This window comes from Panthera tigris, chromosome A2 (assembly GCF_018350195.1).
Source record: "Panthera tigris isolate Pti1 chromosome A2, P.tigris_Pti1_mat1.1, whole genome shotgun sequence".
Taxonomy (NCBI): domain Eukaryota; kingdom Metazoa; phylum Chordata; class Mammalia; order Carnivora; family Felidae; genus Panthera; species Panthera tigris.
The window spans coordinates 133845070-134420615 of record NC_056661.1 but is presented as its reverse complement, the minus strand read 5'-3'; the positions used below and the strand labels follow the sequence as shown (position 1 = coordinate 134420615).

Sequence of the window (575546 nt, the reverse complement as noted above, 5' to 3'; positions counted from 1 at the left end):
TTCTTCCGAGAGCCTAGCCGGGCTCGGGTTGCGCTGGCGAGGTGCATTCTGAAGGGGGAACGGAATGTGTCTCTCCTGTATCGAAACGCAGCCTCAGAGACCCGGGAAGTTCGGCGGCGGCGGCGTCTGCTGTGTTCACCTCAGCGCTTCCTTTGAGTGCCTGAGGCAAACCACGCTGTTAGTTTCAGGCTTAGGCGAGCTGTGAGTGCGGCTCAGACCCCTGGGAGACGCGCTCCCGGGGGGAGGGGGGGGTGGAAATCCCGCGGGGAGGTGAGCGCTTTGTCATTTACGCTCACGATTTGTTCATTGTCCCGAGTGCTGAGTCGGACTTGCGTTCTGAAGGAAGGCTTTGCTGAGGGCTAGCGACTACGATGACAAATCGACAGTGTGTAAACTAACCCGCCCTCCTATAGATTTCCGAGTCTCGGTCGGCAAGAACATCTTGACTAATACACCGAAAGGAATCCGGCCTTTGAAGGGAAAGGAGCGCGTTAACCTCGAGCTGACTCACAGAAGCGCCATCTTCGGCTCTCTGAGGGCATCGAAGCTTTCCCAGGTGTGGGCGCCTTAGCTTCCCCGACGTTTTGTTGTGTGGACGGCGCGCCTGCCTGATGGGTTTTAAAGAGCCAAGACTTTTTAGGTCCTGAATCCTATGGTGGAAGAGCAAGGGCACTTTGAATTTAAAGTGAAAAATGCAAATGAAAGTAAACATTTTGACCTGATTACTGCCTCTACAACTAAGGAAAGGGTGTTTACTTGTAGAGTACCTCATGGTTGATTTGTGGTCACCCAAATAGAATACAAATAAAACGTGCATTTCACAGTAACAGAAAGGAACAGGCATTTAAAGTAATGAATGCATTCAGGTTTTTATAGCTCCAACTTTGCATTTATCTCATTGTCACCTTTCTATCTTAAAGTTTTGAGTTGGACAAACATTTAAATTTTATTATTCTATACTTTACTAGTAAATAGGAGTAAAGAGATAAACAAAAATGCATGAAGTTAGATACCAAGAAAGAACTTCAGCATTTCTAACTCGTGATCCTTGGCTTCAAATCTCTCCACTGTGACATACAAGTTGAGGCTCTGTCCTCATTATTGACTTTTCCCAGGTATGTGATTGAACTCACAGGATCCACTTCCCTACCCCCACTCTATTGTTTGCTTTATAACAGATTTTGAAATGCATTAGTAATCCATTCGTCTTTGTCACCAAAGAGCAAGTGATAATAAAGGGATTAACAAGTTCCAAAGATCACAAAAGCTGACCAAGTGATATGGTTTGAAAAGACCCCAAATATTTGTCAATCTCCTTCCTCTAGAAAGAATAAATGAAATAATGATTGTTTCTTGAATTCTTACTGTTTGCCAGGCATCATCTCATGAAAACTTTGTTACAACCATGTAAATGGGTGTTATTTTTCACAATTTTCGGTTAAGGAAACAGGGAAGAGAAGTAAATGCCTGTAATGGTAGGGCTGAGATTCAAACTCAGGTCTAATTCCAAACCACAACTCCCACCAGTGTGTAACACTGCTTCTAATCACATCATCCATCCTATATTGATATACCATCACTTACCAACCCACTTTTTCTCCTCATATTCGTTTCATGAAACCTGCCAGAACCTGCTCAGGACTGAGACAAGAAGTCAAAAACCTAGGTGCGCCTGGGTGGCTTGGTCAGCTAAGCATCCCACTTTGGCTCAGGTCATGCATGATCTCACGTTCCATGAGTTCAAGCCCCATGTCGGCTCTGTGCTGACAGCTCAGAGCTGGACCCTGCTTCGGATTCTTGTCTCCCTCTCTCTGCCCCTCCCCTGCTCACTCGGTCTCTCTTACTCTTAAAAATAAACATAAAAAAAAAATTTTTTTTAAAAAGCAAAAATCTACAAATAGTTACTGGTTTTATATTTTTAACAAATGACATTTAATTATAATATTCCATTTAAAGCGTGTATACACACACACATACATGTATAGGTTTTTACTATAAGATTGTATCCCAAATTTGTTCTTGGCATAAGTAAGATTTCACTATTTTTCCGAACAATAATACTGCTAGCAGATAGGAACAAATGAACTGAGCCATGATATTCAAGATTTGCATCTAGGTACCTATCTAATGAGAGAATGTAGATTTATGCACCAGGAAAGTGTTCAAATGTGGCTGAAGGTCAAGACTGAAATCCTAAATGTGGCTTTGAGATATCAGAAAGAGGAAAGAGATCAGTGGCCAAGATGAAAGTATAGAGTGGTAATAAGAAACTGTGAAGCTCTTCTCTCCAAGCTGCTTAAGTATCAACTCATAAAATTTTATTATAATATTTTAATAGCTTATGTTTGTTGAGCACTTCTATATATGCCAAGCACCATGCCAAATACATGGCATGTTTTGCCTTTTTTAATCTTTGTAACACTTTCATTGGACAGGTTTCTTCATTATCCATATATCCAAGACCCATGGTGGGTGTAGAGTTTACTTAAAAATAAAGAAATCTTAAAAAAAAAAAAAAAAGATCAGGTAGCCATTTGTATGGCATTTTTTATTGCTGTTAAAATGCATATAACATCATATTTACCATCTTAAACAATTTTTTAAATGTACAGTTCAGGGATAATACATTCACACTGTTGTGCAACCTATCACTACCATCCATCCCCACAACTCTTTTTTATCTTGTAAAATTGAAACACTATACCCGTTACACAATACCACTCCATTATTCCCTTCCCCCATGCCCCTGGCAACCACATTATACTTTCTTGTCTTCATGACTTTGGCTACTCTACCCCCATAGAGGTAGAATCATACAGTATTAGTCTTTTTGTGACAGGCTTATTTTACTTAGCATAATGTCCTCAAGGTTTATCCATGATGTAGCATATTATGGAATTTCTTTCCTTTTTAAGGCTGAGCAATATTCCATTGTATGTATATATCACATTTTACTTATCAATTCATCCAGTGATGGACATTTGGGTTTTAGTTACTGTGACCAATACTGCTATGAACATTAGTGTACAAATTGTGTAGCATCATTTTAAGGATATGTTAAAAAGAAACAAGAAGAGGAGTGCCTGGCTGGCTCAGTCAGAAGAGCATGCAACTCTTGATGTCAGAGTAGTGAGTTCAAGCCCCATACTGGGTGTGGCAGTTACTTTAAAATAAATAAACTTAAAATTAAAAAAAAAAGATGAAGAGAAGAAAAGGAAGCCAACATTTATTTAGTACCTACTATGTGTTCAGCAATGTCTTATGCTTCCTACCAATGATCTCAATATATGAAAGCTTATGAGATAAGCTTCTGGTCATGTTCCTTACTCTGCCAGATGATGGCTGAAGTCCCGCCATTAGATATCACCAGAGTGAAATTTTTCTATACTTTACTTATCCATTATTTTCTATTTCATTTGAGTGTGTTCCTCAGATTCTGTCCTGAGAATGGGTTTAAATACTGGTAAGTAGGTAGTGACCATGGGTGCACCAAAAACTGGAAAAGTAAAAGGAGAAAGGAAAAAGTCACCTCCATCAGGAAGGAAAGCTCATCAAAAAAAAGACAGGCAAGGCCTTGTTAGCTTCATGTGCTCAGGCTGGTTCTGCTTATAAACCTCCCTAAGCTGGAAGGGTAAGAGCAGCCAGGCTTCTTCCACAGTGTGCTGCAGTGATGACCAACCACATATATACACATGATAGTCTTACAAAGACATCTCAGACCCAGAGAGACGTGTTCTGGTACGTGTGTAGGCCAGCATATCATTTACTTGTACTGCTTTCAACCCTATGTGATCTGACAATTCTGTTTATAAACACACATGACACATACTTTTATTTATATACATATATAATGCTTTTTCCCCACAAGCTCCTTGGAGACAGGAATTATGTCTTATTTTCCTTTAACTCACCTTTTATTTAGTAATACAGTATATGAAATCCAACAACAGTTTTCTCTTGGGGCTACTAACCTAATAGCTAAAATATCATCCTCAAGGGGAAATCTGAACATTCTCAAGAGATGAATGATTATCATTAATCTTTCATCAAGCAAGAGCTCATTGCTAAGGCAGGTGTACAGAATGAGGCAGGACCTCCACTCTTCAAAACTCAGAATCTACCTGTGGTCATCAAAATTCTCTGAAGATGGTAGCACAGTGAAATAGAAAGAGGTTTCTTGGGCTCTGAGAATGAAGAGCTAAATTTTCAATCCTGGTACCGCTACTTACTTAGCTGTGTGGTCACCTTTCTGTGTCTCAGTTCCCTTTTCTGAAGCACAGCACAGGTAAATACAGACAACAATATTGTACTACAATCATCACACTTACTAAAAGATTAGAATTGAATTATTCCAACTATTAGAAAGAATAATTGGGTAAAATGATAGAGGTGCTAATTATTGCTACAGTGACAATCATATTACAATATATGTGTGTCAAATTAATGTTTTGTACACCTTAAGTTTATACAATGTCACATGTCATATACATTTTAATGACAAAAAATATTAAAAATATCCATTTCACAGGGTTGTTGAATGGATTAAGTCAGGTTCTTTCTACCTCAGCACTACTGACATTTGGGACTAGGTAATTCTTTGATGTGGAGGACTGTCCTGTGCATTATAGAATGTTTAGCAGCATCTCTAGCTGCTACACACCGAATGCCGGTAGAACTACACCCCCCCCACCCTCCCAACACCCAGGATGACAACCAAAACTGTCCACAGAGATTGCCAAAAATCCTGGAGGGCAAAACTGCCCCTAGCTGAGAATCAATGGATGAAATAAATTACATATGATGCATATAACAGACATAAAGGATTCATAACTCAATAAGCACTCAATAAATCTTAGACACTATTGTTACATACTACTGGTGATAAATCAGAAATCAGTGTAGCATTGCAAAAAACCTCACAAAATGCTACAGAAAACTGAATTCCCTAAGGCTATAAGAATTCTCAGGAACATTGGATTCTCTCACTCCCTCTGAAGTTATTTGCTTGTATTTAGACTAGATGAAAAGGGGGAAATTCAGGTAGCTTTCCAACTGTAAGATAATTTTAATTTAGAGGCAGAACTAGATTTTTATACAGTGGAAGTCCTCACTCCTTTTCCACTGAAATGACATTTGAAAGCTCTTTTAATTACTCAAATTTTCAGCTCATCACCAGTGTTATATTACCAACTACTGTGTCCAGATGGAATTTGGCACCCTGATGGGTCTTCTGTAAATTAAAGGTACTTCCTCATAAAGGAAATCTTAAAGATCCCCGATCTGTATAAAATAAGAACTTATTAATGCTGTTAATAAACTGGAACAATTATGAACAATATTTTGAACACTACAATTTTGTCATGAATATAAAAGCTGATAATTCTAGGATTTTCTAAAATTGCTATTTATGAAATGTTTCATTATTTATATTAGTTTCTCTTTTCATTTTCCTACTGAAGCTTTTTTAGAAACAAGGGAATTCATAATACCAGACTAAATTTTCACTAGTGATATCATATCTGCTGAAAGCCAGATACAATCTATAGAGTTCAAAGTGTGGTCTTATATATTTGGACTCTAGCAAGAAAAGTGGTGATTTTTTTCCTTCAGATGAATTCTATACTATTTTTTTAAAGTTTTTTAAGTGTACGTATTTACTTTTTTTCTTTTAATTTTTTTTTGACATTTATTTATTTTTGAGACAGAGAGAGACAGAGCATGAACGGGGGAGGGTCAGAGAGAGGGAGACACAGAATCCGAAACGGGCTCCAGGCTCTGAGCTTTCAGCACAGAGCCTGACGCGGGGCTCGAACTCACGGACCGCGAGATCATGACCTGAGCCGAAGTCGGTGCTTAACCGACCGAGCCACCCAGGCGCCCCCGTATTTACTTTTTAGAGCAAGGGAGCGAGAGCAGGGGAAGGGCTCTGTCAGTGCAGAGCCCGACCTGGGGCTCGAATTCACCAACTGTGAGATTGTGACCTGAGCCGAAATGATAATTGGGCACTTAACCAACTCAGCCACCTTTGTGCCCCATACTAATTTATATGTTACACAGAAGAGTTACATTTAGAAAGGCAGTGGAGTACACTAAACAGAACAGCAGGTTACTTATTTATAACTATTTTCCCCCCAAATAGATAATTATAATAAAAACATGTAAATAAAGAAGGTAAGATAAAGAATAAGAGAGACTCGATGGGAGATTGTTAACGCACCTAGAAACTAAAAGTGACTGTGAATGTCTAGGCCCTCAACGTCCACTAGGCTTCTGTCCAAACCTTCTGTCAATAAGCAAAATATTCTGTCAATAACAGAATAAACCTTCTCTCTTTCCAATATTCTGGAAATAAAAATCATCCTCCCTGCACACCAGCAGTGGGAGAGTTTGCCATTGAAAGGCTTATAGAATTGTCACTGACTGACATCGTGGACAGCATTTTTAGCTATAAATTTTTTCAGAAATATTTATGTTATGGTCATTTTTTATGACCATTTTATGACCATTTTAAGGACACAACATGAAGTCAGTTACACAAGCGAGTCTGTTCGGTCTGGGAAAGTGAAACTTGAAAATTACCAGGTTCTGATTTGCTTTAACTTACCCTGCATAGATAAGAGTTTCTGAGAGCTTGTTCTTTTAGGACACTATGTTGGCCATTTATTGATCTCCAAGTTCAGTGTGATTGGTGAAACTATGGTGATTAATCCATATGGTCAAAAGGACAAGCAATTCCTGTATCAGTGGCTATGGCTCATTGGCCTCCACAGCCTACATCTCCGTGTCTCCCAGAAAGACTGGAACCTCTTCATTTCAAAGGCTGTTGAGAGGTAGCACTGATGAAATGATGGCAAAAGACTTTGGAACTCCCTTTTTTTTTTTTTTTTTTTTACATTTATTATTTATTTTGAGAGAGAGAGAGAGCAGGGGAGGGGCAAAGAGAGGAGAGAGAGAATCCCAAGCAGGCTCTGCACTGTCAGCACAGAGTCCAATGCAGGGCTCAAACTCACAACCTATGAGATCATGACAGGAGCCAAAACCAAGAATCAGATATTTAACCAACTGAACCACCCAGGTGCCTCAAGACTCTGGAACTCTTCTTTACATATGCAAAAATTATGTTTAAAGATATGTATGAAAATTGTCAAAATCATTTTTGGAACAAAGCATATCATGCTATTAAAGAAAATCAAATTGACAAATATGTATCATGGTTTTCCCCTAAACAAATTTGACTGTCACAAAGCTTTACCTAAGAATATAAAATTTGCATTTTTTATAATAGCAAATTAAGCTGGGCATGATCCTGTTTTTACAAGAAAAAAATTATGTCTTTTTTTTTTAAATATTTTAATGTTTATTGATTTTTTGAGAGAGAGAGAGAGAGAGAGCAAGCCGGGGAGGGGCAGAGAGAGAGAGGGAGAGAGAAATCCCAAGCAGGATCTGCACTGAAAGTGCAGAGCCAATGTGGGGCTCAATCTCATGAACTGTGAAATCATGACCTGACCGAAACCAGGAGTCAGATACTTAGCCAACTGAGACACCCAGAAACCCCAAAATTATATGTTTTCTATAGAAGTAACCTTCTATACTTCAGTTTCATTTGTAAACTAGAATGACGATAAAATACACCAACTTTTTCTGAAGTATATAGTATAATTTATGCAACATTTATATATAAATGCTATATAAAACATATATAAAAACATGGGCTCAATCCCTTGAACTGTGAGAGCATGACCTGAGCCAATATTGAGTCAGATGCTCAACCGACTAAGCCACCCAGATGCCCCAAGAAATAGATGCCCCAAGAAATGAACCTCAGGGGCTGAGCACTTAATCACTGGGCTGGGTGTGTAACTGTATGGTTTTATAATTGTTTTAAGAGGAGTTGCCTTTTACAGTGCGTCCATTTGCTTCTCTGGTTAAGGTGAAAATTGGTATTTATCACAAAGGAGGTGTTATTTTCCTTCTGTTTCTTCATTTTTTCAGAATCCATTGAGAGGACTATTCATTATAGGAATGTAACATAAGTAGGTATCAATGGGGATGGAAGGACAGAAGGAAATCTTTTCTTCTCTTTTTCTTTTGAGAGTCAACAAAGTCAGAATCTATTTCATGAATTGCGATGACCTCTATTGAAATGCTTAAATATGGCCACCAAGGGTCCCCCAGGAGAATGTGACACATCGTGCATGAGAGAAAAAGTTTAATGCCAACGCCTACTGCTTGGTGGGAAATGGGTCACTGTGCAGATGAAACTGGAAGGTTGCCTTTACCTACCCATCATAGGATTTCTGGACTTCTTGCTAACTTCAACACTTAAAAGTTAAAAAGACGTGTGAGCTTATTTGTATCCCAAGAAGTAGGTGAAAAGAGACATAAAAGTTGTATATGTATGTTTACATGAACACTGAATAAAAGCTTAGGTGATATATGTCATAATCATTTTATGCCATAAATGTCTAAACTTTTAAAATATTTTTTTTCAAAACAAACAAACAAAAGGAATGCATCCTGTGAAGTAAAGTGCCTTTCTGACTCCATTCCACAAATGTTTTTGGAAAGCCTATAGTGTTCCAGCTCTTTGCCAGGAAAGGGGAAAAGTGAACAGGACAGAATTCTGCTACAACTTTTAAAGAAAGGGCTTCTTGGATCTAAATTGCTACTTAAATGGACAAAGCAAAGTATTAGTTGCCTGAGCCCAGAGGAAATTACCAGCATCAGTGTTTCTTTCATTTATTCTGGATTCCCGTTAACCCTGCAAAATCTGCAGTAACTCCCTAAATCTCTTTCACCTCCCCTTCTTTTGCCCCCGCTGCAGGCCTGCATTCTTTTCCCATCCCTGGTTTTGGGACTGAAAACAAAATCTTCTCAGAGATCATTACATATAGTCATAAAGATACCCTGTTAGGAACAGAAAAATACTCCCATCAGGTAACTTTAAACATTTGACCCATAACCAGCTCCCTCCACCAGTACTTCATCAGAAGATAATATTCTTATAAATCCTATGAGTTTTACGTATCTTATTAAGTGCCACAGCACACTGCATTTCATTTTTTGTGTTAGGAGCATTAATATTTAAGATGTGAATATATAAAACAATTTTTAAAACTCTATCTTGGCAATTTTTTCTTAAAAAAAAAAAAACAAACAAACAAGGGCATCTGAGTGGCTCAGCCAGGTAACTGTCCAGCTCTTGATTTCAGCTCATGTCATGATCTCACAGGTTCGTGAATTCAAGCCCAGTGTCGGGCTCTATGCTGACAGCATGAAGGCTGCTTGGGATTCTCCTTCTCCCTCTCTCTCTCTCTGCCCCTCCCCCTGCTTGTGTGTGCCTTCCGGCTCTCTCTCTCTCTCTCTCTCTCTCTCTCGCTCTCTCAAAAGTAAATAAATATTAACAAACAAACAAACAAATGAACACTAGAAGCCTCCAAAATGGGAGTGTCTCAGTCCTCTGTTTCTCCAGAAGACTCTGCAAACTCCTCACTCCTCTCAGAGGCCAGGCAGAGGCATATGAAGAGCCCAGCAGGTTCTCGCACAATTTGACAAATGTCAAATCCCCAAGGCTGAGCAGGAGCTCCGCTCCTCATGCCCCTCAGGGCCCACAGGGGTGCTTCATCTTGTTTACTGTCAGATGACCTGCATGCCCTCAACACTATGGGGGAATAGAAACCTTGAACCTTTCTGCACCTGCTAGTGCTTGGCACTGTGGGAACCCGGCAACTGACAGCTCCCTGGAGCACAGCCAGGCAGTGGAACACCCAGTCCCACGCTGCAGGCTCATGGCCAGGCTCAGAGCCAGCCACCAGCTGCAACTACACTGCTATATTTTTCAAGACCCACTTTGCTCATGATTCTACTTGTTCTTAGGAATTCTTTTTGTTAACACTTATTAAATAATAAGGCAAATGACTCTTGAAAATTATTTTTCTGGTCCAAAACAGAGTAGGGAAAAAGAGCCCATCGGATTTTCATGTCGTATCTTCCTTGCTTTTGAGAAAGTGAAGATTAAAAAAAATTATGCAAAATAAACTTAGATTTAAGGATCGGAGAAAAAGCGTAGACCTCTATTCAATCGTCTGAATGTATTCACACACAAACCCAAACAAATTTGAGGCTTGTAACAATCTGAATAATTCAAGAAAAATGGACTATTTCTGCAATCTGTTTCTATGTTCATGCATACTTAATTTATTTTTTCTTTTTTTCACTCATACTTAATTTTAAAATATACTTTCGCTTGGCTATGTAAGAAAACAAACCTTAGACTGTCTCATTTTAAAATTTATTGTCTATCAGACAGCATGGCACAGGGTTAGAGCTCCTCTGCTGGGAGCGGAGCTCATCTGTAAAATGTGGGAAACAAGAGTTTCCATTACATAGGATTGTTGTGAGAATTAAATGAGTTCATGTAAGGAAAAAATTTAATGCATGCCTGACATAGAATAAGAGCTCAATAAATGATGGTGTGTGTGTTTGTGTGTGTGTGTGTGTGCATGCGCGCACACACATTTCAAATTTCACATCCTCACATTAGTGATTTACTGAAGGCTGAATTGGTCCTTCCATGATTTTTTTTTTTTTACAAGAAAACATGAAGTGTGTATGGGATAATTCTTTATGACTTTTTAAATGCACATCTCCTCAACCATATTTAGTTTTTATTTATTTACTTCCTACAAAAGAAAGAGAAAATAAAGCTCAACAATAAGAAAACAACAACCCTTTTAAAAACTAAGCCAAACATCTGAGCAATACTACACTAAAGAAGATATACAGATGGCCAATAAGCATATGAAAAGATGCTCATCATCATTTGTCATTAGGGAATTGCAAATGAAAACAACCATGATATACCACTTCTCACCCTTTAGAATGGCTAAAATCCAAAAAAACTGACAACACCAATCACTGGTGACGATTGCTGGTGGGAATGCAAAGTGGTATGGCCACACTGAAATACAGTTTGGCAGCGTCTTACAAAGCTAAATATAGTCTTACTATATAATCTAGCAATCACACTTCAAGGTATTTACCCACTGACTGGAAAACTTCAGTCCACACAAAAATCTCCATGCAAATGTTTATAGTAGTTTTATTCACAATTGCCAAAACCTGGAAGTAAACAAGGTATACTTAAATCAGTGAATGGATAAACAAACTGCGGGACATCTACAAAATACAAGACATGAATGGACTGTAAATGCATATTGTTATTGAAAGAAGCCAATGTGAAAGCCTATGTACTACATGATTTCAATTACGCATATTTTGGAAAAACGTAACTATATACAGATGGTAATCGATCAGTGGTTGCCAGAAATTTGGGATGAGGAGGGGAAGGCTTAAATAGTATGAAAATTAATAAAACTCACTTAAAATGGAGTGGGGAGGCCAAAAGGGAGAGCTCTCATGCCCCACCACTACTCATCAAATGCAGTCCCAAACAAGAAGAGACCTACCTAACACTCCTCACAGGAAGAAGCCTATACCCTACTACCCCAGCAGGGGAAGAAAGATGTTCTCCTTGTCCAGCAATAGCCCAGCCAATGTAGGACTGTCAAAACACAGTCAATGAAAAGTCACTAAACTTGGAACTCCCAGTTTACTCCAATGGACTTTTTGTTTATAACAGCCCCTCCCAACTCCCCCATCCCTTTCCTCTATAAATGAGGACTCCAGATTTGCCTGTGGTTTTGCCATAGCATGCATGTCCTGAATTGCAATTCTCTTATTCCTGAGTAAATCCATTTTACTGGTAAAATAACTCACAGTTTTATTTTTAAGGTTAACAATAGGTAAAACAAGGAATATTTTTAGGGTGGTGAAGCTGTTAAGTATATAAACTTTTTTTTAATTTTTATTTATTTATTTTGAGAGAGAGAGCATAGCAGGGGATGGGCAGAGAAAGAGGGAGAGAAAGAATCCCAAGCAGGCTCCATGCTGTCAGCACACAGCCCCACACAGGGTTAAATTCCAGACTGTGAGATCATGATCCGAGCCCAAATCAAGAATCAACACTCAACCATCTGAGCTAACCAGGTGTCCCCAGTATGTGAACTTTTAAAAAATCATTTAGGAGATGGGGGATGGGGAGGAACTCCAGAATGGAATGCAGCATGTGACAAGAGATTCTAAATGTATTACAAATGTATGAAACCATCTCACTGGAAGTAGTGGGAAGAAAAGGTTCTGGACTAAGTAACTCTGGAAATGAGTGGAGTCCAAAAAACTAATAGTAGAAGAGCCAACATGAAGTACACCTCTGGCTGATAAATTGTATCCCATGGGATACAGATGAACAATTCTGAAATCACTATACATCTACAATGGAGATGAAAAATTAAGTAAACAGATGGTAGAAGTCAGCTTTCTCACTGTTGATGTGGAAAGTTACAGATAAGCAAGGGAAGAGGTTAGAATGATCCATGTGACAATGAATCAGAATTAGAGACACCAGTTCAAACTCATGTTTAGCTTAATAAAGATACAGATGCTTGCATACAGAAACATTTATGTAAAGTTAGTATACACGCATATATTTTCTTGCTCCGTCAGCTGAGACAGTCTAGAAGCCAGGACATCTCAGTAGCAACCAACACACCCTAGCACCTAGATCTTGGTTTGTAATACTATTCCTTAATAAAAGAAACCAGGAGGGGCGCCTGGGTGGCTTAGTCGGTTAAGCGTCCGACTTCGGCTCAGGTCACGATCTCACTGTCCGTGAGTTCGAGCCCCGCGTCGGGCTCTGGGCTGACGGCCCGGAGCCTGGGGCCTGCTTCCGGTTCTGTGTCTCCCTCTCTCTCTGCCCCTCTCCCATTCATGCTGTGTCTCTCTCTGTCTCAAAAATAATAAATAAATGTTAAAAAATAAATAAATAAATAAATAAATAAATAAATAAATAAATAAAAGAAACCAGGATTCCTTTTAGGACTGAGGCAGGAAATGTATAAGATGAGTGTGGAGCATCCTGTAGTACCAGAAAGGAAGTGCTTAAAAAAACAAACAACAACCAAAACCCACAGTGAATGGCGTATTTCAAAGGGACACAATAATCAGGTATAAGAGCCCCTCCAGTGGCTAAAGCTGGAACAGTCTGTCAATAAAATAACTAAAAACCAACTGAATTGTAACCCAAGTATAAAATAAATATGCAAGAGTCCATACTGACATAAAGAAATAATTGGATAAATTAACAGGGGAGAATAGACAAATTTCCTATACAGAAGAATTCCAAATAATTTATGAAAATACTTTACTTTTAAGGAAGTAGAGTTCAACTCTTAACTCCTTTTAGTGTAGGTTGTACATGATGGCTTCCTTCCAAAGAGCACAGTATTGAAGGGAAAAAAGAGTAACATTACAAAGAAGGAACCTGACAAACACTATCTCACCCAGGCGATCAAGGTCAACACCAACAGTGATAGATCATGTTGATAGTAGATACCCTTGATATTATGGATGAAAATGGTACTTTACCTCTGGGTCCTGTTCCAAAAATCCATAACCCTGGTTTAATTAGGAAAACAAACCCCAAACTCTCAAAGTCATCAAAAATAAGGAAAATCTGAGAAGCTATCACAGCCAAGAGGAGCCTAAGGAGACACAAGAACTAAATAAAATGTGTTATACTGGATGACAACTTGGAGCAGAAAAAGATCATTAGGTAAAAACTGGGGAAATCTGAATGAAGTATGGATTTTAGTTAATAATTATGTATTGATATTTGTTCATTAGTTGTGGCAAATGTACCATACTAATGTAGGATGTTAATAATAGTGGAAACTGAGTATGGGCTATACAGGACCTCTCTGTAGTATCTTCACAATTTTTCTGTAAATCTAAAATTGCTTTAATATAAAAATTCAAATTTTTATTTAAAAACTAAGGAAAATTTTTTTATTGATCTGTGGCACATTTTCCATGTAACAACAAATTATTAACAACTTGAACATTTAGTAATATTTAATAACAATATCTCAAGCCCAGTCAGGTTCTTTTATCTCACGTTTAGTATTTTCAACATTAATACTCTTTAGGGGTGCCTAGGTGGCTTAGTCGGCTAAGCATCCAACTTTGGATTTTGGCTCAGATCATGATCTCATGGTTCATGAATTCAAGTCCCACATGAGGCTCTACCCTGACAGTGTGGAGCCTGGTTGGGATTCTCTCTCCCTCTCTCTCTGCCACTCCCCCGTTTGCATACTCCCTCTCTCTCAAAATGAATAAACTTTAAAAAAGTTAATATTCTTCAGATTTATTATTCTCAATTACTTCTTTTGCAAAGGTGACCATAGGATCTAGGTCTTAGAACATAAAACTTCAAAAGTCTGAAAAATGGCCTCAAAATGGGTTATTCTATGACCTTAGAAAAACTTCCTACCCGCAATGGGAAATAAATCATATAAAAAGCAATAGTCAATGGATATTTCTTTAAAATAAATCAAAACAAAATCTAACCCTACTATATTTCTTTTTTTTTAAATTTTTTTAAAGTTTATTTATTTCTGAGAGAGAGAGAGACAGCGTGTGAGTGAAAGAAGGGCAGAGACAGAGGGAGACACAGAATCTGAAGCTGTACTGACAGCCCAGAGCCTGATGCAGGGCTTGAACTCACGAACTGCGAGATCATGACCTGATCTGAAGTTGGACACTTAACCGACTGAGCCACGCAGGTGCTCCAGAATTAATTTTTCTTCCTTTCTTTCTTTTCTTTCTTTCTTTCTTTCTTTCTTTCTTTTTTCTTTCTTTCTTTCTTTCTTTCTTTCTTTTGAGAGAGAGAGAGAGAGAGAGAGAGCAAGCGTGAGCACAAGTGGGAGTGGGGGGTGGGCAGAGAGAGGCAGAGAGAGAATCCCAAGTAGGCTCTGCACCATCGGCACAGAACCCAATGTAGGGCTTGAACTCACAACCGTTAGATCGTGACCTGAGCCAAAACCAAGAGTCGGATGCTTAACCGACTGAGCCACCCAGGCAGCCCCCTACTAAATTTCTTGATCCCATGAAAGATGGCAAGGAAAATAAAATCTGCATGTTCCCTTGTCAACTCAGGACCATCAAATTGGGCTGCAGTTATTCAATAACCTGTAGCTATTATTAGGAAAATGGAGTGAGTTCAAGCCCCATGTTGGGCTCTGTGCTGACAGCTCAGAGCCTGGACCCTGCTTCAGATTCTGTGTCTCCTTCTCTCTCTGCCCCTCCTCCACTCTGGCTCTGTCTCTCTCTCTATGTCTCTCTCTCTCTCTCTCTCTCAAAAATAAACATTAAAAAAAATTGTTTTAATAAAAAAAAACTTTTGGCATCAATCATGCCGAAGTTTACAAGTAATATTAGCTTCTCATTATAAAAGTTGTATGGCTTAAAAATAAAAGTGAATTTGGCCACAGAGTGGTGACAAAGTTTTACTCCTGTTGTATTATGTAAAAAAACATTTAGATTCTAAAAAAATATTGGATTAAAACATGCAACTTTAGGGTCTATTCTCTATGGCCTCTAGGAAAATATTTTACTTAAATAATTATATTCTATCGGTATAATTCCCTTTCCATCTCTCCATTCACTCTGTTCTCTCATTCTTATACTATAGTTACCATTACTGATTTTTCAGCTTTAAATATTTACACGGATTGCTATGAACTCACAAAAAGCTGTCACATTTCACTCACAGAAAAGTATTCTGGAAGTAGTTGAAGTTGCTCAGCCATGGCTTTTACATCTCTGTTAGAAAATGTGTAGTAAAACATGTTTTAAAAACATAGTATTTTCTTTGTGGAACAATTTATATTAGAAGACATTGAGGCATAAAACATGCATCTCTGTTGCTCACTTGGTTGTACCTGTCTTGTTTTCCAATATGAATCAAACTCACTTGTGTATCCAGGATAAACTAAATGCAGGAAATTAGTTAGTATTGAGTCCTTAATGTGCTAAGCTTTGTGTTCTTTTTCTCATTTAACTCTCTCATTATCCTTATAAGGTAATTATTATTAAACCATTTTATTCTTGAGGAAAATAGGTTTCAAAAGAATCTTTAAGAGACCTATCTATAGCTTTACATCTAACACGGGTAGACCTGGGTTAGATCTAACTGATCCCAAGACCATTCTCTTTCACTACATTGGTGTGGGGCAAAATGTCAGTCAGTGAGCTAAAATCATTGAGAATAGGAAATTGTAGTATTAATTTCCTTCATATTCTTTAACAAGAGATCTTAACTGAGAAAAAAAAAATTTAAGTTTTTACTGCGTATTACCAGTGAAATAATTTAAACTGGAAAAGTCAACTGGCCTCTTAACATCACACAGGTTTTTTGGCATTTAGCAAAAAAGATTCTGTATGGTTATTCGCTTGAGTCCCAAGAGGTCTGTGCTATAGGACCAAAAGTAAGTAAAGAGAGAATTAAGGAGAAATACCTTCTTACCCTTCCCAGTTGATGGGGGCAACTCTCATCCAAAAATTGAGGCCAGTGCTCAAACCAATGTTCCAAGGCCTATGAATGGCAGAGAGGGTAAAGGTTAAATTATGGGTATAGAGAGTAATGAAAGTGTTTTGCTCTTGAGCTTGGACGTCCACATTATCTGTATCTAAGGACACATACAGGGTTTTGTTTTATAACACTGCACAGAAATATTTAAGCTTATAGCTTCTAAAAATAAGACAAACTTTAAATTCTTTTATTTTTTATTTTTTTGAGAGAGCATGAGCAGGGAAGAGGAGCAGAGGGAGAGAATCCCAAGCAGGCTCCATGCACAACACCAAGCCTGATGTATAGCTCGATCCCATGACCCTGGGATTGTGACCAGAGCTGAAATCAAGAGTTGGATGCTCAACTGACTGAGCCACCCAAGTGTCCCTAAGTTCCTTTTGTAATCTTTGGAATGGTTGGGACTGCACTGCATGTTTCCAGGCTATCTAATTAACAGTTTTGCACACAAATAGACTTGTATTTTCAAATGCTATTGGCCATATATTTGTATTTTCTATTCAACTAGAAAGTGCTAGTCATTAAATCATTATGAGAACTACCCTTCAGGCATATTTCTGCATATGAAAACTGCTCTCTTAGCATTGGTCCTTGGGTTTTATCAAACTATCTTCATTTTTTTTTCTGTAAAATTCTACATTGATAGCATTTGCTTATTAACACTTAGTTTTAAGTTATGTTGGGATTTATTTTAAACATTTTTATGTGCTACACTTAAAAACAAATGGTAGGTTCACAAAATGCTTTTAACTCTTGATAAATTTAAAAATTTATAGGTAAAAAAAGAGAATATGAAAGACATTTGGGTATAGGTTATTCATATGGCAATTTACTTCCAGTCACTGAAAAACCTTCAGTGCTATAATAGATTTTTTAATGTTAATGTATAATAAAGTTTAAATAAGTGTAAATAAATTAACATATTTCAGATAAGTGCTAAACTTGACAAATAATTTTACCTTTCTACTTTTCATGCATTTAATTACCCATCTCTTAGGAAGGATTCTTATGGAGGACATTTCAGAATCACCTATATTTTGTATAAATTAATTCTAACTTCACCACTTCTTGGTTCCTGATCCATTTCTATTCCTGCTTCCTGAACCACTGATATTTGTCGGCATTTGTCAAATTCCTCAGATGCAGGGGAATAGGAGAGAAGTTTCATATCTTATGTTTAAATAACCACATTTCTTTCTTACTACTGAATTATCACCAGTAACTGGGTGCTCTTTATTTCTTCTTCTTCTTTTCATTATAAAATAATTTTATAGAAAAGATTGGGTTTATAGTAATAGAGCAGAAAGGGCCTGAAACACATCATTCTACAAACTAGTCTAAGAAAATGACATTAAATCAGAAATGAATACCTAAATAAATACATTTCCAAAAATAAACAAAGGTAATTTTAACGATGAGTTCATGCTTTTAGGTATGCCTGATTTCTATGCACTATTTTAGGAGGATCACAGGGGGACCAATTCGTGTATTTATGTACCTCATTGGGAATACCTCTAAACCAGGCAAATTTAAGCTCTACCGTCTAAGAGCAAAGAATTATTTAGAGTGATATCAACTTTAACCCCTGCAGCAGTGAATTCCAAGTATTCTTGGAATCTTCACTATTTTTCATCTCTAGCCTAATTTTAAGAAATAAATTATGCTGATTTTCATCAAGTGTTCATCCTTGTTACTCCATCAGAAGAGTCACAGAGAACACAATTCTCCTCATTATGTGTCTCATAGGTGGTACAGGGAAATATGCAGTCAGTCAGTAAGAATGAGTACTTTTTATCCTCCCCAGTGTCTAGTTCTTTGATCTGACAAGTGTAAAACAAGCAAAAGTTAAATTATAGACATTAAATTAGAAGTTAATATTAACTTTCAGTCTTTTTTCTGAATAATATTCTGACCAAATTAAAAAAAATAGGAATCAATCAAACAAGCAAAAGTTAAATTATAGACATTAAATTAGAAGTTAATATTAACTTTCAGTCTTTTTTCTGAATAATATTCTGACCAAATTAAAAAAATAGGAATCAAATCAAAATCAATAGGAATCAATCAATCAATCAATCAATATACAGCACCTTTGGGGCATATAATCAAATTTAACTCACTTCAGTGAATATTTATCAGGTGTCCACCATGTGTAAGGGGCCTCTTACACAGAAAGTCAGAGGGTCCTTTGGCCCAGGCCTCACATGACACACACTGATAAGACAGAAAGAAGACAGTCACTGATCAATGTTAAACTTATGTCCAGTTACCAGACCACATCAACTGAAGTACACTATGAGTTCAGCTTTTTAGAAATCCTATGATCATCTTACTAACAACACAGTTCCTTTGGGAACTGTTGTGGGAATGTATGTGTTTTATTTGCATCCACCTGTCTAATGCAACACTAAAATATGCCACAATTTTGTGACCCTGCCATTTCTTCAGTTTTTAATATATTGAGGGCCTCAAAAAAATGCAAATGGCCCTGGCCTTTCTGAAGATCTGAAAGGTTCTACAGAACATCATGCTAACCTCTGAGGACAAAACACAGTCTCTTTTCTCAAAGAGCTTACTGTTAGCAGAAAAAAAAGAAACAAAAACAAAAATACCTAGTATAGATGATAGTTTAAGAGCCCTTTAGAGATACACATAGCCATGAGACTCAATGGCACCAAAGATCATTTTCAGGTAAGATTTAGAATGGTTTCAAGAGGACATGTCTTGAAGATGGATCTTGAAAGACAAGGAGCCACTGACAATATGAAATGAGTGAGAAAGACATGATGAGAGAAGCATTTTTAGGAACAGCATTGTTGGGTCAGTGTGTGAAAAGTAGAGAAGGAAGTAAACGTGGAAAATCAGATTGGGACCATGTAGTTCAGAGTCTACTACTATCATTGGTAAAAATAAGTCATGATGGGGCTTTGAGCAAGAAAGTAACATCACTGCATTGCATTTTAGGAAAATAAAACTGAAATAAATATACACAGTGGCTCAATAGAACAGGAAGAGATGATATGGGAAACCTGTGAGGAGGTGGCCACAGCAACCCTAAGCCTGAGGGTTCATCACTCTGCCAACCAAAAGAATTTCCTTTTTCTTCAGTCCTGAAGACCCTTCCTTGTAATACTCTCTCCACCTGCTTCCCAAGCTCTAAGCTTACCTTCAGGGGATAATCAAAAGCAACGCTTTTTGTTCATTGTTTTGAAATATTCCTCATTCAGACCAGGGGGGTTCCTCATCAAAGGTAAAACTTTTCTTCCTCATCCAGCTTAGTCCTTTTAAAATAACCAGATCTTATCCCATGACATATTCATTACACATAGTCAGGAAATTCAACACCAATTCACAAACCAGGAAGCATTTAGTCTAAGACAACTAAGTGACAAACATTATTGCTTCCACTGGCTCAAAGGAGTTAAGTGTTTAGAGTCACTCAAGTCAAGGTTTTTTCCCACTGAATAAATGAGGAATAGAATTAGGACTTCCGAGAATGAGATTATTTTTCTAGCTTTTCCTTTTGTTGAAGAATCAATTTTTTTCAACTGTACATGATCCCCCTGGCTAATTTAATAAACAGATTAAATTTAAGATAAGCAGATACCTATGTAATAACAGCTAATACTTATAAAGCACTCACTGTGTGCCAGCAGCATTCTAAGCACTATGTATAATTTTGTTTGACAGTTTAAAAATAAAAAATATTTTTATACATGAGGTCCACTATAAGAAGGAATTCTCACTATTTGGAATAAGCAGTATGGAGATCTATCCTCCCAATGAGAGAAACTATTCAGTTTCTCCTTGCTCCTATACTTTCAGAACAAAGGCATTATTCAAGTAGAGAAGGCAAAAATCCAAGCTGCCACTTGAGTTTTGATTTAACAAAGGTTACACACAAGCTATCTTGAGCTATTGAAATACATAGTTTATCACACCATCTAATGTTTTGAAAAGGATGTTTTATTATTGATTAAACATATTTAAAGTTGCAAGAGAAAACATCTTAATATACCTGCTAAAATTGTATTTAAACATTCCCGTGGGGGACAGTACTGCAAGAAATGGAAAAAAATCTGTATTGTATTGCACTTGGGTTTCCTTCAATTATGTAGACTCATTACTTGATTAATAAAACTATAAAAGTATGCTTAACAACTCTACATGTTGAAGTAATGACCAAATGGCAGTATTAAGATATACTGTATATGAAAAACGAACACTAAACATATCTGTAACTAAATTAGAACACCAATATAAAAGGAGTCTAATTAATCAGCATTACCCAAACTAAGAGAGGACATTTTGCACATATGACCTCAAAATATACAGAATATTCATATTTTCAATACAATCACTGATTTATAAACAATTAAAAGTTCAAAGTACTAATTTCATTTGAAATACATTTATTAGGCCAAATATATCTATGTCTCTCTCTCTCCCTGTCCCTCCCCTCCCTCCGCTCTGTCAAAAATAAAAATAAAACATTTAAAAAAAATTATAATTTCTACTGAAATTGTTTCAAAATAGAGTAATTAGAAAACAAAATAACCTGCTTTGTAAATATTTCAGAGAAGTGTTTAGTTTGAATCAAGACAGAGATGCTTTTTTCTTCTTTCTCACCTGCCCTCTGCTGGCAAAAGAGAGAAAAGAGAAAAGTAAGGAGGCTTCACACATCATGAAAAAGCACTTTTTCCCACAAGAAATATATAGTGTTATAAAATCTTTCACAAGACCAGATTAATTTGTCATTCATATTATCACATCACTCATATGTGAGTTAAGATTGAAGTATAAAAAAATGTTTGGAACCTGGAAATATTTCACTATTTAACATAGTTGGGATTAAACAACCATCTTAAAGTAAGAATACAAACATCGGGGCGCCTGGGTAGCTCAGTCAGTTAAGCATCTGACTCTTGATTTCTGTTCAGGTCATGATCTCAGGGTCATGAGATTGAGCCCTGCGTTGAGCCCTGTGTGGAACCTGCGTTAGGCACTGCACTGGGCACGGAGCCTGCTTAAGATTCTCTCCCTCCCTCTACCACATGCACTCATACTCTAGATAGACAGATATATAGATAAAATAAAAGTGTCAGAATGGGGGATACATGGGTCATTTTCATCTTCACATCCTTACTGACAAAGTTGACAGGGACTGAATGAGAGTCCATTAGTGGTATTTATAACTGATTGAATGACCGTATCCAAAAAGGTCTGATTACTAGTCACTAGGGGCCAGGATAGAGGTTAATAAGGATGTTCTACAGGACTTTATCTCCGGTTGTTCCCTGGTAACATTACCATCAATGCTGAGAATGAAGCTCAGTGAATTCCAATCCATAAAGATCTCAACAGTCTGGAAGCTGAAAATTCCAATGAGATAAAATAAAACAGGAATTACTGTATAGACCTGAAAGTCTGACCAAGTTTCATGCTCACAGCAGTTCCATTTGTGAAAGAGACTTTGACATTTTTGTTATTAGGAAACTCAAAATATGTTTAGAGTGTGACTCAGTACTAAACACAGTTAACAGTAAGTGCCTTCATTGCACACTTGGTGGGTAGCAGATCAACACCGAGCATTTCACATATATTATAAAACCCCAGAATAATTCAAATATAGATTTGTGATTGGCTCATTTATTACGCAGCTCTCGTTCTCTAAAAGGAATGAGCTGCGATTCTTTTTCTGGGGAAGGAAAATTAAGAAATGACAGTCTCTCTAGACAACTTTAATTTTTTGTATGCAGTATAAATTTCAGCATCTTTACTACTGTGCTTACCATGAAAATGCAAACTCTTTAGTTGCACACTTAGCCCTGCCTTTTAGGTAAGTAGAATTTTTAGACCAATTTATTGTCTTTTTTTGAAATTTAATATACACATAGAAAAGTACACAATTCATGTATTACAGCTTGATGACTTTTCACAAAGTGAATACACCCCAAGTAATTGCCACCAGATCAAGAAATAGAGCATTCCAGCAAAACAGAAGCCTCCCTCTTGCCTCCTCTCAATCTTACCTCCTCTCCAAAGAATGAATCTATCTATCTATCTATCTATCTATCTATCTATCTATCTATCTAATCTATCTATCTATCTATCTTGAGAGAGAGAGAGAGAGCACAAATGGGGGAGAGGGGTAGATGAAGAGGGGAAGAGAGAATCTCAAGCAGGCTTCACGTTCAGCAGGGAGCCCCTCATGAGGCTTGATCCCACGACCCTGGGATCATGACCTGGACCAAAATCAAGAGTCAGAGGCTCAACTGACTGAGCTACCCAGGCACCCCCAGAAACTGCTATTCTGATTCCTATCACCATAGGTTTGTTTTGCTTCTGCATCACATAAATGGAAGTCTACACTATGTTCTCTTTAGCGTGTTCTCTTTCATTTAAATTATGTTTGTGGGTCTTGCACTGTTGGTGGGAATGCAAATTGGTGCAGCCACTCTGGAAAACAGTGTGGAGGTTCCTCAAAAAATTAAAAATAGACCTACCCTATGACCCAGCAGTAGCACTGCTAGGAATTTACCCAAGGGATACAGGAGTACTGATGCATAGGGGCACTTGTACCCCAATGTTACTAGCAGCACTCTCAACAATAGCCAAATTATGGAAAGAGCCTAAATGTCCATCCACTGATGAATGGATAAAGAAATTGTGATTTATATACACAATGGAGTACTACGTGGCAATGAGAAAGAATGAAATATGGCCCTTTGTAGCAACATGGATGGAACTGGAGAGTGTTAAGCTAAGTGAAATAAGCCATACAGAGAAAGACAGATACCATATGTGTTCACTCTTATGTGGATCCTGAGAAACTTAACAGAAACCCATGGGGGAGGGGAAGGAAAAAAAAAGAGGTTAGAGTGGGAGAGAGCCAAAGCATAAGAGACTGTTAAAAACTGAGAACAAACTGAGGGTTGATGGGGGGTGGGAGGGAGGGGAGGGTGGGTGATGGGTATTGAGGAGGGCACCTTTTGGGATGAGCACTGGGTGTTGTATGGAAACCAATTTGACAATAAACTTCATATATTGAAAAAAATAAAAAATAAAAAAAATAAAGGTGCATAATTCTCACTGACTTCCTTCAGATCTTTACAGAAAAAGAAGAAAGGCCTTAATTCATTCTCTGGAATCCTGAAGTGATATGTTTTTGTTATATTTGTGACCTATATTACAAACTAAATTTTATTGAAATTCTTTTGTGTACACAACCCCCCCCCCCAAAAAAAACAAATTACGTTAGTGGGGTTCATCCATATAGTTGTATGTAAAGGCAGTCTATTCATTTTCATTGCTACATAGTACCCCATTGTAGGTGTAAATTAATACATTTATCCATTTTATTCCTAATGAACAGTTGCATTGTTTACAGTTTTTGAATGTCTTTTTGGAATCACTAGTAGCAAGAGTAGAAAATTTGGGTCATGGGTTTTGCATATGTTCAGCTTTAGGAGAAATTAGAGTGGTTTTCCAATTCACAGTAGTATCAATTCATAATTTATATTCTACTAACAACAGCATATGGCAGTTCTACTTGTTCCACATCCAAGACAATTCTTAGTGTTACCAATTTTTTCCTTTTTTAACTTTAGTCATTTTGGTGAATACGTAGTGGTATTTAATTGTGGTTTTAAGTTGCATTTTCTGATGATTAATAATTTTGAGCACATTTTTATATGTTTACTGGCAAATTCAATGTATTCATTCATGAAATACTTATTAAATTCATCTACTCTTTCTTCCACTAGATTATGTGTTCTCTCTCACTGATTTTTAGGAGTTCTTCATATATTCTGGTGGAAGTCTTTCATCAGATATAATATATCGCAAATACCCTCTTCCCCTCAGTGACTTGACACTTCACCCTCTTAATGATATCTGATGAAAAAAGGGCTTAATTTTATTTTTTTTCAATATATGAAATTTATTGTCAAATTGGTTTCCATACAACACCCAGTGCTCATCCCAAAAGGTGCCCTCCTCAATACCCATCACCCACCCTCCCCTCCCTCCCACCCCCCATCAACCCTGTTTGTTCTCAGTTTTTAACAGTCTCTTATGCTTTGGCTCTCTCCCACTCTAACCTCTTTTTTTTTTTTTCCTTCCCCTCCCCATGGGTTTCTGTTAAGTTTCTCAGGATCCACATAAGAGTGAACACATATGGTATCTGTCTTTCTCTGTATGGTTTATTTCACTTAGCATAACACTCTCCAGTTCCATCCACGATGCTACAAAGGGTGATATTTCATTCTTTCTCATTGCCACGTAGTACTCCATTGTGTATATAAACCACAATTTCTTTATCCATTCATCAGTGGATGGACATTTAGGCTCTTTCCATAATTTGGCTATTGTTGAGAGTGCTGATATAAACATTGGGGTACAGGTGCCCCTATGCATTAGTACTCCTGTGTCCCTTGGGTAAATTCCTAGCAGTGCTACTGCTGGGTCATAGGGTAGATATATTTTTAATTTTTTGAGGAACCTCCACACTGTTTTCCAGAGTGGCTGCACCAGTTTGCATTCCCACCAACAGTGCAAGAGGGTTCCCGTTTCTCCCCATCCTCGCCAGCCTCTATAGTCTCCTGATTTGTTCATTTTGGCCACTCTGACTGGCGTGAGGTGGTATCTGAGTATGGTTTTGATTTGTGTTTCCTTGATGAGGAGTGACGTTGAGCATCTTCTCATGTGCCTGTTGGCCATCTGGATGTCTTCTTTAGAGAAGTGTCTATTCATGTTTTCTGCCCATTTCTTCACTGGGTTATTTGTTTTTCAGGTGTGGAGTTTGGTGAGCTCTTTATAGACTTTGGATACTAGCCCTTTGTCTGATATGTCATTTGCAAATATCTTTTCCCATTCCGTTGGTTGTCTTTTAGTTTTGTTGGTTGTTTCCTTTGCTGTGTAGAAGCTTTTTATCTTCATGAGGTCCCAGTAGTTCATTTTTGCTTTTAATTCCCTTGCCTTTGGGGATGTGTCAAGTAAGAAATTGCTACGACTGAGGTCAGAGACGTCTTTTCCTGCTTTCTCCTCTAGGGTTTTGATGGTTTCCTGTCTCACATTCAGGTCCTTTATCCATTTTGAGTTTATTTTTGTGAATGGTGTGAGAAACTGGTCTAGTTTCAATCTTCTGCATGTTGCTGTCCAGTTCTCCCAGCACCATTTGTTAAAGAGACTGTCTTTTTTCCATGGGATATTCCTTCCTGCTTTGTCAAAAATTAGTTGGCCATACTTTTGTGGGTCCAATTCTGGAGTCTCTATTCTATTCCTCTGGTCTATGTGTCTGTTTTTGTGCCAATACCATGCTGTCTTGATGATGACAGCTTTGTAGTAGAGGCTAAAGTCTGGGATTGTGATGCCTCCTGCTTTGGTCTTCTTCTTCAAAATTACTTTGGCTATTCCGGGCCTTTTGTGGTTCCATATGAATTTTAGGATTGTTTGTTCTAGCTTCGAGAAGAATGCTGGTGCAATTTTGATTGAGATTGCATTGAATGTATAGTTTTGGGTAGTATTGACATTTTGACAATATTTATTCTTCCAATCCATAAGCATGGAATGGTTTTCCATTTCTTTATCTTCTTCAATTTCCTTCATCAGCTTTCTATAGTTTTCAGCATACAGATCTTTTACATCTTTGGTTAGATTTATTCCTAGGTATTTTATGCTTTTTGGTGCAATCGTGAATGGGATCAGTTTCTTTATTTGTCTTTCTGTTGCTTCCTTATTAGTGTATAAGAATGCAACTGATTTCTCTACACTGATTTTGTATCCTGCAACTTTGCTAAGGTCATGTATCAGTTCTAGCAGACTTTTGGTGGAGTCTATCGGATTTTCCATGTATAATATCATGTCATCTGCAAAAAGTGAAAGCTTAACTTCATCTTTGCCAATTTTGGCACCTTTGATTTCCTTTTGTTGTCTGATTGCTGATGCTAGAACTTCCAGCACTATGTTAAACAACAGCGGTGAGAGTGGACATCCCTTTCGTGTTCCTGATCTCAGGGAAAAAGCTCTCAGTTTTTCCCCAGTGAAGATGATGTGAGCTGTGGGCTTTTCATAAATGGCTTTTACGATGTGTAAGTATGTTCTTTCTAATCCGACTTTCTCAAGGGTTTTTATTAAGAAAGGGTGCTGAATTTTGTCAAATGCCTTTTCTGCATCAACTGACAGGATCACATGGTTCTTATCTTTTCTTTTATTAATGTGTTGTATCACGTTGATTGATTTGCAAATGTTGAACCTTCCCTGCATCCCAGGAATGAATCCCACTTGATCATGGTGAATAATTCTTTTTATATGCTGTTGAATTCAATTTGCTAGTATGTTATTGAGAATTTTTGCATCCCTATTCATCAGGGATATTGGCCTGTAGTTCTCTTTTTTTACTGGGTCTCTGTCTGGTTTAGGAATCAAAGTAATACTGGCTTCATAGAATAAGTCTGGAAGTTTTCCTTCCCTTTCTATTTTTTGGAATAGCTTGAGAAGGATAGGTATTATCTCTGCTTTAAACATCTGGTAGAACTCCCCTGGGAAGCCATCTGGTCCTGGACTCTTATTTGTTGGGAGATTTTTGATGACTGATTCAATTTCGTCGCTGGTTATGGGTCTGTTCAAGCTTTCTATTTCCTCCTGATTGAGTTTTGGAAGAGTGTGGGTGTTTAGGAATTTGTCCATTTCTTCCAGGTTGTCCAGTTTGTTGGCATATAATTTTTCATAGTATTCCCTGATAATCGTTTGTATCTCTGAGGGATTGGTTGTAATAATTCCATTTTCATTCATGATTTTATCTATTTGGGTCATCTCCCTTTTCATTTTGAGAAGCCTGGCTATAGGTTTATCAATTTTGTTTATTTTTTCAAAAAACTAACTCTTGGTTTCATTGATCTGCTCTACAGTTTTTTTAGATTCTATATTGTTTATTTCTGCTCTGATCTTTATGATTTCTCTTCTTCTGCTGGGTTTAGGCTGCCTTTGCTGTTCTGCTTCTATTTCCTTTAGGTGTGCTGTTAGATTTTGCATTTGGGATTTTTCTTGTTTCTTGAGATAGGCCTGGATTGCAATGTATTTTCCTCTCAGGACTGCCTTTGCTGCATCCCAAAGTGTTTGGATTGTTGTATTTTCATTTTCATTTGTTTCCATATATTTTTTAATTTCTTCTCTAATTGCCTGGTTGACCCATTCCGTCTTTACTAGGGTGTTCTTTAACCTCCATGCTTTTGGAGGTTTTCCATGCTTTTTCCTGTGGTTGATTTCAAGCTTCATAGCATTGTGGTCTGAAAGTATGCATGGTATGATTTCAATTCTTGTATACTTATGAAGGGCTGTTTTGTGACCCAGTATATGATCTCTCTTGGAGAATGTTCCATGTGCACTCGAGAAGAAAGTATATTCTGTTGGTTTGGGATGCAGAGTTCTAAATATATCTGCCAAGTCCATCTGATCCAATGTATCATTCAGGGCCCTTGTTTCTTTATTGACCATGTGTCTAGATGATTTATCCATTTCTGTAAGTGGAGTGTTAAAGTCCCCTGCAATTACCACATTCTTATCAATAAGGTTGCTTATGTTTGTGATTAACAGTTTTATGTATTTGGGGGCTCCCGTATTTGGCGCATAGACATTTATAATTATTAGCTCTTCCTGATGGATAGACCCTGTAATTGTTATATAATGCCCTTCTTCATCTCTTGTTACAGCCTTTAATTTAAAGTCTAGTTTGTCTGATCTAAGTATGGCTACTCCAGCTTTCTTTTGACTTCCAGTAGCATGATAGACAGTTCTCCATCCCCTCACTTTCAATCTGAAGGTGTCCTCAGGTCTAAAATGAGTCTCTTGTTGACAGCAAATAGATGGGTCTTGTTTTTTTATCCATTCTGATACCCTATGTCTTTTGGTTGGCGCATTTAGTCCATTTACGTTCAGTGTTATTATAGAAAGATATGGGTTTAGAGTCATTGTGATGTCTGTAGGTTTCATGCTTGTAGCGATGTCTCTGGTACTTTGTCTCACAGGATCCAAAAAGGGCTTAATTTTAATGAAGCCCGATTAACTAATCTTTTACTTTATAGTTAAGAGCTTTTATAACCTATTGACATATAAAAGGATCTTAAGAGCAAAATCCAGGCTTATTTCTTTAGCATCTTGGCTTCTCAATACCTAGCTGCTAATCATCTCGAGCTGGGGGATAGGGGATACATGATGCTGTCTTCAAACAGTTGGAAGGCTATCATAAGGATAAAAACATTAGGCTTGTTGTGCAAAGTCTCATGAAAAAAAAAAAAATAATACCCTTGGCTGGAAAGCAAAAGAAGGAAGATCTTTTAGTATCAATATTTAAAACTGCATGTCTGACTAGCCTAGTAATGAAATGATATTGTGTTCTCCCTGTCACTGGAAGTATTACAGATTGACGAACAGTTTGCTGGAAGTGGAAGTTGTGAAAGATAACCTTTAAGCTAATATATCTGTCTTTAAGAGTGCGGCATGGCAGAGGCACCTGGGTGGCTCAGTCAGTTGAGCGTCTGACTTCCGATATGGTCATGATCTCGCAGTCTGTGGGTTTGAGCCCCGCGTTGGACTCTGTGCTGACAGCTCAGAGCCTAGAGCCTGCTTCGGATTCTGTGTCTCCCTCTCTCTCTGCCCCTCCCCCTTCGTGCTTGGTCTCTGTCTCTCTCTCTCTCTGTCAAAAATAAATAAACATAAAAATAAAGAGTGTGGCTACAGCATGTGATGCAGAACAGTATGGTTACCCTCTGTGCCACCAGCCTAAAGAAATTAGGGTAGAACTCCCATAATATATTTATTTTTCTCTTAATAGAATTCATAAATCTATATAAATTCTTATTTGCAACTATTCATATTTTCAGTCTCTGTAACCTCTATTTTTAAAAAAAAAAATTAATGTTTATTTATTTTTGACAGAGAGAGAGACAGAGCATGAGTGGGGGAGAGGCAGAAAGAGAGGGAGACACAGAATCCAAAGCAAGGCTCCAGGCTCTGAGCTGTCAGCACAGAGCCCGACATGGGGCTCAAACTCAGACCATGACATCATGACCTGAGCTGAAGTCGGACACTCAACCGACTGAGCCACCCAGGTGCCCTGATGTGACCTCCACTTTTAAAAAAACAGAGTAATTCTTTTCACCTTAAATTTTCATTTTGAAAGTTTTTTAAGGGGAAATCTCTATTTCTAATATTCCAGGATCTGTTGAATATTAGTACTAAGGATAGCCTTAAGGATTTAACTTCAGTCCTTTCTCTGTCTACCTTCATCTATTCAGAAGAAAAATTCCCCATTTGTTAATTGCTGGGAGGGAGGACATAAATATCCTTAAATTCTTTGTTTATTTTAAAATGTCATTCTCTATACATTTTCCTCAAGTTTTATGTATTTCTTAAAATTCACTGTTCAAAACTATATGAACACAAGAGAGAACATAACAGTAATGTAGTAGCGTACTGTACTGCTTAATTGAGTGGACTCTAGAGATAGATAAACCTAGTTCAGATTCCCTCTCTACCACTAACTGGAACAGGTCACTTAAACTTCTAGGCCCCAGTGTTCTCACCCATAACTGGATATAATATATTTCCTAGCCCATTGGTCGTTGTGAGGATTAAATGAGACACTGTCCACAAAATATTTAACACAGTGCATGGCTGATAGCATAAACTTTCTTTTAAAAAACAGTATATATAATGGGATATTATTCATCCATAGGAAAGAATGAATGTCTGATACATGCTACATCATGGATGAACCTTGAAAACACTATGCTAAGTAAAAAAAGCCAGTAACAAAAGAACAAACATTGTATGATTTCACTTACAGGAGTTACTTAAAATAGGCAAATTCATAAACACAAAAAGTAGAATAAAGCCAGGGTCCACAGGCAGAAGGAAATAGGGAGTTATTGTTTAATAGACATAGAGTTTCTGCTTGGTATGATAAAAAAGTTAGGGAAATGGAAAAATTATGTGATGGTTGCACAACATGGTGAAGCTACTGAGTTATACCACTAAAATGGTTAAAATGGTAAGTATTATGTTATATATATTTTGCCACAATAAAATAACTAAGTAAGTAAAATCTTAAAAATTTTTAAATAAGACATCATTTTTAATATCCCAAAATCTCTAGGGAAGGTCTAACAGTGACTCTTATACATGTCCCTACAATGATAATTTCGGATTATTTCTAGACATTCACCTTATCTTAGCCATGCAAAAGTTTTACTCTCTTTTTTTCTGTCCTCTCTCCTAGCATTTCAGACTTAAAAAATCCTTTTGTTAATTTTTATCACACCCATAAAGCATCTGTTATGTGATTATGAACTTGCTGATTTAATATAAGTACCTGATTTATAAACTTTTAATATTAACATCAGCATTTCCTACCGAGAAAGCCATCTACCAAAATTTCTTTGTATTTTTTTAATTTTTTTAAAGTAATTTTTATGCCTAACGTGGAGCCCAGTCACAACCCATAGATCAAGAGTTGAATACTGTACTGAATGAACAAGCCAAGCTCCCCCAAACTTTCTTTTTAAATAAGTAATTGGTAGAGGAGGAAGAGCCAAGATGGTGGAATAGCATGGAAGTTTTTTGTGTGTCTCGCATCCATTAAATACAGCCAGACCAACACTAAACCATCCTGCACACCTAGAAAACTGATCTGAGGATTAACAAAACAATTTGCACAACCTGAACCATAGAATTCAGCAGGTACGTGGCATGGAGAGGTGAACTTGGGGAGAGAGAAGCCTTGGAGGGCAGGGAGCTGCTTTTGCATGCGGAGAAAAGATGGAGACCATGGGGAGGAGAATACGGCAAAAGCATCCCTCCCCAAAAGCAGCTGGAGAGAAAGTGGAAAATTGGAAACAGCCACAGGGACTGAACTAAAAAGGGAGAAAGGAGAAAGGAGAGGATTTAAATTCCCCTGTTTACAGGGGGAGCGCAGAGTTTGCAACTCCACAGCTTGACACCTGTCGGTGCTCTGGTGGGAAAAGCGAATCCCCAGGAGCAGAGTGGGGTCCAGGGCATTCTCAGGCCACCTAGGGAGAAGCAGTTCCACTGATGGAAGGACATTTGGTAGAGGCTGTGAGGCCACCTGGGCCCTGCAGACCCCAGAGAACGGCCACATTTGCTGATGCTGGAACAAGGTCGTTGGGGGTGAAGCCTGGTGCCAGATGTGCACCGTGATTTTCCATAATCCCTGAGGTGCTGCTGCTACACTGTCTCACAAACTTTTTCTGGGGCAGGCTGTCATGAGGCCACAGTCTTGGGGCACCGGCAGCAGCAGGGTCCAGCAAGTGTTCCTGGGTGCAGCCGACATTTGGCCATTGTTCAGTGAGACCCTCCTGCAGAGGGGCAGAATGGGTCACAGCCACAGTCCATCAGAAGTAAGGTGCTGGGGAAAACAGCCGCATATGAGACAAAACTCAGGAGAGAGGTATTGCCTGGGGCTTGGTCATGGACAGTGTGGAAGTGGGGAGTGGACAGAAGCCAAAAACAAGGGACAAGTACACAACTGCTGATCGGGGAGAACAGAGTTCTGATACTAGACACTGGGTATTTGGGTGACACCATTTCCAGCACTCACGTGCATGCACAAACGCACCTACAAGCGCCACAACAATCCACCTGAGTAGGCTAGCAGCGCCATCTAGTGGAGAACAGAGCTGTTACACTAAGCCCCACCCAACTGGGCCAACCTCGCTCTTCAAGAACACAAGTCTCACCGCCTGCTTAGTTTATGGACTATAAAGCGCTTCATAGTTTGACTTCTAGGGGAAAACGAAGTAATTTCAGTCGTAATTTCAGAAGTAATTTCAGTCAGCTGGTCCATCTATTCAATTTTCTTTTTTTTTCTCTTTTTCATTTCTTTTCTTTTTCTTGAATACAAAAAGAGAAAAAATTAATTTTAATTTCAATTTTTAATAAAAATATTTTTATTTTATTTTTTTCTACTACATTTTTTACTTTTGTGTAAATTTTTTCAAATTCTAGTTTACTTCCACCATTTCATTTTAGTCTACTTCAGTATATTCATTTTTTCAAATTTTCAAATGATTTCCTTTTTCCCCCCTTTTTTTCTCTAATCTACCAAGCCACTTTCAACACCCAGACCAAAACACACCTAGGATCTAGCATAATTTATTCAATTTTGTGTGTGTGTTTGTTTTTAATTTTTTAATTTTAATTTTTTTTAATTTTAATTTTTTTAATTTTAATTTTTTCTACCTCATTAATTACTTTTCTCCCTTCAAAATGACGAAACAAAGGAACTCACCCCAAAAGAAAGAGCAGGAAGAAACCACAGCCAGGGACTTAACCAACGCAGATACAAGCAAGATGTCTGAACCAGAATTTAGAATCACGATAATAAGAATACTAGCTGGAGTCAAAAATAGATTAGAATCCCTTTCTGTGGAGATAAAAGAAATAAAAGCTAGTCAGGATGAAATAAACAATGCTATAACTGAGCTGCAATCCCAAATGGATGCTGTGGATGTATGATGTGTGAGGCAGAAAAGAGAATCAACAATATAGAGGACAAACTTATGAAGAATAAATAAGCAGAAAAAAAGAGGGAGATTAAGGCAAAAGAGCACGATCTAAGAATTAGAGAAATCCACTGATTTCCTCATTAAAAAGGAATAACATCAGACTCATAAGGGTCCCAGAAAAGAAAGAGAGAGAAATAAGGGTAGAAGGCTTATGTGAGCAAATCATAGCGGGAAACTTCCCTAACCTGGAGAAAGACACAGACATCAAAATCCAGGAAGCACAGAGGACTCCCATTAGATTCAACAAAAAACGACCATCAACAAGGCATATGATAGTCAAATTCACAAAATAGGCAAGGAGAGAATCATGAAAGCAGCAAGGGGAAAAAAAGTCCTTAACCTACAAGGGAAGACAGATTTCTGGTTTGCATTAGACTTATCCACAGAAACTTGGCAGCCCAGAAAGGAGTGGCAGGATATATTCCATGTGCTGAATCAGAAAAATATGCAGCCAAGAATTCTTCATCCAGCAACGTTGTCATTCAAAATAGAACGAGAGATAAAAAGTTTCCCAGACAAAAATTAAAGGAGTTTGTGACCACTAAACTAGCCCTGCAAGAAATTTTAAGGAGGACTCTCTGAGGGGAGAAAAGATGAATAAATAAATAAATAAAATTAAACAAACAAATAAATAAATACCAAAAGCAACAAAAGTTAGAAAGGACCAGAGACCACCACCAGAAACTCCAACTCTACAAGCAACATAATGGCAATAAATTCATATCTTTTAGTACTCACTCTAAACTTCAACGGACTAAATGCTCCAATCAAAAGACACAGGGTAACAGAATGGATAAGAAAACAAGATCCATCTATATGCTGTTTACAAGAGACCCACTTTAGACCTAAAGATACATTCAGATTGAAAGTAAGGGGATGGAGAACCATCTATCATGTTAATGGTCAACAAAAGAAAGCTGGAGTAGCCATACAGATATCACACAATCTAGACTTTGAAATACTGTATCAAGAGATGAAAAAAGGCATTATATCATAATTAAGGGGTCTATCCACCAAGAAGACCTAACAATTGTAAACATTTATGCACCAAATGTGAGAACACCCAAATATATAAATCAATTAATCACAAAAATAAAGAAACTCATTGATAGTAATACTATAATAGTAGGAGACTTCAACACCCCACTCACAGCAATGGACAGATCATCTAATCAAAAAATCAACAAGGAAACAATGGCTTTCTATGACATACTGGACCAGATGGACTTAACAGATATATACAGAACATTCCATCCTAAAGCAGCGGAATATACATTCTTCTCCAGTGCACATGGAACATTCTCAAGAATAGACCACAAACTGGGATACAAATCAGCCCTTAGCAAGTAGAAAAAGATCAAGATCATGCCGTGCATATTTTCAGTCCACAAAGCTATGAAACTCGAAATCAACCATAAGAAATAATTTGGAAAGGTAACAAATACTTGGAGACTAAAGAACATCCTACTAAAGAATGAATGGGTCAACCAAGAAGTTAAAGAGGAAATTAAAAAGTATATGGAAGCCAATGAAAATGGTAACACCACAACCCAAAACCTCTAGGACGCAGCAAAGGCAGTCATAAGAGGGAAGTATATAGCAATCCAAGCCTTCCTAAAGAAGGAAGAAAGATCTGAGATACACCACCTAAACTTATGCCTTAAAGAGCTAGAAAAAGAACAGCAAATAAAACTCCAAACCAGCAGAAGACAGGAAATAATAAAGCTTAGAGAAGAAACTAATGCTTTTGAAACCAAAAAAAAAAAAAAACAGTAGAGCAGATCAATGAAACCAGAAGCTGGTTCTTTGAAAGAATTAACAAAATTGATAAACTACTAGACAGTTTGATAAAAAAAAAAAAAAAAAAAAAAAAAAAAAAAAAGGAAAGGACCCATATAAATAAAATCAAGAATGAAAGAGGAGAGATCACAACCAAGACAGCAGAAATACAAACAATAATAAGAGAATATCATGAGCAATTATATGCCAATAAAATGGACAATTTGAAGAAATGGACAAATTCCTAGAAACATATATGCTACCCAAACTGAAACAGGAAGAAGCAGAAAATTTGAACACACCCATAACCAGTAAGGAAATTAAATTAATAATCAAAAATCTGCCAAAAAACAAGAGTCCAGGGACAGATGGCTTTCCAGGGGAATTCTACCAAACATTTAAGGAAGAGTTAACACCTATTCTCTTGAAGCTGTTCCAAAATATAGAAATTGAAGGAAACTTCCAAACTCTTTCTATGAAGCCAGCATTACCTTGATTCCAAAACCAGAGACCCCACTAAAAAGGAGAACTATAGACCAATGTCCCTGATGAACATGGATGCAAAAATCCTCAATAAGATATTAACCAACCGGCTCCCACAATACATTAAAAAAATTATTCATCACGACCAAGTGGGATTTATACCTGGGATGCAGGGCTGGTTCAATATCCACAAAACAATTAACGTGACTCATCACATCAATAAAAGAAAGAACAGAGCCACATGATCCTCTCAATAGATGCAGAGAAAGCATTTGACAAAATAAAGCATCCTTTCTTGATAAAAACCCTCAAGAAAGTAGGGATAGAAGGAGCGTACCTCGAGATCATAAAAGTCATATATGAATGACCCAACACTAATATCATCCTCAATGGGGAAAAACTGAGAGCATTCCCCCTAAGGTCAGGAACAAGACTGGGATGCCCACCCTCGCCACTGTTATTCAACATAGGATTGGAAGTACTAGCCTCTGCAAGCAGACAACACAAAGAAATAAAAGGCATCCAAATTGGCCAGAAAGAGGTCAAAGTTTCACTCCTCACAGATGACACGATACTCTATATAGAAAACCCAAAAGATTCCACCAAATAAACTTCTAGAACTGATTCATGAATTCACCAAAGTTGCAGGATACAAAAATCAATGCACAGAAATTGGCTGTATTCCTATTCACCAACAATGAAGCAACAGAAATCAAGAAATCGATCCCATTTACAGTTGCACCGAAACCCATAAAATACCTAGGAATGAATCTAACCAAAGAGGTGAAAAATCTATACACTGAAAACTAAAGAAAGCTTATGAAAGAAATTTAATAAGACACAAAAAAAAATGGAAAAAGATTCCATGCTCCTGGATAGGAAGAACAAATATTGTTAAAGTGTCAGTACTAGAGAAGATGGCGGCATAGGAGGATGCTGGGCTCACCACGTCCTGCTGATGACTTAGATTCCACCCACATTTGCCTAAATAACCCAGAAAACCACCAGAAGACTAGCAGAACGGAATCTCTGGAGCCAAGCATAGACAAGAGGCCCACGAAAGAGGGTAGGAAGGGCGGAGAGGCGGTGTGTGCTACACGGACTGGCGGGAGGGAGCCAGGGTGGTGAAGGGGCAGCCCACATGGCAAGGCAGAGCCCCCGAGTCTGGCTTGCAAAAGTGGAGGGGCCGGACTGCGTGAATTCTGACAGCCAGTGGAACTTAACATCTGGGATGTTAAAAGTCAACAGCTCTGCTCGGAGGGCGGAAGGGCAAGAGGACAGCGGGAGGGAGAGGTGTAGAGCCCTAGAAGACAAAGTTCAGCTCAGCGGCGGGGAACAAAGGCGCTGGCCAGCACCACCTCCCTCTCCCATCCCCCAGCCGAAATCCCAAAGGGAACCAGTTCCTGTCACTGAACTTGCTTGCACCTCACAAACACCCAATGCTGTGCATCTGTGGATCCATCCCTCCCACGGGTCTGCCTACCACCTGGTGCTGCAGGGCCCCTCCTGCAGGGGACCACCAATGGCAAAGCAAGCTAAGCCTGCCCCTCCTGCCCCAGTGCACCTTGCAGATCCACCTCAGCTAATACTCCAGATCCCATCAAAGCAGCACCACAAGCCTGAAAGTGTGCAAGTAGCCCAGACAGGGGCCACACCACTCCACACTGAGTCCTGGCCCTAGGAGAGGGGAAGATAAGGTACACACCAGTCTGACTGTGGCCCCAGTGGTGGGCAGGGGATAGACATCAGGTCTGACTGCGGCCCTGTCCACCAACACGAGTTACCCCAGACAGCACAGGGGAAATGGCCTGCAGTTCCCTGCCACTCCAGGGACTATCCAAAATGACGAAATGGAAGAATTCTCCTCAAAAGAAACTCCAGGAAGTAGCAACAGCTAACAAATTGATCAAAAACGATTTAAGCAATATAACACAACATGAATTTAAAAGAACAGTCCTAAAATTAATCGCTGGGCTTGAGAAAAGTATAGAGGGCAGCAGAGAATCTATTGCTACAGAGATCAAGGGACTAAGAAACAGTTAGGAGGAGCTAAAAATGCCATAAATGAAGTGCAAAATAAAATAGAGGCGACCACAGCTTGGATTGAAGAGGCAGAGGAGAGAATAGGTGAATTAGAAGATAAAATTACAGAAAAAGAGGAAGCTGAGAATCAGATAAAAAAATCCAGGAGTATGAGGGGAGAATTAGAAAACTAAGTGATGCAATGAAATGCAACAATCTCCATATAATAAGGATTCCAGGGGAGGAAGAGAGAGAGAAAGGGGCTGAAGGTGTACTTGAACAAATCATACCTGAGAACCTCCCTATCTAGGGAAGGAAAAAGGCATTGAAATCCAAGAGGCACAGAGAACTCCCTCCAGACGTAACTTGAATCGATCTTCTGCAGGACCTATCATAGTGAAAATGGCAAAATACAAGGATAAAAAAAAAATTCTGAAAGCAGCTAGGGATAAACACACTCTAAAATGTAAAGGGAGACCCATAAGACTATCTACTGAAACTTGGCAGGCCAGAAAGGAATGACAGGAAATCTTCAATGTGATGAACAGAAAAAATATGTAGCTGAGAATCCTTTATCCAGCAAGTCTGTCATTCAGAATAGAAGGAGACATAAAGGTCTTCCCAAACAAACAAAAACTGAAGGAATTCATCACCACTAAACCAGCCCTACAAGATCCTAAGGGGGATTCTGTGAGTGAAATGTTGCAAGGACCACAAAGTACCAGAGACATCACTACAAGTATGAAACCTACAGACATCACAATGACTCTAAACCCATATCTTTCTATAATAACACTGAACGTAAATGGACTAAATGCGCCAACCAAAAGACATAGGGTATCAGAATGGATAAAAAAACAAGACCCATCTATTTGCTGTCAACAAGAGACTCATTTTAGACCTGAGGACACCTTCAGATTGAAAGTGAGGGGATGGAGAACTATCTATCATGCTACTGGAAGTCAAAAGAAAGCTGGAGTAGCCATACTTAGATCAGACAAACTAGACTTTAAATTAAAGGCTGTAACAAGAGATGAAGAAGGGCATTATATAACAATTACAGGGTCTATCCATCAGGAAGAGCTAATAATTATAAATGTCTATGCGCCAAATACGGGAGCCCCCAAATACATAAAACTGTTAATCACAAACATAAGCAACCTTATTGATAAGAATGTGGTAATTGCAGGGGACTTTAATACTCCACCTACAACAATGGATAGATCATCTAGACATAGGATCAATAAAGAAACAAGGGCCCTGAATGATACATTGGATCAGATGGACTTGACAGATATATTTAGAACTCTGCATCCCATAGCAACAGAATATACTTTCTTCTTGAGTGCACATGGAATATTCTCCAAGATAGATCACATACTGGGTCACAAAACAGCCCTTCATAAGTATAAAAGAATAGAGATCATACCATGCACACTTTCAGACCACAATGCTATGAGGCTTGAAATCAACCACAGGAAAAAGTCTGGAAAACCTCCAAAAGCATGGAGGTTAAAGAATACCCTACTAAAGAATGAATGGGTCAACCAGGCAATTAGAAAAGAAATTTAAAAATATATGGAAACAAACAAAAATGAAAATACCAACAATCCAAATGCTTTGGGAAGCAGCGAAGGCAGTCCTGAGAGGAAAATACATTGCAATCCAGGCCTATTTCAAGAAACAAGAAAAATCCCAAATACAAAATCTAACAGCACACTCAAAGGAAATAGAAGCAGAACAGCAAAGACAGCCTAAATCCAGCAGAAGAAGACAAATAATAAAGATCAGAGCAGAAATAAACAATATAGAATCTAAAAAAGCTGTAGAGCAGATCAATGAAACCAAGAGTTGGTTTTTTGAAAAAATCAACAAAATTGATAAACCTCTAGCCAGACTTCTCAAAAAGAAAAGGGAGATGACCCAAATAGATAAAATCATAAATGAAAAATGGAATGATGACAACCAATCCCTCAGAGATACAAGCAATTATCAGGGAATACTATGAAAAATTATATGCCAACAAACTGGACAACCTGGAAGAAATGGACAAATTCCTAAGCACCCACGCAATTGCAAAACACAAACAGGAAGAAATAGAAAACTTGAACAGACCCATAACCAGCGAAGAAATTGAATCAGTTATCAAAAATCTCCCAACAAATAAGAGTCCAGGACCAGATGGCTTCCCAGGGGAATTCTACCAGACATCTGAAGCAGAGATAATACCTACCCTTCTCAAGCTATTCCAAAAAAGAGAAAGGGATGGAAAACTTCCAGACTCGTTCTATGAAACCAGCATGACTTTGATTCCTAAACCAGAGAGACCCAGTAAAAAAAAAAGAGAACTACAGGCCAATATCCCTGATGAATATGGATGCAAAAATTCACAATAAGATACTAGCAAATCAAATTCAACAGCATATAAAAAGAATTATTCACCATGATCAAGAAGGATTCATTCCTGGGATGCAGGGCTGGTTCAACATTCACAAATCAACCAATGTGATACATCACATTGATAAAAGAAAACATAAGAACCATATGATCCTGTCTATTGATGCAAAAAAAGCATTTGACAATTCAGCATCCTTTCTTAATAAAAACCCTCGAGAAAGTCGGGATAGAAGGAACATATTAAACATCATAAAAGCCATTTATGAAAATCCCACAGCTAATATCATCCTCAATGGGGAAAACTGAGAGCGTTTTCCCTGAGACCAGGAACACGACAGGGATGTCCACTCTCACCGCTGTTGTTGAACATAGTATTGGAAGTTCTAGCATCAGCAATCAGACAACAAAAGGAAATCAAAGGCATCAAAATTGTCAATGATGATGTCAAGCTTTCACTTTTTGCAGATGACATATTATACATGGAAAATCTGATAGACTCCACCAAAAGTCTGCTAGAGCTGATAAATGAATTCAGCAAAGTCGCAGGATACAAAATCAATGTACAGAAATCAGTTGCATTCTTATACACTAATAAGGAAGCAACAGAAAAATAAAGAAGCTGATCCCATTCACAATTGCACTAAGAAGCATAAAATACCTAGGGATAAATCTAACCAAAGATGTAAAAGATCTGTACACTGAAAACTATAGAAAGCATATGAAGGAAATTGAAGAAGACATAAAGAAATGGAAAAACATTCTGTGCTCATGGATTGCAAGAATAAATATTGTTAAAATGTCAATACTAGCCAAAGCTATCTACACATTCAATGCAATCTCAATCAAAATTGCACCAGCATTCTTCTCGAAGCTAGAATAAGCAATCCTAAAATTTGTATGGAACCACAAAAGACCCCGAATAGCCAAAGTAATTTGGAAGAAGAAGACCAAAGCAGGAGGCATCACAATCCCAGACTTTAGCCTCTACTACAAAGCTGTCATCATCAAGACAGCATGGTATTGGCACAAAAACAGACACATAGACCAATGGAATAGAATAGAGACTCCAGAATTGGACCCACAAAAGTATGGCCAACTAATTTTTGACAAAGCAGGAAGGAATATCCCATGGAAAAAAGACAGTCTCTTTAACAAATGGTGCTGGGAGAACTGGACAGCAACATGCAGAAGATTGAAACTAGACCAGTTTCTCACACCATTCACAAAAATAAACTCAAAATGGATAAAGGACCTGAATGTGAGACAGGAAACCATCAAAACCCTAGAGGAGAAAGCAGGAAAACACCTCTCTGGCCTCAGCCGCAGCAAGTTCTTACCTGACACATCCCCAAAGGCAAGGGAATTAAAAGCAAAAATGAACTACTGGGACCTCATGAAGATAAAAAGCTTCTGCACAGCAAAGGAAACAACCAACAAAACTAAAAGGCAACCAACGGAATGGGAAAAGATATTTGCAAATCACATATCAGACAAAGGGCTAGTATCCAAAATCTATAAAGAGCTCACCAAACTCTACACCCAAAAGACAAATAACCCAGTGAAGAAATGGGCAGAAAACATGAATAGACACTTCTCTAAAGAAGACATCCAGAGGGCCAACAGGCACATTAGAAGATGCTCAACATCGCTCATCAGGGAAATACAAATCAAAACCACACTCAGATACCACCTCACGCCAGTCAGAGTGGCTAAAATGAACAAATCAGGAGCCTATAGAGGCTGGAGAGGATGGGGAGAAATGGGAACCCTCTTGCGCTGTTGGTGGGAATGCAAATTGGTGCAGCTGCTCTGATAAACAGTGTGGAAGTTTCTCAAAAAATTAAAAATATATCTACCCTATGACCCAGCAGTAGCACTAATAGGAATTTACCCAAGGGATACAGGAGTGCTGATGCATAGAGGCACTTGTACCCCAATGTTTATAGTAGCACTTTCAACAATAGCCAAATTATGGAAAGAGCCTAAATGTATCCACTGATGAATGGATAAAGAAATTGTGGTTTATATACACAATGGAATACTACTTGGCAATGAGAAAGAATGAAATATGGCCTTTTGTAGCAATGTGGTTGGAACTGGAGAGTGTTATGCTAAGTGAAATAAGTCATACAGAGAAAGACAGATACCATATGTTTTCACTCTTACGTGGATCCTGAGAAACTTAACAGAAGACCAATGGGGAGGGGAAGGGGAAAAAAAAGAGGTTAGAGAGGGAAGGAGCCAAAACATAAGAGACTCTTAAAAACTGAGAACTGAGGGTTGATGGGGGATGGGAGGGAGGGGAAGGTGGGTGATAGGTACTGAGGAGGGCGCCTGATGGAATGAGCACTGGGTATTGTATGGAAACCAATTTGAGAATAAATTTCATATTATAAAAACAAAGAAAATAAAAAAAGAAAATAAATAAAAAAAGAAAACATCAACAAATAACTTCAAAAAAAATCAAATAAAATGTCAATACTATCCAAAGCAATCTACATATTCAATGCAATCTCCATCAAAATAACACCAGCATTCTTTACAGAGCTACAACAAATAAACCTAAAATTTGTATAGAACCAGAAAATACCCCGTATAGCCAAACCAATCTTGTAAAAGAAAACCAAAGCAGGATGCATCACAGTCCCAGACTTCAAGCTATTTTACAAAGCTGTAATCATCAAGACAGTGTGGTACTGGCACAAGAACAGACACTCAGATCAATGGAACAGAATAGAGAACCCAGAAATGGACCCACAAGCGTATGGCCAACTAATCTTTGACAAAGCAGGAAAGAATAGCCAATGGAATAAAGACAGTCTCTTCAGGAAGTGGTGCCGGGAGAACTGGACAGCGACATGCAGAAGAATGAACCTGGACCACTTTCTTACACCATACACACAAATAAACTAAAAATGGATGAAAGACCTAAATGTAAGACAGGAAGCCATCAAAATCCTCAAGGAGAAAGCAGGAAAAAACCTTTTTGATCTTGGCCGCAGCAACTTCTTACTCAACACATCTCCGGATACAAGGGAAGCAAAAGCAAAAATGAAATACTGGGACCTTATCAAAATAAAAAGCTTCTGCACAGTGAAGCAAACAATCAGCAAAACTAAAAGGCAACCACTGGAATGGGAGAAGATATTTGCAAACGACATATCAGATAAAGGGTTAGTATCCAAAATCTATAAAGAACTTACCAGACTCAACATCCAAAAAGCCAATAATCCAGTGAAGAAATGGGCAAAAGACATGAATAGACACTTCTCCAAAGAAGACATCCAGATGGCCAACCGACACATGAAAAAATGCTCAACATCACTCATCAGGGAAATACAAATCAAAACCACAATGAGATATCTTACACCTGTCAGAGTGGCTAAAATTAACAATTCAGGCAACAACAGATGTTGGCGAGGATGCGGAGAAAGAGGATCTCTATTGCACTGTTGGTGGGAATGCAAGCTGGTGTAGCCACTCTGGAAAACAGTATGGAGGTTCTCAAAAAATTAAAAATAGAACTACCCTACGACCCAGCAATTGCACTACTAGGTATTTATCCAAGGGATACAGGTGTGCTGTTTCAAAGGAACATATGCACCTCAATTGTTATAGCAGCACTATCAACAATACCCAAAGTATGGAAAGAGCTCAAATGTCCATCGATGGATGAATGGATAAAGAAGAAGTGGTGTGTGTGTGTATATATATATACACACACACACAATACACACACACACACACACACACACACACACACACACACACACAATGGAGTATTACTCAGCAATCAAAAAGAATGAAATCTTGCCATTTGCAACTATGTAAATGGAACTGGAGGGTATTATGCTAAGTGAAATTAGTCATTAAGAGAAAGACAAAAATCATATGACTTCACTCATATGAGGAGTTTAATACACAGATGAACATAAGGGAAGGGAAGCAAAAATTATATAAAAACAGGGAGTAGGACAAAACATAAGAGACTCTTAAATATGGAGAACAAACAGAGGGTTAGTGGAGGGGTTGTCAGAAGCAGGGATGGGCTGAATGGGTAAGGGGCATTAAGGAATATACTCCTGAAATCATTATTGCACTATATGCTAACCAATTTGGATGTAAATTAAAAAAATAAAATTTTAAAAAAAAGTAACTGTACCAACTCTTTGTTACTAGTTTCTAAGTCAGTTCCTAAATAAAACAAAGCTTTTCCTCCAACCCTGCAGTTAACCTTAAGAGATAGTTTCTGAGGGATGTGTGTGTGTGTGTGCGAGCGTCTGTGTGTGTTTGGTTATGCGTGGGGAACGGTGGGACACAGCAGGGAGAACGAAGACTTTGTCAAAGGCATTTTTTCTAATGTTAATAAGTTACTTCTACTTGTTCCTCTTCTTTCAGATAGCTATTTATCATTTCACTGAACTCAACTTGATTGGGTGGCATGATTTCCCCTTACGTAAATCATTTTATTCATCCCTGAATAGATTATGTTTGCTTAAATGTTCAACAATTATACCATTCACTACAAATTCCACCAGCTTCCCTGACCTTGAAGTAAAAGCAAGCAGTCTGTAATCAAAAAGGGCCTCCAATGGAATGCTTTGCGTGGATTGATTACACAGTAATGATAAGATATGCATTTTTGCCAGCAATGGTAATATACTCATGTGTGCTTGAAAAAGCAAAGTTTTTCGTTAAGTACCACTTGGTCAAATTATTTTATCTTTAACATTTCCAACTCCCAGTTGGGCATCTTATACTATAGCTTTATTATTATACATACATTTCAAAATCCTGGACATACATACAACTTGTTTCTCAAAAATGATATATATTAGTTAACAGGCACCTGAAAATCTAGAGGCAAAAACCCTCAACACTCTGAATACCGAAAATATATTCTCTTCCACAGAACCTACTTTCCTGTTATCAGAAAGTACTCTAATTTTGTTTTTAGTGATGTAATTTTCAATAACAGAAAAAAATGCAAAATATTAAACCTAATTCCACCCAGAGAAATACATTCTGAAATTTCCACTGGACACATTTGGGCCAGCAGTTCACATGCCTGATTACAAAAATGTATGTTATGTTCAGCTCTCAACTACTCTCAGTGTGAAGAACGGAATATAAGAGCAACTGAGTTGGATCACAAGATGTATTCACCACGGGCATTTGATCTATTGTCCATCCATTTACAGGAGTGTTCCAGGAATGTTCTGGGAGAGAATTTATGCTAAGGAAAATGGACTGAATAAACCCTCTTGGTTCAACAGAGAAGAGGAAAAAAAAAAAAAAAAAAAGGAGGGCACTGTAGTATGGTAGTTAGAAAATGGGATTAGGAATCTGACCTAAGTCAAGTTCCTTAGAAGAACCTGAGATTGGTTTTATTGGGGTGTCCTCTCAAAAGTGAAGGAAATAGAATAGGTCAAAGGAAGGAAGAATGTGAGATAGACATTAATTTCAGTTTGATCCCACAGCAAAGCCCTGGAGCATGAATTGCACCACAGAATGAGCCTTGCCTTGAAGCAAGTGATTTGCCCTTTGTAACCCCCTCTGTAATTCAGTCATTTCTCAAGATCTACTGGGTAGGAAGAGGAAGAATCAGAGCGATGCACTAAGTCCTATCTACTAAGGGAATGGGACAATAAGCAGGGTAAAATGGATTTGGTTGCAGGATCAACATCTACTACAGGTTCCAACTAATCTGGCTTTTAATTCCACCATATAAACGGTTAGTTATACAACACTTGGAAAGTATTTAGCTCTCTGATGTTGGGTTCTTGATCTATAAAATTGGAAAATAATACTTGTCTCTCAACGTTGTTTTGTGAATTTAGAAAAATGCACGTGTAACACTTGGGCTGATAGTGATCAAATAGATGTTTCAAAAAATGCTAAGTAGCCAGAAAGCAGAAGTGATTCAAATAATAGTATGATTTCTTTCAAATAGGACATGCTGCTTAGCCAAGTTCTACAAGTAAGGAAGTAACGTTGGGGATCCTTTCCCACAAAGCATTAAATAATAAGGGCATTCTTGCCTGTTTTTACAGATGCCTGCATTATCACCAAGTTTCCAGCAACTCAGTGGCAGCACTCAATGAAAGAGCCAAAGCAGTGGGGTGAGTGCTGTGAATTTCAGAAGTGCAAGAGCTTTGCCCAGAAGGTATCCAGACAAAGTCAAAACATCCAGAAAAGGGAACCAGAATAGGAAGAAAATAGAAAATTGTTGAACCCATGCTATAGCTGACCAAACTTATTTGTGAAGACATATGAGACACTTGGGGGAGGAGGTTGCACCGAACACAATACTCAGGTCCCACAATTCCAAGGGGATGATAGTGGAGTTAGATAACGAAGAATAATAATAGATACCTAGGCACTACTGCTCCGTCATTTTTATTAATGTTTGCCTAACTTACAGGTACCGGCTCACAGGTGACATTTGTGATGGTATCAAGTTCAGTTAGCTTGCCTGGAGCACTATTCTAGGGTCATCAGATACATCAGGAATAAAACACAGACGCCTGTTATAGGAGCCTATGATCTAGCATGGGATAAACATAATAAATAATATACTGCAGTATGTAAGGAGGTGGTAAATGCCATGGAATTAAAACCAAAGAGGAAAGTAAGGTAGGAGACAGGTTGAAGGAGCAAGCTGGAGTATTAACTAAGGTGGTCAGGTAACTATAATTAACAATACCATATTATATATTTGAAAGTTGCAAAAGAAGATCTTCAAAGTTTTCATCACAAGAAAAAAATGGTGACTATAGTTAAAAATACCGTACTATATATTTGAAAGTTTTAAAAGAGTAGATCTTCAAAGTTCTCATCATGAGAAAAAAATTGTAACTATGTTGTGATGGATGTTAACTAGACTAATTGAGGTCATCATTTCTTAATATATACATATATCAAGTCATTACCTAAAATGAATACAATGTTAATATGTCACCTCTTTCTCTCTCTTTACCTCCCTCTCTTCCCGTCTCTCCTGCTCTCTCCATATATATACATACATATGTATATGTATGTATATATATGTATATATATATGTATGTGTGTGTGTATATATATATATATACACACACACATACATATCTCACTATGGTCACAATAGGCCTTAGGAAGAGGGTAAGATTTTAATAAAGACATAAAGTAAAGGATGGGTTTAGAGGATATCTTGGAGGGAGCATTTCAGACAGAAGGTACAGCTACAGCAAAGAAAAGTCAGAAGAGAATCTAGTGTGTTTAAGGAAAAGCAAGGAGAGGAATATACAAGGGGAAGAAAGTGTTATGAAGTGAGGTCACAAGAGTAACAAGAAGTGACATGTGCGGCAGGGGATTAAAAGTAGAAGGATACTTTGGGGGGTTGTTGCTGATCCTCTCTCTTTTGTGGCCTGGCTCTTGCCCCCGTTAGAAGATTAGAAGCGGCAGCTGTTTTGTTGTGCCTGGGTGGCTCGGTCGGTTGAGCCTCGACTTCGGCTCAGGTCATGATCGCACAATTCATGGGTTCGAGCTCTGCGTCCAGCTCTGTGCTGACTGCTCAGAGCTTGGAGCCCGCTTCAGATTCTGTCTGTCTCTCTGTCTCTCAAAAATAAATAAACATTAAAAAAAATTTTAAGAAGCTGCAGCCATTCTGTTGCTGTGTTAAGCATCATCTTTTGCCTACACTTGCCTTTTGTTGTGTTTTGCCTACTGGATTAAACTCATCAACTTCTCTCCCATCCCCTGGTGCTAACTCTACTCAAGTTTGTGACATTCTTGGGATTTTGCAATAACTAGCATATATTTCTCCTTAGCCTTGCCACTTCCACACTCCCCTCATCCAAGTGACTTCCTCTACTGAGTTCTTCACCATGCTAAGGAGTGGGTGCTACAGTTCGACTTTTCAGGCTACTCCCATCAAAACAGAAATGAATTAAACCGGGCTTTTATGTGTACCTTGCCCAGAAAATAATAGTTCACTTTTGCTTTCAAAAAGTGGAGAATTGGGTGAAATGACTATATTCTGACAGATGATATTTTGTAGTAAATACACTCACAATATTAAATACCCTTCCATGGTGTTTCTCAAAGCCTTTTTAAAGTAAGCTCTACGCCCAATGTGGTAAACTGATGACCCCAAGGTCAAGAGTCACATGCTCTACCAACTGAGTCAGCCAGGTGCCCCTCTCAAAGCCTGTCTTGGTGTCGGGCAATATTTGTACAACTATGAGACAAGACACCTAAGTTCAAATCCAAGCTCAGACTTAGTGATTCTGGTCAAGGTAATTAAATTTTCTAACCCTAAGTTTTCTCAAGCAAAATGGGGCTGACATGTAATTCTCAGGGTGATTTCCTGACTTAAATAAAATAGCATTGAAAAAGGCCCCACATATTGTAGGTGCTCAATAGTAATTCCATTTCCACCTTATATATGCTTTTTCTTCTTTGTTTTGTTGCCTTCCATTTATCTTGCTGATAATACTCAGCATAAAACTGTGAAGCTTTAAAAGATCTATTCTTTAGCTCAATACATATTAATAACTCATACAGGCTTGGTCAATCTGGATACCATAAGAACATAAGAAAAACAATGGCCATAAAACCAGGTTAGAGCAAGGAGACAGCTGCTTCCCTCTCCCAAAATATACGAAATAGCATTCAAATAGCCCCATTTGGAGATCTGTTCTCCAAATAACAAATTACATGAGGTACATTTCTGAAATTTTTCTTGGGAGGCCAAAAAAATTCTATCTATACCACTGGTCTATGTTAATGTGACAATTCCAAACATGGCTTTAAGCCAAATATATGCAATTCATAGCTTTAATTACTGTATACATATAAACATAAACTTTTTAAAAATGAAAATATGTGCCAGAGATAACTTTCTACAAGTTCACAGCAACTGTTTTATGTGGTTTCTATGGCATCAATGACTGCATAAATACATTTTCTAGAGTTAAATTGACATCTTTCATAAACTTGCGACACTGAAAGAGGAAAGCTATTTGACATCATGGTATACAAACAAGAAGTCTAATAAAGGGAAATAATGATCAATTTTGTTTACTTATAAAAGTTTATAGAAATTTAAAAATCAACATTGCCTAGTAGAATAGGAAAACATTAGTAAGGAAGAAAACTAACTTGATTATAAGAAAACAAATCAAATATTAATTCCAACAGAAAAAAATACTTGACATAAATAAGATCGAGTTTTTAATTTCTTTCAAGCAATAACAACAAAGTGTACAATTCATTTCCTACAAAGAATTTACAAGTACTTGAGGTAATAGATTATATAAAATAGAGCCATAAAAATGTGCCAAAATTTCAAATAACTAATGGAACTAGTTCTTATAAAATATGGCACCTCGGAGACCATTGTTAAGAAAACAAATTGAGATATGTTTAAACACTCAATTTTAAAGTTTTAAGCCTTTGTCTAGGTGGAAAACTTTTTAATGTAATGCTGGTTTTGATTCTTCTGTAAATTTAATTAAAATTTGTCCTAAAGTAAAAACATCTATACTTGCAGGTGTCTATGAAGAACGGCCTGGCTCTATGTAGATTTGCATTTAAGTCTCTGATCTCTTTGACACAACTTTGATCTAGTATTCCCAATTATCAAATGCAAATGGTCACACCTACCTCTGTCTTTTCCTCAAGGATTTATGAAGAAATCACAGGTATGAAAATCTGCATGAAAATCCTTAGAATTCTTTGAAAGGGAGTCTTTACAAATTTGAGTTAACAGTATTATTATTATTGGTTAAGAAAATATAACAGCAATAGCAAACATTTATTTTTAGTTTTTACATGTTAGGAAGTTATATGAGAGATCACTTACAAAAGAAGGCATAATATGGTGTCTTGTAAGGCTTTATTTCCACAATGTAGAGGAGTGACTGAGAAGAGGGTGGACTCTGGAGGCAGACCACCTGAGTTGACTCCTGGTTCTATCATTTCTTTTTTTAATTTTATTTAATGTTTTTTATTTATTTTTGAGGATGGGAGGGGCAGAGAGAGAGGGAGACACAGAATCTGAGGCAGGCTCCAGGCTCTGAGCTGTCAGCACAGAGCCCCACGCGTGGCTCGAACTCACGAACTGCTAGATCATGACCAGAGCTGAAGTCAGATGCTCAACCAACTAAGCCACCAAGGCACCCCTTGGTTCTATCATTTCTTAGTTATTTGACATTGATCAAGTTTCGTAACTTCTCCGTGTCTTACTTGTAAAATGGCAATAAATAACAGTGCCAATTTAGTAGGGTTTTTATAAGGATGACCTGGATTTGTGATAGTTACTGTTGGCTACTTAACCCAACACCTGTTATCAACCTTTTCCCTTCTCCCGCTCTGCTACAAAGCCTGAAAAAGTGTAATACCTGATTTCTCAATCTCCCTTGCAACTTGGGATGCTAGGTGACCCCAACAGAGGAGACAAAAGTAGAATTCTGTTGGAGCATCTGGAAATCCTTGACTTCCCTGATAAAAAGGGACAGATGTGAGTGGGACCATCTTTTCCTTCCATTCTCTGGCTTTCAACAACAACACATTGCTTTGAGCTTGGAGAGACAGCTTACAGCTATGAGGACAAGGCCAAGAGAATGGGATAAATACTGCCAGAAACCACTGTCACTGAACCAATGCCTGTTGCCAGATTCCTTTTAACATGAGAAAAATGAACCATATGTTTTCAAGTAATTGATGTTGAATATTGTCACTTGTAGCTAAAAATATTCCTAACTAAAAAGAAAAAAAAAAAAGCATTGCTGACAGAGTTAATGCACACAAAATGCTTGGCATAGTTCTTAGCAATGGTATTCAATATTTTAGCTATAAGTTTTACTTTGCAGTTAATCATGCATTGTATGTCATCCATTTACTATTCATTAATCTGTGATCTGTTTTTGCCTGGTTTGTATATCTTGTCTTTAAAATTCTTTGCATTTTAAATACATGATAAATTCAGACTGTTGATTGTAGTAGTTAACTTTCTTTTAAGTTTTTAAATTTATTTTGAGAGAGAGAAAGTGAGAGAGAATCATAAGCAGGTTCTGCAATGACAGCACGGAGATCAATGTGGGACTCCATCTCATGACTGTGAGATCATGTCCTGAGACAAAATCAAGAGTTGGACCCTCATCCAACTGAGCCACCCAAGTGCCCCTAAAAGCCCACTTTCTGCTATCTGCTTTAATTCAGGAGCCCGTTATATTTGTTGAGCTCCTCTTACAGTTCATCAATATATTATTATTTTAAAAGTGCTCTTTAGTCAAGTAAGTTTTGGAAATGATGCTCTAGAATTTCATAATTAGCTAACTACCTTTTAATCCCTTTTTAAAAACTAGTCGTTTTTTTTTGCAATGTTTCTAACACAAACTACTCAGGAATTTATGACCTGCTATTATGACCTACAGAAGCTTAATATCCATAATGTTTTATTGGAAGTAAGAGTTAGCATATTCATAAGACACTCTCTTACATGATTCCTATCTCCAATGCAGTAGCTTTATGTTATACATTAAAAATCTAGGGAAGAAAAAATAAAATAAAATAAAACTACACAGAAAAATTTATTTAAATATATAAAGGGTGCCTTTACAAGTGAAGCATAGCTGCGTAAATTCCTAGCTAATACAAGTAAGAAACAGATATAAAATTGAAGACAATTATTCCAGGAAACTAATAATTCAGCTGCAAATCTGTATCTCTCTACTTAATACCCCATTTTAGAGTTAACACTCTCTACATTACGAAGTACAAACTGATACTCTTGATTTCAGTAGCCACCCACACCTATGATACACACATCCAGGCTCTTCCACCCATTTTCTCCCATTGTAGTAAATTCAACCATCATTCACTCAGTTTTTCAGGACTAAGTTTTATATTGTCCCTGATCCTCTCTTTCCTTCTCATCTCACTTTCCATCTACCTGATGTCCCCACAAAATATATATAGCCTAAATCTGACATCTAGCCACCTTCAAGATAACTGCTCCAGACACAGCCTCCTATATTTTTCTACAATCATTTCCTTTTTTTATGTTAATTTATTATTATTTGGGGGGGGGGTAGAGGGAGGGAGGGAGGGAGAGAGAGAGCGCACACGCAAGCAGGAAGGGGCAGACAGAGAGGGAGATGCAGAATCCGAAGCACGCTCCAGGCTCTGATCTGTCAGTGCAGGGCCCAACATGGGGCTTGAACCCATGAACTGTGAGATCATGACATGAGCCGAAGTCAGATGCTCAACCGAATGAGCCACCCAGGCGTCCCTACAATCATTTTCAAACCTGGACTACATATCAGAATATTTGAAGAAATAAACATGATACAAACAAACATTTTCATTAATCATTACTTCTTGTATTATACTGGTTAATGCTTGTTAACCAATACCCATTTTCATCATTTCCTGATGATTATTTTCCTCTTTGTTTAAGGATATGTTTTGTTATTCCATCTAATCATATTCCTTAAGGAAGAAAATAGATCCAGATAAGGATCCATTCCTGTTTTAATAGCTTAACTTAAACATTCTGATTTTTTTACTTTTCCTACTGGATATAGATAATTACTCTCTAGACCTGGCCCCTGACATCTTTTTTTCACAACTTTTTTCAACCCCAGCTACATATTAAAATGATCAGAAGAGCCTTGAGAAATATCATCTATTATATCTTATCCCCAGAGATTTTTATATAATTGGTTTAGATTGGGACTGGCTAGAATCACCTCCAGAGGATTCCAATATACAGGTAGGGCTGAGGACCTAGAATGTTGTAACAACTCTTAACTGGTATTCCTGATTCTACTCTTGTTCTCCTACTCTTGTTCTTCTAGTCTTTCCTCCTTGCAGCCAGAATGACCTTTTAAAATGAAAAATCAAATCTTTGTTAACTTCCTGTCACAATAAGAATACTTCAGAGAGGTCTTCCCTGATTGTCTTGTGAATTTTAATAATGAAACATGATTTTTAATAATGAAAAAAATGTGGTTACCACTTGTATGCCTCCAAAATTATCCCTAAAAGAGGCAGTTAACCCAAATGCATCAGACAGGATTAAGAATTAAGGATCCCAACAGAATATTTCAAATTATTGAAAGTGATACCACACATATCACCATAGAAAATAAGCAAGGATTATAAAAAATGTGATAGCATTAAATTTAAAACAAGTTCCTCACAAAATACAGCATCATCATGAGTAATGATGAAATGAATTGTATTAGCTAATCATCACTAATATCTAAGGCAAGACTCAAAAGTTAAAAAACAAACCAAAGACACCCAGGAACTAAGAAGAACCTAAATTTGAGTAACATTTATTTCTCGGATCTTGCCCTCTTTGTTTTACCAGTCTCCTGTCATCAGTGAACCGAGCAGAACACTGCAGTCATTAACAACATGGGTAGGTGGCTTTCTGACCCACTCCAGGAAGTCACCATGGGGGAATTCCCAAGTCACTTCAGACAAAACCAAATCACCGATTTCTTATCTGTCCAGGAATGAGACCTGTGATTAACCTGTAAATGAATCAACGTTTACTCTGAGCCTGATTTACTAGTCAGAAGATGAAATCAGCTTGGGAAAGGAGCCCTAAAGTGTGAAAATGAAAACCCACAGGTGAAACAGATACCCCTCAGCTAAGGAGAGAGTGCTTTTGAGGGAACGCATTCCCACTCTGGAGCCAGAGAGCGTGTTGTGAATTCTCACCATCCCACTTAGCAGTTGTATGATCTTGGGTGGTTTATATAACTTTTCTGTACTTCAGTTTCCTCATCTGTAAAACAGACATATTTTATAATGTATAAAGTCTTTACAATACCACTTACCTCAAAAAGCTACAGTGAGGATTCTATGAATTAATAACTATAAAAGGCTTAGATCAGTGTCAGAGGACAGCAAAGTGCAACATCAGTGTTAGACAGACAGTAATTAAGGACTAAAAGCATAGACTACAGTGCTGTTTCCTGAGTTAGAATCCCAGCCCTGGTAGATGACCCTGAGAAGATGACTCTACGTCTTTGTGCCTCCACTTCCCTTTCTGTAAAATTGAGATAGTATTTACCTCAATGGGGCTGTGAGAGTATTAACTGACTTTGTATAGGTAAAGCCCTTAGAATGGTGACTGGCATATAGGAAGTACTATAAAATGAATTTATTGTCATTACTGCTATCATCATTATATCTCAGGCATATGTCAGTGCAAGATTTTTAAGACACTGATTTCTTCTTAGTCTCCTGCTTCTAATATTACTATCTCTCAGGCCCCTTTGTTGCTTTTTTTTTTTTTCTTTTTTTGGTGGCTTCCTAAAAAGAATAGTCATTCCCTAAGGATATATTCCTGGCCCTCTGACCATCTCATTCTATCCTTTCTCCTGTAACAATATCATTGCTCTGATATGTCCATTATTGCCTGTTAGGAAGATGAATTCTAAAGCTTAACTGATGGCCCAGGCCTCTCTGGGGAGTTCTCAACCTTATGTGGACATGGATTTTCTTCAGGCATTTCAAACTGTTTCTGTGCAGAATAAAACTTACCTCTGTTTCCTCAAAACATTGTCTTCTTCCTGTGGTTTTACCACATCAACTTTGACTCCTCTCTCCCCCTCAACCTTCACATACAGTCACCAAATCCTATTGATTCTAATTCATGATAAATTTTTAATGCATCCTCTCCTCACTGAATCTTCCCTGTCCTTCTCCAGTTCACAGTTATAGTAACTTCTAATGGATCCTGCCATCTTCTGAAATCATCTTCTGAAATCAATAACACACATTATTCAATGTAAAAAGAAATGAAATATAGAACATGCTACAATGTAGACCTGGAAAACATTATGCTAAGTGATATGTATAGTGTACTGGATTAAATAGTGCCCCCCCCAAATTTATGTCCACTCAGAATGTGTGAATGTCATCTTATTTGGAAATAGGGTTTTTGCAGATGTATCAAGTTAAGATGAGGTCACAATGAATTAGAGAGAGCCCTAAATCCAACATGACTTACAAGAAGAAAAAAATTTAGACAACACAGGCATGCAGAGATTCAGACATACAGAAAAGAATGCCTTGTAAATACAGAGGCAAAGATTAAAGTGATGCATCTAGGAGCCAAGAAATGCCGAAGAGTGCCAACAGGCAATCACCAGAAGCTATGAAGAGGGGAGGAGGGATCTTATCCTAGAATCATCATAGAAAGCATGGTGATGTTGACACCTTGATTTCAGACTTCTAGCCTCAAGAATGGTAAGAAAATATATTTCTCTTGTTATACGCCACCTAGTTTATGCTAATTTGTTATTGTAGTTCTAGGAAACTAATATATATGGTACAGATATCACATTTTCTTTATCCACTCATCAGTCGGTGGACATTTGAGTTGTTTACACTTTTTGGCTACTAGGAATAATGCTGCTATGAACATTTGTATATACCTATCATCCATTTTGAGTTAATTTTAATAGAAGACATGAGGGTCAGATAGGTTCCTTTTTTTACCCATGGATATTCAGTTGATCTAGCATCATTTGTTGAAGATAATCCTTCCTCCACTGAATTGTTCTTGCACCTTTGTCGAAAATCAGTTGGCCTAACTGTGTGGGCCTATTTTTTAGCTCCTCTATTCTGTTCCATTCATATATATATATATATATATATATATATATATATACACACACACACACACACACACACACACACACACATATATATCCCTTTTCCAATAGCACACAGTCCTGATTACTATAGCTACACAATAAGACTTAAAATCAAGTTGAGAAATTCTTCCTACCTTATTCCTCTTTCTCATAATTGTTTTAGCTATCTAATTCTTTTGCCTTTCCACATAAATTCTACAATAATCTTATCTATTTTCATGGTCTCTTTGGGCTGCTCTAACAGAATACCACAGATTGGATGACTTATAAATAACAGAAATTTATTTCTCACAGTTCTGGAGGCTACAAAGTCCAAAATCAAGCTGGTGGCAGATTCAGTGTTTGGTGAGAGCTCACTTCCTGGTTCATAGGGCATCTGGTTGTGTCTTCACATGGTGGAAGGGGCAAGGGAGTTCTCTGGGGTCTCTTTCATAAGGACACTAATCCTATTCATGAAAGCTCTGCCCTCATGACATAATCACCTCCCAAAGCCCCTCACCTCCAAATTTCATCATTGTGGGTATTAGATCTCAACATAAAATTTTAAGGGAAAGAACACAAACATTCAGTCTATAGCAACTATATTTACAAAAAAAAAATCTTGCTGCATAAATACCCAACTTTTAATAATCAATTACATGTGGGGAGGAGTCGACAGGCGGAGAAGTAGGGGGACCCAAAATTCCTTCATCCCTCAAACACAGCAGTATTCAGGCCAGAAGACTTAGAATTCCAGGAATCGGGGCTACAGAAAGACAGAAACATTTCTATGGGCCCACGGGGACAACTTGGTGGGCCATGGGTGTATGATTATGAACTGAGAGAGATAAAACTGGTGGTGTAGGCACAGAGGGGAGGGATTCTCCTCTATGGAGAGATAAAAGGAAGAGAAAGAGAGGCTGTGAAAGTGTAGGACTGAATTTAGACAAGAGAAAAACCATGAACCAGCGAATGGAAAAAGCGGAGAAAAAACGAATTTCTAACTGTGGGGCTTTCCCTGCCGTTAGTATGCCTGGCAATGAGGAGAGCCAGCCCCAGGCTTGGTAGCTAGCTCCCAGGTGCAGTTGGAGAGAGCAATCCTCTCCCCTGAGTGCTGTGGGAAGAAGGAATAAAGCTGCTCCAAAGACAAAAGACCCTGCAGCCACCACCCCATTCCCCAACCAGCCAGAGGCCCTTTGTCGGTGGGCTGGGAGGAGTGGCACTTCCCCTAGACCAGGGTGCACGGAACAGGATCCTTAAGACAATGGGGTTTGAATCCCAGGCGAGCACCTGGGCAGCATGGGAGACTGTGGAGTGGAACAAACCAGCCCGCTCATGCCCGTGTGGCACTGTGACAACAGCCTGAAAAGAGTGCTTTAGGACACCCAGTCCGGGGAGGAGAGACTGGAGTGTCGCATTTTTCTCCCCATCACCTACAAGGTGGGGTATCAGAAAATGGACAACAGGGACACAGTGGAGGCAGGAAACCTACACCAAACCACGCACCTCCGTGCCTGGTAACTGTGTATCTACCAGAGCGAGACTGATGCTGGGAGAACCAGAAAGTCCCTCCTCTAGACCAGCACAGCCACCAGTTCCAAGGCACCATCAGATATCTGTCCCATGGTTTTGCATTCTCTGATTTGATTCTTGGTCAATTCTTATTTTATGTGTATATATACATATAAGCATTTATATATATATATGTATATATATATATGTATATATATATATATATATACATATATATATATTTCCTTCCTTTTCTTCCTCTTATTTCTTCCTTTCTCTAGTCTGGTTATTCTGGTTGTTGGTTTGTTTAAGCAGACACTTTTAATCTATTCTTTTTATACCTCTTCTGTATCTCTTTCTTCTTCCTTTTCCTCTATCTCTCCCTGGACTAAGCTATATAGTTTCTCTGATTCTCTGCCTGGTCAATTTTTTTTCTTTTCCTTTTCACCACCCCCTGTCATTTCTCTGTTTGTATGGGGTAAGGCCCTTTCCACCACCCCCCCCAACTTTAAAAAATTTTTTTCCAGGGATACTTCAATGAACAAATCAAAGCACACCTGGTGGAAGATCCAAACACCACTATGAGTAGGGAGATAAAGCAACCAGATTCACAACAATAGAGAGCACAAAACACACTCCAAAAACACCTCCTGAAAGGCCCAGCCCTGGATAGCATATGACCCCTTTGTAATATAGTGCTCAAAGATGCAGGACTCATAACAAGCTATTAAAATATATAAGGGACAGAAAACTAGCCAATATGATGAAATGGAAGAATTCTCCTCAAAAGGAATTCCAGGAAGAAATGACAACTAGAGAATTGCTCAAAATAGATGTAAACAATATAACTAAGCAAGAATTTAGAATAATAATCACAAGATTAATAGCTGGGCTTTAAAAAATCACAAAAGACAGCAGAGAATCTACTGCTGAAGAGATCAAGGAACTAAGAAAAATTCACAATGAATTAAGAAATGCTATAAATGAGGTGCAAAATAAACTAGATGCAGTAATAGCAAGGATGGAGGAGGCAGAAGGGAGATTAAGTGAAACAGAAGATAAAATTACAGAAAATGATGAAGCCAAGAAAAAGAGATAAGAAAATACTAGACCATGAGGGGAGACCTAGAGAACTAAGTGGTTCAATGAAACATAATAATATCTGTATTATAGGAGTTCCAGAAGAAGAAGAGAGAGAGAAAGGGGCAGAAGGTTTACTTGAACAAATTATAGCTGAGAATTTTCCTAATCTTGGGGAGGAAGTGGACATCCAAATCCAGGAGGCACAGAGAACTCTCTTCAGGTTTAACAGGAATAGATCTTCTCCGTGGCATATCTTAGTGAACTTGTCAAAATACAAACATAGAAGGAATTCTGAAAGCAGCTAGGGACAAATGGGCCTTAACCTACAAGGGTAGACACGTAAGGGTAGTAGCAGACTTGTCCACTGAAAGTTGGCAGGCCAGAAGGGAGTGGCAGGAAATATTCAATGTGTTGAACAGGAGAAATATGCAGCTAAGAATCCTTTATCCAGCAAGGCTGTCATTTAGAATAGAAGGAAAGATAAAGACTTTCCCAGACAAACAAAAACTGAAGGGGTTCATGACCACCAAACCAGCCCTGCAAGAAATCCTAAGGGGGTCCCTGTGAGAGGAATGCTGCAAAGACTACAAAGGACTAGAGACATCACCACAAGCATGAAACCTACAGATAACACAATGACACTAAATCCTATCTTTCAATAATAACTCTGACTGTAAATGCACTGAATGCTCCAATCAAAAGACATAGGGTATCAGAATGGGAAAAAAAAAAAAACAAGATCCATCTATATGCTGTCTACAAGAGACCCATTTTACACTTGAGGACACTTTCAGATTGAAAGTGAGGGGATAGAACCACCTATCATGTTACTGGAAGTCAAAAGAAAGCTGGAGTAGCCATACTTATATCAAACTAGATTTTAAACTAAAGGCTGTAACAAGAGATGAAGAAGGGCATTATATCATAATTACAGGGTCTATCCATCAAGAAAAGCGAACAATTGTAAAGGTTTATGGTCCAAACTTGATAGCACCCAAATACATAAATAAATTAATCACAAGCATAAACAATCTTATTGATAAGAATACTGTAATTGCAGGAGACTTCAATACTCCACTTACAACAATGGACAGATCACCTAGGCAAAAAAACAATAAAGAAACAATGGCCTTGAATGATACACTGGACCAGATGGACTTGACAGATATATTCAGAACTTTTCATCCAAAAGCAGCAAAATACACATTCTTTTTGAGTGCACATGGAACATTCTCCAAGACAGATCACACACTGGGTCACAAAACATCCCTCAATAAATATAAAAGAAATGAGATCATACCATGCATATTTTCTGATCACAACCATATGAAACTTGAAACCAACCACAAGAAAAAATTTGCATGGAGGTTAAAGAACATCCTACTAAAGAATGAATGGGCCAACCAGGCAATTAAAGAAGAATTTAAAAATATATGGAAACAAATGAAAATGAAAACACGACAGTCCAAACCTTTTGAGATGCCACAAAGGCAGTCCTAAGAGGAAAATACATTGCAATCCATGCCTATTTCAAGAAACAAGACAAATCCCAAATACAAAATCTAACAGTATACCTAAAGGAACCAGCAGCAGAACAGCAAAGAAACCCCAAAGCCAGAAGAAGATAAATAGTTAAGATTGGAATAGAAAGAAATAATATAGAATCCAAAAAACCAGTAGAACAGATCAATGAATCTAAGAGCTGATTTTTTTGAAAAAATAAACAAAATTGATAAACCCCTCACCAGACTTTGGAAAAAGAAAAAAGAAGACACAAATAGATAAAATAATGAATGAAAGAGGACAGAACACAAGCAACACCACACAAATACAAACAATTATCAGAGAATACTATGAAAAATTATATGCCAACAAAAGGGACAACCTGGAGGAAATGGACAAATTCTGAGACACCCCCACACCACCAAAACTCAAATGGGAAGAAATAGAAAATTTGAACAGACCCATAACCGGCAAAAAAAATCGAATTAGTCATCAAAAATCTCCAACAAATAAAGAGTCCTGGGCCAGATGGTTCCCCAGGGGAATTCTACCAAACATTTAAAGCAAAGTTAATACCTATCCTACTCAAGCTGTTCCAAAAAATGAAACAGAAGGAAAGCTTCTATACTCATTTTACGAAGCCAGCATTACCCAGATTCCCAAACTAGACACAGATCCTACTAATAAGGAGAATTACAGGCCAATAGCCCTGATGAACATGGATGCAAAAATTCTCAACAAGATAGTAGCAAATCAAATTCAACAGTGTATCAAAAGAATTATTCACCACTATCAAGTGGAATTTATTCCTGGGCTGCAGGGTTGGTTCAATATTCACAAATCAATCAATGTGATATATCACATTAATAAAAGAAAGGGTAAGAACCATTTGGTCTTGTCAATAGATATAGAAAAAGCATTTGACAAAGTACAGCATCCCTTCTTAATAAAAACCCTCAAGAAAGTTGGGAAAGAAGGAACATACCTTAACATCATAAAAGCATAAAAAGCCCAGAGCTAATATCATCCTCAATGGGGAAAAACTGAGAGCTTGTCTCCTGAGATCAAGAACACAGCAGGGATGTCTACTCTCACCACTGTTGTTTAAACAGTGTTGGAAATCCTAGCTTCAGTAATCAGACAACAAAATGAAATAAAAGGCATCCAAATTGGCAAAGAAGTTGTCAAACTTTCACTTTTCACAGATGACATGATACTCTACATGGAAAACCTGAAAGACTCCACCATAAAGCTGGTAGAACTGATACATGAATTCAGCAAAGTCACAGGATACAAAATGAATGTACAGAAATCAGGTGCATTTCTATACACCAATTATGAAGCAACAGAAAATCATGAAATCCATCCCATTTACAATGGCACCAAAAACCATAAAATCTCTGGAATAAACCTAACCAACGATGTAAAAAATATATATGCTGAAAACCATAAAAAACTTATGAAAGAAATTGAAGAAGACACAAAGAAATGGAAAAACATTCCATGCTCATGGATGGGAAGAACAAATATTGCCAAAATGTCAATACTACCTAAAGCAATCTACATATTCAAGGCAATCCCAATCAAAATTGCACCAGCATTCTTCTCAGAGCTAGAACAAACAATCCTAAAATTTGTATAGAACCACAAAAGACCCTGAATAGACAAAGTTATGTTGAAAAAGAAAACCAAAGTGGGAGGCATCACAGTCCCAGACTTTAGCCTCTACTACAAAGCTGTAATCATCAAGACAGTATGGTACTGACACAAGAACAGACACATAGACCAATGGAACAGAACAGAGAACCTGGAATTGGACCCACAAATGTATGGCCAACTAATCTTTGGCAAAGCAGAAAAGAGTATCCAATGGAAAAAAAAGACAGTCTTTAGCAAATGGTGCTGGGAGAACCGGACAGCAACATGCAGAAGAATGAAACTGGACCACTTTCTCACACCATATGGATGAAAGACCTAAATGTGAGACAGGAAACCATCAAAACCCTAGGGGAGAAAACAGGCAACAAACTCTGACCTCAGCTGCAGCAATTTCTTATTCAACAACACATCTCCAAAGGCAATGCAAATAAAAGCAAAAATGAACTACTGGGACCTCATCAAGATAAAAAGTTTCTGCCCTGCAAAGGAAACAATCAACAAAACTAAAAGGCAACCCACTGAATGGGAGAAGATATTTGCAAATGACATATTGGATAAAGGGTTAGTATCCAAAATCCATAAAGAACTTACCAAACTCAACACCCAAAAAACAAATAATCCAGTGAAGCAATGGGCAAATGACATGAATAGACACTTCTTCAAAGAAGACATCCAGATGGCCAACAGACACGTGAAAAGATGCTCAAAGTCACTCATCATCAGGGAAATAGAAATCAAAACCACATTGAGATACCACCTCACACTGGTCAGAGTGGCTAAAATTAACAACTCCAGAAACAATAGATGTTGGTGAGGATGTAGAAAAAGAGGAACCCTCTTGCAGTATTGGTGGGAATGCAAACTGGTGAAGCCATCCTAGAAAACAGTGTGGAGGTTCCTCAAAAAATTAAAAATAGAACTATCCTACGACCAGCAATGGCACTACTAGGAATTTACCCAAAGGATACAGGAGTGCTGATTCATAAGGGCACATGTACCCCAATGTTTATAGCAGAGCTTTCAACAACAACCAAATTATGGAAAGAGCCCAAACGTCCATCAACTGATGAATGGATAAAGATGATGTATTTATATACACAATGGAATACTCCTTGGCAATGAGAAAGAATTAAAACCTGCCATTTGAACAATGTGGATGGAACAATGTGAAATATGTCAGTCAGAGAAAGACAGCTACCATATGTTTTCACTCATATGTGGAACTTGAGAAACTTAACTGAGTACCATGGGGGAAGGGAAAAGAGAAAAAATAGTTTCAAACAGAGAGGGAGGCAAACCATAAGGGACCCTTAAATACAGAGAACAAAATGAGGGTTGATGGGGGGGGCAGGGGAAGAGGGAAATGGGTGATGGGTACTGAGGAGGGCACTTGTTGGGATGCGCACTGGGTGTTGTATGTAAGGGATGAATGATGATTATCTACCCCCGAAACCAAGAGCACACCATATACACTGCATGTTAGCTAACTTGACAATTAATTACACAAAAAATAAAGAAGGACCAATGGAAAAAAGATCTATTATATGTGTATAATTACCAAATTTATATCTTTAAGACAGCCTTTCTCCTGAGCTTCATACCTGAACATCCAACTACCCACTTGATAGCTACACTTGGATGTTTCATTTTGAATATGTTAATTTTGAGATGTTCATTTCATCTTCAAGTTTATCCTCTAGTCTTTCCCCAACTTAGTAAATGATACTACTAATTAGCCATATGTTCAGACAAAAACCTTCTTTACAAAAGAGTTTGAGTATCTTTACATACATACATACATACACACACACACACACACACACACACACACACACACACATCGTACACATCAGAATGTCTTTCATTTGTGAAAAATATTTAATGTTAAATTGCTTTTAAAGTAAAATCCAAACTATTTACTTAAGTCCCATAAGGTCTTCTTATTATACACTCCTTCCTTCATGATGGTCCAGCCTCAGGCCTCCTTTCTGGTCCAATCAGGGCAAGGATGAAGTGTGGTGTCCAGGGTGCAAAATACAAGGATTGCAAGATCCTTCCCAAGATGGAGTGCTTATTTAAATTTTGCATGTGATGCAAAACAGTATAGTTACCCTCTATACCACCAGCTTAAAGAAGCCTTACTTGCCACCTCAGTCCCAGGCCTGGGTGCAAGCTTTTTCCTGCCTTCAGGCCTTGGTACTAGCCATTTCCTTTGCCAAGAAAGCTCTGCTCTCTGATTTTTTTATGGCTAACACCTTGTCATTCAGAATTCTACTCAGGTCTCAGTATTTTATATAAAATAATGACAATATTATTAGTAGTTAAAATTTATTTACCTCTTCTGTTGAGACTGAGCCCATTGCTTTATTTACTTTATTCAAACAATATTATATTATGAGTACTATCATTATCTCCATTTTACAGATTAGGAAACTAAAGCAGAAGAAAGAGGCTAAATTGCTCAAGGGCACAGCTAATGGCAATAAATTGTTTGGCTGGGAAACCTAAGTGGTTTGATTCCAGAAACCCAGCACATTTCTCTCCTTTGTGGCACCTATAATTTGCAATAGCCTTATTTATTTGTTTACTTGCTTATTGTCTTTCTTGGTTAATATGTGAGCTCCTTGAGACAGTTTGGTTTATCTTTGATTTTGTCTTCACAATGTGCCTAGTTGTGCTCAACGATCCAGATCCATAACATTTACTGAAGGAAGGCAATTAGAAAACACAGGTATGGCCCCAAAATTACCAAACTGCTTAAAAATACCCACCTATGAAAGTCTCTGAAGTATATAATTTCAAAATCGTACACTGGAGATTCTTTACGAAAAAAACTGTATCACAAAGACTTTTAAAGAACAGTATATGGCTATTTTCCTTTTAAATCATCTCAAGGGTGTCACAAATGTGCCATATTCCTTGATGGATCTACTTTCCTGTGACAAAAATAATTAATGTATTACCATGTCATCTAGAAGTTACATGCAAAAAAGTGAGTTTGAGGTTGGTCAACTTTTACCAGGAGTTGTTTGTATTGTTTACTTGTTTTCTCAATGTCTAAATCATATCTCCTTCCTAGCACTTTTGATTCACTCTCCAACTCTTCCTTTGTTGACTTTTTTCTTTAGGGCATCCACACTGTCTGGCTGGGAAAGCGTTTCTATGCGCTGAAGTTCCCATATCTAAACTCAGATCTGAGATCACATGATATATAAAGGAAGAATTCTTCCGTTGGGATGGTATTTCCTCCCGGTTCCTTTGTCACCTCCCGTTTGTCTGATGGCTTCTTGAATGTAAGGACAGTGTTCCTAAGGGTTGTATTCCTGCCAAGAGTTGTCTGTCTCCTACAAGGTCGCATGTTTGACAGTGCGTTTGGCAGGGAGCGGATGGATGGGGTGAGGGAGAAAGCCTAGTCTTACCTGGCTTTATAGCTCCCATTATGCTCCACCGAAAGTACGGCATCCCTTTAAGGGCAAAACTTCATCGACCAAATACCCTAAAAAGAATGAAGAGTTAGTACCTGAAAGGAATTAGAAGCACCAGCTAGGAAGATGGTGTTCAAATCTTACCAGCCGGTTCAGGCACCCAGTTCCAGCTCTACCACGTTGTGCAGCGGGTTCACCCCCAGTGAACACAGGGCTGGTGGGCGGGTCCGAGGAGGCGAGGGGCGCTACGCATGCCCGCGCATCTGCGCCTCAGGGCCCAAAGCCTGTGCGCTCACATGCACGCCTTCCCACGCAACCCTGCGTGTTCCCCCAGTGCGCAGGCGCCCGCTGAGGGGGCGGACACAGCTGTGCGTGTTCGGAGAGGCTGGCGGGCATGGCGGCTGGCACTGTGCGCGGTCTGGCAGTGGCCGGTGGAGGCGAGAGTAGTGAGAGCGAGGATGACGGCTGGGAGATTGGGTATCTCGACCGGTCGGCTCAGGTAGCCCAGGAGGCTTTGTTTTGACTGCACCTGGATCAGCCTCCCCTGGCCCTTGAAGGCCTACCTCGTGAAACCTCTTATTACCTTGCCTGTGTTTCCCCAGTGGAAATAACAGGCTTTTGGACTTCCAACAAACCCTCAGTTTTCCCGTTTCCCTACTGTTCTTTCCATCCGATGTGCTTCTTTAGGCTGTCAGTGTAGCTCTTCACTTGGATTTGCACCCATAGCCTTACCCATTTCCCATTTACTTGAAAGATAATTTTAGTCATGAATTCTTTATGAACGTTGTGTGTTGCATTCCCCACCCCCAAGAAGATGTATGTGAAACCAAACATTTCTTCTTGATGTAGTGGAAATGAAAATACGTATAACAATTTTTTTTTAACTTTCTCCTTTTTTAGAAATTAAAAGGGCCATTACTCCCTGAGGAAAAGAATGAAACATTTAAGAAAGCATTGACCACAGGAGATATTTCATTGGTCCAGGAGCTCCTAGATTCTGGTGAGAGATAAGGGATAATTTCAATCTAACACAGTTGCCTACCTTCACAAGAGTTCCTTATTTTAAAAGGTTTGAGTTGCTTTTCCAGTGGAAGCACAATGAATGTTAATGTATCAAGTGTTCTGCATATCTTACTTGACTCTGAGTTCTCTTTGCCTTATTTTCTTCCTCTACCCTCAAATTTGGAATGTACCCCCCCCCCCCCCCCCCGTTTGCTTCCTTCAGTTATTCTACATCCTTCAAGAAGCCCTGTTCTGACTAATCCTACCCCACCCCGGTAGTTCCTACACATTTTTCACAGCATTTACTATATGTTTCTCCAGATTTTTTCTAGGTATGTACATTTAGTTATATTTTTCCTTTGTGCTGGGCATGTATGTGTATAATGGGGCCTGAGGTAGGAATCACAATATGTGGGTATCTGTTCCAGCTTTATTGCCTACTCATTGTGGTTCCTTGGGAAAGTCATTTAAGCTTCCAGAGCATCCGTTTCTCTATGTAAAACATCATAATTCTGTCCAGGGTCCCATAATGTTTCTCTGTGATCACATTAAGTTTTATTATTTTCTTGAAATATCTGACATAGGAATGTGAGTTGTTGATAATAATGATTGAAATTACTGAAGGAGTAACAGGCATTTCCTATCTACTTGTAGGTACAAAACGTTCACACAAAATAGATAAGTGAGCTTTTATATAGCAAAATGTTTTTCTTATATGCTAGTGACATTGCATGGTTTAGTGAAAAGGGAATCATTTTGGAAACAGTGCATTTCTGGGTTTGATTACTAGCCCTGCCATTTGATGACTCTGTAATCTTGATCAAGTTATCAAACCTTCCTAAGCTTTAATGTCCCCCTTTTTAAAATGGAGCTGCATAATATGAAAGGGTTTGGGGGGGGTATTAAAATGAAAGAATGCATAAATAAAGATCTTAGAACATACATACATTACATAAATATTAGCTGTTGTAACAAAAAAGCTGTGTGACTTTGTGGACAATAGAACTTGAATTTGTAATTGAAGAATGAAACTGTATAAAATTTGAGTAATAGAAACAGGCCTAATGCTTAATATGAACATAGACAGGAGCGTGCCTAATGCTGAGGGGAATGGAAAAGGCAGAAATTTGCTTTAGAAAAGAGAGTTGCCTTGGGGCTTCATTTTGTAATGGGACTAAGTGCAGTGAGTCCTTTTAGGTGGAGGCTCCTAAAGGATTAAGACTTAAAAAGACCTACTGGTAAAGTTTTTAGTGAGCTTTTTAAAATTTGTTTTTAGGGGCGCCTGAGTGGCTCAGTCAGTTGAGCATCCAGTGTCGGCTCAGGTCATGATCTCATGGTTCATGGGTTTGAACTCCGCATCAGGCTCTGTGCTGATGGCTCAGAGCCTGGAGACTGCTTCAGATTCTGTATCTCCTCTCTTTGCCCCTCCCCAATCCATGCTCTGTCTCTCTCAAAAATAAATGTTAAATTTTTTTTTTTAATTTTGTTTTTAATTAAAAAGATTTTAAAGATTATTTTTCAAAAGCCAGTAACATGTAGGTATAGGTAGAAAGATACCTTTCTTCCTACTTTCACCCCCAGCATTCCTGAAGTCTTACTTCCTCTGGTAACTCTTCTTTTAGTGTTTTCTAGTTTCCTTCCAGATGTCATTATTTCACACTTCTAAAAATATTTTTAGAAAAAAAATAAAAATAAAAAATAAATAAAATATTTTTAGGTTTTTGCCTTTCAAAGTTATTCTTACTTTTGATACATATTTCTGCAGCAGTTGAAAATTTTAATAAAAAATGAGCATTCCCTTTGAGTCAGCTACTTCTAACAGTTCAAAGATGTCTCCAGTTTTTGTTATTCTGTTAATATGTTCAGTTATCTTTAAATTATAAAATATTTCAGACATTCTAAAAGGTATGGCAATTTCTCTCCTTACTCCTGGAGATACCACTTTCCTGTAGTTGGTATTTATCATTCCTATGCATATCTTTATATTTTTATTGAATGTGTGTGTAGCCCCAAACCAGATGGTGTTACTTTGAATGTTTTTGAGCTACAGTCATGTACTATGTCGATCCTTTTAAACTTACCATTTTACATTATGCCTAGAACATAATAAGTGCTTAATAATTTACTTTTTTGAGCATTAAAAGGTAATGATGATGGAGAATTTTTATATTAAAGTGCTACATTTAGGGGCACCTGGGTGGCTCAGTTGGTTGAGCGTCCAACTTTGGCTCAGGTCATGATCTCACAATTTGTGAGTTCAAGCCCCGTGTTGGGCTCTGTGCTGACAGCTCGGAGCCTGGAGCCTGCTTCAGATTCTGTGTCTCCCTCTCTCTGCCCCTTCCCTGCTCATGCTCTGTCTTTCTCTGTCTCTCAAAAATGAATACATGTTAAAAAAAATTATTTTAAAATGCTACATTTATTATCTTCTTCACATCTTTTCCTTTTTACCTTTGGTGTCACAGGTGGAGCAGTAATGTCAACAAGGAAAGAATGAGAATATAAAATGATCTTTTTTCTCATCTCATTCATATGCTTTCAGTTATAGTAGTTGGAAGAGGAAAATTGATTAGAGAAGACTAGTTAGGCTAGCAGTGTATGTATGTACTAAGATGGTTTTATTTTGTTTTCTCCCAGGAATTATCATGCACCTTTTATCAATTAAAGTTAGGCAGTTGGGAATTTGACATATATAATCTTTCAGCAACTTAGTGTTCCTACAGAAAAAAAAGTCAGATTCTCCTCCCCACCCCCAACAAGTTTTCATTCCTTTGTTGAAGACGAAAGTGATGTGACCTTCATCTTTGCAAAGGGAACACTTTATAGCCAGAGACTATAAAACCTGTAAATTATAAGGCATTACAGAGAGGCCTACAGTGTTTTTCACATACAGGTTTTCTTTCTTTGAAGCAGAAAAAAGTGGTTTTTTTTCCTTAATATTAGCAAATATTTCTTAGTTTGAAGAGAGAGATTTCCACTTAAGACCTTATTATAGAAATGGCTTTACTGGGTTGTCTTCACTGCCTCATTGTATCTTTGTCTTCGTGTCACATTTCCTGTGCTCCTCTTCAGTCCTAGATCCAAACCTAGATCAGTTGAACCATTTTTTTTTCTTCTTTATATGACCAAACCAGTCAGTGCTGTTGGAGAAAATCAAAGGACTCCAGGGATTTGTATCATTAATGATTTGAGAATTCTAAGGTCTGCTGGCTCTTGTCCTTTCTTAACAGTTATTATCTATCTCTTCCTGTCCTGTTTTGGATAGTGGCTATTTAAAACTTCTTCTTGGGGTGTCTGAATGGCTCAGTCAGTTGAGCATACGGCTCTTGATTTCAGCTCAGGTCATAATCTCAGTGTTCATGGGATTAAGCCTTGAGTTGATAGCATGTAGCCTGCTTGGGATTCTCTCTCTCTCTTTATCTCTGCCCTGCTCACATGCCCTCTCTCTCTCAAAATAAATAAATAAACTTAAAAAAAAAAAAACTCAACTTTTTATTACTCCTCAGGCCTGATACCTCATCTTTTCTTCTCTTTATTCTAGCTCAGTACTTGTTTGATTTCTCAAAGGCAGAATCAGAGAGTCATTTTTTAATGCTTTTCCATCACTTCTTAAAGCAGCTTTAAATTCTAATGAATTTTGGAATTTTTGGAATGTCCTTTTGTATCCCTCTCTCTCTGTCTCCACTGCTCTTGCTCTGACTTTTGCATAAACATCTATCCTCATAACTGGTCTCCCTGCCTCCTGTACCACTCTAAACAGTGATACCTGTGTTGTTTTTGTAATACAAATATAATGATGTCAATCCCTGGCTCACACAATGCAGTCTGTATTTTGTAATTTCTTCTGATAAAGTCCAGGTGTAACTATTTTCTATTTTTTTCTGAAACCATTATTACTAAGAAATTCCCTTTAGTTATAAAGTATATGATATATGTCACTATGAGCAATACTTTAAGCATATGAAGGTGGCAATGATTTTTCTTTTGGTGGGGAGGCTGTTAAAAGTTTGTTTTTATATTTACAGGCCTTAGCGTAGATTCCAGCTTTCAGTATGGATGGACTCCCCTTATGTATGCTGCTAGTGTTTCTAACGTAGAGCTGGTTCGAGTCCTGTTGGATAGAGGTGCTAATGCAAGCTTTGATAAGGGTAAGATGTTTTAAACATTTAAAATATGTGAATATTTACTGTGTATGTATCTGTGTAGAAGCCTAATTATAGTCTTTTTAGGGGTGGTGATGTACATTTTCCATGTTCTGTTTTTATATATTCACTTTAAAATAAACCTTTGTCCTTGAAAAAAAAATAAGGTGAGATGTTGCGGTAACTTAACTGATTATGTTTACTGTGATTTTCTTGATTCCCAAGCAGCTCTTACATGAAGTGAAAAAAATTAAAGCAGTTTGAAAAACAAACCTTCGTATCAGTTTTATTATGTAATCAAAATACAAAATCAAATTAAAAATCATAAATATTTTGGAAAAACTCTTTCCAAAGCGGTAGTAGATTTCATTTGTATTATCTTAATAACTGGTTATGTCATTACATACCTCTAACTGTGTTGGAGAGTTTCAGTTATTTTTAAAGGAAAAATGCATTGAAAGAAAACATCAGAAAGCTGATAGTTTTGTCAAAAATTACTTGAAAATCAGTCTTTAGGGGTGCCTGGGTGGCACAGGCAGTTAAGCGTTAGACTCTTGATCTCTGCTCAGGTCATGATCTCACAGTTGGTGTGTTCAAGCCCCTCATCGGGCTTTGTGCTGATGGCATGGAGCCTGCTTGGGATTGTCTCTCTTTCTCTCTGCTCTCCCCTGCTTGTGCTGTCTCTCTCTCCCTGTCTCAAAATAAATAAATAAACTTAAAAAAATGTTTTTATAAAGAAAATCAGTCTTTAGATTTTAAAACTCAACTCTAAATTATATCACTTAAGGTTGTTTGAGAGGTACTTATTAAATCCATATGTGTTTTATTGTTAAATAATTTCTACTCAGTACTACTTTGAATGCTTTTGAAAAAATGAGCATATGTGCAAATCCAGTTAAATTATTTTATTGAATTATTCCAGTAGGCAATTAAATTCATTTCATAATTCAGATATAAATTTCATTTTAGAACTAATTTTCATATTAATTTTGTACCTGTGTTAGATATTTGTAAAACCATTTCTATGGTGTTTTCTTATCTATGTATTTTGTACAAATTCCCATCTTATCATTAGTTTTAATCTGCTGCTATGATAGGTTTTTCTTTTTATTATGTCATTTAAAAATATCACCCCTTGGGGCGCCTGGGTGGCTCAGTTGGTTGAGCATCCGACTTCAGCTCAGGTCACGATCTCGCGGTCCGTGAGTTCGAGCCCCGCGTCGGGCTCTGGGCTGATGGCTTGGAGCCTGGAGCCTGCTTCCGATTCTGTGTCTCCCTCTCTCTCTGCCCCTCCCCTGTTCATGCTCTGTCTCTCTCTGTCTCAAAAATAAACGTAAAAAAAAAATTTTTTTTTTAAATATCACCCAATGAGGGGCACCTGGGTGGTTCAGTTGGTTAAGCATCTGACTCTTGGTTTCAGCTCAGGTCATGATCTCCTGGTTCATGAGTTCGAGCCCCACATTGGGCTCTGCTTGGGATTCTCTCTCTCTCTCTCTCTCTCTCTCTCTCCCTCCCTCTCTCTCTCTCCCTCTCTCCCTCCCTCCCTCCCTCCCTCTCCACCCCTCTCTTGCTCGTGCTTATGCTTGCTCTCTCTCAAAATAAATAAACTTAAAAAAAAATTTTTAATAAAAATTAAAAAAATACCACTCAATGAAAGCAGTACTTAGGAATGAGATTTATGAAAGTGTATAAAATACTCTGCTCAAAAAAATTAATAGTTTTCTTACCTACAGAGAACAAACTGATGGTTCCCAGAGGAGAGGTGGATGGGTGGGGGGGAGGGATGAGTTAAATAGGTGATGGGAATTAATGAGGACATTTGTTGTGATGAACATCAGGTGTTTTATGTAAGTGTTGAATCACTAACTTGTACACCCGATACTAATGTTACACTGTATATTAACTGGAATTTAAAAACTTAAACTAAAAAGAAAGAAATAAAAGCTTTCTTTCTCTGCTTCTTGTAATCAGAGGGATACCTTACAGTTATAAAATGTAGTATTTTATATTTTTCACAGCATGTTTACATAAATTCTTTTATATATTCAACAGTAGTCCCACCAGGTAAGGAGGGAAGATTCCTATCTATAAATTAGGTCTTCTGAGATGTTAAGACATCACTGGAGTGACAGTTTATCAGTGGCAGAATTGAGACTAGAATCTTTATGCCTGATCAATATTAAACCACTGATGTAAACCATAGCTGTCATGGCCTATTTTGAATTCCCCTATTCTTACCTGAAAAGTGTTTTTGTTTTTTAATATACTGTGATCTCTGCTTGTGGCATACAGGCCAAGAGAAGATTTTTAGGAAACAGGTGATTTCAGAGAGATCAAGTAGAAAATGACCAAAAAGAAACCAAAGGATATGGCAGTTAGTTCATTTTCAGTAGGATGGTCTGGATAAAAACCAGATTTCACTGAGATGTCAAATGAATGAGAAATAAAGAAGTGAAATCAGATAATATCAATTCCTGTTTTTTAACTGCAAGTTCAGCAAGGCAAATTTTAGTCAGCCAAAAACTATAAACCTCCAGACAGCATCTCTACATAGAGTCCATGTTATTACCCCTTCCCTATTTTCTTGAAGAAAAGGGAATAGGGAATGGAAATTAAGAAATGAATTGTAGATGTATTTTGGAGATTAAGGCAGTTCATCTCTGATGTCATTTTTTGGTGAAGGAAGACAGTTATCTGCTAAGAGTAAGAGATTTGGAAACAAGTTATAAAATGTTAAGAGTATGGTAAGTATTTAGAATCTTTTGAATGGTCAAAGAAGTCTGTTAGATATACTTCTTGATGTTGGGGGGGTCCTCACTTTTCTTTACAGATAAGCAAACTATTTTGATAACTGCATGTTCTGCACGTGGCTCAGAAGAACAGATCTTGAAGTGCGTAGAACTACTGCTCTCAAGAAATGCTGATCCAAATGTTGCTTGTAGGTAAGAGCCTTAATACGTATTCAAAAATTATGGATATTTTTATTTGATTATTAGCCTGTTAAACATTTGATAGCATGATTTTTTAAAAATCATGAACAATTTGTGTTTACTTGGCCATTTAGTTGAATGAAAATAGGTCATACAGTCATGGTTCCAACTGTATAAGATTATCACAGGAAGGGCATATCATGAAGGTAGTCTTTCAGATTTTAATTTTTAGAGGAATGTTCTAAGAATTTGAAGTAAGAAGGAAATGAAGACAATGAACTATATCATTTTCTATGAATCATATACTCCAAGGAACAGTTAAGCTATAATATTTAAACCTTTAGTATTCTCTCTGTATAACAGTTACCTGCTAACCAATTCTACACAAATATTAAAAATTTCAAATAATACATTGAAATGTTTTAATTTTCCTAAGAATTTTCCAATTATGTTATTTCATATAGGTAACAGTGCCCAGATGTGTAGAAAACAAGCTGTAACTGTATCTTGGATCTGTTGAAATGTCAGTAATTTAAAAAATAAATCAGAAAGCTTAAAATTTCTGTTACTAACTTCTTTCTTAACCTGGCTTTGTCTTCGTGTTAAATCTCTTTCTGTTTTATTTATTCTTCAAAATTAATAGAGTAGGAAGTAGGCTTTCTAACAGAAATATGTCTAGCATGAATAGAATTATTATTCATAATTCATTAATTCAAATAATAGTGATCTAGTGCCTAATATACAGAGGTAACTTTACTTGATTATAGAAGTTTTTGTTTACCTGCTTTAGTTTCTTTGACACCTAGACAGAAAGTGTCTGTTTTGTCTCCCAGTGGACACTTGGTAATATCTGGAAACATTTTTGATTGTCACATCTGGGAGATTCTGCTGGTGTAGAGTGTACCACTGACATACTGGGTAGAGGCCAAGGATGCTGCCAAACATCCTACAGTACATTGGACAGTACATTTGTTCTCAAAACAAAGAAGTATCCATCTCAAAGTGTCCTGGTGCCAAGGTTGAGAAACTAGTGTGAGAAAAGTCAGACTTATAGAGTGGATAATCAGTATTTAATGAGTAAAGATTTTTTAAAGATCTGGAAAGAAGCTACCTGCAAATTTTTAGCAAATTGATTCACAAGAACTTTTATTCTGTCATATATGGTATAATCCCTAGTTAGATATAAATTTTGAATTTGACTGTACTTTGGAATATATCCAAGATACCTAGCTAAAGTAAGCCTCAATGGGTTCTATAGTTTTAATTTTTACATTTAGAAGTGGGTTTTGATAAGAATTGCCTTTCTGGGTTCAATGGGAAATTGGGGTTTTTTTTGGCTTGGTGCTCTTCAATTTTTATTTTATTTTATTTTTTACTGCTTCTGCACTGTATTATAGAGAGTAAAGCCTTTACCCTCCCAGTCACTCACTGTCTTGAAACACACTGAAGGAAGGTCAAGCAAGCCATTGTTATAGGTTCTAGACTTTGCTGCTTCCAGAAGAACTAGAAGGTATTTTTTTTTTGATACACAGGATATATTTGGGAAAAAAAATATTTCATTTGAATTAAAATAATATAACATTCGCATCTCAAGCTAAAACTACAGGGCAGCCACATAATTTCAAAACTGAAAACTGAAATTTCAAAACTGAATCTGAAAGAATATAAAATTTGGATAGATCTGTACTCAACTAAAATGGAGAGTTATACAGCATGGTTGAAGAAAAGAACAATCTGCATTTAATTAACAAATATGAGAAATACCTGAAAAACTTTTCAATTGCTTTTATTTTCATGCTCAAATCATAAAACAGTGAAATAATTGTATTGTGTTTTCTTGCATAAAATGAGGATCTTAATAGAGCTGAAAAGAATAAATCATGAGAAATAGTGCTTTTAGGCTGCAGATTTTATAAGAATAGCATTAGTGAACAGATGGGGATAGTGTGGTGACAGCATACAAGAAAAAAATCTCAGGACACAGGGGAAGTGCAATAAGATTTGGTGGAATTAAAAAAAATTTTTTTAAATGTTTGTTTATTTTTGACAGAGAGAGAGAGAGAGACAGAGCATGAGCGGGGGAGGGGCAGAGAGAGAGGGAGACACAGAATCCAAAGCAGGCTCCAGGCTCCAAGCTGTCAGCACAGAGCCCAGCGCCGGGCTTGAACTTACAGACCGCAAGATCATGATTTGAGCCGAAGTCAGTCGTTCAACTGACTGAGCCACCCAGGCGCCCCAAGATTTGGTGGAATTTTATAGATAATTCATTAGCAGTGATAAAAATCAAAACCTATTAGAAGATCAGGAATTTTAGTTTCAATCCTTCTCCTTCCTACCCCTAACCATCTTTTCTTTGTTTTGCTTCTTTGAAAAAATTTTATAATGGTAAAATGTGTGGTAAGAACATAAAATTTGCCATTTTAACCATTTTAAGCATATAATTTAGTGTATTTTTCTACTATAAACTTTTGCCCCAGGCATCTGAAGTTTGCAGCCTTTTGAGCACTGCTCACTTTTCTAGCCTGAGATCCGAGCTGAGCTAAGTAGAGACAAGTAACTTCCATTTACTTCCGATACCTGTGACTATCTACTTTTTTTTTTTTTACCTACTGAATTGTTTTTTGGGAAATCACATTTGGTGTTTGTTGCTGTTTGTTTTGCTGAAACACTTTAATGCAGCTTAGTCACATTTAGCCCTAAGCACAGGTGGCCTGCAATCATACTACTTGGAATTCGGCAATTGTGCCATAGCGTGGACTAATATTCCTTTTTTTTTCTTTTTATACTGATAATGTAGTTACCAGTGACATTATAAATTATTAAAGTTTAAAAGGTCTATATTAGATTATTGGATATATGATAAAATTTGAAACCTTCAATCTAGCCTTAAATTTGGAGTTGAAATTTTTGTTAGAGTAATAATAGTAATTATAAAGTAAATATAATTAACATTTCAGTTTTTAGGAATTGTGTGGGTTTTTTTCCTTCAGGTGTTCTGAAACATTTTCTTATATTAAAAAAGGATATGTATTTTTTTACATTAAGGGAGAAATTTTTCTGGCAGAGAAGTTCATTATATTCAGATTGCTCAGACATGAGATAAAGGTTTTGTAAAATCATGTGGCATTTTAATTTTCATAGATGTTTTTATTACCGTTGATAAGACAGTACACATTAACTGATATCCAAGGTTTTGACGTAATCATTGTGGGATTGTTAACTTATTGAATGTTACTGCCTGTGTTAATAGACAGAAAATACTCTGGGAAAAATTTTACTTTCTTTCTCAGAATATAAATTTAGTTGTAAATGTCACTGGAGCAGTTTGGTAGATTGAGGTCTAATTCTGGATTACAAGATTAACTTGTTTTTTAGTCATAAGTAAATATGTAACATATCTTTGCTCTGAAAATATAGACTGAGGGCACAATAATAGTCTCAGAAAGAATTTTTTAAAAGAGCTTATTTAGAAAGCAGTACTTGAAATTGTTATTTTGTGATTTTTTCCTTCATGTAGATTTTTATAAATCACCTATGCATATCCTTTGTGAATCTTTTTATTTACCTGTGTTTTCTTTATCACACATAGCAGCTTTGTTAGCAGTTTTATACGTATGCAAACAGTGACAAATACCTTAGTGTTGCCTTGCATTTAGGGCATGGCATTAATGTTGCTGTTCATATACCTGCAAGTCTAGTTAGTCCTTTTGGAAGCACAGAATGGAGAGGATAGAGGTGAGAAAAGCTAGTTGATAAAAGCCCTTGACACTAACCTCTGAAAACACATGCATAGAAACCAAGACCTTAAAACAAACAAATACCTTCCAAATTCTTACTTGACTTTGTTTTATTGGTGTCTAGCGCCAGTGGTAAGTGGTGTGGTGGCTGCTAAAGCTTCCACTTGGAAAAGACCCATAGCATTTCTTCGATTTTATTGTGATCACATGGTCATATCTAGCTTCAAGGGAGTGAGGAAGTATAATCTTACTGTGCCACAGGGGAATCAGCAATATTGGGTGGACCGTTCTGATGATTTACCATGTCACCTTAAGTGTATTTTCTTCAGGGCATAACAATTGTATTTCCTTTTTACTGTATGTTCAAAGTAATAATTAATTTTGAGTTTTGAACATAAATTTGTGATGAGGAAAATTGGTATTTATCTCAAACTTTTTCATTCACTTTTGTATATAATTTGTCCCTAATTTGTTCTTTATAATGTCTCTTAAAATTGGGGCCTCTGAGTAGCCCAGTCAGTTAAGTGTTGGGCTCATGTCCTGATCTCATGGTTAGTGAGATATTGCCCTGCATGGGGCTCTGTGCTGACAGTGTGGAGCTTGCTTGGGATTCTCGCTCTCCCTTGCTCTCTGTCTTTATGCATGAGCACGTGCACACAGTCTCAAAATAAATTAAATAAATAAATAAACAAACATACATTACAAAAATGTTATAATGTCTCTTAAATTCTTTGCAACTGTGATATTTATAATTCTACCTTAAGGGGTACTTTAATAGCCTCCTAAATGATATTTTTGACGGCGCTATGTCTGTACTTCAGTCAGTCTCGTCTCCTGTTACCTATAGAACACACTTCCTTTTGTCTATTAAGTAAAAGCCAAAATTCTCTGCAGTTTGATCCCATCTTAATTATTTCTCACTACTCTCTAGTATCTAACTTCTTTTTCATTTTATTTCAACATTATTCCTCAGATACACAGCCATTCCTACCTTTATGTTTTTCCTTTTGTTATTCTTCAGTTTGGAGTATCTTCTTCTTCCCTCACTGTGCATTCAAATTGTGTCTTCAGGTGCCAGATTAATAGTCTATGATGCTTTCCTGTGTTATTAAGCCCACAAGAGTACTTTTGTTCATAAGCTATGATTTTGGATGGGTGGTTACCTTATTGAGGACACTCTTCTACATCTCATTGTTTTTTCATTGTTTTCCTGTAGGAAAGTCTGGATTTCCCTATGAGCCACTTGACTACCCTAGTACCATACATAGTTTTTTATTCCTTCACAGTTCTTTCATGTGATATTATCAAGTTCTTATTGATTTTAATAGATTTGTCACAGAATGATCATTTGTCTCTTTTATTTCCAAAACATAACTGTGTTTGTGAAGTAATTCACAGTATATGTGAAGTAATACATTAATCCATTTATACCACAGAAAACATGAAACATGACTTAGATGCTGAATGTCTGGGTCCAAATACTATCTCAACAACTTGTCTAAGCTAATATAACCATTAAGTCTTTTTGAAACATTTAAGTCTCAGTTTCTTCTGTGATTGGTCGATGTGATACCTAACTAGCTAGCAAGGCAGCTGTGAGAATTGAAATAGGATAATGAATATGCAAATACTTAACATGCTGCCATTTCATAGTAGGTGCTTACCAAATGTCACATTTACTTAAATTGGTAGTATTTCCTGTGCTTTTATAAGAGCCACAATTTCTGAAATGCATATTTCTTATTGATTTATAAAATTAAACTGATGAGTTTATTTTACTGTTTTCCTTAAACATTTTTACCATTTTAACAAAACGTGCATAAATGAGCAAGTATATTCTTATCTTTTGTTTTGACTGAAATTTAAAGATGATAATTTAAGTATTTCAATATGATGAATATCTGGATTATTAGTATGGTGGGGTTAGGGGTAAATGAGAGTAGCTTAGCAAGAAAGAAAAGATACAGGATGTTGGCTAAATGGGAAAGTCAGGTACGCTATGACTTCAACAGTTAGTCTTTTAACTCTCTTCTAACTGCTGAAAGAATGATTTTTTTTTTAAAGTGAAGCTGTAGTTTGCCTAACACTCCTCAAAAAGATGACCCAAGTAGTGAATATAATATTTTCAAATGCTTTGTAATTAGAAATTATAATCTGTGGGGGTGTCTTGGTGGCTCAGTCGGTGAAGCATCCAACTCTTGATTTCGGCTCAGGTAACGATCTCATGGTTCCTGAGTTCAAACCCTGCATTGGGCTCTGCAGTGGCAGTGTGAAGCCTGCTTAGGATTCTTTGTCTCTCTCTCCCTTTCTCTCTGCGTCTCCCTGTTTGAGTGCTCTTTCTCTCTCAAAATAAATAAACATTTTTTTAAAAGAGAAATTATAATCTATCCTCTTCATATGTCTCTCTTTGAACTTTGGTATTGATTAGGTTTAGGTCACCGTATACATTTTCACACACAAAATCATTAATTTGAAATAAAAACCAACCATATTTCACGTATTCTGACACATTTTTTCACATATCAGTTAACATCTCTGAAATTGGTTGTGTCTCCTGAAATTGATGGCGTCATACATCATATGAAATATGGTCAGTTTGTTACTTACTTATTTAGTAGTTTTGTCTCCGGTTATATTTTTTGAACTCAGGGTTGTCCAATGGTACTGGAAGTCCTGGAAAAAGTGAGCAGTGTAAAAATAACATTTTAAGGTTTCTATTATGATTGAAGTTTTTTTTCTTAAATATACTCTATTTCAGCGTTTTCCCACAAGAATAGGTTACTTTCTACATATTAATAGTTTAATAGTTTCTACATATTAATAGTTTAATAGAAGGATGGGTTGCTGACGCATTGAAGCATTAGATAAAAAGAAATGATTTATCTCTCCATCATGCATCTTGTACACACATATACATGGTATTTTCATTATTTAGAAGCATACTGCTACAATTATATTTCTTTTTGAAAATTTTCCCCACATTCAAGTGTTACAACAGCCTCATGAATACCTACACATAGAAATGAATCCATTCTTGTTGGGAAAGTTTAATATCTCCTGTTATATGTCTCTGTACAACTGTGCACATTATAATTAGGATCTTCACTTAGTCAAGAATTTACTGGGTCTTAATCTTACCAAGATACTAATTTTTTTTTAATTTTTTTTTAACGTTTATTTATTTTTGAGACAGAGAGAGACAGAGCATGAACAGGGGAGGGGCAGAGAGAGAGGGAGACACAGAATCTGAAACAGGCTCCAGGCTCTGAGCTGTCAGCACAGAGCCCGACGCGGGGCTCGAACTCACGGACCCTGAGATCATGACCTGAACCGAAGTCGGACGCTTAACCGACCAAGCCACCCAGGCGCCCCCCAAGATACTAATTTTTAATATCCATTGGTACTTATCAAAGCCTATATAAGACTTATTAAGAATAAAGAAAAAACATACCAAACTTCTGCATATCAAAGATATACCTCTTTTAGTCTTTGAAAAGCCATGTTTTGCCTAATGATTCTAATACTGCTTTAAATATGTTCAGAATAATACAGTGTAATTAAAGACCTTGTGCATCTTCCCCAGGGTCATATTCACTTCACTTCTTTCTTCCTTGGAGACAGCAAGTCTTATAATTTGCATATATTTTTCCTGTTCCAGTTGGGTTTTATATTAATATATAAGTATTTATATAAATATATATAGAAATAATATATTTATTTATAATTCTTTCTACAGTAAAACCTTGGTTTACAAGCATAATTCATTCCAGAAACATGATTGTAACCCAAAGCGCTTGTATACATCAAAGGAAATTTCCCCATAAGAAATAATGGAAACTCAGATGATTCGTTCCACAACCCAAAAATACTCATATAAAAATGATGATGGGGCACTTCGGTGGCTCAGTTGGTTAAGCATCCAACTTCAGCTCAGGTCATGATCTCGTGGGTTTGTGAGTTTGAGCTCCGCATCGGGCTCTGTGACAGCTCAGACAGAGCCTGGAGCCTGCTTTGGATTCTGTGTCTCCCTCTCTGTCTGCCCTTCCCCTGCGCACGCTGTCATTCTCTCTCTCTCTCTCTCTCTCTCTCAAAAATAAACATTAAAAAAGTTTTTTTTAAATGATTACAGTACTGTAATACAAAATTGAAGAAAAATAAATTAATCTGCACTTACCTTTGAAAACTTTTGTGGTTGATGTGAGGAAGCCAAGAGAGAGGAGGGTTATTGTATAGGACAACTTTCACTGTCATTAACAAAATCACTGCTGTCTATTGGCTCGTTGGAAACTTTTTTGCATGGTGGCCATTGTATATGTTTGCACAGATGTTGGCTACAGTGCAATATTAATAAACTCTTATTGTATACTGTATTTAATGTAACTGGCAAAAAAGGAAGCAGAGGAAAGGGCCTCTATCTGCAGGCAGCCTGACCTAGAAGAAGCAAAGCATTCCTAAGCTTACTCTTAAATGGAAAAGCAAAGAACTGTCCAAAGAACCATAGGTTCTTTGAAGTGACAAAAAATACACTAGTGCCTGTTGTGGACACCTTCCAATGTTCTGAAAAATCACTGATTTCTGCCAGATACCGCAGCCTGAAACAGAGCATCTGAGCATGGGAGACAATCATCCACAATCCCACAGCGAGAGAGGGAGAGAGAGAGAGAGAGAGAACCCTTGGCTCATTTGTGATCATGGGATGTTTGGCCTTACGTACTGCTCATACTACAAGATATCACACTCATTTATCAAGTTAAAATTTATTAGAAATGTTTGCTCATCTTGCATAACACTCGTGAAACAAGTTACTCGCAATCCAAGGTTTTACTGCATTTATAGAATTATCCACATGTACTTACATATAATCATCCATATATCTGTAAAAAATGTATAATTTTATCGTACATTTTCATTGAGATAGAATTTATAATGTGAAACGCAGAGAACTTATGTGTACAGTTTAGAGAATGACAAATAAATATACCCATGTAGCTCACACCCCTTTCAAAATATAGACCATTTTGCCATTACCCTAGGAAGTTCCCTTAGGTTCCTTCCAGGAGGATTCTCTGAACCATAGAGGCCACCACTGTTAGTTTTTCTACCTTGGTTAATGTTTCCTTTAGTGCATCATGCATTATATATTCTTAATATCTGAATTCTTCACTCAACATAATAATTTTGGGATACATCCGTGTATTACGTATCAGTAGTTTGCTTCTTTGTATTGCTGATAAATAGTACAGTGTTTGAATATATCACAGTTTTTTTCATCTCTTAGTTTTCTTTTTGTTATTTATTCCACTGTGGTCAGAGAACATAGCTCTCTATGATTTCAAATCTTTACACCTTGTTGAGATTTTCTTTATGGCCCAGAATGTGGCCAGTTTTTGCAGATGTTCCATGTTCACTGCCACTAATAATTTGGCAATAGTTGGGAATAATAGTCCATGTGTATTAATTAGACATTTATTTGTTGTCATCAGATCTTCTCAATGACTGCTGATTTTTTTTTTTTTTTTTGCTTGTTTGTTCTGTCATTTACTGTGATTTCCGTATTGGCCAATTTTTCCTTATGTTTTAAGGCCACTGTATTCCTGATGCATTGACCTTTTATTCTTATGAAGTGTGTTCCTCTCTCGGTTTAGTAGTGGTTCTTTATTATAGTACACTTTGTCTACTGTTAGTATGGCTATATCACCTTTCTTTTATGTTTGTATAGTATATATTTTTCCGTCCTTTTGCTTTCAGCTTTTCTATATGGTTGTGTTTAAAGTAAGCAGCTGGAGCGCCTGGGTGGCCTAGTTGGTTGAACATCCAACTCTTGATTTCAGTGTAGGTCATGATCTCACAGTTTGTGAAGTTGAGCCCCTTATCAAGCCCTTGGGAGCCTGCTTGGGATTCTCTCTCTCCCTGTCTGACCCTCCCCAGCTTGTATACTCTCTCGCTCTCTCTCAAAATAAACAAACATTTTAAAAATAATAAAGTAAGCAACATATACAGGTTTTTCAAATCCAGACTGATTAACAATAGTTTCCTTGTAATTGGAATATTTAGTTCATTGGTATTTAGGGTACATATTGCTATGTCTGTTTAATTTAGTGTTGTTTTTCCCCAAGACTGTTTTTGGATTAATCGCTTTATTATTCAGTTTCCTATCTTGCTAGTTATTCATTCTTCTATTATTCTTTCAGTGGCTACTCTAGAGATTGTAGCATGTACTTTTTACTTCTAAGAGTCCATTATTTACCAGTACTTTGACAATTCCTGGACAATGTCAGGAATATTTTAACTTTAACTTTAGAATATTTGAACTTGGTTTGTCCATACACTCCTACCTTTCTGATGATGTTGTCATATATTTTAAATCTCTATGTATTTTAAACCTCACAGCACATAATTACCATTTTATTATTGTTATCAATTATGTTGTTGTTATATAGACTCTTAGTTAGATTGACTCATACATTCATTCTTGTATTCTTAATTCCATCTCACATTTTCATGTTTCAATCAGGGATCATTTTTCTTCTAAAAACCTTTCTTTTGTGTAGTTGCTGGAGATAAAGTCTGTTTTTGTTTGAAAACTTTTTTACTTCACTTCAATTTTGAAAGTTAATTGAGCATAGACTTCTAGATTAGAAGTTAATTTCCTTTTAGTAACTTAAAGCTATCATTTTGCTATTTCCTGGCCTCCTTTGTTTCTATTGAAAAGCTAGCTGTTAGTCTTATTGTGGAAGGTATTATGTTTGAGGGTATTTTATTCTCTGATGGTTTTTATGATTTTCCATTTGTTTCTTGTTTTAGGCAACTTTGCTATAATTTCTAAGTATAGTTTTCTTTGAATTTGTTCAGCTTAGTGTTTATAGAACGTCTTGAATCTGTTTAATTTGTTTTGTGAGTCTGGGAAAATTTTCAGCCAATATGTCATCAGATGTTGCTTTTGCCTCATTCTCCTTCTCTCTTCAAATGGAATTTAGACCATTACACCCGTATCACATATGCCTCTTAACAATCTTTCTTTATTTCCATCCTTCTTCCTCTCCATATTTCACCCTGGGTATTTTCTCCTGGTCTCCTTCTAACCTCCAGGTTACTAATCTGCTGCTGCTGCAGTTAATCTGCTGTTAAACTCATTTATTAACTTCTTAATTTCAGTACATCTTATTTTTAAGTTCTATAATTTCTGCTTACCTTTTATCTTCCCTAAAATTCAGGTCTCTAGGGGCGCCTGGATGGCGCAGTCGGTTAAGCGTCCGACTTCAGCCAGGTCACGATCTCGCGGTCCGTGAGTTCGAGCCCCGCGTCAGGCTCTGGGCTGATGGCTCGGAGCCTGGAGCCTGTTTCCGATTCTGTGTCTCCCTCTCTCTCTGCCCCTCCCCCGTTCATGCTCTGTCTCTCTCTGTCCCAAAAATAAATAAAAAATGTTGAAAAAAAAAAAATTCAGGTCTCTAGTTAAATTCTTTCTTTGTCTTCTATTTTCTGGGGCACATTAATCACACTTATTTTGAAGTATGTTTCTTATAACATCTAGAGGTCTTTTTAATTGTCTCTTCCTCTTTTAGTCACGTGGTTTGTCTCCTTAGAATACCTAGTAATTTTTGATTGAATGCTGGATATTATGTATAAACTTTTGTATACGCCTATTTACTTCCAGAAAATAATTAATTTTCTTCTGACTGGGAGTTAGAACCTTGATCCAATCAGGAATTATGATAGTTCAAGGTTGGGTTTCAGGATTAATCTATTTCCCCTACAACCCTTCAGTGATCTCAACTCCAAGTGGGGATTTTACCTGAGTCACTCACCCTTTAAGAAGACAAACTTTATTATTCTTCTCAGTTTTATGGAATGCTAAAAGCCCTTCTTACCTCTTCAGCCTCTTAGCAGCTGTTTGAGGGTCTTCCTCCCTCCTCCCCACACATAATTCATGTTTCTTAGGAATTTTCATATGCCTTGAAGGTAAAAGCCCAGCAGAATATCACTTCTCTTCAAGGTCCCTTTTATTTTCTGCTATTCCTTTTTTTCCAGACAATTCTTGAAGCTCTTGGTTGGTAGCCCTGAACTCCATTTTTTGTGTCTCTAGCCCCATAAGAAGGCTTGTAAGCCCTGATTTTTGCTTATGCTACTCAGGAATTGGCAAATGTCTCAAGAGAAAAAGTGACAAAGAATTTAAGACTCAATTCAACAAATGCCTCTTTTCTCCCCAAGATATTGGCTTCTCATATTCTGGCTGCCTTGGTTTTCTACAAGGCCTTCAAACATAGTTTGTATTTTGTCAGCTTTTATAGCTTTTGTTAGTAGGAGGTTAATATAATAAAATTACTCTGATAGCTGAAAATGGATGTCCAATTCATAGCATTTTATTGTCCACATCTCCTTTTTCATAGTTTCATTAAACTCCCAGCTAAAAGCTGATTATTTTAAGCAGAGTTAAAAAAGTAGATAATACTGAACTGTACAGTAAAAATGTGACATGAAGACAAACCATCCATTTTACCCTTGGTACAGAGAAGTAATAAATACATCGTTATGAAGGTACATTTTTTTTCCCCGTCACATTGAGAGTTTTGTTTCTGCTTTTCCTTGTATGCCCTCTAGTGGAAGTTTTATTGAAATGAAATAATTTAAAAGTGATGAATAAAAAGCTCTGCATCATCCAGGAAAAAAAACTGTAATTATGGTAACAATGTGTAAACTTACTTTTTTAAATTAAAAAAAAATTTTTTTATTCATTTTTGAGAGACCGAGAGACAGAGCATGAGCAGGGGAGGGGCAGAGAGAGAGGGAGACACAGACTCCAAAGCAGGCTCTAGCCTGTGAGCTGCCAGCACAGAGCCCAACACGGGGCTCAAACTCACAGACTGTGAGATCATGACCTGAGCCCAAGTCGGACGCCCAACCGACTGAGCCACGCAGGCACCTCATAAACTTATTTTTTTTTTAACTGTCTCTTGGCCATTAACAATTTGAGGAACTTTGATAGATGAAGGAGAAAAAAACAATATCACTAGTATATTCAGCTGGGTTTAGTTAAACAATATATGCTAAGCCCTAGGAGATACAAGGTAACATCCATTCTCTGCCTCAAGAATTTGACAAAATAATATAAGAGATTATAGGACTTTGAACATTTATAATAGAGTAAGACTAGAGGTAGTAGAGGATGTCCCTAGGAGTAGAAATTGGGAGAAAATTTAACTGAGATGAAGATGTCAAGTGGAAAATTCCTATAGCTTTTTCTTGAGATTTGAAGAATGAATAGGATTTAGTCAAAGGAAGATGATAGAAAAGAATATTCAATGTAGAGGGTGGCACCTCTAGAAATGGATGAGAGCACCTTTTATTCAGGCAATTGTAAGTTATATAACCAGATCATACGGTATTAGAGTAGAAATGGAGTCAGAATTTGGCAGTGGCTAGATAATAATCTGTGAACCATGCTAGAAACTATGAATTTCATCCTGAGAGCTATTAAACAATTTTAAGAAAAAGGAATGTATTAGTATTTTATAAAGGTTATTCTGTTAGTAGGTTGAGGATCAGTTGGAACCAAAAGGTCTTGTTAAACGACTGTTGCTCTTGCCAGAGACTGTATATTCAGAATTGAAAACAGAAGTAATTTTGCCTGAATTTGAAGAACATTTGGGTTTCAGGGTTAATCGTTTCCCCTATAGTCCTTCAGTGATCTCAACTCAAAGTTGGGATTTTACCTGAGCCACTCACCCTTTAAGGGCCATGAATGATAAATTTCCACTGTACCTCAAGATAGTTATCAAAATGCATTTTTAGTTAAAATTCTGATCACAAAAGGTTCTGGTTAAAAATTTTTTAAAATCTGTAACTTAGAAAGTGAAAAGTCTTCTTTTTTCCTACTCCATAGCAGGTTATTTTATATTCTTACAGAATTTCTTCCATTTGTTAGCATTTTTTTTTTTTTGGTTTTCTTTTATCTTTAAATAGGATTATATACTATATAGTGTATTTCAATTGCTTTTTCTCACCAGTGTTTCAGAGACGCTGTACTGCCAGTATGTATACCTACAGTTCTCTCTTTATAATGGCTGTATAATCTTCTACTATATGGATGTGTTATCATTGCTTAGCCTAATATTTTACTGAAAAACATTTGGATTGTTTTCAGTTTTTTAGTATTACAAAAAATGCTATGGTCAACATCTCTAGAAATATGAGTAAGTTTTCTATGGAACATATTCCTAAAGTGCAGTTGCCGACTCAAAGATAATGTATATTTAGAATTATGATAGGTGTTGCCAAATTATCTTCTGAAAAATTTGGATTACTTTATACTACCTTCAACAGTTTTTGAGAGGACCTACACAGAAGTATCACTGGATATTTTTGATATTCTAAATTGTCCAATCTGATTCATATGTAATGGTACTTCTCTTTAGTTTGCATGCTTTTCAATAATACTTAATTGATTAGTCTTCCACATTTTTGTTAGTTGTTTATGTTTCTTTGTTAGTTAATTTCCTGTGACCTTTGCCATTTTTCTGTTTGATGGTCCACATGTTCTTTACTGATTTATAGGACCTTTTGGAAAATTGGATCTTTTAGCTTTTTATTGTTACATGTATTGAAAATGCTACTTCTGGTATGTTTTTATTTGTGCTTTTTTTGTTTTTAGTTTTTATGTTGTGATTTCTGTCTTTTGAGGAAAATTGTCAGAAAGCTAACTTCCAAAAATGGTCCTAAGCTCAGAGAGTGGAACAAGTTACTACTTTTTAATTACGAAGGAATAGATTACACCAATACAATTTAAATATTTTCAGAGTATAAAAAAAAGGGAAGCTTTTCAGTTGTTTTTTATAAAGCAAACACTAATTCTGAAATCCAGTAAAAAAAAAATCCACTCCAACAAACTTTATAAATCAATCTCAGTTACAAATATAAATACAAAAATCCCAGATTCTTAATGAAGTGTCAGCAAAATGAATGTTATCAGCAAGTATAGTGATCATATGAGATTCATGTCAACAAAAAATGGCTCAATATTAGGGAAATCTATTTTATAATGGGTCAAGAGATTTTTAAAGGGGGATATACCATCATGATTGATGCCAAGAAGGGTATTTTTATTTTTATTTATTTTTACTTTTATTTATTTATTTATTTATTTATCTTTAATGTTTGTTTATTTTTGAGAGAGAGAGACAGAGCATGAGCAGGGGAGGGGCAGAGAGAGAGAGGGAGACACAGAATCTGAAGCAGGCTCCAGCCTCCAGTTGTCAGCACAGAACCCGACGTGGGGCTCGAACCCACAAACCACGAGATCATGACCTGAGCTAAAGTTGGATGCTATACCGATTGAGCCACCTAAGAAGGGTATTTTTAGAAAAGTTAAAATCGAATCCAATTTTTATGACCTTAATAAAATTTGATTAGATGAATAGTTCCTTAATTTCATAAACATGTAACTAAATCCAAACCAAGTTATGTGCTTAACAGAGAAACTGTAGCAGCATTTGCATTAATGCCAAGAAGATCTTGGTCAGGATGCTTATTATAAGTTGTCTTTAACACGGTCTTAGGAATTGTATGGCAATTCAGTTATGCAAAAGAAGAAAATAAGTGGTACAAATAATAAACATAGGTAATAATGACAGAGCATTTATTTCATGCTTAGTACTCTTCTGGTTGTGAAACATTATTATCTCATTACCCACAAGTTATGATAATATCACAAATAGGTGCCACAGATGTAGAAACTATCACGCCCATATAAAGTTATAGAAACTGAGGCAGTAAGAGTCTAAGAAACTATCTTCAGCCAATAAATGCTGAACACTAGATTTGAACTTAGGAAGACTGACTGACTTTATACTTACAAGTATAATACTTCTGCTCTAAACCGAGGGTTTGCAAACCTCTAAAGTTTGACTGCAGCAAGGCTGTGCTCATTCATTTATGTATTGTCTGTGTCTGTTTTTGTGCTGTAACAGTAGACTTGAGTGGTTGTGACACAGCCTTGCATGCCCCATAAAACCTAAAATATTTACTCTCTTGCCCTTTACAGAAAAATTTTGCCAAATCCTGTTTTAAACCATTTAACTATGACTGATTATCAAACTATTAGGCTTTTGTATTAGGAAACAGGGGATAAAATGATAGTATTTTAGATTACATGAGTATATGCTTGGTAAACCCCAAGATAATCAACCCAGAAACTGTTCAAAATAACCATAAAATGAAGTCGTTTTTAAAAATACTAATAGGCAAAATTGATTTCGCTTCCAACTTATAAATAATAACCAGCTTGAAAATACAGTGAGATAATAGATCCCAATTTCAAGAGCAAAAAACATTAAATATCTAAAAGTGAGCGTACAAGATATGTGAAAGACCCAAATGAAGAAAAGTTTAAAACTACACTGAAATAAAAGGAGATTGAATAAATAGATGTGTCCTTTTTTTGGCTGGGATGACTCAGCATTAAAAAAGAAATTTGGTGGTTTTGTTTTTTGTTTTTTTTTATCTAAATCAGTTTGTAAAATTAAACATCTCATTCAGAGATCCAAGGGGATTATTTTAACTTAATGAAGTGATTTTATTAATTCTGAGAGAAAGACATGACAGGAAAGAAAAGACCAGGAATTTTCTGAAAAATAGGTTTGTGACTTCAAGATGTTAAACTGAACATATGCTAAAAGTCCTGCTCCTCCACAACAAATTTTAGATATCCATAAAGTTTTAGTAAAGTCTTTTGAAACAGGAAAGGTAGTTATCTGTGGAATGGAAAAGGAGTAACTTACTAAAGAAAGAAACAGATAGGAACCCTCTCTGGCAATCCCTAAGAACGACAGTACTGATAGGCAAGGCCAGGGTTGCTGGCTTGAATTTTCCATGCTTAGGAGGCTTTTACATGCCAGAAGATGGGTACACAATCATAGATCATCAAAAACTGGAGAATGTAAGCATCATAAAACAGGGACAACAAATTCCACAAAAGAGCAACTTAGACTGGAGAAAGTAGGAAAAAAAAAACCCAGAAGAATTTTAAGAGGTCTTTATTTTTCTGAGCAATAAAAGAAGGATTTGCCTCCACTAAATGACAGACCTATTGTTGAATATTAAAACTAAGTATCTGAATAACAGCACATGGGATTCTGCTGAACTGCTGATTAACGAACTGGAAGATAGATGTGAGGAAATCTCCTAGAATATGACATGAAGAGTTACAAAGGAAAAGATACGACACATGGAGATCCTCACCAGAAATTCTGATATCTAAGAAGAGTTCCAGAAGAAGAAAATGAAAGAGACTATATTTGAAGTACTAAAAGCCCAGGGGTGCCTGAGTGGCTCATTCAGTTAAGCGTCCAACTCTAGATTTTGGCTCAGGTTGTGATCTCACAGTTTGTGGGTTTGAGCCCTGTGTTGGCCTCTGCACTGACAGTGGGGAGCCTACTTGGGATTCTCTGTTTCCCCCATTCTGCCTGTCCTTCACTCACGCTCTCTTTCTCAAAAATAAATACAAAAGAAAAAAAAATAATAGCCAAGAATGTTCTCAAAGTGAAAACCCATATCCTTAGGTTTGAAAGATCTTTGAAAACAAGATTTATACACATACACACATAGATAAAGATATATATTTTTAATTAAAAATTAAAATATATGGGCACATCATAACTTCAGAATATCAAGAATAAAGGCAAAAATCCTAAAAGTTACCTGTAGAAAACACAATTTATCAAAACAATTTCTATCAACAAATGACTATCTGATAATAGAGTTCTTAATAACAGCTATATATGGAAGAAGATAAATGGTCTGAGGAATAAACTTTGAACCTGCGAGTCTGTATTTAGCTATTCTATCATTCAAAAGTGAAGGTAAAATAAAGACATTTTCATGTATATGAAAACAAAGTTGTTTCAGCACAGGCACAATTGACATTTTGAGTGAGATTGTACTGTGTATTGCATAATATTTAGCATCCCTGGCCCTCACCCATTAAATGCCAATAGCTTCCTCCAGTCATTTTGATAAACTAAAAGGCTTCCACATATTTCATAGGAAAGTGTTCCTGGCCAAGAATGACCATTCTTCCGACTCTTAAAAATAACATCTAAAAAGTGCTGCAAAAAGAAAAATAAACCCAGAAGAAATAATGGGATGTAAAAAATAATGTTGAATGAGAAATGAATAAACATATTGGTAAATCTAAATAACTATTGGCTGTTTAAAAGAAAAGAGCTTTTAATGATAAAATGACAAGTTACACTAAACTTCCATGCTGACAGTTTTGGAATTTGGGTGGCTGAGGAGAGAATGAAGTAAAATAAAAGTAAACTTGCCTTTAGATGAGACCACAGTTATTGATTAACTCTTCGTTAAATGGTAAGAGTAAGATTGTTGGGAAGAAGCTGAGAAGGAACTAAAAGTAAATACTAAAAGAAAAGGGTGTTGTAAGCTTTCAGATGAAGGGGATAGGGATGAGGGTAGATAGAACAAATAGAATTTGATCTAACAAGACTGAAAAGGAGTCATGGAAGCATGTATTTATCATGGAAACATAGTAAATAAAAAGCACAATGTCAGAAATAAGTCTAACCATATTAATAGAAAAAGTCATCTAATTGGTAAAACTCAGTGACTAAAATATAGTAACTCTCATATTGGCTGAAACCAAAATCCAGTGAGAGTCACAAATAAAAGAATATATAACAGTTAAAAATAAAGTTATCAAAAAATATGTTATTCATTTAGCAAATATTTATACCTGGTAGATACCGAAACAAAAAAGACCTCTGGGGTAAAAAGCAAAAATTTACAAGATAGTTTCAATATGTGTGGCTTTAAAATATATAAAATGAAGCTAGTAGAATTTTTAGAAAGGATAGATGTATAATCATATTTGAAGATTTTAACGATTAGATAAAAATAAAGATACAGGAAAAAAGTAAAGATGGGAAATGTGACACACTTAGCAAGTGTATCTAATTGATATTTATCAAGAATTCTGACTCTTCTTTTTCTTTTCTTTTTATTTTATTTATTTATCTATTTTTTTAATATATGAAATTTATTGTCAAATTGGTTTCCATACAACACCCAGTGCTCATCCCAAAAGGTGCCCTCCTCAATACCCATCACCTACCCTACCCTCCCTCCCACCCCCCATCAACCCTCAGTTTGTTCTCAGTTTTTAACAGTCTCTTATGTTTTGGCTCTCTCCCACTCTAACCTCTTTTTTTTTTGTTTTTTTTCCTTCCCTTCCCCCATGGGTTTCTGTTAAGTTTCTCAGGATCCACATAAGACTGAAACCATATGGTATCTGTCTTTCTCTGTATGGCTTACTTCACTTAGCATCACACTCTCCAGTTCCATCCACGTTGCTACAAAAGGCCATATTTCATTCTTTCTCATTGCCACGTAGTATTCCATTGTGTATATAAACCACAATTTCTTTATCCATTCATCAGTTGATGGACATTTAGGCTCTTTCCATAATTTGGCTATTGTTGAGAGTGCTGCTATAAACATTGGGGTACAAGTGCCCCTGTGCATCAGTACTCCTGTATCCCTTGGGTAAATTCCTAGCAGTGCTACTGCTGGGTCATAGGGTAGGTCTATTTTTAATTTTTTGAGGAACCTCCACACTGCTTTCCAGAGCGGCTGCACCAATTTGCATTCCCACCAACAGTGCAAGAGGGTTCCCGTTTCTCCACATCCTCTCCAGCATCTATAGTCTCCTGATTTGTTCATTTTGGCCACTCTGACTGGCGAGAGGTGATATCTGAGGGTGGTTTTGATTTGTATTTCCCTGATAAGGAGTGACGTTGAACATCTTTTCATGTGCCTGTTGGCCATCTGGATGTCTTCTTTAGAGAAGTGTCTATTCATGTTTTCTGCCCATTTCTTCACTGGGTTATTTGTTTTTCGGGTGTGGAGTTTGGTGAGTTCTTTATAGATTTTGGATACTAGCCCTTTGTCCGATATGTCATTTGCAAATATCTTTTCCCATTCCGTTGGTTGCCTTTTAATTTTGTTGGTTGTTTCCTTTGCTATGCAGAAGCTTTTTATCTTCATAAGGTCCCAGTAATTCACTTTTGCTTTTAATTCCCTTGCCTTTGGGGATGTGTCGAGTAAGAGATTGCTATGACTGAGGTCAGAGAGGTCTTTTCCTGCTTTCTCCTCTAAGGTTTTGATGGTTTCCTGTCTCACATTCAGGTCCTTTATCCATTTTGAGTTTATTTTTGTGAATGGTGTGAGAAACTGGTCTAGTTTCAACCTTCTGCATGTTGCTGTCCAGTTCTCCCAGCACCATTTGTTAAAGAGACTGTCTTTTTTCCATTGGATGTTCTTTCCTGCTTTGTCAAAGATGAGTTGGCCATACGTTTGTGGGTCTAGTTCTGGGGTTTCTATTCAATTCCATTGGTCTATGTGTCTGTTTTTGTGCCAATACCATGTTGTCTTGATGATGACAGCTTTGTAGTAGAGGCTAAAGTCTGGGATTGTGATGCCTCCTGCTTTGGTCTTCTTCTTCAAAATTACTTTGGCTATTCGGGGCCTTTTGTGGTTCCATATGAATTTTAGGATTGCTTGTTCTAGTTTCAAGAAGAATGCTGGTGCAATTTTGATTGGGATTGCATTGAATGTGTAGATAGCTTTGGGTAGTATTGACATTTTGACAATATTTATTCTTCCAATCCATGAGCAGGGAATGTCTTTCCATTTCTTTATATCTTCTTCAATAACCTTCATAAGCTTTCTATAGTTTTCAGCGTACAGATCTTTTACATCTTTGGTTAGATTTATTCCTAGGTATTTTATGCTTCTTGGTGCAATTGTGAATGGGATCAGTTTCTTTGTCTTTCTGTTGCTTCATTGTTAGTGTATAAGAATGCAACTGATTTCTGTACATTGATTTTGTATCCTGCAACTTTGCTGACTTCATGTATCAGTTCTAGCAGACTTTTGGTGGAGTCTATCGGATTTTCCATGTATAATATCATGTCATCTGCAAAAAGCGAAAGCTTGACTTCATCTTTGCCAATTTTGATGCCTTTGATTTCCTTTTGTTGTCTGATTGCTGATGGTATAACTTCCAACACTATGTTAAACAACAGCAGTGAGAGTGGGCATCCCTGTCGTGTTCCTGATCTCAGGGAAAAAGCTCTCAGTTTTTCCCCATTGAGGATGATGTTAGCTGTGGGCTTTTCATAAATGGCTTTTATGATGTGTAAGTATGTTCCTTCTATCCCGACTTTCTCAAGGGTTTTTATTAAGAAAGGGTGCTGGATTTTGTCGAAGGCCTTTTCTGCATCGATTGACAGGATCATATGGTTCTTCTCTTTTTTTTTGTTAATGTGGTGTATCACGTTGATTGATTTGCGAATGTTGAACCAGCCCTGCATCCCAGGAATGAATCCCACTTGATCATGGTGAATAATTCTTTTTATGTGCTGTTGAATTCGATTTGCTAGTATCTTATTGAGAATTTTTGCATCCATATTCATCAGGGATATTGGCCTGTAGTTCTCTTTTTTTACTGGGTCTCTGTCTGGTTTGGGAATCAAAGTAATACTGGCTTCATAGAATGAGTCTGGAAGTTTTCCTTCCCTTTCTATTTCTTGGAATAGCTTGAGAAGGATAGGTATTATCTCTGCTTTAAACGTCTGGTAGAACTCCCCTGGGAAGCCATCTGGTCCTGGACTCTTATTTGTTGGGAGATTTTTGATAACCGATTCAATTTCTTCGCTGGTTATGGGTCTGTTCAAGCTTTCTATTTCCTCCTGATTGAGTTTTGGAAGAGTGTGGGTGTTCAGGAATTTGTCCATTTCTTCCAGGTTGTCCAGTTTGTTGGCATATAATTTTTCATACTATTCCCTCATAATTGCTTGTATCTCTGAGGGATTGGTTGTAATAATTCCATTTTCACTCATGATTTTATCTATTTGGGTCATCTCCCTTTTCTTTTTGAGAAGCCTGGCTAGAGGTTTGTCAATTTTGTTTATTTTTTCAAAAAACCAACTCTTGGTTTCGTTGATCTTCTCTACAGTTTTTTTAGATTCTATATTGTTTATTTCTGCTCTGATCTTTATGATTTCTCTTCTTCTGCTGGGTTTAGGCTGCCTTTGCTGTTCTGCTTCTATTTCCTTTAGGTGTGCTGTTAGATTTTGTATTTGGGATTTTTCTTGTTTCTTGAGATAGGCCTGGATTGCAATGTATTTTCCTCTCAGGACTGCCTTCGCTGCGTCCCAAAGCGTTTGGATTGTTGTATTTTCATTTTCGTTTGTTTCCATATATTTTTTAATTTCTTCTCTAATTGCCTGGTTGACCCACTCATTCGTTAGTAGGGTGTTCTTTAACCTCCATGCTTTTGGAGGTTTTCCAGACTTTTTCCTGTGGTTGATTTCAAGCTTCATAGCATTGTGGTCTGAAAGTATGCATGGTATAATTTCAATTCTTGTAAACTTATGAAGGGCTGTTTTGTGACCCAGTATATGATCTATCTTGGAGAATGTTCCATGTGCACTCGAGAAGAAAGTATATTCTGTTGCTTTGGGATGCAGAGTTCTAAATATATCTGTCAAGTCCATCTGATCCAATGTATCATTCAGGACCCTTGTTTCTTTATTGACCGTGTGTCTAGATGATCTATCCATTTCTGTAAGTGGGGTGTTAAAGTCCCCTGCAATGACCACATTCTTATCAATAAGGTTGCTTATGTTTATGAGTAATTGTTTTATATATTTGGGGGCTCCGGTATTAGGCGCATAGACATTTATAATTGTTAGCTCTTCCTGATGGATAGACCCTGTAATTATTATATAATGCCCTTCTTCATCTCTTGTTACAGCCTTTAATTTAAAGTCTAGTTTGTCTGATCTAAGTATGGCTACTCCAGCTTTCTTTTGGCTTCCAGTAGCATGATAAATAGTTCTCCATCCCCTCACTCTCAATCTAAAGGTGTCCTCAGATCTAAAATGAGTCTCTTGTAGACAGCAAATAGATGGGTCTTGTTTTTTTATCCATTCTGATAGCCTATGTCTTTTGGTTGGCACATTTAATCCATTTACATTCAGTGTTATTATAGAAAGATACGGGTTTAGAGTCATTGTGATGTCTGTATGTTTTATGCTTGTAGTGATGTCTCTGGTACTTTGTCTCACAGGATCCCCCTTAGGATCTCTTGTGGGGCTGGTTTAGTGGTGACGAATTCCTTCAGTTTATGTTTGTTTGGGAAGACCTTTATCTCTCCTTCTATTCTAAATGACAGACTTGCTGCATAAAGGATTCTCGGCTGCATATTTTTTCTGTTTAGCACACTGAAGATATCGTGCCAATCCTCTCTGGCCTGCCAAGTTTCAAAAGAGAGATCAGTCACGAGTCTTATAGGTCTCCCTTTATATGTGAGGGCACGTTTATCCCTTGCTGCTTTCAGAATTTTCTCTTTATCCTTGTATTTTGCCAGTTTCACTATGATATGTCGTGCAGAAGATCGATTCAAGTTACGTCTGAAGGGAGTTCTCTGTGCCTCTTGGATTTAAATGCCTTTTTCCTTCCCCAGTTCAGGGAAGTTCTCAGCTATTATTTCTTCAAGTACCCCTTCAGCACCTTTCCCTCTCTCTTCCTCCTCTGGGATACCAATTATGCGTATATTATTTCTTTTTAGTGTATCACTTCTCTAATTTTCCCCTCATACTCCTCGATTTTTTTATCTCTCTTTCTCTCAGCTTCCTCTTTTTCCATAACTTTATCTTCTAGTTCACCTATTCTCTCCTCTGCCTCTTCAATCCGAGCTGTCGTCGTTTCCATTTTGTTTTGCATTTCGTTTAAAGTGCTTTTCAGCTCCTCATGGCTGTTCCTTAGTCCCTTGATCTCTGTAGCAAGAGATTCTCTGCTGTCCTCTATACTGTTTTCAAGCCCAGCAATTAATTTTATGACTATTATTCTAAATTCACTTTCTGTTATATTATTTAAATCCTTTTTGATCAGTTCATTAGCTGTTGTTATTTCCTGGAGATTCTTCTGAGGGGAATTCTTCCGTTTGGTCATTTTGGATAGTCCCTGGAGTGGTGAGGACCTGCAGGGCACTTCTCCTGTGCTGTGGTGTATAACTGGAGTTGGTGGGCGGGGCCGCAGTCGACCTGATGTCTGCCCCCAGCCCACTGCTGGGGCCACAGTCAGACTGGTGTGTGCCTTCTCTTCCCCTCTCCTAGGGGCGGGATTCACTGTGGGGTGGCTGGCCCGTCTGGGCTACTTGCACACTGCCAGGCTTGTGGTGCTGGGGATCTGGCGTACTAGCTGGGGTGGGTAGGCAAGGTGCACGGGGGCAGGAGGGGCAGGCTTAGCTCGCTTCTCCTTAGGTGATCCACTTCAGGAGGGGCCCTGTGGCAGCGGGAGGGAGTCAGATCGGCTGCCGGAGGTTTGGCTCCGCAGAAGCACAGAGTTGGGTGTTTGCGCGGAGGAGCGAGCAAGTTCCCTGGCAGGAACTGGTTCCCTTTGGGATTTTGGCTGGGGGATGGGCGGGGGAGATGGCGCTGGCGAGTGCCTTTGTTCCCCACCAAACTGAGCTCTGTCATCCGGGGGCTCAGCAGCTCTCCCTCCCTTTGTCCTCCAGCCTTCCCGCTTTCTGAGCAGAGCTGTTAACTTATGACCTCCCAGAGGCTAAGTCGCGCTTGCTGTCGCAACACAGTCCATCAGGCCCCTCCGCTTTTGCAAGCCAGACTCGGGGGGCTCTGCTTGGCCGGCGAGCCGCCCCTCCGCCCCAGCTCCCTCCCGCCAGTCCGTGGAGCGCGCACCGCCTGGCCGCCCTTCCTACCCTCTTCTGTGGGCCTCTTGTCTGCGCTTGGCTCCGGAGACTCCGTTCTGCTAATCCTCTGGCAGTTTTCTTGGTTATTTAGGCAGGTGTAGGTGGAATCTAAGTGATCAGCAGGTCGCGCGGTGATCCCAGCGTCCTCCTATGCCGCCATCTTCCCTCCTCCTCAAGAATTCTGACTCTTAACATAATTTACACACAGGGATTCTTTTCAAATACATGTGGATTATTTTTAAGATATGGTGATGTTCTAGGCCACAAAGGAAGCCTTAATAAATTCCTTTTAAGAAAGTGATCTCTTTCACTTCACTAACAACAGTGTAATGAATTTAGAATTTAACAACCAAAAGCCTCTCCAATGCATAAAACTGGGTACTTAAAATTAAACATAATAATTTGTAGATTAAAGAAGAAATCAAAATAGAAGTGATAAAACTTAGGCCTGAACAATTGAAGCCTTGCAATAGCAATTTTTGAATGAAACTTGCGTGATTGAGAAAAAGCAATACTTAGAGATAAGTTAGAGTCTTAAATTTATTGGCAAGTCAAAATATTGCATGAATAGCATGATTTATTTATGTTTAAAATTGCCATTTTTTTTTGCATATATTTATACATGTAAAATTTATTATTTTCCTTTGCTAAGATCTAGAAAGATAGCCAATTCATAACAGTGATTATCTGTAGTGTTCTTAGGGAAAAATGCATATATGTATGAATTAAGTAATTTTTAAAAATTAATACATCTTGTTAAAGAGTAATGATATAGAGGGGCGCCTGGGTGAGTCAGTTGGTTAAGCATCTGACTTTGGCTCAGGTTATGATCTCACACTTCATGGGTTTGAGCCCTGCATTGGGCTCTGTGCTGACAGCTCAGAGCCTGGAGCCTACTTCAGATTCTGTGTCTCCCTCTCTCTCTGCCCCTCCCCCGCTCATGCTCTGTCTCTCTCTCCTTCAAAAATAAGTAAAAACATTTTTTTTTAAAAAGTCATCATATAGAATTAGCCTTATATTAAAAATAAATCACAATAATTAAAGCAGTGTGGTATTCGTGGAAAGCTGGCTATCACTAATCCCTAGAAGGAAAACAAAAGAAATCTAAAGCAATTCAAGAGTATACAAAATTATTATATATGATTAATATGGCATTTCAAACTAAAGAAAGAAAATGGATCCTTATTTTGGTGCTGGGGATTTGCATAGCTATTTGAAGGAATAAAAAATGCTGGATTTGAACCTCGCACCAAAATTATTTCATATGCCTCGAAATATTTAAGTATTAAAAAACATAAAAAATTACTAGTCAAAATATTGCATCTAGGTGGTTCAGTAGGTTAAACGTCTGACTTCGGCTCAGTTCATGACCCCACAGTTTGTGAGTTGGAGCCCCACATTAAGCTGACTACTGTCAGCACAGAGCCACTTTTGATCATCTGTCCCTGTCTCTGCTCCTCCCCACCTTCCCAAAAATAAATTAACATTAAAAAAATACTAGATGAAAATGAGTATAAATATATATTGGATTGGCAAAGGCCTTTATAAACATGGCACAAGGATATCTGGGAATTTGCAACCAAAACATCATTCTCTTCCTTTTTGTTCTCAACTCTAAGCTACTTGCCTTTCCTGAGCCTTAGACTGCTGAGAGTTTAAGACATCTGGGTGCTTAGGAGGTCTCAGGCTCTTATTCTTATCCTTGCAAAATGGTGGGAAGTCATCAGGGGTAAGTCCAGATGGAGAGCAGCTAATCCTATAAAAGCTTGACATTAGGAGATTTATGGACCTGGGATGAAGCCGATCCTGCATGAATATCTTAGGTTTCCAGACTCCTAAAGACTTGAAGCTAAACAAGTTGTCTCTGTCAGTCAGGTTGGGAGAATTTGGGAAGATAGGAAAGCAGAGAGAATACTCTAGTACTCCTAGGGGGAGCCAATAACCTGCTCTTAAACTATGAACCCACTGCACAAGAAATTTCTTTGATTTTCAAAATCTGTAAGGATTTCTGCCATTAAGAATATTCCAGATTGGGGGTGCCTGGGTGGCTCAGTCGGTTAAGCGTCTGACTTCAGCTCAGGTCATGATCTCACAGTCTGTGAGTTTGAGCCCCGTGTCGGGCTCTGTGCTGACAGCTCAGAGCCTGGAGCCTGTTTCAGATTCTGTCTTCTTCTCTCTCTGTCCCACTCTTTGCACTCTGTCTCTCTCTCTCTCTCAAAAATAAATAATAAACATTAAAAAAAAGAATATTCCAGATTGGTAAGAGGACGTAAAACACTCAGTATTTGCAGATGACAAAATACTAAATACAGAAGACCTCAAAGACTTTGGGAAAAACAAATACTACAATAGATAAGTGAATTCAGTGAAGTTGCAGAATACAAAATCAATGTAAAGAAATCTGTTGCATTCTCATACACTAATAATGAAGCAGAAGAAATGGAAATTAAGAAAACAGTCCCATTTACAATTGCACCAAAAACAATCAAATATGTAGGAAGAAACCAAAAAGGTGACTCTGAAAAGTGTAAAGCACTGATGAAAGAAATTCAAGACAATGCAAAGCTATGGAAAGACATTCAATGCTCATGGATTGGAAGAACAAATATCATTAAAATGTCTATACTACCCAAAGTAACGTACACATTTATTGCAATCCCTATCAAAATACCAAGAGCATTTTTCACAGAACTAGAACAAAAAATCCTAAAATTTGTATGGAACCACAAAAGGCCTTGAATAGCCAATGCAAACTTGTGGCAGGTGTCACAATTCCAGACTCCACATTATATTACAAAGTGGTAGTAATTAAAACATGGAACTGGCATAAAAATAGACACATAGATCAATGGAATAGAATAGAAAACCCAGAAATAAACCCACAATGATATGGTAAATTAATCTTTCAGAAAAGAGAAATGGATATCTAATAGAAAAAGGACAGGCTCTTCAAATGGTAATGGGAAAACTGGACTGCTTTCTTCCACCATACATAAAAATAAACTCAAAGTGGATTAAAGACCTGAATGTGAGACGTGAAACCATAAAAATCCTATAAGAGTGAGCAGGCAGTAATTTCTCTGACATCAGCCATAGCAACATTTTTCTAGATATGTCTCCTGAGGCAAGGTAAAAAAAAGCAAAAATAAACTATTGGGACTACATCAAAATAAAAAGTTTCTGCACAGTGACAGAAACAGTCAACAAAACTAGAAGGCACCTGCGGAATGAGAGAAGATATTTGTAAATGACATATCTCATAAAGGGTTAATATCCAAACTATATAAAGAACTTACATAATTCAATACCCAAAAAACAAATAATTCAATTTTTAAAATGGGCAGAAGACACAGACATTTCTCCAAAGAATACATACAGATGGCCAACAGACATGAAAAGATGCTCAACATCATTCATAATCAGGGAAATGCAAATCAAAACTATAGTAACATATCACCTGTCAGAATGGCTAAAAGCAAAAACCCAAGAAACAACAAATGTTGGCGAGTATATGGAGAAAAAGGAACCTTGCACTGTTGGTGGGAATGCAAACTGATGCAGCCAGTGTGGAAAACATTATGGAGGTTTCTCAAAAAATTAAAAATAGAACATACCCAATGATCCAGTGACCACACTACTGGGTATTTACCCCAAAGATACAAAAACAATAATTCAAAGGGATACATGCACCCTTGTGTTTATTGCAGCACTATTTACAATAGCCAAACTGTGGAAGCAGCCCAACTGTCCATTGATGAATGAACAAAGAAGGGGTGGTATATATACAATGGAATATTATGCAGCCATAAAAAGGATTAAATCTTGCTATTTGTAACAACATGGATAGAGCTAGAGAGTATAATGCTAAGTGAAATAAGTCAGAGAAAGACAAATACCATATGATTGTATTCTTGGAATGAGCGAAAAGACTTGAGAAAAGACTAAACAAAAAAAGGAATCAGAACAGAGACCTCAAGAAGACAAAGGATGAAAACAAGAGGAAGCAATGAAGAGAGATGAACTTTGATGTATGTGTACTTAATGGATAATATTAGACTGTCTGAAAATGTGAAGTATGAGTGCTAAATAAGGTTTTTGGAAACAGACAAGACAAAGTACAAGTAAAACTCAAATAAGTACTAAATCATACCAGCAAAAATCTAAGAGCTATAGTTTACAGAGAGTGGGTGCAACTTAAGAGTAACTAAGTATTCAAAAGATCTCATCCTATTAGACTAGAAGCACGAGAAAATTATGGCATGGTACTGGAGGAGACCATAGTCTCATTAGGAGAAATAGATCTTATCTTGCTTACACATCATATGTATTTTACTAAGAGCAGAGAAAGATGATAATGTTTAATGACATTTTTTTAGAAAAGGAAAAGCAGAGTCATATTTTCAAGGCAGAAAAATGTAGTGAATAGCAATTTTATTGAACCAACGAAAATGAAAAAAATATTGTCAATTAAATTATCAGTCATTACACTAAATGAGAATGGGCTGGATTTATCAACTGAGATATTGGCTTAAAAAACAAAAGATGGGGGTGCCTGGGTGGCTCAGTCGGTTAAACGTCCGACTTCAGCTCAGGTCATGATCTCGCAGTCCGTGAGTTTGAGCCCCGCATCGGACTCTGTGCTGACAGCTCAGAGCCTGGAGCCTGTTTCAGATTCTGTGTCTCCCTCTCTCTCTGACCCTCCCCCATTCATGCTCTGTCTCTCTCTGTCTCAAAAATAAACATTAAAAAAATTTAAAAAAAAAAAAAAAAAAAACCCAAAAGATGGCTAAATGCTCTTTACAAAAAAAAAAGAGAAAGGAGTATGAAAAACCCTTTACAATGAAAGCAAACTCATGGAAATCAAGATTGTCAGCATCAGGTATTACTAATGTTAAATGCAGTATATAGAATAAAGAACTTTCTATTACAATAAAAGGCAAAAATCAATGAAAATATAAAAAGCATAAACTTGGACACACCAGACTACATGGCCACTAAATCCATAAATCAAAGCCTATTAAATTCAAGAAGCAGATCCAATATAGATATATATAAAATGAGTAAGGACATAGATACATTAAAAATACAATAAATAAACATGTAATTATGGAATAGAGAAGAAGGTCCTGCCTGTATTAAATGTAAGCATGACACAAAACATAGAAACAGACCATTCATTATACTAGTTGCTGTATGGATTGGGTGTGGATACAGATACAGGTCAGAGTCCTTATCCTCAAAGCACTTATAATCTAGTTGAAAAAAAGAGATGAATTGAACAAATACATTTTGGCCTGATAGATGAACTGATTTAAAAAAAAAAAAAGCACAAAATACTAAGAGAACATAGAAGAGAGAGGAATTGGTATTTAAGAGGAGGTGGGGCATCAAAAAAGTAGGGGTATGTTGGCTTCTAAAATGAAACCTTAGAGGTAGATTATGAATAAGTCGGTTGACAAAAAGAGTAAAAAGACATTGCATTCAGAGAGTGCTCTGAGTATAGGCCATCCAGAGGAGAGGGAAATTGGAATCCATGAAATGCAGACATAACCTAAGTCTATTATTAGGATGGAGTAGGATTGGAGGTGCTAAAATGGTAGACAGAGGACTTAGCATGATAGATACACTTATCACAGGTATAACCTTGAAAATTTTAAATAGTGAATTGACATGATAAGATTTGCAAGTATAGAGGAAAGACTAGAGCCAAGAAGGCAGTTATCCATGTAAGAAATGATGAGACCTGAACACTTGGAAGAAGAAGAGAGAGAGAGCAAAGTGGACAGATACAAATGATAGGAAGGGGGTAAAATTCATAGGAATGCTGACTTAAATATGAAAGTATGACAAGGAGCCCTGGATAAATTCCGATTTCTGGGTTGAGCAGTGCATAGATTGTGATGCTGTTCCCAGAAGTAAGTAATAATAGAGAGAGTTGTATGTTAGAGGTAAGTAAGGTGGTGACTTCAGATTTGGATATGCGTTGCATATATGTTTTGTTAGGATAACCATGTGGCAATGACAGATATAATATTGTGCTCAGGAGCAAAGCCAGGGCTAGAGATACAGATGGAGCAGCCATTAGTGTGTTGACAGTAAAGTCAGGAGAGTAGGTGAGATCATCCAGACATGGTGTTTATGTAGTGGAAAGGGAGGAGCATTGAGGACCTTTGAAATCCATACATTTAAGTGCTAGAAAAATAAAAGGAGTCCAAATAATTGTTGACCTTTGCCAAAGCAATTTTGTTAGAAGGAGCAGGCAGAACAAAATTGGCAGTGATTTAAAGAGAGAATTGGAAGTAAAAAATTCTTTACATTAAATCTCAGGAAATAGATGGAAATTAATACTGAAAGTAAAGTTATTAGTAGCACAAATTGTTATCATGTTGACCAGTTATTATAAAGTTTTATAACTTCCCTGAAGAGTTCTTAAGATTGTTCATAAGAGTTTATAAAATTGAATAATTCATTTAGATTTTGTTAATCAGTAACAGGCAGGAAACTACAGATGTTACAAATTTCTGTAGATGTAAAACAACTGGAAGAATTGTTCTCTCCCCTCTCAAAATTGTCATGCAACATTACTGATGGTATCAATAACTTTAATAACTGTTTAGAAGCTAAGTAAAAAACCTTCTAGATAATCTAGACCCTATTACAGGAGTTTGCTGTTACTTTCGATAAATTAAGCTTTTCTTAGAAGAAACCAGTGCCACATTTTAAACACATTTTTCAGTAGTAATCTGAAACTTCTTAGTAAGCAAACTATGCTGGCCCAGTACTTTTCTTATCTAGGAGGAAGTAGGCATCTCTAAGAAGCAATTTATGTCCATGTGAATTGGCCAAAAATTATAATCTCTGCTGGTTCAAGATTCTAAGAGATATTGATATTTCAAAGAACCTTAATTTTCAGTGCAATTTCAGAACAAATTTCAGTACAAAATCAGAAAATTCACTTACAGTTTTCAATAATGAGGTTCAAGCAAATGCGACTCAACACTTTCATGTCACCTTCTCTGGATATTCTGCCAGAGTGTCACTTCCTTCAGATTATATTTTAGCCAACCTTATTTAGTTTTCCAATTTTGCCATATTGTAGAATGAGAAAAAGAGAACTTTAGATTTCTCTTTATCAGGATAGATTGCAAAAAGTAATTTTCAGGAGATGGGGGGCAATTAACACAAAAATCTTAGTTCAGTCACACACTAACAGTGATCTTTCAGCAAAAGCTACTTATTTCTAAACCTGTTTTCTCATCTCTAAAGTGAGAATAATTTCTGTTTAATAAGGTTGTTGTGAACAGTGAATGAGATAACTGCTTAGCCATGCATAATGATTTTGTTTCTCTAATAGACAGTTAATGCTGAGGTTACAAAATTTTGATGATTCTGTGTTCTAAATTGGTGTTTACACGTAAGTTTTTTATTGGGGTTGAACTATATGAACTAAATTTTTATAAATTAGAAATTATTCTGCCTGTGGATTTTAAAAATTCTCTGTAGTAATGGCTTATCATGAATTCACAAATTGAAATAATAATTTTAACGTTTATTTATTTTTGAGACAGAGGGAGACAGAGCATGAACGGGGAGGGTCAGAGAGAGAGGGAGACACAGAATCTGAAACAGGCTCCAGGCTCTGAGTTGTCAGTACAGAGCCCGACGCGGGGCTTGAACTCACCAGCCGTGAGGTCATGACCTGAGCTGAAGTCAGACACCCAACCGACTGAGCCACCCAGGCGCCCCTTGAAATAATAATTTTAAATAATGCTGTGTATATTCCATTAGATCTTGTATCCTGCAACCTTGCTAATTCATTTATTAGTTTTAGTGCTTTTTTGGTAGATCCCATAGGGTTCTCAGACTGCTGTCTGTGAATAAAGACAATTTTACTTGTTTTTCTACCTGGATGCCTGTGTTTTTCTTGTTGTGTTGCATTGGCTAGAGTTTGGAATACAGTGTTGAATAGAAGTGATGGGAACAAACATCTGTCTTGTTTCTGATCTTAGGAGGAAAGCATTCATTCTTTCACCATTAAGTATGGTGTTAGCTATAAAGTTTTCCAGTTGAGGAAGTTCTCTTCTACTCTTAACATTGCTAAGAATTTTATTAGATGTTAGATTTTGTGAAGTACTTGTTCCGCATTTGTTGAGATAATGGTGGTTTTTCTTTTTTTGGTCAGATGTTAAACTAATCTTGCATTCCCAGGATAACTGTACTTGGTTATGATGTATTATCCTTTTTATGTATTTTTGGATTCTGTTTGCCAAAATTCATTGAGGACTTTTGCATCTATGTTCAGTGAAGATTATTGGTCTACATAGTTTTCTTTCCTTGCACTGTCTCTCTCTGGTTCCTGCTAGTAGAGTAAGTCTTGCTAATAGAATGAATTGGGAAGTATTCTTTCCTTTTCAGTTTGCTGGAAGAGTCTGAGTAGAATTGGTGTTACTTTTTTCATTAACTGTTTGGTGAAATTTACCAGTGAAGCCATCTAGACCTGCTCTTTTCTTTGTGTGTGTGTGTGGGGGGGGGGGGGGGGCAATGGGTTATTTACTAATTTAATTTTTTATAAATATAAGACTATTTAGGGTTCTTTTTAGTGTGTTTTGGTAGCTTGAATCTGTTGAGAAATTTGTCCATTTCATCTAAGTTGTCTTACTAGCAGAAATTTGTTCATAATATTCCATTATACTTTTAAAATGGGGAGAATCTGTATTGATGTCACCTCTCTTATTCATGATACTGGTAATTTGTGTCTTCTTTTTATCTTGATAAATTTGGTTTTGTTTGTCAATTTTATTGATTTTTGCCTCTTAATGGGGATCTGAATAAGGTGAAGAAGTATGCAATATGAAGTTCTAAGAAAAGGCAGAGGGAACAGCACTTGCATGGTCCCTGGAAGGGGAAGAACTGGGCATTTCCAAAGAGAATAAACTCTAAGGGGCCAAGACAGAAGCATGGAGAGTAATTATGAGGCTATTGCAATAACACAGGTCAGAGAAAGATGATGATGGCTTAGACTGCTTACAGTAGCTAACAAGATGGTGAGAAGTGGCTAGATTCAGAATATTAATTATGAAGGTGGAGCCAGAAGGACCAGCTGATGACTTGTATATGGAGTGATGGAGAAGAGTCATGAATGATGCTTAGTCTTAGGCCTGAGTTATATAGTTAATGGTAGCTTTGTGAAATAGGGAAGACTGGAAGCAGATTTGGACTGTTAATAGAGAAGGTGGGGTGGAGGAGAGGCATCAAGAGATTTAATTTAGACTTAGTGGAGAATTTGAATTAGTCGACTCAAATAATTTTGTTCTATTGTGTGTGTTTTCATTATTTGTTTAAGTTATCCAGGCAATTCCCTGTTTACTTTGTAAACATTACCTGTCTAATGAAGCCAGTGTATAGGAGATATTCAAGATAGAAGAGGCAATGCTTGACAGCTACCTTAGCATACAGTTTCCAATAAAACATTGAAATTGTAATATCTTAGGAAATAGAATAAAGAGAGAAATGTGTGAATCTTTTTGTGCCAAAGACATTAGTAGGAAGTGACCAGATTCAGGATATACCTTATGTTAATAAGCCTTATAGAGAAATATTATTTATAGGTCGTGTATGTAATGTGAATAACCAAGATGAACTTCCTGGAGATCAAAACAGATTTCTGAAATTATTTACTTTGTTGTTCTTTTGTGAAGTTCTTTATATATAAATCAGATATTTGAGCCAATTCAGGAAGATTGAGCCTAGAATCCCAGACCACCTTCAAAACTGACCATGATACAGTTCAGCCCAAGTAGAACTGATAGAATCTTTCTGGTATCCTTTGTAATAGAACAAGAAGCTGACTAACTTCCAGGAGGAGAGGGATTGAATCTCTATTTTGAGAAATGATACACGAGAGGGAAACCACTGTGCTCTCCCAGAAAATAGTCTGAGAGTCTGGCTAAACTATTAAACTAATCTCTTTCTTAACTAGAGTAAGCCTCCAAGTCAGGGTAAAATTCTTTCAGGCTTATACTAAAATAGAATCATAACAGACTACATTACGAAATAAGATAAAGTTTTAAACTTATATTTTTATTAAATGTAATAAATAAAATATAATAAGTATTTAATAAGTATGAGCTATCCTGAGAGGACAGGGACCTTTTTTGGGTCTTTCATCACTGTATTCCCAGCATAAACATAGTACTCTGATACTCTCCTACATGAATATGTAAATTATTGAAACCTCATATTAGAAAGTGTGGCTTTTTGTGTGATTTTTTTTTTAAACACGTGTCTTCACTAGAGGGTGCTGTGTAAGCATTCAGTACTTTTAAGTGTCTTCTTCCTTCACATTTATTTGCTGGGAGATTGGATTTTTAAATCACCTGATTTTTTAAAAGCTTTCATTTCCTTTTCTTTGATTTCAAAACAATACATTGGTATTGTGTATGGTAAAATTAATGAAATTGAGTAGCTGTTAATGTTGGCATTAACACAGATGTTTCTTTTCTTCCTCCTTGTTAGGAGACTTATGACTCCAATCATGTATGCTGCGCGAGATGGTCACGCTCAAGTTGTTGCTCTCCTTGTTGCCCATGGAGCAGAAGTTAATACCCAGGATGAGAATGGTTATACCGTGAGAGTTGATTGTACAATGTTCCCTTTTCTAAGACATTGGTATCTTATCAGTAGTGCACAAAAAAGTTTTTAAGAAGTAAAAATTACAGAGGGGCTGGGATACAATTGCTGTTTGGTGAAGAAAAGCAACAGCTGAAACAAAAAAGGAACTATCTGATTCTCCTTGTCCTCACCCTTGGCACAAGAAGCTGTAACACACAGCAAAGCCTGGGTTCTAGAATACACATAGAATTCTATTTTATAGAAAACAGTTCAGTGATTGGCAAATAAATTATTTTATTCTATAAAGCACTTGACTGGGTAAAATATTATATGATTTGTAAAATCTGTGAGCACTGGCAGTCTGCTTTGCAGTTACAACTTTGGAAATATGTTTACTTTAGATTGTAAAATGAAGAGATTGCACCATTCTGTTAATTAACTATGCTCACTGTTTTATTGTGCCATAAATACTGTTGAAAAGTTTTCCTTTCTGTCTCATATACACTCCCTCTCTTTAAACAATCTTCTTTTCCCCCCACTTACAGGCTTTAACATGGGCAGCACGTCAGGGTCATAAAAATGTAGTTTTGAAGTTGCTTGAACTTGGAGCTAATAAAATGTTACAAACCAAAGATGGAAAGACACCGAGTGAGATTGCTAAAAGAAATAAACATCTAGAGGTATCCTATATATTAATTTTTCTGTGGCATGTTATGTTATTATTTCTAGAACTTTTGTATTATTTTCTTAGAACTCACAACTGTCATAATACTGTATCTGGCTATTATTAAATGTTTACATATGTAATTCTCCTCTGGCCAGGTAACGTAAACTTTATTTTCCTAGAGTATTCACGTTTACTAAATAAGAGGCATATATAATGTGGTAATTTAAAAGCTATAGAAATGAATAATAAAATCTTATTCTGGCCCTAGAAATAAAATTGTAGTAGACTATTTAACATTTCAGACTGGTCCAGATTTTTAGAAATTAATTAGTGTATTGAGAAAGCTAATAAAATGCCAAAATTTGAACATGTAATTATTGAACATGTAATTTTAATTAGTACATGTTAGACATTTTAAAAAATAAGTAATTTAATTTACTCCTATACATGTGACAAGGTATTTAATAAAGAGATAACATAGTTGAGTAGATGATCTACTGTCATTCACATATTAAAGTCAGTAATAAATATTTGCCATACATTAAATCACTTTATTGATAGGAAGTTTTAGTCTGAATATTAAAACTTTGGATCAAAGGGCTATAATTTCTAAGCAAGGGTGAATACAGTACAAGTGTAAAACTAAGTTATATATTATGTAGTTCAAGAGCTTCCAGACCTGAGTTTCTGAATTTGAAAGCTTGTAACATTCCAGGGGTTCTATCATATAATCAGACCATGCCACTTTCACTGCATGGAAAAGAACTTTATTTTTTTAAGCAATCTGATAAACATGCCTATCATTTTCTAAATCAAGTCTACATTTACGGAAGTATTCTAGAATAATTGCTAACCACTAAAGCCCTGTGAAACTTCAAAAGAAATTTGTGGTGCTTCTTCTAAGCTTTGAAAATTTGAAAATTTTTAATTGGTTTACTGCATTATTAAATTTAAGGTAGATGACACTGAATTTGACATATTAAGAAATTTATGAATGTCAAAGATTATTTTGAGCCATAAATTGTTTCTTAAAGTGAGATTTGATTTTGTGTTCTGGTTGGTTATGTAGCATAACCCTGACTTAATAAAAAGTTAGATTTTAAGTATAAGTGATAGTATATATAATGTTAAGTATATTTGAATGGCTTGTTAACTTTTTGCAGATCTTCAATTTTCTTTCTTTAACTTTAAATCCATTGGAGGGAAAGCTCCAACAGCTAACTAAAGAAGAGACTATTTGTAAACTATTAACAACAGATTCTGATAAAGAAAAAGATCACATATTTAGGTAACAAAGCATGTTTTTGTTCAACAAAATACCTATAAATTAGTAAAAAATATGTATGTTTTATTACTTTTAGTAAATGTGATGACATTTAAAATAGGATATTTTACACGATTACAATCAATTTTTAAATATCACTGAGAAATGTCTAGATTTTAAATGCTTTTTTCTACAGAATTTTAGAAAAATTTTATATATGTGTACTACTAACAGTAATGAGAATAATTTCTAACTTTAAAATATCAACAAAATTTATTTCTAAAAGTGTCTAAGATTATATTTTTGTTAGTGTTCAACTAGACTGCATCTTGCTTTCTAATTCTTTTTAGCAGATTTCTGATTTTATAAGCTAAAATTAAAAATACACTTTTTTATGACCACAGTTCAGTACATGGCCACAAAATTTTTCTGTGCTTACCTACATTAAAATTATTAAATCTTTACTTCCTACAATTAAAGAGATTTTCATGTATAGAAACCCCACAAGGAATATACATATTGGCAACTAATTTCATTCTTAGGAAAGATGAGCTACATTTTACTGTCGTCATTTTCTCTGTTAATTTATATCTTCACTCAAGAAACATTCCTTATTCCACTGATATAACATAGGTCTAGTGTGTAAATTTGCAACTATATTACATATAGATACATTCTTACTCATTCTTATTCTGTATCTATATTATAAATATATATTGATTGTGCATTTATAGTCCATTCTGAAATTGACGTTGCTATAAATGTGTCTAGTTCGTATACAGCATTTGGAGACCTGGAAATATTTTTACATGGTCTTGGGCTTGAACATATGACAGATTTATTAAAGGTAAGATTTTGTATAAGCTACAGAGAATTATAGATGTATGTTTATTTGTTGGTTAACTAAATATTAATGCTTAAGCATGCTTAAATAAAAATGCCAAATACACTTTTCTCCATAATTTATACTAGATCCCATTTTAAGGCTACAAGCATTTGAAAAATTTATTATTCTAGAAATTTAAAAAAAATTTAATTTGGCTGGAATAAACAGCTTTTATTCACTGCCTGAAACTTCATAGAACTCCTCCTTGTACATCTAAGCCTTTAGATTGTTTTTTTTTTTAATGTTTATTTATTTTTAAGAGAGAGAGAGCATGAGAAGAGGAGGGGCAGAAAGAGAGGGAGACACAGAATCCCAAGCAGGTTCCAGGCTCTGAGCTGTCAGCACAGAGCCCAACGTGGGGCTCAAACTCACAGTGAGATCATGACCTAAGCTGATCAGACGCTTAACCAACTGAGCCACCCAGGCACCACTGCCTGGTGTAGATTGTTTTTAGAGTTGCTTCCTGTATAGAATATTAGAAGCATGATTTTAAGTCAAACAGATCTGGTATCAGATTCTTGCTCTAATGATTGTTTAACTGAAATATGTGACTTAAGTCTCTTTTTTCGATAATACCTAGTGTAGGATTGTCATAGATATTAAATTAGATCATATGCCAAGCACTGTTTTAGGTACTTTAGGATGCATTATGGGGTTTGAGTTATGGTACGTTAGGTATGCATTATAGGGTTTGACAGTTAACCATTTAGCTGAATGAAGCAGTAAAGCACTTTTTAAAATAGGCTCTCCTTAGGAATGGGCACATTCTGTTTAGGTAGTTCAGAATTGTGCTTCATTGTACAATCTTGAAACTTCTTCCTATTTGAGAAATACTGAGTAAAACTGAATGTTATTGATTGTTTAATATGATGCAGTTAGAAATTTAAAATATTCATAAAACATAACTTCCGTGAAATTTTATAGAGCTACCTTCCTTTTTATGTGAGCATATATAAACTGTAATAATTTTCTTTGAATCTGGGAAACCGGTTATGTTTGTACTTTTTTAGGTAATCATTTACACATGTTAATGACACTCATCATCTAGCCAGTAGTACAATTCTATACCTGCATATTCTATCCCCTCCTAGAACTGAAAGTTGACTGACTATAACTGACTAATTTATAAATGACTAATTTATGACACTTGCCTACTTTCCTTTCTAATGTTTTACTTATATTGAAAGGTGGTGTTTTTTTTCTTCTCTACAGGAAAGGGATATAACTTTAAGACATCTTTTGACCATGAGGAAAGATGAGTTTACAAAGGCTAGTATCGGTTTCAAAAACTCCAGACCTTCTTTCATATTTTAAGAATTGTGGATGTTTTTATTTTCTATTTTAAAAATTCTGGGGCTACAGACCGTAAATGATCTTTTACTAGTTTCTTTGATTACATATGATTATGGATAACCATATCTAAAATCTTCTGTTACAGTATTAAGTTGCTTTAAGAACATTGAAGGACTTAGAGTTGTTTTTCTTTCTTCAGATTAATCATGAGAGCTCAACTAAAACTGGTTCTTCATTTGTAAATCTGAAATAGTTTTGTAAAAGAGGTTACTTAGAAATAAGAGGTGGCTTTTTGTATATGTAAGTATGAATATGTGTCATCGAAATTCTGCCTTTTGCTGGGTTCTCAAAAGATCAAGACCTATTATTTTGCCATCTAACATTATTAAGTAACAATTTGAAAATAGCTTTGAAAATAACAATTGAAAATATTAGAGATATTTAATACTAATAAATAGCATACTAAAAGGTAATGATTTTCCTCCACACACACATTGGAAACTTGAAATCTTCAGTATTGTTGAAAGTCAAAATAAACATACTACTTAGCTAAACCCAAAAGAGAAAATTTAGTTAACACCAATGGTAGAATGAAGACAAAAGACATAATCCTTCTTTAATCACTGGTAATATTTTAAATAATACTTTGAAGGAAAATTGTTTTACTGTGGTGGTTTTGGAAAGGTTATTTTAATATCTGATCATTTGTTTTTAAGAGTTTTGCAAAAAACATTGACTATAGTCACTATATATCTAAATAAAAATCTTAATGACATAACCTTGTCAGTCACAGTTATAAGCAAACCATCTATTTTTCAGTATGTTTCTTATTTTTCTAATATGTATGTTTTTTCAAGATATAAATTAATCAAGGAGAAAACTTTTCAGTAATTTTGGATATTAAATTACTCAAGTATGACTGTCTTGTTGCACCTTAAAATTATTTCTACTTAGAATGGAATTACCAATAGAGATCAGCAGAAAATTCTGGCTGCTCTTAAAGAACTCGAGGTAGAAGAGATAAAATTTGGAGAACTACCTGAAGTGGCAAAGTTGGAAATCAGGTAAACTTAACATTAATATTGTTTAGAATGAGCTGTTCTTAAAAAAAAAGAACTAAAAAGTTTAATTTTGATAGTTTCTGGGTCTTTTTACTTGATATTATCATTTTACCAAGGAAATGGATAGTTCATTTTATCATCTATTGTGTTCTGAAATGGGAAGTTATTTATAAAGTCAATTTTTATAAAGTCATTTTACCAAGAAGCAAAACAATGCATCTTCTTAACTCAGCTAGAAACATTCTTTTATTTTTTCATTGCATCTTGTTAAATGAACTATATGAGATGCCATGCTTCTCATAGTATAGCTCTTACTCTCTTTGAGTCATTTTATGTGTCAAGTTGAAAATTCAAAGTAGTAATTTTTTCACATAGGGCAGTAAGAAAGCATTTCTTAATGTAGCTCAGCCCCCATTTTCAGCCTATTCTTAAGGAATTAAGTTGTCAGTATATAAAGTTTGGTTTCAATATTATAAATTTGTCAAGCACTGATTATTAGTAATATTAGTAATCTAAAATCCATTTTTAAAATAATTGTATTTGATTTTATTAATATTTTCTGGGGCAGTAAATTGTTCAACTTTTTATTTGAAATCATTATAGAATCACAGGAAATTGCAAAGAGATGTACAGAGAAGTCCCATACAGTCATTACCCAGTCTCACCCAGTGCTAACATCTTGTATAACTATAGTACAATATTAAAGCCATAAAACTGACATATATGGTACAATGCACATAGTTTATTTGCATTTCACTGGTTATACATGTCTCATTTGTGTGTACATGTATAGGTCTATTCAGTTTTATTGTATGTGTATCTTTATGTAACCATTGCCACAAACAGTACACTTAACATACCATTACCATAAGGCTCCCTCACACTACTCCTTTATAGCCATACCCATCCCCCCAATCCTTAACAACCAATAATTTGTTATCCATCTTGATAATGATATTCATGAATGTTACTTAAATGGAATCATACAATGTGTATCCTTTGTGATTGGCTTTTTTCACTCATCCTAATTCCCTTGAGGTTCATCCAAGCTGTATCTTATAAAATATACTTACAAGTACAGTACTATCATCACTAACGTAGCCTATCTAAAACTAACATTGCAACTATAATAAACATGAATTAAAAATGATAGATTTCCACACCATTTTAGAATTTAGAGTGGTTTTACATGGGATAATTTAGATGATCCAGATTTCTTTAAAAAGCTTATTGCAAAATTAACTTATTTCTGTTTCTCTTAATCTGCCTCCTTATAATAAGATGATCTGTATTCAAAATAATGCCTCATTGTTTCCAAATAACATTCTAACTCTTAAATATTTAAACACACTTAAATATTTAAAAGGATTTCAGTTGTGAGGACTTAAAAGCAGCAAACCTTCTTGAATCTTAATTTTCTTAATTTTTAAATTTATTGTGTCTATGAAGGAATATTCTAAGTTCTACATGACTAGCTTGGAAATTAAAATTTTTAATATAACTTATTTATATGATGGCAGAGTTGCCTTTAAGAATTTACTTTGAGGAATTTATAGACTTAAAGAATGTGCAGAATCCTGAATGGTTCACTTATTAAAACTGCTGAATTTTTTAAAAAATATAACTGGCAGACATATATTCCAGGAATTTGACCTTGTTATTAAATCACAGACTGTGTTTACAGGCTGTTATGAAAAAGGTTTTACTTCCCATTTGTTCAAAGTCATTCTTTAAAGAAGAAATTAGTCATTAAGTCATAAGAAAACTAACAGCAGGAAAAGTTGAACTGATTGATTATAATCTTCTGGTAATGTGACTTCACCAATCTAGCTACTGATTTATTTTATGATACTTTCCTTCTATGTGTTAAATTTTCTAAGATAGTCTGTTACAAGAACATATATGCACAGTCCTTTTACTTTTTTTCTACACTTAATCTTATGTTTGCAGAATTAGAGAATTCAATTTAAAAATAATAATTATTCCATTACTACCTTGAGATATTTTGAACAGAAATGGTAAGCATTCATCCATATCTTGACATTTTCAACAGTTTCTGTCCAGACCTTTCCTCTAAGCCCACCTGAGTGCTACTCAAGTCTGTCAAAAGCATCTCAAAATTATGTCCATTAAGAAAACTATTTCTCCTCCAAAAAGAAAAAGATAAAGAATTTTATGTAAAAATATATTGTTCACATCTATTATTTATTAAACATTCTAAAATTGGAAACTTGAAATATTTAACATTGGGGAATGATTGAATTACATTGCATTAACATATTTTATTCTGTCCTTAAAATTATTTTGAGATTTAATATCATAGAAAAATAATAAGTTTAAGAGACAAATATTAAATGGAGTGTGAAGTATAGTGCCAGTTATATATATGCATACGAAAAATACTAGTAGAAAATATTCTGGAAGAAAATAGTACCAGTCAGTATCTTTAGGTGATAAGAGTAGTGGTAATTTTAATTTTTCCATATATTTTATAATAAGCACATAGTTTTGGAGTACCTTTATTTAAGGTGTGAATTCTATCCTAACACTTGACTTCACATTCTTTTTTTCAAATTTTTATTTAATTTCTAGTTAGTTAACATATAGTGTAATATTTCTAGTTAGTTTTCTAACTAATTTCTAACTAATTTCTAGTTAGTTAACATATAGTGTAATAATTGGTTTCAGGAGTAGAATTTAGTGATTCATCACTTCATAAAACACCCAGTGTTCAATATAGTAAGTGCCCTCCTTAATAGCCATCATCCATTTAGCCCATCCCCAACCCACCTCCCCTCCATCAACCCTGTTTGTTTTCTGTAGTTAAGAGTCTCTTATGATTTGCTTCCCTCTCTTTTCTTTTTCCCTTCTCCTATGTTAATCTATTTTGTTTCTTAAATTCCACATATGAGTGAATTCATATGGTACTTTTTTTCTCTGACTTATTTCACTTAGAAAAATACACTCTAGCTCCGTCCATGTTGCTACAAATAGCAAGATCTCATTCTTTTTAAGTTTGAGAGAAACAGCATGAGTGGGGAGGGTCAGAAAGAGAGGGAGAGAGATAATCCCAAGCAGGCTCCACAAGGTCAACATAGAACCCTACAAGGGGCTCAATCCGACACACCATGAGATCATGATCCGAGCCAAAATCAAGAGTCGGACACTTAACCAACTGAGCCACCCAGGCCACCCCAAGATTTCATTCTTTTTGGTGGCTGAGTAATAATTCCATTACAGATATACATCGCATCTTCTTTATCCATTCATTAGTCAATGTACATTTGGGCTCTTTCCTTATTTTGACTTCACATTTTAAAAACAGCCTGTTGTTTTAGTCAGCTTACACTATGTTATGCTTCAGTAACAAATAACTTCTAAATCTAAACAACTTATAACAAAATTTATTTCTTGAGTACCCATATTATGGCTGTACCTGCAGTGGATCTCCTTCTTGTTATTACTCTGAAAACAGGCTGGATAAACAGCCCCAACTGGGACTTGCTGTTCTTATAGCACAGGGAAAAGAGAAGTATATTGTAACAAGAGGTATATTATACAGCTCTGGGGTAGGCAGTGGGCAGCCAGCCATTCAGGGTATGTAATGAATGCATACTATAGAGTTGTGATTTTTACAACTTGCCTGTTGATATTCAGTGGCCCTGAAAATTATACATCACAAGAAAGGTATGTATTTTCCTTATATTCATTCAGACTGATAAATTTGTATTCAAGTATCTATCATCTCTGTGAAGCATTACTAATTATCTATTCCCATTATACTACATTCATTATCTCTGAGTTTTGATGTCTCAGCTACAAGCTAATGTTAACATCTACCTTACAGGAGTCATTGGGAGGAGCTAAAAGAATAATAAATGTAAAATAACCAGTGTAGTACCTTCACATAATAGATACTCAAATATTGACACTTTTATATTCCTTCTTTATATGTCCCTTTGAATAATGATGTTACAATTCCATGTCTGCCTCAAATGCTGAAGCTTGAGATCCTCGAGATTTGAGGCTTGTTATACTCAATGTCTATTTCAGTTGTTAATATATATTAGCTATTCTATAAATATTTTTAAAGAATTTAGTAAATATTATGGCTAGACATTAACTGTCCCAGTAGAATGAAGTAAATTGCTCATATTAGTGATTCCTATTTGTTTGTTTCCTCTATTTAGTGGTGATGAGTTCCTCAACTTTCTTCTGAAATTAAACAAACAGTGTGGCCATTTAATAACAGCAGTACAGAATATCATTTCTGAGTTGCCTGTAAATTCCCACAAGGTATTCTATAAAAGTTGTTAAGTGAAGAAAAGTATGAATACTGAAGAACATTCCAGATAAGTTAATGACAATTCAATAAACAGTTATCTGGTAAAATTGTATCTTTCTTCTACAATGTCACATAAAATCTAAATAGGTCAATTTGTTTAATATTACTTTTACTATATCTTTTATTTTTAATTAATTGAAAAACTCTGTGTTCCAGCTCTCAGGAAAAGGAAAATGAGTCAGACCAAAAATTAAACTGATCTGTGTATTAAACTTAACATTTGTTCTTAAAGGGAATTTAGTTGTTTAAAATACAAAGTGACAGGAGACCCAAGTGAAGGTTGGAACAAAACAATGTGTTGAGTGTTATTAAAAACCATATCAATGTAAGGTTTTTTAATGAAGGAAAATTTAAATAGAGAAAGTGTAAGTGGCCTGTAAAAGCAAACTTTTTTGTAGAGTTTTTCATGTGGTTTGGTTTTAGCTATTTGTTTAAAAAATTTTTAATGCACTTGTTTTCCTCTGATTTTTTATAGAATACTAATCTAGGAGTCCTATCATTCTTAAAATCTTCATGAATTTATTTATTCACCATAAATATTATTACTGCTAAATATTAGTCTCCATAAAGTCATATATACATAATCTTAGTAAATGTATTCAGGAAACTAAGATTTGACTGTTTATAAAATCACGAAGTTCTTTTTGGTATCAGAATTTATTCTGAACAAAAAATGCTTTTCAGTTACATAATTTAAAGAGTGAGAAAACTGTATCATTTTTGTAGATACAAAGTTGTAAAAAGTTGTTTCCCATTTTTTAAAATGTAACTTTTGAAAATATTCACAGATAGTACTAGAATGGTCTTCTCCCCGGAATTTTACTTCCGTTTGTGAAGAACTGGTTAGTAATGTTGAAGATTTGAGTGAAGAGGTCTGCAAACTAAAAGACTTAATTCAGAAGGTATACATTTAACATTTAAAAAGGGGGAAATGATGTACAGCATAATATGTTAGACGATGAAGCAATTCTGACAAAAGCAACTTGCTTCCCCTAGACAAGTGGGAAAAGAATAGTTTCCAAAGGAAGACATAAAGATAAAAAACAAACTTTGTGGGTCATTGTAGAAATGCAGACTAAAAGAATAAGATCTATCCTTTTTCATCTTTTAAATTAGCAAGGGAGAACGTTGGTGATTCACCAAGCTGACACTTTCATGTGAGACTGGTGTCTCAACTCCTTTCAAAAATAGTTTGGCAAGATGTGCCAAGGACCATAAAAATATGTGCATCTTTCAGTAGCTTAATGATTCCAAAAGTGTTACGTACCAGAAGTATCGTGTGCCAGGAGAATGATTTAATAAATTATGGTACAACCACTTGTTACAATGATACGTAGCCAGTCAGAAAAACAATGAAAATCAAATATTTATGAAGTTATAGATATCATAAAGATATGAAGTTGTATTTGTAGAATTTATTTACATATAAATATGCAGATGAAAAATTATGAAAACGACAGGTTTATCAGCTCTGTTAATGATACAGGTTTTTAGATGACATATTCTATTTTCTAGAGTTTCTTAAAGAGTGTGGGCCTTTTTGGTTGTTTTTTCTGTACTCATAGAAGTGTACATCTGGATTTAAGGACAGATGATTTTCCCTCGTTTAAGAAAATTGGCTGTAACAAAATCCATGTTGCTAAAATAGGAAACTCTGTTGAAGATAAGTAATAAAAAAAGGAAAACATTTTCATTTGACTAAATAACTCACTTGTGAGTTCTCCAAGTCTATTTAATAAATATACTTGGCATCTGTAAACTTTTTGTGAAATAGCTGAAGTGAATGTCAGATTATGCATTAAATTTGTATAACTTCAACCCATAAGCCGCTTGATATTTTTGTTAATATTTTATCAAGAAAAGTTCTTCTCAAAATCAACTTTATACATGTTCCAAGTAATTTGTCATTCTAGCTATTAACATATGTTCAATTAAAAGGAGTCTTTTTAAAAAGTGAACAGAAATTGTAAAGCAAGTTTTACAAAATAGTAGGGGAATAAATAAAGATAAAATGGGGCAAATGAGTAATAGATCTCAAAATTCTTGTAGAAGATACCTCCCTTCTAGAGAAAGAGGCATCTTAGAAGTTGTATTATCTTTGACATTTATTCATCCACAGGCGTGAGGGTGCCTGCTGTATGTCAGACAACCATGCTACACATCAGTCTTCTAATTATTCTACTTCCACTTTTGTGTTCCTTTAATCCACAACCACTCCTCAAACAAACTTCCTCATACAAAAGTCTGATTTTCTACTTTCTGAACTTGTTGATAACATGAGGACTATAGCACTGCTCGTCTTCACTACCTTCATCGTCTCCAAGAAGTGAAGGAAAATGGTATTGATTTGACTTAGGATAATATCTTTCATGAGGATCCAGGGGAAATTTGGAAGGATTTGTGTAAAGATACTTCCTGCAAAGCATCATCTTTAATGTTTAGAGTAGGAAACTCTCCCAGGACATCTTTGCCTCAGGATTGGTAATTATTTGGTTTCTCTAAGATGAACTAAAAACATTTGGGGACGGGGAGGAAGACTGAGATGAAGCTAAAGAGAGAGGACAGGTTTTTCCTAAAAGAATGAAATAAAGAAACACTGCTCTAGGGGTGACTTTGACTCTAAAACATAAACGATTTGATCAGGTACCATAATATTTATTTTAATAACATATACCTATAAGGAGAAATTTTAGCTTTCTTTAGCTAATGGAAAGTCTTTTTTCTGTGGCCTTCTCTACCTTGAATTTATACATTTCTGTATAAGAACCAGCCTCGAAAACACATTTACTGATTTATAATAATTGCAGATATAGTTCTTTGGTCAGGAAAGTCTTAATTTTAGAACAAGCTATTGCAGTGGTTTTTCTGGATTAGTCTTCAGTAGTAATCACCATAGTGAGACTTGATTGAGAGAACTGTGAAGGCTTCCAGATTTGGGAGTATGCTATTATCTGATATTTCAGTTTACCAATAATAACTGAAGCAAATTAAAAAACATATGAGTTACCATCAATAAGTGTATGGAGGTAACAAAGAGGGAGGGTAGGAGAGGTCAAGGCTAGACTTTAACACCACATCACTCTCTTTCAAAGCAACACACTGACAGGCTCCTGTCAGAAAGGGTCATTCTAAGTAATTGGTTAATAAAAGGAATGGCTGTCTCAGGATTCAGTAAATGGAGCATCAGTGTCAAAAAGGAATCTGTTACTGAATGAAGCCATTTGGAAGTTAGGCCAAGAATACAGTATTAATGAGATTGGCATTGAAGTCTGTTTTCTGCTGTAAATTTAAAATTAATTTTGCAGGCTTTTTAAATTAAATATTTACACTGTAGATTTTAGAAGTAGTTATTCTTGCTAATGTTGAAAATATTTATGTCACCACTCCAGCCCAGGATGTTTCTAGTATATATCACTCTATAAATGTGCCTGATTCTTTTTATCTTTTGAGGATCTTTTGGCTTTTACTCATTCTCCCTCTTCTGCCCCTCCCCCATCAACTATCTTCTCTCTCTCTCTCTCTCTCTCTCTCTCTCTCATACACACAATGTACACACACAAGTTGGGGGGCCTTCTGTAGCAACAGAGTTCAGTGTATAAGTATTTATAAACTTACTGAGCCTGTACTTTAATTGCTGAGAAGCGCTAAAAGATCCACTTAGGTTTTTGTTAGTATTTGTTCCTGCAATTATATTTAAATAAATGATTAAACTTCTGGCAGTTGCATCAAACCTTTGAGTTTTTGTTAAATTTAATGTTTTGTAGGTATAAGAATGGCTCACTTTTTTCAAGAAATCATTTGATATTTAATGTTGAAGGGAAAAATAACAACTGTCATTGCTTGTAGGTAGAAATAAAGACTTTAACGTTCAAGGAACTTTAGCTCCTGATACAAAAACATGATTTTGAAATGTAATAATCTATGAAAGTATTTATTCTTAATGTGAAACTAATAATTTACTATAATGGGATCCTGGGGAAAAGCGACTGTTTTTTGAGACATTTAAGTGTTCACTTTAAATCTTGCATGAGAATCTTGCTTTGGCTGCTTCTACATCAGCTGAATTAACGTGGATATTTTTAAAAATCAAAGATACTTTTATTTTCAGTGTACTTTACATTAACTCTTTTCATTTTCTCATACTAAATATTAGTTGCAAAATGACCGAGAAAATGATCCAACTCATATACCATTAATGGAAGAAGTATCTACATGGAACAGTAGAATTTTGAAGAGGACGGCTGTTACAGTGTGCGGATTTGGGTTTCTTCTTTTCATTTGCAAGCTGACTTTCCAGAGAAAATAACCCTAATACTGTGTTTTGAGTAATATCTTATTCAAATTACCTACAAATGTTGCTTTTAACTATTTGTGGCACAGCATAACTACATTCTTTGCTGATACTCCATAGGAGAAATTATAATAGCATAGAACAGAAAGTTTCCTTAGAAAGTGGTTTGTCAGTTTGAGTTAAAAATGTAATTTGTTGTATTTTTATGTTAATTTTGGTCAAGCAGTAAATTATGTGATTCATAAGTTTAGCACTATGATTCTAAATCACATTCAAAATAAAAGTTTTATCTAATATTATTTGACACTTAAAAAACAGTGTGTTCCTGACTCTCTTAACTACAGAGAACAAAATTGATGGTTGTTACCAGAGGGGAGGTGGGTGGGGGATGGGCAAAATAGGGGATGCGGATTAAAGAGTACACTTACCATGATGAAAAAACTAAAACAAAAAAAGAAAAGTGTGTTCCACTGCCACAGTGAATCTTACAGAATGTGTAAAATGTTCATAAATAAGTCCCTTTCTTTTAGTCCTTATTTTTCCCTTCCATTATTATGTAATAAGGAATTTCTTAATTTTTTAGTTCTGTAACATTAGGAAATTAATGACTTTGAAACTATTTCAGAGCATGCAAAGAATAAAGATAAAATGAACAATTTTTGAATCATGGATTAAAAACCTAGGGAAAATATCTAAAATGTAAATTTAAAAAAATTTAGGGGTGCCTGTGTGGCTCAGTAGGTTGAGAGTACGACTCTTGATTTCAGCTCAGATCATGATCCCAGGGTCCTCAGACTGAGCCCCGCATAAGATTCTTTCTCCCTCTCCCTCTGGCCCTCTCCCCTGCTCGTGCACTCTCTCTCTAAAAAAAATTAATTGAAAAAATAAAAAATTTTAGACAATAATGTAGAAAGTACACAGTACATTAAAATTTTTTATGTACTGTACCTATGGGAACTGTAACAGGTACTATGTGTAACATTCTTGAAGATGTTATGACAGTGAGTGGCATGTGGCATGTGATGGCTATCAATCTAAAAAGTAATACATGATTATGTGGGGTTTTTTCCCAAACCAAATGATGATACTCAGATTTTAAAAGTGAAGGTAAAAAAGGGCAGGCCTGATTTCACAGGGAACGTGGCAGTTAAATATTGCTTGACTTAGTGGATCTACAACAACAGATGCAGTGGATCTACAAAAAAATTGTAGAAAAGAAGAATATAATTAGTGGTAATTTCTGCTCTTTGTTATACCAGAGCAGCAAGACTCGAATAATTCCTTTTCTGAGAATACACTCAACCATATATCACTGGAAGGAACTGGTATCTGACATTTTTACCAAAGTGCCATAGCAAGACATTTTTTTTTTATGATATCCCTCAATTTAAGTGGGTTCAAGACCAGAATTGGGGTAGGAGAAGAGGTCCTTCTTCTAACACAGATCATGTTTCACTCCTAGCACGTTTCTTTTTTTTTTAATATGAAATTTATTGTCAAATTGGTTTCCATACAACACCCAGTGCTTATCCCAACAGGTGCCTTCCTCAGTGCCCATCACCCACCCTCCCTTCCCTCCCAACCCCCCCCCCCCCCCACCAACCCTCAGTTTATTCTCAGTTTTTAAGAGTCTCTGATGGTTTGGCTGTCTCCCTCTCTTTTTTTTTTTTCTTCCCCTCCCTCACGGTCTTCTGTTAAGTTTCTCAGGATCCACATAAGAGTGAAAACATATGGTATCTGTCTTTCTCTGTAGGACTTATTTTTCTTAGCATAACACTCTCCAGTTCCATCCACGTTGCTACAAAAGGCCATATTTCATTCTTTCTCATTGCCAAGTAGTATTCCATTATGTATATAAACCACAATTTCTCTGGAAAACAGTGTGGAGGTTCCTCAAAAAATTAAAAATAGATCTGCCCAATGACCCAGCAATAGCACTGCTAGGAATTTACCCAAGGGATACAGGAGTGCTGATGCATAGGGGCACTTGTACCCCAATGTTTATAGCAGCACTTTCAATAATAGCCAAATTATGGAAAGAGCCTAATGTCCATCAACTGATGAATGGATAAAGAAATTGTGGTTTACCCCTAGCACATTTCTTAGGCAAATAGAAGGTGTTTAATACATGTTAGTTTCCTTTAAAAAGAAATGACTATCTGATTATTTAACAATAGTCTTTCACCTCAGTTCATCTTTAAAGATGATCATATCTCTTCTTTTGGCCGAATAGGTCACTATTTTTTTTTCTTCTAATCAAACCAAACTATATGTATGTCAAATATTAGGATAAACTATGAAAATTCAAATTGATAAAATATTTTATTTCCAAAATTATTAGCAAATTCCTTAAAATAGTGATCTGCTGTAATGTACTTTATGATTAACTATTCAGGGGAAAGAAATACTGTAAAGTCCATTGTATCTGCATATTCTAAGTATATTTTTACTTCCTTGACAAATACAGTATAATTTTCAGATTGCAGGCTAAAAATAAATAGGACCTTTTTGTGATTAAATTGTTCATGCATAAAGTATCAATAGAATACATAAGATTTTCCTCATTGTTTAGAATAGGTAATTTTATCTAGAGTGTAAGTCTCTTCCTACTCTGTTTGACTTGATTACAGTCCTTTACCACAAGGGTAAACCTTTTGAAATATTCATTCTTTTACAAGATAGCACAAATCATTTTTCTTCTCTTCTTGAAACAAGTTCCACAGAGACCCCTCTAAAACCACAGATATAAATGTAAACCAAGTTTTAATTCTATGCAAATAAAAGTAATAAAACTTTATTTTTTTATTAACTGATACTTAATTTTTAATTAGTTGGAATCAGAAAATGTTCCTACACCTTTGGAACTGACTTTGGAACACAAATAATGCCTCTTAAGCACCTCTTGGGATGCAGGTATCTTTCAAAAATGCGTACTTGCCACTCTCCTTAAGTGGAATGCTTAGTGCCATCTGGTAGCTCTATTCCATTTCCCTTGTACACTTACTTTTTCACTGAATAACTATTTTCTGGTTCTCTGTCCTCAAATTTCTAAGACCTCCTCCTCATCTCATTCTTAAATGGTGGACTTACTTCTTACTGCCCTGGGGAATAGAATCAGTTAAATAAGAACCTCCACACTGGATTTCCTAGACTTTCTTGTAAAGGGCTAGATAGTAAATATTTTAGTCTTTGTAGCCCATGTGGTCTATATCACAACTTCTTAATATAGCTATTGTAGTACAAAAGCACCTGTAGACTGTACATAAATGAATAGATGTGAGTGTGGTACAAAATTTTATTTACAAAAACAGGTAGTTGCCCAGATTTAGCCCCCCAACCTATATTTTGCCAACCTAGCCAAAGGTCACAGAGTTACAACTAGGAATTTTGGTGTGTGTGTGTGTGTGTGTGTGTGTGTGTGTGCGTGTGTGCGCGCTTTTAATTTTTATCCAGTCTGACAGCCTCTGCCTTTTGACTGGATTGTTTAATCCATTCATATTCACTGTTACTATTGGTATATTATTGACGTATTGGGCAGAAATAACCATTTTACTTTTGTTTTCCATATGATTGATATAGAAAAACCTCTTTATTGATTTTTTTCACATTTTTGAGTTATTTTCTTAGTGGTTGATCTAGGGCTTACCATATATGTATTTAAGCTATAAGAATCTCTCCAGACTTATAACTAACTAAATTCCAGTGAGATATGGAAATGTTAATTCCTATATAGCTTTATTCTATTGTCTTCCATTTTTTATACTATTAATATTATGCATATTACATCTATATGTTACAAATCCAGCAGTATAGTGTTATAATTATTTTGTATAATTGTATGTCTATTGAAGAAAGAAAAATGATGAAGTTTATACTTATAAAGTATGCTATATTTACATTTTTATTATTTCTAGTTTTCTTCATTTATTCCTGTGGGTTCAAGTTACTGTCTATTATTACTTCTTACTCCAGTACAGCTCTGCTCCCACTCACCTCCTTTGTGCTATTGTTTTCAAATATGATGCATTCTATCAGTGATAAGCCCAACAATACAATTATATACATATTCCTTTACATAGGTTCTTTGTAAACCATAAGGAGAAGAAAGATACATTTATATTGTCTTTTTTAATTACATAATTACTTTTACCCCTGATTTTTGTTTTTTGTGTATATGGATTTAGATTTCCATGTGTGTGTGCTTGCTTCTAATCTGAAGAATTTTATTCAATATTTCTTTATAAAGCTGGCCTGCTAGCAGTTAATCCTCTTAAACTTTTGTTTATCTGGACATGTCTTTGTTTTGCTTTCATTTTTGAAATAAAGTTTTGCTAGATATGAGATTCTAGGTTGATAGAGTTTCGTTTGTTTTGTTTTGTTTCAGTACTCTGAATATGCTGTCCCACTACTTGCTAGTCTCCATGTTTTCTATGAGAAGTTGGCTGTTTCCTTATTGGGGTTTCTTGTAAGTGACAAGTCCTACTGCTCCTTTCAAGACTTCCTCTCTTTAAAATAAAATAAAGGAGCACCTGGATGACTCAGTTGGTCAAGCGTCCGACTTCAACTTAGGTCATGATCTCATGGCTTCATGGGTTTGAGCCCCACATCAGGCTCTGTGCTGACAGCTCAGAGCCTGGAGCCTGTTTTAGATTCTGTGTGTCCCTCTCTCTATGCCCCACCCCTGCTCACATTCTGTCTCACAAATAAGTAAACATTAATTTTTTTTTATTTTTTATTAATTTTTTTAATTTAATTTTTTTATTAAAAATGTTTTTAATGTTTATTTTTGAGAGAAAGAGGGAGAGAGAGACAGAGCACAAGCAGGGGAGGGTCAGAGAGAGAGGGAGACAGAATCCAAAGCAGGCTCCAGACTCAGCCATAAGCACAGAGCCCGACAGAGCTCCAACCCACAAACTGAGAACATGGCCTGAGCTGAAGTCGTAAGCTTGACCGACTGAGCCACCCAGATGCCCCTAAATAAAATTATATTTTAAAAAAAGAAGACTTCATCTCTTGTGTTTGGCTTTCAGCATTCTTATGGGTGTGGATCTCTTTATCTTTCCTACTTGGAACATAGTAGGCTTCGTGGATGTATAGATTAATGTTTTTCATCAAATGTGGGAAGTTTTCAGCCATTATTTCTTGGAAGCCCTTTTCTATTCCTTTCTCTTTGTCCTCAGTTTCTGGTATACAATGTTTCAGTTTCTGAAATATAATGGTATTTCCATTGTATTGGTGGACCCAAAAGTGTCCCACATTTTTCTGTTCACTTTTGTTCATTCCATTTTTTCCTCTCAACGTCTGTCCATGTATCTTTAAGGATTCTTCTGCCAATTCAAATTCACTACTGAGCCACTATAATGAATTTCAGTTACTTTTCAAATTTTCAACTTCAGAATTTGATTTCTCTTTATTGATCTTCTCTATGATGAGACATTTTGTTCAGGCCTTCCTTTGCTTCTTTAAGCCTGGTCTTCTTTAGTTCTTTGAACATATTTGTAATGGCTTCTTTAAAGACTTTACCAAATATGACATCTAGTCCCTCTCACAGTTTCTATTGCCTGCTCTTTTTCTTGTGTATGGGTCACACTTTCCTGTTTCTTTGGAGGTCTTACAATTTTTTGTTAAAAACTGAATATTTTAGATAATATAGTAGTTCTGGAAAAGTGATTCCTCTCTCTTTCCCCCACCCCCCCACCTCCAGGAATTTTTGTTACTGTTTCCTTGTTGATTTGTTTAGTGACCTGGCTGAACTAGTGTAGTGAAGTTTGTTTCCACAAAGTGTGAAACTCCTGATGTTGCTCTTCAGAGAGTATATAGTCGTGGGAATGTGTACAGTCATCCAGAGATGACAGTGGTTTTATCAGGGACCTTTTTAATGGTCTCTTTTCCTGATTATTCTGATAAGCTATCTGCCACATTTGGTATTACAACGAGCCCACTGGTTACTAATCCACTAATTACTGTTTGATTGCTCTAGTGTTTATGGCATGCCCCAAGGCATGAATTGCCCAGCAATCTGATAGAATTAAATTTGGACAGGGGCAGTTTTTGGGTTTTTTTGTTTTTGTTTTTTTAATGTTTATTTATTTTTGAGTGAGAGACAGCATGTGAGCAGGGGAGGAGCAGAGAGAGAAGGAGACAAAGAATCTGAAGCAGGCTCCAGGCTCTGAGGTGTCAGCACAGAGCCCAAGGCAGGGCTCCAACTCATGAACTGTGAGATCATGACCTGAGCCTAAGTGGACACTTAACCAACTGAGCCACTGGCACCCCTGGACAGGGGCAGTTTTTGAAGTCAGATTTTGAGGTTTATTCTGACTAGGGGAGGGCCCTTTTTAGCTGTCTCTCCCGGGTTCTATCTGGTGAACTAGCTTGCCTACAGTTTAGCTTGTTGCTCCTACTTAAAAAGAGCTGTTGTCCTTGAGAGTGACCTTGGGCTTGATTTTCTCCACATTCTCTTTCAAATAAAGGCAGTTCCTTTGGGGATAAGTTTCAAGCTCTCCTTTCTTATGGACTGATGCTACCTCTTGGCAACATCTCTGAGCCACTACTCTGCTAGGTAGGGCAGTAGCGTCTGGACTTTTGGGTTTGATTCTCACAACTCTGCCCTATAAGTGAGCTGGCATGAAGGAGATCAGGGCCCAAGTATTCTGGCTTGCAGTTTCCAGGATACGGTCATTATCCTGTGGGGCTCATAGGAAGGAGAACACCTTTGTCTCTATCACAGCAGAGTTGGAGGGCATAAGAAGTGCTGGTGGCTTGTCTTTTGGATGAGATATAGTAACTTTTATCTGGTAGCTGAGGGGAGAAGTAGTTCATCCTCTTGGCCACATTTTCCCTGAGGGTGACTTCTGCCCAGCTGAGCTGACTGGGGGCTGCAAGGGGCAGGTGGAAAGGGAGAGAATGGGTCATGATTTAATGTTCTTACTGAGTTTTTGTAGATTTCCTTGAGTAAATGTTTCTTCATTGGTTCTGAGCCCTTAGGACTCTTTCCAGGGACTTTAAATAAAGGTTGTGTTTTTATAGCTTTCTCTAGCTTTGCTGGTTTCTCTGGGGAGTAATACAGCACTGCTTGCTCCTCACGCTGCCATCCTGGCAGTGACACTCCTGAACCAATATTTCTAGGGTATCTGCTATGTGCTTAGTATAGTGCTTGGCCCAGAAGGGTGTACAGGACTTTTTTAGGCCAGAAACATTAGCTAAGTACTTTTCATGTAAGCTTTACCTAGTTCTACGTTAATATCATAGGATGCTGAAAAATCTGAGAGCACCTCAAGTCTATTGGAGACAAAAGGGAAAGACTCACCAAGGTTTGACCATGATATATTAGGGCTAGATAAATGATGGGTAAATCAAGCTTGCACTCTCAATTTTGAAAGCTTTTCCTGTGGTAGGTATTTCAGCTAATGCCTAATTTAAATTAATTGTATTGAGTGAATATGGAAAACAATATTTAAAAGTCTCAAAGGGTATAACTCAGAAATTAAGCCAGCTACAGTTTCAAGCACCAGAAGCAAAACTGAGTTTTTGTTTCTTTTATGTGATGATTTTATAATGCCAACTTTTTTTTTTTTTAATGCTAACACGATGTGAACACTAATCTTTAAGAACATAGATAACCATGATGACTTCTGTTTTGCCCTCCAAGTCACTCTGTCACTGCTTAATAAATAATCATTTGTAGCTCTGTGGGGGTGGAAATAGGGTGGGGATTTTCTTTCTGGCACATCCACTAGTGAGTAATACATTTATTTCAAGTGCCAATAAAAATGTTATACTGGACTTATGTGACACATTTGTTAGTTATTAGAGAAACTAATTCTAAACCATTGGAGCAGTGCTCTATTATATTTCTGTACCTAATAAGTGCAGACTATCAATATTCTGAACAAAATGCACAAATTTTTAATACTGCATAACAATTTTTGAGAGAGAGTAAATAAAATAAGGACATTTTCAGGAGTAGCACCATCTCTGGATTTCTCTCCAGAAGATAGTATTATCCTCTTTTTCTTTTCAACTGATCTTTCACAATTGTTTCCCTGAATTTTCTTTCCTCCTGGAATCTTTCAAATACTCTAATCTCCTTTATTTTTTTTCCTTTTGAAATCGTGTCTACTGTTACATGCTTTCACCTTTCACCCCCTAACCTGGCCCCCACCTCCACGATGACCCTGAGATAGAGGATAAGGTAGGCCAGGTTCCAGCCATGTCATTAGTGTGTACATTCTCTGGGTCTTGGTTTCCTCGTCTATAAAATAGATTTTTCTAAGACTCAGAATAATGCCATATTCAAAAATAGATCCAATTGGGAATTCTTAAAATAGAACAAAACCTTAGGGGCTTTACGAGAATCAGTGTTTACTAAACAAATTGAATCCCTCATGAGTGGTTTTGTTTTTGATCTCACATTCAGAGATCTAATGTGTGAGAATTTATCTTAATATTTGGTTGCTGCCAATTATTTTATAATTTTGGCAAAACTACTAATGACACTTCAACTCATTAGATGGTTACTGAGTGCTTTGTATGTTGAAGACATTATACCCATTCATTATATATTTTATATATATAAAATGATCAAAAATCTAAATACTTAAACTATTACTAAAAGAGACAATGGAGGAGGGGGCCTGGGTGGCTCAGTTGGTTAAGCATCTCTTGATTTCAGCTCAGGTCATGATCTTACGGTTCATGGGTTCAAGTCCCATGTTGGGCTCTGTGCTGACAGCTCGGAGTCTGGAGACTGCTTAGGATTCTGTGTCTCCCTCTCTGTCTGCCCCTCCCCTGCACATGCTCTGTCTCTTTGTCTCTCAAAAATAAACATTAAAAAAAAATTTTTTAAGAGACAATTGGATTACTGTTATTTTAAGGATGTAAACAGTTGGAAAAAAAAATAATTTTGTAAGACTGCTTCATAGGAAAGGGTGTGGTTTAGTGGCTTGTTTGTTTGTTTAAATCTCCACAATTGAGAGTGTGGTGATAGACTGACTTATCTTTCCTTGTGGGGGTAAGGCTCAATGTCAACTGATGCCCTCCCACAGAACACAGTTACAAAGGAAAATGGGCAAAATTCCCAATGTGTGAAATCTTTTAGGAGAGACTTAGACCAAATTTAAAGTAAATCTCTACTCATCATGGATCCAAGGCTCATTAGTGTTAAACAATTTTGGGAGTTGCAGATGCCCCCCCCCCCGCCCCCAGTTTTCCTTGCCCCTCAATGTAAGGTATTAAAATGAGACACCTAGAATCTTCAGTAGTAATACTGTGAGTATCCAGTTAGGGGTAATAAAACAATTGTCATATCAGTGGCAGTATTATAATAACACTTACGGTTAGCCGTGGCCAGCTTAAATGGGGGACTTCAATAAGGGAAATGAAAGATTAAAGTTATTATGCAAAGTCCCTAAGTCAGTTTCTAGATAAAATAGGAATAGCATTCTAGAATGAAAGAAAAACTGCAGGTTTTATTCTTCATAAGGTTTCGTTTCCTGAACTGTATTCTGTGATGGGGCTCCTAGACCTCCCTTTAGAAATAAAGGACTTATTACCCCAGCTTCTGTGAGTGCAGGAAGGAGACTGACCTCTTTGAGAGAGTTTTCTCTACTAAAGCAAGCTGCCTTCCCCAGAGTGATAGTAGCTTTCCCACACTGTTCCCAGGAATGGCTCATCAACCTATGGGTTTAAAGGAATCTTGTCTCAACTCAAAATAACCCTGAAGACCATTCTGCTTCAGAGCTCCAAAGGGGCCTGGCTGAGGCCTTCACCAAGACTGTATCACAGCCCATCTCTTCCTCTGCCCACTCCTGCTTTCCCCCTTACCTTGCACAGGTATTGCTGTCCGGAGCGCTCCCTAAGAAACGGAGCACTCCCTAAGAAATGTCCAGTATACTAATCTCCACCGCAGTATCTGCCTCCCAAGGAACCCAGCTGTCACCAGCAGAGCCTTGCAGAAGTCATGAAATACATGATTATGAATAATAATTCTTTTCTCTGAAACTTAGTTTCCTAATTTGGAGAGTAAAAATTATCCTGAGCTAGGGGTGTTGTTAAGAGTGTTAAGTGCAGTGACATAGAAGGGGTTGTTGAATATTCTAATTAATGCAGATTTGTGGCCAGGAAGACCTGAATTCCAGTTTCACCTCTTCCACTTACTAGTTATGTGGCTCTTACAAGGCTAGCTAAGCCCTGCAAGTCTCTGCTCCTTCGTCTACAATATGAGAATGACAATGATAATAATACTAAAAAATTATCTTTAATTGGGCAATTACTATATGCCAGTCATTTAGCTAATTTAACAAAATGTATTCTTAATAAACCTACTTAATTAAACCGATAAGGTTTAGTGAACTAAGGCATATAAAGGGTTTTCTACAACATCTGGTATGTGACATGCATTAAAAAAATGGTAGCCGATATAAATTGTGGTTATTCATCTAAAGCATGTATTGCAGTGCCTTACATATACAAAAATGATACTCTACACGAGAAAAAAAATGTCAGGACTATATTGCCGGGGCTACATTTTTTGTTTCTAATTGCCAGGACTATATTTTTGTTTGAGAGAAATATTTTCTATCATGTAGTGATACATAACTAAAAATGCTTAAATTGTCTAACCTGACAAAGATGTATTCACAATCCACAAGACAACAGTTACTAGGTCTTGCAGATAATAAGTTACCTGATAAGACTCCCTGTTTCCCCTTTCCCTCTTTAACAGATGGCACCAGGCTCAAATACAGAGGGGTGCAATCAGCCACAAGTCAGAAGTAGAAACCACTTGTCTATAAAGCCAAGCTTATTAAACCCTTTTGTGATACTAGAGAGAATTGGAGTTTGCATTCTTATTGTTCCATAGATGAAGACTGGGTGGTATAAAGAGGTACGTGACTCAGTCGTGGTCAGACTACTGTCTTGATACCTACGTAATACACTTTGACCTTCTCAAGTCAGAGAGGACCTCATCTCCCTGAAACATTTTACACACCACGAGGGGTGCCAGAGTTTATCCACCTGAAAGATACACACTTTCTTGGGTTTTTATTCATTAAATTCACCTGACTTGAAAAATACTTATTCATTTCATGTCTACTTGCAAACTAATACTAAAGACATTGGAAAATCTGAGTTAACTGAATTGTTAAATAATCTGAAGTGATGTAATTTTTAACACAGATATGTGGCTGCTACAAATTACCTAAAAGCCATAAGATGGGTCCATACACTAAGAACAGTGAAAGAACCCTCCTTGTACATATCCTGGAGCAGCTGCACCAGCTCTGGATAGTCTAACTCTTCAATGTGGGATTATTTTTCTCACATTAATTTTCTCACAGTGATGAAACCACTGTGGTCGAGTTTTGTGCTAATGATGCCAAAAATATTCCCAACTAATACAGGGTTATACTTATGTTTCCTCATTCTATAATTTGGTTCTTCCCTCAAAACTATTTTCCAATATATCCATGTTAAAAAGTGAAGATGTAATTAATCCCTTTAAACTGCTGTATAATATATAATCATATGTCCATCCCACATTTTATCAACCTGTTCCTCCACTGATAAAATTTTGAGTTATTTTTTATTTTTCTCAACAGTATACTGTACATACTCGTGCATGTATCCTTATGTACATGTGACAAAGTTTCTTTAGCTATATTTAGCAGTGGAATAGATAGCTGTAGGGTACAAGTATTCAATATCATTAACTATTGATGTTGCCAGGTATTTCTGCCTTCCCCTCCAGATCCTCTCTCACCTTCGACCACCCTAGGAAGCTGAATCTATGAACCACATCAAAGGACCTTTAAATTATTTCTTGATTGGGTTTATCCGATGGGGAACTCCAGCAGAATACCTGAGGTAGAACAAGGTTCACGAATGTATTCATATGGCTCTCCTCCCTGCAACATTGCTCTCTGTGTCCTTCAACTGAAGGGCACTGCACCGCTACAAGATTCATTCCTTCTGGGTTCCAAGAACCTTCACTTTCATACCCGTGCCTTACAGTTGGAGGATGGTAACAGTTCCTCTGCCTACACCTTCAAAAATAGTCTCTATAAATCAAACCTCCTTGAATTATCCCACCATGTGTTTCCAGGTGAGAGCCTTACTGTATCACTCCTATACTGTTCTTCAAGGAGCCTATATTAATTTACAGAACTTTCAGCAGTGTATGAGCATCCATTACCTACCCCAAAGCCATACCAATACTTAATATTAACTGACTGACACTTTTTCCTACTGATGGATTCAATAAAGTTGTTTCTGTTCTATCTTGTACTTCTTTAACTACTAGTGATGGACTTAAAAAATATTTACAGAATGTTCTACTCAAATGCAGCAGAATATACATCCTTCTTCAATGCACAGTGAAAATTCTCCAGATCATATGTTAGGCCACAAAACAAGTCTTTATAAGTTTAAGAAGAAATCATATCAAGAAGTTTTTCAAACCACTAATGTTATAAAAGTAGAAATCAGGGGCACCTGGGTGGTTCAGTCGGTTGAGCGTCCGACTTCGGCTCAGGTCATGATCTCACGGTCTGTGAGTTCGAGCCCCGCATCAATCTCTGTGATGACAGCTCAGAACCTGGAGCCTGCTTCAAGTTCTGTGTCTCCCTCTCTCTCTCTGCCCCTCCCCTGCTCATGCTGTCTCTCTGTGTGTGTCTCTCAAAAATAAATAGATGCAAAAAAAAATTTTTTTAAGTAGAAATCAATTACTATAGGAAAACTAGAAAATCCACAAATATGTGGATGTAAAACACCATCCTACTGAACAAATGATAGGTCAAAGAAGAAATCAAAGAGAAATCTTAAAATATCTTGAGACAGATAACAATGGAAATACCAAAACTTATAGGATGTAGCAAAAGCAGTTCTAACAGAAGTTCACACATTAAGAAACAAATCTTATACTTCAAGGAGCTAGAAAAAGAAGAACAAAGCCCAAAGTTAATAAAAGGAAGGCAATAACAAAGGTCAGGAAATAAATGAAATAGAGACTAAAATGACAGTAGAAAGGATCAATGAAATTAAGAGCTTGTTCTTCAAAAGGATAAATAAAATTGACCAACCTTTAGACTCACCAAGAAAAAAGAGAGTGGCCTCAAAATTAGAAATGAAAGAGATGTTATAACAGATACCACAGAAATACAAAGGCTCATGGAACTACTAAGAACAATTATACACCAACAAATTGGAAAACCTAGAAGAAATGGATGAAGTCCTAGAAACACAACATATTAAGACTGAATCAAGCAAAAAGAGGAAATCCAATCAGACCTATTACTAGGTAGGAGACTGAATCAGTAACTTTACAACAAACAAAAGTCAGGACCATATGTGGGTGCCTGGGTGGCTCAGTTGGCTAAGCCTCCAACTCTTGATTTCAGCTCATGTCATCATCTCACTGTGGTGGGATTGAACCCCCCTCACCACCACCACCAATGAGCTCTGCTCCATTAAGAGAATGGAGTCTGCTTAAGATTAAGATTCTCTCTCTCCCTCTCCCTTTGCCCCTCCCCTGCTCATGTGTGCTATCCCTCTCTGTCTCTCACAGAAAGAAAAGAAAAGAAAAGAAAAGAAAAGAAAAGAAAAGAAAAGAAAAGAGAAGAAGAGAAGGGAAGGGAAGGGAAGGGAAGGAAAGGAAAGGAAGGGAAAGGAAAAGAAAGGAAAGAAAAAATAGGACCATATGGCTTCACTGGTGAATTCTACCAAACTTTTTTTTTTAATGTTTATTTGTTTTTGAGAGAGAGAGAGAGAAAACATGAGCAAAGGAGGGGCAGAAACAGAGGGAGAGACAGAATCCTAAGCAGGCTCTGAGCTGACAGTACAGAGCCCCATGCAAGGCTTGATCTCAAGAACCCCAAGATCATGACCTGAGCTGAAATCAAGAGTCAGATGCTTAACTGACTGAGCCATCCAGGTGCCCCTCTACCAAACATTTAAAGATTAATTAATATCAATCCTTCTCAAACTCTTCCAAAAAATAGAAGAGAAGAGAACATTACTAAACTTATGAAGCCAGCATTATTACCCTGATACCAAAACTAGACAAGGTGACTACAAGAAAAGAAATTATAGACCAATATCTCTGATAAACAAAGATGTAAAAATTCTCAACAAAATATTAGCTAACTGTATACAATAATATATTAAAAGGATCTTACAGGATGATCAACTGGGATTCATTCCAGGATGAAAGGATGTTTCAACATCCACAAATCAATGTGATACACCACATTAACAAAAGGAAGGGTAAAAAATCACATAATCATCTCAATAGATACAGAAAAAGCATTTGACAAAATTCAACATCCATACCTGATAAAAATTCTCAACAGACTGGCTAGAGAGGAAATGTATCTCAACACAACAAAGACCTAAGCTAGGATTGTACTCAACAGTGAAAAAATGAAAGGTTTCTTCCAAGACCAGAAATATGACAAAGATGCCCACTCTTGCCACTTTTATTCAACATAGTACTGGCAGTCCTAGCCAGAGCAATTAGGCCGGGGGGGGGGGGGGAGTAAGTCATTCAAATCAGAAAGAAAGAAATATAACTGTCTCTTTTTGCAGATGAGATGATATTATACATAGAAAACCCTAAAGACTTGACCAAAAAATGTTAGAAAAAAATTCAGTAAAATTTCAAGATAGAAAATCAATACACAAAAGTCAGTTACATTTCTACACTATTGATAAACTATCAGGAAGAGGATTATGAGAATAATCATATGTACAATTGAATCAAAAAGAATAAAATACCTAGAAATAAATTTAACCAAAGAGGTGAAAGACATGTACACCAAAAACTAAGACATTGATGAAAGAAATTGAAGAAGACACAATAAATGGAAAGACATTTCATGCTCATGGATTAGAAGAATTACCATTGTTAAAATGTCCATATAAACCAAAGCAATCTACAAATTCAGTGCAATCCCTTTCAAAATTCTGAAGGCATTTTCACAGAAATGGAACAATCCTAAAATTTGTATGTAACCACAAAGACCCTAAATAGCCAAAGCAATCTTGAGAAACAAAGCTGGAGGCCTCACACTTCCATATGCCAAACTATTACACAGCTATAATAACCAAAACAGTATGATTTTTGGTATATAAACCAACACATAGACCAATGAAGCCAAATACAGGGCCCAAAAATAAGCCCACACATATTTGGCCAGTTAATTTACAACAAAGGAGCCAGAAATATACATTGGGGAAAGGATAGTCTTTTCAATTAATGATATTGGAAAAACTGGACAGCCACATACAAAACAGTGAAACTGCACCATTATCTTGCACTATTCACAAAAATCAACTCAAAATGGATTAAAGACATGAATGTAAGACCAGAAACCATAAAACTCCTGGAAGAAAACATGGGTGGTAAACTCTTGGACATCTGTCTTGGTAATGATTTTTTGGATTTGACAACAAAGGCAGAGACAACAACAGCAAAAATAAACAAGTGGGACTACATCAAACTAGGAAGCTTCTGTACAACAAAAGAAACCATCAATAAAGTGAAAGGACAACTTACAGAATGAGAGAAAATATTTGAACATTACTTATCTGATAAGGGATTAATATCCAAAACATATATAAAGAACTTATACAACTCAATAGGAAAAAAACCCAATTAATAAATGAGAAAATATACCTGAATATACATTATTCCAAAGACAACCTACAGATGGCCAGCAGGACAGGACAAGGTGCTCAATATCACTAATGCGGGAAATGCAAATCAAAACCATAGTGAGATATTACCTTACACCTATTATAATAGCTATTATCAAAAAAAGACAAGAAATAAGCATGGACAAGGATGTGAAGAAAAGAGAACCCTTGTGCACTATTTATGGGGAATATAAACTGGTAGCACCACTATGGAAAACAGTACGGATGTTCCTCAAAGAAATAAAATTAGAACTACCATATGATCCAGCAATTTCACTTCTGGGCATTTATCTGAAGGAAATTAAATCAGTATCTCAAAAAGATATCTTTATCCCCATGTATATTGTAGCATTATTCACAATACCCAAGACGTGGAAACAACCTAAGTGTCCCTTAGGAGATAAGTAAAGAAAATGGTGTGTGTGTGTGTGTGTGTAATGGAATATTATTCAGTCTTTCAAAATAAGGAAATCTTATTTTTAAACATGGAAGGACCTCAAGAGCATTATGCTAAGTGAAGTAAGTCAAAGAAAATACCGTATCATTATGTATGTGTAGAATCTCAACATTTTTTTAAATGACTCACAGATACAGCAAACAGATTGGTGGTGGCCAGTGATGGGATGCAGGGTGGGTGAAGCAGGTGAAGGTGGTCAAAATGTACAAACTCCCAGTTATAAGATAAATAAGTCTTAGTGATGTAGCATACAGCATGGAGACTATAATGAACCATATAATACTGTAGATTTGAAAGTTGTTATATAGTAAATCTTGAAAGTTCTTATCACAAGAAAGAAAAATAATTTTAACTATGTGTAGTGATAGACATTAACTAAACTTATTATGGCATTTCACAATATATACATCAATCATTAAGTTGTACACCTAAAATTAGTTACATGTTAAGTCTCGATTTTTAAAAAGCAGTAATTTGGATGGAATATTAGTCATAAAAAAGAATGAAATACTGCCATTTGCAGCAACATGGATGGACTTAGTATCATGATAAGTGAAATAAGTCAGAGAAAGACAAATACCATATGATTTCACTCATATGTGGAATTTAAGAAACAAAACAAAGGGAAAAAAAGACAAACAAAAATATAGACAACTACAGAGAGCAAATCAGTGGTTGCCAGAGCAAGGGGTGGGGAAGGCAAGGAGATGGGTGAAATAAGTGAAGATCAGAGTACACTTACTGTGATAAGCACCATGTAGAATTACTGAATCGCTATACTGAACACCTGAAACCATGACACTCTGAATGTTAATTATACTTGAATTTTTAAAAATTGCATTTTTTTAAAAAGCAGTAATTTGGGAGGAAGGTACTTTGTTATATAGCAATAGATAACTAGAAAAGTTATTCATTGTATTATTTCTTTACTGGTTAACCTAAAGATTATACTATTTATTCTTGACTTAGAATATTAAACATGGTTTCGTAATAATGTATTTTTATTCAGTTCAAAATATTTTGAAATATCCTTTGACACTTCCTTGACCCACACATTATTTAGACGTATGTTGCTTAATTTCCAAAAGCTTGGAGATTTTCTTGATTTCTTTCTCTTACTGATTTTCCATTGCATTCCATTTCAATCAAGTAGCATAATTTGGGGCGGATGGATGGCCCAGTTGGTTAAGCATCTGACTCTTGGTTTTGGCTCAGGTCATGATCCCGCAGTTCATGGGATTGAGCCCCACATCAGGCTCTGTGCTAACAGTGTGAAACCTGCTTGGGATTCTCTCTCTCCCCCTCTGCCCCTCCCCTGCTCATGCTCCTTCTCTCTCTCAAAATAAATTTTTTTTAAAAAGGAATTTTGTATAATTTACTTCTTTTAATTTGTCAATGTATATTACCCACCATACCATCTCTCTTAGTGAATGTTTCATGTTCACTTGAAAAGAATGTATATTCTGCTATTGTAGAGTGACATTCTATAAAAAACTAAATTCAGTTGGTTGAAGGTATTGCTGCGTTCTATATCTTGGTAATTTTCTGTCTGCTCATTCTATCAACTACTGAGAGTGGAATGTTGCTATCAACTATAATTTTTAATTTGTCTGTTTTTTCTTACAGTTCAGTAAATTTTTCCTTCATATAGTTTGAAAGCCTATTATTTGGTGCGTAAACATTTAGTACTGTATTTCTTCTTGGTATATTGGCCCTCATAATTATGTCATGTCCCTCATTATCCAGGTAAATATTTTTGCTCAGAAACCTACTTTGATATTGACATATCAACCCAGCTTTCTTTTACTTAGTGTTTATGCGATGTATCTTCTTCTATCCTTTTTTGTCTACCTGCATTATTATATTTGAAGTGAGTTTCTTATAGATAGCACATAGTTGGGTCTTCGGTTTTTATATATTCAATCTTTGTTTTTAAATTTTTGTGTTGGGACCATATATATTTTATATAATTATTGATATGTCTTGATTTGGGTCTACCATTTATTTTGTCTCCTACTTTTGTTTTTCATTGCTCTAGTCCTCTTTCTTACCTTCTTTTGTATTATTTGAAGTTTAATTTTTTTTGTTCTTTGCTGTATCTCTTTGTATAGTCATTGTTTGGGGGATTATGTTATATATGCATAACTTTTTACAGCTGATTCTAAAGTAAACATTTTCTAACTTCAAGTAGAATATAGAAAGTTATCACCATATAAATGTCGCTTTACCCTCCCCACTTGATATTGTAGATTCTTATGCATTACATCTACATACAATGAAAACACTATCAGACTGTGACCTGTTTTTGCCTTCAACTATCAAACATGTTTTAAATAACTGGAGAGAAGTAGAAGTTTATATTTACCTAGCTATTTACCATTTCTCTTGCCTTTCCTGCATTCCAAATTTTTCAAGTTTCCTTCTTTTATCATTTCCTTTTTGTCTTAAGAAATTCTCTTAGCATTCATTTTAGAACAGGTCTGCTGATGATAAATTCTTTGTTTCCTTTCCTCTGAGAGTGTCTTTATTTCCCTTTTATTCATAAAGGATATTTTCATTGTATATAGAATTCTGGGCTGGGGCACCTGGGTGGCTCAGTCAGTTAAGCATTTGACTCTCAATCTCACCTCAGGTCTTGATCTCAGGGTCATGAACCCATGTTGGCCTCTGCACTGGGCATGAAGCCTATTTAAAAAAAAAAAGAAAGAAAAGAAAAAGAAAAAAGAATTCTGGGCTGAGGGTTATTTTTTTCAGAGCTTTAAAAATGTATTGTTTAATTCCCTTCTGCTTTCATAATTTCTGATGAGAAATCTATTTTCATTCAAATCATCATTTTCCTTTGTTCCTCTTAAGTAATGCATCATTTGTTTCTGTCAGCTTTTAAGATTTTATCTTTGCCCTTAGCTTTCAGCAGTTTCATTCTGATGTGTCTTGGCATGGGTGTCTTTAAGTTTATCCTGTGTGGGGTTTGCTGAGCTTTTAGAATCTCTAGGTTTATACCTTTGACAAAATTTAGGAAGTTTTTAGCCATTATTTTCGCAAATATTTTTTGTTGCAATGGGATGTTTCTCATCTCCTTCTAGAATTCCATGACACGTTACACCTTGTGGAATTGTTCCACAGATCCTTGAGGCTTTATTTCTGTTCAGTCTTTGTTTCCTTCTGTTTTTTAGGTCTGAGTAATTCTATTGATCCGTCTTCACATTCACTCCCACTTTCATCTCCATTTTGCTCTTGGTCTTGTCTAGTGAGATAGATATTTCACTATATCACTGTGAAAGATAGTGTATACATTTTTCAGTTCTAAAACTTCTGTGTGGTTCCTCTGTTTTCTGTTTCTTTGCTATTTTCTATTATCCATTTGTTTCAAAAGTATTCATCCTTACTTCTTGGAGAATTTTCATAATACTTGCTTTGAAAGTCTTTGATAACTTCAACATCTGTGTCACCTAGGAATTAGTGTCTATAGATTACCTTTTCCTATATGATTTGGAATTTGCCTGGTCCTTTGCATGCCAAGCAATTTTGATTGTATCCTGGATATTTTGAATAGATTGTTAAGAGACTCTGGGTCTAGATTAAGTCCTATGGGGGCACTGGGTGGCTTGGTCGGTTAAGCATCCAACTCTTGATTTCAGCTCAGGTCATGATCTCAGGGTTCGTGGGATCAAGCCCCATATCAGGCTTTGCACTGACAGTGCAGAGCCGGCTTGGGTTTCTCTCTCTCATTCTCTCTGCCTCTCCCCGACTCACATGTGCACATCTGTACTCACTCAAAAATAAATAAATAAACTTAAAAAAAAAAGTTCTATGGAGGATGTTGATAGTTTTGTTTTAGCATACAATCAACCCAGTTGTGTTCAGGCTAAAAATTCTGCCCAACTTTCTGTGGCTTCATGTTCTAATGTTATCTTAATTTTCAAAGCTTTTGCAATGCCATTCATGCCCTTCTCATGTGTGTAAGATGGTTTGTCTGGGACCTGGGAGGTGGTCTGTCTCAAAGTCTTTAGAGTCAGATTCACATGTACACAGCTTAGGAAGTAGGCACAGGAGTTCACATATAATGTTACAGCATCACTTTCCCAAGTTCTTCATTCTCCCTGACTTACCAGTTATTTTCTGTTTCTCAAAGAATCCCCTTCTTGGTCCTCTGGGCAGGAACTATGGCTTTAGTTATCTCACTCTGCCACTTACATTCTGTGACTAACCATTTCTGGAGCCACACAGCAGAAGAGAAAGAAAAAGTTGGGGTGGGGGGGGGGGAGAAGGCAATGGAATTTTGTCCTGCTTTCTTGAGACCACAGCTACTCTTTTTGGAGAGGATTTTTCCCATCTCTTAGAGTTTCAGACACGTATGGTCTCTCATTGTTGCCACTATCACTACTGCCAGGTGTAAGAGAAATGGGGTTGGGTGAAGGCACGGAGGGGATTTCCTCCACTCTCTCTGGTATGTTATGAGTCCCTTTCATGCTCCTTGAATCAAAACCTGAGGGCTTCTCTGGAGACTTCACCTGTAGGTCTGTCTATCAATGCAAGGTACCCACTTCAAGTATTTGACTACCTTGGGTCCAGCCTGCAGGATACCAGAGGAAATACAAAATAAGAAATTCATCCTAACTTGTTAGTACTTAAAATTTCAGTTTTCTTTAATCCACCTAGTACCATTTACTTTTCATGGTCCTCAAATAGCTTCTCTATGCATTCTTTCCAAGTTTTATCTCTGTATTCAGTGGGAGAGGCCAGGTGTACTTACTCCATCTTACCTAGAATCAGAGTATCCCCGCCTGCTTTTTGTGCTAGTGATGTCATACATTTTCCTTCCACATGTTTTAAGCCTCACAAGATATTATAATCATTTCCTAACTGTTTTAGTAGTTAATACTATCTTATGTTTTCCCACAGATTTACTCTTCCCAGTGTCTATTCTTTCCTGAAATTCCGTAATATGTGGTATATAATTTTCCTTCAGTCTAAAGAACTGGCTTAGTACTTATTTTCTTAGCTTTTGTTTGAAAGCATCTTGGTTTTGTCTTCATTTTTTTAAATGTTTATTTATTTTTGAGAGAGAGAGAGAGACAGAGCATGAGCTGGGGAGGGGCAGAGAGAGGGAGACACAGAATCTGAAGCAGGCTCTGGGCTCTGAGCTGTCAGCACAGAACCTGATGCGGAACTCGAATTCGTGAACTGCAAGATCATGCATGACCTGACCCCAAGTCGGATGCTTAACCAACTGAGCCACTCAGGCACCCTTGTCTTCATTTTTGAAGGATCCTTACAATGATTATAGAATTCCTGATCAGCAGTCCCACCCACCACCCCTCTTTTTTTTTTTTTTAATGTCATTCCACTGTCTTCTGATTTCAATAGTTTCTGTTGAAAAGCCAACCATAGCTTATGGTTTCTCCCACGAAGCTACTGTGTCTGTCTTTTCATGCAGCTTTAATATTTTCTCCTTGTCTTTGTCAACAACTTAAGTGTGATGTGCCTAAGAATGGTTTTTTGCCTGTGCTTGTTCTACTTCACGTTTGTAGATTTCTTGAATATGTGGGTTTCTTTCTTCCATCATTTTGGAAAATTCTCAGAAATATTTCTTTAGTCCCATTCTCTCTCTCCTCTTTTTCCAGATCTCCTGGGTAGACATTTTCACTCTATATCTTATTTTCTTTTCTGTATTTTATATCCTTTTAAATGTATTTTAATGGTTTTTTTTTTTTTTTTGCTTGTTTTTTGAGAGAGAGAGAGAGAGAGAGAGAGCACATGAGCAAGAAAGGGTCAGAAAGAGAGGGAGACACAGAATCTGAAGCAGGCTCCAGGCTCTGAGCTGTCAGCACAGAGCTTGATGTGGGGCTGGGACCCACGGACTGCGAGATCATGATCTGAGCTGAAGTCGGATGCTTAACGGACTGAGCCACCCAAGTGTCCCTATATCTTAGATCCTTTTAATTCTGTGCATTATCTGGATTTTTTTATTGATTCCTCTTCCTGTTTACTAGTCCACTGTTCTGTTGATTCTAGGTAGTTCCTTAAACCATCTATCTAATTCTTAATTTCAGTCACACATTCTCTTCCCCTCCCTCAGTTCTAGGATTTTTATTTAAGTTTTCTATATGAGTTTCAAGTCTCTGTTAAAATTATGTTATTTTTTGAACTCTTAAAAGTTATTTTTTAACTCATATCAAAATTCTAAATTACTTGTGGGTCTGTTTTCTGTTGATTTGCTTGTTGGGTTTCAATCTTTAGGTTTGATGCTGGATATGATGGATGAAAATGTATGGAGACCCTGAATGATACTATGTTCTTTCAGGGAGAGTTGAGTTTTCTTATGACTCACTTTGATCCTGTCAAGAGTTGGTTTTAGGGGCACCTGGGTGGCTCAGTCGGTTGAGCGTCTGACTTTGGCTCAGGTCATGATCGCACGGCTCATGAGTTCGAGCCCCGCGTGGGGCTCTGTGCTGACAGCCCGGAGACTAGAGCCTGCTTCAGATTCTGTGTCTCCCTCTCTCTCTGCCCCTCCCCCGCTCATTCTCTGTCTCTTCCTCTCTCTCAAAAATAAATAAACGTTCAAAAAAATAAAAAAAAAAAGAGTTGGTTTTAGACTTTATTGGTGTCACTCTGTGTCAGTTTTGCCCTTATTCATGGAGTGTAATCCTTATTCCCAAGGCAAGGGGAAGAAGAAGAAACAAAGAACAGCTCCTCTTTCAATTTTGAAGGATATTTTTCACTTATTATAGAATTCTGTGTGGACTAGATTCTTTTCTTTAAGCATTTTTAAAAACTTGTGGGTTTTTTGACTCCTGACTCCAATTATCGCTAATGAAAAGTTAGCTGTAATTCAGATTCTTGTCCACTAGTATTTAATGTATCTATTGCCTTTGGCTGCTTTAGAGATTTTTTTCCCATATTTGGTTTTAAACAGTTTGATCATAATGTATATAGGTGTGATATGCTTCGTATTTATTCTGCTTGGGGTTTTCTGACCCTCTTGTGTTCTATCCTATTGGACAAATCTGATTCAGTGTCTTTTCATGTACATGTATGTAATTTCACATTTCCTCTCTTCTTTCTTTTTGGAACTCCCCTTGCACATATATTAGACTACATGATATTGTGCTACAGATACCTGAGTTTACATTTCTTTAACTTCCAGTATCTTTTCTCTCTGTTCCTCAGATAAGTTCTATCTTTACGTTTATCATCCCTTTCTCCTGCCAACTCCATCCTATTGTTATGCCCATTCAGTGAGTTTTTCATTTCAGACATTATACTTTTTGGTTCTAGATTTTCATTTGTTTCTGATGGCTTTCATTTATCTACTGAGATTATCCATCTATTTGTTCATTGTAATCATGTTTTCCTTTAAATGCTTGAACATAACTATAAGCTATTAAAACATTTTTTCCCACCCGTTCCTACATCGGGATCATCTCTGAGTCAGTTTCTTTTGACTTCTTTTTCTTGAGTATAAGTCACATTTTCTTGGTTTTTCACTTTCCTATTTTTTTTATTATATGCACAACATTGTAAATTCTACAATATGGTCTTCCTTTAATGGGTGTTGGATTATGTTGTCTTCCTTTAATGAGTGTTGGTTTTATTCTTGTAAATTTCCTTTGGCCTATCTTGTTTTTGTTCTTTGTTTGAGTATGTGAGGTGGGGAAACAAAGTTTTGAATCTTTGACCTAAATCATACTTCTACACAAAGGTGTGCCGCTTACATTAAAGAGATGATCTTTCTAACATCTAAAGTGAATGGCTGAAAAGCTTAATGATGTTCTCCACCCCACTGAGATGGAACTTGAATGTCTCTCAACATTGTGTGATATGCAGTAGGCAATCTCTACTAGGCTATGCAGAATCTTAATATGTCTATATTCAGCTCAGCTTTTAGCCAAGGACCCATGGTGAGTCTTCATGTAGACTTTTAGGGTTCCCTTTTTCACAGCTACCTACTTACAGATATGCTACCCCACCAATTTCAGCTGCTTCAACAACTCAAAACTCTAATTTCTCCCTAAGACATGGGTTCCGCTTTCTTGCACCTCAGAAAAAAAGTGCCTTTCGGCAGAAAAACCAGGACAATTATGGGATAGTCATGGAACATCCCATGCTAGAAGCAAGTCTTTGGTGCACATTTAAATACATACTGAGATTTAAATCACTGATAGTTTTAACTTTTTCTAAGAGGAATTTCTGACAAAGAATAGGTAAGAATGCACTTAATAAAATTTTTTAGGACTGACTAAAGAGGAAAAGGGACAATGTTGTTTTTTTTTTTTTTTTTAACGTTTATTTATTTTTGAGACAGAGAGAGACAGAGTATGAACGGGGAGAGTCAGAGAGAGGGAGACACAGAATCCGAAACAGGCTCCAGGCTCTGAGCCATCAGCACAGAGCCTGACACGGGGCTTGAACTCATGAACCGCGAGATCATGACCTGAGCCAAAGTCGGCCGCTTAACGGACTGAGCCACCCAGGCGCCCCAAGGGACAATGTCTTTAAGTGCATTGAAAACAAACTTAAAATTTCAAACAACTAATGTTACGTATGTGACACTGTTAGTTGTATAGATTTATAAAGTAAAAAAAGATTATAATTATAAATATTCTATGTTGTTATTTTATATGTAATCTATGTTGTAATGTATATGATACTCATAGATTTAGAAAATAAAAAGATGTATTTTTTCTTTTCCATCTTGACCCATCCTGTTAATACAAAATGTTCTCTCTTAAGGTCACTGAATCTAAGTTGGAGATACTAGACCTTTGAATCATTGGTTAGTGAGTAGCTAAATTAGGAGTCACTGCCTTAGGAAGAAGCCAGTTCAGACTGAAACACAAATGACTATTTGGTTGAAGAAGTAACTCTCCACTTTTAGAGGGTGGAGATGGTCTGGTAGTAAATTAGTTCTCTCTCTGCCCTGGGAGATTAGACAAACAATGGATCTAACTGAGAAAATAGACTGACTCATTTGGCTACAATGCTATATTGATGTTATAAGCAAACTAACATTAATCTCCAGAAAGAGAATCTGGTTCTGTATACTGTAAATAAATTTTACAGTCAATTCTGAAATTTCTCATCGAATAAAAAAAAAATCAGACATCTATAGATGGAGTGGCACTCTGAACCCTGCCTTTCTTTACCTCATCATCTGCTATAGCATAGCTAAAGTCATATGCAATTTACTTCATTATTTATTAACTCTTCTTTAGGGTGGTAGTTTTTATTGCAAGAGAAATGAGAATTGCAATAACTTTCTTTCCTCTTAACTTTCTTGAGCATTTCCCAACTTCCTCTAGTAGTTGAACACACTGTCTTCAAAGTGAAGGGTCCATCTGAAGGACAGGTACAGATGAGGACTGAGGAAAGTCAGACCTGCTATGCAAGACGAAGAGTTGCACAGGCTAATAATGGGTCATAAGTGAATAGGGGTGGAGAATGAAGGGAAATATAATCACAGATCTGGAAGAGACAAGTCATCTGGTCCAGACTGCCTCCAGACAGGTCAGGAAGGGGTGTTTGGGTGGACCTTTTTTTCACATCTGGATTTAGCTTCTCTTGAACTTTTCAGCTTTTGCCTTTTACCCAAGGCTGATTCCTGTTCTGCAAGTCATGTGGTACTTCTCCTGCCCCAGGATGAAGTCCTTTCAAGTGGATTTAATTAGTTTTGGGGATGGTCCGTTCTTTTTCCAGGAGGTCTGTTTCAGGTTTAGGTCATTCCAGTGGCCTCACCAACAACTGAAGGGCAGATGTCCTGGCCACTCAATAATTCCCTGGGTGGAGAGGAAGGGCCTCTAAACTGATGGCCACACTCCTTGTATTTCTAACTCCCCTTAGCTGAGAGCACAGGAGGTGCTGAGGTGGGTGGAACTTGAAGATTGACGAGCTTTTTTGGGTAGTTTCAGGTCTTATAGTCCATGACAGAAGCATACAGCTGCCTACCTTTCCCAACATCCACATCCACACCCCTATGTTATTTGCCGGCAAAAGTGAAATTTGGGCAACTTATGGTTCCTCTGGGGCCACTCATTTCTCCCACATGTCCCAAGTGTCTGGATTTACCATAAGAGACAGGACATAGTAGAGTGGAAGTAAATTGTAGCTTATTCTTCTACTTCATCCAGGAAAGAGGTTTGTGAGCATAAGCAAAGAGGTAAATGAGAATATTTCTTGCTGTTCGGTGCCTATCACATCACTCACCCTGCTTTACACGCCACCACCAGCGTGAGCACACGCTGTGAGTAGAAATGCAACCCCCACCCTCTCCTGCCCCGCGCCCTCCTCACCCCTCCCTCACGACCGGCACAGACCGACCAGAACTTCCCCTGGGTCGCGGCCCAGCGATATGGAGCGGCCCTGGCGCAGAGCCCTGCTCTTCCCGAGTCGTGGGTGGCGCGGTGCTTGTTTCCCTCCCCTCCCTTTCCGGACCCAAACAGGGATGTATCTGGGTCAGGCTGGGAGGGGCTGGACCTGCCAGGGACCGGCGGGGGGGATGGGGGTGGCGATGACAGCATCTTTCAGGTTTTTGGCGTTTCTGAGTTTGGCCCCATCCAGCCTCTCACCGCGCTCGCGCCCAGCAAGGGCTGATGCTCCGGCTAGTCCAGGCCCTGGGGGGGGGGGGGGGGTTGGGGGGGGAAGAGCCCGTCCTTCCTATCTGAACGGCCACCCCTCCTCGCCCTGCGAACAATGCAGCGCCCACCCCCACCCTCAACACGCACACACATTCCCCATTCCCCGAGGCACGCTCCCCTGGCGGGCGGCGGGTCCCTCCACCCCAGGAAGAGAGCAATGGAACAGTTCACGGCCGCCACGAGTTCCTGGTCTTCCTTCCTTTCCGGTGATAAACGGCGGGGCTACAAGCCAGTTGCTGCTTAAGATGCTCCACCCGCGAGCTTGAGCCTCTCTTGGCTCTGTGCGGGGGCCCAGATCCAGGACCCAGGGTCCTCTTACCCCCGCAAGGCGCAAAGGCGTGACCCGCGTTGGAGCGCAGACCCCCGGCAGCTCTGCGCTGCCTTGGTTCCTCCCTATGTGATCTTGTGCGCTCCATTGCGCCGGGGAGGAACTGAGTGTGCGTAAAAACCGCATCTTCCCCAGACACTTTGGCTGAGGTTGCCTGGGTGAGGTCCGGAGGGTCATGGACTCCCGGCTCCCCACCCTGCGAGCTCTGTATATAAGCCCAGCTCTGAGGAATCAAGGCCACAGGTCTTCATTTCCCTGAGGCCTGGCCCCGCCCTCCCCAACCTTGCCCGGCAACTACTCGGCAGCCCCAAATCTCTACTCGCTCTTCCTTTTGGCTTTGGGAGAGAAGCGGAGCAATGAGTTGAAAATCATCCCTGGATTTTTGCATCCTGTACACAGTTATCTCCTCATCCTCTCCTTCATTTTCCCACATTGCACTCTCGGAGACTTCTGTGTGCCGGAGGGTAGCCTCGCCTATCCGCCTATCTGGAGCACCGGTCCTGTGGCAGGAGCCCCACTGATGCTCTGACCAGGAGCTTCCCGAAAGGTGCCTCCCTCCGCGGGTGCCCAAGGCCACGCAGAGGTGCTCCTCCTTCCCCGCCTCACCTCATCTCCAGACACCTCTTGCCATCATTGCATCCACCCTTGTGTAAAACCCGCGCCCCCCGCCCCACCCGGCGCCGCACCCCCTCCCTCGGCTGCTCCCGGCAGGCGGGGAGCCGAACGGACTGGGGCGCGCGGGAGGCGCGCAGAGCTCGAGAGCTCTCGGGCTGCCCGAGCTCGCAGCGCCTGGGGAATTGGGCTGTGGGCGAGGCGGCCAGGGCTGGCCTTTATCGCTCGCCCCGCTGGTGGTTTGAAACTTTATCAGCGAGTCTCGCCACTCGCCGCAGACGCGCGGGGGGCGGGGGCGCGGCGAGGCGCCTGCGGCCGTGACGAGGCGCTCCCGGCGCTGAGCGCTTCTGCTCGGGGCACGCATGGCGCCCGCACACGGAGTCTGACCTGATGCGGACGCAAGGGGGTTAATATGAACGCCCCTCTCGGTGGAATCTGGCCCTGGCTCCCCCTGCTCTTGACCTGGCTCACCCCTGAGGTCAGCTCTTCATGGTGGTAAGTCCACGCGTATGGGTGCAGGGGGATTTTGGAGACGGGAGTCGGGAACGCAACTAGCCACAGAGACCTTTGCCGGTGGCGCTTCCCCGCGGCCACAGCCATCGAGATTCCCGTCCAAACCCCAGCTGCTGTCCTCTCGCACCGCCCCAGCCTCAGCCCCTTCCTTTGCTTTTCCTCGGAAGACATTCCAGCTTTGACAACTCCAAAAAATAACCCACAATTTCCCTCAAATGAGAGCTCGGATGTTTGGTTGATTTGGATCCAGCTGAGCGACAGCAAAATCAGCCAATTTCTTATCCCGTAGAGACACGCTAGCCGGGTCTCTAGCTCTGTTGCACAGGCGTGTGTGTGTGTGTGTGTGTGTGTGTGTGTGTGTGTGTGTGAAAATTCACCTTGAAAACTACAACCGTCTCCCCCACCCCCTCCAAATAGCCTCAAGATAAACCGATGGGCCAATTCTGGCAGTCAAGAGCTACACAACCCAACGCGTATGATTTTGCATTATTTCCCGTCCTTCCACATTCCTAATGCTTCACCCCGTGGGGCGGAAGAACGCCTTGCCTGCAGGTAGAGACTACCACCTTAACACGAAGATCCAGCCCCAGGGGGCTCTAAGATGCTACCCTGTTCAAACTCATAATCACCCCCAAAGAGTAACTTTGCTGTCCTTTGCATGGTCTGTTATTTAGTTATTGTGCATAGCAAAGGAGGGGCAGAATGTCGATATGTAACAGGTCCTAGCGTCCTTCAAAGTTCCAAAGGAAGATTCACTCCATTTCCCTTCCTTCTGATCTTGAAAAGAGGTGGAGTTGTTAAGGTCTGTAATGTCCTTGAACCTACAAGTTTCAGAACAGATACTAAAATACTAATTTAGAAGGACCCATTATAGTGGGCTCTTTTTTAAAGAATCTGGCCAAAGTAAGAAGTCTTAGCCAAATTGAAGACTAGAGCAGGGAACTTTAGGAAGACCCTGAGCTCTTCAAAGGAGCAAGGCAAAGCGTTGATGGGAAGAGGGGTTCAATTCCTTCCTAAGCCGCTTTGAACAGAAAGGCGTTTAGCCTTGACATTGCTGACATAGGATCAAAGATTGATTTATCAGAGTGACCATTTTTCAATAAAATGACTATTTCTGTTTCCATGGGCATATAAACATTATTTATTGCTCAGGCTTTTTGTCACATTGTCTCTCAGCTGTCACTTAAATATATTTTTTGGAAGTCACAGCTGTAACGATTTTATGATCATATAAAATAATGAAAATACAAGAAAAAGACATTCTCTTGTTTGATCGCTTCAAAAGACACCTATGGCAGCTTGGGTTATATAAAAAGGTACCTTTCTAAACATTTCACAACTAATAGAGAACATCTGGGTAGAGATGATGATGTAATTTTTTGTTAAAGTTTCTTTTCAAAAGTACTTTATGGAGCTATAACACTGTTTGATTCTTCCAAACATTTAGTGTCCTTAATAACAATAGAAAGAATTTTTTCTAAAGATTCTCTATAAAAGCCAAAAAGAGCTGGAAAAATGGAAATATTTAAAGGATTCTTTGGTAAGGAAAGAAGTGCATGTCTAAGAGGAGAGTGGAACATCAGATACCAGCAGGTGTTGATTAGACAGATACAGACAGTTTCTAAAGACACTTAAACGTTAGGTCAGATAAATGGGAGCAAGCTGCTTCTAAAAGTCGACTCCAGGGGCACCTGGGTGGCTCAGTCGGTTAAGCCTCTGGCTTTGGCTCAGGTCATGATCTCGCGGTTCCTGAGTTCAAGTCCCGCATCAGGCTCTGTGCTGACAGCTCGGAGCCTGGAGCCTGCTTCAGATTCTGTGTCTCCCTCTTTCTCTGCCCCTCCCATGTTCACGCTCTGTCTTGCTCTGAGTCTCTCTCTCTCAAAAATAAACATTAAAAAAATAATAAATAAAAAATAAGTTTAAAAAAAATTCGACTTCCCCAAAGGGAACCTCAGACATATTGGGTCACTGAGATCAGAGCCTTCTTGGGAAAAGCCTTTGAAGGGTTCTCTCCAAAACGCACCGCCCCTCCCCTTCACTCCATTCTCTGACTGCAGACCTTGACTCTTCTACCCTGGCCAGATCACCATCAGGTGGCCCTGGCTTCATGTCTAAGACACACAGTCATTGCTCTGTTTTGGGGGCAGCTTCTACCAGATCACTCTCCACGCCTGCTGTGTCCCTTCTTGCTTTCTGATATCCCCAAAAGGATAAGGAATTCGTATTTGAGCCCTCCTTTGAACTCTTTAGTCTCCTGGGAAACTTGGCACCAGCCCTCGCTGATTATGGCTTTTCCTCCTCTGTGTTGGTCCTTTTCAGGTACATGAGAGCTACAGGTGGCTCCTCCAGGGTGATGTGTGACAATGTGCCAGGCCTGGTGAGCCGCCAGCGGCAGCTGTGCCACCGACACCCAGATGTGATGCGTGCCATTGGCCTAGGCGTGGCCGAGTGGACTGCAGAGTGTCAGCACCAATTCCGCCAGCACCGCTGGAACTGCAACACCCTCGACAGAGATCACAGCCTCTTCGGCAGGGTCCTGCTCCGAAGTAAGTCTCCTGCCTTCGTGCAGCTCCATGGGCTGTCCTCTCACACACAAATCCCTCACTTGGTCTTCAAAGTCCCTGCCCACCTTTTCTTGCATTTAATTAGTCAGAAGTTTGTTCTTTTTGGTCCCTGTTTTGTAGATGAGGACTAGAGAAGTCAAGGAACGTGCCTAAAGTTTTGGAGGACGCCAGTCACGGGTTAGGATGTAGTGCCCCAGGCTGGTGTCTTTTTGCTCTTTGCGGTGTCCATCCATATCCTGTCACAACCCTGCCTGTCCCTCCAGAATCAGATTTTGTCTCCAGGAGAAAGGAGGAAGCAGCCATAGGGCCCTCTTGACTTTTTTTTTTTTTGGTAACAATTTTCTTTATGTTTTTATTTATTTTTGAGATGGGGGGAAAGGGGCAGAGAGGAGGTGGGGGACAGAGGATCTGAAGTAGGCTCTGAGCGGACAGCAGAGAGTCCCATGTGGGGCTTGAACTCACGAACTGTGCGATCATGACCTGAGCTAAAGGCAGACACTTAACTGACTGAGCCACCCAGGCACCCCTCTCTTGACTTTTTTATTCTTTCTGGGACTTGAACCTTCTAGAGGATTTGAGCAGATAAGGGTGGAATACTCAAAATTTTTTTCAACCAAAAAATATTTCAAAAAACACATGTGCTTATTAAGAAGCAGAGACAAATCTCTGCTCACACCTTTCACCTCCCATTCAGCTACTCAGCTTTGAGTCACTCTGTGTCTAAATTCAACACTTTTCCCAAGCAGATTGTATATTCTGCATGGTAGGGACCAGCCTCTGTTCTCTGCACTTGCTTGATGCCTTGTGTGTTACAGACACCATTCATTCATTGAATGGTTGAATGAATGGATGAACTCATTGTGAGCACATGTTGTTTTTCAGGCACATTTTAGGCAGAATAGTATTTATGGAGGATAGGGGTGAGAAATATGAATATACAGTTTTTAAGCATACATGTTTGTTTTTCTGTTTTACTTAGAAGGAACATTAAACACTATCTAATCACATAACAAATTTCTTAAAAGTTCTGAATATGGGAAGTAGCTGGTATAAAAATCAAAGCAAACTAACTGAAAATCAGATTTCAGTTACCCAAAAATACCCATCCCTTAAGCTGGCATTAGCATTCTTCAAGAAGTAGCATGGCCCATTTGCTACTGGAAATCTGACTGAAAACACAACAGTTCATGTGCGAACCCCAGAAACAGGAAACTACACTTGTTTTTGCGTCCCCCCTCCTAAGAAAATCATCCAGGCTGTACACTTGGTAATGCTTAACAGAGGGTGTTTCTATCATGTAATCATCACAGCCCTAGGGTTTTATGAGGCCAAATGCATAACTGAATGTCTCTAAAATCCCCCAAGGGCGTAGTACTCTCACTCAGTGTATCCCTAAAGTTAATTTACTGCGATATTCTGCAATTTTATCCTCTAGTTTAAAAACTATATTCTTCTGCATTCCTTTTGGAGTTTCAATATGAGATCGCAAATTTTTGAAAGGTTAATAGTCAATTTCAGCTGCATGGAATTTTAAGACTTCACCTAGATTAGCTCACCAGTGAATCAATTAAAGTGCTGGACCTTGTCAAAGAGAGTTTACAAGTACCTAGCACACGTGATCTTCGGGCACGTTGTGTACAGGCTCTCGGTGTTTACGCTATATCAGGACTTTCCTTTCCGAAGTGCTCACAATCATTTTTCAATCACTACAAATTAAATGTACTTCTCATTGACAAAATGTTCACCTCCAAAATCTGTCTGCGAAAATCCATTCAGATGTCTCCATACTGAATAAAAACCTTTAGATCACAAATCAAATGAAGCAGTTTTGCCTACTGATCCTAAAGATAGCATGTCTAGGAAAGCTGGGAATTCATTTGTAAAATCCTTTAATCCTGGCTGTAGGGTTGCTGAGAGGGAAGAGGTTAGAACTGGAGGAAGGGGGCTAGTTCAACTTAGCCTAAGGCCTCAGGTAAATAAGAGAATCTAAGCTGTACTTCCTTCAGGGTTCTTTCAGATGAAGCTGAGTGTTTTGCCAAAGTACTCAAAACTTAAAACACTCATGCTACACAATTTCTTTCCATTCTTCACAGAAGGCCAGATTTCTTCCTGGACATTTATATAAACTCCTATGACTGTCAGTGATGATTTTGTGTTGGTTATGGGAGGGCTGAATTTGGCCTAAAGTAGTTTATCCTGGAAATAATCAAGAAATTCCAATGAAGCTATCCAAAGATTTTTACAATTAATTGCTTGGAGGGAAATTCACATCTTAGGTTATGAAGAACTCTCTTTTGGAAACCTAAATTTCCTTATAGATGGATAGGAAAGGCAAAGGCCAACACCAGTGATAGGAAGAACATAAAAGTCACTAACATATACCATGGTCATGGAAAAAAGGAAAATATGTGTTTGCCTCTTTTGCTTCAGAGAGCTAGAAGATGACAGAAGAATTTTTAGGAACACTTGTAATTCACTCATTCCACAGACTGTCACCAGCCATAGGCAGAGAAACTTAAAGACCAAACTAGTAAACCTAAAAATATTCCTGTAAGAATACGCCTCTAGAATTCTAGACTAAGCCTTAAAAAAAAAAAAAAAAAGAAAAAAGAAAAGGTGAGTAGGTCTCATCCTTGGAAATTTCCAAAAAAAAAAAAGGCAAGCGTTTGACGAGCGAGCTAAACGACCCTTAACCTTCCAGAAGGTGTAGTTTCTAGCATTTTGCCCTCCCCAAATTCTGCCCCAAACAAAAATGATGCCTATGCACTTGATAGCCATTTCTTGACTTATCTCACCCTCAAAATTAGAGAAACTTCAACCACATCAGGAAATTAAGTACCACTATTTAGATTTGGATTTTATTTCATATTGTGATGGCTTTAAAAAGAATCCGTTATTTCTAAGAAGAGGCCCAAGATCAAAATGTGTTTTGTTACAAAGCCAACTCTTGAAATGTGCTACTATTTCACACATAGCATTTCAGTGATGCATCTAAGACATTTAACTGAAAACATCTTAAGGCCGTATATATACATGATACCAAAACATCTGGAGGTAAAATGAAAAGTCAGTCAATGTGCTAAATTTTGTGTGTAAATATACACAGTAACATCTAGTTATTGAGTAATGTGTTTGAGTAATAAATGACAAATATTTAGAAAGGTGATATTTTTACTTTGGAAATTACTTCTGAAACACAGCAGATTTTAAGTGATTTTTCATCTTTCGGCAACAAGTCAATGTAATTGTTTGCAAGTTGTGCCAGGATGAATTCTGCACGTAAGCAATTTATTCCTTTACTCCTTTCAAAATACTCTCTGGTCACTAACACTCTACATCCATATCTTCCATACCTTTCCCCTAAAAGACCACCACACAAAATTGCTTTTCTTTCTCCTTAAAAAATAAGACTAGTGCTAAACACATTAAGCATTTGGAATTTTCCCTCTCTGAGATATCTCTGAATGTAGGCTCTGGACTCCAAATATAAAACCAGGCTTTAGCAGACCAAGGGGGTAACCCTCAACAAGGCATTTTCCTAAACTATAAAACGAGTATAATAAAGTGTTTATTTACCTGAAAGCCACTGCCTGAGATTAAGCCACCTTAGTATCTATTAATCACCTTCTTTTGCGAAACGTCTCAGTTCACTTAGAAAATCTGTGATCCTTATAATAGAACCTGGGACTCTTTAAAAGAGCTCTGCGACCATCACATCTCTCTCTGGAGAGTGCTACCTATGGCAAATATTCATATAATTGATTTTACCTATATATGGGGCATGATTGATTCCTTTTTTGATGGTTAGAGGTTTCAGGGGAGATATTTTTTGAAGGCTGAGGTAAGTGCCACTTAATATGGTGTAGATATGTTTTCCTGATTTTTAATAATGAGACTAGCAGAGCAAATATTGCAAGGGACATATAATAAATTTTAGCACCGAATGACAAACGGAAACAAGCAGGACTTCAATGCGAAAAGGTGGTTTGTTCTCCCAGCTGTGTGGTTCAAAAAGTCACACTCGTCTTGACACATGGAGTCACTGACTGGCTCTCCGTTTTCTGCCTTGTGTTATCATTAGGTTGTTGAGCTGCTATTTTGCTTGTTAATATATTTGCTGCAGCACCCATTAATAAAGAGGCATGCTAATAACAATGAAATACAGCCCCAGTTGAAAAATGAGGTGCACACGGACCCTAAAGAGCCTTATATCTGTCACTATACCACAACACCGTGTTATGAGTTACTACAGATTATTAAAATAATTTAATGTAGTTACTGCACTGAAATATGTACCTTTCAGCCTGTAAGGGAGAGTAGCCTGTGCTCTAATAAAGAACAATTCTAAGAAAGCACCCCAAAGGGTTCTTGCCCAAGTCTAATTATAGGCGGTAAATTTGTTTCCTTCCAGAAAAACCAAAGAAAAGCTTTTCACTGTCTTTTACCCAATACCGGTGATTAGTGCAGGTGTTCCAGAAGAAAGTAAATTCACCTTAATAGTTAGACATAGTATGTAACTCAAGGATATTGCATATTGCCTTCAACAATCTCTCAATTACTTGTGAAAGTTGATGCCGAGCCAAAGCTTCCCAGTGTTAACACACAGAGCTGGTTACTGCCTGAATTCTCTTCCCACCTCAGCCCCTAGGTTTCTTTGAATTCAGTATTTCAGTCTGGACCCTTCATCTGACAGGAGTGTCCTCACTAAGGCCTGCAAATTTGGAAGGATTTTTTTCAAGGAGAGCTACAGTAGCGTGAATACCAAACTGTTTTGTGGAATGACAGAAATCGGAGAACTCAGGCTCTATTACAAGTTAAATGAAAGCCTAGAGAGAGCTCCTGTCTTCTAGCACAGGAAGCTAAGATAAAGCCAGGGGTGGGCAGGGCAGGCTTTTGCTGCATTTTCTTTCACACGCTTAATTTACTCCAAGGTGGTTGTCACACCCATACCTACACTGACAAAAGCTTTTATTATATGGAAGCAATTCATATTCAGAAGTGAGCCCTGGCTCTAGAAGAGAATCCTTCAAGAACACCAGGACCTTCTTGCCGGGGGGTGGACTATGCCAGAGGTAGAGTGAGTGGTAAACAGCCATAGTGTGAAAGTTATTCAGAACTAGCAATTCCAGACCATGTTTAAGAAAAGCATTTCTGTTTCAGGTAGTCGGGAATCTGCCTTTGTTTACGCCGTCTCCTCAGCGGGAGTTGTGTTTGCCATCACCAGGGCCTGTAGCCAAGGAGAATTAAAATCCTGTTCCTGTGATCCAAAGAAGAAGGGAACGGCCAAGGACAGCAAGGGAAATTTCGACTGGGGTGGCTGCAGTGATAACATTGACTATGGGATCAAATTTGCCCGAGCATTTGTGGATGCCAAGGAAAGGAAAGGAAAGGATGCCAGAGCCCTGATGAACCTTCACAACAACAGAGCCGGCAGGAAGGTATGGACAGCAATGGTGCTCATTTTATAGACTGCATGGCCTTATAAATCACTTAAGCTGAGCTTATCTTAAGCTTTCCTAGAGTTGGTAAAATGCCGTACAGTCCCAACTTCCCACTGCCCCCCACCCCACGCCCCACCACCCAGCTGTATATTCTAAAGAATACCGTGGACTGGGTTGAAATGTCTCCACCCGCGCTCCACCTTCCTTCCCACAGCTGAGCTGGAGTCCACCCATTGCATTTCACATTGTGTAGAGTCCAGTGTTTTATGGCCCCTCTGGATACTCTATCATCTAGACAGAAGATATAATCTATGGGTGAGGATAGTGCTTCATCCCACATACCAATGGGGCACTGAATGCTTGTGTCTGAGGGAATCAAGACCCAGAGCATCTTCTCTCAAACTCATCATGAAAGTAACTCACCAGGCATGGCTTGTTGACTTCTAGATTCAGGGATGTTCTTTTTAGAAACAGACCCAACTCTCATTCATAAAAGCCCCACCTTGTCATTTCCGGGCCTGGATGAGTAAGCAGACCAGGGAAAGGCATACCCCAAAGGGATGCTCTGACTCCTTATCCTCTAGTTCTGACTAACTTCCTGGACTACGGGTATCCAGTCATTATTCACCTCCTAACCCCCATTTGTCAGATGAATGAAGAGGCCCTTGGGCGCTCAAGGTCATATGGAGAGTCTGTAGAAAAGTCTATTAGAACTCAGGTTTCAGCTTCTAGCCCAGGGGTACTTTGGCCCAGGATTAAACCATTTCGGAGCCAGTGTTCAGATCTATTGATGTACCGTTTCTTTCTGCATGGTGACATGACCAGAATAACTAGAGAATCTGAATGATGCACATTATCTCTTTCTTTGTGTAAGAAACACAAACTGGCTACATTAATCAAATATTTGGTCAGAACCATTCTAGAATAATTGAATTGCCGATGAGAAGAGATAACCATAATTTGTCTTTTATCAACACAAAATAAAAATGTGCTTGACGTTAATATATAAAGAAAGATCAGCATAAAATTGAAAGGTCCCCAGGAGGGCTTTAATAGAAAAAAGAATCGAAAAGAATGCAGATCTGTTTGGATGAAAACCCTTTTATTAGGCTCATGGAAAGAACAAATCTCATTTAAAGGAAGTTGGAAGGAAAGTCTTGCTTAACACATGGAATGAAATGAGTGTGACCTGAGCTGTTTACAAATAGTACCTTTCTTGAACTTTAAATATCAACATTCCTTATTTTCATGAATGTATGAACTTATAGTGACTACTGCCAAGAATATAGACTATGGTTGTGCAATCCTACAACTATTGGTAATTACTGTTTGTGCAGTGGTTTAGATTAAAAAAATTTTACATTGACCTCTGTTTTGACATTGATACCACATGTATAAGTTATAAAGTGTGGTGTCTTTGATAGGACTGTGCTGCTAATTGTTCAAGCAGGGTGTATACTTAGATCTCTCGAACCGTTTGCGAAGGTAAAGGCGTATGGTCATACACTGTAACCAAAAGAATGTTGACTTATCAAAATAAATGTTAATTTTGCTTAATAGGCCATTAGGTTTTGAATGTTTCACCTCCCCAAGACAATAGATCTTAGCTATTAAATTGTAAGCCCTGATTTAACATGACTTTTAATATAAATCACATGATTCTTCACCGTGTAGAGGTGAACAGCTGTCAGGCCTCAGATATTCTCCTGCCTACTCTGCAAAACTTAGGAGGCTACTTTTGATTGGAATAAAAGTGCACACACTGACTTTTTAAAATGTGGCTTTAATTAATGGTGGGTGGGCAGACTTTTTCAAGGAGATGCATGATGTCAGTGAATATGAACTTTAATGAGAGTAAATGTATTGAGATAAACATGCGTCTCTAATTCTCTTCTTGCGGTCATTAGACCCCCAGTCTCTACTCCCCCTTCCTACCAGCAGAAGGTCTGTGGAATCAAAATGAGAACAGGCTGGGCTTGTGTTTGAAGGCAGGCTTCCTGAGCTAAGCCTCCAACTGGCCTGGTTCTAGAAAATCCCAGCCTCTCAGACAAGATAGCAACATCGGTTCCTTTTGTGAGCTTTTCAGTGTTTCCCAGATTGTCCAATATGAACATCTTCTACCTTTTAAAATGTGGGTCGAGGAACCCATACATTTTATTTAAAAGAGAAAACATCTATCCCAAGGTTATGTTTAGCCAACACTACAAAGTGAATTCAACATTGCCATACACAACAGGCCTTCATTTTCCCCTAGTATTTGAACAGCTGAATTCATTTATGATAGCAGCTGGTTAGAGCACCCTCATGTGTCTCTGTACTGTAATATCATTTCAGATCCTCTATTCTGGGATATCATTTTATTTTAGTCACAGCTTCAGAATTTATAACAATGGTTTTTTCCTTCACGTTTACTTGAAAATTCATCCCTGGTCAAGTCCAGTTTTCCACCTCTAAGATTATTGTTAAATTCTAAAACGAAAAAACTACCTTGTTCAAAACCAACATTCTGTCAAGACAGAAGTTCCAGTTTCTCTCAACAGTCTAAGTCTAAAGATGCCATGCCATGAAAACTTCTAAATTATATTTTGATACACAAATTACAAGAAAAAGTTACTTAGTCAATATCCATCATTTGTTCCCTTTCATAGGCTTGAAAAGGGCTTTTACATTAGTCTACTCTTTAGAAATAGTCATAAATAATCACAACTAGACCACAACTAGATGAAACAATCGCAGCCTCTTTGACTTTTCTAAGAGAACCTGTATCAGAATAATACATGTATCCAATCAAATCCTGCCCTTTAATCACTGGAAATTTGCATGATAAGAATTCCATAAAAATACTTTCCCCCCAAGTTTTCTTACTACAGCGAAAATAAAAAGAATATGGGATTTGAAATCAGATCCACCTTCGCTTTAATCTTGCAATACCACTGGCTTTGCTGACTGAAATTCAGTTTTTCTCATATGCAAAGAGTATTCCACGGTGCCACGGAAGACCAGAATAAGGCAAACAGCACAGAACCTTACATGCAGTGGTGCGCAGTAAAAGTTCATTCCTTTGTCTTTAGTGAAGTGAAGGTCATCTGTAACATTAGTAATAGAGCCAGACACAAATCCAATATGAGCCATTATTTAGGATTCAGTCCGATTGCTCCATGAGTCCATAGACTCCTCCTTGGTACAAACATTTACTATTTTCTAGTTTACAAAATACTATCAAACGTTTTGTAATTGGATCTTCCAAAATCGCCGTAGGAATATAAACAAGCATTATTCCTACTTTTCAGAGGACAAGGTGGGCCTTCGCTGATGCAGTGACTAATGAGAGTCACACAATCATAAGCACAGGCCTTGGGGTACAAACCCAGTTGTGCTCACCCTTATGTCCTTGTGTACCTTCCCATGTTGTCTCTGTTGAGCATTTCTGAGAAAAACAGTGTTTCTGTATTTTAAAAAGAACAGCAGCTGCCCTTGAAGGTGGCATAATGATGATATTCTTCCCTTTGTATATGTCTTTATGTCACAAGTATTCCAAAATGAATTTGTATTACTTTTTTAACAACAGGAGAAAAGTGGTTTTAAATGCCAAAAACATAACTGCTAGTCATTGTCAGCATGCCTGAAGCAACTTAGCCTTATTTGGTGGATTCAGAAAACTTCAACTAATGGCACTACAGGTCTGAAAGCAGCTAAGTGCTATTGGACTAAGTGTAGTTCAACAGATAATTAAGGAATAACTCTGGGAAAGATGCAGTTTTGAGTACTAAGTCATATGTGGAAAAGAATAAGAGAAAGAAGCTCCTGGCCGCAAGAAATGAAGTTTTCGTCAGGGGGACAAGTGAGACAAAGTCACAGGGCAAGCTCGGCAAGTTCCAGGCTGGGGGCATAATAGAAAAATCAGCCAAAGGGCCAGTTAGCCAGAGGAGAGAAAGGTTGTGTCACAAAAGAACTGGGTGTTTGAGCTGGAGATAAAGATTTCCCATGGTTGAGAGAGGGAAAATGCTTTCCAGGATGAAGGAACTATATGGCCAAGAAAGATACTGGAGCAGAAAGAACATCAAAGTTGAGGAATGACAAGAGCTCTAGGGTGGAGTTCATAACTGAGAGTTAATAGGGGCTGAGGCTGCAAATTTGAGTCTGCCAGATCTCAGCCTCCAACGCCATGCAGAGAGATTTGGAGGTCTTGGGAAAGCAACAGGAAGGCATAGGACAATGGGGGAGAAATTAAATATTTAAGTTCCACTTTCATGCATTCTTAATTTGTCTGGAGTCCCCTTTGAAAGAGTGAAAGATTTCAAAGTTCAGATGTTCTGGAATGTGTTTGAATTAATGCCTTAAAAAGCACATTCGGAAAATTATAAGAAATTCTTACTTCCCGGAGTTTATCCTCAGCCTTAAATATACATTTATCCTCAGCCTTAAATATACATACTATACTTCCTGATGTATACTAATAAAAAATTAGGATGTGACAACTGTGTTGATATTTATATTTTTAATGTAATCTTTACATTACTATTGACTACCCATTAGGAGTTCTTAGCTATTGACGGCATCTTGACTGAGGCAGTATGGAAGTTGGGGCTCTGGAATCAGAATATTGGCTGTAATACTTGAGCATGACTTTAGACAGGTTACCCAAAGAGGATTTCCATATAAAATAAAATGTATACACTAGGTTTTAAGCAGGACTAGAAGGCCTTACTCTCCATATCTTGCATATGAAGAGACAAGGCCAAAAGGGTGGCTGCAATTAGCAAATAAAGTGAATTTACTTACTAGCTGAGATCATCTGAAATTCAAACTTAACTCAGCATCCTATATTTTACATGGGAGAAGTTTGGAGGGTAGAGGGATCCAGAGTTTCTAGTTCCATGCCCAGCCCAAACCCGTGCCTCTCAAGGTCAGTGCTGTGGAGCCCTGGGTCCTTTCCCCTGAGCCTGGCCCACAAAAGCAGATACTTCTAAGTTCTGCCTACAGGAAACATGTCGAAAGTCAAAAGAAATGGATATTTTCCAAGACATAAGCACAGCCTTATAGGCAAGTAAATCTTGGGCCTAATAAAGACTTTCAAGATATCACTTCTGTGATGACCCTTAAGATAAATAATTAATAATTGGTCTGAACCAAGAGAACTAGACATGATTAAAAACAAACCACATTATCAAAAAGTAAGCAATATCAATAGAAAATGATAAAACCAAACTGAATTACAAAGCCAGATTGTTTTAACCTTGTATTCATCTAAACTCTCCTTTAAATAATGTTGAACATCCTTATGAGGCACAAATCCCACTTAAAAGATATTTGTTTTCTAATTAGTCTTAGTTTGTAGAATTAAATGCATTTAAAAAAGGTAGATCAGTTCCATCAACCCCAGCCCTGCCTTCTTGGACCTAAAAATAGTATGTGCTTGATACTATAGATCTTTATAGAGCATATGAATCAAAAACTAACCAGAATTAAAGACCTAAAGCAGAGAATAACTCTTCACAAAATTGCTACAGTTCCATGTAAAGTTCTATTATTCATAGAAATTTTTTTAGACTGGCCTCATTAGTCAATAAGAATTATTATATATATGGTTAGTCAACGGTAATGTTCTTGAATTCCTCAAATATAAATTCCACACCTTATATTTCCTAGCTAAGCCCACCCACAGTTAGTGTTTTTGAAGAATGACAGTGCTCAAGACAGTTAATAAATGATTGCATATGCAAATTAACTGCACAGGTTGCTAATAAATATCCCTTGTTTTCCTGGTCCCAGAGCAGGTATATTTGAAAGATATAAGTTGGTCTGATTTTCACTAACTCTCATCTTAGAGATGTGGACCTGTCAAAAAGACTTAATTGCTAATAAATGTACTTGGCTTTAAGCCAGCATCTGAAAATTAAATGTTTTAATGTGTGTTTCCCTCAGGAAAACTGATATAAGACCAGAAATATACTAGTTGCTTTGTGGCATACACCCAACTAAAAAGTGAAGTCCTAACACTTTGAATGCCCCAGTTTAACTAAGTAATTTAGTTAAAACATAGCATAAAGGAGCTAAAATAAATTCTAAATTGAATTTCTAAGGCAAGGTCAATAGTTAAGTTGGCATATATTTCACACAGTATAGGGTTGATTGCCCTTGATAGGAAGAGATATCTTGTAAAGAAGTTGCACAAAGACACCCTGGGGTTACTTGGGCTCCATTTTCAGAAAAGCTGACTTAAGAGACCAAAACTTCATTCTCCTTGGGAGAAGTCTGTCTTTCTAACTGGAAAATAATTCTTTGTAGACTATAGTTAGATATACAAACACTACACGTAAAAACCTTTATAAAACTCACTGAACCGAGAGAACATGAACCCCTAGGGGATGGAGTGGCAAACCCCAGTATGAGAAACACCGGCAGAGTGATTTGGGGCATGGACTTGGTGGCAGATGCAGTTTGGGTACATCCTAACTCAGCCACACTGCCTGTAGGACCTCAGGCAGTGGACCTGAGGATCAAAGCAAGATCCTCAGCTTTGAGGTATCTCAATATCTTCATCTGTAAAGTAAGTGGGGTAAAAATAGTATATACCTTACATGCTTGTGTGGATTAAATAAGACAGTGAATGTGAAGTGTTTGTGTAGATTAAGTAAGCAGTGAGTATAAAGTGCTTAGCATGGTTTGACATATGGTAAGACCCTAATGGATGTTCTGCTTCATTATTATGCTCTGACAGTAAGTTGGGCAAATAAATATAAAATAGAGTTGTTCTAGCTCACTCAATGCATGTATCACCTTCTTCTATAGCTTAAAAAAATAGGCTTTTGTCTGTTTAGTACAGAATGCTAATATTTAGAAGTTTCTTAAGTTCTAAGAGTAGAAAATAGCCTCTGCGGGGGCGCCTGGGTGGCTCAGTCAGTTAAGTGTCTGACTTTGGCTTCAGCTCAGGTCATGATCTCATGGTTCACAAGTTTGAGCCCTGTGTTGGGCTCTGTGCTGACAGCTCAGAACCTGGAGCCTGCTTTGGATTCTGTCTCTCTCTTTTGCTCTTCCTCCGCTCACACTCTGTCTCTGTCTCTGTCTCAAAAATAAACAAACAGTAAAAAAAATTTAAAAAAAGAAAATAGCCTCTGCAAACCAAAGGCTTAGACAAATGCTCAAAATTAGACATTTAAGGGCCACATAAAGAATCTGCTAAGTAAGATTTTAGCACTGAAGCAATTATGAGCCTATTGAAGATTTTTTGAGAAAAGTTATCTGGTAAACTAAAAAAATGGTTTCTATGAGGCTAAACACCGGAAGAGTGCTGCTGTCCTTAGGAGTCAACTTTATTTTATTTTTTTAAGTAGTCATGTCAAATGAGCAAGTATTTCTTCACCGGATGCCACAGAATAAAAATGAGATGGGATTAAGTGAATGGTGAGGGGAGAGGGGTTGATGCAGACCCTGCTGGCCAGTTTGGTGACATGAAAAGCCACGAGGACCATGAGAAGGTGCAAGAGGAGGTAGAGAAGACTGAATCTTGACAGCAACCTTTAAGCAGCAGCCATTAAGAATCGAAGAAGGAAGCACAAGAGATCCTTCAGTCGTCCTTAGGAAAGATTCAAGACAAGAGAAAACAAGACCTGTGTCATGATCCTGTTTTTGGAAGAAGCTTTCACCATCACACACTGGAGAGAGATAGCAAGTCATTGTAACCAATTCTTTCTAGTGTTCCTTCTTCCTGCTTTGAAACAATACTTGCTCAAACAAAAGTAAATGGAGCAGTTAAATATCTATGGAAAATGGGGAAATCCCCCACCCCCCACCCCACAGTCCTCCTCTCCTTCCAGATATTTCAGTGCAGACTCAAGGCTGTGGACAGGACATACGGTATCTCACATCTTTCTCCCGAAACCTCAGTAAAATTATAGCAATGGGATCAAAATGGCTTAAATCAACAATAAAGAGAATGATCAAAGAAATGAGAGATCCAAAGAAATTTCTGGAAAGTGGGAAGCAAATGAAGAAGTTGTAACTGATGAAGAAGGTTGGAGAAGCCACAGTATAGGAGAGTAAAAGCAGATGGGAAGGGGGGGAAGAAAAAGCAGATGGGGCAATAGCCAAAGTGGGAGCCAAGATGCCCTGAGAAAAATTTGAATACTAATGAGCACAGGAGAGAAGCATGGTACTGAAAATGGGGAGTAACTGAAAAACACATAGGTGGAATAACAAACCCCATCCCCTCCTTCCACCCATGAGCGCAACTCCTGGAAGTCTGGCTTAACCTCCCAGGCTTTGCAGAGTTAGTCTCCAGCATAACAGCCAGTGTCCTACAGACTCACCAGAAAGCCAACCTCTCTGGCCCACAAACTCCACCCATATAACCAGAATTCCTAAATACCTTTTTATGATGTCATTCTTAAATATGAAAAGACTGTCCAAGGACTACCATATATTTGATTAAATTCAGCAGCATGAAAGAAAAAGATAAAAAATTGCAGGAAAAATGACCTCATGAAGAAAACACAATCTAGAAGCCACGATCTAGAAGCATCCATTCAATGGATGAATGGATAAATAGTATGTGGTATGTATACACAGTGGAATACTACTCAGCCATAAAGAATGTAATCCTGCCATTTGTGACAACACAGATAGATCTTGAGGGTATTATACTAAGTGAAGTCAGACTGAGAAAGACAAATATCATACAGATTTCATTCTTATGTGGAATCTAAAAAAACAAAATGAACCAGCAAAACAATACAAAACAAACTCAAAAAAAAAAAGAAAACAAGAAAAAGAAAAAAGAAGCCCAAAAGACAAATGGAGTTTAAGGGAATCCATAAAGAATACCCATCATTCCCACTTGAATTTGGAACCAATTGAAAAATGGATCAGGGAGGTGGATTGATAGAATAAAAATGTCTGTTGCTCTACTGAAAAAAAGCTGCACTAGGGGAGGGAGCTTTAAAGCTTAGAAATACTTCCTAGCACTCCACCCCTGAAATGGACAGACTTACTCACCCTGTCACAGGCTGCCCGCTGGAGCCCCTGTAGGGATCCTCTTACTGGAGGGCAGGAACTGATCATAACTCATCTTCTCCACAGGCTGGCAGATACCCAATTAGCAGCAACTCAGGCACACAATCCCTGTCCTTCCTCTAAACCCACCAAATGGACAAGTTACTACTCCCTTGGAGAGAAATCAGTAAGGGAATGGAGAGAGCCAGGAGTGTTGCTTTAATGGAATTTCTTTCTCAAGAAGCCAGAAAGTATTAAAAATATAAGAGAGAAAATATAAGGCATAACAGATTAACTCAGAAAGCTCAGCAGCTGACTAATTAGAATGTCATAAAGAAACTCAAAAGATTTGAGGGGAGGAAAATATTAAGAGAAAGTCTCAGTGCTGAAGGACATGAGTTTCCAGAGTGAAAAGGCCCACTAAGAGCTGAGCAGGATTAATTTTTTTTCAAATCCTAAACACCATGGTGATATTTCAGAACACCCAGGATAAAGGAAAGTATCTGGAGACTTCCGTGTAGAAAAAAATACAAAGTGAAATGAAAACAAAAGTCACTTGCCAAAGAATCAGCCAGACATCAGACTTCCCATCTGCACCACTAGATGCCAGAGCCCATGGAGCAATACTTTCACAGTTTTGAGGGAAAATTATTTTCAATCCAGAATTCTATACCCAGCCAAACTCTTAGTCTAGTAAGAAAGCTGAATAAAGACGTTTTAGACACACAAGAGTTCAGACAACATATTCCCCCATGCACCCTGAAGGAGTTACTCAAGAAGTTGCTGCAAAGAGAAGGAATAAACCAAAAAAGAGTGAATGTGGCATCAGCAAGGTAGTGTGTCCAGACTGGGAAGGCATGATGTTGGGTCTCAGCTGTGTAACCAGTCCAGGTTGGAAGATGATGGAAGATTGCAAAGACCCCAGGAAATGAGAGAAGTGGTAGGAAAGATGGAAGGACTGTGAGAGTGCAAAACAAATGAAATTGGTAGCAAGTAAAATGGGAAAACCACAAACTTCACCCCAGTAACATTCTTTGGCACAGAGGCTGTGATACTGGACTAGACATTATGACCTGCTGTGCTGGCATGGTCCTTGGATGCGTGGTCAACAGTATCATCTAAATGTTGACTGTTTTCAATTTTTAGAATCAACGTCTAGACACACTGTGGGAGACAAGCAGAGTCACAGAACAGGACTTTACTGCTCTCATCTTTGTCCCTATAAAAGGACGGGCAATGCTGATGGAGACTGGGAAGCAGAAGGGGAGGAGGGAAGAGGGACTGCACTATCCTCAGATGAGACAGCACCTTTTGGAACAAGAACAGGTGTAAGTTTGCTCCTTGAAGTTGCCAAGATCACCAGAACTGCGATACAACCATGTTGAGGGGTGAGGTGAGGCAAGTGAGGACTAGGCTAAGTTCCCAACCACTGTAAGAAGTCTCTTAGGACTGACCATGTTAGTCAGTAGGTTCACAGTCACACACGGGGCTGCCACATTCAGTTGTGCCAACACTACACTGCGCCCCTCCAGAGGGCTCTGTTCATCTCGTGGTTACTGTAGTAGATTTGTTTCGTTATTATGACAATTTTCTGGCAGATGTCTATCAAATGTCTTGAAGATGGGATGCCTGTTTTGATTTCTCCCTAAGTCAGGGGTCTGCTCACAGAGAACTGTTTGTATAAGCATTTAGGTAACCACCAGAAGGCTAAGCACAGAATTCATTTCAAATGACCATCTCTGGGGTTGGGCTGGGCTGTCAGAAAAAGTGGGAGTGAGGAGAAGGGTACAACAGAAGGTTTCTGCTGCTTTACCCCCTGATCTTTCCTGGACTATCTGATATTTTTAAATCATGTGCCCATATTTCTTTAAGTAAAAATTCTGAAAGTCATAATTTAAAAGCAAACAAACACAAAAAGCCCAGACGGTCTGGCAGCCCCTGGGATGTCTCCAGGTCCCCTGCTTTGCCTACTCCCTCCTTTACCACACAGGTAAGTCTGCAGCTGCTCTTCTCCTGAGGGCCCTGTGGGGAGCCCACCAGCCCCTCCCCCCTCACCTCACCAGCATGTCCCCTCAGGCAGGCTCCTCCACTGCCACATGGTCCTCTAAAAGCACTTGGCTTTTACTCCACCCCCATCTTTGATTCCCTCCAAAATAGCATGAGCACAAATTGTTTCCTGTGGCCATTTCTTCCCGGAGACTAGAATGCTTTGGAGACAGGTTAGGACACAAATCCTAATTCAATAGTCAGCTCTGCCTGTTCCTAGAAATATAATGCGGCTCTCTGCCACGGGAGTGTCTCACCTGCTCCGGCCCTCGGTGGGCCCCGGGACGCTGGGGCAGTGCTGCTTCTTCCCTCCTCCAGGACATTCCTGGCTTGGACGTGATTTGGGATTCACAGTTCTCCACCGTGGCCTCACATTAGAAGCACCTGAGACCCTTGTAACCTCGGGGCCGGGGGCCCACCCCCCGCCTAGGTTCTGTTTTATTCTGCCCAGGGAGGGGCCGGTCTGGGCTCCGGAAGCCATCCCCAGGTGATTTTAATGCCTAGCCACAATGAGAAGCACTGCTCTGCTCTCTCCAGATGCCAGGGAGCAATCCCCAGATTCCTGTTGTTTTACTCTGCAGACTTCAGTACAGAGCTTGACCCCCCTTTTATTTAAGTTAAAGTATAATTAACACACAATGTTATATCAGTTTCAAGTGTACAACATATTGATGCAACAATTCTATACATTACTCAATGCTCACTGTTAGTGTGGTCAGCACCTGTCACCATACAACGTTATTACGATATTATTGATTATACTCCCCATGCTATACTTTTCACTTCCATGACTTATAACTGGAAGTTGTACCTCTTAACCCCCTTTACCTATCAAAGAGTTTGACTCTGTTTTTCCCTCTCTTTCCAGACCATGCAACCCCTCAGACTGCAGCCAGATTGTAAAAGAACATGTGTTCCCTTCTTTCTCTGTGTATGCATCCATATGCAGGACTTTAAAAAGTGGATCATACCACATATGCAATTATTTCTGCAATTTATTTTTGTCACTTGGCTTCCTTTCATTCTGTAATACTGATCTGCCTCATTATTCAAAGACCGCATAATATTCCATTATTAAGCATATACCATAATTTGCTTAACCATTTTCCTGTTGATGTCATTTGGGCTTTTTTCCTAATATTTTGCTATTGCTGAGTATGCTGCAATGAACATCCATATGGGTATGTATCCTTTAAAGTTTGCGCAAATATTTTCAGAGTGGAATCACGGAGGTCAAAGGATACATAAATTTAAAATTTTGACAGGTGTTGCAAAAATGCTTTCCATTTATGAATTTACTCTTCCACCAACAGTTTATTAAGGCATTTCCTCCTGGAACTCTTACGAATACCAAATATTACCAAGTTTTGTACTATTTGTTAATCTGATGGGCAAAAAAAGTATTGCCTTCTTTTAGTTTGCATTTCTCTGATGCTGGTGAAGTTGAACATCATGTGTATTTTTCTTGGGACTTTCTGTTTTTTCTTTGGATTGCCTGTCAAATAGATTTTTGATGACTATTAGTTTGGAAGATGCAATATAATACCTCCTACTTAATCTCTCTACCTCCTTTTTCTCCATTATGCAGATAATCTTATCTAGCCAATTCTTAACTTACTCAAAAGAATGGAGGGAAACAGTATGCATAATGCAACATTTGAGCAAAGAACAATGCAAGTTATATAGGATTTTAAATGTTTTTAGAAAGAGTGCAGATCTGGGAATGAGACATTGACTCACCCCCTAGTTCTGCCTCTGTCTATCTGGGTAACTCTGGGGATTTTACTTTCCTCAATGAGCCCTGGTTTTCATAATTGTAGAATGGGAATAATAACCTATTTTGCCTAATTGTGGTAATTAGATAAGATAATGTGTGTGAACCACCTGTCACAGATCCTGGCCTATAAAACAGTAGGGGAATAAGTGGCTATTGTTACAGTGTTATTATAACAACATTTGATTATGGGAATTCTTTTAAACTAGGAAGTACCTGAACTCACTGAGTTTCTCAGTCCCATTCCTTATTCTTACATCAGCTACTCTATAAGTCAGGCCACCTAGGCTTAGCTCCCCTTCCCTCTGCCTCTCTGATTGAGCAGAGTGTTGTCCTCTTCAAAGTTAAGAGTTTGAATTTCAAGTCTGCAAACCCGGAGGTGGAGGTGGCCCCGAACTGTGACTGAGCCCTGAACAGGCTGTGTGTTAAGAGTGGGGCCTGGAGGTATGAGCAAACCCAGCATCAGAGAAGGTCTCACTTCCCCCAAGGTTAACTGGAGCCTGTGATTCATACACAGTCAAGAACTGACCATGGTTCCAGTTGAAATACTTTCAGTTGTAAGTAACAGCCCCTGGGGGCACAAACTTAATATCTTGGATCACAAGAAGGACAGAGACAGGGCAGGGCCAAGGTGGGTTCATTAAAGCAGCTCAGCGACATCTTCCACACCCAGTTCTTCCCACCATCTTTCAATACCACCACCACCAGCTTGTTGCTGGTCCTGTGTTGGCTGCATCGTGTCTCAAAGGGACTGCTGCAGAAAACTGCATCTGGAGACAGAGAAAAGCAGCTTCTCCTCCTGTGTCTCTTTTAAAGAGTAAAGAAATCTTTCTCACGAGTCTGCCTACAGATTCCTCCTAACATCATACTGGCCCAAACTGAATCAGTAACAACACAATGAAATTACTATTACTGATTTGGGCCGCTCTGGGTCAGAGAGAGGCCTGGCCGGTTCTGAAGCACGTGGCTGCCCAACACTTGAACAAAACTTATGATGGAAGAGGGGAATGTCTATTGCACATGATGATGATGATCAACACTGTGTACCACTGCCGTGTTATTTTTAAGGATTCATAAGATGTGTAAAATCCAACTTTCAATTAATATGCAAATGCTTCAGTTAATCATCTAAAATAACAACTTCAAAGTTTGTAACCTGGAAGTTTATCAGTACAAAGGAAGGGCGGTAATAGTTCCTGTCATTTTTAGAGCTAAGAGTGTTATTTATGAGTAAATAACACAGTTTTAAAAGGAATAAGCTTTGAAGAATGAACATTCAATTCCCAAGCACTTGGCACGGAGTGAGTGTTATGTGGCAATACTGAGATAGTGGGTCTCACGCTTGGACAGGTGAGACCCAAATGGGGCAGTCAGGGGCCAAGGTGACCCTCGTAGGGTTGTGTCAGTGGTGGAGGCCTGCTGTCCAGGTCACCCAGTGAACCACATACCAAACACCTGGAATATAGATACAGGGGTAGGGAGGCACATGGTGGGAGTGTAGTTCCAGAAAAGGAGTTCATTCTATGACATCCCTTAAATACCCCCGGATCCCTGTGACCCAGAGGGCCAAACTGATGACACTCCCCCTGCTCACTTCTCTGTCTTTGCCCTTCAAGGCCAGCTCATGCTGAAGAGGACAGGTTTCAAATGTAACAGGGCACTTTCCACCATCAGGGGCAAAGCGGGAAACATAGGATGCTGAGGACCCAACTGGGAAGGGTGTGAGTGAAGTCACAACCATAGAGCCACCATGATGTCTTGGCTCCTTCAGCTCTAGAATGCTTTTTTGGGACTGACTTTCTTGAATGAAGAACCTTTCTGCACACGTGGTTAGAAAAGAAACAATCTGTGAAAGAGGCAAAACCAGGTTGGGCAAAGTTACCCAGGTGAGACCCTGGAGAGGCAGCCTGGAATGCTGTTGTCTGCGTGTGTGTTTGGGGTGGGGAAGGGTCAGCAAGTGTACTGCAGGGAGCTCCCCCTGGGATGTGTGCTGGAGCCACCAACCCACATCCCACACCCAGACCGATTATACCGGAATCTCAGGAAGTAGGCAGGACAGGACTGAAACTACCACATCCAAGTTCTTGGAAATATTTCTCTCAGTGTGTTACCCTTAGAATTTTGTTCATAGTACCACCTTGGATAATGTCATCAAGGGGGTTCACTGCCCCCTCTGCCTATGCCTTCCACCCCGAGATGCTGTCTTGGGGATGCAAATAAGAGAGGATGGGAGCCCTCAGTTGGCTGGTTTCTCCCTCTCTGCTCCAAGACTGAGCCAAGGACCAACCACATGGTTTTAGTGAGACCTCTAAGGCTGGCCACCCACACTGCCCTTCTGTGTATCACGTTGTTTTGGGTATCTGATGGGGGAAGCCCCTACTCATCAGTCATGATCTCCCATGAGCAACAAAATGCTCTCTCAATATAATAATAATTTGGAAAAGTGATTGATTGAACAAGAGATTAGTTCTGTAAGGGGGGGAATGACAATGGTTAAAGTAGTGAATCATAAGAAAAAGGGAACACAGGAAGGTTTTTAGTCAGAAAACATACTCTGAGAAAATATTTTGGGGAAATCCATTCATTTGTACATCCAGAGTCTGGGTTTGCACCTGCCATTCCACACCCAGGCCTAGCAATGTGGGCCAGTCATCTTACTTCCCTGATCCCTAGTTTCCTCACTTGTGAAATGGGAACAGTGGTAGCTCAGGATGGCTCTGAGGACCATGGGTGCTCATGACCTTCTTCACTCAGCTGAGCCAAGGAGAGATGTGCCAGGGCCACCTAACACTCACAAAATTGCATTGGGGCTGGCACAGGTCTGCTGGCTAATCCCAAGACCAAAACAGAAATGTCCCTGGGTGGTTCCAGGGTCCACCAGAGCCCTTCCCTGTCCACAGGCTTACAACCTATTCATGGAGGCCATCCAGGCCATCCAAGCCAGCTTGAGACAGGCTTGTCCCATGTGCCTTTGTTTCCCTTCTACAAAAAAAAAAAAAAAAAAAAAAAACAAAAAAACAAAAAAACAAAAAAACAAAAAAACAAAAAAAACAGAGCAAGCTCAGCCCTGTCATCTAAGCTGAATACTTTGGCCAGACTTGAGTGATACTCTTCCAAATTTAATGGCATTCTCAGGGCCACTGGCTGGATTTCCAGTGTACCGTGGCTCTGTCCTATACCAGCTGTGGAACTTTGGGCAGGTGCTTTGATGTCCCTCATATTTATTCTTCCATCATCTGCAAAATAAATATGGTAGCATGGGATTGTGTGAAGGTTCAGGTCACTGAGATAGAGCGGAGAAAGCATTTAGCGCAATGCCTGGAACATGGATAGGACCCTGCAAATGGTAACAGTCACTACTATTGGCTTACTGAAAGAAGCAGGCTTAGCAATTACTGAGTAGTACTATATATTTTTAATATAATAAAGCCATATTTATTTAGAAAAGAACTCTAATTCATTCTCTCACTTGTCAAACTGGCCCCGTACCCTATAAAATTCAAACTGGTGAGGTTCTTGTTATACCGATAGCCAAATAGGGTTCACAGTCAGGCAAGCCCCCTGCCCCGATTCTCCCCAGTACCCCACCTACCGTAGTCAGGGGGTGTGGCTGAAGCGACCACCATCTCCCAGTCCTGAGCCCCAGGATCCTGTGTCATCAGAGTCACTTCTGCATTGCTCCGAGGTAAGGAGTTTGTAGCTTGTGTCAGGAGCTTGAGTCCGCCTGCACTGAACTTGCCCATCTCTTCCGGCAGGCGGTAAAGCGCTTCTTGAAACAAGAATGCAAGTGTCACGGAGTGAGTGGCTCGTGTACTCTGAGGACGTGCTGGCTGGCCATGGCTGATTTCAGAAAAACGGGCGATTACCTCTGGAGGAAGTACAACGGGGCCATCCAGGTCGTCATGAACCAGGATGGCACTGGTTTCACTGTGGCTAACAAGAGGTTTAAGAAGCCAACAAAAAATGACCTCGTGTATTTTGAGAATTCTCCAGACTATTGTATCAGGGACCGAGATGCAGGTAAGTTCAACGCACATTATTCACAATACCTAATTCTTTCACAATCAATACTCCACAATTTAAATGCAGTTCTGTATTTCAGCCTGACAGTTCTGTAAGTGCAGCTTGATGCCTTCAGATTCAAAGTTCGTGTTCTTATAAGTCATATTTAAAGTGCACAGAGAGCTTTCCTAAGCAGCGGGAGAAATGGGTTGATAATGTGCAGGTTCTGGAGGAATGTGAACCCAAGAAAGTACATGGCAAAGAGTCAAAATATGTAGATTAGCAAGATTCTTCGGCCTTGACAAAACTCTAACTGGTCGACTAACGACCCTGTACAGCAACCCAGCATCCTTCCTGTGATCTGGGAGCCAAGAAGAGTAGAGCTATGTAAGGTACCTTCCCCCTCACAAATACCACCTCTGTGACTCTGGAAGAGGGGTCCAGGGCTTTAAAGCTAGCCTGCTTTGGGGGCACCTCGGTGGATCAGTCGGTCGATCATCTAACTCTTGATTTTGGCTCAGCCCATGATCTCACGGTCGTGAGATCGAGCCTCGCTTTGAGCTCCACACTGGGTACAAGCCTGCTTAAGATTCTCTCTCCTTTCCCTCTGCCCCTCCACTGCTTGCACTCACATGCTTGAGATCTCTCTCTCTCTCTCTCTCTCTCTCTCTGAAAAAAAAATTAAATAAATTAAATAAAGTTAGCCTGTTTTGAAATCTGCCATACTTCTCACTCTCTCGCTCTTTCCAATATGCTGAGAAGTTGCCAAATACTAGAAAGCAAAAATTCATCCCACTGGCCTGGCTGTCAGTGGACAGTGGATGAGAGCTGTGTAAGAGGCATTTTATTCATTTAAGCCACACCCTTCACTTGCAGAGGGCACCTTCTCTGTCTTGAACTCATTCAAAGAGCAGCTCCATCAACCTCAACATAGCTGTTCCCACCATTGTGGTTTTATGCGCCTGCTGGTCTCTGCCTTTCACTTCTCCGGGGCAACACTGAGCTCCAGGCTTAGAACAGTCTTTGCAAAGACTCTGATACAAAATAAGAATGAGTACAAGTCTCAGTGGATAGGAGGAGATAGAAGCCCACAGCCAACTCTGGCTCAAGCCAAATTCTCAGACTTAGTAGAAAGCAAGGGAATTCATTATCAGGAAAAACATCCTTGAATTTAAATTCTGAGTTTGTTTTTGAATCCAAAGCAATTGCAAAGGAACCAGTAAAACAGTGTAGATGGCAGCCAGCTCCTAACAGTAGAGTGACCAAGAGGCACAATTACCAGGGAATGTCACAGGAAGTACAGAACTTCTCCTTTGTCCCTGAGTGGCTGAATTTCTTCCTGGTTTGATGAGCACGTTCTTTACAGCATTTGGGCGGGTTTGTACATGCAGCCTATGGATTAACAAGTACCTAGCGCAAGGACCAGATGCTGTGCCCTGCTGCATTCCTGACATGCTTTGGGACCTTTAACAAGTCAGCCTACCTGTCAGGCTAAAGTTTCAGCCAAATCATCACAAAACGTATACTTTGATACTGGATTGTCCCAGAGGTCTGGCTCCCCTCTGCCAGTAACTAGCTGTTTAACCTCAGGCTCCTCGGACAGGACATGGGGATGATGACATCTTGATCACTTTAGGAATTACAATGGATTGACTCCCGTGTGCCAGGTACTGGGCTAAGATCATTGCACACATGGTCTTATTTAATCCTTAGAGCCGCCCTATGACATCAGTGCATTGGAACCAGTTACTGAGAAAAAAAAAAAGAGGGTGGCTCCTGGTTGATCAACACTAACCAAGAACCAAATTCACATCTTAGCTTTTGAAACCAGATAAGCAGCCTTGAATATCATTCTCCCAATTGTACTGATGAGAAAAGTGAATGACTAGCTCAAGATCTCACTGGTCTTGGAGGGGATGGATGTCTGGCTGTCTGACCCCATGGCCTGTACACCTGACCCTGACATCACAACTCGTCACTAACTATCTCTATAAAGGTGCTACAAAGCAGAACCCTCATTTCAAATGTATGAAGACCTGCTTCCCCAAGAAATCTTTTCTGGGTTTTTGGATTGAAGTAGTTTGCACAGTGAAGCAAACGGTTATTATGCTTGATGACCACTTAACTGTCTCATGGATATTATGAAATAAAGACCTTACTTTGTCTTCCCCACAGAGGAGATTCTGAATCTATTCCCTGATGCCTCTGCAGGATACTGTTATTCTTCCACACTTTGCTTTTTCTGCTCCCAGTATTAGAACACTATTGTTTCTTGATCCTAAATAGTAAACTCATCTGTAGTACCGGCCATTCATTAGCACTTGATCTGCATTCTATCATTGATTCTCACAAAGAATCTATAAGTGGGTATGTTATTATCCCATTTTATAGGAGAAAAAACTGAAGCTGTGACAGACAGGTTATGGAATTTGCTCAAAAACTCTTGGTTGGTCAAGAAGCAGAGCAGGGGCTTGAATCAGAGTCTATCCATCCTTTTAACCATTTCACTCTGCCTCCAGATGCATCAGCCACAAGGCAGCCCATGGCAGGTGCTGACTTTCTAAGGGAAGTTTTATAATTTACTCACTCTCAATTTATTTCTATTCTATTTTAGGCTCATTTGAGCTTATCTCATTTTTATCTTAAAAAGTTGTGAATTTGGTTCTTGTTGGTGTTGATTAACCAGGAGTCACCCTAGTTGTTGTTGTTGTTGTTGTTGTTGTTGTTGTTGTTCTTCTTCTTCTTCTTCTTAAGTAGCCAGTTTCAATGTATCAGATTGGATCGGATTTCCATTAAGATCCCTAGATTTGGGGCATCTGGGTGGCTCAGTCAGTTAAGTGTCCAACTCTTGGTTTTGGTTCAGGTCATGATCTCCCAGTTGGTGAGATCAAGCCCTGCATTGGGCTCTGTGCTGACAGCATGAAGCCTGCTTGGGATTCTGTCTCTCCCTCTCTCTCTGCCCCTCCCCCACATGCATTCTCTGTCTCTCTCTCTCTCTCTCTCTCTCTCAAAATATATAAAATAAACTTCAAAAAAGCTTTCAAATATTCTTTCCTTTGAAAAAAGAAAGATTCCTTGAGCTATACTTGATGCCCTTTTATAACTGAACCTAAGAAAATGCCAAAGTTATCCATATAAACTTTGCCATATTTCTTTTTAATTCTGTTGACCATCAGGTGGCTGTTTTAATAAAAAGACCATTCTGGTGTTGGCCATCACGTAGACAAAAGTTCTGACTGAAAGAGTATAGTTTTCATTGTTCATACTTGAATTCACATATGAATAGCCACCTGTATGAGATGCAGATTTTTCCTGAGAAAGTCTGCTTCAACTCACACAGCTGCTGGGAGTCTTGTCCTTGCCTGTGTAACCTATGGCTTTCTAAAAATTAAGCTTTATCCTGGCCATTTTCTCCTAGAAACTCACATAGTATACACTCTAGAAAATCAGTCAAAACAGTTGTCAAAGTGTGTGGTACAGAATCGTTCTGGAACGGCCTCTAACCTCTGCCCACAGAGGCAGGGAGATGTGATAGAGCTGAGACCTACTAGAAGGGGGAGATTCCTGCCTGTACCTCACAGTGGCATTCCTTCTCTGAGCTGTGCTCCCTTGTCTTGAAAGGAAGGTGTTGGGGGTTACAGGGCTAACATCCTGTCAGTCTATATTAAAGAAGCCCCCAGAATGTGCCACATTGCTGAGTGAGCACATCACTAAGGGACTCTCTTCCCTTCGCTAGAATCATTCCACCTAAGAAAGAACCTGTTTTCTGGTAAATGGAACTCCCACATGTTTGAAATGGGTTTCCTTTACATGTATCCAGGCTCTCAAATACATCAGAATTTGCAGTAAAATTTAAAGCAAATAATTTTTTTCATTTCTCTACTAAGATTAGCATTAACCTTTCCCTAGATTACATCTCATACCACTCAGTCTGCTTTGTTGTGGCCATATTGTTTTATTTTGCTTTTTTAAAATATCATACACATTTAATATTTAACTTATTGGGCACCTTCCACTTCTCAGCACTGGAAAACCCATGGTGGTAAGCACACTGAATATTGCCAAGTAATAGATGCCTGTAACTGACTGACTTCACTCCTGCCAACCAGCGCCTGCTTCCTGTTCAGATCAACTCATGTGACTGACATGAGCCACTTCTTCTGTCAGTTTGGTTTTGTGGAATGGATGAAGTCTATAGGCACTATTTTCCAAAGTGAGGGTCTCTTCAGAAAACTATTAAATCGGAATCTCAGGGGACTGCTGCTGAGATTCTATATGCATTTCAAACTTAAGCACATTAAAATGGGAAGTCCATGTTTTAGGCAGTCCATGATTCCTTATTTTTTCATAAGTATGAGGTAAGAAGAAATCCCGGGAGACATTATATTCTTTGGAATACCTACTCTCTTACAAAGGAAAAAAATTCCTTATTTAAGGGGCTCTAGATAAGTGTCACACAAAAATATCTCTGGCCTGGGCTTGCCCAGTACAAGAGGGTGTTTGTTCTTCCACATGGAGGCCCTGCATTTTCAGGAAACTGCTTTCACTGTGAGTAAGCACATTAAAATGATTTCAGCCATCTAAGCTTTCATAGAAATTAGCTGGACAGAAATGACCAAGTAGGCCCTTTAGTGAAGTCCTAAAAGAATGATACCAAGCCTAGTGAATTTCGATGAGAAATGCAGAAGGTGAGTCAAGACCCCGGGGTACTCCTGGGTGAGGACAGACCCAGACCCCAGGGGGAGAAGGGTGATGGGAACATGAGTTCCTATGAGAGTCAGGTCTGTGCTACACACCTTCTGGGCATTTTCTCTGAATCTTCAGGGCAGTTACCCCAATTTATGGAGAAGGGAATTAAGGCTCAGAAAAGCTACTTAACTTGCCCAAGACTGTGTGAACTGTAAGCAGTAAAGAAAACAAAATAAATAAAAATCAAAAGTCCATACTTTTCTCATTATATCTACACTTTACTTCCTGAAATTTGGGGAGGAGATGTAGCAGAGAAGGGAGACCTGTGTACTAAAGAGGCAGTGTGAGGAAACCTAATGGGACAAGGGGCCATTGTAGAGAGGTAGACAGGAGTCAGACTGAAGCTTCCCTTGTGTTTGGTTCAGGTTGCCTCGAGGTCCCTTCCAATCACAAGCCCTTCAAGTTTCCAAGAGTGTTAAATGTCCTTAATTGTTCGCCCCCCAAAATGATAAGCTCAAAAACCGATTAAGGAAGATATTCTTAGGACAACAACAACAAAAGACATTTTCCCCTAGCCTTCAGCTGAACAAAGGGAGCGCTCTGATGTTTGACTGGAAAGACTGCTCAGATTCCAGGAGTACGTACAACGGTGTGATACGGTGCATATGACATTATGCAGGCCACGTTGGAGGTGAGATCTAGGAAGCGGGGCTTTCGGGGATGGCTGTTCTAGCGGTTGTGTGGTTATCTGCTCTGGTTATTGCCCCAGGCGTCTGCAAATCAAAGGAGTCCTCAAGTTAGAGATAGTCCATCTCTGAGGAATGCCGTTGTCCTCTCCAGAGAAGCGGTTGCACCTAATCACAGGCCACTTTCACCCGTTATGACGTAAAAACCCTGACCTGGGCCAGAGGTCACCCTGAGGTCTCCTGTCCGACTGTAGGAAACAAGCAACCCTCCACCTCTCCTCAAGTTCAAAAAACAGAGTTCAACGGTTGTATAACCTGTTGTCCACGGAAAGCCCGATAGCTGGCTGACAGCTGCAGGCCTGGAGTGGTGCAAATGCTAAGGTATCACTGTTTTTTTCTGCACAAATCATATTTGGCAAACAGCTTGCAACCCATGGGAACACACTCCCAACCACGGTTTACAGAGATTCACCGATCCAGACATGCCCTGTGGTGGGGCCTGGTTTGCTGAACCTCTGAGATTGTGACCTGACTGAAAACAAGGGAACAGCGTGTCAGCCGGTAGGAATGCATGGACCTTATTTTGATATTAAATGCGCAATTCCTACAGGACCTCCTAGGTCCCTCATTGCTTCATGGATCAAATATGTATTGAGCCCCTTCTGTACGCCAGACACTATGATAAGCCTTTGGAATGCGAAGACGAGGAAGCCAGACTCGGTGCTTGGCCTCACAGGCCTTCACAGGCCCCCTGGTCTCTGTAGATGAGCCAGGTGGTGGGCACGCAATAGGACGCAGGCCAGGTGTGGGGGTCCTCAAACCCGGACAGGAAGGTGGCGCTTTCTTGGTTTCTGTCCATACTCCGTTGCTCTATTACTAGGACTTACTGTACATTTGTAATTTGGAAAATTAAAGAATGGGTTATTTATCCCTTTCAGCAGTGAGATTTCATTTAGAAATTCATGAATTGATATCTGAAAAGTGCTAAGACAACTAAACCAGGAGAGAATGAAATGAACAATGTATTGGTGAGGCTTATGAGTCACCATGTTCATAGGCAATTATTGATTATGTTGTATGATTAATATTAATTACCATCCAGAGGGCCATCCTTTCAAATTCTTAGTGGCATGTAACACAATTAGCCTGCCCCCCCTTCCCGAAACACAGTCTCCCGATTTTCCTCCTGCCCCAAGAGCTGGTCTCCCCAATTTCAGTTGCTAGTGTCTCTTCTACTTGTAAATTTGGAAGGATTTTGGAAGGAGATCTTCAGGACCCAGGCAGGCCCTCTTCACTTCTCCATCTGCACTTTGTCCCTGAGCGGCCTCCTCTTTTACAATGGCTTTAACTGCATCTCAGGCCTCATCTGGGTCCTACCCCCTGCTCGACAGGACCTCTCAGGTTGCCCACATTGCTAGCAACCTGATTCTATTAAGTGAACGCTTGATTTTTCCCACTCCCAAAACCTATTTTCCTCAAGCTTCCTCTTCTCAGAAAATAGCAGAGCCATCCACTCCATTGGTCAAGCCATAACCTGCAAGTCATTTGCTACCCTACTTTCTCACTTGCATAGTGGCCCATCACCAGGTCCTCCTCAAATGTATCGAGGATCTGTCTCAGAAAGCCTTGTTCCTTCTTTTAAAAAAATTTTAACGTTTATTTATTTATTTTGAGAGAGAAAGAGCGAGTGGGGGAGGGGGAGAGAGAGAGAGGGAGAGAATACCAAGCAGATTCCACACTGTCAGCATGGAGCCTGATGTGGGGCTCGAACCCACGACCTGCAAGATCATGACCTGAGCTGAAACCAAGAGTTGGACACTTAGCTGACTGAGTCACCCAGGTGCCCCAGAAAGCCTTGTTCCTTGACTCATAGCATATACCAGGAGTTTTAGTTAATTTATTTAAATATTTGTTTGCTATCTGTCTGTCCCACTGGGCTCTGATTCCATGATGGCAGGAACTATGTCTGTTCACCACTGGATCCTCAGCACACAGCATATAAACATGTGTTGAACTGAATTGAATGGCAAGTTATAAACAACTTAAAATATGCTCATCATGAGCTGAAATGAAGTCTTAGTTATGTTGGTGCAGCGTCATAGCTTAAATGACAGGTAAGTCCTAAGCATTATAATCACCCATCACTGATTATAACACATGGCCTATGAAAATTCCCACTTAAACTGAACTGTTAAATGTTCTCCTCAAGTTCAAGTGCATTAGGGCACCATTTACAGAGCTCAAAATGTTGGCTGCCCATTTCCCTGGTGACATAAAAGTCTCAAATGCAGCAGTAGCCTGTATCGATTGCTTTTAGTTGCCACCAAATACTCTGTGTGGGGCCTTTTGCATTTACTACTATCAGTGGGATTACTCGTTAGTTTATCTGATTTAGTTGTTAATGTAAGCAAAAATACTTTTTACATCCAATATTTACTTTATGTTACAGGAATGATCTGTAAATCTGCACTACCGTTCAGAATATAGATGTGCTAGAATTATTAAACTTTTAGGATGCACTGAAAACGGGCCCGTATGTGAAAACTGAAAAACAAAGCAGCAAACTTTTTTCAGAAAAAAAGAAAATTTCAGAAAAAAAACCCACAAAAAATTTCATTTTCTATTTTGAAGTCTTCGACATAATTTGCACTAACAAAACATTTGTCAAATAGACGTCCTTTTTTGTAATAGAACAAAAATCATTGCCAATTACCGTGTTAATATGCGACAAACAAAAGAGTGATGTTAAAGTATTTTTAAATAATATATTTGCTTCCATCATGTAAACTTTCCCCATGAGACCTATTTTGTACTAGTGTGATCAATCCGTTCTTTAAATCTATGTAAATCCCATATTTCTAAGGAAAAATCCTGGCGTTACACATCAGCAGACTTTCGTGCCACCTGTTGCCATTTTTACTGATTACTGACTGGGTAGTCGTGGGCAAATTAACTTCTTCAAGTTTCCTAAGATATGCAGTTCACCCAGAAACTCCCAAGGGTCCTATGATTCCATAAATGAATGAGTGAATTATTAATTAATTTCACTCTAAGGTTGCAGTAACAGAACTTGAACTTGATGCCACAGACTCCCTTAGGTTGTCATTTCGAATCTGTGAGATCTTTTAAAACGTTGTGATATTTTTTTGCATGTTTTCTCTATATGCCAAGTGAGAACATGAGAGTGGAAAGCAGGCTGTTAGCTAGCTTACTCTTCCCATAGTGCCGGAGGGCTTGGTGACTGCTCCCTGGAGAAGTGTGCCCTCCTTCAGCAAGGAAAAGCTGATCTTAATTTCTAAGAAATTGTTTTTAATTTAATATTTAATGAATTGGGAATCTGTATGTGGATGGCTGAGTATTATGCCGTGTATAGAAGAAATATAAGATCTAACCTCTGTCCTGGGGGAGACAAGATGCATGAGAAATCATCAAATATTTCAAAACAGCATATGAGCCCTATTGTGTGACATGCAATATAAGGGCTTCAGAAGGGGGCCAGGAAGGAGGGAGCAGAAGTAGGGAGAACTCTGTGGAAGGTGCTGAAGTAGGCTTGAATCTCGAAGGATGGGAGGACCTCCCATCTAATGGAGTGAGGACAGGCCTGGACAGCAGATGAGAGTACCTCCTGTGAGGAAACAGTGTACACAGCTGTGACATCAGAAAGTCACTTCAATGGGACAGTGAGGAGGTGGCCTGATTACCAGGGGTCCAGGTAGGGGTAGGTGGGAAATAAACTTGGGTAGACTAGGTAGTGCCAGACATAGAAAGCCTTGAAGAGTCTGACCTTAACTTTAATTCCATGATAGGATTTGCTAATTTCATGGAACATGCTTTTTTTTGCGCCAGTTAACCTTTTCCTGCTTATTATACAAACGTTAAATAAAATCATCTGAGATAAGTAGAGATATTGTCTTTCCTAGTTTTAGTTTTGCAATTTTTACTGTGCGAGGGGCAAGCCGTGCATGTAGATGAAATGTGCGGTCTCTAACATTTGCTCTAACATTCTTTTCTTCCCTCGATAAATCTGTGTCATTAATGACAACATGTAAGTCAACCAGAGGAGAAACAGCCGATTGGATGACGGGCTTAAGTGGATCTTGCTTTATGTCCTAATGGTCAACATATGGGCTTCTGTCAGCCTGGAGTGGCAGGAATTTCCAAAGACACAGGCCCATCCACAGAGAAAGAGCGCTCGAGAAAGCGCTCTTTCTCCAGGTCCCAGAGGTGCAGGTCTGGGAACTATTAGCAAAAGCTCTGCGTCCTCCTCTGCTGTCAGGAAGATGCATGTCGGTGGAGACAGAAATGTTTTTGCACTGGGAACCCTGACTCCATTATTAATTTTATAGCTCTAGGGATGGGATGCTCGATTCTGTAATGTTCCCCTCGCATTGCCCCACTAAAAGTGAGTTCTCTGGTCCCAAACTTATGTGATTTAGAAACTCTGATTCTTTATCATCCTTTTCCCCCAATACATATGTGAGCTCTGTGCAGGGTGAGGACAATACCAGGGAGGAGAAAGGCTGGAACTCCCACCTTCCCATGGCATAGACGTTACAGACTGCCCGGATCTTATGGACACTGAGTCTAGGCAGATGATCTAACAGTGTGGGTGAAGGTGGCGGAAGAAGGTTGGGCTCGCTGAGCCTGAGTCTGCCATACTGTCTGGGAACTAGGATCTGTACCCAGGCGGGCCATACATCTGAGCACATTTCACAAACTTAGACCTAAGGGAGCCAGGGAAAAAAGCTTCCCACCTGCAACTTATCTTAAGGAAACTGAGGAAATCAAAGTGCAATAAGAGATAACATTACAAAGCAATATGAATGATTTTTAAAATAAATGTGAAGCATCTAAAAATGTATTTATCCTCTTAACATATCAATTTGGGAAACTAATGATGGAGCCATTACTCAAAAGAGTTTTTAAAATTTCCTTTGAAGTATTTGTAGAGCCAGCCATACATACTTTTGTACATGCTGTATGATGCAAACATTTGACCTATAAAGATCAATTTGGCTTTTGGAAATGTCTCAGTGAATCTTAGAGTAAAGTCAGGGAAGAGTTATGTGAGTGATCAGGCTAAGATATGCCATTTGAGGTGAGATGCAAATTGATGCTATTGGCCTACCTTAACCAGTAAAAGTTCTACTTAGCAAGAGTTGTTCTCAGTGTTTGCAGCCACGGCCCCATCAGTGACATATATTAAAGCCACCTTAAGGACACATACATGTTTTGGAGATGTGCATGTTGGCATTGCAAAGAAATCAGTCTCATCTCTCAAAAAGGTGACAGGAATTCCACAGGAATATCAGTGCAGGAAAAACGCAGTGTCAGCTGCTAACCCCGTGTTAATTAACTAGCCATTTTCATTCTCGTGTAACTGTAGGAGTCTTAATTGTCTATGGCATATCACATGCTGGAGAAGAAGTCCCTTCCCAAAAGGTTACATGTCAGGACCTTTGCAAGTCCTTCATTTGATAAAATAATGAAGGCAGAGAGCAGGAAGGGTGCTAACACTCTGCTCTTGCACTTCTGCCCGGGAGCCTGCTTCCTGGGATCTGGCAGGGCTCGGGGATGGAGCTCTCTGCCAGATGTCACTGTCTCTGCCAGTTAAGAGCTTAAGCTCTGGAGTCACACAAGCCTGGCTTCAAATCCTGACCTGCCACCTGATAGCTGAGTGACCAGGGGCCAGTTACTCACCCTTCTCCTTTTCCTCATTTCCAAAATGGTGATAACAGTACCTACTTTATAAGCTTATAAGAATTAAATGAGATAATACAGGCAAAATGCTTATCACAGGGACTAGCCCATGTCAGTGCTCCATAAGTATTGGTTCCAATTATGAACAAAAAGAAGAGAAAGAAGATGAAAAAGAAGGCAGAAGGGAAGGGCGAAAGAAGAAGAATGAGGAGAAGAGAGGAAAAAGGAAAGGATGCATGGGCTTCAGGCTTACAGGTGTAGCTGACTTTCTTAACCCAGGGGTTCCTGTTGTGGCCCAGGCAGGGATGAGTCACTCATTAGTTAATGAACTGGTATATTGTTTGCAGAAAAAAATGGTCTAAAAGTGTGTATCTCAAGTATTTAGAACTAAACAAGCAGGAAGATTATAAAACTCGGAGGGTCTCTTTCATAAAGAGCACACACATTTACAGCCTTGATTTTTGTCTTTTACGGTAAGAATAATGGTGATCTGTTTTGGAAAAGATAATGGGAGGTCCCTAAGACAGTATAGCACTATTGCTATCAATAATAACGGGGCTTTGTTATAATTCCAATAAAAGAAAGCAATGCCAGCAAATTTTGTATAGATTCTGCAGTCTAGAAATGTGCTTTTCAGGGCTCTGATGACATGGCTCTATATTCTGCTCAAATGACAGCAAGCGTCAACATTGCCCTCCTGCCCTACAGTCCGTCATTAAGTCTAATTAGATCCAAACCCCAAAGCGGGGCCAATTTGTGGTCCATCATCCTGCAGCTTCGTCCTCTCCCCAGACGACAGAGCCTGCCCTGTACCTCTCAGCTGGCACATTCCTGGGGGCCACGGGTACCTTGCAGGGGCCATCACTCCTCCAGGCTGTGACCTCACCACTGTTCTCACATCAGTGGCTCTCAACCTTCAAAAACCCCTCTCATCTTCCTTCTTCTGGGCCCTCATTACACCCTGTTTGGGCGACCAGTGGTATTAATTCAGATTAATGGTGTTTTCCAGCATTCTGTAACTGAACACTGAACTACTGAGATCTCAATGCCAGGTCTTTGTTTCCTTTACTGAAACCACTTGTGAGTCAAGCTCTTGTCAGTGGCCATCACTTTGACTGCTTCTCCCAGAGTTTTCATGGTGTTGGAGTCCCTTCACTGAGCAATCCTTCTGTTCAGACAGGGTCAGGTTCAGTTTTGTGCATCTGGGGGACCATCACTGAAGCTGAGTCAGATCACAGCTCAAGACCTCCTTAGGCTTCAGCCCACTGGGAAAATGTCACCAAGTTCGATGTCAGTAAAAAGCCCTCAGTCTGATTCAGGACTGAGACACTTCACCTCCCTGTCCTAGCACCCCGCCCCCACCCCCGTACCTCAAAGCATCAAGCGGGGAGAGAAAATTCCAGTTGCATGAATTCCTATTTTGATGACAGCATGTTGGCGGAAGCAAAGAATGCTTATTGGTGTGCAGGGCTTACCGACAAAACACAAAAAGGTGAAAGAAACTTCAGAGTCGCCTCTGAGGGTGGGGCAAGTGAGAGGGCTCCGCACACCCACTGGGGGTCTCATTTACACCGTGGCTTCAGCTGCCACCTCTGAGGTAAAGACTTCCTAGTCTGAATGTCCATCCTGACCTCTCTGCCGAGTCCCGGAGGGTATTTCCATTGAACATTTCTACCTGGATGACCCACTGTCACCCCAAACTCGATGTGTTGAAAACAAAACTCCAAATCTTAGCTCAAAGCCTGCCCCTCCCCAGGTGCTCCTACCCCAGGGAAGGTCAGCAGCATAAAACCAGTCACTCAAGCCAGAAGCCTGGGAATACTGCTGACCCTCATCCTCCGTATGTCCCGTCAGTCCTGCCTCCTTGATATCCCCCCCGAGCCCATAACCTCTTCCACCCCTCCCCACCCCTGCCACTGTCCTTGTCCGGCCACCTTGTGCCCTGACCAGGGCACTTCACTGCTCTCTAACTTGGCTCCTTGACTTCACCCCGGCCCCCCAGCACCCACAGTGAGCCTTCTGAATCATAAATCCACCATGTCCCCCTATTGTGTAAAAACTCTCAATCACATTCCGCTGCCCTTATGTTAAAAGTTTTAACACCTTGGGGCACCTAGGTGGCTCAGTCAGTTAAGCGTCCGATTTCAGCTCAGGTCATAATCTCACCATCAGTTCAAGCCCTGCCTTGGACTCTGTGCTGACAGCTCAGAGCCTGGAGCCTGCTTCAGATTCTGTGTCTTGCTCTCTCTCTGCCCCTCCCCCACTCATGCTCTGTCTCTCTCTCTTTCTCTCAACAGTAAATAAACATTAAATTTTTTTTTTTTTTTTTTAAGTTTTAACACCTTAGGGTGCCTGGGTGCCTCAGTCAGCTAAGCATCCAACTCTCGATTTCAGCTCAGGTCATGATCTCAGAGTCATGCGATCAAAGCCTGCATAGGGCTGTGCACTGAGTGTGGAGCCTGCTTGGGATTCTCTCTCTCCCTCTGCCCCTCCCCCGCTCACATGCACATGCACTCACGCTCTCTCTCTCTCTCTCTCCCCATGACACAAGGCCTTCCATGTCTCGGCTTCTACCTGCCCCTGCAGCCTCACCTCTTGCCACTCTCCCCTTGGAATGCTGAGTTCCAGCCACGTTAAACACCTTTCAGAGCTTTGCTGGGTTTCCTGGTTTTGCATATGTGGCCTCCTCCCTCTTCTTCTTGTTACTGGAACATAAAAGACATACAGAAAACACACATGTCACGTGTACAGCTCAGGGAATTGTCTCAAATGAACATAGCCATATAATCTAAGCCCAGAGTAAGACCTGAAGAAGACTGATATTCTAGAAGCCTCCTTCACGCCCCTTTTCACTATTCCCCAAGGAAAAGTACCACCCTGGCTTCTAATAGCATAGACTGGTTCTTCCCACTTTGTGCTTGATGTAAACAAAAACCTACCAAATTGGGTCAGCTGTCTACTACTGCATAACAAACCCACAAACTTCACGGCCTAAAATAACCTTAAAGTCCCACCTTGGGCCTCATCGCTCTTTGCAGCCATGCTCTTCTGTCTGCTTTGTCACCAAGCTCCTTGAAAACTCCCCACCCCACACTCGGTGTCCGTCTGCCCATTCACTCCACGATCCACCGCTCCATCGTGTCATTCTGCTGAAGCACCTCTCAGCAGAGGACCCCAGTTATCTCCTTCATGCTGAGCCAAATGAACAACTGTCAGTCTTTTCCAACGTGACCCCCTCCCAACTCGGTGAGTCACCAAGTCCTAGTGATTCTCCCTCTTTAACCCATCTCGCATTTGTCCTACCTCTGTCCCCGGTCATTATCTCCTGCCCGGACTAATCCCACTGCATGAAGGATACCTCCCCGCTCCAAGAAGCTGTTTCAGACTTCTCATTCCCACATGTTTTCTGTGGATTAAAAATCTGAACAGACTCACCACTCACCATGGAATAAAACCCACACCGCTGCCAGACAGGAAGGCTCTAAACCTGTGCCCCAACTCCATTTCCACGCTCTTTGCCTAACTCACACCTGTGCCGCAGCCGTGCTGGCTCTGCACGGGCTCATGAGTGTGCCGCAGAGGCTGCTGGGAGGCTCTCTCCTACCTGGAATGCCTTCTGTCCCATGTTCTCTCCAGAGCTTCTACTTATCCTCCTCTACATCCTATCTCTGATGCCACCTCTTAAAACTGTGCTGTTAACAGCTCCTTTTCTGATCCTGTGTGCTATTGATATTAATAGCAATAATTATCATTATGACATGTTTGGCTCACTCCCTCTAGAACGTAAGCTCCTCAGGGCAGGATCTTCATTTTGTTCCCTGATAGATCCAAGCTCCCACAGCTGTGCCTACCACAAGGTAGACACTCCGCAAACACTTGCTAAGTGAATAGAAGATTAGCATTAGTTGAGCATTTATTATGCCAGGTGCTTTCATGCATGATCTCATTCCCTCCTGACCACAGCCCTATGAGGAAGGAACTGTCTTTATTCCAGTTTTTCAAGGAAAGAAACGGAAGCTTGATAAGATTGCATAACTTGCCCAAGGTCACCCAGCTGATAGATGCCAAAGCTGGAACTTAAACTCTGATATGTCCCAGCTCTAAATAACCTCATTCTACCATCCTGAGCTTTGTTTACAGTGGTGCATTGCACAAAACCCTACTGTGGGTTTTTTTTTTTACTGGAATTCTTCAGCAAATGGAATATTTGAAGTAGTGGAGAGATCTCTTTACATATTTATCTCTTCATTATATTAGGAATTCCCAGAATATAGGAATAGGAAGTGAATTCTAATTATTTTATTTCCCCACCACCACCACCCAAAACTCTACACAGCCCGCACAGTGTCTTACACGTCTGTGTTCATTAAATGTTTGCTGAATTAAATGACGGGTGTGCTGCAAAGCAGGACTTGGCAGTGAGTCCCTTCTGCACAGGCAGTGGTTTTGAGCACTGTCCTGAATCCAGCCCCAGCTGCCGCCTCTTCTAACTCTGTGCTTCTTCAGCATGATAGAGGCTCACGGCCATCCTTGGCTGACCCCGTCTTCCACCCTGACCCCGGCCCTTTGCCATCCTTCCTGTCATCATGAAATCCCCTGCCTGTCTTCCTGCTGTCAGAGGCGTGATCACGCACAGCAAGTTGTGCCCACCCCTCTCCTCTGCTCGACCCCACGCACGCCCTGCCTGGACCTGGCTGCTTCCCGGGTCGTTCGTGACAGGCAGGGCAACATGACATTTCTGTAGATATTTGGAGCACAGCTTGGACTGTGATAAACAGAGAGAGAGTCACGAGACACTGCAAGAATTATGAAGTGGGAGGAATTCCATGTTAAATGATGGAGGAACTGAAAATGAATGAAGTCACTGTCTTTCATTCCAATGTACTTTTTTTTTTTTAAATGAAGAGTTTAGCTTCTCTAGGTTTGTCAATTGTTTAGGATTGTTGATTGCAAGCAACAGAAATTGGAGTGGTTTAAGCTGAAAGGGGAAGTTTATTAAAAGAATGCAGAATCTCTAGGAACCCAAAGGTTAGAATGCAGCCAGGCTTCAGGGACAAATGGAAGCACCTCTGGAAAAATAGTCCAGGATCTGGGTAGCATCCGCTTTCCACGTCTTGTCTTGCTGTCTGTACATCTGCCTCTTTCTTATCTCTCTGTAGACCTCCACTGGTCCACACACTTCATCATAGTATATGGCTGCCAATGGCTACTGAGTCCATATTAGGCAAGACTGCCTGCCTATCTCCAACAAACCTGCAAATCCCTGGGGAAATCTAACAGATTTCCCCAGAACAAGTCAGGTCCCCAGCTCTGGTCTGATCACCTGCCACCAGCTGAGCCGGGTCATGTTGTTCAACATGGCTGCCAAGTGCCCGTTTCTGTGCCCGAGAAAGAAGCAGGAAGGATCATCATAGGTGGAGCAAACTACACAAATGTCCACTGCACTTTGTTCTGCTCTATTGTCCAATAATGCTCTTGTAAAAGACTTCTGGGTGCTTCTCCAGGAATAGAACAGATTAAGAGGCTTTCTATCTTTAAGAGTCTTTTTCAGAAACAAATTCATAAAGACGAATTGCCATTTAGGAAACCTCACCCTAATTAACTAAGACAACAACATTCCGGTGGTAATTCCTAACAGGTCTTTATGCCAGTTTTATTCACTGAAGGCTTAGAATCCTGGCTTCAACAAGAAGCCTCACACACATCTAGATGGCCCCCTGGATGGCAGCGCGAACGGTAAACCAGACCAGGCGTTGCTCCCTCCTCAAGGTCTTACACAAATGATGCCCACACCTCCCCTTCAGCAATGAGCATTCTCTTCTCTTTCTAAAAAGGCAGTGTGGTCAGGCCTGGGTAGGCGGAATCCTCTCCCTTTGAGGGTTCCATGCCCTGACAAATGTGGAGAGCACTAACCTGGGTCACTGCTTCCTTGATGTGGTTTGAGGTCAGGAGAGAGGGAGATATGCTAGATCCTTCTTTCCATCTGATCTGGCCTTGCCCATGCAGTGACCCATCAATCCTAGGCTGGGTAAAGAGAAACTGAAAGGTTTATCCAGCTCAGAAGTGGGATCACGAGAGTTAAAGTTGCCCACGGTAGGTCCAAAGTTTTGTGTCCATCTTTCCTGCACTTGGTCCTCTGGACTCCACTACACATGCCACAGCTGGCCCCTGGGGAGGACAGATGCTGTCTGGGCCACAGAACAGGTGGTACACAGCCCCAGGTTGGGGTGGGGGGGCGCAGGGCCCGCTCCCGGAGGGTGGATTCTCCTCCTCCCAAGGCATATTGTATTCTGGCCACAGCTTTGCGGTGACACCTCCCTCGCTTGTCTTCCAGGCTCTCTGGGTACAGCAGGCCGTGTATGCAACCTGACTTCCCGGGGCATGGACAGCTGCGAGGTCATGTGCTGCGGGAGAGGCTATGACACCTCCCACGTCACCCGGATGACCAAGTGCGAGTGTAAGTTCCACTGGTGCTGTGCCGTGCGCTGTCAGGACTGTCTGGAGGCCCTGGACGTGCACACATGCAAGGCCCCTAAAAGCGTTGACTGGGCGGCTCCCACATGACCCCAGAGGAGGTTGCCATCACCTTCTCTCCTGCAAGGACTCCATTGGATCTGCAAGGACACTGGGCCTTTGGGTTTTCTCGGGGAGATATTTCCTAAGGCATGTGACTTTGCCTCAACAGAAGTCCTTCCTCTCCCACCCAGGGGGCCCCAGAACTGGGGCCACATGTTGCACACAAAGCATGCCTTATTCCCTCCGCCTTCGAGCATTCTGGGCCACATCTCTTCCTGGTCAGGACAGACTGCTAGGAGGGGAGGGGCCGGCCACATCACTGTCTCCACCCACCTAGACGTTTCCTCTTTCTAGAGCGGCTGGCCAGAGGGGAAAAGAGTGTCCCAAAGGAGCTTTCTCTGTGTCTCCCAATAAATGATCATAGTTCAGAAATCCCATACTGCTCTCAGGAGGGTAAAGACAGCAGGACCAACTGCCACCGAATTAACTGTAAATCCTGAAAAGACCAAGCAAGGCTTTTGCCTGATCAAGTGATTTTCGCAGCCACCGCGTCCAGGGGTAATTGGTAACTGCCTGGAGAAAGATGGCTTTCAAAGAACTTCAGGTTTAAAACGCATATTTTTCAAAGCACTTATTGCCATATTGAAATTTGACGTAACAAGACGGGACTGTTGTCCTTTGGTACAGTTTTGGAATCTTTACAATAGCAAGAGCCTCAGAAAGTCATTGCTTTGCATTGACTTAATATAAAGCAACTTTCTATATAAAGTCCCCTTAATATAAAGCAACTTTAGGGATCTCACTTAAGATCTGAAGGGAATTTAAAAGAAAGATTGATGATCTGGCAGTATTCTGACCTATTGGGGGAGGATGGAGGAGAATAACCGCGAGTAAAATATCAGAAAATGTGTCTGTACAGATAAGGAGAAAACGGGGAATAAAATTTCTGTCTGGTATGATGCATGTGACCCATGGAATTTTGTAGTTGAAATGGCCTTCAGAATGATAACTTTTGGGACGGCAAGACTAGGGAACCAACGTGCTGACAGAGAGGTTTCCAGAGGTAAGTCATGCCTACACGGCCTGCACCGTAAGCAGATGCCCAAAAGAGGTCCGCCATTTGTGCCAAGGAGCATCAGCATATACCCATCACCCTCCAAGCACATTTTAAAGACCTGCCATATTTAATTGTGTTCATCTGAGGCTGACAAGATGTCAAGATATCATAGCCTCAAGCAAATGACACATAGCCTTGCTTGTAAGGTTGGTAACCCTAGTATATTATATGGCAAACAGATTGTAATTTAGAGACTCTATTTAAGGGACCCAGCTGTAATTATGGGAACATCAGTGTGCAGATTGTGGCTGGCTTCTGTCATGATCCAAAAGATGACGTCCAGGGAAAATGGAGAGGCTGCCACCCCATTTTGTATATTAAGTGAAAGAAAGGCGAAATATCTGAAGTTACTTCTCATCCGCTTGGTACAATTAGGTTCTGGTTCTAAATATGGTCTCTTTGCTGAGCTACATTTATTAACAGGATGTTCCATTCTATGCATCTGGTGTCACACTGATGTTTGCTCATTCGTCCATAGCCTGGCCTTCAGTTTCTCCATCCTTGCTCTGCAGCAGGACGTTTAGACTGAGCCTCACAGACATCAACCTGCTGAGGTACTTTGTCATAATTGACACTTGCCTCCTCACCCTCATAAAAACAACAGAATTTATCTCCTTTCTCTCGCTCTCTAGAGTTAGTCATCTGATTTTTCCAAAGTGGTTCTTTCCTCTTTTTATTCTATGGATTCAGAGGCAGGAAGGGGGAGCATGACAGAATTGCTCAGAGCTCAGTGTGGGCCTTCGGCAGGGTGTGGGAAAGCCAGGCAGGTGGGCTCGGTCTTAGTTACACTGAAGCTGTCTGTGAATGCCTTCCTGGGGGGATGAGGGGACTTTCATGGTGGTCCCACAGCCATCAGCCCTTCTGCCTGCTGGATGAATTATGAAATCATAAATCCATAGGTGTGTTGAGAAATGGAAAGGATCTAAGTAGACATCTCAGCTCCCTTCAGTTTGTATCTGGGGAAACTGAGACTGCGAGAGGTGAAGATCTCTGTGCAAATATCTGCCACTGCTCTCAAGCCCCATCACAGACAGGACCACATGTTCAGAGCAGTCAGGAAAGCCAAGCACTTTATCTAGTTTGTCTCAGAATTAATGCAAATGGAGTCTAAATAATTTTAGCATCCAAAAGGGATAGTCATTATCTCTTTTAATTCTTGGGATGCTTTCTTTTAAAAAATATTTTTAATGTTTATCTACTTTTTGAGGGAGGGGGAGGGGCAGAGAGAGAGAGAGAGAGAGATATACACACACACAGAATCTGAAGCAGCCTCCAGGCTTTGCACTGTCAACACAGAGTCCTGATGCAGGGCTCAAACTCACGAACAGCAAGATCATGACCTGAGCTGAAGTCAGACGCTTAACTGACTGAGCCACCCAGGCACCCCATAACCCCTAGGATATTTTTATCTGACTTTGTTTTTTTGCTGAGATGCATCCTACTTGATAAGGAGCAAGGGAACAAGGTGTACCCATGCAGGAACCTGCATAAATTTCCCTAATCTGTAAGGGAGACTCTGGCAGCCATCTGAAATGCCAGTAGGTATGGCCACTAGGGAGGGTATAACAAGAGAGTGAAAGATTTTTATCTGTTTTCAAATAGAGGAAATCTCCACTATGGAAAAAAAATTAAAAACAGGTGAAGATAATTTCAAACTCATTTTCTTTAGGGCTTGGTTGAGGCTCCATAGTCCACGATTCTAAACTATACTAAAGTCTTGATTACCTGAGGCTTTTAAGGCAATGTATGGCACAAATTACCCAAAACAAAATGAGAGACTCCATTCAGTTCAGATCCCCTTAAAAATTCCCTCCCAATAAAAATCTTATTACAAAACAAAGTTTTCTAGGCCCACGGTGATGCCAATTAATGTTCTGCAACATCTTTAAAAGTTCTAACAGAATAGGAGATCTTGACTAATTCAGTGGAGTTTTCTATAATAAAGATGTAATCTGCACATGACTCTGAGTCTTAGCAAATTTGTTGTCCTCAATAAATTTGCTTCCCTAAATTGGTCTGTATTGGACTGATCTTTGTATTCTGTGAGCACCTTTGTCAAGGTGCATCTTCTAAGTATAAGAGACTTAATTAAAAACTGAGAACAAACTGAGGGTTGATGGGGGGTGGGAGGGAGCGGAGGGTAGGTGATGGGTATTGAAGAGGGCATCTTTTGGGATGAGCACTTAGTGTTATATGGAAACCAATGTGACAATAAATTTCATATATTAAAAAAAAAAAGGTGCAATCTAGTTACAACATCTTGGATAGCCTCTCACGTTTAGCTCCAGCACAAAAGCCCCAAGTGCCAGGACCACACTCAGCAGTGGGTCTTTGCCCCTCCAGGACGGAGGCCCTGGCATATTACTGGACCACAGATGCTCAGAAGTGGGAGAATCATAGGGCACCCCAGAATACTGATCATCTGCTCTCCCTTATATGGATGTCACCAGACTGAAAGGAACATCCCAGAAGAATCTACTGAATGGCAATTTATTCTGTATGGGGCTGGATAATGGGAGAAGGATTAAGAGGGAAAGAGCCAGGTGGCTGCTATTAAGTGACAGGCTGAGTGAGCCTGGTGATGGTGAAGAGTGGCTTTTTCAGCTCTTGGGAGTAACCTCCACCCTTCCTGCTGTCGTTGCTTCCCTGTCCCCTCCCAGCACCTACTTCCCAAGGCGTCAGGAGGCCCAGAAGTGCAGGGCCTCAAGCCACTGCTCACATTCTCCATACCTGTTGTGTAGCTCTGCTCAAGGCTGTCAAGGTTAATTTCAAGAGATGTTCTCAATTGTCACAGCTGTATTCTTTTTTATTGGAGTTATTACAAAGCTTGAAAAACATCAGGTCTCACATTTCTTTTTCAAAGAAAGTAGCTTTAAAGTGAGAAAATCTAGCTTCACGTTGACATTTCTCAGCTTTATTAATTTATTAAGGAATCTTACATCAACTCTGCAAAACCTAAAGCGGGGCTCCCTTAGAAGCAGCCAACATGACTGTACACGCACTTGTCCTTGATGGCAGTTTTAAGCCAACATATTGTGATTACTTCTCATTTATTAAAGGCTGGCCTGGAGCTGGTATTGTCTCACTCAGCTGAAGAACATTCATCTCCCCTCTTGCCTGCTCTCAAAATAAAGGCTCAGAGAGGTGTCCAATAGACCAGAACCATTCTTTTGTGTCTATTTACTGTACTTCAACCCATGTTTCCTTATCTTAAGAGCAAGAAGTGTACTCTTAACAAATAAACCTCACCAGTTCCAAAGCTGGTAAATTGCTTTTGTCAGGTCTCTGCTGACCTTCTGAAAAACAATCTGCTGGTGTAAGCTGACAAAGGCCTGCTTATTTTGACCTTCTCCTTACCTAGGCAGAGAAAATTTTCTGTCACTCATCCATGAGAATGTTCTTTACATTTTTCAGGGGATCAGCAAGGTGACAGGTGGTTTGCAAAGCCCGACATGATTATTATTTTTCTAAATCATAGTTGTTCCAACTTCAGTTTTTTTTTCCCTGATATTCACATGATTCCTGTTTAACCAAACCTCCCACATCCATGAGCTAATAAAAGTGTCACGCAGATTGTTACAAAGAACTATTGTTATTTACAAGTCTACATTTTCTGTGAAATCAAAACATAATAAAGTGAATTTTCAGTGTTGACTTTGTTATTTTAAACTTGTGATAGTCTTGCCAAACCCTCTGGTGAAAAGAAATCCCTGCAGGTTATGGGAATTATTCCCTTGCCTTTTCTCAGGACTACACGCAACACAAGTTGATCAAGAGGTGTCTTTTAAGTTTGTAAAGATTTTCAGGGAGGACAGTTGGCTTACCTTACTGGTAAATACTCTTGTAAGTTCATGGTTAAGACTCCCATTCCTGATTAGAAAATTATTCCACATTTTCACCCTGTGTTCTCCCATGGCTGCCACAGGAGTGCTTACCCTCTCTAGGAGTCAGCATGCTTTGGCTGTGTTTGTAACCTCAGTGTCTCTCCACGGCAGCTAGACCTACCCTCCACTGACTTCTCTTAATTATTACTTTCCATGTAAATGCTTGCTTTTGGCCTACATGGTATTTTTTCAGCTTGATTAGAAACATACAGGATCCCTTGCCCCTTTCTTGAGATCTGTGTATCCTGATTTTGTGTGCTACTTATACACAAGTATCGAAAGCCCAGAAAATGAAAATAAACTCCCCTCCAGCAAAGAAAATCCACCTAACATTTGCTCTTCCCCAATGAACTGTTTTGGGGTGATCTAACTAAGCAAACTGTTGACTCTGCACCTCACCCCAAGGTGGCCCCATAGTCAGAGTCATTGTCCCTTTCAGAAACTCTCATGCTTAGATGATCTGCAGAGGAGGTGGTGATACAAGTGTCCATGTGTGTTTTCCAATGAACATTTTCCCCCCAATATTTTTGCCCAAACATCAATGAAGTTTCCCTATTAGCTAACCCTTTGGGTGAGAGGACTGTCCTACACATTGTAAGATCTTTAAAGCAACCCTCGTCTCTCCAGACTAGATGCCAGAGGTACTCTCCTGCTTCCCAGCTGTGACAACACAACTAACAATGTCCTCAGACACTGTTAGGTGTTCCCCGTGAGCGGATAAGGAAGCAAAGTGTAAGACAAAACCGTTCCCAGTTGAGAGCCACTGATATAACATTTTGGGTCAAATCCTCTATTGAAATGCAAGCCATATACATTTCTGCCATTTTCATTTAGGAACACTTCACTGGGAGTGATGGCTTAATGGGATTAATTCTCGGTATTAATGCATGAGACTAACTGGGAAGGAATCTCTTGGAATGGATGTAGTCATAGAACCCCCTCAGCAGCATCGGGCAGAACAAGACAGGCTGAGACTTGAACTTCACTGTGTGTCCTGGGAGGGTGAGAAAGCGTGAGGCTCCCGGGTTTCTGAGGATGGGAATCAAAGGAAGGATGGAAGCTTAGCGAGGAGAAAAAATAATACGGTATTAGAAGCTGAAGGCAAAAATCTTCATAGGAATGCCTCAGTTTCATGACACTCACTGGGAAAGAAACCCCCAAAATAAGGCCTGGAAGGTGGAAGAGTGAGAATGTTATAACTCTGCATAAAATAGTTGTAATTTTGAGTTTCTCAGGACAGAAAGGAGGGTGATAGTAAAGAGGGGGCACTGAAAAATGGAGAAATACTGAGTTTCAAGCGAAAGACTAGAATCTCCAGTTGAAGACCATGGTGGGTATCATTTGTGGGTTGATCACTGAACACCTGCCCCTACACACACACACAGATACAGACACCCACAAGTTGTCACTATTGCAGGTAATCCTAGCCTTGTCTGGCTGGTATTTTAGGAGCACGAAAAACTCAAAGTGCTCTCTCACATGTGCCAGCAAAGAGTGAGAAAGGGAGTTCATGCTGGATGCAACACAGGGCAGAGTGGAGAAAGAAACAGGCCTGGATGACAGACCAAATAAAGGATAACCCCAGCTGCACAGAGGATGTGGGGCAAATGACAACTGGCTAAAAGAAGGAACTGGAAAGCCAGTCTTCTTCTACTTGACAATTTCCCATGGGCCAAACTGAATTTATGTCTTAGGCTGCCCATGGAAATAAAAACCAGACAGAAACACTTAGATGAACAAATAACTCTTCATCTGTTCCCTCATGCTATTACCTAGTTCTAGATAATACAGCATGATTAAAATCTGATCATGATCAATTTACCATTTACACTATTTTTGGACTCTTAACTTGATTTTGTAATTTCCGAGTAGTGACTGACCCTGTGAAAGCCCCTGTAATTGAATCATAGGCTCTGGATTTCCCCAGGCAGTCCACCCAATCATATTTTAATAGCATTGCAGGCCTTCCTAAGTTCCACAGATGAGAGGAGTCATATTACTGCCCGTAAACCCAGTTCAAATAATTAAATGACGAAGATGCATCCAGTATCCAGTCAACCAGATTGCTCACATTGGTTGCTTCAGCAGAGGCTGGGGAGCTTGGCAAACCCATCTGTGAATGTTTAGGGGCTTCATGTTACAGGTGGAGGTCACACACTAGCCAAACAAATAGCAGGACATACAGAAAACGAAATCTGAATTGGAGTCTCCAAAAGTCTACCCACCCAAATAAACTTTGGCATCTGCCCCTTGATCATTATTCTCCAATAGTGATGATGACTTCGTGAAAGGCCTTGAACTCTGAGTTGTCATTGTGGATTCATGCTTAATCAAGACAAATATTCCCAGCCTAAGAGTACAACTAGAAGAAGGGAGTACTGGTTTGATTTTCTTATATATTGCTGTAACTATAAACAAGGCCTTATCTTCTCAGCAACTCTCAGGAAATAATAAGCACTAGTGTTTTGTGGGTATTTACACCAGCCCTTGGAGATTTTATTAGAATCATGATTCACAGATGAGAAATTTTCCTCTTCTACAGGGTTTAGTAACTGGAGTAAGAATTACTCAGTACACTGTACAGACAAATGGATTTGAATACTTCTGGCTATTAACCATTCATTCACTGGTGGTTTTCTTTCTTTCTGAACTGACCGAATGATTGGGTCAGGATGATCTCATTATCCCATTATTGTAGACATATACTTAAATGGTGTCTGAGAACTATGTTGTTCTGTCATACGGATATGAGACTTCAACAGAGCAATGAGGTTACAAGACACTTCCAAGATTCTGAGACTGAGGAATCATGGAATCACAGAATGTCACATTTGGAAGGAACAATGCCTGTAATTTATTCTAACCTCCACATGCTATTCCTGGGAAAACACGAGAAATTTCATGGTTCAGACTGTGATATAAGCAAGACACTCTGAATCATCTTTAGGGAAGAAGTGTTATTATTCATTCAATCAGTTTGTAGTGAGCATCTCCTGTGAGTCAACGGCTGTGCTACAGTACTGGAAATGTAGCAGTGACTAAGACAACGTGCCCCTGCTCAGAGCCTTCTGGGAGGGCTAACACAGAACACGTGTACTTCACTTCTTACCTTACAAGCACTTCCACGCGCATTGTTGGATTTAGTCCTTACAACCACCTTTAGATATAGATATGATTAGCCTGTTTTTAAAGACGATGCAAATTTCAGAGAGATTTGGTAATCAGCCCAAGATCACAAAGACTTATAAGAGGCAGGGCCTGGACTCAAATATTTGTCTTCTAACTTTCATTCCAGTGTCCTTTCCAGTATATCAGAGCACCCTCTGATTAAAACTCAGTCAGAAGTATTCTGTCCAATGGGCTATTGAAAATGACTTGAGGGGCGCCTGGGTGGCTCAGTCGGTTAAGTGTCTGACTTTGGCTCAGGTCATGATCTCAAGGTTCATGAGTTCGAGCCCTGTATCCAGCTCTGTGCTGACAGCTCGGAGCCTGGAGCCTGCTTTGGATTCTGTGTCTCCCTCTCTATCTACCCCCACCCCCCGCTCACGCTCTCTCTCTCAAAAATAAATAAACATTGAGAGAAAATGACTTGATTGGTTCAATGACCACATTTTCCAAACAAAAATTAGGATGTGTGGACTGCAAATTTTTTTTATGATTTCTGGTTAAATTTATATGCAATCTGGAGAACAAGTCATATGGAGATACCCATTTAAAAAAGTTCTACTAGAATGTAAGTGACTTTTAGTTCTACATTTAACAAAGCGCTTTTATTTCAATTAAAATGGCTTTTGAATTCCCCTAGAAAATCAGAGATTTCTAGTCATAAGAAATCTACTTTCCTTATCATATGGAGATTCAATCCACAGTTGAAGATGGTTAAAAATATCATGGACCATTTCAAACATGGTATAAATCATGATTTATTGAAGTTTTCCTCAACCCCCTACCTAATGCTTGATTACTCAGGTTGAATTAATATATAAATAATTTTTATAAATAGCTTTCACAATAGTCTTGCCCTCTTACACACTGAGGAAGAGAGACAGTTAAAATTTCCTTAACAACAATGCCCAAGAAAAAATTTTCAAAATTGTATTAAATGTAACAATGTATTCTAAAATAATTTTAAAGGTACAAAGTACATATAAATATGATATTAGCATCTATTAGGAATAATAATATTTTCACCTCATTTAACATAAAGTATAAGTGGTCTTTTTCTCCATAAAGCATATTGGGACAATTTGTATAATCCTAGATTATTAGATACTGTTTCTAGAAACAACAGGTGATCTTTCCACTACCTTCTAATATAGAAAAAATCCAGCAGGGCTGGGATATTACATGTTGCTGGCACTGACCTCCAATTGGTTTCAAATCAACTCATCACTTAATCCAACCTTATGTTTGGGATTTTTTTCTGGTAGGGGCCACATTAGCAAAAGAAACGTCTCTTCAGAATGTAAGAGAACCAGTGACAAGTCCTTATACAAATATCTGAGGAGTGTAGGAGAGGGAGAAAGAATCTTTGTCTAAATGGAATCTCAAATGGATGGGTCAGGGGAGAGGGTGGAGCATTTGTCATAATTATTCGAAAAGTGTATGGAATAGATTTACATGCATGTTTATTCATGGTGAAAAAAAAAACTGTCCCCAGATATGAATTTTAATTTGTGAGAAGGCTGCTAAGAAATGTGAGATCATGGAGAAGATGGTCCTTAAACTAAATAAATAAATAAATAAAATCTAGGGAGTGTAATCCCGCCTAGAATGTGATTCATTCTTTTGGAGCAATAAATAGAGTGAGATGGTGTCCAAAAGCAATTTTCCTATTTCTTGGACACGGAAGCACTTTTCCTTATAACAACTATAGCAGAATCAGATCCCCATGTAGATTACATTGACAACCATGAGGGGAAACAACTCAGCCCCAAATGTTTTCCTTTCATCGACCTTGAGTTGGGCCTAAAATTCTCACCCTTACCAATGTTGCCTGGGGGTTAAGAACCTATCTTTAAAATTTTTCTTTCAAACTGTATAAATGTTATTCACCTTTCTTCCTTAATTCAACAATTACTTATTCAACAAGTATCTGGCAAAAAATATTTTCCCCAGTGTTGGGGAAACAGTACTGAGTAAAGTAAATGAAATAAATGAGACTTCTATTTCTGATAATATGGCAGACTAAATAAGACTTCTGATGCAAAATGCTTAGAATTTGACATAAGGTAAAAGAAACATGCTTTAAAATATATAAGTAAATTCTCCCCATTCCAACCTCCAAATACATGATAGTTCCAGAGGCCAAAAATGAAGGGGACACTGAAAATTCAAGCATTGGTTCCCCCAGTGGAGGTTTATTAATCTCCCTCTCTAGAAGATTGGGTTTTAAATTAAAGTCCAGGGCAGGGAAGGAAACAAGATTTTGCACCTTCTTGAAATAAGGAGTTAGAATTAGGATACGGCATCCCATCCCTTACCACATGAAGTCAGAACCTTTCAAAGGGCTATGCATTCAAAAAAGCAAAAATCTGACCACCAGCACAGGGAATAGACTGGGAACTAGTTTCCTGTGTAATGGCATGAGTGTAGGAAAATAATTAATTAATTAAAATAAATTTATAGCCCTGACTATTTACAGCTACCAGCCTTTCTTCATTTAGTTTGATGTTAGAATAAATATAATTTGTATACTTCAGGAATTGCCTAGCCAATAAATTAGCCTAAAACAAACAAACAAAATCATTCTAGATTGAGGTGCCTAGCAGATACAAAAACAAATCCTCTTTGAGGGTCACATTTTCAACCAGGCTGCAGAGAATTCTCACATATAAAACTTCACTGAATCTGAGCTGATAATTTAAAATTACAAAACATACCACAAAATAAGCCACCATGATTGAGAGTCACAGAAAAAACAAACCATACACTCAGATCTCCAAGAATATCAGATAATAAAATTATGATACACAGGCTATAAAACAAATCTGTTTAGGAATGATTTTTAAAAGAAAAATGAATAATAAATATGAATAATATACATAACACTTAAAGGAAAAAGATTAAGCTAAAAATATTTGAAAAAGAACTAAAAGGAACACCCAGTAATTAAAAATATACCCTGACATATAGCTATGGCTATTAAAACAGTGATTTTCTGCCACAGCTGAGGAAGCATTCTTCAACTCTTTCCTCCTGCCTCCATCATGTATAAATCAGAGTTTCTCGAGGAGCCCTAAGAACTGTAGAAGCTCTTCATTAAAGGTTTGAACTTTCAAATAACCAGTAGAAGACTGCAAAGCCATGAATAACACTCACAGATTGTGTGGTAATGAAAGACCCAAATACCAGACACTCTAGAAACTTTGGGCTTGTCACATATGCCATTGTGGTACAAGTATATGCAGTCATGAATGCAAGGCCACACAAGATGAATGTAAGAGTCATAGAACCAAAGAGAGTTGTCTCGAAAGAAGGTGTTTCAATACGAAGTGCACAGTTACCTATGAAAAAGACCTTTGTTAGTAGCATTAAAGATGGCCCTGAACAGCATGTAAGAGATTATTTTGAGCAATATAGGAAGACTGAGGTGATTGAAATCATTACTGAGTAGGATAGTAACAAGAAGAGAGGTTTTCCTTTTGTAACCTTTGGTGACCATAACTCCATGGATAAGACTATCATTCAGAAATACCATACTGTGAATAGCTATAACTGTGAAGTAATGGGAGCCCTGCTTAAGCAAGAGATGGCCAGTGTCTCATCTAAGTCAAAGCAGTTCTGAAAACGTTGGCAGTGGTTGTGGAGGTTATGTTAGAGGTAATGACAACTTTGGTCAGGGAAGAAACTTCAAAGTTGTTATGGCTTTGGTGATGGTGGATATGATGGCATTAATTGATTTGGTAATAATGGAAGTAGTTTTGGAGGTGGTAGAAGTTACAATAATTTTGGGAATTACAGCAATCAATCTTCAAGTTCTAGATCCATAAAGGAAGGAAACTTTTCTAGTTTTTTCAGTGGTGAAAGCCAGTACTTTGCCAAACCACAAAACCAAGGTGGTTATGAGTGTCTAAGAAACACCAGTAGTTATGGCAGTGGCAGAAGATTTTAATTACTGCCAAGAAAAAAAAAAAAACTTAGCAGAAGAGGAGAGCCTGGGAAGTGACAGAAAAGCTATGGGTTACTATAGGTTTATAAACCCAGCCCAACCATACCGGCAGAGCCTAACTGCTACAAGAAAAAAAAAAAAAAACTTATATAACAAATATTTTGGTGTCTTTTTTTTTTGATATATGAAATTTATTGTCAAACTGGTTTCCATACAACACCCAGTGCTCATCCCAAAAGATGCCCTCCTCAATACCCATCACCCACCTCCCCTCCCTCCCACCCCCCATCAACCCTCAGTTTGTTCTCAGTTTTAAAGAGTCTCTTATGCTTTGGCTCTCTTCCACTCTAACCTCTTTTTTTTTTTCCCCTTCCCCTCCCCCATGGGTTTCTGTTAAGTTTCTCAGGATCCACATAAGAGTGAAACCATATGGTATCTGTCTTTCTCTGTATGGCTTATTTCACTTAGCATAACACTTTCCAGTTCTGTCCACGTTGCTACAAAGGGCCATATTTCATTCTTTCTCATTGCCACGTAGTACTCCATTGTGTATATAAACCACAATTTCTTTATCCATTCATCAGTTGATGGACATTTAGGCTCTTTACGTAATTTAGCTATTGTTGAGAGTGCTGTTAGTAACATTGGGGTACAAGTGCCCCTATGCATCAGTACTCCTGTATCCCTTGGGTAAATTCCTAGCAGTGCTACTGCTGGGTCATAGGGTAGGTTTATTTTTAATTTTTTGAGGAACCTCCACACTGTTTTCCAGAGCAGCTGCACCAGTTTGCATTCCCACCAACAGTGCAAGAGGGTTCCTATTTCTCCACATCCTCGCCAGCATCTATAGTCTCCTGATTTGTCCATTTTGGCCACTCTGACTGGTGTGAGGTGATATCTGAGTGTGGTTTTGATTTGTATTTCCCTGATGAGGAGCGACGTTGACCATCTTTTCATGTGCCTGTTGGCCATCCGGATGTCTTCTTTAGAGAAGTGTCTATTCATGTCTTCTGCCCATTTCTTCACTGGATTATTTGTTTTTCAGGTATGGAGTTTGGTGAGCTCTTTATAGATTTTGGATACTAGTGCTTTGTCCGATATGTCATTTGCAAATATCTTTTCCCATTCCGTTGGTTGCCTTTTAATTTTGTTGATTGTTTCCTTTGCTGTGCAGAAGCTTTTTATCTTCATAAGGTCCCAGTAGTTCATTTTTGCTTTTAATTCCCTTGCCTTTGGGGATGTGTCAAGTAAGAAATTGGTACGGCTGAGGTCAGAGAGGTGTTTTCCTGCTTTCTCCTCTAGGGTTTTGATGCTTTCCTGTCTCACATTCAGGTCCTTTATCCATTTTGAGTTTATTTTTGTGAATGGTGTGAGAAAGTGGTCTAGTTTCAACCTTCTGCATGTTGCTGTCCAGTTCTCCCAGCACCATTTGTTAAAGAGACTGTCTTTTTTCCATTGGATGTTCTTTCCTGCTTTGTCAAAGATTAGTTGGCCATACGTTTGTGGGTCTAGTTCTGGGGTTTCTATTCTCTTCCATCGGTGCATGTGTCTGTTTTTGTGCCAATACCATGCTGTCTTGATGATTACAGCTTTGTAGTAGAGGCTAAAGTCTGGGATTGTGAAGCCTCCTGCTTTTGTCTTCTTCAAAATTACTTTGGCTATTCAGGGCCTTTTGTGGTTCCATATGAATTTGAGGATTGCTTCTTCTAGCTTCAAGAAGAATGCTGGTGCAATTTTGATTGGGATCGCATTGAATGTGTAGATAGCTTTGGGTAGTATTGACATTTTGACAATATTTATTCTTCCAATCCATGAGCATGGAATGGTTTTCCATTTCTTTAAATCTTCTTCAATTTCCTTCATCAGCTTTCTATAGTTTTCAGCATACAGATCTTTTACATCTTTGGTTAGATTTATTCCTAGGTATTTTATGCTTCTTGGTGCAATTGTGAATGGGATCAGTTTCTTTATTTGTCTTTCTGTTGCTTCATTGTTAGTGTATAAGAATGCAACTGATTTCTCTACATTGATTTTGTATCCTGCAACTTTGCTAAATTCATGGATCAGTTCTAGCAGACTTTTGGTGGAGTCTATCAGATTTTTCATGTATAATATCACGTCACCTGCAAAAAGTGAAAGCTTAATTTCATATTTGCCAATGTTGATGTCTTTGATTTCCTTTTGTTGTCTGATTGCTGATGCTAGAACTTCCAACACTATGTTCAACAACAGTGGTGAGAGTGGACATCCCTGTCGTGTTCCTGATCTCAGGGAAAAGCTCTCAGTTTTTCCCCATTGAGGATGATGTTAGCTGTGGGCTTTTCATAAATGGCTTTTATGATGTTTAAGTATGTTCCTTTTATCCCGACTTTCTCGAGGGTTTTAATTAAGAAAGGATGCTGAATTTTGTCAAATGCTTTTTCTGCATCGATTGACAGGATCATATGGTTCTTATCTTTTCTTTTATTTACTTATTTTTTTAATTTTTTTTAACATTTATTTATTTTTGAGACAGAGAGAGACAGAGCATGAACGGGGGAGGGGCAGAGAGAGAGGGAGACACAGAATCGGAAGCAGGCTCCAGGCTCTGAGCCATCAGCCCAGACACTGACGCAGGGCTCGAACTCACGGACTGCGAGATCATGACCTGAGCCGAAGTCGGAAGCTCAACCGACTGAGCCACCCAGGCGCCCCTTATCTTTTCTTTTATTAATGTGATGCATCATGTTGATTGATTTGTGAATGTTGAACCTGTCCTGCATCCCAGGAATGAATCCCACTTGATCATAGTGAATAATTCTTTTTATATGCTGTTGAATTCGATTTGCTAGTATCTTATTGAGAACTTTTGCATCCGTATTCATCAGGGATATTGGCCTGTAGTTCTCTTTTTTTATTGGGTCTCTGTCTGGTTTAGGAATCAAAGTCATACTGGCTCCATAGAATGAGTCTGGAAGTTTTCCTTCCCTTTCTCTTTTGGAACAGCTTGAGAAGGATAGGTATTATCTCTGCTTTAAATGTCTGGTAGAATTCCCCTGGGAAGGCATCTGGTCCTGGCCTCATATTTGTTGGGAGATTTTTGATAACTGATTCAATTTCTTCGCTGGTTATGGGTCTGTTCAAGCTTTCTATTTCCTCCTGATTGAGTTTTGGAAGTGTGTGGGTGTTTAGGAATTTGTCCATTGCTTCCAGGTTGTCCAGTTTGTTGGCATATAATTTTTCATAGTATTCCCTGATAATTGCTTCTATCTCTGAGGGATTGGTTGTAATAATTCCATTTTCATTCATGATTTTGTCTATTTGGGTCATCTACCTCTTCTTTTTGAGAAGCCTGGCTAGAGGTTTATCAATTTTGTTTATGTTTTCAAAAAACCAACTCTTGGTTTCGTTGATCTGCTCTACCGTTTTTTTAAATTCTATATTGTTTATTTCTGCTCTGGTCTTTATGATTTCTCTTCTTCTGCTGGGTTTAGGCTGTCTTTGCTGTTCTGCTTCTATTTCCTTTGGGTGTGCTGTTAGATTTTGTATTTGGGATTTTTCTTGTTTCTTGAGATAGGCCTGGATTGCAATGTATTTTCCTCTCAGGACTGCCTTCGCTGCATCCCTAAGCGTTTGGATTGTTGTATTTTCATTTTCGTTTGTTTCCATATATTTTTTAATTTCTTCTCTAATTGCCTGGTTGGCCCACTCATTCTTTAGTAGGGTGTTCTTTAACCTCCATGCTTTTGGAGGTTTTCCAGACTTTTTCCTGTGGTTGATTTCAAGCTTCATAGCATTGTGGTCTGAAAGTATGCATGGTATGATCTCAATTCTTCTATACTTATGAAGGGCTGTTTTGTGACCCAGTATATGATCTATCTTGGAGAATGTTCCATGTGCACTCGAGAAGAAAGTATATTCTGTTGCTTTGGGATGCAGAGTTCTAAATATATCTGTCAAGTCCATCTGATCCAATGTATCATTCAGGGCCCTTGTTTCTTTATTGACCGTGTGTCTAGATGATCTATCCATTGTTGTAAATGGAGTGTTAAAGTCCCCTGCAATTACCACATTCTTATCAATAAGGTTTCTTATGTTTGTAATTGTTTTATATATTTGGGGGCTCTGGTATTTGGCGCATAGACATTTATAATTGTTAGCTCTTCCTGATGAATAGACCCTGTAATTGTTATATAATGCCGTTCTTCATCTCTTGTTACAGACTTTAATTTAAAGTCTAGTTTGTCTGATCTAAGTATGGCTATTCCAGCTTTCTTTTGAGTTCCAGTAGCATGATAGATGGTTCTCCATCCCCTCACTTTCAATCTGAAGGTGTCCTGAGGTCTAAAATGAGTCTCTTGTAGACAGCAAATAGATGGGTCTTATTTTTTTATCCATTCTGATACCCTATGTCTTTTGGTTGGCGCACTTAGTCCATTTATGTTCAGTGTTATTATAAAAAGATATGGGTTTAGAGTCATTGTGATGTCTGTAGGTTTCATGCTTGAAGTGATGTCTCTGGTGTTTTGTCTCACAGGATCCCCCTTAGGATCTCTTGTAGGGCTGGTTTAGTGGTGACGAATTCCTTCAGTTTTTGTTTGTTTGGGAAGACCTTTATTTTTCCATCTATTCTGAATGACACACTTGCTGGATAAAGGAATGTTGGCTGCATATTTTTTCTGTTCATTACATTGAAGATTTCCTGCCACTCCTTCCTGGCCTGCCAGGTTTCAGTAGAGAGATCCGTCACGAGTCTTATCGGTCTCCCTTTATATGTTAGAGCATGTTTATCCCTAGCTGCTTTCAGAATTTTCTCTTTAATCCTTGTATTTTGCCAGCTTCACTATGATATGTCGTGCAGAAGATCGTTTCTAGTTACGTCTGAAGGGAGTTCTCTGTGCCTCTTGGATTTCAATGCCTTTTTCCTTCCCCAGATCAGGGAAGTTCTCAGCTATGATTTCTTCAAGTACACCTTCAGCACCTTTCCCTCTCTCTTCCTCCTCTGGAATACCAATCATGCATAGATTATTTCTCTTTAGTGCATCACTTAGTTCTCTAATTTTCCCCTCATACTCCTGGATTTTTTTATCTCTCTTTTTCTCAGCTTCTTCTTTTTCCATAATTTTATCTTCTAGTTCACCTATTCTCTCCTCTGCCTCTTCAATCCGAGCTGTGGTCATCTCCATTTTATTTTGCAGCTCATTAATAGCATTTTTTAGCTCCTCCTGGCTGTTCCTTAGTCCCTTGATCTCTGTAGCAGTAGATTCTCTGCTGTCCTGTATACTGTTTTCAAGCCCAGCCATTAATTTTATGACTATTATTCTAAATTCACTTTCTGTTATATTGTTTAAATCGTTTTTGATCAGTTCGTTAGCTCTTGCTATTTCCTAGAGATTCTTTTGAGGGGAATTCTTCCATTTCGTCATTTTGGATAGTCCCTGGAGTGGTGCGAAACTGCAGGGCACTTCCCCTTTGCTGTCTTGAATAACTTGCATTGGTGGGCGGGGCCACAGTCAGATCTGATGTCTGCCCCCAGCCCACTGCTGGGGCCACAGTCAGACTGGTGTATACCTTCTCTTCCCCTCTCCTAGGGGCGGGATTCACTGGGGTGGCTGGCCTGTCTGGGCTACTTGCACACTGCCAGGCTTGTGCTGGGGATCTGGTGTATTAGCTGGGGTGGATTGGCAGGGTGCACAGGGGCGGGTGGGGCAGGCTTGGCTTGCTTTTCCTTTGGTGGTCTGCTTTGGGAGGGGCCTGCAGCACCCGGAGGGAGTCAGACCCCCTGCCAGAGGGATGGATCCACAGAAGCACAGCACTGGGTGTTTGCGCGGTGCAAGCAAGTTCCCTGACAGGAACTGGTTCCCTTTGGGATTTTGGCTGGGGGGTGGGCAAGGGAGATGGTGCTGCCAAGCGCCTTTGTTCCCCGACAAGCTGTGCTCTGTCATCCGGGGCTCAACAACTCTCCCTCCCATTGTCCTCCAGCCCTCCCGCTCTGGAGCAGAGCTGTCAACTTATAACCTTCTAGATGTTAAGTCCTGCTTGCTGTCAGAACACACTCTGTCCGGCCCCTCCGCTTTTGCAAGCCAGACTTGGGGGCTCTGCTTTGCCGGTAGGCTGCCCCTCCGCCCTGGCTCCCTCCCTCCAGTCCATGTAGCGCGCACTGCCTCACCACCCTTCCTACCCTCTTCTGTGGGCCTCTCGTCTACACTTGGCTCTGGAGAATCCATTCTACTAGTCTTCTGGCAGTTTTCTGGGTTATTTAGGCAGGTGTGGGTGGAATCTAAGCGATCAGCAGGACGAGGTGAGCCCAGCATCCTCCTACGCCACCATCTTCCCAAATATTTTAGTTTCTGTTCTCTGAAAAGTGAAAAGCACTCCAACAAAAGGTTTTAATGTAGTTTTTTGTTGTCACTCACATGTTAATTGATAAATATAACAGTCTGATCATGATGCTGATTAAATGTGTCTTTAAAAAAAACCTCAGTAGATGTGGTAAACAGAAAACTAGATACACCTAAAAAGAGAGTTAGTGAAGTAGAAGACAGATCTAAGGAAATTAGCCCCAAATCTCTGCTCTACTGCCCTGTCCTTTCCAAAGAAATGTGCTCATAATGGGGTGATCTAATAACATTGCAATGGAACCCACTCTTAGCCACTCAGTGCACCAGGTTTCTTAATAGACCCAACAGCCTTGAGTGCTGGGAAGAAATATCCCAGGGCTGAGGAGGTGGCTGGGCACTTGGGGAAATAGGAAAAAACACAGCCCTGAGATTTCTGCCTGGGTCTTTGTTTCAGCACCCCAGGCCGTGGATGAAATGTTAACAACTTTTTATTTGCGTTGATGGAGAGGCTCCGAACCTAACAGTAAATATATATATTACAGTCTTAAAAGGAGTAATAATATACTAGGGTGAGTGGCTTTTGGTTTTGAAGAAATGGAAAATATGAAAGGAGCTGAGAGACAGGGAAAGTAGAATTAATAGGCCCATCATATGTCTTAAAACAGGAATTCTAGAAAGAAAAAAGACAGGAAGTGAGAAAGATGAGCAATTTCCAGAATGGAAGAAAGATATAAGTTTTCAATGTCAAGAAGCAGAGGTTCCAAGTAGTTCCAAAACTAAATAAAATAGATTGTTGCAAAAGTGCAGAGAGCAGAGGAAAAAGCGATTTCAAAAACTACCAGAGAGGGGTGCCTGGGTGGCTCAGTTCGTTAAGCATCTGACTGCAGCTCAGGTTATGATCTCACAGTTCCAGAGTTGGAGCCCCACATGAGTTTGAACCCCAGGTCAGGCTCTGTGCTGACAGCTCAGAGCCTGGAGCCTGCTTCAGATTTTGTGTCTCCCTCTCTCTCTGTGTACCCCCCCCCTTTCATAAATAAACATTGAAAAAAAAAAAACTTTTAAAAAAACTACCAGAGAGAAAAGACAAGTTATCTGCAAAAAAGATTAGACCAAAGGGAGACTTTTGTAGAGCAATGATGGAAGCAAGAAGGCACTGGAATCATATTTTCAAAATCCTGAGGGAAAAAAAATCAATCTACAACTTTATATCCAGCTAAACTATCATTAAAGAGCAAGAGTAAAGAGATTTTCAGACAAACAAAATATACCAAGAGCAGATCCTATCTATAGGAAATTGAAAAAACATTTTCCAATGAAATGCAAGAGGAAAAGTTGAGCAAATAAATTTGTATACATGCAGTGAAATTTACAACAATGAACATATAAAAATAACTAGGAATTACTCATTTCTGGTAACAGAGCAAGGTGAAATATAGTGTTGGCAACAATATCAGGATGGAAAGGGAGGGACCAAAATTAAGCATTTTAAGTTTTTTATATTGTTGAGAAGGAGAGAAGAAATAATCTTGAGGCATTGTTAGGTAGCCACATTAAAATTTTAAGGATAACCATTAAAACAAAAATGTGTAATTTCTTATTTAGTAGTGAGATAAAAATAATTTTCAAAACTCTCAATCTAAAAGGAGGATAGATTTGTAGGTGTGGATGTGGGAGGACTTAGACTGTAATGAAAATTGTGTAAGGACTTTGGATTGTAGAAAGTAGGGAAACTGGTTGGGAATGTGTTGTTCATAATAGCAATATAAAATCTGTGTATAAACAATAATGACTGTGCATAATTAAAGAAAAAAACACTAAAAACTTTAGTAATGGAAATAAGGGATACTTTGAATGGAGAGATTTTGATAGAAAGACCCAATATTGTAAAATGTCAACTTTTTATGAAAATTAATCTAGAAAGCTACAAGATCTGCCAACGCTCTCTCCCTTACACCCTCTCGTTCCCTTCACCAATCCCCCTTTCACTTCTCTTGATTCAACTAGAGAGCACAATGCATGTAGCAAATATTCAATAAATCAATATTCTTTTAAATAGAAGAATAAATGACTCATTTATCTGTTCTGAAAGCAATTTCTGATTTACATTTTCAAAAAAAAAATCCCATCAAGCATAGTACATAGTACTCATCCAGATAATATCTAACTTTGAATCTCTGCATAAGTATGCAAGCCCACCCTTGCCAAGGATGTTTTGTGAATTGATTACAGCTGTTAAATTACTGTAGAGGTTTTCCTGAGAGACACAAATAGATGATAATATTGACTTCTTAGTGTTAACCTGATGAAAATAACCCACAATAATTAAAATATAAGACCATTACTCATTACTTCCTAAATACATCTTAAAATCAACAAAACTCTGATTTTATATAGTAATTTCTATAGCTCCCTAAATATCGTGTGGCTTAGGAAGTGTGTTCATTTTATATATATACTTTATATATATATATATATATATATATATATATATATATATATATTTGTAAAATATATATATTTGATATTTATTTATATGTGTGTGTATGTGTATATATATATATATATATATATATAGAGAGAGAGAGAGAGAGAGAGAGAGAGAGAGTAACCCACTCATGAAAGCATCAGAAATTCAGATTCTGATTAATTTCCTATAAAGGATCAAAAAGATCCCAAATGCCTAATGGTTCCTGACAGCTGGTTGTCTTGAAACACATAAATATTAACATGTTACTAAGAACTGTATTTCCCCACATCTTTGTCCCTATTCCAAATGAATAACTGGAGCTTAAAAACTAGTATAACTGGTGTAATCCTCTTTATCAGCTTTACACATTTCCCCCATTTATTGCTCAGTTATTCCTAATTAGCAGAAATCCAGGAGCTCTCTTGGGATTCCTACTTCAAAGTGTCCAAGAATCCCAGGAATTCACTGAGACCAGGTGGGTCAGTACTTTCAAACAGCATAACTGGAAAGTCTCTGGTCTATAGGCACTCTTGCTTCTGTGACTTTTCCAAGTACCATGTCATCACAGAACACAAATCCTGTAGAGTTACAAGGACTCTGGCTCAAGGATCAGGTGATACCCTTGCTGGGCCAAATCCCTGCACAACCCAAAGCTTATGCTTGGGATCTGAGTTTATAGCTTTTTGCGTTTTCACTCACATATTCAGCCATGGCTCTGAAAGAGTGGCAAAACACCTTAGCGGCTAGGTCCAGACATTCTTCAGTCTCACCTGTGTGTTTTGCTGGAACTCTTTGTTTTTCTCCAGCCTGTATCACCAGCAGATCCTCTCATAAGGAATCCCCCGTTGGGGCTTCTGGAGTCCTCTCATGTCAGCAGACATTTGTTAATGCCACACTCTTAAAAAGCAGATTTCTCTAATTTCAACTCTCAGGAAGAAGAGCATGAGGTTTTGCATTCATTCCCTACCAGAAGCCTCCGGGTCTCTTTTTGCAAACTGATAAGCCACAGAAAAATTTTAAAATTCTGTTACATCTTTTCTGTATGCAAGGAGAGTCTAGTGTCTTTACATTAACATAACTAAGACTCACCACACAAATGATTCCTCTCATAGTGAGATCTGCTCCAGACGTTCCTGTGGGTATTATTCTAGCAACGCTTCTTCCTGCAACAGCAGCTTGTCCGTTTGCAGGTTTTCCTTACACCCCAGAACAAGCTTCATTGAGGCGCTAAGAGACACCAGCACCACCTGGGCAGGACCCCTGATTCAGCTCTTCTCCAAGCTTCCAATTTCTAACCCAGCCTTTCCTCTTTGTCCTTCTACCCTTGTGGGCAGTGGCCGTTTCCTGCATTTCCTGTCTCTAAATACGTCAGAGTGTCCTTTATGTCCTCCAGAACCCGGTTACTAATTCTTCATATTAAATTGCCTCTGTTAATATAACTGGTACGGTATGTATTTCCTCATGGGCCCCTTCCCAACATTTCCCCCCTCCATGTTGAATACACACCTCATTGCCAGAGGCCTCCACTCCATCCCATGAACTCTCACAAATCCCCAGGAGAGATGGGATGACCTTGGAAATAAATTTCTGATATGACTCTCTCGTCTTGCTATCAAAGCAGCTGAGATTCAAAAGTTAAAAAGGCAGAACCTTCACCTGGTTTTCTTGCCTGCTTTCTACCACAAATGGCCCACATGGACCATTCACTTAGCAATAAATCATTTGAGGCTCTGAAGCCTCTTTTGAATTACTGACCTAGTATATCATTTAACTGAGACCAGTTAACTTAGCCTTAGGCATCTTTATAAAGGAACACTCCTGTGTGAGTCACTGGGCTCCAAATAGTACTTAGCTCTGTATTAGGCACTGTATATATGTGTGGGCACATAGGGCAGACTCTGAATAAAGTTCAGTGAATGAATTGTTTAATTGGTCCAATCCTTTGAGCATAAGTGATGTCTAGATCTCTCACGTGTTCTAGATTACTGCTAGCAATGATCAACATCTGAATCCAAAACATCTGAGAAGAGTAGTTTCATGGCCTTTATAGATGCTGAAAGGTCTTCTGTTGTTTGCTTCTTAGATGCAGCAGAACAGAAGCTTTAATAGGATTTTATAAGAATGTATATCCTACTAATTAGATAGGAAGTGCACATAAATTCACAGCACAGTTTTATTGGGTGATGTTTCCTCACTGGTGGAATTTAATACTAAAAGTTATAGATAAGTCTTAAATGGGACAAAACATTTTAAAGGATAGTTTTCAAAAATTTTTCCATCAATTTTTGTGTGATAAATTGTGCAAAGAGAATAGTAATTTCAGTGTGGGCAGTGGTTAACCCAATGAGATTTTTTCCCCAGCAATTTCTGGGGCAGTGCATGGTTGTTACAGCCTGCCACAGAACAGCACGAGGACTCAGAGAGTGTGACCTGATCGTTGCCATGGTCCACACCTTCTATACATGCTTCCCCTGCCATGTGCCAACTTCTCTTCCAAAGAAGGTAGGCTCTGCCTTGGGATCAGTCTGTGGAGACAAGTCATGGCAACATGCAGCTTCTGAGTGATGAAAAAGGGGAAGGGCGGGAGGGTGTCCAGGAGGCCACGTCTCTTTGTCAAAGAAAGGCAATTGAAGAGCAATGAGTTTAAACAACTTTGGCCTGACGTCTGGGTGGCTTAGTCAGTTAAATGTCTGACTTCAGCTCAGGTCATGATCTTGCAGTTCATGCGTTCGAGCCCCCACATCAGGCTCTGTGCTGACAGCTCAGAGCCTGGAGCCTGCTTCAGATTCTGTGTCTCCCTCTCTCTCTGTCCCTCCCCGACTTGCACTCTGTGTATCTCTCTCTCAAAAATAAATAAACATTAAAAAATAAAATTAAAACAACTTTGGCTTGTGCTTCCTAATTTCTTTATATTGATTTGGGAAATTTCATTGGAAATGAATTTGGGGCTCATGTTAGCCAGATAACTAATTTCTTTCTCTACTTGTTTTTGCTTTTGAATTTTTGCCAACCTTAGAATTTGGGGATAAAATGTCCAGCAGGACAGAAAAGCATTTGGAGCAAATATTTAGGGCAAATATATATTAAACACACTGTGTACTGGCCTCCAGGGAAGCACTGAATAACCTAGGGAGGTGCTTCCCAGACTTTGCTGAATATTAGAATTACCCAGGCAACTAGAAAAATAAAACCACACACCCTGATCCCTGGGTTGCACTCCACACCAATTCAATTGGAATGTCTGGGTCAATGAATAGTGCTGAAAGATTCTTCAGGTGATTTCCATGCACCATGAAGATTGGGAATAATTGGTGTAGGGGAACGAGGCTGAGGTTTGGGGTAAACCAGCCCTGGGTTCATGTTCTGGTTCTTCCACTTGCCAGCTGTATGACCTCAAGAAGAAGTGTAACATCTTTGAGCCCCAGTTTCCTCTTTGGCACAGGGAGATACCAATACCACTTCAAAGAGCTGTGGTAAATATTAAATGGCATGATAAGAACAAAGAGCACAACTCTTATCCAATAGGCACTTGTTAAAGAACTCACAGGCAGAATGGGTGCCGAGGTGGCTCAGTCAGTTAAGCATCCAACTTGGGCTTAGGCCAGGACCTCATGGCTCACCAGTTCGAGCCCTGTGTCAGGCTCTGTGCTGAAGGCTCAGAGCCTGGAGTCTACTTCGGATTGTGTCTCACTCTCTCAGCCCCTCCCCTGCTCATGCTCTGTCTCTCTCTCTCTCAAAAAATAAACATTACAAAATTAAAAAAAAAAAGAACTCACAGACAGAAATAACATTTGAATGTTACAAATTCAAAGCATAGTCACCTAAGTGCTAGAAGTAACACACAAGGGAAGACAATAGAAGGGGCTACTGTCCAAGGAGAATCAAAGAAATCTTTATAGAAAAGACGACCATTGACCTGAGGTTTGACTGATGGGACCATTTTGGTTGGCGGAAAAAGAAGAGAAATATCTTCCTGACAGAAGGAATAGCAAGTGGAGGCATGGGATAAAGAACAGCGGGTTCAGGGAACAGCGGGGAGGCCCATGTGGCAGGAGCGAGGGGCACCGAGAGTGTGGTGGGAAATGTGCCAGGGATACCATAGAGGGCCTCAAATGCCTTCCCAGGAGTCTGAGCCTTTCCCCGTTCACAATGAGGAATCAGTGCTATCTCTGAGGTGGAAATAGGATAATTAAACCTCTGTTTTTAAGCTTGAGAAGAGAGGAGTTTGGAGGTGGGTGAACCAGGCAGATGGTGGTGGCAGTTGAGCAGGAGGAGGGAGTTAGGGCCTGAATTACAGACTGCACACAAACTGCATGGCTGCCGGGCAGCATGAGCTACTCATTCACTATGGGAAGTCACTCTCCAAGGTTTCTATGTACATGTCTGGTTGGTGGTGTCATCTACACATGATGGGCGACTTTTAGGGTAAAGACATTGAATTTGGTTGGAGACATGCCAGCTTTGAAGTGAGATATCCTGGTGGCAGTTGGAAATGTAGGTCAAGAGCTCAGAAGAGATGGGGTGGAGTCCAAGTGGGTGGGGAAAGTGACCAGCATGTGGGTGAAGCTATGGGAGAGAATGAGATGGCTCTGGGAGGGAAGCAAAGCAAGAGAAGGCCTTCTAGGACCAAGCAAGATGAGATCTTTGGGAGAGGCCCACATTTAAAGAGTGACAAAGGAAAACATGGATAAGAGAGTTTCAAGGAGAATCTGGAGAAAGAGTGTCATGAAGGCTAAAAGAAGAGATTTCCCAGGGCTTTGTGGTCAAATTGGAATTAGGAAGTTGGGCAGTCATTGTTTTCCATTGAAAAGGCAGGTTCTGTTGGAACAGAGTTTGGAGGGTTGAAGAAGCAATGTGTGAAGAGATACCCAAGACAGAAGTTGAGTATAAGCTCTAAAGAAGGGGGTGAGAAGGTAGTGATGGTAGCTTCAGGGAGATCAAGATAGAAGTAGGGTTAACTTCTGTAGAAATATCTCACCATTCTTTGAAATCAATGGGAAGGGGATCTGACAATAGAGACAGTAGAGAAAGAGGAAAAATGGATGTGGTCGTACCCTGAAGGAGACTGGAGCAAGGTGAGTAAGAGTTCAGATAGGAGAATTGGGACAAAGAAGAAAATAGAGATTGGCAGTTAATGGTGAATCAATAAAATCATTTTCAATGGCATTTAAATGAGAAAGAGAGAGGGAGAGGGAGAGAGGATGGAGAGAATGACATGCCTGAGTGATATGGGGCTGAGCAGCAAGAGCAGGTGTTGGGGACAAGCAAGATAGACAAGGTGAGGGAAATAGAGATCTGCTGGGCGTGAATGAATTTGGTACCAGCTTACTGCAGTGTTTTAGCGGCCAAGTATGGGATGCTGGTGGGGTGGGGAAGAAACCAAAGGGAGCTGGGAGTTTACGAGATTAGGGAAGAGTAAAGACCGAGGGTCTGATGAATCCTAAAAGGTGGTTCACTGAGAGAAACTAAGGGGAAATCATAGGAGCCCAAGAGGTTTTCTTCACTAAAGGAGAACAAAGACATCCAGGTCTTGGAAATGAGGCATGTGTAAGGGGATGAGTCTATGGTATGGCTTTGGGAGCCTAGTTCAAAAATCAAAACAGAATGAAGTTGTGTCTGGGAAAGTATTTCCTAAGCTATAGGATATGTGCTATTTTTTATATATTGTTTTCATTATTTTTGGAATGGATAGGGTGAGGAAATATAAGGATAACCTAGTGTATGAATCATCCATGTTGACACTGAAGTTGTCCAGGATAATGGTAAGGGAAGGAAGGAGAAGAGAACTTTCTACATTTATTAGGGAACATTGAAAAGTGTCTAGATATCAGTGGATGACAGCGAAGAGGATGGTACATCCTCATGCTGGACATGGACCTAAAAAGAAAGACAGTTGTTTTAAAAAGTGTTGCAGAAACATCTGGGAGGCAGCACTGTGGGGTGAGAGGAACAGTGACGCTTTCCCCAGGGCATGGGACAACAGTCTCCAATTGACAGAAATTGAAGACAATGCAGCCATCAAGAATGTTCAAAAAAGGCTCTTTTTACGGCAACAAACAAATGAAATCACAGTAGCACAAACAAGGGTAGCTTAGTCTTAGAATATAGAGATCTAACAGAATCCCTGGACAGGAAGCAAAGTGCAGCTGGGCTTTGAATGAACTCACGGTTATTTCTAGAAAGCCATTGGAGACCAAGGTAGCTTACTCTCCACTTTTCATTCACGTGATGGCCTCTCTTCTCTCTGTTGTTCAGCTTCCTCTTCCTCTTTCTTAGTCTCTTTCCTCACTTGTTTAAAATCTCACATGGCCCAACATGACTGTTGGCCCCAGCTCCTCATCATGACCTTGCACTTCCCATTCTGTCTCTCCCTCTCTGTCCTACTTCAGTGAAAGAAAGAAACTAAGCCCTCTCACCAGGCATATCAAGGGCTTCTTGCTGGTCTCTGGGTTAGCTGTCCAGAGGTCAGGGGTCTCCCCTCCTAGGTAGCTACATAGGGTTCAAGTCCACTTAGGAGGTGCTGGAGTAAGGGAAAGAAATGTTGGTCATGTGGAGCTCAAAAGAGAAGTCAAGACTTCATTAAAATCTTGGAGGGAGTGTGGGAAGTCACACTTTAAAAGTCCACAGCAAAAAGGACTTAGAAGGAGGTTGACAGAGGACAGAGAGCCCAAGGAAGGTGATAAAAGTATCCAAATGGCAGGGGTTACATCTTGGTTTCCTTGGCAGATCAAGCAGGCAGGAGCTGGGATACAGACTGGAAGGCCTGGGTGCTGTGTGCATGAGCACCCTGTGGGAGTCTAGCTTGTGTTAGCCCCTGGGCTCCATTCACAAGCCCAAGGTAACCAGAGGGCCCCACCCCATGGGCTAGTCTGGCTGAAAGTCCTCACCCTGAGCAGAAGCAAGGATGGCTGGATTACTCAGGCCTTTCAGATTTTCCTTCTCAGAGGAGAAAGGATTCCAGGTAGGGAAGACCTGGTAACAGCTCTCAAAATTCAAAGAGTTTAGGAAATCAGTCCTGGGAAAAGCTGAACTAGGAGGCAGAACAAGAAGTCAGTTGTCCTCACAGTGTAAAAGGGTAAGTCAGCCATTGGTGCTTGGGGATGACTCACACATATTCAGAAGTCTAAGCTCACTGAGGTCATGTATCCAAAAGTCCTGGAGCCAGATTTCCTCAATGATGGCCAGTCAGTTGTCCAGCATGCCTGCCAATAACAGGCCAACCTTTCTCAGGACAGGGGGCTGCCACTGTGTGGCTTGCTCCCCACAGTTAGTGCTTCCAAATATTAACATAGAAGCAGTATGGGCTGTGTGGAGGCGGAGCAAGGAGAGGGAGGGAGAGGCGCGCTGGTGGTAAAGCCACGGCATGTGGAAGGAATGAGGAGAGAAGCAGCAGAGAGAAACTGTCACAACAACATTCTGGAAAATGCACAGGAGCAAATACATTCGTTCTCAAAACATGTTCCATTTTCCACTAAAAGAAACCCAGAGCTCCTTTTAGGGGCAAAGAAAGTACAAAACAAGCTTAGAATGTCTTGTTGTGCCAGAAAGCCAGGAAGTGACCAAAGAATGATGGGGACATGTCAAAAAGACACAAACTGCATGGACTCCTTCTAGCCAAATGTGGCACAATTTGAACATCAAAATAGTGATCATAATAGTTTATAACCTATTGATAAAAAAGGAATTCACCAGTCCTTTAGATACAAATAAACCCACGAATAAAATAAAAGTTGGTGAATGATAGGATCTTTACATAGTACCAAAGTCCTCCCCACAAAATACTTATTAATTAATTTATAAGGGGTGGGGGGGATGGGGAAGGGTCACCTGGCAGATACACCTTAATCAAGTGATCGACATCTTCATTGCCAGTAATTGTACAAATGGAAAACATGTTTCCTGATGCAATGAGAACACAGCATTACTCTGGAGCAGCCCTGAGAAAGCCAATCGTGGGGAAATGTCAGACAAGACTTCAGACAAACTGAAGGACATTCTACCAAATAACTGGCCCTAAATCTTCAAAAGTGTTAAGGATTTGAAACTCAAAGAAAGTCTGAGGATCTGTTGCAGACTGAAGAAAACTACAGGGACAACTAAATGCTGTGTATGAATCTGAAGTAGATCTGTTTGCTATAAAAAAAGGAAAAAAACAAGGGTGCCTGGGTGGCTCAGTCAGATGAGCGTCTGATTTCGGCTCAGGTCATAATCTCATGGCTTGTAAATTCGAGCCCTGTGTCAGGCTCTGTGCTGACAGCTTGGAGCCTGGAGCCTGCTTCACATTCTGTATCTCCCTCTCTCCTTGCTCCTCCCCTGCTTGCACAGTCTCTCTCTCTCTCTCTCTCTCTCTCTCTCTCTCTCTCTCTCTCTCTCTCTCTCTTAAAAATAAATAAACATTAAAAAACTTTAAAAAACCCGTATTAGGACAATTGGAGGAACTTGAATGGATCGTTGATGTGGAGAGTGATGAACTGGGTCAATGTCAGTTTTCTGTTTTGATAGTTGCATTGTGGTTAAGTACAGGAATGTCCTTGTTTGCAGGAAATGCACACTGAAGTATTTGAGGGTGATGGGGCATCATGAGAGCAACTAAATCTCCAAAAAAAAAAAAAAAAAGCTTTTGGACCACATTCCCAACTTTGACGTAAATTTTTGTTTCAAATGCTTAAAAAACATAAACTATTAAAAAAAACCAACTGGTGTTTAAAAAAAGGAGCTTTGCTTTAGAGTATGTAATGGGTTGAGCAGGGGCCCAACGGAGAGCATCCACATCCCAGAACCTGTATGTGTGACCTTATTTAGAAAAAGGGTCTTTGCAGATGCAATTAAGTTAATGATCTGGAGATGACAGCATCCTGGATTATCCGAGTGGGCCCTAAATCCAATAACAAGCGTCTCTTTAAGAGACACACAGGGAAGAGACGCACAGAGGAGAGGCTATGTGAAGACGGAGGTACAGACTCGAGTGATACAACCACAAGCCAAGGAATACCAGAGCCACTCTTCCCCGGAAGGGAAAAGGCGAGGAAGGATTCTCCCCCAGAACCTCAAGAGGCAGCGTGGCCCTGCTGACACCTTGGTTTCAGACTTCTGGCCTCCAGAACCAGAGAAAATAAATTTCTATCATTTTAAGCTGCCCAGTTGGTAGTAATTTGTTACATCAGCCCTAGGAAACTAACACAGAGTACTTTTCTCCTTTATTTGTTGGAAATAGAAAACTAGCACATCAAAGCAAGATGTGCTTTGGATGTCTCCACCAGTTTAGGCTAGAAGCCAGATGGAGGACATTCATCTTCTCAAAGGGGAACACCACATTCCTGAGAAAAAAGGACTTTCCAGGTCACAACACCACCAATACTGCATCTGGCATTCACCATTTGCACGTCGAGTGCCAAGTTCTAGCTTGGTGGGATTCTTCCCATGGCAATGGTTCTCAAGCAGGAGTGATTTTGGCCCCCAGGGGACATATGACAATTTCTGGACACATTTTTGGTTATCATAACTGTGGGATGGGGGTTGCTACAGGCATCCAGTGGGTAGAGGCTGGGGATGTTGCTAAATATTTTATAATGCACAGGATAGTCCCTCACCACAAAGGGATTCCTTTTTTTTTTCTACGAAGAATACTCACACTTCTCTGTCAGGATAAGAACAGAAGGAAGGAGGAGGCATTCCACAAATACTTCTGGACTATGTTTTCTCATTGTGGTAAGAAAAGATAACATGAAATCTACTCTCGACAAATTTTTTGATGTACTGTACAGTATTGCTAACTATAAGCACTATGTTGTACAGCAGATCTCTAGAATGTATTCATCTTGCCTAACTGAAAACTTATACCCTTTTAAAAACAGCAACTCCCCATTTCCCCCTTTCCCTATCCCTTGACAACTACCATTTTACTTTCTGCTTCTATGAGTTTGACTGTTTTAGATATCTCATATAATGGAAACGTGCTATGACCAGTTTACTTCACTTAGAATAATGTCCTCAAGGTTCATCCACATTGTCACATAAGCCAAGATTTATCTCTTATGTAAGGCTGAACATAATTTCATTATATACATGTATAGACCACATTTTCTTTATCCATTCATCTGTTGATAGACATGTAGGCTGTCTCCACCTCTAGTTCATTGTGGAAAAGGCCACTATGAACCTGAGAGTATAGATATCTCTCCAAGATCCTGATTTTAATTCTTTTGAATAAATACTCAGAAGTGGGATTCCTAGGTCATATGGTAATACCATTTTTAATTTTTTGTGGGGCCTCCATACTGTTTTCCATAGTAGCTACAGCACTTTACATTACCACTAACAGTGTACCAGGTTCTGATTTCTCTACATCCTCACCAACACTTTTTATCATTTGGGTTTTTTTGATAATAGCCATCCTAACAGGTGTGAGATAATATTTCTGTGGGGTTTTTATTTTGTTTTGTTTTTGTCTCATTGATTTTGAATTGCACTTCCCTGATGATTAGTAATACTGAACATCTTTTCATATATCTGTTGGCCATTTGTATGTCTTCTTAGAGAAATGTCTATTCAAGTTCTTTGCTCATCTTTAAATCAAGTTATTTTTTCTTTTGCTGTTGACTTATGTGAATTCTTTATATTTTTTGGATAAAGGGATAAATCGATAAAAGTATTTTCTCTCAGTTGGTAGGCTATCTGTTCACTTTGTTGATTGTTTCCTTTATAGACGGGAAGCTTTTCAGTTTGATATCATCGTACTTGTCTATTTTTGCATCTGTTGCTTATGTTTTTGGTGTCATATCCAAGAAATCATTGCTAAGACCAATGTCATGAAGCTTTCCTTTCATGTTTTCTTCTAGGAGTTTTACAGTTTCAAGTCTTTTAAGTCTTCGATTCATCTTGAGTTGGTTATTGGGTATGGTCTAAGATAAGGGTCCAACTTTTTTCATTTGTACGTATGCACATACAGTTTTCTCAACACCATTCATTGAAGAAACTGTCCTTTTTCCATTGTGTATTCTTGGCACCCAGTAGAAGATCAGTTGACTATATATGCATGCATTGATTTCTGGGCTCTTTATTCAGTTTAATTGATCTATATTTCTGTCTTTATTCTAATACCATGCTGTTTTAATTACTGTGGCTTTGTAATATATTTTGATACCAGGAAGTGTGATGCTTCCAACTTTGTTCTTCTTTCTCAAAGTCGTGTTTGGTATTTGGGTCCTTTGTTGTTCCATATGAATTTCAGGATTGTTTTTTTCTATTTCTATAAAAAGAAAATGTCATTGGTGTTTTGACAGGGATTGCACTCTGGGTAGTATGGGCATTTTAACAATATTAAGTCTTCCAATTTATAAACATGGGATGTCTTTCCATTTAGTTGTATCTTCTTTAATCTTTTTCATCAATGATTTGTATTTTGAAGTCACAGTCTTTAATCTCCTTGGTTAAGTTTAGTCTTAAATATTTTATTATTTTTGGTAAATGAGATTTTCTTAATTTCTTTTTTAATAGTTCATTGTTAGCCTTCCAGACTATTTCTGTCTTCTCATTCCAGAAGTCTGTGGTTTACAGTAGGATATGGGCTATGAATGAGGTGTGGGGAACAAGCAGAAGATCTGGGATTTCTCAGGAGTCCCAGCCTCACACCTTTCTGTAGACTGGTCTTGAACTTAAACTCTCACACATGAAAAGAAATTTCAAGTGACTACTGTAAATTGGCTCTGAACACAACCAAAGAAAAATTTCAGTTTCGACTACCAAACTGCATTGTACAAAGAGTGCCAGTGTCCAAGCCATGAACCCAAAGAGCTTAAGTTCTCATGTGATACACCTTGAGAGGAAAATACTTCTAGGACTCTATCCACTTCTCTCTCCCTCCCTTCTCCTTCTTTCTGCTCAGCATTTACTGACCACAAACAATGGAAACAATATGCTAAATATTGGGAACAAAAAGATAAAGAAATTAGTAATTTACTAGGTTAGAGAGAGAAATTAAAATATGAAGTTCTGAGTGCTGTCATAATGGTATCAACAGAAGGAGAATTTTTTTTAAAGCTTTCTATACATGATAGGGAAAATCAAATTAGGATTCAGATATGTCATAGGAGATATGAAGAAAACCTCCTGGAGACATAAAATTGAAACAAATATCTCAAAGCTTGGTGCAGTCCTTTCTGTGGAAGAAAATTTGCTGTGGGATATGTGGAGCTCCCAATTTTTGGAAGTCCAATGTGCTTTCTAAGTTCTGGTGAGACATTTCCAAACCAAAGAATCTAGAGATATTTTTAAAGGCAAATATATATTTGAATCTTGCAAGTCTACATGTATAAAAGGCTTCTTGCTGAAATTCAAATGTAACTTGTGAGTCTTGCTATAGATGCTATAGGGCCCCTTGAGTGTCAGGCTGTCAGTAGACATAATTGCAACGGAGCAAGACAGAGAAATTAGGACCTGGGGCAGCTTTCATGATTCACATTCTCTGCTCTTATTTGGATCATGTAGGAAAAGCAGGTAGATTACCTGAATGACCCCTTTAAGACATGTCTTTGGCTATGGTGACAAATGATCGTTGGGCAATCTCATTTGACACTTTGATTAAGCAGGTGATTAAAATAGTTACTTGCCTATAGTTTGGCTACTTTTAGATTCTAACATTTTCTGGAATCCAAAACCCTGAGAAAATATGGGCAAATATGCTCAAAGGAGTTGAATACAGAAAAGGGGGCTCTTTGTAGCTCTTGCATATGAAATTGCAATTGCAGTGCCATTTGAATAGCTGATACCCTTCCTGGTGACAGCTATAGGTTCATAAGAGCTGATCCAGCGACTGCTCGGCTAATTGAAGTGCCCTGTAGGTTCTCTTTGCCCTCGAGAACCTTTCTGATAAATAGCTCTTGACCAGCTCCTTATATGGCTGTAGGCTGCCCCAAGAGATTGAGATGTATTTTGGACACAATCTGATCCTCATTTCTCAAGGGTCTCAGGCCCTCATCTTTGCAGCTGAGGGAGATGGCCGTGGGCTCCAGAGGCTCTCGTGCCCTGGCCCCACGGCAGTCACTTTTCCTCTGAAGATTCCCCCTTATCTTGAAGAAGAGAGGTGCCTGGCGCTTGTCACACTGTGTTGGGCAGTGACCAAGATAGTTGAAAGAAGGCATGTGGGGAAATCAGAACTGGCAAAGTTGTATAGGAGAAAAGTGGCTCTTGACTTGTTCACCTTTTGAGAGCCTTTGGGGCCCACTAAGACTAATTTCATAAGCCTGGGCATGATATTCTAGCTGTCCAATTTTGTTTGTTTAACACTCAGAGGAGCCACACCAGAGGGAAGAGTTGCAGGTGTTACCTGGCATCAGGTGCCATGTGAGAACCCCATCCCAAGGACTGCATATGAGGACATTTTCCCCAGCAGACTGTGGCCCTTGCCACAGGCCACAAGCATGAGCACATTGAATTTTTGCTCATTGACGGAACTCAATGCATAATATATATTTGAATAAATGAATGAAGCAAAGAAAGGAGATGGTGGCTCATTAAAATTTGGTGCTTGGATCCTGAAGCAAACTGAAACAAAAATAGGTCATCATTGTGAATTTTACTGCAGTGACTAAAAGGATTATACCCTGTGAAATCTCTAAAGCTATCTATTAATGATGCTACAACAGATGCTTAAGAGCATGCTAGCCATAGAAGAGAAAAACCCAATGGCTGAAGTGGACAAAAACTCATTTTGATATTCTTAATGCAGAAGGAAAAATGTTGTGGCTTTTTGTCAATGGTCTTGATGAATTCTGACACCCTCATCTCCTACCTCCTATAATCGCTGTGGTCCCTCACTGCCCAAACTGATTCTGACCTCCCCAGCAGGAACCAAGCACTCTGTCACAAATAGCTGCTTTTCTAAATAGGATGTTTTCTAACCTCCTTTCCAGAAAACTCTAGAGAAATATACTTTCCACCTCCTCCAGGTAGACCTTTCTTATTGGAGGGCACATCTTCCCTGAGGAGTATAATATAGAGAGGGAAGAAAACTTACAGGTAAAAGAAGGAGCCAAAAATGAACAGACAACTCTCTCAGGCTCTACTCGTGGCAGCCCATATTTAATGTGGAACTGTAACTGTGGAGTGAGAGCTATTCAGAAATGTATACCCAGGAGTGTAACGAGCTATAATATATGAACTGACTTTGGAGTAACATGTAATATGCTTAACATAACACTGCAACCAGGGGAACCATTTTTTAAGAATAAAACAACGAGGGAGAATAAATATCATTAATACAGAATGAGTGACGGGGGAGTTCCCAGTGAACAGGGGATTTTCTCACTCTGACATCAGATTCTAACTGCAGAGGGACCATCTTAGTTGTCACTAACCAGCTTTAAAATAAAAACAAAGTAAAATATAATTTGTTAGATATAAGGCCCATAGGCCTTAGGGTTGATGAAAAACCCCACTTGGTGGGGCCCCCAGGAGAGTGATAGTTACTGACTGGTCACCATGGCCAAAAAAACAGCTCTTAACAGCCTCTCTCAGGTACTGTCACTGGGTTTTTCTTGGATGACTGAAGAGAGAATAGAATACTTGAATTATGACTGCTGCCCCAAACCTTAACCTCTCTGCTTTGTTCACCTGTGTTGGCATCAACGGACAGTTAAAAGACCCCAGGGCCCTCCTGGGGGGCCATGGCCAACATTCATGGCCAGTACCAAGGGGGATTGAGGAGAGGCCGCAGAGCACACGCTGCCCAATTAGGGAGCACAGCAGCACCTCATGGCTTCACGCAGCCTGGTTCCTCTTCATATTCTGTCTGGCAGGCTCTTACCTGGTAAGGATGGATGAAATACTCAGAAGAACCACATGCCTTGTTCATGGGATCCTCCTTTTGATTTGACTAGTCTTGTCCACCGTTTTCCAAAGTAAATGTAGGTATTCTTTATAAAAGGAGAGGAGAAGTACTGGGTTAAGCAGACTTCATCATTATGGGATGTCTCAGGACTTCTGAATTTGTGAATTTCTAAGAGAATGGTAAAGGTTGCAGGATATTCCAAAAAAGCGTTTTACTGGACTAAGATTTCTGAAAACCCGTTATGGGAAACACTAATCTGTATTTATTACAGACAATTACTTCCTATTCCAAGTCCATACACAGCATTCTTGTTTTTATGCTTATATCCTCTAATCCAGGAATATTAGTTCCCTATCTCCTATCATAACACATATGGCTGGAATGTGAAGAAAAATGTGAAGTCTGCCTTGTCCTCTGGGATCTGCTCAGGATCTTTGGGGAGTATTTGTGAGGCAGTGTTCTCTAGTGAACTTTCCAGAGGCCTGAAGGTCAGCTGATGAGTGGTCTGCATCCAGCTCACGGAGACAGGGTAGGCAGGAAGTTAGAGGCATGTCATGTGCATGCTGCATTGGGGTCACTGCCCAGGTGCTAAGGAGTTCAAACCCAACTCCATGACTTGGTAGTTGCTATGGTGGGGTTGAAATTAGTACCTACTTCACAGAGCGATTTGGAGAATTCAAGGAGGTCACGCAGATCAAGTACCTGGCATGGTACCTGGTACACAATAAATATAAACAATGGTCACTTGAGGAACACGGGATAAGAAGAAATCACACGTCCCAAATAAAATGATAATTTGGCAAAGTTTTCACAAAAGTTCCTCGTTAAGCTGCTGTTCCAACAATGGAATAAATATATCTTATTTCACTTTTAATAAATTTTTCCCCTGGACTTCAATAAAATGATGCTCACTTCTGGTCTCGCATCATCCTCTCCTTCACCCTGTCTTTCCTACCTTCCTGCCAACATTTATTGAGCTTTTATACTCTAGGACATAGAATACAGAACTTCTAGTTCTAGATAACGTTAAGTGTACAAATACTTCAGGGTGAAAATGCAGCAATGCAAGGTGCAATTGGGAGAACATGACAGTAACTCCAGCACACAGTAGGTTCTCAATAAATGTCAGTTGCCTCAAGGAATGAGTGAACAAAGGGATGTAATTTATACTGGATGTGAATGAGGTTATCTCTGTTTTGTTTCTATGTGTGAGAGAGAGTGTATTTGAGCATCAGAGAGGGGCAGAGAGAGAAAGAGAGAGAATCCCAAGCAGGCTCCACCCTCAGCATGGAGTTTGATGCAGGGCTTGGTCCCACGACCATGGGATCATGACCTGAGCTGAAACCAAGAGTTGGATGCTCAACTGACTTGAGCCACCCAGGTGCTCCTTTTTTCCTTTTGTTGTTGTTGTTGTTGTTGTTGTTGTTGTTGTTGCTGTTGAGAAAGCATAAGTGTGCATGCACCAGGAGAAGGGGCAGAGGGACTGGGAGAGAGAGAATGTTAAGCAGGCTCCATACAGGCATGGAGCCTAACTCAGATCTCCCGACTGTAAGGTCATGACCTGAGCTGAAACCAAGAGTCTGATGTTTAACTGACTGAGTCACCTATGTGCCACAAAGGAGGTTATCTTTGATTTGAGGGGCAATATAACTTTGAGATGTTAACTTCTATTTCCTCCCTGAATTCTCCCTTTTTGTTATTTCAAGTCCAGATCTTGTAGTTATTTGCCACAGAAAACTACCAGAGAAGCATTCTGAAAGAGGCTGTGTTTGGAGGGGCATGCTCCCTCCTGCAGAGACTGTCCTGGGTACCCAAGAGGGAGAGTGCAGGAGCTGAGACTCATAAAGGGGTGGTCTGTGGGCCCAGGAGCAGAAGGCGCAGCAGGGAGATGCATGTGGGGAGCCTGGTGTGGGGTGTGGTCTCAGGTCCTGCACTTCGCATGTGCCACCAGACTTAAGGGACACTGTGGGCTTGGATAATGATGCTGTCAGAGACACCAGGACACAGGTTTGGAAGGCAGATTTTGTGGTAAGGGGGCTCAGAGCCAGAAGTAGGTGGTTTAAAACAAAGTTTTTTGCTTTTTTTAAAATTATACTCATTCCATACCCTCTCACACTGTAACCCATTCCCACCCCTTCCCTGAAACAACACGCCAACTTGAGGTTTGCTTGCCTTTAGATGAAGGTCAGTTGAGGTTTTCCGTTCCAAAGGTTTTCTTCCTAAGGTTAGTCACACACAAGCTTCAAGGCTGAGGACCCAAGGGAGTAGGAAATCGACTTGAGCTGGATACAACAGAAGACAAGCTGGAGAAAGCAGGCAAGAGAACCTGCTTCCTTTCTGTCCCCTTCGTGCCTGCCGGAGAATTACAGATGGCATTCTGCAGCAGATACAGATACCACCAGAAGGCCATCTGTCCTCTGAGCTCCTGCAGCTCTCCAGAGCATTCCTGATAGAGGGCCATACCTCTGCTGGACATTTTTTTTTTGTAGCCAATTCCTGCCTCTTCAGCCTACCATCTTTGACCCTCAAAAGCCAGAACAGCCCCCTCCCCCTTTTAAATTTCAAGTTGTCTAGTGACTCAGCGCACAGATTTGTTTTAGCTTGGTGAAATGCATGGTCGCAGAGCCAGGAGAAGAACAATATGAACCAGTGGAAGGAACATAAGCATATCTTAAACATTTTAACATAGGCCCTGAAGTTTCACATTGAAGAAAGATGTAATTAAAAAAATAATACTAATGGAAAGAAAGATCACAAGTTTACTTAATAATCCATGGGTGTAAGGTATTAGGGTTTACATGGGTAAAGGTATTGGGAACACATGGTTGAGTATCTTTGATGTTTTCATTAGATATTGCAGGATAACATTAAAAATAAATTCATTTAAGGCCATAACGGAGAACCAATTATTAGGGACTGCCCAAATATGATCACTCCTGAACAAGGAGGAACCAAGACAGAAATTTCTAGAAAAGAATGAAGAACCCTTCATAGCAAAATCTAAGGGACAAGAAAGCTCCACTTAGAGAAAAATTTATAGCCTTATAAACCTCTTCCTTAAAATAAAATAAAAATTAACCAATTATTTGTCAAAGGAAATTTAAAAAATTACAATTCTTATGAACAAGAGAAATCAAGAAGAGCAAATAAACCTAAAAGCTTAAAATATTAAAAGACAAGGCAAGGGGTGCCTGGGTGGCTCAGTTGGTTAAATGTCAGACTTAGGCTCAGGTCATGATCTCATAGTTTGTGAGTTCAAGCTCTGCATTGGGCACTCTGCTGTCAGCACAGAGCCTGCTTTGGATTCTCTGTCTCCCTCTCTCTCTGCCCCTCCCCTGCTCTCTCTCTTTCTCTCAAAAATAAATAAACATTAAAAAATTTTTTTAATTAAAAAAAAGACAAGGCAAAAAATATGGTCGAATGTACCCACAAATCCAAAACTTGTTTCTTTGAAAGATTAGATCAACTTTGTGAAGCTGATTAAAGGGGGAGAAAAGGAAGAGAGCAAAGATATATAAAATTAGGAATGAGAAAAGAGAAATAACCACAGATACAGAAGATATTAAATGAATAATATATAATTAAATAATATATAGATCATTCCCATTTGGTCATATTGTATTATTTCCTATATACACTGCTAGATTCCAATAGGAAGGATCTTCATAGAGGAAAGCCCATCAGAATGGATTCTCATATAGAAATAAAAGAAGGCAGGAATGCAACTTGGATTCCAGTGGCCATTTCAACAAGAAGACAGGAACCATGGACCTTGAGCAAAAACTGTCAAGAACCATGTAAAAGTGATCATCTTAAAAACTGCTCTGTCATATTCGTCGCTCTGGCTCTGCCTCTCCACAGGTTTGCATGGAACCCTTGACAAGGCCTGAATGCTTGTCCTCAGGGGCAGCTAAACAAAGATAACAACCGGCCTGGCATCCAGGCCTGGGGAGATCAGAATGGCAAGAGTGAGTCATGGTTGCTCTTAAGAGTTGAGCACAGTAGTTGAAGACCGAGGCGGAGGAAATGGAGCACAGCTTGGGACTGAAGAGTGACTGGGTTATAAGGTGAAAGGTCTATTAATTTGGCTCAGATTTAGAGAAGCCTCCCTCCTCCTCAGGTGATTAGCTCCTCTCATGGACCATGGACTCATTTCCTTCAGCGATCTCTGTTAACCTTGTGTCTTCATTCTGTCCCCATCTTTTCTCCACCTTTATCTCTCCCGTTCACTCCTTTTCCCCCTCAAAGTCTAACTTTTGCCTCCCCTCTCCATGAAACTGCTTTAAAGTCCTAGTTTAAAATTCTTGTGTTACATTTCTTTGCTGTATCTCCTGCAACTGGGGTTTCTCACAATTCACACTGGGCCATTTCCACTTGCTATTGCCTACGGGCTCTGGGAAGTTTATCACTTAAAGCTTATCACTTAAAGCTAGAGTCCCAACTCAGATCAAAATCTCTTTGGACTTTGGTTTACCCATCTGTTAAGTCAAATAATTGTGTTAGATAATTACTACATTTTCTTCCAGCAAAATTTATATAAGCCTCCTTAGTCCTTCTCTGCTGGAACCAACTCCTTTCCTCTGTGAATAAAATTTTATTTGTATCATGAATTGCATCAATTTATTCAACACATCATTTGAGCATCCACTTCAGGTCAAGATTTAAGTCAGAGGAAGAAGAAGCAAAGAGGCAAACAAGGCAGGCACAGCCACTGCCCCTCAAGAGTAGCACTATTGGTGTGGATACAGGGGATCAGCCTCTTCTGAAACAATTCCCTCAGAGCAGGAGCCAGCGCCTCTCCCCATCAGGGCTTTGCACAAAGGCAGTAGAAATACAGACTTGCCCAAAGCGTGAGAAGCCCTTGTGCACTGAACCATTGCCTGCCCACTTACTTTGCTCGTGGAGGAAGGCCAGGAGCCGGCAGCAAGTCCAGCTGGGAAGGAGAGAAGGTGGTGGTGCTTTCCCTGCACGCTGCCTGTTTTAATGCGCCTGGGAAAAGTTTCAGGATTCTAAATAAGATGGAAAACAAACTATGTAAAGGACAGTCCTTTTTTTTTAAGCACTCAATTGAGATTTCAAATAGCAGTACTTTCACTTCAGATAGAGGATTCAACGTTATTTATTTTTCTTCTTTTGTTTAAGTAAAGCCAGATGTTCAGCAGGTGTGAATCGGAGGCTTTCAAAGGTGGTGAGGACAAATGACCATTTTGGTTCAGATCGCTAAAATGATCAAAGAACACTTACATTTAAGCATCAAGAATGCAAAAATGATAAAAAAAAAATAATAAAGTGCCCTTATGAGAAAACATTGTAAAAATGGCAACATTGAAAAGTAGTCAGGTTCTACAACAGACTGTTGGGTCTGTAGCTTCTCATCGAAAGTTTTTTTCTCACAACAAATTTTCATAAAGCAAAATGATTCCTAGAGCCAGAGTGCTGAATTCTATTCAATGAGTAGAGTCTCTGACTAGAACAACTTGTCATGGCACATGTGTCTCATTTCATTCACGCTGCCCGTCAGTCATTGTGGAAGCTGGTTTTGTGCATGTGACCTACGAGGAACGACAGTTTGGGGCTGAAAAAGATGGTACATTTTTGCCGAAGACATTCCATTTTCCAAACCACCAACTGTATGTAGGAGTACTAAGGGCCTCCCGGGATGAGTTCCATTAGCAAAGAAAACCATCGTGGGACATTCAGAAGATCTGGGTCCTTAGTAAATGAAATGTAAACACATAAGTTTATTTGGGACACCAACACTTTTAAGGTTGGAAGACACCGGAAGACACAACTGGTTGCTGCAATACACAAAAGTTTATTTTTGATTTTTTTTTCTTTTCTGAAGGCAAAATATAATAGAACTGAACATCAATGAATTTTGTACAACAAAAACAGCTTTTAATATGGAACAGACAGTCCATGAATGATTTAAAATCTCGGAATGGCTTCCCTTTTTCAAAGTCATGCTTTCTTGCGGTCCACGAGGAGTTGGCACAAAGAGACAGTGGCAGCCCGCTGGGTGAGGTGAGGGGAAGGACGGGTGGGCTTCCCTAGATCCGCGTCAGCTGGTGCCACAGGCTGGATGGGAGGATGCTTTCCACTTTCTCCATGACAAAGTTTAGGGGGGCAAACAAAGTGCTGAGGAACTGCAAAGAAACCAGAAAGGCAGAGAGTCAGGAGAGATCTCGTTCAAGGCTATAAAATGAACCTCTCCAACCTACACTTGCATCTTCAGTCTCGGTATCATGTAAGTCTCAAAGGCTACAATTTTATCTTTATGTTTATGGGAAACATAGTTGATGACCACACCTGAGTTCCAGCCCCCACCCCCAGCTCTGATAGGTAAGGAGGAGAAGGGTCTGCTGCTGCCCCCTTCACTCCTGACAGCAGACCCACAGTCCCCAGTCCTTGCAATTCGTCTTCAGGATCTGTGCTGCCCCTACAGGTGCCATTAAAAGGGACTGACAGTTGGGTGACAAGTAGGCTGAGGAGTTAAAAGATGGTGACATCTTAGATCACCTGCCTGCCTAGCTGGGTACAGAACCCACTTTAAGTGGACAAGGCAATTTCAAAAAGGCAAGTTTGATACATGGCTGTAAATTGCTTTGGGATCCTATTGTCTCCGAAACACCTCTGTAGCCCATGCTCATTTCTGAACTACCTGCTTAGTGGAGTGCATCATGGGAGCCTGGGGGAGGGCAGCAAACTGGCCAGTCCATGGATGACATGTCCTTGTTGAAGAAGTGCTGTCTGAGGAGATGTTTGGGAGCTCTCTCATTTGGTTTCTAAACTCCTTTCTGCTTTTCATGTAGAGAATAATGCTCATTAACAGTGCCTTTTAAGAAAGCCAAGTGCCTTGCCTGAGACTCATTTAACATAACCTCAAATTTGTTCTGATTATGTTCTTGTGAAGAATCAGCTTCATTCTGCAAACCATTCAGCATCTGGCAGAAGAGGTCCCCTAACAGAGCCCCATATGAGACAGAGGTGTCTGGGTGGTTTCCATGCTCTCCATCTGTTTAGAACCAAGGTATTATCCCGTTAGGGTTCAATACCTGGTTCTTACACTGTGGTGTTCTTTGTCCTAATCCCTTATCCTCAGCAGAGCACAGTCTACACCACCAAGGGTAGTATGTAAATACACATGCAGAGGGGGAACGTGGTTCTGAGGTCAAAGTAGTAGTATATTTAATGAAGTAAAACAGGCTCCTCCACTGGCCATATGTTCTATGATTTCAGATCTTCAGTAAGGGGTATGGCAGGCAAGTTTCCAAAATTCACTTGACCTCAGAATCTTTCCTTTTTTCTAGTTGTTTTTAAGAAGCAGTAGAATACTACTTGGGAAGGTCTGTGACACATTATAGCTGGACCGTTAAGTGTGACATTAGAGTGAGGAAACTCAAGATAGTGTAAGATTTGGAATCTTTCCCCATGCTGTGTCTTTTACATCAATTAGATGTATTTACTCAGTAAGGCACCTAAGTGCTGGATGAAATATAAAGGAGTCTGGGCACAAACTCCCATTATCAGGGAGCTCAAAGCCTAGGGTCGTGGGGGAGGGATAGGTGGCCACAGAGATCTTTACACAACAAAGTAATAGTACCAGATAGACCATCATAGAATGGAAGATGGAAGATAAAAGCATCAAGAGGGTTCAGAAAAGGGAGAGAATCCATTCGGATTGAAAGAATCAGGAAAAACTTAAAATGGAGCAACTGAAATAGACCACAACGGATGGCTGGGATGTCAGAGATGCAGATGGGGCAAGGATGGCACGGAGAGAAATACAAGCAGGTGATGCCTCCAGGTTCAATGAGCAGCTGGAACAGAAATGGGAAAGTAACTGGTATGCTCAGAAGAGGATAAATAATTCAGCTTAGCTCAATAGTGCAGAGTTTAAAAGTGACCAGAAGAACTCTGGGGAGGGCCTTGAATGCCACCTTGGGTTTGGAGTTAAGAAATAGGCAGCCATGTTAGCACTTGAGCAAATGTGGATGGCTCTTTCATCAAGTGGGTCTTAGATATATGGCAATTTCTGGTAACCTTCTGAAACTGTCCTTTGTTACATGCACAGAACCATGTGGGATGCTCTCCCTGTGGCCCAGGAATGAGTAATTACTACCCAAGCTGCTGATGACAGAGTTTGTAAAATCCTAGTAATGAGAAGATTGTTTGTTTATTAAAATCCTAGTTTTGAGATTTTGTTTGTTTGTAATCTGAGACCACTAAGGCTCCATAAAACACAGCATCTGCCTATAATCCTAGTTCCATAAAGAGGAGCCAGGTGCTGACGTAGTCTGGGTAAACCAGAGATGCTGACAGGGGTTGTTAGTTGGGGCTCACCAAACAAGTGATATTGCTGGTGAAGTTATCATCTCCTAAAGACTTGACCTAAAAAAGATTTAGAACCACCGAAGTTGTGATGGAGTGGGTAAGGAACTACTGAATACTAGCATGAGCTACTGTGGTTAGATGAAAGGCATCGCTCATGGTCTGTATTCTGGGCAATTTCACGCACTAAATGTGGGACACCAAGGAGCCTCGGCTTGGGTAGCGGAGCAAATGAAGAGGTCGTTACAAAGTTGCTTCAAAATAAGGCCTGTTTGTTTGCTTTGTTTTGGGCGCTGACCTGACTTGCATAAAAAGAACAAAAGTGGGGCCTCTGGAAATCAAGAGGGGAATCTCCCACTCTGTTTGATGTCTGTAACTGCCCCTCTTCCCACACTGCACAGTAAAGACACAGTGGGCCCTGACTCCTTGAACTTCACCTGTACTTCTCAATAAGGTTCCGCAAGAGAAATGAAGTCCTACCACCTCCAGTATATGTGATGATTTACTGCTCTCCCTCATATCTAGAGTGGTCTGTTCTTGGGAGAATTGAGAAAAGAATCCCCAGAACCTTTTCATAAAGATCCTAATTCTCTCGCAGCACCCAAGTGGGGATGTGCACCTTTTATTACTAAGCTACCTCCCTCCTCAGCACCCCTCCCTGCATCCTCTTCCCCATCCCTCTCCCACAGGGAAGAAGCATACAAGGTAATGAGGCGTCTGAAGCTGATAAGCCCTCTCATTCAGTAACCAGATAAAGGTTAGTGGCTTTCATCAGGAGGTATAAAAAACAAGTTTGGGGGAACATGCCTTGCTTTGGATGTTCATTTATACTTGTTTGCATGTTTGAAAATCAGACAATACTTTTTGGCCAGAGACTCAACCAATGCATGGAGAAACGGCAGTTTCACTTACAGACTCGGGAAATTTATGGCCTGAAAAGTTTAGTCTGAATGAGCAACACCAGGCACCCCTGGAACAGCTCGTCTATCTCAACATCCAAAACTTCTGTCCAGAGGGCAGAGATACATGGTCCAAAACGCACTGTGATTCAATCAGTGTCTTATGGTGAGAAAAGGCAACTGAACTAATAAAAAAGGGAGAGTGACACTTCAATCGCCTGATCCTCCTTTTCCCAAAACACCATTATTTAGAAGAAGGTCATGGCTCCCAACATGCTTCGTTAACATTCAAAATGCCTCTGCTTATCTGAATAAGTTCCAGGTGCCCTATGCAATCAGACAATTGACATTTCACTGTAATCAATATCAGACTTCAAAGAGGTCAAGGCCTATAAGTGAAGATGAGAGTCAGAAGTCAGGGGGCTCAGTCTCAGTGAAGGAGAGAGATCAGAGGAGGAAAGACAGAGCCCTTCAAAGCAGACAGGGTCAAAATGCTGACCTTCCCACATTCTATGAGGGGCTGGGTTTGGAACGATAACTTATTTATATGAGCAACCTTATCTTAGTAACCAAACATTCTAGGAAGAGTTAGTCTTAAGTCATTGAGGTAGATTAGATTAGGGGGGAAAGCCAGTTGAAGCCGTTCGTTTTACTATTTTCCAGTGGCTCCCACTTTGCTGTGGGCTTCTTTACTGGCTGCATATCAACATATAAACACACTGGAGAGTTCCCAAGCTGCATGTAGCCTGGGGGGTGCCAGTGCAATCTCTCTGCATCTACTAAAAGTCATTATCCCAGGGATATTATCTCAGGCGAGGGCTGAGAAAGTCATTTTCACAAGCTGCAAATGGTTGTGGGAAGCCTATAGGGCGACTGCGATAACGTGCAGGGGGCTTCATGAGAGGCCTGCAGCAGTGAGGAGGGTGAAAACATGGGAGAAGACTCTGGGGACAAGGTCGGGGGAGAGGGACGGTGCCTGTCTCCTTCAGGCCATCCATCTTCCTTCCCCACAAAGTCTCTCTAAACATTTTGGAAACTGTTAAACCTTCAGGAAGGGCAAGATGAATGTGATCTTCCAGGCAGAGGTTTAAAAGCAAATTTATCTAAACTATATTTGGTTATTATGAGTAGCCGACCAAACTACTGCACCTCGGTAGAGTATAAAATAGGAGGACCATAAGGCAAAATGATATTTTATTCAATCATCTGATCTAGACTCAAAACCAGAGCTTTGGAAACATTAAATGATCCATAATGAACACATCACTGATATTCTGGAGCCGGTAGAGCCTTTTCTAGGGACACTTAGTTGTATTCTATTTACTGTCCTCCACTCCCCCAGACCCTTCCCTGGTTAATGCAGTTTCAGGCCATTAGTCATTTCATTCAATATGGTGGTCTCGGCCCTGGCTGCACACCTGAATCGCCTGGGAAGCATCTGAAAACTTAAGATGCCCATGCTGCACCCCAGGCCAGTGAAGTCAGGAGGCAGGCATTAGTCACTTGTAAGCTCCCCAGGTGATTCCAAGGTACAGCCAGGGCGAAACATCTGTCACCTTCGAAAGCTTTCCCCCCAGTGGCACTGGCACAGCACCACGTACTTGTGAGTGGCTGCTCAGATGTTCAGCTTGCTAGAGACCAGTGTTCCTAGAAGCAGGTATGGTGCTCAACACCTCACTCAGAATCTGCTGGAATCCTTGTTAAAAACACAGATTTCTGGGTGCTAGCACTCAATATTCTGAGTTTCTGGTGGTGGGGCCAAGTGAATTTTTTTCACACTAGAGGGTGAAAATCTCTATTCTGATCCAAAATCCCACCAACTGCTATTTGTTTACTGAAAAATACTGGGACAATGACATATTTTTACAAAAATGCTCTAAAAAATGTTTAAGAGAGGAACATAAAAGGAGGAAATATAACTGTCTAGTATTGTAAATATATTCCTATTTTAAATTTTGCTAAGTTAAACTCTAGTCTATTCAGAATTTTGGCAACTATTTTTACTCAGAGGTTGGCTTGGGAGTATAATAATGAATAGTGGAGGTCCATAAACTAGGGAACATCCAACATGGGGCGTTCTGGGTTTAAAAATCATGTTATATACAGAAGACTTAAGGAAATTTGTGATGTTTTACCAAGAGTCAGAGGTCAGAGGTCGCCACGAATGTATTAGCTGTCATAAGAATTTGCAAGAAGGAGACTTGTTGAGTATAGTTTTGGAGGGTAGATAGGAACAACAGGTGGATATTAGAGGAAGGCATATTTTATATAAAGAAGACTTCTGAGTGATCCAACAATGAAATGGGCTTTGATGTTAAGTAGGCAAGTTCCCCATCACTGAGAGCATTCAAGAAGAGTCTAAATGACCTCCATCCCATTACTCTTGAAGGCAGTTTAAGGTCCCTTTCAACTCTAAGAGTCCATGATTATAATTACAAAAGAAGAGGAGAAATGCTAAACTGTATCTGATTTTTACAGTGATTCTTTCTGCAGAAACCACTACCATTTATTTATTTAATAATCATTTATTGAAAACCTACTACGTGCAAGGCACTGTGCAAAGCTTTGGGGATACAGAGATGAGGAAGACACAGTCCTGCTCTCAAGGAGCTCACATTCTAAAAGGGGGACGGACAAGTTTTTAACAATTATAGTACAATAAGTGTGATAATATAGGTATTCATAGAATACTGTGGGATCATGGAGGAAAGACCTCTAACTCAGCTTGGGAGAAACTTAGAAAGAAAGCTGAGTGTAAAAGAGTGAAGAGGAGTTAGTAGAGTGGACAAGCCAAGGTGGTGATGGGGAAGGGCATTCCATGCAGAGCAAAAGGCACGTGCAAAGGCACTGAGGTGTACAAGAGCCTGTGCATCTGGGAGTGGTGAGTCACTATGGTCTAAGAGCAATGTCTATGCAAGAGGTGGGAGAGATGAGGCCGAAGAGGCAAGCAAGGCATGACTGTAAAGGACCTTGCATGCCTTGCTAAAGATCTGGGACTTTATTCTGAAGTTGGTGGGAAACCTTTGGAGAAATTCAAGCAGGGAAGTGACATGCTCAGACTTGCAATTTAGAAAGATCATTCTTGTGTCAGTACGAGAGAAGGACTGGCAGGGGATGGAACCGGAAGCAAGGAGACCAGTTAAGACTCTGGCAGAGGAGTCCAAGCAAGAAATAACAAGACCTAAACTGAGAGAGATGCTATGGGGAGAGAAGGGGCTAAGAAGGGATGAATTACATTTACTGAACGCCTAGTAGCATTGGAGGTTAGATCCGACAGACTGGGAGCTGAGACAGGTAGGGTGTGGAGAGTGAGAGAGGAGCCTGGGAGGGCTGCTGCGCTTCTGGCTTGAGTAACTGGGTGGATGGCAGAGGCAATGGCAGAGGTCAGGAATACAGGAGGAGGGGTGGTTTTGGTGGTGGGGGAAGAGGGTGATGAGTTCAGTTTTGGAAATGTTGAGATTGAGGTGCCGGTGGAATTTCCAGTTCATCTTCAACACGCATGAAAATGCTCTTGCAATTCCAGTCCCTGAACTCTGCCGAGCAGAAAATGTCAATCATCTGGAAAGGGATTAAATCACCCAGCCAAGTTAGAAATCATCCTTTCTGACTCCACTCGCCTTGAAATCAGAATGGAGTTCCAGGAAAAAGCATTGATACTCTTTTCCTTATTCCTTCTGTTTGAAACCCATCTGTGGCAAAATCCTTACACTTATCCTCACTGCATGTGAAGGTTAAAATGGTTGGTTTTCGGGGAGCCTTGGTGGCTCCGGTTAAACAGCCGGCTTCGGCTCAGGTCACGATCTCACGGTTTGTGAGTTCGAGCCCCGCTGACAGCTCAGAACCTGGAGCCTGCTTCGGATTCTGTCTCCCTCTCTCTCTGCCCCTCCCCCGCTTGCACTCTGTGTCTCTCTCTCTCTCTCAAAAATAAACGTTAAAAAAATGGTTGGTTTTCAACAAGGAAACAATGGCTCTTGATTGTCAATGCAGATGGATTTTCTTATTATTAAAGCTCCTCTCCACAGTCCTACTTAAAGACTCTTACTGGATTTCCATATTCTAAATGTCGCGTCTGTATATTTCTTAATACAAGTTCTTAATATACTTTTTAATTACGAGCCCTTCACACGTTCTCAGCTCATTCCCCCAACAGGCCAACAGTTTGTACCCATTAAAATATTTATTGAAATCATCTTTGAAAATGTAAATCTCATGTTTATTGAAGGAAAGACTCACAATATCTAAAGATTAGAAATAATGTCATTCAACTTATGTAAAACTGAGTAATTTCCCATACATTTTCTCATTTACTAGGATTCCCTTAATTATTTATTTAATCCTTTTAGGCTTCATGCTTTTTTTGAAATCTGGTAATTTTTTTGTGAAATGAGGCAAGGCATGCATTTACAAACAACCTACACTTTTCTCATTTGACCCTCAACCTTTTGATTCTACTGATGAAGATGAAAATTAAACAGTGAGCAAAAAATCAATACAGGTAAATCCATTTCTACACAACACTCCTTCATGTCTCTTCTCCTTCCCTTGGCTTCCCTTGGCTTCCCTTGGCTTCCCTTGGCTTCCCATGTCCCTTCCCTCAGGCCCCCCTCTTGGCAAATACTCACAGCTTTTGCAAAGACCCCCATGAGTTCCGGGAACTGATGTGTCAAGAGGGCCAGCATGGCTGTGAAGGAACACAATCCGGCAGTGAAGAGGATGAAGAAGGGAAGCTCCTTCTTTGGGTAAACTGAGACTTCATGGAAAGCTGTGGAGAAATGCAGACAGAAACATGAGTGCCATAGTGAAATGCATCCTCAGGGAATTTCTGTACGTGGGACTGACTCTTCAGAGCTGTGGCTGAAGCCTCTTGGAAATGAAAAGGGCAGGGTACTTGAATGAACCAGAGCCAACATCTGAGCCAGCCTCTGGCTTGCCTATCTGCTTCTCCCAAGTCCATGTTCAACCTTGAGCGCTCTACTTGGGAGGCATGATAGGGCTAATTTGAGGATGCTACATATTTTGGGGCAGGAACAGTAACACACTCTACACCTAATACATAGTATTACTTTCTCAAAAGGAAACACAAATAAAACAAAACCTTATTCACATTATAAAATACATGTTCATTGGACAAAACCCGGAAAACCCAAAACTAAGTCTACTGGGAAAAAAAAAATCTCTCTAGATTTTGACCTTCCTGTAATATTTTAGTCATTATAATGAGGCGATATTAGTTTATCTTGTATTTTTTCCTGGCACACTCTAAGTCTGTCGGTGGAGGGAGCCACCCTGATAGACATTTAGCAAGGACCTCACATGGTGGCCAATTCAATCTGCAAAGGTTGGAAATCAAGGCTGCAGGGGTCATCCGGCACAATCGTAGGAGAACCGTAATGATAAATACACTTCCAACAATCACCAAAAAAAAAACCCAAACCAAAACAAAACAAAAACAAAAACAAAAAAACAACCAAACAACCAAAAAACAAAAACAAAACAAAACAAAACAAACCAAACTGGTGCTCTTTAGAGCCCCTTCCATAACTTCAAAGTTTCAAATGTTGGGTTTGGGAAAACCAAAGAACAGGTGGTGCCAATGCCAAGGGAACGGACCCCCTGCTTTCTGCTCACCGTGTGGCTGTGAGCAGCCTGGGCGCTGGGGGTGCCCTCCAGGGGAGGTAAGGCTGGCCTGTGCAGAGAGAGGGGCCCCAGCTGCAGGCGCCCTGGCTGAGGGGGCTGTAAAACTGCCTGTGAGCAGTACTGCCACTGGAACCGAGACGGTCCAAGTGCTCCACGTTCTTCAGGAAATCCAAGATCTGAAGGCCTTTCTGCGACTGTTCAGCTCTCATTACTTACAGCCCTGAACTATAACCCGCTTGGCCTGAAAGTGAGGGTGGAGACAGCAGGGAGGGACAGGGCACAAAGAAGTGTGCACACCTGAATCCGGGCCATCTACCTGCTGGGATTCGAAAGAAGGTACAAGCACGTTTGGGGCCTAATGTCCAACAAGGGTACTTTTAAAGTGCAAAACGTGGGTAGCATTTAAAACAATCGGCCCTCTTTGTATCCACACCATCCTTGCTGTCAACACCCAACCCCCGAAAGATTTTGAGGGGAGATCAGATTTTGGGCAACTGCATTCAGTTCAAGAAATGAGAGTCATAACTTTCTATTTCAGGTTCATAAAGATTACTCCTATGAAGTTTCTTTTAAGAGCTATAATCTCGTTCTAATAGTGAATCTAGTCCCATGGAAACTTAATTGGATTCAAAGAAAACATTTTAAAACTGTGCTTTTCAGAAAACTGCCATTCTTACTAGAAATGGAAATTTTAACAAGGGTCTCCCTGAAGGACAGTCCAAAGGTAAAGTGTGGGCACACATAACAGAAATTTCTGAAATAGCATCTAATGTAGTGTGAGGCATTTTCACAATAAAACTCGGGCAAGGAGCAACGCATCACTGAACTTTCCCGGCTCCATAAGGAACAAACATGACATTGCCTCGGGCCAGCAAGGAAACAGGTGAGCCACCTCTCGCTGCTTCAGTCTAAGAGACCAATTCGTTTTGCACCCAGACCCCACCACGTTGGGGATTTATGATAGGCTCAATAACATTGGCATTGCACAATTTATTATTGGAGCACCTAGGGCTCCAAACTTACACTACTCCCCTGCGCTCTGAGATAGGCTATAACTGGGGTGGGTCAAAGAGAGGCAGTGGTAGGAGAGAGGACAAGGGAGAGAGAATAGCCAAAATTTGGAGCTTATTATCTGAGGGAGGAAAATATGTCCTAAGTCAGGGCCACACGAAGAGCCTGGACAGGATCCCCAAATACAGTATGATTTGATAATAGCTATTTAGCAGGACTTGTCAAAACAATGTCGTATTACAGTAAACCAAATCATTCTTCCCACGTGCGGTGTGGACCAAGAGACTGCCAGCTTGTAAGGTTCTTGAGGGCAGGGTTCCCCCTCTTCTTGCTGCATACCGTGCTGAGGCTGCACGTGTGCTCTGCACATGTCATGCCAACCCACTACGTGCATCCACGAGCTGCTCATGGGAAATCCCTCTGGCCAAGAGCATTGCATCACCACAGACAGCATGCCCGCCCTGCCCCACGACTCTGCCTCTGGCAATGATGCCAGCGTCCTGGCGCTGCCTACTCATCCGTGACTCATGTGCAGCACCCTCTGAAGTCAGTGCTTCCTCTTCAAACTCCACTCTGTGCAGACTGCATTTGACCAGCTGGGCCACGCAAGGGGGCACCAGGCACAGTGGACCAGCCTGTGCACATCAGCCTGGAACTAGGGGTCTCTGTGCTCAGGCCAACTGGTACATGATAGCTCTTCATTTAAATTTAAGTCCTTGGAGGTCTTTCCCTTTGATGAATCTGGAGGGACTTGGAGGAGCAGGATGCCAAACCCACACACATAACTCATTTTAATGCATATGCTATCCAGTAAGGACAGGGCTTGGGAGAAGAGTAATAAAAGACAAGGAACACTGTAAACATTTATCATTCCCACCTCTTCCCATCCCCACATTCGTGCACACCACCCTCACTGGCTGAGGAGAGGAATACAGAAGTGAGACTTACATGGAAGCAGCTCTCGATCTGCTGTTTCTGTACAGATTGGGTAAGGATAAAACAGATGTCCCTTTTCCAAGGGATAAGGGATCATCCGAAAAGCTGAAAATGAGAGACAATATGTTAGAGGTTCAATATTTGTCTCATAACTTCTCGATTTCAAAAAGGGGCTTTTCAAGCATTTTTATAATGGTAAACAGTTCTACAAGTAACTCCCAGAAAGGATGCAAGAGTTACCCAAACTCTGAGTTATATGCCAGATAAGCTGTCAGAGATGCATTATGATGTATGACTCACACATTTATCTCACACTATATATTCTGGGCAAACCTCACAAAACTGGGTGGGGATAGGGTGCAGGGGAGTAGGGAAGCCATCAGCTCAATGCCCAGGATTTCCTCATCTACAAAGTATTATTAAAATGTCACAAGCACTAATTCAATATAGCTCAACTGATGGTAATAACACAAACCTGCATTGAAATGCTTCCCCAAGAAGCAAATGTGGATTGACTAGCTGAAGCTTGTTATAGATGTACAAATATGAAAGGCATTCTACCATGTCTATTTAAAAAACATGTCTAGGTGGATGAGAATTCCAACCAAGATGGACAAAAGTGCAAACCTAAAATTGCATGACTTGGGAGGTATTTCTAAACTTTAAATGAAACTTTTGAATCTTCAATACCATGTGGGGGGAAAAATGGATCTGGAGAGATTGATTATCTGTGTTTTGATGATGTCAGGCCACCTAAATTCTGCTCTTGTGGCTTCAGATAACATGAGGTCTCACACTGAATTATGGCTTTCCAATCAATCCATCCCTTTCCATTATCACGTGTGTTACTCTCCCTGTTACGATGTCATCAGCATGTTAGTCTCACTGTTGCTATGAACTTAGTGCTCACAGAGTAATTTTTCTTCAACAGATGTCCTTTAACTACAGCATGCTGTACATGTAAAGTATAAAAACGACACCCTACATTGGCAAGGTCACATAACAATCCTTGCTTTCATGTGTATCAAAGAGGAGTAGGTAGGGGCAACACAACAATCTTTTTAGTCTTAAATGCTGCATTTCAAGGAATCGTAGCTACATCCTCAGCTGTGTAATTACCTCCACCTTCTCAAAATGCCATCAATGTACGTATTTATCTTTTGCATACTTATTTCAAGTGGGAATCAGAAACAAAGAATGTTCTCCCTCACAAGAAATGACAAGGTTCCATTGTAACCAGCATCAGTGCACATATGGTATTTATTCTGGTGTCTGAATATTATTTAAAAGTAAAAACATTATGTATGTGATTCCAGCATTTGGAATGCAGTCAATCTACACCACAGTGGTATCACTCTGAGGTTACAGCACATTGCCATGGAGAATATAAATCACTAGAAACGTGGGATTAGAGCAGAGCCAGTGTGCTGGCAGTTTGCTGAGGTAAAAATGTTATCAATTTTCCTCTTGTAACAGAAACCTCTTAAACGGAGATTAAAACATTAAAAACACCCCAGACTTTAACTCTTCTTAAAATGAAAGGCTCACCCTAGTTCAATCAGACTTTTCTTTCACACAAAGATGGCTTCTGCTCACTGCAACTAACAAGAGGCACTCCCTGCACAGGTTGTTAGCATGCAGACATCACTCAGAGGAACCAGTATGTCTCATTAGGTTTGCAAGATGAGGAAAAAAAGTACAAAACAAAACCAGTGCCTTAACAGGACGCTAAAATCTCTTCTGGGAAGCAGTGTGTTTAAATTTAAACTGCAGTATGGCAGGATTTTAATACCGTTTCCCATAAATGAAGGCTGCTATGAAAGCATCCCAAAAATGTGGAAAAACCTACGTGGAATTTTTTTTACCCCAGATTCTCTATGCACGACAGGGCTGCTGTAATTATGAATCTGTTCAGGTTCACATGATGTAAATAAACCCTCACTTTTCAAAGCGGCTATAAATTTGAATGCTAAATTTTACTCAAAATTGAAGTCAGTCTGCACTTCAGGGAGCAATTTTTTAAGTGAAATATAGGAGTGCAAGATCTTGAGAGTGTTCAACCATAGAAATCAAATGGTTGGTTGGTGTCTTTTCAGTCAGATGCCAGATCTTTTTTTCTGCAGTGTTTGGCGTGCATACAGGATTCTGTGCATCAAGTTAGTCTTTTCCTTCTAATCAGTTCTGGTCTTTTTGGAGAGGGTGGAGAGAGTGGTTACATACAACTTACACACACACACACACACACACACACACACACACACACACACAGAGTCGTCCTGCACTGTTCTCCCCACCTCGCCCCCTCCCACGGCTCCCTCCCTCGCAACCTCCACGACTGAAAGATGTTTGGGGCGCTCTAAAAATTTCGTTCTCATGTCAGTTGTCATTTACATCGAGTTCAGAAAATAAGATTAAGCTTTTTGGCTTCACTAAACAAAAGCAAATACAATTTCTGTTTGCAATTCTATCCCTCAGCCACCCTGCTGTGCAGGGTCCAGGAGAGTGTGAGATAAGCAGTGGAGGTCTGGGGAGAGCAGCAAGAGGCACTACAGAAGCCCCACAAGCCTCACCTCCCACCTCCGGATCCCCTCACTGAGAAGACAAGAACCTCGTGGCTTTAGCTGAATGTCCAGAAATTTTGCAAGTGCAAGTAGTTACATGCTGATCTGATGGTGGAAAGAGGAATTAAAAAAAAAAAAAAAAAAGGGCATCTATTTTATTAATTTTATCTATTTCCTAAGTGACTACAAAGCTCCTAAAAATCTTTGTCTGGAAAAACACATGTTTCAGAGGAATTAAAAATGTACATGTATTTGGTTAAAAACAAAACAAAAAAGCTGGGCCACTCCAGGTTAATGCATAATACACGAACGGCATTTCATGTCTGCATTTTCCTCTATGTGCCGTCACCTCTCCTACCTTGACTTCTGTTGCGCCATTGAGGAAGAGACAAAATGAAATGGGGAGCCAGTTAATGAACACATAGGACCCCCACAGCAAAGTCTGAGGCATTACACTGCTGTCTTTTCTCCCTGACCAGACTCGTTTTCTAAGCCCCATGCCTTTCAGTGTTGTGCTCACCAGAGACCCTATACTAATCCTGGAGAAAAAAATTAACAGAACCAAAGAGGGGACAGAAGGATAGATGCATGAACAAACTAATTCCGAATTTTCCCATTGATTTCCAGTGACCTCTCATCTTACCCACTATATGGATAAGGATAGAAGATAACATGGGATATTTTGTCTATGTTGGCCTTTTTCAAAGAGGATCTCAGAGAACTTTATATAGACAGATTACTTGTAGTAGTGAGAAGTGAGTTTGAATCCTAGCTCCACCCTATTAAAATGTGAGTGCTTCCTCATGCGCCAGGGATAGAAAGGTGAGCCACACACTGTCCCTGCATTGATGGAGCTCACTGCCTGCGGCGGGAAACAGATGATCCACTAATCATGAAAATCAGCGTGGAAGTTTCCCTGTGATGGTGCCCCCATGCTGTGCATATCTAATAAAGGAGTCGTGGAGGTGAGAGGTAAGGATGAGCTAAACTTGACCAAGCTAACAACTGTATGAGACTGGGTGGGTCATTAGTCTGTGTCCAGTCTCTCTGTCTGTAAACATGAGAATACTACAGACTCTGAGAGGCTTCAAGAAACTAAGTGTCTCAACATGGGGTCCGATGGCCCAATAAAGGTTAGGTTTCTCTTCACATTCTCTTTCTACTAAACCCAAAGTTCCTACTTTCTCTATCAGGTCATACTCTTGCTAATAAGTAAAAATGCTGCTTGTTTATAAACAACTAGAAGTGCAAACGACAGAGCAGAGAACTATCATCAAAATACAAATTTTACATTGTCACCTTTGAATGTAAAGTAGGTAACTGGCTATAAAGGCTAGGTGTCTTTTATGAGGCATTTGGGCACAATAATAAAGAGTTCTAAAGTCAAAAAGCCTGGGTTCTGATCCACATTCTTTCACTAGTTATGTGGTCTTGGGAAAATCACCCTCCCTTGATTAAATGATGTACCGGTCCAATTCTGAAGAGAAATTCTGGAATTTTATAGGAGATTCACTAACTTGCTGGCGACCCTCAACACCTGAACACTCTGTTCCTACTTCCATGACAGTACTGCCTGTGTGCACACTGTATGTTATATGTGTGTGTGTGTGTTTCTAGATGTATATGTGACTATATAGGAGCAGACGCATATGTGTATTCACACACACACATATTAATGTTTCTCTCAAAGCATTTAAGAGTCTTATGTATCCTGGTCTCTCCAACACAACGCCTGGCACAAAGGAGGCACTCAATAAATGTTCAATGAGGGGCACCTGGGTGGCGCAGTCGGTTAAGCGTCCGACTTCAGCCAGGTCACGATCTCACGGTCCGTGAGTTCGAGCCCAGCGTCGGGCTCTGGGCTGATGGCTCGGAGCCTGGAGCCTGTTTCCGATTCTGTGTCTTCCTCTCTCTCTGTCCCTCCCCCATTCATGCTCTGTCTCTCTCTGTCCCAAAAATAAAATAAACGTTGAAAAAAAAAATTAAAAAAAAAATGTTCAATGAATAAAGGAATAAGTGAACTAATGCACAATCAGGAAGAGACACAGTTTTCCTTTTAAAATCTCAGGCGGATTGAAATTATGGCCCATCGCCAAGATAGAATAAATGAAAGGGACAAGCTGGTCTTACTGGGCAGTAGGTGACGAGGCATTGCATGACATCTGGAGACTGGCTATGAGAGTAAGTTAACTACGACCAGAAACTTTAGCAGACCATCACTTTCTCCCCAAATTATAAAATTTAGCATTGGCTCTATGGGCTGAGTGGTGGGGAAATCTCTCTTTAGCAGTCCAAAAGGTGCCAGCCTTTTGGAGGAAAGGTTTGGTTAGAGGAAATGCCCCAAGGACCACATCTTACAGCAAGCAGCATTTACTATCAGGTTCAAAGAGAAAAAATTAGAATCAGAATTTCATCCTATGCTTCAACAATGGGCCATTTTCTCCTCTCAAAGGAAATATTCTGCCTTAGTCCCCCTCAAAAACACCACCTTCAAATCTTATACATTATTTAGTGAATTCTTTGGGGAGAAAAAAATCTCCAAAAAGAAAATAAAGAGTCTTACTTGGTCAAGTGGAAAAAACGGAAACAAAGAAAGGCTAAGTGATTTACCCCATGGCATACTTGTCTTCTGATATATAGAACTAAGAAAGTTAAATCCTAAAGTTCGTAGTTGCGGTCAGCAGACTACCCTGCTTTGTAAAATAAATACAGCTAAAATGAGCGTTGTAAAGATCGAGGTAGGAAGGAGATAAGGCCACATCGGTATTTAATATAGGTAAAACATAGATGTGCCATTTAAAATAGGGCCCCATAAGGCGCAATACTGTTGTAAATAAGACCCAGTTCAAATGAGATCCTTCATTTATATACGTTTTGTATATTCAACTCAGACTTGTAGAAATGTGTGTGTATGTGTGTGTGTGTTTGTGTGTGAGGATAACCAGAACCTACAGTGTTTAAAATAAGTGTAATTCAGATAAGGTGGCAGCTGTGTAATGACCTAAGAAACATATTTTTAAATCTTGTAAATTAAAGCTTTTCCCCTTTCTTGATTATCTTGACTTTGAGGAACATATTGTGCAATTTCAGGGGCTGGGATAGTGATGAATCAAACATTTTAGAAACCTTTGAAATGCTGATGTATTTGTGGTTGAGGACTCAGGCTTTTTTTTAACCACCATATGTTTCAAACCCAAACAATCTCTGCCATGCATCAGCTGGACTTTGGGGTTTTATCAAAAATGTGAGTTATTTCAGCCTGATTGGTGGGAAATTCACTTAATTCCACAAGATGACTAACGCTCATAATAAACTCATTAAAGCGCAAAGCAAAATATAATCTCCATCCCTACTCCTAAACCAACACTTTTGACAGAAGAATGTTTTTTAATCTCCAAAAGATCAACTGACTAAAAGAATACTCATTCTTAACATGGGAACTGGTGAAATTAGGTACTGTTACCTTCCTCCCTGAATTCCCTTTCTAATGAAAAGGGGAAGTTGAAAGGGAGTTGGGGAATGGCCTTAAATTTCAGAATGAACTAGAAAAGATGTAAAGGACAAAACCTAAACTAGGAGGCTGGTGATGTCAAAAGGCGCCACCACGTGGTGCACTGGAGGAAGTGCAGCCTCCTGCACAGGCGGTCTGAGGGACCTCTGAGGGAGACGGAGCGGTTCACCTACTGTAGTTGCCCCAGAGCAACTGCCTTGAAGCCCAACACCCTGGGGTGGGGAGAGGGCAATCGATATCATCTGTGATTCACAGTTTTGAGAAACTGGGTGTGTTAAGTAAATACCACTACAGGTAGCCCCGTCGGAATTGTAATCCAAGTCCTCTGATTTAAAATCCAAACTCTGATGCCTCCATTTAATTTAACTCAGAATGGACACAGGTCAGGAAGCACTGTCAAAAGACTGCACATGACTGTCTGAAGTTAAAGTGGTAATTCTTTCTTCTAAATTCCATGAGAGATTTAGAGCTTTGTTCATAAAAAAAAAAACAAAAAACAAAAAAAAAAACTAGAACTTTGCAGTGAAACATACATATATGTGCTTGTAGAAAAATACATATGCTTGTTGAGAAGACTGGAAAAATACAAATATGAAGGAAAAAATCTCTTAAAGTCCACTTAAAGATGCATTTATTTCCCGTCTCTTTCCTTTGTTCATATGTAGAATTTATTTTTTATAAAATTGGGCTCATTCTACATTTAAAATATTAAGTCAACATTCCACAACAAAAATACAATTTTATATAGAATGATTAACTTTCTAAACACTAGAAGAGGAGTAAGTACTCCCGAGCCTATAAGTTGTGGTGTAAATTGAAGCTTCCAAGCAAATGTCTGAGAGATAACTGATCCTCTTATGCTTAATCTATTCAGGCAAAAGCTACATAGCTGGTATTATAGAAAAGAAGCCTGAAGAGAAAGTGGACCTGGGTTTACATCCTAGCTCCACCAACAGGGGCTGCGAGACTTACAATAAGCCACTCCTCTCGGTGGCCGTGTTCCTCTCTTACACAACTGAGGTGGCCACCTCTCTCTCTCTCCGGTCTAACTCAGAACGTTGTCAGGAAGAGTACATGAAATGATGGACATGAAACTCTTGGTAAATTACCCAGCTGTACGCCCACTCTTGAAGGTGCTTGGTATTCTCCAAGACACCTGTGCCTAGGAAGCACTCACACAGTTCCCATCTAGAACTGCATGGTAGGACTCTCTTTTCAAAACTTAATAGTAAGTAGTGTAACTTCCTTGGAGTGGTTTCTATTTATCCATAAGGATCAAATGCAGAATTTCTCTTTCTTTGAGGTCCCTGACTGCCTTGCTATCCCGGTTTATGTCTAAATATTCATCTCCTCTCTTCATTCCAATAAAATCTGAGGTAATTACATTGCCCTAACATTCCCACTCTGCTAGATTTTGGAGCTCACCAGGTTACTGCATATTTCTTCAGATCTCATTGTCCTTCCCAGTTGATTCAGAGAATCTCCCCATTGTTATCTGATTATATGGGTAACTCATTTCCAAACAAAATTTCCAGTTATTCCTGAGGGGATTTTTTTTTATGGTTATGCCATTCCTAACACCATGTCTCTATCATTTCTTGCCTCCCTGTTTTGATCCTTTCGATACAACTGTAACTTTCTTATCAATTTTGCTATGTTTCCCAAATGCTAATCTATGACTATATCTTTATTTGGTTAGCCAATCAATCCACTTAATTTTTCCACAGCTAACCCTAGTTGAGGCCTCTAATGTTCAGTCTTGCTAGGCTTTTTCTCTCTCTTTCTTGTGTTTAAACAAAAATTCCTTTTGTCCTTTTTGGGCAGAACACCTTAAATGCAGTAATAAACCAAACCCAGTGGGGACTGTACACACGCCTACACATGCCCTCAGTGGAGTGAGCTGTCTTAACATAGGACCGGGACACCTGAAGTGTGTTATTACACTTATGGGGGGCGGGGAGGAAGCATCAACCAAGTCAATATCACTCAAGTTATAAATAGCAAATTATTTAAGTAAACTCACTATCAATTCTCTAAAGAAGTATTTTCAAAACTAAGCAAAAAACTTTCAGTCAACATGAGTCCCATCTCTGTCAACTTACTTTTACCCCATTCCCTGTGGCTGCCCACCCCCCCAACCCCGCCCCCTTCCTGCATCAATTTGGATTCCTGTTGGATTCGGGTGGGGCAGGAAAAGGGAAGAGCAGAAGATTATCAAAATAAAAATGGAAGCAGCAAAGATAAACAGAGTGAAAGGGATTAAAAAGACATTCCTTTGTGAGGCTGATCAGAGTAGGAGTGAACTAAGAAAAAAATTATCAAAAGATTAATACTTGTTTTGTTTCCCTATGAGAGGGAGAAAAAAAAAAAAAACCACCCCATGCTACATGTTGCATTTGTTTTGCTTAAACTAATAACAGTCTGTCAATGCACATATCGTCCAATAATCTGTAGTCTTGGGCCTTTCCTCTCAATTTGCATTCTTCCAAACGGCCCTGCCACTTAGCACAGTGTCCTTGCTTATGACACTGTCCTAGTTCTTCAAGGCTTGGTTCAAATTCCATGTGACCTATAAGGTTACCCATGACTCCTCCACCCCACAGACCTCTCCCTTCTGAAAAGATCACTGGACAGCTGCTGTCTGCTGGTTACTCCTCCCAACTAGATGAGACGCTCCTCCAGGACAGGGAGCGTTGTCTCACCTACAATTAAAGCCTCTTCTCCTTCATAGAACGGTTATGCCTGCCACATACTCAGACCGATTTATCCCTACATCTAGCCGATAGGCATTATCCATTAACACACCAATGCTCCACTTGCCACCAAACACGAGGGTCCTGTGGCCACTGCTCTTGTTCTGAAGGATAACTGCAGACCCAGCTCCACTGGAGGATAACTGTGGCTCTTTAGTCAATCCTTCTAGAAAAGCCATCCAGAAGTGGTAGTCAGAGCCCAGCCCGAGGCCTAACCCCAAGCCAAAGATTCCCCTGAAGCTGAGGGGGTGTCCGGGTCTCCAAAGAGGGTTTTCCAGTTATAGAATGCTCCTCTGCCAGAACAGTCCAGATTCATCCCATCTATTGTAAAACTTGCTTTTTTAAGGTTTAAGGATGGCATCGCCTCAGTAACACCTACCACTGCTGGGGAACTGAAGAGCCTCATTAACCATCCTCTCTCAGTGATAGAACATTGCAGAGAAGAAGAGCTATAGATATGCAAATCGTCATTATTCATCACGAACATTCAGGGTAAAAACAGTTTGGCATCTTTTCATGCTCTTAAAAAAATGTTTCAAAGAAAGAAAATTACTTACTGCCTTCCCACGTACAATGCAAAAGATTCAAAGCCCCTTCCACCCTCTTCCAGTGCGCCAGATGAAAGAACGCATATGCTATTGCTTCACTGTCCCCTCGCTTCAGGATATGTTCTGGGGGTAGAATTAAGCTTTTCATTTCTAGTAGGTACTGAAATAAAAAAGGCAGGAGACAGATGCATTAATACATTAGTAGCGTGGAATTCAATACTGAGAATAGAGGTTGATTTCTCTAAAGCCACCACTCATAAGCATTTCATCAAACTTGCATCCTTATTAGTACATTTGAAGGCAATTATGAAATCATCCAGCAACCCAAAGTTTGCTAACAGATAGTTAGCCTTGTACTAGTTTCCTACAGTGAAGATCAGAGGCTTTGAGGGTAAGATACTCTAATCAAAGAAATATATGGAGACTCAAACGGCAAAAAGGAAAATTTAGAAGACACAACAAGTTGATATAATTTTGTAACCAGAATGAAAATACGTAAAATGGACACATGAAGGTTAAGTCATATGACTGAACTGACTGTACTAGAGAGACTGACTAGCACTGCCCATTAACTTTTCTGTACAGACTTACCAAGGAGAAGGACCTAGTCCTGTGAAAAGAGCCACGCATCGTTGTTCACATGCAGAGGGAGGAGGTGTGGCAGCCCGAGCCCAGGAAGACCCCAGGGAGGGGAACGGCACAGACCCCAAATTATACTGTTCTTTTAGATCTTTCCCAAAGTCTGAAGGGCCCTCAGCTTATGCCTCCTCATTCCTCTCTTCCACAAAGGAGATGGGAGCACAGGGCCAGAATGAATTCTTTGGTGTTTACAACAGAATAGAAAGGGAAGCAAATTTAGGGTGGTGTTTTATACTTGCGAATGTTAACTTCTTTTTGCTGGCTGGCTCTTCCCTGGGCTTCACTCCTCACACACACATACACACACACCACCACCATCACAACAATCCATGCATCTCCTTCAGAATGGACATCAGCAGATGATGGAGGGATGTGTTTAATGAAAATGGGACAAACACAGTAAAAGGAAGTGCTAGGAGAAGAGATGTTCAACAACTTTAATGTCGGAAACAACTGCCTATGGATTTATCTGTCAGTGGAATTTACGACAGAGGGTGAAGAATGGAAGAATCCCGGTATACAAGATGGAGGTTATGATACACCTATCAGTGCTCTGTTATCATCTCACTGGGGATCTATGTGCTTTGGGCACTCTGAGTGTAGTTGCCTCTAAGCTTCCTCTCCTGTTGGTGCACCCAGTATTGGGATGCACTGCCTGGCAGGAGCCAGGAGGACACTTCTGCCCTCCTGGTTCAGCAAGTGAAACTTTCCTCACTCTGGGTCTGTTCCGTGAAGAGATGTCTAAGCTCAGGCCTCACATCAGGCAGGGCAAAAAAGTGAGACTGCCTGCCCAGAGTGTAGCAGAGAAGAGCGGTGCAGCCATCTCACTTGGTGGGGCGTGCATAAATGGCCCTCCTTCGACAGAAAGACCCCCCATAGGAAGACCTCTTCCCAGACTGGTCCATGAAAGGTGTTTATTGCTTTAATGGGAACTTCTCAAGTATGAGTTCCAAAAGAACTTTTTGGTCATATGGCTTTTTAAATTCTACAAGTCACTGTCTTCCTCCATCTTGTTTTCAAACAGTGCAGAACAAAAGTCCTTTGGGGAAAATTACAATTTTGAGTTACCTAGTAATCCAACCAGTACTACATTTATAATGAATAGCAACCATAATATAAATATCAGGGTGAATTTTATGTTCAGAGATACTTGGCTATCCTCTCATGATCTTGTTACCTCAAACGAAGCTATTACACTGTATGTTGTCACTGCTCATGATGTTCTTAAAAGAATCCAAGGCAATGAGTCATGAGAAAGATATAGAATGGGTAAAGTGCTATTAATTAATTGTATTAATTAATTGTTTCAGAGTAAGAGAAGAAAAATCATTTGGTTACTCTTCATAATCATCGGAACAAAGGAAAGGGTGGGGCGCCTGGGTGGCTCAGTTGGTTAAGCGTCCGACTTCAGCTCAGGTCATGATCTCACGGTTTGTGGGTTCAAGACCCGCATTGGGCTGTGTGCTGACAGCTCTGAGCCTGGAGCCTGCTTCAGATTCTGTGTCTCCTCTCAATCTGCCCCTCCCCTGCTCGCTCGCTCTCTCTCTCTCTCTCAAAAATAAACATTAAAAAAAAAAAGAACAAAGGAAAGGGAAATTTTCTTGCCTAAGATGAGCCCTAGGATAAGATTTTATTTCTGAGTTTCTAATAATTATTTAATTATTAATTATTATTTAATTATTTAATTAATTATAGCCACGCTGCCTACCAGTCAATTTTTAAAGAAAGAACATGTTGTATGAACTCCGAAACAAACTAAATATGAAAACCATTAGTGCACGTGGCCCAGTTATACAGAAACTTCTTCAAGTCTCTGAGAATCAGATGGTGGCTGAAAGAAAAGTGTAAACTACCATTCTTTTTATGTCTATGATTAGGAAAGCCTTTTAAAGTGATTGTATTAAGCATCTACAAGAGAACTCTTCTCTTGACCTAAGGAACTGTCAGGAATAGGGGCCCCTGAGAAGAAGTAGGCCTGGTAGCCACCCACATTTGTGGGTAGACATTGAAACAAAGTCAGGTATCCCACCACTGTGTCGGTGCAGGTAGGGGATTGAGCTCGAGCTAGCTCGAATACAGGCTCTTTGCTTTTGCATCGGACTCAGCTCCCTGGTGGTCTTTGGGGATCATGAATTCTGGGCATAACATTTGGTCAGGGTGGGGTAAAGAAAACCTGTGTGTGTGTAGAGGAGTAGAAAGTTACCTATAAAAGGATATAATAGATCTGCATTACCCAATATGGTAGCATCTCCCACATGTGACTATTTAAATTTAAATTGATTAAAATCAAATAAAATTAAAAATTCATTTCCTCAGTCCCACTAGCCATATTCCAAGTCCTCAAGGGCAGCATATAGTTAAAGACTACCATATTGGACAATGCAGAGACATTTCTGTTAACATAGAAGGTTCTACTGCACAGCACTGTTGTAGACAATGAGAGTTTCCAATCTTCAAGTAACTAAAACAACTTTTAACATAAAAAACTTTATAGACACCCATGATAGGAATTATAAGTAGAGTATCTATCGATTGAAAATACACAATATGGCAAAAAGCTACAATAAATGTAATAAAGCAAGAATTCATTTAAAAGCATTGCTGGCCACCAGGGCATCTAAATATACTTGGAAAATAGTACACATGTGTGTGAGACAGATGGTTTACTCAGCTTGCAGGCTGAATATGGTACATATGGCTTCAAGGACATCATCGTCCATAGCCCAAAATCGGGTCATGAGGTAATGCTCTGTTTTTCCTCTAAGCTGCATCTAATCTTTGTGTATGTGTACTTTTCACACATTGCCTTAAATTCGTTATCTATGTGCCTTTCCCCTCAGCTGAATCATTAGATCCTCAAGAGCATGAATCTCACTTCCTAACGAGTCTCTCAAAGTGGGCATCCTTGCTCTAATCAGCCTCATGAGGCTAACCAGAGCAACTCACCAAGGACACTTACTTATCTTCTCATCGAATCTACTTTATGGCAGAAATAGGTTATGCCTATAAAGGAGATTTATACTCCAGTATAGTTCCAAACAAAATGTTGGCTCTAACCAGATGATGAAGGCTAATAACAACAATGTGTTACGTTTTTGGCCAGGCTTAAAAATGGCTGGCAAGATCGGTTCTCAACATGTGCAACGTTTAAATTAGAAAGGCATGGAACAACATTTCACATCTTACTTGTCAAGAGAAAAATAAATGGAAGAGGGCAGATCCCTATCCACAAATATGCAGAAATCAATTAGAATAGCTGTAGCTCGCAAATCAGAGAACACTCTCTGCCTGTCTGTAATAATTATTTGGCTCCTATTAGCTAAGCCAGCATTCCGTGCTATCTTGCCGCCACCCTGCCTCTAACTTCCTTCCCAGATTCTCAAATCACATTGATCTTGAAGTTCAGGCTTCTAGAGTTTTCGGAAGCAACTTTCAAAACCTATTTGTCAGAGTATGATTCCTTATGTCCATAGGAACATATAAAGTCAGAACATATAAAGAGGAGCTGATTAGTGCCTTTTTATGGAGGGATGTAAGCAGAGACAGCTCACCTGTCAGGAGATCTGGCCCATCAGAGGCCACCCCAGGTGACTGCTCAGTTCTCTTGTGTTAAGGTTCTAAAATTCTATAACAATTTGAGTGAAAATGATCCCAAGGTTACACTTCACCATAGATATTAACGTCAAGGAATTAATTCATACCCCACCCCGTTTTGTTTAGTTTTTGGGTTTTTTTGGATTTTAAATACCAACAACAGAAGTCATATGAAAATCATTAGAAAAAAAACGGAAACAAACAAAATGAGAAAGTATAGATTAATTTTAGCACATTTAGCTAAACTTAGGTAAATTCAATACATTTAGGTAAATTTTAGCACATTTAGATGATGGTTACCAGGCTGCTCCCAAAAATCAGCTCGTGGAAGAATACTAGCATGAGAAAATGTTCATGATATATTGCCAAATGAAAAAAATAAGTGTTTCATACAGATTATGATTTTGGTAATTAAAAATGTATATGTGGGTATTAAAACTTTGGAAAGTTACAGATTGAATGTTAATGGTGGTTAAATATTTGATTTTATGGGAGATTAATTTCTTTTTGTGCTTTTTTGGTGCTTTCTAAGTTTTCTGTAATAAGTCATTTTTATTTCTCTCTTTCTCTCTCTCTATATATGTACATATGTGTGTATGTACATATGTAACACAAACCTCTTTTCTAGACTTGCAGTGAAAACATAAAAAACAAGCCATACAAACAAACAAACAAACAAAAAGATAACCAGGGACAGTAATTTTTGTATGATTACAGTGCTTTGGTACAACTAAACCTGAGAGAGGCTAAAAGCCCAGAAAAGATGCTTTAAAAATACCAGTAAAGAGTTCAGAGAATAAAACTAGTGCTATTTGGAAGACATGCTATATATTTTGAGTTTCAATGTTGCCTACTCCCTGGACTCAGTAAGACCCACATTGGAACAGGACAAAAATACCACAAGTACCCATGGCTCTCTTGGGTCATGCTGTGATGGGGAATGAGACGCCCAGCACCATGCCCCCTGCCCGCTGACACTTTGACCCACCGTTTGAATCCCGGCTCTATTGTCCCATCCTGAGACCGTGGACAAGTTACCTTATTTCTTTCAACCTCAGCCTGCTCATCTGTTAGAATAATGAAAATACACATCTTTCCAGTTTTAACTTTTGAAGATTATGTAGGATAATATATGTAAAGTATTGACACAGTACCTGGCACCTAAGCGTTCACTAAATAGTAGCTACTTTTGCCAACAAAAAAAAATGAAATGTTCATATTACTGTGGAGGTAAGTTATGTTTCTTTGTGTGTGTGTGTGTGTGTCCCATAAACTACGGAGTCTGTTTTTAGGTTAAATACTTCAGCAATTTTACAGTAGTGGCAGGTCAGCTGAAAAGAACTGGTTACTGGGGTCCCTAACTAACCAATCTGGAAACAAGCACAATGCCAAGCTGAATTGCCAAATCACCACTCAGGGGCCCTCTTCACAAGGTAGCTGCTTCTTGCTGGCTCACTTACCTATTCATCAGTTACTCTGCTACATTCAAAAGATACAGGAATGTCCACAGCGCATCACAAGGAAAGATATGGGAGTTCCCACAGGGTACTCTAATGACACACCTATGGGAGCACCTACAGCACACCTCAAAGGCACCTAAAGGGCATGGGCATGAATTGGTCAGGTCCCTAGATGGATGATCCCTAATCTTTGTAGGAGTGTGTGTGTGTCTGTGTGTGTGTAAAGACAAAGAAACAATAAAATTCAACACGATGACCGCCTTAATAAGAGGTACGTACAGCTGACCCTTGCACAATATGGGTATGAACTGTGTGGGTCAACTTACATGTGGATTTTTTTCAATAAATGCATTATAGTACTGTAAATATGTTTTCCTTATGATTTTCTTTTCTCTAGCTTACTTTATTCTAAGAATATAGTATACAGTACATACAACATACAAGATATGTTATTGGTAAGGCTTCTAGTCAATAGTAGTAGGTTCTTAGTAGTTAAGTTTTTAGAGAGTCAAAAGTTATATGTGGATTTTCAACTGCATGGGGAGTTGTCACCCTTCACCCCTGCCTTGTTTAAGGGTCAACTTGACTTAGTACTGGTAGCAAATGAGAGGCGTTGTGTCTGAGAAGGTTTCACAGAAGAAGGAAAGTATGAGTCAGTCTTACTAAACAAATTAGTTTACCTCCAACAACGGCGGGGGTTGGGGAGGGGGGCAGAAGTCCCTGCAAGGCTGGGCAAAGGCACCAAAGCATGAAGGGGCATAATATGCTTGTAATCATGAGGACCTTAAGTACTGACATGGCAGTCACTGCCGACACTGACGAAGCACTAACAAGAATCAAGTGTTACCTCAGGTACGCCTTACAAAAGCTCTGCGACGCAAATAATATGATTCCCGGCTTATACATGGGAAGATGAAGGCACTGGGAAGTTAAGTAGCTCGAGCAGGGCTGCACAAATGGTCACTGGAACTCAGGTTTTATGCTACTCTCCAAGGGAAGCAGGAAAAGTAGATTGTAAACAGGTCTTCCATGATATGCTCCAGAGTGTGACCTTCACTCAGAGTTTATTCCATGGTTTTCAAACTTTGAGAAACAGAAAAAATTTGGTCAAAAGAAAAAGAGAAACATGACAGAGAGTATGTGAAACTGATGTAAAACAAAGCTGTGGGGAGCCCTGGGGGAAGGACCCAAGGGAGGTCCGAGGGATTCTTATGGCTCCTAGGAAGATAGTTTGAAAACTGCTGCAGTGGGCAATTGAGAAATGAGTTGGTACAGTTTGTGGCTTTGAAAGAAATGGGCAAGTCACGTGTAGAACCACTGGACAGGAATGAGATTGAAATTAGCAAAGTCTTGAAAGCTTCTGTCATGGTTTGGGTGAGGGGGTGACAAAACTGAGGCAGACTTCCCCAGGACTTGGTGCCAGGCTGAATCTGAAGGCAAGAAAAGGCATTCAGGGTGACTGTGAAATTTCTAGTTTAGGATACCAGAATAATGTGAGATAGTTAGCTGAGATAAAGACACAAAAGGACAGCTGGAGTTCCTGGAGTGACAGCCTAAAGGCAGTGGGGGTGTGCAGGTCTCGAGCCTGGAAGAGAAGCTGGAGACAGGGGTTTGGGTGCGCAGGGAGAGGCGGGTGATGGAGCAGCAGGAGCGCCTAGATCTCCCAGGAGAGCTTCGAGAAAGAAAAGGATGGGTAGTGAATGATGCTCCCAGAGAACCAGCCTGAGGGACGGGCAGGGGAGGAAGTGATGTAGGAGGAGAGGGCCCAGAAATGCAGAGAAAGCCAGAGAGAAGGCAGTATGGAGCTAACCAATACAGCTTGTGGTAGAAAAAGTGGTCAGTGGGGCAGAACGCTGAGGAGACATGATGTAGGATAAGGTTTGACAAGAGACCAAAGGATCTGGTGACCAAGGAAGAGGTAACCTTGATGGCAGTGGCCTTGGTGGGAGCAGCAACAGTGCTTTTTGTTAGAGAAAGAGACCTTTTAAAAACTGTCTATTCCTGAGAAACGTAGCTAAAAACTGGTTTCTGCTCACTTTCCTCTAGGTCATATTTCCACAATACATTCTCCTTTCTCTAATCCAAAAAAGCTTTGGAATAAAATATGACTCAATTCAAAGAAACTTATATTGAAATGATATTTCTGAAATGTACCATTGATATACAATATCACAGACAATCTGCCAGAGTATTTTGAGTTTCTGCTTCCACGCTTCAAGCATTTTTAAATGTTAAAACCCACTACACGTTTTGTTTCCTAAATTGGATTAAAAAGCAATTTTATACTCTGTCAATCAGCTTTACCAAGACATGAAGGGAGGACTGCATTAGTGTTTGCATGAAATAGAATTTCCATCACTCTAACAAGGTCCTGTGGATACTCCATTAGCATATACAATTACCAGGATGTTTTCCCCACAAGCCTCTTAAAATCCCCATGAAATAAGAATTTCTAGATTAACATTAGATGAGGTTTTTTTTAATGTAAATTTTTACCAGGAATGCATTTCTGTCATAACATTTTCATTCTTTCCTCTCTACTTTCTCATGACTTCCCACACTCTGAGACTTATAATTTAAAAACTACATATCTAGTAGGCTGGACCCTCACATCAATATTTTGTCAAGCCGGGGCTGTCCTGCTAGTAAAATGAGCTTCAGGAGCATGACAAGCCCTCTTCCCCCAGCACGCTCAGGGACTGCCCCCTTGCACACCCAGCTGCCCCCAGGGTGGGACCAGTAGGAAGAGCCCATAGCATACTTTAGGCAAGATGAAGATAAAAGCTTTCCCTTCATTGGTGCTGGTGATTTTTCTGCATTTTTCTCCCTCAACAGCTCCACGCATAGCACCCAGGCATCTCAAGCAGCTGGGACTTCCTCAGCCCCCCGCTGCTCCTCTGAATGCGTGTGGAGCCTCCAGTTCTAGGTGTGAGACCTCACAAGCTTGGGGTTTTCCTGTGGTGGTAGTGATCGGCCACGGGCTTCTGTTATTTTCTAAACTGTATATGCAAAGGTGCCTTGGGGTTGCTGGGCTACCTGCTTTCTCATCCCAGTTTCAATCACAACAGTTCTACTTTTACTTGCTTTGTTCATTAAGGCTTCTGTAAGATTGTATTAGGAGGAAAAGTTTATTGCTTTAAAAAAATCATTATTAGTTATGTGTCATTGTTGCTTTGGTGGCAAAGAGCAGGGATGGCTATTCCAGAAAAAAAGGAGACAGAGGTTGGAAATGGGCAACTCTTAATCAGCCACAAGCAAAGGACTTACCAATGGTTGCAAACAGGGAATTCCAGAAGGCATTAGCTGTAGCCAGAACATGCTAGAGCCTCCTCTCAAATCTCTAGGCCTAAAGGGACCTCGTGGGTACTCAAGGTCAGGGGCATTGCAATGCCACTGTTACACTCTCTAGTTGTCCTTCACACTAGATGTTTCAAGAAGCACTTGTTACTGCATTTTTCTAGGCAGCATCTATGGTAGCCCAGCCAGCCAATGCAGAAATAGAGCTAAAAAGTACCAGGGAAAAGGTGATGAAAGCCCAACACATGTACTGGATGGGTTACACAATGTAATTCCATTTACTTTTCATCAGACCTATGAAGCCTTTATTTTTATCCCCATTTTATCAAAAAGGAAACAGGCAGGGAGCTAATCAACTCCCTCTTCCCACGGTTCCCTTCGGACCATGGACAGGAAGTAGTGAGAGTCCTTGTTTCAAATACTTTTGGACCCTTTCAATGACACTTCATAGGTCTGCCTACCTTTATGTTGCTACTCTTCGCTCTATCATTATACTAATATGTCCTCCGGGTAACAACAGGAAGTCTGCATAATGGGCCTGACAATTCAGAAAAGAATAAAAGTAGATGGCTAACAATGTTCCATCTTACTAGTAGTGGCAAAGAAATGCAAATTAAAAGTACAGAACTCTATTTGTACCTAATAAAATCATAAATGTTTGTTTTCTTTGTTTTCTCTGTCTTAAGCAAACTGCTCACTGCTGGTAAGGGTGTGACAAAATGGTAAAGAAGGGGTTACCTGCTGACTGGGGACGGGGGCTGTAAACTACCACAATCTTTTTAGGTAAGCAATTTGGCAACAAATATTAAGAGCCCTGATGTGTTTCAATAAGTTATGTAGTATTTCTCATTTTGCATATCTATCCTAAGGAAATAACATAAAGACGCAAATATTTTTATGCCCAAAAGATTTGCTATTGGACTTGACCACCTGATGTCTGCAATAGAGAACACAAGAATTAAATCATTCTCTTCAACAAATAATGCTGGGAAAACTGGATTCCACATGCATGAGAATGAAATTGGACCTTTATCTTATACCATACACAAAAATCAACTTGAAATACGTTTAAGATTTAAATGTAAGACCTGAAACTATAAAACCCCTAGTGATAAACATAGGGAGAAACTTCATAACATTGGTCTTGGCAATGATTTTTTGGATATGACACCAAAAGCACAGGCGACATAAGTAAAAATAGACAAGTGGGACTATATCAAAGTAAAGAGCCTTTGTGCAGCAAAGGAAACAATCAACAGAGTGAAAAAGCAACATATGAAACGGAAGCAAATATTTGCAACTGTACATCTGATAAGGGGTTAATATCCCCAATACACAGGAAACTCCTACAATTGGATAGCAAAAAACCAAACCAAACAAAATAACTTGATTAAAAAAATGGGTAAGAGACTTAAATAGCCATTTCTCCAAAGAAGACATACAGATGGCCAACAGGTACACAAAAAGATGCTCAAAATCACAAATTATCAGGGAAGTATAAATCAAAACCACAATGAGCTATCACCTCATACAAGTTAGGATGTATGAGGCCATTGTCAAAAAAAAAAAAAAAAAAAAGACTGTAACAAGTGTTAGTGAGAAAGGGAAGAAATTAGAACCCTTGTGCACTGTTAGTAGGAATGCAAAATGGTACAGCCACTATGGAAAACAGTGTGGAGCTTCCTCAAAAGATTAAAAATAGAACTACCATATGATCCAGTGATCCTACTCTGGGTATTCATCTAAAAGAACTGAAAACAGGGTCTTGAAGAGATATTTGCACTCCGGTGTTCATTGCATCATTATTCGCAATAGCAAAAAAGTAGAAGCAACCTAAATTTCCATCAACAGATGGATGGATAAAGAAAATGTAATACACACACACAATGTAATACTATTCAGCCTTAAAGAAGATGGGAATCCTGTCCTGTGCTGTGACACAGAAGAGCCTAGAGGACATTATGCTAGGTGAGACAAGTCACGGGACAAACACTGCATGATTCCACTTGGATGAGGTATCTAAAGTAGTCAAACTCAGAAGCAGAAAATACAATGGTGGTTACCAGGGGCTGGGAGGAGGGAGGAATGGAGAGGTGCTGGTCCAGTGGAAATGGGGTTTTAGTCGTCCTAAAGATCCGTGTTACAACAATGTGCATGCAGTTAACAATACTATACTGTACACTTAAACATTTGTTAAGAAGGTAGATTTCATGATATGTGTTTTTTGACAAAAAGTAAGGAAGTAAATCATTCAGAAAACAGTTACTAAGAAAATTTTAAAGTGTTTGATGGCACATGGCTAACAGATTTGGACGTTAATGGTAAGTTAGAAGATAGCCTTTTTAAGGTCAAAGAACTATGAAAATCTATGCTCCTCCTCCAAAAAGAATAAATATAACCCACAATTCCCAACCATAAAGTACAAGTTTAGAGCCCCATGTTAATGTTTTTAAATATGTATATGCTATGTGATTATGATTCCTAAGTATTAAAAATGCACGGGGAAATAAAGCTAGAAGGAAATAGTCTTAGATATGACAAGATGATAGCACTATGAATAACTTCCTTATATTTTTTTTCTAAGTAATAAGAAATTTATTTTTATAACACCACTACAGAGGTGAAAAAAAATCTAACACTGCTTGTAACAAACCAGTACGTTACTCTTGTTTTGGAAAGTTGCCAGAAAATGAAAATTTATCTTTAGCACCCTGGAGTTAACAAAATATTCTCTAAACCAAAAAGGTGTCTCTTTGCAGGGAAATACTTGCAATGTGGTTGTAGCATATTAAGGGTACGTAGCATTAGTAAAAACGCAGGTTTGTGTAGAGTGATGAATCACTGGCAGAAAAGCATCACCCTCCTGGGTAAATCTTGACATGGTTAATGATTCCTTGGATATGACACCAAAAGCATAGGCAACAAAGTCAAAATAAACAAGTGGGACTACATCAAAATAAAAAGCTTCTGTGCAGTAAAGGAAACAAAACAGAGCAGGGTGGGTGGGGAAACATATCTGCAGGGAAAGCGGAAGAAAAAGCTAAAACTAAAAATCCAATAAACTATAACAATATATAGATGAAGGTACAGAAGCAAGATGTGCATGGCCTCTCATTTGTCCAGCATCATGAGTGAAATTTTCTTTAAAAAATGAAGAATATTCCCTGTCAATTCGAAGCTCTTATTTTGAATTAAATTAAGTAAATTTAATTAAATAATTCCCATTAAATGGGAAACACCCTCTAATGGTGTAGGGATTTCTTCATCTTTTTGAACTGTGTACCCAGTTCTTAAAAAATGAGCAGCATCATTAAGATCCTAATACCACTGGTCATCCTCAAAAGGGGGTAAACATTAATTTCATAGTCAATGCACTGTCGTGAGAGACCACAGAGGGGACAGACTGATTCTGGCATGAGGGAGGTACAGGCTTCCTGGTGGTGACTTTTAATGGTGGGGGTGAAGGATGAGTAGGATTTCCTCAGAGGAAGCAAAGGGGGAAGGAGAAGAGAATGTTTCTGGAACAATGAACAGACTGTTAGAAGGAGCTGGAAGAAATGAAAAACAAGCAGGGTCAGATTATGAAGGGTCCTGAAGAACCATTCAAGGAGTTTCTATCTTCCTCTGTAGGGCTGGGGACACAGCTGCAATTCCTAGGAAGGGGAGTAACACAATTTAGTTTGGATGGGCTGCTTCCTCCTTACACTTTGCTGCAATCCAAAGCTTCAGAAATACTTGACCACGTAAGAGGCCCCCCTTTAAAATAGAGACATAGCTTTTTACTGTTTTTATTTACTTCCTGGTCCTGGGGTGTGTTTAGGAGACACCCTCCCTACTCTGCATGTTTTCAGGTGAAGACTGTTCTGAAGAGTAACCCTCCTGAAGTAAATAACCGACATTTTTCATTGGATACTGAAATATCAAGTATGCGCCTCTGCTTATTAGAATACCAGATAGACCTAAATTGGACATTCATGGGAAGCAGTTCTCAGCTATTACATCTAGTATTTTTTCTCCTTCCAACAGACTATAATTGAATAAAACAGCATGCAGTTGCTGAAAATTTCTGTGGTAGGCCACTGAAGACTTCCTGTCATAGAGCAAATGAAACCATGGAAGTATTTAAGATATAATAATATCTTCACGAAATATGAATTGTCCACAAGTACCGTGGGAAGTGATATGCCTGCCATCATTTGAAGGCTTCAAGTCTACGCTAGTCTGCAACTTGGTAGGATGGTGGGGGGGCAGTGGAGGGTGATGTGTGAGGGTTAGAGAACCCAGAATCAGTCCAGGCTCTGTCATTTACTAGCTATGTGACTGAGCAGGCAACCTAACCTCTCCAAACCTGCAGCACCCTCATCTGAATAGCAGGGATAATAACATGATGCACCTCACGGTGTTGTTATGAAAATAAATAAGATGTTCACTTAGTACTGTGTTTGGCACACAGTAAACATTCAATACAAACCAGTATTAAAAACAATCATCATAATATCATTATGAGGAGACATTCAAACTGAGGATGGGAAGGTGTCCTAGATGATCTCTAAGGCCGCTTCTTATACCAGGAGTCTAAGAGTTTTAACAGTTTATATCATTCATTGATGTCTCATTAGAATTAAGGCTATTTTCTGCCTGAAAAGTCATCGACGTGTGTATGTGTGTGCGTGTGCGTGTGTGTGTGCGTGTGTTTACCTGAAGTATTAGCAAACAGTCCAGTAAACAATGTATCACGTAATAAAAGATGTCTGTAACAGCCTGTATATAGTACACACGCATCAAAGGTTTGTGGTTAATTCTGAACTAATTCTGAACATTGACTCACAGGTCCTTTTCCTCATGAAAATGTCAACAGACAAAGAGGCTCTGGAAACAAGTTTCCCCTTGGCACAATCACCAACAAAGCAAAGTGGTAGAGAATCAGTTTACCTACGTACCCTATCTTTTCTCCAGTTAATAATTAAAAAGTAAAGTGAATTCAAATATTTCAAATGTTCCCACTTAAAACAATTCTTTTTTGCAGGTACAGTGCTAGCTGACTAAGTTAAATTTTTCCAAGGTAGACTTAAACTATTTCTTAGGGCTTTTAATACTCTTCTAGAGGTGCAATCAACCATTTCAGACCATCACAGAATTACACTACGGCTTCAACTAAAATATCTAACCAACAAGTATTGTACCAGTTTTCTATCTCGTGTGCTAGGATCACAAAGGTCTGGCTGGTACAGCCGGAAGCGGTAAGACCCAGTTCCCAAAGCAATCCTAAAATTTGTATGGACCACAAAAGACCCCAAATAGCCAAAGTAATACTGAAGAAGACCAAAGTGGGAGGCATCACAATCCCAGACTTTAGCCTCCACTACAAAGCTGTAACCATCAAGACAGTATGGTATTGGCACAAAAACAGACACATAGACCAATGGAAGAGAACAGAGACTCCAGAATTGGACCCACAAAAGTATGGCCAACTAATCTTTGACAAAGCAGGAAAGAATATCCAATGGAAAAAAGACAGTCTCTTTAACAAATGGTGCTGGGAGAACTGGACAGCAACATGCAGAAGGTTGAAACTAGACCACTTTCTTACACCATTCACAAAAATAAACTCAAAATGGATAAAGGACCTGAATGTGAGACAGGAAACCATCAAAACCCTAGAGGAGAAAGCAGGAAAACACCTCTCAGACCTCAGCCGCAGCAAGTTCTTACTTGACACATCCCCAAAGGCAAGGGAATTAAAAGCAAAAGTGAACTATTGGGACCTCATGAAGATAAAAAGCTTCTGTACTGCAAAGGAAACAATCAACAAAACCAAAAGGCAACCAACGGAATGGGAAAAGATATTTGCAAATGACATATCAGATAAAGGGCTAGTATCCAAAATCTATAAAGAACTCACCAAACTCCACACCCAAAAAACAAATAATCCAGTGAAGAAATGGGCAGAAGACATGAATAGACACTTCTGTAAAGAAGCCATCCGGATGGCCAACAGGCACATGAAAAGATGCTCAACGTCGCTCCTCATCAGGGAAATACAAATCAAAACCACACTGAGACATCACCTCACGCAGGTCAGAGTGGCTAAAATGAACAAATCAGGAGACTATAGATGCTGGCGAGGATGTGGAGAAACGGGAACCCTCTTGCACTGTTGGGGGGAATGCAAACTGGTGCAGCCGCTCTGGAAAACAGTGTGGAGGTTCCTCAAAAAATTAAAAATAGATCTACCCTATGACCCCGCAAGAGCACTGCTAGGAATTTACCCAAGGGATAAATGGAGTGCTGATGCATAGGGGCACTTGTACCCCAATGTTTATAGCAGCCCTTTCAACAATAGCCAAATTATGGAAAGAGCCTAAATGTCCATCCACTGATGAATAGATAAAGAAATTGTGGTTTATATACACAACGGAGTACTACATGGCAATGAGAAAGAATGAAATATGGCCCTTTGTAGCAACATGGATGGAACTGGAGAGTGTTATGCTAAGTGAAATAAGTCCTACAGAGAAAGACAGATACCGTATGTTTTCACTCTTACGTGGATCCTGAGAAACTTGACAGAAGACATGGGGGAGGGGAAGGGGGAAAAGAAAAAGTTAAAGAGGGAGGGAGGCAAACCATAAGAGACTCTTAAAAACTGAGAATAAACTGAGGGTTGATGGGGGGTGGGAGGGAGGGAAGGGTGGGTGATGGGTATTGAGGAGGGCACCTTTTGGGATGAGCACTGGGTGTTGTATGGAAACCAATTTGACAATAAATTTCATATTATAAAAAAAAGACCCAGTTCCCAGATTTCAGGGGTCTCCAACAAGTCAAATGTCAATAATTTTAAGACTTTTTGAAAATACAGTGTTCAAGTATTTTCAAAGAACTCTGAATATATTATCCCACTTGGTCTTTGTCACAAAAGACAGGTAAGGCTTATACTTTTATCTTCATTTGAAAAATGAGGGAAAACATTGAGTTCAGAGATGCTAAGCCCCAAGCTCCCCCCAAGGCTCATAAATGACAGAGCCAGAACTAAACCCAAGTTTTAGTCTCAGAAACTAGGACTCTATTGCTCAATACTACTTCTAAAAGGGCCTATACATGCTCACAGAACAACTCTGTAGTTAGAGAACAGCATTCAATAAATATTAATTGATGACCTAAGTTGACTGTAGTTCAGGACAATATTTTCATGATTAGCTTTAACTTTTAATCAAATTTGAATGAACACTTTTAACATAGCTGAAAAGATACCAAATAAAGAGAGATATTTTATGCCACTCTATATACAGTGCCTAAGTCTACAAATATTATGATGGTCATTATCCACTGGAACTAGAGTAGATAAATATATCCTTCACTGACTGTGGTACTGTGCACCATTCTTCAGTTTCCTGTTTTGTGAGAAAATGAGCATGACCTGAATAAAAGCTCAGAAAAGATGTTAGGTCCCTTATCACTGTCACTCTGAACAAAATAGATTAAAGTAGGTAACTCCATAAATCATCACATACACACATACACGGACATACATACCACCTTTTGCACAGTACTTCAAGAAAACAAAATAGCCTTCTTTTGTCATTTTTCACCAGTGAAAGCCTTCATTAGACATTTTGCCAAGAAAAGTATGCCTTGTAGTACCTGAGGTAAATTGTATGAAGTTTCCCAGAGGTCAAAATGCACTTTATAATATCGAGAAACTGAAAATAGCCCTCAGCAATGTGCCTATCACATAGCAGGTACTCAAATATAGGTAAATAATAAATACACACCCATCTCCCAAACAAAAGATTATAGAAATATCTTCTACCATGATCTGACTCCCTTAAAACCAAATTCAGGAAAAAAAATATATGGGAAATATTGGGTATTTATAAATTGGTCAATCATGTGGTTAACAATTAAGACAAACCTCTCCTACTACTTATACATACTAAAATGGCATTCACAAGTCAAAAGAAAAACACTTTTTCATACTTTGAGGTTCTCCCTATTATCTTCTTGCCATTACTGATTAAGTATCATTTATTTGTAGAGACCTAGAACATCACATTTATCAGTATTTTTTTTCACCACTTATATTCACAACAAGGTTCATTTCCCAAGTTGGGTCTAAGTTAAGACTATAACTGGTGTGAAATTCCTATCAAATGCATCAACACTCTTGGGATCTCCATATTTTGCCAATTTCAGACTTCCTGGCCTGACCCACCTAAGCTAAGTCTATCAATTTACCCTAATTATATGAAATCCAAAAATCGGCCCAAAGCCTCCTGAATGTAGCTTTTGCTTAAAAATGAAGCTGATAACCATAGACTATATAGGGCCTCAGCATTCATTGGCTGCAATTCATTTTTTTACACTGGGTGTATTCGAGACATGACATTGTGGTCACTGAATGCTTTCTCTGCTATCATAACGAGTTCCTGTGGGGATTCCACAGACTCACTTTTGGCACGTGAGGGTTGAATTCCACAGCTCTATGAATGGCCTCTACTGCGTTCATCTCTGCTGTGCTCAGCCCCCGCCGAGATGCAGCCTCGGGAGAGAATCTGAAAAGCAGGAAGACAAACACCATCCAGTTGGGACCACTGCTTGGGCATCAACCCGGAAAGGCATCTACGCGTCAAGGGCCCATAAAACCACAGCGAGCCAATGGCATGAGCTCTCCAAACCTCCACTATATGGAACCTCTGAGTGACCCCTCAGACCGAGGCCAACAAAAACCCCAGCAGAAGCAGAAAGCGTGCTTGCGTCTAATCTCGGCAGGAATGAAATTCGGCTGTCAAGTCTCTCTCTGTCTAAATAGCTAATCTAAATCTTCTATGAGGTACCTGCTCAGGTCAGGGGAGGGGGTAGGACTGACGAGGGCAGACAGTGTGGGAAAAAGAGAAAACCAGGTTACAGAAGAGCGCACTTGGTTAAAAACAGAACTAGGGAGAATTTTAAAGGAGGCTCCCAACCCAATGTCAGTGCTGCGATGCAGCCTCCTCCGCAGGCAAGCCTGCTTGGGGCCGTTCCGGCAGGGGGTGTGCGTGCCCGAACTGCGGGCCAGACACCTGCCCGAGTGAATGAAAAAAACCAGACCATGCAATCTCTTTCTCACCTCACACCCAGGGCTAACTCCAGAGCTGTGCTTGGCAGGCAGACACCACAGGGGAAGCTGTGACAACCCTGGCCCTGCCCTCCCAAGCTGGAGTCGCTGTGTAGGGAGAAAAGATGTTGCAGTAGGTACTGGCGATCTACAGGATAAAAAAGAATGAAAGAAAATTACTTCGGTCTTGAAGTGCACACACACTTAACAGCAAACCTGTCTGACATAGCAGAGGCTGTTTTCTTTTTCTGTTATCTGCTTTTCAGCTCTTCAGAGGGATTGTATCGGGGAAATGGAAGCGTTTATTATGAACTCAAACAGTTAAGCCAACTGTTCTCTTTCACCTGCCAGTCATCTTGGACATTTATGAAAATTCTCTATGTCATAGTCACCTGCCTGAATAAAACGGGCAAATGTCCCACCGAGATGGCAACTCAAAGCAAACGGACCCTGGGTGGGGAGTTAGTTTGGATCTGATGAGTCAAAGAATGGGAGATGATCATCCCCTCTGCCATCTTACATGTTTGTTATGACTACTACCCAGTCTTGGACTGCTGACGGAAGAGGAACACGCAAAAAAATGAGTAAAAGGAAGGCATTTTGTGTGTAAGTCCCAAGCAGGCCTTTTGGTATCTACTGTCTGGCAAAAAAAAAAAAAAAAAAAAAAAAGTCACCTCAGAGGTATGGAATTTCACATAAATCCCTCTTTAGGGACCCATACACCCTTGAAGTACCTGGGGTTATGTACTCTCTCCTTCTAGTAGTGAAAGAAAAGATCAGCAGATTTTAGAAAATGCATGCTCATAAGCGGGGGGTTTCATAGACTAAGAGAAACTTCCAGAGAAAGCCCTCAGAGGCAACACATCTCCTTAAGTCAGGTCAGGCATTTAGTACCACACAAGTTATTATTCACTTACTTGTCAGAGACAGCTCTTGCTTTGAGCAAGGCAGCTGTATAGCAAATTGTTGCCGACTTTGGTAAGCTTATATCTGTTAGAGAAAAAGAAAGCAGAAATTCTTATAAGTTTTCAGGAATAAAGAGCAATGATTTTTAATCCACAAGCATTTTAATCATGTAAGTCTAATAAAGTGTAAATTAAGAATATTTTAATGCATACAATACACAGCTATTTCTTATGTATAAAGGTGGTATGTAAAACTATGGGTAATTCATATTTTTGTGAATAATATATGTTTAAAATCCACCAGACTGACTCTTCGGCAATCTTTTCTTTAAGATATGGATTCTCATATATTGAATTTAATTAAGCAGAGAATAGCTATAAATATATGCATTTAAATATTACAGGAATGCCCTTGATATCATAAAAGGCAAACAGGACCTCTGTGTCACTTGTAAAAAAATTCTCATCAGGTGTATGAAATACCAATGTGAAGAAAAAATATCACCTGGATCTTTTTTTTAAAAACACACCTAAATAGGGGCGCCTGGGTGGCTCAGTTGGTTAAGCATCTGATTCTTGATTTCGGCACAGGTCGTGATCTCATGGTTGTGAGATTGAGCCCTGTGTCAGGCTCTGCACTGACAGTATGGAGCTGGCTTGGGATTCTCTCTCTCCCTCTCCCACTGCTTCTCTTTCCTTCTCTCTCTCTCTCTCTCTCTCTCTCTCTCCCCCCCAAATAAATAAACTTAAAAAAAAAACACCTAAATAAATTATTTTTTAGTGGTCAGATTTAAACCAGATTTCTTTTGCATTAAATTTCAAGAAGTTCATATTCAGTTTTTTGTTAAAAAAGCAATACGTTTATTATAACATATACGAAAAATCTTTATATATAAGGATATATATGTGAAATATTTAGAAATCTATATAATTTTTGTTCATTCAAACCCAAAGGAAATCCCCTTTCATATGAAGCCTCATTTGTTTCTCCAAGAAACAGTTCGTCTCAGTTTGTATAGAAAATTTCACATGGAGAAGAGGAAGCCGGTAACAGATTCAGATGATGAGTTTAAAGGGAAACAAAAGTAAAAGATACAGCTGAGAATAGATAAACTCAAAAACGTAGTCCCATTTGGGGAAAAATTTGTGTTTAAATTATGACTCTATTTCTTACCAGGATAGTATTTCTTTAACACTGAACCACATTTATACTATGACAGAGAAATATCATCTTAATTCAGGCCAGGTAAAAATACACCATTCCCAGTGCTGCAAAACTCACTCTATGTTAGAGAAACTCTTATCACCTGGAATGCTCTGCCAGCTTCTTCACAGGGCTGTTTTCAACTTCAAAAGAATTACATTACAGTGGATAAAATCCAAAAGGGGCAAAGAGAAGAGAGAAAGAGAGAGAGAGAAAGGGGGGCGGGGAGAGAGAGAGAGAAAGAGAGAGGAACCAAGAAACAGACTCTTTAAGTATAAAGAACCAACTGATGGTTACCAGAGGGGAGGCGGGTTGGGGGGGATGGGTTAAATAGGTGATAGGGATTAAGGAGTGCACTTGTGCTGAGCACTGAGTGATGTACAGAGTACTGAATCACTATATTATACACCTGAAGTCTATATAACACTGTATATAACACTGTATGCTAACTGAAATTTAAATAAAAACTTAAAAAAAGAATTACATTATAGTAAGAATGAAAAGCAAGTCCCATGACCAGCCCCATAACAGACAGCCACAGAAGAAAATAAGTTCATACCAGAATAACAATCCCTAATCCAGTAGTAAGTATTTACCACCAATCTCAGCATGAGGAATTTCTCTGAGGGAAATTTCAATGCCATTGATAAAAAAAAAATAAATAGTCATAGAAAATTCCAACAAAGAACTGAAAGGAAAAGGAGTCTTTGTAATCCCGATCTCATAAATTATGTTCAAACAAAATTTCACCACTATATGCATAGTGTAAAATGATGCGCTTATGACTAAGAAGGAGAAAAAAGAAGAATGCCAAACACTTATGGATCTGTCTTGTTGCTTTTCCAACGTCTAAACATTTAACTGCTTCCTAGTGTAGGAAATCAATCCCAGAATCAAATATCTTGTTTATTAGGGTCCATTCATTGACCCTAATTGGAAGGTAATAAAACTGTAGATAATACACATTCTACTTAAAAGTTCAGACCTTTTTTTTTTTTTTTAAGTTCAGACTTTTTATATAAAAAGTATCCAAATTTCGGGGCGCCTGGGTGGCTCAGTCAGTTAAGCGTCCGACTTCAGCTCAGGTCACGATCTCGCGGTCCGTGATTTCGAGCCCCGAGTCAGGCTCTGGGCTGATGGCTCAGAGCCTGGAGCCTGCTTCCGATTCTGTGTCTCCCTCTCTCTCTGTCCCTCCCCGTTCATGCTCTGTCTCTCTCTGTCTCAAAAATAAAATAAAAACATTAAAAAAAAAAAAAAGTATCCAAATCTTGTTTCCATCCTTCCTGGCATGATCTGTGTTCCTTCTGTGTTGAGCATCTTCCCATGAAGAAGGGACTAATGAAAAGTCCAAGAAACGAGTTGAGGCTGAAAACAATGGTCATAATTATCTGGAGGTGGCAGCATAACAGGGAGCCTCACTTGATAAACTAGAGAAAACCTGTTGTTAAGGATTTAGCTTCACAATGAGAAGGGTCAGATTGTTTTGATGGTTACCTAAACAAGCAAAGTGACATATTCACCCACTTAGAAAAACATGCAACTGAGGTATACCAGCAAAATACAGGTGCCCAATCAATGATGATCTTTAATCCAGAACCAGTCGTCTTCATGCTCACCAACAGGACATTCACAACTAGAAAAATGTGACAAAATTCTGCAACATTACAACTACTGTAGTGCATTTTTCCCATAAATTTTTTTACCCATACTCCTTCACTGTATGTAAAGCTGGTGGTATATGTGCACAGTCATAATGCTTAAAAAGTAAATAACCAAAAACATGTTTTAATCAGTATCAAATGGGAAGAGGGGGAAATGTAAATACTCCATTCCTCACTAGTGGCATGTGATTCCATTTGTTTTCTTCTTATTTGAATAAATTACTTTTACTCTCATTGCTTAACAAAAATAAAAGAATAGCAAAAAATTCTTGCATAACTTGTTTATTCAGATAGTTTCAATGTTTTTCTTCTAAGTCAGTCAAAGCAATTATCCTATTTGGTAATGGCAGTTGTCTCTAAGAAGTGAGAAATCATTCTAAAGAAACTGATCCTAAGTTTCCCTGTAGGTACAGCAATCTTATTCAATTAAGGTTTTCTTTACAACATATTTTTTTAATATGAAATTTATTGTCAAATCAGTTTCCATACAACACCCAATGCTCATCCCAACAGGTGCCCTCCTCAATATCCCTCACCCACCCTCCCCTCCCTCCCACCCCCCATCAACCCTCAGTTTATTCTCAGTTTTTAAGATCTCTTAAGGTTTGCCTCCCTCCCTCTCTTTTTTTTTTTTTCCCTTCCCCTCCCCCATGTCTTCTGTCAAGTTTCTCAGGATCCACATAAGAGTGAAAACATATGGTATCTGTCTTTCTCTGTAGGACTTATTTCACTTAGCATAACATTCTCCAGTTCCATCCACGTTGCTACAAAAGGCCATATTTCATTCTTTCTCATTGCCACGTAGTATTCCATTGTGTATATAAACCATAATTTCTTTATCTATTCATCAGTGGATGGACATTTAGGCTCTTTCCATAATTTGGCTATTGTTGAAAGGGCTGTTATAAACATTGGGGTACAAGTGCCCCTATGCATCAGCACTCCATTTATCCCTTGGGTAAATTCCTAGCAGTGCTCTTGTGGGGTCATAGGGTAGATTTATTTTTAATTTTTTGAGGAACCTCCACACTGTTTTCCAGAGCGGCTGCACCAGTTTGCATTCCCACCAACAGTGCAAGAGGGTTCCCGTTTCTCCACATCCTCGCCAGCATCTATAGTCTCCTGATTTGTTCATTTTAGCCACTCTGACTGGCGTGAGGTGGTATCTGAGTGTGGTTTTGATTTGTGTTTCCTTGATGAGGAGTGACATTGAGCATCTTTTCATGTGCCTGTTGGCCATCTGGATGTCTTCTTTAGAGAAGTGTCTATTCGTACAACATATTTTTTAAAATGATGCTTATCTTTCACAATAAAAAGCAAAAGCTTTGACATTTTGCCTACCCCAGCAATTCCACTTCTGAGACTCTTTCCTAAGAGAAAAAGTCATGTGCATTAAAAATGAGCCTTAAGGATGCTGATGACAATACTGTTTCTAATGGTGGAAAACTGGAAACAGCCTAAATGGCCAATAACAGAAGATTAGTTAAGGTGCTGTACATCCACAGGGTGCAATTCTATGTGGTCATTAAATCATGTGTTGGAAAAGTAATGATCTGGGAAAATGGTGCATTGTTATAAGTACGTCAATAAGTAAAATAAGTTTATAAAATTATGATTTCATATGTTTTTAAAAAGCATTTATATGCACAGGGATAATAAAACTGGAACTATACATACAAAATATCAACAGTATTTATTTTTGAGTGGTGGGATTATAGGGAATTTTTTTTATCTGTATTTCCAAAGCTTCCTGTGAGTACATGTAAATAAGTGAATTTTTAAAAGATAACAATAATGCTATAAAAAGAATTCTGTTCTACAAATTGTTGGAAGTAAGTTCATAAGCAAATACATTGGTGGAACCAGACAGAGACAGCATAGACAGACAAAGGTAGAACTTACATGAAGTGAAGTCAGACCAGAGATCTACTGCATATACTTATATACTTCATGAAAGTTAGCGTGATCCTTTTGCAGTGTGCACTGATTAACCATATTTTAACCTAATCACTGCCTAACATCTAAATCAGAGACCAGAACTGCATGTCTTGACTCACTTTTAAGAAACACCATATACACTATCTTAGGAGAAAGCTTGTTATTATGGGCTGCTTACTCGCGGGTGCTACCTCTTTCATTTCTTTAAAATAATGCTGAGACTTGGTTGTTGTTGCCTGTTATAAGTTTGAAACTTATAGACTCACAGAAAGTTTGAAATAATTATAGGCTCACAGAAGGATGTGTAAATAGTACCCTGTACTGTGAATGCTTTTCTCAGCTTCCCCCAATGGTGACATCTTACATAACTGTAGTATAATATCAAAACCAAGAAACTGACATTGGTACAGTACTATTAAGGAAATTACAGTCCTTGTTCAATTTTCACCTTTTTTTTACATGCATTCATGTGTGTGTGTGTAGTTCTATGAAATTTTATCCCATGGCTAGATTCATCTAACTACCACCACCATCAAAATACACAAAGTTCCAAAGGAACTCTCTTGTGTTACCCCTTTATTTGTACCCTTCCTACCCATACCTGTCCCCTGGTGACCACTAATCTATTCTCTGCCTCTGTAATTTTGTCTGTCTGCCATGATTTCATGCTTTTACCACTAGGGAAATGGATAAAATGATAAAGGAAACAGAATAGCTAATAGTAGTGATGAAAACAAGTAGTATCAGAAGTTTTGAGCAGGAATAACAAAAAAAAAAAAAAGCTGCCTTCCAATATTGCTTATAATTTATTCGGAAATTTTATTTTGAGGAAGAAACTTCAAAACCACTCTATGCAGTGCCTGTCATTTGTACGTGCATGTACCTACCATAATTACAAAAAGTCCTTCTAAGAATTAGAATCCAGACAGTCTCTTCAATAAATGGTGTTGGGAAAACTGAACAGCTACATGCAAAACAATGAAACTGGACCACTTATTTACACTATACACAAACATAAACTCAAAATGGATTAAGGACTTAAATGTGAGAGCTAAAATCATAGAAACCCTAATAGAGAGCATAGGCAGTAATTTCTCAGACATAGGCCATAGCAGTATTTTTCTAGATATGCCTCCTCAGGCAAGGGAAACAAAAGCAAAAATAAACTATTGGGACTACATCAAAATAAAAAACTTCTGTACAGCAAAGGAAACAATAAACAACTAAAGTGCAACTTCCTGAATGGGAGATGATATTTGAAAATGACATATCAAATAAAAGGTTAGCATCCAAAACATGTAAAGAACTTATACAACTCAACAAACACACACGCGAATAATCCAATCAAAAATGGGCAGAAGACATGAACAGATATTTCTCCAAAGAAGACATCCAGATGGCCAACAGACACATGAAACAATGCTCAACATCATCAGGTAAATGCAAATCACTCCTATTAGAATGGCTAAAACCAAAAACATAAGAAACAAGTGTTGGCAAGGATGTGGTGAAAAAGGAACCCTCCTGCACTGTCGGTGGGAATGCAAACTGGTGCAGCCACTCTGGAAAACAGTATGGAGATTCCTCAAAAAATTAAAAATAGAATTACCATATGATCCAGTAGTTCCACTACTGGGCACTTACCCAAAGAATATGAAAACACTAATTTGAAAAGATATATGCACCTCTATGTTTATTGCAGCATAATTTACAATAGCCAAATTATGGAAGCAAGTCAGGTGTCCACTGATTGATGAATAGATAAAGAAGATGTGGTGTAGACATACAATGGAATATTACTCAGCCATAAAAAAGACTGAAATATTGCCATTTGCAACAAATGGATGGATCTAGAGAATATAATGCTAAGTGAAATAAGTCACTCAGAAAAAGACAAATACCATATGATTTCACTCATACGTGGAATTTAAAAAACAGATGAACAAAGGAAAAAGAAACAAACCAAAAAACAAACTCTTAACTATAGAGAACAAACTGATGGTTACCACAGGGGAGGTGGGGGGGGGGGTGGGTGAAAAGGTGAAAGGGATTAAGATTATACTTATCATGATGAATACTGAGTAATGTATAAAATTATTGAATCACTATACTGTACATTTGAAACTAATATAACACAGCCTATTAACTGCACTGGAATTAAAACATTTTTTAATAAAAGAAAGAATCCAAGAAGGAGAAAAATGTTAGCTACAAAAATTAATGCTCTTAAAAAGGAATATGTTCAGAGAAGTCATCATAATAACAGCTATGAAACTTGCCTAGAGATCGACTGGACCATACAGGAGACGGAGTTTAGAGTGCTCTAATAAGAGTGGTTTAAAAAAGAAAGTAGATGTCATGTAACACACAGTATGATTAAGATAATAAATAATCTTGGTAATGACACAGATATTTGCTGTTATAAAAGAAGGGGAAAAAATAAAAAGAAACTTCAGGAAGAATAAAAACAAATCCAAACAAACAATTAGAATCCAAAAAGGACATGAAAAGAAACAAAATAATGAGATATCGCATAATTGCAGACACAAGGAATGCTAAATAAATGTTTCTCACTTAAGCAAAGCTGAACTCCCGGCTTTAGTTTAATTTTCCTTCTACTTCTTGGCCATCTTTTGTTTTATACAGGTCCTTTTCTGAAAGGCAAAGAACTTTCTCCAACTGTCTTAGGTTTTCAAAATCAAATTGTCATGAAAGTCTTTCATTGGAACCATAGAATATGTTCTCTTTCGCATCTGGTTTCTTCCACTCAGCATGTTTCTGAGATTCATCCATGTGGAGCATGTATCAGTACTTTATTCTTTTCTATTGCTGAGTAGTACTTCATTGTGTGGATATACCACAACATGTTTATTTTCTAATAGCTATTTATTTAGATTGTTTCCCAGGTTTGGGCTATTATGAATAAAGCTGTTGTGACCATTCCCGTGTAAGGTTTTCGGGGGGGAAAAAAAAGTAAAACTCATTTCTCTTAGATAGGTAATTAGAAATGAAATTGCTGAGTCAGAAAACAGACACATGTTTAAACCATTAAACAGTGCTCCAAAGTGGTTGTGTGAAAGTTTGCAAAACTAGTATATGGTGACAGAGATCAGAAAAAAATGATTACTTCTGGGCTGGAGAGCAGTTATTGGCCAGAAGAGGGCATGAGGCAACCTTCTGAGATGATGGAAAGTTCTATGATCCTGGATGGTGATAACACAGGTGTATATAAAAATGAAAAGTTATCCCGCTCTACACTTCAGATTTGTGCATGTTACTATAGGTAATTTATGCCTCAATAAAAACAATTTTTAAAAAACAAACCTATAATCCTGGGCCATGTGAAGCTGTCTTCTCTTACTTCAATCTAACTTCCATAACATTTCAGTTGCCTTTTATCATTCTGCTCCCCCCGCCAATTCTCTCTACAAATCCTTATCCAAAGTTACTTACTAGTTTTGCCTTCCATTAACATAAAAGAATCTGATCATTTCTCAAGTCAGCCTTCCAAATATTAAAATGGTTTAAATGTCTCCTCTAAACCTAATCTTTTCCAGAATAAATACTTCTAATTCCTCAACTGATATATTCTTCAGAACTTCTCATTTATTTTTGTTATGGAGTCATGAGTGATTTCAAAATATGCGAATTAGAAGTGGAAATAATCCCCTAAATCCCTGAAACCTGACCAGTACAGAGTTCTAGGGAAATGTACAGTTTGAGGAAGTACAGCCATAACACCTCTCTGAATAACAGCTAGGATGACCCTGGTGTGGGACAGCTGGAAGTCCTCATTTGTTCCTGTGATTGTGTAGTCAACAAAACCATCCAGGTTCTATCAAATTAATTTCAGCCAAAGCCAAATCTTTTCTCTTTTACTGAAACCATGAAAATTTATGAACCTATAAGCAGGATTTCATATTTGATTCCATTACATTTTAAATCTTAAAATGAAATCTAAACCATTGACTTTTAATTAATAGTTTCAGAATGTCATTCCAGCCTATTAGTCATCATTCTGACTCAAGCTACCAACCACAGCTTTGTGCCATACAATCCATAGGCATACCTTCCTCCCCATAGATTGTTATCATCATCAAAATTGCTGCTAACATTTATCAACGGCCTATTAAATGCCAGGTGCTGGTGTTAATCACTTATACACATTATTCTGCCTAATCCTCAGAGCAACCCTCTGAGATAGGACTTAACTGCTAACCCTCTTTTACAGATGGGAAAAGCGAGACATATAATGGTTAAGAAATATGCCAGTATCACATAGTTAAAACAAATATGAGCTGTCCCCACAGCACATGATTTTGAACTGTGCCACGTTGTCTACGAGGTCTGATTTATAAAAATACTGACCATGGCAATACCAAGGAAAGGATCCAGGAATGACATTCTAGAGATCACCCTAAATCTGCAATGGTCTGCAATGATGAATGTACAACCATTTATTAATGGTAATAATAGGTATTATATATGCCACTTAAACCATTAAATCATACCATTTATTAATGGCTATAATAGATATTATATATACCACTTATACCATTAAATCATACCATTTCTTAAAGATACAATAGGTATTGGGGTGCCTGGGTGGCTCAGTCAGTTAAGTGTCTGACTTAGGCTCGAGTCATGATCTCACGATCCGTGAGTTCAAGTCCCGCATCGGGCTCTATGCCGACAGCTCAGAGCCTGGAGCCTGCTTCAGATTCTGTGTCTCCCTCTCTCTTTTTGCCCCTCTCCCATTCATGCTCTGTCTCTGTCTCAAAAATAAACATTAAAGATACAATAGCTATTATGACTACATTGCTCCACATTACCTAAAAAGGTAGCATTCAAAACATTATCAAATGTTTTAATTAAATAAGGATATGTCTATGGCATTCTTCTAATTCAGAAATATGTAGAAAATGGCCATTTAAATTAATAAGAAACATTTAAATGTTACTGTATAGACCACAAATATTTTCACATCCACTATCTTGTCTGTTTTTATTTAGCACAACTTCCTTCGTAATTCCATGTTAGATCTTCAATCACCTCTTTCTTTCCTAAATGTTAATAAACCACATATAGTCATCTCCTAGAATTTTACTGGTATTGACTTATTTGCTGAAATTCTAAAAAAACAAAAAGAGAATCACAATTATTGAGGGCAAACAGAATATAGGAGTGAATAAAGGCATATTCTCATCAACTTATAAACACATTACTGTCTTCTCCAAATAGGAGAACTACAGGATAGATCAAAGAATTGGACAACAGCACACAACTGTGAAGGTCAATAAAATCTTTTATTTTACAGATGAAGAAATACAGGACCAGAGAAGCTAAGTGAAATGCTTATGAGCTTACTTACTAATTAGTAACAGACTGGTCTCTCAATAGCAGGTTCTTGTCACCACCCCATACTGTCACTGTGATGCTTGCGTGTACTCCCCTTACAATCCTTATACTTTCTGCATCATTTTGCTCAGAAAACAGCCTCACAAAGAAAGTCTTGAGATTTTTGCCTCCTCTGAACTTTAGCCACCTTTAATACCTGCTTACAAGCTCTACCCCACTTTAACTATTTGTCATTCTGACCTTTCATATACTTTAATCATTTGTTTTCCTTTACATTTTCTTCCAGTTGGGAATATCTCCCATCCTTCTTGAACCACTCTCCACTTAAAACTCTCTGTGTCTTCCTTTGCCAAATGGTGTCAGCACAAAGTTGTTTATTGAGTCTCAAGTTAGGGGTTTATATTTATCTTTCCTCTAACTTAAAAAAGGGCATAGCTTTTGGCTTTTGTTGCTACTTGTTTGTTTTTAGATTCAGGAAATCTGTCTAATGCTCCCTACTTTTACGACTGTGAGCTATAAGAAGACAACATGATCTCCTTCTCTTAAGGTTCTTCCATTTTGGTAAAAATTAAATTCAGCATATTAATTACTCTTAGGCTTTGACCACTTTAGTACTAACTGAAGTGTCAGCAAAGCACGGATTTATAGGATGCTCTGCTTTTGGCAAATGAGACTTGTAGATCCACACACACAGGCATTCACATCCTGTACTGCACTCTCTAAATTCACAACCTTTAAGGACTAGGTGGACACTCACACCTGTTCCCCATTCCACATTTTTTCTCCCCGTGTCATTGTTATGACTCAGCAGAAGTTACCTGATTGTTAATGGGCTGCATGAGTCTTGGCAGGCTCTAACTGTGTCTTAGTTACACCCCCCTAACAGATTATCTAAGGTATATGCTAGGTCTACATAGGCCTCAATTTCCTGTAGTTAAGAGATCACCAGAAAGCAAATTAAATTAAATGGTTATAACTTAAAATAATAAGTTTTAATAACCCAGGAAATAAAAAAGTTTCTGTACTGGGATTCCCATTAGTTGTTTAAAGATTAAAAACCAAACTCTAATAAACTCTTTTACACTGATTGGTTGAAAAACTGAGCAAATATCTCCCTGATAGAATCCTGCTTCTTTGCAGCATCTGAAACCACCTCACCGGTGCTCTTCAGTGGCTTTTTACTCCCTGATGTCTTCTAACACCATGTGTTTCCACTCCCTCTAGTGCTTCTAACATCATGTGCTCATCCCTCAACCACCTCAAGTCAAAAAAATAGTATGAATCCACTGTGCCACTCTCTCCACTTTGAGGTCAGACTGGAGACCATCTCTGCTGAGATTGCCTCATGCATGGTCTCTCTCCAGGGCCTATAGAATTAGGTCCAAAGCTCTGTGAGATCTGGTCCCTACCTAACTTGCCCAAAGCGTATTCAGCCCTTTGCTGTAGCCTTCCACCATTCCTCTGCTTTATAGGATACATGGAGTACTCCATGCAGGCTGGGTCAATCTTGCTCCTGAACCTTTCCATGAGCTGTTTGTCTCTAGTATTTTCACTGTCTGGCTCAATTCAGACTCCACCTCCACCAGGAAGGCTTCCCTTGCAGTCTTTACAGCAATTGTTTTCTTACTCCCCTCTCCTACTTACATGGTGAGTTTCAGGAATAAAACTGTTTCTTCATCACTTTGTACCCACAATCCAAAACACTGCCTAAAACATAGCTGGTGGTTCTGTGTTTGCTGAATGAAATCTTAGGTTAATATACTAACATCTCAAATCACCTGATATTAGCTCCCTTTGATATGTAAACATTTAGACCTAATTTAGCTTCTGGAAGCCAAAAGTGTCAGTACTGATGGGTGTTTAAGGAGGGTGCCAGAAACTTGTTATTTCTCAACATGTGTACTGCATTTATCACTGCTTCTGCAGTTTTAGCAAAATGGGTGAAACGGTACTGGTGTTCTAAATCTAGATGTCTATTTGAAACAGCAGTGGAATTAAAAAGTGAGGCAGGAAGAAAGCAAGAGTACAAGCTGACAAAGTTGAAGGAAAGTAGAAGGGTTTTTGGCCAAAAACAGGGAAGGCAAACCACACCTCTTCTGGCTCCCTAGGACCCTGTATGGGAATGAGGCCACTGAAAGAAAAGGTCATCTCAGGGAGAATGACTCTTAAGTTTTCAAAAGTCATAAATGCTCATAATATCAAACTTGAAATTCAGTGTAATAATCTTGAGGGAAATTTATGTAATTATGAGTAAAACTGTCAATCTGACGTGTCTCAGAAAACCCATGGGGCAAAACTTTAGATAGAACAGTTTTTTCAGTGATCATCTTTTTGACCTAATTTCCTTTTGTTAATCTACAATAATAATAAGATGTAATTTTAAAAGGATCACTCCTTTTCCTATGCATGAGCTAGGTCAGTGGAGGGTCAATTTCATATCTATAATTCTAAAACAATGTTTTCAAGGGTAGCAGACAGCATAAGTAAGTCCCACAGCACCTCACAAATGAGGACACTACGTCATAGGGCATCTCCAGCTAACAAGTCATTCGTTCACTACAGCTGTTCTGAATGTCTACCCTCACACACGAGTGTCTGGGAAGAGAACACGGGGCTTACTCTCAAAGGGTTTCTTTCTCTGTACCTCTACAGCATGTTTCAAACAGATTTACTGAGCACTGATACATCTCACCTCAATTTACTGTGGTTGGTTTTGGTTTTGGTTTCTTTACATCTTTCTCCACCAGACTGAAAGCTTCTTGGCAACACAGAATAGGTTATACTCATCTCTGAATCTGAAAGCACCTAAAAATTAATATTTTCAATATAAGGATCTGATGCAGCCTTGCTGAATTAATTTGAAAAAAAAAAACCCTAATTACTCTCTATAGTCATTTAAGATTATGGAATATAAAGTATCCCTGGGGTACCTGGGTGGCTTAGTCGGTTAAGCGTCCAACTTTGGCTCAGGTAATGATCTCATGGTTCATGGGGTCAAGCCCCGTGTTGGGTTCTGAGCTGACAGTGCGGAGCCTGCATGGGATTCTCTCTCTCACTCTCTGCCTGTCCCCCACTCACTTGTACTCTCTCTCTCTCTCAAAATAAATAAAATAAACAAACAACAACAACAACCCTTTTCTTGGTCAGGCAACATATTGATACACTGGAAGTTTACATTAATCCACACATTTGGTCCTGACAGACACTTTTGGAGCCATAAAGTGAATGACCAAACAAACAAAAATGCAGCCCATTTCCCTTTCCTAACCTATTTTTGGATGAGATGTATTATGACTATCCCATTATGTGATGCTGTCCTTCATGTGGCTTTCTTCAGTAAAATTTCTGAGTTTACTTCTGTACATGATATGATACAAAGAAAAGAACAGAAATGTGGAATTCTGTCCCTAGTTTTTTGTTTTGTTTTGGTTTGGTTTGGCTTAAGACAGTCTGAGGTCTTTTCGTCCCACCTTTAAAAAGCCAATCCAAGGTCCCCTTTCAACCAAAGGGAAAAGCTTCACTGAAAAAATAAAAAGGATTCCTATACCAGAACCTCAAAAAGAAATGCCACCTGGGAGTTCAATGATTCAATCAGGGAAATACTACATGACCTTAGTAATTTGGGGCAGGGGGAGGGGCAGGCAACACAGACTCAACTACACCCAGAAAAATTCATCTCATGCTATAAAGTCAAACACCAGATGTTATTTGCAACTTTTGGATTGGATTACCCCAGAAGGTCTGTGTCAGAGAGCCCTTCTGTGGCTAGTGCCCTGAAGTCCAGCACGGCAGTTTATGGGATGGTAACGGCCAGCTGGGGAGGGATGTTACCTTGGTAAATTACGATAACGAGGCAATAGGGTTATGAAAGCCAATATAAATTTAGAGGGTTTGTTTGAGTGCCAACTATGTGAATTACATACGTATGCATTCATAAAAAATCTTCCATCATCAGAGACAATAGAAATTTCTCATGCATACAGTCTTTATTGAAATAATACCTATCATTAGAACTCCTGCTCATTGCATATAATATGACAATCATTTGCTAACTTCAAAGGCCTAGTCCACTTGACAGATCTACCTTTTGGTTTCCAAGTCAGCAGGACACCCCGTACAAAGCTATAAAAGGCCATCATTTCTCAGTGATTCATTCTTACCAGCCTGAAACCATAGCCCATGGTATCAGTGCTGAGATAGATAGATATATATAGATATATTGTGGGTTTTTTTTCCCCTCCAATGAAGCAGCTATGTGATTCATTTGCCCATCTTTTACACAAGGATGCTCTTCAACACTTGCCTTGGTATCTTGACCTTTTCCATAAGAGCCAGCCCAGGAAAGGGAGCCAGACTGGGCTTACAGTCTGTCACTAGGGACTGATTACATTTCAAACCTTCTTTCCTGAATACAGTTTAATTTTGTAGTAGATACATCTCAGAAGCTGTTGTGCCTATGGCATCAAAACTCACAACTATACACTTGACTGAAAAGCACTGTTTTGGAGGTCTGGACTGCCTGACGCTCAAAGCCTGACACTGATGGCCTAAATACAGATTTTACTGACTGGTCTTCCTGGCATCTCAAATCCCTCTTATTCTTGCCCATTCCTTAAACATAAATGGAAGATAGCCTCATGCAAAGAGAGAGTATCCAGTGACTACTTCAAAGGAACTGTTATGATAGTTGAGTAGCTTGTGTTAGTTGTAAGGCCTTGGGCAATGAACAAAGTTTACGAAATTTTTGCTTATAACTACATGCTGACTCTGCAAAACAGTATCAGCAAAAAGCTTATTCTCTGAATAGTCTCAACATAGAGTAATTCCCCAGTGCTTTCTTTAGAACCTCTGTTTTCAATCTACTGAGATGAAAGTATTTCCCCCAGTGTTAGAAACATGTCCTGTTCTTAAAAGTATACCCTCTGCACATTACCAGATAGCAGATAATAGTGCTAATTTAGGATGGGCTCGATGGCACCAGTAAAAATGGTCTTGACACAGTTGTTGCATTTATATAACATTCATGACTATATAAAAGACCAGTTGTCCCTCACAGGGAAATTTCTGTCCCCAAATTTAGGGCAATCACTGAATGATCTAATGGAGTAAATATCCAGAAGAACTTGGATTTGTATTTCCATTGGTGCAAATTGCCCCAAGGCTGAAACAATTTGTCTTTTGATCAGAGTGAAATTCCTGGCACTTTTTTTTATCGGCTTTCCAAAAGCTTAAGAATTATCTGTAGATAAAACTAAACATTTCCATTCTTATCAAATATCTATCTACCTACCTGTCCTACTAGATCCATAATTAATTTTAATAGTAGGCCACACACTGCCTTTTTGGGGGGCACAAGACAGGGCTCTTATTCCCTCATTTTAACTAACATTTTATATATGGTTCTCCTTTTGAACAAAACTGATGGAGAACAGTGGTGAAGTTCAGGAGTGGTGATCCTGGCTCTTTACAATGGTTAAGAATTATTGAATACTTAATGTGTACCCCACACTGTTCTAAACATTTAACATGGTTTAACTATTTTAATCTTCACAACAAATTCCCAGCTGTGTGATCTTGAGCAAGTTACTCAGCCTTTCTAAGCCTTGATTCCATTTCCAGAGAAGGAAACCAAGGCTTAGAAGACTAAGTAATTTGCTGAAGTTCACTCAGCTAGTGAAAGGCAGAGCTAGGGCTTGATCTCAGCAGGCTGGCACCGGGCAAGTTCTCTTCATCATCATCTGTGACTGCCTTTTGTGTCCCCAAGGACCGCTGACTAGAGACAGACAAAACTAGACACTCCCGAAGGTATCTTATAGCACTCAAGTTCACATTCAGTTGTTCTATAAGATTCTTCTAAAATTGAAATGCACAAGTGATAATGAATAAAAAATGCATGAATTCTTTTCTACATCGCCACCCTAATCTTTGAGACTTAGGTTTTCAACATAGGTGGTCTATAAGCACCTTTGAAAGGCAACCCAAAGCTTGTAACAACTTTCTCAATTGTTCTAAAAGAAGTTCTGATGACTTAATGATCTTAAAAACATTCCTGTGTTTATAGCTAATGTATGACTAAAAAAAAAAAAAAAAAAAAGTTGATAAATCTCCAATTAAATGAACGCCATACATCAAACCTTTGTGACTAAAGAAATCAGGCACAAGGTGACTGAAAATAGAAAGCCAGATTTTGAAGAGAATTTCAGAAAGACAAGCAAATAGAGATATACCACGTTCTTAAAGAATCTTAAAAGACACTTTGGCATCACTGAAATTCTGCACCATGGCTCCAGCCCGCTTAATTCATGCCTTTCTAAAAGTAGTGAGAGGAGCAGAGCAAGTCATTTCAGCAAAGCTTACATTTATGAAAAACACATGGGCTTTTAGAGCCAGAGAGACCTGGATTTGAATTCCAGTTCTGCAGTTTTCAAAGAATGTGATCTTGAAAGTTACTTAAATCCACAAGCCTCAGTTTCTGCATCTGCTAACATGGAATAGCTACCTCCTTGCAGGTTATTGAGGGCTATAGGTAATGTGCATGATGTTATAGGTAACATTATTATTATATTAGAGGAACGTGTATAATGTGCTTGGCACATTGTAAGTTCTCAGTAAACTATAGCTAATAATAACAATAATAAGAGTGGTGTTAATAAAAAATAAAAATAAAAAATACTGCCAACAGCAGAGACAGTGGAAGCAAGATGGCTAAGACCAAGGGCCTAGAGTCAGACCACCTCTTTTTATCCTGGATTTCCTTTCTTCATGAAATTCATATCTTACTGAACAAAGACTGACCTCAGTTTATCTCTTTTCTCTCACCATATAACATCTCCATGGCTTTACTTTAACGTCTTGGGCTCTGCATCTGAACAAGTTACTTAACTTCTCTCTGTTCCAGTTACCACAGCTATAAAATGGGGCTAATAATAGTATCTACCTCCTATGCTTGTGGTAAGAATAAATGAGTTTATCTGCACAGGGCTTAGAATCATGTCTGACCCTGACACAATGTAAGAACTCATAAATACTAGCTGTTGCCACAGTTATTTTAGTCATTGTATGAAGGACTCTAAGAGCAGGATCAACCACCTGGATAAAAACTGCCCACCCATAATGTGAGTTAGCAAATTGAAAAGAGTATGAAAACTCCTAAGGATAGCAAGACAGCACTTCAGACTAATGGCTGGAATAACATAACATGAGAAGATATCTAAAGGGCAGAATCAAAATTAGACGGCAGATTACAGACAGGTATGACCAAGTAACCGGTAATCCTCCGAGGGATCCATGTGCTTCACTGCAAATGGAGTTTGTGAATGTCACTTTTAAAACTCAGAGGCAAAAAAAATTGTTTTAAAGATGAAGAACAAAAAGACTGAAGCAAAGGGATACACGTTACCTTTCTCCTTTCTTCGAACATGTTGGTTTCCCCTCGCACCTTGCCATACTTCTAAATCCTTTCGCAAAGGTCAGAACAGCAGTACAAACCCCACTATGTCATAACTTCCCAACGCACTCTTTAAAAAATTCGGCCACTGAGCAAAAGTAATAAAGAAGGACTGTACCCATAAACCATCCAAGAAACAACTACCCAACAAGAGCATTCCAACTTGCAAAGATAACATATAATCCTATTGCTCTGGGTGTGGCTCTGTGAACAGGCATGGAGAGGCTGGGATTCAAAGTGCTGTCTCCAGCATCTCATAGATTAGACTGATGACATCTGAACCAGGGCAAAGAACAGGGCGCCCCTAACTGCTGTCTGTACTCCAAGCCCTCTAAAGCACCCGCACCTTGTACAGGGCCAGAAAATGAGGCAACAATTCAGTCAAGATCCTCTGGGTCTCCTGGAAAAGCAGGAGGGATGAACTTGAAACAGCCCATTTTATGGTATGGGGTGAGGAACAAGAGGCATGTTTTTTAAAAGTCTTGTGTGGTTGCGGCTCGTTCTACAAGAACAGTAACTTCAGCAGCCACTTCATTATATTTCTACTGTAAATGACTGAGGCCTGAGCCAAGTCCGCACCAAAACACCCTCCAGAATTCAGTCGGGGTTAGGTCATCTGCAGTCTATTGACAACTGCTGAACTCAAAACCCCTAACAAGGCATCTCAGCAACAGTATGTGTCCTGCCACTAATGAGGCTCTTTTTCCATGAATAATGAATAAGAACATCATGTCTGTTGCCAGGTACACAACATAAACAAAGCTCAACACAAGGGCCCTGGTATGGTGAGTTTGTCCATTTGCCACAAAGGAATTTTGCAAAGCGTGAGCCAAGTTTTAGTGGAGGGTGGGACGGGCTGTTGTAACAAATAATGTGAACATATGTTATCAGAATCTAATAAATCAGCATTTGGTTGGTGTGGAACAGAGGCTGTGCAACGGGATAGACAGAGATGACAGAAAGCTCCAAATGAGTTCATTTCTCTATTTTACAATCGGTCTTATAACACAAAGCTGATGATTTCTGTAACGAACTGAGATCGTCATGAAAGGAGCCTTATGGGATTTGAGATATCAAAGGCTTTACCAGTTACATCTTTTTTTTCTTAAGCCTTGGTGTACCAGGTTGAGCACAGGTCAGCACTAGGGATGAGAGCACTGAACCCTTGCTATGGCATTGATGGCTACAGGGTAGGATCTAAAAAAGGTGCATGGCCACATGAACCCAGTGCATGGTACTGGGTTCCTTTTATACCGAAAGACCCTCAATGTATGAGCATTTTGCCTATAAGCTAGTCTTATGGCTTAGATTCCCAAGGTCAGACAAATAGTGAGATTCCAGCAAATAAACAGAGAACAAAAGTGAGCTGACATGAAGGCCAAACAGTTTTTATTTTGTTTACTATAACGTATGCCACAAATACTTTTCTGTCTTTCTAAAATCAGTTCCATACTAGGTAGCATGTATCTTGTTACACAGGGTGCTTGTGTTCACACAGGCCAAGTAATGCCATCACTGGCTGAGGGCTTATAGTTTCCATTGATTTGAGCAAGAATTAACAACAAAACAAAACTAAAACAGTCTCCCAATGCTCAGTTTCCCCAACTGTAGGAGAGGACAACTCCAACCTACTTCAGAGATTCCTTATGAAGAACTGTATTAAAATAAAATGGCTTGTTCTATTTGTTTGAGGAGTTCCTGGGAAGTTAGATTTGAATGGTTCTTTAAATGCACTGAAGATGCTTTACTAAGGAAAAGAATATTTCATAAAGCAAAAAATTAGTATGTGACAAAAGTAATCACTCCCTAATGTCCATTTTATAAGCAAACATGTTTATTTTGGGGAGAGAGTTAATTAAATAAGGTAGAATGGCATACAATTCTGCAGAGATTCCAGTAGCTAGGTCATGGCAGGTAATTATGTGGGTAATTCTTTTGCAATTAATCAATTAGTGAATTCACAGACAATGGCAATATTAACACAAGAGTTTGGAAATCTTTGAGATGTGTCAGTTTATTAATAACAGGCAAAATGGAATAACCTCACGGGTAAGTAACCTAGACGGTGAAGGGATTTCAAAGCCCTTCACGTGAAGAGATGGGGGGTATTCTGCTAATGAGGAGAAGACCTGGGATGAAGGGCACATTATTTTATCTTTAAATATTTACTAAGCTATCATAAGGGCTGCAGTAAGGGCCACTAGCTGTTCTATATTGCTTCAAAGGATCAACATGACCAACAGGTAGTGGTCACAGTCACCTGATGTGGGGTCGTAGCAAGGACTCGAACAGTCAGGGCTGTCCTAACAGGATCTGTGTTGCCTGCAGAGATTCTGAGTGATTCCTGACCATGGAGGCAATAAAGCAGAGCATGCATAGCTCTTGTTGATGGGAAGAGTACAAGGGGAACCTACTGGGAGGGAAGGAGAGGAATGTAGCACAGGCCACATGACATTTCTGGCCCCCACTAAAAACCAACCATTAAACTCTAAGATTTTTAAAAATGCCATCATAAAACTGTAGGTGAAAACTCTGTAAGTGGATAGTTATCAAAGTGCTGTACTATTTGAAATGGTCTTTCCAATCCAATCATTGAAATACATCAAGAAAAGAAAAATTCTCAAGTAGATGAAAATAACCAAGGACTCACCATCATACTTTGCTAAGACTGCCTGAACATCAGCATATGCTTGTAGTTCCAGAAGTGCTTCTAGAAGGTTTTCATGGATGTTGAACATGCTCAGCAAGGGGAACTCCTTCATCAACTAGGAAAGAAGAAATCAAGGATGATTAATATAGATTTCCTATTTTCTAAAAGTACAATGAGTACCAAATTGTAATATATTTAGGATAAAAAAATATAATTTTAGAAGTATAGGTAATACTGAATTATAAGTATTCATACCAATTATTATTTTGTAAAGCATTAGATGCTCAAATCTTTTCCTGCTATTTTAGGAAAATGGCAGCTTTGAGTTGGTAAGAACCCTAAGGTGGAAGAGAATCCATAAGTGAGGGGGTCTCATAAAAATGGAGGAAGACGCTTAGCAGTGGTGCTCAGTAATGTTAGAATATGATAGATGCAAATTAGGCAAAGATTGAACACTATCTCATGGGCATTAATAGGTTAACTTTGGTAAGAGAAGTTTGGATGAAAACCAGAGAACAGAAGGGTAAGCAAGCAAGCACTATTCCCTGGAGCAGCCTGGTGACAAAGTTAAGGAGAAAAAGCAGGAAAATAACTAGAAGGCGATACGGGTTGAGAAAATGTGCAGGTAGTTGTAGAGAGTAGCAGAAAGGATTGCTGTTCAGGAGTTCCTGCTGGTGGCCTCAAGAAAACAGGAGTCAAGATCATTTTCCAAAACTGAGGGAATAGTTTTGGCAGGGAGGAAATTTGAAGATGGGGGTGACAGTGTAGAACAGCCAGAAAGGGATTTGTAGGATTGCTCAGGCCATCTCAAGGGCTTAACAAATTGGGGACCATGAATTCACAACTACAACTGGCATCCTTGTCAAGTTTTAGTTAACAGTGCTCACCAGCCCAGGTACAATAGCAAAGATGTCAAATAGTGAGGTTGAGGCTGGGCAGAATGGACTAGATTCAGTAAAAAGTCACAGAGCAAGAAGAGTTGGCTAGAATTAGGAAAGAATGATTAACGCAATGGCCTAAAGGTTCTAGACAGGATGGGGAGGAAGAGTGGTCCAAAGGGAGGCAAGGGATATAATAATGAACTTCACTAGAAAGCAAACAAAGAAGAAAGGGCCAAGAATTTCAGATAAAATCTTATCTTACAGAAAGATAACCAGGTTCTTTATACAGCAAAATCATATGCATATATGGTATGTGTATGCACATATGCACTGATGTATATGTACATGTATATATCCTTTATTTAATATTTTATATGGATAACTGTTTTCTATTATAAAACAATGCCCTCTTTTCTTGATGCCAACATCTTTAAAGCAATTGTGCTGAGAGAAATAATACTCAAAAAATGGCTAACTCACTGTTAAGAAACCAGTGGATACGTTGCCTTGACTATCCACTTCTTCCTATATTAGAAACATTTGCCATATTTTGTTTTTTAGAGCCAAGAATCATTTAGCATATCTATAAAAATAAATAATTTTCTGCAGTCCCAAAGAGCATCATATTACCAATGAAAAACACCTATCAAAATGATTATGTGTTCGGTAAGACTATCTGAACCCCCTAGAGACAGCCTGCAGTATTTTCACTGCAAGTAAAGGAAGTGAATAAGACTATACCACACATTGTCAATGTTCTGTAACCAATAAAAGTATTTCTTGTTCTGGTTCACTTTGATTCTGGTTGACATTACTCTTTGATTCCCCCCCCCTTTTCTAATTAGGGCTCGTTAGAATTAAAGCTCTCTGTCATTCAGCGTTTGGCAACACAATAAAGACATTCTCTAAACTGCAACATTTAAACATTTGTCATTTTTGACCAATTCTTCAGGTAAGGTCAAACTTCAAGGACTTAAGTCTTATTCTGTAATTTTAAAACCGTAGCAGCAAATAGTAGCACGCTGCAGCTTAGAAACTGAGAGGGAGTCTCGCCAAGACACAGTGAGACCATGTGAGCAAACACAGGAGTCTCAGCCTGTTTCAACAGAACTTGAAGCAGGACACTAGGCGTCTGGGCAGCAGCACTTTCACGGCAAGCTTCGACATGGTACACAACATCCGAAAAAATAATCACCAATAACAGATTTTAAACATGGCAAATGGCAAACGTTGGAGAAGTAATCAAAGTCATATGACAATTTGGATTCTAGCTTTCCTTGTTTAACATAAACAAGGAAAAGTGAGCCTTCCGCTGGCTCCACCTCTCTGTAGCTATCACCTTGCTGTCCCCAGCCCCTCACAAGAAGGTCTCTTAGAAAAAAGCCATGCACGCTCTGCTTCCTTGGCTCCCTTCTTTCCTCACCGCATAGCTGCACTCTGGCTTCCACCCCACAGCTCCTCGGACTCTGCTCACCCCACATCTACAGGTGACCCACACTGCTCCTGTGGATACTCCCCAGTCTCTTTCCTTGCTTGACCTTGGCAACGTTTGACAGTTTGATGACTTTTCCCTTAGAACTCTTTTCTCTCTTGGCTTCCTCAACACCATTTTCTTCTGGATTTCTCCATACTTATCCCCTCACTCTTTCTCTAGTTTCCCCCTTGCCTCCTACATAGGAGTAAGTAGTCTCCCCAGTTATATCCAGTACTCTTCTCATAAACACCCTGACATCCAGGATTGCTCTTGTGTCCAATAGAGCAATCCTGTGTCCAATGTCTTGTGTCCAATGTCTTGTGTCCAATGTCTCTGTCTCAATACAGGCACTATTGTGAAGATGGCTCCCACATTCTCACATCCTGCTCTGACCTCCTCCTAAGCTATTAAATCCATTCATAAACTATCTCCCTAACAGTTTTGCCTGACGTATCTAATACTGTGCTCATAAATTCTTCTTTCCCAAACCAACCCTTCAAACCTATTCTCTCTTCAATAGGTATTCCTCTCTCAGAGAAAAGAACCATTAACTCCTGTTACTCTCTTTGCCCTACCAACTACAGCCATCTTAGAGGTCCCTAAACCCATGAACTACTATGTACAAAATGCTGATAGCTTTCATCAAGTTCCTAGAAAGTTGTTATACAACCAGCAAACAAGCAAACACCTTAAGAATCTTACCATGTGCTCTTTTCTCTGACCTTGTTGCCAATAACTTAGTTTATACTCTTATATTATATATGGGCTAAATTGCTCAAATAGCATCTTTTTTGTTCTTGCCTCTCTGGATCACCTCTTTCCAATCCACCCTTCACACTGCTGTCATAATGGCTTTTCAAATATACACACTTAAGTCCACCACACTCCTGTTTTGAAGAGGCAACCACTGACATGGCCCCAAGGAACTAGGCAGATGTGAATACATATTTACAAACAAGGCTATTTATCACAACATCATTTATAATACTGAAAAATGCAAGCAACTTAATTTAACCCATTGTGAGGCATTCAAGTATAATAAGACACAGTCATCTTTTATGCTATTAAGTATCAACATTGGAGGTTAAATTCTCAAATAATTTTTAATGACATGGCCTAGGAAATGCTGACACACAATGTTACAATTTAAAAAGTGGATACAAACTATATTTTGCAATAAGATCATGCTTTTCTTCTCTATCTATGCATGCACAGAACCACACTTGGTTAGAAATACACCAAAATGTTTTAACAATTGTTATTTATTGTTAGTGAGATTAAAGATGATTTTTATTTCTTCCTTCATATTTTCCATATGTTCTAATATATTTAAAAGGAGTATATGTATGTTCTATAAATTAGGGAGGAAAAATTATTATTTTTAAAAATATTTCCACTTATTTTTTTTTAATTTTTTTAAAACATTTATTTATTTTTGAGACAGAGAGAGACAGAGCTTGAATGGGGGAGGGTCAGAGAGAGAGGGAGACACAGGATCTGAAACAGGCTCCGGACTCCAAGCCCTCAGCACAGAGCCCAACGTGGGGCTCGAACCCACGGACGGCGAGATCATGACCTGAGCTGAAGTCGGACGCTTAACCAACTGAGCCACCCAGGCGCCCCATTTCCACTTATTTTTTTTTAATTTTTTTTTAACGTTTATTTATTTTTGAGACAGAGAGAGACAGAGCATGAACGGGGGAGGGTCAGAGAGAGAGGGAGACAGAGAATCGGAAGCAGGCTCCAGGCTCTGAGCTGTCAGCACAGAGCCCGATGCAGGGCTTGAACTCACGGACCGCGAGATCATGACCTGAGCCGGAGTCGGACGTTCAGCCGCCTGAGCCACCCAGGCGCCCCTCATTTCCACTTATTTTTGAGAGAGCACAAGAAGGGGAGAGGCAGAGAAGTGGGATGGAGGATCTGAAGTGGGCTCTGTGCTAACAGCAGTGAGCCTGATGTGGGGCTTGAACTCACAAATCGTGAGATAATGACCTAAGCTGAATTCAGACGCTCAACCAAGCCACCCAGGTGTCCCCAGGAAAAATTATTTCTAAGAGTACCTACTTCTCTGTTAAAAAAAAATGAAATCTTGCCATTTGCAACAACATGGATGTATCTACAGAATATAACGTTAAGTGAAGTAAGTCAGAGAAAAACAAATACCATATGATTTCACTCATATCTCGAATTTAAGAAACAAAACAAATGAACAACGGAAAAAAAGAGACAAACCAAATACAGACTCTTAACTACAGAGAACAAATTGATGGTTACCAGAGGGAAGGTGATGAGGGGAATGGGTGAAATAGATGAAAGTATTTGGGATGAACCCTGGGTGTCATATGTAAGAAGTGAATCACTGGGTTCTACTCCTGAAGCCATGACAACACTGTATGTTAACTAACTTGAATTTAAATTTAAAAATAAGAGTACACTTATCATGATGAGCACTGCGTAATGTACAGAATTGTTGAATCCCTATATTGTACACCTGAAAATAATATAAAACTGTATGTTAATTATACTGGAATTAAAATTTCAAATATAAATTAGAGAAGAAAATGCAAAAAAAGAATACTGACTTCTAATATAAAAAAAAATGAAAAAACAAGTAATTCACTCTGAAAATGAGTAGAGAACACGAACATAAATTGTCCAACGGAGACATACAGAGAGCCAACAGGCACAAGGAAAAGATGCTCAACATCACTAATCATCAGGGAAATATAAATCAAGACCAGCATGAGATATCACCTCATATCTATCAGATTAGCTATTATCAAAAAGACAAAAACCAACATGTTTTGGCGAAGGTGTGGAAAAAATGGAACCCTTGTGTTCTGTTGGTGGGAATATAAATTGATGCAACCACTGTGGAAAAACACAGTATGGAAAAAACTAAAAATAGACCTACCATTCCATCCAGCAATTCTACTTCTGGGTATTTATCTGAAGAAGATGAAAATACCAACCCAAAGTTCATTGCAGCATTATTTATAATAGCTAAGATATGGAAGCAACCCAGTGTACATCATTAAATGAATGGGAAAAGAAGATGTGTTAGAGGCACCTGGGTGGCTCAGTCCATTGAGTGTCCGACTTAAGCTCAGGTCATGATCTCACCGTTCGTGGGTTTGAGCTCTGTGTCGGGCTCTGTACTGACAGTGGAGTACAATGCCCTTCCTCCACTAGCACGCTCTCTCGCTCTCTCTCTCTCTCAAAATAAATAAATGCACCTAAAAAATTGTGGTATTATATGCAATGGAATATTACTCAGCTACAAAAAGAATGAAATCCTACCATTTGCAATAACGTGGATGGACTTAGAGAATGTTATGCTAAGTGAAATAAGTGAATCAGAGAAAGACAAATATTCTATGATCTCACTTACATGTGGAATCTAAAAAACAAAACAAATGAACAAACAAAACAAAACAGAAACAGACTCACAGATACAGGAAACAATCTGTTGGTTACCAGAGCAGGGAAAGGTTGGGAGTGGGAGGAAAAGGGGCAGGGGATTAAGAGGTACAAACGTCCAGTTATAAAATAAATAAGTCATGGGGGTGTAATGTGAGGCACAGGCAGCAGAGTCAATAACATTGTGATAACTCTGATGACAGAGGGTAACTAGACTTACCATGGGGATTACTTCATTCAGTATAAAAAAACTGAATCACTATAATATACACTGAGATTAACAGGGTATTATATGTCATTTATACTGCAATTAAAAATATATTGGTTTCTCATCAAATTCAGAATATAAAATCCCTAGCATGGCACACACAGCTCCTCATGACCAGTCTCTGTCCACTGTGCCAGCTCGCCACGAACAGCTTTTAGTTCCTTAAATAGGTCACATTTATTCTCATTTCTATCTCCATGCTCACCCTGTGTGAAGTGCTCTCCGTTCTGCCTCCTTGATCAATCTGGACAGCTCCTCAACTTCCAGGAACCCTTACCTGCCCTTTGACTCCTTACCTCTTATCTGCCTGGTGAAGCACCCCTGCCCCCAAATTCCAGAGTCCTTGTCACAATGATCTATATCTTCCCCATGAGCCAGGAAAGAGTGTGAGAGTAGAAATTTTGGCTTATCACTAGATTCCTGGTTACTGACTGGCCCATCGTAGGTGTTCCACACATATTTCATGAATGGAATGCTTTCTAAAGGCTTTTAAAAGTTATCTCTACCTTTGGTGTATATATTATACGTGTGCTGCAACAGGCCTACTTCAGGCCCTCAGGTTATATATCCCTGAACATGTTCCTCTACCATCAAAAATCTTCCAATGATTTTATCTACACCTTAGAAAAAGTATAGTTAGAACCCATAAGCTTTGACTCAATGTAATGAAAACCTGTCTTAGAGTATGAAAATGTATGAAAATGGAACAGATGGCCTAGAGAAGTCTTCATCACTGGAGCTGTTCATACACAGAGGCCAGTCACTGGACAGAGATGCTCAAGAAAAGACACAAGACCTTTCAAATCTTGTAATTTGTAAAAGTTACAGAAGTTACAAAAGTTACTTGTTAAAGTCCCCAGCTCCTAAGCATAACTTTCAGACCCTCCCTCAGCTCAGTGCCAGATGTATCTTGCCTCTTCTGTCTTGTACAGGATTAAACTCTAGCCTTGTCAGACCAGACTATTATACACCATTCCCAGCATTCTTTCTACAGTTACTAGCCACTGTGTTTTTGCTCAAACTGTTCTCACCACCTGGAATACCTTTTCCCATCATTTACAAGGCAGCCTGTCAAAATCACCCCACCCTCCAAAGCCCAGATCAAATGCCACCTCCTAAAGTCACAGCATCATAGAAAGTGAGAGCCAGAAGAGCCCATGGAGATCATCCAAACACCCTCCTCAGTTTACAGATGAGTTCCCTCCCACCCCCGCCCCACCAAAAAACAATGAAGGCTGCAAATTTAAGTGATTCAGCCAAACTTAGTGCTGGGACTATGATTCAAACCCAGTCATCAGTACTGATTCCAAATTTCAACACATCAGAACCCTAGTCTCTGGCCTGCCAAGCCCAGGACAACTACACCATTTTGCTTAGGCTTCTCTGCTACAACACTTACCTACCTGCTTTGTTCTGTGCTTACATGCATGTATGAAGACAGCTGTATTACAGAGGAAAGAGCCCCATATGTGGAGTTGTTCCTGAATTTAAAACTCACTCTTTTCTATTACTTACTACCCAAGTGACATTGCACAAACTACTTACCCTCTCTGAGCCTTGGTTTCCTCATCGCCTGGGTCTAGGCTCATATGGCATCTTCTCAGACGTTCTCTACCACTCTATCTAATGTCCTCATCCCACTCACATCACCTTTTTCCACTGATTCTATCACAGTCTAAAATCATCTTACTTATTTGTTTATGTGGCTGAATATTAAATCACTTAAAAAGCCAAACAAAAAAGTAAATAGATTGATAATAGGTAATACTATTATTACAGGGGTCAGTAGATTTTTTTTTTTTCTGTGAAAAGCCAAAGAGTAAATATCTTCAGCTTTGTGAGCCGTATTGTCTCTTGCAACTCTCAATTCTGACACTGTAGCGTGAAAGCAGCAGTAAGCAGTTACTTACAAAACCAGGCAGGAGACCAGATCTGGCCCTCAGGCTCTAATTTGCGAACTCCTGGTTAACGGGAATAAATTAGAAAAAGTAAAAGGTCTTCATAAGAAGAGTTTCATAGTGATATTACATTTGAAAAACGTAACATCTCTTACAGACAACTGATTTGGCAGACTGTAATAAAATAAAAAAATAAGAAAGGCCTACCCTATAACCCAATTCTTATGCTTCCATCTCTGTTTCCTAAAAATCATTCACATGAGTTTCTGCACAGTTACATTCTGTGATATTCACACAGGATGGGGAGCACTGTCATAAACAGCGGAATGGACAGATCAAGTGGGGTATCTACATATGACAGAATGCTTTCGGCAGGCAAAAGGAGTGAATTAAGCCTAATATATCTCAATGTAGAAAAATATCAAGCAATTTTAAGAAATACTCTGTAGAGAAATACGCTGTAGAATATAGCATCTAATTAAATATTTAAATGCATACAATTCTACATATCATTTATATGGGTATGCATTATGGAGATGTAAGGAAAGCAAACTGGAAAAGTTGCTGGTGCCTCAGGGGAGGTAAATGGTGTGAGTGGTGGCCACATGGGGGCTACAGCTTTATACTGTTTTATTTCTTTCAGAAAGGAAGGAGAACAAAGACGACAGATTTTTTTTTTAATGTTTATTTATTTATTTTTGAGGGGGTGGGGAAGAGAGAGAGGAGACAGAGGATCTGAAGCAGACTCTGTACTGACAGCAGAACCGGGAGATCATGACCTGAGCCTAAGTCAGACATTTAACCTACTAAGCCACCCAAGCGCCTCAAAGATGACAGAATTTTTAATTAATGTATTACTATTTACTATTACTTAAAATTAATTCAGGGCAGTGATACTGTTTTTATTATTGTCTGTGTGTGTGTGTGTGTGTGTGTGTGTGTGTATGCACACATATATTTTAAAGTTGCTTCCTCAAACACAGGAAATTCATTAGCTGTCCTTTTCATTTGTAATTCCTCAAGTCAGGAACAGTTCAATTTTCATCAGTTAGACTTTGTTTTCTATTTTCAAACTGTCTTTGAAGCACAATTACTTCTTCCCGTTGGGGGTGACTCTGTAGTTCCTTAAGGTATTGATGTCTGAATAAACAACATTTGGAGAATCTCCTCAAAAAATAATGTGATCTAATAGATTTTAATACACTGTACTTGAGTCCTATAATGATATCAAGATAATAATCCAACTTCAGATAAACCACAGTTTAGAATCCCACTTCTGAAATCTCCTCCACCTGAACTGCAAAGTAGGTCCACTGACAGATGTGGTGTGAAGAATATTATTTCACCTTGAAGGATGCTTCAGAATTAAACCGACTGTAAGGTAAGTTACTTGCCTCTCTAACCCTTAGCATTGGAGGAGGGGGTGGGCTTAGACTTAGATGAGACTACTTTGTAAGAAAACTCTTCTGTCATAAAAGTTCCTCTTGCTTCTTCTCCAGAGCCACAAAGGCTCCCATGGCACTTGTATTCAAAATAAAAGAGAAGGCACTGGATAAGCAGTGGGGCTGCTGGAAAGGGTTCATCACGGGAGAGGTAGCACATTACATAAGTTAAGAGCACCACCGCCTTTGGAATCAGGTCTGGGTTCCCATCCAGGGACAGTGGGGCTTCTGAGCACCAAGTGAGCTGATTTTTCTCACCTGCAAGAGCAGGATAACACCTGGCTCACAGTGCACCCAGACACAATATGGGAGCTTGACAAATGGGAGCCATTATCCTTAAATAATGTTTATCCAGGTATACTGCATTTTCAAAGTGCTGTTTGTTTGTTTTGCTATGAGTGACTAGTTTTGTTCTTGGTTTTAGCTGTCCAATACAGCATATCTCAATTTATTTCATTTTAAAATACCGTACAAAAAGTGTTTTGGTGGTATAATTAGCCTTTATATTAAGAAACTTGAAGAATGAAGATATATGATAAATACAAGGCCTGTTTTCTATAAGCTAAGTCATTCTAAATAAATCTTTAAACTCACTCACTATCTAGCATAGCTCTGTTTATTTACTGCCAGCTATCTTCTCCATGCTGGTAATTGCTTTCTCCTGGCAGTCAGAAATTTATATGCCCTGTTTTGCCCAAATATTGCAGTTCACGTGCAGTGAAAACACTAACTCTCCTATGAGTCTTCTAATACCTATGGGGAAGAACATGGGATGGGCCAAGGATAGAATTTCAGTTTCAATTTTACATCATCTGGCTATTGTCAGTTCAAGTTTATTTCAGTGGAAGAATCTGAGGCACTTCTGAGGTTAACATTTATGAGCTCAAATAGGAAAAAAAAGGAGAGTTAATTCACTGGATTTGAAATACTCTATGGACATAATTTAGAACTACAGTCTGTATGCTTTTTCTCAGCTGACTTACAGGATGAAAACAACAGTTTAAACCTTTCAAGTTTGATTTGTATCTATTTAAACATTTTATTAGTTTAGCTATCCATGCATTGTTCTACGAGTGAAAAAAGCAATGTGAAAATTCTTACATATTTTAAGACAGGGGTAATTAAAAGAGATCCTCAACCAGATTCCTACTGAGGTCAATGCAAGCTTGGCTTAATTAAAGTTTATAGAATTTGGCCTGTATTATATTCAAACAGCAGATACTATTTTGCTATATTTGCAAGTTTGACATTATTTAATTATAGTTTCAAATAAAGGCATAAACATAAAATAGAAAAGACACTCTGTATTGCATGGTTATTATTTTGTCAGTGATTTTTACTGACACTAAGGGCCATGAAAAGAAAGATGGAATTGTTTACCAGAGTCCTGGGAGATTCATGAGCGTTCCATTTACACAGACCACTATAAAATGCAATGGTCTGAGGCTTAAACATACATTAATAAGAAAATGCCATTTTCAGAGCTAATCTAAAGGAAAATATTAAGCTGTATCTATTGAAAAATGACATGATCAATACATGACCTGTCTGGACAATTAAATCACCAGTTAACTAGTTCTTCATGGAACTGAGCACATGATGTAAAATATACCCATCATCACTGATACCTGAAGAGAGAAATAACAGTGGTAGGCATGATGGCAAATCATCTGATGACAGTTCTATAATGATTCAAAGGGCTGGAAGGTTACCTAAATAATTACCTTTCTCATCAAAATTGCACTCCACACATTCCCGAAAGTGAAATCTTCCTTAAATTTTCTAGTGACTAAGACAAGCTTTACGTTTATGCAGATCCTAACAAAAATATTTTCAGTATAAAATGCCCTCTTCTATTTGTTCCTCAATCAAATAAGGATAAAACAAGCATGGTCAGAATTTAGAAATCTTCTTCAATAAGATTCTCTTCTTGGGACGCTTGGGTGGCTCAGTGGCTCAGTTGCTTAAGCATCTGACTTCGGCTCAGGTCATGATCTCATGGTGTGTAAGTTCTAGTCCTACATTGGGTGAGAATGAGCCCCGCTTCAGGTGAGCTCAAGTCCCGTGACCAGTGAATGTGAGCCTCTCTTCGGGTGAGACCTACTTCTCTCTCCCCCTTCTCTCTCGCCCTCCCACCCCACCCCTCCTGGGATTCTCTCTCTCTCTCTGCCCCTTGCTCACTTGTGCCCCCCCCTCAAAAAATAAATAATACATAAAAGCAAGGGTCTGATAGTACCATTGTATTATCTATGTCATCATGTGTGTGTAAAATTTCCCTACTCTAAACTCATGGTAAACTGTAGTTTCAAGAACAGCAAGGGTGAAGTTGGAGACAAGGGCAGGGAAGAAGTCAGCCCCATCCTGTTTTAGGGAAAAGAATAATTTGTACGCTCCTCAAAACTGACAGGTAACACTTTGAGTAAAACATTTTCTTTATCATCTTAAACAGCTTCAAATAGGGCTTTGCCCTGGCCTTGAGATCATGAACAAATCCGAACAATGTGATGCATATTTCAAATGGCTTGGAAGCAGGCCCAGTAACGGAAAACAGGATGATAAGCATCCTTCCCTCTGTGATGACATGGCATTGCTCTCCTGTTCCAGGAGTGGCCTCAACGAACAACTAAACATACCGGCCAACAATTACTGCCAGAAAGGCCTTTTTATGCCAAAACCACAATAACTGTGTTTGGCACACACCCTTCCACGTTCACAGGGGTAATGGTAAATAACTCTATTCAGGAGATTAACTCATTTGGTTATCTGGGGCACAGCTAACAAATACTCGCCCGAGCAGGCATCTCATGACATGGTCATGCTGAAAGTTAAGAATTAGGAAAGATTCTTTTATAAAGCAACAGGCGGGAGGTCAGCACCTCAACCTTTGACATAAACCCCCACACTGCTCTGTCATCACTTTGCCTTCCAGTGTTCCTTTTCCTCCCAGGTCTTTCCACTCTACCCTGCTGGAGCCTGAGGCCATGATATACAAATTCCCCGATGTACCCATGAACCATTTACACAACACGAACCTGAGCTCACTGTTCCTGTTTCAGCTGTTAATTTGACCCACAAAACTTGTGTCTAGCAGGAAGGATGTAAGACTGGCTTCTCCTCGTTCCCCAAAGCACATCTAACCATTACTGCTCAGCCCTGCCCTTGGGAAGCAGTTCCTGCTCCTCCGAAGCTCATGCCATGATGTTCCAGCACTTGCTGCCATCCTTCAATCCTGTTTTCTACCAGGCAACAGACCCTCAGACACTGAAGATTTGGGCACCTGACTGCATATTCTTACTTTTAACCTCAAGCCCTAGCCTCAGTGGAGATTATTACAGTCCATGTAAAAATCCCATGTACTATCCTAGACTCTCAATTATTTTACTATCTGAAAGCAAAAGACTATCCCTCCACTGCATTAGGTATCTAACCCAAGGCTACCTAGCCAAACTCTAGACCTTGACATCTAGATGTCCATGTCTCATATAAAATATGCAACTCTGACCATAACATACTGATCTCCAGTTATGTTATAGCACTGCTCACACCAACCTTCCTCTTTAATGTTACTAAGACCACCAGTGTCTTATCCGTTTCACTTACTGTCTGTGCTTGTCTTTCTCAGGCCACACCTATTACTCTTAAATTGTGTTCTTCTTTTAGCTTCCATGACATCACACTCCCCTGGTTTTCCTCCTCCCTTTCTTAGTGCTCCATTGGATGTTTCTCCTCTACCTAGCCTGTCAGTGTTAAAAGACCCTGAAGGTCACTTCTTAGCCTTCCTTCTTCTCTGTCTACATCTCTACATACATGATCTCACTCAATACCGTGGCTTTAAATCCTATACATATGTTGAGAATTCCCAAACTCCTCACCTCTGAGTTCCAGACACATATCCAATTGACTTCATGATATTTCCACCTGGAGGTAAATTTAACATGCCAAAACAGACCTCTAACATCTGTTATTCCTCTAGTCGTCTTCCTCTCTGACCATCATCAAGCTGCTCAGGCTAATAACCCATGGACTCATACGTATCACATTTTTTGAGAATACAATTTCTTTCTTTCCACATCCAGTCTGTTCAGCAATTCATTTTTCAGGTAACTACTGAGAAGCTACTATGCACCAGGCACTATTCTATTGGGATACAGTAGTAAACAGATACAAAATTTTTACTTTCCTGAAAGTGACCCTCTAGTGGAGATAGAAATTAAGCAAAAAATAAATAGAGAGAAATGATACATGTGGCAATATATATCGCCATAAGGTAGTAATAGGTTCTAAGGAGATAAACAAGGCAGGGAAGGGGGCTAGAGAATGCTGGCATGGCAAGAAGAAGTAATTTTAAATACACATATCAGGGAAGGCAGGGCAAGAAAGGTAGGAAGGTAACAGTTAATAAGAAAGTGAAACAGGTGAGGGAGCAAGTCATGAGAGTGTCTGGAAAAGGAGCATTCCTGGGGAAGATTCCAGCAAGCGTGAAGATCCTGAGGTAAGAATGAGTCAGGCATGTTCAACAAACAGCAAGAAGCCAATGTGGCTGGAGCACAGTGAATCCAGAACAGAAACAAGGGCTAAATTATGTAGGGCCTTGTAGGTCACTTTAGAGTTTAAATTCTGACATAAGAGACTAATGAAAGGTCTGAAGCCAAAGAATGACATGATCTAATTTATGCCTTACTGGCTCATTCTAGCTGCTCTGTGGAGAGTAGATGCAAGGAGACAAGAGTGAAATCAGGAAGCCAGTTATAAGGTTAATATAGTCCAAGTGTGAGATAATGATGGTTTAGACTAGGGATGGCTGTGGACACAGTAAGAAGTGGTAGGATTCTAAATATATTTTAAAGGTAGAGCCAAAAAATTGGCCATTAGTCAAATCCTGTGGGTTTTATGTCCAAATATATCTCAAAATCATCCACTTCTCCATGGCCACCCCTAATTCTAAGGCCCCCCTCATCAGTTCTTTCCTGGACTGCTATTATAACTTACCTGGACTCCCTGCTCCCACCCTCGCCCTCCATTTTCAGCAATGTACCCAATAATTTAATAAAAACATCAGTGAGATTATATCCCTCCTCTGTTTCACATATGCTAATGGATTCCCACTGCACTTTATTTCCTGAAAAGCCCTGAAGGACAAAGCTGCCTGCCTTTTCAAGTTCATCTCATTCCAACCTTCCCTTCATTCGCCCTGGATTCCTTCTCTTTCTTCTTCTTCTCTTTTTAAATATGTATGTATATATGTATGTATGTATGATTTTGAGAGCGAGAGATAGAGAGCAAGTGAAGGAGGGGCAGAGATAGAAGGGAGAGAAAGAATCCCAAGCAGGCTGTCAGTGCAGAGCCCGACGTGGGAGTCAATCTCATGAACTGTGAGATCATGACCTGAGCTGAAATCAAGAGCTGGATGCTAAACCTACTAAGCCACCCAGACACCCCAACTCCTTTCCATTATTATCCAATTCTTTCCAAACCCAGGGTCTCTGAATTAGCTCTTCCTCTGTAACATCTTCCTCTGCAGCCCCTCCCAGTTACCCTCTTTCATAGCAGACTTTCTAACACTCACCTCAGTCTGTAATTGTCTTTGTCAACCATGTCCCCTCTCCATTATAACTGTTCCATTACAGCTGTAATTGTTGGCTGTCTCGTTCTCCACTATGTACTTAGTGCTTAGAACTGGGTCTAGCACCTTGCAGGCCCTCCTTAGGCACTTTTTTAGAAACAATGAATCCATCATCCCTTCTTACCTTCCTTCCCTCCCTCCCCTCTCCCACCTAGAACCCATGGCTCATCATCTTACCACTTCCTTGACAATCCCTCAAGCTCCTGACTTCCTTGTCTGTCCATTTCACTCACCCAGCAATACCTGACATTGAATCAAACCAGACGATTACCAATTCTGTCCCAACATTCAGGCCAAAGAACACAACTGTAAGGTTTGGAGGAACAACTGAAATATAATAATCTCCAACTTCTGAGGGGCTGAAACTGCTCAGTGAACCTCTAGTAAATTTCCCTGGTGACTTCTCTCCCCCATTCTACCACTCTCTCCATGCTCTTAACCCATATCATCCCAATTCACTCTCAGAAGAACATCTTGTCATCTAACTTAATCAAGAAAACAAGAGTCAAAAGGAAGGACCCCTTTCCATTCTTCAGCCTTATCTCTCTACTACAATCCCCATCTGCATCCAGATCTATCTGTGTATCCCTGCCAGCCATGCATGGAATCCCTTCCCTCCTGTTCTCCGGAATTCATCACTGCACACTCCTCAGAACTTCATTCTATCAATGATGCCCTCTCTTTTTATAGATGTTCAACTTCTCCCTTTCTTCTCAGTATTTTCCATCAACATATGAATGTGCTCTGGTCTTCTACTGCTTACATGTTCCATTCTAGGTACAATCTCCTCTTTCTTTTCCTTTTATTTATAAGCTTATTGACAGGGTCATCTCAAGTAGAACATTACCTCACAACAAGGAGACAACATAATGCAATCTATTGTAAACCTTTATATCCCACTGATCTTGCTGTAGCCAAATTACCAACCACCTTTTAAAAGTAAAACATAACAAATATTTTCTCCATGATAAATATTTATTGAATATGTAATGTGTGACAAGCACTGTGCTAAGAATTGTTCTGATCTCATATTCATTTTCCTTTCTTTCTATAGTTTTCGTAATACAATATTCTCCTAGATTTTCTATCTACTTCACTCATCACTTCTTTTCAAGTCTCCTTTGATCAACCTATTCTGCATTTCCCTTCAATTTTTTGTTTGTTTGTTTTCCTTTAAACTTTATTCACTCTTCCCTGGATGACCTCATCCTCGTTTACCATTTTAATCACCTTCCATGCTGATCATTCCCAGAACATCCTCCAGTCAAAGTTTCTCTCTGGTGCTCAAGGCCTGTATATCTTACCACCTACTAGATATTCCCATTTCGATGACCCACAGGCACTGTAAAAGTAGCATATCTAAATTCTTCCTGTCCTCCCCACCTCTTTCCCAAACCAGGTACTTATATTATAATCTCAATCCCCATAATGGCGCCATTGTCTCCCCAGTTTCCTAAGCTAGAAGTTCAGAAGTCATCCATGATTTCTCTTGCATGTTCTCTCCCTCACACAACAACCAATGCCCTGAAAGTAAAAACAAAAACAAGAGAAATTTATCCAATAAATCTCCAATTTCTTTCAACTCTACCTCTTTAATCTCTCAAATTGGACCTATAATCCACTGAGGTTGTTCTACCAAGACTCATTAAATTAAAACCAGAGCATTTGGATGTGTGTGTGTCTCTGTTACTGAAGAGAAGGCAAGACTGAAAAAAGAAATCATACCACACAGGATAGCATTTCTATCTTTGCAAAAGGGACATATATTCAGATACAGCAGCATAAATTGAACTCTCACTCTTTAGAAAAAGACCTAAATAAATTTCCGTTTTTGAAATCAGAGCATATTTATTAATACATCAACTCCAAGTCTACTCAAAAAGCCTTTCTGCATCCCACATCACTGTAGTAAAAGAACTCAGGCAAAGAACTTAACCAATTGAGATGAAAAACTAAACAAATATGTCTACCTCCTCTTCCTCCCACAAACCTATTAAAATGACAGGAAAGTGGCACAAAAGGAGACAAATCTATACTTGGATGAAAACAGCAAGGGGGACAGGAGGAATGGCTGGCAGAGCCACCAAACAAGCAATTTTAACAAATTTCTCTAAGACAAACTACAAACAGGACTTGATTCAACCACAGGAGAGAAAGCTAAGGAAGCTGCAGCTCTTCTTCAGAGAGGCTCCCAATTTATAGAGAAGGCAGGGACAGAGAGCAAGAGTGGGTTCCCAGGCAGTAACTGTACATAACTAAACACTTGACCACAGAACAGCTGGGCTGAACCACTCTTCTCACACCTAAGAGTTGAATAGAGATGAAATGCCTGCCTACTCTATAATCAGACAAACATTTGCTAAAGGAACTTAAGGTTTATTCAGGATGGAAAAGAGCTTCTAAGGTAGGAGTTGTAAATTCTCAGTCAGTCTTCTTACTTTTGCATTTGGTGGGATGTGCTGTGGGAAGTACTCCTATCTATTCCCACCCAGCCATCTAGTCATCCATCCATTCATTCAACAAAATCAACTGAGAAGCTATCATGTACCAGAGAACAAAATGAAGTTCCTGCCCTTGTGGAGTTTACTTTCCAGTGGAGGTAGGCAATGTAGACAATAAACAAGTAAACAAGTAAATGAGACTTCAAAAGTGAAAGGGCAATAAAACAATAAGACAGTAATATGATTGAGAATGACAATGTGTGTAACATAACAGTATGAAAATGTGTGTGTGTGTGTGTGTGTGTGAGAGAGAGAGAGAGAGAGAGAGAGACAGAGAGAGAGAGAGAGAGAGAGAGAGAGAGAGAGAGACAGGCAGTATGCACAGCGCTCCCACAGCTGGGTATCCCTGAAAGCTCCCCTAAGGTGACATTCTAGCTGAGCCTAAATGACCAGAAGGAGCCAGCCGAGTAGGGATCTGGAGCAGAGTATTCCAGGCAAAGAGAAGGGTCTGTACAAAGTCCCTGAGGAAGGAACAAGCAAACTTGGCATACTCAAAAAGAATCCAATGTGGCTACGGCCTAGTGAGTAAGGAAAAACAGTAGCATAAGCTGAGTTTGGAAGAGTAAGCAGGGAGCAGATCATATAGGACCTTACAAGCTTTGTAAAGAGTTTGCATTTTATTTTAAATGCAACAGTAAATCACCGAAGGCTTTTATGCAAGCAACAACTTCTGATCTGAGTTTTACAATACATCTCACTATGTTCTGCAGAAGGGACTCTACCAGGGCAAGAGCAGAAGCTTGGAGATCAACTGCATAGTTTGGATGAAAGATAATGGTGACCTGAGTGAGGATCACAGCAGTGCAACTGTACCACTGTGTGCACATTTTGGCAGAAAAGCCTACAAGACCTGTACACATTAACTGAATGTGAAAGGTGACACAAAGTGAGGAGTCTAGGGTATCTGGGAACTTTTTCTTACTCTACCTAAGCAGTAAAAATTTCACTGGTGGGAGAGTATAGCAGGGTGCCCTACTAGAAACTAAGTTCATATTTACAGGGCTCAATGAGACTCAGGTCTCAGAAAGTGCTGTTGTGCATCAATGGACTCTTGAGTCACAAAAGTAGTGTCTCCTGGCCCATGTTGAGGGAGAAAGCCATCAGGGTATATGCTCTTAATAAGTAGGACAGACAACTGTCCAGGAAGGAGATATATTTAATATTTTTTTAATCGATTATTAAAAAGGGAAACCCAGGAAGCCTCTCTGGTCATCACACACATTGCTGGCTTTGTTGCCTCTAAGGTTTCTGTTCCTGCTATCCCAGATCAGCCAATATTGTCTGTTTCCAGTGATCATCTCTCTGTTCACCCTAGAATTCAACAGCTTCACAGGCTCCTGGTCCAACCAAACCAAAGGAGACTCAGATATCAGTGCTTCCTGTACATCTCACAGAACAAAGAGCTGCATACGAATTTCCTTGGTTGCTATGTGAGTCTACAGAGGGGACAGTCATAGGCTCAGTTAAGTGTATCACTGGGAAGAAAATAATAGATATTGGTAAGCTTAATAACTAATCAAGAAACATAAATATAAGTATGGATCTTAGTTAGTAGAGACCACAAAAAGAAAGAAATAAAATTTTTAAATGGTTAGCCAGCAGATCAGTTCAGTGGAAGAAAGGAAGAAAGTATGACAGATAAAAAACATGAAAAATAGCAAAAATGACTCTAAACAAAATAATGACAATGAACTCAAATAGGAAAAATATACCAACCAAAAGTACAAAACTCTACAACTGATAAAGACAATATGTGGCAAAAATTTTATAGATCCCATTGGCCTATCAAAAAGTCACAGAAAATTTAATTATAAAATTTGGAACTAAATATATCAAGCAAATATGAATCCATATAAGCTAGAGCATTCCATTTTAATACAAGTTAAGAGAAAATCTGGGCAGGAGAAAAAAAAGATACAAAGGAAGGGCATTATATACTTTTAATGATGTATCAGTAAGACAGAATAATCAACAACATAAATGCATCTAACAACAGTCTCAAAATATATAGAGCAACAATTAACTAAGCATGGGGAGAAAAAGCAAATAAATTTTAAAAGCTGGTGAATATTCTATCATATTCCTCTCTGAAACTCATAGAGCAAGCAGAAAAAATAAGCTAAGATACATAAGATTTGAATAACATGGTTAATAAGATCAAATTAGCAAACACATAGACTTTTATAAACAATGGAGAACATATTCCCTTCAAACACAGATATAACAATTATAAAAATGGACTATGTACTAGGCCTTAAAGCAAACATCCATAAATTCTCCCCAAATCAGTATCATATGATCTATGTTCTCTAAGCATAACATAAAAAAATTATAAATCAATGACAAGGACTAAAAACATACAATATGGGATAAGATGAAATAATAAGGGAATTCAGGAATACTTAGAATTAATGGAGTTAAGTGTTCAACTTTAGAAAATTTGTAAAAAGGCAATGAACACAGAGATGAAGGAGGGAAGAAAAAGAAAAGAAACAAAATAATACAAATATGGGCAGAAAAAACTGGAATAAAGATAAAAAAAAGTTGACAGGCACCTGGGTGGCTCCATTGGTTAAGCACGCAACTCTTACTTTTGGCTCCGGTCATGATTTCACAGTTCATGGGTTCAAGCCCTGTGTCAGGCTCTGTGCTGACAGTGAGGAGTCTGCTTGGGATTCTCTGTCCCCACCTCTCTCTGCCCCTCCCCCACACATGCTGTCTCTGTCTCTCTCAAAATAAATAAACTTTAAAAATATATATTTAAAAAAACATTAAAAAGTTGAGAAAATAAATAAAACCAAATCCTAGTTCTTTGAAAAGATTAATAAAATTGAAACATCTCTGTCAAAACTAATCAGGGAAAATAAAAGTAAAAAGAAGCAAATGAACAGAATACAAAATGAGGAGGGAGAAAAAATGACATAGTATTCTCTTTAATTATGAAATAACATTATGACTAGTTATGTTCAATAAATTTGAAATATATAACATATATACAGTGTTTAAAACAGCCTAATATTGAGATATAAGGGCAGAGTCATGTATTATGGATGAGAATTTAAACAGTCACAGTCAGCCATTCTGGAGAATGCACTAGCAGGGCATACTGAAATCAAACGTGCAGATGCTGTAACATCCAGCAATCCCACTCCTGGGTAAAAGCTTCCCACGTGTTTATATGGATGTTCATGCAGCACTGCTGGGATAATGGAAGGTTGGAGGTAACCTAGAAGTCCTGCACTAGGGGAAAAGTTTAGTAAAATGAGTAAGAACATAATATAGAATATGATGCAGCAGTTAGAAACTACAAACTACATACTAGAGGTACATAGAACAAAAATGGATAGACCTGAAAAATAGTATTAAGTGAAAATAATAAGAAATAGACATGTAAATTAAACATGCACATGCCACTATATTGCATATTTTACAAGACTGTTATGGTCCTGGTTTCTCTGTAAACAATTAAGTTTTACCTTTGCTGGCATTTTTAAATGAGTGGTATTATAATGGGAGTTCCTCGCCAACTATAATTTAGAAGAGATTCCATCAAACACAGATGACCCATTACTTATTGTCTTTTTAATGGTTTCCTCACTTCAGCAAAGCAAAAATTTGCTATGGTCCACAACAAGATCAAGAAGCCATTATTTAAGATGAAAATGAGTATGTGCTCTCTGAAACGTGACATGTTCAAAACTAACCTTCCTAACCTTCCCTGCTACCAAAAAAAAAAAAAAAAAAAAAAAAAAAGTTCTATATGAAGACTTCCACATCTTAACTGATAAAAACTCTTTTTCTTCTAAGACAAAATCCTTAGAACCATCCTTGAATTTTCTCACGATGCATATTAGTTGATTAGCAAATACTGCTGGTCCTACTTTCAAAATATATCTAAAATCTGACCACTTCTCACCACCTACTCTGCTACTGCTCTGTCTCTCACCAAGATGAAATACAAGAGCCTTGTGATTAACTTCCCTGCTTCTCCTTGCCACACAGCAGCCTGTAAAAAATTAAAAATGGCCATGTCATTCCTCTGCTCAAAACCTTGCAAAGCTTCCCATTTCAGCCAGGGTAAAAGCTGAAATCTTTACTACACTCCACAAACCCTATGTGGCCTGTAATCCTCCCCCCTCCCTACTCTACTCCATCCACACAGGACTCTTTTGCATACTCCTGCCTCACAGCCCTTGAGCATATATCACATGACTAAATTCTGCACCTCCTTCAGTCTTCGGTAAAACAACATCTTTTTAAATAGGATGATCAACATGTGCTTTCAGGTCTGTTTGGACCAGAAGGACAAGAAAGATCTATAAATCAGTTCTCTAGGGAGGTGCCAGATAGATAGAGAACACTCCAGATTCTTTACGGACTGCCATCCTATCACAAGAATAAGTTAAAGACTGAGTTACCAAGCTTTTATAAGTCAGAAGATTGGCTTAAACTTTTCCATGATTTTACGGTTTGCACAGTGTACTCATATAATGGTTGATCATGGGGCAAGAAGCCTGAGAACTTATAAAATCAAGGCTGTCAGATGTTTGTGACAAAAAAAAATAACATTAAAAATAAAACTGAGTTCTGATGTTATTTCAAAACTGATTCTCTGGATAAAAGTTAACTAAAGGCAACCAAAAAGTAGAATAGAAAATACCAGAATGATCTTTTTGTGCTTCAACTTCTTTAAATCTTCATCTAAACAGGAGGCTGTCTTACTGTTGTTCTAAAACTCCAGTTCAACAAGTATTTGAGTTGCCAAAATATGCAGGGATCATAAAAAATAAATAAATAAATAAATAAATAAATAAATAAATAGGATGATCAGGTGTATAAAATGACAAAGACTGATTATGGGATTAAAACTGTGACTTCTGTGGCCTTCCCACTCTCTGTCCCTTAGCTTTCCTAATCCTCCTTATCCTGCTCTACTTTGTTTTCCACTAGTATCTATCAATTTTTAATATATTACAAAAATACATACTTACTGTGTTTATTATTTTTTCATCTCTTCTTTCTAGAATGTAACTGTATAAGGTCAGGGATGTTTGTTTTTTCACTGATTACACCTGGCATGAAATGGAGGTTCAATACACTTTCACTGAATGAATGAATGGGGTGAATGACTAATTGGTTTAGTGTAATCTGGGCATATAGCAAGACTAAAATCAAGGCTGTAGGGTAAAAAAAGAGAGAGAGAAGATGTGGAACCAGATAAATAGTGGGTATGAATGGAGCCACTGAATAAAACCAGGATCGAGTCCTGGGAAGGTGAAATGCAGAAGAGCAGGAATCCAAGAGAAGAACTCATTGTAGACATAGTTAAGAAGCAGAAGCAGAAGGTCAATACCTGGGAAAGTAGGTCAAGGAGTTTGGAAGAGGGAAGCTAAATCAATCTCCCAGATGACAGGCACTGACATGTCTAGAACTGCTCACAGGCCAGCCATATATATTGAAGGCTTTACTCAGCCGTAGATATTACTCACCACCCTGAAAAATGTGGGCCCAGCATATGAAAAATTCTGATAGTGACACTTATCTTCATGTATTTATTATGCCCAAGTAAGACTTTCATGTAAATGATAATAGCTAATAGTAAATTAAAAACACCACTTCTAGGCAAGTTCTCATCCTCCTTAGGGACTATTTACCAGCTGCTCTTTGTATAGTGAATACACAGTACAATGCTGATTAAACCATGGTTCATCCTTACTGACACAAAAAGAGAAATCAGTAATTAATAAATCTATTATTTGCTCTTATTAAACACCTTCCCTTTCTATGTAAATCACTAATTGCCAATAATTTACTAAATAAGTTAACTTAAACAACATTTCAGGCAAATCCAAAAAAAAAAAAAATCATGATAAAAAGCAAGGGTTCATGTAAAGTCTAATTCTGAAGAACAGTGAGTTACTATTTATGGCATTTGCTTCCAAGATTCACTTTTTCTTTATTTCTAAGTATAGCAAAGACAGAATCTAGAAATAGGCCAACAATTACCATAGGAACACTTCCTAGAAATGAACACGTTTCACTGTAGACTTTGTCTTTAGCTCAATGATACATCTAGTTATCTTAAGAGCTTGAAAGCAACTATGCTCGAGTGATACTTGGTTACCTGAAGGTATTAAAATACTCCTCTTCCCATGCCCCAAGTCTGCATAATGTTACTGTACTTCTTCTAACAATCAACTGAACATCTTCTAAATTTATTCATCAACCAAGTTATCCATAATAATCCATGATGATTTTAAGGGAAAAAAAAGAGGGATATTGATAAAAGGTAAATAATGTAACCTGTGGAATAGAAAGGCAAAAGAAAGGAACAAAACTAGAGAATTTAAGAATGAGAAAAAAAGATAAAAGGGAATAGAAATGAACTCCCAAAATATTCACTTAAAGTTTTCCTCCTAGATTTTTTTTTTACCAATGCAATAAAAACAGATTTTCTGTTGCAGAACATTCCCTAAAATGAAATTTTAAAACAGCTTGGGAACAGCATACTAGATCTCTTTTACAGATCATTGACTTAATGAAGATTTTTCTTCATGAGCATAAGTGGGCAAAAATGCAAATCAATAGTCCTTAATGCTCCAAAGGCTTTGATTAGTCCCAGAGGTGTGTATTTTCTAAAGCATGCTTTCAAAGAAGAGCTACTCTTCACAAATCATCTAAAGGGCATCCTCTTACTATTAATGCTGTTAAATTAATTCTCAAAGGTCAATTGCTCACACCGTGGGATACCTCTAATGACCTAAAAGGGATGAACAACTACAATAATTTTCTAAATAGAACTCATTTTAATCTACATTAATTTAAAAACAAATGTTACCACTTCCCCAGGAAATAAACAAGTCACAGCTTTGTTTAAAGCTCAAATTTTAGGTGGGTAGATTTTTTTCTTTGATATCCACATTTCCCAGTATGTACCCCATTTTTAGGGAGAATAAAAGTATACACAGAGTACTGTACCCATATTTTGCTTTTACGGATGACTGGGTATTGCGGATTGAACAATGTCCTCCAAAAAGAAATTCTGAAGTTCTAACCCCTGACTCCTGTGAATGTTTTGGAAATCGGGTCTTTGTGGATGTAATCAAGTTAAGATGAGGTCATAAATCCAGTTCTAAATCCAACATGATTGGTGTCCTTTACAAAAAGATGGAAATTTGACTGCAAAGACATACACAGGGAGAAAGAATGTTACGTGAAGGCAGAGGCAGAGATTGGAGTGATGGCCAGCAAGAAAGAACTCTTTCCTAGAGCCTTCAGAGGGAGTATGGCCCTACCCACACCTGGATTTCAGATTTCTGGTCTCCACAACTGTAACAGAATACATTTCTGTTGTTTAAGCCACTTAGCTTGTGATACTTTCTTACAGACTGTGACATTTTAGAACTAAGAAAGCATGGTCTCCTAAAATCAAGTAAATAAAATGTTTCAAGGAAGTTGTGATGACCTGTGTCAAGAGAAAGACCAGGATATTGAAAGAGGTAGTGTTCAGAGAGAAAGAGTGAAACTAGAATGAAGGAGAATGATGTGAAGGTCTGCAGAAAACTACAAAAAAGAGGGGAAACAGGTGATAAAGTCTGCGAGCATATGGTCAACTTTCAAAGGAGCTGTAGGTTTTAGGGCAAAGAGGCAGACAGTGATCTGGAAGCATGCACAAGGACCAAGGAAGACCACTGCCCCACATCAGGACTTCACATTCTCCTCTCTTTCTCATCACTCCAACCAAGACCCCACCAAAACCTTCAAGTTCATTTAGTTTTCATGTCCCAGGGTATCTCTTCAGGGAATCCCATATAAGACAAACAACCTCCCAAATCAGCTTGGTCCAAGGAACTGATCAACTCTGGGGATGCCACAGAGCACTGTGCTCACAGTAGTGGAAGCTCAGACTACTAACAAGACCGAATAAATATTCAATGTCTACCCCAAAACAGATCTACTCTCTTTAGGATTCTTCAGGCCAATGGTTCTTAGTGAGGAATGATTTTGTCCCCCAGGAGATATCTAGAAACATTTTTGGTTGTCACACTGGGGAGCAACAAAGGGACAGGTTGCTACTGGTATCTGTGGGTAGAGGGCAGGGATGCTATTAAGTATCCTACAAAGCATAGGCCACCCACTACAAAGACTTACATGGCCCAAAATGTCAACTGTACTGAGACTGAGAGACTCGAGTCTAGACCAAATGACCTGGGGCAAGAGGAGCTCTTGGGTTCTTTCATATGGGCAAGGAATCCCATCCATACCAGTTTATCTACAACAGTTCTGACAGGGTATGGCTACAGGGCCAAACCAAACAGTTAGCCTTATGACTTCTATTCCAAATCTACTCAAATAGGGCCAGGAAAAGCTAGGAAAAAAAAAAAAATCCTTGAGGTTAACTAAATGGTAAAAGTTAAAAAGAAAAAACTGTGGACTATATCAGATGTTAGAGAAGCAATTTTAAAATGAGAACAAGCAAAAAGGCTTTTCTTTAAATTTAAGAAAGCAGAAAATGTAACCCTTTTCATTTTGGATAAATAATACCATATAGTAAAATTCAAAAGTCAGCATGCTTTCTTAGTTCTACCCACTGCAAAGCATTCCTTCAATAAGATGTTTCCATATTCTTGACTATAAAAGGAAGCTAATTAAAGTGAGTTTTTTGAGACTATATCCTAGGAATTCAAAATAATTGATGTGTTGCTTTTTAAATGAGAAGCCAAGAATCTTCACATTAAGGAGCTTAGGTGTTCATACCTCATCGATATTTCACTTATAGTATCAGTATTTTACTAGATCCATAATCATCCACAGTTGTCCTTCCCGGAATTCCCATTCTTTTTTTAGGCTATCTCATCAATTAACAGTTTTTCCTTCCTTTAAGGGGTTTCCAGAGAATTGTTTTGAAGTGTCTACTTTCTACATGGAAAGCATTCTGACTCTACCATTTCTATTTCCATTTTAAAATCTGCTCTAAGAAAGTTTCAACCAACATATATGGGGTAGGAATGCTGTGTATTCGTAAGAAATTAGATCCTCCTGCCTCAGTGTTTTATCAGCAGGCTGCCTAGAATCCAGTGTGCTGTTTTATCAGAGGAACTTTTGCAGCAAGATGGTTTATGTGCATGTTGTTAAAGGAGTAAACCCTTCAGTGAGGTTCCCATTTATATATGACCCTGACCTGAGAGGAGTCAGGTCTGACCATCAACTGTTCCCACAAGGCTGAGGCCAGCTGCAGCTTTAACAAACACAGGGGTCCTCAACCTCCATCCTCCATTTGGGTGCCAGGAGTTTGTGAAGGAAAGAGCACTATGAATATTTCTCTTCAAAACACATCTCCACAATGTCTGACAGTGTCCCTCACAGGACTGTTACAAGAGTAGGGCCCATATCTACTAGAGGCTCTATATACACAGTCAAAAGGTAACCGTATTGGTATTCCAATAATAAAACAGAATTCTTTAAGGAAAGTAACCCAAGAAACACATGTATACATTCAGATACACACACATATATATCTGCGTGTGTGTGTGTGTGTGTGTACATATGTAATAGGAAAGATTGCTTGACTTACTAACTGATTCATTTAAGAAAAAAAAAACATCAGAAATGTCTCAAAATGTCCATCAGGGGAATGGTCAAGCAAATTATATCATACTTGCATAATAGAGAAAAAATGGGGGAAAAAATGTGACCGTGTCTACCATATGCCAGGTGTTTTTATATTATCTTATTTCATTCTCCCCAGTGCTCCATCAATTACCCTTTTAGGTAAGAATCACTAACCACAATTTACAGAAGACAAATGAAAAGCCCATAAAGAAAGTTGCCCTGGGTCACAGAGCTAGTGAAGAGCAAAGCTGACATTCACATCTAGGTTTTCTTACTCTCTGCCCAGCATTCATTCCACTGCATTCCAGATTTTCCCCCAAGATCTACATTTGGACTAAGTCAATAAATGGAATTGTAAATATGAAATAAAGTTAAGCAAAAGTCAAACCATAGCATGAATGTATTGGTTTCAATCATACGAAACTGTATACGCATATACTAAAACTGATGATAATCAGAATGAAACTGACAGAAAAAAATGGAATTGAAATTACCCCCCGTTTGTTTTTCCTATGAAGTTGCTAAGCACATAATAAAGAAAATCACCCAAATCTGCTCCTCCATACATGCCTGTTCTGGCCCACCTAAGGTTAAGAAAAGGCAATAAATTTAAAACACCTTGTTAAAGGCTGAATGTGGCTGGGCCAGTTTAAGATAAATATCCCATCCTTCATAAAATTCTCAGCTCTTTCAGAGACAAAGGGACTGGCAGAGTTTCTTCACTGTATCAAAAGATGGAATTTCTGCAAGTTAAAAAGCTTAGAGAGCAAGTTCATGTCTCTACAGAACTTTCCTTTTGTAAAAATTAGCACTTACACTGTATGACAAACATTCTTTAAATTCTCCCCTCAACCAAAAGAATTTAATCCTGGGACATCCCCTTTACAGTGGCTTTGCCCACAGAGCATCTATCACCTTGAGTCAAATAGAATTATCTTGGAATCCCCCTCCTCTTGTCCTCTCCTCAGATCTGGGAACTATACCACTGTTTAATTGAGTAGCCGGACCCAAACACGGATCTCACCTTTACATTAGGCTGTAACTTGCAGAAATAATTAGGGGTGGGCCTGGATGGAGTGCAGGCCCTGAATAACAGAGTAACTGGGAATTTGTATGAATAACTGCCCTTCCAAAGATAAACTGAGAAGTGGCTCACTAGAGGTTTACACAGTCCTGTTCCCAAACCCGAAAGCTGAGAACCAGGCAAGATGTCACTTTAATCTTGCCCCTTGGTTCTTTCATTTTTATAATGGGCAGTTACCTATGTCTCTTGATTCAGGAAAACAGTACATGCATGAAGTGTTGGCAAAGGTTTTCTGAAATTGTTTTTAAAAAAAAATGGTTTATAAATACAATTCACATTGGTGTCAGCTTCTTTATGAAAAAGTATTTCTTAATTAAAAAAAATATGGAAGTAAAAGTTCCTCTACTGATTTCCCTTAAAACTACTGTTTTGATTTAAAGTTACATATTAATAGTCTCTCTTGGTTCTCTCTTGTTTTAAAACTCTCACCTACTTCCTCTTTTGTTATGTTGACTACTAGTGATAAAATATCCTGATGCAAGAATCTAGGAGAATGCTTGAAATGACTACAATCAGATTAGATCATAATATTATTAAATTCGAGGGTAGCAATTAATTAGACCCATAGTTTTTCAAATCTTCCTGACTGTCCACACACACAAAAAAAGTCAGTTAGCTATACTAACTGATCTCATTCTTGGTTTCTGGCTACAGCTCCACAGGTTTAATAATAAGCTCACCTACTGAAATTTCCTTAAGATGCCAGTCACTCTACTGAAAGCTTTGCATGTTTTATCTCACTTAATCTTCACAATAATCCTTAGTAGTAATTTTTTTTTGTTATTAGTATTGTTAAAGTTCTTGTTATCTATCCCCATTTCACAGATGAGGAAACAGGCACACAGCAGTAGACTCACTGGCCCAAGATCATTCACCTAATACACTGGGAGCCAGAGCCAACTCCCAGACTGGCTGGCTCCAGCAACCATGGGACCACCGCGCCATCACTGCTGCTCTCTGCAGCCATGCACGTGGCTCCTCTGGCCATTCAGGTGGCTCCTCCTTCTTTAAGTCAGGTACATTGCTACTGTTCCCAAACACAAATTTAAACTCACATCTCTCATCATTTTCACTGCTTCCCTGGTCCTCCCGAGTCTTCTGGCACACATTGCTAGCCTTCTTTTGATGTAGACCAAGACGTTGGTATCTCGTCCTGAAAAAGGAAATATGAAACACCAAAATTTAAAAATACAAAAGCTTTCAGCTGAGCAGCAAGAAAAAAATACAGAGGCTCCTTTGCCATACCCTTAAAGGAAAACCTCAGAGAGAACAGAGTGCTCCTTTGGCTTTTTCTTACTGCCAGGAGCACTGACGAGTTTGCTAATAGTAAAATGCATACAGTGTAGTCAAAGCACTTAGACTTCCAAAGGTCAAATCATGTGACTGATTACCTAATCCATACTTTTGAGTTAGGATGTTGAATATTTGATAAATAAAATCATCTGCCACAAAGTGCTGGGGAAATGAGCATACCCATATTGAATGTGGTTTACAAGCAAGCATTCCATATTCTTCAGTTTGCATGCTTTTGCTGAACATGCAAAGAGGTGAATCTCAGGTTGCATCTTGATCAACTTTTTTTTTTTTCCTGCTTGACATTAAGTCTGGAGAAGCCTCATCTTGAACTTCTGTTTTATATTATTCCTTCCCTAATACTAGTGACATCATAATCATCTCCAGGTCCCCAAAGCAGTCTATTTTAGATGGCAATATAACACATTCCAGATATGACAATAGAGTATGTAACAAAATGAAAAACTACCCTAGTGTTAGAGAAAGCATTGACAAGCTAACTAGTTACAATAATAGTCACTAAAATGGCACTAAAAAGTACATTAACAACTTCTCATCTTAATCTTTTAATTATATGTCTTTTTGGATATGTTTCTGAACCAGTGAGAACATGCATTCATTTAATCCTCAATAAAATTACCATGTTTTAGAAAAATATGACACACCTGTTATAGATTAAGTACATGTATAATATGCAGCTATTAAAAGATGTTAAGACCAAAGTCCTAACATTTCAAGTTTTAAAACAATGAGAACAAGATGTGTGCTGAAAATTTGCCAAGTGCCTACAAATTATTTTAAAGATGTGATTATATTTTTTGGATAGATGTAGGCAACAGGTTGAAAGGATTTAATTTACAGAAAAAAAGGAATAAAGAAAATTTCTTAAGTTATATTATAGTTTATGTAATGTTATGTGTTAATTCTCATTTAGTTCAGAAAATAGACATTACTATACACATGCCTTCAAAATTCATTCTTATAAATTTTTTAAAAAGCAAGATACAGATGTGATTAGAAACTTGATTAACATATATACCTACTGCTTATAAATAAATATACTTACTGAATATGAAAAAAAAAACCCGTGTATTATTGTGTTGTGTGGACATATTCATGTATACACACAAAAATCAAAGATCTCGCTGTAACTTAGTTATAAAGACTAATGCACTCAGTGTCTGTGTCAAATACAAGTTTAGCACTAAAATTTAATTCTATAATCTCAAATATGAAGGCAATGCAATCCTACTCCCCAAGATGCAGGAGGGAGAAATTCCACCTTAATGAAACAACCTGAAGTCTGAATGGACAATGAAAGGATTGCTACATTTCTACTTAAACAACCAACAAACTGACAAGTCAAGTGGCTCAAGGAATTCCAGAAACAATTTTGTTGTCTTGTTTTTTTATACCATCCCCCCAAAATATCACTGACCCTCTGTTTAGTGTACTAAAGTAAACGGTCTCATTTTAAAGAGTTATCTTAAACAAAAGCAGCCACTATTTTTAATATAAGAAAGAGAAATAATTATGAACCCATGGCTTTTTCTCTCTGGAAGCCAATACCAAAGGGCTAAATACTGAGATAATCACCAATAACGGTGATACTCTTAGTTGTCCTATTTCCACCCATGCTGTAGAAGACTCCTAAGAGAAAACCTTTGATTACATTAACATGAATTTAAGTCCTGTTTCCCAACTAGAACTTAAGTTATGGGGCAGAGAAACAACTAATAAACAGAGAAATACATAAGAATTCTTGGGAGAAAGTTATCATTAAAGGTTATTACCATTTATTTCTGGAGTTAAGGATCTTAAGAGCAGGAAAGAGAATCTGAACATTAAGTGAACAGCAATAAAGCTATAATTATGTACTGTGCTCTTATGGAAAGGAAAAAAATTATTAAGAAGAAAGGCAAAGGGGCACCTGGGTGGCTCAGTCAGTTAAGCGTCCAACTTCAGCTCAGGTCATGATCTCACAATTTGTGGGTTCTGAGCCCCGCATCAGGCTCTGTGCTGACAGCTTAGAGCCAGGAGCCTGCTTCGGATTCAGTGTCTCCCTCTCTCTCTGCCCCTCTCCTGCTCATGCTCCGTCTCAAAAGTAAATTAACATTAAAAAAAATTTTTTTAAAGAAGGCAAAAATTAATATTTATTCTCATCTATGAGAATCCTGTTTTGAACCGGCCTGAAAGTTTGTTCCGATTAATCGTGTTACAGTTCTGATCTCCCATCATGTCAACCTGGAGAAAACCTTACTATGTTGGGCTTCATACTGGGATCCGTGATGCTGTAGCTGCTGAGAACGCCGGTAACAGCCATCTCCAGCCTTCAGGGCCTGCTTAAACAGCTTTTCTGCTTCAGCAATGGTTGTTGCTTCCTCTTCAGCCAAGAGAATATAAGCAGTTGCACACCTGTCCATTCAGATAATAGCCACCATCAATTACAAATCCAAAGACACTGGAATAGCTGTAGGAGTACATGCAGAAGGGCAAGGAGTTATGCCAAAAACATGCAGAGTGGCCAACTGGTTCATGCACCCCTGGTCTGTAGTTGTTGACACAAAATAATGGCACAAAAGAAATGTCTGTATTTTAGCTTGAAAGGTAGGATGTGTAGTGTTAGGAGCTGGGGCTCACGTATGGACTCTGCCCCTTATTAGTATGTCACTTTGGGCAAGTTATTACTCTGCCTCCCTGATGGAGAACAACATGGAGTCTATTTGTTCACACTGTTGTTGTGAAGGTTAAGTAAGGTGATGCATGTAAAGTGCTCAGTACAGTAGCCAGCATGTGGTACATAATCAATGTCAACTGACAGTGGCAATGATACTAGCTATTGTGAAATATCTCCTTCCAGCTCTCAAAGTTAGAGATCCTATATATAAGTTTACTGCTATTTACTAAACACCGATTCTCTTTAATATAAGGGTTTCTTCAGAATGAGAAATTCATTAAATCAGATAAATTACTGATTAAGACAACAGCGCTTCAACATCTCATTACAGTTAGCACTGATGTTCTGCCAGAGAACACTGGAAGAACCTACAGGTAGTGTTGTTTCTGAAGAGCTCAAAATCTGAGTCAGCCTCACTAGTGAACAAGAGTTAAATCTCACGCCTTTAGCAATAATAGCTACCACCTGTTGCTTAGTATACATTAAGCACTGTACCAGGCACTTAACATATATCGTCTCATTTAATCCTTTCAACAACCTCTAAGCTAGGAAGCCAGAAAGGATAAGCAGTTAACTAACAAACACGGGAACTCTTGGAAATTTAAACCTTCCCAATCATGTAAGAACAACCCAACTGCCAAAGAAAGGGAATGTAATTAGGAAATGGTGACGCCAGAGCAGACCGTACAGGTCCCGATCTGCACCGATCCCTTTGTTTTCCTTCTTCTCCACTGCCCCTCTTGTGGTCATTTCCCTACTTATCAGAACCTCCATCAGACCACAGGAGAGAAAATAAACAGAAAATGAAACCAAATGTTGCTTTTACCATTCATAAACTGCAACAGCCAGCTAGGAAAAGGAGGCTGAACTTACAGCTAATGGGAGGTTTGGGGTTACTGGTTAATCTTAGCCTTGAGGAGGGGTCTTATATATTCTTTAGCCAATCCCTTTAATTTCATGCAGGACTAATCAATGGGGCTTTAGGCAGAATGTGGTGTACGAGGGAGAAAAATGCCCAGAAAAATGCTGTAAAAACCAATTACTATGGAGGGCAGCCGATACATAACTTGGAAAGAACAATAATGATCCTGAAACTGCCCAGTGATTCACTACAGAAAATAACGGGGATAGGCATCAGGAAGCAACACTTAAGGCTTCAGATGCTGACATATAAATATGGGTCAAGGGTAATGAAGTGAAAACTGAGATTATAATACTGAGTGGCAGATATAGTATCAGAGGAGTTAGCTCTAAGGTTATAGTTGGTGGGCTGGGAATTCAAGATAGGTTGGGGCAAGTTGCTTGCTTTATATACATTTCAAATAGTATTCTTAGGAGAGGCAGAGTAGCACTACTAGCCAAGAAAACATGTATCTATGTGGAAAGTCATGAGTCTGGGGTAGAAACATGCTAAGAGCTTGTGAGTGAAGGAGAAAGAGCAATAGAAGTGCTAATGGTTGGGGAGTACAGAACGACTGCTCAGCTCAATGGAAGATATCGATGATGCATCCTTGTCACAACACAATACACATACAGAAGCAAGAAAGTATGGTGATGGGGGTGTCAACCATCCAGATATCTGCTAGAAGAAGTCTCGTTTGGTTAGAAGTAGGGCACCCGACAGGTTCTTGACTTACTTTGGTAACAATTTTATCTCCCAGATGGTAGAGGAAGCAATTAGGGGAACTTCAACTCTGGACCTAATTCTGACCAAGAAGAAAAAAATAGTTGGTGAAATGAAAATTGATAGGAACATTCAGAGAGAGTTACTATGTCATTTTGGAGTTCAGGGGTAATCAAAGAGGGTAAGGTGGACTTCAAAAACTTCAAAGAAAAGAGATATGATTCAATGGCATGAGACTCCGAAGGAAAAAAATGGTTTAAGAGGGTTGGGCAGCTTCCAAATGTCCACCTGTAACCGTAGTCACAAATGAAGCTCTCAGGAAGAAAAGAGAGGTGACAATTAAGTAATCAATATGGCTGCACAGAGATCTCTCACAAGGTCAGATGTTTAAAGGACATGTAAAAAAAGATGGAAAGAGGGCATGTAATGAAGGACTACAAGAGAGTGGAATGAAATTATAAGAATAATGTCAGGAGAGCTAAAACTCCAAAAATTACCTGAAGCTTGCAAAGCAAAATAAAGACAAAACAAAATGCTGAAGACAACCATCTATTCCCTGTTTTAAAATTATGTTTAAAACCCTATTACCACCCCCATTTCTCTAAAACCATCGCAAAAATAAATAAGCAAAAAAGACAAACAACACAACAACCACATCAAAACAAGAAAAGTTTATAGTTAGTAGCAGCAGATAATAAAGAGAATGCAAAACTCTCTGACTTCTATTTTGTTCCTGGCTTCTCCATCAAGGAGCATGATTGTCAGGCTGAGAAGGGGAGAAGAAATTAAACTCTCATGGGGGTAAAAAAGATGTAAGATAGCAAATAACTGATCAATTCTAAGTGAATTACTGTACTGGGATGGGTAAATCCCAGGAAGCCAACAGACCCTGTAGTCAGGCCATGGAAGTGCTCTCTGTGAATAGGTAAGGAATCACAAAGAATGGACAGGTGCTAGAAGATGAGATGACAAATGTAGTAAAAATGTTCAAAAGGGGAAGAAGGCAGACTTCCCAAACTACAGAACAGTGATTTGGAAAGATATTCTAATGGATTATTAAAGGGATGGTCTCCAAGCATTTTTAAAAGAAAGTGGTGAACACTTAAATCCACTAAGAACAACTAAATCAGGTTGTGCTATCTTAATTTACTTTAAAGGATTTACTATACATTAAAGATTCATAGCTACAACTGGTACTTTTAAGATCAAAATGCAGAAACGTGAGCTGAATCACAGTGTTAACTGGGTGGCCTAGTTAATTGGTTGACTGATACCAAAGGATGATGACTCATGAAGACATGAACCTGAAGGACAGTTTCTATATGCCATGTCACAAGGTTCCACCCCTGAGCCTGACATTTCTATCAGAAACATGGATGACACACAGAAGGCAGGCATATCAAATTTGTAGATGACAAGAAACTGGAAAATAAATATGTTGTATGGCAGAATCAGAAACCAAACAGATCAACAGGTTACAATGGCAGGATTTCCAATTCTCAAGTGAATCTTTTTTCTAAGACCTCCAAAGAAGAATCTGTAACCTTCTTCAAAAAAAATCATAAAATAGTTTAACAATGACCACTTGGCAGGGAGAATGTCGAGGTGATTCAAGCACCAGATGGGTGGTTGAGCTAAATGACCTTTAAGGTCTCTGCCAACCCTGAGATTTTATGACTTCAATGTTAAGAATCTTTCTCATTTTCTAAGATCTCCAGAATATTTCCCAGCCTTCCTTGGTAACCCACAGAATGTTTAACAACACTAATGACAGCATTTCCTCTTATCTTTGTCTTGATCTTGAAATACTTCAAAAGTGTAATTTTTTCACCTTATGTTTTTATTATCTTTTCCCCACAAGCAGAAGATCTACCTAAAAAATGTGATGGCACAGATGAGCATTCTACATCTGAAAAAATTTCCCCATGTTATAGTTATGTAAAGAACTGTTTTTATTTTATGTCCTTGCAATATCCCACAGATAGTCCTTGAAGGGCTAAATAGCCCTTGGAAGCTATTTAAGTTAGGGTCATAGCAAAGCCACTGAATTGCTCTCTAAAATGACTAAGACCACCATCACATGGATGTCCTTTGCAAAAAAATTTTTTTTACAAATTAATAACCCCTAAAACAATCCTCAAGTTCAAATGCATAATTTAATATAAGTATACCATTAATGAAAACTGAATACATTCAGCCAAGGATGAGATTTCCTTTTTAAAAGCAAGATTTGTCCCCCACTTACTCATTTATCTCTAAGGCTTCATGAGCTGCAGAAATCCTAGCTTGGGGGTTTCTCTCTCTCCAGGCTTTCTGCATTACTGTTTTACAAAAAGAGGAAAAAAGCATGTCCATCAATACACATAATTAGAAGACTCACCACAGGACAATAGTTAAATTAATAGCTTTCAGCTTGAATACAAGAGAATATTTCACTTACTAAGGAGGTGAGCCCAAATCTCCAAAATCACACAAATACACTCTAATGTGCTATTCCATTGTCCTTCCTTCGATGATAGCAAACCTTTCTTGTGCTCTTAATACTACAGGTCTAAATCTTATAGATTAACCCATGGTCTATAATCTTAGAGGTTTAATCTTGATTAAGATTTCTTTTTTTTTTACTGAAGTATTAGTTGACACGCAATGTTACAGTAGTTTCAAGTGGATAACAATGATTTGTCAAGTCTACACGTTATGCTATGCTCACCACACTGGTTAGGGTTCCTTAATCAAGAAAGGAAAAGACATTCTAAAAGAGATTTAATATTTCTTTTGCTCATTAATGTTATTTGTCATTAAGAAACATATTTTACACATTTTGATATGAGATTGTTACTAATCTCTTCCTTCTACTTAGGCACAACATAATTTCTATTGTTCATTTTCCCAAACACTATAGGCTCTGGGTATTAGGACTTTGTAAAACCATATGAAGAATTATGAGTTGGATCAGAAAAAAAAGTGGTTTGGTCTTTTGCTTAATATGTGTATCTGTTCCCAAAGTTTGCTGCAAACACGGTTTCTAGATACCAGAGCAGTTTGTGTAAATACTGTGCAAAGCTCAATGCCTGGTATATTTATTGGACTATGATATTCTACCATGATAAACAGTACCTTTTTAAAAAGAGCAACAATCTCCATACTTGTTTTATCAATATGTATCTTTGAAGTTAGCTTTTCAGGTGCATGTACATATTCCTCTTTTTAAAGATTTTTTTTTCACCTATTTAAGTTTGGCAATATAAAAAATGTCAGTAGGATTATTTAGATCTCAAACCAAGTGAAATGCATACCAAACAAAGCCCTTTCCAGGTTGATAAACAAATATGGATTCCAAAAGCTAAGGCCATGCCCTCATTCACTGCTAGTGAACCTATAAATAGGCATACAAATCACTACAATATATTCATTTATCATTTGGATTCACTAAATCTCAATTTCTAACTACAATATCATCGAAGAGACATGACGCTTCATTCTACCTCAATCAAGGATTTAATTAGCTTCATATAAGATTTATGGGCATTGAAGAGAACATTTAGGGATGAGCACTGGGCATTGTATGGAAACCAATCTGACAATAAATTATATTTAATATTTAAAAAATAAAAAAAGAAATATGTAAATCCAATGTTACTATATATTTTTTAAATAGTATTTTATTTTATTTTTTTTCAATATATGAAATTTATTGTCAAATTGGTTTCCATACAACACCCAGTGCTCATCCCAAAAGGTGCCCTCCTCAATACCCATCACCCACCCCCCCCTCCCTCCCACCCCCCATCAACCCTCAGTTTGTTCTCAGTTTTAAATAGTATTTTAAATCATAACAAGAAGACTCATTTCTACATTGATACTTCATCATGATAAATCCTTTAATTAAGTACCAGAATTCTGGGTTCTGCCAGCCAATCTCCAATTTAATAATTTATTCACTGCGGGGGGGGGGGGGCTGTAGAGAAGATATTCTAAAAGCAATAACCTTAGTACTTAAATCAAAAGCCCTCCCACTCAGCAACTATCTAAAGGAGTGTCCATACTTGCATCTGCAGGACGCAGGTGGTCTGAGTCACAAGTAAAGAACGTCTGGTGGTCCTGGGCAGAGAGATTCATGTCATAGTAAGTCAGAGGCTCTCGTCCTGTCACCCAAGTGTACCTGGTAAAGGGGAAATAGATGGTCAGACACTTGGAAAGCAAGACCTACAAAATATTAAGCTGCATAGGAAACTGAACTATAAAACATTAACTGGGTACAAAACAGTTTTGCCAATGAATGAAAAAAAGTTTTTTTAATCATCCTGTTCTCCCTTAAGGAGGTCTATCAGCAGGAAACAAGTAAACATTTTCCCTTTTCTCTAAAAATTTTACTAGCACTAGCTAATGAAAACTTTCCCTCATTACTCTTATGAATAGGCATTTCCCAAAAGCCATGAAAATTCTGATATGCCTAATTACTTTGCAAAATTAAATTCCAACAAAATTTCTATGACATCTTTATAACCATGCTCTAGGTAAGCTTCAAAATATTTTGATTGTATAATGCATAATGAAAATAATAAGTGTAATAGAAAATTTCTAAAAACTACATTTTTGTACATCATCCCAATTCTAATCCCCAAATAACTATAAAACAGAAAAATCAAAACATTTGAGGACTGTATCAAAAAATAGAAGCACTACACAGACTGTTACAATGACCCCTAAATGAACCAGCAAAAACATTTGCTGCTGTCTTTACTCTCTGAACTAGACCCATTTGTTTCCCAAGCTGTCAAAACACTTACCGATTATATTCAGCGCCCCTAAATAAATTTAGTGGATTTCGCCATACTTTGCATTCTGCAACAAAGAGAAATATGAAAATGTTACACAGAGTCCAGACACACTACAAGCTAATTAATTCAGCAAAACACCCTTCCTGGCCATTTGATAAGATAATTTTATTCTCCATCCTCTACATGGGAAGCAACGTGGAAAAACTCTGAGTGGTTGATCAGGAAACAAAGCTCAGGAACCAGGACTTTGGAAAAGTTCTCCCTAATCTCTCTGGGCCAAAGTTTCCTCATTTGCTAAATCAAGGTATATGCCAACATCAGCTAGTTCATAACTTCAATAGTCATTTCACAAGGTCTACACAGATTCTATAAATTTACTTCTGAAATTATAGGTACAAGGTATATTTGTAAGCTAAACTTAAGTTCTAGAGTATAATATGGAGTTATTTAATTAGGGTCTATGTTAATACTGATTTGTGACAAAGCACCAGATTACTTTTTACACTGCCATAAAAGAGATAAGAAAATGAATAAAGTTATTATTTTAGAGAGAAATGCTATGAAAATAAATTGTTTTAAAGCAATAACACTGTTTACTTTTACAGATACATGGATTAATTATAGTAATATTATAATTCTAGCATATACTAATAGATTATACATCTTTCTTCCACAAAAACCACAGAAATTTAGAACCACAGGACTTGGTTCAATCATTAGTTTTTAAGACTGTCTTATAAGTGTGTGACTAATAAGCTATAATTCTTTTTAAACAGCCTATGATTAAGACTTTCTACTGATTCAGAATACTACATTTCTTTGAGTGAATAATGTTTTATTAGAAAATAAAATAAGTTAAGAGTACTTAAAACATCTCTGTGTGCGTAATCGGCCAAAAAACACACCCAAAGACATAGACACACAAAAGTGAGCAATTATTGCAGAAATCAAAAGAGCATTAAAGGGTGATTCATTAAGATTCTATCCTCATGCCTGTTATATGCAACATCCATCCTTCCACAGCCACTCACTCATCCATCTATCCATCCATCCATCCAATGAGCATTGAGCACTCAATGGGGAAAACAAACAAGTAAACCATCTATTACAATACAGCATGAAAATGAAGAAGATAAAACACTATAGCAACACTGTGTCTAATCTCAATATATTTTTGTTAAAATAGTGAATGAAGGGTGTACATATAACAGAAAGATATGTTTTTATTTAAAGAAGATAAATTTATCTTTAAATTAGGGCTGGAGCCCGCCTAAAATTTGCACAATGTTTATAAACTATAGCCCTAAATTTTCTGACACTTAGCTTAACTCACCATTTAGGAAATGATCTTTGCTCAATTAATTCAGCATCTTTGAATTTTGTTCCTGAGAAACTGAAATTCTATAGCTGTCACTTCATATGGCACTAACTAGAAAATTATGTTTTTCTTAAATAATTACTTTTCTTACAGATGTAAAGACCCTGGGAGGGGTCACTAATGAACTCCAGATTATGGCTCAAATCACAGAATCACACCGGGGAGCCAAACAACCATGATATGATCTCTGCCCTTAAGGCTATTTTAACTTTTAGGTCCTCATCACTCCTACCCTTTCCTCAAAGGATGTCTTTCAAGATCCAAAGCGGTCCAATTAAAGCTTCATGAATATTGCAAGGTTTGTATTTAGCATATAACAAACATGTACACAGATAGTACAGAGGTTGCCCATGGTGACATTTTTTGCAATAAAACAGGAACATTCGGGGAGATGCCTCTCCCCCACTGAATGTCATCTGAAATATTAGTAAAAAGGTTACGGGCAAATAATTGTTCTCCAGTGAATACATTATTATATTGGCATAGAAGGACAAGCGTTGTTCAAATACTCATTTGAAAAATTTTAAACCAAAATACCTTCAATTAAAATTTCAACACTATTATATATTGGATACAAATGAAATTATTTCTAAATAAAAATAACTGCAAAGAGACATGGTGTATATACCTAAAGTATTTTTGAGCAAAACTAAAGATGCAATCTTCGTTTAGGGAGTGCCACAATATAGCCAGCAGGGGGTGCTACAAACATTTTGAAATGTTTTCATGGATTCTATTCCAGAACTGAATTTCTTAAAGAGTCACTGTTACCATTAAGTGTCACACATACAGTCTATTGTTTCTTCAAGTATCCCTGGAACTTAGAAATGAGGATCTAAGTAACTAACAGATGTAAAATATTTCGAGAAAAAATATGTGATACAGAACTACCTAAGAAATGTCTTCATTAGTTATATCCTTCATTAGCTATGTCTCCTTCAAATTGGTGTAAAACAGGTATAATTTTTTAAAGAAATATGCGATCTAGAGGTCAAATATGAACACATGTCAAAGTTTTCCCTGGAATTAGGTCATAGCTATGTTAATTTCTTCTTCGCTACTCTGTTTCATAATCTTATCACTACTACAAAAACTCTCTCAGCCTAGAATCACTATAGAGCACATACCCCATAAATATCAGACTGCTTCATGGTTTCGTGATACTGACAAAAGTTGCAAATGCCAACTGTATTAGAATGTGAAGATTTAAGTCAAGAGTTAAACTCAGATCCAGAGGGTAAAGGTTTTTCCACATGAGGTCCTGTTTCTTATCTTATTCATGTCTTTGGGAAATAAATTCTTTATTTAAATCAGAATTAAAATTTTACCTCCAAAAGGAATGTTGCATTCTCCATTAATGCCAACAATTTCAGTGCCCTTTAGAAGCCCTAGAAGTTGACAGAGACCCCATCAAGGGCTTGCTGATATTACTAGTTCAGTTAGAAATATGCCCCAGTACAATAAACATACTCCCTATGGTTCCATCTGTAGCAGTACAGAAGAGTCTCTATCCACAAATGCGGACAGAAATGTTCAGACCTCAGCATGCATGCAAGAATGCAGTTCAAGAGGAAGAGAAGCAATATATATTGGAATAGTACTTGTTTAGTTCCCAAGTCTGCACAATAGATTCCCCCCCTTTGTGATAATGGGATGGTTATGTAAGTTTTTATGTGGGAGACAAAGAACACAGAAAGTAATGCTTACTGCCATCAAGGACTTCTAAAATCAAGCTGCAATCTTTTCTTCAGTCTTCCTTCTCACAATTCCCTACTAAAACTTTCCATCTCAGTGATCGTTATTTCATGCCTTGTGTACTCAGTTACCCCTGTAGAGTGCTCACCCCATCACTCAAAGGACTGTGTGGTTTAAACATAAATAGAATGGCTATGATGCACTAGTCCCTTTGCCAGGTCCTTGGTTACAGAACAAGAGGAGCTTATGGCCTTGGGAGAAAAATAAAAAGGGCATACAGCTGAAGAAGCTCTACAGAAAGAACAATGTACTGACAGAACCACAGACTTTCCCTTTGTCACAGTCCTCAAAGAAAAAGAGAACTTAATTCTCAGAAAAACCAAGAGGCTCTGAAGTCATGGGGCTTTTATTCACATGGAAGAAAATATTACTCTACATCCAACTTATTTAACTCTGAAAATCTTTATTTCCTAAAAGTTAAAAAAAAAAAGACATAGAATCCCCACTCCCAGGGCCTTCAAATATATAAATTATTAATTCATAGCCTAGGAAGATTTATTATACTAAAAACTTACCACCTCTTCCCAGAATCTAAAATCTAATGATGGTAATATTATTATTATTATTATTATAAACAGTAGCAACAGCAACTTCTGTCATAGCTATAAGCTTGATTTTCATTGAGCCTTTCTTTTTTTTTTTTTAATTTTTTTTTTTTTAACATTTATTTATTTTTGAGACAGAGAGAGACAGAGCATGAACGGGAGAGGGTCAGAGAGAGGGAGACACAGAATCCGAAACAGGCTCCAGGCTCTGAGCTGTCAGCATAGAGCCCGACACGGGGCTCGAACTCACGGACCGCGAGATCATGACCTGAGCCGAAGTCGGCCCCTTAACCGACTGAGCCACCCAGGCGCCCCTCATCGAGCCTTTCTATAAGAGGTTTTAAAGCTCAAGTCATCTATATTCCTTACAATTGTTAGTGGCGTGTAGTAGGCCCTTTTTACAGAAGAGTAAAGCATAGAAAAGCTATATAATTTCCCCATGGCTCATAGCAAATTAGATTAAGGGCCGGTGTCCAGACTGTCCAACAACCACCCACTACATGCAACAGACTTGTTACCCTGCAACATCATATTTCAAAAATCCTATGACTTCATCAATTAAATTTTCCACTAGCAAAACAGTTTTGAAAACTCCTCTAGGGAAATGTTAAGCACTTTTTAGCAATACTTTTAAACATTTTAGTTTCCAAAGTACAACAGAAAAAGGCTCTAGATAAAGTTTAATCAGATGTATTATGGCAATCAAGATTAATCCCAAGCTGATATATGATTCTGCCATGTATTTATTAGCTTCTATATCTCAGAAATGAATACCCAGATTTCTACATCACACAGGCTAATCTTAATCCTTAACAGTAACAATATCCATTTGCTTAAGTAATTAAGCTTTATTTTCATAAGTTTTAAAATAATTATTTTGAAAAAATTAATATAAAGGCACAAAGTAACATGTAGGTAGCTTTCAACTCAACAAATATGTTATTGTCTCTAATTCTATGGAATCAGAAATGGTATAAATAATGTTGAGTTTCAAGGCCATTTTTATTGATCTGCTCTATTCAAGATAGTGTACTATTTTCTTCAAGTATTGCTAAAATGGTTAAATCTTTATTGTATCTTCATACATTTCTCATTGATCATTTTTGACTTAAGCCAATCAACTTGACCAAATAATGTGGAAATTGTGAAATAAATTTATTAAATAAATGTTCACCACAGACTAAAACTGTTTTAGGCATTTTCACCATTCAAATAGAGATCAAATCTATACTACAACACAAATTTGAGTGGCAAAAGATTTTAAAAGATATAATAAGCGTTGGCTAAGAGAATCATTTTCAACACCTGCATAGACATGGCAAGGACAAACTGAGTTTTCTCTAATTGAGACGACTAAAGAGCAATGCCAAAGGTCCTGGACGTGGCAATTTGCGATTTTGCCAGGGATATATTTGAAATGCAAGCACTGAAAGGCCTGGGCATAAAAGTGAGTCACTGAGCTAAGGAGTAAACCTCACTGAACCCATATCTCCAGGGACTGAGCCATCTTCCCCATCATATTCATAGATGGGGAATTCATCATTCATATTCAGTTCATCTGGAGGACACTGACAGATGGCTGTCCTCTGACTTGTTATTTCTACATGACCTCATTGACTCCTCAAACTACTTTGTGAAGTAGATACTGTTGTTATTCCCACACATGCAAATTAAGATACCAAGGAAGGTTAAGTAACTTGCCCAAGGTCACATACTGTAAGTGATGGAGCTGAGATGAGGGCCACATCTGTCTGACCCCAGAGCCTGAGCTCTCAACCATCAGCAATCCTGCCACTGAGATGTTTCTAAGTAAATCTGGCTAATGTCACTTCTGAAATCATGTCATGTACCACAGTACAGGTTTTTAATGAATTTATTTATTTTAATACTTCAGTAATTACATTAGTATTGACTTTATAGACCTCACAGAGGATCCAGACTGAACTTTTTAGCTAAGTGCTTCAGACTTTGGACTGTGAAGTGAGACCACCTAGGTTGCCAGCCCTGTGACCTTGGGCAGATGACTTAACTTGCCTGTATGTCAGCTTCTTCAACCATAAAATGGAGATAATAATAGTATCTGCCTCACAGGGCTATAGTGAGGATTGAATGAGATAATAATGTAAAGTGGAAAGTAGGCACTAAGAGTGGAGGTATTATTATTAGAATTATATGGCTTTCTATAAGGAGAATTATTTGCTGTGGTGTTATGAAAATTTGAAGATCTATGAAGGTCTCAGGATATCTTTGCACTCTACCTGAGTTTCTTCATCTCCATTGTTTTTCTTTAATTTATTACCTGGATTTAATCATTGCTTGAACTGCCTCTAGCAATGTAATGAATTTTAATTTAGAATTCCAAGTAAAATCTTATAAAAAGTTTTACATAAAAGATACATATATGACACATACATGTTATGTACATATATAAGATATATATTAAGATTAAATGAGATTAAAATGAAATGATTTTAGACAGGAAGGCAAGCAACTATAACCAGAGTTTGTCTAAAGATCCAGCTCTGTGCAACAGGATACTAAAGCCCCTCAGAGAATTTAAACTTGACTTTGGCAAGGACACTTCTCATGTGACGAAGCACCTTGAACTTTTCTAAATATCTTGAAGGTGAATGCTGCAAACCTTTGTCTTTATGGCACCATACTCAAGAACAGGGAAAATTATCAAACAGATGTTCCTATGAACCTAAATTCAAAATGTTACCAGTCCCTGAGAACCTACACCCCTTAAGACAGGGAGAAGTTAGCCATGCTTTAAGTCCTTACCTATCATCAGATCATAAGCTGAGTTGAATTAAGAAATGGCAGTGAGAAACATAGTGATGTGGGAAATACATCAGCAGGGTTTATCAAGAAAAATGGCAGGTTAGCTCCCAAATAAAGAGAAATAAGTGAAATATTCATAAATGTTAACCTAAGCCAAACAACCTAAAATTTGGCTACATTAAGAAGTTATATAATTACATTTTTTCTCTGACCCACAGATAAAGATAACTACAAATTTTAAAAGAGTCTGCACTCAGGCCACTTTGTACAGATACAAAGTTAAATAAGATATAAATAGCCTGCCCTGTAACAATCATAACCCTCTCACCCTCCCCCCCCCCCCCCCCACCTCTCCCACTCCAAACCATTCTTAAGTAGGCCAGGTCTTTCAGCTTTTAACCAAAACAAACGATTCTTTAAGAAAAGAGCTACACTATGAGTCTTAATATAGACCAATGTTTATCACTGGTATTTTCAGTTTATTTTTAGCTTTTACAATGATTTTTCTCAAATAAGCAATTAAACTGCCTTTGCCAATATCCATGGGACTTTGTCAGCCATATTGTATTTCTTGTAAGATTCAGCAAAGAGTTGTCTTGTCATGATCCAATAAAATCAAAAGATTCACCTATTCATTATTAAGGCAACAGCCATTTTGTTGTTATTAAGGGATAGGAATTTTTAAACAAATTCCTTATTTTAAGAAAATGTATTATTGATTACCCTCTGTTTGGACTTTCTTTTTCCTTTACTTAGATGAAACCAGACTATGAAATAGAAAGTGATTAAGAGTAGAGATAAACACAGACAATGTACTTTAATATTTCTTATCCAAAAATAAAAATCACCAGAGGAAAAGAGAACTGGAAAATAGTATCAGTCCCACTATATCTGATACTTCCATACCAGCATGCATGTTTGTTGAGCTGAGTTAGCCAAATTTTAGCTAAAATGTCAAGAAGTGGGCAGACAGAGCCCAAATATACTTAGGCAAAGTAATTTCCACTTTTCTAAATGTAACTATTTAAACATTGTTATGAGATCAGATCATAAATGCTGTATCTATTATACAGGAAATGAATAGAAATATTGCATGCATGGTAGATATTCAGCAAATACTACTGGAATTGAATTAAAAATAGTCAAAAACTCAATCTTAGCCACGTAAAAACAAAGTACAAATAAAACTGAGAATGTCCATGATTTAAAAAAAATGTTTTTTAATGTTTGTTTATTTTTGAGACAGAGAGAGAGGCAGAGTGTGAGTGGGGAGGGACAGAGAGACATGGAGACATAGAACTCAAAGCAAGCTCCAGGCTGGGCTGTCAGCAGAGAGCCTGACATGGGGCTCGAATTCACGACCTGTGAGATCATGACCTGAGCTGAAGTCGGATGCTTAACCGACTGAGCCATTCAGGCGCCCCATCATGATTATTATTTTTAAATATATTTTTATAAAGGGCTTAGGTGCTTCCTCTAAAAACTGCTATGAAAGCACTAAGAATACCATCAAGACTTATATAATACATAAGGCTTACTTCAAGGCATCCACAGAGAGACAGCAAAATAATAGTGACAGTAAGAAGAGTGTAAACTCTAAGAAATGATGCCAAGAAACTTAAATTGGGGAGAGAGAGAATTTTAACGAAAATAAAAATGTACTCACAATGAAGAATGGCTTCAAACGAGGCTGCTTTCCACTTCCAATCTGTTAATTTGCTACGTTTTGTACCATTCCAAGACTATAGTAACTCTAATCAGACCAGAGCACATTTAATCTGTTGGGTTCTCACGGCAGATGCAAAGTGACGGCAGTTATCCACAACTGTTGATGTGATGATGACTAAGTGACCAAGACCCTCCATTACAATAATGCACCACACTTGTTACAGTGGTGGTTACCGTTTCACTTGGCTCAGCTCTCTTTCTGTTTCTTTCACAAAGTAGGTACGTTGACAAAGTCCCAGACAATTTTGCTACCTGAGTGGTGCCATCTCTCACACATGTACCCTTTAGGATGAAATCAACGTGTACCTGGTGGTGCCCACTGCCACTCACAGCTGGCTGGCAAAGGGTCTATTGAAAGGGCACTGGATCAACACCAGATATAAAATATATGTGCAATGTTCCTTGATGATTATCACCTGGCTAGACAGGTGGACTGAGTTATGAAATGTGGACTGAGTTACTCTAGGAGAATGAAAAAAAAAAAAAAAAGATCCAATCTAGTTCTTTAATTTCTTCCTCTTCATCCTTCAAGTATCAGAACCGGTGCGCTCCCCTTCAAAAAGCAAACTTCTTCTCCCAGTTTTGGTCAGGAACCCCTCTTTTTTTCTCCACAGCATTGTATGCTCCCCTCATGTAATCAGAGCACTTACCACTGTGTCTCCTTCAGTAGACAAGAGTTCCATGAAGGCAAGAACTTTGGCTTTTTTAAAAATCACTAATACTCATCAGAACCGATACAAGGCCAGGTTCATATTAGGGACTTAGGAAATGTTTACTAAGCTAATAAAGAGACCAAGCTAGGAAATCCTATTCTTCCTTCTTCTTTTATGAATGGAGAAATTACAGGCCTTGATTGTACTCATTTGTTCATTCACTGAGTTTCAGTGATGGAGCAGGCACTGTGCAAAGTGCTAAAAAATCTGCAATAAAGCAGTAAGCTAAAACATTATAGTGCAATTTGATAAATTTTGCTAAAGATAAAAATATTACAAGTCAGTGAAGGTGGAGAGATATTGTACAACCCGTCAGAGAAGGCTTCCCAGGAGGTAACACTGGAGCTGGGTTACAAAAGTCAGGCAAACACGTGAGAGAGGGAGATAGACTTTTAGGGAAAGAGTCATGAGAAAACATGGCATGTTCCAGAAATGAAAAGGAGGGGCACCTAAGTGGCTCAACTGGTTAAGGGTCGGACTCTTGATAACGGCTTGGGTCACGATCTCATGGTTGTGAGATCAAGCCCCATGTTAAACCCCATGTCGGGCTCCGTGCTGAGAGTGGAGTCTGCTTGGGATTCTCTCTCTCCATCTCTCTCTCTCCTTTCCCTGTTCATGATCTCTCTCTGTCTCTTTCAAAATAAATAAATTAATTAAAAAAAAAAAAGAAAGAAAGAAAATGAGAGGGACAGGATTGTGACTGAAGCCAGTGCTGGCAAGACAGGTTGAAAGCAGCTTATGCTATTTATGCTATGCTAAGGAATCTGGATTCTGGGCTTTCTCTTCAGTATAATGGGAACTGAGGAAGCCTTTTAAGCAAAGGAGTGATGTGATCACATCTAAGTAGGCATAAGCTGCAATTAGCATGGAACAGAATGGACACATTCAGTAGGGGTTGAGAAACTAGGGACAAGGGGCTGGAGACCCAGGCTGGGAACACTGACCTAAATGAATGATCCTTAGCTAAATCAAACTGGAGAAAAGGTAAAGCTAAACAAAATAAATATTTCCTTTCCCTGTGATGCTTATATTCTACTTCTCTGGTAGATGCTGTCAACTCTTTGGGAAAATAAACTGCATTTTTCTCTAGAGTCTCATATTTAAATAACAGCATTATACTGTCTTATAGTCATAATAATTTAGTAAAAATAGGCAAATAATGTTCAAACCGAAGGACTTTCCATACCTGAGACACTTTGCCTGTTGGAATCTGAGTCCCCATTACTGGAGTTAGAATTGTTGGAGGAGTTGTTGTCAACCCCTCCCAGGAGGGGGCGCAAGTGGCTTACTGACACTTGTTCAATGAATGATGTTCCATACTTGCGAAAATACCACCATTCAAATATCTAGAATAGAAAAATAATAAACGTGATTATGGTCCTTGTTACTGTCCATGATTTCTGAACACATATTTGCTGTGTTTACAAATTACATCCACCTTAAATACTTAATTTTTTATCCCAAGAATTTTGCTTAATTTATTCTAAACATTAAAGTTTAATAAAATTAAAACACCAATTACATTTTAAATTCTCAATGTAGTTTTCTCCGCTTAATAATGGCTTTCAAGGAAAATCTATAACTACAATCATGGATAAAAGAACACTGTTAAGAGCTGCTCAATATTATTTTCCTCCAAATTTACAGAATATTCTAATAACAAAATCATCATAGCTAAAGACAACTCCAGAAATGTATACAAATAAGCAAGTTTTAGAAATATGGTTTATGAAATATTCCAATTCTTGGCACCTTACATTCTGATAAAGCCATACCTGCATAAAAATTTTGATAGCAAAACTCTATTTGTATTTTAAAAATAAGTATTTCCTTAGAGAAATGCTGGTTTTACAGAAGGAATGAAAGGCATCCCATTTCTTGTATGGATGGTACTCAATTACTGAGATACTCTGCAATGTCCCACTTGCTAAGAAGTGCTTTACAAGCACAAGCATCTGTTGAACACTATTAATGTTTCCTAGTTCACCAGCTTACCAATTATTATGTACCATGAATTGCAAAGGAGAAAAGAAATAATTTTCATTAATAAAAGGAAAGAAGCAATAACACTCATCTGACTAGGCTGCAATCAGGACTTGTAAGCACTGGGAAAGCAAACGACACCCCCCAAGCCTGCTTCCCTGCCCCTTGGTCCCTCCAGTGAACACTCCCACCATGATTAAAGCTGCTCTCTCCCACATCTTTTCCTCTCCTCCCTGTCTGATTTGGGATTTGTGCCTTAAGCAGCCGCAAATCATCACACAGAAGAAATTTAAGAATCAGCTATATCCCAGAGTCTCACAGGGTTAACTATACCATATTCTTATAATACAGAATGTGGAACTAACATAGAATTAATCACCTTTATCCTTACTTATTTCATAAGAACAAGATTTTGTTATCGACTCTGGAATGGGCTTTGGGCTATTATTTAAAAATCAATGTTGTCTTTTGTTTGCTCTACTAAACACACACACACACACACACACACACACATACACACACACACACACACACGCACACACACACTCTCTCTCTCTCTCTCTCTCTCTCTCTCTCTCTCTCTCTCTCTCTCTTTTAAGGCAGAAAAAATACCTACGAATTACCAGAAGGAGCTATCAGTCAAACCAAATGTTTCCAATTCTAGAACATGAGTTTAATTTAATTCCAAAAATTTATCCATCTGACTATGTGAATTTTCACATGTGAAGACATTCAAGTAATTTCACCTGGCAGACAGGGGAGACTATGATATAAAAACCAAGAAGGGACAGGACTAGTCTATAACACTTGGAATGCTAGCAATAAGAGATCTTGTTTAACGAAGGAAGAAAGTTCAAGAATAGTAAATTTACAAACCATGAGTCCAGGGAGTTTGTAACCTTAGGCAAGTTATTTTATCTATTTGAACATCAGTTTCTTCTATTATAAAGTGGAAATCATATTCATTATTCATTCTCAAGGTTCCTCAATTTTTACACCCAGGTGAAACACCTAGTTTCAAACCCCATGTAAAAGAAACTAGCTCAGCGCCCGTTGCATGTGTGGTTCTCAAAAGTAATAGCAAAGCTACCATTTATTATATTGATGATGTACATGCCTCCCACGCACAGCATACCTGACATGCTGGTGCACTCCTCTTTCACTTATCTGTGATTCAGGCTAGTACAGCATCTTCTTGTCTGTTGCTAAGTTGTTGGCTGAAAGCCCTAGAAATCATTGTGAAAAAGGGTACTGTTCACCATTCAGTCCTGACCCCCAGACAAAGCCCTCAAGAGATTCGTGGCTTTGCCTTTATTAGAAGAGAAGACAAGCTCCAAAGGACCCAGAACACTGGGCACAGAACTGGCAATGGCTCTCAGTCACTGTGGGGGAGAGCTTTCGTTGCCCTAAGCCTTTGCTCTGCTTTCTATATTATGCTGCCTGGGCACCTGCCAGGCCTTAGTTCATTGATTCAGTCACATAGCAGGAAGTGCTCCACACCAGGCACAGGCTGTGCTCCAGGGTTACATAATGCAGATGTGGCCCCTGATACTACCAGTCCATGCCACAGATCACAATGCTTCTCACAGGTTGCTCCTGACATAGCCCATACCCATCACAAAAACAAGACAAAAAAAAAAAAAAATACCTTGGAACTCTAGATTTCTCAGTTTCTCCAGGAGAATCACAGAATGTCAGCACTAAAAGGGACCCTAAAGGATCATGTACAGTCTCTATTTACAGATGAAGAATGAGGAAGGACCAAAGTCACACAGCAAATTAAGTAGCTGTTTAGACTGAAGCCCCAGCTCTGTACCCCTAATCTCACCAGGGCCCTGTAACAAGACACCTTTTTCTAACTCTAGTGCGCATTGAAACACAGATGTAGCCTAATCATTTCCCTTTCCAAATCTTAATTTCCCAATGCCTCTGACTCTACTGTCCCTTTGCTTTCTTAGCTATTAGAATCAATACAGAAGTAGTCTATCAAACAGGACATTCATCCTAAGGTATAAGTGATTCATATTGGTGAGGTATTTCCATTATAATAGGAGACAGACCTTCCACCCAGTATTTCTAATGCAGGAATAACAGATCTCAGTAAAGACTGGGTTATTCATGCAGCTGTTTGGAGAGAAAAAGAGGGTCTGCTCAGGTCTGTTGTATCACAGCAGTAGATGGCTTCTTACCTATCACGATCTTTCTTTATACCATATTAGAGTGCCTAGTACCCTAGGGCAGAGACTCTAATGTGTATTCAAGGAACAACTAGTAAAAAGAAGTAGGAAAGGACTTGCAGCCATGAACTTCAAACCAAGTCTTCTAATCTGGGGCTAGCATAATAATCTGCCCCTTATCCCAAAACATGACAGGCTTTGGGCCAGCACCCCACAGTATTTTTAAATAGCTGCACAGATCCAAATGGGCAGATGGTGTTATTTAACACACATATATCTGGTGTCACTTTGAATACTTCTCTCTGGTGCATAACCTACAATGTAAACAGCAGAGCCCTTATAAACAAATTTAGATTGTAAAATTAGTGGGCTTAAGCTTAAGCTTAGTGGGCTTGTCACAGTGGAATAAAACTGGTTTTAATCTGACAACTATAAAATTAAAATATAAATTTACCATTTCATAGTCTCAAAAATATAATCCCCCTAGTGCTTTTTCCCAACTCATGCTTCACCGCAAAGATTTTACAGATCAAGTAAGATGAGAACTAAAAAGCATCAACTGAATTGGGCATTTAAATCAAAAGTAGCCCTCCCATCTAGCTGAAAGTTCAAAACGTAAATACACTTCATGATGGCAAGTTATGTGACTTTGTTTGGTTCTCTTGATTCTCTGGGGCTCAGTTATCTAATGTATATAATAAGGTCACAGTAAGCACTCAGTTAATGTTGGATGGATACACAGATAAATGTTCACTGGATGGATGAATGGACAGGTGGACACTTAAATGGATGGATGACAAGGGCTCGCCTGGTGACTTAATGAGAGAGTCTAAATCAACAGCAAGACCAATGAAAGTTTTTGTGTTCTTTTTGTTTGTTATAAAAAAGATAGACTTATCCATATTTGTGGAAGAGTAAAGAATCTAGTGAAAAGAGAGACACTAAAAGATGCAAAAGAGTACAAATGACCAAAAGGCATGATGCCAGGCGCCCAGAAAGCACATACACCCTGCCTTCAAAAGGCAACCTATCATTTCTTGCTCTGAGACAGGAAGAAAAGGAAAGATGAATGCATAGAGGGGAACATTCTATTTTGAAAAGTAGGGTGTGATGTGAGCTGTTTCACCTGTCAGAAGGTAACAAAGGGATAAAGTGGGTGACACTGATCTCACTGCAGATGCAGGTAAGGTTTGTCTTCTGAGAATAAGGAAGGCGGATGCCACTGTGAATGTGAGAGTGGTCTCAGGGGCTTGGATCCAAACTCTGCAGGACAGAAGTGCCAAAAGCTATACTTGGGACCCAGATCATATTTAAAATAAAGACCCATTTGTGAAGGACCCAGTTACCAATGTCTTGTGGCCTCCTCCTTACTGTTTGGCAGAAGCAGAGAGGATGACCAAAAAGCACTGGGACTAGGGCTGGAGATTCCAGTTTGGCGCTGACCTATGGTACAAACTTGTTGCATTTTCTCCCACAGGGAAGCAACAAAAATCTGGCACAAGGACAATCAAACAAGACCTTTCTGTCTATCTTGCAAACCTAAAAAGCTGAGTGTTTCCTGAAGATGCCTAGGTTCTTCGGAGCCAATAAGCTGTCTTCTTGAACTGCACGCTCTCTATATAAAATACTTCTCCTTGTGAATCAGGGACTTCCCTATACCCTACATCACACTTAAAAATGCTTCAAGATTCCCATAGAGCAGCACCTTAGTAATTCCACACCAATTCCATTAACCCCACGGGAAATATAATGATGTCTCAGGCTGAAATTGGCTAAGTGCTTCTTAAGGATTAAAGTAGGTAATGATATCACAGGAGAATAGATACAGAGATGATGGAGATTAAAGAGGAAATCTGAAACTTTCCCGCAGCCTACTCCCAAATGGAAAGACTGCAAAATTGACACCTGCTGTAAGTGTTCAGAAACATATCTGATGGTGAACAGTTTTTTGGCAAAGGGGGATCTTCAGGGCTTAAACAAGATAAATCAAGGCAGTGGGCATGGATTATATAATATACATAATCTTTTCGTTTCTCAAATATATCCTTTTCTCTGTACCCACTAACCCTTTCAGAGTACCCCTCATTTCCACATGACAGACTTTTTTTCCCCTTTTGGCTCCTGTTATGTTCTGTTATGTTACTTGGTCTCCTGTGGAAAAGCATTAATTTTTATGGTGACCCCAAGAATCTGTAATCTGATAAAGCTGAATGAGCCTCAGTTTTCTCCCATTATCTGCAGACTTGGCTATGATATGGCCCCACAGCATCTCTCATTCTTTATACTACAGCCAAGGGACAACTTTCTTCATAATTAACACAGCCTGACATTTATATATAGTTTCCCACATCCCAAGAGCCCTTCCAATCAAGTTTCCCCAAGTCTTTTTTTTACTCTTAGCTTCGGAATCACCATCATTTGGGTGATTCATATGCCTGTCAATTAAAATGCTATCTCAAGTGCAGGTCAAGTTCTTTAGACAAGGAAAAGTTGAAAGCCATAACTATCTCCTAGTCCCACTCCCTCACTTTTGAGGATGGAGGACAGTGTCAGAGAGATCAGGATTCAAATTTTATCATTTGTCTGCTACAAAACCTTGGTCAAATTATTTAACATTTGTGTCTGCTTATACTCAACAGCATAAAGCCACTGTTATATCTACCACTTAGAATTTCAATGAGAATTAAATGAAGTAATATATGCAAAGTGCTTAATACCGGGCATAGAGGGATAACTCAATAAATGGATCTTTGATATAATTTATTCCTACCTAATTATCATCTCTTCTATACTTTCCCAAAAACATAGTTTTTTTACATGTAATCTATGAGCTAAGTCTTTTATTTACTATTCTAATTTCCTCCCCTGTTAGTTCTTGATTCTCACTTTTTAAAATTATGCCCTGGATGGCCTCTTTTTATAGCTGTTTAATATATATGTGTAGAATGTAGGTATAAGAGCGTGTCTATATTCATGTTAATGGGGACATAGGGATCTACGTATAAATGTCAATACAACATAGAGAATTTTCTCCATTCTACCAACATTTTAAGAAAATTAAAGGAAGCATTTTCTCCACATAACCATCTTACCACTCTGAAAAACAAAAATAAAACCCAGAAATTTTCTCCATTGAAATAAACATTGCCCAGAGAGGCTACTTCAAGCAGACTGGGCATGTCCTTGCGAGAACAACTAAAAGACTAAACTGGTGGGCTTGGACTGTGACGACAGGTGCAGTTCCTGTGGCTGGAAATGGACTGAGATGGGAAGGCTTGTGCCAAGAAGGCAGAGAGGCCGCTTGGAGTTCAGCAAGGGAGAGAGCTGGCCGGATGGGTATGTGGGCATGAGACCAGAAGGGAAGAGTGAGAGGTAGGTGGCATAACAAACTCATTGCAGGCTTTCAACCTGCGAAATTAAGAACTAGCAGTGATACCTAGAAAAATACACACTGATTAGTCCTCATTTATTTTTTAAACACATTAGTGTAAAAGGCAGCAGCATTTGCCAAACACATTTTATTTTTGTGTATATCTGTTCAGTTAGATGACTTTTTCAGGGTATTTTTGTTTGTATTTACCCCTCTCCTCCTAAGACATCACACTGCATGACAGTTTCAGTCTCCAGCATAGAAATCCTGAGGTCCCCAAACAACCATGTCCCCAGGGGCATACCTGTACTTTCAGCATTCACTGCCTGGCTCTCCTTCCATTGTTCAGGGGAAAGTCATTAGGTAATTGTCTCTCCTTGCCAGGAAACAAACCGCTAAGCACCTGATCCTTTACCTCAATGCTGCCTCTCCATGAACACACTTGGCAGAAAATAGTGGTTGAATAGGAACCTCAACCCTGGGTACATTTCAAGGACTAGCAAAGCTGAGTCCCCAAAGGCAGGATAACACTGATGCCAATAATCTCTAAAGCAGGAGCCTAAAGCTATCAAGAGCTATTTCCACATTGTAGTGACTTTGCCCTCAGGACAGACAAACATTTTTGAGAAAGGCCTTTCAAAATCTTCAAACATCAGAGGTTTCCAGTGCTCAAAGTTTCACATCAGTCGGACATATCCTGTGCCTCCTGAGAATGCTGCAAGACAAATATACCCTGAGATGGTGCAGCAGTGATTGTCAGGTTTCAGCAGCTGCGCTCCACACACCGGGAGAAAGCCTCGCCAGCCTGGACCTGCAAAGGTGGTCACAGTCTACAGAAATCCCTTTACTTGTAAAAGTAAGCTGACGGGACTTCACCTCCCGGAGTTAAAAAGTTTGACTGCTTAGGCCCGCTTACCAGAGTGAAAGGGGATAGCCCACACTCTGGCAATCAGTTTGTAGCCCAATCCAGACCTGCTGTTTGTTCAGCGAGCTAGAAAAACAGCTGAGAACCTAACCAGAAGGTGGTGAAATGAGTGACAGACTGCTTGGGCTGAAATCCTGTTCTTCACTATTTGCCAGCGATGTGACCTAAGGCAGGTTGCTGACTTGCCTGTTCTACCTCTTTGGCCTACACATTAGTAAAATGGAAACAACAGGAGCAATCTCCTCCTCGTACAGTTGCGAAGAGCAAATGAATTAGCACGTATGTGCTTAGATCAGTGCCTGGCACACAGGAAGCACCACCTAAGTGGGTAACATTCTTAAGCAAACATCCCTGGGAGAGGAATACACAAACAAAAACCTACTTTGTGCATCAGAGTGAATTATTGGTTTCAGCATGAAACTGCTCTTCAAACTGTATCTAAAAGTTCACGTTTTTCTGTTTAAACAAAAAATACTTCAAAGCTATTTTAGAAAGAAAATATTAAAATATTATTTTAAATGTAAATAATTGTTAGATGAAGACTTATAATACCTTCTCCTCTCCCCCCAAAAATATACATGATAAAAAGTTGCCATGTTTTCAGCACATACTTATTAATCATTTATCAAGCATTTGAAAGCATTTTCCAAGTTTGACGTTTCTTCGGTCCATTAAGAACATCAAGGTGGGAATCTGAGGACACAGTTTCTAGACCTGGCTTTGCCACAAACTAACATGAGTTAAGTAAATCACCTTACAGCTTTATGCACAATTCTCTAGAGTGTCTGTTTTTCTCATGTCCCCAAGGAACAGAGAAGACCTCAGAGACACAGATAGGTGTGCAGACCTGCATTTAAGAGGTAATAGGGTACAAATTACTATTCACACCTTATTTCAAACCAGTTCGAAGAGAAGTTTTAATATGCCTCCCTTCACCTTGGCTTGCTTGCTCTCTGCAGTCAGCACTGGGCTTTCTGTGTGGACTTCCACTTATATAACCATGTTGGAGCAGCAACTGCTGGTGTCCTTCACATTCCTGGTCCAGTAATATCAACTTGAAGCATCTCATCCCTCGAGTCCAGACAACCCATGTGATACAGCAGAGCAAGAGTAACCTGAATATGCTCTGATCACAAAAAAAATGCCCCCCACACCACCACCATCTCTTTAAGCTCTTGGCAGGTTTCTGCCCTGCATATATTGCTCTACCTTTTTACTCTGGCTCCCTGTAAGCTCAAGCTTCTGAAACCTTCTACTGTTCTAGGTTCGCCTATGCATTTGTTCCACATTTTTGTGCCCTTCTCTCCTAAAACTTTTGTTTTTTTAGTGATCTTAACATCCACACTGTAGTATCTTTCTTGTTCTTGTCTCCATAAAAATTAGTAATCACAGCATTATATGTAGACAAAAAAATTCTAAAACCTCTTTTTCCTTAAAGATCATTTAATTATATTAGCATGACTACAGTGAGTTAGATGGCCCTATTTAAGTCCACTGAAATTAAAAAAAAAACTACTTCAGGGGAGCCTGGGTGGCTCAGTCGGTTAAGCGTCCGACTTCAGCTCAGGTCATGATCTCGCGGTCCATGAGTTCAAGTCCCGTGTCAGGCTCTGTGCTGACAGCTCAGAGCCTGGAACCTGTTTCAGATTCTGTGTCTCCCTCTCTCTGACCCTCCCCCATTCATGGCTGTGTCTCTCTCTGACTCAAAAATAAATAAACGTTAAAAAAAAAAAAATTTAAAAAAAAAACTACTTCAGGTGTTATAACATCACATTTGTAACTATTTAGAGTATAAACTAATGGCACCAAAGAAATGATTATCATTGCTTTTGCCTACTGGAATTTTTGAAAGGAAGAAATAGGGAAATGTAACTTTTGATAAAGGGGGGAAAAAAGCTTATAACTGCCACATCTACTTCAATCCATTTTTTAAAAAACTGGGCTCTATTTCTACTGATTTTGAGTATGGCCAATAATCCATTTTGAAAAGAATGATGAAAAACATTGTTCGTTGAACTGAGTCACATGTATTTTATAGTATCTCAGATACTAGAATTTGACACAGAATTGTCTTCCTTTCATTTCCATTATATTTATATTTTGTTTTTGCCCTTCAACAAAAGCAATACAGGACTATTAAAATTTTCTTTTAAATATTTTAGAAATATGTAATATGGGTAGTAAAAGGCCTCTATAAGTCCAACTACACAACATAAACACACATACAAGATAATCACTGTAAGTTGCAGGTATGTATTCTTCCAGAATTTTTGCCTGTACATATACTAACATACAAGTAATCAGCATGCTTTTAAATAGGAAGGATTCTACTACTTACCAAAATGAGCCCTGATATTAGTGAGGAAGTGCCTGTCAGGGCCACGTAGAACTTCGGTGTTAATGTGTTCAAAAACATGCTCACTAAAAAAAAAAAAAAAAAAAAAAGAGGGAAAAAAATAAGGAATGCATAAGTATGTCAATAAAACAGACTTCCATTTTTCTTTTGTGGTGAAATCATTTGTTTCTGATGACAAAAATTCTTAGAATCATAACAAAGTCCCATTAAAATGGTTCAGCATTACAAAGGCCAGAATGCTAGGTGTCAAGGTATAGTTCCTGAAAGAAAAAAGCTACATACAAGAGAAAAGAGCAGCTTTTTAGTTTCTGCCTCCCAAAACTATCCTTGGGAATGGTTTTCATGGATTCATAACCACTGAGGAGTCAAATCAAAGCTGGTTACTAGGGGGCGCCTGAGGGGCTCAGTCAGTTAAGCGTCTAACTCTTGATTTTGGCTCAGGTCGTGATCTCACAGTTTTTGAGATCGGGCTCTGTGCAGCTAGTGTACAGCCTGCTTGGGATTCTCTTTCTCTTTCCCTCTCTCTCTCTCTCTTGGGATTCTCTTTCTCTTTCCCTCTCTCTCTCTCTCTCTCTGCCCCTCCCCAGCTCGTGCATGCTCTCTCCCTCAAAATAAATAAATAAACATATTAAAAAAAAGTTGGTTACTAGACTGTCAGTCAGAAAAAAAAGATCCTTATATGTTTCATGAGACCCACACATTAGAGTTCTTGATGAACCAACAAGGAATATTTCAACCTAGAACAAATGGAAAATAAATAGAGTTGATCCTTGACTGATATGGGGTCTTAGGGGCACAAACCCCCTACACAATTAAAAATCTGAATATAACTTTTGACTACCCCCAAAACTCTACCCATAGTCTACTACTGACCAAAGCCTTAGCAATAACATGCACAATTAACACAAATTTTGTAGGTCATATGTATTATATACTGTGTTCTTAAAATAAGCTAGAGAAAAGGAAATGTTAAGAAAACCATAAGGAAAAAAATTACATTTACAGTGCTATACATATTTATCAGAAAAAATCCACATGTAAGTAGACCTGGGAGGTTCAACCCCGTGTTGTTCAAGGGTCAACAGTATATTGGCAGTTATTAAAGATTTTAAGACTATTGTTACTCCTAAGAAGGAAGGACAAATTGACAAAGTTAGCATGAATTAGCAAAACTTTTTTCACCTAACTTAAAAAGGCTGTTAGACTGCTCATCAAAATAATTGGATCAATAAAAAGAAAGACAAAAAATAAGTCACTAAAAATGTGTAGTCGGGTACCTTTCTGACCAATTTCTGCCACTCTGTTCATATGAACTATATTGTTGATCTGGCTGCCGACTTAATAAGGTTCACTTCCACATTTCATTATCATTTCTATTGAGATATTGCATGAAGCTTTGATTATTACCAAAACAACAACTGACCTAAAGAGCTTTTTGCATGCATATTCACATTCTTTACTGAACCTATTGTTGAAGGGGATCGCATTGGCCTGATTTTAGAACGAAGGATATTAGAAATAGGACTTTGATATCATTAGGGGAAAAGGCTTTGGCATTTGCCAACAAGGCCCACATTTGCCCACAAGGCAAAGTCACCAACATGAACACGATCCCATGTTCACTCATTCAACAAATACTTCTCTCTGTTTATGAATGAAACTACGGACAAGGAATGGAAGCATGAATGAGATACATTTCTGACCCTCTAGAAGGCCACAGTCTAGGTGAGAAACGAACAAGTAACCAAGCAATTACCAAGTACACAGTCAAATCCTGAGCACAAGATGTTATGAAAACACAGAAAAGGGATGCACTTTGCGCTGGGGCTTGGAAAGGTTGTGCAGGAGAATAATCGGGAGTTAACTAGACCAGAGCAGGAAGGAGGAGGGATAGAAGGGCAATGTCAGCAGAGGAAGGGGCTTGCTTGGAGGTGCTGAGAAAATATCACAGCCTTTCCAAATGGTTGCACAGGCTGAGGAAGTTAGGAGCTTGAACTGTCAACCCTTTACAGAGTAGAAGGATGCACCAATTCCATCCTTCTTGACTACCAACCATCCTTCCCGGTGCTTCCTCTTACATGAATTTTTTTGTTTGACTTGTGGGCTGTCAGTTGTAATCTCAAGCGTCTGAACTAACATAATGTGCTCAGTTGATAGTCACAATTTGACTAAGAGGATTCTTTTGGAGAAATAGAGAAAGGCACAGAAGAAGCAATCAGTCTGGGGCTGTAGGGGTACAGCTGAGTTAAGGGTGGGTTTGCTTGGCCATTAAAAAACCCAAAGACATAGTGATTTGTCCCTTCCTAAGCACAATAGTGGAAAAAGGAAGATTTTTTAAAAGAAAAAATTAAACCAGGTCGAATTCTGAAGTGTCTAAAATTCTCAAAATTTCCATCCTTACACTATAAATGACCCCACATTCCCATCCATTTACTCATTCATTCATTCATTCATTCAGAGAATGTGCACACATGAGAGAGGGGCAAACGGAAAGAAAGCGAATCTTGAGCAGGCTCTAAACTCAGCATAGAGCCTGACGCAAGGCTCAATCCCATGACCCTGAGATCATGACCTGAGCCAAAATCAAGAGTCGGACACTCAACCAACTGAACCACCCAGGCAGCCCCTCCCCATTATTTGTTAAAAAGTCACCAAAACATAGTATTTGCTTTATTTTATAGCGATGAACTCTCATATCTCCATGATATACTTTTCAGTAGGTTTCAGGGACAAAGTGAGTATAAAATTCTATGAAATCCATTTCTTCAAGAAAGAGAAAAGATGTTCCTGAATTAGAAGTGCTTTAGTAGCCCTGTTGTAAAGATTTTCTACTGAAAACACTGAATCCACTGTGGGCAAAAGACTCAATAGCTAACTGATCAGTGTAAAAAAAAAAACAATATGTGAGTTTTCTAAAGAGATTAAACTAAACACTGTCCCCATTTGGTTTTACTTAAGATTATATAGCAGCACTGATTAATAATTAAAAGGTACTTCTCTGTTATATCCAATTGTAGAAAGCTACTAGAGTAGGGAAAGATAATGAAGTCATTAAAAGGAAGAGACACACATAGAGAAGTGAGAGAAGGAGAAAACACTTAAGAGAGCGGGAGGTGCTCATTTAAGAATCTATTAACCTCATAGTCTTATTGAACATCCTCGCTCAAATCACTAAGACCTGGCACTTGGCAATTCTGGGCACAAATATCAACACTTTTTAAAGTTAATAACAAAGCACTTTCACATATTAGAGAGTTTAATTCTCATTTCAGCTCCATGAGGTCAATATTCTTATTCATGTTACTTCACAGCTGGATACGAGGAAAGCCCTGAACACCAGCAGTCCTGCCTCCCAAGCTCTGACTCGCGGCATCACAGGGGCAGGCAGATATTGCTGACAAGCATGAAAGAACAAAAGAGCAAATGGAAAGCCTTTCATTGTAAAAGGAGAAGAACTCTAAATAAATGATACTAAAAGATGGATGCTTTTAATACTGTATTTATTTTTACCTCTGACCTTTAAAGATAAGTTCCCTGTAATCTTATTACTGGTGTTTGCAGCACCAGAGGGGGAAGGCAGGTAGGCACACAGAGAGGAGAGTCTAGTTGAAGATTCCCTCGTTAATCTAGAAGGGCTGCACGCTGCAGACCAGACCACCTTAAAACAAGGAATATCTTGCCTAGTTTCATCAGCAATGATGGCCACTAGCAATTATTTTTTAAGACGTATGAGGGCCTGATAAAGTACCTAAAAACTGGAGCAGAAAACTGTGGAGTTTATTCTTTGAAACGTAAATGGGATTCTCCTGAAATTTACAGACACATCACTGTCTCCTCCATACCAGCTGGGGCTAAGCAAAACAAATTCAAAAACAAACAGACTTCTAGCTTTGTGAAGAATACATTCATATAATTTCAGTAATGTCTTATTTCAACCCAGAGACAACAATTAATAAATCAGAAGGCTTTTCATCTGATCCAGCAGAACACTCCCAACAGGTCACTGCTCAGAAACACCACATGAGTTACTCAGGGGCAGCACCTCAGGGACTGAATCGTGGAGCGTTCTGATGATGCTGAACTTCAACTCAGTACGGTCTTCTTATTTAATTAATGAGCAAATGGGAAGGAATGAAGCATGCCCCTGAGAAGAAACAAGGTAGAAAGGATGGGTACATGGATTGAAAATTAAATGACCTAGGGGCGCCTGGCTGGCTCAGTGGGTAGAGCATGAGACTCTTGATCTCCAGGTTGTGAGTTTGAGCCCCACATCGAGCAAAGATATTACTTAATTAAAAAAAAATTGGGGTGCCTGGGAGCTCAGTTGATTAACCGTTCAACTTCAGCTAAGGTCATGATCTCATGGCTCATGAGTTTGAGCCCCATATCTGTGCTGACAGGTCGGAGCCTGGAGCCTGCTTCAGATTCTGTGTCTCCCTCTCTTTCTGCCCCTCCCCTACGCGCACGTTCTGTCTCTCAAAAATAAATAAATGTTAAAAAAATCTTAAAAAAACCTTTTTTTAAAGAAAATTAAATGACCTCTCTGGATCACAGAAGAGAAGAGATAATAGGTCAACTATGGGAAGCAAAGGATCACTCCTGTGAGCAGCGCTTACTCGGGAATCCTGTGGAATGGAGCCAACCACATTTCTGTCTCTCGAGACATTAATAGCCTTTCCTGAGATTCTTCAGAGCATGAGCAATCCCCAAACCACGCTCCTGGAAAAGACCTTCTGCAAAACAGAGTGAGCACACAACCCTATGTTTGTCTCCTCAGACATACTTCACCTCACGCAGAGAAGCCCAGGCAGGAGTGAAAAGGCTAAGGCAGCATCAAAGACTTGGAGGTACTGACTAGAAAGAACTGAATAAGCAGTGTGATAAAGTCTGTAACACCCAAAATTCTGGGTCTGTTTTGTCCTGTGTCCCTTTTACTGCCTTTCTAAAATATGGCAACTGAAATAGAAAAACTTGGAAAAGTTATAAAATAACAATCACAAACCACTGAAAATGTTAGAAATAAAGTCCCTCGGAAGAAAAGCTAAAGAAACGACGTTTACTTAGGCTGGATGAAAAAAAATTGAAGAGATTTTAGGTAAAACCATTATCCTTGGGAAAGACACCAGGGTTAGGAGACTTGGTCCGTAAATGTGAAATCCACTGTGATGTGGTGGCCCTCGGAAGGTCCCACACCCTCCCAGGGCTGCTCTGAGGCTCTGATGAAATGTGCATTCCGTCCTAACTTCAGCACAGACTCACTGGATGCCTTCCCGGGGCCAGATGCTGGGGAGCACTGCCCCTGCCGCCAATGGGCTCACAATCCAACGGGTGAAGGAGGCAAGGAAATGGATACACAAATATCAAAGAAATGAGAAATGGATACACAAACATCAGATTAGAAAAGAGGTTAAGAGATCAAGAAAAATTTCTGCCAAGAAAAATATTCCTGTCTGAGACTTGTAAGATAAATCGGGAGTTATCCATATGTTGCCTGTGGCTGCAGGGGTGAAGAGACAGTGAGAGGTAGAGCTGTAGGGCATTCTGCATGGAGTACTGCAGCTCAGGGGCTGGCAGGTGCATGCCCCTGGAAGGACAGGGAAAGGCAGCACAGGAGCCACAGACTTGCACATGTCTGCTGAGGCACCAGTGGGGAATTCCTGCTAAATGTGTGAAACTACTTTCTATAGTGCCTGCCATACAAGTACACAGAATACTGACTGATGGATAGCAAATGGCTATTCTCAGAGAAGACAAATTAGAATGGGTCCAAATTGTATTTCTCAAACGTAAGGGTGTGCGCTGCCATGTGGTCTCCAAAATTATTTAGGGAGGACTTCTCACTAACAAATGTATGCAATGAGTAGATGTACAATACAGCCTAACTAAAAGGATACTTATGGAATAGGAGACTCTGGTTTGCTCACTTTTCTTAGTAAATAAAGGAACATTTATCTCAACGCAAGCACAAATCTTTACTTTTGAGGCTGTTTCATTGTCCATACAATAAGAATAATATCTAGCTTGTTACAGGGTTGTTGTGAGGATTAAATGTGTTAGTCTAGATAAAGTGCCTAACACAGCAAACCTCAGCAGATAATATGTATTGTTGTTGTTGTTAGTTATGTCTTATGTTACTCTTCCTTTTGTGATGTGACGCCTTATACCGGTCCAGTTGTAGAAAGCAGAGGAAACTCAGTGGAACGTATTTGTGTGAAAGTAGTGCTGGCAGCAGTTCACCAGCACTTACTGTGCACCCCCTTCTATGTGCCGACCACTGGGGTACAGACCACAGCCCAGGAAGTAAATCACCTGCACTGTGATTTTGTCCTATGCGACACGTGGATGCCCTACAAAATAAATGAAGAACCAAGTAATGAAGGGTCCTTTCAAGTGAAGTTTAGTTGCTGGAAGTGGTAATAAACTGGAGGGTGAGTTTGAAGGCAGCCATTTTGAAGGCAAAGAAATTATTGAATCCCCCAAGTCTACCGTGTGACCCTAAATCTCTGATCTCCGCCTTTGTAGGTGCCGTGGGAACAATCCATTCAGCCATAGGCCACATGGAAACCTGCAATCTTGTTCCTTAGTTTCCTTCAAGTTCCCTTGTGGCTTAGTACATAAACTACGTTAAAGCCTAACCTATAACCCAAGCATGATAGTTTACAAATGTTTTAAATACAAAGAACAAATCATCAAGGCCACAATACCTTCCAAGCCCTGAGACAGGAACATCAAAATAAACTAGAAAATTGGCCATTTCATGCAAAGCAACATTTCTGAAACAGATTTTTCTTTTTAAGTAGGCTTCTCACCCAGCTCACTTGAATTCACAACCCTGAGATCAAGACCTGAGCTGAGATCAAGAGTGAGACACTTAACAGAATGAGCCACCCAGGCACCCTGCATAGCAACGTTTCTGATTTAATTACAGAAAATACAATGTCCCATGTCTACATAAAGTGCATTAAGGTACATGCTAGTCTTTCAGAAGGCTTCTATCAAACTGTTTTCTCAGACCTCATACCTTACTCAGTGGGTTAGGGAACACACTGGAATAGTTTAATCCATTGCTTGGATTTTTCTGTGTGAGAATAGGGTATATTCTCTTCTTTCATTTTATTGTTCTTTCAACCCTGCTAACCCCTCTCTTCCCTCCTGTCAGATTCCATTAAGTAGAATTGCAACTTCACTTCTTTTCCTCATTTACCAAAGGACAAGAGTATGAAAAATGTAAACTTCAATAATCTAACCTGCACATATGCTAATTTTGAACAGATTTCCAGATCGCACAGCTTTTAAATTTAAAAAAAAAACTTGCCCTTTTTCTCAGAATGACACTGTGATAGACAAACTCTAAAGCGACCCACAATGACCCCTACCTCCTGATGTTCATGTAACTCCCTTCCCCTGAATGTGGGTGGACATATGACTTGCTTCTAGCAAACAGATATGTAAGATGCTCTCTCAGTATCTCCTTGCCAGTGTAATGAAGAAAGTGGCCATGTTGAGAAGCCTATGTGGCAATGGACTATGAGCAGCCTCTAGGGGCTGAGGCCAACAGCCAATATGAAACTGAAGACCTCAGATCTACAACAGTGATTTCTGCCAATATCCTGAATTAACTCAGAAGTAGATTCTTCCTCAGCTGAGTTTGCAGATAAGATCACACCCTAACTGACACCTTGATAATAGCCTTGTAAGACCCAGCACAAAAACAAACAACCAAACAAACAAAGGATCCAGCACAAAAGTCCCAGCTAAGCTGTGCCTGTATTTCTGACCCACAGAAAGCATGTGATAATAAATGTATATTGTTTTAAGCTGCTATATTTGTCATAATTTGTTAGGAAGCAGTATAAGACAGATAGAATCAAGTATAATTCATGAAAGTGGGGGTGCCTGGGTGGCTCAGGTGGTTAAGTGTCCAACTCTTGATTTCAGCTCAGGTCATGATCTCATGACTTGTGAGTTCAAGCCCTGCATCAGGCTCTGCACTGAGAACACAAAGCCTGCTTGGGATTCTCTCCCTCCCTCTCTCTGCCCCTCCCCAACTTGTACTCTTTCACTCTCAAAATAAAATAAACTCTAAAAGAATAATAATAATACTAGAGGCACCTGGGTGGCTCAGTCAGTTAAGCGTCCAACTTCCGCTCAGGTCATGATCTCACTATTGGTGGGTTCGAGCCCTGCGCTGACAGCTCAGAGCCTGGAGCCTGCTTTAGATTCTGTCCCCCTCTCTCTCTGCACCTCCCCCCTCGCACTATGTCTCTCTGTCTCTTGAAAATAAATAAATGCTTAAAAAATAAAAAATAAAATAATAATAATAATAGTAGTAGTCCATGAAAGTGAAAATCAGTGTGGACATCTGATAACTGGGGCTAACTGCGGTATGCCCAGAAAGGGTGTTAAACATATGCCAATTCTATCTACCCAAGAGCTTCTTTCTCAACCGTTCATAAATAAAATACAACTTCAACCTCTGTTGCCATGACAACATGTTATTCCACATGCTGATCTGTAATTGTCTTTGTAAATCCACTAGTATTAAAGTCGAAGCTGAGAGAATTTTTTTTAATATGGAAATCAAGCCTCTCCATTTTACCCCAGTAAATGGACTTTCCTTTTTCTAGGCACACTTTAAATACACAACATTTTCATGTTCCCAAGAAATCTGTTTTACATCTGGGCACAGCATCAGTTCAAGAGAAGACTAAACACACCGTGAGCACTTTTCCTCATTTGTTGCTTTTGCTGCTCCTCTCCTTGTCCTTCACCCCAGTCTCCTTGGGCTCTGATAACATCTCAAGTTTTTATGCATTATAATTCCCTTGATAAATTCTGTGGAATTCATCCTTGTGAGAAAAAGATATGGAAGTATAATTTTAGGCCCATTCCAATGGCAAGAAATTCTCATAAATCATTCTGTCTACTCTTCTCTATACCCTTGACGTTGCCTTGGCAACTTCACAGGTATACTATTTCTGCTTTACTGGGCATTTGGCTCTACTGAGGAAGTAGAGACGAGCACATTCCTTCTTTCTTTTCTCAGCCGTGATCTGGGAAACTATATCAGAGTGTTCAGTCTTCATGGCTCCTGGTCCTTGCTTCTGTCAAGTCATGAAGGACTGTCCAAAGCGCAGTCGCATATAAACCTCAGTAGCCCTCAAGGGCGAGTGAAGCAAGATCTGATTATCTGTTGCTTTTATTTACAAATAGGCTAATAATGAGGAACTATACACTGGTCAGGAACAGGAGAGTGGCTAGTTATAAGTCTTATAACTTTAGCCATTTAAAATATGTTTTAATTTAGGTTGAAGATCATCTTATGAACCTTGCTGTTTCTTTTTTTTTTCTTTAATGTTTATTTATTTTTGAGAGACAGAGAGCGCAGTGGGAGAGGGGTACAGAAAGAGATTTGAACACAGAATCTGAAGGAGGTTCCAGGCTCTGAGCAGCCAGCACAAAGCCCGATGCTCAAACCCACGAACCGCGAGACCATGACCTGCACCAAAGTCAGATGCTCTACCGACTGAGCCCCCCCAGGCGTCCTGAATCTTTCTGTTTCTTATAAAGTATTTACCATAAGGAAGAAAAAAGATATCTGTCTCTAGGGGAGCAACACTTGCTCAGTTATACTTCAAAGGACAGAAGCCCTGCAGAGACATGGCTCTCCAGGCCCCGGGCACCTCTAATCGGGAAGCATTCACTGTGCATTCTCAATCCACCCCCCCATCCACCCCTCCCCCCAGGGCAACCGCCACAGAGCCTGGTCCGTGGAGGTATAATCGCCTATATTCTTGCTCAGCAAGTGCTCTGTATTAATACCAGCTAGGCCATTAATTTATCCAAAATGTAATTAACTTACAAAAAGTGCAAGACATTGAACCAGACACTGGAGTTGGTAAATGAAATGATATAATGAAACTGATGCTCCCCTTGAGAAGGTAAAATAAGATGCCCACACAAATAACACAGGACGGAATATGAAACGTCAGAAGAGAGGTACAGATAAAATCTAGAGGAAGAAAATATTACTTCTAGTCAGAAGGATCAGAGAAACTTAATAAATGAGATGTCCTTCCTTCTGGGCTTTGAAAGAAGAATAAGCTTTTATCATGAGATTGGAGAGAAGTAAAGAGACAGTACAGATGCCACATGGATATGAGAGCGTACACAAAAGAACTGGGTTGGAGTAGTATAGGTAGGACAAAGAGCGGCAGTGGGAGATTATGCTGGCTCAACTGCCAGGTCGAGAAAATCAACCTTTCGATAGAGACAGTGCGAAAATAGTCACTGAACAGCCATGTGAATAAGACACATGTAGAAATCATGAAGTGACGTGGGAAATGTACAGCTCAGACACTAACCTTAGAGGGGCTCCTGCGATACCACCAGGGTGAGAGGTTGGGCATATCAGATTTGCAGAGGTAAATTCAACAGGATGTGGGTCTTAACAATGTGACATAAAGGGCGAGACTCTGGAGAATGTCGGCAAAGTGGGGCCAAAGTCAAACTGCAAGTGACTAAAGACAGTGAGTGGTAAGGAATTATGGCAGCAAGCACAGGCTACTTCTACAGGAAGTCTGGCAGGAAAGAGAAGAAAAGAATGTATCATTAAGTGTGACTTAAATTAAAAGAAAATATAAAGGGCGTCTGGGTGGCTCAGGCAGTTAAGCCTCCCCCTCTAGATTTTGCCTCAGGTTGTAATCTTAGGTTCGTGAGATGGAGCCCCATGTGGTGCTCCACACTGACCGTGCAAGAGCCTGCTTGGGATTGTCTGTCTCTCTCTTTGTCCCTTCTCCACTTGAGCCTGCACATGCTCTCTCTCTCAAAATAAATAAACATTGAAAAAAGAAAGAAAATATAAATAGCACTGTATGAGCTAGTAAGTGAATTAGGAATAACATTTAAGCCTTTATTCCACTGCAACAAGATCCACCCTAAGAAATCCAATACTGGCTCATTCTTATACCTCACTTTTAAAGACATAAGATTACTCTTTGGAAATATGTTTACTTTCCCAGAGATTCTTCTTTTTATGCAGATCTTAAAGAATAATTAGAGGGAATTATGGCACCTTAAGTGACATCATTTTGAACCTGACAGTTTAAGAATATGTATATTCCTGTTTTATCAGGTGCGATTAAATACAAAATAAAAATAAATCTATTTTCTATTCTATTGATTCTGATTTTTGCACTTTCTGTTAATTTACTTGCTTTGTTTTGAAACCTTCTGCTAACATATAGCTGAAGAGTTTGCCTCAACGGAAGCCAATAGTTTGAGCCAAAGAAGCAACTCTAAGCCATGGGGCAGTAAAATTCAAATCTGACTTTAAGTTAGGTTTTTATTTTCATGACAGTCTCCAAAAGTTTAATGACTAATTTACTTCTCTTTTGAGTGAAAAGCTGTCCCACAACAGATGGTCTGCTGGAAGCTGTATTAAGGCTGTCTCTTTCTAGGTGAGGATGCCTAACCAACAGATAAGAAGCCACAGGGGAAACCATTAGACAGACCAATACTTTAAGTATTCAGCTGCTCCAACGGCCTGATTGTTCAAAGGCTGGCTTCATTACTTTCAGTTCCAGTAGCTAGACTTGGCTTTGCATTTGCATCAAATGACTGGTTACTATTCCAGAGGGCACCTAAAATTATCTCCGCAGGTCCAGGACTGGCAGCAAATTATAAGTGGTAAATCACAAATGCACCCAGCTCTAACTAAGGTCTATAGGTGACAGTAAATAGAAACTGACAGTAAATAGAAATAAGAAATTTTCTTATAATGTATGAAAAGATGCATCTAACTTCCAGATGCCCTGTGTCATCCCTAATACAAATGCTCCCAAACCCTTAAAATGGCCTTTCTCTCCCTTTTGAATCTATTCTTACTATCTCAAATAGTTTTCAGACATTGTCACCACTCACTGTGAATGACCCATTCATATGTAATTTTTTTTTTTTTTTAATTAGCAAATGTCTAATGCACAGATCCTTAGAGCAGTTTATCTCCAGTTGGATCATACCAAGGTTAATGAGGTCAATGTTCTGGGTCTGATCTGAGTCAGTCAACCTCATACCAAGAAATCCTGTCCACAAACTCAGAAGGCACCTCTGACTAGCTGTATTACAAACGGTATTACCACTCAAAGGCCAACCATCGTGATACCATAAAAACACATACATTTTAAAAGAAAAAAGTGGATTAATTTTCAAGGTTGTTTTCCCATAACATTCTAAAAAATATAGAAAAAAAAATTTTAAATGCCACGCCCCCAACCCAGCACTGACAAAAGGAAACAAAAAGAAAAACTAGCACACGCAGCACACTGCTAATGAAAACAGCAAAGGCAGTTTCTCTTGGGAATAATTTGCTAAGATAAAATAATGCTAATTGACAGATGTAGAGACTACAGCATAAAAAAATACATAACATGACTATTCAGTTAAGAAAGTACAGTAAGTGATTTGCAAAAGCACCACCTTCAATATCATTTAGATCATTATCTGCAAAATGTCCAACATCATCATTATAGGGACAAAAAAAGTCTTATCAAGCCATACTTTTAAACACTTGTTTCAGTTCAACAAATACTGTGGAGAGGGCTACTACATGTCAGGCACTAGTCTGGGTGTTTAGTGCATATTTGTATTTTTATTTATTTTTAATGTTTATTTATGAGAGAGAGAGCAAGAGTGAAGGAAGGGCAGAGAGAGAGGGAGACACAGAATCCAAAGTAGGTTCTAGGCTCTGAGCTGTCAGCACAGAGCATGATGCGGGGCTGGAACTAATGAACCATAAGATCATGACCTGAGCCAAAGCTGGACCCTTAACTGACCGAACCACCCAGGAGCCCCTAATGCATGTTTTTAATCATTTGATTCCCACCACAGCCCTGCAAAGTTGACTACCCTCATTTTATACAGATGAAACTGAAGCTTATTGAGGTTAAATGATTCACCTAAGGACACACCCCTATTAACGGCTGAACCTTAATTTGAACACAATTCTACCTGATCCCAAAGCATATGCTCTTTCTCCTTGGGGACATACCATTCTTTTAGATAACTGACCCTACGTTTGGGGAGACAAACCAAAGAGAAATGTCTACACTTCAGATTTGCTTTTTGAGATTTCCAGAGTTCACTGCCTCTTCTGAAATGGCAATCTGGTGCTGGCTTCAAAGCCAGGCCTTATGGCTGGGCTTAGGGAGCCCTCTGGGATCTGAGAGCAAGAGGCTGCCCCAAACCACAGCCTCAGTCCAGGGCATGCAGGCCTAGCAATGACTTCCTCCTGAGTTGAGGGTGAGGGGAGGATGGTGGCTGATTGCTGAGCCATTCATTACCACACAAACCTCATGTTAAATAACTGACTCTCCCTCAAGGCTATTATTAGCAATGAAGGATGATGTCTGCACATTCTGATGCATTCTATTCAGTATTCTATTTTATTCTGTATCTTGTTCCTTTATCTTACTATGGGTCAAGATAAAATCAGGGCCAGATATTTTACACAGAAAGAGACAGCACTGTCTAATGTCTAAAATCAAAGTATTCAGGCCTACCATACATATACTATTATCCTAGCCTTCGTGAGGATTAATTGGAGTGGCAGGCTCCTAGGGCTGTGTTGGACACCAAATAACAGCTTTTCATACAGTAGCTATTACAGTTAATGTATCTACAAAACTTTGGTTCTATTCTAATAATATAATTACTGTTTTAATCAACACTTGAAGTAGTATCCTTTCATATTTTCAACTTATAATTATTTTTTCTTTCACTTTGAAACAAAATAACTAATATATTTTCTCCTCCTACAGTCAGGTCTGCTAAAACAAAAAAGAAATTTAAAGCATCCTAAAGTCACCATACCCTTTGTTATACTTGTTACTAAGCATCCCATAAATCCTGTGTTTGGCTCTTTTTCACTTTAAATTTATTTGGTGTGATATACACAGTCCTAAACATTCAATGGATATAAAACCCAGGGACATAAAGAAGAATGTATTAAAACATATACCATAGTCTTCCCTTGCACAAATGTGGTGATTATACATTTAACTACAGGATTTGAACACAGAAACCCAGAATGATTAAATCTAGAAGATTATCTATATAAATTAAAAGCCTTAAATTTTCTGGAATTTTCTAACTGACTTGCTAACATCATCCTAAAACTATGATGAAACCTGTGCATTCACTTGTCCATTCTAGAAGGTTTATACATGTGAATTTAGCACATTTCTGTTATTTTTAAATCACCACACATCTAGGAACTTATCCTAAGGAGATAAAAATGGATTTTTATATATATTTATTCTTCAGGATATTTGGCAAAATATATTTATAAATATATTATTTTAAAAGCAAAAAACCCAAAACACTAAATATCTAAGAAAATGGTTAAATACTATATGCCATTATGAAAGACCAGTATGCAGCCATTAAAAATCACACTATAGGGGGGCACCTGGGTGGCTTAGTCAGTTGAGCATCCAACTTTGGCTCAGGTCACAATCTCATGGTTTGTGAGTTTGAGTCCTGCGTTGGACTCTGTGCTGATGGCTCGGGCCTGGAGCCTGCTTTGGATTCTGAGTCTCCCTCTCTCTGCCCCTCCCCTGCTCATGCTCTGTCTCTCTCTCTCAAAAATAAATACATAAATAAATAAATAAATAAATAAATAAATAAATAAACATTTCTTTTCTTTTGGTTTATTTTTTTATTTTTTATTTATTTTTTTAATCTTTATTTTTTTTTCAGTATATGAAATTTATTGTCAAATTGGTTTCTATACAACACCCAGTGCTCATCCCAAAAGGTGCCCTCCTCAATACCCATCACCCACCCTCCCCTCCCTCCCACCCCCCATCAACCCTCAGTTTGTTCTCAGTTTTTAACAGTCTCTTATGCTTTGGCTCCTTCCCTCTCTAACCTCTTTTTTTTTCCTTCCCCTCCCCATGGGTTTCTGTTAAGTTTCTCAGGATCCACATAAAAGTGAACACATATGGTATCTGTCTTTCTCTGTATGGCTTATTTCACTTAGCATCACACTCTCCAGTTCCATCCACGTTGCTACAAAGGGCCATATTTTGTTCTTTCTCATTGCTCTGTAGTACTCCATTGTGTATATAAACCACAATTTCTTTATCCATTCATCAGTTGATGGACATTTAGGCTCTTATTCCATGATTTGGCTATTGTTGAGAGTGCTGCTATAAACATTGGGGTACAAGTGCCCCTATGCATCAGTACTACTGTATCCCTTGGGTAAATTCCTAGCAGTGCTATTGCTGGGTCATAGGGTAGGTCTATTTTTAATTTTCTGAGGAACCTCCACACTGTTTTCCAGAGTGGCTGCACCAATTTGCATTTCCACCAACAGTGCAAGAGGGTTCCCGTTTCTCCACATCCTTGCCAGCATCTATAGTCTCCTGATTTGTTCATTTTGGCCACTCTGACTGGCATGAGGTGATATCTGAGTGTGGTTTTGATTTGTATTTCCCTGATAAGGAGCGACGTTGAGCATCTTCTCATGTGCCTGTTGGCCATCTGGATGGCTTCTTTAGAGAAGTGTCTATTCATGTTTTCTGCCCATTTCTTCACTGGGTTATTTGTTTTTCAGGTGTGGAGTTTGGTGAGCTCTTTATAGATTTTGGATACTAGCCCTTTGTCTGATATGTCATTTGCAAATATCTTTTCCCATTCCGTTGGTTGCCTTTTAGTTTTGTTGGTTGTTTCCTTTGCTGTGCAGAAGCTTTTTATCTTCATAAGGTCCCAGTAATTGATTTTTGCTTTTAATTCCCTTGCCTTTGGGGATGTGTCGAGTAAGAAATTGCTATGGCTGAGGTCAGAGAGGTGTTTTCCTGCTTTCTCCTCTAGGATTTTGATGGTTTCCTGTCTCACATTCAGGTCCTTCATCCATTTTGAGTTTATTTTTGTGAATGGTGTGAGAAAGTGGTCTAGTTTCAACCTTCTGCATGTTGCTGTCCAGTTCTCCCAGCACCATTTGTTAAAGAGACTGTCTTTTTTCCATTGGATGTTCTTTCCTGCTTTGTTAAAGATTAGTTGGCCATACGTTTGTGGGTCTAGTTCTGGGGTTTCTATTCTATTCCATTGGTCTATGTGTCTGTTTTTGTGCCAATACCATGCTGTCTTGATGATTACAGCTTTGTAGTAGAGGCTAAAGTCTGGGATTGTGATGCCTCCTGCTTTGGTCTTCTTCTTCAAAATTACTTTGGCTATTCGGGGCCTTTTGTGGTTCCATATGAATTTTAGGATTGCTTGTTCTAGTTTCGAGAAGAATGCTGGTGCAATTTTGATTGGGATCGCATTGAATGTGTAGATAGCTTTGGGTAGTATTGACATTTTGACAATATTTAGTCTTCCAATCCATGAGCAGGGAATGTCTTTCCATTTCTTTATATCTTCTTCAATTACCTTCACAAGCTTTCTATAGTTTTCAGCATACAGATCTGTTACATCTTTGGTTAGGTTTATTCCTAGGTATTTTATGCTTCTTGGTGCAATTGTGAATGGGATCAGTGTCTTTATTTGTCTTTCTGTTGCTTCATTGTTAGTGTATAAGAATGCAACTGACTTCTGTACATTGATTTTGTATCCTGCAACTTTGCTGAATTCATGTATCAGTTCTAGCAGACTTTTGGTGGAGTCTATCAGATTTTCCATGTATAGTATCATGTCATCTGCAAAAAGTGAAAGCTTGACTTCATCTTTGCCAATTTTGATGCCTTTGATTTCCTTTTGTTGTCTGATTGCTGATGCTAGAACTTCCAACACTATGTTAAACAACAGCGGTGAGAGTGGGCATCCCTGTCGTGTTCCTGATCTCAGGGAAAAAGCTCTCAGTTTTTCCCCATTGAGGATGATGTTAGCTGTGGGCTTTTCATAAATGGCTTTTATGATGTTTATGTATGTTCCTTCTATCCTGACTTTCTCAAGGTTTTTATTAAGAAAGGGTGCTGAATTTTGTCAAAGGCCTTTTCTGCATCGATTGACAGGATCATATGGTTCTTATCTTTTCTTTTATTCATGTGATGTATCACGTTGATTGATTTGCAAATGTTGAACCAGCCCTGCATCCCAGGAATGAATCCCACTTGATCATGGTGAATAATTCTTTTTATATGCTGTTGAATTCGATTTGCTAGTATCTTGTTGAGAATTTTTGCATCCATATTCATCAAGGATATTGGCTTGTAGTTCTCTGTTTTTACTGGGTCTCTGTCTGGTTTAGGAATCAAAGTAATACTGGCTTCATAGAATGAGTCTGAAAGTTTTCCTTCCCTTTCTATTTCTTGGAATAGCTTGAGAAGGATAGGTATTATTTCTGCTTTAAACATCTGGCAGAACTCCCCTGGGAAGCCATCTGGTCCTGGACTCTTATTTGTTGGGAGATTTTTGATAACCGATTCAATTTCTTCGCTGGTTATGGGTCTGTTCAAGCTTTCTATTTCCTCCTGATTGAGTTTTGGAAGTGTGTGGGTGTTTAGGAATTTGTCCATTTCTTCCAGGTTGTCCAGTTTGTTGGCATATAATTTTTCATAGTATTCCCTGATAATTGCTTGTATCTCTGAGGGATTGGTTGTAATAATTCCATTTTCATTCATGATTTTATCTATTTGGGTCATCTCCCTTTTCTTTTTGAGAAGCCTGGCTAGAGGTTTGTCAGTTTTGTTTATTTTTTCAAAAAACCAACTCTTGGTTTCGTTGATCTGCTCTACAGTTTTTTTAGCTTCTATATTGTTTATTTCTGCTCTGATCTTTATTATTTCTCTTCTTCTGCTGGGTTTAGGCTGTCTTTGCTGTTCTGCTTCTATTTCCTTTAGGTGTGCTGTTAGATTTTGTATTTGGGATTTTTCTTGTTTCTTGAGATAGGCCTGGATTGCAATGTATTTTCTTCTCAGGGCTGCCTTCGCTGCATCCCAAAGCGTTTGGATTAATAATAATAATAAATAATAATAATAATAAATGATTTAAATAAATTTAAATAATAAATTTAAATAATAATAAATCAAATAAATTTAAATAAATTTAAATAAATTTAAATAATAATAAATAAATAAACAAACAAACATTTTTTAAAAAATTTAAAAAAAAATACCACTATAGGGGCATCTGGGGGGCTCAGGTTGAACATCTGACTCTCGATTTGGGCTCAGGTCATGATCCCAGGGTCAGGGGATCAAGCACCATATTGGGCTCTGTGCTGAGTATGGAGCCTGTTTAAGATTCTCTTTCTCTCCCTCTGCCCCTCTCCCTTACTCATTCTCTCTCTAAAATAAAAAAATAAAAATCACATTATAATGACACAAAAAATGATCATCACATTTTAGTATAAGAAGCAGATTATATAACTATTAATAGTTTGACACCTTTTATTAAAAAATTCATAGATTACATATTTACTATCTATGTAGGTACTGTTTCTAAACACAGAAAGAAACGTGGAGGATACAAAGCAAACATTCCAATAGTGCTCACCTTTGAATGGGAGAATTACAGGTGGTTTGTTTTTTTTTTTTTGGCTTCACTGTAGACTTGAAATTTTCTACTAATTTTTTTTTAAGTTCTTTTATTTTGAGAGAGAGAGCACAAGCAGGGGAGAGGCAGAGAGAGAAGGAGAAAGAGAGAATCACAAGCAGGCAGCATCAGCACAGAGCCCAACATGGGGCTCAAAATCATGAACTGCAAGATCATGCCTTGAGATAAAATCAAGAGTTGGATGCTTAACTGACTGAACCACTGAGGTGCCCCTGCAATGTCATATTTTTAATCATGGGGGAGAAAATATTTTCAAAGCATGATATAAAACTAGAAATCATAAAATAATAATCTTTGAAGGTGGGATTACATGGAACTTTCATTTTACACTTTTTACATTCTCTACAGTCTGAAATCTTTTACACATCTGAGTATTATTCTGGTAACCAATCAACATATATACAGATTTAAAAACAGGGTGCTTGTGTGGCTCAAGTCAGTTAAGCATCTGACCTCAGCTCAGGTCATGCATGATCTTAAGGTTCCAGAATTGGAGCCCCACATTGGGCTCTGTGCGGACAGCTCAGAGCCTGTAGCCTGCTTCGGATTCTGTGTCTCCTTCTCTCTGTCCTTTCCCGGCTTGCACTCGGTCTCTCTCTCAAAAGTAAATAAACATTAAAATAAATTTTAAAAACAACCAATACATCTATTTTTTATTTCAAAGAATGAGACATTTTCTAAAGCAGCAATTTAGGGGAATTTTTAGAAGAATATTTCAATTTATTTTGGTTTAAAATGAGATATTTAAGGATAAGTTGACAGATTAATTGCAACAAGAGCAACAAAACTCTCTTATCTTTAAGAAGTTTTCTAGGAAAAATAAACAGGAAAAGTTACATATGTTTATATGTATCTGAATTCCAGTTTCAGAAAGATGGTATATGAGGATAATGATTTCTTTTCAAATTTGTATTTAAATTCTAGTTAGTCAATTCATAATGTAATATTGTTTTCAGAAGTAGAATTTAGTGATTCATCACTTACATATAACACCCAGTGCTCATCACAGATTTCTAACGTTTACAATGCTACAGTCTTACTACAGTCAAAATCTTGTATGGAATTACTTATTTCAGTACATTTATGACTGTATATGGATAACACTCAGATTAACTTAAAAGACTGTTCCTAAGCCCAAGAAGGAGAGCCATTTAAGAAGCTAGCAACTTTGGGGGCACCTGGGTGGCTCAGTCGGTTAAGTGTCTGACTTCAGCTCAGGTCATGACCTCACAGTTGGTGAGTTCGAGCCCCATGTTGGGCTCTGTGCTGACAGCTTGGAGCCTGGACCCTGCTTCGGATTCTGTCTCCCTCTCTCTCTGCCCCTCCCCTGCTCATGCGCGCGCTCTCTCTCTCTCTCTCTCTCTCTCTCTCTCTCTCTCTCAAAAATAAATAAACCTAAAAAAAAAGGCCAGCAAGTCTGATTTACTATGCACAGTCTGCATGGAGCTGTCCCACCCACCCAAGCACTATCACCATCCTTCAGTATCACAGTGGGCTGGTGACATGATTTAATTGCTGAGCTACAGCTAATTATAAGGCAAATGAAACACTAAGAAAGAATTCACCCCAACCAATTAACTAACAGAATGGACATTAATTGTCTTAGAATACCCTGCATATGCTAATTCAAACTTTATCACCCATAAAGGCATTCATACAACCATGACCCTTTGTTGTTACAGTCTTTTCCATGCTTTATAACAGTAGGAATGACCCTGATGCAGAGCATCCTTCTTGGCATTCAGCTTTTCCAGATGGGCATGAATTTCAGTGCTTCACCATGGGCTTTAAGCAGCATTGTTTAAATAATGTGAATTACTGCATGGTAGTAAGTTGATAATAGCATAATTCCATTAGAAAGAATAAAAGTAATATGATGACTTGTATTCACAATGCTTATATAATAACCCAATAAGTGCAATTAATCTGTGTCACCAGATGGCTAGATTAATTAACACATCTAATCAGCAATGCTCCTAAAACTAAGGTTGTAAAAAGAATGATTACAGTTCTTGAAATTCTTATTTTTTCTACTCTACCTTTAAATTGTTGAAATGCCAAGTTGTACCTTCTCAACATCAAGGAGCTACAAACTATGCTTGGATTCTATGTCAGTGTTGTATAAAACCATTACATAAACATACTGCAACTAAAAGTTCTTCCTTCTGTCCCTCCATTCCTTATAGCTAAAGTGGAACACTTCTTCCTAGAAAAGATCTGGAGATCAGATTTGCTCTCTCTTGAGCCAAAAGCTTAATGTCTCTCTGAGCTAATTCTTCTCATCAATAAATTGAAGCATTTGGACCCTAAGGGTCATTTTCAATTCTAAGACAAATGACAAATCTTTAATGACAAATCCAGCAAACAGTTTAAGCTATAAACTACAAACTTTGCAACACATATCCCAAAGGACTCATTTCACTAATAAAGAGTTCCCAGAACTTCTGCCATGGAGCAAAGTAAAATTGTCACCATGATGAGTTCAATGGACATTACAAAGTATATTCAAAAAAAAAATTATAAACCTTTAAACTATGGGTTCTTATATCCTTAAGAAACATGAAGGATACTAGTCAGTATAATTTTTTTGAATAGAATGTATTTGAATAGATTTGCAATGTGTTTTACAGTAATTATCTTCATCTTTATTTTTCATGAAAATCCTTAAGAAGAGGTAAGAATTATTTTCACCAGCGTGCCTGGGTGGCTCAGTCGGGTAAGTATCCAACTCTTGGTTTTGGCTCAGGTCATCATCTCATGGTTCATGAGATTGAGCCCGTGTTGGGCTCTGCACTGACAGCGCAGAGCCTGCTTGGGATTCTCTCCCCGACCCTCCCCTGCCCATGCTCTCTCTCTCTCTCTCTCAATATAAATAAATAAACTTAAAGAAAAAAAAAAAAAAGAACTATTTTCACCATATGAGCATACCACTGGTATCACCTTCACCAAGAAATAATTTTTAAGTGTTCAGTTTCTTGGAATTAAACTAGAAAGAATGAAATAACTGTACTTAAAATTATTAAATTCATTCAATAACCCAAAATGTGATATCATCTCATAGTTCCGCTGCAATGCTAATTAACCTGAAATCATTCTATGAAATTGTACATCTGTACCAAAAGAGTACAAGTACAAAAAGAGCATTACTCACCACAGAATCACTACTTACCAACAAACAAACGTGTCAGCTAAGTATAGCTCACTATGTCAGGAGAAGCCAAATTTCCAAATTTTGCAGGGACTCTAACTAGAACACCATTGTTTATTTATTATCTAGTGCTGTTTTCCTTAACTTTACCTGATGGCATTACAAAGATCTAGGCCTCTCAAGGCCTTATTACAACAAAAGCCTAACACTCTACTTCATTATTTGAAGTCAGCAGGGTATCTAATGACTTTTCTTTTCCATGTACCTATCAGGGCTGGCTATTCACAAGGTGCAAACTGCATTATCTTCTGTCAGACCAGCTCATGGTGTGGGTGTGGCAGGAGCCCAGAAACAGTTTTTGTGTGGTTTAATTTTTCCTAACTGTGAAAGCACTATCCATGAGGGAATGAAGACTAGCCATCCAAACGAGATACTAGATTAACTGTATATAAGACATCATGCTAACAATACTCACCAAACCATTAGAGGACAAATGCATAAAACATCCAGCTTAAAGTAACTAGTGTGATTTTTCCCCCTTAATTTCAGAAGGATTAAGGTAAAAAATCCAATCAGTGATCTAACAAGAATTTTAAATATATTTTTTCAATACTGCATGAAACAGTACTTTTAAAAGAAAACTTTAATGCCCTAAGAGAAAGACATTTACAAAAAATAGAAAAGTCTGAGGTTTGCTCCTGACTGATTCCTAGAAGTGGACAAAAAGATGTGTTTTATTTGCTCAACGAACATTTGTATGGAGCCTATTTTGAACCAGATACTGCCATATGTATTTTACAATATTTTACAATCCTTATAACTACTGTGTGAAAAAAGTACTATTGTTCCCCTTTGACAGAGGGTAGAACAAGCACAGAAAAGTTAACTGATTTACTCAAACAAGTAGTCAGTGGTAGAAGCAGGATTTAAACCCAGTTTGTGCCCCTAACCACTTACACACTACCCTCCATGATACTCTGCCTCTCTTCTGGAGTACCAACGACATTTGGCGACTTTAGGCAGTTATTATTCAATAACTGTAGACATTCTTAGGGAGACAGAAGAATGAAAACAAAAGGCAAACAACGTATCTGTCTCCATAAAGTATGCCTGAGGTGTCTGTATCATTCATCTGAATAGAGTTCTACTTTACCACGTCCCAAGGTTCCTTTCACTGTGATAGTATATTTTTCCCCAGAAAAAGACCTGTTATATAATATACTATAATTTTCATTGTCACTTAATATCTTGTACAGTTTTCTATTTCAGAACATCCAGACCTACATCATTCATTTAAAATGCTACACTAGGCTGTGTGGAGGCCTAGCAATATAGTTAAATAGCCGATTGATTTCTCCCAGTGTTTATTACTGAATTTCTTCTGCTTTTCTCCCCAGGTCTCATTCCAGTAACCTGCTAATTTTCCATCCCACTTTAGTCCTAGTTTTCAACAACTGAAGGCCAGTCTCAGTGCTCCCTGGTGGGTGCCAGCACAGCCTGCCTTGACTTCTGAGAATCATTAGCCTATGATTTTTAGTTACTATGCTCTCCCTTTCTTAGTCTGAAGCTCACTTCTGCAATAGCCTACCATGTGCCTTAGTGCCTGAGCACCTCTCTGGACTCTGGACTTGATGTGACACATTTCATTGCCTTCATCCACCCCGTAAGCTGGACCAATTACAGTGGCTGCATCTCTTTCCCAATTCTGGCTCCTACCCATGTATCTTGCTTTGCCAGAAGGAATTAGCTCTGCCTGCCCAGGTCTCAAGAAGTGCAAAATCGGGGCACCTGGGTGGCTCAGTAGGTTGAGCATCCAACTTTGGCTAACACTTCATGAGTTAGAGCTCTGTGTCAGGCTCTGTGCTGACAGCTCAGAGCCTGGAGCCTGCTTTAGATTCTGTGTCTCCCTCTCTGTCTGCCCCTCCCCTGCTCGTGCTCTGTCTCTGTCTCTCTGTCTCTCTGTCTCTCTCTCTCTGTCTCTCGAAAATAAACATTAAAAAATTAAAAATTAAAAAAAAAGAAGTGTAAAATCAAACTCAGCCAATAGGTAGTAATTAAACTTCTGCCTCCAAAGCCCAGAAGAGGTTGTCAATGGGATTTCACAGTAGACCCCTGCCTCTAAATATGGATGCAATTTTATGTTTAGTTTTAAAACTTGAACCAACAGGATTCTTAGAAAAATAGTAAAGAGTGAATAAAGGCAAAAATAAGAGTTACTCTAAGGGGAAAATGTGCAAAGATAATCTGGAGAAGATCTGGCATTTCTGAAATCAAAACATCTATTACTGAGTAGATCATGACTAATCTTTGTTTCAGGTGAGCTGAAGAGAAACACTAAATGAATAATGATGTAGGCCATTTTCAAATCTAACCTGTTCTCTTAGTTTTCTTCCTTCAGGCTAAAATTTTTAAGTAAGCCATTCAGAAGATATAATATTGTAGAATAACAGCAACTGAGGGGAATAGGGTAGAGGGTGAGGCCTGAGGATGACTTCAGTTAAGAGGTCTTAATGTGAAGTATTGCTTTCACTTACTGAAAGCACCAGGGCACCTGGGTGGCTCGACACCATATTTAAGAACGCACTGGGGTGCCTGGGTGGCTCAGTCAGTTGAGCATCCAGCTCTTGATTTCAGTTCAGGGTCATGGGATCGAGCCCACCACAGTTGATCTCTGTGCTGAGCGTGGAAGCTACTTAAGATTCATATTCTCTCTCTCTCTCTCTCTCTCTCTCTGCCCTCTCCCCTACTCTCACACTCTCTCAAAAAAAAAAAAAAAAGAGTGCACTGATATGAATATGATTTCTTCCCCATATCCAATCCATATCACTGCCCCAGATAATTCTTCTAGGAAATATGAGGTTGAAAAAAATGTTTTCCCATTAATAAAAACTATTCTGCTCATAACATTAGTACATATGCTCTCACTTTAAAAATAAGTGACTGTTGAATTAGTCACTTAAGTGTATTAAGTAAACTGTGGATGAGTATTATCCTGCCAGAAAATTCTTATCCTCACTCTCACACCACTGGAGATTTCCAGTTAGGTCTAAAGGCCAGTAATAACCATAGATCAAGAGAGTTTCTGGTTTACCTAAAGTGGAAACTGTTGCCAAGGAAAAAGCAAATGGAACTTAGTTTAGTATGTTTTTTTAAGGAAAATCAAATGGAACATAACTTAGTATATTTTGCCTTTAATACCTCTTTCACAAACTGAACATGACATCTGAAGAACAAGACATTTCATGTTCAATGTTAACTTTTTACAGATCTCATTACCAGATCTTTATCCAACTGGTATGCTGATTAGGTTAACTCCCAGCTCTGAGCCACCTTATCTGTTTAGCCCACTGTGTTACTTGAGTATTATTACTTTCTATGCCTGCCATGATGCGGAAAAGGTTGGGAAGCCCTGAGTTAATCTTTATCAATTGTGCTATCTAGGCCTTACTTTGAATAGCCCATATTATCATATGACATCTTTGAAGAATGGCAACATGTCTGACCTAGAAAAGACCTCAGATTACCTCTTCCTAAATGGGGCTCTTCCAAATGTAAGTTTCATAAGATATTAAGAGATATTAGTTTAATTGGGGTAGGGGTAATTTGAGAAATACTGGGTTTAAGTTAAACAGATTTTTTTTTAGTACAGCGTTTCTCAGAAGCTTCTACATGCTGAATACACTGTGACTCTCCAGGAAAGGAATTTAATATATTTATGCTTATTTAAGGGTAGATAGAGCTCTTGGAATACTTTTTTTTCAACTGTGGTAAAATATATATAGCAAAAATTTATTATCTTAACCATTTTTAAGTGTATAGTTCAGTAGCTTTAAGTATGTTCACACTGTTGTGCAACAAACCTCCAGAACTTTTCATCTTGCGAAACTGAAACTCTAAAGCTACATTAAACCACAACTCCTCATTTTCCCCTCTTCCCAGCCCCTGACAACCACCATTAAAATATCTTTAGAAAGTAATAATCCACAAAACATATTTTGGAAAACGCTTCTTTATCTCTTATGATTCATCCCCTCATTTTATTGATGAGAAAATGGGCCTATCCAATGTCACAAGTTAATAGTGAGTCAAATCTAGAACTCAGACTTCTGGACTTTCAGTCTGACCTCTATTCACAACACTGTGAACTGGACAGGTGAAGTAAGTTAATAATTATCCAAATTCTACCACCACATCCTCTGAAAATACTTGGTATCTACCAGGTCCACTTCAAATAAAGGACTAAGAATTAGGTAAAAAAATTTTCCGAAGTCACACTAAGTCCACAATTCTCCAAACTGGGGTGCATGAAACATCAGGAAGCACCAATTTAAGCATGCCATACCATCCTAGGACATCAATTTCATTTGATGATTAAATGACAATTAAATATTTTGATACTAAAATAATCTGGATATACTGAAAGGTAGGATGCAAAATTGACCTCAAAGGACTTCACTGTTGCAGCAGTGAGCTGCTTTGGCCTGTGGCCCCACCTGCCTAGGGCATCCATTCCCATATCTGTCTCTAGGGTTTCAGACAAAGAAAATGAGAAACACTTCACAGAGGGGAAGAATCTAAAATCTATAGCAAGACAACAGCTCAGGAGGGGCACCCTGAAAACCCAGAGCCAAACTCTACTTCCTCATACACCTAGGGGGTTCATGTCAATTCTGACGCTCTCATAGACTTGTGTCTCTCAGTGAGCATCCAAAGATTCCAGAGAAAGAACAAGTTGGGGAGTCTTTCAATAATAATAATGAATCAAAAGAATACAAAAATAAGTAGTATTGTCTATTGCTAGACATCAAGTTTAGGATGAAATGGGCAAGCTGGTAGTGGAAGAGAAGGGTTTAATTACACAAAAGTGTTTACTTGGAAGGTCCACTGTGTGATGACATTTAAATTCCAGTAGGTACTTCTTTCTATGTTTCTAAATCCACAAAACTTTAGGGGTACCTGGTTGGCTCGGTTGGAGGAGGATTCGACTCTGGACCTCCAGGTCGTGGGTTCGAGCCCCACACTGGGTGTAGAGGTTACTTAAAAGTAAAATATTTAAAAATAAATAAATCCACAAAACATTACATAGCTATACTGCCCATTCACTTTTGCAATGTACTTATTAACTAAGATTCAATTATATCTAATCACATTTCACAAAAGTGAAAATGAAAATTTTTTTCCCTTTTTTCCTGAAAAGTACCCAAAGAGAGAAGTTAAAAACTTTTAAAAATAATTCTGGGGGTGCCTGGGTGGCTCAGTCAATTAAGTGCCCAACTTCAGCTCAGGTCATGATCTCGCAGTTTGTGAGTTCAAGCCCCACGTCGGGCTCTGCGCTGACAGCTCAGAGCCTGGAGCCTGCTTCGGATTCTGTGTCTCCCTCTCTCTCTCTGCCCCTGCCCTGCTTGCACTCTGTCTCTCTCTCTCAAAAATAAACAAACATTAAAAAAAAAATTCTGCAGAAACTAGAAGAATAAGCTATTTTCTTTTAGATCTTGAAGGTATTAGCTTTCATCCCTATGCTACTGCCAACATTCTAAACTTCAGAAATAGCTGTCAGATTCTCAAATATAAAATGTATAGTGAAAATTTCCTTGCCTTTATTTTAGCTGTGCCTAAGCAGCTGGCTTGAGGCAGCTGGCAACCAGAGAACAAAATGTAGCAGCACAGCGAAGCCAAGCACCTCCTTGATTAATATCACGTGCCAGGGCAAGGTCGGCGTCAGCTCCACTTGGCATTTCCTTTTAACCTGTCTCAAAAGCTCCCTTCTCAGAATATCTCCATCAGTATGTTAATCCTGGCACTGGGTTCTGGGTATTCATTCTCCCCTCAGCTGCTCCCTGCTTTACATCCTCTAAAATCTACCCCATGCCAAAGTGAAAGGCAAAATGGTACATTAGTCAAAGACACAGAGAATGAGTGCCACATAAGGTGAGAGGCATGTGCCATGAATATTAATGCAACCCAAGCAATTATAATTATTACAATGGGAGCTGGCACAGCTTAGTTACTCACCACACAGAAAAGGCTGCAGTTAACCAGGGTGAAGTTTAGGAAGCTGTGCTGGAGTCACTCAGAGAAGGCCTTCAGTTTTCTGAGTCATAACTCTGGGTTCCCAACTCCCCAGTACAGCCAATTACTTTCAGGAGCACGGCTAAATTCTCAGAATAAATTTGAATATGCACTAATTGAAGATAACGTGACATGATATAGATGGGTGGTAATAAAGCAGAAAAAACATAGGATGAAACAATTTATAAGAAAGTTAAAATGATTCTTGGCAATTGCTGGTTCATTTATAAAGAACCTACTCTAAGACTGTTGCATTAAGTGGAATAAATTAATATTAGTAATAAAAACAATTTAGTACTGAATCAGAGCCATCACCCACCCTGAGGCATAGAAAGAAAATGCTTTTTATAAAAGGGAAGAATAGTAAAAAAGGAAAAGGAAGAAATAAAAGATACTCATCATGCTTAAAATGTGCATTTATGGTGGGAACAGTAATTTACTTAAATGAGACGAGTGTCCTAAACTGTGAATCCTATAATAATATGGTGTTGCCTTTCACTCTTTATAGCATAAATGAGATTTCCAAACAGACCTAAACTATCAGACTTGCTAAATCTTCCCATATAGATCTAAAAACAAAATAAAGACTATATTTGGAAGCACAAAATAGAAAATTAAGCAGCTTAACCAGCTTCAAGAAAATACTCCATACACTGTATCCCAGCTCAGCCAACAGCGTGCCAATAAATACCTGTTGGATCCAGAATGAAATATCACTGTGTAGAATTTAAGGGAATTTAAGAGAATTTATTGGAAGCCTCCTTGCTAATACAGTTGAGGAAAAGCACTAGAAAGGTAATATATGAATTATTGGTTAAGGGTCTGACAAGTTTCTCTTCGACCAAACTTTAATCAGGCTCTTCTGAATCCTCTTCCCAACTGGGCCTTGACTTCTGGACTTGCATGTCTCTCTTTGCATTGCCCAATCGTAGCAAGAATCCTGTTAAGTAGGTTTGGCCAGAATCCCCCACCCTTGATATCTGATCGTCCTCAATATGTGACCCAATTCCTCATCCTCCGCCATCCCCCAAGTAGTATCACTCTGGCCTGCCTTCAGCAAGAATTCTCTTAGGTCAGTTTAGCAACGATAACCTACTCTCTTAGTAAGTTTCCACCCATCCATTCCCTTCTACCACTATCCTGCTCCTTAGCTATAAATCCCCACTTTTCTTTGTTGTACTCAGAACTGAGCTCGGTTCTGGGCGCTTTGATGCTTCAGTCAATTAAGCATCCGACTCTTGATTTCAGCTCAGGTAATAATCTCACAGTTTGTGGGATGGATCCCCAAGTCAGGCTCTGCACTGAACCTGGAGCCTGCTTAAGATATTCTCCCTCTCTCTCTCTCTCTCTCTCCCTCCCTCCCTCCTCCCTCTCCTTCTGTGCCCTCTCTCCCTCCCTTAAAATAAATAAATAAACATTAAAAAAAAAAGAATTGAACTCAGTTGTATACTGAGGTCTCTTTCCCTTATCACAATAGTCCTGAAAAAAAGTTTGTTTTTACTCCTTAAACAGCTATCAAGCTCTAGTTCTCTTTGACATGTCTTAGTCACTGTGTCACTCTAGAAAATAGCTTCTCAGTTCTTCAAAATGTTAAACATAGTTACTACATGACCCAGCAATTCCACTCCTAAGTACTCATGAGAATTGAAAACAAAGATCCCCACAAAAATTTGTACACAAATGTTCACAGCAGTATTAATCATAAAGCCAAAAAGTAGAAACAACTCAAATCCCCATCAAATGATGAATGGATAAATAATAAGCAGTATATCCATATAAGAGAAGCATATTCAGCAATAATAAAGAATGGAGCACAGACACATGCCACAACACGGGTGGACCTTGAAAACATTATGCTAAATGAAAAAAGCCATCCACAAAAGGCCATATGTTGTATGATTCCATTTACATGAAATTTCCAGAATAAGAAAATCCATTGAGACAGAAAGCAGATTAGTGGTTTCCAGGGAATGGGGAAGGGGGAAATGAGAAGTGACTGTTAATGGGTACAGGGTTTCTTTCAGGAATGATGCAAACATTCTAAAATTAGATAGTGGTGATGGTTGCACAACTCTGGAAATACTAAAAACCACTGAATTGCATACTTTAAAAGGGTAGATTTTATGTATGCTAACTACATTTCAATAATGCTCTTATGAAAACAAGTCCTTGCCAGGATTCATTTGTTCAACTGCTGAGGGCCTTCTATAATCCAGGCACTGGGAATATAGCAAACAGACATGATTCTTGCCCTCCTAGAATTTACAGCCTTACGAACAAAGTCTGGATTTAAATCCTGGCTCACTACTTACTATAATCTGGGAAAGTATCTTACTTCTTTCATCTACCAACAAGGCTAAAGGTAGTACTCAGTGATTGGCACACTGCAAGGGCTCTACAAATGTTACTTATTAAGTGAATATAAAGGCTGATTATAAATGCCAAGAGAAAGAAAGAAAATGAATAAAATGGGAGGGCTTAGATCAGGAGGTTAGAAAAGGTATCTCTTCAGGAAATGACACTTGGGCTAAACACTGAAGGATCAATCAGTTGAAAGTAGAAAGAACCTACAGACAAAAGTGTGACAAGGTCTTAAGGCAAGGAACAGCTTGAGGCATTCCAGAAAATGTGTATGGTTAGAGGACACTAAACAAGTGAAGAAAAAATAAGCAGGAGCCAGAATATGCTGTGTCTTGTAGACCAAAATAAGTATTTTAGATTTTATTTTAAGTACAATGGAAAATCACTGAAGGCTTTCAGCAGAAGGGTGACATGACCCAAATTATATTTCAGAAGGATCCCTGGCTGCTGTGAGGGGACATGCAGTCAGAAGGCTACTGCTGCATTCCAGAGGAAAAATAATGGTGACTTAGATTACACTGTGGTAGAAATCCCACTAATTTTGACTGGGCTGAGGCACACAGAAAAGAAAACAAGGATTTTCAGCAGAATTCCTTCTCTTCTGTTCTACATATGCAGCCTGCACTGGATAGAACACCAAAAGGAAGAGTGAACACAGTACAGAAGCATAACCAGGGGCATCTGGGTGGCTCAGTCGGTTAAGCATCTGACTTCAGCTCAGGTCATGATCTCACGGTTTGTGAGTTCAAGCCCGCGTCGTGCTTTGTGCTGACAGCTCTGAGCCTGAAGCCTGCTTTAGATTCTGTGTCTCTGTCTCTCTGTCCCTCCCCCACTTACACTCTGTATCAAAAATAAATAAAATGTAAAAAAATAATAATTAAAAAAAATAGAAGTGTAGCCAACCAACTAGAATGAAAAGGCCCTCAAATTCCTAGTTCTACTCCCAACCAGCTATGGAATCTTGGCAAAAACTACCCCTTGAACTTGGGTTCCTTATTAGTATACCTCACAAGGTTACTCTAACACTTAACTAACAATACATGTGAGAATGCCTCTGGAGTATCAATCAGGAAGTATGCTCTATAGGTGCTAGTCAATTTAAGAGACTGAAAACAAAAACAAAATACAGATTGTGATTACTCATTTGTTCTTCCTTAAGGTCCAGTTGTGTTTTGTTTTGTTTTGTTTTGCTTTGCTTTCATGAACATGTGTTAAGCTTCTTCAATATACTCTAGCCTGTAAAGTACATATAGCAGGGACCCATCTACTTCTGTTCCATGGCACTTATTTGCAAGGAAACCCTTAGAGTTGTTGCAGATAAAAGTCCTCTCCCATAAACGTATCTCTGGGGAGCAAATGTTACTTAAAGAAATCTTTTCCCTAAAGAAGCCTGGGCCAAGGAATATACTCACCTTATGAAGCAACCAATATAAGGATTGATTTTAGGAGATACCCTGGCAAAGTTCATGATGAAACTATCCTGTTTATATGCTTAAACTTCTGCTGAAATTAATAAATTATACCCAAATTGCACCTGAAAAACATAGCATTTTGGTCTTGCCACTGGTGAAGACACTCCTGTACATATTTAGAGCCACCACCTTTTGTGAAACATATTTGTATTAAGGGTACAGTTGGGACTTTTCTCAAGTTAATTAAATAGCTGTGAAAAAAAAAAGCAAATTCTTCTGAGACCTTTCTGTAAGCCCCTGACAGAAGCCTATAGGAAAGTAGTTTTTTAATTACCTTGATATTTCATTAATGTTTTTGCTGACTTTTTATGATAATTATATCACATTTCTTGTTAAAAATGTTCTAAGAAAGTGTTAACTAGGAAAAGCAAAGGGATATGTGTTTATTTACCAGTATGTTGAGGCAGATAATGAAAAAGAAAAAAAAAACCTTTTGCATGTACACTGTCCCATAAACTTTTATCTTCAATAGAACTAAATAAATTTTGTTTTACAGTTTAGTAAAATACCATATTAAAAAGCCAAGGTAGGGGCACCTGGATGGCTCAGTCGGTTGCGTCTGACTTCAGCTCAGATCGTGATCTCACAGTTTGTGGGTTCAAGCCCTACATCTGACTCTGTGCTGACAGCTCAGAGCCTGGAGCCTGCTTCCAATTCTGTGTCTCCTTCTCAATCTGCCCTCCCCTGTTCATGCTATATTTCTCTCTCAAAAATGAATAAGCACTAAAAATTTTTTTTAATAAAAAAAGTTTAAAAACCCAAGATAACAAAACAAAAAACATCTTTAATGTTATATTATGTTGTCATAGCTATGTTAATTATTAAATAAATATGAGGAAATCTATTTCCCTGAATAGGGATTTTAATGTTCTGCAAATTAGTATACTTCAAATCTTACACACAGTGATAGAAACTGTTATAAATAGTACCTATTGGAAATTGCTGTAAATGGCACACACAGGTATAAAAGTATGTCCCATGGGTGAAGGAGACACCAAAGGATAACAGTTTTACAAGTATTTTCTGAGTTATACTGTGTAGTAAACTAGGTCTCTGTAGAAAAAAGAAACCATGAAAGCAACAGATGTAATTATTTCACACAAATGTAAAATTAAATATCTTCCTCTACTACCTCTCAACTGAATGAAACACAGTGAATGGAAACACAAGCTTTATCATTCTGAAAACTTTTTATCTTTGTCCTGGGCTTAAAGCAAAAAAAAAAAAAAAAAATTTAAAAAAATTTAAAAAAAGAAAAGAAAAGAAAGGAAAGGAAAAGAAAAGAAAAGAAAAGAGAAGAAATTGGAGCTGTATTTTATCATTTATATAAAATCATCACTGACATTATAAAAAGAACCTTATTGCCCACATTTTCTTTCTTATTTAATTCTGCCTAGAACTTTAAAAGAGAACTGAGTGAAATTAAAAACAAAAACAAACACTTAAGATTCTACATTCAGTTATTTTTTATTTTGATTGAGATATTTTTCCATTTACAGGACAATGCCCCTATCAGAGTACGCTAAAAAAAAAAAATCAGTATTTTAAAATATCATTAGATATAGATTCATTAGAGAGTCTCAGCAAAGTTAAAGCCAAATAATTTCTTAACTTTTTCTTTTCTTCCTCTTGAAAGATGTTAAAAACTAAAAGAAAGTTCCCAGCATTTTGTGCTCCACCCTATCTGACTGTCTGTGTGGAAGATTAAGGCACCAAGATCTCTAACTGAAGTGACTGAACTAACCCATTACTTTGGCACAGAAAAATCAAACTAGCTTGGTTACAGGGAGTGCTGGCTAAACTCAGGATATTCCATTTCTTCCTTTGTCTCTTGTCCTGACGCCTATTCAATGTATACAGAATACAAAATTACATTCACTTTGTTGCTACAAAGAATCTGAACTTAATTTACCTATGACAAACTATTATAATTATATCTTTTGAGGAGATCTCAAAAATTTATCATATCCTAGAAAATTTAGCACATATAAAATATGTTAATGCTCTAGAAGAGGAAAAGAGAATAATTAAACACATAAACTGAACTGCTATTGTTGCTTGGCATTCTAATAGAAGGCTAACTCATTGAAATAAATCCAATAGATTACTATGAAAATGTGACTGAATTTCATATCACAATGAGCAAACCATTAACAAGCTACCAGCTTTAATGAACCAATACTGATTCTGATCTCCATGGCAGTACATGTATAATTAGAATGAGCTCCCTGCTTGAAGGCTAAGCAAGAGTAAGATAGGGTCATTGTTGGCAAGATTACTTACCATCTGCTATGGACTGAACTGCCCCCCCCCACCCCCCGAAATTCATATGTTGAAGCCCTTACCCTCAATGTGAAAGTATTTAAAGATGGGGCTTTGGGGGTAATTAGGTTTAGATGAGGTCCTAAGAATGGAGTCTTCATGATGGGATTAGTGCCCTTAGAAAAAGAGACATCAGGCAGCTTTCCCTCTCCCTCTCTCAACCTCTCTCCCTCCTTCCTTCCCTCTCCCTCTCTCTCTCTGTCACGTGAAGAGACAGCAAGAAGGCCGTTGTCTGAAAACCAGGAAGAGAGCCCTCACCGTGGAAGTGAATGGCCCAGTATGTTGAGCTTGGAATTCCCAAACTCCATACTGTGAGAAAAAATTTCTGCTGTTTAGGCCACTCAGTCTACGATGGCAGCCTGAGATGACTAATACTCCAACAAATCAGTGACAAACAAGGCACCCTTTTGAATAGAAAACAAACTTGGGAATACAATCTGAAAAGAGGCCTAAATACTTTTTTTTAATGTTTACTTATTTGAGAACATGCATACATGCACAAGCAGGGGAGGGGCAGAGAGAGGAAAAGACAGAATCCCAAGCAGGCTCCACATTGTCAATGCAGAGCCCTAAGTGGGGCTCAGTCCCACAAACTGTGAGATCATGACCTCAACTGGAATCAAGAGTCAGTCAGTTAAGTATTGAGCCACCGACGTACCCTGAAACTTGCCTACATTCTTAAGCTTTATCCTGCATATCAATTTTCCAAAAGACAACCAGTGTGAATATTATTTATTTTCTTTTTTTGTAATAGCAATGGCTACATGTTTCCTTTTAACATCAGTATGGCCTTTCAGTACCATTTATACATAATCCTCCATCTTTGTTATGCCTATGGATCCAGACCTGTCATTTACAGTACTACCTCGACTTAAAATCCTCCTCTGTACCTTTGCAGAAGTAAAATTCAATCTCACTGAGTGATATTTTCTGGAAAGTAGAGCATTTACATGTAACTTTCTCTTATCACTAAATCTGGGATTCAAATCATTTATGTAAGTTGTTCTCTGGGTATCTAATTAATTTACATGAAAAATCACTTCCATCAAACTATACTTGCAAAAGCATCCCAAGTTATTTCTACTCCCCTCACTTGTCCCTCTCGGCCAGCAACACACACACACACACACACACACACACACACACACACACACACACACATTGTAGAAAGTAAAATTCAAATAAATTTCATCAAGCAGGCCAGTAAAAAAGCTGGGCTAATGAGCTTGAATCTTGTGAAACCTGCCCTCCCTGTTTCCCCTGTTAGTGAAGGAGTCTTTAGAACTGAATTGCGTGACTGGGACTGTAGGAAAAAAGCCAAATTCCCTACCACCCACTCACCGCAGGGACCTGAGACTCCATGTACTGGAATTTCAATTCCATGATGTTTGTAATTAGCTTCACAAGGACAGGAATTAGATTCCTTTTCCTACTTGTTTATGGGAAAGGCAATATTACCTTAAACATTATTGTAATTATTTTAAAATATACTGTAAACTATCATTTTAATGGAATTACTTTCATTATTACCTATTTAGCTTTCACACACACTTATATCCTGTCTTGAAATCATATTGTGGATTCTATTCAACATTACACCCTAGATGTATTTCTTAAGTATTTAGTCTATAGTTTTTGTTGAAATGACTTGATGAAATTTTACTATGTTGTGGTAGCATCATAATATACCAGTTCCTTTTCTTTTTTTTTTTTTAATTTTTTTTTTTAACGTTTATTTATTTTTGAGACAGAGAAAGAGCATGAACGAGGCAGGGTCACAGAGAGAGGGAGACACAGAATCTGAAACAGGCTCCAGGCTCTGTGCTGTCAGCACAGAGCCCGATGCGGGGCTCGAACCCACGGACCGTGAGATCATGACCTGAGCCGAAGTCGGACGCTTAACCGACCGAGCCACCCAGGCGCCCCTACCAGTTCCTTTTCTATAAACATTGAGGTTAATTCCAATCATTTTGCTATTATGGAAAACAACAGGATCTGATCGTGATATATACACATATCTCTTTGGGATAGATTCCTAGAGATGGAATTACTAAGCCAAAGGGTTTGAGCAATTTTTCCACTTCTCCTATGGCTTGATTTTTGTTTCCAAAAAGGGCTGTGCAAATTTTACTGAAAATCTGCCAACAGAAGATGTTCTCTTTGTGATGGGAGGAGCAACTACTTCAGTAATTATAAAATATCTATGTGCTATAAACTTGAGTGAGATCTTTGATCATGAATTATGATAAACATTTTCTCATGTTCACTTTATGAATTGTATTTCCCTCTGTGTAAGCTGTTTTGTCCATTCATCTATAAAAGTCTCAGTGTTTGGGGGATAAAAATGAACAAGCACTTTATAGATGTTCTTTTTCAGTCACATTGGCACAAATCAACCTTCCACTTTGCTACTGTCCTATTAAAAATCTGTTATCACTGAGCATATATTTTAAATATTGTTCAAATCTATCTTTTTCTTTACTTCTATTCTTTTAAAACTACAAAAAAAATCCTTTCACAATTCTATTATATATTCTGTTCTATTTTCTTTTGGTCTTTCTAGAACATGATTTTTTTTTTGTTAATTTCACTACTTCATCAAGTTCACTAATTTATTTCAAATTTATATTGTGTAACAGTAAAAGATGATATAACTACTTTTTTAAAAACTGCTATCAGCTTCCCAACACCACTGTAATCCTTCCTTTTTTGGAGAAAACATATTTTATTATAGTTTATATATTGTTGAATCTATTTCTAAACTCAAATATTGTTCCACAGATCTGGGTTCACACTTTTTAATCATTATTACTCATTGCTCTTCTTTTTGGAAAGTTTCTTGGGAAGCTCCCATGTTTATTTTTCCATTAGATCATCCTTTCAAGTTCCCCCCAAAATCCCAGAATGATTTTGGCTGAAGTGGTATTACATGCATAAATTAGCTTTGAAAGGTCAGGGGTTGGATTTACAAATTAAAATGCTGCACACAGATAGAAAAAATGCTTTGGCTTTCTAATATTTGTTTTTAGTTTCTCTCAGGGTGAAGAAGTTTCATGTTCATTTTTGAGACTTCTGTTGTCTATAACAAGTTCTCTATAATTCTATTTTCATGTCCTGCCTTTACTTACTTCAGAACATACTTGAAGGCCCACCATCTCTTCTAGCTACAAAACCCCTGGAAACAGGCAAGGTCTCCCACTCAACTGGAATCATGAAAGAGGTAGAGGGAAATTAGCTCCAGCACTGTAATTAGAAACCTTTCCTTTATTACACTGGTGTTGGAGTCATGAGCTACCTGATATCCTGCTTGCCTTGTCTGCATTTCTTGCTTCAACTGATTCCATAGCCTCCAGACTCATTTTGTCCTCCATTACCCATATGGTCTTCTTTAACTAGCCAGTATCTAGCCCCACCTATGATCTGTCTCCACTGGATCCAGCCTACCCTGTCCAGGTTGCTTGCCACCCCCAGCCCTTCACACCAAATGATTACACTGGTTAATCAACTGTTACACTGGTTACACTGGTCAAACGGATGTGCATGCATCAACTGGTTACACTGGTCAAATGGATGTGAAATATAAAAACTAAATTCTAATACTTAATCAAACAAATGCTTAAAATTTGTAGAAGCCTAAGGCCCACAGTCAGAAATAAATTAAAATATAACTAACAATTAGTTTTCATTGAATATCAAGAGTACAATCCATGGTACTTCTGACCAAAGGCACTACACCTCCATGAAATGAAGAGTATGAGGGATGACATAATTCTCAATTCCATAATAAATCTAGATCCATATGTCTAAAATTAGCAGGAAATTTCATATACATACCAGAAATACTACACACATAAACATACATACACACACATATGAAACTTTACCATGTTTTGTGTTCATTCTAGCACTTGTTAAGCAAAAAAAACATGTTTTAACTTAAACACTCTTTTTCTTTTCCATTTAAATAATAATCTATTCAAGAGCAGGAATTATATGTGATATTGCTTTGAGGCCTCAACAGCAGTTGCATAAATATGGCCAATCAATTGACTTAGAACCTGGGTTAAAATTTTTCTGTATTGTAATTTCTCATAAGATACAGGTTAGATATGAAAAATTTATAATTCTTACACAATTTTTGATACTTAGCTTCCTCTTAAGAATTATGATATTCAATTTTGCCACAATGAATCAAGAAATCAAAGCAAATTTAGCCTTCAAATAATAAGAACAATGTGTCTTCATGAAAAGGAGGTTAACAACCAACAGAAAAGATGTATAACAAACTGATATTAAATAAAACATATTTTAAGTTTTCCACATTAACTACTTCTTATGCAAATTGATTTCATTAATTTCTGAAGATAGATAAAGCTAAAGAAAACTTAATGCTTACGTTTTGCCAGGAAATAAAAACAAAAAATACATCATGCAAACTTTATGGGAAATAACTGCTCTTCTACAAAAACAAAATGTGTTACTGATTTCCTTGTCTTATTTAGATAGATAACCTGACTGGCTAAAGAATAATCTATTCTCAAAAAGCAAAAGCAGATGTGTTTCCAACGACTCACTCACACAAGTTAGTCAACACTCCTGATACTCTTGATACCCACTTGCAAATGTAACATTAAGAATTAAAAAATAAAAACCTATGAAAAATGAGCTTGCTTTCCAATGACAGCTTGTAGAAATCCTGAATCTGTGGCTCCCACACAAGAAACAGCTGTTATCCTAAGTCGGCGTACTCGAGGCACTGCCTCAAACCAACTGGGATTCTGCAAAACATCCCACTTTGATAGGATTACTATAGCTGCCAGACTCTACAGATGGGAACAGGACTTGAAAAAGAATCAGAAGGGATCTTGATTTTTAACCCTCTTACTTTATATTTATAGCACAAATTGTTGGTCCCAACAAGTTAAAGTGACAGGCCCATGTTCACATACTACATAGTGACAAAACTCAGGTACCTTGACTCACATCACTGTCTTTTTTCAAAGCTTCCTGTTAAGAGGAAAAAGTAAGTCTGAATAAAAAAGGCTCTTGTACTATATTCAAATTCATGATTTAGTACAGGTCTGAAATAACTAGTTGATGTTAGAGGTCTTTAACGGGGCTTTCATTTGCTATGTTTAGGCATTTGAAGCCAACTAATCAAGTACAGACATGTTAGTACATAACTCAATCAAACAATCTCCTATTAGGAGAAGCCCTAACTCACAGCATGTAAACAAACATCTCACAATTCCCTAAGGCTTAGTTTTTAACTTTAAGAAATTCACATCAAATCAACACTATGGAAAAAAGCATCAATTATATCCAAAACATAATGTTGAGTTCTATATGAAAAACAGATAAGAAACAAACAAACAGAAACAGTCCTTAGCCTAACAAATCTGAAATTTTAGTTTTAGTTTTGTCCTGGGCCATTTATTATTCATACATAGGGCATAAGAAAGACATATTAAGAGTGAATGTACATATAGCATATCATTACACTGTATACCTAAATCGAATACAATGTCATATGTCAGTTATACATCAATTTTTAAAAAGAATGAATGAATACATAATAATATAAATTAGTGTAATACCGCACTAAGCATATTTACGAAAAACTTTACACTGGGCACAATTTAAAATCATCATATCTTAAATAGTCTACCTTTCAAATAATTACAGAAAATAAAAGGAATCAATGAAAACTAAATTTACAGCCTTACATGACTGATCCACAAGCCAATGATAAGCATCCCCTCTATTTATTTCATCCCAGATACTGACACAATGTTGAAATGGACAGGACTGAAGTTAGGACCCCGCCACATACCACCAGAATCCTCCCACACGGTGACTGTGATGTAAAAGAATCCCTTATATATACAAAGCTCCTTCCAACTTACACTTTATTCTATTTTATCTCGCTTAATCTCACGTAACTCACAACTCTGAGCAAGAAACGTACTCTTCAGTAATGCACTGAAACCCTTTTTTCACTTGACACAAATCGACATTCTCATCTCACCTGGCTCATTAAACTGCAACAAAAAGTCAAACTGCCATTTGAAAAGAAGGAGGAGTACCAGAAAGGTGGGGACCTGGAACTGACTGAAACATGAACACCAACAGGACCTAATATTTTATCAGGTAAATAAATTCCCACTACCCCACTGAGGAAACTGGGACTTAGGTAGTTAGGTATAGCATAGGGGTTGGAGTATGGGTTACCTAATCACAATGATCTGAGTGGAAAGCCCAGATCCAGCAATGGCAAATTGTGTGATCTGGGATTCCTTATTCAATTTCTCTGCACCTCAGTTTTTTCACATACAAATTAGGGAATAATAATAGTACCTACATCACACAGAGGGTTAAATCAATCAAATCTATTCCTTAGTATAGTGAATTACTTTTTAGTAATTGAACAGTTACTAGGTAACTGTGAACCACTATTTTTTTTTAAGTTTATTTATTTGAGAGAGAGAACATAAACAGAGGAGGGGCAGAGAGAGAGGGAGAAAGATGATGGATCCCAAGCAGGCTCCATGCTGTTAGTACACAGCCTGACATGGGGTTTGATCTCAAGAATTGTGAGATCATGACCTGAGCCAAAATCAAGAGTCTGACACCTAACCAAATGAACCACCCAGACGTACCGTGAACCACTATTATATATAACTATGATTATTATTATTAAGCTGTCCAAGGCCACGTGACTAATAAGAGATGAAGTAAAAATGTCAACTAAGAGCCAATGAATGTGTGTCAGAGGGTTCTTGTACCACATCATCCCTAAGCACAATGGCTAATGTTCCTAATTCATCTGCTTTTCCTTATTCCTAGCCCACGTCTTCCATCTTTGCAAAGGAATATCATGAGATGGATGTATTGCTAAAATCCAAATTTATTTGTCTGCTGCACCTCCCTGATATGCCCAGCAGAGAATTCCATAGCAGTTACATCCATCAAAAATACCAGTTGTTTTTTTTAAACAAATAAAATAAAATAAAATAAAATAAAATAAAATAAGATAAAATAAAAATTAATATGTCAGGAAACTGCTCACATAGAACTCAGCAGGTGAAACTGTTCTGTTCCTCACCCACAAATATGTACTTGACAAATTACCAAATAAACCAAAGCAAACAAACAAAACACAACATGGCACCCTGCCCTCAAGCCCAGCACATTTATAGTACAGACCCAGTGTGATAAAGGAATGACCAGAGAAAGGCAAAAATCACTTATACTCTGTGTTCATGGTGTACTTTTAAGAACAGAAGAGAAGCACACCAAGAATAAATGTCACCTTCCAGGCACACTAAGAGCCCAGGTCTACCCACCTCCACCTGTAGCATGGGCATGCATCCTGCTATAAGCACAGCAGAGAAGAGGAGTTCCTGAACCCCAAAGGACTGTTATAACAGGCTTGCACTGCAGCATCTGAGGATATAGCCTGACAATTCCAAAAATTCAGAAGGTCAGCAGAGATGCATTACCAAGCAATGCCTCTGCTCCACTGACGGTATTCTTGTTTTATGGCTTTGGTATGCTGCTCACACCTAAAGGGATGCATGTACAGGTTTTAAAATACAAAATGCAGTGAGTGCTTGGTGTGCACGGGAAAGCTAGGTAAGGTCAGAACTATCTAGAAAACTGTTTTGGTACATCACTCTCCCAAAAACCACACACGGCAATCTCTACTCTCTCCCATGTAGCTACTTCCCACCAAGCTTAAACTATGGAAACAACTTTCTCTTTCTTACCACCATATCTGCAACATCTAGCCTAATTCCTGAAACTTGATAGGTGCTCAGTGAACAGTTGTTAAGTAATGGATGGCTAGAAGAAGACAACCCACTGAGACCGGAGGGAATCCACAAAGGAAGACTGGACTGGGGATGAAGCAGTGCAAATCTGGTGGCCTACAACCAGATTTGGTTGGTAAGAAAGAGGCTTGTGGCTATCTCTCCCTAATTTCAGCCAGTGCTCGAAGGCAAGACGCAGAAGCACTACATACAAACGGAAATACAGAGAGGCGTCAAAGGACCAGGGCAAAGATCCCAGTGAGTAATGGTGCTGAGAAGCTTAGCAAAGGGAATCCATGTTTAGCTCCAGCACCTCCCAGGACACAGAAAAGCCTGTGTCCACTGCCAGAGCTGAGAGCCCAGCAGACTAGGGCTGTTACTGCTATTGTTCAGATGCCCCAATCATTCTTCCAAAGCTTCCTGGAGAAGACCCTGGCTTTACCAATTATTTTGGTTTGAGTAGATGATTGTTTCTTTTGTTAAAACACTGTGTTTCGTACAAACTGTCTGACTTTCTTCCTTTAATTAAAATTTCCCTATGAAAAACGGCTAAAAACCTAAATGCTCAACAATAGGAAAATGATTAAATGCTCCATGCCATAAAATAGAACATAGCCATTTAAAATGTCATCTTTGAATAACAGTTAATAAGATACAGAAAAGAGTCATAACAAAATGTTAAGTGAAAAAATGGAGGATACAAAACTGCACAAAGAATGTGAAGCATCTCACTGATTAGACAAAAAAAAAACCAAAAACTGGAAAAAAATTACTTCTCAGTATGGGACTACTAATGATCATATAACTTGCTGTACTTTCCAAACTATCTACAATGAAGACGGTTTATTTATAACATAAAAAGTTATTTATTATTAAAAGAAAAAGAACAGATAAGAATAATTACTTTCCTCAAAAACTAACTGTCAATGTCAGCTGGAAGGTTACAAAGCTATACCTCCAAAAGCCTTTCTGGTAGTTATGGAAAAAAATCGGCTGAAAGCAAAACATACCACTCAACCCATTTAGTCTCCTGCAGATAGGGTTGCAGACATTAGCACAACAGGTCCTGGGAGAACAATAACCTTTATAGTGAAATTACACACCTACCAGAAGGAGAGTGACCCTGGAGAAAATTTAATGATGGCCCTTTAACTGCACCATACTAATAAATGATGCCATTTTGTTTTTGTTTTTGTTGTTAAATCTTCCCTTTCATATCTGCCCTGTGAAATATTCTGGGAAACCAGAATCACAAGGCCTTGGACACTAACGCTTTTACTTGAGAACTCTGCATAAATTATTGATGACACAGAGACTGCACTGTGTTCAAAGAGTCTGCAGCAGATGAAAAGCTTTTATTTTGGTAAAAAGCAAGAGAATGGGAATAAAAACATGTGGGTGGCTAGACTCTACTAAGGGTTGCCAACCTTCATATTTCCTTTGGCCTTTGTTGTGTGCTCTTCTCCATTTCCTTCAGATAATTTCCTACATTGGTTAACAGCACTCCCATCCATTCAGTTCCTCATGCTAGAAACTTGGGAGCATCCTTGATTTCTCCATCTATCTCACTCCTCTTGCCCAACTCAACAAGCTCACTAGTTCTACTCTGCAAATACATCCTGAACACATCATCCTCCCCCCGCCTACCACTCCCACCCTGATCCATGACCCCATCACCTCCCATCTTACACAACAGGTGTCAGGCTTCCACTCCCACTCCACCATCATAGCCCTACTGGCCTCTCTCCTGCACTGGGAGGACTCATGCTCTTTTCCCGCTCAGAGCTCTGGCATATGCCGAGCCTCTGCCTGAAAGGCTCTTTCTTCATAAGGCTGACTTTCTAGAATCCCGCACCTTAAGTCTCAAGTTCTCAGGAAGGTTTTTTCTGACTACCTTATCTGTAGTCAGAGCCCAACTATCCTCCACCTCAGCACCCTGTTTGATAAATATGGATGTGTTATGTATTTGCTTCATGTCTGCCCTATCCATGAAACTATAAACTCCATGAGGGTAGGGACCATCTTCTTCTTGTTCACTGTGGTATCTCTACTAGTGAAATGCAATATATTTTAATGAATTGAAGACTGCTTTGTTTTATCCATAACTGTGTTACTTCTATATCTATATTAGAGTGGGACAGAGAAAATAAATCCCTCACTTCCAAGCCAATTTCTTAAGTCATTGTTTACTTCTGCATTTGTATCCAAAGCATGCTTTACCAGGCCAATTTCTGGAATAAAAATTTGGCATGAAAACTTATAACCATGAAAAACATCCCCAGTCTCCAAACACCTGGTATTAAGCTGGCTAACCTACTCTCAGATGTCACAAACTTCACATTACATCTATTTAATCCAAATCCTTTAATTATTGCCAGCCTGGGAAGTTTTCTGACAATGCACAGGGAGTATAAAGTGCCAGACATTAACTCAATGTAAAATCAAATGTGGACATGCACATTTGCATGATTTTAAAATTTTCATAGAACACTCTAAACATAATTCTATCCTATATCATACCATACCTATACCATATCACAAGGCCCACCTAAACAGATTCTGGGAGAGCTTCATTTCTTGCAATCACACACTCTACTTGGTAAAAGTTCTCCTTAACTCATCTCATAAATAACACTAAGATTACCATATGCCTGTAATTAAATTGTTCTGATGAAACACATAACTCTCAGGTTCCAACTGTTTCCTCTGTGATAATGACCATTTCTAAATCCCCTTCATTTAAAAAAAAATTTTTTTTAACGTTTATTTATTTTTGAGACAGAGAGAGACAGAGCATGAACAGGGGAGGGGCAGAGAGAGAGGGAGACACAGAATCTGAAACAGGCTCCAGGCTCTGAGCTGTCAGCACAGAGCCCGATGCGGGGCTCGAACTCACGGACCGTGAGATCATGACCTGAGCCGAAGTCGGACGCTTAACCGACCAAGCCACCCAGGCGCCCCAATCCCCAATCCCCTTCATTTAAAATGTGGGGGGGGAGGTATTATTTTTTAAAATTCTTATCCACTTTATGTAAACTAAAAAAAAAAAAAACAGTTCACCCTTTTCTATTTAAATGTTTGAAATGTTCAATTTACCACTTCAAACAGAGCTCTATTGTAGAAAAAAGATGAGTATCAGAAATAATTCTAATGAACCCACGAGGTAACAAAAAAAACCCACGCTATTTTTTAATGATTGATGTCCTTAGTTTAGTATTTTGCTCAATCATTCAATGCAATTTAAATCTAAGACCATCTAGTGAAAACATTAAAGCACTTTTCTCAGATTATAACTACTGTTCTTCTGTTTTTTAATTCAAAATCCCTACGTGTTTTCATTACCCATTATAGCTCAAATCACCATTAAGTGAGTGAAGAAACATTCACTTAGTATATGGCATATACTAGGCCCTGTCCTAGGTATCAGTAAAGCAAAGAATAGAAGAAAGCTCCATTCCTGGGGACTAACTAGAACACAGTGGAAAGGATAAGTAATTAACTGCATGATGGGTGGTATTCTGAGAAGCTGTGTGCAGTGACCGACTACCTCCCCAACAGAAGCTTAAAACGGGCTTCATAGAGGAAGTAACACATGAACTGGGATTCTAATGATAAGCTTAGATTCCTCAGGCAGAAAAGGGAAGAAAAAACATTTCAGTTAGTGGAAAAACATTTGCAGCAGTGTGAAACTGTAAGCATATGATCTACTAGGTAAAAAGCAAGACGTTAATGAGAAGCTGGAGTTGACAGTGTCCTGAAGAGAGAAAAACTGGCTCGTCAGACGGGCTGAATGCAGACTGAAAGGGTCTTCCGTGCCACGCTTAGGAAATAGGGCTCATCCCGTAGGTGATGGTGCGCCATCAGAGAGGCAGCGCGGCAGAGCTGGGAAAGCACAGACAGACAGACGTGGATTTGAGTTTACAGTAGAAGGCATATCTCCACGCCATTTCCTGCAGAATGCAGCCACCAGATTCCTCGTGGAGCTGGTGTAAGGTGTAAATGGATGCATTCTATCTCTCTACATGAAACATCTGATACAAAGCAACTGCTGAACACAGGCTGCTTCCTCTCACCACTGGGAATTACAACCTCCCTAGAACTTGATTTCCCTTTAACTGACAGGTAGAGATTCCCAAAGGAGTGTAATCAATTAAAAGCTTGGGAGCCAGGGAAGGTCTCTGTATTCCTTACTCTCAGCACAGAGCTTAATCCATGTTTCTGAATAAACGTATTCATTCCACAGATTTTATTGATCATCAACAACGTGCCAGGCCTTGACATAATTGCTAGGCACATAAAATGAACCGTGCACACTCCACTTCACCCGCAAAATTTCTGCCTTTATGGATTTTTCATCTGGGAGGAGATCAGAGGGTAGGGGAAATAGACAATACACAGTAATAAATAAATTATATAATCTATTAGAAGGTGATAAGTGCAGTGGAAGAAATTTAAACAGGGTACAGATGCCAGCAAGAGGAGTGTTCAGGGTAGGCCTCCCTGAGAAGGTACCATTTGCTCAAAGACTTAAAGGAAAAGAGGGAGTGAACCATGCAGATATCTGGAGTGAAAGCATTCCAGAAAGAAGAAATATCAGTTGCAAAAACCCCAAGGCAGCTGTGTGCCTGGTATGTTAAAGGGATAGTGAAAAGTCCTGGGGGCCAGCTAGAAGAAATCTAATAGAAGATAAGAGCAGAGGTAATGGGACCAAATCCCATAAGGCTTTTACTCTGAGGGTGAGGAAACTGATGTGTTTAGAATAGACTTGGGAAGCAAGGGTAAAAGCAAGGTAACCAGCCAGAAAACGTTTTCAGTAATCCAGGCAGAAAATGGCATTAGAAATTGTGAAGGTAAGGGTTGATGGGGGGTGGGAGGGAGGGCAGGGTGGGTGATGGGTATTGAGGAGGGCACCTTTTGGGATGAGCACTGGGTGTTGTACGAAAACCAATTTGACAGTAAATTTCATATATTAAAAAATAAAAAAAATAAAAAAAAAAAATAAAATAAATAAATAAACATGTAGTATATCAATAAAAAAAAAAAAAATAAAATAAAATAAAATACCAGTTTGCCCATAAAAAAAAAAAAAAAAAAAAAGAAATTGTGAAGGTAAAGCCAAAAAGACTTCTTGACAGAGTACATGTGAAGAGTAAGAAATAGAGAGGTCATGGATGACTTCAAGGAATTTTTGTCCTGAGCAACTGAAAGGATGGAGCAGTTATGCTATAAGAAGGAAACAAATGGGTGGGTAAGTAGGTGGAAGAGGCCCTAGAAATCAGGAGTTTGGCATGTATTGAGTTTGATGTATATATGTGCCATCCCAGTGGAGATGCTGTGTAAGCCGCTGGATGAACAGGTCTGGAGTTCAGAGAAGTCTAGATTAGACTAGAGAGATCCAGACTAAGGCTAGAGATCTAGAGATAAAATTTAGGAGATACCTGCATATAAATGATATTTAGAAATAGAAGAAATAGATGGATAAACAAACAGTAACTTTGGAGTCATAGAGTTCTTTGATTCTTGGCCCTGACACTGTGTGACCTTAGATAAGCTTGTTCAAAATGAATTCATTTCCTTCTGTGTGAAATGGGATAATAAAACCTACCTTTAGGATTAAATGAATTAAGAACACAAAGCACCTAAGTGTTGCCTGTTACAACAGCTCTCAGATGGTATTGGGTTTATCAGTTTTCAAGCAAACAAGTGATTTTATCCAATTTGTTTCGTTAGAAAGAGAAGTTCCTTTATCCTGTTTCCCTTTCTTTCACCTTCTTCCTGTCTGCTTATCCCTTCCCCTAAAATGAAAAGTTCTATCAGACACATAAATCAAAATTGCAACAATCCCCGTTTCCTTACAAAGCCGAGGAAAGAAGACATCTAAGAAAGAAGGAAAGAGGAAAGGTAGGCACTGGCACCCATCTCAGGGCTGTGCACTCTGAAAGAACAATAGATGTTGAAACTAAACAACAAGAAGCAGGGGTGGTCCAGAGACAAGAGTATTACACATATTTTCTTCAGAGTTGAAGACCTCGCTGATAAGACCATGGTTTGCTCTTGCCCTCTCAAAGCCACTTTGAGAAACATAAACATAATTAAGCAAAACTGGCTAGAAACTTAAGAAACACAGAGCTGGCATCTTCCAGGCAAAACAGAACTAATGCTCCCAATACTGGAATCTCTGCCAATCTCTGGAAATAACATTTGCTATATCACAGGGGTGTGTTGGTGCTACTTGCAAGATTTGGACTTTAAAAATATTGCATTAATATTAAATCTGAAGAACTAAAATAATATTTGCAGAATATTCTGAGTGACTTCAATAAATAGCAAATATGTGTATCCTGACTGTGTATGATCACTTCCTCATCTCAGAGGTGCAATCGGGCTCCCTTTAGAACCCACTCATGACAAGCCTTCATTGACTAAAAGCAATTAAACACAGGAAACTTGCTTGCCTCCTCTGAGAGGTCCTGTTGACCTGGGAATACAAGGCAGTTATCACAAAAGTAATATACAATTAATCAAGAAAATATTTCTTGACCTAAAAATTTAATTTGTCTTAAACATATGACTTCTTCAACTAGATAGAATTTTGTTAGGCCACAACAAAAAAAACTGAAAAGGAAAAGTCTCAAACACCCTAGCAATGCATACCAATGCTTGCTTCATTAGTCACTATTTCTATCAACACCAATTTCAAACAACAACTCTAAAACTATAAAGCATAAAAAATTCATCTTTATTTCCCCCACTGGGAAGCTTAAATCCAAATAAAAAATTACTAAGACTGAATACATTTCTCCCCCAATTTGATATAATCAGACATGAGGAAGTAGAGAGAGATAACAGCAAGGTGTTCCAAATATTAATTATTAACAGCATGTGTTTTGTGATGCTTCGAAGATTACTCATTCTTGAATGCCTACTTTTCTATGGATTACTATGATAATTCTAAAACAAAAAGGTAAACTGTTTTGTGTGTTGCAATGATGGTTCAAACATTATTTATCCCACCCTTAACACTTACATTGAAAAATTCAAAACCAAAAAAAGAATTATTATTAATTATATCATTCGTGAAAGAGTGTATACTGAGTGGAACTACCATGCTAAAATATATACTCAAGGGGCGCCTGCGTGGCTCAGTTGCTTGGGCATCCAGCTCTTGATTTCACCTCAGGTCATAATCTCACGGTCCGTGGGCTTGAGCCCTGTGTCAGGCTCCACACTGACAGTGTACAGCCTGTTTGGGATTCTCTCTCCTCTCCCTCTGCCCCTTCCCTGATCATGCACACTCTCTCTCTCTCAAAATAAATAAATAAACATTTAAAAAATAAAATAAAATACATATTCAACATAAAGGCCCTATAGATTATGCCAAATCATGTTTTAATATTTATTACATTAACTTTTCCTTGAAAAGAGAAAAAACTCTATTATTAGATCAAAGATTCAAAAGTAAAGAAGTATAAAAATCCTAGGAGAAAATATGGGAGGTTTTAATAATTTGTATTAATCTTGGAGAAGGGAAGGCCTTTGTAGTCAAGATACAACAAGACCCCCCCCCCAAAAAAAGTTGTATGCGTCAATTAAAAACCAATTTTATATATATTTAACAATGTTTAACCTCATTCATAATTAAAGAAGCACAGTTAGATGAGATATTCTTTTTACCCATCAGGTTGACAAAGATAATTATATAAAATGATTATGGCTCCTCTGAACTATTACCCTCATTTTATAGGTAAGAAAACCAAATAAGGGAAAACAGACAGTTGGACGCCACCCTGCCTTCCCTCCCTGCTGTTATGAGTTGTACAGTCACACCATGCACTAAGCCGCAGGACATGGGCACTCCGACTTCTGTCCGGCTCTCACTACTGCTGAAGGAATTGCATTGGCTCTAAGACCCAGATCATTTGCACAACTGAAGCCTGGCCATCAGAAAACAATGTTTGACACTGTATTTAATAGGGAATAAAGAGAATGATACTCCATCTGATCTGTGTCTCTTAGTATCTTGAACTATCCACTTTACCATGACTAAAAATCAAGGTACCATCTAGCCCAGACAGAAGCTACCAAGCAGAATATACATTGGATGAATTATTTGGAGAGTAATTTAGAAACTATCAATAAAATTTTAAATTCATGAACTTATCCATCCATACCACTTTTTGCAATTTATGCTGCAAATAGATTTATGCATATTCACAAAGACTTTTGCCATACTGAATGTTGGTGTCCCCTCTACCAAAATTCATAGTGTTGAATCTTAACCCCCAAGATTATGGTGTTTGGAGGTAGGGCCTTCGGGAAGTGATTAGTTGATGAGGGCACAACCCTCATGAATAGGATTAAAGCCCTTATATAAGAGACCACAGAGTGCCTGGGTAGCTCAGTCAGTTGAGCGTCTGGCTCTTGGTTTTGGCTCAGGTCATGATCTCACAGTTCGTGAGTTCAAACCCCATGTCAGGCTCCTCACTGACAGTGCAGAACCTGCTTGGAATTCTCTCTCTCCTGCTCTCTCTCTCCTTTCCCCGAGCTCCCTCATGCGCTCTCGCTCTCTCTCTCTCTCTCTCTCAAAATAAATAAACTTAGAGAGACCCCAAAGAGCTCCCTTGCCCTTCTGCCATGTAAGGACACAGCAGGAAGATGGCATCTATAAACAAGGAAGCCTGTCCTCACCAAAACCCAACCATGCTAGTGCCTTGATCTTGGACTTTTCAGCCTCCAGAATGGTGAGGAACAAATTTCTGTTGTTTATAAGCCACCCAGGCCTATGATATTTTGATACAGCAACCTAAATGGATTAAGACAACTTATAATGGCCAAACCTGAAGACAACTTAATAGTGCATCAATAGAGAACTGTGTAAATTGTGGTACAATCATATAAAGGAATTTTTTTAAAAGCTGTTTTTAAAACACAATTCCGTCGATATAAATGGTAAATCTTTACATCTGTTTTCAACAGTTGATTAAAAAAGCAATAACTCAAGGAATATAAAAGCATGGATTAAAAGTTCCCATTTGTGTAAAATGAAAAGAAGAGAAAATATATACAGCATTTATTATGCAAGAATATTTCTGAAAGGGTACATGTGGCCACCCACGTTCCTTGGCTCATAGCCCTCATCCTCCAACGACAAAGGCAGCACCAGCAGGTTGAGCTCTTCTCACACTGCATTGTTCTGGCCTCTTCTGCCTTCCTCTTCCACATTTAAGGACCTTTGTGACTATACTGGGCCCCCTAGATAATCCAGGATAATCTCTATGTTTTAAAGTCACCTCATTAGCAACCTTAATTCCATCTAATACCTTAACTTCCTATTGCCATTTAAAGTACCATATCCACAGGTTCCAGAGGTCAGGACCTAGACATCTTCAGAGGTCATCATTCTGCTTACCACAGGCAAGGGCATGCAGCTTAGGGAAAAGGACCTTCTTATTTTTAAGACAAAATACACTTCACTGAAATAGCCTATCCAGCTATTTTAGGAAAATAGGAATATACGTATGTATGCAGGCAGAAGGAGCAGTTATGGGTGAGAAAGGGGAGCTTTTTAAAAGACAATATACATGGAGAGAGTAAGTAATAATGCAATGAGAAACAATGTATAGGAAACTGTATGGAAAAGAGGGGAACATTCTAGTTAGCACCAAGCATTAATCAAATTCTCCCAGTAGCAACTGTTTTGTGGACCTTCATTCTTTGCTAATATTAATTATTTTAAAGTATCTATACTATTGTTTCATAGCTCTGGCTAATTTAGTGCCTGTAACATGAATTCTTGGCACATAAACATCTCTAAGCTTTACTGGAGGAGAAAAGCAGAACACTCCAGCAATAGCAGAATTTGCCATGAATAACCAATCTGCTTCCTCACCTATTAAAATTACATTCATCCTCAATGTAGAAATAGATGAATATGCATTAAAAATTCAGTCCTGTATTCAGGATGACACAGTTTTAAGCCCTTTAAATGTCACTAATACATCTGCAAACACATCACCCAGGCCTTCTTGCTCATGTTCAGGGGCTTCACACCATAAGGTAGATACGGCCCTTGAAAACTTAACCAACAAAATCCTGAATATTCCAGAAAGCATCTTCTACTACTCTTCAATCCAGAGAAAAGGGAGTAGATGGTACAGGAAGGAAAGAAGAGAGGAGGGAAAAAAGATGAATAATAAGGTTTGATAGGGTGTGTGTGTAATTCCATGAACTAAGTTTTAGAGAATGAAATTAGAGAAAAATATTCTCCAGATTAATACAGAGTTAACTGCAGATCATTTTGACAACTATATTGTTGCACAGGCTCTATTAAATGCAAATATGAAAGGATAGATAGATAGATAGATAGATAGATAGATAGATAGAGAGAGAGACCAGCAACATTTTCTACCAGTGATGATTTCCCAAAAGGTAACAGCACTCTATAGTGACAAACCCAGACCCACTGGTAAAGAAATGAACTGGATCAGCAGATTAAGGTTCCAATCTTTAAAAGAAAGTTCCCTGGGAATGCAAACTGGTACAGCCGCTCTGGAAAACAGTGTGGAGGTTCCTCAAAAAATTAAAAATAGACCTACCCTATGACCCAGCAGTAGCACTGCTAGGAATTTACCCAAAGGATATAGGAGTGCTAATGCATAGGGGCACATGTACCCCAATGTTTATAGCAGCATTTTCAACAATAACCAAATCATGGAGAGAGCCTAAATGTCCATCGACTGATGAACGGATAAAGAAGATGTGGTTTACATATACAAGGGAATACTACTTGGCAATGAGAAAGAATGAAATCATGCTATTTGCAGCAACATGGATGGAACAGGATGGTATTATGCTGAGTGAAATAAGTGAGAGAAGGACAGATAGCATATGTTTTCACTCATATGTGGATCTTTAGAAATTTAACAGAAGACCATGGGGGAAGAGAGGGGGAAAAATAGATATAAACAGAGAGGGAGGGAGGCAGACCACATGAGACTCTTAAATACAGAGAACAAACTGAAGGAGGCCGGGGCGTGGGGGAGAGGGAAAATGGATGATATGCATTGAGGAAGGCACTTGCTGGGATGAGCACTGGGTGTCGTATGTTAAGCCAATTTGACAATAAATTTTATTAAAAAAAATAAATTAAATAAAATAAAGTTCCCTACAGCCATTGCCTAGAGACTTATAGTGAAGCAACCCGCTCAGATGGAATGTGCCATGCAGAGAGGGGATCTTCTGTGTAGAGTACACACACACTTACTCACCAACTGAATTTCTTACAATGAACTGTTCTCCTTGTGCAGGCGTGTGACTGATGGAACTTCCTGGGCTCTTCTGGCTCCCATGGCAGATTACTTTCCTTAGGATCACCATCCAAACTTTGCAGAATGATTTGCAGGGCTAGCCAGTGTGGTCTAGGACTATAAAGAGGTGGGCCAATTGGCCCACTGAACTCAAGCCAGACTCACCAGGATCACAACCTAACCAAGGGTCCCAACCACCTCCTGGCACCTGCACAGGTATGGAATTTGGGCAGGGGGGAGATTCATTTAAGTCACTTTTCTTTTACACATACAAAAAAAAACATTAATTTTAAAAAATAAAATTAAAAGTTCTCTTTTTCATATTCAAAAGAGAGAAAGTGAATGATATTGCATTTTTCCATGACCTTATAACTTCTGAATATACACAAAGATATTTTTAAATATATACCAAAGAAAAGCATAAACTCCAAGGATAATCTGATAATAGGAACCATGTATTTTAAACTTTTGATGTCTTTTGTCCTCCAATTCTATTTCTAGGAATTCATCCTAAGGTAAAAAGCATGGCTATGTGCAAAGATTTAACTACAAGAATGTTTACCACATCTGTTTATAGGAGAAAAAATGAAGAAAAAAACACTAAAGAAGCATTACTAAAAGCTTAGTTTAAAAATATGTTTTAACCTACAACAAAATAATCTGTGGCTGTGGGGTGCCTGGGTGACTCAGTCGACTGAGCGTCCAACTATTGATTTTGGCTCAGGTCATCGTCCCACGGTCATGGGATCGAGCCCTGTGTCAGGCTCTCAGCTGAGTGTGGAGCCGGCTTAAGATTCTCTCTTTCTCCCTCTGCCCCTCTCCCACCTCATGCTCAGCCTCTCTCTCTCTCTCTCTCAAAAAAAAAAAAAAATCTGTGGCTGTTAAATTTGGTATTGTGGCAAAAAGGGATTAAAATGCTGTGGCAAAATAATATATTGCTAAATGGAAAAAACAGATTGCAATACACATATCACTCAAAGACTATTTTGTGTTAAAACAGATTAAGAGGTTATCACTAAGTGGAAAGATGAGATCTTATTAAAGACATCTGCCTTAAAGACAGAGATGGAGATGTTCATTAGATTTTTACACACACACACACACACACACACACACCTATATATCCGTGCTACATATATATCTATGTATAGTTAAATCTCTCAGTATATTGCCCTATAAGTGCTCAACCAATACATGTTTATTTGTATTTATACTTACATTACTACCCATTCAACACTTAGTATAACTGTGTTAAGACATTTACGTCTGCCCTTTCAGCATGGGCTACATGTTGTCCTCAACTGAAAGATTTTAAATTTACTAAAGACTATTTGCCCAGTAAAAGGCAGAATAAAGATTCAATCCCAAGTCTATCTGACTCCAAAACTCAGAGCCTCTTTTTCTTCTCCCTCCCTTTTTTCACTATTTGTATTATTTAAAACGTCTACAATGAAAATGAACTCTGGTGTGTTATGAAAACAAGATGTTATTTTTAGATGTAAAAAGATTAAAATAAGGGCGCCTGGGTGGCTCAGTTGGTTAAACCTCCAACTTCGGCTCACGTCATGATCTCATGGTTAGTGGGTTCAAGCCCTGTGTCAGGCTCTGTGCTGACAGCTCAGAGCCTGGAGCCTGCTTCAGATTCTGTGTCTCCCTCTCTCTCCATCCCTCCCTCCGCTCATGCTCTGTGTGTGTGTCTCTCTCTCTCAAAAATAAATTAACATTAAAAAAATTTTTTTAAAGATTAAAATGGTTTCATGTTTTTTTCAATATATGAAATTTATTGTCAAATAAAATGGTTTCATGTTTTAAAAACAGGTCTCACTCTAACTTTGAGAAATAAAAATGTTAGTAGGTATCAACCAATACTCACTAGGGAAAATTTTATTTATAAGGAAGATTAAAACTGGCCAGCAAAGATTAATACAGGAACCAAAGTGAGCAAGTCTCTTTCAGCAATAACAACTGCCAAATCCTACCATCTGCTGTGGTCCTCTCTAGTTAGTATACTAGAACTCTTTTCCAATTAGCTTAGGAATGATCATTAGCAATAAAGAGGACTGCAAGTAAATTACAGAAAAGTAATTAGATCTGTCTTTTTAGCACCTAGCATCTATCAAGTATTTTCCACTAAAGGCCATAGTGAAAGAAAGTCCAGACTCTTCTCTCCTACCATCATCCCTCCTTGAAGATCATAGGGTACTAAGTATTTTTATCAAAAACATCTCCCCTCAAAATCTCCACATACTGAGCACAAGTATTTGAACAACTATTTTGATGCAGTCTAGGGTCACTCTTGTTCCTATATAGACTAACACTAATGTCACCCAGAATCTTTCTGTAGTAAAGTATTTCCCAAAGCATCCATTTGCCATCAGCTGGGCAACTTAAATGTTGGGCAGTGATGAGCTAAACTCTGTCGAATATTGGAGTCAGCTCTATCTAGAAATAATGTCATGAAATTCAAAATTATGCTACTTGCCATATAATTGAAAGTCTCACATGATCCCTCCCCTCACACATTCAGAAGCAGAGGTTAGCAGTAAAAACTCTTAGGGAGCAAGAACAATTTAAAAAAAAATCTTTAAGTTCAACACAGTGTGCAAAACATATAATAGGTAATTTTAACAGTTTCATGAAAATTGAATAAAATATTCCTTCCATTTCTAATAGGAGAATTTGAAAAGACTATATAGCACTCAATTATCTTGATTTCTGAAAGAGATTGTCTATTAGTATTAGTCAATGCAAGAGGTGATGGTCAGACGCTAGGATTAACTTTTTTGAATCAGTCTTTTACCATGGGCTTGTCTGTTTCCCACCCATCCCTGCTCAGTTTAAATGGCATCATAAAATCTTTTCCTCTTTATCTTAAAATTGGCTCTCCTCAGGAAGCTTTTGTGGTAGTACTGAACATTAAGGGTATAACATAAAAAGGCAATGCTGTGTATTTTCATACAAAATACAAGGTCAAGGGACCTTGCTCCCAAATGCCAAATTCTTCTAATCACCAGCATAAAATAGCAATGTTAGAGGGTAGGCTGCCTCATAAAACATGGCACAGGCAATTGCTCTGGCTGCCCATGCGGCTTCCATGGCAGCTGTTCAGGGCAGGACTGCTCTCTCCACTTTGTATTGCCAGCGTTCCTAAAGCCAGAGTGCTGGATCCAACCAACAGCTTTTAAATCTGGTTAGGAGGGAGAAAGTTCACACAAAACAACCTGCTGGATTTTATAAGAGTATAAAGAGGGCCTTTAGGCTGAAGTGCTAAACACTGACATGAAAAAAAAGTCTGACACTGTCATCACATCCGTTCCTACCCGTAGAAAAGGATTTGAAATTGAAATTGGATTGGAAGATTCAAGCATTTGGGGTTTTCCCACCAAATGCAGGGCATTTAATTATTATGCAACTACTGTTTCAAAATACAAAATGGGCATCTGAACCCAAAAGTGTATGAATGTGACACATGGTTGCCAGAGGAAAAAGACATAACTGCCACCTAAAGGCTCCTGGCCCCACTTCCTTTTTCTGTTTCAACAGGATTCTCGGAAAAGGCAGCTTAAATGATTATCTCATTTTCACAGAGGCTGGGAAGGAAACTATGTACAAAACGTACCGCAGCTGCTACTTCAGCCTGATTTCTACTACCAATTTCCAAAAGCAAAAAAAGAAAGTGCAGTCAGCTAAATGAGTAAAATACCCAGTAATTTCCCATCCAGATGCTACTGATTCGGGATAAATATCACACTGTCCCTCATGCCAGACATGATGTTTTTGGGGGCCTCACACAATACAAATGATAAAATATGCTGCATCATTTGGGCTGACATCCAATCACCGATAATGGTGACCTGACCGCGCGGAGTGCTGTTCACTATTAGGGAGGCGGCTCAGTGCATGAAGGCAAAACGGAAATTTTAGTGCTTCAGGAGTAAGGAGGTCTAATAAAACACAGGAAAGTCAAGCCTTAATGTGTGGAATGAGCTTCCCAAACCATAATAAACAATTCCCAGAGAGATTTCTTAAATAGCAAGTAACTATTTTACTTGTCGGCATGGGACCTCCACAAATACAGTCCAGGTCAGAAAAAGAAAAACCAGTATCTCAGGCTTTTAGTGCTAATATTCTAAGAAACCTCCAGAATGATTTATGAAATAAGCATGAGGCTATATATTTCTTTGTATGTATCTCAAGAATTCCCAATCATCTGCTTCTTCATATTAGATCCTGAACTAATAAATAAAGCCTTTGAGGATTGTTTATTCTACAAAGACTAACCCTACATTTTTTGAATCTACAAATTAGAGTACATTAAATGCCAAAGGAAAGGAAAAATTAACTTTATAAACACAGTCCAGTTTTATCCTGCTTAAAATTGTCAAGTAGAGAAAATCCTGAAAATATTTATGAAAAAGCCTATTCTCATGCTGGCAGCAGTGGTTAGAACGGAGGTATTTCCTTTATTAAAAAGAAAAAGCCTAAAAAAATAACTTCACATAATCAAACTGCTGTGAAGTGAAAGAGTTTGAAAATGATGAAACTGAAAGGCAGTTACAATTTCTACTATACGTATGTGTTTTACTTTAAGCAAATTAGATGTACTGAATAAAATATGAATTTGTAGCTGAATGATTTGCTCTTTAAAGAAGTCCCCCCCACCACACACACACACACACACAAAACCCAAATATAGAAACTGTTGCTTTCATTCATTTGAAATATTCTGACAAAAGAAATCAATGCACAATTTCAGGAAACAAAGGCGAGGCATACACCTCATCCCTGACTTATTGTTCCATTCTCACACCACACAGCTGGTGTTATGCGGACTCCAACTTCCTCAACAAGAGAGCCTGGAAAAGGTCAACTTAATATTAAAAACAAATGGACTATATAGTCAGGTGTGCAGCTGGTGATTACCCAGCAGATGAAGACCCAAGGACTCAGAGACCTGGGTATTTTGTATCTAAAAAACCCAACTTTCCAAACCTCTGCATGGAACCCAATGTAGGCACAGTCTTTGCTTAGTGAACGCTTGAAGGAAAACTAGGCATGCTGCAACAACACAGGAATAGTCTTTCACGATATGGACAATGTTGGGTATAGGGGGAATGCCTATTCCCCTTACAGAGCCAAACAAAAAACATCTCTTAAACATGCTCGTTTAAAACCTAAAAGAAACAAACCCAAAAGTAAACTTATAGGTCTTTTATTTCCCTAGTATTCCTCCTTAAATAGTGATTATTCTGTGCACCCTACTTGAGAATCAAGAAGAGTTTGTCAAATGCCATTTAATCCATTTGAATAGAGATTAAATAAAGTATAGCATGCTGCAGCATCTAATCAAAATAGAAAGCTTTAAAAAAAGCTTAAAAAATGCGTGACTTCAAGCATATCTAACAGACAAAAACACAAACATACACATCAGATAAATTGGGGGATATTATTTGTATTTAAAAGATTCTCCTTAAACATCAAGCTCAAGATAAGTTAAAATATGGTACCACTAACTAAAGAGGTATGAATTTCATTCACATTTTCCTCAATAAAGAGATGGATATTGACATTATTATATTTAATAAGACACTGAAAAATGAGATTAAGCACAGGTATTAGGTGAAGAAAGCATAAAACCCAGAACCACCAATGTTCCGTCTTTAAATAACTCTTCCCAACACATCATAGACTTTTGTATAGAAAATTATTAAATGGAAAAATTACTTTTAATATTTAGTTTGGTAGCCACAAAGTGAGTAAATTTCCCAAGTCATAGGGAAAATTCAATGCATTTGGAAGGATAAGGCAATAACATAAAAGACTCTAATATAATAATACCTAATAAGACGTAACATTCATTGAGCCTTTACTAGGTAATAAACATTTTATATGGCATTTAAAACTCAAAACAGTCCCCAGGACATAGTACTATACATATGCTCATTTTAGAGAAGAAGCTGAGGTGAAGAGTAGTTAACCTACTTAAGGTCACAAGGCTGCTGGAGTGAGGATTCCAGCCCAGAAAGTCACACTCCAAAGCATACAAACCAAGAACCTGCACCTTGCATTATAAAGTGCAACAAAGTGGGGCACCTTGCGGGCTCGGTCAGTAGAGGATACAACTCTTGATCTCTAGATTGTGAGTTCAAGCTCCACATTGGGTGTAGAGATTACTTAAAAATAACATCTTTAGGGGCGCCTGGGTGGCTCAGTGGGTCAAGCGTCCAACTTCGGCTCAGGTCATGGTTTCACAGTTCCTGAGTTCGAGCCCCGCGTTGGGCTCTCTGCTGTCAGCACAGAGTCCACTTCGGATCCTCTGTCCCCCTCACTCTCTGTCCCTCCCCAACTTGTGCTTGCTCTCTCTCTCTCTCTCAAAAATAAATAAACATAATAAAATAAAACAAAATCTTAAAAAAAAAAGTAAAGTGCAACAAGGTATTCAAAAATGTGAGATGCTTTCCCACAGTAATTACAAGGGTGGAACTGGAGTGGGGCAACAGAGGAATGACGACTTTGGAAAAGGAGTTGAGAAGAATTGTTCATGTCTATGATAAGGATCAAGGGATAATTTTTTTTTAAGTGGCTGAGAATCACATTAGGAGAAACAGGAAAATTCATGGAGTAACTGGAACCTGAGATGACTATCAAAGAGTGAACGAGTGGTTAAGATTTGAACAGCTGGAAAGAAGGAAAAGATCCAAAAAGAAGGCCTTGATAAGAAAAGGCAGTCAGGAAAAAGCAAATAATACATGTAGGGTAGTAGTGGAAGGCAAGTTGGGAAAGGAAAATAGGGACCACGTGGTGGCTAGCTTTGAACACCTGGGCAAAACGTTTATCTTTAGTTCAAAAAGCAATGAAGAGCTCTTGAGAATGTTTTGAACAGGTGTTGGGTATTGAAAAGCTAGCTGGCATAAAGGAATACAAATGACATAATTCCATACATATTAGTCCAAAGTAGAACTAACCTTAAATTCTAAAAATCAGAAAATGATTGTGTAGTGAGGAAGGAAACTGGAAGGGGCACAAGGGAACGTTCTGAAGTGACAGAAGTGCTCTATATCTTACATGAGCGGTGCTTACAGGAGTGTGTGAAATTGTCAAAACTCATGAAATGGAACACTTAATATCCGTATATTTTCTTGTATGGTGGTGAGATTTCAATTTTTTTTTAAAGGCAAAAATTTCACCTGTAGAATAGACCTAGGTATAAAATAAGGGGAGCTAGGAAGATAAGTTAAGATGACTCTTACAGAAACCCAAGAGAATAATACTAGAAGTGAGGAGACCAGATGTAAAGAGAAGCAAGAAGAGGGCTGTTCATATGTAAATGTGCATGTGTAAAAACATTTATACAAATCAATATCAATGTAAATAAAGTATATGTGCATGAATTATAATTTCATTCATCTTATCCCCTCAGAATGTAGACTGCCAGATGGCAGGGACCGAGCTTAAAAGTTTTTCCATTTAAAATAATTTTTCTCACTATTTTCAATTTGTATGCATTTGATGCTATCATTTATATTCTCAATTCTCTGTCTTATATCAAATATACACATAGTGCATAGTGTTTCTGGTTTGTAAACTTTTAAAATAATTAAACTATCGGTTGCTTATTATGTACAGTTAGGGGCTTGTCATCCTACCTACCTATTTCATATGAGCAATAACAGCAATCCCATGTGTTGATCTATCAATCCCATTTTAAGATGAATAAACTGAGGCTGAGAAATAAGATGCTCAAGGTAACAGTAAAACTGTGTTTTTGTCTGTCTTATCTCAAAGCCCGGGTTCTTAAGCATCGTGCTATATACTTACACCAATAATAACAAAGTAGGGCTACCTGGGAGCAACACAGAAAAAGGGTGAGAAAGTCAGTACATATGAATTCATAACCCATTAAGTATATTCATTCCCACAGCTTTCCACAGATTAGTGAACTGGAGGCTATTATAGGACTGCTGTTTTATAAGCCATCTAAAATGGGGGTGGGGGAGGGAATTGATGTTAGTTGCTTTATATATCAGATAAATGTTTATAGATTCATATTTATAATACACACACACACACACACACATATATATATATATATATATATATATATATATGCTATTTCAAGTCAGTTCAATCTCTATCAAATCTGGCTTTATGAAGTTTAAAGACTTTGGAAATGATCACAACTCATGTTAATTAGAAAAATTCTTAAATAAAGTCAATTCCAGTTCAATTAATTTTTAAAGGTGACAAATGCCAACCTGAAAGGCTAGTTTTAAATCTTTTGAATTCATAAGGATCCATAGATTTATCAGATTCTTAAGAAGGCTGGTAACTCAACGGGGATAAGAAGGGGATTTATAAGAAGGGGATTTATAAGAAGGGGATCCTGTTTCCAAATATAAAAAGTCATAAGTTCAGATCCCTCTAACTAAAGAAATGTGAATATTTAGGCAAAAACTGAAGTGAAGTTACTTTTAAAATATAATAAAATGTTTTCCTAAGAAATAAAAAACAAGAGGTAGAAAGACATAGTTTATATCTTGTTGTGAGAGCAAATGTTTCAAAAGGGCCATAAAAGCATTTTACATGAACATAATTTTAAGTGTTCTAGGTACAAACCATTCTTACCAACTTGTTAAAACATACCCCCAAAAGACTTCATGGCAACATTTGTTCAGTGAAGTCTCATTTTTCAGGCTATTCAAGATGTTTTCAGAAATTCAACAAGTTCTCCAAATTCAAATAAATGACGTTTTACCAATACCACCACTTTTTTTAATTTTTATTTTATTTTATTTTTTTACTTTACGTCCAAGTTAGTTAGCATATAGTGCAATAATGATTTCAGGAGTAGATTCCAGTGATTCATCCCCTGGAATATATAACCCCCAGTGTTCATCCCAACAGGTGTCTTCCTTAATGCCCCTTACCCACTTAGCCCATCTCCCCATCCACAACCCCTCCAGGACCCTCAATCTGTTCTCTATATTTAAGATTCTCTTATGTTTTGTCCCCCTCCCTATTTTTATATTATTTTTGCTACCCTTCCCTTACGATCATCTGTTTTGTATCTTAAATTCCACATATGAGTGAAGTCATATATTTGTCTTTCTCTAATTTCGCTTAGCATAATACCCTCTACTTCTATCCACATTGTTGCAAATGGCAAGATTTCATTCTTTTTGGTTGCTGAGTAATACTCCACTGTGTGTGTGTATACATATACGTGTGTGTGTGTGTGTGTGTGTGTGTGTGTGTGTGTGTGTGTGTGTGTATACACATACATACACACCACATCTTCTTTAACCATTCATCTGTCAATGGACATTTGGGCTCTTTCCATACTTTGGCTATTGTTGATAGTGCTGCTATAAACATTGGGGTGCATTTGCCCCTTCAAAACAGCACACCTATATCCCTTGGATAAATACCTAGTAGTGCAATTGCTGAGTCATAGGGTAGTTCTGTTTTTAATTTTTTTGAGGAACCTTCACACTGCTTTCCAGAGTGGCTGTACAGTTTGCATTCCCACCAGCAGTGCAAAAGAGATCCTCTTTCTCTGCATCCTCGCCTACATTTTACTCTACTGAGGAACTTATATTCAGTAGGTGAGATAAGTTACTCTACTCCAGATAAGCATTCTTTTATCAATGAAAAAAACCCATTCTTTTAATTTCATAACTCATTTTAACATTGCTGGGAGAAATAAAACTAAATAAAAGGACAGATATACCATGTTTATAAATTGAAAAACCCAATATTGTTAAAATGTCAATTCTTCCCAAATTGCTTTATATATTAAACACACTTTCAATCAAAATCCCAGCAGGAATTTTTTTTTTTTTTTTTAGAAATTGACAAGCAAATTTTAAAGTTTCTATGGATATGAAAGGATCAAATATAACCAAAGCAATTTTGATAAAGAACAGACCTGGAGGGCTTACACTACCTGATTTCAAAAGCCATCATAAAGCTATTGCAATCAAGACAATGGCATTGTCCTAAGAATAAACACACAGATCTCTGGAATAAAATAGAGAGACAAGAAATATAGATAGGGTCAACTAATTTTTGATAAAGTTGCCAATTCAACGGGGAAAGGATTATCTTTTAAGAAATGGTGCTAGAACTGAATTTTGCTGAAAACAATGAATGTCCACCTTTACTTCACACTGTATATAAAACTTTACTCAAGATGGTTCATAACACACATAGAAGCAAAACATGTAAAATATTTGGAAGAAAATAGAAGGAAAAAATCTTTACAACCTTAGGGTAGGCAAAAATTTCTTACATGTGACTCAAGAAATTGATAACCTAGACTTTTATCAAAATTAAGAACCTAACATCATTAATAAAACTAAAAGCTACAAACTATAAGGAAATATTGTCAATATATATATTTAACAAAGGATTTGTATCAAAATATATAAAGAATGCTCAAAACTCAGTAAGGCAAACACGTGATTTTTAAAATGGGCAAAGTATATGAACAGACACTTCATCAATAAAGATATACTAATGGCCAACAAGCACATGAAAAGATGTTCAACATCTTTAATAATGAGGGACATGCAAATTAAAATTGTATCACAAAATCGTATCACTACACATCTACCAAATTAGCTAAAATTTAAAACAGACTGACAATACCAAGTGTTGACAAGGATATAAAGCAACTAAACCCCCATACATTACTGATGGGAATGTAAAAACTATAATCATTTTGGAAGTTTCTCAACACTTGCATTTCTAGGTCTTTACCCAAGAGAAATGAAAATATATGTCCACTGCTATAAAACTATAGCAGCTTTATTCAATAAGAAACCAAAACAGGTAACAACTCAGTATCAGTAGGCATATGGCTGAGCCAATGATGTTATTTCTTTTTTTTTAAATGTTTATTTATTTTGAGAGAGAGAGAGAGAGAGAGAGAGAGAGAGAAAGAGAGCACAAGCAGGGGAGGGGCAGAGAGAGGGAGAGAGAGACTCCCAAGCAGGCTCTGCACTGTTAGCACAGAGCCTGACACAGGGCTCGCACTCACGAACCATGAGATCATGACCTGAGCTGAAACCAAGAGTCGGACACTTAACCACCTGAGCCACCCAGGCACCTCCCCCCCACACAATTATGTTCAGTAATAAAAAGAAACAAACTACCAACCCCCACAAACACACCTGAAAACATTATGCTGAACAAAAGAAGTTGTACACAAAGGTAGTATATATTGTATGTTCCCATTTATATGAAATTCTAGAGATTTTGTTTTCTTATTTTTTTTTTAATTTTTTTTTTAACGTTTATTTATTTTTGAGACAGAGAGAGACAGAGCATGAACGGGGGAGGGTCAGATAGAGAGGGAGACGCAGAATCTGAAATAGGCTCCAGGCTCTGAGCTGCCAGCATAGAGCCCGACGCGGGGCTTGAACTCAGAGACCGTGAGATCATGACCTGAGCCGAAGTCGGACGCTTAACGACTGAGCCACCCAGGCGCCCCGAAATTCTAGAGATTTTGAAATTGACTGCAAAGTGGCAGAAAGGAACTTTTTAGGGTGACAGAAATGTTCTCTATCTTGATTGCAGTGATAAGGGTGGTTACAGACATGTATATATTTGCCAAAATTCATCAAACTGGTAACGTTAAATGGATACATTTTATCATACATAAATTGTTCCTCAATAAAATTATTTAAAGGAAAAAACTATTTTCCTTTGTCATATTCATATCATGCAATGCCAATTCCAATGAGAAATAATTTTTGTCTTTGATTCATGGATACTGGTATCAAAAATAATCTCATCTACACTGTTTTAACTGAATGAGAAACATAATTTTAGTATTTATTAACCTCTCTGCTCTCCCTCTCTCACTGCCTCACCCCTCATATCCAGTTGAACTTTAAATTTCTTGAAAGCTTTTTGCTCTCTTATTTCTTATCACATACTACTCCTCTGCATTCAATAAATATTTGTGAAACTGAATCACAGATGGTCTTTGTATCCTGTATTACTTTCGTCACCTAGTGTTTTTCTGGTAAGAGACTAAAATTAAAGCCTTCACATGTCATAGGATTTTGTCTATTTTATTTTTTCTCTCACTCATTTTTAACAATCTTTTTTCAATCAAAATAGTATTCAAGAGCCCGATATGTAAAATAGACTACATTTATAAGCTCAAATTTATAACATTTAATAATATAATCAACCATGAGTTGATGAACCATAAGTTCATCTATCAGTAGTACCCAACAGTCAAAAGTAGTTTTTTTTAATATGTGAATATATCTTTTTATTTTAGTTTTTCAGTTATTAAAAAGGAAACTCAGATCAAATATTAAGAGCAGGAGTCATCAAATTAAGGCCCAAGGGCCAAAGCCTGCTCACAACCTGGTTTTGTACAGCCCTTGATCTAACAATGTTGTGGGTTGTTTTTTTGTTTTTGTTTTTGTTTTACATGTTTAAATGGTTGGGGAGGAAAGAACATTTATTGATATGTGAAAATTATATGAAGTTCAAATTTCTGTGTTCATAAGTAAAGTTTTACTGGAACACAGTCACACTCATCTGTCTATGGCTACTTATTTGCTAAAATGGCTGAGATGAGTAGTTGCAAAAAAGACTATATGGTCCACAAGTCTAAAATATTCATTATCTGGCCCATTACAGAAAAAAAGTAGCAGACTCCTGACAGAGAATTCCAGGAGGACCTGTGGAAAACCAGCTTCATGGAGTAGAGTTTAGAAACTACATGGAGCAAATTATATTTTCCAAAGATGGCCACTGCAATATTTTTCCATCCTATTTGCTCTTCTACAATGTGACTTTCTACTCTCTCACCAAGAGAAGAAGTCTAATTTTCTACCCTTTGAATATGGTCTTGTCCTGGTGACTTTCTTGGCCAAGATAATATGGTGGAAGGGACTCCCGAGACTTCCAAGACTAGGTCATAAGAAACCTTGCAGCTTCCTCCTAGGATTCTTGGAATGCTCCATCATGGGATGCTTCTTCTGAAAACCATGCTGCGAGAAACTTGAACTTCAAGGAGGATGCAAGTATAGGCATACGTGCCTACATCCCCAGCTGAGCCCCAAGTCAACAGCCAGCTTCAACTTATATCCATATGGGAGAGCTATCCTGGACCTCCAGCTCAGGTAAGACTTTAGATGACTGCTGCCCCAACAGACATCTGACTGCAACTGCATTAGAGCCCCTATCAGAGAACCACCCCTGGGTACAGTCAACCCATATAACTGTGAAATACAATAATAAATGCTTCATATCAAGCCACTATGTTTTGGGGTACTTTGTTATAAAGCAACAGATAACTGAAACATCATTATACTAAAACAAATCTAGGAAAGTTTCAGATGAGAAATTCCAGACTTCTGATTCATGCCCATGCATATCACCAATTCAAACCCTACCAAAGCCTCTTGCTAACCCTAGGTGTTCTAGAAGTAGTTAGGGATAAAGGAAGTAAGTGGTAAATAATACTCTAATGGAGTCACTGTGATTTCTTAATCTATATATATGCATTCCAATTAGGCTCAGTATTCCCCCAAAATTCTGCCAATAAGCCTGAATCTTAACAGTCTGAAACTCTCAAAAAGAAATGAAAAACAATTTTGCCAATTCCTAAAATTATATCAGGATGGGTAGAGAGACAACTGTTACTTTTCATGCTATAAGTGAATTGGTAATTATAATATTCATTATTTTTTACCTGATAATCTAAAAAATGATAAGTGAACTTAGATGAAATGTACTCAATTATCAATATATACCTAAGTATCAGTATATGGCAGTTTACCTATAAAAAATATGGACTTAATAATAAAAATCCATATGCTATTCTAATTGTGTCACCTGCTCCTGCTCCAAAGGGTGACAAGAGTCATTCACTCATATGTTTCTGATATATGTCACTTAAATATAATATACTCCTTAGCCTAGAAAATTTAATTAAACTCAATATTAACATCTTATAAAACCCACAAAGCATATTTTCAATAATACTACCTTAAGCTTTTCAATAATATTACCTTAAGATTCAAATTTTAAAGAATAAGTACAAAGTATATGTTAGGTACCCTACCACACTCTGGGGATATATCTTTAATTGGTGTAAATTTCATTCAAAGAGATCAGTGGTGGCTCTGAATCATTAACCCTTTGACATTTCTGAGAACCATAATGCATTACAGAATGGTGTGTTTATTTTATATCTAAAGGGATATTACCAGAACTCTTAGGATTACTAATTTTTTAATTCAGTAATTATTTCCAAGATTAAATATTTATTTATGTGACTATGATTCACACTAATATAGAAAACAGTTGAACAGATAAAGTGTCTTAAGAGGAAAACATTCCAAACTTTAGTGGCTTCAGCCAATCTTACAAGAGTGCTTGACCAGTTAGTGATGCCTACCACAGGGGGTGACCAGTAGTGAGAAATACCTGGGCATTTGCCAACTCTGACCAGTTTCATGCAGTCTCCTCTCATCAGATCTCCCGCTAAGTCCCTTCAGAGACTCCCACGATAGGGGCTCCTGGGTGGCTCAATCAGTTACACATCTGACTCTTGGTTTTGGCTCAGGTCATGATCTCACAGTTTATGGGATGGAGCCACATGCTGTCAGGACAAAAGCCTGCTTGGGATTCTCTCTCTCTGTCTCTCTCTGCCCCTCCCCTGCTCGTACTTGCTCCCTCTCTCTCAAAATAAATTAAAAAAAAAAAAAAAAAAGACACCCATGATAGGACTTCCACCCAGTCTTAGAAAGTGACTCTTCCCTTTCATTAGCCAGTCTTTCCCACTGCTGGAGTCTACTCTCCACAGATAACCTTTGACAAGCCCCACCCTGGTATAAATGTCCTGGCCCAAAAAAGGATATACCCCTAACATCAAGAATTCATTGGATAAGCCATATTTTGAGACAGAAGAGCTTAGATGACAGGTGACCAAACCTTGGTAGAACACAGGAGAGCCAAGATTTGAAACTAGACAATCGAGCACCATAGTATCTACACTTAATCACTGAATCTGGCACATGTTTGCTGCCATTTCCACAACATGTGCTAAACTGTATCTTCCGTCTTTTAGTTCACAATTATGAGAATTCATTATTAATAAAAGCAAAATCTCCATACAGGAAATATTATAATTTACTATTTTTAAAAATTTTTTTTAATGTTTTTATTTTTTTTTGAAGGAGAGAGACAGAGCATGAGTGGGGGAGGAGCAGAGAGAGAGGGAGACACAGAATTTGAAGCAGGCTCCAGGCTCTAAGCTGTCAGCACAGAGCCAAATGCGGGGCTCAAACCCACAAACTGTGAGATTATGACCTGAGCCGAAGCCGGACACTCAACCGACTGAGCCACCCAGGCGCCCCTACAATTTACTATTCTAGCATAGCAATTATGACATCACAGAACCTTTCATTCAAAATGTGTGCATTTCCTAATTGACACATCAATAAACATATTAATAAAAGCTTTATATTTATTAGGGAAAAATGGTGGGATAGCAATACTCTGAAAAACAATTTTGAAAATGACAATTCATATTCCTGTGCTCCATATAGTCTTATAATAAAAATTTAATAGTATTTGAACATAATTTAATGGAATGACTATTATTAATGTTAAAAATACACACTAGCAGTGACTTTTCCAACTCAGAATCCATAACAACAATGAATCCCATTCACATCCTGTGTAACTCCATGGGGATTCTATGGGGAAAGTTTCCATATATGGTCATTTATCCCCATAGACTCCCCATGGTTTATACAGGATATGAATCTGGTCTATTGTGACAATGAAAACAACAGATCACTGAAAACTCATGTGTAATTTCTGCTGAACAAACTATAGACTAACAATTAGGGAAACCAATATTCGAGTGAAAATAAGTAATATGAGAATTTAAAAATAACCACTGAGTATTTTTATTCCATTTCTGTATTAGCAGAATAAGCACATAAATAATCAGAAGGAAAAAAATTCAATCCTAAGTTTAAAATATTTTCTTGATACTAAAAATTAAAATATCAACTATTAACAGGCAAGAAACCCAGAAGAAAAAATCACATCAGAACTTATATTGTCAGAAGGAAAGAAAAGATAATATAGTAAAACAAGTCAAATGTTACATGAGCTTTATTTAGTTTCCCAGGCTCCTGTATGACCATGCCCTAACATAAACCTCAGTTATCTATAATTATTTTCCCATATTTGTGACATTAGCATCTGTGGCATTCTACTTATCTAAAGTTATGTAGAATAATATTTTTCTTTTACACTCACTGCTTGAGTGCTGACTGAGAGGTAAGTTTTTGTGTGTATACTTAAGTATTTGTACTTTTGCTTTAAATAAGATGAAAGCATCTAAAATCCAATACAACTAAACACTAACAGCCAGATTAAAGCCGTAGGAAAGGGAAATGGCTGTGTACCTAAATTATCTTGTTCAATATGACAGAAACTAAAAAGATAAAAACAAAATATAGTACTAGAATGTCAAACATACTAACAGCAAAAACAGCAGTATCTGACACAATTATTTCATAAGAACTAGGACTTACATTGAAAAATGGTCCAGTTGTGAATAGCCATTTTAGAATGAACACGGTAACTATTAACATCTCAACTGATTCACAAAAATTACACCAAAACAATAGACCCAAGTTCAATCTCATGTATGAGTAGCTGTCAAAAATGGCCTGAAATGCATGTTTAAAAAAAAAAAAAAAAAAAGGAGTGTGACTCATTTGTTTCTCTATCAAAGAAATGACTGTTTAATTATATAGCTTTTTGGTGACCTAATATTGCTAGAGTATATTCATTTGACTATCTCCCACACAATGGCTCAAAATTTGAGATAATTACATTATTCTTAAAAACACGGTACCACACTCACTACTAAAATTGAGAAGCTGTCAGTCCCAACTTAATGCCTTTATCAGTAATGAAAACAAAAGGCAACAGCTGAACTTTGGGTGTCCTTCAAAGACAAATCACATGGGACATCACAAATCCTTTCCAGCATCTATCTACCTACCTAAGGTGATGTAGACATCCACAAAATGGCAGGGCCAGCCACACCAAAGCTAAAGAGAACTGGCTTCCTGACATACACAGCCACCATTTCCCCACCACCACTAAGCTCACAAAATCCTACCACTTTATTGGGACGTTAGTGATTTCTTTTTCCCTTTACAGATGTCCTAGATGTTCTTTTCAATGTATTATGACTATAACAAAATTTGGGGAGGAGGGATTAAATGATACTATTTGCCCAGAGGCATGCTGTTTCTCAAAAGGAAAGATATTGCTCTCTTCACTGGACTAATGAGGCAGGTTCTTTGGAAGACATATTAATGTGTTAAACCAGGGTACAATTCCCACCAAAGTACACCTTAAATGGTACCCTTGAGGACTGAAAAAGATACAAATGTGGGAGGGGAGGCAGGAGGAGGACTGAGCCAGGTAAATGTTAATTGAATAAATGTTCACTGTACTGTAAGTATTTACACTTTGGAGAATAACTGGCTTTATCAAGAAGAACGTAACCAAATGACAGCAGTATAAAACCAGTTTTCTTTATTCCATAAAGAGAAAAGATGAAAAATTTCTGCCCCTTTATAAAATTTTAAAAGTAAAATTGTCAAAATTTTGTGGAATTTAATTTATTGATCTTAAAATGTCATTAAATCAAATTTAGTACCAAAAATATGCATTTTTAAGGACTATTCTCCTCAACAAAACTTTACTGATAGTGCTTTTTTTCTTAAACTTAAATTATTCTGGCCACAGAAACTAAAATTGCATTTCCTCAAAGCAGATAGAGAAGACATACTATTCCCATTTTTAGACATGGGAAATTACAGTAAAGGAAAAGCTCAGTGAAATACTTCAAGATGGTAACAGAGCCACAGAAGCTACACTTCCTGCTTTGTAAGGATTAATCCACATATAACATAGAACACTTCCATTTTTTCCAGTGGGCCCAAAACAGACTGTGCCCAATCTACAAAACTATGGAGATTCAGATCCACTAAGTCAGAAAAACTGACACTGGGATTGTTAAAGGTATTCACTAGAATGCTAACAGAAGACATTCATTAAAACAATGGGAGACAGGGGCGCCTGGGTGGCTCAGTCGGTTAAGCGGCCGACTTCAGCTCAGGTCACGATCTCATACTCCGTGAGTTCGAGCCCTGCATCGGGCTCTGGGCTGATGGCTCAGAGCCTGGAGCCTGCTTCCGATTCTGTGTCTCCCTCTCTCTCTGACCCTCCCCTGTTCATGCTCTGTCTCGAAAATAAATAAACATTAAAAAAAAATTTTTTTTTAAACAATGGAAGACAAAGCATTTATTAATTCCGATGCCATGGTTATTTAAGTTTTCATATTTGAAGAACAAGAGTCTACTCTTCCAGGTAAATTTTTTTGTCATTTTTAAGGCTTTTGTATGAGTATGTTGGAGGGGAGGGGTCTTTTTGGTATTTATACATCAAACAATACTATTTTAGTGAGACAGAACATGTTATAACGTGATACCAGCTACTGCAAATTCCTGACTACAAAGGTCTGAAACATAAAATCAACTTACTCTAGTACTTGAAAATGAGGACATCGACATTTCCTTCTCTTATAGGCAAAGAGCAAGGGAAAGAGAAAATTTACAAGAGCCATTACACGTGACTCTACAAGCAACAGAAGTCAGAAGTGATTTCCTTTTGACTGGGAAAGGTCATCACAAGGGAACTTTCTGAAGTAATAGAAATATTCTGTATCATAATCTGGGGCGTGGTTCCATGGGTGTAAGCATAGGCAAAAATTTACAGAGCTTTGACTTACAAAGCTGACAGACACTTTGAGTTACACATTTTATCCTTTGTAAACCATCCTTCGATTTTAAAAGTAAGATCATCCGATACAAGCAAAGTAGTACAATCAGAAATCAAAAATAAGAATAATGAAATCAGAATATGTTAGAAAATAATGACCTTTCCAGGATCTAGCACAGCATTGTACACAGGGTAGATAAACAAGTATTTATTACAAAAATTTAGTGAGAATGTCTTAGTTGGTCTTGAAGATCCCTTCTGAACTAATGAGAACTTCAAATGTGGCTTATTTTTCTGAATATTCTAAATATGGACAGTTTCAGCCTATAAGGCCTCCAAATGGCAAAAATTAAAGGTCTAGAAAGCTAATCTCAAAACATTAGTTGTCATAACTCTGAGTATAGATTTAGGGCATCTCCTTATCAAAAGAAGGCAGTCCATTCTCAACACTTAATGACCACTGACAGTACAAACCTATCTATGGTCTTGTAGTGATAAACAAGAAGCAAAACTTAATACTCAATTAGGTTTAAAAAAATGCAAACATCTGCATGATGGTGTTCTGTCTTCTGAATGGTATTCTGTCTGTTCAGTAATCCGGTAGCTCCAGAAACCAAAAGCAACCAGCCGTTTTCAAACATATCACATAGCACATGGGTGACATTATTAAAAGATCAAGTTTGATAACCAGGCAAGGCTGTGTCTGCTAAGTAAATCTGGCCAGACAATGTTAGAGTCCCTAGTCCAAGAGCCCAAAGACTCCCACATGAGCTTCAACTTCTATTTTCACCTAAAAAAAAGTATTAAGACTAATTTCCCTTTAGTAAATCTCTCTGTCCATACCTAAGTTCCTACATAAACAAAATTCCATGACTAAAATGAAACTGTAGAAGGTCTTTTCCACTTAATAATCTGTTCCTACTTGTTGGGTGACAATAATTCTAATTGTACCATTAAGTGAAAATTCAAAAAATATTTTTTAATTTTTAGAAAATAATATTGTTATATGCTGAATGCAACATTGTCTCACTGTTATTCTTTCTTGACCTTGATTAGTCAGTGTGGTTAATTTCAGCAATGAGAAGCTTCCATGTGAAACAACAAAAATAATCCTTTAAAAAGCCAATCAAGAAACAAAAAAACCCTGAGGATTATAAGCTCTCCTGAAATACAACTATTCTAGAATAACCATCAGTTGCACACAAATAGATGCAGTGATCACCTAAGATCAGAAAGAAAATGTTGGATTATAAATTCTTAAGAAATGCATTTCTTAAATTGCTGCCCTAATCTTCTTCTCCCCACAAAGGTAATATCTTGTCAATTTTTAATGTTCTGGGCTAGCAGGTTGAGTCTCTTCAGAAATACTTAACTGTCACCTTTCCTTATGGATAATGACAAAATATTCTGCAAAGCCTGAATAACTGCATGGACAAGTTATATTATTCTATATCCAACATTAAATAATCCTCAAATTAGTTAGGCTAATACCAGTTATAGCTGTCTACAAGTGCTGTCCAGCCCAGCCCATTGTGCAGGGCCTGCTCTGCACCACAGCAATTTCATTGTATAAGTTTTAAGACAGATACGATGCTGCTAGACTGTGACGTTAGCCAGCATATCAACATTGAAACCATTGTGTAAAAAAAAAAAAAAAAAAAAAAAAAAAAAAAATCTTTACAATAAAACTTACTTCTTATTCTTTAAATCTGCATATAATATCTACTCCTATGCTTCTGTAAAAATATGGAGGAAGAGGATATAATGACACTTTTTTGTCCTTTTAAATAAAAACTGTAAACCCTTTTTCCCTTTCTAATAAACACTATCATTTCAGATCCTCCCAGTTTCTACTTTAGGGTTTAAGGACTATTATAGAACCCACAACAATAGATCGGTGACAGACTTGATCCCATCAATTAACACGTTCTGGGGAGACTGCCTGGATTCCTGTCTTCCTTCCTCCCTCTTGAAGGCCTGGTTTTGGCCACACTGACATCCCTGGCCTTAAGGATGAATAACCCAGTTAAGGAGGAGTCCCTTCCCTGAGACCAATTCCTTTGTAATTAGAGCCAAAATACAAAGTCTATTAATGACCTATGGCAATGTGATATGAAGTCCAAGCCAACGAAACCATGACAGCAAACAGATTTCTGAATAGCAAAGAAGTGGGATCCATTTACTTACATGAAGATTCAGTGCCAAACATGGCTGGCTCCAGAGGCTGCTTTAAAAAAATCAGAAGAAAGAAAAAAAAAAGGGAAGGAAATAAAATCGAGGAGAGTGTACGCGGGAGAGTGAAAAGATGAGCCACTACACAGCAGGGGTCATGAAGACACACAATGCAGTCCAAGCTGTGTCCAGCTGCCAGATTCTCCTCTTACAAGCTTCAGTGTTCTCCCGTGTGACTGAAAAGCAAGGTCTCCTACAGCACAAAAACCCGAAGAGCTGCTTGTGAAAATCCAATAGGGGAAGGCAAGCCAACGTGGCTCTTCTGGGATGCAGTGAGGCAGGACTAGGTAGCAGCAGGGGCACGACTGGAAGCAGCAGCAACAGCGGCTACTGCAATCCCCAGCCCTGCCGTAGCAGTAAGACAATAGCAGGGCTTATGCATACACCGATGACGTCAGAGACACTGCACAGACGGACTGCGCTGCTTGAGCCAGAGGCTCCAGGGGCTTCAGGGGAGCAGGCGATTCAAAGGGGAATTCCTTTGTCACAACATGGACAAGACCAAGAGCCACATATATATTCACCTTCCTGACAAGATCTTCAACCTGTAATACCAAGCACTAACAAGGACCTCAAAGAAATCTAAATATTGGCTTTACAGCAACTAACCACAAAGATATCATGAAGATCAAGATTCTTGGTTTTATGCAGCAATTAAACTTTTCAAGGGAATTAAGAATATCAGAAATGAGAAAAATAAACTACCTTTAAAAATAACTACAGAACTCATTGTTTTTTCTCTACACTTATGGAAAACTGACAGATCAGAGGTTGTAAACTCAATCACAATTACGTGAAAATATGTATACTATTGCATACACATTCTGGGCATATTAATACACCCACAAGTATACCCATTTATTAACAGTAAAATAACAGTGCAAGTGCTTAAAACACTGCGTGGCACACAGTGAGCTCACAAACATCAGCAATTACATTATTAGTTATGTTGCAACTGTTATTCATATGTGAAAACCACAGCTCTAGGAATATATTATCTACATATATTTCACTTATCCCATTCCTTTGGCCTTATTTTTATTTTGCCTTCCTGTCCTTTTCTAGAGTAACTCAGTCATTTTAAGGCTGTGTGCACACAGGCTGTACACACCTGTGTGTCAGTGGGCACATATGACCAACAAACACATTTCTTTTTACTCTATTCTTACAAGGAAATAATTGAAGATATTGTTATTTTGTCACTTGATAAATAAAACTCTTCCTGCATTACCTTTACTCTTAGAAATCTGTTTTTGAAACTAGAATTCTATAGACTATCCAACAGAAGCAAAGAAAGAAATTTTGTTTTAATGTTTTAAAAACACTGAAATGCACAAAAAGTGTGTGTGTGTGTGTGTGTGTATTCCCATAATCCCACACTTTTAAAATCATATAAAATAGGAGATTCAAGAGCTCAAGTTTCCTCTCTATCCATTCATCCAAGGTATGTATCCAGTATTTTCTTAAGATTTACAAAGACGTGTCTTCATATAATATAGTTTTTAAACATTAAATTCTGATAGGAATGTGAAACTGTAAGTTACCATCTAAAAACATCATTAATAGCTTTTCTGGTCAGTATATGTGGATCCATCTCATCTTTTTAATAGTTGCCTAATATTCCATTGTGTGGTTATAGAATAATTTATTCAAGGTAACTTGACCTTTGCTTACTGAAATGCTAAACCAGTGCAATGGTGTTACATAAGATAATGAACAAATATTTTGTTGTAGGAAAGAATAACAATAACTAATATTTCTGAATATTCACTACATGCCAGGTACTATTCTGGGAAGTTTACATGAGTTAACTTATTGAATCTTTGTAACAATCCTACAATGTAGATACCATTAATTTCCACATTTGATAAATGGTGAAATAATTTTCCAAGGTCACACAGGTACTGAACAATAAGCTGGGATTCAAATCTAGGTAGGTTCCAAAGCATTTGCTCTTAACTGCTCTTCCATAATGCTTCTTGAGAATTAACAAATACTTAAAATTATATTTTAAGTATTCAACTAAAACAAAAGGAAAATAGATATCAACTGAAAATGTGGACAAAAATATTCTTAAAAGAGAAAGGTCACCAGAGAAAGCTAAAAATGACAGAAAGAACTATGCCAAAAATTGCAGGAATTAAGAAAAATGCATCCTCCCAAATTATCAGTCATGTTAACAACCAGTGGAGAATATCAATAATGGCATTAAGATATAACTGTAGGGAAGTACTAAAGGCAATACCCTTCAAAAGGGTTGAAGCCAGAATATTATCTTACGTAAGATCTATTTTAAATTGCATACCAGATGTTGTACATGAATAGTCACACAAACGGTGGATGGATGTGGCCAGAAGAAAGGCAAGAGGAAAAGTAGAATGAGACGATGATCTTGGGTAAAAGATATTTTCCACCAGAGGCCACAGTCTATAGGCAATAACTGCTTTGCCAAGTCATTGATGTAGCTCCTCTCAGCTCATACGTGAGGGTGTACATATGCATATGTAAATGCACTTTTCTGAGTGCCTGTATTTATTTCTTGGCACTGACTTCTGAGAGTAAGTTAAAGGCTGCAATATTTTGCAAGAAGTCAACTTTTTAGATAACTATACCAGGGTCAGTATGTTAAAACAATAGATATCTCACTTGCCAGCAAAACTGTACCCAAATGACAGCCTCTGACTCCTATTAAGGTTTCTATAACCTCTGGAGGCCTGAGGTATTTCTAAGTACTTTAGTATGTTGGAATCCATATCACTGAAGGCCCGTCTTTGACAAAACAGATTCCAAAAATTTAGTTTACTATTTTTCTCACTTCTAGGCACCTGGCATGAGCTCACAAAATGAAGACAAATTTTAATGTGTTGCCTAAAGAAAATATAATGAAATAAAACTGATCTGATGTCTTCCACACCCCTCAAAAAAATCACATAATACATTCCAAGACCAAAATTAACTTTGAACTATCAATTCTGTCTAATTATGTCTATTTGCCTGTAACCTTGCCCTTTTTATTAGCAAAGAGAATACTGTTAATTTTAGTATAAAATTAGCAATGAAAGGAAAGATCAATATTCAAAATGATTTAGTAGCCAAAATAATCATTGTTAAATCAGAACACTGTTGATAAACAAAGACAGTAGTGAAAATCTTAAACTAAGTCAATAGTCACTTTTAGAGGAAACCCCATTCATAAATCACTCAACAACTTACTGTTGGGAGCTTACTGTTCTGCACTCTAGGGGTACAGCCAAGCACAAACTCCCTCCTCTATGGAGATTACAGTCTAGTGGGTGAGACAAGCAAATATGTAATATGTCAGATGGCAGCATGTGTTACAAAAAAAGGTAAGAGGAACCCAAGGCTGAGGAATGACTGAATGTGAGGGTTATTAGTTCAGATAAAACTGTCAGGCAATGCCACCCTTAAAAGATGACATTTCAACAGAGACCTGAAAAAAAATGAAAGGAAACCACATGGATAACATGGAAACCCCGTGGGAGAAAGAGCATTCCAAGAAAAAAAAAAAAAAAAAAAAAGATAAATCTATTCTTGAATCATCAAGAACCATTTTCTATTGGATGACAACCCCTTCAGTGCCATGATGATGTCATTAAGTGCAATATGGTTACGCTTCATGAACTGTGCTGACAGTAAAATAAATTCTCTTTTCCAAATCCAAAAGAATTCATTCTCCCATGAACTGAAAACATATGCGTTCTTCACTTCACAGTTTACTAAATATACCTATATTTGCAAATATGTAAATGTTTATAAAAATCACCATAGGTGACAACATCCAAAATAGCTTCCTACCTCATCAACTAATTTAATTAGTTTATCTATTAATGTGATAAGAACTTAAGCCACACATTCTCTCTAGAGTACATACATAAACTAATTTTGAAGGTGTCATATCTTGAATTTCTCTGGAGCCATCTCCTTTGCTCACACTAAAGTTTTCTTAGTATTCCTCTTTTCTTAATTTTTGTAAAATGTTTATTTATTTTGAGAGAGCATGCACGTGAGTGTGGGGGAGGGGCAGAGAGAGGGAGAGAGAAGCCCGAGCAGATTCTGTGCTGTCAGTGCAGAGCCCAATGCAGGGCCGATCTCAGGAATCATGAGATCATGATCTGAGCCAAAATCAGGAATCAGATACAACCAACTGCGCCACTCATGTGATCCTCTTAGTACTCCTCTTGATGTCTAAGTAGCATGTTAAAGTTGTGTGTCTTTTGGAATACCATCTATACGTTTATAAAGTATTATCTAAAAACAGAGAAATGTTTTAGTGGCAATATACGAACTATAGAAAAATGAAACAATCAACAGTTCTGTTCTTTGGGAAAAAGGTACAAATTTATCATTGAAAACATACTCATTGTAAAACTCCCTGATAAGATTTTAGAAATTTCACTTCTTTGCATATGGCTATAAAATGTGTTTCTTCCTACTTCCACACAGTACCACACATACAGTGAGCCTTCTGAAAGTTGTCTATTTTATTTCTGAACCGTGGAACAAAAATTCTGGCACACTTAACTTATGAGAAAAAAAATTCAAAATACACACACACACCACCACCACCACCGCACACACATACGCACACGCTATTATATTGGCTTTATAGAAACTCTAAAATAGAAAAATATGGATTTACAGAAAAAACAGACTTGGGGCAAATAGTTACTTTAAAATGTCTTATTTTCAAAAAAATATTTACCACAGAACTCCTTTACATAGTGAGCTCCTAAAAGTTACATTTTAAATTGTCAATTTCACCAAAAAATCACAATTTGATACCATATTGTCAAGGATCCACACATACATCAACAGAGATCATTTATAGAGAATGTAAGAAGAGCTTAATCTAAAAGCACACTTATATTGTCATTCCACTGGGTATGGAAGGTGGGCCTCCGCCCTGGTGGAAAAGCTTCCAAAAGGCTTTATTCTTTAGTTTAAAAGGAATCTGTCAGAAAACAGTGCCACCATTACCCAAAAGTTCAAAAATGTAAGGTAATATAATTTTGAATTAAGGTAATTAATTTTGAATTTGCTCACAAATTTTGGCAAAGGCTCACGGCCATTCCTCCGTATCATCACCTCACCTCCTCATCCCGCCTTCACCCCCTCCAATCTAAGGGAATCCTCCACTTACTCATCAAGCAACCAGTACCCATGGTTAGTCTAACCTTAACTTTATTTCCAAACCTGTCCCAATTTACCATTCAGAAACTAGACTTTGGGAATAAGGTTATGCAGCTTAAAAAGGAAGAGGCTATTTATCCATCCAAAAATTCTAGACACATTAATACTCAGAAAATTTGGGATAAAAACTGAAATTCTGTAACTCACTTCATTACGTCAACTCTATGTGAAAGACACACTGCACGAAAGAACTACCACAAAACCAAAAATGTTTTACGGAAACCAGAAGCTCTCTGTAGACCATGTGTATATTTATTCTCTGTGTGGCATAATCTGAACTCAGATGTTTGGACTCTAAACTTTCTGGCCCAGAGGGGAGACATGAGAATTAATTATGGTTTGCATTTGAGCATGACCCAAACTGAAATAGAAAAAACAACAAACTCATGCCTGACAAATTCCTTTAAGTGTATATACTAAATTAATCAAAATTCGTATACAACAAATTCATACATGATATCTTTAAAAAAACAAGCACAATCAACATAATTTTTATATATGAATTCAAAATACTTTAAGTAATTCTATATGACTAGAAAATATTTTAAATTTAATTTTACCTGTATAATCCATAATGAAGCAATAGGCAGGGAACCGGGTTATTTTCCAAAGTACAGCTCTATCAGACACAAAATGAAAGGGCTCCCTGGGCCGGCAAACTATTCTGGGGAAAGCCTCCTGCCATGTGACATTAAGCACACACACACTTCTGCTTATCTCGAACTCAAGCCACAACTGATGTGGCTCTGCTCCCCTTTGCCTGTTCTTTTAAAGTCATCTTAGAAAAGTCTCTGTTAGAAAAGAACCGTTATTTCTTCCCATTTCAATCCTGTATTGTTAGTTAAAACTAGGGCGAAAAATTCTTTCTCTAAGTGAAAAGAAGAACACGTAGGTGTCTATACTTCATCCTAGTACTCAATGTTACAAACCCATTTAACCTGAAAGGAGTAATCATCCAAATTTTTATAGTTTTGTCATGATGTCCATTCATTTGATAGTATGCACACTTGATCCATTTGAAACACATCTGATTAATTTGTAACCAAACCTAATAAAGGTGATGAAAGAACAATCCTCTAATGCAGATCTAAAACCCTGAAGTCATTTGTCTGAGTCCTGAAACAGACATCAGATGGAAAGGACATATGGTCATTCCTGAGACAGACTCTATCTGATACAATCTTTAATGTCACATTGCAAAGACCCTGAGCCACCTTCTCCTTTATTGCCAATTGTTTTGATCTTGAGCGTGTCCTGGCTGAAACTTTAAGTAAACTTTAACAGTGGCTACTTCATCTTGATATAATTCTTAACATTGCTCAGAAACAAGATATAAATAAATAAACTTTAAAAAATTATCAGTTTCTTTTTGTTTGTTTTTTGAGCAACTTGAGTGGCTGGACAATTTTCCAATTTAGAGATATATTAAATACTCCCCTAAATTGCAGCTGTTTTGTGAAAGATAAGGTATTGGTTGTTTAGAGAGGTTTTGTTTTGCTTTTATTTTGCTACCTTGAATAAGTTTCTCAGTAAGATAATTACAAAGTTTACAGCACTATAAAATATGATTACTAATTTCAGCTCAACATCAAAAGTATGTATCCTACAGAAATCTAAAAATTCTGGGCTCAAGATCATCATTTAACAGATCTCCCCAATAATTTTATAAAATAAATGAGAAAGCATCATTTCACGCAGCCATCCAGTCAATGCCTCATTACCATAAGCAGATCCCATTACACCACCATTCTGCTAACAGTCAAAAGCTGTTAATTCTCATCAACCTCACCTGCCACTGCTGCTAAGCAGCCCTGTCTCACTTCTCAGGCCTTAATTCTCTTTATCTTAATCTAGAGTAGAGATTAGAAAGCTTTCCATGAGCTACAAAAATTTGATACAGTTTCTTCCTGGTAATTAAGATGTGCAAATGGTTAAAACAGTAATGCCATAATTGTTTTAAATGCTAACCTGAAATGCCTAATAATAACTGTCTTAATGTCCACAAAACTTACAAGTGTGTGGAAACACTGATAGCCATTATCAGATGTCACATGAAATGACATTTTATGTCTTTCACAATTTAGTACTGTTAGCGTTGCTTTTTAAACTTCTTATCTAATTATTTGAGTGGCATTATTTTAAGAGCAATTGTTTTATCTTATCCTTCTTAGTATTTTATAATTCTTGTTTAAATCACAGATGTTTTAAGGAAATGCCTTTTATTGACAAAATGAGAACATAATGAAAAATCCAAATGAGAAGAGACAAGATAGATGGATAGATGGGTAAACAGATATAAAACCTGTACTATACAGGCTACACCCAAAAAGACAAGAAATAACAAGTGTTGAGGATGTGGAGAAAAAGGAACCCTCATGCACTGTTGGTGGGAATGTAAATTGGTGCAGCCACTGTGGAAAACAGTATGGAAGTTCCTCAAAAATTAAAAATAGAAATACCAAATGATCCAATAATTACAATTACTGAATACTTACCCAAAGAAAATAAAAATACTAATTGAAAAAGATACATGCACCACTCTGTTTATTCCAGCATTATTTACAGCAGTCAAGATACAGAAGCAACCTAAGTATACTTTCATAGATGAATGAATAAAGAAGATGTGGTATTGCATGTATGTGTATAAGACATATACATACATAATGGAATATTACACAGCCTTAAAAAGGATAAGATTGTGCCACTTTCAACAACATGGATGGACGTAGAGGATATTATGTCAAGTAAAATAGTCAAGACAAATACCATATGATTTCACTTGTATGTGGAATATAAAAAACAGAACAAATGAATGAACGAAAACAAAATGCAGAATCAGACCTGTAAATATGGAGAACAAACTGAGGATTTGCAAGGTGGGGTAATGTGGGGGGAGATAGGCAAAATGGGGGAAAGGGAGTGGGAGATACTGAACACCTGAAACTAATTGTACCATTGTTGTGTCAACTATACTCAAATAAAAAAAAAATGCTTTTTAATTTTTAAAAAGCCTACAATCTACAGTTAAGTGATTTGCCACAGCTCAGAAAGCCAGCAGGGTAGTTAAGAGTCAGGCTTTGAATCAGACAGAAGGTACAAGTCACACGTTAGCCACTTATTAGCTGGATAATCTTAAGTTTTTAAATCTCTCTGAGCCTCTGGTGGCTCATAAATTGACAAAGGACCTACCGTCAATGCCTGGGACATGATAATAGCTAATAGGTAAATAAAGAGCTAAAGTGTAAGTAGTGCTTAATGCGTACCAGGCATTGTCTTACATCATGTATTAACTTATTTAAACCTCACAACAGCCTTGTAAGATATTGTCCTCATTTATAGATGAGGAAATTGAGGCATGGAGGGTAAATCAGTCACTTAACTAAACATAGCAGAGCCAGGATTCAACCGAAGCCCATCTCAGAGTCCTATATAACACTGCCTTTATTTATTTATTTTTTAATACATGAAATTTATTGTCAAATTGGTTTCCATACAACACCCAGTGCTCATCCCAAAAGGTGCCCTCCTCAATACCCATCACCCACCCTCCCCTCCCTCCCACCCCCCATCAACCCTCAGTTTGTTCTCAGTTTTTAACAGTCTCTTATGCTTTGGCTCTCTCCCACTCTAACTTCTTTTTTTTTTTTTTTCCTTCCCCTCCCCCATGGGTTTCTGTTAAGTTTCTCAGGATCCACATAAGAGTGATAACATATGGTATCTGTCTTTCTCTGTATGGCTTATTTCACTTAGCATCACACTCTCCAGTTCCATCCACGTTGCTACAAAAGGCCATATTTCATTCTTTCTCATTGCCACGTAGTATTCCATTGTGTATATAAACCACAATTTCTTTATCCATTCATCAGTTGATGGACATTTAGGCTCTTTCCATAATTTGGCTATTGTTGAGAGTGCTGCTATAAACATTGGGGTACAAGTGCCCCTATGCATCAGTACTCCTGTATCCCTTGGATAAATTCCTAGCAGTAACACTGCCTTTACAGAGTAGGTGATCAACAAATGGAAGCAAAACAACAACAACAACAAAAAAAAACATTTCCAAAAACTTAGTTCATTCTTTCCAATAAAACCTGCAATTTCCCAAATATTTCAGTTCAGAGTTTATAAAACTTGTCTTGTATAGTCTACGTTCAATTCCAACATATGGAAAGATTAAACAAAGAAACAGAATGAAAGAGATAATGTCCTAAGTCATTTTGATAGTTAAAATGAGAGTTGCATTCACCAGTTAGGCAGAAATAAGCAGTCAAGAGCAGAAAGCTATAACCATAAAAGGACCAGAACTATTCCCCACACTCCCAGCAGCCACCAAGTCCATCCCTCTCTACTTTTCAGTTCTCCAAATGTCACAGTATATACTACTTTCCTGACCTCTAAAGGGTTTAGGCAAGTTCCTCTAACTACACAGGTCACTCAGGAGGAGGGCCTTCAACTACTTCTCCCTTACCTTCCTCCCCAAGAAACTTCTCTATCCCCATTTCACTCTCAGCAAAGGAGACTCTCTGGTACGTCCAGAGGCAGCCCCCCCCCCCCACACACACACACACCATCCCCAGCAACAATTACATCACAGTCCTCTCCAACAAGTAGCAATAAGTCGTCAGAGGCACAGGGACCACTCTCCTAACACCAACTTACTGACTTAGCAGCACCCCGCATTACACCCTGGAACCCCATTTCAGATTCCTGCTACAATTCAGCCTTTCATGCTTCAGGCTGGAAGAAGCATAGTTAATGAATCAAGATACCTGAGGCCTAGCCTCAACATTGCCACTCATTTCCTCTCTAAGTCCTGGAACCTCTGTAGGTGTCCATTCCCTCGCTGGCAAAATGAGGAGGCTGAACTAGATGATCCTTAAAATCTAGTCCAAATCCAACGATCTAGGATTCTAGTGTAAACCAATTACACCTGGAAAAGAAAACTCAAGTAACTCCTGCAGGTAACTGTTCCTCCTCTAGTCCACATGATCCCCTCTTCCATCCTGCTGGAGCCTTGAGAATAGCCCCACCTCAAGGGTGGGGAGCCAGGGAGCCAGGTGTATCATCCAAATCCAGTGCATTTACACACTGGATGGCTCTGAGGGAGCCTCCAACAGTTTCCAGGTACACTGTTTCTCTCAGCCTGGGGTTAGTAGATGAATACAAACACACACAAAACACACAAGAAATAAATGTTGGGAAGTCTACCAACTGGTTCATGGTAAAGGTCACCCCTCTTAAGACAACAAGGCCTGGATGTCAGCAAGAAAGCTTCTGAAAGAGACCCCTACTTCCAGGACATGCCTGAGATGGCCTGGACAGGGAGTGCCAAGTTTGTAGGTGACAGCACAGGGGCTGAGACAAATCTGTCCTCTCTCCGGAGTAGTTCCTAAAATGTGAGTCCACAGCCCTTTTCTCTCCCCAGAGAAGGAGAAAGAGCATGACTCCCACTTCACTCTTCCCTCTTAAATCTGAAAACCATGACCTTATCATAATATTTACATCATATTTCCAACCCATTCAATAACTCACTTCATTGCACATTTTAAAACCCCAGAGGTGGATTATAAATGCTCACCCTGCTTTTCCACATTACAGAAATAATAGCATGGGGCTTCCCCTCTGGTCTCTATTCTCACCCTCCTCACGAACAACTCAGAGTTGAGTCAAAATGCCTTAATGTTATGCCTCATCCCAACTTCCCCTTAATTGGAACAAACTTTACCTAAGGTGTTGCTGCTCTCCCGAGCTTCTTACCACCCACGCCAGCCTGCATCTGCTTCGGCAACTCCTTTTCATATTCTGTCATTCTTCATTGGCTTTGCTTATCGAGCCCCAAGACTACCTCATGGCTTACCCCACAACATAAGAGCACTCCACTACAAAAAGGGTTCTCTGAAGAAGATTCCAACAGGTGAAACCAACTCCTCCCATGAGTGTGCTGCCTCCATATCTCAAAATTTTTAAGTAAGCTAAGACAGATGACCATCAAGCACCAACCAGGTAACAAAACAAGTACCCAACCCAGACACACCCCTCTATAGAAAGCTTCTTTAGGCAAAACACAGACTTTACTGTGTGATTTTGGTCTGTTCATCTGGCTGGCAAAAGGAATCGCTGCAAAATAAGCAAAGATAGTGATGAAAAATAGTCATGAATGGACTACTGTGGGTTGTCCCAGAGGCAAAACAAAACAAAACAAAACAAAACAAACAAACAAAAAAAAAACAATGGAGAAGTTCTTCAAGAAATACGGTAGTATTCAGCACAAGTTTTTGGTAAGCAAAGAAAGTCACGAATTATCCATGGTACTCCAAAACATAAATCATTCTGGTTGTTTTATAAGGGTCAGCACATTCTTTCTATAAAGGACCAAATAGTAAATATTGTAGATTTTGTGGGACCTTCCAGTCTCTGTCACAACTCCTCACTTTGCCATTTTATTGCAAAAGTAACTATACACAACACATATACAAATGAGAACAGCTGTGTTCCAATAAAACTTAATTTATAGACTGTGAAACTGAATTTCTTAAATTTTCATGTATCATAAAGTATTTTTCTTGTTCTGAATTGATTTCAATCATTGAAAAATAGTTTTTCTAGCAACACTTAACTTGCAAGCCATACAAATACAGGTGGCCCTCGGATTACAGTTTGCCAACCTCTGTTCTGTAATCTTTACTATAGTTGATTTGATCTTTCTCTGAAAGAGCTCTGACCTTCAATTAGGTCTCTGCCATTAACAAGACTCGTAAAGGTAATGGGATTCCATCAATAACTGCTTGCTGGATCAGGGCTGGGAACTCAAGAAAACTTTCACCCCCGTCCCCTTCGCTTATAGTGATACCATGAGTATTGATAGCCCACACTGCCTTGTTTATTCCCTATGCCTTAGAACTAGTGGTAATTGCTGAATCAATTATAAGAAATCAACTTTCAAGGGCAACAAAAACATTTACAACCCACATTCATCTCTAACCCTCAAAAATTCTATAAAAAAATGGAAACCATTAGTAAAGATTTCCAAATCTCCTCAGTTATACTATAAGCCAGGAAACTTATATGAAGTACACTCATAGTATAAAAAGTAATAGCAAGTTTGGTATGAGAACATCTGGCACTGCTCACCAACAGAAGCTGAAAGAGAATTCTTGAGAAACAAGAAACTTAGGTTTCAAATCCTAACTGGACAGTTTAATGCTTTGGTTGGCCTTCTCATGGCAGTATCTCATTTATGAAATTAAGAATTAAGTTTAGATTATTTCTGTGGTCTTTTCCAGCTCTAAAATGCTGTAATGAGATACACTAGTCATGATTTCTGACTTAGCCCACTGAGAATTTCAGCATTTTTCACTTTTCACTATCCTTCAGATAACAGGCAGATAATTTCCTCTCTGCTGTTTTATCTCTGGCTTTTTGAGAGGCCGTTGAAAATATATTTCTGATCAGGACTTGCAGCCATCTCAGAAACAATCCAGTCTTAGCACAGATATGAGTGAACCAAGAGAAAATACAACACTTGGAAGAAATTTTTAGAGACAGACATTTGTGCCTTCTGCAATCATAAAATCCAAGTTGTATGCCTCCCACAACAAAAGCATACAATCAAGTCCTTCAGCACCACAGAAATTTGTCTTCAAAACTGCTTCATTTTCTCATAATAATCACATCCTTGATATAGAGGTACCATGCTGCAGTCTGACTCCAGAATCAAGCAGATCTGGATTAGTCTCTACTAATCTCTAGACTACTACCTTGTAAACTGAAAGTTATTCACCTCCAAGCCTCACTTTCCCCATCTGTAGAACACGGATGCTATTCTTGGTAGCCATGGAAATGACATATACATACTGGTGTGTAAATACCGATGTTTTCAGAAAGGCATCTTCAACATTGTCAGGTGTGAAAAAATAACATACAAAGCAGTAGGAATAATACAGCATTTTGAAGTTTTTTGGAAAAGCATACAGTGGAAAAATGGAAGGAAATTCTGACACTTGCTACAACGGCTGAACCTTGAAGACATTATGCTAGTGAAATAAACCAGTCACAGAAAGACAAATAGCATGTGATTCCACTTTTAAATGGTACTAGAGTACTCAAATTCAGAGACAGAAAGTGGAAGGATAGTTGCAAGAGGCTGCAGGAAGCAGAAAAGGAGAATTGTTTAATGGGTATAGCACTCCAGCAAGATAAAAAAAGTTCTAAAGGTTGGCAGCATAACTACTGAGCTAGTTAAGTGGTAAATTTTATGTTACGTATATTTTGTCACAATTTAAATTTTTTTGAATAGGGACACCTGGGTGGCTCAGTCAGTTTTGCATCTGACTCTCGGTTTCATCTCACGTCATGATCCCAGAGTACTGGGATAGAGTCCTGCATCAGGCTCCATGCTTAGCCTTAAGATTCTCTCTTTCTGTCTCTCCCTCTCTCTCTCTCTCTCTCTGCCCCTCTCCCCATACTTGTGCATGCTCTCTCTCTCAAGCAAATAAATAAACACACATACATACATAAATAATACACCTTTTTGAATAAACTTTTCAAATAAAATTTAAAATACTTAAAAAAAACCCATACAGTGGATATATCTAGCAATAGAATTACTGATGGTTTTCACTTTGTCACAGTTGCAAAAGTAGAATGAGCTCTCTATGAAAAGTATTCACTCCATAAAAAGAAAAGGCATTTCATTTTATACGTGAAGTAAGTCTAAAAGCCTGAAAGCTATGAAATCTACCAGCTAAGAATCAGTCTTAAGATAAAATACTGTAACCAAGAACTACACATATAATTAGGGCCAGAATGACTGGCCAAGAGAAGGATAAAGGATTGGTAACAATGCAGTGTATTTCTGTTCGTAAATTTGTAGAGAAATATTAACTTTAAATGGCATTTATGCAAAGATTATTTAAATTTTAATTATGAGTTAAAAGGCTTTCTAAAAAATAAAAATTTCAGTAATTCTAGTGCCTAGCAATGTTTGTTGAGTGAATAAATGGACATGCGTAAGCAAAATCCTTGAATCTCAGAAAATGTACAAACTATTCAGAATACATGACCATATTACACTGCTACCAACTGGCAGCAGCAACCCTAAAGCACAAGGACAATAACTTGCAAAGGAGAGAGTTCATTGCTGAAACTTTAAAAAATTTAAGAGAATGACAAACTTGAAACAACTTTTCTCCTTTGAAAGCTTTATTATTTCCAACAAAATATGGACAATGCCCTTTAAAAAAGCACATTGACTCTACCATAAATCAACTCTGAAAATGGTAGAAGATGGGAAAATTGCTGGAATTGAAGCAAGATCCACTTTTTAATCCTGCTTTAGGCAACACTGTACCTCAGTTTTCTCAGACATGAAATATGTGAATCTGTCAGCAACGTATTACCCTTATTTCATGTCTGAGAACACCTTGTAAATGGTGAAATATCAGGAATTAGTATTATTAAATTACTCTTACTTTTTCACCTAAACAACAAAATATCTCTAAAACATTTCTATTTATGATCTATATATACATAAGTTTAACAAACAAAATGCATCAACTTTTGAATACATTAAATGCCAAGTTAAAGATAAAAGTATAACAAATATCTGTCCTTTGAGTCACTTATATGGAACACTATCTTCTCAATCCAACTCAGACTTTTTCCCAGGACTTTTTTTTTTTAGCAGAAACATGCCCTACATACTTTTCATGAGCATAATTTATTTTTAAATTAATGTCTGGGAATTCAGCATACCGTATCTTGAAACAGTGATCCATGTTAGCCATTGTTTCCACAGTCCACCAGCACTTGGGCAGGAAGTGTGATATGCAAAGAAGGAACTAAATCTCATGGGGTCTTATCAGTAATCCTTTAGCATTTCATAAAAATCTGATACACATATCTAATCATGAAAACTGGAAATGGTTTATATTAATGATAATGACCAATGTAAAGACAGAGGAAAAACAGGGACCATTTATGACTCTTTATCATAGGAGATAACTAAAGGTGAAGTGAGTTGAAACTGGGGCTAGACTTAGGATCAACAGCTTTTAGATTTCCGTGTTCTTTACAAATGTTAAAGTAGTATTAGATTTTATATTTACATAACATGAATTACTATTATTGAGATTCAGTTCTCGCAATAAAACATGAGTAAATAATGATCAAACAAAATGGAGAAAAAATTTTAAGTTATTTTGTCAATACTATAATGTATTAATTAATACATTCTACTTCAGTGAAATTAGATTCAAGGACTTATGTCTTAGTATTTCATTGAGAATGTAAAAGATTCTAGGAATGTGTGTTTAAGGAAAAGAAAAGCATACACTGAGGACAGATGATATGACAATGAACAAAATACAGAGGCCATTGAACTTCCAGGCATTATACAGCAGCAAAACACTTAAACACAGCCATGTTACAAAAATATCTCAGGAAATAAAAAGATAAAACATGTTAGGTGCCCTTACCTACCTACCTAAAATACTCCAAAATACATTTGAATCAAGTCTTTATAGAAATACAGATTAGGGGCGCCTGGGTGGCGCAGTTGGTTAAGCGTCCGACTTCAGCCAGGTCACGATCTCGCGGTCCGTGAGTTCGAGCCCCGCGTCAGGCTCTGGGCTGATGGCTCGGAGCCTGGAGCCTGTTTCCGATTCTGTGTCTCCCTCTCTCTGCCCCTCCCCCGTTCATGCTCTGTCTCTCTCTGTCCCAAAAATAAATAAAAAACGTTAAAAAAAAAAAAAAAAAGAAATACAGATTAAAGTACTGTAAATATTTTCTTTTACCCAAAATAGCCCTTGAAAGATAAGTCATCTTTTTAATTGTTTACTGTAACTTCTATATTTTCTTAATTTGGGTACTTTTTTAAAGTCATACTAATGCATTTATCTCTAAAACATCACAAGATAATAATAAAGGCTCACAGACATTCCTTAACATTTGACATAAAGTATAAGTGCACTAAATGTAAAAAATAAAATAACTATTAAAAAAGAAAATAAATGTTTTATTTCTATAATCAAGAGTTTATTTTCAGATACTCATCATCGAGAATCAATGTCTATTCAGAGATAGCTTTCTTTTTTTTAATTTTTATTTTTTACATTTATTTTTGAGAGAGAGAGAGAGAGAGAGACAGAGCGCAAGTGTTGGAGGGTGGGGGGCAGAGAGAGAGGGAGACACAGAATCCGAAGCAGGCCCCAGGCTCCGAGCCATCAGCACAGAGCCCAACGCAGGGCTAGAACCCATGAACTGTGAGATGGCCTGAGCTGAAGTTGGTCGCCTAACCAACTGAGCCACCCAGGCGACCCCAGAGATAGCTTTCTTAATGGTAAATAGATTCTTTAAGTCATTTGGGAGACAGTCCAATGGTAGCTGCTACATTTTCTCCCTGAGCACAGGACAAGAACACGGTTGCACATGTCCCCTCAATCCACTCAAAGAATTAGGGAAAGTATGTGGGAGGCAGAAAGCTTCTGTACTTGGAGTCAATGCCTGGGGACTGAGCCATTCTTTTTTTGGTGGTTCATTCACTATGGTATAAATGTCTTTATATGAATTGAAAAAAAATATATAACTGTAGAAATTATATAATATTATTCTAGGAATACTTGTTTAACACTTTCAACAAAAGAAAAAGACAAGAACTAATACCATTTATTGCATTCTTTGGGATATATTAGAGATACTAGAACACTGACAGAAACCTTCATATATTACATGGTTACAATCATTTTCTCCATCTTTGCCATGAAATCTTGATGGATTCTATGTTAAAAGGCATAAAAAAAGTCAGTCAAGAACTCCAAATTATTAAAATGCCTCTTTCCAGAGTTAAAATAAATTTCTACAGACTGTTCATTTCTTTTTTTTTTTTTAATTTTTTTTTAATGTTTATTTATTTTTGAGGCAGAGAGAGACAGAGCATGAACAGGGGAGGGTCAGAGAGAGAGGGAGACACAGAATCTGAAGCAGGCTCCAGGCTCTGAGCTGTCAGCACAGAGCCCGACGCGGGGCTCAAACTCACGGACCGTGAGATCATGACCTGAGCCGAAGTCGGATGCTTAACCGACTGAGCCACCCAGGCGCCCCTGTTCATTTCTTTTCCATATACACAACATATTTCTGAATTGAGAGAGTCAACAAGCTGAATAGCTTATTGTGTTTCTCCAGACACCATGGGCAACATGGTGAAATGGTAAAATTCTGAGCCAAATGTTTAATACAAAAATAAGATCAAAGAACTCTGTAGCTGTCTCCCTAGACCTCTAATTATAATTGCCTGAGAAATCATCGTCAGGACATTGAGTTCTTCCCTCCTTAATTAAATCATTTTATTGCTATATATCCAAAAGGAAATCATCTTCCATCTGGATCCAGTTATTCTACCAAAAATATAGTATCCATACTATTTAATATTCATCCATATAAATATGTAAAGAAACAGAAAGAATGAAGGAAGGAATGGAGGAAGGACGTAAATAGAATTTATAATGAGATATTGTAAAAGTCATTCTTCTCAATACTAAAAAGTAGACAATACACAATGACCATATCATCTTAAGACACCCTGACCTCAGATTTATAGACAACTGAAAATGGGAGATCTCTAAACAGAGTGCTGTCATCCTGCAAAGACACTCTCCACATGTTATGAATCAAATAAGTAACAATTATGACCTACAGACAACCCATTTAGAACTCCTTTCTAAGAAACATTAAAAATAAAATAAAAAATAATTTTTAAAGAAGTTCTCCAGTAAACCACAGTGGGGGAAAAATCACATTCTAGAAAACTAATTCAGTAAATGCATCTGGCATTGTAGAAAAAAAGAATGTATTTTGTGTTATTATTGATTTGTGCAATTTTTTCATTTAGTGGTTCATAATGAGGGGATTCTGCCTTTAAAACACACATGTAAGCATAAGTGCATACATGCACATGTGCGCGTGCACATGCGCGCACACACAAACACACACACACACACACACACACTGCAACACTTAGGGAGCTAGCAGAGATTTTACATACTTAATGCATTTGAAATAGATTACATTAAACATATATCATGCTATTAACTGAAAGTAATTAACATAACTTATAAACTGTATAAAAACAATATTGTATTAGAAACTTGAAATCCTCCTCCCAAAATAGATATTCTTACTTGATCTCCAGCTAAAATTAGATAAACTTCAATGTTTAAGAAAACATGTTTCATAGAACATCTTTTCAGATTTCCATATATTATATTTTGTCTTTAGGCAAAACAGAGACATCAGATTATATTTTTATTAGAAGAAGATAAGGACCATTACTATAGCACTGAGGGGGAAAAATAAGAAAAATTGCTCATCTTTTCCTTTTTTTAACATACCCCCTATATTGACATTAATGCAATAATCAATCACCCATAATTACAAAAGAAAAAAAAGCATAATAACACCAGATTGTATCAAAAATGGTCCCAAGTGACTATGACAGTTACACAAGAAGTATCTTCTTCCAAGCGTGGCCCAGGAACAATCTTAAAGGCTTGCAGGCTCTGTCAACAACCCACATGGATTGCCTTTGAAAGTGTCATTACCTGACATCTGCAATTTTATCACCTTTACTGACTACTAGTCCTTTCTGTAACTCACGCAGATATAAAACCTTCTGTTCCAGCCCATTTATCAAGTGAAAGTTTCCTTTCCAGGAAAACAGATCTGTGCTCCAGGGACCATAACAGAAAACAGCAGTAAAACCATTCACCTGCACTTAACATTGGTAGTTTCATTTATACTTTGTTCTTTCAGGAAGAAAAGTGCCTTTAAGTTTGGAAATATATTCTATAAATACATGCATTCTTCTATACAATACCAGTAGTTTGACCAATCTGTCTTTTAAAGCGAGAAAAGTGAATACTGTGTGGGTAGGGTTCAGCTGACCACAATTAGAGCTCCTGTTTTCTTCCATTCATTTGCAGCAGAACGGTTTTTCAATCATCCCCATGGATTTTTACACACTAGATAAGGTGCCAGTTTCACTGCTTTGGCTCTAAACAAACATTAAATAGCTCCTTCAGCGTTTTCCAACATCATTTCCAACATTCAAATGTTCTTTGAATCGTTTGGTGCTGAAAAGAAATCCTAGACTCAGAACACCATAAGCTACAGAACAGAAAAACCTTATAGCCAGACCTTTGGAGAATGTGTTCCAGATGTCTGTTTTTCAGAGGAGATAAACCAAAGGGTTGCTAGGATTCCTAAATCTAATATAACTCTTACCATCAAAAAGATCCAACAGTATCTCTCAATGAAGGTACTATGGGCATTTTAAGCAGGATAATAATGCAGTTAACATTCCTGGCCTCCAGGCATTCAAGGCCAGTAACACTGACCAGTCACCGTGACAACACAAAGCCCACACACACATTTCCATATGGTGTTGTGGGACAATACCACCCTCACAACCTTAACGATGTATTTCTCTGCCATCTTAAATAAGTCACACAAAGCTCCAAAGAAGCTGTTCCCAATAACTCAATTATTTTATTGGACATAAAACTAAAATGATATAAGATATAGAACAAACCCCTAAAGGAATACACTGCTTGAAAAAAATCCCAAAGATCACTTTTCCTTTTTGCTCCACTTGTTTCTCCCTCATAAAAATGTTAAAGTTACCTCTAAGCCTGTGCTGTCCAATATGGTAGCCACAACTATGTATGGCTATTTACATTTAACTTAAAAATTCAGGGGCACCTGGGTGGCTCAGTCAGTTGAGCATCGGATTGTTCATTTCAGCTCAGAAAGTGATCCTAGGATCATGGGATTGAGCCCTGCATCAGGCTGTGTGCTGAGCTGGGAGCCTGCTTAAGATTCTCTCTCTCTCTCTCTCTCCCTCTCTCTCTCTCTCTCTCTGGGGCGCCTGGGCGGCTCAGTCAGTTAAGCGTCTGACTTCAGCTCAGGTCACGATCTCATGGTTCGTGGGTTTGAGCCCCGCGTCGGGCTCTGTGCTGACAGCTTGGAGCCTAGAGCCTGCTTCGGATTCTGGGTCTTCCTCTCTCTATGCCTTTCCCCTGCTCTCTCTCTCTCTCTCTCTCTCTCTCTCAAAAATAAATAAACATTAAAAAAAATAAAAAGCACTAAAACATTAAAAAAACAAAAAAGATTCTCTCTCTCTCTCTCTCTCTCTCTCTGCCCCTCCCCCACTTGTGGTCATGCTCGCTCTATCTCTCTCTTTCCCACTCTCTCTCAAAAATAAAAAATAAAAAATAATTCAGTTCCTCAGCTGCACCAGCCACATATGCTCAATAGACACTATATTATAGAACATTTCCATTATCAGAGAAAGTTCTATTGGATAGCACTGCTCTAAGTCTTCCAAGCATATGGCAAGGCATGACATTGCCATTTTGAGGGCAGTTCACAGCAAAAGCATAGAATTCTTTGGTAGCAATAACAGAAAGTACTTATGCATCTCCAAACTCTTTTTAACACTTGGCTTTGAAACAAAATTCCAGACATGAGCAACATTAAAAACAGAAACTTTAATATTAGATCAGGTTGATTCGTATCTACAGAATGGATCAGCTCTCTTATAATATCTCATAAACAAACTGTTCTAAGAGATAATGTTGATCAGTGAAATAATACTTGGAAAGTACCTAATCTTTCTTTCTTCTCCACATATCATGTACTAAGGGTCAAACTTTGTTTTAGTAACAGGAGAACTATCCAGTGGCTATGTGCCCTCCACAAGGTTCTTTGTAGCCCTTTGGGGGCCACAGAGATATAGATATGTTCCTATATGCTATTTGCTCCTCCCAAATTCAGAGCTGGTCCATTCTCTCTCTCATCTGTCACTGGGTACTCTTCCTCACAGGGTTTGTAGTTTGTACACTTACCACACTTTGAACCCGTGCCCAAGAAGAGGTCCAGAAGGCTGGATCCCAAGTATCTATGTTTAGTATGTAAACTCTTGAAAAAAACATTTGATAACACTGCAAAAAGTATTTTTCTCCTCTCTACTATTTAAAACTCTAAGACCAGGGCAGTAATTCTGTCATAATTCCTTGCAGATCAGATCAGAGTTTTCCAAAACTTTGAGTGTGCTAAAGTTTATTAATAGGCCTACTATTTAAAAGTGGGGCAGGGGGGAGGTGACCTTGAGTGGCTCAGTTGGTTAAGCGTCCTACTCTTGAGTTCAGCTCAGGTCCTGATCTCAAGGTTGTGGGATCAAGCCTGCGTCCTCACTGAGCATGGAGCCTGCTTAAGATTCTCTCTTTTCTTCTCTCTCACTGTCCCTTCTCCCCCCCACCCCCGATTAAATAAACATTAAAATATAATAATAATGAAATAAAAAATACAAGGGGGAAGGATTTCAACCTCATGTTCTCACATAATTTGGAAGGCAGTATAGCACAACATGCCTGAGTTCCATCCCTGTTCCATCATGAATTGACAGGCTCTGAGACCTTAGGCAGATTGCATGGTAAGCCAAGGTTCCATTTGTAAAATAGACAAGAGATTACCGAGCAAAGTGCTCATTAGTACAGAGGAGGGGCACAAAGTATTTTGCTAATGTTACACTTGCCCTTGCTGTTCCTTCTGCCTGGAATACTTTTCCCTTGGTAGCTAACAGAACCAATTCTCTCTCATTCTTTAGACCTCATTTTAAATGTCACCTTCTCAGGGAGACCCTATTACCCATTCAAGTTCAGTATATGCCCATGTTATTCTCCATCATAGCCACCAGTTTAGCTCTTTCCTGGCACTTCTCACAAACTATGAGGAATTTATGTTAGTTTAGTTCTTCATTACCAGTTTTTCTCACCATAACATAAGTTCCATGAGGATAGTATATCCTGGGAGAATAACACATGCCTGGCACATAGCAGACTCTCAACAAATACTTGGCAGAGAAATGAATAAATATTTGGATTAAACAAAATTAACTGTTTCCTTCCTACAGGACTTCTTATACTTTCCCAAGCAAATATGCAATGTGACTCTTTTACGGGGCCATATGGTATGTAGTATTTCTCCAACTTACTCACCACAGAACCCTTTTCTTATAGAGCATCTTCCTATCTCCCAAAGTAACGTTCTAGAGGATACAAACTGCAAAGAAAAAAACATCAGTTTTGGATACCCATTCAGCTATGTACAGAAAGTGTAAATAGTATCCAATTGTCATCTAGGAATTTTATCACCTAGCTTGACCAAAGAGGGTTAGTCACTCATTTGCACCATGAGAAAACACTGAAATAACTGAATCATACCAGCTGATATTCTGATCTCTGCAGATTGATAAAGAATAATGGATCTACTCAGAAAATGACAACTAACAGACTAGACCAAAAAAAATAATAATAAAGATTTTATAGATGCCTGGTTAAGAAGAGACTGTATCTGCATAAACAAGCATGATACGATAAGTAGCAATAACAAGTTCCCATCATCGATCACCAGATCAACTTCTGTAGGAGTTGGAAGCATTTTTAAATTCAATTTCCCAGACAGTTTTTTTTTTCTAAGATGTATTACCGCACATTTGGAGATGTTAAGTGTCAAAGATAAAGAATTAGGAACAATTAGGAAGACACATCAGCCTACTATGGAAGTAGGAAGGGGTAAGAACTCCAGACTAATTCCAGAATATCACTAGGAAATCCAAGATGGCCACATATCAGAGACCAAAAACTGGCAGTCCCAAGGTAATACCTAGCCCATAGATGTGTTTTATTGAGTCCAAAGAGTACTTAAAACTTTTTGAACTAGTTGCTGATATTTATAAATTGGGAGACTTTCCATAAAAGTAGCATTTCTAACTTCCTTTGAGAAGTTAGAAAGTATAGTGCACTGATGACCCATACTCCCATATAGCAACAACAGACTAAATGTATAACTCACTGCCTTCTTTAATTTACCTACCTGACCTCTGTGAGAAGCATCTGAGTGTACAACCCTTGGATGTACTCAGTTATATTCTATATCAGGAGCTAAATACTGGGAATTGAGGAAGAAGCAAGCACAGTCAAAGGAACACTAGGAGTTTATAGTCTGCCACATGGTCCACCCCAATCTGTAAAACAGCTTCCCCCTTACTTGGGACTGCTTTCCATGGGCTCCTAATCAAGTAGCAGCCCTTGCTGCTTAAGGCTTACATGTCACCTTCCTGCCAATTTATATCATCTCACCAGGAAGGATTTATTCCCTTCACTTGACGTTCGATACTGGTCATGTACGTAACAGCAACACCTTTCATGTATGGCAACTTGTTTTTCAAAAAGTTTGCAGGTAAGTAAGTAAATAAATAAATATGTATTTTTTTGTACGTACATTTCACACAAAACCACAAAACTACCTCAAAATGGGGTGGGTTAATATTACTATTTCTAACTTGTCAAAGGGTAAAGACACAAAGAGATTATAGTCTATCCCAAGTAAAGGCAGATCCAAGACTAATATCCAGGTCTCCTGAATTGTGGTTCTTTCCTCTCTTCCAACTAATCACTAGACTTTTTATGTGTATTAGTCAGGGTCTTAGCAGGAAGCAGATATCACACCCAAATTGAAGTACTTTGAGGAGAGTTTAAGAAAGGAATTATTTACAGTGATGTGGAAAGAGTATATAAGATATTCACAAAGGATAGTACGGTGCCCGAGGACCATTACCATCCCCAAGATGAAAAGAGCAAGAGGGTTTCCAGACCAGGAAAGTGAAAAACATATAGAGAGTAAAAAAACATATGGAAATACTATGGCCATGGTGGAAGGGAAGAGCCAGATGATTTACTCTCTCTAGGTCTTCCAATCTCCAGCAAGCCTTCTTCCCATTGGCTAAATCCAACCAGAAGACAGAAGACAAGACATCTGACTGAAAAAGTCCATATTAGTTACCTCCCAGGGTAGAATGTAAGGGTATGGGAGGGTAAAAGTGAAGCCAAAGGAGAAAACAGAAGATGGTTTCATATATTATGCTATCTCCAATCACTTATTTAAAAAGGGGAAAGAAGATTACATATATTCCCAGCATCAATTTCCCTACAGAGAAACCACTGTTCGTACATCATGTTCAAGAATACATATTTATTTCCCTTTTTGATTGTGGTCTCTAAGACAGATCTCTTCCATGTCAAAGTATACCCTCTAATGTCTTAATGAATTCATGCTTAGTAGTCTTTGGTATAAAAAGTACCACCAAAGGTTTTCTCTTAATCTAAAAACATTGTGCCCTTTGGTTTTTTTCTTCTCAGATACATCTAGTATATTCTATTATAAAAATCAGGCTATATTCCCCCAAAGAATTACACTTGCTTCCTTGGTCAATGATTCCATTACTTATTAATATACAAAACTCACTGGTCAGTTAGACATTATATATTTTGGAAAATATATGTCCTTAAGTTTCTTTGATACTTCTAGAAAGATGTCTTTGAATCCCAGAAAGTTAAGCACATTTACTAATCAAGACCAAAACGTCTTCCTATTTGTTTGCTTCAAATGAAAATTTAGAACCTTGAAGACATTATGCTCAGCAAACTAAATCACAAAAGGACATATATTGTATGATCCCTTTTATATTAGGTTCCTACAGTAGTCAAATTCACAGAGACAGAAAGTAGAAAGGTAGTCTCCAGGGGTCAGCAGTAAGAGGAACAGAAATCTTTAGTGTTTAATGGGTATGGAGTTTCAGTTGGGGAATATGAAAAAGTCCTGGAGATGGATGGTGTTGATCATTGCACAACAATGTTAATGTACTTAAATGCCACAGAACTGTACAATGATTAAAATGGTAAATTTTATATATATCACCCCAATAAAAAAGAAAATTCAGAAATTAGGACATCTGCCTTAACTAAGACAAAAATTCATTTAATATCTCTGCTACTTGCTTTTCATATCTAAAAGATATCTTTTATAATATAATCAAAGGGTATCACCGATTTCTTAACCAAATTTCTATCTTCAGTGCATTTAGAATTCCTCCTATTATTGGACTTAACGCTTCTACACGGTAGGGCTCAATTTCATCCTCGATCCTTCTAAACAAACTCTACTCCCCCAACCCTACTATCCATTCTGAGAATAAAAGCTCATGTAATCCCTCAGAAGCAGTCTTTAGATTACCATGTACATGGCCCATGCAAGGTACTAAAGTTTTAAAGATGATTAAGTCAAGATTACTGCTGTGAGCAGCTCAGTTAGTGGAGGATGTAAATATGACTGGATAGTATTTCCTCTTCCCCAAATTCAAGCAGGTAGTCAATCATGCTTATTGCCTCAGAGGAAGCATGTATTAGAGTGGAAAAAGGAGTAGCCTAGGAAGCTTTTAGGCTTTGCCAAAATAAAACACAAACTACCTATAACAGCTCCAAATGGAAACCACCAAATCATACCAACAATAAAATGGATAAATAAATTGTGGTCATACAATCCACTGGGAGTACTACACAGCAATGAGAATGAACAAACTGTTGATGTAGCATATAGATGAAACTCACAAATATAATGTTGGCGGAGGGGGGAAATCCAGACAGGAGTATGTACTCTGTGATTCAGTTTATATAAAATTTAAAGCAGGTAAAACTATAGCTCAGGGTTAGCGATATAAAAGAGCATGAGGAAGGCTTCTGGAGTGCTGGATAGTGCTCTACTTCTTAATTTGGGAGACAGTAACACAGATGTGTACCATGTCATAAAAATTCACTGAGCTGTAAACTTATGGTTTCTGCTCTGTCATATACATGAATGTTATGGTCAATTAAAATTTTACTTTAAATTTTTCTGCTCTCATTTTCAGGGGAGATAGAGTAAAGTATACAGCATGTCAGATGGTGAAAAGGGTTACAAAGGAAAAAATAAAGCAAGGATAGGGAATAGAGACTGCCAGAGTATGCAGCCGGGTATGGAAAGGGGTTTACAATTTTCAAGGTCAAAGAAGGCTGACCTGAGAAAGTGACATTTGACTAGAAACCTGAAAAGTGAGAGTGTGAGCCATGTAACTTTCTAGGGGGCAGTGCATAAAACAGACAGTTCAACCTATGTTTCTACACTGCAATTTATATAACACAGAGAGAACTGCTCACCTGTTTTCTACCTTCCTTTCTTACTTTAGTGCAATTGTAACAATCTGGACCATTATAACAATTTTTTAAAAAGGTTGTTCCCAGGACGCCTGGGTGGCTCAGTCGGTTAAGTGTCTGACTCAGTTCCAGCTCAGGTCATGATCTCAGTGTTTTGTGAGTTTGAGTCCCATGTTGGGCTCTATGCTGACAGTGCAGAGCTTGCTTGGGATTTTCTGTCTCCCTCTCTCTGTCCCTTCCCCGCCCCTCCCTCTCAAAAAGAAATAAAAAATTAAACTTAAAAATGTTTTTAAAAAGGTCGTTTCCCTATATATATACACAACAGAACAAAACAAAACAAGAGGAAGAGGATGCTTAAGGACAGATAAAGCTAGCATGCTAAACAAAAGTCAAAGAGGGGCGCCTGGGTGGCTCAGTCGGTTAAGCGTGCGACTTCAGCTCAGGTCACAATCTCACAGTCCGTGAGTTCGAGCCCCGCGTCGGGCTCTGGGCTGATGGCTCAGAGCCTGGAGCCTGCTTCCGATTCTGTGTCTCCCTCTCTCTCTGCCCCTCCCCCGTTCATGCTCTGTCTCTCTCTGTCTTAAAAATAAATAAAACGTTTAAAAAAAAAATTTTTTTTTTAAAAAGTCAAAGAGATGAGTTTTCCCAGACTAGAAAGAAACTGATCCAAAATGAAGAAAGTTGAAAGAGAAATTATTCATTTTTGCTTGTTCACTCACAGTAAAGACAAAGGTTAAACAATCAACGACCTCCCCACACCTGAAGATCCCCCCCCCCCCACACACACACACACACACACGTCTTTTCAGTTTTCTATCGGTCAAGAATCACCAGACACATGAGGAAAATTTCTAACAAAACAGTGACAGAAACAACAGACTTTACAAAAAAAGCACTTGGAAGAAATAGAGACAATAAAAATAAAAAAGGTATTTTAAAATCTATATTCTTGGAGTGATGAAATGATTTTAGATACTTGGGCAAGAATAGATGTTATTTTTAAAAAGGAGGTGACAGAGCTGTACACTTACAATGGGTGAATTTCTCAATAAAGATGGTGCAGCCATGACCTAAATCCCCAGGATGCTGTCTGATGAGCATGCTGAGGAGAGCCACAGAAAGCTAGCCACTAACTACATGTGTCTACTGAGCACCTGAGATGTGGCCATTCTAAGTTGAGATGTGCTAAGAGAATATACACTGAATTTCTTAGTACAAAAAAATATACTGTAATGACCTCAGTAATAATTTTTTATATTCAGTACATGTTGAAATGACAGTATTTTAGATATATTGGGTTACATAAATATATTAACAAAATTAATTTCATCTGTTTCTTTTTACTTTTTTAACATGTTTTCAGAAAATTTTAAATTTCATATGTGGCTCAAGCATGGCTTGTACATTATATTTCTATTGGATAGTACTACACTAGACTACACATTCAATGAAGACACAGATTGCATCTAAGTAATTTTTGTGTCCTCCAGGGAGCCTAAAGCATAGTATACGCTCAGTAAGTATTTGCTAAATAAATAAACAATATTTTCACAGCACTAGTTTCCAACTTCATCATTTTGAGAGTGTATTTTGGAAGTGCATCCATCCTGAGGCAAGGTAGACAGTCCATTCAAGTAACTGTTCTATTATCTTCTGTTGATTATTTAAAAGTATTTTTGCTATACATTACAGATCACGACTTACCCCTCTCATACATTATTTTAAACAACAATCATTTTAATCACTAGCCTCAATTATTTCAATAGATGTAATCACAGAGATTGCTAAAACTAAGAAATGAAATCTACTGCCTTGTCTTTTAAAGCCTGCCCTCTAGTGCTCTTATTATTATTAAAATACAGTTGTCCACAAAAATCAATTTGCTTTACAATAAAATTTAAAATAAATTTAATTATGAAATCTGCATATAATATGTTACAAGACTTAGAAAACCATAGTAAAAAACCAAATGTTACAGGGGTGCCTGGGTGACTCAACTAAGTCAGTGTCTGACTTCAGCTCAGGTCATGATCTCATAGTTCATAGGTTCAAGCCCCATGTTGGGCTTTGTGCTGACAGCTTAGACACTGGAGCCTGCTTCAGATTCTGTGTCTCCCTCTCAAACTGCCCCTCCTCCATTCATTCTCTCTCTCTCTCTCTCTCTCTCTCTCTCTCTCTCTCTCTCTCAAAAATAAGTAAACATTGGGGCACCTGGGTGGCTCAGTCAGTTGAGCGCCGACTTCGGCTCAGGTCATGATCTCGCGGTCCGTGAGTTCGAGCCCCGCATCAGGTCCCTGTGCTGACAGCTCAGAGCCCGGAGCCTGTTTCAGATTCTGTGTCTCCCTCTCTCTGACCCTCCCCCATTCATGCTCTGTCTCTCTCTGTCTCAAAAATAAATAAATGTTAAAAAAAAAAAAATTTAAAAAATAAGTAAACATTAAAAATATATATATTCAAATAAAAACACCAAATGTTGCAGGGCTAAAATACTGGCCTCAAGTGAATCAGTTTAATGAAAGGAAGTTAAAGAGTCATTTTTTAATATCAATAAATATTCCTTTTTATTAAAATGGAAAAACTTACAACCTAATTTCCCACCAGTATCATTCCAAATATACCCAAATAAACACTCTACCAGATTGATCAAAGCAACTCATAAAGCTGGAATATGGACTGATTCAAGAAAATACTTATGACTCCTCTTATAGAATTATAAAAGTGTTTCAAGCACTTTGGATTTTCATAGGTCAGTACAGGGGTTAAATAGCCAGTACCACTGAAAGAGCAGAGAGGGAAAATAATGAGTAGTATTAGGACTGGCTAGGAAATTTTTGGAAAATAAGAAAAGAGGAGTGTGGTCGTGGTAGGTGACTCCTGGTACCAGACAGAGGCAGACTCCTGAAGTGGAGAGAAGAGAAGCCCCTGGGTGACAGGCTTCCTATGAGTTCTGTCTAAACAAGTAGTAATGAAACTGCAGAACTGGGTGCCAAGAGCAATCTTATGGGAAACAATATGTATGAAGTTCAAAGGCATGTGCAGAGTGAAAAGAACCCAAAGCAGGGGTCAGTTTTCAGTGACAAGAACAGAACCTGCAAGGAGAGCAGTTTCTTTTGCCGTGGCCGTGAACATCCAGGCCAGCGATGCCACAGCAACCCAAAGGCCGGAGGAGATTGCATTACAGGATGCGTGTTCCCAGTGAGTCACTCTTGTCAATGGCCTCCTACCCCTCAACTATATCTCGGCTTCATGGAGACTCCCCCAGAACCCAGTTAGATGCCCAGGGATGAAAAATATCCAAAAATACCAAACCCATTTAGATGGCTGTACATAACATGCAGCTGCTCATTTATAGCTTATAGCCCTTCACTGGGGTGACTATGAGGATAATGAAGGAGAATTCTTCAGGAGAGCTGAACACCAAATAACCCATTTGTTCATTTTGCAAGAAGAGAAGGCCTAGACTCAGAATCTATATAAATTCCTGGGCAGCAGCTAATGTCCTGCTGGATAATCAATCAAGGACTTGAACGGAGTAATACTAAAGCATTGGTGGCTAGGAACTTTAAAGACTGGGGAACGTGGGTGGGCTGACCACTTGACAGGGCTCAGAGGATGAGAATGCACACACAAATTCTCAGTAAAAGGCCCAACTCCAGAAGAAGCTGTTAATCATCCTCAGTCTCCTCTGCTGGTTTCTCCTCTTAGTCCCAACCTCTTTGACTCAGAAAGCCCCAGAACTCAATCTAGAGCTTCTTCTCTTCTCTATCTGTAATCTTATCTAATCTTGTGGCTTTTAATACCACCTATAAACTCTGTCCAAAAGCTAACTCTATCTACCGACTCAAATATCCAACTACCTGACATCTCCATTTGAATGTCTGAATATCTTTAACTTAACATATCCAAAACTAGTCTTCCCCCAAAACCAGCTCCTCCCTGCCCTTAAACTGGCCTTCCTCATCTCATTTGATGTCAATCGGGATGGATACATGGATTTTCTCTCCAAAGAATCTGATATTTGGCAATAATTAAAAAAAAACAAAAACAAAAACTGAAGTAGCTAGAATTCATTCACTCTGACAGTGGTATCTGAGAAAACTATCTATTAGTTCCTGCTACCTAGATCCCTGGAGATGCTCTATATTTTATCCTTTCTGTAATCTAATTCACCTTTTTATTAGATTCTGAAATTTTCACTTTTCTTTAAATTGGCTAGGGTTAGTTTCTGTTGCTTATAAGTAAAATCCCTTACTCCATATAACCACTAACTCTCAGCTCACTGACTTGTCACCACCAACTCCCGATTTGCCACCAAACTCTGTCCTTTATCCTCCTTTCCACTTACACTTAGGATGCAGAAGCAGCCCATTATAATAGACTCTAATCATACATGCCCAGAAACGTTCTGTATGTTATCTGAGAAATTCTAAAGATTAAAATTATCTTTCACCAAAGTATTTGTTCCCAAATTGGCTATGTTCAGCTATTCACAGAGAACACAATGGGTAGGAAATCTGTCAGAGGGTGTTCCCTGCAGCTCATCTAAAACAGTCTTATACCACAAATTCTGATAATCCCTTCCTTTGATCCCACACAATCTCCATTATAGCAGCTAACCTCAGTCAAACACAATTAATTATTCGTGACTTCATGAAAGGAAGGGACGAGGTCTTCTCATCTCTGTACCTCATGTGAGGCAGGCTTGATAAATGTTTGTTGAATTTTATCAGAAAGTAGTACAGAAATGCTTCACATTTTTTAAACAATCACCATACTTTCAAAAGATATGCACTCTTGAGTTGAACATGATGTTGATTATCTACTACTAATATATCTGAGCATGAACTATCAGCTAAGTCTTTCTAATCATATTAAAAAATAAAAAGGGAATTATACATGAGCCTACAAAGCACTTTATTATATTGATATTTCTAACTAATTCATTAATTATCTTAGGTCAAATTTTGTGTACATCTCAAAAATAAGAATACCATGTTTACTCACATTCCTCCCATCACATTGTTTTGGAATAAATGTCTTCTGTCAGGGCACCTGGGTGGCTCTGTCAGTTGAGCATCCGATTCTTAATTTCAGCTCAGGTCATGATCTCATGGTTTGTGAGATCAAGCCCCACTTGGGATTCTTTCCCTCCAACTCTCTTTCAAAATAAAATAAAAGTGAACTTAAAAAAAATATAAAAAATAAATGCCTCGGGGAGCCTGGGTGGCTCAGTCGGTTAAGCGTCCAACTTCGGCTCAGGTCATGATCTCACGGTCCATGAGTTCGAGCCCCGCGTTGGGCTCTGTGCTGACAGCTCAGAGCCTGGAGCCTGTTTCAGATTCTGTGTCTCCCTCTCTCTCTGCCCCTCCCCTGTTCATGCTCTGTCTCTCTCTGTCTCAAAAATAAATGTTAAAAAATAAAAAATAAAAAATGCCTTACATTTAAACTTGAGAATTACATGAATAAACAGAATGATCTAAAAGAACTTCCCAGTAATTTCTGCCCCTACCCTCCAGTTTAATCTTTTATCTAACCAACATATTGAGCATAAATATCAACACCACATATGTAAGTCTCAAAGGTAAGTCTCAAAGGTAACAAGATGGGTTTTCCTCTAAAAACTCTACCTTTATAAAAGAAAGCCACACAAATGTGTAGACAAGCACCATCTAGTGGCAAAAAGAAGTACTTCAGATAAACAGTTAACACTGACAGATACAAATTAAGTTACATACCAAAATCTAAATCATGGACATTTGTTGTCCAGAACTCAATTTTGTAAAAATGTTTTAATAACCGTGTGATTAAAAGTAAGCCAGTTTTAAGATAAATGTTAAGACTAAATGTCATTAGGACAGTGTAGGTTCAGCTGTTTTTTAACATTCTTGAAAACCTCCTCACCTTGAAGTGGAAAGAAGTGAACTGACACCTGTATTGAACACCTGCTGTGCCATGCATTGGGCACATTTACATATGCTAATCTCATTTAACCCCCACAACAACTCAGTAAAGAAGTTATTAAAATTCCCATTGTAGGGGCTCCTGGATGGCTTAGTCAATTAAGCGGTTAAGCATCCAACTCTTGATTTCCCCTCAGGTCATGATCTCATGGTTCCCTGATAGCCTGTTTAGGATTCTCTCTCTCTCTCTCTCTCTCTCTCTCTCTCTCTCTCTCTCTCTCTCTCTGCCCCTCACCCACTCACACGTGTGTGTGCTCTCTTTCTCTCTCTCAAAATAAATAAACTTAAAAAATTCCCATTGTACAAATAAGGAAACTGAACCTCAGATACTAAATAATTTAAATCATACGAACATTAGGTGATGGAGTCACCTCCCCATCTACTGCGCATCTATTACTGGGTCCTTGCAGAAGAATAAAGTACTACAATAGGCAAAGTGTATACAAACTGAGCACTTACTTTAGGTCATATATAACTGACTCCAACATGGACAAGAGATAATGTGCTGTTAGGTAACAGATAATTCCTCACACTTTGGGATTAATCAGACTGTTGGCTAAAAGGGGACAAAGCCCATCTTAGCCCTGAACATACCAAAGTGTATTAGAAAGATCACAGACTTTGGTATCAGGCCTAAGGACAAACCAGTATTAGCAAACTAGGGCCTCCTGTGCAACAGCAGAGCACAGTGCTGGGGCTGGGACACAAAGGTGTCCATGGGAGAAATAACTGGCTCTCACAGAGTCTACAGTCCTGCTCTTGAATAAGTCAGTCTAGTGAAAAAGAAGACAGACTAGTGGATCCTTTGGGCATACAGGGAGAGACTACCTAATCCATAACCTGATTAGGTTAAGACTAAATGTCATTAGTCCAAAAGTCATTAGTCCAACTCCAAGAAGGAGGAGTTTCTTAGAAAATTTTTAACTGGGTAAAGAAAGTCCTCTTCACAGAGAGGCCTTTACAAATTACTCATCTCAGCTTTCAAAATATTATTATTGGTCTCTCTCTCTCTCTCTCCCTCCCTCTCCCTCTCTCTCTCTCTCTCTCTCTCTCACACACACACACACACACGCACGCACACACACACACTCACTCACTCACTCACACATGCACACATACATGCAGCTAAAATGAATATGTGCAAACTGGGGTGTATATTCAAACTTCTACTTTCCAGAAGACATGCCTTTTTTAACAGGGTTCAATTCTTCAAGTCCTCAGATCTTCACGGATGTAGAGCACTATCATTTTAAGAATTGAAGGATTTAACAAATAGATGATGGTATAATGTAATGAAAGAGGGCAAGACTTTGAAGCCAGGCCTATTGAAATTCCAGGTCTGTAATAACTGATTAACAGATTATTTGTTTTTTTGTTTTGTTTTGTTTTTAGTAAGAAGGGTGGAGAGGGGACAATCTTAAAGGTAAGTCCACCTCTTCTCTTTCTCTTTCTAAATAATTCATTTCTAAACTCATAGGGAGGGCCAAGCAAGGTAGATGAGGAGATGGTAAGACACACAGTAAGGGCGGCAGCAGAGGCCCAGCACAAGGTAAAGGAGCATCTATGCAAAAGAGCAGCCCCACCTGAGGTGTCAGAGCCCAAGCAGGGTAAGAAGGGTGTAAGAACAGGTAGTGGCCCCATGTGCAGTGTCAGAGCTGAGTAGCGTGAGGAAGACCTCTCCTGGCAGAAGTGGGAAGGGATGCAGAGTTCCTGGTGTTGAAGCCCAGACGGGATGAACAGGGCCTCTGCAGAGGACTGCTCAGAATGTGGTTTCAACATCCAACTGTGTCAAAGCCACAGTGAGGTTAGAAGGGATATTAAGAGACACTGGTTACACACAGATATGTTGAGTAAAGAGTAAACATATTAAGAATAAAGGGACCCAGGTTTCTCACTGTCAGTGAAGCAATGAATGTGGAAAGGAGGAAAATTGAAATGAATCCTGGATTAGATTGGAATATGAGGCATCAAAGTGAACACATGATTTCAAGAGAGATACATAAGGAATAAGTAGATATAAAGAAATATACATGCATATAACAAATATACATATATATGCATATAAAGACATATATCACATACCCACACACACATATATATATACCCTTGCTCTGTCCTCTTGAGCAGACTGGGAACAGCAACACTCTAATAAGCAAATAGCATAATGCCCAGATGTTGGCTTCTAAATATTTTTCTCCACTAAAAGAAAAAGATTCTTAGAGAAATCACTGATTCCAAGGCTGTAGCAGGTAAAGCACAAGTTGTAACTGGACACCTTAGAAAGTAATGAAGCCCTCAACGAATGACAGGGACATGTCAAAAGAATATAGAAGCCAGCTTGAATGGGCTCACATAGGCCAAATCTAGAACGGTTTGAGCATCAAAATAATAATAGTAACAAATTATAGCCCACTGAACAAAACCAGAAACCAGGAATCCATACTGGTAGAAAGAAAGAAATTAATACATTAAAAGTCAGATAAAGAACTCCCATGGTTTCAAAGCACTTCTCCACAAAATACTAACTACGAAACAACTAAGAATAACTTTACAGTACTGAAACCTTGCAGACACCACCTTAGTCAAGTGACCAAAATGACCATCATCAGTAATGGGACAAATAAAAATCATGTACCACCTGAGAGGATGCAATGAGAAAAACACAGCATCACTACTGTGTTATTCCAGCCAAAGACACATACATAGCCTGAACTTAGTCATGAAGAACCATTGGGCAAATCCAAGTTGAAGGTCATACTACAAAATAATAGGCATGTGTTCATCAAAAGCATCCAGGTTATGAAAATCAAGGAAAGACTGAAGAACTATTCTAAAGAAGCCAAGAGAGACACAGCAACTAAATGCAATGCATGATTGCAAACTGCATCCTTTTGCTATAAAACACATTATAGGTACCACTGGAAAGACTTGAATAGGGTCTGATAACTACATAGTTACTGGTTATTGTTAATTGGTACTGTACCAATTTCTAATTAAACTGATTAATAATCAAAATCAATTAGGGGTGCCTGAGTGGCTCAGTCGGTTAAGCGTCTGACTTCTTCAGCTCAGGTCATGATCTCGTGGTTTGTGAGTTCGAGCCCTGCATCCAGCTCTGTGCTGATGGCTCAGAGCCTGGAGCCTGCTTTGGATTCTGTGTCTCTCCCTCTCTCCGCCCCTCCCATGCTCATGCTCTGTCTCTCTCTGTCTCTCAGTAATAAATAAACATTAAAAAAAATTTTTTTACTAATAATAATCAAAATCAATTAATTTTGATGGTCTTACTCTGGTTATGTAGGAGAATACCCTTGTTTGTAGGAAATGCTAAAGTAAAGTAAAGTAAAGGGAATTACATCAGCAATGTACTCTCCAACAATTCTAGAAGGGGAAACAAACAAACAAGTAATGGCTCCCTGGTGCTTGTAGCAGCATTATATTTTCAATTTATCTGTAAGTTTGAGATTATTTTTAAGTAAAAATTTTAGTTAAAAAAAACTGAATGAGGACTGTCAGAGGGGGCTCCATGTAGACCACCAGTTGTTCCTTGTGACCAACATCATCAAATAGAAGGGCTCGGCTTACAGATGACCATGTACTGAATGGGAGAAGACCTAGGACCCGGAGAGTCCAGGGGCTGACAGGCCTGGATGAACCATAATGTAGGAGTAAGACTGGCAGAAAAGGTCCAGCTCCTCAGAAAACATAGGACAAGGAGTTTACGGAGTCAATAGAATATATTGGTTATATGAGGCACTTTAGAATTTGGGTCATTTGGAACCACTTGGACTCAGGTAAACTAGAGGTATCCAACTTGCAGATGAGTCATCTGGCCTCCACGATCAGAAAAATGAGGAATTTTTAAGATAATTAAGAACATGAATAGGGGTACCTGGGTAATTCAGTCGGTTGAGCATCCGGCTCTTGACTTCGGCTCAGGTCATGATCTCATGGCTTGTGAGTTCAAGCCCCATGTCAGGCTCTGTGATGGCAGTTATAAATTTATAAACTTCATTAAAAAAAGAATATGAGCATGGAAATGATGTTACATGAAGTAAAGTACACTCTGAGTACAGCATAGAATCAAGCTAGAAAGGTTCATTGGAGTTAATGGAAAAGGACCTAGAATATTAGGCTTAGATGTCTCTATTTTATTTGCTAGGCAACAGAAAAACATTAAAGGATTTGAAAGCAAAATTCCAGTATGCAGAATAGATTAGGAGAGATTAGAGGCAGGAAGATCAACTGGGAGATTACTGTAATAAGATTATAAAGGCTGAAATACAGGTAGAGGTAGAAATGGAAGAGAGATTCATGAGGCATTACAAATCTGACAGGATTTGCCAACTACCACATATAAAGGAAAAGATAGATAAAGATTATTATGTCTCTTGAAAATGGTGGAATCCTTAAGAAAAATGGAGCTCTGCTAGCAAGAAAAGAGAAAGAGCTAGTGATCTGTATCTCAATGAAAATATCTAATAGGCTGTTAAGAATGCAAACCCGGAAGTTGGGAGAGAGTCAGAAAAGAAATATACAGTTAACTCTCATCTAACGTAAAATCACCAAAGGGTACAGCCTAAGAAAAGAAAATTGTTGAAAACAGAACCTTGAGGTAGACCTTTAAAAAAAAATGGTTCAAGGAGTCAGAGAAAAATGCCTTATGTTAGATATTTTTCCTTTGCTCCCCTCCATGTCTACTTCCTGTCTTTCCCACTCGGCCCTCTGGCTTCTGGTTGGATCAGCCAATAACAGACCCTTACAAGGGATTAAGAGAGTGAAAGGAGACTAGAGACAGGCATTTTTCCTAGTTGTCTGAGAATCATCTCAGGGTCACAAACTGGCCCTGTCTCTCTACTAAAGACCATGGCCCTTCTACAACTATCTCTCCAGGTTCCAGGAACTGCTGTTTCCCCTTGTCCCTTCAGACCTACATATGGTTATGGCTCCCTGCTACTTAGCACCAGTGTATTGCACTATTTTTTATTATTAATAGAATATCCTTTATTATTATCCTGCCCACATCTTCATAAATAATCCCTTAATTAAATTCTTCTCAATTAACAATTTGAGTGTCTGATCTGTTTCCTGCTAGGACCTTCACTGGCATAGTAACCTTATCTTCGCCAGCAATAATTATCTCCATAATATATATCAAAGCATTTAATTTCCCCCATTCAAAACTGCTTACACAAAGTTCTAGTCAACAGCCTTTTTTCTAGGATCCACTGGTCCATTCTACCTTTGGTCTCCTCTGTTGCCTTTCAAGATGCTGGATTCTAAGACATCAGAACTGGGATTCATCCTCACTAATCCTGTGGAAGCTGGTGCCTCCAGGGAAAAGGAGATCTGAAGACATCAGAAAAGCATACACTGCAGACCAGGAAGCAGCCTCTCCCTTCCCTGGCAAGAGACACATTGTTCCACATATACTGGCCCAGCCTTTGTGACCTATTGTTTCTCTCTTTGAAGACTGCCAATGGCCAGAAAGCCTACCTGTTTTACCAAAGGATGTGAGGCTGGCCAGAAGGAGCCAAGGAATGACTCAGCTAAGCTCTTGGCACCTTTCCCTGCTTACCTGATGGGATAAAATTTACTGATGCTGAAGAATGTAGCAAGTTGCCAACCACTAGCCTGTTAAAGAGAATCCTGGAATTGCCCAACCATCTACTGAAAGTGTGGCTTCAAGATTAAAGCCCTATTACTATTCAGGGTTTGGTGCCCCAGTCAGCTGCACTCCAGATTAAAATCACCTCTGTAAGACCAAGCCAAGCAGGCATGCTGGGCCTGACTTAGTAGCAGTGAAGACAATGGCACAAAGGAGTTTGGGGAAGGCGGGAAGAGAGATTCACTAAAACTAAGCCACTGAAAAGTAAAAGAATCACACAGAAAAGACCTGAACTTCTGAGTATTAAGTCATATAAGAATGTATTATTCCAGCAGGAAGAGATGTACCAAACCTGATGAGGTGGCTTTTCTCCCACCTGTAAAAGAAAGCTATTTCATATACTGTTGTAGAACAGACCCGCTCTGGCAATACTAAGCCCTATCCAGTTCACGGAAACCAGCAATGTCTCAATGACTGCTAAATAGGCATATACAATTGGAAACGGACATTAAAATAACAGTATATCACTTGGTACCTGTCAAACTAGCAAAAATATTGAAGTCGGTAACCTCAAGATTTGGTGACAATGTTGAAAAACAGAAGCTTGCACACAGGACTGGTAGAGTATATAATGGAATAACCAATGTGGTAAATTAATCATTGATCATAATTCTTCACATCCTCCTTGTTTTGAAATTATGATCCACATCTTTGCCAGATGACTTTGTAGTATCACCCACTAGAATTAGCAGAGTATATTTCCCCTCCCGCAGAGATGTTGGGCTTGGCCATGTGCCTTGCTCTGGCCAACAGAAAACGAACAGAAGTGGCAATGAGCCAGTTCTAGGTATCGTCCACATGAGGTTTCACATACTTCTACTTGTCTTTCTTTTGCTCTTGCCAGTTCCCATGAGAATGGGTAGCTGTTTGTATAAAAGACTGAGAAAAATGGAACAGATCTGAACCCAACCTTAAGCCAACCTGCAGCCAACAGACTAGAGCCCAGAGTCTGGAATCAGGAATCTGGCCTCACTCATTGCAGTTGCAACACTCACAAATCAATGGGGAAAAATAATTACTATTCCAAACCATTAAGTTTTAAAGTATTTGTCTGTTTGTTTCTATTTTGTTTTATGTAGCATTACTGCAGCAATCTCTGACTGCTACAACCATCTATAAAGTGATATGGCAATATCCAATAAAGTTAGAGATGTTCACATGGCTGAGAAATAGATGCTTCCGAGTATACGCCCTAAAGCAGAGGTTCTCAGCCCAATTATATTTAACATCTCCTTTTCATAAACAAATAATGTTAAACACCCTTTTTCTACCCCATAAGAAACCTAGCTGAAGCTGTGCTTGCAGGACTCTGAGAGTGAATATCTCCTTAAATTCTTCACCTACGCACCTCATTTGCCTCATCCCAGGCCCAACCCTATTTTAAATAGTCCAATTGTATTCAGAACGCAAAGTTTTCATGACTTCAGTAGAAGATTTAATGAAATAGACAGATATTTGTACTCTTACAAAGTATCACCAAGAACGCAAAATCTACTGATACAGGCTGATGCAAATGTGTTGTATTAGTAACTCAGACACTACAGACAATATTGCTACTGGAGTTATGAGTTTCCAAAATGATGAACAATTCTTGGTGAAGCTCTGAACAAAGTAGTCTTTAGTCTATTTACATGGTAATTTGAATTCTTAAAATCAATAGCATATACTATACCTATTAAAAAGTATTTTAGGATGACATCTGGAATGAACAGATAATTATAAACAGATTTTTTGCCTGTATGAATACCTGTGGGATATATTTAAAAATTATGTAGGATACAGGAAAACATATACATTGTGGGTCACCAAGAATCCTTGTCCTCATCCTTTCAATGCCAATCATTGTGATAACTAAAATTGTCCCCCACAAATTTCTACACTTTCCCTACTGGGTACTATTACCATTGATAATCCCTTCCCTGGGGAAATCAGACACAAGTGCAAAGAGGTTTATGCAGCATTCACTGTCCATTTGTAATGAAATGTAGATGCCACAGTACATTCACACAATGGAATACTACACAATTAAAATAAATGAACTATGGCTACAACATGTAAAACTTTCACCAGCATATGTCAAATAACAGAAACAAGTTACTGAAAGGTATGTGCTGTACCCTTATTACTACCTTATTACTACTTTATTCATGTCAATATTTTAAACTTGCAAAAAATTACTATGTATTGTTTATGAATACATTAAATAAAAGGAAATAATACCAACTTCAGAAATATGTTTACCAATAGAGAGGAAAGGGGGGGCAAGGGATATGGTACAGCTTTACCTGTACAGGTAAGCGTTAATTTAAAAAGAGAGAGAGAGAGAGAGAGAGAGAGAGAGAGAGAGAGAGAGAGAGAGAGAGATGGGGCAGGAAATATACGAGATGAGCCAGGAGCATCTTGCAGCACTATAAAGTAAGGAAGTGCTTAAAAAGAAAAACCATAATGGAGGCACCTGAGTGGCTCAGTTGGTTAAGCGTCAGACTTCAGCTCAGGTCATGTCTTGCATTTCAAGCCATGCATTGGACTCTGTGCTGGAGCCTGCTTCAGATTCTGTATCTCCCTCTCTCTGCCCCTCCCCCGCTCACATTCTTGTCTCTCTGTCAAAAATAAATACACAGTAAAAAAATAAATAAAAATTTTTAAAAAATTTTAAAAACCATAATGAAGAATGTATGTCAAAGGGACCCAGGAGTCATCTGAAAGAGCTCCCAGGGCACCTGGGTGGTTCAGTCAGTTAAACATCTGACTCTTGGTTTCAGCTCAGGTCATGATTTCATGGCTTTGTGGGTTTGAGCCCTGCTTTAGGCTCTGTGCTGACAGCTCAGGGCCTGGAGCCTGCTTCAGATTCTGTGTCTCCCTCTCTCTCTGCCCCTCTCCCGCTCATGCTCTCTCTCTGTCAAAAATAAATAAACATTAAAAAAGTTTATATATATACACATATGTATATATATACATATATATGTATGTATATGTATACATGTATATATATGTATATATATATATATACATATGTATATATATACATATATATATGTATATATATATATAAAATAAATAGCCATGAGCCCATACTAATGAAATAAACAGGAACAGATAAATCTCCTATGAGAACCATTCCAACTCTGCGTGTAAATACTCTACCCTCAAGGTGGGTAAGAGATTGATTATACAAACAGGCAGTGACCAGACCACATATAAAAATGGAACTCTGATCCAGAACTCACAACACCAGTCCTGAAAGCCAAACCACAACTTCTGTAGTAATCAGCCCAGTCAGGACTTAAACAATAAATGACAGTTTCTCTGATTTTTTGTCCCCATTTCAAATTTAGGATCAACCTGAAAAAAACCTAAATATGCTCCCCTAAACCAACAACAGAGTATGTTCTGCTTAGAGTTAGCCTTCTTCAGCTTCCCCGTCCCAAAAGCCTCCAGTTAGGGCCTACCTGAAGCCTTCCTTTTTTTTCTGCTGCAAAGCTTTCTTACTTAGTTGCTTGCCTTCCAGTCCCTGCCAAAAGCAAGTGAGGGTGGCTGTAGCAAGCTCTGAAGTAATAGCCTTTACTTGTTCTCATTTGTATGGTCCTTGTTTATTTCCATAAGGGGAAGCAAAACTCTTCAATCTTTAATTGTGGGCTGCGCAAAGTGACTTCCATTCTAAGAGGACAGTATTTGGGGATGGAGGTGGGCGGGAGGGAGACTCACTTTACAGTGTAGAACTTGACAAACACTACCTCAGCCAGCTGATCAAGGTCAACATCAACACTGATAAGTGAAACTGATAGTATGTACCCTTGATATGTATAAAAATGGCACTATACGTCTGTGGTCTTCCTCCCCAAAACCCATAATACCAGAAAGATCATGAGAAAAATACCAAAAAATTTCAACTAATGGATAGTCTACAAAACACCTAACCAGTACCCTCAAAACTGTCAAGGTCATCGAAAACAATAAAAGTATGAAAAATTGTCACAGCCAAGAGGAGTCTAAAGAGACAGGACTGCCAAATGTAGTAAGTATGGTATTCTGAATGGGATCCTGGACCATAAAAGGACATTTGGTAAAAACTAAGGAAATGTGAATAAACTCTGCACTTCAGTTAATAAGGATATATCAAGATTGTTCATTAATTGTTACAAATGTACCACACTAATGTACATTAACAATAGAAACTGGGTGTGAGGTATATAGGAAGTCTCTACACAAAGTAATTTTTCTTGTAAATCTAAAAGTGTTCCATAAAATACAGTTTATATAGTTTATACTAAAAAGAGAAAGGAAAAGCAATATGAATATTTATGGCAAAATGTTCCTATCCTTTTCCATACAGGTAAAATGCATCAGAATCAGAACTTTTTCAATTTTTTTAATTCTTCACAATGAACTCCAATTTAACCTCAACAGATTCTCACTCTTCCTTTTTCATCCTTCAGCCACATTTGCAGTGTCCTGAAGGCACCAAGTTCTGAAGGCACTTTGTTAATGCAGTTCCATTAGCCTCAGGGATTCCTAGAGCAAGGTCTAACTCAGTAACTTCCACCATGAATTTAAAGCTTTCTCATCCCTTGGTGTTTGGTATTGATTTGCTCCTTTGGGCTCTGCACATTTTACTTTGGATTACAGTTGATTGTATGCCTGTTTCTCTTTCCCTCTCTGCACCAAGGACCTTGAAGACAGGAACCATGTCTTATTCACATTTCTATTCTCCACACCTACCCCACTCTTCAATCTTCTTGTTGGCTAGTCAATGACAAAAAGAGATTCCTATAAAGCTAAGTATTAATGGAATTCACATATCAAGAGCATATTTTGAATGAAATATAACATTTTATTGAGATAAATGCAACAAAGTAATGTAATCCACCAATAAGGTACTGTCTTAATGTCTAAATGTTTTTATATCTCCTTTTGTTTTTGCAGGTATTCTAAACATAAGAATATACATTAAAAAGGCATTTATGTTCTACTTCTAAGTCATGTTTATTCCTAGAGAGTAAGCTAGACATGAAACAATGGGTGGTCATAATGTTCAAGACACAGTAGGGAAAAGCCCATCCGATACCCTCACTGTTACACAACTCTGTTTCCCTGGTTAGTCCCAGTCTGCTAATCACTACACATACTAGTATCATTTAAGTTTTCCCTTTAGACTGGGCCATAATAAATCTCTGTTCTCTCTTAACAGTTTCGATGCAAGCTTTGAATTTAGATCCCCTCCCACTTAAACAGTAACATGTTGTTTGCTTATATTTTTTAAGTATCTTACTTGTTTTCTCCATCACATATATTCCCATGGTTAAAACTAAAAGTGCTCATTTTAAGATTCACAGTTCTTTTAACTGTCTTTTAAAATCCAGCAGAAATAGTTACAGTATTTTCTGTAGCTAAGCAAAAAACAAAAACAAAAACAAAAAACCCAAAATACACAACCTGTAAAAACTGAACATTTTTATGAATACTTCTATAACCAAAACTAATATCTGTATATCTTTGTTGAAACTTAATTGTCGGTGCTTCTGTACTTCCCTCTAAGAATTTAATTGTTCCAATAATGTAAAGAAAGAAAAAGTTTATTTTTAGGATAATGCCTTTCTCCAACAAATTAGATTTTCTATAAAATTGTATATATTACATTTTCACAGTTTTACTGAGTGATAATGATGATGCATATATAACTTTTGGCTTAGATAAAAAATAATTGAGAAGCAAGTTTCTAATATTTAAATATTATAATTTAGCTTCTTGCACTTCATCTCTCAAATATAAGGGTGCAGTTTAAAATATTCTCTTTGTTAGCAGAGCCAAATAAGCTAAGAAAAACTTTCTCTAAACCACAATCTCAAGTATTCTATCTAAGCCTGAACTGAGAAAAGTATAATTTATTTTTGTTTTATTTTTTCTTTGTCTTGTTTTATTTTAAATAAAAGATACCAATGACAGAGGATGGGAATTGCCCACCAGCACAAACCAGATCACACCAGTTCTTAGTGTGCCATTATAGGAATATAAATGTATAACCTGGAAAGGATACCAATGGAGTCAAGTGAATATAATAAACACCCCAAGAGCATCATTTTATTAGTTCTATTAGTAATGCTCAATAAACAGTACCTAGCAAATAAAGGAAAAGATCAATTTGGTAGAAAAGTAAATTTCATTCTCTCATTCTCTCTTTCTCTTAAAGAGACTACAAACTGGAAAAGCTTAACAGAGAGAACTATACTCTACCTATTGCAAAACAAATAACAATTTACAATGGTATTACAACAGACTTCTTAACAAAACAAAAAATCCTCTAACTGTAGATCACACATAAATCTAGACCCAAACTGCTTATAGAGCTACTTCTTTTTTTAAGACTTTTATGCCTCGGAGTGTTTCAAATGTTTGTGTTATTTTAAATTGTTAAGCGTTTTATACAAAAAAATAACAAATAGTGCTTGCTCACTGACCTAAGAGATCCTTTAAAGCCCTCTACAGTTTTCTCAAATTTTCAAAAAGGTTGACCTTAACCAACATCCTTTGTTAGATCTGTTAAGTCAATTTACGAAACAAAGTTAGGGTACTCCATAAAGTATGCCTATAGCTAGCACACTTTCAGTTTCCTAAAATTCAGAGAAAAAAAATTCTTTCTCAGATAAATGTTGCCTTATTTTGCTGAGAAATTTAGTAGCGGGAATTTAACAGTGATTCCTCTGACCACAGCCACAGCTAATATGAAACACTGCTGGGGCTAATGGAGCCTGTCAGTTTCTTATTTTAGCACAATAGGTACTGCAGGAATGCCTGCTATATTTGAATGACTGGTAACAGTAACACAGGAGCAACTAAGCTACTCCACTGTAACATCAAAAAATAATTTCATTACATATTCTCTCTCTTCTGGGAAAGTAAAAGCCTTTTATAGATATCTTTACAATGACATCTCAAATACAATGAGGATGCTAGAAGATATTGCTTCATATTTACAACAAACAGATGTTCAGTCCTGTGTAGTTAAAAACAACCCAATAGGGGCGCCTGGGTGCTCAGTCGGTTGAGCGTCCAACTTCGGCTCAGGTCATGATCTCGCAGTCTCTGAGTTCGAGCCCCGCGCCGGGCTCTGTGCTGACAGCTCAGAGCCTGGAGCCTGCTTCAGATTCTGTGTCTCCCTCTCTCTCTCTGCCCCTCCCCTGCTCATGCTCTGTTTCTCTCTTTGTCAAAAATAAATAAACACGAAAAAAATTTTTAAAAAAAACAACAATAAACCATTACCCTGCTTAGTGCAATTCTTAGACATTCTTTACAGGAATAAATGACCAGGATAAATGAGATCCCATTATATATTTTAACCTGCCATTTCCCTGTGAGAGACAAAGCCTATAGAATACAAACTTCTAGAGAAACAACCTACTACAATGCCTTGGATTTAAATAGTTTAAAGTCTACAAAGCACTTTCTCATTCAATTAATTTATCATCTCATATGAAGTTGCACTCCAGTCAAGGAACCAATTCCATCACGAGGCTGGTAAACCAAAGGCGAATAATCTCAGCCATAGAGACTCATGCCATGATCTCAGCCATGACCCATATTCATACAATGCCCAGACTACTAGAGTCTATTTAGCAAGTACAAATACTCCTTAAGTTGTACTACTTGTCCAGTTCTACACTTGCTGTCAATCCCATTCCAGCCCCATGTCCAGACAGTCACTGAGCATCATCTGACTAGTCACGTTTACACCAGACTATTTCTCCTTCTCCGTAGTGTTTTCCAGCTCTGAATTTGCCCATTAGTTCCACCTAGGGCAAACACCTCCTCTGATTCACAAGAACACTCTTTTTTCCTCCCTTGTCTTTGAGCTTTTGCCCCAGTTATCTCAGCAGAATCCCCTATCTCTCTGAGTTTCAGTTATGAGCTAAATAATAAACCCAGCCTTGAATGGTGAGTGTCAGCAACAGCCCTCTGAACCAAGGGAAAGAAAAACCTTATGTGGTGAAGTGAAATAAGAAAAGTACCACCACTGCCATTAATCTTGGGAAGCCTTAAAAATACTCATGCATTCACCTTTTCACATATTATCACTGAGTGATGACCATGTGATGGAAATACAAAGATGAAAAAGTCATAACCCCTGCTCTCAGAAGAACCAGTAAAGGTTAATTCCTCATCCCTTCCTAGTTCACATCAATAGATTCACATTCAATCCTATTTTTAAGATGTGACTTTACCATGCATGGCCCTTGCTCATAAGGAGCAAAATATACCTGGAAGCATTAGTGAACCTGGCAATATATTAGAGGACGATGATTGTTCAGCACAGAAAACAAGTGCAGAAACTGGGAGGAATATAACTGACATGAGATCATAGATCCAAATAATAACTGACAGGAATAATACTTCAATCTACAGGCACCTGCCTCTCCTCTCCAGATGAATGAATAAACAAACCAGTGGATGAATGAATTAACTAATGAATAAACACAGTCAGAGTCCACAAAATGGACTAACAACCAGGTATACAACATATGGTTGCTAATATTATTTATGCTCAGGGCTCAGTGCTAAAGGTTATCTCATTTAGAGTTCAAAATAAATCTAAGAAATAGAGATTATCCTCCTCATCTTGTAAATGAGAAGAGTCTTAATTTGTCCAATGATACCCAGCAGATGGCAAACTGGGATTTGAACTCAAATCTTCTAAATTCAATGCTCCTTTCATCTCATCATAGCTGGCATTTCTTTCTTTCATCAGATAGTACTTTACAGAGAAAAAAATATTACAATGAAATTGGCAATAAAGCACATTTCTTAAATGCTAAAACTATTTTCATTCTGGCTTCTCATATAAACTTAGAAATGCTTCTATAGTTTGTGGGAAGAATATGCAAATACATGAATTAAAACTTGTGCTTAAGTATTTCTAATCACTTCAAATTCTGCTTCTGTGTGTTTCATAATGCCTGACAATAATGCTATGAAAGCCTTCCCAACCAAATCTTTCTTCTTTTACCCTGCCCTTCCCTATATATAAGAACTTTTTCCATGTTAGTAGAATCCCAAGCTCCTTCCTTACAGATAATATGAGGTACCTAACTCTGCAAATCCCATGTTTGAAGTTTCAGGTCCTATTAGGCAAACTGGCTCCCAATGCGATCAATTTTTTTACTCTTAATATTCTTTATATTAAACTTACTTTACAATATGGACCAAAAGGATAGCTTTCCTTATAGTCTACCCCTAAAGAATGGATCAAAACATACAAATATTTTGGAACATCAGTCAAAATTTCAGGGTAGACTTTATCACTTAGAGTCAGTAAACACAATTCTCAATCTCATAAGAAATGACTAAATGATAATCTTATGATTATTATTCTAAATTCTTCATCAGATATATTGTTTATATCTGTTTTGAGCAATTCTTTAGCTGTCATTTCTTTCTGGAATTTCTTTTGAGAAGAATTCTCCCGTTTCATCATTTTGTCTAGTTTTCCGTCCCTTATGTGTTTTCATAGCTTGTTATGTGTCCTGCACCTGCAAGCACTACTATATTAAAGAAGGGTCATACACTGTCCAGGGCCTGGCCCTTCAGGAGGTGTTTTTTGGAGTGTGTTACATGCTTTCTGTTGTTGTGACTCTGGTTGCTTTATCTCCCTACTCGTAGTGGTGGTTTGGACCCTCCACCAGGTGAGCTTTGATTTGTTCGTTGAAGTAACTCAGGAAAAAACGAAATAAAATTTAAAAAAAGAAAGAAATGAATACCTGACAGATTTGAAAACCATTCCCAAAAAACAGTGCTACTGCTGAGTCACCACAACCAAATGACATAGTTTTCCATTCAACAAAACATACTAAGCCCTAGGCCCTAAACAGTCACTGTTCAAGACCCTGGGGATAGGCAGTAAGACAAAATAAGACCCTTACTCCCATGGCGTTTACAGTCACTTGCGGGACAACAATGAGAAGGCATAAAAAAAAGAATACAAAGGACGGGGCGCCTGGGTGGCTCAGTTGGTTAAGCAACTGACTCCGGCTCAGGTCATGATCTCACGGTTCATGGGTTTGAGCCCTGCGTCAGGCTCTGTGCTGACAGGTCAGAGCCTGGAGCCTGCTTCGGATTCTGTGTCTCCTTCTCTCTCTGTTCCTCCCCTGCTTCTTCTCTGTCTCTCAAAATAAATAAACGTTTAAAAAAAAAAGAAAAAAGAATACAAAGGACCAGAGAACATCACCAGAAACATCAACTCTACAGGTAACTCAATGGCACTAAATTTGTATCTTTCAATAATCACTCTGAATGTGAATGGACTAAATGCTCCAATCAAAAGACACTGGGTATCAGAATGGATAAAAAACAAGATCCATCTATTTGCTGCCTTTTAGAGACTAATTTTAGATACTAGCAAACTGAATTCAACAGTACCTTAAAAGAATTATTCACTATGATCAAGTGGGATTTATTTCTGGGCTGCAGGGATTGTTCAACATTTGCAAATCAATCAATGTGATACACCACATTAATAAAGGAAAGGATAATCATATGATCCTTTCAATAGATGCAGAAAAAACATTTAACAAAATACTCCGTACTTTCTTGATAAAAACCCTCAAGAAAGTATGGATAGAAGGAATATACCTCAATATCATAAAAGCCATGTAGGAAAGGCCCACAGCTAACATCATCCTCAATGGGGAAAAACTGATAAGGTCAGGAACACAACAGGGATGTCCAGTCTCACCACTGTTGTTCAATATAGTACTAGGAAGTCCTAGCCTCAGCAATCAGACAACAGAAAGAGATAGACATGATATTCTACATGGAAAACCTGAAAGACTCCACCAAAATACTGCTAGAACTGATATGTGAATACAGCAAAGGTGCAGGATATAAAATCAACATACAGAAATCAATTGCATTTCTATACACAAATAATGAAAGAGCAGAAAGAGAAATCAAGGAATTGATCCCACTTACAACTGCACCAAAAACCATAAGATACCTAATAATAAACCTAAGCAAAAAGGTAAAAGATCTGTATGCTGAAAACTACAGAAAGCTTATGAAAGAAACTGAAGAAGACACAAAGAAATGGAAAAATATTCCATGCCCATGGATTGGAAGAACAAATATTGTTAACATGTCTATATTATCCAAAGCAACCTACACATTCAATGCAATCCCTATCAAAATAACACCAACATTCTTCACAGAGCTAGAATAAACAATCCTAAAAATGGAACCAGAAAAGACCCTGAATAGCCAAAGTAACACTGAACAAGAAAACCAAAGCTGGAAGCATCACAATTCCAGACTTTAAACTGTATTACAAAGCCGTAATCACCAAGACAGTATGGTACTGGCACAAAAACAGATACATAGATCAATGGAACAGAATACAGAACCCAGAAATGGACCCACAAATGCATGGCCAACTAATCTTCAACAAAGCAGGAAAAGAGTACCCAATGGAAAAAAGACAGTTTTTTTTCGGCAAATGGTGCTGGGAAAACTGGACAACGACATGCAGAAGAATGAACCTGGACCACTTTCTTACACCATACACAAAAAGAAACCTAAAATGGATGAAAGACATAAATGTGAGACAGGAAACCATCAAAATCCTACAGGAGAAAACAGGAAACAACCTCTTTGACCTCAGCCACAGCAACTTCTTACTAGACATATCTCTGGAGGCAAGAAAAATAAAAACAAAAATGAACTATTGGGACTTCATCAAGACAAAAAGCTCCTGCACAGCAAAGAAAACAATCAACAAAACTAAAAGGCAACTGATGGAATGTGAGAAGATATTTGCAAACGACATATCAGATAAAGGGTTAGTATCCAAAATCTATAAAGAACTTAATCAAATTCAACACCCAAAAAAACAATAATCCAGTGAATAAATGGGCAAAAAACATGAATAGGGACTTTTCCAAAGAAGAGATCCAGATGGCTAACAGACACATGAAAAGATGTTCAACATCACTCACCATCAGGGAAATACAAATCAAAACCACAATGAGATACCACCTCACACTTGTCAGAATGGCTAACATTAACAACTTAGGAAACAACAGATGTTGGCAAGGATGCAGAGAAAGGGGAACCCTTTTGCACTGTTGGTGGGAAAGCAAACCGGTACAGCCACTCTGGAAAACAGTATGGAGGTTCCTCGAAAAGTTAAAAAATAGAACTACCCTATGACCCAGCAATTGCACTACTAGGTATTTATCCAAAGGATACAAAAATGCTGATTCAAAGGGGCATATGCCCCTCAATGTTTATAGCAAAGCTAATCAATAATAACCAAATTACAGAATGAGCCCTAATGTCCATTGACTGATGAATGGATAAAGAAGATGTGGTATATATATGCAGTAGAATACTACCCAGCAATCAAAAACAATGAAATCTTGCCATTTGCAACAACATGGATGGAACTAGAGTGTATTACGTTAAGTGAAATAAGTCAGTCAGAGGAAAATAAATATATGATTTCACTCATGTGTAATTTAAGAAACACAACAGATGAACTTAGGGGAAGGGAAGAAAAAATAGGATAAAAATGGAGGCAAACCATAAGAGACTCTTAAATACAGAGAACAGAGGGTTGATGGAAGGGAGGTGGTGGCGGGGGGGATGAGCATTAAGGAGGGCATTTATTGGGATGAGCACTGGGTGTTACATGTAAGTGATGAATCACTGGGTTCTACTCTTGAAACCAATACTACACTGTATGTTAACTAACTTGAATTTAAATAATTTTTTAAAAGAATGCATAAATAAACAGATAAGAACTATAGTGAACAGTGCTAACTGCTATGCAGAGAATTCAAATACGGTGATATGACAGTAACTGGATGGTCATTTTAGATTGGGTCATCAGGAAAACCTCTCAAAAGAAGTGAATTTTAGCAGAGATGGGAATAGTTAAGACTATTGTACAAAAATCAAGTAGGAAAGCATTCTGGGGGGAGGGCACAGCTAGTGCAAAAGCCATAAGGCAGGAATAAGCAAGTATGCTGAAGAATAAAGAAAAAAAATCACAACATGTCTTAGAAGGGAGTGATCTCAAGAAAGAGTGGTAGAAGTTCAGAAAGGAAGAGTAGGAACGGGTCAGATCATCCAACTTTGTAAGCCGGCAGAATATATTTGGACTTTACTTTCAGTGAGATGGAAAGCCTTTGAAGGAAGCTGCATAGTACCTGAAGTTGTATACAGCAGGATTTAGAGTTCAAACCAGAAAAAATATATTCACTAAATATATATGTTCACATATATTAAGTCCATGTATTTGCTTGTTTCTACACTCAATGAAATTTATCCCAAGACACTGCAAAAGAATCCTAGAGCTAGAAAGAATCTTAAAGAATATAAAACTATCACTGTACATGTACAGAAACTGAGGGCCTAAAGAAAAAGTATCACTGGGACACCAATGGCTCGGTTGCTTAAGCATCGGAATCTTGATTTCAGCTCAGGTCATGATGTCACAGTTTGTGAGATCAAGCCCTGAGTCAGGCTCTGCACCGACAGTGTGAGCCTGCTTGGGATTCTCTCTCTCTCCCTCTCTCTGCCCCTTACCCCCTCTCTCTCCCTCTCTCTCTCTGTCTCAAAATAAATAAAAAACATTTTTAAAAATCTTTTTTTTTTTTAATGTTTTTATTTATTTTTGAGACAGAGAGAGACCGAGCATGAGCAGGGGAGGGGCAGAGAGAGGGGGAGACACAGAATCTGAAGCGGGCTCCAGGCTCCGAGCCGTCAGCACAGAGCCAGACGCGGGGCTCGAACTCAAGAAGTGTGAGATCATGACCTGAGCTGAAGTCAGACGCCCAACCGACTGAGCCACCCAGGCGCCCCTAAAAAATCTTTTTAAAATAAGTATCATTTATATTTCTTCATTAATGGCTGAGAGAAATGTCTCCAAAATAAGTAAGGACAACTAAAATGTCTGGGATATATCCTAAACTCAAAGCTGACATTAATTAGAAAATTATCCTTTCATGCGTTCATGAACTGGACCACCATGAATCACACGCATATGACCAATCACAGAATTTAAGTTTTTGTGTCAACCTCTGACCTGGATCTGAAGCTAAAAATTTAAGTAAGGCACATACCCACTAACGTGTTTAATCAATTTAATCATTCCAATCCCAACCCACTGGGTACACCACAACCTGGAAATTCATTCATCCAATGAATGGTAAGGAACTACTCCTATGTGCAAGAAATTATACTGGAAAACAAAGAATTAGAATCACAAAACAATAATTCATGCAAGGTAAAATCTGCCAACATGCCTCTCAGATAACAGCACTTCAGCTGAAAGGATCATCTGGCAGCAGGCAAGCTGGTCCTGAAGGATGAGTAGGATTTACAGATGGGGAGAACATTTTAGACAACAGGCACAGTAGGGGTAAAAGACCTACATTAACTGCAAGCAGCCTTTGAGACCAGAAATCTAGAGTATTAATTACATTTAGAGCAACTATTTCCAATATGAAAATACTCAAAACTGAGTTATACCTACATGATATTTATGTTTCATTTCAGCTCAGTAATACAAGAGTTTTGCATCTGTATTTACCACCTTAATTAACACCAAAAAAAAAAAAAAGTGTTATAAACAAACTTAAGCCTAGGTCAGACTATTACACTTGTTTTCTAAAAGGAATTAAATAGGATTTCAAAAGCCTTTGAAAATTTGCTTTTCAGGAAACATAAAAAGAAATGGAAAATCACGTATGCTGCCTGGTGCAAAACTTGCAAAGGTGCCCTTTTTAAGAAACGATGTTACCATGCAAAGTGTTTTAAATTCAGCATCCAAAATTTCAGAACACAGAGTAGATGAGAAAGTGCTATCAACATTGCAGTATAAAGTTGTGCTACTTTTTAAAGACTAATCTATTCCACTGTTTCTCTTGAATAATACCCTACATGACTGCTCCTATCAACAATTAATTTTCTGCCCTTTTGGAAAAACCATTATTTTAATATATTAATTCACCTGAAAACTGACAAGCAATAACATAATTTGGGGTTTTTAAAAATCATGTTAAAAGTTCATTCTATTTTCAGTAAATCATAGGAAACTGTTTTAACATTCTCCTAGCCAACTCAAGGGCAGAGCATCAAAAAAAATCAATTATCAAAGCTAACCAATGTGTGCTATTTCTAATATGTTTGTATTCTCCCTTATCTTTCTTAAAATTCATTTTTCATTGCAAGATCTCATTGCCAATGTGATGTTTTCCCTATGTGGAATTCTCTGAACTTTATCCTTAAATGGCACAGGTAGGCTCAATGCAGTGAAGGTCAAGTAAACCCACATGGTAGTAGTAAGGAAGTAGAACAATGGAACTCGGGCACACCATAAAAAGAACCTTAAAGGTATTTTTACTTGGAAAACCATACATGATAGAAGAGCAACAAAGGTATCATTGTTCATTAAAGTCTTTTTCTTTCATTGTTTTAAATTCCACATGATTCACAGTTAGCTGAATCTGACCTTGGAAGGACTACTTTCTGCATCCCCAACTCAGAACCACAGAATTCTCTTCATGCTCCAAAGTTCAGTCCAAAAAAAGCTCCCCCTGCCTTGCCCTGCTTCACTTTGCATTACGGAAAGTTTTTCCCATGTGGGAAACTGCTAATTTTGCCTGAGTTTTACAAACTTGTAGATCTTCCCCATGATAGCACCTGTCACATTGTCCTATGCATTGGAGGCATTCAAGAAATTTTTTTAAAGAGCAAATCAGACAAAGCACATTTATCAAAAAACAGATCAAATGAGGTCAGAAATATTAAAGTTGTCATTGGTAATCACTCTATTAAGAACATGCCAAGCAGATATCCAAAACAACTCCGGAACATTTTTACCAGATTCCACAAAGTACAGAGTTGGGGCTGTGTCATGGAAGCCCTGGGCTCCTGGCTGCCTCACCAGTCTGCCCAACTGGGATGATGTCTTCACCATCCCTGAGGAAGGAGGCCTGTGCTACCCACAGCTCCCTAAAGGCAGCTCTAGACTCAGTGGCAACCGCAGGGATACTCGCCTTCACCGCCACAGGAAGAGCAAGCACCAGGACTTAGGAACAGAAAAATGAGTCCCATTAGAATCCACTAGCTCTCCCTGCAAGGACAATGTCCCCATTTTCCTCATCTTCTCACAAAAATAGCAGAGAGGTAGTTGTCTCTATATGCTTCTCCTTTTACCTTCCTTTATGACTAAAATGTGCATAAAACCACACTGAAAACAGAAGTCCAGCATCACTACAGAAAACAGCCTCAGGCTCCCTCCATCATATATCTGATGAGATCCAGCCCTGAAGGCCTGTACGTCTTCACATTTTCTATCGCTTACAAGCCCAAAAGAGCAACAACCCTTTACAAATTAACAAAGGTATTTGTAGACATGCCAGATTCACAGTTGCTGGGAGAAGATCTAACTACAGTATTTTCTCCCTTAAAAACTACATCGTTTCCCAATAGGTATTCTGCTTCTTGCCTGTTCTGCACAGAGGATTGATAAATGGCACTTATGGGCACATGCACACAAATACACACACGGATGATTATTTAATCTACTTTTTTAAAAATGTGGTATACAAATGTGTGTTCCAAAACACAAATCTTAAAGTTGTATTAAATAGGAAATGTTCACATTTTTTTAAATCCTGCAATAAATTTCTGGGAAGACAAAAAATCAAATTTATCAAGAAATACAGGATTTCCTTACCACATATATTCAAATAACTTCTCAAAATTACAGGGCTTTGGGACTAGAGGTATCCTGGAGATATATTCGCCTAAAACAGGGAAGATGTATTGTGACAATCAGCAACTCTAAATGAAAAATAGCCAGAAAGCCATGGTCTTTGAGATGACTAAATCCAAAGGCTGAGCAAAAGTTATTAAAAACGGCAGGATGATTCTAGGGTGCAGGATCCTGTCTCCCAGGGTCACTATGAAACAAATGTAAGTATGAACATGAGTTCATGTTACAGTTATCAAAGTGCCTGAGGTTTAGAATTTAAAAGCACAAGTATCTAACAAAATGAGTAGATTATCTCAAACGTTCTAAAAACTGTTTCAGTGCAGTTAACAACACACAGGAAAATGCATTACCAGACCTGGACTCCAACAGTATGTAAATATATCCATTACATACATATTCTGGGCTGTAAGGATTCTCCAAAGTACTGTGAAACGAAACTAAACCAAACTAACTAACTAAATAATAAAAGCCTATCTATCTTTAGTCCCACAACTATTTCCAGACTTCGAAAAGGACCGTAACCCTTCCTTCAAAATATATTTTGTGTTTCTGAATTGTCCCTGGAGTGTTTCTGTCGGTGTGGATTTTCTTTGTGGCTGTTTTTTAAGGATTCAGTCGGCTGGCTGCCAATTTATTAAGGTCCTGTTCTAATCACCTTCACTTACGACCGTGGGTATGAGACATGCGGGACTCACTTCCTTAGCATGCGGAGCTGGATCAAAGATTCGGGACAGGCTAGTTACCAGAGCCTAAGGCAGGCGGGGAGAGGGTACAGAGAAGGGTAGAGAGCACTTAAAACCATCACGAATTCGATTTCCCGTCTCTCCTTGTCCCTCTGACATTCCGTTTGGTAACCCGACACGTCATCCATACCCCTAACAAGGTATCCCTCTCCCCTTCTAAGTCACAGAGACCCCGCCCCGCCCCTCAACGCCGGGGGGCTCAAATTCGGACCCCCAAGGGCGCAGCCCGGACAGTCGAGCCCCCGGGTCCCGGCTCGGCTCCTGCTGAGGGCCTTCAGAGCTGGGCACCCCCGGCAGCACCCCCACGGAGGCGCCCTCCGCCGGCCGAGTGCCGGCGCCTGGGGAGAGACGCCCGGCGCGACTACACTTCGGGTGTTCGGCACCCTCGGCAGAGAGAGGCAGTGAGGAAAGGCACGGTCTAACTCCGAGGGGAACCTCGGGGTCCGCGCGCAGACACCCGAGGGGGCGTCCGCGGGAACGCCCTCGCTCCCGACTCCCATCCTCTCTGTCGCCTGCAGACGAGCACCCGGCAGGGCGGCCGGATCAGGTCGCGGTGCCGACGCCGCCTGCCGGGCCCGCCTCGCGGCGTGTGCGCGGCGCGGCTCCACCTCCGCGGGGCCGGAAAGGCCGCCGGCCGCCCCCTCACGCTCCTCGGACCCCGCCGCCGGGCCCGGCCACCTGAGGCGCCGCGTCCTCGGCGGGTGGCCGCGGGCGTCCGGTGCGCGGGCCCCGGCGCGTCCCCGAGCGCGCGCCCGGCCTCCCGCCCCCGCCAGCCGCGGCCCCGCGCGAGTTGCACTAACTTTCCGGGGCGGGGGAGGGGCGAGCGCCGCGGGCCCGACTGCCCCGGCCTTACCTGTGCTCAAGTTGTCGTTGATTTTCAAGGGCACACGCAGGATGTAGACCAGGAAGAGCACGATGAAGAACCACACGGTCCAGAGATAAGTCCAAGACCAAACTATGCAGGACTTGAGCTGCTCCAGAAAGCCCGTGCCCGCTTCAGCCATTTTTCAGCGCTGCTCTCTGCTGCCGCGGCTCTCGGTGTCTGCCGGGATGATTCACCGGCCCGGAGGCGCCGCTCGCGCCGCCGCCGCTGCCGCCGCCGCCGCCGCCGTGGCCCGGCGCCCCCGGAGCCCGCCCGCCGCCCGGGACGCGGGCGCGGCGGGAAATCGCGCGGGCCACGGACGCGCCTACCTTTCCTTTTCCAGCCTTATTGCTAACTCTCTGAAGGCCCCTACATGTGGCTTTCGTGGAGGGATCACGTGGCCCCTGCCCCCTCACGTTCTGATGCCATTTATATTTATTGTGCTAATATTTAGAAAGACAGGCCAACTGGGGCGCGGAGGGGAACTCTTAATAATGATAACTCACATATGTTGAGGGTTTACTATATGACAGGCACTGTTCCAAGCTCTGTAGGATCTCATTTAACCCCTTCAACAGTCCCCATTCTGTAGACAGGGAAACCGAGGCACAAAGCGATCTAGTAGTTTACCCTAAACTCGAGCCAAAATTAAGTTGCAGTGTGATGAATGCCACACATCGACCCATAGAGGTCTTAAACTCTACACTCCACTCCTTGTTTTCAAAATTCAGACTCAGAGGGATGAATAAACTCAGGGCAGTTGGGAAAAGATAGATGTGCTCCCGTCACTGGTTAGTAGGCTGGAAAATAAATCACGCTGTTAAGCAAGATTTCCGTTGCACACGCTATTTACCTTTGTTTTGTCTTCCTTGGAGCAGCACAGGGGTTTTCCAAAGAAATCTTAACAAGAAGAATGTTTATCCTCTAATTGGGGGAGGGGGGGGAGGGGGAGGTTCACAGTTCAAACAACTCTCAGCCTGTTTTTAATATAAACAATTTTCTGGGATAATTTTGGCTTGTTCTAAATGGGCTAGTTTGAGTAAGATTATTATAAATGTTTTTGTCTGGACTGAATAAAATGTTGCCTTTACCAAATGAAAGTTGAAAGTCTATTTCTGTCCATAAATAATTTCAATTTCTGTGCATTAGATAGTAATAGAGTAATTGCAGGTTATCCAATCTACAGCCAAGACATGTTTAGAATTCTGAGTATTCAGCAGAATATTTTATGATAAATTTTGCTTTGCCTAGTTGTAGTTTTCTCTATAATAAAACAAGCTTCTTTAACTTCTTGCATACAGGATGTATTTATGGCATAATACATAATAGAACTACTCTCACATTTTCACTAATTCCAGTAGAAATAAGCAACATGAGTACATGAACCACCTATTTTATGTCATGAGAAGTAACCACCAGATTCTCTACAGAATTGCCTACTTGCTTTAAATGAGCGTCCTGGGGCCTTGCTCTTTGCTGTCAGTGAACCTCAAGGAAAGGATATAAATATGACTCAGATGAGCCACAGTTTTCTGATGAGCCACAGTTTTCTGATTATCTACTAGGTCCTCCTGAAGGATCAGCCTGTCTTATTCATTATTGCCTCTCCCTAGTGTTCAGCCAGGAATGGGGGTTGGAGTTGGAGACATGTCTTTGTGCTTGGACACAAGAGTAAGACAGCACGATCCCTTGGGAAGTGTGGCTGCTTCAGTGTGGCTGAAATGCAGGCTCTCCATGGAACGGTGTAGAGAGAGAAAGTTGAAGAAGATCTGATTTTGCAGAGCCTTGTAGAAACACAAAGGTGTTTACTGTCATTTGGCATCACACACACCCACAAATCCAAATGATCAATTCAGAGATGTATGTAGGTGTACATTAAAGAACTATTTAAGACAGCAGAATTGACAGGCCTTGGTGACTGGTAGGATAGGCAGGATAACAATAAAAGGTAAAGGGTGGCTCTTTTGAGCAGAACCATTCACGAAATAACAACAACCCAGATGTGTCTAGCCTCCTCTTGACTATCTCCCAGTGGAATGGCTCACAGTCACCCCAAGCTTATCACATCCAAACTCACCTCCAACTGCTCCTCCTTCTAGAGTTTTGTCACAGAATGAGCACCACCCTTCCAGCTCCCCAATTCAGAAATTTGAGGATCACCCCCAACCCCAGAAGGCACGGGAGTCCCTCTCACCTCCTTTCCTCTCCACATTTAATTGGGCATCAAGGGCTGTCCCCGATCTGTCACTTCTCTCTATTCCCCCGCAATAGCCTTTAGTCTCATAACCTGATCATCCCTCACAGAGAAAAATGTGTGGGCTTCCTGCCACTGGTTTCTCCACAAGCAACGCTAGCACCACCATCACAACCACCACCGCCATGCCTCATCCCGGCTCATTCCGCCTTCTTCCACACTTCTCAGCCAGAGTTACCTTTAAAAGTACAATTCTGAAAACTCATTCCCTGCTTAAAATGCTTCACGGCCCTATCTACTCCACTCCTACTCCTACTCCAATGCCCACCTCAAGGATAAAATCCAGATGGCACTCAAGGTTTGCAGGGCACTCAGTCTCATCTCCCATCCTGGGCACACACTCTTCATGCCACCAAAGTTTTGGCATACACGCTCTGCTCTTTCATGCCTTTCAACCTCCTGCTCCACAGGACCTGCCTGTAGTATACTTTTCTGTGATGTTCTTCCCACCAACCTTCTTTCCTGCCCAAACTGCCTGATGACAGCTTATTTAGAGATGCACTTAAAATATCACCTCCTTTGTGACACCAGCTCCCTCCTGCCTCCTAGAGTTCACTGTCTCTTTCCTGAGATGCAACACCAGGAAGCTTACGGCAGGCTGTTAAAGCATAGGATTGGAGCCAGACAATGATGGGCTCTATTCTTGGTCCTGCTATTCACTACCTGGGTGCTCTTTACAGGTCACTGAGTTTCCCTGAGCCAGTTTAGTTTCATCATCTGTTCAATGGATTACACTTGTACCTATTACATGGGGCTTTTGGAACGGTTTGATGAGATGACTACTGAAAATGCTTAGCACAATGCCTAGTTAGTATCTTTCCTCTCTAATAATAAATTGAGGCCCCTAATATTAGGTAATATGTTATTATTGTTTATTTGAGTCCTCTTACCTCCTAATACAAATAGTGCTAATGTTTGGCACATAGTACATGGTCAGTAAATGCTTATGAGTGTTGTATAAAGGAATGAAAATCAATCATATGAAAAGAAATTTCAAATCTTATATTTTATAAAGCCACCTGGGTAGCTCAGTCGGTTGAGCAGCCGACTCTTGATGTCGGCTGGGGTCATGATGCTGGTGTTGCGGTATCGAGCCCCACCTCCCTCAGGCTCTGTGCCACGCATGAAGCCTGCTTCAGATTCTCCCTCTGCCCCACTCCCCCACTCGCACCCTTTCTCTCTCTCTCTAAAATTAAAAAAAAAAAAAAGTTAGAATAGTAAATTAAAAAAAAAGAATACTAATCTTAGATTTAATTCAGGGGTAAAACTTAAGATTTGGTCTTCCACCAGGTGTAACTACCCATAGTTGTATGATAGGAGTTAAATGACCATTAATTTCTGGGGATTATGTAAAAACAACACACTCCTAAATTCCTCATAAATCAGTTTATACATTTGGTTAAAATGTGTATCTTAGTCTGATAAAATATCTGAGCTGAATAAGAAAAAAGTTCTTTAAAATCATTTCTCTATTGTCTTTTGTTTGTAAGTGGTGTTTACAAGTGTATATGCATATATTGGCTGTTATAGTCTTTAGGTTTATACTTTTTTATAAGTTTAAGAATCTATTTTTGGAAGTGATTTTCAGAGTTCATCTGGGATTACAATGCAAGAAATCACTGTTCTTGATCCAGCAATCCCACTTCTGGGTATTTATTTGAAGAAAATGAAAACACCAATCCAAAGAAACACAAGCACAAAGAAATACAAGAACAATACAATTGTTCATTGCAGCATTATTTACAATAGTGAAGATATGGAAGCAACCTAAGTGTCCATCTATAGATGAATGGATCAAAAAGATGTTCATATATATAATCCATATATATATATGTATATATCCATGTATACAATGGATATTATTCAGCCATAAAAAAGAATGAAATCTTGCCATTTGCAACAACATGGATGGACCTAGAGGGTATTATGCTAAGTGAAATAATTCAGCAAAAAAAGACAAATACCTAATGATTTCACCCATATGTGGAATCTAAAAAACAAAACAAATGAACAAACAAAACAGAAAGAGACTCATAAATACAGGAAACAACTTGTTGGTTATCAGAGCGGGGAGGGGTTGGAGGTAGATGAAATAGGTGAACAGGTCCAAGAGGTACAAACCTCCAGTTATAAAATAAATAAATCATTGGGATGTAATGTACAGTGTAGGGAATATAGTCAATAATAGCATAATAACTTTGGTGACAGAGGATAACTAGACTTAGTATGGGATCATTTCATAATGTATAAAAATACTGAATCATTATGATGTACACTTGAAACTAATAGGATATTGTATGTCAATATACCTCAGAAATAAACACAAAACAATAAAACAGTTAAAACTTTTTTAAAAAATAAATAACTGTTCTGACTCCAGTTTCTGGTTAAAATAAACAAAAACTCACCCACGCTCATTGGTTGAATTTATGAATTAGTCAATACCCTATATTCATGAATAACACCCTAACTAACTGGTTACCCTTATTTAGTGACTTCTTTAGAACTGAATAAGTGCAACTCCAATCTAGTTTAGTGTTGAAAACCAGTAGGGCAGACAAATAGGCTTGGAAGGGAATTTTCCATTTCTAACTTCTTCAAGACAACATACTCTCTCATAGAGATATCGAAAGGATGGAATTTTAACTATCCATATATAGTTGGAAAGATGAGTTAGATATCAAAAGACTTAGGGAGAATGACCCCAAGATGTAATATTGTATGTATAAAGAATACATGCACACACATTGTCATCTTACAGTGAAAGACTGACAAATGACTAGGTTTAGAAATTGTATGATTGAGTATAATCATACTTACTTTCGTTCCCCTATTCCTTAAAAAATATATCTTAGTTTCTATATAAAGCCTTTCACAGACATGTCAATACTTAGTGGCATCCCTAATCTGTTTTAAAAAACCAATATTATTTTAAAAAGACAAGGTTTCTTGATACAGAAAATAATCCTGATAGCAAGAATGCAAAATAGAATGATCAGGGCCTTGTAAAAAGAATCTGTTCTCTCTCTCTCTCTCTCTCTCTCTCTCTCTCTCTCTCTCTCTCTCACACACACACACACACACACAAATAAATAAATAAATAAACTTAAAAAAAAAAAAGAATCTGAAGGCAACCTAACCCTATCTTCACCCTAAAATCCTGCTCTAGCCAGTGGAGACAGTACTTCATTTTCAAAGAAAAAATAATATTCCTTTGGAAATTTTTACAGTCTTCTTTACACTGCTGAAATACACTCAGGAGAGAAAACTAGAAGATGAGTGAGATTAAAAAGAAAAAATATGAGAGATAGCAGAGAGATCACATATATTCAAAAAAACAAGACCAGAAATATATATCTTAAGAAACCTTCTAAAGTTCTTTCTGATCCTTTGTTTCCTAGGCCAACCAATCATGTGAGGTAACAGTATTACTCACTCTCTTTATTTATTCTATTTATTCCTTACTATTATAATCAATATCTTTACTCTTGGGAAGATAGTCTAAGATGGGCTGGTTTTTCAGTTATAGGTTAAATAGTGTAGAAATGATAATAGTATACTTTCTTTTTATTCTTGATACTCAAACTAAAATTTAAAAAAATAGCACTTTTAATCAAACTAAAAATCCATTGTCCAAAATTTACTGTGTGTGTAAAACACCATCAGTTATCCCAATTTTATTATTTAATTTTAAAACTGCGCATTTTTGGCCCATGACTGGCTAGAATTTCAGGATCCAGAGTCACATCTAGACACCTCTTTGCTAAAAATTATAAGATTTCAATAATACCCAGCACTAGTAATAACCATCATATAAAATAGTTCTGAGTACAAAAATAGTATGCTGTCTACTTACTTGCTATGTGCATAGCATGTTCTTCTGTGATTTTGGCTTCATATTTCAAGTTCATGCACACAAACCTCCAAAGCACCTGACAAATTTAGACATATTAATTAAACAAAGAATCTGTTGCATTGAAAAAAAAAAATCCAGAAATCAGGTTACACTCATGTTATAGAATTATTGGCAGAATTAAGAAAAATCTGATAGTCATTATATAAGCTTAGTTTTTTCTTTGTTACTGATACAGAGCATTTATTCTCAAATGTCTGAGAATTTGACAATCGAAATGACTGAGAATTAACCACGATGTATTCACTTACATTTTATTGGTTACATTCCATTTTGTTCCCATTTCTAATGTGCAAGACTATACTTAGGCATGCAAATTAAAGTGGAAATTTCACTATCATCTGGTATATTTGGCCCATGTAGAAACTTAATCTAAAAAATGGAAAGAAAAAAAAAGATTGTTTTCATCTTAAAGTACATTTCAGGCTAGTGTTAAGTAATGTGCTTGCCCACTCCAGCCAAATTAATTGTATTTCTAATATCAATTCTAATTCCTCTTCTTTATTTTGCCTTGCAAAAATCATTCCAAATTTCCCTTTTATTTTGCATTTCAATGCTATTGCACAGCTGCTAAATTTGGCACCTTATGCACATTTAACTATAATGGGTCTTATCTCCTTGTTAATAATGACAGTGAATATGGATTATAATTGAAGCTGTGGCTTCCCTTGAGTCTTTCCTGACTCTAAATTATCTTTATAGTACTATTTTTGCAGTACATTTTTTTCCTTTGATCAAAGTTCGTCATTCTACCTGAGAGCTGAAGATGTCCACATACTCAATCAAGCCGATTTGAATTAACTTGTCAAGTCTGATTGAATAAACTGTAGCAAATAACATGCTATGGCCTAGATTTAATTAGCTCCTCTTCTATTTCTTATATGCATTGCATATTTATACACACTTTTATTCCAAAAAAGACACTTAACTTGGACTCCCATATTTAGACATATTTGTCAATGTGTCTAACATATCACTTTATAGATTTGTTCATTGGTCCATGTCTTTTTATTAGATCCCCTCCTGGGTCTGGCACAGGCCTTGTATGCTGAATTGAAATGAAATCACGATGTTAAATCGTGATTTAACACGAATAAGGGAGATAGGGTTGTTTGATTTTTTTTTACCTCTCATAAAGTTGATTTTCTCAATTTATAAAACTGGAGACCTATGCGTTTTGCATTACAAGAAAGGAACAATGCATGTAAATGACAGGGGAAAATATTTCAGTTTGAGGAGGCAGCCTCTAACAGACCCATTAACTAGCTTTCCATCACAGAGTATTCTGACAGAGATTCGGCTGACCACTAGCCTCATCTGGAAACTGGAAATAGCAATAGCCTATGTTTGTCATGTAGGAGGGGGGCCTTACAGAAGGTGGGAGGTTGCATGAGGTTTTCTGGGACTTTCCCAGTTTGAAAACTGCAAGTCCCATATCCCGGGAACCCCCTCAGTCCCAGTTGGGTTAAATGACCTCTAACTTTTCTTTCATTTCCTCAGACTTTAAGATACAGGGCTTCTCCCAGGCACACTGGGAAGTAGGATGCAGTTTGTTTTCCACACTTCCTAGTGGGACTTCTCTCTTCCTCAGCTGTCTAGGGCCTTTATTTCCTCCCCTTGTCGACTCTCAAAATCTGCTCTCGCAACTAACAATTTATTTGTGCATAAACAAAATTTATGTCAGCTCAAAAAGCTACTCTTCCTAGTGCTATTGACACATGCCAGATAGCAAAGCCATAAAAGAAAATAATGTTCTCAAGTGTTTTAAGACATCAGTAAATTTCGGGTGTCAGGGGGCCCTTACTCAACCTTACCATGCTAAGTGTAATTCAATAATACAAGGCAAGAATAGATAGATGAATATATTATATACCTGCAATAAAACAAATCATAGCTAAGAGCATGTAACCATTAAAAAAACAGACAAGCTAAAAAACCTATACTGTTTTTTTTATAACTAATTTACTATTTACTCACCTATTTTATTGTTTATGAGGACTCTAGAAAACAAATGATAGCCATTGGCAAAGGTTTAACAACAATGTATGGGAAAGAAATTTAACTTTGAGAAAACTATTCTTTTTCCCAAAACTTAAGATTGCCATTTAAAAAAAATTTTTTAATGTTTATTTTTGACAGAGAGAGAGAGACAGACTGTGAGAGGTAGAGGGGCAGAGAGAGAGAGAGAGACACAGAATCCGAAGCAGTCTCCAGGGTCTGAGCTATCAGCACAGAGCCTGACTGGGCTTGAACCCACAAACCGGGAGATCATGACCTGAGCCAAAGTTAGACGCTCAACCAACTGAGCCACCCAAGTGCCCCAAGATAGCCATTTTAATCTAGTTCATATAAAGGTCTGAGTTCCAAGAAATTATAGATGGAGAAAATAGAGGTAAGCAAATGAAACTGCAAATTCATATACTAATCAGCTGCCGTGGGATTTGAATCATGAGGTAGTAGAAACAATCTGGAATTTAGTAAATGAATATGTAGGCTTAGAGAAATGGTCTTCTTACTTTGGCTGGCAGAAACACACACACACACACACACACACACACACACACACACACACACACAGTTAAACTCATTCCCAAAGTGTGTATATCTATTTATTTATACATTAAATTTATACATTAATATGTTCCACAATACCAATATACTATGTACACAATAAAAATAAATATTAGGCATTTCAAAGGTGAGTTGAATATAAAAGTTTTAGCATTTCCTGCCTAAACCCTAAAAGATTATCTATGTATTTCTGGACTGACTGTACCCCCTTTATTTTTTTTTTTTATTTGTTTTTTATGTTTGTTTATTTTTGAGAAAGAGAGAGAGGCAGAGTGTGGGCAGGGAGGGGCAGAGAGAGAGGGAGACACAGAATCCGAAGCAGGATCCAGGCTCTGAGCTGTCAGCACAGAGCCCAACCCCAGGCTGGAACTCACCAACTGTGAGATCATGACCTGAGCTGAAGTCAGAGGCTCAACCCACCAAGCCAGCCAGGCGCTCCTCTGTACCTGCCTTTAAAGATCAGTGGTTTGGAAATCTATATTGACTACGATTTCATTTTTGCCAAGTTCCCTTGAATCACAAGGTTGCTGCCTATTGCAGCTAATTCTAAAATAAGTTTGAATGGAGACCCCATTTTGCTGGCTCAGCTGAGCCCCCTGAGCAGTACTACTGGCATCCAAGCCTCCTCCTACAGGAGCACAGCGCTTTCAGCGACTTCAGTCAGCGATATATGACTGCGTATGTCCCGACTTTCATAGCGGCTGCAAGTTTCCAGAGTCTCCTTAGTGTGGGTATAAATGGTTGACTAAATCAGGAGTCAGGGAGACTGTATCCTAGCTCTACAAAAGTGTTACCTTTTTAATCTCAGCTCACATTCAGCAGAATTTTTTTTTCATACAACAGTTACGATCATGGTAATTGACTTTGGTTTTAGAAGCTTTTTTTTTTAATTTTTTGGTTTAAATTCCAATTCTTTGAAAGTATAAGAAATCCTTTTTTTTTTTAATCTCTACCTTTTTCTCAATTTTCCTGAACATATTAATCATAGTTATTTTTAAAGCCTATATCTGTTAACTTCAATATTTGGATCACCTATGGATCTATTACTATTGTTTATTTGTGAGTTTTTTCCTTCCTCTCTTGGCTTTATGTCTAAAGATATGTCTAAGAAATTTTTAAGGAATGTTTAACCTTGATTATAAAAAGAATTATAGAGGCTTCTCCAGATGGCATCTTCTACTAGAGAGGGTTTACCTCTTCCTCTGCTAGAGAGAGTGGATGTGTTAAAAATGAGTTTTTATTTATGGAACTAGTGGCCATCAAGATATGAAATTGGCTAAAATAATTTGAGGATACACTACCCAGGATGTCAAAAAAAAAAAAAGGTGAAAAAAAGTGCAAAAAGCCCGATTCCTAAACAGTTCTGGGACCAGTTAATAACTGGGAGTTTTCTGGTTACCTCATGTCAACTGTATACTTCAATAACTATATGGTTAATTGAATCCTGTTTCTTTCAGGTATATTTTTCATATAAAGGTGGTAGAGCACCTAAAATTGCAGAAAGTAAGGACTTCATCCAACTTACAGAACAAATCGTATACTCTTTTAATGTCTGTTTCTAATAAATGCCTGAATGGATGTCAGAATTTGGTCTGACACTTGCTTTCATTTTAAGATACTACCTGGTAGCTAGGATGTTGAGGCTATATGGAGGAGAGAGGAGGAGGCCTATAGCCAAATATAAATAGTCATAGCTATTGATATTAACCCCCCAAAAAAGAAAAGCAGTGCTTGCATATGATCAAATTGGCTTTGTTCAGTTTGTAACTTGAGGCAAAACAATCCTAATATTTAAAAAATGAAGAAAATTGGATAAAAATAGTGAAGAACCATAACGTGTACACCTTCTGTTAGTTGACGTTTTAGTATATTTGCCCCCTATCTCTTTTTCCATACACAATTTTTACATTGTTTTAATCATTCTCTAAGTTCATTTTTTCAGCCTGCTCTTACATATTATTTTAAAAGACTTGTCCAGGTTAGTATACAGTCTTCAAAAGCACCGTATCTAATGATTGCATGATATTCCAAACAACATAGAATTTTTAAATGATTCCACAATTACACTTACTAAGTTTTTGCTAGCTTAAGTAATTCCATAATGAATATCATTCCATTCATAGCTTTTTATTTTTAAATGTAGGGCTATTTTACTGGGATAGATATGCCCAAGTGGATTTGCTGGTCAAAGTCAAGAACATTTTCAAATTCCTTAACATATGCTCCCTCTTTGTTCTTCAAAAGTAATTCTTGAAAACACCACTCATCCTGACTATATAACAAAAACCACAACTTAACGTTATATCATAGTTGAAAATTATTGTGCAACATGCATTGTGAGTTTTACCCTGTGATTAGGCTAAATCAGCTCTGTGGCACATGTAGTCCTGCTGATCAGATTGGTAGTTGCCTACTTTTCATTGTAATTAATTCCCTTTTCCATTCATTTACTCAAAGCTTTGTAATAGGCATTTGGGGCAAAAAATGGAGAAATCTGTGTGCTTGATAAGAAGGAAGTATCCATTCTGGGGCGCCTGGATGGCTGAGTCGGTTGAGTGTCCAACTTCGGCTCAGGTCATGGTCTTCTGGTTTGTGGGTTCAAGCCCTACGTCGGGCTCTGTGCTGACAGCTCGAAGCCTAGAGCCTGCTTCAGATTCTGTGTCTCCCTCTCTCTCTCTGCCCCTCCTCCGCTCGTGTTCTGTCCCCCTCTCTCTCAAAAATGAATAAACTTAAAAAAGACTAAAAGAAAAAAAGAGGAAAGTTTCCATCCTAAGTTTCTCATAAACCATAATAGACAATAATTTAATCCCCAGAGAACAACAGCCATCATCTATCAATCTATTAGAAAAATTCCAGGATTTGCAAACTTAAATCGCTCTCCACCTCAGGCAACAATTAACTCTATATCATCAAAATGACATATCCTCCCCCTTAGAAATTATATTTTACTGTCAAGAGTCTTCATCTAGTGTTTGGCTCGGAAAGATTCTGTGAAAATTTGCTCTGAGGAGCCACCCTTCACAGAAACAAGTTTTTCTGGTTAAACCCTATCTGTCTTAATTTTCTAGGACTGCCGTCACGAGTGACCACGCACTTGGTGGATTACGACAGCACAGATTTATTCTCTCAGAGTTCTGGAGGCCAGAGTGAAATGAAGATGACATAGGGCTGTGCTCCCTCGGGAGGCTCTAGGGGAGAATCTGCCTCGCCTCTTCCAGTCTGGTGCCTCATCCTGGGTTTGTGGTAGCTCACCTCCACTCTCTGCTTCTCTGCTGTGTCCCCTCCTCATTTGTCTGCCAACCACCCCCCGCCTTTCTCTTATAAAGATACTTGTCATTGGATTTAGGGCCTGCTCGGATAATCCAGGATGATCTCGTTTCAAGATCCTTAACCTAATTACATCTGCGAAGACTGTTTTCCAAATAAATTAATATTCACAGGTCCCAGGGATTGAATGTGGACATATCTCTCCGGGGGAGGGGGGGCACCATTCAACCCACTATACCATCCAACCTCCATTTAATGAGCAATACATCACATTCACCTTGTAGACTCTTATTCTCTCTTTCTGAACCATGAACAACAACCTCAAAATGCGGAATCTGTTTATAATAGATATTATTGGTTTAGTCTATGGCTGCTAAATAAATTAGGTTATTATAACCAAAAAGCAGTTTAGATTTTTTTCTTTGGTTCTTTAAAAAGGTCTTCAGATCTTCAGCAACTGTACCTAGTTCATTTCAAATTAACAGAGAAATATGATGCAATACTATTTACTGTTTAATTATTTTCATTCTATTAATCCTGATATCTCCTTTGAGATTTCTTTTGAAGTATAACTGAGAATTTAAGACTTCAAAAACTCTTTTTTCTTATCTTAAATATAACTTTCCTTGTGGTATTATTTACTTAAGTTAGGAAAACTTTCTTTGTGATAGTACTTACTTAAGTTGCAAAGAAATATGTATGTTTCGGTATGTGTATAAAATTTGAGAATTTTTAAACATCTTATGCATATTTTCATTTTTTTCTTTAAAAAATTTTTTTTAACATTTATTCATTTTTGAGAGACAGAGAGAGACAGAGCGCAGGTGGGGGTGGGGCAGAGAGGGAGACACAGAATCCGAAGCAGGTTCTGAGCTCTGAGCTGTCAACACATGGCCTGACGTAGGACTCGAACTCACGAACCATGAGATCATGAGCTGAGCTGAGCTGAAGTTGAATGCTCAACCGACTGAGCCACCCATGTGTGCCTCATTTTTTTCTTTATGGATGAGCAAAATAAAACACATTTGAGGTAATTACACATGATCGACTTTGAAATAAAATTGAGAATATCTCACTTTAAAATGCTGCCTTTGGTTTTTATCTCATGTGAAAGGTCCAGGAATTGTTTAAGTAGAAGTCTGAAGTTATCCACTGTGTGATTTTGGACATGATACTTTACTTTTCCAAATCTCCATTTCTTCATCTGTCCAGTTTGAATAATGCGACACTCACAGGATTAAGTGAGTTTCCCTATGTAAAGCTTCTAGCAGTGGGTGAATGTTCGTTTTTCTCTTCCTTCCTGAAGAGTTGGTTAAATTGGTCATTATTAGTTGACTACTACCTTTCTTTAATAGCTTCTTCCTGCTGTTTTTCATATTTTCACGGTTTCAAATTGTGATTTTGCCAAGGGCACCAGTAATGCAATTTAGGCTAAGGATAAACAGCAGAGGGCGCCTCAGCGGCTCAGTCGGTTGTCTGACTCTTGATTTCAGTCATGATCCCAGGGTGGTGGGATTGAGCCCCAAGTCTGGCTCTGCACTGAGTGTGGAGCCTGCTTGGGATTCTCTCTCTCTCTCTCTCTCTCTCTCTCTCTCTCTCTCTGTCCCTCTCTCCCACTTGTGCTCTCTCTCTAAAATAAAAAATAAATAAAAAGGATAAATAGCCCACCCAGTAAGCAAATAGGGGTGTCCACTGGCTCAGAGCAATGAAGTGATTTCCAGAAGCGATTCCTCTCATCCATGCGAAGCCATCTCTCAGCAAGATAGCTCTTTCTTCCCTCCAATCACTCGTCAGGAAGGCAAACAGGAACTAAGCGATCTCATCTGCAAAGACAAATTCATTGTATATTAGACTATAATGCATTACATAATCCTAAAAGATTAATAATTAGGATGCTGTCATAAAGGGATTATATTCTAAGTCTAATAGGAAAGATAACGCAGGTATAAAAGTAACTATAAAAGTATTAGAATAGTATATTTTTCTCCTCTCAGTCTTTATGCTATTGATGTCATATATTTTACTTTATACATGTTATAAGTCTGCTATAACCCTTTATACTACATTGATATTAGTTTTGTTTACACAGTCAGTTATCTTTTAAAGAGATTTAAATAATAAGACAGAACACATTGATCAGTGTAGCTACCCTTTCTGGTGCCCTTTGTACCTTTGTGTAGATCTATATTTTCAATGGTATCATTTTCCTTCTGCCTGAAAAAAGTCCTTTGACATTTCTTGTAGTGCAGGCTTGCTGGTAATGAATTCCTTTAGCTTTTTATGCCTGAAAAAAATTTTTTTTTTTTTTTTACTTTCTATAATTTATTTTTTATAATTTACATCCAAGTTAGTTAGCACATGGTGCAACAATGATTTCAAAAGTAGATTCCTTAAGCCCCTTGCCCATTTAGCCCATCCCCCTCCCACAGCCCCTCCAGCAACCCTCTGTTTATTCTTTATATTTAAGTCTCTTATGTTTTGTCCCCATCCCTGTTTTTATATTATTTTTGCTTCCCTCCCCTTATGTTCACCTGTTTTGTATCTTCAAGTCCTCGTATGAGTGAAGTCATATGACATTTGTCTTTCTCTGACTAATTTCGCTTAGCATAATACCCTCCAGTTCCATCCACGTAGTTGCAAATGGCAAGATTTCATTCTTTTTAATTGCCGCGTGATACTCTGTTGTATATATATACCATATCTTCTTTATCCATTCATCCATTGATGGATATTTGGGCTCTTTCCATACTTTGGCTATTGTTGATAGTGCTGCTATAAACTTTGGGGTGCATGTGCCCCTTTGAAACAGCACACCTGTATCCCGTGAGTAAACGCCTAGTAGTGAAATTGCTGGGTTGTAGGGTAGTTCTATTTTTAGTTTTTTGAGGAACCTCCATACTGTTTTCCAGAGTGGCTGCACCAGCTTGCATTCCCAGAAAAAATTCTTATTTCATCTTCATTTTTGAAAGATGTTTGCACGGGATATAGGATTTTAGGTTGCCAGATTTTTCTTTTGGTGTTTTATTGATGTTTCTCTGCTGACTTCTCATGTCATTTCCAACAAGAAATCTGAAGTCATCCTTATCTTGGTTTAACATTGTTTACGGTTAACATTAAACATTAACACTTAACCTTGTTTTTTTTTTTTCCTTCAGCTGCTTTTAAGACTTTCTCTTTCTCTCTGGTTTTGAATGATTTGGTTATGATCTGTCTTGGTATGATTTTCTTCATGTTTCTTGGGCTTGGGGTTCATTGAGATACTTGGCACCAATGGTTTATTGTTTTCATCAAATTTGGAAAATATCTGATCATTATCTCCTCAGATATTGTTTCTGTTTCCCTCTCTCTTCCTTCCTTTGGCCACTTGAAGTTGTCCCATAGCCTAATGAGGAGGCACTGTTAAATTTTTTCCACTTGAGTTCCAAGTGGAAACCCTTGGATATTTTCTATTGCTAGATCTTCAAAACCACTGATCCTATCCAGTGTATTTTTCACTATAGACATTGTAATTTTCATCTCTAGAAATTTGATTTGGCTCTTTATCAAATCTTCCATGTCTTTAATCTTTGCAGCATGTGGAGTACAGTTATAACAATTGTTTTCAAGTCCTTCTTTGCTCTTCTAACATATGGGTCAGTTTCAGGTCTTCTTTATTGATTGATTTTAATCTTCATTATGGGTCACATTTTTCTGTTTCTCTGCATGCCTGGTAAGTTTTTATAGGATGTCAGAAACAATTTTACCTTATTAGGTGCTGGATATTTTTGCATTCTTGAGCTTTGTTCTTGGATACAGTTAAGCTACCCAAAAACAGTTTAATCCTCCTGGGTCTTGCTTTTAAGATTTGTTAAAAGGGATCAGAGCTGTGCTTAGTTAAGGGCTAATTATTTCCTGCTACTGGGGAAAGGCTCTTCTGAGTAACCTACTCAATGTTCTGTGAATTGTGAGGTCTTCCAGTTTGGCTGAGGGGAACAGGTAATATTCTAGCCCCTGTGTCAGCACTGGGTACTTGTTTCTCTAACCCTTAGTTTAGGGTGGTCATCTGTCCAGCACTGAGTAGTTTACTGGTCAGTCCTCTGCTGAATATTGATGGGGGCACCTCTGTACATCTCCAGGATTCTGTCTGTGTAGCTCTGTCTTTCCCAGCGCTCTGTCTCATGAACTTGAGCGGTCTTGATCTCAGACTCTCAGCAATGTCTCATCAGTTTAGGATGTCTGTCAGGCTCTGCCTCAGTCTCCCCTCCATGTACTGTGGCCAGAAAACTCTCTGAAGACAGTAGGCTGGGACGATAGTAGGGTTCGTTTCATTTGTTTCTCAACCCTTAGGGTCACTATCCTCCCCTGCCTGATGGCCTGGGTATTGAAAATTGTCCCATATGTTCTGTCCATTTTCTTGTTCAAGTGTGAGAGTGAATAGATTCACAGTCTATTAAAAGTCCTCAGCTCATGCCTGGGGAGGGGGGCTAACCGCCTGCATCTGTGTCTATGTCTGCATTTGCTTGTGCCCCAGCTCCTGGGAGCATTGCATCCAAGGACACCTCGACGTCCTCAACCTCCTTGACCTCCACAGTGGGGTCATCCGGGATGCCTGGGTCTGAAAAGCTAAGCCTGAGCCGTAGTGGCGTCGGAGTGCCTGGCAGCCACCCTCCTGTGCCACCCATGGTTCTGGAGGCACTGCAGGCTGGAGAACAGAGCCAGGGCACCTCGGTGGTGGCCATCAAGGTAATTAAAAAATAATACATACATGTATACATACATACATGCATATACCTAAAATAAGATTTATAATAGGATGAGTCTTTTAAGAGAAATACAAATCAAGCATTTGAAGGATTCAAAAGAGAAACAAGTTTGCAGAAGGCTTTTCTGGAAGGGATAACTCTAGATTAGGGGAGGAGCCAATATGGCAGAGGAGCATGGAAGCTTTTTGTGTCTCTTGTCCCTGAAATGCATCTAGATCGACGACAAACCATCTTGCACACCTAGAAAATTGATCTAAGTTTGAACCACAGAACTTGGCAGGTATGCAGGGCAGAGAGGTGAACTGCGCTAGAGAGAAGCCAAGGAGATAGGGAGCTGTTTTTGCTTGTGGAAGGGATAGCCCTGGGGTCAGGCCTCTAGGTATGGGTAGAACTTGCATGTGCAGAAAGGGCATACAGGTAGAAGGAAGAGAATGAAGGAAGAGAAATGAAGAGAGGCAATTCAGCAAAGGGATAAGTATGGGTGAAAGTAAGTAAGTCCTACAGTATAGACAGTTTCGTGAAAATGTTTCCAGGAATAATTTTATGTATTTCATAACTTAGAAAGTATTCTTCTTTTATGGTTGGAATGATCTCTTCTTACGCTTTAAACAACGATCCTTTACAGATTGCTGACTCTACACCATGCAATCAAGCTGCCTGGGGCTCTAGTTTTTTCCTTCATTATGAAGGGTTTATTGAGTGCTAGTCAATGTTCCAGGAGCAGGGGCTATATTAGTGAACAAAACAAAGACCTCAGGCCTTGTGGAGCTTACATCAAGGACGGGTGGGCTGCAGAAGGCCGAAAGCAAATGGGGACAATAAACAATAATCATGAGGGGCGCCTGGGTGGCTCAGTCGGTTAAGCATCAGACTTTGGCTCAGGTCATGATCTCACGGCTCCTGAGTTGGAGCCTCGCATCAAGCTGTATGCTGACAGCTCAGAGCCTGGAGCCTGCTTCAGATTCTGTATCCCTCTCTCACTCTGACTCTCCCCTGCTCATGCACTCTCTCTTTCTATCTCTCTCGAATAAATAAACATTAACAAAAATTAAAAAAAAAACACAATAATCATGATACAGAGTCTTTCCACACACCTTAGTCATTAAAAAAAACCAAATGCCCACATTTCTTTCATTCAACTCCATAAGGTTAATGGTTTAACTTGCTGGATGGCAAGCTTCTTGTACATATTCATAAGTGCCCTGGGGGGGTGGAGAGAGTTGCTTTTAAAAAGTACCTAATAAAAATAAACTACACTTGTAGGCCAAGGTTAGAATTCAAAAAGAGTTTCATGTTTACTGTCGATGAATAGGGCTTTATGAGTGAAAAAAAATAGGTTGTGCTAATTGGTAGGTACCCTATGGCTGAAAGAAGAGTGTAGTTCCGTCCTGTATCCTAAACTGTGCTGGCTTCTAACTTGGAAGTTGCTGAACATTTAGTAAGGAGAGACACATGTAGGCATTTTTTTTTTTCTTTATGAGCTAATGGGAGGTGAATGTGCTCTGTAGACTGTTGAGAACCGTATGAAATTATGGTTTGACATGTTACAGTAAGGACCTGTTCAAGGTCATACAGAGAAAAAGCAGAAAAGCTGTATATTTGTTCACTTATTCATTCACTCATTCATCCAATAAACATTATCAACCCTATCCAATGTCCCAGAACAAGGCATTCATAATCTAAAATAAAAACATAATATGCACAGTCAACTATAAGAGAAGGCATATTACTCTATGTTGCTTAAGAAGAATGTGCAAAAAGGTGGATTCTCTCTGGTGGTCCATTCTACAAATGGTTGTTGAGAACCCTTCTACAGTGGCCCCATTTTAGGAGCTGAGGATTCAGGTTTGTTTTCATTGTGTTCGGTTTATATAATAGCAAATCTAAATAACCAAACAGGGGGTTTCTTTTTCTCACATAAAAAGTGTGATCACAAAATGTCAGCTCTACTCCACACCTGCTGACATGTCTCTTGCTCTCTAAATGCACAGTCTAAACTTCTTTCTTCTTTCCAGCTGCAAAGCTTGGAGCTGAAGCAGCCATTTTGTGGACATGAGAAGACCAAACAAACAATAAAAATACGACATGCTACAAACAGTGGAGGAAAAAAATGAGAAAAGAAAAGAAAAAGATGGAGTCCTTGATGACATCACTGAGTTGCTGAACTAACCCTGGAATCACCTACACCTGGACTTCTTAATTAGCAATAAATGTCTCTCTGGTATAAACCAGGGTTCTTCAAATATTTTTTTAAAAAAAACCAAATAGTGGGGCGTCTGGGTGGCTCAGTCAGTTGAGCGTCCGACTTCAGCTCAGGTCATGATCTCGCGGTCTGTGAGTTCGAGCCCCGCATTGGGCTCTGTGCTGACAGCTCAGAGCCTGGAGCCTGCTTCGGATTCTGTGTCTCCCTCTCTCTCTACCCCTCCCCCACTCATGCTCTGTCTCTTGCTCTCTGTCAAAAATAAATAAGCATTAAAAAAACAACAACAAATAGTAAATATCTTAGGCTTTCCAGGAAAAGACATAAACTAGAAGGTATTTTACAAGTATATATGAAGAAAGAAAACAAATTTCCACATTTTTTTTGCAGACAAAATACAAAATATAATAAATGAAATAATAATAAGTGAAATTCTTTTGGGGGAGGTAGATAACATTTACTTAATTAGGGTTAAAATTAGTCTTCACTGGCATCCTTATAGAAACATAATCTCACTGGCCTACAAAGCCTTCCCTTGCTTCTCTGAAACACAGTGAACTTCCTTCCCTAGAACTCACCAGAATGTGTTGTCCACATTTTTGCCACTTATATACTACCTTCACTGTGCTGGATCTTTTCATATGGGGAAGCAAGTTAAGAGCATAGGCTCTGGGTTAAGACTCCCTGGATTTGAATTCCAGCTGAATTATAACTAGGTGTTTGATATTTCACTACTTCCTTAAACCAAAAGGAAGCTTCAATTTCTTCATTTATAAGCTGACTAACAATACCTACTTCATAGGGTTGTTTTAACTAAATGAATTGTTTATAGCAGTGCATGGCATACTTTAAAGCATTTGATATGTGTATTATTTATCTTTTGATTTTTCCCATTTAATAATGTCAAAAGTCTTCTTAGCTGTCCAGCTGTACAAGAACAGGTGATAGTCTGAATTTGGCCCATGGGCCAGTTTGTGGATCCCTGTTTTGAGCCACTGTTAGGTGACTTGAGGCTGACAGCAAGACTGACTATACAAGAGTAAGGGACAGGACCCACCACATAGCATTGAACTCTCTTATTTACAGTTCTCTACCTCTACCACTGTGCCCTCAACAATATTCCCCTTTACACACACACACACACACACGGTTTACAGGTCTTATTTAGTATCAAGGGTAGAAAGAAAATATGGTTCAGTCAATATTCTTTTAGTACATTTGTTGTTGTCTTACAACTCTCAGATCCAGGGGTGCCTGGGTGGCTCAGTCAGTTAAGTGCCTGACTTCAGCTCAGGTCAGGATCTTGCGGTTTGTGGGTTAAAGCCTGCACTGGGCTCTGTGCTGGCAGCAGGAGCTTGCTTTGGATTCTGTGTCTCCCTCTCTCTCTACCCCTCTCCCACTCATACTCTCTCTCTCTCTCAAAAATGAATCAACTTTAAAAAAGAAAAACCTCTCAGTTCCAGGTCTATTTTTTAAGTTTTAAAGTTAAAAACAGGCAGCATGAGTGGGGAAGGGGCAGAGCGAGAGGGAAAGAGAGAGAATTCCAAGCAAGCTCCAAGCTGCCAGTACAGAGCCTGACACAGGGCTTGAACTAATAAAACCATGAGATCTTGACCTGAGCTGAAACCAAGAGTCAGATGCTCAACCCACTGAGCCACCCAGGCACCCCCAGGCTTTGGATGTAAAATTCAAGACTTTATACACCCTCATTCCCAGTTTCCTCTCTCTTTCCCCTTAGAGAGTGTAGTTTTGTGTCTTCTGGTCTGAATAAGATTTGGGGAAGGAAAGGGAAGGAACATGAAGAAACAAAGTAATCAATACTTCAAGTAATCAATACTCCCCACCATGAAAGAAACAAGTTAGTGAGAGATTGTCATGGGAGTATGAACAGAACAAGCTCCTTGGCTAGGAAGTAAGTTGGTGGGGATGGGCAGGGAAGACTACTTTAGAAAAGTCATTTGGGAAAGACCTCTCTGAGGAGGAGTTATTTGACCTGAGACCTGAAAAACAGAAAATGCAAGCCACATAAAGGGTGAACCTGGGGAAATGGGGGTGAGAGGAGCACAGGGGAGAAGCAGCAGCATGTAAAATGGCCCAGAGGTAGAGAGAGCGCTTAATGCACTCCAGAAACAGAAAGGAGGCCAATGCAGAGGGGCCAGGAAGGGAGGAAGAGTGTGGGACAACGTGTGACTGAGGAGGCAGGCAGTGGCCTTGAGAATAGGGGGTGTTGAAGACTTTCAAGCAGGGAGGAAAATGACAAGGTTTGCATTACAAAAGGATCACTTTGCTGTGGCTCCAGAGGAAATGGACTGGAGAGAAATAAGAGTAGAAGCAGAATACCAGTTAGATTGTTTGCACAGTCTGCGTGGTTTGTATTAGGGCAAGGGCACTGAGAACAGCAGTAGACTTACTTAGATATATTTTATCAGTAAAACTGACAGGGCTTGTTGTCAACTGGATGTGAGGATGAGAGAAAGGGGAGGACTGAAGAGAATGCTAATTAATAGCTCTACCAATCTGGCCAGGTTCATTCCCACTCAGGGGCTTTTGCAGGAGCCGTGTCCTTATTAGGAATACTCATACCTGAGTTTTTTGACGTCTCCTTTCCTATCTTACTTTATGTGCCATGTCTTCAGAAAGGCCTTTCCCATTTTGTTTTCTTTATGCACTTGCACTATCTGGCATTTTCTTGTCTACTTGCTTAGTGCCTGTTTCTCTGCCAATGAGCGAGGACATTTACAGTCCACTTTGCTCCTGCATTGCCAAGTACCTACAACAGTGTCTGGCACTGGGAAGATGTGGAGAAAGTTTGTTGAATAAATGAGTTATGATTTTAAAAAATAATTTAACCCCAACAGTGGGTTCTGCAAAACTGTTTTTTTTCCTATAAAAGATGTAGGAACATTACCTGGGTCAGGAAACACTAGATTATAGAGGCTATGAACTCCTTTAAATTATATGAAGTATGTGTATGTTGACAGAAAGGAAAGAGACGAATGAACAAACATGCATTTTTCTAAGAAGGATCATAGTTTTCTTCAAATTTTCAAATGAGTCCTTGACTTCAAAAGGCAGTTAAGAAATGCTGTACTGGGCTTGAGGTTTTCAGTAACTTTTCTAGAAGCATTAGTGGGCAATACCCTAATTTACTGCTCAATATTTCCACATCATAAGGGCCTTTTCCTCAAATACTAACTGAAAAGTCTCTTCCCAAGAACCAGCAGTGTCCTTCCGCTGAGTAACAGCCAACTCACGACAAGTCCACGTGGTCAGAAACAGCAGCACAAGGTGGCCTCATTTCTGCCTTTCCCATCTTCTGGAACTACCATTGGCCTAAAACGAGAACAGTGACACCTGCTGGTTTCTCTCAGGAACTGCCACTTTAACCACTTCACTGGTGAAAATTCAAGAAACATTCAAAACATAAGCTTAGAAACAGAAACTGCTTTCCCTTTCAAACAGAATTTTGAAATGATCAGTGAGACACATAGTGATAGTATTTCTGACCACAAAAGATGCAACATGAAATTAAAGTGGTCAAAAATGTTAAATTTTTTGGAAGGAGAAATCTATCAGTCTTCTTTAGGACTTCTTACTTTTGTCTGTTTTTTGTTTTTGCTTTGGTGTTTGTTGTTTGTTTGTTTGTTTTTGTTTTTGCTTTTAGAAAGGCTTTCTCTAATTTAAGATTATCAGTTCCCAAACATTCGTCATTTGGTTTGGCTAAATCTTTAACCCATCTGAAACTGCATTATTATTGTTACTATTATCATTATTTAATATCAGATGGGATGGGGATGGAGCTCCATTTTTTTAGGGTTATGTGTTGCAGGTGACAAGAAACAAACTAGCAGTGGCTTAAAACAGATATTTATTTCCCAGGTAAAAATCCAAATAGATGGTCCAAGCTCATATAGTTCTCATATATGTGTGCCTGACCCTGATGACCCAAGATAGTGGCATCCAAGTTTCAGGCAACCGGAAGAGGAAAACAAGAAGGATGCATATAGGTTCAAATCTCTAGGAAAGTTCCCAGAAGTTACCCTACAACAATTTCGCTTATCTAATTAGCCACAATTTAGTTACATAGCTCTAAAGGAAGCTGGGAAATGTAGTCTTTATTCTGCAAGAACAGATGAACAGCTAAAAATGGATACTGGGGGCAGCTAGCAATTTTGTCAGATTATCCCTTTGACCTGTGTAAATGCACCCTTCTTAGCACACAGGGTAGTTTCCCACCCCTCCCTAAGGAGATACCCCAAATACCTACCCTCTGACTGCAGTCACCTCAAAGTCCAAGACCTCTGGGTATGTAGGTTTCCTCATCAGGAACAAATGCATCTCCTCAGTGTCCAGCAACCATAAATTAAAAGATGCTATCCACCCCAAAACACCCACTATAAAGTGGAGTTGTAAGAAAAGAATAATCACGATTCAAAAATGGAACAAAGTGGAAATCACCTATCATAGTTGCTTATCAAATACCACTCTGCAGTTATTTCAAGGTCCTCCTAGTCAGGCAATAAAGTGAGTTCCTTGGTTAGCCCATGGAGCAGCCCTGATTCTGCTCTTTGGGAAAAACTCCTTGTCTATTCTTCCCAGGAAGATTTCTCATTTTCTTTAAAAAAAAAAAAAAAAAAAAAAAAAAATCTTCTATTTGTTTCTGAGAGAGCAAGCGTGTGCAGGGGAGGAAAAGAGAGAGAGGGAGACACAGAATCCGAAGCAGGGTTCAGGCTCTGAGCTGTCAGCACAGAGCCAGACACGGGGCTCGAACCCACGGAACTGTGAGATCATGACCTGGGCTGAAGTCAGACCTTCACCGACTGAGTCACCCAGGCGCCCCAGTTTCTCATTTTCCATTACCATTCCTGGTTACAACTGGGACTGTTTGATTAGGGAGGCCACACAGTTTGCCTAGAATCGTACCTGTTTATACCTATTATCCGTGCAATTATTAAAGCTCCCCTTGCTCTCTCAAAAGTACCCAGGTTTGGGTAATAAATTACATAATCATCCCATTCCTACATTCAGTTCATAAGGAACTGAATTCTGCCAACCACAAGAGCTTGGAAGGAAACCCCGTCACAGGTGAGATTGCAGTCTACGACATCACTTTGATTTCGGCTAGGTGAGACCCTGAACAGAGGATCCAGCTAAGAGGTGACTGGACTCCTGACCCATGGAAACTGTAAGATAATGAATCTGCCTTGTTTTTAGATGTCATCTTTGTTATAATCTGGTACACAGCAATAAAAAACTAACACACCTTCTGAAACAATGGGTTTAAATGGGAAGGTAATATCCTTATTCTCATCCTTGCCTTCAATGTTGTCCAGCTTATGTTATCACTTTGGAACTGCAGTCTAAACATTACAAGTGGAGAATGATCAATCCTGGCAGTTTCAGGAAATCAATAATTAGTACATGCAATCTACTAATCAATAATTAGTACATGCAATCTTTGAAAGATCCAATGTTGCAAGAAACCCAACTGGGTTCCTCTCCTCAAAACATCCCAGACACAGGAGGGATTAAGTTCAAGCTGTTAACCCTTTCCTTCCATCTCAGCTGGGAGATTATCTTTAGCCTGAGGGCACAGTGGGTCACCATTCTGAATCTTCTGCCATCTTCCCCATTCTACTTTCCAAGGCATTTGAGGCAAGAATTTGTTTTGTCAGGGCCTAACAAGGGCCACTGGCTTTCTAGCTTAGCTTTCTAGCTTGCAATATCCGTGTCCTGAATCCTCCAACCAATGGAACAATATTCCTTTCCTCTAGGGGGCTGTTCTTGATTGTTACAAGGATTAGGTGTCATTGGCCTTTGGGGCAGAGGTGATAAATGCACCAGAGTGCAGGGTTTGCACATTGCACTGTATTCAAATGTCAGTAGACCCATTGACAGACATTGCCTTTAGCCAATGCCACCACCTTTTAGGTTTTGTTACCTGTAGGACCCCACTTCTGGTACCAAATTGTATGTAGAATGAGACAGAAGTAATTTTTAAAAACAGCAGTGGCTTAAATAAGGTACAAATTTATTTACTTTTCTAAGTCCAATCAGGCAGTCCAATATAGGTAAGTCTTTCTATAGTGTCATGGGACTCCAGCTTCATAGGATCTGGTTTTCAACTACCTATTAGACTCTTAATTATTGTTTTGTGGGTGCTTATTAGACATAAGGAAAATTAACCACTTGTCAAAAAAGTGGCACACAAGTTTTCTGTGGGTGGTTTTTCTTTCAACTTTGCTTAGAGTATTTTAAGCCATATACAAAACCTTGATTTTTATGAAGTCAAATATATTTATTGTATGGATTGTCAGCTTTGTCTTACAAAGGTCTTCTAATACTCTTTTGAAGTTACTTGAAAGTTGTTACCATGATTTCTTCAAGAACTTTTATAATTTATACCATTAGATCTTTGATCCAATTTCAACTTGGTATGAAGTGTGAGGTATGGATCCAAATTTATTTAGTTTTTCCAGCTGGCTATTCTATTGTCCCAACACCACTTACAGAGTCATTCATCTTTACCCCATTGATCTGAGATCCTGCCTTTAAAATCAGTACTGATACAAAATTTTATAAAATATTTCACTGGGAGGATTCTGTGTTTCTTTCCTTTACTCTGCTAATGCAATGAGTTACATTACTAGATTTGTTTACAAGGAATAATCATTGCATTCCACTGATAAATCTTGTTCGGTCATAAAGTAACATGCTTTGATTATCAGTACAGTAGTAGATTTGGACAGTAGTTCCTTTAACTTTACAGAGAAGATTCATCAATAGTTTTTTGGTGCTTTAAGGTTATGTATGCCAGGTTCATTAAATGTATTTCTATCTCTTTCTGACATCCAGGAAGTCTAGAGCACAGAAATGATCTGCATATGGAAAGTCTGATCAAGTTCACTATAAAACAATATGGGTCTAATGACTTTTTAAAGAGGTATTAGTAAATTTCCTCCTCAATTTATTCTATGGTTATGACCTTCATCATTTTTACTACCTTCATTTGGGTCAATTGTGTGTGTCTGTGTGTATATCCTCTCATACAGAGTTCCAAATGTGTTGGCCTAAGTTATATTTGTTACAAAATATCAGACATAAAAAAATTGAGATTATTGTAACAAACATCTGCTTACCCATCACCTAGTTTACAAAATAAATTCTTACAGATACAATTGAATTCTCCATACTGTTCCCCAATCCCGTTCCCATATGTTCCTCCCCACAATACACTATTCTGTTTGACTCCACTCCTTGTCTTATACATATGCTGTACATAAAAGTCTCGGAAGTTTTAAAATTTACACTCAAAACTATACTTACCTTTCTGCAACTTGCGTTTTTCTCTCAATATGTATACTATGTTGCTATATGAAACTCTAGCTGAGGAGTTTTTAACAGCTGTATGCTACCCCAGCGTTAACAAACCACAGTATCTGTATTCATCTGTGTTGCTGGATATTTAGACCGGCTTAAGGTTTTCCCAATACAAGTCTCTGGCATTTCCTTTTTATTTTTTTCTCCTTTGTGATGCTCCAAAATAAGGGGGAAATGACTGCACATGAGAATTTTTTTCTACATTTGAGATATTTTCAGTTTCCTGGAACATTGATCTCCTATATTTTCCTGGGCATTCTGAAAGTAAAGTCTTCCTTAAGGGTCTAATTTATACCTAAGAGATCCGTGGCTCCTTGGTATTTCTCTTTAGCCTTCCTTTGGGAAGCAAGATGCAACCCCTCGTTTTCAAGTATAAGTCTGGAAGAGATGTGCATCAGTGTTCATTCAGATTCTGCTAACCTAGCAGAACAAAACTTGAAGGCAATGAGGAAGACAGTGACTTTTACTGTTCAGTCATGACTTCCAGAGGTATCCTTTTAAGAGAACTCCTTTGATATTTATTTGGTTTAAAAGCTGGGCATTTCACAAATTTCCCCAAGAAATTATCTTCTGAGACATACCAACCAACTTTGTTTCCTTAATGGTCTTCTATTAATCAGAGAACTTTAACTTCGTGTTAGTGAAGGTTTGTTATGAGAATGAGTGGCTGATTTGACATCTGTGATATATGTATTCTCTAGCCAGTTTAAGTAAAAAAAAAAAAAAAAAATTATTCTGTTACAGTCCTAGTACACAAGAATAAAAGAAAAAAAACCACTGTATGTTAAAAATGACATTAAACTAAGCAGTTTTCTTAGATTATACCAAAACTAGGGATAAAATGTTCTAGTTGTCTTATTAGCCATACTCTCTAGTTTTATAAGAACACTTACTTTCATTTTATCCTTTCTGTTGATTTCATTTATACTGAGATATGTATAAAAGCAAAGTCACATTTAGTTTTCAACTGGATAATGCTGTCTGACCCATGACATACCAGGGAGCCAGCTACACTAGAAACCCGTTAGCTGTATTCTGATACTCCATTAAGGTACAAGAGGATTTCCTGCCTAAGTTGCATACATACTTACAAAATATATGAGTGTGCATTCCAGGAAAACTTCTTCAGCTGGCCATTTCTTTACACACTACCTTAGGGGATGCCTGGATAGCTCAGTTGGTTAAGCATCTGACTCTTGATTTCAGCTCAAGTCATGGTCTCAAGGGTCCTGAGATCAAGCCCTGAGCTGGGCTCTGCGCTGACAGCCTGGAGTCTGCTTGGGATTTTCTCTCTCTCCCTCTTTCTCTGCCCCTCTCCCACTCTCTCTCAAAATAAACTCAAAAAAAAAAAAAAAAAAAAGCTACCTTGTTAACTTAGGTTTGAAGTTTATCTTGTAAATACTCTTATTTTGTTACCCATAGCACACCTTCCAAAATAGAAACAGTCTCAAGGTATACTAAGATACGAGTACCCTCAACCTTTAGAACAGGTGGCAAACAGCCTAATCCATTTTTCCCAGATATGCCTTAAAAATATCATCACTTTATTTTAAAAAATATTTATTTATTTTGAGAGAAAGAGCACACACAAGTAGAGGAGGGGCAGAGAAAGGAGAGAGAAAATCTCAAGCAGGCTCCAGCATTGTCAGTGCACAGCCAGATGTGGGGCTCAAACCCACAAACTGTGAGATCATGACCCAAGCCAAGATCAAGACCCGGACACTCACCCGACTGAGCCACCCAGGCGCCCCCATCACTTTCTATATATGTTGTGATGTGAAAAAGTTTAAAGGACACTGCCATAGACTCATCACTACTTTATAGATTCCTTCAGGAAACAATTTTATATTTTGAGTCTACAATGCCTAGAATGGCTGGTTCTCTGAACACAGTGTGGTTAATCTTAAATGATCTGACATTAGTTTCTAATACCAATTAGGCCTTAAAAGTTTTACTGGTTCTTTTAATTTTAATTGAATATTTTGAATATTCTTCAATAGCCAGCTAGCACTACTGGCCAATCCTACAATAAAGCTTTTGTGTAACACTCAGAATATCAAATTTGAAGATGTCTGTACAAAGTCATGCCTTTAAAAAATTTTCAGTTTCAAGGACAAAAATACTACAACTTAGGAATACCAAGTACATTGTGCTGTTGCTTTTAAATAATCTATCCTAGAGAACTGAAAAGAAATACATATCCTTCTCAGGATGTTTCACAGCACACACGTAACTACAAAATACCTGTGTTAACTGTTGCCAAAACATGCCTTTATATTTTACACCCACTATCTGGCAAAGGCACAAACTGATTATCAGCATGGAAGGTCTTCTCAAAGGATCTTACACCATTCCAAAGTTCTTGGTGTGAATTCAGTAAAAAATGATTTTAACAACAGAAAGGGCCATCCAAACGCTGTGGCATTTATCTATAGTTGTTTTCACTTTCCTAAGAATTTCACTTTTCAAGAACACTCTTAATGAACCAGAACTTCCAGGACACCTTTTTAAAAATGTTCCTGGTTCCCATTTTAGTTTCCAAAATCCCAAATGAAGAAAGCCTCATGAATATCTGTACCATATATTTACCTAACTTATACAAATGTATTATAAATGTGTATTTAGGAACAGTCCTGAAAAACAGCACTGATGTCAGAATACTTACTTATACCCACAGCAACCCCAGGCTTCACAGCTGCTTGAACTTCTGTCCCCTCCTACTTTAGCCAGTAACTCTCTTGATCATATTGTTATGACTAATAAGTGTTAACTCCTCAAAATCTCAATTTTAAACACATCACCCTAACCACTGCTTCCTGCATTTCCGGGTCATTCCCTTCTAGTACCCCAACTCTAACCATATATAATCCACTGATTGTATCCCATTCTCACTATCCCTCCCTTCCTTTCTTGGCCTCATTTCCCCCGCTTACCTACCTTAAATTCCACAGGTGATCATTACAACCCTGCCCCCCTCTTCCTGTGGTTAGTCAGGCTCTCTTGGCAAAACCACAACTTTGGTTAAATTCAGTTCATCTACTCTATGCCTGCACCCATGCAGCTTTATGTGCTTAAGAGAGCCATACTCACTGGTCTCACTTTAAATCATCACTAACCTTGAGTCAGCCTTCACTTTGCCTGGCTACCAAACCCTGTTGCCCAGGCCCATTCACTCCCCCATTCTTCCAGCCAGGAGTACCCCTCTACCTCCTGTCTCCAGTATCTAACTGCTACATGGTATTTCCCCTTGAAATCTAAAACCAAGCTCCTGACCAGCCCTTCCCCTCAAATCTCCAATTTCTCAACCCCAAAATGTCTCTGACATTTCTCTTTATCTCACATTCTGCAATTAAACTTTGGGCAAATCTTCTTGATTTCACCTTTAACATATACCCAAAACTTACCACCTCCGTAGCCGATAGCTACCACCTCAGACCAAGTCAGCATTTGCTCTCAACTTAGGTCAGCCTCCTAAGTGTTCCCCTAATTTTGCCCTAGCCTTCATACTTCAGCCTTAAGGCATCACCTTCAAGACAACTGCATGTATTTTCAAGACAACACTCTAGACCATAAAATAGCCAAAGTAATTGACCTTCAGGGGATACACACCATGACAGTCTAACTGATATGACTGAGCTAGCCTACTAAGATTCATCTAGTACTTAGCTCAGAATTATCATAAGACTTTTGAAAATGTCTTTTTAAAAAGGGAAGAGATAAAATAACATTGTTAATTCATTTTCTTCAGAAATCCCAATATGGCAAAACTTATATTTTAAAATTAGAGAAAACAATTTAACCAAAACCATCAAATTTCATATTAAATTCTCAATGTTTTCAATGCCCAACACTGATTTTTAAAAAGGAATTAAATAACATGCTTTCACTGAGAAATTTTTAAATTCTATACAATTCAAGCTAATGAAATATTTTATTGTACATAATAAAAGTGGTGTTTAAAAAAAAACACTTCCAGGCCCAGACATCTGCAGGAGTATGTGAGGAAGGGATTCCACTGGAGTATAATAAGCAATACTCGATTGAATGAAACCATAAATCCACCCCACTCTCTATAGTAAATACTAACATTCACCACAGGTTTGGAATCCTGTAGCATCAGTACATGTATATTTTAAAATATTACAAACATGCTTATGATGCATAGGAAGACGGAAAAATTTAGACTGTAATGCACACCATATGTACTCCCAGCTTTTCTAATTTACAACCAGTTAAGAATCACAATATCCAAAGAAAGTATTTTAAAATAGTATGTGACTCACTGATAAGTGATATTCTACTCAAATAAATAGGAAAATTTTCATTTTAATGTCACACTGAATTTCAGTACTTTTCAATCCAAGAAAAGAAATAAACTGAGACATGGTCATGAGTTCAGGATTATATATATTACAATTTGCCTTGTTATAATACATTTGTGGCTTTATGATAAAAATAACTCAGGGACATATGGAATTCAAGCTAATTTGCGTAACTGTCACAAGAAAAGAAGCATTAAATGCATTTCTGAAATAAGTATTTTCATTTAATTTCAGAATCTCAAAACAGCATTAGACCTTGGCCTCGTTTAAAAAAAGTTTAGTTAAACACTAAGCTAGCTAAATAACCTTCTTGAAAGGTTCAAACACAATTGATATAGAAAATGCTTTCCCTCTAATCTCAATCTTACATAAATGGAAGAGGTGAGGGGGAAAAGGTAGACAATTTCTTTAGCAGCATATATGGCTAAATCCATCAACCACCTTAAACTAGAATGTCCATTATTGACCCCATTAAAAAGAACTGGGCAAATATCAAAAGTTACCCACTTCATAAACCAAAAGACAATAATTTTAGGGTTACGATAAGTAAAATATTTTTGAAAACTTCAAAAACTTTTAACATTAAACTAGAGGAATCATCTCTTAATTGTAAGAAAGATAGGTATAACAGAAAGTAAAAGACATTTAAACTTAACTGATTTTCAATCCTCTGTGAACAAAAGAAATGAGAAAAATAATGGTTGATTAGCTAAGCTTTGTGCTCTAACCAAACTAATTAATTACAGTGATTTCAAATGGCAACAGCCCACCTGACTGGGTAGCTTGACAGTTCTGAATACTTTTGCAATGATTTTTTTTAAAACGCAAAGACACTAAAATGATCCGGTCATGCAGTGTTCATCTTATGCATTCTGCATCTCTTTGCCAATCTTGTAGCTAAGGATCTTGTTCCAATCGATCTTAGTGCGTGTAACTGGCAACTGTCGACGTAAGGCTTTGAAAGTAGTGTCCGACATTGTCTGATAATTCTCACTGATGGCGGTCTATGAAAAATAGTAGTTAAAGTTTAAAAAACCATCGGAACAGAACAATTTATAAAATACAAGAGATGTTTTAGGAAAAATCTTTATTTAAGCAGCCTCTTTCACTGTTTTTAAGAAGTAGGAAAAAAAAAGTAAAATAAAAACCCCAATGTGGTTTTAAATGCTATTTAAAAGCAGCTAAGAACAAGCTTATTATTTTTTTAAGTAAGTTCCATACCCAACATGGGGCTTGAACTCACAACTCTTGAGATCAAGAGTTGCTCTTGTGCTCTACTGATTTAGCCAGCCTGGTGCCCCTAAAAGAAGTCTCTGATCATTATGAATAATTAAATTTAATGAAATGAACTTGCAAATTAGATTTGATATTTGTGTGTCCTCATTGTGAATCTATTTTACTATTTCACTCAGAACAATTTTATAAATTACTGTTTGCAAGGACCAGAAATGTGGCCAATCCACAAATTAAATGCCTAAGTTCAAGAGTGTAGTTTAGAAGCTGATAAATAATGTAAAAAGTAGAGTATAAAATGAAATAAGAGCTAAGAAAATTATACATAATCCAATTGCTTTGGGAAATACTGCATAAATTAAAAATTTCAATCAGAAATAAAATAAACATTTAAAATCTTAGCATATTGTGACAAATACTCAGAAATTACAGTTGGCTACAACAGTTTTGGCTACATTTTTGTAAGTTTGCCACTGAAACAAAAGAAACAAAAAACCCAAAACACTGTATTTTATTATAGTGAAACAATGAAAAAAAGTCAGGCTTATGACTGAAATTAAAATTTCAGTGCCATAATTTATCAGCAAATATAAATCATGTAACAGTTTTGAAAATCATACCTGGTATTCATTTTCTGCAGCTTCTACAATCTTTATAAATTCTTTTGCTGTCTGCACCTCATTCTGAATAAAAAACAAAACCAAAAGTAAATAGTAATTTAAAACTACACTATTTCAGTTTTCCAATTTTTTTGACTATAGTTGACACACAATGTTACAGTAGTTTCAGCTGTACAACATAGTGATTCAACAAGTTTATACATTATGCTGTGCTCACAAGTGTAGTTACCATCTGTCATCATACAACACTACTATAGCATTATCGATTATATTTCTTATTCTGTGCCTTTTATTCCCATGACTTTATTCCATAACTAGAAGCCCGTATTTCCCACTCCTCTCCACCATTTTGCCCATCCCTCACCTCAACTCCCTCTGGCAATCATCAGTTTGTTCTCTGTATTTATATCTGCTTTTTGGTTATTCATATATATTTTTTTTTAGATTCCACATGAGTGAAATCCTATGGTATTTGACTCTCTCAGTTTGACTTATTTCACTTAGTATAATACCCTGCAGGTCCATCCATGTTGTTGCAACTAGCACAATCTCATCCTTTTTTTATAAATTTTTTTTTTTTTCAACGTTTATTGATTTTTGGGACAGAGAGAGACAGAGCATGAACGGGGGAGGGACAGAGAGAGAGGGAGACACAGAATCGGAAACAGGCTCCAGGCTCTGAGCCATCAGCCCAGAGCCTGACGCGGGGCTCAAACTCACGGACCGTGAGATCGTGACCTGGCTGAAGTCGGACGCTTAACCGACTGCGCCACCCAGGCGCCCCATCATCCTTTTTAATGGATATGTAATATTCCGTTATCTGTGTGTATAACTGTATATACATAATTGTGTGTGTACACATACACACATCTCCCAAATCTTCCTTATCCATTCATCTATTGATGGGTACTTAGGTTGCTTCCATATTTTGTAAGTAAGGTTGCAATAAAAATAAGGGGTGCTTGCACAATTAGTGTTTTCATTTTCTTTGGGTAAATATCCATTAGTGGAATTATTAAATCATATGGTATTTCTATTTTTAATTTTTTGAGGAACCTCCATACTGTTCTCCACAGTGGCTACACTAGTTTGCATTCCCACCAACAGTGCATGAAGGTTCCTCTTCCTTTATATGCTTGCCAATACTTATTGTTTCTTATCTTTTTGATTTTAGCCATTCTGATAGGCGTAAGGTGATATCTCATTGTGGTTTTGATTTGCATTTCCTGATGATTAATGATGTTGAGCATCTCTTTATCTGTCTGTTGTCCATCTGTATGTCCTCTGGAAAATGTCTATTCAGGTCCTCTGCCCATTTTTTCCCCCTCTGCCCATTTTTAATCAAACTGTTTTTTTGGGTGTTGAGTTGTGTAAGTTCTTTATATATTTTGGATATTAACTAACCCCTTATCAGATACATCACTTGCAAGTATCTTGTCATTCGGTAGGTTCCCTTTCCGTTTTGTTGATGGTTTCCTTCACTGTGCAAAAGCTTTTTACTTGATGTAGCCCCAGTAGTTAATTTTTGCTTTTATTTCCCATGTCTTAGTATACGTACTTTGAAAAATGATCCTAATAGCAAGATCAAAAAAAAAAAAAAAAAAAAAAAAAAAATCACTGCCTGTGTTCTCTTCTAGGATTTTTATGGTTTTAGGTTTCACATTTAGGTCTTTAATCCATTTTGAGTTTATTTTTGTGTGCACCAGTATTATTTTTAAATAAGTGTGTCAATGTATGTATGGTTAATGGTTTACTATAATTTAATAAATAACACAGATGAAAATTATGACAAAGGGAAAAAACTATAAGATCAGTTATCCTAAGTCCAAGGGGAACTAGGCAAAAATATTTTAAAAGTCTACAGAATGAGCCTGGTTTCACTGCTTAAGGAAAGTGAAGTCTTAACACATATTGATGGCGCCTTGGTGGCTCAGTTGGTTAAGCATCTGACTTCAGCCCTGGTCATTAACTAGTGGTTTGTGTGTTTGAGCCCCAGGTTGGGCTCTGTGCTGACAGCTCAGAGCCTGGAGCCTGCTTCGGATTCTGTGTCTCCCTCTCTCTCTGCCCCTGCCCCACTCATGCTTTTTCTCTCTCTCTCTCAAAAATAAAAATAAACATTAAAAAAATATATTGATAAAAACTTCAGTTATAACACTTAACATGAATCTGACAATCTTATAGGTAAGTAGTCACAGATTTCTAATTAATGACTATCTAAATATTATTAAATAGGTACTGAACAATATTTACCACCATAAAAATACATTTTAAAAATATTAGGAAAAGCCTAAAGCTAAAGGTGAGGGGCACATGGGTGGCTCTGTCGGTTGGGTATCTGACTTCAGCTCAGGTCATGATCTTGTGGTTCATGGGTTCAGATCCCATATTGGGCTTCATGCTAGCAGCATAGGGTCTGCTTGGGATTCTCTCCCTCACCCTTTCTCCCTGCCCCTCCCCAACTCCCTCTCAAAATAAATAAACTTTTAAAAACAAAGTTTAATGTGAATTTACTGTAGTGTTTAAATATGTTCTGGAATATATGGCTTTCTTTACTTTTTCCTAACAGTAAAAAAGTTAATAAAAATCTAGACTTTTTCATATATCAGTAGTAATGTAAAATTCTCTAATATCTTATTTTATGTATCATACATATTTGCATATATATTTACATTTCCATAACATGTGCATTTTTTGTCCAAAAATAGTGGAAGGAAGGAAGGGAGGAAGAAAGAAAGAATGAAAGAAAGAAAGAAAATAAATCCTGTGTAAGGTAAAGTGAAAAATGCATTTCTAAATAGCACAAAAGGCGTGTAAGTCAAGTTTAATTACTATGGCTGTCTCTCACAACTCCAGTCTATAATTTTGTAGACAGCTGTCTAGTAGGAAAAATCTTTGCTCAGTGTCAAACTCCCTAAAGAAGAGAGTACCAAGTACCCTGTTATGCAAATAATGTTACATGTATGCATATGATATAGAACAATACCAAATACAGTCTCATGGAAAACCAGACATTAGTTTCTTTTACTGGCAAATTTTACAAGTAGAGTACCATTTAGCAAAAGGCAGAAATCATCTAAGTGTTAATGAAACATTTTTTTAAATACCAGCTCTCATCCCTTCTCAGGTAGCATCTGGCCTTACACATTGACACATTTCTTAATGTTAAATCAAACACTTTCTTATATTAAAAATTAACTCTTTATATTTTAGGTTAGCTAATTTTGTATATTAGTAGTTGATGTTTATAATATATTGGTACTTTTAGGTGTACCTAAAGTATTTATGGGAAAATGTAAAATTTGACTATTAATGTTATATTATTAATATCAGTGGGACAAAAAAATTCCACAAATAAATAGCTGCATATGTAATGGAAAGAGAAAACTCTGTGGGGAAATAAAAGCAAGTTCAAAGTTTCTTGAATTTGAAAGCTGAACTTCAGAAAAACTTCATTAAATCATAATCCAGATAGAGGAGAAAAAAATAGTTTAAAAGTTAAGTACACAATCAAAGACCTAAATTTAAGAGGTAAAACTACAATTTTCTCAGAAAAAAATACTGGGGTAAATCTTCATGACCTTGGGTTAGGCAAAGGTTTCTATTAATATACCAAAAATACAAGTAACAAGAACAAAAAAATAAATTAGACTACATCCAAACTAAAATCTTTTGTTCTGCAAATGATACGATCAAGACACATGGAACAGGAGAAAATATTGGCAAATCCTGTATCTGATACAGGACTCCTACCCAGAATATATAAGCAACAATCACAACTCAACAATAAAAACACAAATAACCAATTAAGAGATAGACAAAGGATCTAAACAGACATTTTCCCAAAGAAGACATATAAATAACCAATAATACATGAAAAGATGCTCAGTATCATTTTCCATCAGGAAAATGTAAATAAAAATCACAGTAAGATTCATCATTCATTCATCATCTGAATTCAAGATTCATTCATATCAACTAGGATTGTTATAATCAAAATGACAGCCATAACTTTTGGTGAAGATGTGGAGAAATTGGAGCCCTCACAGGCAACTGACAGAAATGTAAAATGGTGAAGCCACTTTGGAAAAAGTCTGGCAAAAGTTCTTCAAATGTTAAACATAGAACGACCGTACGACCCAGCAATTCCACTACCGCCAAAGAAAAATTAAAACAAATTAAAACAAAAAAGAGTACACAAGGTTCACAGCAGCAAAAAGTAAAAAACAACACAAATGTCCATCCAACTGATAAATGCAATGTGGTATATGGAATATTATTTGGGAATAAAAAAAGTATTTAGTACTGATATATGTTCCAACATGGACACACATTAAAAACACTAGGTTAAATGAAAAAAGTCACAAAAGACCACATATTGTAGGATCCCATTTACGTGAAATGTCCAGAATAAGCAAGTCCATAGAGTTAAAAAATAAATTCACAGTTGCCTATGGGCTAAGAGGGGTTTGGGGAAAGGGCTGGTGGGGGGATGGGGAGTGACTGCTAAAGGGTACTGGGTTTTTAGAAGACAAAAAAGTTCTAAATTAGATTCTGGTGATTATTGTACAATCTTGCTTATATACTAAAAAACATGGAATTTTGTACTTTAAATGAGTAAATTGAATGGTATGTGAATTATATCTCAGTAAAGCTGCCAAAAAAGTCAGGTACAGATTTCTAGTTACTTACCATCTTTAATCTACCTAAAAACACTTCAATCAGAAGCAGAAATATTACTTAAAACATTAATTCCAAAACTGTTCTGGTTTTATAGAAGCATTAGGTTGTTGAAATTTTATTTTGGAATTAATTACTTACAGACACTGTTAGGGAATCTTGTATATCTTTATGACTCACTAACTGAACATTACCATCTTCATAATAATGAACCTATTAGAAAAAGAAATTATAGAGACCACATTACAGGAATCATCAAGATCTTCATAGCTTCAACAATCACATCAGTGCAAATGACTATCAATTTCCACTCTAAACCTAGACTTTTCTGCTGAGCTCCTGACCTTTCAAACCCCAGTGAAACTTTCTGCTCTCAGTCTAGTGAGGAAACAAATTTGCAGTTCATGCATTTACTCAGGCAAGCCCTCCACCAACCTGACTACTGGACGTTTTTACCTCATAGATATTCTACTGGTATCTAAACTCAAGATATCCAAAACTGAGCTCACAATATTCTCTCCCAAATGTTGCTCCTCTTTTGTGCGTTTCCACCAACCATTTAATTCCTCGAATTCAGACACGAATTTATTCAATAAACATTAACTGAGTGATTACTATATATGCCTGCTACTACAGAAAGTTCTAGGGATGCACAGCTTTAAAAAAAAAGAGTCCCTGGCCTTATATTCCAACACAACACAGTAAGAGTTATGTACAAAGTCTTGAGACTATGAGATTTAAAGAAGGATTTCAGAAAAGAGGCAACAATACTTGCATTTAGCAATATGAGTATGACAACAATTAAACCAGGGAAGGTAAGGCAACTGAACTTAGAGAACAGCATTCTTTAGAAAGGCTTGGAGATACTTATAGCTGGCGTGTATGTGAGATTGGAGAGGGAGAAGAGTGGCTAGAGAAATAAATAGATAAAGACAAGTCAACTTTGGGCCTTGTATGCCATGCAAATATGTCTGGACTATCTAGTAGGTTAGAGTGGTCTTAAGTAAGAAAGTAATATACCTAGATTTACATTTTTAAAAATTATCTTTGCGATGGTGGCAATGTGAAAAATAGATGAGGGGATGGAAAAGGGTCCAGTAACTCAACAAAATAACAATTATATGCTAGGCAACATGCTAACTGATGAAGATAGAACTGTGAGCTAGACAATTCCAGCTCTCAACAAGCTTTGGCTCAACAGAGGCTTAGAGGCTTCATTTTAGAAATTATCCAGGTGAAAGCTACTGAGGCCTAACTATCGGCCTCATTGGTCATCATTTATCAAGAATTTCATGTCTGGCTCTGTTCTAACCATTTTGCCCGTATCAACGAATCTTCAGACAATCATCTGAGCTTTCTATTGCTGTTTTCGTTTTTTGACTCATGAGGAAACAAGCAAAAATGGCTAAATTAAATGACTTCCTGTTGTCACACAACTAAGCAAACAGTGCTGGGATTCAAACCCAGGCAGTCTGCTTTCAAAATCCATGCTCTTAGCCTCTATTGTCTTGCCCTTAATGGACAGTTATACTGAGACATAAAAGCAATAGGATAAAGGTAAGAAATGTATAGTGGAGTCAAATGATAGAAGAGCAGTATCTGATTCATCTTTATTCCTTTATGGCTTTTAGCACAACACCTTTCATGGTAGTTAACAAATGTACTGAATAAGTAAGTGAACCAAGACAGAAAAAGTCATTTCCTTTAACTTGTTTAGTAATATTTATATTCAAATACTTGGCCTTAGTTATTAAAGGTTTTTCTATATAAACATTTGAGTTTACATTAAGAGTCAAAAAATTCAATTATGGTGGATTTCTTATAAGAAACCAAATAGGAGTACAGAAGATACTTAAAGGATATATGTCATATGTACATATATTAATATATACATATAATAAATAGGTATTTATAGTCCAATACACATCCATATACTAATATTAAACTTCACAATTCCACCTAATTCAGAAGACAGAACAGCACAACTCAAATTCAGAGGATGCTTGGATGAACAAACTGTATGATGAGAAGACCAAATGGTAGCATCTAATTTTAGCTGTGTTTTGAGAATCTGTAAGCTATCCTTGCAGATTTTTGATGAGTGCAAGGTTATTTGAAAGATGAAATCAGCACTACTTGTTTTTCCCATTACCTCAAAACAAGGATCTGGAAAAGAAATGGTGATTGTGTACTAAGAAAATGTAAACTTATGAATTAGTTGTTTCTCTGTTCAGAATCATCTCAAGATCAGTAAACAAATACTTTTTATTTCATACCTGAATTTTCAAGATGCCAACCACTTGAGTGGTTGAAGGAGTGATTGTAAACTTCCACTCTGACCTCCAACGACCATTCCTTAAAAATAAAAACAGCAGCTGTAAATAAGGTAGGGAAAATAATTTGAATAAATTTTAAGTTCCAGATTTAAATGTAGTGCTACAGCATGAGAGTAAGTGGGAAGGACACTGGATATTCATTTTTTAATCACTGAAATATTTAAAAGAATCAAAGGGTTAAGTTCAGTTATGAGCTATATTTAATCTTAAACCTATTGATAAAAAAGGGCCTATATAATGGATGGAACTAAAGAATTCTAAAGCTAAGGCTTAAAATACAGTTCAAAACTAAATAATATAAACTACTTTTGGAGAAAATCTTAAGCTACTTCTTCACAACCGACACACTTGCGCTTTAATTAAGAATAAACTGAGTAAATAGGTGAAAGGGAATAGGAGATACAGGCTTCCAGTTATGAAATTAATAAGTAAAGAGGATAAAAAGATAGGAAGAGGGAATATAGTCAAAAGTATTGTAATAAGGTATGGTGACAGATGGCAGTTTTACTTTTGGTGAGCACAGACAGCATAACTATAAACTCGTTGAATCATTACATTGTATACCTTAAACTAATGTGACCTTGTGTGTCAAGTATACTTCAATTAGAAAAAAAAAAAGAATAAACTGAATAAATGTTCAGATCATCAGGGGCCTTCACAAATACAGTCAATGCAGTCTGACATTCAGTGAACCAAATAATTTTAAAAAAGAATGGACAGAAATACAACATTTCAAGGTTCTGATATTTAGATTATATAAGGAATTGTACGAGTCAATTTTTTTTTTCTTTTCCCGTTTTAGGATTAAATTTCCACATAAAAGGTATAACCTCTTCTCACTTCTCAAAGGGACTTTTCGGGGGCATCTAGTGGCTCAGTCAGTTGAGCATCTGACTTTGGCTCAAGTCATGACCTCGCAGTTCATGAATTTGAGCCCCATGTCTGGCTCTCTGCTGTCAGTGTGTCAGCATGGAGCCTTGGCTTTGGATGCTGTGTCTCCCTCTCTCTGCTCCTCCCCCACTTGCGCTCTCCCAAAAATAAATAAATATTTAAAAAAACACAACTTTTGGCATACAAATTAACAACTTTAATGGTAGGAAACTGTGACATCACAAACAAGCAACGAGTATACTGTTAACTCATTTTTGTCTCCCAGATAATGAATTTTATCCTGTTTTTTTCTGCCTTTTCGCAGCAACCCTTCCTTCTACCTCTATTTGCTTTTTGAATACTAAAGACATATTATGAAATGCAAACTGATACCTGTTAGGTTTTTCTGAACAGTACCATGTATTTCTAAAATAGCCATAGAGCTAATGGATTCACTATACTGGCTTTGCTATAAAATTACTTCTGGCATCCTTACAGTATTCTTGCAATCTACCCAATCATGAAAATCCATAGAATGAGAGTACTCTCATAGCTACAGTTAACACTTAACATCTGAAAAGTGCTATTATTAGAACAATGTTTCTGATCTACAAAACAAAAGAGAATTTTATACCACGTCTTGATGTTGAATGATATCCAAAATTATCTATAAGTAGCTCATTTGGAAAAAGAACCTAGGTCTATTTATTTTTTATTTCATGATTCCAAAAGAAGTTACAGTATTCCTTTTATTTGGGTATTAGTACTGAGTAGTAGTGAGTTCTAAGCACATACATTTCAGATTTATTATGCCCACATGCATATATCAACACTGACTGTAAAAAGAAAAAAGTAATTCCGAATCAGGTAATGGTAACAATTTAAGAACTATTTCAAAAGATCCTTCCACAGGCATTACTACCATATAGTAATGGTAAATGATGCTCAGTAGATGGTACCCTTTTATCAATGGAGTACATACTTGAGATGTCCTAGACTTTATATTCTTCCCTTCTCTTTTATTAACACTGTAATTAATAAATGTGTTTTTATTCAACAAACATTTATTAGGCCTCCAAAAAACTGCTAACCATTAGGGAAACAGTAGAGACCAAGAAGAGAATGTACTAGTGAAATCTAAGAAACGCCCATGATTAATATCTTTCAAGTTTTATTCCATCTGTATTTTAGGCAAACTGAAGTATATTTCTTTGTAACAAACTATTTAAGATTGTACTGAGATTATTGTGGTATGTCATGTTTAACACTTTGGAATGTCATTTAAAATTTATCTTTTCTAAAAAGTGGAAGTAAGTTTTAACTTCAATGATACAATGTTCATAGTGGTAGTATGGGAGAAAAATTCACATTTTTGTGAAGCAAATTCGTGAGAATAGAAAAGTCAAGAACAAACATCATCTTCATTTTACAGATGCTAACGCTCAAGTAAGTTCTATTTTTGAAAACTGATTAGTAAATTCACTATAACATCTCCAATACATTTTAAAGTAAAACTTAGTAATAAGAATTTTCCTTTAATAGTTCAACCTCAGTAAGATTGATTTTTGGATATATATCTTAGCACAAATACAATAAATTAATAATGATTTTGTGAAGATTTATTTCTTTAGGATATTGGTAGGTTACTGCTACAAGTTTTTATGCCTAAAATGGAGACACTACATTTATATTAAGTTCATAAAAGTAACTTTGTACACCAGAATCTTTAGGGAACTGCAGCTTGTCATGAAGGCATATGTTTACAGATGGAATTGATTTTCCTTCAGTGATAATGGATCTGCATTCCTCCAAATGTTCTTGGTTAACCTTGTAGCCTTGCATTTATTTCTAAGATGGTTAAACAGTGGAGCAATCTTGGGCCATGGACCAAATCAGTCCATAGGGGTTACTGGTACCTCTTACTCTACCCTCAAGAGCACAACCAACTTAGGTAACAAGTCAAATATTATGACTATACTTACTTTGATGATCTTAGCATGTATTAACAAAACAGGAGATTAAAGGTAAACACTTTACTCAATTCTGAGTTTATGAAGTCTTGCTGAGTCTCAGAATTTTATTAAAAGAGGTATCTCAGAAACAGTCTTGTCCAAAAAATAAAAAAGCCCAACAACATGTCAAAGGTCCAAGATTAATAGGGAAAGTCATTGCTTTAGGGAACTGGGCTTTTATAAGAATTAATCAACAATATAATTTGATCACAAAATTATAATCTAGTTAAAATGAAATTATGATTATAATCTGCCTCATTGTATAAAACATGTCATCACTTCCTTACATTGGCCAACCAAGCACACTAAGCAATCTACATGAAAACATCTACTTCAGAGCCCCCAAAGTTCACCAGAAAAATCACTGTTCTTTCCTTTATGATCACCTCTGTCTTCCTCTCCCATATAAGTCTCACTCAGGAACAATCCCTTCTCAGAATGAGCATATGGGCTTGCCAACTGGTCTGCTCACAGCCACAAATGTTCTCTGAGGATGCTGCTTGCAAGTCTCTAAAAACACTCAATGTAATCCCACGCTCTTTTCACAGAGTGTCAATGGATTTACTGCTACCTTTAAATAAGTATGCAGATTATGAAGCAAATACCTTTCTTATATGAAAAGACTGAAGTTTCATGTTTAGACTGCACTTAGTCAATTATAAACAAATAAGGTATAGGTCCAACTAATAAAGCAAGGACTACAAAGGATATAAACAATGTCAAAATTCCCAAAACACAGAATTGTCACTTACCAAAAGTTTTTTGCTTGGAACTGATGGCTTTCTATGCATGCAATAATGGTTTGCTGTCCATCTATTTTTTTACCATATACCTTAATGGCAAAAATAAAATAAAATAAAAAGAAGAGTGAATTCAGGGCCACAGAATGTTCAACTTTAAACATCTATAAAAAAAAAATTGTGTATCACTTTGATAGGAACATATAAAAGAATACCAAGTAGGTCATTATTTCAATATAGTTGCTAGAAAAACAAGTACTCTAACACATACACCTATAATCACAAATTCTTAGTGAATCATGAAAGAGCTCAAAATTTATTTATTTACATTAAATGTTTATTTATTCTGAGAGAGAGTGCAAGTGAGGGAGGGGCAGAGAGAGGGGGGACAGGGGATCTGATGTGGGCTCTGCATCAACAGCAGCGAGCCCAATGTGGAGCCTGAACTCACAAATCATGACATTATGACCTGAGCTGAAGTTGGATGCTTAATCGACTGAGCCACCCAAGTGTCCCAAGAGCTCAAAATTTATGAAATAGGGTTGCCGGGCGGCTCAGTCGGTTAAGCATCCAACTTCGGCTCAGGTCATGATCTCGCAGTCCATGAGTTCGAGCCCCGTGTCGGGCCCTGTGCTGACAGCTCAGAGCCTGGAGCCCGCTTCAGATTCTGTGTCTCCCTCTCTCTGTCCCTACCCTGCTCATGCTCTGTCTCTCTCTGTCTCAAAAATAAATAAACATTAAAAAAAATTTTTTTTAATTATGAAATAAAACTCATTATTACACTCTAAAATATTCACAAACATCCTAGACATAGCAAACTTTTCATTCCAAAAACAGGTATCACATGGACAGTTTATTTTAAATGTATAGATACCAATTTGGCTGTTTACACACAAATAAAAATTGGATCTACATTGTGATTATCATCTTTGTTTCCTTTACGATCTTAGGGGTTGCCATTTCTTTAGTCATTTTACAAAGTATGAGGACAGAGCTGAGAAAGTTCATTTACGTAAAGATGAGAAAGGTCATTAATAGAATGCCTGTGATAATATGATGACATCATTTTACCTCTTGCTTACTGCCTCAAAAGTAATGGATACTTTTGTGTCTTTCAATCCTCCTGGAACAAGTAAGATTGTCATACTCAACCTAGCGATCTATTCTTGAGTTATTCCTCCAAAATAATTCTAATCAACAAGATTATAATTCAAAGAATTTGTAAAGTATTTTTGGTTATGTTGCAATTTTTCCTCAAGTAATTACTGAGAGCTAGATACTTAATGGGACCATATGAATTTCTGTCCTACCCAGAAAACTTCTGAGAGTGAAATGGGATACTACTGGTAATGTTAATAATTATGTTGGGAAAACAAATATAAACAAGGATGTATGGTAACCTTAGGTTCCAGAGGTAGGCAGAGGCCAGGTCCACAGGGCTACAAAAGTTTGGACTCTGTTCAGAAGCTTGGATTGTATCCTAAGTGTAACTAACGGAAAAACCTTTGAATGATTTCAAGCATGGGATTTTCATGATCTGATCTGAATTTCAAAAGATCATTCAGGCTATGGAAAGGATCAAAGAAACACAAACTGTGGGGACATGAAAAGACTATTTGGATACAATCTTATGAGAGAAAGAAAAGAAAAAGCATTCCTAGATACTATCATAGTTTATCCTGAAAATATAAAAATAGGTTAAACCTATGAAAGAACAACATTAAAAAAAAAAAAAACTTGATTATAAAACATGCAGGGACATGACTCCACTTCCAAATAATTTTATTTGTTCTAAGAGCTTATAACTTAATGAAAAAAAAGTCAGATGTAAAGTTAGTGAGATGAGTTGTGAACAAGAGATTAAAGAATCTTATCAAGCTCTAATCAATGCAGGACAATTCTTACATGGATTTAATTCAAGGTACAACCATTTTTCCATTTTAGGCAATCATAATATATTTACTATTTAGAGTTTCTTGAAAAAATATTCTTAGAAATATTTACTTCAAGGAAAAAAATGGCAAGTTATAAAATACCAGTTCTGTAAACTATTAAAGATTTCAGGAGACCATAAAAACATTGTCATATTTACGTAAGACAGAAGAAAAAATATGCATATCGATGACTTACAGTGCAGACCCCATTTGGATAATGTTCTTTTACATAAGCTCGCAGAGCAGTTTCTACTGAAGTTCTCCATGATTCAACTGCATTTTCTGCTTCATATGGTCTTGGATCAGTCGCTTCCTTTCTTAAGTGATCAAATTTGAAACAGATTCTGTTTTTGGGATCCAAAAACTTTCCATTTCCCAAGTCGCCATGTTCTGTTATCAATACCTTTAATGATGCAATGAATTTTGGAAAAAAAAGTATTTAAAACAGCATTTAAGTACTAATATACATTAATATACATTCACTTAAACTTTGTCCTTAACATGGTAAAATAATTCTACTCCAAGCAACAGATTTCACTATATGGCACAACTATAGTAATTCAAATGAGGCTATTCTCATTCAGCTTAGATTAGTGGATCTGACTTTCTCCCAGTATAACTTCTGGCTACCTGGTGAAAATAATGCATCTTTTAATAAACTACTGGAGTTTTGTGGGTTTTTTTGAGAACTATAAACAGTTTATTATTTCTGTACTCAGTTTCCAGTCCACAAAACTAGGAAAATGGTAATAACCTCCAATGAGAATGGTTACAAGAATAGCTTTAACGCTGACATAATACTCTTCAGTGTGTCCTATATTGTTCCTGGGCCCCAAATCTCATCTACTGTGAAGTGCCTGCTTATTTTTATAATCTATTCATTGACAGCTGTTTTCAACAGACTTCCAAATTTTTAAACATGTAACTTATTCATTTATGTATATTTAAATTGTACATGCATAAATCTGATATTCTGTGCTTTATTTTAAAAGTTTCCCTCTTTTTCTTCCCTCCCAACTCTCCCAATCTTTGATTCCTTACCTATGTCAGGACTTCCCCCTCCCTCTGATAACAAATCATGTAAACATAGGATGTATCCTTCTAAATTTTTTTCAGTTCTATAATCCTACATAGATAAAATACACATCTATTTATACATACACACATATACAGGGTTTTTTGGGGTCACTGTTTCACAAGAATGGAATGAAAATGTGCACATGCACACACATTTTTCTGCATCTGGCTTTTTTCATCATCAACATTATACTTAGAGAAATCCTTCAAAGTCAACTGGTAAACCTCTTATTCTTTTTAATGGCTGCATAAATGTCCCATAATGTAAATATAACATAATTTATTCTGCCATTCCTTTACTGATGGAAAATCTCTTTATTTTCTGGCTGTTTTTCTTTTTGGGGGGGAGGAATAGGTACATTAAAAATTTTAAGTATTTTTGTACATAAATTTTAACATACTAATGTTTTTATTTCCATTAAAGGCTTCTACATCTCTTAAATAGATTTCCAGCAGTGGAGACAGTAGGTAAAGGGTCTATATGTTTTTAATTCTTCCAAAAAATGGTTGTGACAATCCACATTTTTATAAACAGTATATAAGATGTACTTCCTTTCACATTACCATCATCAATAGGCATACAATTCTTTCTTTGGTCTAACAGGTATAAAATTTCTCATTACTTTAACTGTATTTCTCTGACTACTCATAGATCTAAATTTGTTTCATGTGTGGGCCATTTGCTCTTCTGTGAACAAATATTCTTTAATATTTTTCATCTGAGTTGTTTTTTGTCTTATAAATTTACGAGTCCTTTGTTTAAGGTATCTGTTTCATTTTATGGTTAAAATAATTATTATGTAGCAAAATGTCCATCTTTTCTTCTATAGTTTCTGGGTTTCCAGACTTTAAGACAGTCTTCCCTGCCTTAATATTGTACAAGTAGACTCTTTTCTCTTAAAATTTTAATCATTTTACAAATTTTTAATCTACCTGAAATTTATTTCTGTATATTGTGAGACAGAGGTTCAACTTAACTTTCTTGACAGAAACCAGTTGTGTCAATTTTTTACTTTTTGTCTGTCTAAATGATGATCTTGTCATGTAAAAAAATTTTCATATATTCTGGGACTAAATTCTGGTTCTATATGCTGCTGTATTGATCTGTTTATCTACTTTATACAATACCATTCTGATTTGACTTTACATTGGTTATAAAGCATCTTCTGCTATCTAGAAATTCTCTTATCTATTCTTATTGTTCTTACATGTTCCTTGTTTTTTTCCCAAGCATGTATTTTTTTTGCATAAATCATGAACATTTTGACCAATTAAAAAAACTATTAGGATTCTAATCAAATTACATTAAATTCACATTTTAATTTTTAAGTAATTTAACTTTCTATTTCAAAATGGAATGTGGTGTTGCCTTCCCATTGTTCATCACAACCTGTTTTGTGTTTTGTTTTGTTTTTTAAATTTTTTCTTTAATGTTTTTATTTATTTCTGAGACAGAGAGAGACAGAGTATGTATGAGCAGGGGAGGAGCAGAGAGAGAGGGAGACACAGAATCCAAAGCAGGCTCCAGGCTCTGAGCTGTCAGCACAGAGCCTGACGCGGGGCTCCAACCCACGGACTGTGAGATCATGACCTGAGCCGAAGTCGGACACTCAACCGACTGAGCCACCCAGGCGCCCCCTCACCTGTTTTGTGTTTTAAGAAGATAACCACGATTGTCTTCACAATCTTTTGTCTTTCATATTAAAATTATTCCTAGGTTAATGCACAGTTTACCATTTAAAACGGAATTCCTCCCCCTCCAACCATTTCTAGTGTAAAGTACTCATTTGGCACAATAGAGAACAGCTAATGAGTTTTGTATACTTACCTTAAATTCAGCCATCCCACAAAATTTTTTTAAGTCTAGCAGTTTCTTTTGATTGGGAGGTTAGTTATATAAATCATGCCACCTAAGAGTTTTCTTTTCCTCCCTAAAGCTTTACAAGCTCTCATTCTCCTGTCTTATTTGCCATACCTCCATTTACGTTAGATAATAGTGATAAGCAAACCTGGCAAATTGTCTATTTTAACTAAAATTATTTTATTGTTTGTAGTCTATGATATTTACTGTGATTTTTGTTAAAAAGTCTACTCTATTTAAGAGGTTTTATTCTATCCCCAGGTAACTTAGGGTTTTTGTAATGAGAACTAGCAAATTCCTTTTCACTGTCTAGTGATACATCATAAAATTTTTTTCTTTGATTTGTTTGTTAATAGAGAAGACCAATATATTGTCTTACATGGAACCACTCATGCATTTTTGTAATAAATTCTATTTAGTCTTCATATTTCATTCTTTTTAATATATTTCTGAAGTCTATTTGTTAATATCTATTTAAAGTTTTTAAATCTAGGATCATATGTGAGATTAGTGTAGTTTGCTTTTTTTGTTTTACCTTTACTAGGTTTAAGCATTAATAGTACGCTAAGTTCATAAATGAGTTTGGGAGCTATCCAACATTTTAAAAAGGTGGATTCCCTGGACCCAGCAAATATTCTTCTAGGGATTTATCTTAAGAAAATAATGGTCAATGTGCCCAGAGGTACAAAGATGTACAATAACTTTGTTTACCATTAAAGAAAAAGAAAGAAAAAAAAAAAACAAAAAAACCCCAAAAACCCAACATTTCCCAAGGGAAAAGCAAATTTAGGAGATTCATAAAATGAAACACTACACAGCTTCATATATGTGCATACACGTGTATGTGTACACACATATGTGTACACACATACCTGCCTATACACATATGCTTGTTTTCTGTGCAGTTACAAGTCATCTTCTGTCTACACTTTCCCTGTAAATACAAGACTACATACTACATAATGAATAACGCCAAAAGCAAGCTTTGACATAACGAGCCACTTAGAATTGTTACAACTCTCATGTTCTACCTACCAGTTCCTTCTGTATATTGTTTTACATAAATTGTGCTTCACAAAAGCACAGTATGAATTAATACAATCATTGTTCGATTATTTATAACTCTAAACCAAAAAAACCCCAAAAAACAAAAAACAAAACTAGTGACCTTTGGTAGCTTTTCTTAGCAATTCTAGCTTTCACTTTGGAAAGAAAAGATTTAATAATTACTAAATGCTAAGTTACTCACATGAAGAACCGTAGAATTCCAGAGCAACCAAAATATGATATAAATCTTACTAATATATATTCTAGATTTTGGATTAATATAGGATTGATTTTTTTTCCTATAAAAAACAAGAAAGTAGATTTAAAGCAATTATTTTCTAAAATCTCAAAAGAATTACATTTGAACACTTCTAAAAGGGACTTTCTGCTAATAGTATTATTGGTCTCAACAAAAGAAACCAAATTTTCAATTACTTTGCCCATAAGTGGCTATGATTAAAACGAACACTTTTTAATCTTTACACATACCATTTCACAATTCTTATGGAATACATTAACCATTATAAATGAAACAAAGAATAGTCAGATCCTGTGTTCATATGAAACATACCTGATCTTCATAACCTTCAATTTTTACTGGAGTAAACTGGTCCAAATTATACTGTGCAAATGCACTAAAAAAGAAAAAGGCCAATTATTCAAAGTTACAAACTTACCACTCTTAAAATATCATGAACAATTCACTTGTCAATAAATCTCCTGCACTACATATGGCAAGTTAAATAAAATTATAATTCTCCATTATTGATCTTATATTAACTAAAATTATTATACAGATATGGCTACTTTTAAAACTGATGAATAATACCCAACCTTCAATGTTTAGCAAAAAAATTAAATCAGTAAATATAATTTGACTTTTCACTCAAAACCTTGAAAGTAAAGGTTAGCCATCTACATATCTAATTATTCAAGTATATATTTAGTACAAAATATACCAGGAAACAGAGCAGGTGCTAGGAGAGATGCAAAGAGTAATCAGACAGATCCTATGATCAAAGGACTTACAGTTGAATAAGAGATAATAGATAAACATAACCATAACACAAAGTAGAAAGTACTATAAGACAATGGCCAATAAAGAAGCATCAAGGAGAATTATTTATTTTAATTTAATTTAAATTTAAATTTAAGTTTTATTTATGAGAGAGAGAAAGAGAAGGTGCAAGTGAGCGAGGGGCAGAGAGAATCCCACGCAGGCTCCACACTGAGAATGGGGCTGGAGCTCACGCGTTTGTAGGGCTCCAACTAACGAACTGTGAAATCATGACCTGAGCTGAAATCAGCCTCTTAACCAACTGAGCCACTCCAAGGAGAATACGTATTTTTATTTTTTCAACGTTTTTTATTTTATTTTTGGGACAGAGAGAGACAGAGCATGAACGGGGGAGGGGCAGAGAGAGAGGGAGACACAAAATCGGAAACAGGCTCCAGGCTCCAAGCCATCAGCCCAGAGCCTGATGCGGGGCTCGAACTCACGGACCGCGAGATCGTGACCTGGCTGAAGTCGGACGCTTAACCGACTGCGCCACCCAGGCGCCCCGAGAATACATATTTTTAAAAACTATATTCCATGAAGGCAAGAATAAGAAGAGAAGTAGGGGTGATTTCATTAGAAATCTGACAATGAGAAATGGCCTTGAAATAATGGGTAGAGTATTCCATTTAGAGAGACCAGGATAAACAAAACACATGAGAAGATAGGTTAGGTTCACACCATAGGAAGCACCAAGCTCAAGGCCTGACACATAGCATTCTGTTCAATTATTTACTAAATTAAACTGAAAGGCCCTGGTTGATAGAATAATTACTTCATTTGGGAGGCAAAGCAGAATCACAGAAACTTTTTGAGAAGGAAGAACCTAACTACCTCTAGAGAAGATTAATCTGGTAGCAGTGTGGATGACAACTGGACAGTGGAGCAACTAGAGCCAAAAAAAAAAAAAAAAAAAAAAAAAAAAAGGAGTTAGGTTGTTATTAGGCAAATGTCCATGTTAGAACTGCTGAAGAGTCTGAACTAGGAAATGGTGATAAGTTGGATTTGAGAATAAAACCTCTCTATTCTATGAGTAATACTAAATTACATATTTATGTAATATATTTATAGGAAAGCTTTTCATAGTACAAAAAATTATCTAGAAAATAAGTAAGGATCATATATATAACCTGGGAATTTTTTCTCCACTTAACAGAAAAGATATTGAGTATTTTAAAATTTGGAAATACATCTCTAAACCTATTCTACCTGGAAGATTTTCTAGATGGCAAGACATCCACTGAACTTTGAGGTATTAGCTACTGAGTCTCCTCTAGAAACGAATGTTTGGTTGAGCAAAGCACTACTGATAAATTAGCAGACTAGCAAATGCAAAATCTAGCAAAGTAGAATTAAATTACTAGCTGTCAAATTCCTGACACTGAATGTTCAAAAAAGATGGCGGGGGGGGGGGGTGCGGTGTACACATAGAAATGCATGATGTGGGAGCGGGGAGGAAGGGTAGTACTCACTTCTGATCTTCTTAATTCATTAAAACTATAATTTTCCTAAGAATAGCTTCAACATAGCCAGGCAGTTACTACCCTTTAAGTGAATTGATCTCAAAAGTATGTTTGAGATGAAAAAAATAAAAAAAGTTTCTAGATCACTTAGATATTAGGATTCACTTTCCAGTGAAAGACATATTTAAATAATATATGTAGATAGTAATTTGATTCTAGGCCCTTTACTGCCCATAATACCAAACCCCATCCATACATCACTTGGGAGTGAGGAATAAAGAGGAAATCTGAAAAGGAGACTATGAGTTTAAAATAGGTAAATTTTTTTCTTAAATGCTCAAAGCAAATTAAATAGGTGACAGTTACATGGTATTGTGGGAAAGGTACTCACTAACCCAGGACTCAGAATACATAATACCTAGGTTTTGTCCAAACCCTGTTATTAGCTAGCATGGGGCCCACTTACCTTATCTATAAAAAGAAGGGTTTGGACTAGATGACTTCTAGAGTCCCTTCCAATTCAGAAAACTTACTCCATCCACCCAGTCATCATATACTCACCCACCCCTCCACCCAGGCAAATATCTACATGTTAAACCCTCTATTAGATACAATAAAAACATGATTTCTCTGCTCTTACAGAGTTCTGTAGCCCAATCACCCATTTCTAAATACTTGTTCCTGTATTTAGATTTTTACACCCATTAATGTTAGTCCTGCACCAGTCACACATTATACTTTTCACCAGGTGTCTCTCTCAGTTTAGCCACTTTATTTCCCTATTTACTATTCAAACCCTGTATATCATTTAAATTCAGCTCAAAGCCACTTCTAAATAGAAATTAAAAGTTCCTTCCTTTGGGCTCCAAAAGCTTTCGATACGCCCCTATTATGATAATATTTTATTTCATTTGGCCTGATACTAAACATTTCTGACTCCCCATTAGAAAATCCCTAAGAGGCTTATTTATCTCATTATCACAGTGAAGTCTGGCATTCATAGGTCAGTTGAATAAAAGGCTCTTTCTGGACACTTAAAAGTTAGACTTGAGAGTACCAACTCTCTGGTATGTCTACTTTTCCATCCTATGAAACTAACTGAATTTGTGCCCACAGTAAAAATATCCCATTAAAACCACTCAAGAATAATAGCCATGTTTTTCCCCTTACAAAAAGATAGGAAGAAGGGGAAAAAAGATTAAAAGAGTTAAAGCAGCAGGGAAAAGGTGAAAGAAAAAAGAAGTACATATATGTACGAAAGAGAAGTACGTGAACAAAAGAAATTCAATATCAAAGATCACAAGTTGCAAGAAATGTGACTACAGCTATGCACTTAACTCTGGTGAAACCGCCACCAGCACACGCTCTAAATGTTTTTACCATGCCTTGCAAGTTTTGGTTACATAGTTCTGGACAGCCTCAATGATCGGTGATAAAGTTTCTTCAGAAATTTGGAGGTATCGTAAAAGTAATTCAGAACCAAGTTTAGTGAATAATGAGAATAATACTATTTTGGCTTGAAAATTATTTCCTATAGAGGACATGACCAATGATTTAAGGCATATTTCTCATTTCACAAATACCCTCAGATGTCTACCAAATGAACTCAAATGAATAGTTTTGAGAAATTTAGTATGAAGAATACTACCGAAGTCAACAACAACAAAAAAAACACAATATTTTCTCTAAGTGTTTACCTAGCTAGTAATCACTTAATAGTATAACTACATACAAGACAATTTGAACTTTCTCCTTAAGGTTTTGATGCCTTTTCTTGGTATTGTATCATAAACATCTTATTTTATCATTAGTTACTGATTTCTTCAGACTCGTTTCCTTAGAATATCAGAATATCAGGTATTTCCATGTATACACATCATGAAACGTGGACTACAACTGTCCCCAAAATGTGTTTCATAATAAAAGAGATATGCAGCTCACATTCTAATTTCTTTTTAGAACAAGTATAATTTATTTAATTTAAATGTAAAAACATCATCAGATAAGTACTTCTTTGGACAAATACAATTTCAATACTGTTCATCATTGAGTCAAATGTGACTATTTCATACCACTTATATAATTATGAATATTTCTTTGACCTTCATTAAACTTTATTCTGCTGGGGAAAAACTCTTGTTCTTTCAACAAATCAAGTTTGTTTTCTTAACTAAAAACAAAACAAAATCCACTAATTCTTGCACCTACATGAAATAACCCACATATTTATTTACCACAGAGAACTCAGAGGAATAGTTTACTTTGAAAGTATTGCTGTTAGAAGTTATAAATGCCGTACATTTTCTTTACTTCCATAAGATTTTTGTCAACATGGCACATGCGACTATAAAGAAAATTCATTTTATTTAAATATACAAATAATTTAAATAGGGTTTAAAAAACTTAGGAATGAGCAGCCATTCACTCAGAAGCTAATAACTAAAGTCAAAGATATAGAGTAAATCGATTTCTATAAAGCACTTTAAATATAATAATTAAGAGGAGTGGAAACAATCCAAATGTCCATTGACAGATGAATAGATAAACAAGATGTGGTTTATAAACTCACCATTAAAAAGAAAAATTCTGACATGTGCTACAACATGGAAGAACCCTGAAGACATTATGCTTAGTACACTAAACCTGCTACAAAACAACAAATAATGTATGATTCCACTTCTATGGGGTACCTAGTGAGGTCAAATTCATAGAGACAGAAAACAGAATGGTGGTTGTCAGGGAACTGAGGGAAGGAGAGAATGAGAAATTATTGCTTAATGGGTATGGACTTTTAGTTTGGGAAAATTTAAAAAGTTCTGGAGATGGACAGATGGTGACAATTACACAATGTGAATGCAATCAGTGCCAAAGACCCACATTCCTAAAAATCATTAAAATGGCAAACTTTATATTATGTACATTTTCTCAGAATAAAAAGTAATAAATACGGTGAAATAGGTAAAGAGGATTAAGAACACACTTATTGTATGGCACAAAAACAGACACTCAGATCAATGGAACAGAATAGAGAACCCAGAAATGGACGAATGGCCAACTAATCTTTGACAAAGCAGGAAAGAATATCCAATAGAATAAAGACAGCCTCTTCAGCAAGTGGTGCTGGGAAACCTGGACAGTGACATGCAGAAAAATGAACCTGGACCACTTTCTTACACCATACACAAAAATAAACTCAAAATGGATGAAACACCTAAATGTAAGACAGATAGTCATCAAAATCCTGAGGGGAAAGCAGGCAAAAACCTCTTTGATCTTGGCCGCAGCAACCTCTTAATACATCTCCAAAGGCAAGGGAAACAAAAGCAAAAATGAACTGTTGGGACCTCATAAAAATAAAAACTTCTGCACAGAGAAGGAAACAATCAGCAAAATTAAAAGGCAACTGACAGAATGGGAGAAGATATCTGCAAACCACATATCAGATAAAGGGTTAGTATCCAAAATCTATAAAGAACTTATCAAACTCAACACCCAAAAAACCAATAATCCAGTGAAGAAATGGGCAAAAGACATGAATAGGCACTTCTCTAAAGAAGACATCCAGATGGCCAACTGTCACATGAAAAAATGCTCAACATCACTCATCATCAAGGAAATATAAATCAAAACCAAATGAGATAACCACCTCACACCTGTCAGAATGGCTAACATTAACAACTCAGGAAACAACAGATGTTGCTGAGGGTGCAGAGACAGAGGATCTCTTTTGCACTGCTGGTGGGAATGCAAGCTGGTGCAGCTGCTCTGGAAAACCGTATGGAGGTTCCTGAAAAAATTAAAAACAGAACTATCCTATGACCCAGCATTACTAGGTATTTATCTAAGGGACACAGGTACGCTGTTCTGAAGGGGCACATGCACCCCAACGTTTATAGCAGCACTATCAACAATAGCCAAAGTATGGAAAGAGCCCAAATGTCCATTGATGGTTGAATGGATAAAGATGTGGTATATATATACAATGGAGTATTACTTGGCAATCAAAAAGAATGAAATCTTGCCATTTACAACTATGCTTACGCTAAGCGAAATTAGTCAGAGAGGAACAAATATCATATGACTTCACTCATATGAGGACTTTAAGACAGATGAACACAAGGGAAGGGAAGCAAAAATAATATAAAGACAAGGAGGGGGACAAAACATGAGAGACTCTTAAATATAGAGAACAGAGGATTGCTGGAGGGAGGGGTTGTGGGGGGGGATGGGCTGGATGGGTAAGGGGCATTAAGGAATCTACTCCTGAAATCATTGTTGCACTATATGCTAACTAATTTGGATGTAAATTAAAAAAATAAAAAATAAATTAAAAAAAAAGAATACACTTACTGTAATGAGTACTAAGTAATTTACAGAATTGCTGAATCCTATATCGGACACCTAAAACTAATGTAACACTGTATGTTCATTATATTGGGATTAAAAACAGATAAATAAACGTTGCTATTAAAAAAACCAGGAAATTAAATCAAAAGCAAAATCAGATATGCCTAGAAGTCTGTTGAACCTCCACCTTCATTAGGGTTAACTGTAAAGGACAGATTATCGATAAAGCTTTGAAACATTACAAAAACAGAATAAGAGCAAATTCCCCCCACTGGTAAAGATTTCACCATACTGGGTAGAACACCAGGATTAAAAAAGGTGCCTGAGTGGACACTGAACACTCTTTGTATGGTACCTAAAAATCCATTTAATTTTATCATTTTCCAATGAATTATGTAGTGAGCCTAACATAGGAGATGGAGATGGGAATAGAGAAGAGAATCAATTATTTCTCTGAAATCCCAAGACAGTTGTGGCAAGTCATGATTGTGGGCACTGGTCCAAAGATTATGTACTAGGATTTAAACTGCCTAGTTATTTGAATTACTCACAAATTTAGTAAATATTTATTTACTTAATATGTGTCATGTACTACATTAGGTTATTTATGGATAAAATAAATTCCTAATTCTCAAAAATCCATTAGGGTCAAACACATAGTAAAACCTGCATAAAAAAGCAATCACAATTTCAAAAATCTAAGTTTCTAAAATAATTTTATCCATTCTTGCAAATGCCAAAATGTAGTATATATGTAGAAGTATTTAAGCCACTACCAAACACTCAATGAATAGAAAATTTTATGTTATAATTGTGTCCCTATGTCCCTCTGCGATCAAAAATATTTCTCTTTTAGCTGAGTACACACATATAATACATGTGTATATTTAAACTTTATGTACAAATATGTATTTCAGGAATTAGTGCTTAAAAACCACCTTTAAAACATTTTTTCTCATCATGTCACTTAGTTATGTTAATATGTAATACTTACTGAGCTGCTCCTTCCCTGAGAAGATTATCATTATTAAGCAGTAACCGAACATCTGCAAAACAAGTATTATGTATTATATTATTGTTTCCATAAGTTTGAAATTTCTATATAATGAATGCAGATTACTTTAGTCATGTATCAACACTCCCCACTCTTCTCTTACCCCTAACATGTAAGCAAGATCAAAACTTCACTCTGATGACCAAAATAACCATAAAAACATACCATCATATTATTTTTTAAAAGATACTGGTTAGGAATAAGATAATTAAATAAAAATACAGATTTCCAGGGATGCCTGGATGGCTTGGTTGGGTAAGTGTCCAAATCTTGATCTCAGCTCAGGTCTTGATCTCATAGTTGTGAGTTCAAGTCCTGTGTTGGGTTCTGCACTGGACGTGAAGCCTACTTAAAATAAAAAAAAAAAAAAAAAAAAAAAAATACAGATTTCCCCTATCTGAAAGTTCACTCTGAGCCACTTGGCTTTTAACTGTTTTTACTAACTGAATGGAATCCAAGGAGGATTTTCATTTTTACCAAATTGTAATTGTCTCTCCACTTTACGCCATTTCAGTTTACGAAAGATTTCACATAATGCTCTACTTTCAGATAGCAGGTGAAACCTGTACATGTTATTTTATACCTTTAATAGCCAATGTAGGCACACTGTAATTTCCAAAGAAAGTGGAGATAAGCTCCACCAAAAAGATGGTCTGGTAAGATCTGCAGAAAATACACGCATCTCAGTTTGATAACACCAGCATGAGTTTCAAATGAATCTGCTCCACAGAAAAGGGGATTAAGCAAGAAACAGCTTGTGAACAGAACACAGATGTAGACATTTCTGTCCTAAGACAGCTCATATTCAAACAACAGATGAAAGCATTTAGTTCAATATGGATAACTGCTTTATTTGATTTAGCAATCTTTTTTTTTAATTTTATTTTTTATTTTTTAAAATTTACATCCAAATTAGCATATAGTGAAGCAATCTCACTTTGGTTATTGATTCTTAATTCTGTTCTAATTTTAGACTCAATTATTATGTAGACATTTGCCCACTCATCATTAAAACATAACTTTAAAAATAATACTTTTATTGGAAAATCCAAGCACTTTGTAAAATAATAAGGAAAAAAATCGCATAATCTCACCAAAAAAAAACCCCAAAAAACAAAAAACAAATCTATTCTAATCTTGTTATATTTTCTTTATTTCCCTACACACTTGGCTATTTCACACAGTTGCTATCATAAAGTACATACCACAATGTTACCCTAATCTTTTCATTAAATGAAAATAACACAACTAACCTAAGTATCTTCCATTAAGTAACTGATTAAATATAATATAAGCACACTATATAGTTCTTATAAACAGTGTAAAATTGAGCAGCCATTAAAAATAATGTAGATGTGAAAAAAATGTAGATGTGTATTTATCAACATGAAATACATCCATAACATGATAAACAGGAAGGGGAAAATTCAGCATGTATAGTATTATCTTATTAATGTAATGTTATATATCTGTGTCTACACTAAGTGATATTAAGTATTTCATTCAAATGCTGGAGAATGAGAGGGTAGAATTCTGGGTCATTTTTAGGTTCATTTTTATATTTTGGACATTTTAGAATGTCTATGGATCATTTTTACATAAATCATAAAGCTAATCCAAAAGAAAAAATACTGACTATTCATATGCCTCTTTTCAGTAGCAGGCCCTCATTTAAAAAAAAAAAAAAATCTCTTTCACTAACCACTAAAATAATACTAATTTGATTTCTAAGTTAACTTATTTTAAACAATAGAAGCTACTGCCTAAAAATTATTTTAAAAAATACAGACATTTAAAATTATAGTTACTTCTGTCTCACAAAGCAAACTGAGGAGTTCTATTTGATAAATATGATGCTTTCATGTTCAATACTGAAAACATAATTATTAACAGTGGTACTGCATGGTAGTATATCTTTTCCAGTTCTAAATGTGAAAAAAAATTTTAAAGCAACATCTATTTGATCCAGTTAGCTTTACACTGGAAAAAAAAGTCCTGCTTTTATCATAAGGAAAGTACAGAAGAAAAAATAGAAAAAATTGAATAAAATCTACTCTTACAGAAAGGATTAGGCTGTGGTTCCAAGCCAGGCAACACACTGGACCCATGAAGTGGTGAGTACGAGGCTTAAAAAAAAAAAGAGCACCAGCCCAGATCTACCAAATCAGTATCTGACAATGAAGACCAGAAATTTATGTTTCAATGATTTTAGCAACACCAGACTAAGAAATAGTATTTGGTAGCCACTAAACTAACAAGATTTTATGACTTGGCAATTCTAAAATTTGTCACTTCTTTTGGAATTATCATACTGGTGTTATCAAAAAAAAATAGCAATGAAAATAATCAAATTCATGACATTTTTCCCTCAAATATTTAATTCCTTTTTAATTCTAAAATACTTCTTATTTAAAACCTCTATAATATACTATGTCCTACTTTTATTCCATAGCTCACTCTCCACCCCAAGCCTACTGAATGGTTTATCCTTAATGCCTCAACACAAAACTTACCAACGTCAATTTCCAATGAGACTTAGAAAAGCAATTTCTAGGACTCATACATTCTTTTAGGACCTTTCTGATTAACAAATCTGTAGGGCATTTATTCAAGGTAAGAACATTAAGTGAAAAACTTTCTATGAATTGTACAAGAGAATGGGGGCCACTGACTTTAGTGTAGTTTCACCATTATCAATTTAAGTTATATGCCAACTTTTGAACCTAAGGAAAGTAGAGGCTAACATCTTAAAACAGAAGTTAAACCCTACAGGAAGCAGAAATATTTCTGAATTCTCTCCCAAGTTCCCAATCCACTACTTGAGATTTTAGTTATCTTAAAAAGAATACAGAATACAGTATAGACTTGCCATTCTTTCTCTAAGTGTAGCTCAGTGGTTAAATTTTTAAGTGCATAAAAATTACCATATGTAATTGTATGCATTAAATTATGTATTATTATAGTTTTTGGATGATTTAAGGGATTTTCAATTTTTGCCTCATTTTTTGACTTTCAAACCTGATCTTTTTTGAGGTGAGATTCCATTATATCTTATACTATGAATGAAAATTAGTGATTAAACTTCTTTAAAAACATGTTTACATAGTTTACTCTGGAATAGAATGTTTTTAAATTAAAATTAAGAATCCTGGGCAAATTAGTTTAATTTAAGACAGTGAAGTCCAAATATATTTAAATACATATGGTAACTTATTCTTAAAATTGCTTAAGAAAAGTTTTGTAAGATCACTACAGGCCATTTTCCTGGTGACTTTTTCAACCATGTCATTCTTATTGTTAAAAAGGAGCTATTGTTACAGTTTTAATAGTAACCAGGACTGTTTAACAGTTTAAACTTTTGCTATGGGTGTATAATCATAAAAATGTTTGCCACTGTGGTTTAAAGAAGGGCATGCTAGGGGCGCCTGGGTGGCGCAGTCGGTTAAGCGTCCGACTTCAGCCAGGTCACGATCTCGCGGTCCGTGAGTTTGAGCCCCGCATCAGGCTCTGGGCTGATGGCTCGGAGCCTGGAGCCTGTTTCCGATTCTGTGTCTCCCTCTCTCTCTGCCCCTCCCCCGTTCATGCTCTGTCTCTCTCTGTCCCAAAAATAAATAAAAAACGTTGAAAAAAAAAATTTTTTTTAAATAAAAAAAAAAAAAAAAAAGAAGGGCATGCTGTGAACTAATTTACAAGATATAAATTAAATAGTTTTTACATGTGCTCTCATCTTCTGAACATGGTAAAACGATGCTTTTTTCCTCTGTTTGTTCTGGCTGTTCATATTATTCTAGTAGGTTTTTAATTTTTTTTTTTTGATGTTATTTATTTTTGAGAGAAAGAGAGACAGAGCACAAGCGGGGGAAGGTCAGAGAGAGAGGGAGACACAGAATCTGAAGCAGGCTCCAGGTTCTGAGCTGCCAGCACAGAGTCCGATGCAGGGCTCAAACCCATGAACTGCAAGATCATGACCTGAGCAGAAGTCAGATGCTCAACTGAGCCACCCAGGCGCCCCAGTTTTTCTTTAAAAGAAATACAAAACTGCATTTCACAATTTCAAAAAAGTAGTTAAAATTTTGTCTTTTTAAAAAATTAATATTACTCTCTTAAGGTTAACTTACTCAAACATAATTATCATATATATCATAAGTATATTCTAACCATTATGAAATCCAGATTGACAAAAATTTTCATTGTAATTCAGAAAGCACATATTTTTCTACATACCCCACCCCACACACACCAGTTTTGTTATTTTGGTTATACAATGTATTCTTAAAAAAAAAAAAAAAGAGTGCTTGATATATCAAGCCTTAGTGTTATGAATTAAACACTCACCATTAAACACCTCATTAAATTCTCCAGGAGGGGCATGAATAATGAATTTTGCTGCTATACGCACCTAAAATAGAAATGAAGATATAAGTGGTCCATGGCATAGGCCTCTGCTAAAATAACCAAAAAACACACACACACACACAAAATTATACTATTTCAAAGTTCTACTGAAAATGGCTTAAAAATTTTTTTTAGATAGTGACTCTTCTTCAAACAAACTTTATTACTGTTTCAATTATTTAATATAATCACAATGTACAGGCTAAATGCAGATAAAATACATATTTAACGCATTTAAGGATTCAAAGCTACCTACCATATAAACATTTTCTTATAAGCAAATTCTTCTTTTAAAATAAAATGGAAAAAAGTATCAATCAAGAAAAGTTGTATGTGTGAAGAAATAAGATGCATTTAGGTACAATAAAGAAAATAGATATACTATATTTATGTTTCTGTAAAATCACAAATTAGTAAAAAAATATATAAAAGAAGAGGGGAAGAAAGGTCTAAATTCAAAATGTTTTTAACAGACCTGACTGAAGACATTTCATAAATAAAGCAAAACTTTGTATTTGCAATAAACATGATTATTTAAAATAAAAAACCCTGAAGAATCTAAAACAATAATAATTTACATGTAAATTTAACAAAACATCTGCAGGACTAGTGTACTGAACACTACACAAAATACTAATGACAGAAATGAAAGAAGAGCTAAATAAATGGAGAGATATGTTCATGGATTGGAAGACCCAATAATGTGAAGATTACAATTTTTCCCAAACTAGTCTATAGATTCAATGGAGGCCCAATCAAAATCAAATCAGGATTTTTCTCTTCTTTTTAATGTTTTTTTTTTTTTTTGAGAGAGAGAGAGAGAGAGAGAGAGAGAGAACAAGTGGGGGAGGGGCAGAGAGAGGGAGACAGAATCTGAAGCAGGCTCCAGGCTCCCAGCTGTCAGCACAGAGTCTGATGCGGGCCTCAAACTCACGAACTGCGAGATCATGACCTGAGCCAAAGTTGGATGCTTAATGGACTGAGCCACCCAAATTCCCCAAAGCAGGATTTTTCTGATACATATCAACAAGCTGATTCTAACACTGATATGTTTTATGTGTTATTACTTTTCTATGCATAAAGAATGTAATGAATGCCAATTTTGGCCATGTATTAAGACACCCCTCTCCAAATGCAAGAAAAATTAAAAAAAGCCACTGTGATGTCCAAAATAACCACAAACACATACACATGGTATTAAAAATAGATTTTGGCTAAGAAATGAGAGGATAGGGGCACCTGGGTGGCTCAGTCAGTTAAGCATCTGACTTCAGCTCAGGTCATGATATCCCTCCCGGTTTGTGAGTTTGACCCCTGTGTCAGGCAGGCTCTGTGCTGACAGCTCAGAGCCTGGAGCCTGCTTTGGATTCTGTGTCTCCCTCTGGCCCTCCCCCCCCCCCCCCACGCCGGCTTGTGCTGTTTCTTTCTCTCTCAAAAATAAACATTAAAAAACATTAAAAAATAAATAAATAAATAAAAGGATAAAATGTTATTTCACACCCTTAATAGTAAATGCAAAGTAGTAAAGACAAATGAACTAGAACAGCCAAAATAACTTTGAAAAAGGAACAAAGTTGGAGAATGCACACTACCTGATTTCAAGACTTACCAATGGATCTGAACTAAGAGTCCAAAAATATATACCTATATATATATATATGTGTATATATATATATATGTATGTTATATGTATGACCAAACAACTGTGATAAAGGTGCAAAGACAATTCAATCAAGAAAGAATTTGTTTTCAACAAATGGTATTTAAATAATTAGATACCCGTGAGCAAAAACATGAACGTCAACCTAAACTTCACACCTTATAAAAAAATTACATCAAAATGGATCACAGCTCTAAATGTAAAACATGGAATTAAAAAAAAATAAAAGAAACAGAAGATCTTCATGACCTAGGGTTAGGCAAAACATTCTTAGACATGATACTGAAACCATGATCCATTAAAAAAAAAAAGACTGATAAAGTGGACTCCACCGAAATTAAACCTTTTGATCAGTTAGAGACACTGTTAAGAGAAGGAAAAGACAAGCTACAAACCGGAGAAAATATTAGCAAATCACATATCTGACAAAGGACCTGTATCCAGAATATAAGTTCTCAAAACTCAACAGAAAGAAAATAGTAAGCAAAAGACTTGGGCACTTCACTGCATAGGATATACAGAAGACAAATAAATGCACAAAAGGATGTGTAACATCCTAAGTCATTAGGGAAACGAATACTGGAATCATGAAACACTACTACATACCTAACAGAATGGCTAAAATAAAAAAGACTGCTTATACCAAGTACTGGTGAGCATGCAGAGCTAGAACTCTAATACATGGTTGTGGCAATGCGAAATTTTACCAAGCAGCCTGGAAATCAGTTCGGCAATTTCTTATAAAGCACACACCACAAAACAATCTCACTTCCAGGTGAGAAATGCAAACCTATGTCCATACAAAAATCTACTCACAAATGCTCAAAACCAAAACCCAAAAGTCCACAAATGAGTGAATGTATAAATAAAAGATGGTGTTTCTACACAATGGAATACTACTATGTTTTGTGTTTTCAAAATTATTTTCTTCTAAATGTTTAAAATTACTATTAAAACCAAAAACCAAAATATAAAAAATAATTTTAAAACAGGCAGTGCATGCTAAACATACATTGAAATCTATTATGTTTATGTAAATGTCTTAACTTCTTAATTTTCTTCATTGTATAGCTGCTCTGCACCCGCCGCCCCCTCCACTAAGATAAGGAGCTGTTAGCATTAAAAACGAAGTCTTAATCATTACTAAAGGCAACAAATAAAAATTGTGGTAACTTGCTGATGAACTTATCAATATTTTTCAAAAACATTTAGAATTTTGAGGTAATTGTTTTTCACAGCCCTAATGACTTATAAAACTGGCAAAATTAAAGTACTAATAGCAAGCAGTATACATATAGCATATTTACTAATTGCTAAGTTGTTGAGCTTTAAAATTTTAAGTTGTTTCAAAAAAAGGCATATACCATTCAGAGTTTTAATCAGTTCTACTTAGAGTTTTTACCAAGAAAGCAAAAATGATCTAAATTTTTTTTCCCTACAGACTTATTTGCCTTTGTCATTGCACTAAATGTATGCACTTAGTACACAGTGACCAAAAAGTTAACAACTGCTCACAATACCTAAAGTGAATGGTGGATTAAAAGAAGTACCATTAAGGGTTGGAAGGTCATAGGAGCTGTCTGAGAACCCAAAACACAACTTGGATTATACCAGCTATGCCTGGAGTTTTGTAATCTGGTCTTTGTGAATTTCACCAACTAAGAAGAATGTGATTTTTTGGATTTCTCAGGTGATAAAGGAAAGGAAATACATCCGCCACGGTAAATGCTTAATTGTCTTCTAAAAAATTGTTCAATCATCAAGGTATCTTTTAAGCACAGTTATAGACTCAACATGTCCTTACATCCATCTTTCTTAGCTGACATTTTTTTTAATTTTTAAAACTATTCTAGACCACTTCTAAATCCAAGAAAAGAAAAAGGTCATACAAGAGTTCTCAAGAGTAGAATGAATTCCTGAAAATAATAAAAAACATATTTCCTCAAAGGTTTTCTAATACATATGGAGCTTTACTCTATTTACCCCTGGGAATATTATAGCTTTCCTGGAAGAGCCCAGTAAATTATTAGATACATTCCCAGGCCCTCTGCTAAATCTTCTGCATTACCCACCATCTTCTTCCATGTATTATTTGAAATCAAGTCCTTCTAAATTGGAGTCGGATGCAATAAAGAGTTATTTCATTGTATTTCTAAACTGCAATTCTAGATTGGTAGGGGTGGGGGACTTGGGAGGCTTTTTTGGGGAGGAAGGTTTGGCTAGATGGAAGATTAACTCTTATCTGTGTTAGTCACTGGCATCTGACAGGCATACTTCGTAACAACTGTACCAAGAAGGATAGTTTTAAAAAGTTAACCCTACTAATGTAGAGCTTAATGCATTAACCTGAGCTAAAAGCTGAAACAGCTATATTTTTCCTTTTCTTGTTCTTGGATCCAAATAATATTTTGTGTAAAATGTATACAAAAAGATAAACATAACATAGAAAGTATATTCCATTCCTTTGTGCTTCTGGTAAAAGAACAGATAACAACATATGACTATAAAGTTACTTATATAGAAAATAGCGTATTCAAAATAATATCCAAAATGTCAGAATACATTTGTCCTGCAAAAAAAATAAATAAAAAAATAACTTCTGCCCATCAACTGAGATAATACAAAAGTATTACTGTCAAAAATTTTTTTGTACGTTGTTTTTCTTATGAGCTTTCTTTCTTCCTTTAAAAGAAATTCCACAATTCAAACAACAAATTAAGTAATGATAGTAATGGGTAGTAACTCACAGAATAAAATAGGAATCTATGAGTCTACACTGACACAAAGAAATGAATGAACAAGGGAAAGCTCCTCATTACAACAGATTTCAACTAATGAATGTAGAAGGAATGACTGAATTATAAAAATCACCTTGGATGACCACTGCAATAACTGTTGCATGCAAAAATCAATAGATGCTAAAATTTGTGGGTAAAAGTATGATAAAATGACAACAGGACATTTACATGGTCTGAAAAGTATCTTTCCAAATACTTAATTATATACTTACATTGAGGAAACCTGCCACACACCACCTTTACCAAATGATCACAGTTATAGGTAAGAGGAAAAACTGGTATCATGTGCCTCCTAATAGCATATACTGAGGACATAATATCTCTTACAGCCAAAAATTCATAGGCTGAATCTAATCATGAGGAAACAAACCAAAATTGAGGTGCAGTCTACAAAACAGTCTGTACTCTTCAAGTGTGAAGGTCACAGAAGACAGATAATGCTGAGAAATTGTTCCAAATTAAGGAGACATTACAGTAAAATTCAATGTGATCTTAGATTGGATCCTGGATCAGCAACTGGTGAAATATAAATAGGGTCTGTAGATTAGAAAATAGTATTGTATCAATGTTTAATTTCTTGATTTTGATAACTGCACTGTAGTTATATAAGAGAAAGCCCTAAACAGTCAAGTACTTAGTGGGAAAAAAATTTCTCCTCTACTCTGAGGTTGTGGGGATTTCCTCCCATATATATATATATTTTTACTTTAAAATTTTGCTCTTTGCATTTAGGTCTTTACTCCACTAGGGACTGATTTTTGTGTATGATATGGGATGGAGATCCATTTTTTTTTTATTACACTGTCATATGGATAAATAAAACAACCTAATGTTATTTGTTAAAATGTACATCTTTTCCCCGGTGAAGCAACACAAAAGAAGAAGAAAGTATCTTACATATGCACCATATTTTAAAAATATGGGTTACTCCCTTATTTCAGTCACAGATATGAAAAACTTGTCACATGCTTTAATAAATTCCAAGTACTTCTAAAATGTGTCTGATGAATTTAGGAGTCATTATTCAGGTAGTAATTACAAAAATATAATTTCCTCAAGGAATTTCTGAATATTCAATAATATCAGAAGGCAATAGTAAGAGATGCTGTCCTGTTATTATGGAGACACTGGTTAACAGTAAGAAAATATCACATAAGTGATGTAAAATTAAATTAAAATCCCATTTCTTCTCACAAAGAACTTGTTTTTAAAGAGTTCCAGTGGTTGTCTCTGGAAGTAATGAATAATTCATTTTTATACATAAAAATTCTAGCATGGTTGTTTAGACATTGCTGTAATTCACAATGAGCCACTGTGTCCTAAGTTAAACAAATTTGGGTTAGAGGATTCTAATAACCTGAGTTCTAATTAAGATATGACCCTATCTACCATTTTTGTTTGTTTACAATAATTTAAAACAACTCATGATTCTGGAGACTCAAAAACAATTTGTTATAGCTTAGACCTTATAAAAACAAGGTGAATGGGTACTTGTTTGATGTTTCACCTATGGCTGAACGTATTTAATTTCACTTCAAATTTTCATTAAACATCTACACAAATTTTGTTTGAGGAGGGCTCTAATTGTTTAATACAGATTTTCAAATGACAAAAAACTTGTTGTATAACCCATCAAAATGACTTACCTTCAGGAGTTTTCTCTTGTGACCCAGCAATCTCATAAGGTATTTACACAAGAGAAATGAATGCATATGTCCACAAAAAGACCGGAACGTTCATAGCAGCCTTATTCATAATAATCCCAAATGCCCATCAAGAGGAAAATGGATAAATAAACCGGGGTACTAATGCAAGCAACACCATGAATAAATCTCAAAATCAAGTTAAGTGGAAACAAGCCAGATACACACAAAAAATACACACTGTGTGATTCCATTTTCATGACATCCAAAATCAGGGAAAACTAATCTTTGGTGACAAAAGTTAAAGCATGGTTGGGCAAAGGGTGCAGGGATTGATTAGAAAGAAGCATGAGTGAACTTTTTTGGTGATGGAAAATATTCTTTAAGTGAATGGTGGTTGCATATAAATTGTGAAAATTTGGGGCGCCTGGGTGGCTCAGTCTGTTAAACTCACTCTTGATTTTGGCTGTCATGATCTCATGATTTGTGAGATCCAACACCATGTCAGGCACTGCGCTGACAGCATGGAGCCTCCTTGCTATTCTCTCTCACCCCCTCTGCATCACCCACATGCATGTGTGCGCTCCCTCTCAAAAACATACAAAATAAACTTTTTAAAAAACCGAAAATTTCTGAAGCGAACATTTAAGACTTGTACATTTTATGGCAGGTAAGCTATATCTCAACTAAAAAAATTTTAAATTTCTTATACATATGGTAGTATTATCTTATTTTTTTAATGTATGTATAAAATGTTAACGTTAAAACTTAGTAACCAGACATAAAGATGGCCAACAGACACATGAAAAGATTCTCATCGTTAATTGTCCTCAAGGAATGCAAATCAAAACTACAATGAGATATTACTTCACACCTGTTAGAATAGCTAAAATCAACAAGACAAGAAACAACAGGTATTGATGAGGATATGGAGAAAAAGGAACTCTCCTGCAGTGCTGGAGGGAATGCAAACTGGTACAGCCACTGTGGAAAGAAAGCAGCACAGAGGTTTCTCAAAAAGTTAAAAATAGAAGTACCCTATGAACCAGCAATCGCACTACTGGGTATTTACCCAAGGAATCCAAAACCATTAATTCAAAGGGATGCGTGCACCCCTATGTTTAAAGCAGCATTATTTACAATAACCAAGATATGAAAGCGGCCCAAGTGTCCATCAAACAATGAATGGATAAACAAGATGTGGCATATATATATAATGGAATATAAAAAAGAATGAAATCTTGCCATTTGCAGCAACATGGACACAGCTAGAGAGTATCACACTAAGTGAAATAAGTCAAGTCAGAGAAAGACAAATACCATGAGTGCATTCATATGTGGACTTTAAGAAACAAAACAAACGAACAAAGGGATTAAAAAAAAAAAAGAGTACGAGACAAACCAAAAAAACAGACTCTTAACTATAAAGAACAAACTGATGGTTACCAGTGTGGAGGGGTGTAAAACAGGTGATGGAGATTAAGGAGCACACATGTCATGACCTTCACCGGGTGATTAAAATAAAAACTTAGGGGCAACTGGCTGGCTAGGTCAATGGAGCGTGTGACTCTTGATCCTGGAGTTGTGGGGTTCAAGCCCCACGTTGGGTATAGAGATTACTTAAAAAATAAATAAGATCTAAAAAAAAAAAAAAAAACCATGTAAAAACACTCTTAGTAACCATGATAATACTATTTGCTTACTTTCTAATTAAGAGTCAAACACTGAACATTGATTTTTATTGCTACAGTACACAAAATCCAACATTTTGTTTGCTTTATCTGAAGTAGGCTCCACACCCAACATGGGGTTTGAGCTCAAGTCCCCTAGACCAAGAGTTGCATGCTCAACTGACTAAGCCAGCCAGGTGCCCCTAACATTTTGCTTTTTTAATAGAAAATACAGTAAAAAAAAAAAAAAAAAAAAAAAAAAGAAGGTAAAATTTTAAAGAAACAAAAGTTAAGAACCTTAGGCTTTCATTCTGAATTACAGAGTCTAATATGTTGGCATTAATCTATACCACCTAGGGAATCTGTCTCCATCTCCTTAAAAAATACTGGGACATTCTCGCTTAAATTGATGGTCAGATAATGTCTTTAGTCATTTCCTTTATCAGTGCACAATTCATTAAGCAGGTAATCTCAATGCTCATACTGAATAAACTGAAGTCATCTTTCTAAGAAATTCCACAGTAATGAAATGTCTACATTTGAACTCTACATAGATTTCATCAACTAGCTTCTGTTTGCAGGGAAGACTCAAATGATAAGGATTGTTGAAGTAGGACATCTTAGGGAAGAGGGTAGACCAAGTAAACAATACAGGGTAAAATAAGTCAAAATCTTAACACTTCAGTTCTAAGTCACTGCACCAAACTATACAAATGTTATAGCTGTATCCGACATCTCACAGGCAAATATGTTAGAATTTATTCTCAAAAAATCCTATTAAAATCTCCTATTGAACTTACTTAAAAAAAAAAAAAAAAAAAAGCTAACTTTCCATCTCTTATGCTTCCAAAACCCTCACTGTTTAGCACTGATTTCGTTTGGAAGAAAAAAAAATTCAGAGGGAAAAGAAAAAGAAAATCAGAGAGGGAATACTGTATCTGAGTGCTTAGAATGAATGGTGCCTGGCAGATAGCAGGCTCTCAAATATTTGTTGAATCACCAAACATTCAATCTCCTTTCAAGGCAGGATTCCTGCTGCCTCTGCCCTATACTCTGCACTCAGTAGATAGTTGAACAAATGTATAAGCAAGAATAAACTCTCATTTACTGAGAACAGTCAGGAAATACAGTATTTCAATAAGACAAAAATTTTAAGTTATCACTAGTACAATTTTACAGAGACTTAATTTTCAAATAAATTACAGTGAAAACCACAAAAACTTATGCTAATATAAAGAAGCTGTATAGTGTATCTCTCTGGAGCCAGACTAACCAGGCTGGATTTTCATCTCCACTACTCATTAGCTATGTAAACTTGGGTAAATAAGTAATATTAGCTATCATTCACAGTAACAGTAGTAGACAATAAGTATACTTGTATTAGTATAACTCTAGGTTTTTTAAATTATTATTCATTTTTTGAGAGAGGGAGTGTGTGTGCAAACAGTGGAGGGGCAGAGAGAGGGGGACAGAGGATCCAAAGCAGAGAGCCTGATGCTGGGCTCGAACTCATGAACCGCGCGATCATGACCTGAGTCGAAGTCAGACGCTTAACCAAATGAGCCACTTAGGCACCTTGATATAGCTCTAGTTTTCTTAAAAATAGCCCTGGAACACAGACATTTTCATGTTACATGTTAGTTTCTTTGTGCCCTACAGTGATACAAAGGTGGCATATGCCCAGGCATTTCTGTGTTCTTTGTAATGCATTCACTTCCACACACTGACATCCTTTCTCCTCACTTGGAAATCATTCTTTCCCTATTTGACTCTGCTCATCCCAAAAACCAGGAGAAAAAGCTGGTTTCCTAGCTGCATGGTGGGAATGTGAAAGATCTAGACTTTTATCTAAGACAAATGATCTGTACACAAGTTTTTTTTTAACTTCTATAAACTCCCACTTTTTAAAAAGTTTATTTATTTTGAGGGGAGGAGGGGCAGAGAGAGGGAGAGAGAGAGGGAAATCCCAAGCAGGCTTCCTGCTGTCAGCACAGAGCTGGACACTGACAAAGGGGCTTGACGTGGGGCTCAATTTAACGAACCATGAGATCATGACCTGAACCTAAAACCAAGAGACAAACTAACCAATTGAGCCACCCAGGTGCCCCTCTAAACTTCCATTTTTTACAGGGAAATCAAGGGGATGAAATATACCATTATTTCTTAACCTGTTGAAACTCCTACCTCTGTTAGGTAAAATAAAATGTTATCTACAATTACTCTCTGAGACTGCTGTTACTACTTTTAATTTATGAAAGAAAACAGAGGTCCAGAATTGGGATGTGAACGAAGTTTTGAAATACACTCCAAGGCTTTTCACAGAGCTACCTCCCAGAACAGCATCACTTTTCTATGATGGTTCTGAAGACAGGCTGGGAACAAAAGAAAACTCTGGGCAATCTCACTTATGTCCAATACTTCCCTTATCACCACACAACAACAGCTCTCAGATCTATACATCCAACTCGTTTGTCAAGATCAAGATGCATTTTTCTAAGTATAACTTATTTACTAGAAATCTTCATTAAAATGTCTCAAAGATACTTCAGACCAGCTCACCCTAACCTACTCCTTGCTATTCTTTTAAAATTACTAGCACCACCTAGAAATCATTCCATTTTTCCCTCTCCCTCAGTCACATGAATAGTGTCTATCTCTCTTGCTCAAATCTTTGTTCAGCATTGCTACAACAACAGTCCTGCCTCTAATCTCATATTCTTCTTCAATATTCATTTCCCATTCTACCATCAGACTGATACTTTTTTCTTTTTTTGTCTTTAATATTTATTTATTTTGAGAGAGGAGGGGAGGGGCAGAGACAGAGGGAGAGAGACAATCTCAAGCAGGCCCTATAATCTCAGCACTGTCAGAGCAGGCCTGATGTGGGGCAAGATCTCACAATGTGGGGGATCATGACCTGATCCAAAATCAAGTCAGGACACTTAACCGATCGAGGTACCCAGGTCAGGTACCAGTCAGGTACCAGTCAGGTGCCCCAGACTGATATTTTTCAATGCAAATTCTCATCATGTTTCTTCCTAAATCTAATGGCTCCCCAACTGCCAACAAAATAAAGTCCAAAGTCCTTAACATGACATATAAAGCTTCTCCATTATCTGAAGGCTATAAAATATAACTGTTAACAGCATAAATGCTAAAATCAGACTGTATGGACTTAAGACTACAGCTCTACTGCCTTCTACCTGTATGACTATAAGCAAATTAAATTCAGTTGTCTTATTTGCAGTAAATGAGATTAACACACTTAGAAAAGTGCTTGGCACAGAGTAAGCACTCAAATAATAGCTACTACCTTTTTTTACTCTGCCACTTTCTAGCTCCTACAGTCTATCCATTCTTTTTCTCATCCCACATACACACAGTACTGGAGCCCCAGCACTCCATTCAGTCTTTCGAACAGAACTCTCGGCTTTCATGCCTCTATATCACTGCATACATACGATTTGGCCATCTTTTATCTACTGTAATAAAATTGCACATAACAGAATATCTTAAACTTTGTAAAATATTAGAAGATCACCAACAAAGGTAAACTGAAAGATCAAATTATACTATTACAATTTTTTGATATATTATTTAGCACAGCATAGTAAATCCTTTTTTTTCCCCCTAATTTGAGAGAGCGTGCACTTGCAAGTGGGGGAGAGGGGCAGAGGGAGAGAGACAGAGAATCTTAAGCAGGCTCCACACTCAGCGGGGAGCCCAACATGGGACTTGATTCCATGACCCTGGGATCATGACCTGAGCTGAAACGAAGAGTCAGACGCTCAAACTGAGCCACTCAGGAGCCCCAGTAAATACTTCTGATAAAGGGTTACTACTATTAAGATCTGTGGTATAAGGCCTAAAGTTAAGGACCGATATTATGTGTGTCTTGACATCTAGGGAAAACCAGGAGGGCCTGGAATGGCCTAAGTGCAAATTCTCATCCTCTGCTCCTGCTAGTAAGGTCCCTTAGCCAGACAACCCTACTTATCACAGGGGACAGACACAGTTCCTGTTATCCCTGCTTCAGTTCCCGGCCAGCCTGGGCAATTATTCAAACAAGTTGATCACATCCTCCTGTGGGAACCAGGGATCACTCCACCCTCTTGATACTACAAAACTTGCATCCCATGGCTTTTGCTTGTTCACTCTGTTCCCAAGTGCAACTTCCAAGTGGCCCTACATTGTGTGTGGTGTCCCCTTCTCCTGGGCTGTTGAGTATATAGGATTAATACACTGCTGTTCATCTCATCTGTCCAGCGTCAAGTGTTGTGTGTTCAGCCATCCACATAACCCTAAGGCAGGAATCCCTCCCTCACAAACAGAATGAAGAATGGGGGACTTAAACAAGATTTCACTGAACTGGGAAGCTGAAATTAAGATATATAACTGGGGGCTAAGAAGCAGGAAACTCAGTTATTTAAAATATATTTTAAGCAAGCAAATAAGCCAATATATATAGTCCAAACATTAGAAGGGCATGAGAGAGATTCTTCAAAGATCCTTACTTTTATTTCAGACATAAATCTACAAGTGTGGTACCTAGTTTCCTATCCTCTAATGGAAGGGAAGACTGAAAGGTTGACAGTTACACTTACATTAAAAGAAGGGAAAACGTCTGAGCCATCCTGACAAAGGCTGCAGATAACAAAGTGCTGTTACAGGCAACAAAAAATTTACAAATAAAGTCCTGAAATTCAGGAGCTAACCAAGTGTCTTGAAAAGAGAGCTCTAAAATTCTTAGTACTCAATTTTTATTTAAGAATAACTATATACTTATAGATGAAAGCTGAAAATAATGATGTAGATTAAACATCTTCTGCAACTCTACTGAGGGATCAAGTAATTGGGATAAGTCTTGTGGATGTGGCCAGTGGAATGGAAGATGAATTAGAAACTCTGCCACAACTTTAAGGTAATATTCCTCCACTCTTTTACTGCGTGGCCTATGAAGAACTCTTTGCTAGTATCCTTATTAAATCAGTTCACTAAATAGGGAGAAATGTTCTTTGATAAAGCAAATTAGAAGACCTGAAAGTCAAATGGACTTTCTCAAAAATGAACACTAGGCCAACCTGGTACTCTTTTTTTTTTAATTTATTTTATTGTGTTTTGAATATTTATTTATTTTTGAGAAAGAGAGAGAGACAGACAGAGAGGGAGACACAGAATGTGAAGCAGACTCCAGGCTCTGAGCTGTCAGCACAGCTGTGAGATCATGACCTGCGAGATCATGACCTGAGCCAAGTCGGATGCTTACCCAACTGAGCCACTCAGGCACCCCATCAACCTGGTACTCTTTTGAGACTGGTCAACCTTCTCTGGGTCAGAATCCTCACAAATGTCTGAAGAAAGTGGACAGAATTCAGTTTTAAATGATTAAACTGTTCAGACAAGGGAAAAACAAGGATATTCATCTTTTTTTTTTTTTTTTAACGTTTATTTATTTTTGAAACAGAGAGAGACAAAGCATGAACAGGGGAGGGGCAGAGAGAGAGGGAGACACAGAATCTGAAACGGCTCCAGGCTCTGAGCTGTCAGCACAGAGCCCGACGCGGGGCTCGAACTCACGGACCGTGAGATCGTGACCTGGGCCAAAGTCGACGCTTAACCGACTGAGCCACCCAGGCGCCCCAAGGATATTCATCTTTCAGTATCAAAGGAAGTTGATTCCACTATTCTGAAAGAGAATTCTCCAAGAAGCAACTGGGTGGCTCACTAGGTTAAGCGACTCACTCTTGATTTCAGCGCAGGCCATGATATCATGGTGGTAGGTTTGAGCCACGATTTTGGCTTTGCACTGATAGGATGAAGCCTGCTTGGAATTCTCTCTGCCCCACCCCCACAGGCACTCACATGCTCTCTCTTTCTCTCTCTCTCTCTCTCAAAAATAAATAAACTTAAAAAAAAAAGAGAGAATTCTCCAAATCCTTTACCTAATAAAGGAAAGAATACCATCTTCTTCACTGACTAAAGCTAAGATTCATTTTGATAAACTCATAGAAAACTATCTCTTGCTTTCTACCCAGCACCACTCTCTCTTTGTGAATGTTGGCAGGTACTCATTTAGGATCAGAGCTATCTCAGATTGCAGACAGTTAAAGAAGTATTTCGTTAATGCTGGGATGCTGCCTGCCACAAACTGTTCCTCAGGTGCTGCAGGCAAGAGGGGAGTTGATGTCCTTTATATTGTGTAAAACATGCCTACACTCTGATCCTACAGACAGAAATCAGCGTCTCCACACACTCTTCAATTTGATAAAGAGGCCAGATGATAAGCAAAGCAAATAATACTGATGAGTTATGTGGCATCTGCACATCATCCTGGACTACTATGTGTAGAAGCCAAGCATCACCACAGTGATGGAAAGAGATTAGTCACAATATCCAGAAAGATGACTACCTGTGGCTCAATTCTATGAAGCAGCGGTGCCTTACCATCCTATGCTTCCTGGACTACAGAATATTGAAGTGTGCAATCTTATTTGATATCTACACTGCCGAAGAGGACCGAAAACCTTCTTCAGGAAGGAGAACAAAGCGGAAGGGCTAGCTGCACATAAACTCCATGTGTCCTCAGCAAAGCAGCTTTAAGAGTAAGCTGACAACAAATTTAAATTTTTGAAAAAGACTTGAGCAACAGGGGGAAGGAGATGAAAGTATAAAAAGCAGACAATGCAAGTGCATGGAAGCACATATACACACACACCACACAAATAGCTATCTGTTACCATTAAATTTAGAAGCAAACAGTACTGCACAGTAGCTGCATGGGAAAGATCTACACTAAAAATTATTTGTTGTTTATCTTAAACATTGAGGATAAATGTTCCTCAATGGATAATGTGCCTCCTTAATGAGGCATCTTATAGTTTACCTGAGAACCCTGCCAATATCCCCTTTAATTCCCATATGTTGGACATTATGCCACATAGTTATCTCTTCCCTGATCAAGTCAGGAGACATTAGAGTTAAGATTTCCCAAGTCTAGATGCCTGTTAAATTTGCTTGGAAAGCTTTTGAAAAAAATAGAGGATCTCATGTTCTATTCCAGATCTACTGAATCCATCTCTAGAGTACTGAGACCCGGAAGCCTGTATTTCACAAAATCTCCCCAGGTGATCCTGATGGGTGGCCAGTTATTATACCCACTGCCCTAGAAGGCATTGTATATGCAAAATTTACATATCCTCTTCTGAAAAAAGGAATCCAAGGAATCAAGTTTCGCCTGATTCTCAAGGAATGTGATACCAAAAAGGTTCACTGCCTTAGAGACTAATAGTAAAGTTAAAAAGAACTTATGGGCATTTTCCCATTTCAACTACAAAATTACTTGACACTGTTTCCTACAACTGTAAAAAATTTCCATGTCTTTTTGAGAGTTACGAGTAAAATGAGAATAGAAAACACTTTTTTGGGGGGGGCACCTGGGTGACTCAGTTGGTTAAGTGACTGACTGACTTCAGCTCAAGTCATGATCTCACAGTTCGTGGGTTCAAGCCCTGCGTCGGGCTCTGTGCTGGCAGCTCAGAGCCTGGAGCCTGCTTCAGATTCCGTGTCTCCCTCTCTCTCTGCCCCTACCCCACCCCTGTCAAAAATAAACATTAAAAAATTAAAAAAAAAAAAACAAAACACTTTTTTGAACTCTATCATATTTAAATAGTTTATGATGAAGTGATCATTATTGTAGGCTGTGTTATAGCCAACCTTTTTTTGAATATACTTAAAAGTGATAATTTGACAAGTTTTCCTCAAGAATTTTTTCCTGTATAGTATAACTATCATTTTGAGTGAGTCCCTATCAATCTAAAACTAGATCATCTACTGAGTTAAAAGCAATTTTTCTTTAAACACGTGTTTACCATTTATTTACAAAATGGGGTGCCTGGGTGGCTCAGTCAGTTAAGCGTCTGACTCTTGGTTTTGGCTCAGGTGATGATCTCACAGTTCATGAGTTCGAGCCCCATATCAGGCTCTGCGCAGACAGCATGGAGCCTGCTTGGGATTCTTTCTCCCTCTCTCTCTCTCTCAAAATAAATAAATAAACCTTAAAATAAAATAAAATAAAAATAAAATAAAATAAAATACTAAAAAACCCATGAGTCCAAAGTAGGCATTATCATTAACTGAAAAAGAAGTTATGTATAAACTATTACTTATCTTAAATTTTCAATTTCTTTATCTCCTCTGAATCATCTCCCTTAGTCCATGAACATTCCTAAATTTTTTCTATCTTAAAAAAAATAAAGTATTCCTAAATTAAAGAGTAGGAAAAAATGAAGTAGTAATGCCTATCCTTTCTCTTTTGTTTCATTATCATATTTTTTCAAAAATAGTTTATACTTATTGTTGCCACTTCTTACCTTTCTTTAGTTAACATTTATGGAGCATCTAATACAGTGACATTCAACCCCATGGCACATTCAAATCATCTGGGAAGCTTTTTTTTGTTTGTTTTACAAGGGTACAAAGGCTCGAGGCCTCACCTTAAGTGAAGCTTGTGCATCCAAGTTTGTTTATAAACTCTCCAATTGATTCTAATGTGCAGCTAGAGTTGAAAACCAATGATCTAATGTATGCCAGGCACTCTACTGGAATTACAAAGATTAGTAAAACACAAGGCCTGCTCTTGAAGAACAAAGGAATTACGAAAACCGGGTAAATCTATTTAAAAAATTGGTAAATGTTATAATAAAGGTATATACAAATTTCTAAGGGAGCATAGATAGGCCAGGATATAAAAGTCATGAGGGAAGTTTTTGGTCTGGTTACCGAAGGATTGTTTACAATGCAAGACATGAACGAAAGGCCATTTCTGGAAGAAGAAAAGCATATACACACCTTTTAGACTTGGGTAATCTGGCTTTTCTCTACCTGCTCCCTGCTGCAGGGCTCTAATAAAATTGCTCTCTTAAAGGCAACCAGTGGAAGGAAATAATAAAGATTAGAGCAGAAATAAATGATAGAGAAAACTAAAAAAAAAAAAAATCAATAGAACAGAGCAATGAAATCAAGAGCTGGTTCTTTGAAAAAATAAAATTGATAAACCTCTTGCCAAACTTATCAAAAAGAGAAAGGACCGAAATAAGTAAAATCACAAATGAGAGAGGAGAAATAACCAACATCACAGAAATACAAACACTTATATGAGATTATGCCAACAAACTGGACAGAAGAAATGGATGAATTCCTACAAACATACAAATTAACAAAACTGAAACAGGAAGAAATAGAAAACTTGAACAGACTGATAACCAACAACGAAATTGAATAAGTAATCAAAAACTCCTAACAAACAAAATTTCAGGACCAGATGGCTTCACAGGTGAATTCTACCAAACATTTAAAGAGTTTATACCTATTCTTCTCAAACTATTCTATATAAAATAGAAAATGATGGAAAACTTCCAAATTCTTTCCATGAGGCCAGCATTACCCTGATACCAAAACCAGATGAAGACACCACAAAGAAAGAGAGCTACAGACCAGTATCTCTGATGAACATAGATACTAGCAAAATACTAGCAAACCAAATCCAACAATGCATTAAAAAAAAATCATTCACCACAATCAAGTGGGATTTATTCCTGGGTTGCAAGGGTGGTTCAATATTCGCAAATCAATTAATGTGATATATCATATTAGAAGAAAGGATAAGAACCATATGATCATTTCAATAGCTACAGAAAAAGCATCTGACAAAGCACAACTTCCATTCATAATAAAAAACCTGAACAAGTAGGTTTAGATGAAACACACCTCAACATAATAAAGGCCATCTATGAAAAACCCCCAGCTAATATCATCCTCAAAGGGGACAAACTGACAGCCTTTCTTCTATGGTCATGAACAAGATAGGGATGTCCACTCTCACCACTTTCATTTAACATAGTACTGGAAGTCCTAGCCATCAGACAGAAAGAAATAGAAAGCATCCAAGTTGGTAAGGAAGAAGTAAAACTTTCACTAGTCACAAATGACATGATACACTCTATATAGAAAACCCAAAAGACTCCACCAAAAAACTGCCAGAACTGTTAAATGAATTCAGTAAAGTTTCAGGATACAAAATCAAAGTACAGAAATTTGTTGCATTTCTATATGCCAATAATGAAGCAGCAGAGAGAAAGCAAGGAATCAATCCCATTTACAACTGCACCCAAAACAATTAAGATACCTAGAAATAAACCTAACCAAAGAGGTGAAAGACCTGTACTCTGAAAACTATAAAACACTGATGACAGAAACTGGAAGAAATGAAAAGACATCCCATGCTCATGGATTGGAAGAATACTGTTAAAATGTCTATACTACCCAAAGCAATCTACACATTTAATGCAATCCCTATCAAAATACGAATAGCATTTTTCACAGAGCTAGAGCAAACAATCTTAAAATTTGTTTGGAGCCACAATTGACCCCAAATAGTCAAAGCAATCTTGGAAAAAAAAAAAAAATGCTGAAGACATCACAATTCTGGACTTCAAGTTATATTGCAAAACTGCAGTAATCAAAACAGTATGGTACTGGAACAAAAACAGACACACAGATCAAAAGGACAGAATAGAAAACTCACAAATGTTTTCTATTTTCTATTTGTGACCACAATTACAGTCAATTAATCTTTGACAAAGCAAGAAAGAGGGAAAAAGTCTCTTCGACAAATGGTGTTGGGAAAACTGGACAGCAACATGCAAAAGAATGAAACTGGACCACTTTCTTTTACCATACACGAAAATAAACTCAAAATGTATGAGAAACCTAAATATGAGACAGGAAACCATAAAAATCCTACAAGAAAACGTCAGCAGTAACTTCTTTGATATTGGTTGTAGCAACCTCTTTCTAGATAGGACTCCTGAGGAAAGGGAAACAAAAGCAAAAGATAAACTTTTGGGAATATACCAACATAAAAAGCCTCTACACAGTATAGGAAACAATCAAGAAAATTAAAAGGCAACCTACAAGGGGCACCTGGGTGGCTCAGTTGGTTAAATGGCCAACTCTTGACCTCAGCTCAGGTCTTGATCGCAGGGTTGTGAATTCAAGCCCCATACTGGGCTCTGCGCTGGGTATGAAGCCCACTTATTTATAAATAAATAAATAAATAAATAAATAAATAAATAAATAAATAAATAAATGGCAACCTATGAAATGGGAGATGATATTTACAAATAACATACCTGATAAAAGGCTAGTATCAAAATAAAGAACTTTTAAAACTCAACATCTCAAAAATGAATCCAAATTAAAAATGGTCAGAAGACATGAACAGACATTTTTCCAAAGAAGACATACAGACGGCCAACAGACGCATGAAAAGATGCTCAATATCATTCATCATTAGGGAAATGCAAATCAAAACTACAATGAGGTATCACCTCACACCCGTCAGAATGGCTAAAATCAAGAACACAAGAAATGACAGGTGTTGGCAAGGATGTGGAGAAAGAGGAACCTTCTGGCATTGTTGGTGGGAATGCAAACTGATACAGATGTGGCAAATACATAAATGGAATATTACCCAAGCATAAAAAAGAATGAAATACTGCCATTGCAAGGACATAGACAGAGCTAGAAACTATTATGCTAAGCAAAGTAGTTAGCCAGAGAAAGCCAAATATCACATGATTTCACTCATATGTGGAATTTAAGAAACAAAACAAATGAGCAAAGGGAAAGAGAGAGAGAGAGAGAGAGAGAGAGAGAGAGCGAGAAAGGGGCAAACCAAGAAACAGATTCTTAACTATAGAGAACTAACTCATGGTTACCAGAAGGGAGGTGGGCAGAGGGGATGGGTGAAATAGATGATGGGGATTAAGGAATGCATATGTTGTGATGAGCACTGGATGATGTATGGGAGTGTTGAACCACTACATTGTACACCTGAAACTACTATTACACTGTACGTTAACTAACTGGAATTTAAATAAAAACTTAAAAAAAAAAAGGCCACCAGTGATCTCTAGTCCACTGCTTAAATAGCCTTATCTGTGCTAGTTTTCCCCCTATAAAACAGGTATAACAACAAAATTACTCTGACAACTGAGAGATTAATGTAGTATAGATAGTGGCATACCATAGATAAAATGTTTCTCATCCCTTTATCTTAAATATAAAGGCTTTTCTCAAACCTATATTCCTTCTTAATCTCTGAAACGCTGTTATTGCTCCTTCTAGAAATTCTCTTCAAGTTCTGTGACATTAGCACCTACTCTGTACTACAACACAGATTTCTACTTCAAGGATCATCCCTCACCTTTTTGTTTCTCTCCTTCTTATATTTTCTAAATAAGTGTATATGCAAAAGTATATGCTCTCTGACCTCTCCTCTTTGCTATGTCTAAGCTTGTTCTTTTAACAGTTTCATTCCATCTTGTGGCCACAAAAGAGAAATTTCCAAATCTGTATAAAATATCTGGGACTGTTTTTTCTAAGTTCCATTTCTGTTTCCCTATCTTCTAGGCATGTTCAAACAGACATTCTGCTAGCATTTCAGTATAACCTGAGTCAAACTCACCATTACTCCTCCCAGCTGTCCATCCTCTTCCTGAGTTCCCTAGTTAATGGTGGTACCACTTCCTAGTTATCCAGATTTTAACGTTCAGTTATCCCTGATTCTCCCATTTCCACTACATTCACTCACCAAGTCCTGTTGATTCCAACTCTGAAATCTGTTAGCAATGTTTTTTTTCTTCATGGCTTGTGAAACTACTTTAAGTCACGTCTCAACACTTAACTCAAGTTCCCACTCTTCTTACTAGCTCCTATAGTATGTCTAGAGCCAAGGTGCTCAACCAGGGACAATTTTGTCCTATAGAGAACAATCTGATTATCATGCCAGGGGGAGGGGAGGGAGGTGTTATTGGCACCATGTGAGCCAAGGATGCTATTAAACATCTTACAGTGCATAGGACAGCCCTTGCAATGTTTTCTGACCCCCAAGTGTCAATAATGCTGAGGCTGAGAAAACCCTGTGCTATTCAGTAGCACAGTTCATCTTTGCATCTCTTAACTTGCAAAACACCTAATATAACTCATACTCTCTGTTCATTCCCAGTTTCCTATTTTTACTTCCTTTGTTGTGCACTGAAGCATGAGCCTGCACCCCAACTGATGTCTACCATCCTCCTAGGCAGAAGTAATTTTTCTGTCTTCTGAATTTCCATGAACTTATTACTTTTTGATGCTATACTATGTATACATCCATATATATATATATATATGTATATATATATGTGTGTGTGTGTGTGTATAATTTATCTTTGAATCTATAATATTTCATCTACCAAACAGGTGATCAAATCACCAAACTTCAGTGAGTCTGAAACTTAATACATGGTGTCATTACTGCTAGTCACAAATGCTACAATTCTCTTTTACTCCCCTGACCCTTCTGAAATTAGGTTTATAGATATAACTTGCTTTAGTTAACTAAAACCTGAGCAGTAGTGTAATGATCTCTAAGTGCATGTGTGGTGAGGGAGGGGCAACTTTAAAAATCAGGTGCCTGGGTGGCGCAGATGGTTAAGCATCCAACTCTTGATTTCAGCTCAGGTCATGATCTCACAGTCGTGAGATTGAGCCCCACACGGGCCTCTGCGCTGACAGCACAGAGTCTGCCTGGGATTCTCTCTCACCCTCTCTCTCTGCCCCCACCCCCTCTCACGCTCTTGCTATAAACTTAAAAAAAAAAAGTGTACAGCATGTTACTTTGATACATTTATATATTCTTAATGACTGCCATTGAAGCAATATTTATCATTACTATTTTATATTATACACACTTTATGTATTATTGTCTATATTCACTATACTGTATATCACATCTCTATGGCTTATTTACAACTCATTACAAGTTTGTACTCTTAAACACTATCAGTCTTATCCCCCCAACCGCCATCCCCTGGTAACCACCATTTTGCTCTGGTGGGCTCGACTTTTTTATATTTCACATTTTAAGGGATATCGTACAGTACTTGTCTTTCTTTGACTTATCTCACTTAGCATAATGTGCTCAAGGTCCTTCTATGTTGTCATAAATGGCAAGATATTATTCTGGCTCATGGCTGAATAATATTCCATTATATACACATACCACATCAAAAAGCCCAAGTTTACACTGAAATCCTCCAACAGCCTGAAACTCTACATGCCTTCACTGAGCAGGGCCCTTCTGCTGCTGATCCACATTAGACATATTAATTAGAATGTGTAAGGAGATGCCATATAAAGCTCCCTTCCCCAAGCCCCTCATGCCAAGATTTTGGGTTGTTAGTGGTCGCATTATATCTTTGCTTACTTTGATTCACAATCAATGTAAGAGGCATAATTTAATGTACCACTAAAAAAGAAAAACCGCTACTGATTAATATCATAAGCTGTTGATTGCACAATGGAACCTGATTCCAGAGATCTTTTTCTTTTTTCTTTCTTTTTTTTTTTTTTTTTTGAGAGAGAGAGAGAATCACACACCCAAGTGGAAGAGAGGGGCAAAGGAAGAGAGACAGGATCTTAAGTAGCCTGCACACTCAGCATGACACAGGGCTCAATCCCATGACTGCGAGATCACAACCTGAGCCGAAATCAAGAGTTTGAATGCTCAACCAACTGAGGCACCCAGGCATATTTAAAATATGGAAAATTATGAGTACTGGAATCAATGAAGTATGGTATATTTGGTAAATGAATAAACGTGGAGGCAGTTTTCAAAAATTATTTCCATTCACAGTCAATACAAACATTATGAGCTAAAATGTGTAAGGAAAAGTTCTCAGACATTAGGTTCAAAGTGAAATGCTTAAATGCTGTAAGAGAAAGAATGTAAAGAGAATACATCTAACCTTCAAAACAAAATTTGTGAAATTCTCCTTTTTTGACAACTATAGATGGTTTTATGGAACCCCTAGTTTTTTTTCTGACATGCACAAATCTTTTGCAGTAAGTTACTGCTTCAGGCAATCAGGCTTTTAGGTCAGAGCACAGAACGACAGGTCAAGTTTTCCAGTCATGCTTTTCAACTTTAAACATTACTTTGCACTCTCTGCTCTGTTTTTACATCCTATGTTTTTACACTAAGACACAACGTTCTATGTATCTAACTATCCTTATTTTATGTAGAAATGGCTCCCAAAAGCACTGAAAAAAGTACTACCAACTTGTTTTAATGTGCAAAGTCTAAAAAACTCCACTAATGGGGCGCCTGGGTGGCTCAGTCAGTTAAACGTCTGACTTCAGCTCAGGTCACGATCTCGCGGTCTGTGAGTTTGAGCCCCGCGTCGGGCTCTGGGCTGATGGCTCAGAGCCTGGAGCCTGCTTCGGATTCTGTGTCTCCCTCTCTCTCTGCCCCTCCCCCGTTCATGCTCTGTCTCTGTCTCAAAAATAAATAAACGTTAAAAAAAAATTAAAAAAAAAAAACTCCATTAATGATACAGCAGCTATAAAGTTTCTGCTTGCTACAGGAAGTTTTACATTCTGTTCATCCAATGACAGAATCATTCGTCTACAGAATGAAATTAGGAATGAATATTTTCTACATTAATAGCTTACTGGTTTAGTTTACTTTCTGGTTAATAAGAACACTGTAAATTTTACATTAATTATGATTGCAACTTACATTGCTTTCAAATACAAACAAAACTTAAAAAAAAATTTTTTTTAATGTTTACTTATTATTGAGAGACAGAGAGACACAGAGCATGAGCAGGGGAGGGGCCGAGAGATGGAGAGACACAGAATCTGAAGCAGGCTCCAGGCTCCAAGCTGTCAGCACATAGCCCGACGCGCGGCTCGAACCCACAAACTGTGAGATCATAACCTGGGCCAAAGTTGGACGTTTAACCGACTGAGCCACCCAGGGGCCCCCTAACAAAACTTCTGAAACCAAATTATGATTATATAGTGAGGGAGAACTATATAAACTACTTATAAAGAATATTTAGCATGTGTGAATGATTTAAACCATAGCCAATATGGAGCTGTACCTGTACCTTGAGCACCAAGAATTTCATTTGATTATCTAAATCTTTAAAATCTATAGCATTATTTAGAAATGAAAAATTCATGTACCCTAAATTTTCCCTCAAAAACTTGACTTTATATGTTACTTCTACTTTTCATAAAACTGTTTTAACTTTGTGAATTCACAATTCCTTTTTCATTCACTCATTGAACCCTTCTACTCACCACATGCAGCATAATGACAGATGCTAAGAATATTATTTCTGTACTTAGGAATTCCAGAACAAGAGGAAAAAGACAGTTAAGCACATAACTGTTATGCAAAATTGTATTTAATACTAATGATACAGAGTTCAGAAGAGTTATTAAACCAGTCATGTGATCTGAGATAAATCTTGAGGAATGAGTAAGATTTTCATCTTTCAAAAAAAGAAAAAAAAAGGACAGATCAGGGAGCAGTACCAACACTCAAAGTGGATAAGAAGTCATCTGCAGATAAAAATAACTATAATGTATTGTGTGTTTACTACATGCCAGGTACCATTTACACTTATCCTCACATTTTAGAGGAAACTGAGGCTGAGAGGCTAAATAATTTACCCAAGGTGCTAGACATGGACTAGCATGTAGGTCTCTGAATTCACAGTATGATTAAATAACAGTACACATATTGGAGTCAGACCTATTTAGGTTAGAATGGAACACAAGGCCATGAATATGATTTTTAAGAGTTGAGCTTCCTAGTAAAGGCAATGGAGGATTCAGCAACTAAAAGTTTGGGAATATATAAACATATTAAAACATGGCTTGGATACAAGAAGCTGGAGGCATTAGTCTAGAAAGTTTACAATAAAAGCCTAGCAGTGGCAAATACAACAGAAGGTAAAGACCAGCTATGACATTCTTCTAACCCTACTTTTCTTCCCCTGCCTTTATTTATTTCCTTAACTGTGTAGTCTCAGAGCAGCTACAATCAATTTGCATTCCGTTCATACAGTAAAATTTTATTACTAAACAAGAGTAGTTAATAACATAAGTAACAACAGTTAATAGTCTGGTCAACTGAGAAGTAATAAACTAAATATTAATATCAATGAATTACCTTTTTAAGCATAAGAAACATTTTGATGATAGAAGTGACAAGATTCGGAAACAGATTGTAAGGTACAGAGCTCAAGGAGACAAAAGTTAAAGCTGAAGTTAAAAACCTGGATGACCAGAATAATGGGAAAAGAGGAGAAAAATGAGTAAGAGGAGATAGATTTCTGCCCCACTTTGTGTAGGGGGAAAGGGGAGGGGACTTCATGTATTTACTTGTAGGAAGGTTCCATTTAAACACATCTTATTAACTATCTCCTGTAAAAAGGACCAACAATAAAAATGTGCGACCAGTGCTCAGAAGAGAAGTTAGGGCCGAGCTATATACTCAAGACACATTTACAAAGATATAAAAGTTGCAACTATGGAAGTGGACCGCTAATCACTGGGGAAAGGTGAGAGGGATTATGCAGGGTGGAGGAAGGGGGGGGAGGGGAGCCGGATCCTTTCCAACAAATAACTGTCTTCCTTCTGGAGCTTAGGAGTGACTTCCCACTGTACAGAGGGGTGTGAAGCGAATAATTCTCCTGCTTTGAGCCTTATACCATAATTTCATATAATTTCAAATTCACAAAAATGCTTTGCTGTACAATGCAGCTGACCCCAGAAGTGGAAAACATGAATTATTTTTGGCCTAGAGTTTCTAAACTATGAAAAAAGATCAGTCAGATACACTACAACAAATGAAACTTTAAAGAACTTCACTGCGCTTCTTCAGATAATTTTATTCCCTATTAACCCAGGGGCCAAAGGTGAAAGATTATTAAATTTCACAGTGGTATCCTCACAAAGCAATTGTACATGATTTTAAAAAGCAAAGATGTTATTCTAGATTAATTTCTAAAATGCTTCCTATCAGATATGAAACTATACCAGTAGCGTAAAATTTTTAAACGTGTTAAACAGTAATAAACTTTGCTCTAAAATGATCAAACACAACTTAAATTTAGAACCCAACATTATTTAATGTTTGGTATTTACAATTTTTATTACAAACAAAAAGAACTATGTTTGTTTTTTCAACATTAGCCATCAACAAATTAAACACAAAAATAAACCCAGAAGAGGGTCCTATCATCATTTACTAAGGAAACATAATGCCACAAGAGCATCAACTTTGGTTTCAGACAAACAGGTTTAAATACCACCTCTGTCACTTTTTACTTAGGTGTCCTTGGGAGAATTACTTAAAGCTTCTGACCGTATCTGTAAAATGGTATTACATGAAATGGTAACAATAAAACCTACCTCAAACTTACAACAAATTAATGAATCTAGCGTCTAACTGAGCCATGCATATACAAAGTATGAGTATTATGTAAGTTAATAGCTTGCCTTCTTCAGATCTGCAATCAATAATGGAAATTCCAACAACCTAAAAATTTTAAAAGCTTATTTTTGAAAATTACAAACAAGGTGGCAGAAAAAGTAACACGATTTAAATATTAGTTTAAAAATGCCACCTTTTAAAATTCTACTTCTGATTCTATACCCAGCTGTCCTACTCCCAAAAGATTAAAAAAACATTTAGATAACTGAAATGACAAAAGTGTTAGAATTTCACTTAACTAGTTACTTGAATTTAACCCAGAAGTTTGGTCAGCTGTCTTCTTAATCACTAAATATATCAATGAAATCTATATGAAAATATCTTCAGAATAATCTTACAAAACTCGAAATAAAAACAAAAACACCAAATTCCTTCAAATTAGAATTTTCATTCATTTACTCTTAAACCATTGTGTTGCAGCCTGGAGAATAAGACACCCTACCCCTCCGCCTTTATGGAGCTTAGTGCCCTGAGAATGCCCAGATAATGAGGAACCTTGTCATCTCATTTTGAAAAAACTTTGCTATTTTAGGCCTTTACAACACATGACAGGACTGTATTAACTCCCACACTGAATACTCAATCCTCAGCCAGATTCTAGCCACTTGAACTACTCATCAGTACTTAAGAACGGTAGAATAAAAACATGAGAATTCCTTTAAAAACTTTTCAGCACTTTAAATATGCGTGTGCCCGGTTGCATAAATTTTCAGATGACAACTCCTGGTTATTTATCAATGTAACACATGTGAATATGGCACAGCAACTTTTATGTATACAGGGATCTGCTTGGTTCTCCCCATCTTGTCCTTTTATTATCACTTTCACCGAAGAGCACAAGAGAAAGAAAAAGACTTCCGAAATTGAAGATGAGGCCGACTTCTGCATATTCACATCGGGAAGGAGACAGAACATTACATTTCGGTGCAAGTTTATATTACAGGATATAAAAACACTTGGGGCAGGGAGTTCCAACTGAAAACATCCTTAGGCTTACATGAGGATTTCTTAAACATCATGAGGTGTGTGTGTTTCATACACCGCGGTTCTGCTTCGGGAAGTTAAAAAAAAAAAAAAAAAAGAACACTGAAATTAAGAGTGGACACTTGGAAAACTGTATTCACAGGTTATGTCAGTCACTTCTGAGTTTGAGAAACGTCCAAGTCCTTCCCAGAAAAATACTCAAAATTAGTAGGCCCCCCCCCCTCTTCACCAGGGAATGCGCCTTCACAGTAGCCAAAGGAAACGGCGAACAAGAGAGACTATTTCAATGATCAGATTTCTTATTTTAAATGCCTGAGAATTTAAATCGTTCATCTGGTTCCAATGTTGTCATAGCATCTAAGGTAAAGCAAAAGGAGCTGCACAATCTCCCCTCTTCAGAAGTCCTAGCAGGACGGTGGAGCGCCACCAAATCGCCCCCCAGAGGGGCTAGTGCCAACCGGGGCAGAAAACAACCATGGGGAGGGGGTCTTTTTGTGAACCACTCCGCTGCCTTTCAGGGAACACGGAAGCTGCAAGCCTAATGCTAAAGCCGAAAAAAGAAAAGGGGGGAAAAAAAGGAGAGGGGGAGGGAGACTTCCACGGGGAAAGGAAAAAAAGCGTAGAGAACCAGAAAAGGAAGCATTTTGTTTCTGGGAGGAGGGAGTAGAAGGGAGAAGCGAAGGTCTTCCTAAGCGATTTTTTTTTCCTTTACCCCTCACCCGGGCTACAGTCTTCGGCCAGGCCATCGGGCAGAGCACCGCCCTTGGGCCGCTCCCAGGCCGGGACACGGACCCGTCTGCAGTCCCCAGACCCCGCGCAGGGCCCCGCGACAGAGGAGGAACGAGAGGGTTCCCAGCGGCCGCCGCCCTCTGCGCCCCCCGCGCCCCCCGCCTCCGCGCCAGGCGCCGCCGCCCGGCTCCTACTTCCTATTTTCGGAGCACACACCCTACAAGGAGCGGAGCGGAGCGAGCAGGCCTGCCAGAGACCTGCCCCCGCGCGGGGCCTCGGGTGACTGACAGGGGCAGGCACTAGGGTGCAGCGAGGAGAGGAGGAGGAAGGGCAGCCGAGGGCACAAACCAATGCCCTTCCCCGGCGGCCAGAATCCGGGCTGACACGCCAGGGTTCTACTGACTCCCCGATGACGGACTCCACCACCTCCGCGGCACTTACCTTCTCCTCATCAGACAACTGCTCCTCCAGATCCGCCATTTTCCTTCTGGCGACAAACCGCGGCGGCGGCGGCGGCGGCAGCGGCCACCTGACTTCCCCCTTTCCGTGCGGTCCTCCGCGCCGCGCGCCTCCGCCAAGGGAGGGGCCCGCAGCCCAGGTCGCCGCGCACGCGCCCCGGAGCCCCGCCTCTCTCCAGCCGGCCCGCGGGGGGTCTGCACGAGGCTGTGCGCGTGCGCAGGAGGCTGGAAGGCCTGGGAGGGAGGAGGAGTCGCCTACCGCCGCCCGCTGCAGACTTGTCAGCATCATGAGTATAGGATCCTTTCTCCACTAGTGACCATATGGACCCAGTCTGCGACGAGTACATTCTGAGCCCTTGATTGTGTTCCCATCAAGCCCTCAACTGTGCTAGCTCAAATGTGATAAAGTGTACGAATAGAAGCTTTTTAAACAATCTTTTTTAAAAATTACCAGAAAAATACTGTTTTTATGGAAATATGTACACATAACCCAGCCCATAATTAGAACATTGTTCTTGATATATCCATGTATTCATTTAAGAAATATTTATTGGTTCTTTATTGTGTGACGGGTACTATGTTAGTCCCTGGGAATATACAACATTAAATAAAATCCGGAGAAACCCCTGTTTTCAAGAGGCTCAGTGTCTTATTCCTTAAACATTGAGCAGTTAGGGAAAGCACTGTACTATTGCAGGGGAATACAAAGTTATGTTAGACATAGATCCTACTCTTTTGAATTTAATTGCTAGATTAAATACAGAGAACCCAGTAAAATTTGAATTTCAGATAAACAATAAATATATATTTTAAGCATAAGTATGTCCCATGAAGCATTTGAGCTATATTAAAAAAGTATTCATTGTTTTCAAATTGTATTTGGAATCTATTACTTTTATTTGAAAAATCTGGGAACCTCACTTGTGACCACTTCAAGTTTAGCAAGACAGTGGAGTTATAGTAAAAGCTGTATATATGAATTGGCTCGGAATTTTGTTAAAATGCAGTTACTGATTCAGTAGGTCCATTGGGGCTGGAGACTCTGCATTTCCAACAAGCTCCCAGGTGATGCCAATGCTGCTGGTTTGGAGACCACACTTGTTAGCAAGGTTTTAGAATATAGACAGGAGTTAGGACTTTAATCATTCTGTTGTACACCTAAAACTAAATCAATGTTATATTTCAATTATCTCTCGGTTTTAAAAATACTTTTTAAAATTTCATTCAGTAGAAAATGAGAAGTTGTTGACAACTGTTGAACAGTGACGTGGCGTCAGAAACATATCTAGCAAGATGAATCTGACAACTGCAAGGTGTAAATAACACATCTGAAAGTACCTTAACAAGTTCAAATCATGACACATACATAAAATACTGTTATTAAGTAATTTACTGCGTGTTCGTAGATGCAAATCATTGTTTCTTGTGGATGGAAAACAAACAAAAACCGTGCTACTGAAAAGCTCATAGTCCATTCAGAGAGAACAGGAAGGGGATGCTTGCTGACACATGCAGGAAAAAGCAGGTGTGCTGTTGAGGATAAATGGTGCAGAGAAGACATGATAGAGAAAAAAAACTGCACCGTTTGGCCGGGGACCTCACTGGATGTAAATAAATAGCATGTTCACTCTTTTACAGTGTACAGGTCATTGCTTCATGTATTTCTCACTGCAATGTCATGAAGTAAGGTATTAGTCAGCATTATTATACCCATTTTACAGGAGAAAAAAACTGAGGCTAAATAATTTTTCAAGTTTGCACCTAAGTGACTAAACTGATATTAGAACCCAGGCATCTTATTCTGTATCCAATGTTGTTTCCACTTGCTTTCTTCCTCTCTAAAGCCTAGGCACTCTCTACCAAACAAAACTTAACGAAGGTGATTGATTACTCTTCCATTCCTTCGGTTTTAGTCACCACCACTTGCTGCATCAACTCTACTTCTGGTTTTGTTTTGTTTTGTTTTCCCTTCTGGTTTTTTTTTTTTTTTTTTTTTTTGGTTTCTGTTTACTTAGCAACACCTATATTAATGTGTACACAGTGGGTACTCAGTAGATGATTGCTTCACTAATCAGATGCTCCCTTCCTCTAGAAACCTCACCCAAATTTGGTAATGCTCTGCAATAATTTGAGTCAGACTATCTTCATAACCCTGGTGATACTTTATATATGGCTTCCATAGTGACACGACCAGTAGTTACGTATAATTTCTGATAGCCCTTTCAAAAATCTCCCAATACCATCCTCTTAATACAGCTAAAAGAAATTATAGAATTCATGTACCCTAAGAATTCTGGGAAGATATCAAACTGTCACACAAAATAGGTATAAATATGGAGTAACCACTATATGACTGCAAGTAGAAATATACTAGTATTTAAAAAAAATTTTTTTTCTTAACGTTTACTTGTTTTTGAGACAGAGGGAGACAGAGCATGAATGGGGGAGGGTCAGAGAGAGGGAGACACAGACTCTAAAACAGGCTCCAGGCTTTGAGCTGTCAGCACAGAGCCGGACGCGGGGCTCGAACTCACAGACCATGAGATCATGACCTGAGCCAAAGTCGGAGGTTTAACCGACTGAGCCACCCAGGCGCCCCAAAAATATACTAGTATTCTTGATAATCAGTTATTTTATGATGAAGAGAAAAGAAACAAAAAATTCCTTCCCCACACTATTCTACCTAGTAAGAATTTCTATCCTCTTCTGACTGTTTCTAAGCTCACCTTTATTCTACTTACTAGTGGTGTAATCTTTGCCTTCGAAATTAACTGAACCAGAACATGATTTTTAAAAATTTTTTATACAATATTTTTAAAGATATTTATTTATTTTTTTTTGAGAAGGAGAGAGAGTGTGTGCAAGCATAGGAGGGACAGAGAGAGAGGAGGACAGAGGATCTGAAGCAGGCTCCACACTGACAGCACAGAGACTGATGTGGGTCTTGAACTCACAAACTGTGAGATTATGGCCTGAGCCAAAGTCTGATGCTTAACTGACTGAGCCACCCAGGCACCCCCAGAACCTGATTTTTTTTTTTTATTCTTCATTTTGTAGTGTTTGTTGTTAAGTTCCTTGTGTGCTTCTTAAGTTTTTTTCCTGTGGCTATGCTCTGTGTCCTGAACTAATTTTAAATTTATCAAGGTCAAAAGTTCCCTAATTTCATAGAATCACAATCTTAGATTCTGCAAGCCTCTCATTTTACAGGTAAGTTGAGTCTTAGATAAATTAAATGACTTGATAAAAACTGCACATTGAGCGATATCGTTTTAATTTTTTGAGAGAGAGCCACATGCACGTGTGCGCACAAGCAGGGAAGGAGCAAAGAGAGAGGAAGAGAGAATATTTTTTTTAAAGCTTATTTATTTATTTTTGAGAGAGAGAGAGAGAGAGAGCTAGAGAGCGAGCAGGGGAGGGGCAGAGAGAGAGGGAAAGAAAGAATCCCAACTAGGCTCCGCAGTGTTAGCACAAAGCCCAATGTGGGGCTTGAACTCACCAACTGTGAGACCATGAGATCATGACCCGAGCTGAAACCAAGAGTTGGACGCTTAACTGACTGAGCCACCCAGGTGCCCCATGGAAGAGAGAGAATTTTAAGCAGGCTTCACGTCCAGCACAGAGCCCAACGGGGGGCTTGACCTCATAACCCTAAGGTCACGACCTGAGCTGAAATCAAGAGTCAGGCGCTTAACCCACTGAGCCACCCATGTACCTCTCTAACTGATATCATTTTAGAAGC

General features: G+C 38.3%; 4 protein-coding genes and 2 long non-coding RNA genes across 23 annotated transcripts; 2 read left to right on the top strand and 4 right to left on the bottom strand.

The window, feature by feature from the left end:
• Window positions 1-10305: 10305 nt before the first annotated feature.
• On the bottom strand, window positions 10306-21868 carry LOC122234374. 3 transcript variants are annotated; one of them, XR_006212153.1, is made up of 7 exons: window positions 21797-21868; window positions 21045-21125; window positions 18607-18700; window positions 16424-16492; window positions 15669-15720; window positions 11043-11121; window positions 10306-10352 (listed from the first exon to the last, which is right to left on the bottom strand). It is a non-coding gene; the product is annotated as an uncharacterized LOC122234374 (long non-coding RNA). The 3 variants fall into 3 exon arrangements; XR_006212154.1 differs by having other exon boundaries at window positions 16416-16492; window positions 21045-21122; XR_006212152.1 differs by having other exon boundaries at window positions 21045-21122.
• A 31598-nt stretch (window positions 21869-53466) lies between these two features.
• Window positions 53467-64837, bottom strand: LOC122234372. Of its 2 annotated transcripts, XR_006212149.1 has the most exons (5): window positions 64718-64837; window positions 64568-64644; window positions 63920-64084; window positions 54295-54513; window positions 53467-53533 (listed from the first exon to the last, which is right to left on the bottom strand). It is a non-coding gene; the product is annotated as an uncharacterized LOC122234372 (long non-coding RNA). The 2 variants fall into 2 exon arrangements; XR_006212150.1 differs by lacking the exons at window positions 54295-54513; window positions 63920-64084.
• A 91-nt stretch (window positions 64838-64928) lies between these two features.
• On the top strand, window positions 64929-121887 carry ASZ1 (ankyrin repeat, SAM and basic leucine zipper domain containing 1). Its single transcript, XM_042970530.1, has 13 exons — window positions 64929-65072; window positions 65474-65573; window positions 69598-69720; window positions 72545-72656; window positions 107679-107790; window positions 108320-108454; window positions 109605-109729; window positions 110477-110552; window positions 111804-111860; window positions 112839-112948; window positions 117136-117241; window positions 118079-118192; window positions 121444-121887. The coding sequence occupies exons 1-13, from the start codon at window positions 64968-64970 to the stop codon at window positions 121594-121596; spliced, it is 1428 nt and encodes a 475-aa protein (XP_042826464.1). The 5' UTR covers window positions 64929-64967; the 3' UTR covers window positions 121597-121887.
• A 27774-nt stretch (window positions 121888-149661) lies between these two features.
• WNT2 (Wnt family member 2) lies at window positions 149662-193213 on the top strand. Its single transcript, XM_007089166.2, has 5 exons — window positions 149662-149800; window positions 152138-152364; window positions 157543-157820; window positions 174390-174654; window positions 192046-193213. The coding sequence occupies exons 1-5, from the start codon at window positions 149718-149720 to the stop codon at window positions 192273-192275; spliced, it is 1083 nt and encodes a 360-aa protein (XP_007089228.1). The 5' UTR covers window positions 149662-149717; the 3' UTR covers window positions 192276-193213.
• Window positions 193214-233757: 40544 nt separating this feature from the next.
• Window positions 233758-496425, bottom strand: ST7 (suppression of tumorigenicity 7). Of its 14 annotated transcripts, XM_042970459.1 has the most exons (19): window positions 496275-496425; window positions 495773-495927; window positions 488518-488638; window positions 488210-488285; window positions 351662-351744; window positions 342055-342214; window positions 331975-332029; window positions 331231-331346; window positions 329430-329505; window positions 327198-327266; window positions 325144-325298; window positions 322646-322743; window positions 293388-293502; window positions 273142-273214; window positions 271580-271682; window positions 254150-254300; window positions 244780-244872; window positions 241806-241945; window positions 239726-240741 (listed from the first exon to the last, which is right to left on the bottom strand). In XM_042970459.1, the coding sequence occupies exons 4-19, from the start codon at window positions 488262-488264 to the stop codon at window positions 240622-240624; spliced, it is 1662 nt and encodes a 553-aa protein (XP_042826393.1). In that variant the 5' UTR covers window positions 488265-488285; window positions 488518-488638; window positions 495773-495927; window positions 496275-496425; the 3' UTR covers window positions 239726-240621. The 14 variants fall into 14 exon arrangements, with proteins under 14 accessions (XP_042826370.1, XP_042826376.1, XP_042826384.1 ...); XM_042970436.1 differs by lacking the exons at window positions 239726-240741; window positions 488210-488285; window positions 488518-488638; window positions 495773-495927; window positions 496275-496425 and adding exons at window positions 233758-234099; window positions 482091-482735; XM_042970442.1 differs by lacking the exons at window positions 239726-240741; window positions 488210-488285; window positions 488518-488638; window positions 495773-495927; window positions 496275-496425 and adding exons at window positions 233758-234099; window positions 482091-482735 and having other exon boundaries at window positions 254165-254300.
• Window positions 496426-502661: 6236 nt separating this feature from the next.
• CAPZA2 (capping actin protein of muscle Z-line subunit alpha 2) lies at window positions 502662-572100 on the bottom strand. 2 transcript variants are annotated; one of them, XR_006212147.1, is made up of 11 exons: window positions 571791-572100; window positions 543412-543475; window positions 539017-539068; window positions 531727-531790; window positions 527367-527573; window positions 525249-525328; window positions 521555-521633; window positions 519420-519491; window positions 514602-514664; window positions 513519-513752; window positions 502662-504379 (listed from the first exon to the last, which is right to left on the bottom strand). XR_006212147.1 is itself a non-coding variant. In XM_042970518.1 (10 exons), the coding sequence occupies exons 1-10, from the start codon at window positions 572094-572096 to the stop codon at window positions 513612-513614; spliced, it is 1128 nt and encodes a 375-aa protein (XP_042826452.1). In that variant the 5' UTR covers window positions 572097-572100; the 3' UTR covers window positions 512733-513611. The 2 variants fall into 2 exon arrangements, 1 of the variants encoding a protein (XP_042826452.1); XM_042970518.1 differs by lacking the exon at window positions 502662-504379 and having other exon boundaries at window positions 512733-513752.
• Between the last annotated feature and the right edge of the window lie 3446 nt (window positions 572101-575546).

What these genes read in the sequence shown, in the direction of transcription:
- WNT2 (XM_007089166.2), top strand. Translation starts at nt 149,718, where the DNA reads ATGAACGCCCCTCTCGGTGGAATCTGGCCCTGGCTCCCCCTGCTCTTG. An exon ending in CGGCAGGGTCCTGCTCCGAA is followed by an intron (nt 152,365 to 157,542) that starts GTAAGTCTCCTG and finishes TTTCTGTTTCAG; the next exon opens with GTAGTCGGGAATCTGCCTTT. An exon ending in TATCAGGGACCGAGATGCAG is followed by an intron (nt 174,655 to 192,045) that starts GTAAGTTCAACG and finishes CTTGTCTTCCAG; the next exon opens with GCTCTCTGGGTACAGCAGGC.
- ASZ1 (XM_042970530.1), top strand. Translation starts at nt 64,968, where the DNA reads ATGGCGGCTGGCACTGTGCGCGGTCTGGCAGTGGCCGGTGGAGGCGAG. An exon ending in CCAGGAGCTCCTAGATTCTG is followed by an intron (nt 65,574 to 69,597) that starts GTGAGAGATAAG and finishes TTATATTTACAG; the next exon opens with GCCTTAGCGTAGATTCCAGC. An exon ending in AGGATGAGAATGGTTATACC is followed by an intron (nt 107,791 to 108,319) that starts GTGAGAGTTGAT and finishes CCCCACTTACAG; the next exon opens with GCTTTAACATGGGCAGCACG.
- ST7 (XM_042970419.1), bottom strand. Translation starts at nt 482,241, where the DNA reads ATGGCTGAAGCGGGCACGGGCTTTCTGGAGCAGCTCAAGTCCTGCATA. An exon ending in CAACGACAACTTGAGCACAG is followed by an intron (nt 351,745 to 482,090) that starts GTAAGGCCGGGG and finishes TTTTTTTTTTAG; the next exon opens with TGAGCATGTTTTTGAACACA. An exon ending in AGGGGCGCTGAATATAATCG is followed by an intron (nt 331,347 to 331,974) that starts GTAAGTGTTTTG and finishes CCCCTTTACCAG; the next exon opens with GTACACTTGGGTGACAGGAC.
- CAPZA2 (XM_042970518.1), bottom strand. Translation starts at nt 572,096, where the DNA reads ATGATGCTGACAAGTCTGCAGCGGGCGGCGGTAGGCGACTCCTCCTCC. An exon ending in TTCCAAGCAAAAAACTTTTG is followed by an intron (nt 521,634 to 525,248) that starts GTAAGTGACAAT and finishes TTTATTTTTAAG; the next exon opens with GAATGGTCGTTGGAGGTCAG. An exon ending in AAGATTCCCTAACAGTGTCT is followed by an intron (nt 514,665 to 519,419) that starts GTAAGTAATTAA and finishes TTTTTTATTCAG; the next exon opens with AATGAGGTGCAGACAGCAAA.